This window comes from Trichosurus vulpecula, chromosome 1, assembly GCF_011100635.1.
Source record: "Trichosurus vulpecula isolate mTriVul1 chromosome 1, mTriVul1.pri, whole genome shotgun sequence".
In the NCBI taxonomy this organism is placed as follows: Eukaryota; Metazoa; Chordata; class Mammalia; order Diprotodontia; family Phalangeridae; genus Trichosurus; species Trichosurus vulpecula.
The window spans coordinates 429,782,477-430,359,192 of NC_050573.1; the positions used below are offsets into that span (position 1 = coordinate 429,782,477).

At 37.6% G+C, this 576,716-nt stretch overlaps 3 protein-coding genes and 6 pseudogenes across 5 annotated transcripts; 5 read left to right on the forward strand and 4 right to left on the reverse strand.

Annotated features, from left to right (window-relative positions):
* Positions 1-9,382, reverse strand: part of LOC118839478 — a 31,614-nt pseudogene extending 22,232 nt beyond the window's left edge.
* A 44,023-nt stretch (positions 9,383-53,405) lies between these two features.
* Positions 53,406-122,104, reverse strand: LOC118839489 (annotated as a pseudogene).
* RNF180 (ring finger protein 180) lies at positions 121,781-394,063 on the forward strand. Of its 3 annotated transcripts, XM_036768883.1 has the most exons (9): positions 121,935-122,089; positions 153,306-153,354; positions 174,145-174,276; positions 178,672-178,815; positions 189,192-189,290; positions 199,517-200,482; positions 332,766-332,991; positions 349,175-349,300; positions 391,411-394,061. In XM_036768883.1, exons 5-9 carry the CDS (start codon positions 189,243-189,245, stop codon positions 391,608-391,610), a joined length of 1,566 nt encoding a protein of 521 aa, XP_036624778.1. In that variant the 5' UTR covers positions 121,935-122,089; positions 153,306-153,354; positions 174,145-174,276; positions 178,672-178,815; positions 189,192-189,242; the 3' UTR covers positions 391,611-394,061. The 3 variants fall into 3 exon arrangements, with proteins under 3 accessions (XP_036624772.1, XP_036624778.1, XP_036624764.1); XM_036768877.1 differs by lacking the exon at positions 153,306-153,354 and having other exon boundaries at positions 121,781-122,089; positions 391,411-394,063; XM_036768869.1 differs by lacking the exons at positions 153,306-153,354; positions 178,672-178,815 and having other exon boundaries at positions 121,956-122,089; positions 391,411-394,024.
* Positions 290,351-290,852, forward strand: LOC118858407 (annotated as a pseudogene).
* On the reverse strand, positions 318,578-319,149 carry LOC118858397 (60S ribosomal protein L17-like). The gene has a single exon (XM_036768900.1). It carries the CDS (start codon positions 319,118-319,120, stop codon positions 318,578-318,580), a length of 543 nt encoding a protein of 180 aa, XP_036624795.1. The 5' UTR covers positions 319,121-319,149.
* LOC118858388 lies at positions 387,431-388,510 on the forward strand (annotated as a pseudogene).
* Positions 394,064-406,786: 12,723 nt separating the features above from the next.
* On the forward strand, positions 406,787-407,947 carry LOC118856695 (annotated as a pseudogene).
* Positions 407,948-423,058: 15,111 nt separating this feature from the next.
* LOC118843321 (snake venom 5'-nucleotidase-like) lies at positions 423,059-518,477 on the reverse strand. Its single transcript, XM_036750906.1, has 8 exons — positions 518,290-518,477; positions 496,410-496,561; positions 481,839-482,419; positions 470,132-470,279; positions 468,673-468,838; positions 438,439-438,586; positions 437,599-437,782; positions 423,059-423,243 (listed from the first exon to the last, which is right to left on the reverse strand). The coding sequence occupies exons 1-8, from the start codon at positions 518,475-518,477 to the stop codon at positions 423,059-423,061; spliced, it is 1,752 nt and encodes a 583-aa protein (XP_036606801.1).
* Positions 518,478-546,284: 27,807 nt separating this feature from the next.
* Positions 546,285-547,569, forward strand: LOC118859082 (annotated as a pseudogene).
* The last annotated feature ends 29,147 nt before the right edge of the window (positions 547,570-576,716 follow it).

Genomic DNA, 576,716 nt, shown 5'->3' on the forward strand with positions numbered 1-576,716 from the left:
GAATAAATTACTATAGGTTAACTATGCATACATAAACATCATTAAACACAGCAGGAGGATGAGTCTGAGCACATAGCAGCACTGAGAAATCAGCTTCAAACATTTTACAGAGGGTGGTACTTTAGGACACCTTCATCTGTGCACAAATATTTCTATCAGTGGCAAAAATAAATAATTGCATTCATAACCATAAATTTGTTTAAGGTTGTATTAGTGAAGTGCAGGCCCTGGCAAAATCTGGAATGCTTTTAGTATGGATCTTATGATGGCCTGTATGTCTACTGACTGAAGGTAAGGCCAGTCCATGTAGGTTTGGTGAGTTATCACCAATTTGGCAACAGGGTGATAAATTTTGAGGCCCCTATTGCTCCTGAAGACTGTCTGATAAGTTGCAAAGGGCTGCGAGCTACATTGATGCAAGGGGTGCCAATTACCCTGATCTCTGTTAAGTACTGAATTAACTATAACTTGCAAGTATATAAAGTTCATAAAATGAGGTTGCACTGCAGGTAAAGAGCGTGGTATTATCTTACAGGCTACCTTACTCCTCAATCTCTCCTAGGAAGGATTTCTACTATTATACACTTCAACTAGCATTCTGAGTTCATAATAGTAGAAATCCTTCCTAGGACAAAGGTGTATGCACAGGCATTGCCTTCCCATAATGCCTATCCCTGAAGCTTTTTGTTAAAATTCAATTCACAAACATTTATTAAATGCTTATAAATGCAAGGCATTGCTCTAAGTGTTGGGAATACAAAGACAAAAAAAAAACAGAAGCAGTCACTACCCTCAAGATGCTTATATTCCTCTTGAAATATGCATCTCTCTCTCTCTCTCCTCTCTCTCTCTCTCTCTCTCTCTCTCTCTCTCTCTCCCTTTTTATATAATAAACCTATTAGCACCATTCACCCATCAGAACAGATTCATTTTTCACAATACCTTCTGTCACCTCATGACAGGATACAATGGAGGGTCAGGAAATGTCTAAGGATGGAATTCTGACCAGAAAGGGCAGGCCTGAATGGAGTGTCCTAAGATGGCTCAGACCTAGAGGTAAGGCGTGCCAGAAATAGGGATAGAGAGTCATTGGTAACCTTCATCTACTCACTGTATTGCCTAATGCTGGCTTTAGTAGACAGAAAAAAAAAATAAGTCAGCTTATGCACAAAGCTAAAGATGAAGTCTGGAAGTGATTACATTTTACATTTTGAAAGCAGATACAACCAATACAAGCAAAATGACATAGAAAGGAACAGGTGGTCAAATTCTAATTAAGCTTCAATTATTTTGTTAATTTTGGATTTTTTCTTCTCGCATTCATTATAAATAAAGTGTTACTGATCTTCCTTATAAACAGGTAGCATAATATAGTGAATAAAATTCTGAGCTTGTAGTCAGAAAGACCAAGTCTCAAATATTGTTTTCTTCAATCGATCAAGTGCTTATAAGTGCATACCACGTGACAAGAAATATGAGGTGATGAGAATACAAAATCAAAATGAGACAATCTCTACCTTAAGGAGCTTACATTCTATCAAGAATTTTGATATGTTCATAAATGAGTATATATGGATGGAACCTGTATGTCACTAATTAAAGGGAAACTGTCAGGTGAGGACACATCCTCTACCAAAGCATCCTCTACCTCTGTACCTTCTCTCCAACTTATAGTATTAGAGTTACCTAAAGCCCCAAGAACTTAAGTGACTTAACCAAGGATCATACAGAAAATATGTGAGAGGCACACCTTGACCTAGGGGTTCCTGTGGTTGGCCAGCTTTCTATCTATCCATTATGTCATACTGTATATCAAGTAAATGCAATGTAATTTTGGCAGGATGGCACTAAGTTGGAGGACTCAGGAAAAGCTTCATGTAGAAGGAGGCATTTGAGCTCATACTTAATATTAACTAACAATGGATATTATTAATCCATCTCAGCCTCAGTTTCCTCATTAGCAAAATGTGGATAATTATGTACAGTAACTATCTCAAAGGCTGTTAAGAGATTCAATGATAGTAATGTGCATAAAGTCTTTATAAACATTAAAGCACTTCTAAAATGTCAGGAATGTTACAATATACTTGCAAAAAAAGTATCCATGCCAAAATATATTAAAATGAAATATAGTTTAAATACATTTATTAAACTGTTAAATAAACTAAAATATTAAATTGACTAAAAGTTCTCTTTCTTTGATCTCTCTGCTCTTGCTCTCCCTCTATCTCCCATCCCACCTCCCCATCCCTTTCCCTCTATCTCTTATCCTCTATCTCTCTCTCTCTCTCGTTTCTCTCTCTCTTCGCTCTCTCTCTCTCCTCTCTCTCTCTCTCTTCTCTCTCTCTCTCTTTCTTCTTACCAAGTCCTATCCTCAGCATCCAACAATTGAAGAAGACAAACATAAAGCCAGGAGTAAATGGGAAGGGAAAACAGCACAGACAATTAATGTCCCCTGGAGAACACTGTACTGAATGGAAAGGAAAAGATGAGGTATGATCAGAGTGAAACGGGAGAAATGCCCATATTATTGTAAAACACAATGTGAGTGCCCCAGGTCTCATAGCTTGTGTTAGTTGGTTTTTTGGGGCTACATAATAGAAGGGGTATGGCTTTAAGCTGTATTCTTCCCTAAGATGCCTTCACTCAAAAGCTACACTTTACTGTAGCTAACCTGGTACTCTTCTATTCACTTAGGCCATGGATGTTATGAAGAGAAAGCTAAAGATCTGTGGAAACAGGAGCTAGTTAGATCTAGTCTACTTTACCAAGGATTGAGTCCAGTGGAGAAAGTGAGAAACATTAAGAAATAGGAAGATTAGGCCTGCCTACAAAGAACAGTTAGATGAAATAGAATTACTATATTCTGAAAAATGGAACAGCATATTCAAGCACTTCAAGCACTGAACTAAGCACTTGTGATACAATTTAAAGGCAAAACAGTCACTATTGCCAAAGAGCTCACACTTTAATTAGGGGACAGAACACATAGGGTTCAGTTGAAGGGTGGATGGAAAAGTCCAGTGTTTCTTAAGATGTAGCAACAAAGCAAATGATAAAGTCCAGTGGACTACTGTTTTACTAGAAGATTATATTTGGTGACTGCTTGGTCATAAAAGCAGTGGAAGCAGCCATGTCCCTGACCAGGGCCTTTTGGGGAGGGGATAGTGGGCCAAAGGGTTGTAGAAGAGCACGGTTCTAGCTTTTATCTCCAGGTGGGATGATGCTGGCCGTCAGAGTCCACATCTAGCTTGGAGATGTTCAGAACCTGTTGAAAAGGTTTATCATCTGTGAATTCTAGAATCACCAGATGGTATAGATGGAAGGGACCTTAGTGACCCTCTACACCAACCATTTCATTTTATAGATAAAGAAACTGAGGTTCAGAGAGATGAATGTCCAATGCCACACAGCCAAGAAAAATTTCAATTGTCAACTCTCAAACCACACTATGCAAGGTACCCTTAACACAGACCCCTCAGAAATTCAAGGAAAATGATTATTTTGGAGGTTTCCAAGTGTATGAATGCTAGGCTATGACAAGTAGGATAGTGGTGACCAACTGTTCCTTTCTTCTTGACACAGAACTGATTAAATTCAGCAATACTAAGTATCTGTTATATGCTTTGCTCTGAACTAGAAAAAAATGAGGGTATGATTAAGTTAACTATAAGCAGTGACTTCATTGGAACTGAGAGACACTACAGAAGATTCTCAAGAAAGATTATGACATTTTTTTTCTTGAATTCAATATTTTATTTATTTTTTAATATTTCACAATTGCATTTAAAATTTTTTAATGTTCTTTTTTTAATTTTGAGTTCCAAATCTCTCCCCTCTTGCCCCTCCATCCCTTCAGAAGGCAAGCAATGTGATATCAAGTATACATGTGAAGTCACGAAAAACATCTTCCATGTTAGTTGTGTTGCAAAAGAAAACACAGACAGAAAAGAAAAACAAAGAAAATAGTTTAAAAAGTCTGCTTCAATTGACCCTCAAGAGTCCATCAGTTCTCTCTCTGGATAGATAACATTTTTCATCATGGGTGCTTTGGAAGGGTCTTTGACCATTTACTTCATTAGAGTAGCTAAGTCTTTAATTACAATATTGCTTTAACTGTTTACAGTGTTCTCCGGTTCTGCTCACTTTGCTTTGGATAAATTCATGTAAACTTCCCAGGTTTTTCCGAAAACCATCCTACTCATCATTTCTTATAGCACAACAATCCAAAATCATATAATACAACTTGTTCAGCCATTCTCCAGTTGATGGATAGTCCTTCTGTTTTCCAATCTTTGCCAAGATGTTGGCATCTTTAAAAGCTGAATCAGCAAGCCACCAATTTTGCACAGTTTAGCAAACAAGGGGAAGAAAAAATGACTATGAGGGGCTCTTCCTGTCAAGAAATTTGGATTTTGTAGTAGTATTAGGAAAAGCGAGGAAATGATAAATCTGAAAAATTAATCTTTTTTAGTCGATCACAGGAGGCAGCACAGGGTTAACACCATTCCTTACTTTCATTAAGGAAGAAAATGGGAAAATGGCTCATAGGAAGGAGGGAAAGGAAAAACAAGATGACCTAACAACTGAAACCCAGGAAATATCTTTTATAGCAGCAGGGTTGCCTTTGGGAATCTGAAAATTATTTTCCTTCACCCAGCAAAGAAGGATGTTCCCTAGAAACTGAGGAGATTGGCAACACCAGCTCCTCTGGGTATTATGGAAACAGTCACCTCAGGAGTCTCTGACTGCTGGGCCTAAAATAAATCCAAGCTGGAAGCCAAATTTGTTTCTATCCACTTTGCATGCAGGGAAACTGCCATCACAAGGGTGAATACTTGGTGAGGCACATGAATATTTACCAAACAGGGTAAAACAAACTGGGGTCTTGAATTTGTGATTCATACTAAGTGCAAACTATGTGATTAGCTCAGCATCTCCAAGATTAATGTTGAGCTTGCCCAAAGACTTGGATTATTATAATTCTTAGCAAGGAATTCCAGGCAGAAAAAGTACATGTTCAATAAGGTGAAAAAAAAGAAGCAAAACAGCATAAAACATAACCATCAGAAACAAATAACAAATTTCGCAGTGCTGGTAACACTCTATGTATATACCACAGGTGCAAAGTTTCACTCTTATAAACATATAATTTACCCTTTGAACAACAGGGGGTACTCTTAGAAGAGAATATCTCATTTTAATTTTCCTCTATTTGAAAAAAATCCATTGGTACTTCCTTCACAGAGCTAGAAAGGACCTGAGGCATCATATCTTCTGGAGTCAAGGCAAGGCATTTGTGCAACCTGAGTAAGGTTTGATAATTCTTTGAATTAGTGTCCACCAGAGCCCTTGAGCTTTCATTGCAACACATGAAGCTTGACATGAAAAATGTAATGCACAATGTTCAAATATTATATGTGATTTCTGACTTTGTCTAGTGCTTTTTCTATATGTCATACTACACTGAAGAGATTGAGCTAGAACAATTATTACTCACGTTATGTGGTACTTTAACATTTACAAGGTGTTTTCTTGACAACAGCACTGTGACATTGGTATGGAAATATTATCCCATTTCAAAGATGAGAACATTGAGGTTCAGAGAAATTAAGGGACCAGACAGTGATCAATACTAACGTGTGAGAAACAGGACTAGAATCCAATTCTATAGGTACCAAGTAATTTTCTCTTTTCATTATCCCATGCTGCCTCTTTTAATACAAAATTCTTCTCACTCCCTGTTCAGGACTGCTGTGACTAGGGTACTCTGTATTTTGTAATGAGTAACTCTGCTTGTACATACATTGCATCCATCTCGAGTCACTGTTTCCAATATCCTTGATGGATTGTCTTTCTTTTTATTAATTTTACCCCCATTAGCACAGTGCTTGGAACATAGTAGTCACTTAATAAATATTCATTTGATTGGATTGGATACAAAATATGAAAGAAAAAATATGAAATTGCTAATTTTTTGCACAAACAAAATTAATGTCTCTAGCATAAGAATGGAAATGATTGGGGAAAAGTCTTTGTTTCAAAGATACGCTCAAATAAAAGTTTGGTATCCAAGACATATAGACATATCATAGTTAAGCTGTAAGACTAAGATAATGACAACATACTACACACTTCCAGTAGAAGTGAAGAAATCACTTTTTTAATGAAAAATAATTAGAATTATAGTAGATTTTTAAAGGAGGACAACAGAGAATCACAAAAATTAGAAACACATTAACAAAATTTAAGACACATAGATATAATCAATAAAGGGAGAGATGGGATATTTGAGAAGCAAACATACTTTCCAAATTTAGAGTCATGTCTCTTCAAGGACATTTTTAAACAATCAGCGTGCTCCCCAGTTAACAAGAGAAGTAAAGCAATATAGGTAAGACAGTTGCTTTAAAAAGTAATCATTTCAGAACTTTATGATGCCTAAATCATTGGTTTAGAAGGACATTTTATTTATATTTTTTAATTTAAATTTATTATTTAACATATTGGTTTTCAGCATTGATTTTCACAACAGTTTGAATTACAAATTTTCTCCCCATTTCTACCCTCCCCCCCACTCCAAGATGGCATATATTCTGGTTGCCCTGTTCCCCAGTCAGCCCTCCCCTCTATCACCCCCCTCCCCTCTCATCCCCTTTTCCCTTCCTTTCTTGTAGGGCAAGATAAATTTCTACGCCCCATTGCCTGTGTATCTTATTTTTTAGTTGCATGCAAAAACTTTTTTTTTGTTTTTGAACATCTGTTTTTAAAACTTTGAGTTCCAAATTCTCTTCCCTCTTCCCTTCCCACCCACCCTCCCTAAGAAGTTGAGCACTTCAACCTAGGCCACGCATGTATCATTATGTATAACCCTTCCACAATACTCATGTTGTGAAAGGCTAACTACATTTTGCTCCTTCCCAACCCATCCCGCTTTATTGAATTTTCTCCCTTGACCCTGTCCCCTTTCCAAAGTGTTTGTTTTGATTACCTCCACCCCCATCTGCCCTCCCCTCCATCATCCCCCCTCCTTTATTTTTTTTTTTATCTTCCTCCCTCTTCTTTCCTGTGGGGTAAGATACCCAACTGAGTATGTATGGTATTCCCTCCTCAGGCCAAATCTGATGAGAGCAAGGTTCATCATTCCCCCCTCACCTGCCCTCTCCCCTCCTCCACAGAACTGCTTCCTCTTGCCACCTTTATGCGAGATAATCCACCCCATTCTATCTCTCCCTATCTCCCTCTCTCAGTATGTTGCTCTCTCATCCCTTAATTTCATTTTATTCTTTTAGATATCTTCCCTTCATCTTCAACTCACCCTGTGTCTGCTCTCTCCTCTTTTACATATATATATATATATACATAGGTATATTAATATATATAAAAACACAACATATATACATACATACACATCCCTATATATACACATAGATACATACATACATACACATTCACTTATATATATACATAAACATATACATATGCATATTCCCTTCACATACCCTAATACTGAGGTCTCATGAATCATACACATCATCTTTCCATGTAGGAATGTAAACAAAACAGTTCAACTTTAGTAAGTCCCTTGCAATTTCCGTTTCTTGATTACCTTTTCATGCTTCTCTTGATTCTTGTGTTTGAAAGTCAAATTTTCTATTCAGTTCTGGTCTTTTCACTGAGAAAGCTTGAAAGTCCTCTATTTTATTGAAATCCATATTTTGCCTTGGAACATGATACTCAGTTTTGCTGGGTAGGTGATTCTAGGTTTTAATCCTAGCTCCATTGACCTCCGGAATATCGCATTCCAAGCCCTTCGATCTCTTAATGTAGAAGCTGCCAGATCTTGGGTTATTCTGATTGGGTTTCCACAATACTCAAATTGTTTCTTTCTGGCTGCTTGCAGTATTTTCTCCTTGATCTGGGAGCTCTGGAATTTGGCAACAATATTCCTAGGAGATTTCTTTTTGGGATCTATTTGAGGAGGCTGATCGATGGATTCTTTCAATTTCTATTTTGCCCTGTGGCTCTAGAATATCAGGGCAGTTCTCCTTGATAATTTCTTGAAAGATGGTATCTAGGCTCTTTTTTTGATCATGGCTTTCAGGTAGTCCAATAATTTTTAAATTATCTCTCCTGGATCTATTTTCCAGGTCAGTGGTTTTTCCAAGGAGATATTTCACATTGTCTTCCATTTTTTCATTCCTTTGGTTCTGTTTTATAATATCCTGATTTCTCATAAAGTCACTAGCTTCCACTTGCTCCAATCTAATTTTTAAAGTAGTATTTTCTTCAGTGGTCTTTTGGACCTCCTTTTCCATTTGGCTAATTCTGCCTTTCAAGGCATTCTTCTCCTCATTGGCTTTTTGGAGCTCTTTTGCCATTTGAGTTAGTCTGTTTTTTAAGGTGTTGTTTTCTTCAGTGTATTTTTCAGTATTTTTTTGGGTCTCCTTTAGCAAGTCATTGACTTGTTTTTCATGGTTTTCTCGCATCCTTCTCATTTCTCTTCCCAATTTTTCCTCTACTTCTCTAACTTGCTTTTCCAAATCCTTTTTGAGCTCTTCCATGGCCTGGGACCAGTCATGTTTTTCTTGGAGGTTTCTGTTGTAGGCTCTTTGACTTTATTAATTTCTTCTGTCTGTATGTTTTGGTCTTCTTTGTCACAAAGAATGAATGCAAAGTCTGAGACTGAATCTGGGTGCGTTTTCGCTGCCTGGCCATATTCCCAGCCAACTAACTTGACCCTTGAGTTTTTCAGTGGGGTATGACTGCTTGTAGATTACAGAGTTCTATGTTCCACGTTTGGGGGGGAGGTGCCAGCTCTGCCACACCAGCACTGCTCCTTCCCCAAGAACCCCCAACCCGAACTGGGCTAGATCTTCGGCAGGCTGTGCACCCCTGCTCTGATCCGCCACTTAATTCCTCCCACCAGGTGGGCCTGGAGCCGGAAGTAACAACAGCTGTAGCTGCCCCACCTCCGCTGCCCCCGGGGCTGGAAGCCGAACCGCGAACTCCTTCCACTCCCGCAGCTTTTCCCACTAACCTTCTCCGCAGTCTTTGGTGTTTGTGGTTGAGAAGTCTCGTAACTGCTGCAGCTCACTGAATCAGGGCGCTAGGGCCCCCTCCGCCCGGCTTCTGGTCTGGATGGCCCACGCTGCTCAGGCTGGGCTCTGCTCCACTCCGTTCCCAGCTCCCAGCTCCCAGCTCCCAGCTCCATGAGGAATAGACCTCACCCAGAGACCATCCAGGCTGTCCTGGGCTGGAGCCCTGCTTCCCTCTGCTGTTTGTGGGTTCTGCCATTCTAGAATTGGTCAGAGCCATTTTTATAAGTTTTTGGAGGGTCTCGGTACAGAGCTCACACTATTCCCTGCTTACCAGCCGCCATCTTGGCTCCACCGAAACCACTAGAAGGACATTTTAGAGAAAAAAAGGGAGGAGGAGGAAGAGGGGAGCAAGACAGAATTATATCAAAGTAAATTTTCTATGCTTTACAAAAGAAAAGTCAAAATTAAAGTAACCTACATAGCTATGGGGTAACTTTTACAACATTCAGCTAGCAGCTGTTGTGGGTGAAAGACCGAAAGTCCAACAACAAGAACGCTGCCAGCACAGGTTCTTGTGCTTACTAAGGAAAGTAACATTAAGGGGTTAATAATCTATTCAATCCAACATACAAATATCATTCACTTGGTTCAGGAGGAAAAACCCAGCAACCTGAACTTCAGCAAATACAAACAAATTACAAACATACACTATAAACAGACCAAATCACAATTCGGTTACCAGGAAAGCATCAGCATCTGGGTTTACAAGCTGGGAGCTCTTAACAATGGTTTCCCAGAGTCACACACCACTCTTCCAGTGACTAGAGCCCCAAGGGAGAATGCCAACTCTGGGTTTATATCTTGTTCAGGTCATGTGGCCTAAAGCTTCTGACTTCACAATATGTGACTCACCCCATGTAAACTAGGCTTTCCCTTGAGATAAGGAAGTCATCAAGACTCCTAATTTAATCAAAGAAACAAGGCCAAACTCTTCAAGTGCTAAAATCCGACCTTAATTACTGTACGCAACTAGCTGCTGCAAAAAGATGAAGTATCTGTAAAATGAGGGAGAAGAAATAGCAAAATCATTCTGGGTCTTTGCCAAGAAAACTCCAAATAGGGTCACAAAGAGTGGAACATGACTGAGACGACTGAACAACAACAACACATGGTTAATAGATAAATGCATCTGATTATAATATCTCTATCAAATCTAGATTAATAATACAGGTAAGAATTGCTATGAATGAACAATTAATGAAGACAAACCAACAATTTCAAAAATCAATACAAATGATCTGAATTCCCAACAAAATAGAAAAGAGTCATAGAATGTATTTAAAAGCAAAATCAAGATGCTGCTTACAGGAAAACACATTTAATTGTGAAAAAACTAAATAGATTCAAAGTTAAAAGCGGTCTAACATTTGTCATGCTACTGAAAAAATACAGAGATGGAAGTGACTAATTATATTGGACAAAGAAGTGCTAGGGTTTACTGGAAAGAGTATGAACTTGGAGTCCGGAAAGACCTAGCTTTGAATTCCACCTTAAGAACTGTGTGACCATGGGTAAATCACTTGACCTCTCGAAACTAAATTCATAAATGAAGATAGCACTTGTCATACTCCCATGAGATTATTGTGAGGCTCAAGTGAGATTATACATGTAAAGTGGTATACTAACGATTAGTTATTATTTGAGGCCTGCCAAGATAAAGTCTAGAGGAAATGTAATCAAAGTACAGACATGCTGACTGATCCTGTTTGTCAAAGTCCAATACATTGCAATTAGGGGGCACCTCTTGAAAGGTGAAGGCAGTGAAATATTTAAGTATTAATTTATAAGTAACAATACAGGTATAAGATTGATTAGCCTCAAAACAGACTGAACAAACTGTAGCCTTTAGCCCCACCACCCCGCTGTCCTAGTGCTTGATCTTATATTCATTCTGTAAGACTTTTCATGGGAATTCATTGTCTTGGCCCATATGGTCCCGTCCAGTCAAAACTTTAATATATCTGAAGTTAACCCAAGCCTATACTTTCAGTATTCACCATGCTAACAATCAGTGGCAGAAAACAGTAGTGATGCAATAAGCATTAATAGTAAAGAAATCAATATTAAAGTATTAAAACTATTATCAGCCATATTCTTGAAAGAGTATAATGTATTCTTTGATTCTTCATTCTGTCTCTCACCTGACACCTGCCATCTGCCTCCCCCTCCAAGCAGATTAGTTTGAAAAATAGCTTCTTCTAACTAGTGGCTCTGATAGTAAAATCACAGGCATAGAGTCTTCATGTAACTAGAATATACTGATAGAGGGCCTCAGGTTGAACATTCTTCTGGGAAGGCCTGAATCTGAACTTGAGATCACTGGTTTCCTCTGCTCAAGCCCATTCGTGCAGTCTGCAATGCTTCTTTCTCCATGTGGCTGCTCTTGGACCAACTCTATGCAAGTCATCACATTTTTCTGCATCCGATGTTCATGACTTCTCAGTCCTGTGATAGGAAACATTCTTCCCTGGATGTTAACACAGGAAGTACAAAAAAATACTCCTCAGTTACTGAAATAAATTTTTCTTTCCTACTAATTCCTTGAACAAAAGGTTAAGGGAGCAGCCCTCCTTGTTTGGGGGCAAAAATTTCTTCACTACTCCCATGTATCCAGAGCAATCTTCTCTTCTTCATGACTACAAAGATAATGGGGAAAGGAAGGGACCTTCCCACCACTCAGGCCCCTGACTACAATGCAGCAATGGGCTCTAATAAAAAGTTCTAAGAAAGATTTAAATTAGCCCCCTGTAAATCTATCATCCAGTAATTTAAAATGGATGCCATGGAGGCAGTCATACTCTGCCATGAGATCCATTAGGATGATAGCAGGAATATGTGGTTGGATGGCCTATTGGTTTGAGCTAGCATGGTTTTTTGTGATCTTATGTACAAACACTGCCTCGAAAAATTTTTTCAAGAAAGGTCACAAATGCTTGGAATAATACAGATATTCATCTACACAATTTACTCTGCTATTGGGGGCTGGAACTATATCCAAAAGTCATTTTTTTTCTGAGTCTTCTCTCACTTATAGGTCTCCAAGGCTTTCTGGAAAATACAGCTAGACAGAGAAGCCTATGCAAAAGAACATCAATCAACATTTCTTATCACATTTTTAAGTGACCTAGTCTAAAGCAGTAAAGATGTTCGAAACTTTTTTCTTTGTTTTTTTTTCGAGTATCAGAAGATAAAAGCCTGAATATGTTAACTCTAAAACAGCTCTGGGTTAAAATGAAAGATTTCCTCTAAAACAAGAGTGTTGGCACTAAATCAATGAAGATGAATTCACTAGGCTTTGTTATTCCCGTCTCTTAATCATTTTTTGATGAAGCTTATGCCTCCATTAGTCAACAAAGGAAGAAATCTCTTAGTCCTCTTTTCTGAGGCCATTGTCTATAGGTAGTCGATAACCTATGGATTATTGGTCCATTCCTTTAAGAAAGCTTCACAGTTGATACTAATCACTACTGCTTGTTTACTCAGCCCCAGAAGGAGACATTGACTGTTAAAACAGATAGATCATTGCTGCAGTAGATAACATATGAAGCATTTCTTGATGGAATTGCATAGTATCTTCTCCCACATATTATACACAGGAAGACTGATTAGGGCTGAGGCAATGGCCATATACCATGCCAGATACAACACTTAAGAGAAGCTACCAAACACTATTAAGCCCTGCAAAACAGGCTCCTGCGGTCTAATAATCATTGGAGGCAGGAGGAATTGAAATCAATAGAAGGGGGAGAAGGGAAGGCATTGAAGAGCTAATGTTAATATGCATAATTTGTAGTCAGAGGCCCAAGTCATCAATATATACATATACATATAATATATATATACACACACACACACACACACATATATATGTATGTATGTTGTGATGCATGTAGGTATGTATGTACAAATATGTATGTGTGTACATATGTAAAATGTGCGTGTGTGTGTGTGTGTGTATTATCATTGAGTGTTAAAAGATGGAATGGCATAGGTTGGACTGTTTTTGCTATTAATTTTTTCACTTAGTGAGCAGGACAAAAGTGTTGAACTGCTCCTGGAGGTAACACAGGCATCCTTTCATTTTTGTTAGTCATGTCTGACTCTTCATGGCCCCATTCGGGGTTTTTTTGGAAAAGATACAGGAGTGGTTGGCCATTTTCCTTTCCAGCTATTTTACAGATGAGGAAATGAGGCAAACAGGGTTAAGTGATTTGCCCAGAGTCACACAGATAATAAGTGTCTGAGATGAGATTTGAACTCAGGAAAATGAATCTTCCTGGCTCCAGGCTGGTACTCTATCAACTGCACCACCTAGCTGCCAGATATTCCTTTAGTTTTCTAAAATGAGAACTGGATTTGGAGTTATAGAATTCCAGAATCTCAGAGTTGAAAGACCATCTATCTGGAAACCGTAATGTGAACAATAATTCTATCCATACCATGACCAAAAAGTGAAGCTTAGGCTCTTGCTTGAAGATATCACTAAATGGAAACTCACCACCTCTAAGGGATAGTAAGCTATCAAGTTGTAAGAATCAATTAAAGGAGACAAAACCGTACTCACCTTAGACTAGCTACAAAGCTCATTGGATAATATTGACTCCTTAAGGGTTATCCATACAAAAAGTTTAAGATATGTTTGGTCTCTAATTCAATACCAATCCCTGGTCCCTGCTTGGCTATATAAACGGAAAATAAAGTCACCCCTGTAGGTAGCTGAATCCAGGAAGGCCAACTCAGTCCAAGCACCCCACTAGTTCGGATATCCTATAGATGGCTTATGACTATGAGGTTTTATACTAAAGTAAACAAAGGAAGATAGAATAGCTATAAAGTCAGCCTTTGAGTTGGGAAGATCTGAACCCAAGTCTACTCTGAGGCAAAATGGTTAGGTAACTCTGAGTAAATACCTAAACTCTCAGTGTCAAATTCCCAAATATGTCTTTAAGATTATAAGTTGAAGAAAGAAAAGAAAAAAAAAAGAAAAAGAAAAAAGAAAAAGGAAGAGAAGAAAGAGAAGAGAGAGAGAAAGAGAGAAAGAAAAAAGGGAGGAGAGGGAGGAGAGAGAGAAAGAAAGAAAGAGAAAGAAGGAGGGAGGAAAGAAGTAGAAAGAAAGAAAGGAAGGAAGGAAGGAGAGAGGAAAGAGAGAGAGAAAGAGAGAGAAAGAAAGAGATAAAGAAAGGGAGGGAAGAAGGAAGGAAGAAAGGAAGGAAGGAAGAAGAAGGAAAGGAAGAAAAGAAAGAGAAAGAAAGAAAGAAAAGAAAGAAAGAAAGAAGAAAGAAGAAAGAAAAAGAAAAAGAAAGAAAGAAAGAAGCAAGAAAGAAAGAAGAAAGAAGGAAGGAAGGAAGGAAGGAAGGAAGAAGAAGAGAGAGAGAAAGAGAGAGAAAGAAAGGGAGGGAGGGAGGAAGAAAGGAAGGAAGGATTTCCTCATTGGAATTTTTTTTCAACTTAAGGTTAGGATTTTGAATATGTTACTATTAAATTTTATCATGTTAGATTTTACCAGTATAGCCTATTGATAGCTTTTGAAGGGAGTTCCAAAAAGTATTTTACAAATCTTAAAGCACTATGTAAATTATGTAAAAGCTAACTATTTATTATGTTTTATAATGAAAATGACATTTAAAAAGATGTAATACCATCTGTACCCTAAGAAAGACTGGGCCTTTCCATCTGATTTCCAGCTGAAACTTTTTTTACTTTTTACAAGATTTACTCTCCCATCACACCTCACCCCTCCCCACCCATACACACACTAACAGGTTGGTTTCCCGAAAGGAGATCAGCTGTAGTTCCCATATGTGATTCTAGAGCAATGGTGGAGAACCTTCACAGAACAAATCCCCTTAATAAAAGGATTTGTTCTGTAAAACTTGGACTCAGTCAAAAGGCTGCACCCAAGGACCTAGAAGGCCTCAAGGCCACAGGTTCCCCATCCCTGTCCTAGAGGGTATCATGACAGGTTAGAGATATCTTTTCTAATGCTACGGGCCTCAAGCCCATTTGGTGCGTTCTCCCTAATATCATTCACCTACAATAATCACTTAAAGCACTACATAAATACTAGCCGTTATTGTTATTATTTTATCTAGGTAATTTGTCCATCATTATATTATGACTTTATTTCAAGTTCATAGCATTACCTGGAAACCTAATCTAATAACTCCTGTAATGATAGTCTATAACTAATGGGCTGCTAAGTGGAATCAGGAAGACTCATCTTCTTGAGTTAAAATCCAGCCTCAGACCCTTACTAGCTGTGTGACCCTAGGCAAGTCACATAACCCTATTTGCCTCATTTCCTCATCTATAAAATGAACTGGAGAAGGAAATAGCAAACCACTCTGGTATCCTTGCCAAGAAACCTCAAAACGGGATCAGGAAGAGTCAGGTACAACTGAACAACAGCAACAGTCTGAAGTAGATTCCCACAACACAATAATTTCTATTTTTCTATTCACTGGACCATAACCAAAACCCACCACAATGTTGCCCCTGCATCTTGGGTTCGTGGATTTCTTCACACAAGCACCATCTCCTAATATATAATTCCCCCTTTATCTATCCTGTTTCTTTCAAATAAAACATTGCCTTGTAGAGCCATATTCTGAGTCCCATCTCATGGGATCTCAGTGAAGACTTTGTGGTCAAATTTGTCTCCTTGCATTAAAATCACTGTTTGTTAACCACGTTTTGTTAAAGAACCTCTCTTATTGCTTATAAGTGCAAAACGGATGCTCTGTGCGGTCTGGTATGTTGGAAAATACACTAGATTAGTGTCAGAAAACCTGCATTGGATTTCTAGCTCTTCCACTTGCTAATTGTGTAATGTTGGGCAAGTAGCTTAACCTTAGTCCTGGCTAACTACCCAATAAATTGAATAACGATAGTATCCTTGCCCCCCTCCCACCCAGGATTCAATTAAAAAGAATAAGCCTTATTAATCACTGCTAGTAGTTAAGATAGCAATGTAATAGGTCATATAGGAGCTAATTCTTCCACATATACTCTAACAAAGATGCAAAAAGGACACCATATTGAAAAATGATTAACAAATCCAAAGAGAAAACAAACTGGAAATTCCTTAATCCACCCCAGGACTGAAGTAAAGGATAGCCAGAAGTCTTGATACACTGGGAAAGGGGAGAAATTAGCTCAAGAACAACCTAAACAAGCCAAAAGCTCTAGTGCTCTAACCAGAGATATGCAAGTGCACCTGAAACCTGCAGCATTCTCTACCATCTCACAGGGGGCAGGAACCCCTAGAGCTCTAGTGGGGAAGTTTTAAAGAAGATTGAATCCCACAGTTGTCTGACTACTCTAATTGTTGGCACAAGACCAAGAGTGGATAGTACTCTGACCAGGATGCTCCAGGAGGGAGAAGTCCATAGCACTCTATCCTAAAATGCTCCAGAGGGCCTTTAAAACTGCCGTCTTCTGACCTAGAAAGATCTCTGGCCTGATGAACTCAAGCCCTGCTGGGGCCATGCGGCTGGGAGCCCCCAGGTACTCTAGGGGCAAAGATGCCAGGGAAATGAAAGTCAACAGCAGAAGCCCAAGAAATTGAGATCAAGGCCAAATATAATCTGCCCACATTACTAGTGTGTGAGAGGGGGTGGAAACTAACCAAATGCCTTCTATGATACAAATATGGTCTTTATATCTCAAGCAAGAAGAGGAAAAATTAGAAAAAAATGAAACTATAGACCAATATCACTAATGAATATTGTCACAAAAATATTAGTAAAGAGTTTATAGCAATATATTTGAAAGATTATGCTATCAAGTTAGATTGCTAATGGGAATCAGGATTGGTTCGATATTATAAAAACTATAAACATAAACAACCATATTAATAACAACAATAAAAATTACATGATTACTTCAATAGATACAGAAAAGGTTTTTTGGCAAAATACAACATAAATTTCCATTAACAACATTAAAAGACATAGTAATAGGTGGACATTTCTTTAAAATAGTAAATAGTAAAAAAAAAAAAAGTAAAAAAGTAAATAACACTTATCTAAATCAAAGAGCCAGCATTACATGTGATGGAGAAATGCTGATGAGATTCCAAAAAGATCAGAGGGAGGTGAAGCAAGGATATCCATTGTCACACTAACATTTAATATAATTTTAGAAATACTATGTATATCAAAAAATCAAGAAAAGAAAATTGAAAGAATTAGCATAGGTAAAGAAAAAAGAAAATTATCACTTTTACAAATATAAGTGTACACCTGTAGTTACTGCAACCGGGAAAGCTGAGGCTGGTGGATCATGTGAGTTCCAGATTTCAGAGCTGCAAGAGATAGAAGATGATCAGGTGTCCACACTAAGTCTGTCATCAATATGCTAAGCTACCACTAGTGGGAGGGGGTGTGAAGGACAGAAGAGCATGATGGAAACCATTAGGGTGTCTAAGCATGAACTAATTGGCCCAGATCAGAAACTGACTGTGTTGAAACTTCAGCAATGGGGTCAGGCAGAGAATGGTGGCTGGACTTCCAGGTTAGGAGAGATAATAAGACAAGCAAAGAAAGTCAAAATAAGCAAGTATCTTGTGCAAGGAGCAGCAAGGATTCCAGTGTCACTGAACTGTGGTGAGGAATAAGATCTAAGACCTGGGAGAGGGAACATGGTCTAGCCATTGTGGAAAGTAATTTGGAATATGCCTCTAAGGCCACTAAATGGTACGTATCCTTTTGGCCCAGTGATATCACCATTAGGCATGTATATGAAAGAGAGTTTTAAAAAAACAATAAAAGACCTATATTTACAAAATATTCATAGCAGCACTTTCTGTAGGGGAAAAAAACAAGAAACAAAGGTAAGACCTGTCAACTGGGGAAAGACTGAAAAATATGGTGTATGAATACAATGGAATGTTTAATAATACAAAGTTAGAGAAGGCATGGACTTATAGGAAACTTGGAGGGCTTATATGAACTGACATAAAGGGAGAGGCGCAGAACCAGGAAAGCAATTTATCAATGACTACAACCTTGTAAAGCAAAACATCTTTGACAGACTTAGAAACTCTCGATGAAGGGACCAACCACAACTCCTGATCAATAATGAAACATCTTCTGACAGAGAGATAATGGACTAGAGGGGCAGAATGAGACATGCATTTTCAGCCATGGCCCATCTATGCTTGTCACATGAAAAAAATTATGGAGGGAAGGACAGAGAAGCATTAGGGAAGAAAGAAAACAACATCAATAAATCACGTTTCAAAATGCACAGAAGAGAAAAAATAGTTATTCAAAAAGAAACACATATAAGCAGGACAGCTATGAAGTTAGCCTGTTTAGTTTATCACATGCTTTTTTAAAAAGGTATATATAATAGAAGTCCATGGTTTCATATACAATCCTCTGTTTTCTATTCTTTGTACAAGCAAATGTTTAATTTGTCAACATTCATCAAGGTTAAAATAATTTCATACATGTTACATATATGTAAGCAGATACTATGTGCAGAGTTCTTTGCTAAGTGATGGGGAAACGAAGGTGGGAAATGATAGTCATTAGATTTAAGTACTATATGAGTTTAGGAGTAGAAAAGATCCCCATGAGCTAAAACACTAAGGGAATAATTCATCATATGGGGAATATAAAATGGGGAATAAGCAGCAACCTTGGTCCAGTCAATCTGCCGCAGCTCATTATAGTTATTTCATGCACATACTGTCTTTGTCCCTGGGTTTTCTGCTACTCACTAGACATGTGAGTATATATTATGATTGCCAAAATAGACCAACCAAAACTTTTAATCATGTCCAATTCTGTTGCAAATGTATAGTCCCTTTAAAAGAATTGGAACCCAGAGAAGTCTGAAAGAGCCTAACTCTCATAGCAGAAACTCTCTCATTTGTTTGTCTCTGCATATTAGGCCCTATTCCAAATCCATAACCAATATCTCCCTAGAATGTAATACAGTCAGTTTGCAATTAGTTATGATGGAGAAAAGTAACACAGGATAACTCAATGTTGTATATTATGCCAAATACTTTTGTATTTAATTCTTGAATGACAATTTTATTTCCATTATGTGTACATCCAGAATGCTACATAGGTTTTTATTTTAAAATATATAACATGAAATCATACGGAAAACTGGCCATCTTGCTGAAAATGGACTTTTCAAAGCAAATTATCTGATTAGATTACCTACATTATCAAAAGCAATCCGATAATTTTAAGGCATTTTGTCTTAGGTTAGGAAACACAATCGAAAATGTATTTGTCATGATAATTTTTCAGAGTCCAAAAGATAAAGACACTATTACTGTGTTTCTTGGTTCACATAAGACCTATTGTCAGAGGATTTTCTTATTTGTATCTAGGAAAATAGCTTGCCTGCAGACAGGGCTCCCTGCTGGCTTAATTTGGAAGATTTAAAAGGATTAAATACTTTACATGAGATACATGATAGTAGATTTTTCTTTTCTAGGTTACCTGGGGAAAATAAACAAAATCCTCAACAAAAGCATTTCCAAAGCAATAAAGTAAGTCTATATTCAATCAATAGTAGTTATTGAGTAGACATCGTGCAAAGTTCTATATTAGATATCATGCAGTCTAGTGTGGTTTTAGGCATAACAGAAAAAATGGCAGAGTTATGTGCAACAAATTTTAAGTATACAAAGAAATACATAATCAAATAACAAGCCTTTATTAAACCCTCTTAGATCATAGGCTCTGGGTTAACTCTCCCAATCAGGCCAGCAAATAGAGTCTGAGGCTAGCTACATCTCCCCTCATGTTCCTACGTGTAACATTAAGTGGTCAGTCTAATATTAATGCTCATGAACCCTCTTCTCATACGTTACCGCTACTAAGAGCAATTTCCATCTAATCCTTAATATCATTAATCAATTAACAACCATTCATGTTGGCAAGATAAAGTTTCATGTACAATCATCTTTTTATTGTACTATGTTGTGAAAATGCTTGTTTTATGCTGTAAATTAAAAATTAAATAAAATAATAAAAAGAAGTCATAGCAAATGAGCAGAATCATACAATACAGTAGCAGCAATATTGTTTTAAGAATGATTGTGAGTGAATAAGTTGTTTTGTCTATTGTAAATAGTCAAATTAACTACAAGCGACATATGAAGAAAGACACTATCTGCATCCAGAGAAAGAACTAATAAATAGATGTATAGAAATAAATGTGTATATATATATATATATACATATATACATATGTGTGTATATATGTGCATATATGTGTGTGCGTGCACAAGCACACACAATCCTTTATGTGTCTAATGGTAGCCATCTCTAGGGCTGGTGGGGGGAGGGAAGAAAAAAAGAAATTTACATGATAATTTTGCTATATATTTGAAAGGAATAGCAAACTGTGCGTAGTAGATTTGTAGTTCATATATAATCCTCTTTTTACTGTACTGTTATGGAAATGCTTGTTTTTATTCCATAAATTAAAAATAACATTTTTTTAAAAAGAAGTTATAGCAAAGACCAAAGTATAACAAATTCCCAAGCTGGAAGAACACTTTCTCTGCCATTTCAGTCCCTAACCAGAGTAGATTCAAAATTAAATGCATTATTGTAAAAGGCCCCCACGTTGCTCCCATAGAGCAAATGGATGAGTTTTTCCTTTGCTTCCAGACACAGTGTCTCACTGCTGGACTGAGTCATCAGTCACTTTCAGCACCCACTCCTTCCTGGATTTGGATGCTGTGGCTACCAGGAGCTCTTTCCATGGACAATGAACTCTGGTAGCTCTTTGCACCTTTCAAAGCTAACAAGGCCATAACTTGTTCTGCCCCATCTCTGATACTCATTCACCAAGATCAGGAAAGAATAAAGACTAAAGAGACAGAAACAGAGATTCCTTGTGTCAGTGCCACTTCTGCCACTGCTATTTACCCTCTTGCCTGGAGACTTGTAATAGTTCTTATCTAACACGATACCAGGGAATAGAGAGCATTCATTCGTATCAACCCTTTATATGCAAGCTCAACTCAGGTTTGGCAGGTCATTAAAAAGCTCATTACCACAAAGTAAGACAGTAGGAATCAGAGAATAGCTGCACATGGTCTGAATGAGTAGGAAAAAGGACACCTCCTCATATATTTTCAGAAACATCAAGCCTTTAGTGGACTGACAACAAGTAGAGCACATGTAATATGATCAAAGGACTGGGCCTCATTGACCAGTCCTCCCATTACATGCATACCATATTCCCTGAACTGTGTTAAGTGCTGAATATGCAAATACAAGCAAGTATGAAAATCCTTGTCCCCAAGAAGCTTACATTCTGATGGAGGAAAATAACAAAGGAGAAACTGGTAAGGGAAGAAGGGTACACATGGTTTGGATCTGGTGGCCAGAAACTGAGGTGGAGGCTGAGTTCTAGGTAAGAGAAGGTTAAAAAGTCCCCAGTCATATCCCAGAGTGCTCCCTGAGATAGAGTCCAAGTCTCTGGTAGAAAAAAAAGGTAGGGATGATGGCAAAGTGTAGGTGGCATCATTTAGAGCTCTCAAACCATAGAGAAAATAGGAATAATAAAAGATAGGGGAAGAGGAAGTAAATAGAGGGTTTAGACTAGAGTCCCATTTAAAGTGGAAGCTATAGTTATGAAAATACAACACCACGATACTTGTATTTAAAAGCCTTTAGAGAAGGGCTTCTTGGGGCAGCTAGGTGGTGCAGTGAGTAGAGCACCAGCCCTGGTATCAGGAGGACCTGAGTTCAAATCCAGCCTCAGACACTTGACACACTTACTAGCTGTGTGACCTTGGGCAAATCACTTAACCCCAATTGCCCTGCCTTCTGCCCTCCAAAAAAAGAAAAGAGAAGGGGTTCTTAAACTGGGGTCCACTGATCTTTAAAGAGTTTATGAATAGATTCCAGGGAGCCCATGAATTTGAATTACAAAAGATTAAATCTTTATTTTCACCAATCTCTAACTAAAATTTAGCATTCTCTTTATTATGAGCATAAACAATAAATCTGATTCTGATTCTATGGAAAGCATACACACACACACATACACATACACACACACACAACATAGCACAAATCACATGCACTTGCACACAAAAATTAAAAGCTCCTGCTTTATAGAAAATATCCTAGAATTGCAGTAGTATTTGATGCTCATTAAGTATCTATTCAATTAAAGCTAGTATATGCAAATTGCCATAAGTGGTGGCATGGACATCAAAGTATTGAGGAAATTCATTAATTTTCATTCTCCAGAGCAGAAAGTGAGTTCTTACTTTTGAAAACTGTAGCAACCATCCGTTTCCCATTCCTTTGCAGAAGCGAAGGATCCTTAGGTATAGGCCATTGCATATAATGTCATTTTTTAATATATTGATTGGTTTTATTTGATTTTTCTGTTTTTCTTTTTTGCATTTTTTTTGTATGCAGGATGGCTCTCTGAAAGGTATGATGGGGAAAGATATAAAGGGAAATCTAGGTGAAGTATATACCAAAGAAATCAATAAAAGTCTTAAAATGAAGAACAGGAAATTCTCCCCAAATTACATGGACTGTCCAGTTTTAAGTAAGAATCAAACAGTTTCGAAACACAACTTCTGGTAATGTCTGCCAAGTGTTCTAATCTAAAGAATTTTTATTTTTTCAAATTCATCAAAATTTTCCAGAAATCCATTAATGTTAATCCTTTTGCTTACCTATATATAATATTACTTTTAACAATTAGTAAGTTAGATATTTGCCTCTCAGTTTTGGCAAACCAAAGAAACTTGTAATTCTACAACTTTTGACAAACCATGAATTTCCAGCCCCTCCCCCTAAATTAGTTTGAATGAAGAGAATTGGGTTTCTTTTTTTGTTGTTTTGTTTTGTTTTTAAAGATGGAAAGAATGTTTTTATGTAGCCCCTTGAGACAAAATTATGGCAAGGAGTATAGGAATAAGTAATTGGTTTTCTCAGGTTTCCTCAATTTATTCCCTTTTGTTCTTGGGGAGCATGCAAGAATAAACATATGAGAATTCCACACTGGTAACTAGGCTTAGATGTAATTAAAAATCCCAAAAACTGTCTAAGTAGCTATAAAAAAAGCACATATTTTACTTAACAGCTGTCTATTTCTCATAAAGGCTTCAGGTGAGTGCATTTTTAGTGGGATTATGGAGATCTTTGTCCTAATGCTCACCAGAATTGAATTGTGATAGAGATGATAAGCTATGGTAGGCTGATTTTTACATACTTATGCCTATTCACACAAAAATGAAACCGTAGGTAAAGGAGATATGAACAATTACTTAGGATTCTGGGTTCTTATTGCCTAATTCTGCCTTTTCTTTCATCTGAACTAACATTGTAATTCTGTTTCTAGATATCTTCTAAAATTAAAATGCTGCTATTCATTCCATGCAATTCACAAGTTTCCACCACTGCCCCTCCTTCTTGGTAATATTCTGAAGTCAGTTTTAACATCTATGCTACAACAATTACTAATAATAGCTATAAGCTTTACAAAGCACTTTGCAGATGTCATCTCATTTGATCCTCACAATAACCTTCCTGGGAGGTAGAAACTGAGGCTGAGAGGTTATGTGTTGTGCCAGGGTCACACAACTAAGCATCTGAGGGAGCATTTAAACAACAGTTTTTCCAGACTCCATATCCAGAGATCTATTCAGTGCACCACCTAGATGCCTATTATTACTATAACACTTACTAAGCATAATTATTATAACATTTGCTAAGCAAAATCTTCTTCATCCTGTTCTGACATGATGGGAAGAAAATCCTTACTGGGACCAACTGTTTTTCTTAAACAACTGCAGTGAGGGTTCTGACGAACAGCTATGTAAGAAGGTTGGCAGCATGCATTTCCTACCTGATTGCACTCCTTCAGATTCTCCATCAAACTGTACTCTTTTCCTCCCCACCCCTCTTTTTCAGATTCTTTTTGTGTTGTCTTTCCCATTGTTTATGGAGGGTAGAGATGATGTCTATTTTCATATTTCTGTCTCTAGCACTTAGCACAGTACCTGCAACATAATAGGTGTTTATAATATTTGTTGATTACTTTAGCTATGTGGTCAGACTTTCATGTCTTATAGTTTAACTGTAGTGGTGTTTCACTTTAGGAAGGACTTCAACATTCTTTGAATTTAAAAGCCTACCTTGCTGCAGGAGGTAGAAAGGAAAGTTTGCATGTCCAGTCAGTTGTCAGATTTTACTCAAAATGATGGCACATATTAGCATTTTGGATCCAGCTGTTCTTAGGCTTTGCTTGATCAAACACTCCAATTATATGAAACTGTAATAATGAGGTCAGAGAAAAGGAACTGGCAAGCAATGTGTTATATAGCAGGTTCTCCAAGACAATGGAATTTTATTACTAAAGCGCACTTCAAAAACTGAGATCCATTTTAGGAAATATTTGCAAGGACATAGGCTTAACTTTTTTGTTTAATTACCAGTTCTCTTGTTTCACCTTAATTTCAGTTCACAACTGCCTTTCTATTTTGTAAGAATTTACCTAGAATTTAGCTGCAAATGATCAATGTTTTCACACCCCAAACCAGAGCAATTCTTTTTGAAATTCTCACCTGACTGCCTCATAAAACCAATAGAAACCCAAGAAATGTGGTTGAGCTGAAGCTGAAACTGATTATTTTCCAGAGCTTATATCAACAGGCAAGCTTCAGCTCAAGTCTGTGATTTCATATTTACATGGCTTTCCTCCTATCTGCTAAATAGAGCCCTCCTTCCAACTCGGAAGTATAGTAGAACGGATTCTAGTAGACAAAAACTCATGCTCTGCTCAGAATCATTAGTGTAAATTATTGCTTGCTCTGTATTTTCAATGTTGAAAAGGCAACAAAAGAGTGAACTCATTCAAGTGCTTTGGTATATTTACTCTACCCATGAATTGTAGTGGTAACATTTCTGGCTAGTGTAAAAGTGAACCAGTAGCTAGAGAAGCTATCAAACAAATAATCATTTTTATTGGAATTCTTCAATTAAATGTTTTTAGGAAGCTTTTGATGTGGGATATATGTTGGATATTATAAAGAAACCACTTTAAATTCCTTTTAAAACCTTGACATCTTCTTGTTTAAATGTGTTTTCAAATTTTTCAAGCTAAAGGAAAAGAAACACTCTTAAATACCTGAAAAAGAAAAAGGACTGATTATATACATTTGGATACATTAGGAAAATTATAATTATGTGATTTTCAAGGACAAATTTGGAAGTTAGGTACCTGGGAAAGAAATCAAAAGTTATCCTCCCTGAGTTGGTCATACCTCACTGTTCTTTTCATGTTCATGGAGTTTTGACAAAGACCTGTACATGAACTCTCTTCTCTCTCTCTCTCTCTCTCTCTCTCTCTCTCTCTTTCTCTCTCTCTCTCATATACATACATATTTACATGGGTGATACAGATATGCATATATACATATATGCATGTATGTATATAAATGTATATGCCAGTGCATATATATTATATGTATGTGTGTAAACATGCATATACATGTGCACATTGTATGTATACATATATCGTACTTAGTGTGTATACTTTTTGGTCTTCAATTAGAGTATATGCTCCTTGAAAGAAAGATTGTTTTATTCTATATAGTCATTATCTCCAATGCCTAACACAGATCCTAGCATATGGTAGGCACTTCATAAATGCTTGTTAATTGCTTGAAATGTCTATTTCTGAATCCCAATTAATACTAACACTTGTTGGATAATGAAAAAAATATTAACCAAAAGAGTATCCATATAGGCTATTGCATATAATGTCAAGCTTTTTGTTAGTGTATCGATTGGTTTTATTAGATTTCTTCTCTTTTTCTTTTTTTTCAATTTTTTTTCAAATATGGGATGGCTTTCTGAAAGGTTATAAAGGGTAAAGATTATAGGGGAAATCTAAGTGAAGTATAAACAAAAGAAATCAATAAAAAGCTTTTTAAAAAGTGAAGAAACAGCAAGTAAGATACTATTATTTGAAAACATTCTAAAATACTAATGTGGGTCTATAAATGTTTGCATAAAATACTAATGTGTAAAAAGTACAACCTAAAAAAAGCAACAATCTCCATTTTAAACAAGCTATGAATTTGATTCAACAAGCATTTATTAAGTGACTGTTTTAAGTAAGGAATTTTCTATGGCACTGGAAATTAAAACACCAAGAAATGGCATAATTGCTGGCCTAAAAGAATAGAAGATTTAAATGCAAAGATTCAGAGGGAGTGCATTCTTGACAACGGGAATGGACCACAGTGTGGTGAGAATATAGAGATCAGTAAGGATAATAACAATAAATAAGGCTAGAAAGGGAAGACTGGAACTAGATTCTGTAGAAACTTAGATGGTGGGCTAAGGAGCTCATACGTTATCTGAGAGCCACTGAAAAGTTTTGAATAGACTAGTTATAAAGTCATACATATGTCTTGGCTAGATTAATTTGGCACCTTTGCATGAATGGGATAAGGCAAAGGCAGAGGAGGCAGGAAGACCAGTTAAAAGACCATTACTATAATTCAGGGTAGGTATGATGGTACATGGTAAGTGGAAAGAAGGGCATGGATGTGAGAGATGTTAGGGAGATAACATTGACAGGACTTTGCAACTGCTTAAACCTGAGAGATGGAGAGGGATGAATCAAAGGTAACCCATAGGTTGTGATCCTTGGCAATTGAGAGGATGCTGATACTATCAACAGAAATAATAAGTAAAGAAGGGACAATTTTATGTAAGAGGAGGTAATGGGTGTGCTCTTGGACTTTTAGGGGGAAATGTTGTAGGCAGTTACAAATGTTGGACTGGCATTCAGGGGAGAACTTACTTTTGGATTTGGGAATTGTCTTTGCAGAGGTAGTGATTGCACCAATCAAAGTACATGGGATAACTAAAAAACAATATTTAGACATAGGAGGAGAAGTGGGCCTGGGAGGGAGCTTTGGAGGAGACCAACAATCATGGGGTGATAGGCATATGATGAACCAATGAAGAAAACATACAAAGAGTGATCGGGCATGTAGATGGAGGGAAGAAGGATGGAAGGAAAAAAAAAGAAGGGAAGAAGGGAGGGAGGGAGGGGATGGTGTAAGGATATATCCGAGATATATTGGGAAATTTAGGTGATATAAAATAAAAGATATCAATAAAAATTTACTTTAAAAATAGTGAGTCAGAAAAGAAGAGGGAAGTTCAGAAGCAAATACTAACAAGCAGGACAGCCTTGAAAGTAACTTGTTGAGTTTATTATATACCTTTGTACTCACTCTTTTTCTGTTCTACTTTGAATGTAGAAATGTATTTTTGGTGTATTTGTTAAATTTAGGATAAAAATAAATTTTAATTTTAAAATTCTAAATGACAGAAAACGTATTTATACATACATGCATATATTTTCATATATTCATATGTTTGTCCTATATGTATGATACATACATATATATGCCTTTGTCATATAGTTACTTTCAAAGCTATCCTGCTTATTAGTGTTTCCCTCTGAACATCTTTCTTCTTTTCTGACCCATTCTATTTTTAAAGTAAATTTTATTGATATCTTATGTGTATGTGTCTGTGGGCATGCGCATGTGTGCACGCTTGGGGTGGGGTGTACAATAGTGGAAATTCCATGGGGGCAAAATGGAAATAGAAGGCAAAAGAGAATATAGACTACTAACACTTTCTCCTCTAAGGGTTACTTTGTATCTACTTATATATATCTTGTTGTTCAGTTGCTTGTCAGTCATGTCTGACTCTTTATGACCCCATTTGGAGTTTTGTTGGCAAAGACACTGGAGTAGTTTGCCATTTTCCTTCTCCAGCTCATTTTACAGTTGAGGAAACTGAGGGCAAACAGTTAAGTGAGTTGCCCAGGGTCACAAAGATAGTAAATGTCTGAGGACAGATCTGAACCCAGGAAAATGAGCCTTACTGACTCTAGGTTCAGCACTCTATCCACTGTTCCACCTAGCTGCCCTATGTATTTTGTATGTACCTATATATGTATATATAGGATGTAAATTCCTTAGGAGCTTTTGTCTTTGTATCTCTGCAGTTTAGTGTAGTGCTTTTTCCATTGTAGGTGATTGTTGATTGATTGATTGGCTGACTTACTGACTGACTGACTGACTGACTGGTGGGAGGGGGGAGAGTTGAGCTGAATTGGAATGAAGGTGAAGACAGAAAGGTAGAAGGAAAGAGTTTTCACCTAAGCAAAAGTTCTGAATCACAGACATCAGAAAATCAGGGGATAAAAATTTCCTGGCCATATGGAAGTGGAATATCCAGTAATAAGAAATTTGTCAACTAAGTTAAGCCTAAGTAAAAAGTTGGTAAGAAGGTATATCTGCCACTTCTGTCCCTCAGGTGAAGTCTCTTCCATTGGAGAAAAGAGAAAGCATGAGACTTGTCAGTCATGGAGGATCTTGAGGTGAAGGAATCCTCTGTATATCATCTGTTCTAGATTTTTCCACATAATAAACTTTCTATCTCCAATTCCCTCAAGTCAAAATTGAAAAATTGTGATCAGGAACTGATCTTCCCTACTGGAAAATGGGAATTAATTTCCATTGGAAATTAAACCCTCCACAAGGCCCAAACTAATAAGATTTAATTTAAATAATCTTTAGGACAAATTCCCAGAATAGCTTTAAGTTTGCCAAAATTTTTTCAATAACCCTGACCACAAATGTCATTGCTCAGCCATGTCCACGGTTCCTTTCAATAAAATCTCACTAGGTTAAAATGTACCAATGTTCCCTTGCTTGAAGAATGAGTAAATTTCTTTTGGTTCTAGTTTCTCATTTCTTTTAGTCCCTGAACACCCACTAACTTAAATGGTTAAATTAAAATCAATACATAGAATTTCCAGTGGAAGTAGACACTCACTGGATATTGAAGAGCACAAAAATCTTGTGCTCTATGGAACTGACCTCTGAAAGAGACCAAAATGTCCATGTGACCAGATAGTCTAGGATTAAGCACAGTATTCCTGGCAAATCAAATGACAAGGCAAAATTAACTTTGTTTTTCTAGCATGTCTCGTAAGTATTAAGCAAGGAATGTAGATTTGGATATTTATTAGACCTATAAGCTTCTAGAGGTCAGGAATTGTATCTTATTAATTCATTTGTTGAGTGCCTACTACGAGCAAGACATTGTGTTGATTTAACTTGATTTATACATTACCTTGCTCTATTTTCAAATAAACACATTTAATAAAAATATTTTTGCTATTAATGACAGATCCACAAACATCTCAAAGAGTTCTCTATGAATGTAAGCTCCTCAAAGGCAGAGACTTTCACTTCTGTCTTTTATTCCCAGCAGCTGGCATAAACAGTAGGCACCTAATGAATGCACATTGATTGATCGGAACATGCAATATAAGAAATGGACTCATCTTTCAAGAGCAAGTATAAGTTTCAAATACAATTCATGTGTGTGTTAATTTCCCAGAAAAAAAGAACCTTTAGGATAGCCTGACAAAGATAAAAGGATCAGTCTTAGGATCTATTCAACCTCAAAGTAAGAAGGGATCTGCCTGACTTACCTAGGTGGCCAGATCCCTTACGTTAGTCTCTTCCAAAGGAAAAGATTCAACTTTTCTGGCCACATACAAGAACAATAGAGCCATTTTACATTGTTTCACTGTCACAGGAAATCTTAGCACCAGGGGATTAATAGTCCCCAGGTGGGCTGTTAGAGTTTCACAGTCATTATAGTTACATTCAGATTTAATAAGTGGCAGGGATGGAATCTGATAACTTATTTCTTGGGTGACACATGTTAATTAGTTTTTCACTCTAGCTGGCCAAGAGTTTATTAGACTCATCAGATATTACTCTACTTCCAGGTTTCCTTCTTGTTCTGGGATGTATGTTATCTCCATGGAACAAGGCTTCAGGGGTCCAGTTTTTACTCTTATGATACCATTATGTTTGGTGACAGTCAAACATTACTACAGTAGAACACAATGTTGATGAGCTCTTATTTACTTTGGTATTTTATATTCACATGAGAAAGAGAGAAGATGCAGAGTCTGTGTGACCCCATCAGATTGGTCAAGTGATGAAAGGTGAAAATGACAGCTGTTGGAGGGTGTGCAAAAGGATAAGCATACTAAACTTTGTTGATGAAGCCATGAATTGATCCAACCATTCTGGAAAGCAATTCAGAACTATACCCCAAAAGTCACTAAAGTGCAAATATCCTTTGAGTGCCTAGGAATATGTTGCCAAAGAAGTCAAAGACAGAGTGAACAGACTCATATGAACAAAAACATTTAGAGCAGTATTTTTTGTTGTATTAAAGTGGGTGTCCATCAATTGGGGAACGGCTTAACAAATTGTGGTATATAAACCGACTATTACTGTGCCAAAGAAATTACAAACATGAACATGTCAAGGAAACTTCGGACGACTTGTATAATCTAATGCAGACTTGTATAATACAATACAGAGTAAAAGGAGCAGAACCAAGTGAATGATTTAAATTATAACTACAACAATATAAAGGAAAATAACTTTGAAAGATTTCAGAACTCTGATCAAAGCAGCGACCAATCATTACTTTGAAGACTGATGAGGAAATGTACCTCCCATCTCTTGTTTAGAGAGGTGACAGACTAGAGTTGCAGGATTAAAATTCATTTTCAGGCATAGTAAGAGACTTGATTTTTTTTCTTGACAAATTAAATAACCTTTTGGGAAATTCCCAGAATAGCTTTAATTCACCTACATTTCCCAATGATCCTGACCACAAATAACATTGTGCTGCCATGTATGATGCCCTTTTAATATCTCACTAGGTTGTTTGATTGTATTTATCAATTAAAAAGGAGGGCTTCTATGGGGGGGAGGCAGTGAGTGGGTAGTAATGGAAATACAAAAAAAAGAAGATAACATCAATAAAACTATAAAGAACACAGAGGAAAAAATATTAAGAAGGTGACAAATGGCTGTTAAAATTATACAATAAAAGTTCATAGTTTCATATGCAATCCTATTTTATTCTTTGTATATTGAAATACTTGATGGTAGAGTTAAAAGAAAAAAGATGATTTCTAAAAACAGAGACTTGTGACCTTGGGAAAGTCATTACCATCTCTGAGTCTCAGTTTCCTCCCTTATAAAATTAGAAGGTCGGAGTCTATGATCTTAAGAGTCTTTCCATTTCTAGAAGTTTTGATTCTATGATCTTAAGTGAGGAACATAATATGATCTTGTCCTTGAAGGCTACATCAGCTGTAGACACTATGAGTCTATGAAAGCATAAATGGAATTTCAGGTCTTCCTCAATCCTGCCTTGCTTGTCATGGCAATTTCATCTCTCTAGATATTGGAAAGATGGTGCTGTTGTACTTTTATCTATATTTCCTATATTCACATTTACAGTGACATTTCCTCAAGGACAGACACTATTCTTATCTTTTTGTACTCTCAAAACTGACAAAACTAACATTTGCCTGTGGGATCTAAACTGAGTAGATCGTAGAAAGGTCTTGGGGTCACAAAAAGAGGTGCTAGATTTGGAATGTAATTCTGATGCTATATGTGGGTTTCCTAATGACATTGTGTTAATAAAGATAGACAATGATTCTAGAGTAATTTTATAAGTACAAACCTGCCTAAAAGCAACTGGTATAGGTGTCAATTCAGTAAGCATTTATTAAGTGCCTACTGTGTGACAGGCTCTATCTATGCTAGGCACTGGGAGAGAAAAGGATAAAAATAGGCTCTCTCCATATATTCTGTTGGCCTCCAGAAACCTCTCAAGTTCTCATCTTTCCCTGGGAGTCTTCTGAAACAAAAGAAGGGGAACTAGGTCAGAAGCATACTTAAAAGCCTAATTAGGCTACGACTTGAATACCAGATGGACGATTATAGTTGCTGAATCAAGATATCACAGAGACATCCTAAACACAAACCACTTAATCAGTCAAGAGCAAGTAGTTGTTCTATGGCCACGGATTGTTGGTTTTACAAAAATGCAATTCCTATGCCTTTTGGGAGTGTCTTTTTTAGAATTCTCTTCATGCAGTTCACATTATAAAATCACCTAATTGGAATTGCAGAGTAAAGATGGACTTCAGAAGCCATCTAATCCAACCAACCACCCCCCAAAAATATAAAACCAAACATCACAATATACCCAAAAAATAAACATCTAGCCTTTGCCTTAAAAGTAGCTACAGACAATAGATCACACATGGAACAGCTAGGTGGTACAGTCAATAGAGCACATGACCTGAAGTTAGGAAAGCTCCTCCTCTTGAGTTCAAATGTAGCCTCGGATACTTACTAGATGTGTGATGCTGAGTAAGTCACTTAAACCATTTTGCCTCAGTTTCCTCATCTGTCAAATGAACTGGAGAGGGAAATGGTAAACCATTCCAGTATCTTTGCCAAGAAAACTCCAGATGGGAGGCACAAAAAATTGGACACAACTGAATAACACATTGTGGGGGTGTATTTTTTGTTTTGTTTTGTTTTATCCATTATGTCTCTACAGAGGAGTTTCTATGAACCAAGCAATCTCCAAAAGACATGGAAAGTTAGGAGGTAGCAGCAGATATTGCCTCGTAGTCAGCCATCAAAGAGAAGGAGACAAGGATAGAAGTCTAGCAAATGGAACAGGTAGGGGTCCTTTACAGGTAAAAAACAAAGGTGCTAATTCAGAAAGGAGACTTATAATTACCAGTAATCCAAAGGATAAAGTCAAAATGGAAGCCAAGGCATCAGATAAAACTGGAAGGTTGAGTGGATAGTCCAAAAGAGAAAACATCCAGAGTTCAAAGAGGGTTAAGGACATAGACAAATATATAATCAGAATATTTATACCTAATGTCAGCATCTAGAAGCCCTAGCTGGGTAGGAAGAGAGAGCCAAGAGCAGCATCCATGCACACAGGTATAGAGAGGGGGGAGGTTTCATATAAAGGGTAAGGAAGTAATAAGGGAACTGTATTCAGCATTAAAGGAGCCAAAACAAGTGAAAAGACCGCACAGCATCAAAACCAGAATAAAAATTCTAATTCCAGGACGTGGATTATCTCTTCTCTGCCCTGGTTTTCAGCAGCCACCCTGGTGTAAATTGGAGAGAAATCAGCAGGTAGGCATGTTCCCTGAGAATGAGGAAGTGAGACAGGTTTCTACAGACAGGTGATGGTGATAATGGCAGAGGGTTAAGTTCTCCAGAGCATTCCCTTTCCCCACCACCACCACCACACACTTGGAACAAGGAGGCAGAAGGCAGAGGAAACACAGCTCCTCTAAGATGAATCCCAGGCATCATTTCCATAACTAAATATGACTACCAAAGGGCAAATCCTGTACTCACCTGAGACAAGGCTCTGTCCTGTGGTCATGGCCTAGGCCCTGAGATTTGACACTCCACTCATGCACAGTCCAGTGAAAGCAGCCTGTCTCCCCTCCAAATGGAGCCATTTAAAGGAGACAGACCCTACCACAAGGCTGAACATCTATAAATGCATGATTCATGAAACTGATAAGGGGTTTCGGAGGAGGAGATCATCTCATTTGATGCATTCATAATTAAGATGGTGAAACTTATTTCTTCTGTTGTACAGGATAGAGTGCTTGAGGCTAGTATTCTATTTTCAGAGTCTATAGAACAGGAGAAGATTTGAGATTTTTACCTGATGTATTTTTAAGAAAAACATAGGCCAGTAGGACACCTGCTGGTGTGGCGAACAGTAACACAAAGTGACAGAAAAACTGAAACCTCCTCCAAAGGTCTGCACACAGCCTCTCTGAGGGGCTGCCTTGTCTGCTAAAATGTATGGCTAGCCACATCCAAGAAGTTCACAGGCTGATGATTAGTTATCATCACCAGGAATGCAGTTCTTGTGGCCTAATCACAAAGAACAAGAGATAGCAGGAAATAAAATAAGTGCAATTAGAGTCTGGAAATATGCTGGCCTTAAAAACAGAGCTCATTGGCCCAGATTTATTTCAGCTCCTCCTGCCTGCCTCCACATGAGATTTCTTTTTAAGCCAGTGCTTCGCTTGTTTTCTTGCCACTTTAAGATTGGTCATCCAACATTACTTTTTTATAGCAGTATATGCAGGCAAATAGGATCGTTGTAGGTAAGAGTTATTTGATGTTGAATCTAATTAGCATAATGTTATCTCCCATTACAGCCACGAACATCCACAACTTGTTTTGCTCCAATTCCTGCCCAAACTGATTTTTTTTTCCAAAAGTGATTGCAAATATTCTTGCCCTATATACGTAATGAGAATGTATCAATGAGCAGTTCAACATAGATCAAGTTCTCTGTACTCTAAAGTGGCCATCAGGGAAGGGGGTGGTTCAGTTCATTAAATAGTGTTGTTGTTGTAAATAATAATAAACAATAATAGCCAGGATTTTAAAGTTTGCAAAGCAGTTTACATATGTTGTCTCAGTTCATGGGAGGTAGGTACTGTTAGTATCCCCATTTGATAATTGAGGTACCTGAGACTAAATAAGGTTAAGGTGCTTTAGAGTCAAACAGCTAAGGAAATGTCTGAGTCACATTTGAACTCAGGTCTTCCTAATTCCAAGTTCAGCACTCCATTTACCATGTCACTTACCTTCTTTTGACTTCTTCGGGCAGAACGGGCCCCAACTCTACAACAGGTGACATGTAGGAAATATCCAGCAGTTTGTCCTTGTGTCAGTTTAACCTCATGAACTGACTTTGAAGAACCAAAGAAAACAATGTTTTTCTCAGTGATAGGTTAGGCAACTTCATATCATATCCAACTTCCACGATATCCTCTGTGATATCCTTTTTGATCATTAGTCTATACATTAAGGTCAAGTTTTCTCCTTGAACTAGCCCCAAAGTAATTAACTTTCTATTATCCAGAGGTTAGTTATCCAATTACTAGTTTATTCAACAACTTTACTCTTTCTTTCTGTTTTACATCATTACCCAGTCCACTACCAACACTACCACCACTACTACTACTACCACTACAACTATTACTACTACAAGGGGAGAGAGAGAGAGGCAGACATACAGACAGACAGACAGAGACAGAGAGTGACAGAGACAGAAATACAGAAAAAGAGAGAGGGAGGAGAGACAGAGACAGAGAGACAGAGACAGAAACTGAGAGAGACAGAGACAGAGAAACAGAGAGAGACAGAAAGACAGACAGAGACAGAGAGAGAGAGAGAGAGAGACAAAGAGAGAGAGAGAGACAGAAAGAGAGAGAGAGACAGAGAGAGAGAGAGAGAGAGAGAGACAGAGAGCACTTGTGAAAACCTCTCCAAAAAAATTGACAGGGACAGGAAAAGAACTCTTGCTGGGAGAAGCTAAAACTCAGATCACTCCCTTTTGCTCCTGGTTAGAGATCTGTAGTTGTGGCTCTCGTGTAAAATTTCCATCCTTATTCTCAAAAGAAGACAGGTTAAAGATTTGTAACTAAGAGATTATATTCCTTGGAACTACCTTTACTCTGAATCCAATCCAATTCAATCCTATAATCATTTAATACATACCTACCATGTGAGAAGTAAAGGAGAGGCAGCTCAGTATAATTGTTGGTGAGACAACCTAAGAGGTGGGAAGGTCTGGGTTCAAGTCCCAAATCTGACACATGCTCTTCTATGTCACACTTTGGCTAGTCAGTTGCCTACTGTCCCAGACAACTTTTTAAGACTAGGATTTGCAGAACAGGTACTGACCAGTTTAACTCTACAGTATCCTTTAGTGTCAAATGCATTGCACCCCTGTGCTGTCACTGCTCATTCTACCTCCTTCTCTGCTCCTCATCTGCTACCGAGCAAGGCTAGAAGAAATTGTGCAATTGTGCTAAATGAGGTGCACCACCGCTCTATGTTATCTAATCTCATTGGACCTCATTGTAACAAAGTAATAGTTCTACTTCTTTCTAAATGAATATATCCCTCTCATCATAGTGACTATTCTAAGCCTTCTCCGTTCTTAAATGCCTAGGCTTTAAGAGCCACTGCTCCCTCTCCACCCACCCTCTCAACTAAAGTTTACTTTACTGTGAAAAGCAGAGTCATTTTCCTCAAGTTCCTTTTTCACTTCTCTTTATCATCTCACAACCCTATAATGCCTTCCCTATTTCCTCCAATCTCTGATGAATTGGAGGCCATTATCCTTGACAAGGCTAACCTATTTACATGCACTCTGATGTCATCCATTGACATCTTCTCCAGCAGACTGCCCTGCTATCATAGCCTCCCTCCCTCTAATATTTAGTCTCTTTTCCATCTACTGGCTAGTGATGTGCACAAATGCTCTTGAGTCCCCTCCATTCTTCAAGAATCATCATTATTAGATCTTCCTGTAATCATGCTATCATCCTATGCCTCTTATCCATTATTCAGCCAAACTCCTGAGGACATATTCTATATTCAGTGCTTCTGCTTCTTCTCCTTTTATTCTTCTTTAAAACATCTGCAATCTGGCTTCTGATAGGATCATTCAGTTAGAACTGAACTCTCCAAATTTGCCAGTGATATGTTCTGATCATTTTTTAACCTCTCTGCAGCATTTCATTCTGTGGAAACCCTAACCTGCTGGATATACTCCTCTGTTCTTTCTCCCCTCTCTTCTCTTAGTCTTCCTCCTACCTATATGACCATTTGGGGCACCTAAGTGGCTAGAGTACCAGCCCTGAAGTCAAGAAGACTCATTTTTCTGAGTTCCAATCTGGTCTCAGATACTTACTAATTGTGTAACCCTAGGCAAGTGTCTTAACCCTGTTTGTCTCAATTCCTCATCTGTAAAATGAGCTGGAGAAGGAAATGGCAAACCACTCCAGTTATCTTTGCCAAGAAAGCCTCAAATTGGATCACAAAGAGTTGGACACAACTGAAAACAACAACAAAAACAAAATGACCATGATCCAGTATCCTTTACTATATCATAATCTATATTACACCTTTTGAGTGTTGCCAAGGTTCTGTCCTGGAACCCCTCATCTTTTATTTCTATACCACTTGGTGATCTCATCAACTCTCATGGATTTAATCATCCCTTTTATGCAGATCTCTTCTAGATGTATATGTCTAGCGAGGTAGAGTCCCACAGAACCAACTGCCTGCTGGACATTTTTAAACCTATTGTCTCATTGGCATTTCAAACTCTACATGTCAAAAGCAGAACTCATTGTCTTTCTCCCCAAACGCACCACTCTTCCACTCTTGGAGGATATTATTATCCTTCTATCTATCCAAGTTTGCAACCTTAGTTCTATCCTCTTCTGCTCAATCTCACTTACTCAAATACCTAGTTACAAATTTGCATCTTTGCGATTTCCAAATTTCTTGCCTATGTCTCCTATCCATTTAAAAAAGTAACCCAGATCAGTCTCTCATCACCTCTCACCTGGTCAATTAAATATCCTCCTAATTTATCTCCCTACCTTAAGTAGCTCCCCATTCAAACCTTTCCTTGATGTGGCTGGCAAAGTAATTTTCCTAAATGACAGGTCTTATCATCTCACCTTAGTAATCAATAAACACTAGCAAATCCCTATCACCTCTAGGATCTAAATTCCTCTGTTTGGCTTTTAAAATCCTTTATCATCTCTTTCCTTCCTCTATTTCAAGTTTTCCTATACTTTGTTCCCATCCATTAACTCACCAATCCAGCCATATTGGCCTATTTTGTGTTAATCATACCTAATATTCATCTCTCCTATCTGTGCCTTTGCCTTGGCTATCACCATGCCTGAAGAGCGCTCCTTGTTCTCAACCTCTTAGAGGTTTCCTTCAAAACTTCCTTTAAAAACTCTCTTCCACTGGAAGCATTTTCTGATCTCTCCAGCTGCTATGGCCTTTCCATACAAGTCTACCTTTATCTACTGTGTATATATCTTGTTACATGCCCATTTATCTCCATGCTGTCTACCCTCATTAGAATGTAAGGTTTTAAAAGTAGGGACTGTTTTGACTTTCTTTATGTCCCTAGTGATCAGTGCAGAGCCTGGTACAAAGCAATCTTTGTTGACTAATTGATTAATTGGTCTGCTTTGGTAGGGGAAGATTGCATACCACGCGTTTCCTATGCTGGTGAAATCACAAACCAGGTCAAAAACAAACCAGCAAAATATGCGAAGTTCTGTGCTAACTAGTGAGCACATGATGACAAAGTGAAGAATAGTCCCTGTCCTCAAAGAAGTTCCACCCTGCAAGAGGGAAACAACAAGCAAACAGGTAATCATATCTATAATAATTTGAGACCATAGAGGACACTAACTGCTAAAGAGATCAGGAAAGATCTCATATAAAGTAAAGCATGTAATCTGGCCCTTGACTGAAGTCATGAATTCTAAGAGGCAGAAGTGAGAAGGGGAAATTTTCAGGCATGGGCTGGGGCACCCTGGAAATTTCACAGAGATGGGAGATGGAATGCCAAGGTCAAGGGGCAGCAAGTAGGCTGATATGGCTGTAATATAGACGGTATAAAGAAGAGTAATGTGAAAAAAAATCCTAGAAAGGTAAGCTGGAGTCAGATTGTGAGAGGCTTTAAATGCCATGCTGAAGATCTTGTATCTTAACCTAGAGGCAACAAAGAACCATTGGACTTTTTTGAGCAAGAGATTGCTCAATGGTCAGACTAAAATAGTCACAACCCTACAACTAGTCAGGTAGTTAGCATTGGTTAGCAAATAGTACTCATGGAGACAAGGCTCCATTCTCACATGGGTCTTTAAGCCTCCCTGTTTCACAGCAACAGAAAAAACCCAAAATAACTGACATGCACCTTGCAAATGTGTGTCATTTAAGGGCAAGGTGAGTGGGCAAATTTCATTACCTCTGTGAGTAAAAACAACTCATTATTTACATTGTCCAACTATAGGACAATAGTTACATTCCTGTGTAGATAGTATCACATCATAGATTTTAAGCTGGGAAGGATCTTAGAGATTATCTAGTCCAGCTCCTTATTTTATGAATAAAGAAACTGAGTTCTAATAGGGGCATAAGACACATATTAGTCAAGCAGTCGATACACAATGATTAAATGCTTACTATGTGCCAGGCACTCTGTTAACTCCTAGAGATATAATAAAAGGCAAAACAGTCTGTGTTCAGGGAACTTACATTCTAATGGGAGACAGCATGTAAATAATTAGACATATATATACAGAGCAGATTGAAGGGAAAAAATTAGAAGCTAGAAGGCACGAGAAAGGCCTCCTGAAGAAGCTTGGAATTTACCTGGATCAGTCAAGGAAATTAAGATGTAGAAAGTAGGGGACAGAGCATTAGAGCCATGAGGCACAGTCAGAGCAAAGGCATAGAGATAAGAGATGGTTTGTCATGTAATGAACACCCTGTAGGTCAGTATGGCTAGATTGTTGAATCCATAGAGAGGGATGCTTTCTAAGTAGATTGTAAAGATAATAAGGTGCCAGGTTATGGAAAGCTTTAAATGCCAAAAAAGTGAATCTATATTTTATCTTGGAGATAATAGGGAGACACTAAAGTTAATAGAATAAAAGGGAGGCAGTGGGAGAAATGGTCAGATATATCCTTTGGAAAATCTCTTTAGCAGTTGAGAAGAGCATAGATGGTGGTGGGGAAAGACTTGACTCAGGGAGACCAGTTAGAAGGTTATTTGTTGCGATAGTCAGGCAAAAGATAGCAAAAAAGTGAACTAAGAGAGGAAACAGAACATATGAGATGTAGTGATGGCAGAAATGGCAAGATTTGGCAATGGATTGGATATGTGGCATGGGCGAGAGTGAAAAGTTGATGATGACACTGAGTTAGTGAGTCTGAATGACTAGAAAATTTGTGGGACCCTGGACAGTAACAGGGAAGTTCCAAAAGAGAAGAGACTGAGAGATAGATAATGATATCTGTTCTTCGACAAACTGAGCTTGAGTCTTCAGTACATAGTTTGAAATGTATAATAAGCAGATGCTGATATGCGACTGTAACTTAGGTGAGAGACTAGGACTGGCTATATAGATCTGGGAATTATCTACATAAAGATAATAATTGAATAATGAGAGTTAATTGTATGACTAAGTGAGATAGTATATAAGGAAAAGGAAAGAAGGTCCAGCTACAGCCTTGGGAAGCACTCGTGGTTGCTGAGTTTGACATGGATGAAGAACCAGCAAAGGAGATGAAAAGGATCTAGCAGGCAGATAGAAAGAAAACCAGTGGAGATCAATGTCATGAAAACCTGGAGAGAGAAGACAGTATACAGCACAAGGTTATCAACAGTTTCAAATGTGATACAGAGGTCAAAGAATGAGGACTGAGAAAATGCCATTAAATTTGGCAATTTAGAAGTCACTCGTAGCTTTGGAGAAGAAATTTTCAATTGAATGGCAACGTTAGAAGCCAGACTTGAAGAGAGTTATAAGAAAGTGAAAGAGAGGAAGTGGAAAAACTGAGGATAGATGGTTTTCTCAGGAAGCTTAGTTGTGAATGGAAAAAGAGACATAGAATGATAGCTATCAGGTATGAGGAACAAATGAGAGGTTTTTAAGGATAGGGGCAACATGGTCATGTTTGTAGGATTCAGGGAACGATATAGTGGATAGAAAGAAAATGATGATGATGATGATGTGTGTGTGTAAGAGGGGAGAAAGGAGAGAGAGAGACAGAGACAGAGAGAGAGACAGAGAGAGAGAGGGAGAGAGAGAGAGAGAGAGAGAGAGAGACAGAGAGAGAGAGGGAGAGAGAGAGAGGTGATTGAGTAAGAAATCTAGTGGAAAAGACAGAAGGGGATGAGACCAAGGTTGAATAACATAATTTTTTATTTTTTTTCAATCTGCAAAAATCTACCTTATCACCCTTCCAACCTAAACCCCACCACTTCAGAACTAAAGAAAAACAAACCTCATTACAAACACATGGTGAATCAAAATAAATTTCCATATTGTCTATGCCCCCCCCAAAAATTCTCATTCTACACTCTGAATCTGTCACTTCTCTATCAGAAGGTGGGCAGCATTTTTCATTGTTAGTCCTCTGGAATTGCTGTTCTTCATTTTGCTGATAAGAAATCTCATGGAGAAGTGGAGAAAATGGGGGTTAAGTGACTTGCCCAGGGTCACACAGCTAGTTAGCATAGGAGGCCAGATTTGAACTCAGGTCGTCCTGACTCCAGGGCCAGTGTTCTATCCATGACACCACCTACCTGGCCCTAGCTCCAAATTTCTTAAACTGAAATCCAATGGCCACTGCAATCTGGATTGAACCTAGCTTTAGCTGTTTTTCCTGCCATAAAGGTACCCTCACTCCAGCCAAACCAGGCTACATTTCCTTCCCACATTCCATGCCTTCTGCCTCCTTGCCTGTGTTCATTGTTGCTGTTGGTCAGTCATTTCAGTCACACCCAACTCTTCATGACCCCACTTTGGGTTTTCTTAGCAAAAATACTTGAGTGTTTTGCCATTTCCTTGTCCAGTTCTTTTTACAGTTGAGTAAACCGAGACAGAGTTAAGTAATTTGCCTAGGATTATACAGCTAGTAAATGTCTGATGTCAGATTTGAACTTGAATATGAGTCTTCCTGACTCGAAGCCCAGTCAGCACTGCACTATCTAGCTGTCCTTGCCCGTATCCATAGTATTCTTTACACCTGTCATAGCCTTCATCTTCATCTCTACATGTTGAAATCCTATTCACTCTGCAATGCCCAACACAAATACTGCCTCCTTTAGGTCTTCCTAAGTACACACACACACACACACACACACGCACACGCACACCACACACCACACGCACACACGCACCCCACTCTGTGGTACTAATGTGATCAAAGATCTTTCCTGACCATTCAATAGTCCTCAGGTGGAGCTAGTTAAGGGAAGCCCGATTAGGAGAGGCTTACTTGTAGGCAGGACCACACCCTTTTGCTCCTAGGTGCTAAGCTGCAGGCCTACACAGTGTATATATACCCTGTGGGTAGCCATTAAGCTCAGACTAGAGAGCTGAAGAGATGAGAGATCTGGGAGGAAAAGAAGATGAAGAGGAGGGAACTGTGAGAGAGGAAGGAGAACTGGAAGAGATGGAGAGACAGAGAGAGAACTGGAAGGGCTCTGAGAACTACAAGGGCTTTCAGAACTGTGGGAGGAGAGGATGCAGGAGAGCAGACAGTTAGGATTTGTGAGTGTTTCCCTAGCAGAAGGGAAGGCTACAGGATGACTTGGCTCTTTGCTGTGATACTGTATTTTAATCTCCTTGCTGTTACATTGAGGTAGATTTACTGGTTTGGGGATACAATTGCTACTATGTTGAATTTGGGTTATTAGTTTTGGGATCTGATCCTCTGGTGTCTGAATAAATGTTTTACTTCTACCTTCTATACAGAGAGTCTCTAATTCCTTGCTATTTGGAACTATACAGGCATATTCATGGTCACCATCGATATTATGAATCTTGCCTTATTGATACACACACACATACACACACAGATGCACACCCTGAAGGTTTTCTCACCTACTACAACCTGTCATGGTACTTGTTTTTGTGCTTCTCCTGTGCTCTTTATCATCCTCTACCTTATCTTGTAGTTACAAGGCAGAGCCCTGAAAGGCGACCAAATGTTCCTACTGAACAAAATTAGCAGAAGTCAAAGGAAGTGTTAGCTCTGTTCGTCTGGTCTGCTTAGCCTGTGCAGCCTCAGAAAAGCAAGCACAGCAGGTACAGAAAAGCAGGTAATCAAAGAAAGCAATTAGCTAAAATAATGGAAATCAAAGGGCATGAAAATACCTAACAGATTCTTAGGATTTATGGGCTTTCTGCTGAGTTCTCTGAAGCCACAGTTGTCATTTTTAATTATGTTTCTGCATCTGGTAAGAAAGATGGCTTGGAATGAAAGTAAATCTTTGTGTCTATGGGACAAGATATGCAAAATATCATGGAGAAATTGTTGTGCCTGATAAATATTGGTATCGAATACACGAGCTCCTAGGACTGAGGTCTCAGTTTCTGGATGGTTTAGCAATCTAGATGCCCTTTTCAAGCAGCTCTTTCCTCAGTCCAAGTTTTTTTCCTGCCCTGAGATTGTCTTCAGATGAAAATGTTTTTCTCACAACTGCTAAAGCTGCCTTTGTCTTTAAGCTTATATATCTGGCATGACTAAATTTAAACCATCCTGGCCAGGACTTGTCCTTGATTATCTCCAAGGTTCCCTTCAGCTCTAGATGGGTGTTTTTTGAGGCCATAATTACAATTTTTGCCATCATTTCTAAAAGAATGATAGGCTGGGTGGGAAAATGGAAAGAATTCGAGTTTAGAGTTAGATGACCTTGGTTGGAAATCTGGCTCTACTACAAGCTCTGGGAAAAGCACTCCATCTCCACTGGCCTCAGTTTTCTTCTCTGTAAAATGATGGAATTGTGCTAATTAATTTCTAAGTTTCCTTTCTCATTTGTCTTTGTCACCTCAGAATTAAGTATAGTTCCTATGCTATTAGAGCTGGTCCTTAATAAATGTTTTTATTGTTGTGGCTGTTTGTTGTAGGCGTATTCAGAAACTGTTGCTCAATAATGAGTTCTATCGACTTTAAGTAACAGATTGTGTAAACACAACGGCTCATTGTCCAGCAAATAAGATCTCAGTGTATGGCTTCAAAGGCAGATGGTCGATTTATGCTGTGATCAGAGTTCTTTTCACAAGATTTATTACTACATGTGGGATACTATCTCCCTACCTTCTGTTCTGTTCTGTTCTGCTCTGTGTTTATTGACTTGTTATTAGTGTGAGTTTAATATAGATTGCATGAACAGTTTGGTAAATAGATTCAAACCAAACTTGGTTAAGGTTAATATGAACATTAGAAGGGTAGTTGTTTGCCTCTAAGAAGGACTTTTTATTATCTCATTTGGGGTCCCCTCGCTGGTTGAGGAGGAGCATTCCCCACCTTCTGCTTGAATTGGCAGTTTGAGTCCCCAGAGGGCAGCTAGTACTACGCTCAGATAACACAGTAAAGACAATTAACATGGTTCACCTCTTCCCATAAATGGACATAGCATCCATGGGAAGAGGAAGGTTAAACTTAGACCACAATAATAATGAGGCACATATGTAAGAAGCATGTGTGACAAAGGTTTAACTCACAACACCTGTTCTAGAAGTCTTTCAGAGAACCAGAAAGTGATCTTAAAGGGTGAGGAAGGGTCAGAAACAACAGGCTAACAAGCCAAGACTCTAAAAACCTGATAGATGAGCTACAGAAGTAGGGAGATGAGCTGGAGAGTTGGAGTTATAAAATAAACAACTGGTCAAAAAATGGTATCTGAGAAGCGGCTTCAGATTTCTGAGTCCCAGTTTAAAATACAGGAGGGATTGGGCCCTTAGCCAGGCATAGGGCCCTTAGCCAGGCATAGGGTATGACAAAGAGGTGATAAAAATCGAATTGTCTGTAGTCTTACGAATTGAACAAACAAGCTTTAAAATTGAAGTTAGAAGAGAGGAAACTTCATACATTTCTATACCAAACTAGACCAGACACACTAAAGAAGTAACAGCTGTAGTAGCTAGTGTGAGTAGCAATAGAGTGCCCAGAAATTCATGAGGGGAAAAAAATCCAAGAAAGATCCAGCAATAAAATCCTTGACCACAAACATGTATCTATCATGCTTAAAAGATGGATAATAGATGAAATGAAATAGAAATACTAATAGAAGGAGACAAATTTGACCTCATAGGTATCACTGAGACTGTGGAACAGGACCTATAACTGGCGTGTCATTCTAGGTGAACAAAATAAATAAAAGGAAGAGGTGCAGATAAAGAAGATACTCATATAAGGAAATCCATGAACTAGATGGTGTTAGCACATTGGAGATCACATGAGAAATCAAGGAGCAAGAAACAAATCATATTGACACAAGAGCATGCTGTAGGCTACTTGGAAGACATAAATGAGGAGTTTAGGAAACAGATCATAATCCTGTCATATGGTGATGAGAAACTTCAAGTCTCCAGGCATCTTCTGGAAGTCTCCTTTCACTAAAATGTATTGCAAATGTGACAACAATAATAAAATCTTTGCTAGAATTTATGATAATATCATTCTTCTAAACACAGAGAAAGTGAAGAGGGGAATTGTTCTTTTGGAACTGAGTCTGACCAACTAGGAAAATCTGGTTGCTAACACAAAAGTGAAGGAAGCCAAGGAAGGAAGGCACTACTTCATCATAGAATTCATGACTGAGAATGAGAGGAAAGTTGGGCATTGTCTGATGAACTCAAAAATTTTAGGGAGCACATTTCAAAAGCTTTGCAGAAATGGCCTGAAGTGATTCTGACAGGAGAAACTAGTCCAAAAGGATGGGAAGGTTTCAAAAATACACATCTAAAGATGCAAGTTATAACAATTTCAGTGAGAGAGAAAATCTAAATGTCTATCTAAATCTAAAATCAATGTAATTGCATCAGAAACTCATCTACCAACTTAAATTGTTAAAATAGCTATAGAAGATGTAAGTAAGGACCAAAAAGAGGGGATGAGTATAGGGATCTGAATAATGCAGGGGAGAGAGTGCTGGAGCAGTGCCCTCAGGTTGGGAAGACTTGAGTTCAAATCCAGCCTCATTTATTAACTATGTGGTCCTGGGCAATTCATTTAACCTCTGTTTGCTTTAGTTTCCTCATCTATAAAATGGGGGTACTAATAGAACCTGTCACCCAGAGTCATCACAAGAATAAAATGTCATAGATCATATTAAGTGCTGTATAAATTCTCAGTAGTGTTAATATTACTATTACCACACAATCATGGCATAGTCCCACTAGGTGATAAATACTAAGAACTACAAGAACGATAATACTAAGGAAAAAAGGATGCCCCCAAAAAGCTTATGATGACTGCTCACAGTAGATGGCATGATAAGAATAGAAAGCAAAAGCGAAGCACAACTACTCAAATCTCATTTCATCTTCAGTTTGTCTGCCACAGAGAATAATTTGGCAACATAATCATAATGGCTAAAAGAGAAAAGATACACAAAATAGGTTGGAAAATCTAAGAGCACATAGGAGCTCTACTTTAATCCTGGACATCAAGCCCAAGAAAACTATATCCAGGGCACTGAAAACATTGCAGGATATGATTGCCAAACCATGGTAGTTGGTGGACTTTGGAAGGTCATGGAGAATGGAAGACAGAAACACCACAGGACTGCAGAAAGGCCAATGTGATTCTAATTTTCTTCTAAATGAAAAGGATGGTGTCTGCAAACCATAAGCCAATGACCTTACTTTAAGTTCCGGGGCCAAAAAATAAAAGAAGGAAATGTAGAAAGTATTGTTAAAAGGATAGTCTGTCAATATTTAGAAGGGAAAGTCCCTAAGAGCCATTGTGGCTAGTCATGTCAGACTTAACTAATTTCCATTTTTGATAGTGTTAACATGCTGAGGGGTGAGAGAATGTCATAGACATAGCTTACCTACATTTCACACTAACTTAATTATAATATAGTTAGATGAATTGGAAAGTGGCTGAGTGACTGGACCTAAACAGTAGTCACTAAAGTCTCAAAGTCTACTTGTATGGATGCCTCTAATGTAGTGCCCCCCTCCCCTAAGCATCTGTCTGTGGCCGTGTTCTGTTTAACAATTTTTTAAAAAAATTAAAGGTTTAGATGACTATTTAAAAGAGGTTTGAAATCTCAACTTGTCACCACACCCATTATTGATATACTCAAAGAAAGGCCAGGAATTAGTCACAGCTGTTTAACTGAAAAAGTGAGGCTACTCACATCTATACTCTTATGAGATATGACTAATTCCCTGGGGTCAATCAGAAGGGGAGCAGTGGATGAGAGGATTCTGGGAAGATGGCAGAGTAGGTCAGAAAATTCCAAGCTCTCAAGATTTTCCTCCACAAAAGAGATAAAATAGCAGCTCAGGGAAAACAAAGCAGGCAAAAAAAATAAGAATAGGGGCACAACAGAGGTCCTCCTGGAACAACAGGAGATCAGAATAAAAATCTCTGGATAAGGTTTGGTCCCAGTGAAGAATAAACACCTCCAGGCTAGGGTCCACTAAGAACAGGCAGCAAGCCCTGGTATTAACTGGTCTGGGAGGCTGCCTAGGCCCCAGCCACTGGAACTTTTACCCCCCTTCCCCAATAGTGAGGGGAGTTGGATGTCTGAGCTGGCAAAGATTGAGGGAACCTCTGCTAACAAGGAACACCAGATCCAGCTATGCTGCAGAGATGGGCAGAGAACAGCACATGCCTAGTGAGTGCAGAAGCACTCTGGCTGTGGGCACTTACAGGAGTCTGGAGGTTTGGCTTTGGCTCCAGTCTAGAGGGGAGAACTGACAATCTGAGACAAGAGGCACCATCCCCCATGCCCCAGGGCTAGAGGTGATTACAAAAATTCAGCTGGTACTACTAAATAAAATGCACATGCAGAAGAGAAATAATACAATTATAGAAAATTATTATGGGAATAGAGAAGACTGGGGTTCATCTTCAGAGAAGGATATTGAAGCAAAGAAACCCACTTCTACCCCAAAGAGTAAAGCCAAATGCTCACCTGCCCAAAAAGAATTTATAGAAGAACTTTAAAAAGACTTTAAAAATCAAATGAGAAAGATTTAGGAAAATCTAAAAAAAGGGCAATCTAAGAAAAACAAGAAGATTATGAAAGGAAGCCAATCAATTAGAAAAAGATATCCAGAATCTTAGAGAAGAAAATGACACCTTGAAAATTAAAATTGGGCAAGGGAAAGCCAGTGGAGTTATAAGAGATCAAGAAATATTTTTTAAAATATAAAGAATGAAAAAATAGAAGAGAAGTAAAATACCTTACAAGAAAAACAACTGATCTGGAGAACAGATCAAGAAGAGAAAACATAAGAATAACTGGACTACCTGAAAGCTATGATCAAAAAAAAGAATCTTGTTACAATAATACAAGAAATAATTAAAGAAAATTGTTCTGAAGCATTAGAACAAGGGGGGGTAGAAATAGAAAAAATTCATAGATCACCACTTGAAAGAGATCCTATGAAGAAAACTTATAGGAATATTATAGTCAAAATTTCAAAACCTCTTAAACTTCCAAAGCTCTAGGATAAAAATATTAAGAGCAACAAGAAAAAAAAAACATTTTAAATGTGACAACACCACAGTTAGAATTCCACAAGACCTAGCAGCAGAGACACTAAAGGATCACAGGTCTTGGAACACTACATATTGAAGAGCAAAAGAACTGGGGTTCGGACCAGAAATATCATACCCAGCAAATGTAAGCAAAATCCTGAATGAAAAAAATGGACATTTGATCAACTGTCAGACTTTCAGGACTTTGTTTAAAAAAAAAAAAACAACCTGAATTTTAGTAGAAGATTTGACATATAAGAGCCAAGAGAAACATAAGGTACATACCAGAAACTGATTACAAGGGATTCAATAAGGACAGACCATTTACCTTTTATATATGTAAAATATAAAACAAATATCTAATAATTGGATAGTTCATAAGAAAGATTGGGGTAGACTTGAATATGATATGACTTTAAAAACTAAAACCATTTAGGATTAGCTAAAAAAAATAATTATTTTCTACAAATGAGGTACAAGAGGAAGAATCAACAGAGGAATTAGGGGAGGAGAGCTGGTAGTTCAGGTAACCTACTTTCATTGTGAATGGGTTTAAGAGGGAACAATACGTGTGTGTGTGTGTGTGTGTGTGTGTGTGTGTGTGTGTAGACAGATAGATACATATCAGTATTAAAGTCTTCTAAATTCAGAAGAAATAAAACAGTAAGGGGATAGGGTGGGAGGAGAGGATACAGGAGAGATATCTAGAGGGGAGGGTGAGGCAATAGATTAAAGGGGGTGATATAGAAGGGTGTTTAGATTAATGGGAATAGGAGGACAAGGGAGGGATCCTTGGAGTGGGGGAGGGGGTAAGTTAAGCAATAGGAGGGCAAGGTAATAGGTAGAAGTAAAGTACAGGAGTCAGGAGGACTAGGAAATAAGAGATATGCACAAACATAAAAACAAAGATTAGGAGTAGAATTTGTTAGGGAAAGTATATGTCTTATATGTACATGTGTATGTATATATCTATATATAAACATATCCATATTTAAGTGTAACCTGGGCAGGGGAGAGCAAAGTAAAAAGAGCATAGCAGAGAACAAAAGAAAACTTACAAGGAAGTGAAGAAAAGATGGATAGCTCTCAATACAATGTGTAGTATTTATCATACAGGGTTTCTTGAAATGAAAATATATCGCTACATATTTTGAATCCTCTCTTGTGTTCTGCTATGCACATAACATGCTTTTTTTCTCTTCTTACTTTGTACTTAAATTTCAATAGTTAATGATGTATTTTTTCTCTATTCTGTATTTGTCTTCTGGTGTTTGAGTCTAAATTAAAAAAAAAAAAAGAAAGCAGTGCCTTAGGACAAATAATAATTGGGCACAAGCCCTAGGGGTCTTTTGAAAATCAGTTAACTCTGTGAGACAGATGTTGGAAGAGAAATTTTGCTATTGATCAAATATGAAATATACTAAAGACATGGGACTAATACTGTTGAACACTCACTACTCACCGCCCCACCCCCCTGTCCCGCTACGAGCATTGTACAAGTAATCCAGTGGTGTAAATACTACTGAATCATTGATTAGATAGCTTTCCTGATGTAAATATTTCTTCTCTGCTTTGGGAATTTGTATCACAGGACCTCTCTTTTTTAGATTACAGTATCCAGTCAGAAAAACAGCTTCCATCAAAACACCTCAATGTTAGATTTATTATTCTTCTATGGAGATGTTCCCCTTTGGTTGCCTTCTCTGAAATACATTCCCAATAACCATGCCCAAATTAGGAAAAGACTATGGGTCAATTGTTTATTTAAAAAAAGTAAACATAAAATATAGTAAGCAGACTTTATTTATATAGCTTAAGGATCTCATGAAGAAGCCCAAGGAGAAAAAGAATTACCATTTTAGACTCTGTAGTTAGAGGAGGCATGGAAAGGGGCAGATATTGAATAGTAGAGAGAGGTGATGGCAAAAAGGGCTCAAGCAATGCAGCATCTGTTTCAACATCCATGTTGCAGATAGGCCCAAACAACTTGCTTTCATAATCCTGCCTCACTTCCTCTAAGTTTCCATCTTCCCAGCTCCTCCTCTTCTCCAGCCCCATGTGTCTTTTTTCCTACCATCTCACGAACTATGTTTTCCTTTTTTTTTCTTCCATAACTAACAAACATATATTTACTTTCTCCTCAACCTCTCTGTTAAAAATAAAAACAAAATTCTTGTAACAAATACGCAAACAGAATGAATTTCTACATTGTCCCTGTCCAAAAACATATATCTACAGTCTGAATCCATCATTTCTCTGTCAGGAGGTAACATTCTTCACTATCAGCCCTCTTCGAATTGAAATTAATTGATCAGGGGTAGCTAGCTGGTGCAGCGAGTAGAGCACTGGCCCTGGGGTCAGGAGGACCTGAGTTCAAATTTGGCCTCAGACTCTTGCATGCTTACTAGCTGTGTGACCTTGGGCAAGTCACTTAACCCTAATTGCCCTGCCTTCCACCCTCAAAAAAGAAAGATTAATTGATCACCTGGACTGACTTAAGTGACTTTTTTAATAGTATGTATAAAATGGATTTACTTTTTTGTATAATTTTTAATACAAGACAGTTAAGTTTTAGATAAGCATTGAGTTGATTCTATTAGGACCAAAATATGGCACAGATTCCAGATATTATATCATATCTAACTTTTTTTTGCATTCACACGCTTTCTACTCCATGAAATGATTATCAGTTTGCTAAAAAAAAATAGTTTGTCAGGTAGAGACTGTAGGAAAACAGACTTGAGAAACTCTTTTTATTTTTCTTAAAGAGTATGAATAATTAAATGACTCTTGTAGTTCTCTTTACTTGTAAGATCTTTAAACTTGTAAAAAAGCAGTTTCCTCAAAGCACATGCCATCTTCAAAAAAAATCACAGCAGTGCATATATGCACTCAAACAAAAACATGTAGCTCCATTGTCTCTTGAAAACATTGCAATTATGAATAATGAAAAACTAGAAGAGAAAGTGAAACACTTTATAAGAAAAACAACATATTTGGAGAAAATAGATCAAGAAGAGAAAATATAAAATTAATTGGACTAACTGGAAGTTATGATAAAAAAGAATCTTAATACAATAATATAAGAAATAATTAAAGAAAATTGTCCTGAAACATTAGAACAAGGCAGGGAAGTAGAAATAGAAAAAATCCACCAATCACCACTTAAAAGAGATCCTAGGAGGAAAACTCATAGGAATATCATAGTAAAATTCTGAAGCCCCCAGTTCAAGGATAAAATATTAATAGCATCAAGATTAAAACAATTTAAATATGATGGTACCACAATTAGAATTACATAAGACCTAGCAGCAGAGACATTAAAGAACCACAGGTCTTGGAACACAATATATTGAAAAGCAAAAGACCTGGGGCTCTGGCTGAAAATATCATACCTTGCAAATTTAAGTATTATCTTGAATGAAAAAATGGACATTTGATAAACAATCAGACTTTCAAGACTTTGTTTAAAAAAATTCTGAATGTAATAGAAGATTCAACGCACAAAAACCAAGAGAAACATAAGGTACATACAAAAGACTGATTATGAGGGATTCATAAGGACAGACTATCTACCCTTTATATAATGTAAAATGTATGTCTAAGATTCTTATTAATAATTGGCATGCTCATAAGAAAGATTAGGGTAAACCTGACTATGATATGAAATTAAAAAGTAAACCATTTAGGAACAGCTAAAAAGAGTAACTATTTAATACAAATAAGGTGCAAGACAAAGAAAGGATACAGAGGAATTAGTGAGGGAGGAGAGCTGGTAGTTCTGGTAACCTACTTTCATCGGGAATGGGTTTAAGAGGGAATAATACATACATATTTAGAAGAGTATAAAAGTCTTCTAAATTTAGAAGAAATAAAATGGTAGGGGCATAGAGAGGGGGGAGAACACAAGGGAGGGAGTTTTAGAGGGGAGCATGAGGGAACAGGTAAAAGGGAGATATAAAGGGGTGTTTAGATTTATGGGAATGGGAGAATAAGTAAGGGATCCTTGGAGGGGGAGTAGACGAGTAACAGGAGGGCAAGATAGTCAGTAGAAGTAAAGTAGAGGAATCACAGGGATAGGAAACAAGAGATATCCACAAATATAAAAACAAATCTCAGGAGCAGAATATGTTTGGGAAAGTATATGTCTATATATGTATATATGCATGTATATGTGTATGTATTTATCTATAGCTATAGAATGAAACATATCTAAACTTTATTGGAGCCTTTTGGAGCGGGGGGAAGAGAACAAAGTAAATAAGTGCACAGCAGAGAACAAAAGAAAACTCACAAGAAAGCAAAGATGAACAATTCTCAACACATGTATTATTTATCATACAGGCTTTCTTGAAATGAAAATTTGTTGTTTTATGTTTTGAATCCTCTCTTACATTCTGCTAAACACACAACATGCTTCTTTTTTCTTTCTTACTTTGTATATAAGTTTCAATATTTAAGTTTATGATATGTTTTGTTTCTTTTCTCTATTCTGTATTTGTGTTCTGGCCCTTGAGTCTAAAATACAATTTTAAAAAAAGAAAAAATTGCATAAAAAATTCAAGACTTTCTGCAAAACCTTTCCCCTTATGTCATTCCAGGACCCCAAATCACAAATAAGTACTCAGTGCAATTCTATTGCTTCTCATTTTTGCAGGAAATACAGAGTAGAAGATGCCTCTGACCACAACTGTCTCCTGATGGTTAGAGCAACAGCTTCTTTCTGCTTTATTTAAAATAATCTTTCTTCAACCTGTTTAAGTAAAGCACAAGCAGAATCCACTAAAACATGAGGATCCAATGGAGGAAAAATAAAACACAACAGTTAATTTATATCCTGTACTATGTACTTTTAAAAAAGATTAGACAAAAAAATTTCAGATTTTCCAATTCACCCTTTTTAAAGTTATGTTATGTCTGACAGCTGCTCTTAATGCAAATGAAAAGCAGTTCCTGAGTAACTGAAGTAAACAGTGTCTTTTTAAAATATATATTTTTGCAATTCAGCTTGTTTTGGTTCTGCCTTAATTTACTTCCCAGTTTTCAAATTTAATCACAGCTCCTTTCACTCCAGAACATGTAAATTCAATAGCATCAGCTCCAAAGTCCAGTGGCTGCAGATGTCCCTGCAGCATTGTCTGGATGATGCCCAAGCTGCTCAGAGTATGTTCCCACAACTGCTTCAGAGAGTATCCTAGCGACCAAAGCCTCCAATGCCTAGAGCTCCTTCGTGTCTTCTACTGCATGGGCCAGGACTGCCATGTGCGGATTTTATTATAGGCCATCTGCAGCATTTCTTCTATGTGAATTACCAAATTTATGTTAAATTCTGTCTCTGAATTTTTTCTTGGAATGGGCAAAGCTTAGTAGCTTGGAATCATTCCAAATTACTCTTCATCCTCACTACCTTTTCTTCTAGGAATGGTGTGTTAACTAGAAAGCAGGATAAGAAACACCTCAGCAGCTCCCCCATGACCACATACCAATGTTCGAGTTTTGACTGAAAGTCGTTTTGACACTATCCAGTTTATGGGTTGCTGTAGTCCTCCCTGCATAAGGGCTCCTCCAGGGGATAGGGCTGTGTTCATACTACATGCAGCACCTCTTGAAAGAAACTGACTTAGTTTGGGTATGTAAGTTTCCATCTCTAACTTTATACTATGAAAAGAATTGATAATATCCTGACTTTTTGCATACTGGAGGGACTGAATTGGAGTTGGGCCATGATAAGACCTATCTGATTTCTTCTGCTTTAGTGCATTATTTTTATACTATTATTCTCCTCCCCCCATCCCAACTCTTCATATTCAATGGACTCCTATAACTTCACCCTTTTCACTGATGGCTGAAAGAAGTCTGAATTCCAAGAATTTCCTTCCGTGCTGCTGTTTTCACTGGTGTGATCATTTTGTGCTTCATGTTTCCTAAGACCCACTGCCAGGACCATAGCACTATGATGGTTAAATCTCTTGATGATCATGACATTGCTATTCTCCTTTATGGATTTTGAAGACTTGGGAGTAGATGACACAGGGGAAACCCCATAGCCCTCATCTAATGATTTATCGTGCAGTGCTGTCAAATCTAGTAATGGTTTATTTCCACTCCTAGTGATACCATTATTTTTAAACTCTTTTCATCCATTTTGGCACATTCTGCAAAGAGATCTTTTGACCCTGTGTTAAACCAGTCCCTATGAAAATAATGGGATGGAAAAAATCATGTCCAGAACTCTTTTTCTGTCATCTTTTTTGGAAGGGTTTTTTTTTTGCATATTTCATTTCTACTACTGGGTAGGTCCTTAATATGGACTCAATGATATCAGAAGTTAAGTTATATCTAAGGTGATTGCAGCCATCTGCTTGGGAACAGACATCAGCCAGAAATGCTGCAGAAATGCCCACGTCCTGCTTGTGATTGGATGCTACAGGGACATCCACAGTATTCATGCTTAAACTATTGGCCCAGAATACCTCAGCACCGAATACCTGCCTCACAACCAGGTCTTTACAAAGCTGAAACAAAACAGGATCTTCTTGCAGCATTCTGTTTTTCTCTTCCAGTTCTTTATTGGCTTTCCTCTTGAATTCGGGTAGCAATTGCTAAAGGTTTTCCACAGCATCTCACTCCTTTACAGCTGCATTTTCATTGGAAAAATGAAAGTTGGTTGTGTGTCCTGCATGTAGGAACAGCTAAAGCTGGATTTTAGTTTTTCCTTCTGGACTGATTTTCTGGCATTTAAGTTCAGCTTTCTTTTGTAGTTTATCTTCCCTTGTTAGATTATAAGCTCCTTGAGAGCAAGGACTATCTTTCTTTTTCATATTTTATCCCCAACAGTTAGTATAGTGCCTGGCACACGGTAGGCACTTAATAAATGTTCATGCCTTTCCTTCCCCTTCGTAAAATCATCTGGAATGGCTGAATTTTTACAGTTAAATACTGTAACCAGAATTGTCTGTTTTCTTTGAGTGACTCAATTTATCTCAGTGAGCTTTACTAGGTGCTAAGCCCCAGGCCCAAACCCCATTAGGTGTTAATGTAATCCATGTGGATGTGAACATCCCAGGGTCCTAAGGGGAGGGGCCAACTCAAGAACCAATCACCAGAGCCTGAGCTCTGGTGATTCAGATGATGTCTGATGATGTCTAAAGCCCTATAAGAAGGGAGGACAGAGCTATTGGTGCGGGGCTCTGGAGATGGTGTTGATGAGGAGACTCCGGGCAGCTGTAGCTAAGGAGCCCTCCAGCTTGTAAACCCGGATGTTGAAACTTTGTTGAACTGTGGTAACTATCTGTTGGGACTTGAATCAGACAAAGTCTATTGATGTCTGTAATTTGCATTTTGTTTTGAAGTTCAGGGTGCTGGTTTTTTTTTCCCCTGAACTAACTGAATGATATTTGAATTAAAAGTAAGCTTGTCAACCCCTTCACCTTGCTTTCCTTAATTAAGCAGATCGAAAGAAACTGTGCTGTTGGCAGCTTTCTGGGTGTTGGCTGTGGGTGAATCTTATACCCCCACAGAAGCTGCCAGCCTGGTTGTTGACACAAATACCCTACTGTCAGCCCCTTTTCTGGGATTAGGTCCTGAGCTTGCTGGGACTATTTAACTATAATGGTGGAGGGAACCAAATCCCTCTGTATAATTGCATAGATGGCATGCTTACCAAATTTACAGAAACTAGTAAGCTGTGAGGAATTGCTAACATGCTGGATGAGAATCAGAATCCAAAAAGAGCTTCATATTCTCCAATAATGGGCTAAGTCTAATAAGGTAACATTTAAGAGAGGAAATGATAACATCCTAACCTTTAGTTTAAAAACTCAGCTTCACAAGTATAAAATGTAGGTGTCATAGGTTATGTGAGAAAGATCTGGAAGATTTTGTGGATTGCAAGCTCAGTAAGAGTTGACAATCTGACATAGTAGCCAAATTAGTTAACACAGTATTAAACTGTATTGAGAGGTCCATATCCTTAGCATAGAAGGTAATAGTCCACTATGACAGATTGTGTTCAGAACATATCTATGGTATTCCATTCTTATTTACATTTTAGGAAGGACATTAAAAAGAGAGAATCTAATAAAGGAAATGAGGATGATAAGAGGCCTAGACCATGGCCTACAAAGATCATCTCAGGGAATAGAAGATGTTTAGCCTAAAAAAAGAGGAGGTTTAGAGAGGCTATGATTACTATCTTCAAGTATGTGTCATATGAAGTAAGGATTAGGCTTGTTCGATTTTATCCCAGAGGAACTAAAAACAATGGATAGAAATTGCAGAAAGGAAGATTTCAGCTTAATGTCTTGGGAAGCAAAGGCCTTCAGGACAAGACTGGATGACATTTTCTTGAGGATGTTATAGAATAAATTCTTAGTCAGGTACAAATTGGAAAAGATACTGGGCTAGGGACAGAAGTTAGATGCAAACCAGGAATCAAAGCAGTGTCCAAAGGTAATAAATAAGAGTCAAGCTCTAAAGCTCAATAGTGGGCAAGTACATCGGGTCAAGCTATACCAAGGGTTATATCAATTGGTCTTACTCAAGTATTCTTTGGTCTAATTCTTACTTTCATGCCCAGCCATGCAAGTTGGCCCTAACCTCCAGCTTCTTTTGTCACTGAAGCTAGACAGCTCCTGCTGCCATATTTTTTCAAAGACTTTCTTGGGGGGTTAAGTAGCAGTGGAATCTGTTGGCCAAATCCATTATATTTTTGTTCCATACGTAGTTTGTTTAGCTATTCCCATTTATTGAACACTTATCACAAACAATTATGAATTTTTTGCATGAAGGACTTTTGTCTTGTTCTCAATAACCTCCTTGTAGGTAGTGTAACAGTTAAAAAAATAAGATAGACTGAGACACAAAGTTTGTGGCATGGTCAGTTTATTAGTAAAGTGAGAATTCACTAATAAATAGGATTTCAGCTTCCCCAACAAAGCTAAGACTTGGATTGAGAGGAACAGCTCCTTTATGAACAAAAGGAGGAGCATCCAGAACAGAAAGCAGCATCATAGATGGAAAATAGTATGATTGGTTACAATGTCTGTAGCATCACAGGCAGGAGGAACAAAAGTTGGAAATTGGGAACAAAGAGCTAGCAACAACCCCTCCTTCTGTAAGAAATGTTCATTGTTTGAGTTCACCTGCAAGAACAGGTTAGCAATAGTAGACTACCTTGGATAACAGATCAGACCAGACACCCTGATGTCCACCTGCATCCCTCAAAGATAATAAATTTCCTGAGGCAAGAACAGAACAGTTAATAGCAGAAGGACTGAACTTTTAAACTTAACTCAGAGACAGTAAGTGATTTAGAGGAAAGCTGGATTTCCAAAATTAACTCTGAGACAAATGAAACATGACTTTAGCAGTTACAAAAATGTCAGCCTGATACAGAATGGGATCAATGACAAAATAGGATCAATTTGATTTTCCCAATTTTCAGTAGAGTACCAGTAGTAGAATCTCTGGGACAAAGGGTAAGAAAAATTTAGTAGTTTTTAATCTCTTAATTCTAAATCGTTTTTGCTAGAAATCTTTAAGCAAAGACCAGATAGGCAATTGTCAGGGATATTATACAGGGCATTCCTGTATAGGTAGGGGTTAATCTATATGACCTCTGAGGTCCCTTCCAACATGGAGACTCTACAATGTCATCCCAGTGCTTTTTCTAACTTGTACTTCTTAAATTAGTCGCTTTTTGAGCCAAGTGTTATAAGGAGTGGAGAAGGGCCAGGAGAAAAGAACTGCATGCAAACCCAAGGGAGAAATGATACTATTTGGAGGCAAAGGAACCTTAGAGGTCATCTAGTCCAACCCCCTCAAAAAATGAGGCCAAGAGAAGAGAAGTGACTTGAACAAGGTCATGCTAGTAAAAGTCAGAACCAGGTCTGGAAGTCAAGTTTCTCTGACTCTAAATCTACTCTCCACTATGGAATACTGTAGTTCCTTGGGGCTGTGGGTGGGGAGGTTGGGGAAAGAAAAGTCTGAATCCTGTAAGTGAAAAGAAAAGTAAAATTAAACTACCCAATTATAGGTGAGTTATGAAAAGAAAATGAAGCTTTTAGCATCTCCATTAAATACTTCAATCAACCTCTAGAAAAAAAAAAGAGAAAATCTTTCCTCCAACTGTTGTTTAATAATATATTTCCATTAGTTACTGAGAGAAAAGTCAGTGAGAACCCCTGCACAGCCTACAGCACGTACTAACCAAACCTGGCTATTTTTCCCCTTATTTATTTAACAGTCATATAAATTAGCCAAGGCGATAGGCCTCAAGAGAGGGCAATTACTGACCAATGAAAGTCATGTACTTTTTGCTGGTTTAATAAAGAAGAAGATATATTGGCCATTAAGAGTGGCCTCCAGAGGGCTTGTTTACTGGCCATTTATTTCATTTTGTATTTAAAAAATGAGGAACAGGAGCCACCTAAAGAGATTCAAGACAAGGTCACTTCCTATATGAAAAAGCAATTCTTAGAATTGTAAATGAGTAAAAGTAAAAGAGGGTAGCTAGGTGGTGCAGAGGATAAAGCACTGGGCCTGGATTCAGGAAAACCTGAATTTAAATGTGGGCTCAGACATTTATTAACTGCATGACCCTAGGCAAGTCACTTACTCAGTTTCCTCATCTGTAAAATGATCTGGAGACACAAATGGCAAATCATTCCTGTATCTTTTCCAAGAAAATCCCAGATGGATCACAAATTTTCAAACACAACTGGAACAACTGAACAACAACAAAAGTAAAAAAGAGAGAGGAAAATAGAGCTCAATATATAGCGTCTCATCATATGCTGTGTACATAAATAACCCAAAAAATTCAAGTAATAAAATACTACCTTATGCAAGGAGGCATGCCAAGTCTTTGCAGGGGCTCTCAGCAGAAAGGAAGATTGCCTGCCAATCAGGCATGTGAGAGTTCCTCAGACAACATGGACAAGAGCACTGGATTTTATATCAGAGAACATGATTGTCCTAAGTCATGTTGCCTCCCAAATCATAGGATTATAAATGTAAAGCTAGAAGGAACCTCACAGACCACTAAATATCACCCCCTTTTTATAGATGAAGAAACAGACCCAGAAAAGTGAAAAAATAATTTGCCAAAGCCCATGCTGGTAGTAAATATTAAAGCTGAGATTCAAACCATATCATCTAACACCAAATTCAATGTTTTCCACTTTACACACTACTTCCAAAAGTAGGCCTCATGAATATGTATAAAAGAATCTCCTACAGCGTGGATATCTTCTTTGTGAAGTTAAGAAACTATTCAGGACATCCCTGTTCCAAGCCCCTTTTGTTTCTCTTTCTTTTATTCCCCTCTCAGAAGCCCAGCATGCTTAAGTGAATCTCTCAGGATAATTATAGTGGTGACAATAAAAAATGGGACTGTGGTTGCCCTGTATAGAAAACACTGGACAAACACTCATTTACCCATGATATTGAAGGGCATAAACAGAGGGAAGTAAAGACAAACTACCAAGCAAGCCTCCCCATATGGACAATAGAGGAATTGCTGTGGATGGTGGTGTTGATTGTGACACTGATGATAGCTGACATGAATACAAACATTTAACGAGTACAAAGCAGAATATTTTACATACGTCATCTCATTTGAACTTCATAGCAACCCCAGAAGGTAAATAATACAAGTATTATTAATGCATTGTGCCCCCTCAAAAAGCACTGAACTTGTCATCACCAGACCTTAGTTCAATTCCCAGATCTACCACGCTTACTTCCTGTATGAATCTAGGTGTCACTTAATGTCTCTGGGCTTCCTTCTCCTTATCTGTAAAATGAGAGGGTTGGACTTGATGACCCATCAGGTCTCTTTCAGCTCTAGATCTGTGATCCCAGGATACTAGTGTTACAGATGGGAAAACTGAGGATCTGAGTAATCGTCCTTCATTTTCAAAGAGGAACACTGGTATCACTGGGTGATGTCTTGACCCCAGCGTGAATTGAATTTAAGCAAGGCAGAATTGCACAAAGTTGTCAGTCTCACTCTCTCTTCCAAAGTCATTGAAGTCCAGGGGCAAGACAAAATCCAAAATAACTGGTGATGGCCCAAGATGTAGTGAATGACTGTGGTTGTTCTCAATGTCTGACTAAGCTCTAAGCATTCCATAGTGCCTGTGTCAGCCACCTTTATAGCTATTGGAACAAATTATTTTCACCCACCCATTCAAATCTCATGGGGAAGTCTTCACAAGTTTGGGGTAGACATCCCCCTAACTCACTGAAGGGTTTGAGGCCTGTTGGTTACACTCAACTTGGCTTAACCACCAAGAAAGTTTTACCAGGATATGGTCGCTGTACATGCTACAACTTCTTGGAGCCACAGATGAGAATTAGGTGGTAGGTGGACACCAAAGGTAGATAAGCATCCTCCAGAAAAGGCTCAGCAAATCTTCACACCAAAGGTGCTTGTCCTTCCTGAACACCCCATACATCCCTCTTCACTTCTATACCCTTCCCACACCCTATTGATCCTCTTTTCAAATGCCCAGTGCCTTCCTTGTCATTTATTTAATAGGTATTCATTAGGCACCCACTATCCGCAAAGCACTTGATAGGAACTGGGGACTGAAAAAAACATCCTTCCCCTATCTTCTATCAAAAACTGTTCTTAAGATCAAATACCAGCCATTTAAATTTCAATACGAATAAATTCAATTCCATTGTTGATTCTCCCAAAAACTTTTCATATTATTTCTGTTCATGTGATATATTATGAATTCAGTTATTGAAAAGATTCTGAAACATCTGGTATGAGGTTTAGAGAAGAACATAGGAGTAGGGGAAATGGAAGACTTTCCCAGAACCCTAGAAATAATATGATATAAAAAGCAACCTATGAATGAGATCAGCCCAGTATAAGGTACCACAACCAGGACTATATTCTATTTACTTGTGGAAACTGGCCAAGGAGGGGCAGAAACAAGATGAAAAAAGCATGGAGTGGCTGGAGGATGAGAAACAGAGCCCTTGTGTGTGAAAATAGCTGAATCTTCCTCTAATACCCAGGATAATTTCATTAAACTTTACATTCAAGGACAGGAAAAACCAGGAGACAATTTAGAAAATAACAATTCTAATTCAAGGCATTATAAAATAGAAGCTATGTAGAAAGTTAAAAGAATTGAGATTATTTATCTGGGGAGAGAGGTAACTAAATAATGGTCTCCAGCTTTATGAATTAGCATAAAATGGTGACCAGGTTTCTGTCTTCTTAAAGAAAAAGCTTCTGTGGCAAGACAAAACAGTCTGAGTTTATATAAGAAGCAATACCATGTACTGAAAAGAGTGAATGGGAAGTCCTGAAAAAACAGAATGAATTTTCACTCTTAGCAAGAAGGAAAGGCTTAGTTTTGTTTTGTTTTGTTTTGTTTTTTCTGCTTTTTGTTTTTTCTGAAAACAGGGGGATTCTAGGTGACTTCTTAAAGTCCATCACCATAACCTTGATTAGAATAAAGAATGAATCTTAATCTGTGTCCTGCTACCCTCCAATTTGCTTCTGCCACATCCAACCACTGTGTGATGCCCATTTGCTCATAAATAACAAGGAAATTTCACTATCACACTAGTTACTATTGAGCACTATTTCATACAAGAAAGATGTCTTATGTTCTCAAAGGAGCTTCATTTAAGACATCATCACCATCATCACAATGGCTCATATTTGTATAATGCTTCATGGTTATACATACTTTGATAAACATTATGTCGTATGGTCTTGATGACCACCTGACATAGATAATGCCAGTAACATTATCGTCATTTTACACATTTTTAAAAAATAACTTGTTAATGCAAAAAAAAGCCCAGAGAGGGAATGGTAAATGAGGAAATGCTAATGCTATAGAAACTAGGGTCAAAGGTCTATTAGAGGCCCTAAATATTTAGAGACAGATGCTGGAATGCTATGAGCTGAGGAGCTGGAATCCAAAAGGGAAAAATGAAAGAAGTATGTGGTTGTCCTCCCCATCCTCTTGCCTAAAATCTGTTTTAGAGTCAGTGCAGGAAGAGAGCAGGGTATGGATGTAGGTGGCAATCAACAAAGCTGGCTTCAGCTTTGACAATGAAACTCATATACCCCAAGAAGAGTATTACTAACTAAGGAGTCAAAGTTAAAGACCACCATTCAGGATGATTCAAGATTACTAGACTTCATCTTTGATTCCTCTTTCCCCAAGGAGATCCTCTGATAACTTTCTGTAAACGAGAGAGAGAGAGAGAGAGAGAGAGAGAGAGAGAGAGAGAGAGAGAGAGATTGAGAGAGAGAGAGAGAGAGAGAGAGAGAGAGAGAGAGAGAGAGAACTCTGTACATTGATGGGAAGAGGGACTGCTTCAGCACTTTGGCTGATGGTTAATTGTTAATTATTTACTCTGTTAAGCCATCTCTGACATCTCAGCAAAGTCTCGCCTTTGGTGTTTTAGCACCAGTGAAATGGATATTCTATGTATTTAAAGGATGCATCAGTTTGTGGGGAAAAAATCCCACCTAGCTTCTTATCAAACTGTCTTTCTTTCTCTCTGCCCTCTCATGGAATATACTAGTTATATTCTTTTATAGTTGTCTTGTTAAGAGTGAAGTTTTCTATTCTTTTATTGAGTGAGTAAGTGGGAGCAATGGAAAGGAAATGGTAATGTTTTTAATGTGTAATTAAAATTCCTGACACGGGCTTCTGGAATGTGATAGATAGATAGATATAAATATATACATATATGTACATACATATATTCATTCATATATATATAAATATGTATTGTGTATATGTATGTATGCATTTACACTAACATAATATATATTATATGTGATATATCAAACTATATAATATATAGTCACATGTTATATGTCATATGTAATATATACTAATATACTATAAATGTATACTAATAATATCTGAGAGTATCAAGCACCTATGATTTCAATGGAGTAAGAAGCCCCTCTGTCAATAAAAATTACAACAAATATATAGCTCAGTAGAAAAGTCTTAGAAAATTGTCTGAGACTCGTAAAGGATAAATGACTTGCACAGGATCACACAGAGATTAAGCATTAAAGGCAGGACTTAAATGTAGGTCTTCCTCATTCCACATACTGTATACTCATTCTACATTCCATATACATAGTCTATCCACTATATCAAGCTTTCTTGTGATGATAACTCACATTGATAAAGCACATTATGATCTACAAAATCCTTTCCTCCAGAGTAACTGAGATATTTAAGTATTATTAGCCTCATTTTTCATAAGAGAAAACTGAGTCAGAAAACTTAAGGATTTGCCAAAGATTACATAGCAAGTAAGTGCTGAATTCCTAGAGCCCAATCTGGTTCTTTATCTAGTGCTCTTCACATTATATCATGCTGCCTCTTCGAACGCTTTTGTTACAAATAATTTCATATATAAGGTAATCCCATAGCATGAATACATATCAAGTATAGGATTATGGTGGCCCTCCTGGATAATTCCTAAACTATAGTAATCACTCTGATGGGATCTTGAGCCCAAAAGAAACATGCAGTACAAATTCAAATAATGTGAACACTGCAGGGGATTGATGATTCACACTAATAAGGACATAGTCGTATGAACAAAAAAAGAACAGTGTTGCACCGGTATATCATTAAGTTTTTTGTTTTGTTTTTATGTTTAAAAATGCTTTATTATGCAACTCATTTTCAAGTTAGACTATTAGATAAACCAGTTTGCCTTGGATCTCTTCTAAAGTAATGCTTTAATCCAAAATGCCATCTAAGCTATCTTTTCTTTATTGAAGAATTTAAATTGTTTTTCTACATTGCAAGTTCCATCTTATTAACAGAGAATCCCAGTGTGAGAAGAATTATACAAGTACTCCACCAACAATACACAATTTCCAGAGCATATGTAATATTCATGAGTAGATTATTTCCTTTTCAGGAGCAGTATCAAAGTCTTTTTTTCTGTGGTATACATTAGCAGAACTTTCTTGCTATTTCAGCTCTTAATTATTATATACCTAGAACAAATTTGACCATTTGAGTGTTTTGTATTTATTTCCTAAGGCCACTATACTGCGTCCTTGCTGCATTTTTACTTTGCAATTGTCTGGTATTTCTAAGATATTAACGGTATGCAGGCTGCCTGCGTGGCCTGCTAAGTGATGCAGTGGTTAGAGTGCTGGGCCTAAAGTCAGAAAGACTCATATTCAAATCAGTTCAAAAGTGGCCACAGACACTTGGGGAAGTCACTTAACCCTGTTTGCCTCAGTTTCCTCATCTACAAAAATGAATTGGAGAGGGAAAGGTCAAACCACTCTAGTATCTTTGCCAAGAAAAACCCAAATGACTGAACAACAACAGGGCTACCTCTGTAGCTACCAGTTCTGTGTGCAGCCCTCTCCCTCTCCAAATGTCATGTGCAATTCACTAATGAAGATGAAAAACTAGCTGACAGATCTTGATAAATAATCTGAACTTCACCAAATTTTGCCCTTGAATCAGGGTGAACTGGTAAGCAGTAGAGGGGAGAACCATAGTAATTAGAATTAATCTAATAACCTTATAGTTCCAGGAAGGACCAGTCCCCCCTCTCTTTGATATGTACTTAATATACTAATTGATCTCTTCTTCCTAGAACACCTACTCATCCTTTTCTTTGGTCTTTGTTATGAGCAAATTATTTATTCTCCCTGGAACTCAGTCTCCCCATCTGTAATACTGGAAAAATAATACTTACACCTACCTCATAGGTTTTTTTTAATTTTTCCCCAATTACATGTTAAAACAATTTTTTAAATATTTGAGCTTTTTTTAAATTTTGAGTTCTGTATTCTAACTCTCCCTCCCTCTTTTCCCCCCTCCCTGAGATAAGCAATGCAATATAAGTTACACATGTGCAATCATGTAAAACATTTCCATATTAGTCATTTGGTACAAGAAGACTCAAACAAAAAAAAGAATGAAAGAAAGTGAAAAAATAGTATGCTTCACATATCAAATTGGCTAATATGACAAAAAAAGAAAACGATAAATGTTGGAGGGGATGTGTGAAAACTGGGACACTAAAGCATTGTTGATGGAGTTGTAAACTGATCCAACCATTCTGGAGAGTAATTTGGAACTATGCCCAAAGGGCCATCAAATTGTGCATACCCTTTCATCCAGCAATATCATTGTTAGGTTTATATCCCAAAGAGATTAAAGAATAAAAGGAAGAGGATCTGTTTGTACAAAAAAAAATGTTTATAGCAGCTTTTTGTGGTGGCTAAGAATTGGAGATCAAGGGGATGCCCATCAATTGGAGAATGGCTGAACAAGCTGTGGTATATGGATATATGACTGTGATGGAATGTTATCATGCTATAAGAAATGACAGGCAGAATGATTTCAGAAAAACCCGAAAAGACTTACATAACTGATGCAGAGTAAAGCAGAATCAGGATAATGTTGTACACATAACAGCAATACTGTATGATGAAGAATTGTTAATGACAGCTATTCTCAGCCATGCAATGACCCAAGACAATCCAAAAGGACTCAACATGAAGTTTTCCTTTGCTGCATTTCCTTTGTTGTTTCATTTCTTTTTTGTTCACAAAACATTATTCTCTGGATATGTTATAGATTATATTTCTCAAACTGAATAATTAAGTTATTTTGTAGTTGTTTTGAGGCACAACCACAACAAGGCATGTGGAAGACTTCAGTAGAAATGCTGAATACCTGTCGGGGAGCCAGGAACAATTAAATCCACCTGCTCATTCAGTATCTTGAAATGGGAGCTCTCCACAGTGAGGTCCAATAACTAATTAATAATGAATGGGCTTATAATTGCTTTATGGTGAGTGGGTTATTTTATGGATAACTAAGAGGGGGTAGAATAACAAATTCAAGGGAAAGAAAATGAAGCATCTTCATACTCCAAAAAAAGTGACCACAGCAGTATCAATAGCTACCAACTCATATGCCTATTTTCCCAAATGTATAAAATCTTTATGAAAGTAATCTGCCCATGAATTGGGAGCACCTTTAATGAAGGTTGGAGAAAAGAACAGACAGCCTCTCTCAAATTATATTCTCCAGCACACTGCATCTTCAGTCAGACTATGGACAAAAACCTGGCAAAAATATGTGATCCCACTTATTTGTTGACCATAAAAACAAACCCAGTTCTCCAGAGGAAGACATTTTCTTAAAGCGTTTTCTCCAACGAAGTGACATCTTCACATACGTCAAAATCGTAACAAGGTTGCTTGAAACAAATAGCAAGAGAAATAACATTTCAGTCAAGCCTGTGATTATTAATATCAAATAAGGCAACAGCAACAACAAAATTAAAAACAAGGCAATGTCTGCTCACCAAATTTGAACCACCTCTGGCTTCCTCTAGCTTTGATAGGTGAGTCTTATCTTGCTGAGAACCAGCCCTCAATAGCACCGCCATTTCCTGAAGTCCCCTTGGCTGCCCATGGCCCCACTCTCTAACCATCTCAACTCCTCATAAAAATAGGCTTCTACTCTAGTTCTTGGTAAGCCCCACCATTGCTAGGTAGTTCTTTATCCTTTTCTTTTTTATCTTTTGTTGCCTCCCATTAGAATGTAAGTTCCTCAGTAATAGGGCTGGTCTTGTGGTCCTTTTTTTGTATCCCTAGTACTTAGCACAGTGCCTAACATGTAGTAAGTTAAGTTAGGTAGTAGAGTGGTTAGAGCACTGAACTTGAAATCAGAAAAACCTGTTTAAATCCAGCCTTAAACACTGCTTTTATGACCTTGAGCAAGTCTCTTAACCTCACTTAGTTTCAGTTTCCTCATCTGTGAAATGGGAATGATTAATAATAATAGCACCTACTTCACAGGGTTATTGTATCAAATTAGATGATATTTGTAAAGTGCTTTGCTAACATTAAAGCACTGCTTTAATGCTAGCTATTACTAAAAATTATTTACTTAAAATTTAAAGCCCTTCAAAGAATGGTTTTGGTCTATTTTTCCAGGCCAATTTCATTTAATTTCTTTTCAGACAGTCTACATTATAGCCAAACTGACCTATCTGAGTTCCCTTTATGTAACAGTACATCTTCTATTCCCATACCTTTGCACAGGTTGCTCCCCCCCCCTCCAGAATTCTCTTGCTCCTTACTTCTGCCTTTTGGAACCCCAAGCTCCTTTAAAGGTATTACTTATGTCACCTCCTTCAAGAGAGCTTTTCTAATTCCCCCAACTGTTAGTGCCCTTCATATTTTGTTGTATCCATTTTTAATAGATCAGGTATTTCTCTATAAATATTGTATTCCTCAAGTAGAATGTATGTTTCCTGAAGGCAGCAACTATCACATATTTGTATTTGTATTTTGTGTCTCCCACACCTAGGACACTGGAAATGATTATCAATATATTTGCGCAGTGACTGGTACCTGCTATGATTTTTATGCTTTGCTTTATCCATCACAAGCTTCACTATTCATCTTACTTTCCTATAGATTGCAATATCCTCTTAGTGCTGATTGTGTAAAGCCTTGGAACATTATAAAAGATACTAAATGAGAACCATAATCACTCAAAACAATTTTAATTTAACTATTCACATTGGAAAAGTGCATGAAAATGCTTCTTGTACAGAATAATCCACAGAGTTGGGCCATCATAACATATATATTCAACAGACACTATGGGTGGACAGTGAGCTGGCCCCACAATTGATCAGGAGGAGCAAAGGAGGTTAGATTGCCTTTGGGAAATTATGTAATACTTCTAATGACCCCAAAGTTCTCCTTGAAACATACATCCATATTTTTAACATCAATATTCTCCTGCTGTTACTATATGGCCATGACTCATAACATATCACAGTCTCTGAAGAATTAAAGTTTCAGGTCACAAAAACACAAAGGAGAAGGACATTGTGTACATAAATAGTCTGCAACAGGTTATTAACAAAGGACCAGACAGGAAAATCACTGTAAAAATGTCATGTCGTAAAAGGCATCTAGTTGTAGTGGATAGAGAATTTGCCTGAGTCAGGAAATCCAGTGTTCAAGTCACTTCTCTGACATATACTGACTCTGGGCAAGCCACCTAACTTTTCCTGACAACTATCTAGGATTACAAATCAGATATCAGATAGTTTTGATAGATATATATATAGACAGATTTTGCTGGGGTGTGTGTGTGTGTGTGTGTGTGTGTGTGTGTGTGTGTGTGTGTGTGTGTGAAATCACTGATCTAGGTATTAGAAAAGATGTTGAAAGAGGAAATGTATGACTAGAAAAGGAGGCGGGTTGGCCATATGGTGAAAAGGATACATCACAAATGATAGTCTTCATGAGTATTTCATATCTATGCAATGTTATATGATCTACAGAAAGGCCTCGAGCTTATTGACCCCAAGGAAAAATTTATGGGAATACATGAACAATAGTCACACAGGTGAGAAGGCAGGGAGGAGTTGCAATCTCCACTGGTAGTATCCACACCAACTAGACTACAAATCCATCAAAACATTAGTGGGGTTCTGTTGTGTGATTTGTTATCTAAAGTTGGATTTTTGTCATAGTGTTTGCTCTCTACTATATATTCTAAAGAATTAATTGCTAATCAACATGATGGTGGGAATTGTTTATTCAGTTGCCATGTAGAACATAATTTTCTTCCTAATTTTTAAAAGTAATGCTAGCATATAAATCTTCTTGCAAGAAGACATCATTCTAACCCACACTTTAATGAGCCAATATGAAGTATAAGTTCCTGGAACAAATATATTATTCTGCTAAAGATTTAGTCTCATTTCATCAATATTTGTTTTCTAGTAGTCAGATAATAAATGTCACTGAAGTCCAATAATGCTAAAATTATCCCCTAAGCATTACTGATTTTTTGTCAAATAGCCTCATCTGATCTAAATAGCTTTTGTTGTTGCTTCTTCTATATTCTTTTGATATATTTCAAAGAGAAAACAGAATTATAGAATCAGAGAATATTGAAACTAGAAGGGACCTTAAGGATCACCTAGTCTAACCCCCTCATTTTACAGCTTTTACAAATGACCAGAGAAATAAAATATCTTACTGAGAGTCACACAGCAAGTGACTAGTGGGGCTCAGACTAGAACTGCTGTCTTCTGATCCACCACTGATGTGTTTTCCACTGTGCCTTTGTGGTACATATACATACATACATACATACACATACATATATGTATATGCGTATATACATACATCTATATTTTTTATATTTAGTTGTCTTACAGTGCTTTCTCTATTATTTAAAAGGAATGATTAGTATTACCTCCATACATCTAGCATTACCTAAATCTGACAACATATCTTCATGATAAATCAATCCTCTTTGCTGTGTTTTTTAATGTTAGGATTGGATTCCCCCTAAGGAAACATTTCACAAAAATATTTCTTCCAAACTTATGTGCCAGTCATTGGTGATTTGCTATCATGAGATGTCCTAATGGAGAAGGGAGTTGTAGGTGCTCTGGGAATGCCAGCCTTCATTTAGTAACCCTTGGGCTAAATTCACTACTTTCTGCACTACCTATTTTAGTTTATTCCCTGCCCAGATGCAGCAATTTCTATGATAGCTTCTTGCTAAACAGATGGTATAATCCAATTGTCTGCACATTGAAGACAATGAGAGAGGGAAAGCATGGGGTTGGCTTAGCATTATCAGGGGATTACCACAAAAGGATTGCCTGAGGTGTATCTAAAGCTTTACAAAGAGGGAGACACTTAAGAGTCATCATGTTGTACAAGAGGAATAAGAGAGATACTACAGATGGTGTGTGGCCATGTGTTGAGCTGGAGACAAGTACTCCAGATGGGTCACAGGAGAGCAGGCCCTGGGACAAACTACTGAAATGGCATCTGACCTTAGTGAGCAGCCAGGTGACTCACTGGACCACAGCTGCTAATGCCATACCTACATGATTTGAGATGGACAATTATCACTGTTTCACAGTGAGACAAGGTATCGCCTTAAGACTCTGACACAAAGAACTCTTGTTATAAGGGCAATTGAGGGCATCATTCTATCCTTCCTGTGGGAGCAACAAGACTTGACAAAGAAGAAGTTGCAATTTCAGAACATACTAGGAGTGGTGATGAAATCCCATTCAGATTGTTCAAGAATGGAGCCTAGTTGCTGTTCACACATGCTCAGTGAAAGTAAACTGGAGCAGCTTGAGCTCGGAGCACCATCTGGTGGCTCTTATAGATGTTACACTCCAAGTACAGCTGTACCTTTGAGATATTGTGGTTTCAGTTCCAGACCACCACAACAAAGGAAATATTACAATGAAGTAAGTCAAAAGAATTTTTTGGTTTCCTGACTGATCAGGAGGGTGTTGCTGAAGGTTGGAGTGGCCATACAATTTCTTAAAATAAGACAACAATGAAGTTTGCCACATCAATTGACTTTTCCTTTCATTTGAACACTTAGAGGCCCTTGTGGGGTTATTAATTGACCTAATTTCATTATTGCGGTGCCTCAGGGAATAAGGAGACCCAAGGAGAGGGAGAGAAATGGAGAACAGATGATCAGTGGAGCAGTCAGATGATACACAACATTTATCATTCACCTTCTCATACGGGCGTACTTAGTGGTGCCCCCCCCCAAATTACAACAGTAACATCAAAGATCACTGATCACAGATCACCATAACAAATATAATAATAACAAAATTTAGAAATATTGCAAGAATTACCAAGATGTAATACAGAGACACAATGTGAGCACATGCTATTGGAAAAAAATGGCACTGATAGACTTGCTCAATGTAGAGTTGCCACAAACCTTTGATTTGTTTAAAAACAATGCAATAACTGTGAAAAACAATAAAGCAAAGTTACAATGAAAGGAGGTAGGCCTGTAGCTGTTCCTCGTAAGTTTTCTGAATCATCTCATAACCAGTCTCTCATATAACGCACTGTGACTCTGCTGGCTCTTTGTAAGCCCTCAAGGAGGCTCGTGTGCTGACTAATATGGAAATGTGTTTAATACGATTGTACATGTATAACCTATATCAGATTGCTTGCCGCCTTGGGGAGGGGAGAAGGAAGGGAGGGAGAAAAAAATTTGGAACACAAAATCTTATAAAAGTGAATGTTGAAAACTATCTTTACATGTAATTGGAGAAAATAAAATACTATTACTATTATGTGGGGGTAAAGAACATAGTTTAAACAATGAAACTATAAAACATTTATTCAATAAAAAAATGGGTTCATGTGCTAGGCAAGCCAAACTAGCAACACCACCTTGACTACCATCTGAATTCAGACTCTGAAGGAGACAACCAAAGATCCTGAACCGGAGTCTTAAAATTAGCATTGTACCTCCCCCTCTGCCCCACAACTGTTAGACCTATTTCAATCCCAGCCTTGCTGAAATCGTGGAGGGAAGAAATCTTTGTGCTCACCACCAAAGTCTTTGACACTATCAAATGGTTCGACATCAGGAACCAATGATTTTATCAGTGGCAATGCTATTAAAGAGGCATTAACATCTATTTTACCACTCAATCCTCAGGACCATGAGACCTTTCCTTCTTACTTGTAGCTGAAGCCTTGCATATGTGTTATTTCTCTCATTAGGATGTGAGCACCTTGAATACAGGGACTGTCTTACTTTTTCTATTTGCATCGCCACTGTTTAACCCAGTGCTTTGTATGTGCATAATAGCTGTTATTGCTGTTCAGTCATCTCAGGTGTGATCAACTCTCCATGACCCCATTTGGGGTTTTCTTGGCAAAGACACTGGAGTGGTTTGCCATTTCCTTCTCCAGCTCGTTTTATAGATGAGGAACTGAGGAAAACAGGTTAAACAGGATAACACAGGATAGTAAGTGTCTGAGGTTATATTTGAAGTTAGGTCCTCCTGACCTCAGGGCCAATACTTTATCCACTGTACCACCTAGCTGCCCCTCCCCCCAAAAAATTAAATGACAGAGAGCCATCTGGAGGAAGAGCAGGCTTTTATTGTTGTTGTGGAGTTGTTTTTCAGTTGTGTCCAACTTTTTATGATGCCATCTGGGATTTTCTTGGCAAAGATAATGGGGTGGTTTGCCATTTCCTTCTCCTCCCTTTTTATGGATGAGTAAACTGAGGTAAACAGGGTAAAATAACTCGCCCAGGGTCAAACAGCTGCTAAGCGTCTGAGGCCAGATTTGAACTCAAGAAGTCTTCCTGACTCCAGGCCATGCACTCTATCCACTGAGCCACCCAGCTGCCCTAAGTGCCTAATAAGTGGTTAATAAATGTTTTGTTTATTGTTCATTGAAACCAAAGTTCTAGTTATAGCTTTCCTCTACCACATTCCATAGGGTCAAGGTCTCAAGGAAACAAGGAAACCGAGGCCTTGATCTGTGCATCTCAAGAAGTTTTATTGTCCATATCAGCCTCAAAAAAAATTGATTCAAACAGCCAGCACACTGTTATTCAATCCAATTTCCTTAACAGAGCTTTTTCTGACTCCAGTGTTCCTCCCACCATGATAGCATCTTTATAGATGTCCCCCTCGCAAATCATCTAATCTTTCACCAATTTATATGATTTTTATAAAAAGGATCAGAATGGATGTGGCCCTGAAGTTTTGGCATGATGTTTCTGAATGACTGCCACTTTGTAGGATACTTCCATGGTCCTAGTTGTTGTCCAGGTATAAGAGACAGAGGTGGCAGGTACATGTGATGCAAAGTGAAGTTGGAGGAGAAGAAAAATAAAGTGAAAATTAAATTAATGTCAGCTTGGTGAAAGAGCACAAACTAAACTCAGGAAAGCTTGAGTGCAACCCTTTACCAGCTAGCTATCTAGCCCTGTGCAATCTATATACCTTCTTTCCACCTCAGTTTCCTCTTCAGTAAACTGGGGATAAAAACACCTACCTCAAAGGGTTGTAAGGCTCAAATAAGATACCATATGTATAGTGCTTTGCAAACCTTAAAGCACTGTAAATGCTAGCTTTTGTTATTATTAAAGACACTCTCAAGATCTCTCTGAAGAACTTTGGAATCGATTATGTGACATGGGAGACACTGGCGACGGACCACACAGCATGCAATGCCCACATCAAAGCAAGTGCTGGGTTCTGTAATTGAAGCAAAATTGCAGTAGGTCAAGAGAAATGTTAGATGTGCAAGTTTAAGAATATCTCTACTCCAGATGTTCATAGGGACTGTTTGCCAGACCTATGGTGCTCCTATTGGTCTGATCAGCCACAGTTGAACATACTGTACTTTGACCCCACCATAGTGATGTCATTTCAATCCTCTTTGAGATCAAAGGACAACAACCAACCAACCAACTATTAATGGCCCCGTGGTGGTAGGAGACTCTCATTGACCATGCCTTTTTTAGGCAGAGGCTTACAGACATTAAGGTCCTAATTTTTTTCACTCTCCTAGACTCCAACTTTGCCCCACTAGCTATGCCCCCACCCCAGGCATTAGCCCTGTTTTCGTTTTTTTTTTTTGAGGGGGGTAGGCAGGACAATTGGAGTTAAGTGACTTGCCCTAGGTCACACAGCTAGTAAGTATGTCAAGTGTCTGAGACCGGATCTGAACTCAGGTCCTCCTGACTCCAGGGCCGGTGCTCTACTCACTGCACCACCTAGCTGCCCTAGCCCTTCTTTGTATAAAAGCTCCAAGTGTGAAGCTTTGCCCTTCGCAACTAGGAAAGACTTAGCTATGGCCACACTGAGAAGAATGGAGTTGTTGGAACAATGGAGGGAGATGTGGAAAGGTCAACCCTGATTTAATGTTCTCCTAGTACTCACCAAGAGGAAGATCATTGCAACTTCTACGGTCACCCCCACACTATGAGTAACAGAGATGCTCTCCCACTCCTGCAGTTTATGGAGGCAGGATGTTGACTTTTAGCAAGGGAACTCCTTGATTGCTTCTCTTGTGATTCTGGCGCTGCACAGGAGAGAGCAGAGAGGTCAGGAGGTGCTTCTTCCTCAGCAAATCCTGTGAGATTTGCTGAACTTTCTGCTGCTCTAACTCTTTCTAATAATATTACTATTCTATCACTCGTTAAGTTGCTTTGCCTCTTATTATGAGGTCTAAGTGAAAGGAAGCATATGTAATGGATAGAGTTCTGGACTTGGAGTCAGGAAGACCTTGGTCTGAATATTTTCCTGCAGACAATTGCTAGTCATGTGTCCCTAGGCAAATCCCTTAGCCTCACTATCCTTCAATTTCTTCATATGTATAATGAAGGGGATTGACTTGAGGTTTTCTAAGGTCCTTCCAGCAGTAACACTGCGTGTTATACTATACTATTATACTATGAGCATGGACTTGGAGCACAGAACACCCAGCTTCAGATCTCGCATAAGATGTACCTCTGCTAAGTGACCTTGGGCAAGTCATTTAACTTCCCTCAGTTGCCTCTTCTGTAAAATGAAAATAATAATACCTGAAGCATCTATTTCATAGGGTTTTGTAAGGTCTAAAAGAGATAGCAAATGTTAAATGAAGTTCTCAAACAAAAATTGTGAAATTTAAAATAAATAAAAACTTAACACTCTCTCCACCCCCGTGCCAGGCTTGTGCCCATCCATCCTCAAGTTTTAATGGTAAGAGTATAGGGGAAATTGGGGCAGCTAGGTGGCACAGGGAACAGAGCACCAGCCCTGGCATCAGGAGGACCTGAATTCAGATCTGGTTTCAGACACTTGACACACTTACTAGCCTTGTGACCTTGGGCAAGTCACTTAACCCCAATTGCCCAGCCTTCCCCCCTTCAAATAAAAGAGTATAGGGAAAATGGAACTTTCAAAAGAAAACTCTCTTGCCTATATTACTGGAACATCTTTCATCATACACTTTATTAAGCTCTTGGAGAGAGCAATCCATTTCTCAAAGCTGTGTGTTTGATAGCCCATTCTAGCTTGAGGTTGAGTAGAAAAAGAATGGATTTGCTCATATAATTTTTAAATGCTCATCCAGCCAGCTTTCCATTTTTAAACCCCAAGTTAACCATGCTTACATTGTGGCTACATGGTATGTGACTAGAAATGAAAATCTTAATATAATAATAAAGACGACAACAATAATTAGCGTTTATATAGTACCTACTCTTTGTCAGGCACTATGCTAAATTCTTTACAAATATTATTTGCTATTATCACCCCCATTTTACAGTTGAAGAAATTAAGACGAAGCAAGATAAAGTGGTTTGCCCAGGGGTTACATAGTTAGTGAATGTCTGAGGCAGGATTTGTGCTCAGGCCTTCCCTGCCTCCAGACCTAGCTCTCTATCCATCAAACTATAGTAGGGCAAAAGTTTCAATATCTCTGTGGATTTGTGCTCTAATCAGTGTGGGTACTTACTCCATTAGGGAAGATCGCAACCCACCAGTGAAACAAAGTTGAAGTTAGGATACAAATTAACATGTCTCCTTTAAAGCAGTCCCAGCGACAGGCTGTAAACTTATCGGAGCAATGCTGTGATGGCTCGAAACACTTTGGGGACTTCTCATTTGGAAGTCCCTTTGGAGTCAATTTATGAACAACACAAGAAAATTATTCTCATCCCTCTATAGTCACACTTCATTTTAGTCTTTAAGTAACTTTATCCAGCTTGTTCACCTACCTCATTCACCAGCCCTGATTCTAAATTGCTTTGGGATGCTTTCAAAATCAAATCCACTCTCAAAAGATGCATATTTCTTGCTCCTGGGAATATGCGAAAGGATGTGTCAGATTTAGACTCTGAAGTTCAATTCCCAAACTTTTTTGGAACAATAGAAGCATTGCTGGAATCATGTTAACAGCCTCTTTAAATGACTATTGTGAAAGAAGCAACACTAATTTAGATATATACTCTGGATAGCTCATTAAGATCCAGACCCACTACTGTCTGCATTATGGTTACACTGTGTTTTACATGCTAGAAATGACAAAGATCACAAATATACCAGTGAGTGCCTATCTACCTGTCTATTATTTTCTGATTAACCGTTGTTATTACTTTATAGGTGGGTCTCAGAGAAATTAGGTGACTTGCTTAAGATTGCATAGCTTGAGCTCAGGTCTTCTAACTAAAACCAGTCCTTTTTTCCCACTATACCATATTACCTTCCAAAAACAACAACTTCCTACAAGAACAGTATGGAGAAAACAGTATCCTGATGATGTGGCTAGGCCAGATTTAGATAACGGGGATTCATTAATCCTTAGGATTTCAGAGGCCATCTTGATAAACTAACACACACACACACACACACACACACACACACGCAAATGCATGCACGCATGCATGCACACACACATGCACACACACACACATATACACACACACATACGTGCACACACGCACCCCTCTTAGTTTTTTTTTAAAAATTTGAATTTTCAACAATTTATTATCTCTCCCTTTTCCCTGCCCCCATTGAACAATTTAGAAAAAACATTCAGAACTAATACACATAGACCAGCAAAACAAATTCCCACATTGGCCATATCCAAAAGTGCAGGCCTTATTTTTTCACTTTAAATCCCTTGTCTCTTCGGCAAAGGTAGACAATGTGTTTCATTTTTAGTCCTCTGGGCTCATGGTTTGTCATTGTATTGATTAGAGTTACAAAGTCTTTCAAAGATATTTTTCTTTATAAAGCTGTCATTTTTTAAAAATTGTCCTCCCAGTTCTGCTCACTCCACTCTGCAGCATAGACACCATAGAGGCTTTCCAATTTCTTCTGAAGCTGTCCTTTTTGTCATCTCTCACAGCCCCAAAATATTACATTACCTCCATATGACATAATTTGAAAACTTAGTATTTCCCATTAGATGGGTACCCCTAAAGTTTCTAGTTTGAAGCTACGGAAAGAGCTGCTATAAACATTTTTGTACTCATAGGTCCTTCTCACCTTTCTCTGATTTGAGATCTAGACTTAGTTATACTATTTTTATAAGGACACAATGTGGTACTTGCTGTAGAATCCCATATGCTAATAACACAGTATTTGAGTTAGCAGGAGTATGTCACATTAACCAACTGCTATCTCTCATTCATTTTCCATTGTTACTAGGTTATTCCTTTACAATCCTCACCCCACCTTAACACGGTCTTATACATTCTTTTAAATGCCAAAAGCTACTGTGGTCCAACTATGCGGTAGATATTGAATTCATTTAAAACCTTATTCTTCTTTACATATTCTTTGCTGAAATGTGCCTGTAACAGTAAACAACAGTTCACCACAGATCATGTTTTCAACCAAGGAAGCTATAACTCCTATCCATATGTGCATCATATACTTGATAAATTCAGTGTGTTAGCTATCCCTCCCATCATATCATCTACAATTTTTGTAAGCATTTTATGTGTACCCCCCAAGTCATTGATTTATGTCAGTTTTATCGTGTTGAAAAACCTAGGGCTAAAGAAAAATCCTAGGGGCACTCAAATAGCGAATATTCTCCAGGTCGACATTGGGACAAAAATCACTTCTGTTTAGGCCCAGTCATTCAACCAGTTTTAAATTAGTCTAATTGTATCATCCTATCTAGAGATGTATTGGAGCCAGCTCATACTAGCTGGAGAGAGCAGCTGATTGTTAAATTTTTAGTGAAAACATTTATACCTTAGAAATTGGCAAATACCATAACTTACAGAATTTAATGTTTTATTAATTATTTATACTTAAAAAAGTAATTGCTGAGAAAGAAAAAGTTAATAATGCAGATTAAACATAAAAATATGTCATGCATTTTCATATCTGGTGGTTAACCATTTACCTTCATTACCTCATTATTTACATTCCTTCATACATAGCCCACTGTAAGGATACTTGGTCAAATGCCTCACTAATTTCAAATGTACCATGTCTATCACTCCCTTGAACTTCTAGATCAGTAACCTTGTCAAAAAAAGGTGATGAGGTCCTTCTGGTATGACCCATTCCAGATATTTCATACTTATTCTTAGTAGCCACTGGTTTCATTTATAAATGTACGTATGATTTAAATATGTTCTAGAATTTGGCCAGGAATCAAAGCTAAGCTCTCCAGTATATATTCTGTAAACTCCATCTTAGCTATTTTTTAAAAATAAAACAATATTTGTCCTTCTTTGGTCCTGTGGCACTACTCCATTTTTCAAAGATCATTTCCAATGACTTGGCAATTATATACAATTCAACAAATATTTATTAAGTATGTATTATAAGCAATTTCATATAACAGATCTATTGCAATAATCTCCACATTTCTTATGTAAATGATCAGTCAGTGGTTAAAAATGACAAGTAGAAAAAGGCAATGACATTAACCGTGTTTATCACTGATACCTGAAGCTTTTTAAATTATGTATAACAATTATTACAATAAGGGGGCTGAAGATGTCCAGAAAACAATCACAGTTAGAATTCAAACTTATTTGTATGTAAACAGGGTAATCAGAGAGGCCCCCTACCCTCTGATTTTCCATGACTGAGGCACTTTCCACTGAGATAAGCAAACATCCAGGTCCTTTTTCATAGCCCCATGATGGGGTATCTTTTTATGATACATGTATTCTGCCATTTTGTGGAAAGACATGGGTGAAAAGCGAAAATGGATTGGTCCCTCAGTCCGCATGATTAGAGAAAGATGGTATAGAGCAGGACTTGTTCTGTGAAGTTTGACTTCAGTCAAAGGGCCACACCTGAGGACCTAGAGGGCCACTTGTGGCCTCGAGGCCCCAGGTTCCCCACCCCGGTATAGAGTCTACAGTAATGCCAGCTACTCACACATGTAGCAGCAACAGCCTGCACTATTCCTAGATGAGCTGCCTTCTTCTTTGTGTTTCTTTCCTGAAGGCAATCTTAAAATACATATTTCTATCCTTTACAACAACTTTGTGAGTTCAAAAGATAACAAAAAAACTAGATCCAGGTATTAGTTGTCTATTATAAAATAATCTCTGAAACAACTCTTCAGGAAAGCTCCCCCACTATCAGAAGAATGAGCCACTCCCAGGCTTGCCAGAAGAAATGGACTTGTAGTGAGTAGCTTGGACAATATAGGTCTGAGACGAAAATGAAATAATGGTCCAATAGTATCACAAAGTACTCCATGTTTTGATGTTGTGACTAGCAGTCTCCGAGGAGAATGTAACAGGAATGATGGGTTATTATATCATGCTTCAAGTATTTGTAGGTAGATATTTATGAGTCTTTTGTGGTGGAAGAAATCAATAGCTTTCTTATATCTGGTCAACCTGGTACATTGGTACCAGGTACCCTTCTAGAAGGAAACTTTTTGGGGAGACAGTAGACATAAGTCAAACCTCAGCTTTGACAAATTTTCCCCAGGGTTCTGGAGTGGGATATAATGAGACAGAGAGTGTGAGAAGAGCCCAATTTCCTTGATTTAAACATAAGGCTACTTGAAGACTGAACCTGTTCCATGTGAGCCTACTGCTGGAAACTCTTAGGGGGAAAATATCTCTCTCTCTCTCTCTCTCTCTCTCTCTCTCTCTCTCCCTCTCCCCCCCCCCCCCCCCCACACACACACACACACACACCCCTCCCTCCTCCAGGCCATGGGTTTTACATATAATATACTATAGATGAGGATGACAAAAGCTATTGACCATGCCTAAATATTCTAATTGATTCATGATCTTGATGATTTGAGACTTCTCCCAATGATTCAAATTGTAACCCATTCATGCTTTCCCATCCTGAGTCTTGATCATATCCTCCCATAAGTTCCCCACTAGGGGTCTGTGCAACACTCTACAAGCCTTCATCACTTTCTCTAGACAACAAAAGGGTACCAGTAGAGCACTCTAGCTGCACAATTGTCTTTGCTCACCATCACTACGCTGCCCATCCACCTTCTCCTCTTATCTTACAATGCTTTGATGATATCTTTTGCTCCTGAGAGTCTTCAAAATTTCTTATTGGTTATGTATGTGTTGTAGCTTTCTCACACCCACCGTATGTTTCTTATTGCCTTTCATGGGATATTTACTTTTAATTCTTTGTAGACTTATATTTCATGCCTCATATACAATAATACTGGTCTATTGTTGATGTTAAGAAGATGGATCATTGACTGGTGAATAGCTAAGGAAATTTTGTTACCCCAGCATAGTGGAATGTTACTGTGCTGTAACAGAGGTGTATAATGTTAATTAGTAGGCTTCATGTGGAGCCCATTAAGGGAAGCTTGCTTGCTTGTAGGAAGGCTTACACACCTTTTGTTAATTTCTAATTAGACACTGAGCCTAAAGAGTATATACTCTGAGAGGTGAGCTTTTACTTTGAGGGTTCGCTTATGAGAAAGAGGTTGTAATTCCCTGGTCAAGTCTCTGAGTGGTCAAATGTTCAGAGCTCCCCGACTCCTCAAAGGTAAAGGCTCTCTCAATTCAGTGGTGGATGTAAAGCTTTGATTCAAGCAGTAGAGCCCTGTCTGTTGATCTTTATTTCTCTTTCCTGTATTTCCTGTGTTTGTATTTTATGTGATTAAAAAAGAAAGGATATTGACCCCTGAAACAGCTATCTTTCCTTAGTAAAGCAGATCTAAGAACCTGCACTAGCAGCCAACCTGGGTATGCCAATGTGGTTGCCATTACGAGGTGTCAAAAATGTGGCCCTATTCATAACCCCTGGCATACTTTCAAGTACAAACCAGATTAAAAGGTAATTGAGAGCTGTAGCAATAAAACAAGAACAAAGGAATAGGTTATAAGAAAACAAAACTATTACCCCTTGTAGATGTTATCATGGTATACTTACAGAATACTAGAGAATCAACTAAAAAATTGTTGCAATAATTAACAACTTCAGCAAAATTGCAAAATATAAAATAAATCCACATAAATCATCAGCATTTCCATATATTACCAACACAATCCAGCAGCAAGAGAAAATAACTGCAGACAGTGTAAAACTTCAGGCAAACCCAGGAACTATATGAACACAATTACAAAACACTTTTTACACAAATAGTCAGATCTAAACAATTTGAAAAAATATCAATTGCTCATTGGTGGACCAAGAAAATATAGTAAAAATGACAGTAAAAATGTAGTAAATTGCTTCAGACACTTACTAGATATGCCTCAGTTCCTCATCTGTAAAATGAGCCAGAGAAGGAAATTGCAAACCACCGTAATATCTTTGCCCAGAAAACCCCAAAAGCGTTCACAAAGAGTTGGATACAACTGAAACAACAACCTAAATTAATGTATTTATTCAGTGCCATACTAATAAAATTACCAAAAAAAAAACTTTATAGAGCTAGAAAAAAATCATAACAAAATTCATCTGTGTGAACAGAAGGTCAAGAATATCAAGGGAACCCATTTTTTTAAATATGAAAGAAAGTAGCCTACCAGTTCCAGATCTCAAAGTGTATCGTAAAGCAGTAATCACAAAATGATCTGGAATTGGCTAAGAAACAGTGTGGTGGATCAGTAGAATGGATAAGTCTATACAGTAGATTACCATACACAGTAATAAATGACCATAGAAATCTAATGTTTGGCAAACTCAAAGATTCATGTTCCAGGGACAAGACATCACTACGTGACAAAAATTCCTGGAAAAACTGAAAAGCAGCTTGGCAGAAACTAGTGTCAACTTCCAGAGTTCAGTCTGAGAAAGACAAACAGAATTAGGCTATATATGGATTTATTTCTTTCAAAGTGAGTGGGCACACATATGAATGAAAATTGTAAACTGAGCTCACTTTGGGGTTAGGCTGTACAGATTATAAAACAATGAAGCAAGGAAGAGCCCCCAATTTAGGATGTCTGGCCTTTTGTCAGCTAACATTACAATTCACAATAAGCAAAGAAGTACCCCTAATTCAGGATGTTTGTGCAAGTTGCATCTGGACTTGTGGTTGCAGACATAGATGGAGGATTTTCAGGTTCACTCAGAGAGCACCGCAAAGCATTATTGGTATGTCTATCCAGAAGGGTCCAAATTGTTCTCTCCAATTGGCTAGTCTAGTTTTTTGGCCTTCTTTGAGTGAAGTGCTTAAGTGGGTCTCATACTAGGTATAGACCAACATTCACACCATATATTGAGATAAAGTTAAGTGGTACATGATTTAGACATAAAGGGTGATATTATAAGCAAATTGGGCAAGTAGGGAACATTGATTCATGGATAAGGAAAGACTTTATGACCAAAAAACAGATAGAGAGCATTATGGGATATAAAATGGATAATTTTGATTACATCAAATTGAAAAGGTTTTGCACAAAACCAATGTAGCTGAGATTAGAAGGAAAGCATAAAACTGGGAGAAATATTTACAGCAAGTTTCTCTGGTGAGAACTGAGGGAAATTTGTAAGAATACAAGTCATCCCCCCAATTGATGAATGGTCAAAGAATATAAACAGGCAGTTGTCAGAAGAAATCAAAGTTATTTATAGCTAAATTTTAAAAATGCTCTAAATCACTATTGATTAGAGAAATGCAAATTAAAACAACTCCTATCAGAAAAACATACCCATCAGATTGGCTAATATGACAGAAAAGGACCATGACAAATATTGGAGGGGATGTGGAAAAATTGGGACACTAATACACTGTTGGTGAAGTTGTAAACTAATGCAACAGTACTGGAGAGCAATTTAAAATTATGTCCAAGGGGCAGAGCCAAGATGGCACTGTGAAAGGAAGGAACTAATGGAGCTCTCACACAAATTCTGTAAGATATGTCTAAAAAAGTAAATCTGAGTAGATTAGGGAGACAAGGAAGATCAAAATGCCAATTCAGAAGAGGAGAGCATGGACATTATACTCACATCTGAAACCTCTAAAGGGAAAGTGAACTGGTCTCCAGACCAAAAAGCATTCCTGGAAGAACTCAAGGAGGACTTTAAAAACCAAATTAGGGAGGTAAAAGAAAAAATAGAAAAAAAAATTTCACTGATGAAAACAAATCTTTAAAAAGTAAAATCGGTGAAATGGTTAAGGAGAAAAAGAATATAAATGGAGAAAATGTCTCATTGAAAAATAAAATCAACCAAATGGAAAAGGAGATAGAGAAGATAAAGGAAGAAAACAATACATTAAAAATTAGAATCGGGCAAGTAGAAGCTAATGACTGTATGAGACAACAAGAATCAGTCAAATAAAATCTAAAGAATGAAAAAATAGAAGAAAAAGTGAAATGCCTGATTGTAAAAAAAACCGACCTGGAAAATAGATCCGGGAGAGACAATCTAAGATGTATTGGTTTACCTGAAAGCTATGAACAAAAGAACCTGGACAGTATCTTCTATGAAATCCTTAAGGAAAATTGCCCAGAGGTCCTAGAACCAGAGAGTAAAATTGTCATCAAAAGAATCTACCGATACTGAAAGAGATCCCAAATTGAAAAGTCCAAGAAATATTATAGCCAAATTCCAGAACAACCAGGTCAAGGAGTAAATACTGCAAGCAGCTAGAAAGAAACAATTCAAGTATCATGGAACTACAGTCAGGCTCATGCAGGATCTTTCAGCTTCAACAAAAAATGACAGGAGAAATTAGAATATGATATTCCAAAAGGCAAAGAAGCTTAGACTACAACCAAGGATCAACTACCTAGCAAAATTGAACATAATTTTCCAGGCAAGGAGATGGACATTCGATGAAATAAGGGAATTCCAGACTTTCCTGATGAAAAGGCCAGAGCTCAATGGAAAATTTGATCTCCAAATACAAAACTCAAGAGAAACATAAAAAGTAAACAGGGGTAAAAAAACCCCTAGTTAATCAATAAGGCTAATTAGTTACATCGTTATATAGGATTATTTTGTTTTGTATATATTTTATATATATGTCAATCTTGAGAATAGTATAGTTATTATGACAATTGAAAGGGATATTCATAGACTTTGGGTGTCAGTATAAAATACCCAATATAATGATAAAAATATAATTAAGAGATATAAAGGGATGGTTCTGGGAGAAGAGGTAAAGAGGTAATAGAAAAGGGTAAATTACATCGCATGAAGAGTCACAAAAACATATTATAGTAGAGGGAAAGAAGGGAGGGAGAAGAGCAGTATTTGAGCTTTACTCTCATTGTATTTGGTTCAAAAAGGGAATAATATACCCTGATAAGTATAGAAATCAAACTTGTCCTACAGGCAGTAGGATGGGAAAGGGGAAAGAAAAGGGAGGGGGTGGTCAGAAGGGAGGGAAGAAGTAGAAAGGGGAAAAAGGTAAGATAAGAGAGGGGAATCAAGAGGGAGGGTAAACTGAAGAAAGTGGCAGTCAAAAGGAAAACTCTGTTGAGGAGTGGAAGGGAAAAGGGAGAAATAAAAGCATAAACAGGGAGGAAATAGGACGGAGAAAAAGACACAGATACTAATCATAACTGTGAATGTGAATGAGATGAACTCTGCCATAAAACAGAAACAGACAGCAGAATGGATTAAAAACCATAATCCTACAATATGCTGTTTACAAGAAACACATTTGAAACAGCGGGATACACACAGGATAAAGGTAAAAGGCTGAAGTAGAATATATTGCGCTTCAGCTAAAGTTAAAAAAGCAGGGGTAGCAATCTTAATCTCAGACAAAGCAAAAGCAAAGATAGATATAATTAAAAGAGATAGGGAAGGACACTATATCCTGCTAAAAGGCACTATAAACTATGAAGCAATATCATTATTTAACATATATGCACCAAGTGGTATAGCATGCAAATTCTTAGAGGAGAGGTTAAGGGAATTACAGAAAGAAATAGACAGAAAAAAATAAAATAATGGGGGACCTCAACCTCCCCCTCTCTGAACTTGATAAATCTAACCTCAAAATTAACAAGAAAGAAGTTAAGGAGGTGAATAGAATTTTTAAAAAGGCAGATATGATAGACCTCTGGAGAAAACTGAATGGGGATAAAAAGGAATATACTTTTTTCTCAGTGGTACATGGCACATACTCAAAAATTGACCATGTACTCAGGCATAAAATCTCACAATCCAGTGCAGAAAGGCAAAAGTAGTAAAAGCATCCTTTTCAGATCATGATGAAATAAAAATTATTTGTAATAAAAACCATGAAAAAATAAGCTAAAAATTAATTGGAAACTAAACAATCTAATTCTAAAGAATGAGTGGGCCAAAGACCAAATCATGGAAATAATTAATAACTTCATTCAAGAGAATGACAATAATGAGACAATATACCAAAACTTATGGGATGCTGCAAAAGCAGTTCTAAAGGGAAGTTTATACCTTTAAATGCTTACATGAATAAAATAGAGAAAAAGGAGGTCAATGAATTGGACATGCAACTGAAAAAGCTAGAAAAAGAACAAATTGAAAGTCCCCAGTTAAATACCAAATTAGAAATACTGAAAATTCAGGGAGAGATTAATAAAATTGAAATCAAGAAAGCTGTTAAATTAATCAATAAAACCAAGAGCCAGTTTTATGGAAAAAAAAACAAACAAGAAAAATGATAAACCTTTGGTCAATTTGATTTAAAAAAAGAAGAAAATCGAATTACCAGTATCAAAAATGAAACAATAATTAGGAATTATTTTGCCCAATTGTATGCCCATAGTTTTGACAACCTTAGGGATATGCATGTATATTTACAAAAACATAAATTGCCCAGGTTAACAGAAGAGGAAATAAAATACCTAAATAAAACCATCTCAGAAAAAGAAATTGAGCAAGCCATCGATGAACTCTCTAGGGAAAATAATCTCCAGGGCCAGATGGTTTTACATGTGAATTCTCTCAAATATTTAAAGAACAATTAATTCCTATACTTTATAAACTAGTTGGGAAAATAGGTGAAGGAGTCCTACCAAATTTTTTTTTATGACTCAGATATGGTACTAATACCCAAACCAGGCAGAGACAAAACAGAGAAAGAATTCATTTCCCTAATGAATATTAATGCAAATTTTTTAAATAAAATATTAGTAAAAAGATTGCAGCAACTTATCACAAGAATAATACATTACAACCAGGTAGGATTTATTCCAGGAATGCAAGGCTGGTTTAATATTAGGAAAACTATCAGCATAATTGATCATATCAACAACAAAACTAGCAGAAACCATATAATCATCTCAATAGATGCAGAAAAAGCCTTCTACAAAATACAGCACCCATTCCTATTAAAAGCACTAGAAAGCATAGGAATAAGTGGAGCCTTCCTTAAAATTATAAATTGCATCTACCTAAAACCATGAACAAGCATTATTTGTAATGGGGATAAGCTAGATGCATTCCCAATAAGATCAGGGGTGAAACAAGCATGCCCATTATCACCCCTACTATTCAGTTTGGTACTAGAACTGTTAGCTGTATCAATAAGAGAAGAAAAAGGAATTGCAGGAATTAGAATAGGCAAAGAAGAAACTAAATAATCACTTTTTACAGATGATATGATGATTTACTTAAGGAATCCTAGAGAATCACATAAAAATGACTTGAAATAATAAACAACTTTAGCAAAGTTGCAGGGTATAAAATAAATCCACATAAATCCTCAGCATTCCTATAGACTACTAACAAAGCCCAACAGCAAGAGATAGAAAAAGAAATTCCATTTAAAGTTATTCTAGGCACTATAAAATATTTGGGAGTCTACCTGCCAAGACTAACCCAGGGCCTATATTAACATAATCATGAAACACTTTTCACACAAATAAAGTCAGATCTAAATAGATGGAAAAATATCAATTGCTCATGGTTAGGCTGAGCTAATATAACAAAAATGACAATTTTACCTAAATTAATTTATTTATTCAGCACCATACCAATCAAGCTACCAAAAATTATTTTACAGAGCTTGATAAAATAATAACAAAATTCATCCGGAAGAACAAGCGGTCTAGAATATCTAGGGAATTAATGAAAAGAACTGCTAGGGAAGGTGGCCTAGCCATACCAGATGTTAAATTGTACTATAAAGCAGCAGTCATCAAAACTACTTGTTACTGCCTAAGAAACAGAGTGGTAGATCAGTGGAATAGGTTGCAGTAGTCAATGACTATAGCAATCTACTCTTTGATAAACCCAAAGAATCCAGCTTCTTGGCTAAGAATTCACTATTTCACAAAAACTGCTGGGAAAATTGGAAAATGATAGGGCTGAAACTGGGCATAGACCAATATCTTACACCGTATACCAAAATAAAGTCAAAATGGGTACATGATTTAGGAATAAAGGCTGATACTATAAGCAATTTGGGAAAGTAAGGAATAGTCTACCTATCAGATTTACGGGAAATCAAAGAATTCAAGACACAAGAGACAGAGAGCATTACAAAATGCAAAATGGAGAATTTTGATTATGTGAACTTGAAAAGTTTTTGTATTTAAAAAAGGCAATACAACAAAGATTAAGAGGGAAGAAGAAAATTGAGAGTAAATCTTTACAACTAGTTGCATTGGAAATTAAGATGTGTTTTTAACACTTATGCAATCAAGTGCCCTTGAAGAGTTTGGCCTTTGTTTCCTTGAGTAAATTAGGAATCCTCGGTGACCTCCTTGCCTCAAAGGAAAGCCTGGTTTACATGTGTTTGAGCGTCATGTTTGTTTCATCAGAGGCTTTTAGACCACATGGGTTTAAGCCACATTTTTGTGGCGTTTTTAGATCACGTGGGTAAGTCATATGTGTGACTCACCTTTAACCCTGAACAAGATATATAAACCCAGAGGTTGGCATTCTCCCTTGGTGCTCTGAGCCACAGGAGGAGTGGCACGTGACTCTGAGCCAGCCATTGTGGAGTTCCCCAGCTTGTGAACTCAGACGTTGTTGCTTTTTGGTAAATATGAATTATGATTTGGTCTGTTTCTAATGTATGTTTGTATTTGTATTAGCTCTGAAGTTGAGGTTTCTGGCTTTTACTCCTGAATTAAGTGAGTTTATATGTATATGTTGGATTAAAATAAGATTGTTAACCCCTTAATGTTACTTTCCTTAGTAAAGCAGATCAAAAGAACCTGTGCTGGCAGTGTTCTTGTTGGGCTTGTGTTGGTCTATCACCCCCATAAAAGTGGCTAGCCAAATTGTTGCAACACTAGTGTCTCAGATAAAGGCCTCATCTCTAAAATATACAGAGAACTAAGCCAAACTTTTAGGAACACAAGTCATTCCTCAATTGAGAAATGGTCAAAGGATATGCACAGACAGTTTTCAGAGGAAGAAATTAAGTATATCTACAGGCATATGAAAAAATGCTCAAAACCACTACTGATTAGAGAAATGCAAATCAAAACAATTCTTAGGTACCACATCTCTCCTGTCAGATTGACTAAAATGACAAAACAGGAAAATAATAAATGCTGGAGAGGATGTGGGAAAATTGGAACACTGTTACATTGCTGGTGGAATTGTGAACTGATCGAACCATTCTGGAGAACAATTTGGAACTATGCCCAAAAGGCTATAAAAATTTTCATACCTTTTGACCCAGCAATACCACTTCTAGGGCTGTATCCCAAAGAGATCACACAAGTGGGAAAATATTTATAGCGGCTCTTTTTGTAGTAGCAAAGAATTGGAAACCAAGGGGATGCCCATCAATTGGGGAATGGCTGAACAAGTTATGGTATATAAATGTAATGGGATACTATTGTGCTATAAGAAATGGGGAAGATATGGACCTCATAATAACCTGGAAAAACCTACACGATATAATGCTGAGTGAGCGGAGCAGAACTAGGAGAACATTGTACTCAACCACCGATATATTGATTCTGTGATGACTAACCTTGATAGACTTGGCTCTTCTCAGCAATACAAGGTTCAAAGATAATTCCAAAGGACTCATGATGGAGAGAGCTATCTACATCCAGAGAAAGAACTATGGAGTCTGAATGCACATTGAGGCAAACTATTTGCTCTCTTTTTTTTTCCTTTTTTTCTCTTTTGTTTTTGGTTTTGGTTTTTTGGTTTGGTTTATTCTTTCTCATGGTTCATTTCATTGGTCATAATTCTTCTTTACAACTTGACTACTGTGTAAATAAGTTTAATGTGAAGTTATATGTAAAAGATATATCGGATTCCACGCTGTCTTGAGGAAAGGAGGGGGGAAAAATCTGGAGCTCAAAATCATGAGGAACTGTGTGTTGCAAACTAAAAAAAAATCTTAATTAAAAAAACAAAACAAAAAGTTATGTCCAAAGGGCTATAACACTGTGCATGCCCTTTCACCAAAAAATACTACTACTAGGTCTATATTCCAAAGAGATGAAAGAAAAAAGAAAAAAGACTTATATGTACAAAGAAATATTTAAAGCAAATCTTTTTGTGGTGGCAAAGAATTAGAAATTGAGGGGATACCCATCAGTTGGGGAATGGCTGAACAAGTTGTGGCATATGATTATGATGGAATACTATCATGCTATAAGAAATGACAAGCAAAATGGTTTCAGAAAACACTGGAAACACATGAGCTGATGCCAAGTGAAATGAGCAGAACCAGGGGAATATTTTACACAGTAACAACAATATTGTACCATGATGAAGTGTGAATGATTCAGCTATTCTCAGCAAAGATCTAAAACAATTCTGAAGGACTTATGATGAAAAATTTTATCCACCTCCAGAGAAAGAACTGATCACATATGAATGTAGATTGAAGCACACTTAGTTTTTACTTTCTTTATTACTCTTGGGGTTTTTTCGGCTGTGTTTTCTTTTGCAACATGGTTAACATGAAAATGTTTTTCATGACTACAAAAATATACTTGGGAAATATTTAACAAAATAAATACAATAATAATAGAACACTGATAATTTTTATTATGGTTTTCTATTTGCAGCTAGCAGAGATCTTCATGTAAGGTTTAGTGGCCCTATTTCTATTTGAGTTTCATACCACTGCTGTAAGAAATTGTGAATATGATGAATATTGCCTGAGAGCAGTGATGATAGGCAGAAATTTGCCAGGATGCCAAATTGGAGGAAGATGCCCCACCTGTGTCTGGTCATCTAAGAATCAGACTGCAATTCAGATTTTTCCATTATGCTCCGAGAAACTTTTCATCCTAGAAACTCACTTCAACACTGGGACTCATACTTGAAAAGTAATCTCTGCCCCTGCATCTCCTCCCTCTGATTAGACAGCTCCTCCTTAGCATCTCCATTTAAAGTGTGTGTCCAAGCTAGCTATCTCTTCTTTTCTCACTAGGCTACAATCCTTTAATCTGAACTCTATCATGCTGGGTATTATCATCCCCATATTCCCCAATATTTCAGACCCAGGAGCACATTAGATAACATTTGTAAAGTACATAATACAATATTTTGCACATAGAAATACTTACTAAATGCTTACCCTTCCCACAAATATAATAAGCCATGAATTAAATCCATGTTGGCTAATACAGAGAAGCATGAAAAGATTTGCATGAACCAATGCAAAATGAAGTATGCCAGAACAGAAAAACAATATACACAATTTCTACAACAAAACAATTGAAACTGAGTGCTTTGAAATTATCATAACCACACTTAGCCCCAAAGATGAGACATGAGAAGGTACTTTCTCTCACTTCTCTGAAGAGGTGGGGGACTTTGGATGCAGAACTGTGGATGAACATTAGACTTTTTTGATATGTTAGTTTTGCTCATTTTTCCCCTTTTTCTTTTTTTTTCATTCTTCATTAAAAAGGATGGCTCTCTGAGAGAAAAAGAGGAACAGATACATTGGGAAATGTCAATGTTATAAAAACAAATTATATGAAAATATTTTAAATAAAAAGTTGGACCTCTTTTGCATGCAAGTTTTGGGGTCATTAAAGAAGTTTTATAATTCTCTAGAGGCAGTTTTAAAATGGGTGTGTACCCCAAGAACTTAGCTTAAGCTTGTGAACTAGCTATAAAGAGAATGACATAACAAAGGTCTCATCAAAGGAGCAATGAGAACTCAGGACCAAGGGAACTCATTCTTTGTCTAAGGAATTCATACTTTGTTAAGGTGACACAAGAGAGACCACCTGATTCTTTCTGAGGAAGGAAAACTACTTGATTCCTCCTGGGGTGTGTCTGAATCTGTGTGCTACATAAAGAACTATTTCTTAATTTCTTAAGTAGAGCAAGTAAGAACATAATCATTTGCCTCCAAAGTTAGTGGCTACCTTCTTAATAAAGGTCTTCAAGGGGAGGCTGGGTTCCCACTTATCAGAGATTTGGTAGGGGAGATTCCTGTTCAGGTATTTTGTGATATCTATCCTTTGTCTGAATTGCTTGAAATCTGTTCTCATAAAACCTCTGCTCAACTTTCTATCCTTTCACAAACTTTAAGATGAAGTGATGACTTCTACCCATAGTTTCCAATATTTCTATAGCAGCACCCCATTCCTCCTTCTTCCTCAAAATTAGATCAAGGCTTGTGGTTATCTTGGTCACTTCTGCCAATTTTGGAATAATAAAATAATCATTAAGGAAATTCAGGAATTTTTCAGTTGGTCTCCTTTCAGCAGAAAATGAGCTAGCAGATGCCTGGCTAGTGGAATTCTCATATCACTAATATATTATACTTTTGTTCCAGGTTTGTGATATGTTTCCCAAATCCTTCACCCATGTGCTCCTTCTACCCAGCTTTTTGTAGTATAAGCCCACCATAATGTTACCTCTGGAACATCAGTCAAGGCTTTTGGATTTCTTTACCTAAGTATCTATTCTTAATATACAATGCTACTCAGTCACTTATTTAGTCTCTTCCTTTGAATATGAATAGTTCTATCTCAGTTATGAGGCATATCTCTCCAAGTCTCAAGGCTGAATTTGCTTTCTTTCATTAAGACCTCTAATTCTCCTTCATTTATTACCAATGCATTATGTAGTTTTGCATAGACATCTGAGGTCATAAGTTCTATTGTTGCCCTTTTCATCTGTGCATTAATTATCCCTCTCTACTAATTTTCTCCTGCCTGGGACATCCATAGTGGTATCTGGTTTAATGACTATATATAGTCGGTTATCTCCTTCCTTCTCCATGTTGACTTTGAAACCCTTTTGGTCAAATTTGCAAGTTGCTAACCTTAATTAGAAATTCATGTTCTACTTAAGAGATCATTATTCCTACATCTTTACTCATGGTGCAAAAATCTAAATCCTGTTCTCAGATAAATTTCCTTTAATTTGCCTCTCATATCTGGCCTTTTCTGAAGTTCCTACCTTTAATCAACAGCAAAAACAATTCCCCAATGGTCCTCAATTTCTTCCCAGAACTTCTTCATGCCCATCAATGATTTCTAGGTTTTTGGATTAGTAGTAGAATGGTGATAAAAAGAGGGTTTCAAAGCATATGACCTCAGAAAGCTGCATCTTGCTCACCTATCTCTAAAGCCAAACCTGAATGAGTATAGGTATTTAATATTTAATCATAGAGTAGGGTATACAACATTTTGAACTCTATGAGTGAGATGGCAAAAATCTCTTTCAAATAAAGAGCTATCTAAGAGTTAAATATAAGACCTGAGCAATAAATAGGTCAACCAGACAAATGGAAATACATACCCTGACTGACTGGATTAGGAAACAAACACAGAAGAAATCTAGGGTTCATGGGCTACTCTTTGCCTAGAAACAGCTCTGGGCCTAATCCAATAGGTTGTCTATGCTACAAAATGGAGCCCATTGAGACTGAGCTTTGTTAAAGGATTCAGCAAACTCCAGGGGACCATTCTGTAAACCTGAATAGAAACTGATTTAAAACTAGTATCAGGAGCCAGAATTCTTCAGTCTGAATTAGCCTTGACATGGCCCTCTAATTTGAGATCTGCCAAGGAGCAGTGGTGAGTATTGAAGCTAGACAGTCATTCACACATGTCCCTTTTTGAATTAGGTTGGACAGTTGAGTTAATTTCAAATAAAACAAAAAGCTGGGCTGACATTTTGAAGCTTCCAGTCTCCACCAAAAAGAGACAGGGGGCCCTTTTTTCTCTTCTAGAAAAGCAGAAGGCACCATGAATAGAACAATGAACCGTGTGAACCTGACAGTATGTTGAACTTATCCAAACTCTGCGTAGCTGAGATGCAATTTCAGCCAAGTCAGTCTGTGATTTGTTTTCTGTTGTGTTTGTTTTTGTGGGAGAAAAATGGTAGGATGTTTTTCAGAAATACACTTCTGAGCTTTTGTTTTAGCCAACTGAATGCAGAGATCTTGAGATAAAAGTTAGACCTTCTCCTTTTTCACTGAAAAGAGCTTCTTATTGGAGTAATAAAACTTCATTCTCTTGGACAGAGTGTCTATATACAGATTCTGGCATCTGACAGTGTTACCCCTTTAAGTAAAAGAAAGAAGCGTGTCTTGCATAAATCTGCTGCAAAAGAGCTTGGAGCTCTTCCTTGAAGCTCACATGGAGTGCAATGTACTATGGTTCCTGGATTATTCCAGTTCTTTACTAGCTGTCTTGACCCTGTTGCTTCATCTTTCATATTTCCATTTTTGTCTCAGACCCACTTCTGTACCCAATTCCTATATATTCAAGAACTCACTTTCTGTTGCTGTGATGACTCTACTGCTCAAACCTCCAGTTTTGAACCTTGGCTATGGAATCTTCCCACCACTTGGATTCTTTCCAGTCTCATCCTGTCACCAGGCAACATTGCCTTCCACCCTATACACTCTATTCTTCTCCCATGCAACTTACAGATACAAACCTCCTCTGTATCCCTCCTTGCCTGGTCAGTTCTACCTAACAGAAAATGACTCAGCAGGCCAGTCTGAATTGAGGAAAATGTGAACTAACAGAATATTATAAAAGAATTGAAGTTGTGTTACTTACCATCATAATAATAATCCATATTTATACATTTTGTAGTTTATAAAGTACTTTATGTTATCTTCCTTACTCATTTTCAAGTACACATAGCAACAAGCTAGGCTAAAAAAAACCCAACAATTGGTGATCACCTTTGGCATCCCCCTCCCCTAATGAACACATTTCTTGAAATCACTGGAAAACTCTGTTTCTCATACTTTCTTAGGCCAAAGAATAAAAGCATTAATGATAATAATGCAGTCATAACAACGACAAGAAAGGCAAGAGATGAGCACCTTGGAATTACCAAGCTAATTTGTTCAATACTTTGATGGATTTCATCAACAAGGATACTCTATTACAGCTCTTTCTATTGCAACTCATGCATACCTCCTAATTCTATGCAATTCTTGTCCACATTCTTCCATAAATTCTCAATAGGTGAACTATCAATGCATGAGAAATCTTCCTCTGGGCCTTTTTAATACTTCAGAAATGCCAGTGCAGGATTCAGGATATCCATCATTTAAACGACATCTATGTATGAAATGCCATCTCTTCTTTCCTTTGGGTATTTAATGAAAACACTTCCACCAATTTATTTGCCTCTCCAAGGAGAACCCGTAAACTAGCGTAACATTTAACTGCTATTTCCTTTATGTCTCCTGGATTCATTAAAATGTCGTAGCATGGCAAAGAGTTCTAGAAGCCTGTGCTAAACAAAGTCTAAATTCTGGCATATTGCATCAAACTGAAAAAACTTTGAGTGGAGATATAGACAATGAAAGTCTATATCTATGACCCAAGCACAAGCTGAGCTAAACATGAAGAAGCTGACCTTGGAGAAACCACAGAACAAATAAAAACATAAAATTGTCCTCAGACCTGGCAACCTCATTTTGCTTCCCCATTTCCTATAACAAAAGGAGAGGAAAGATCGCAGAGGACACTAAGAATCATAGTGTCTAAATTGTATGTCTAAATTAATTTTACAATTAATATTTTAAATGTACCATATTTCTCCTTTGGGAATTAATATGTTACTGAAAGAAATTAATTATATCATTATTTGTGTTATGAGTGAGCTATCAAAATGTGTTAAAGTAATTCTTTGACTGTTAAAACTTTATTCTTATTTTCTTTTTAAAAATTTTTTAAAAATATATGTCCCACTACCTATTTTCCTCCTCCATTGAACCAATATTTTTAATGAAAAATAAAGATCTCAGCATACAGATGCATAGTCCAGCAAAAGAAATTTGTACATTAGCCAGTTCTAAAAATGTATGTCTCTCTTTGCATTTTAAGTTCATCACTTCTTGGTCAGGAAGTGAGTGACATGTTTCATCTTCATTCTTTTGGACTCATGATTTATCACTGCACTAAGAGTTCAATTAATTCATTGATCAGTCTTTCAAGGTTTTCTTCTTTATTTTGTTGAAATCCTTATATTAACTTTTCTATTTCTGTGCATTTTTCTCTGCATCAGTTCACAAAGATCTCAGTTCCTTCTGAAATTTTCCATTTCATCATTTATGATTCAATAACATTTTATTATTTTCATATGTAGATGGTCATTTGTCTAGCCATTCCCCAATGGGACATCTTCCCCCTCCCCAATTTTTAACTGTCATGAAAAGTGCCACTGTAAATATTTTCCCACATATAGATCTTTTTCTTCTTCCTTTGACTTCTTTGGAATCTGGGCCCTGTAGTGCAATAACTGAATCAAACAGTTTGGTAACTTACTGAGTGTGTTTCAAATTGTTTTCATAGAATAACTGAGCCAATTCAAATCTCAACCAACAGTGCACTAGGGTGCCTGTTTTCCCATAGCCTCTCCAACATTTATTTTCCTCCTTTGTCATCTTTGCCAGTATGATAGGCATGAGATAGAACCTCAAAATTGCTTTAATTTGCATTTGTCTAATTATTAGCAATTTAGATTATTTTTATGGTGTTAATAGCTTAGACTAGTTCCTTCTAAAACTGCCTATTCGTGTAACTTGAGCATTTTTCTCTTAGGGAATGTCTCTGAGTCTTATAAACTTGAATCAGTTGCCTATCTATCTGGAAATTTGCTGCAATGATTTTTCCCCCAGTTACCTGCTTCTCTTCTAATTTTAGTTAAATTAGACTTGTTCATACAAAATACATATATATATATATATATACATATTATCAAAATTATTCACTTTATCTTCTGTGATCCTCTAACACTTATTTAGTGAGGAACTCTTCCTCTATCTCTAAATTCAAATGGGGTCTTTGGGTTTATCAAACACTATGCTACTTTTTTTTTTTGCTTCTATATGTTTTCTCTCTATCTTATTGTCTGTCTCTGTCTCTTTTTTTCCTCTGTGTCTGTCTGTCTCTGTCTCTCTCTCCGTGTCTCTCTGTCAGTTCTGTCTCTTTCTCTCTCTCTCTCCCCTAGTCCCAAATTGTTTTCATGATTACTGATTTGTAGTACAGTTTGAGATTTGGTACTGATACATCTCCTTTCTTCCCACATTTTGTTTGATCATTACTGTTAATATCTACGATCTCTTGTTCCTTAAAAATGAGCTTTGTTATTTTTTCTAGCCCTATAGAATATTGTTTGGGGAGTTTGATTAGTCCAGTACTGAATCAGTATATTTATTTAGATAATATTGTCATTTTTATTACATTAGCTTAACATACCCATTAGCGATCAATGATTCTCCAGTCACTTAGGCCTGTCTTTATTTCTGCCAAGAGCGTTTTGTAATTATTCATATAGTCACTGGCTGAATGAAGTGGTAAATCCACTTCTAAACAGCTTCTGCAGTGATTTAGAATGTATTTTATCTTTCAAGATGTTCCTACTTGGCTTTCTTAAAAATTATATGTAGGGGTACTGATGATTTATATAAAATTTGTTATATCTGATAACCTTTCTGAAGTTATAGTTTCAGTTAATTTTAGTTGATTCTCTAAAGATCCCTGAAAGCACTATGACATCATCTAAAAAAGTAATAATTTTGTTTCCTCTTTGCCTATGCTTATTCCCTCAATTTCTTTTTCTTATCTTATTGCTATATTGGGCATTTCTAGGAGCATATTAAATAGTGGTGTTAATAGTGTTTGTTCTTAGATTTAGATACTGTTTAATATATTAAGAAAAGCTCCATTTATCCCTGATTTCTGGAGTTTTTACTGGAAATGTTGAATTTTATTCCCTCCTATTTCTGGGTTGAGTTCGTTATAGTTCTATACTTTTTGTGGGGGGCAGGAGAGCACAGAGAGGGGAACTGTAATTGTGTTTAATTTTCTTTTATCCAAATCAGATAGAAATTTGGTTCACAGAAGATGCTATCTTACCACAGTTCCCTAAAGCAATTCTTTGTCTACACCTAGATTGAGAAGAGATCCTTGGAGTTCTAAAGGCTCCCATCATCCAAGTATTAATTATATAATTATAGCTCACAATGACAAACATATAAACTATATAAACACATTCATCATTTACTCATTAATCATCATTCCCTCTGAGAGGATAAAAAAGCAAAATAGTCTTTTCAGTTCCCATCTTTTTTGTAAACTCTCTAAGGTATTTATTTCCACAGACATTTTCTCTTCACTTTCTTATTTTTGTTTTGTTTTCTGTCAGCAACTGCCTCTCCCCTGTTCTATGCCAGTCTCCACTAGTCAGATGGATTTTTTATCCCCCATTGATAGGCTTAGTCATATGCACAGACTAATGTTACTTCTGGTCTTGAGAGAGAACATAGAGGGAATCCCTACCTCAGAGTGGATTGGCTCAGTATCAAGATTTCTCATTCAGTAGGTCCCTATGCTTGTTATTCTTGTCCAGACCTAACTAACCTAGGCCAGTCCAGTGATTTAAGTTTGATGATTAAAATATAGTCAAGTCAACTTTACTAACAAAGGATTAAAAGAGTATAACTTCAAAGTCAAAAGGACATAAAATACTACTCCCCTCCTCTCTTCAGTCATTAAGTCTTGAGCTCAAGGAGATGAATTTGACTCTAGATTGGGCTTCTTTTACTTCGAGTGCAAAAAAGTCATGGACTTCCTGCCCACTTAAAGAACCAGGCAAGTTCACATGTTGCCAGAGCTGCCACACCATATTTAGGATGTAGGATATGGCTACTCACAAAAAAGTGAGAAAGATAAGGAAATGAGGGCACAAAGGAAAGACTAGTGTAGATGTAAACATAGACCAGCCCTTAATGATGCACAGACATAAAAGTTCTGCTGCTCGGCTGTCACTGTCAGCCCCCAGTGTCCGACTTATAGACCGGACAAAACCAATTTACCTTTTACTATGCCTATTATTGTATTTTAACAAGTGGTTACCTGGGCACTCTAACAAAATTCTCACCTCACTTGCCCAGTCATGTATGCTTAGGTCCCTACCACTCTATCTTACTGGTCCTTTCTCTTGGACTCTGATACTTGATCTGAAACACTAGGCATATCTCTACTCTCTGCCTAGATAATTTCAGCTGCCTGCTCAACTTTCTAAGCTGCTACTCACATTCTCCTAGTTCAAACCTTTTTTTACATCTGCTCCTTTTTCAGGCTAACTTGGGCCCTCAGAGGCTACACCTCGACCTGTGGATGCTGATCATATTTCTACCTGTGCTCTCTTCCCTCACTTGGACCTCTAAACACTGACTCCCACCCACCTACCTGGACTTTATATCTTGTTTGTACCCTCAATTTTGGCTTAATATCCTGGACTGTGACTTTGTCTTTGTCCTTTACTTCTATAGTACTCATATACCTCTCCCACCTCCCACCTGTAATCCTTTGTTTAACGCTTCAGTATTTGTCAAAATCCACTGTGTTGCCATGGCCTACCCTGACATATCCTGCTCCCTCATCTCCACACTTATGGGTAACTTGCTCTAGAAATTATCTTTGCTTTAATTGATGAGTAAATATCTATTAATGGATGCATGTGTTTCAGCTCTTACTCTAGTACAAACATTGATTCATGTTTCCATTGGGAAAGACAAAATCGGAAACCGTTTATAAGGCAATAATCTACTAATAGAGTTATATATTTCTTTATTAGCCTGTTGTCCTCGCCCTCTATGTCTGTTTTAACTAAGAAGTAAAGAGAAATATAGAACAGAATTGAAAAGGTTTGTTAAAATGTCTCTCATGAGATCTAAACTATAAAAGTTAAGAACTTCTGAAAACCAAAGTAGTCAGGTCTACTCTTTTAAAGACTTAAACAACTCAAAGTAAGGAGGTAATAAAATTTTAAAGCCTGCAGGCATCATTAACACAAGTGGTGGCACTTTCCAAATGTTGAGACTGTTAGCAAAGAGTAAATTAAGAAATGGTTAAAGCACACTTAGTGAAACTATAGGGTTATATTAGACCTATTTGGTATTAGCATCTGTATTTATCTCTATAGTATATCCCCTGGCTTAATCTCACCAAGAATAAGGAAGGAAGAGAGAAAGGAAGGGAAAGAGGGAGGGAAAGAGGGAGGGAAGGAGGAATGGAAGGGAGGAAGGATGTTCACGAAAATCAGAATTTTAGAACTGAGACAGAGCTTTGAGATGATTAGTTCAATGCCATCGATTTTTTAGATATGGATATTTGCTTCAAGAGAGGGACCGGCTAGCTTTAAACCCACATACCAGACAGAGAGAGACAGAGAGACAGACAGAGAGATACAGAGAGTGCCTAGGAAGATATTACTTTTGACATACAGTATATGGCCCATACAAAGCAAATACAAACTAAAAGTTTACTATGACGCTCTAGAGCAGAGGTGTCAACATATGCCCCCAAGCTGCATTCAGCCCACAGCATTCCTAGTGTGGCAGGAACCAGATTAAAATGTAATTGGAAAATATTTAATAAAAATATAATAAAACATAGATAATGTCAATATGTGATTTTCTAAGTCAGTATGCTACTTTGCAGGGTTATGTATACTTATGTATGATTTAGTTGTCCCCATTTCTATTTGAGTTTGACACCAACAGTGATTTGGTTTGACCATACAACTGGAGCAGTAAAAATATTTGTAGAACACACTCCTAATATGTACATATTTATTTAGAAGTATTCTACAGTTATATGATTCTAAAGCTCCTCTAATCTTGTGTTTAATGACTGCCATATCTGAAAAAGACACCTGATAAAGACACATAAATATAAAAAGAAGAAATGTATCATTGTGCTTATTAAATCATGAGATTTCATTTCTATCCCATCTACCACTTATGAAAAGGTTTTTGTTGAAATTCAGCGAGTAAACTCTCCTCTTTTCTGCCCCTCTGATTGGAGGTCTGGAGGGCAAAGGAAAGAATTCTTTCTATAACCAGCCATTTAAAAAAAGGGCTCATAGACCAATCAACTCCTCCTTTCCCACCAGCAGTACTCCTTGAACTGAACTTCAGCATGCCCCCATATCAAGTACCTTCTTTCCTCTCCTTTCCTTTTTTTCACCTTTCTTTTGTGTATTGTCTTCTCCCATTAAATTTTAAGATTCTTGAGGGCAGGGATTGTCTTCTTTTCTTATTTGGATCCTCAGCACTTAGCACAGTGTCTGGCACATAGTAGGTGCTTAATAAATGTCTATTGACTGACTTGTTCAGCTGACTTTTTTTTCTTTCTTATTTTCAATTCTTAATTAGAAGTGGGAGAGTCAAGAGGTGGGGAGATAAGTAATAGTAATGCAAAAAAGGGGGGAGACATTTTAACATTTTAAAATAAACAGAAGAGAACGGAAGGAAGTTCAGAGGAAAATACATACAAACAAGAATTTTAAAAGCGACATGTAGAACATATTTACATATATACATATATAACACATACATACATAAGCACATACATATGTGTATTTGTGTGTATATATGTGATTTATTGTTCATATAGAATTATATATAGATTTCATATAGAATCATATAGATTTATTGTTCATATATTGTTCATATAGAATCCTCTTTTTTGTGTTCTGCTCTGTAGATATGTTCTATTTTGATATTTAAGTTCAGAATGCTTTTTAACATTCAAAAATAGCAAACCTGGGCATATAAAATATGTTATAGGTATATCACATATGTATATGTTTTTGTGTGGGTATATAAAACCAAGAGCCATACTCTAAGAGGCTAAGAGAACAAAGGTCATTAATTACAAATTATGAATGACAGGATAAAATACAATAAGAGAAATGTAAATTTCATCTCATATTCTTCAAATTGGCAAAGATGATAAAATATGGAAATAGCCAATGTTGGAGGGCCTTTCGGAAGACGGACACATAAATATGCTATTGGTGGGACTATGAATTGGTCCAAATATTCTGGGGAAAAATTCTTCATTATGCAAGAAAAGTGTTTAAACTGCTCAACCTTTTGAGCCAGCTATCCTAATACTGGGCATATATCCCAAAAAAGTCAAAGACAAAAAGAAAAGTCCCTTGTATTTGCTGAAATATTCAGAGCAATACTTTTTCATCATAGAAAAAAAATTGAAAAGTTAATCATTCACTAATTGAAGAATGGCTAAACAAATTGTGGTATGTGAATGTAATGGAATATTTTTGTATTGTAATGACCTTAAAGAAACATTGGGTAATTTGTATGAACTAATATAAAATGAAGCAAGCAGAACCAGAAGATTAATATATACAATTACTTATTACTTATATGGGAATGAAAGTAGCACTAAACTAAGCCAATGAATGAATTTTAGTCCTAGAGAAGAAATGATGAAATAATATTTTCCTCCTCTCCATAGACAGGTAGGAGATAATGGGTAGAGAATGTTGCAAATGCTGTCAGACACAATTGTTTTGTCAATGGGTTTTTCTTAACTGATTTTGTTTTTTAAAGGGATGGTTCATGGTGAAGGGGGCATACTGGGAAATGACCATGATTTGGAAAAAAAGAAAGAGGTATGAGTAAAACTTTTTAAATGAAAAAAGGTAGGTTAGAGCCAGGTTGTGAAGGACTTTAAATTCTAACAAGAGTACATTATATTTGATACTAGAATAAATATGAAGCCACTGCAATTTACTGAGTAGGAGTGGCATAATCCTACCTGTACTTTAGGGAAGTCCTTTGACAGTTGTGTGGAGGATGGCTTGGAGAACGAAGGAGACCAATTAGAAGACCATTTCAATCATCCAGGCAAGATGTAGCAAGGGCCTGAATCAGGGCCATGGCTGTGTGGATAAAAAGAAGGGGGCATGAGTGAGAAATATTGCTTCAGCGATTCTATGAGCTCATTAATATGAGTACTAGTACAAGTCAAAACTCATTCAAGTCTTCTCATTCTGTGCAGAACATCTACTTTTGGAGGCCTTCCTCTAGGTTTTTTTTTTTTTAAACATTCTTCAGCTACCCATGAATACCTCAGGGAGTAGTCAATTATCTGTTTTTCTCACTGCATTGTCACTCATCTCATTTTCTGGTCATATATTTCCTTGATGAAATCTTTAGGCAATTTCTCATTTGTAAGTTATTATTAGCGAGATGCAGCAGCCTCCTTCTGTGCAATTTCTCTGAAATGCCCTGCAAATCTGACTTCTCAAAGATTATGACAACCATTTCATTGTTCACAGTCATATTTTATTTATAGGAAAAGATAGAGGTCTTTTTGTCAAAAAGCAGCTTGTGATCTTTGAAAGTAGTGAACAATTTACTAAATGAAATCCAGCCCACCCTCTTCTCCCTTTTCAATTTTGCAGCTAGTTCATTGTCTGTATGCAGTCTAAGCTAGATGTATATGCTGATAGATTAATTTGATATACTATCCATTCAAATGTATATCATAACCTGTGTAAGATGAACAATTAGGGCACAGTTACAGGAAATCAAGTCAAAGGTCACTAGCTTTAACCTGTTCTGTCCAAACTTTTTAAGTGTAGCACTGGGTAGTGTTTATAACTACTCATAAGTGATAGCCACATCACAACTGGAGTTGAAAGGAATTGATTTCCTCAAAGCCAAATATCTGGATGCTAAAAGAGAGTTGCCTCTCTGCAAAGCAAAGGACGTCAAAAAGGGGTTTGACTTAAGGGCTTTGCTGTGCCTCTAAGCAAAGTGTTGGTCTAACTCAAGAAAGAGCTGAAATAGACCCTTAAGCTATGGCTGCATCACAGATGAGCAGTGACCACCCCTCTCCTGCAAATTACAACTCAACAGAGTCAGACATTATAAACATTTATTAAGCAATGACTACATAACTAGCCCTGTGCTAATTACTGGGAACAGAAACAGAAGCATAAAAAAGACAGTCTAATAAAAATTAATTACATTGAAAAAATGAAAAAAAAGACAGTCCATACCCTCATGAAAGAAGATAACACATAAAAAGGAGCTAAAAAGGGAGATAGTGAGGTAGAAGATAGCTGTAGCTCAGGGGCATGGTAGAGAAAGTCCTGTAGAGATGAATTAGCCATACAGGGATGAAGACATCTTTGGCCTGGGCATTCTCCTTATGGAATGTTCTGGAGGAACTAGCCACTCAGAAGATGAGGCATCAAGAGTTGAGAGTACTTTGAATGGGAGTAGTACAGGGGGAGAGTAGGTGAAGAGGGTGAAGTGGACGAAGAGGCTTCTATGACATTGTAGAGAAAGTGCTATGAAAATGACTCAGCAGTGCACCCTGGAGAAGTATGAAGAAGAAAACCAATAGATGGCAGTCAGAGCTCAATAGTGAATTGGAAGAGGCTAGTAACCCAATAAAGAAGTAGCTAACATTAGCAGCGCTTGATGCAGGAGCTATAGTATCCTCAATAGTCAGTGGCAACAACATTTGTACCTTCCTCAGCAACCAGTGATCCTTCAACAGTAGTTATTTATACATGGAACTCAACATGAAAAGTCAGATCCTTTTCATAGAGGGGGAGGGACATCTTCACATATCATAAAGAATCCTAGTTTGAATATCTAGTGTGAACATATTGCATATGTGATATAGGGGTGGAGTGGGACTGATGCAGAGGAATGTGAACTATTAATAAAGAGTCTTGGAGGACTTGTTATTGACAATGTACACATACTGAAGAAGCTTCACCCAGAGGTTATAGTTTTCCATGTCTGCAAAGAGTTTGGTAACTGTATGCACCAAAGACCTATGGAAATTTCCTAGATGGAGAAGGCCTCTAACTTTGGACTAAGACTGATTGGGCTACAGTGGAAGGCCATGATCACATTTTGAATTTTAATTCAAGTTACTCATTGTAGAACTTTGAATGAGGACTCTCTATGTGAGTTCCTGATGTTTTAAAATGGGAAGGAGGCTTGATAAGTTTTTCCTGCCCATTTTAATGTCTACATTTGATAGCAAAGACCTTTCCAAATGGTTGAGTGGTAACTCAGTATCTTCACTAAGGAAGAAAAATGAATTCTTTGTTTAGTGTTCAAAGCCCTTCATAACCTGCCTCCCCTCCCAACTTTGCAACTTCTTATACCATATACTGCCACCCCTTGCCCCCAGCCCCAACACATACTCTTTGATTCAGTTTCATTGGCCTCTGGGCTATTCCTCAAGCAAGATATTCCATTTCCCAACTCCAACATCATCATCATTATCTTCTTTTTCTTCTTCTTCTTCCTCCTTCTTCTTCTTCCTCCTCCTTCTTTTCCTCCTGCCTCTCCTTCTTCTTCTTTCTCCTCCTTCTTCTTCCTCTTCCTCCTCCTTCTTCTTCTTCTTCCTTCTTCTTCTCCTCCTGCCCAGGTCACAAAGCAAGTGTCTGCGGCCAGATTTTGAACTCAGATCTTCCTGACTCCAGGGCCTGTGCACTATTCACTATACCACCTAGCTGCCCTCACCGCCCAACTCCAACATTTTCACTAGCTGTCCTTTATGCATGGAATTCTCTCCCTCCTCATCTCTGTCTCAGCTTCCCTGGCTTCCTTCAAGTCTCAGCCAAAACCCTACCATCTAAACTTTTCCCAGTCCCTCTTAATTCTAATCTCTTCCCTTTGATGATTATCTCCTATTTATCCTGTATATAGCTTGTTTATACAAAGTTGTTTGCATGTTGTCTTCCCTATCAGATTGTGAGCTCCTCAAGGGCAAGGACTATCTTTTGCCTTTCTTTGCATACCTAGTGATTAGCACAGTACCTTAGCACTTAATAAATATTTATGACTAATTACACAATCACAGAGTCATACACAGAGCTCATGTGTCCAAATGACATTTATTAAAGGATATTCTGTGTGACTGTTCAAAATCTAAGGGGAGCTGGAAATCAGAAGGGGTCTTGTGGTTTTTGCATCCACATTGGGGTGGTGATATGGCAGGATTACTAGTAGGGAACAAGATTTCCTCCACTTCCCAATCTATAGAGCATGTTTTGGGATCTTTGAGCACTGTAATTGATTGAGGAGGAAGTGAATCAAAGGATTGGGATGTTCTATTATTTACTTGAGCTTGACTAATAAGGGAGACATCTAAGGCCTTATCTATGATCCCAAGTGCTGTGATGCCATTTGGATTTAAATAGGCACATATCTATGAAATTATAGTTGGGGAAATAGCAAGACTCCTAGTCATGTCTTATAGGGCAAAAGGGAAGAAGACAAAAAGCCATTAAAATTATACAGGACTTTTAATTAATATAAGCATAAATTTTCACAAGGAGCCCTACCTCTAAGCTGCCTGACAATTGCCAAGAGGATGGCCTTGGGTTGTTCTTTCAAATTAGGGTCAAAGGCCCTCTTTTGGATGTGATTGTCACTTTCCGTCCTAGGGATTCTGCTAGATTCAGAATGCTAACTCAGACTTTGTTAAGGAAGGGGAGATGACATATCCAATACACGAAGATCCTCACATGGGAAGAAAAAAGTCCTTCATTATTAACAGAGTTGTTTATAAATGTTTATGTGCATATGTCTATTTTCTAGCAAGTAATATCAGTTCGTTTGCATTGCCCAGAGTGAGGATGGCATTTGCAGTTACAAAATTCTAAGAAACAAACACATCTGAATGTAAAGGGCCATTTGGAGATCAGTCTCCGTGGATAGAGAAGTAAGGTCTTCAGCATCTATCTGTGTGAGCCTTTGGAAACAAAACTGTCCCTGTGGCAGGGTAAGACAATTTGCAGTTCAATCATCTGAGAGGAGAGAGAAAGGCACAATCTTTTGGGAAGGAACAACTGCATAGAGGTTTGAACCGAATGCCACTGTGGCAGATCAGGCAGTATATCTGTTTAGGGAATTGAATGAATAAGAAAGATGCTGGACAGTTTGAACGAAGTGGCCGGCCCTAGTAACATGGGAATTCCTAGGGCTAAATCAAGAGACAGCTCTGATTGTACTGAACTTTCCCTTTCAAGATAAGTCACATGGATGATGGTGCACCTGTCAACCTTATTTTTTTTTACTTCCCTATGCAAGGGGAGATATGTTGATACTGAAGTTTTCCTGTTGTTTATAGGCTATTATGCCGTTGCTGGTATACATATTTCATGTCTTCATTTATTTCCTTCATTATTCCTCTCTCATTCCTTTATTTCTCTCTTAGTTCCTTTCCAGACTTCCTTCTCCACCATTCTCCAATCCACTTCTCACCCTTGAAGATCCCTTCTATACATAGCCTTCTCACACTGGAAAAATCCTTCTGCTCTTAAGGACCCCTTTATCTGATTGGTCAATTCTTCCAATAATCTTCACTTTAAGGAAAGGTCCAGGCTAGCCATGTAACTACTTCATTCTTTTCTGAGCCCCAACTTCTGACGCTCAGACTTCTTTCTCTATCCTGCCCCATATCAGGTACCTTCTTTCCCTCCTCCTCCCTCTCTCCCTTTCAGTTTCTTTTCATATGTTGTGATCCCCCATTAGAATGTATGTTCTTTGAGGGCAATGACTGTCTTTCTTTTTGCTTTTTATTTGTATTTCTAGTTTTAGTATCATGCCTAGCAGCCAGTGAGTCAACTAACATTTATTAAGAGCCTCCTATTTGTCAGTCACTGTGCTAACTGCTGGGGATATAAAGAGAGGCAAAAAAATAATCTGCTTTCAAAGATTATACCATCTAATTAGGGAAACAACATGTAAATAACGATATACAAACAAGATATATACAAAATAAAATGGGGTGGTTTCAGGGGGAAGGCACTAAGATTAAGAACTAAGAAGGCTTCTTGTAAAAAGTGGGACTTTAGTTTAGACTTAAAGGAAGCCAGAGAAGATAGGAGGTAGAGATGAGGAAGGAGAGTGTTGCAGACATGGGGTATGAAAATATTTGGGTTAGAGAGATAGAGTGCTTTGTTCTAGAATACCAAAGAGGCCAGTATCACCAGATTGCAGAATACATGGAAGAGATTGAGGTGTAAAATGATTAGAAAGGTAGGAAGGGACCTTGTTATGAAGGACTTTGAAAGTTAAACAGAAGATTTTGTATTTGATATTGGAGATAAGAGGGAATCACTGGAAATTATTGAATGGGGGAGAAGGGTAATATAGTCAGATCAGAATTTTAGGAAAATCAATCTGATAGCTGAATGAAGGATAGACTAGAGTGGGGAGAGCTTTGAGGCAGGGAAACCAACCAGCAGGCTATTGCAGTACTCAAAGCATGAAGTAATAAGGGCTTGTAACATAGCGGTGGCGGTATAAGAGGAAAGAGGCATATTTAAGAAATATTATAGGGGTGGAAAAGATAGGATTAGACCACTGACTGGATGGTGAGGAGAGTGAGAGAGAACTCGGAGTTAATTATGACACCTAAGTTGAAAGCCTGGGTAACTGGAAGGATGATCATACCTTTAAGAGTCTTAGGGAAGCTAAGAAGGTAGGAGGCTTGGTAGGGGTGGGGTGGGGGAAGAGACAATGTGTTCAATTTTGGACATGTTTAATTTAAGATGTCTATGGGTCATCTGGTTAAAGATATCCAGTTGTAGACACAGGTCTGGACTTCAAGAGAAAAGTTAGGGGCTGGATAGACACATCTGAGAGTAACTTGCATAGAGATGATCATTGAAACCATGGGAGATGACAAGATCACCAAGAAAGATAACAAAGAGGGAGTAGAAAAGAGGGCCAAAGACAGGGCCGTAGGACCCTACCACAGTTAATGGTGTAATGGTAATGTAAATGGGAAGATCTTTCTCATCCATTAATAGACCCATGTGACCTGCTTAAGTCACGTGGAAGCCTAAGTCACAGGAGCTTGAGTCACATGAAGCCTGTGGTGGGAGGAGCTTGCTGAATGAGTAGAACAGGAAGGGGTGGAGCAGGAAGGGTGGAGCAGGGCCGAGAAGAAAGAAGTTGGTCAGAGCAGTTAGAGCTGAGCGAGAGAGGAAGCAAGCAGCTACCTGTGAGTGTTCATTTGTGGGAAGGCCCTAGCAGGGGGAGGCTTGGGGATGGCAGTGCCCCTTGCATTGTTGTTGTGTGTGGATTTCTTTGTTGCTGTGATGATTTGGCTGTCTGGTGTTGGGATTTGACTGTCTGGTATTTGAGTAAATGTTTTGGTTCTGTCTTCCATATGGAGAGTCTTTTATATTTTGTGATTCAGAACTACACCAGCGTATTCATAGCCGCTGTCGTAGGCTCTGTGAATATTGTGTTGACTCTACAAATAGGTATGCCTGAGATGAAGAGACTATCAAGGACTAGAGGGTGATTAATAGTGTCAAAGACTGCAGAGAGATCATATAATAAGTACTTAATAAATGCTTGTTGAATTGATTTGACTTTCAGGCATCATAACTACTCTAGTTGGAGGGCTTCATTATTTTTGAATAAGGAATTGCTAAAGAGAGAGTTGAGGTAGTTAGCACATTATGCAAAGGGAGAGGAGTAAGCAGGGAACAGGAACCATCATTTTACCTGAGTGATTTAGTTGAGGGCTCAGGAACTATTTTGATATCTTAATGTCACAATAAACTTCCCAAGAAGCGTATCAGAGATCAAGCCAAATTCTAGTTTCATGATTCCTCCCTTTCTACCCCTAAACTGAATTAAACCAGTAGCTAGGGTAATAGGGACTTGGTAAAAAGGAGGACAAGTTTTTTCAAAGGCAGCCAACCTTGAACGATTTTACTCTTTTCATTGTTTTCTTCATTTGAAATAATACTCTTGAGTGAAGGCTATGACTATGGGACATTTATGTCCATGGGGTAGGTAAAGGGTGGAATTTGAGGAAAGTGACTCTCTCTCATGAAGATGGGGGCCATTCAGGAGGGAGAAGCTAGTTTTCTGCTAACCTAAGCAACTTCATCCCCATACATTGTTACTCTTAAACATAGCATAAGAAAGGTCATATAACTTACAAACTATGAATCATCACAGTTATTGTTTAAAAGGTCTCATAAGGTTATAGTACCTTTTAAGTACTTGGAGCACATTAGGTTGGCTTAAGTGTCACAGGGACCATCTGTAATATCATACATCTATGGCAGAGGATACATTCCCTCCAACTACTCAGATCTGATACAGATAACCTGGAAGGTAGAGGAAGAATATACAAATGGCAGGAGCATATGATGAGACACGGAAAAAAATCAGGGCTCCAGATAGTTCCTTAAAGCATGAACCACAGAGAAGGAGGGATAACTATGTAGATAAAGTCTAATCCAGGTGTTGATAAGTCCACTATTCAGATTAATGCTTTTCTCACAAGGCAAAAAAGTTCAATCTACAAAGTTGAAGCAGCATGATTTGGGAAGAGCAACAAGAACACGTGACAAAAGAAGTCAAGTCGTATTTTGCTACCACTGTGGACTGGTTGGGATAGATGAATTCTAGGTACATTCCAGAGTAGAAAGTGGAATTGGTGTGGCAGAAGTTGACATCCCTAAATAAGCTTCAGAAAATGCAGATGTGGTCAAGGATGGAGGCTATCCCAGTTTTCTGATAATCTAATCCTTGCCCCACCAACTATTCCTGGGTCCGTTCCACCTGAACCCATAGCACCCTATCTAGCAGTGACATTGCAGTGTGAAGATTCGGAATTCCCTGCTGCATTGGATAGTGGTTTCCCTAGTGATAGTTGTATTTCAATCATTCTATGAAAGACATCTGCAGCAAATACCTATATAGTCTTTGCAGGGGCTACACGTGTTTGAGTTCTATCAGACTGATCCTGAGGAGGTGTGAGTCATCAAAAAGTTAGATACCATAGCTCTAGAGTTTGCAGACTTGGGAAAGATGTATTTATTCCACTTTTTATTCAGGCTAATTTCAACCTATATGAATATACATGTTAAATAAATATGAACTATTATCATTGTTATTATTGTTAAATTCGCAAAAAAAAAATTGTGGAGCTTAAAAAATCATTGAAAGTACTTTTCTCAGCGATTCTTCCATCTCTACCCCTTTCTCCCATTGCCTTTCTCCTCCCCAGTCCCAGCCTTGCTTTTTTGTTCCTTTTGTCATCTACTTTGGACTTTCCTGGGAACGGTCTCTGTCTGGGATCCAATTCTCATCATATTTTTGTGTAACCAAGGCTCATTCTTGGCACCAGGAAAATGATTTATTTCTATCTCCTCATTTAAGAAGACCTGTATGGTATTATGAATACAGAAGGATGCATAAAGCCATAACTCAAAGAAGGTGAGTCAGATTTGAGGTGTGCAGAAGTAGGAAGAAACCATGCTCAACATAAAGGTAATTGTCCATCAATTCATCCATAATGATACACCTGAAGTTCCTAATGATCTTAATATTATAAATAGAACAATAAATTAAATCAGTAGCATTCACTAGGATTTTCCTATGGTCCATGTCCAGGTATTCAAAATAGGAGATTATGTATGATTTCCATATGCCTTATAACAGCTCTCAATCATTTTGCAAGTCGACATTTTGTTAGTTTGTACCAATGCTTTCATTGGTGTGAAGTGCTCCCAATGGGGAAATAGCCTCCTCTGAAATAAATCAGCAACTCATCTGTAATTTGTAGTTTTAGAGACTTATCAGTGATGCTAAAATTTTGAGAGACCCATACTAATAGCCAGTGTGTATCAGAGTCAGGACATGAACCCAGGTCTTTCCAACTCCAAAGGACCTTTGTCTGCTATATCACATGACCTCCCTGGACTTTGGTATTGGTAACCTTCAATTTTCTTTTGTCTGGTATTATTTATTTCCCCAGTTTTCATTGTTCCAGATGCTCTAAAACAGAAGCATAAAACAAAAGTATGAAGAGAAATATAGTCAGAAAAAAACTAAGAAAAGATGGCAAGGTTCTTCAAAAAAACCTTTAATGGAATGCCAAAAGACTGGGTAAAAGTTTACAAGTTTTTTCTTTTTTTTTCCTTTTTTTAATTTAAATTTATTTATTTAACATATTTAGTTTTCAGCATTGATTTTCACAAGAGTTTGAATTACAAATTACAAATTACAAAAATTACAAATTTTCTCCCCATTTCTACCCTCTCCCCCACTCCAAGATGGCATATATTCTGGTTGCCCTGTTCCCCAGTCAGCCCTCCCCTCTATTATCCCACTCTCCTCCCATCCCCTTTTCCCTTCCTTTCTTGTATGTATGTATATATCTATGTGTGTGTATATATATATATACATATATATGTATATATACATATATATATAAAAGAGAGAGAGAGAGAGAGAGAGAGCAGACACAGGGTGAGTTGAAGATGAAGGGAAGATATCTAAAAGAAATAAAATCAAATTAAGGGATGAGAGAGGAACATACTGAGAGAGGGAGACAGGGAGAGATAGAATGGGGTGGATTATCTCGCATAAAGCTGGCAAGAGGAAGCAGTTCTGTGGGAGGAGGGGAGAGGGCAGGTGAGGGGGGGAACGAGTGAACCTTGCTTTCATCAGATTTGGCCTGAGGAGGGAATACCATACATACCCAATTGGGTATCTTACCCCACAGGAAAGAAGAGGGAGGAAGATAAAAAAGGAGGGGGACAATGGAGGGGAGGGCAGATGGGGGTGGAGGTAATCCAAAACAAACACTTTTGAAAGGGGACAGGGTCAAGGGAGAAAATTCGATAAAGGGGGATGAGTTGGGAAGGAGCAAAATACAGTCTTTCACAACATGAGTATTGTGGAAGGGTTATACATAATGATACACATGTGGCCTATGTTGAAAAGTTTACAATTTAACAATACCGTGCCAAATAGCACTTTTACAGCCAGAAAAGACTTATAAAATCTCTGATGGCAACTTATTGGTAACTTAGGATTTGGCATTACCCTGTTCAACACTGGTGATGTTTTGGTTTTGTATTGGTGTTTTTTTTTTTTTTGGCGGGGGGAGACAATACAGGTTAAGCAACTTGCCCAGAGTTGCATAGCTAGTAAATGTATGAGGCTGGATTTGAACTCAGATCCTCCTGACTCCAGGGCTGGTACTCCATCCACTGCACCATGTAGCTACTCTGTTGTGACTATTTTGAAGACAAAGAAGACATGTTTATCAAATTTGAAGACCACACAAATTTGGGGGAGGGCACAATTAATACACTGGATGTCAGAATCACAGAACACTAAGACAAGAGTAGACCTTACTGATTATCCATTCCAATCCCCTTTCTCATTATTCAGATGAAGGAAATTAAGGCCCAGAATTGGGAAGTGACATACCTAGAACACTTGGCCAATGAAATGCAATTTAATAGGAATAAATGTAAAGCCCAGGTGGGCCTGGGGCCGGAAGCTGCCCCACCTCCGCTGCCCCGAGGGCAGTGGCCGACCACAAATTCCTTCCACTCCTGCAGCTTTTCCCACTAACCTTCTCCACTGCCTTTAGTGTTTATGGGTTGAGAAGTCTGGTAACTGCCGCAGCTCACTGATTCCAGGAGCTAGGGCCCACTCCGCCCGGCTTCTGGTCTGGTTGGTCCATGCTACTCACGCTGGGCTCTGCTCCGCTCCACTCACACTGGGCTCTGCTCCACTCTGCTCCCAGCTCCCAGCTCCATGTGGGATAGACCTCACCCAGAGACTATCTAGGCTGTTCTGAGCTGGAGCCCTGCTTCCCTCTGCTGTTTTGTGGGTTCTGCAGTTCTAGAATTGTTTCAGAGCCATTTTTTATAGGTTTTTGGAGGGACTCGGCAGGGAGCTCACACTAGTCCCTGCTTTCCAGCTGCCATCTTGGCTCCGCCCCCTCTGATATAACATTTGAGAGAGACTAAAGCTAGAATATATCCAGAAGAAATTGATTAGGATGGTAAGCTAGTTGGCGGCGGTGCATTGTAAAAATCTTAGAATGGTAGACTGAAATAGTGGAAAGAACATGAAGGATTCAGATAGCATAATGGAAAGAGTTCTGGGCTTATAGTCAAGAAGACTTACATTCAAATCTTGCCTCAGTTACTAGCTATGTGACCACAGTGGGCAAATTGTTTGCTTTCTTTGCTTTGCCCTCCTAAAATGGGAAGCACCTATCTCACAGGGTTAATGTCAAAATCAAAGGAGATAGTAAATGCGAAAAATACTTAAAGTGCTATGTAAATGCTAGCTAGTAATTATTAAAGAAAAAGAAAACTACAAAGAACCACAAAAGCTGATTTTTTGGAGAACTAGCACATAGAAGACTGACTAAGCATATTCTGTATTACCCCAGAGGGCAGAACTAAGAGGGGTCAAAGTTACAGTGAGAGAAATTTAGGCCCAAGATGAGGAAGAACGTTTACCAATTCGTTCTGTCCAAGAATGGAATAGGTAGCCTTGCAGAAGAGTGAGCTCTTTGTCATTAGAAGTGCTGGCACAGAGGAAAGATAACTACTTGTCAGAGATGTTACAGAAAAGAACGGGAGGTAGGGGGAGAGTGAGACAATACTTTAAAGTCCTTTCTAACACTCAAATTTCACAAGGCATTTTATGTGTGAAGAAGCTAAGGCCCAGAGAGAGCCAATATTTTATTTGAGATAACCCAGCTAGCTAGTGACACAATGGATAGTAGAAGCCAAACATCCTTACTTCCAATCCATTTGTCTTCTTGCTACTGTAAACTGCCATTAAAAAGCAAAATATGTCTTAGTTTACCATTTAAAGAATCTTTCAATTTCACAGGATCATTATTTCTAAATCTTTGCCCTCAAAAAAAAATCTCAAAATTTTTTATCTGCAGCATATTATGTAAAGTTGGTTTCAAACTAGAACTCTTTTTCTACAGAATAACCAAAATTGAACTTCTCTAAGTGGCAGAATAACAAATGAAACTGTTTCATTAAAAATGGCATTATTTGAATGCCACACTGGATCCTGGTGATTCTCGCTTTCGGTAGCAGAAATGACAGAAAGGAGACTAGGACACAGGGATGTGCATCAAGGTGAAAACTGCTATTTTGGTAGATTTCCCTATCATACTCAGTTTCTAAGATTCCTTGGGCAGCAGACTTGAAAATATTAGGGAAATCTCTCCTTAGCCACTTAAAAATATACATATATATATATATATATGTATAAATATAATTTTATGTGTTTGTGTGTGTGAGAGACAGAGGAGAGAAAGAGACAGAGAGACAGAGGGAGGAGAGAGAGAGAGAAGAGTAAGGAGTTAAGTGCTTCAGGCTATTCTGTTGCTAGACACTGTGGTAGGGCCCGAGTGAGAAATGTTACCCTCAAATTGCCTTCAATGTTTCTTTGTCTGGATTGTTTTGGAAAGACAATATATTAGTCATGAGATTCTCAACTGTACCTTCTGTTCCTTAGTTTCCACTAAATAACTTTTTCCACTACAAAGTGATTTCAATTAATTCTGAAAATAGGGCAAAAGTCTAGTTGAAAGGTACTGATAACAGTTTGGAAAAGAGAAAGGAAATGTAATCCCTTTCAAACTAGGAACATTCACAGTGACAGACCATTGACCTAGTTATTCAAGACTTCTTCTGAAGTATTTACTTTAAAAAAAAACTATGAAGTGAGGAGCATTATGACCTACATAATGCAGGTTTAAGCAGATTTAGTGACTTATTTGTTATTTAATTCAGTTATTGAGGACCTGCTATGTACTGAGCACTGTCCTAGGTGCTGGGGCATGTACAAAGATTAATTAGACGCAACTCTCTGTCCTTAAAGAATTGGCAGTTTAGTAGGACAACATAGCAGGTGTGAAAATCACAGATCTATAGCTGAATGGGACCCAAGAAGCCATCTAGTTCAATCTCTTTATTTTACATATGAGGAAACTAAAGCCCAGGAAACCTGATTGGCTTGCCCATGGTCATATAGGTAATAAGCATCAAGGGTGGGATTTGAACCCAGGTCCTCTAACTTCAGAAACTGAACTCTTTCAATTGTACCACATTCTCACTTTCATTTTTTGAAATGGATGGGGGTATAGTGTGTGTGAAGATAGATGCCATCAACTTGATAAGATGATGTGTCCCCTGGGGAAGTTGCTAAGGAACTGCTTCTGGGGGAATTATAATGATATATAAGGAAAGGACCTTGTATAGGCTGGCACAAGTATAGTCCATAACTGGTTCTGGTTGGCTAACCATGTATAGAAGATTTGGCATTTGATTGGCTATAGGGTCATTCAAAAAGCCTTGTCAGCTTCAACTATGGTCTCTGCCTCATTCATTTTTGTGGCTTTTTGGTGACTCTTTAGCTCATGGCATCTGTTGAAGAATGTGGAGTCTCTAACCTTGGGAGAGTAAACTATAGGCATCTGAGAATTAAATTCAGGCAGGGTTTTACAGCCAGCACCAAGGAACAAAGAGAGAGCTTTAGGAATGACATTTAGGAATCCAGTCCAGCAGAAGGATTCATCCAGTAGTCATACCACATCTGGACATGAACTTGGTCTCATTAAGTACGAACTATGCTAATTATCTTCCTCCACCCACCCACCCCTAGAAATTAATTATGCCCCCAAGGTCTTGCTCTGAAAATGTTTGTACATTTTTTCTTGCTGTATCAGTGAGGTAAATGGACCTTGTGAAAGCCATTGATGATGTACTAGTCATTGGGCTCCTAAAATGGGAGGACCACAGCTTGTGGAGGTGAGCAATGGCAGAGAAAAGAGATACCTCAGACTATTAATAGTGCTTTGGAACCCTGAGGGAAGATATAGCAGAGCTGGCTGCAAGAAAGTGTGGCCAGAAGTGATGATTTTTACACACACACACACACACACAGAGAGACATGTGGATATATATACATATATACTTATGTGGTTGTGTTTAACATCATTGACGTATATATGTGATATGTATATATGCATATATATGTGTGTATATATACACATATACATGTGTGTATATATGTACGTGAGTATGTATGTGTATATGTGTATAATGAACAAAGTGCTATGCAAGGACCGAGTAGAGAAAGATCAATTCTGTTGGGAAATATGTAAGGTATTGGTAGGTAGATAGAGGGATTAGTTTAATGGTTCACATTTCTATTTTACTTGAAAGTTTAGAAAGTGTTATCCTCATAGCACCCAGGTGGTATATAGTACAATTGTTATATCTGCATTTTACAGTCAAGGAATGTGAGAGGTTAAGCCTATGGTCACATAGCTAGTAAGTATTAGAACCAAGATAGGACCCCAACTCTTGTGACTCCAAATTTAGTCTAATATTATTAGACTAATATTATTCTTTTAAAAATCATTATATAGGAGTTAAATGAGTTAACCTAAAATAAATCTATGCTAGTAGGCAGTTCATTTTGGTAGCCATCCTAAAATACTTAATTTTATCTACACTCAGTAGGGAGGTTTCTTCCAAATAAGTATAAGGATGAGGGAACTAATGCATTGATGATATAATATTGGATTGAATCCATTACTTGATGTGCAGGAGTAGATGGTAAAACTTCATATTCTGGGTTGCTATAGTTTTTTTAATGGAACATAAAGCAGCAAAATACAACTCAAGAATCACATTTGTAGAATCCAGAATAGTTGAGAAACTAGACTTGTGATTTCACTAGTATTAGGAACTCTTTTATGAGGAAATCCACTCTACCAATGCAGGACAGCATCTTTTCTGCAATTTAAAGTTTTAGAGAGCTGCCTGAGTCCAAAAGTCAAGTGACTTGCTCAGTCATGTGGCCAATACCTGTCAGAGATTGGACCTGAATTAACTAAAAGCTTTAACTCTTTCTTTGTCTCTGTATTATACACAGAAAGCAGTCATGTGCAAGTGACTTTCATTTATACTATACTCTTCTCTGTCTTATAGGATTCCTCCCACTCCACACCGGTCCACAAAGTCCTAAGTACCATTCAAATTCCTGTCTTCATCATACCCAGACTAATGGCCAACATGGCTGATATCAGTGCTACGGCTCCTTTCTGATGATTCTAAAGAAGCCCAAAGAATCATGGGCTTCACCTTTGAATACATAATTGTTCTTCCCTTTCTTAACTGCACCTATAACATTCTGAATTGCTTGGTCTATTAAAACCCATCTTTCCCCATTTTTCTGGTCTTACTTGCCTCAGAGAAGGAACTGTCACAAAAAATGTTGTTGGCTTGTGTGGAGGTGGTAACAGCCCACTTTCCCAGGATTCTCTCTGTTACTCTTACTGTCCTTCTCTTAGAGAACTGAGTGCTACTGAGAACCAGTCCAACCTTTCCTTCAGTCTTATCTTTTTGTCTATTTGGGGTCTCCACTGGACTCTCAGATATAAAGCCTCAACAATCTTCTTCTTAGGGTGGGCAGGATATTCATTTGTAGTTTCTTGCGCTTATTTCTAGTTCTGGGTGCCAGCGTCCTCTCCCCTTTGGTGATCTGTCCTAAAATTTATTTTCAAAATCTGGCAGTTTTCGAACAACAGGAGAATTTAAAAAAAAAAACCACCCAACCCTCAAGTTTAACCTATAATTACTCTGTCCAGTCCTGTGCAGTTGCAAACATGACTGACTCTTGAAAGTTAAATAAAGCTTCCCCAGAAATACCAGAATCTCTTGCCACCTGGAAAAGTGGTGGGAAAGTCATTATTAGCTTTCAAGGAGCCCTGGGAATCCAGGTAGCAAGTGATGTGGCCTGTACTGTGTTATTTTGGGGTTTTTTCAAAGCTTAGAGAAGGGGATTTTAACGGGGGGTCCATAGACCCTAAAGGGGTCAGTGGATAGATTTCAGGGTGTCTTGAAATTGGATGGGAAAAAAAAATTTTCATTTTTATTGACCTCTAACTGAAACCTAGCATTTCTTTCAATTATGTCTTTAAAACATTAGTCTGACAAGGAGTCCACAGGATTATAACTGCCCAAGGAATTCATGATACAAAAAAGGCTAAGATTCCTTGGCTTAGAGATAAATTCCTAGAGTACTAAGTGCTCTCCCAAGTCCAGGGTAACAGGAGGAAAGAGAGCTACCTCCACAGTAGTGCTGAAATTACTATTATGAAAGTGTCACAATTCCCCATGATCTATGCCATAACTCAACTCAATTCAATGTCAGGTACTGTGATAAGTACTAGGGAAACCAATAAGTGTAACCCCAGTCCCAAAGCCCATCATTATGGGACTCCTTTCTAATTGGTAGAGTTGAAGGCTGTGCCCTGGGGGGGGGGGGGTGGGGGCAGGGCTGGGGAGGTTGGTGACAGATGAGAGCTTCTCAGTTCTGACCTCTCTGGGGACTCTTCAAGCAGGAGTCCCTCTTTGGGACTCTTCAGAGTCAGTCAAGCTTCGTCTTCTTCAAGGGTCAAGCCACTTCAGATATTCCTGGCTTCCAGCTTTGAGAGAAGATGGAAGAGGCCAACACCCACTTCAGGTAGTTAAAGGAAAATGCTCTGGGAAGACATGATAGGAGCAGGCAGTGTCTATCATGTCCCTGTTTCCATCTTGCTAATCTAGTGACTTAGGGGACTTTTCCCTTGGGTGAGATTCAGGACTCTCTGTTAAGCTGAGTTATCTTGTCCCCAATGGGAGAATTCCTTCATTCTGTATTGTCCGGTATATATATTCTCCTATGTATACCTTCTCTGATTTCTGTTTTGCTATAATTTGTCTAAATGAGTTTCTTTGCTATTGACTATGTATGTTCATGTGGAACTGGTGTCAGGAGTCAAGCCTTGAATATAAGGTTTGAGGTCATCTTTTTCCCCTAAATGGCAAAGTGATCAGAAGTTAGATGGAACTTTAGATGAACAGTATTTAAGGGAGCAGATAGCTATATTTGTGGCCAGCACCCCATTTATCTGAGGAGAGCAGAGTAGCCTCAGGCCCCAACTTCCTGCTTCCCCTCCTGGTAGGACCTAGTCTCTCTTGAAGAAGGTTGGGGAGAGAAGAGACTAGAGATGTCTATTCTGCCTGTCTTCGAGCCATACAATGGCAGGCCTCCCTACCACAGGAGGAACCTCTCTATACTTGTGGGGCCCACTTAAACTCGTATCAATACATAAGAAAAAGACAGTCCCTGCCCTCAAGGAATTTATAATCTAATGGGGGAAGACAACACATAAAAGGAATCTGGAAGGGCAGGGGGTGGGAAGAGGGGAGAAAGGAGACACCAGGGAGTAGTTGAAACTGAGTAGAACTGCAAATGGAAAGTGGAGTGAGCTGGAAGTCTAACTCCAGCCCTCTATAAAAGAAAGCTTTGGGAGGAATTAAGTACTCCACTCTCCAGAGGAGAGGAGATGCTAAAGAATATGGGAAGGTGTTGAGTATATACAAGACTGAGTCAGCAGCAACATAGTAAAATAGACTTGAAATACCTCCAAAAAATGTCCAATCCAGGTAAGAGGTATGAGACCAAAACTGATTAACAATCTAAAACAGCTGCCTTTCTGTTAGTGTATATACTATGCACAGGGAAACCAGGACCCCAGTCCAGTCCTTCCTTTACCACACCAGGCCAGTTTTCAACCACTAGATTGAGAAACTGGGAAGAGAATGTGGATCTAGATGAGAAGACAAAGAAGGAGCAGTCGTAAAGGTAATAAAATGAATGGGACAGGGAACATCTACAAAGCCAAGAGAGAAGACAGTGTCCAGTAGGATGCCGTGGTACCCATTGTCAGATGCTGGAAAGAGGTCAAGGAAGACAAAGACTTTAAGCACTGAAATTATGATCTAGTAATGCCCTGAACACGTTACTTATTCACTGAAATATGGGAATTGCTACTAAAGCAAAATATTCACTCCTTAGCTCCACATGCATTTTCCTTCCCTACAAGAACTAAAGCATCCTTTGGAGAAAGGACATGAAGAGATTTATGGAGGGGATGGAAGCAGGCAATTAATCAATCAACATGAATTTATTGAGTGTTTATTATAAAGAAAACTAGAGGAGTTGATAATCTAATGGAGCCAGGTCCTGTGCTGGGCTACAAAGACAAAAAACAAAATGCTTCCTGCTCTCAGGGACCTTACAATTTATTGGGGGAAATACAGATTACAAAATAGATCAAAAATAATCTCGGTAGCAGCTGGAGAGACCAAGAAAGGTGTTTAGGTTGTTTCCGGTTTGGGTTTTTTGTTTGTTTGTTTGTTTGTTTTTGTTTCGTTTGGTTTTTGGTAAGTGGTGCTTAAGCTGAGTCTGGAAGGAAACTAGAGATTCTAAATAGCAGAGTTGAGGAGAGAGGGCATTCCAGGCATGAGGGACAGCTGATTCCAAGGCACAAAGACAGGAGATGTAGTATCCTGTGTGAAGAGCAGTAAGAAGGCCAATTTGGCTGAACAATTGTATGCATGAGAGGCAATAATGTGTAAAAAAAATGAAAAGGTAGTTTGGTGAGAAGTTGTAAAAGGCTTTAAAGGGAGAGACACTGGTAGGATGGTAAGTAAGAGCACTGAATTCGGAGTCAGACGACCTGGGTTCCAAAGCTGACCTTGTTACTTATTATCTAGGTGATCTTGGTCAAAGTCACTTAATTGGGCTAAAAGATCCCTAAGATTCCTTCCAGTTATATGCTGAATATTCGATAATGAGTATTTTATTCATGAATCAATGAGAATGCATTTATTATGTGAGGCAAGGCTCGGGATACAAAATAGTACAGTGGTAAAGGCTCAGGATACAAATAGAAAAGCAAGACAGTCCTTACTTTCAAGGAGCTTACATTGTAAAAAGAGGAACACAATACATATGGAATGCTTCAAGTGCAAATCCAGTGAGGAAGCGCAGTGGTTCTTAGGGTGCAGCAGCAAAGCAGATTTTAATAGTTTCTTTAATAAAGTAAAAAAGTAAATAAATAAAACTGTATTTATTTCCTGTGCTGTTGATGATGCTGAGGATTTAGGCGTTTATTCTTTTTCTAGGCTTTCAGTATGTGTAGCTGCATCAGCTAAGGAGCCAGGTCATCAGCACCTGAAGAGGTAGTTGCCAGGTTATATCTCATCTGGGTTGCTTTCCTAGAAAATGGCTGCGGGGCTGGCTAGAACTAGGGTGGAGGGGATGGGGGTGTGAGCGTGCTGCTTTTTCTTAAATGATTCTACAAAATGACAGCTAGAAGTTTATATTTGTTCCTAGAGGTATTAGGAAGCCACTGGAGTTTCCTGAGTAGGGATATGGCATATTAGACCTGTACTTTAAGAATATCGCTATACGATCGAGTGGCCTAAGAGGCAAGGAGACCATTTAGGGGACTATCGCAAAGCCAAGGTAATGAACTTGTAGGGCCTGGTCCGTGGTGTGGAGAGGTCCTTGGTTGTAGCCGGGAGATTGGCAATTGCACAAAGCTTAACCCGGCTTGTTCAGCTGCTGGGAGTGAGTGACAGTGATACTAGTTAAAAATAGGACTTTGAGCAAGAGAGAAAAGTGGGAAGCTAAATGGATACCAGTGCACAGACCATTAGGTATTTGTTCTGCGCGCGGAGTTTATCCCCTTCGATCTTTCAGAAACTAACAAACCCAACAAGTTAGTTATGGATTGGTGCGAGGGCTGGATCGAGCATTCTGCGTTGGCAGAGAAGTTACACAGGGCCAGAGAAGCGCTAACACCGACCACGACTACAAACCCCTAGTTTCCCAGGGTCTGCCTGGGACGTGCCCCTCGCCTGGTCCCCTGGCCGAGCTCCTGCGGCGCCGCCCCCGTGGGCTGCAGGCCTGGTAGCGCTGGGCTGGTGAGGTGGAGTGGGCGTGGCGGCGGCAGCGGCCTCCGGCAGCGCCTTCACAGCTAGGGGTTGCACGCCTGCTGCGCTCGCTCCCTAGCTCCAGATCCGAGGCTGCCGAGACTCAGCCCGAGCGCTTTCAGCTGGGTTTGACTCCTGTCGCTTCCCGTCTCTCCGAACCGGCACCGCCACGGCCGGAGTCGCTGTAGTATCGGAGCCGTCGCCTTACCCCGCTCCCTGGCTCTTCGGCCCCCGGCCCAGTCTCCAGCGGAGGCGGGGGCTGGGGGCGTCCACGAGAGCGCCCGAGCATCTCTGGGGCCCGAAGGGTCAGGTAAGGGCGAGCCATGGAGCGATGGGCGAAAGGCTTGGGCCGGACCGCCCCGGGCCGCCGCTCCTAACGGACCGTGGCCACCACGGCCCGGGGCCGGGGCTACGGGAGGAGGGGGCGGTGCGGGAGCTCCGGGGCCCGGGGCCGAGCCCCGCTTCTGGGCGGTTGACCCCGACGCCCCGAATAACTTTTGCACGTGGGGCCTCGGCTTCCCGAGCCGGGGCCCCTGGGGAGGGAGCCCCTTGGGGAGGCGAAGGTGAAGCCTGGGCACCGGCCACCCAGCTGCCCTGCCCGGGCAGGGGCCTAGGGGCCCCCCGAGGGCTAGCAGAGCTGGTGGCCAGGCAGAAACCGAGCCCAGAATCTTCACTCCCTCCCACCCCAGCCCCCCGAGGGGCTTAAAGATTTGATCCCGTTTAATCTGTAGGCGGGTCAGTAGCCCAATGCCACGTTTCTCTTCCTTCTGATTCCCAGTCCTGGCCCCTGCAGGGCACGGACTTATCCACTTTCCCTTGTCCGGTCAGTTTCACCATCTCCTTTTTAATCGTTTTTGTTGCCGACTTTGGCATCAAAACAGATCCTCATCCTTCTAGGCAGAGGTGATAAGGGTCTGAAATTAATTTGGAGGGGAGGAGCGGGAATGAGGAAAAAAAACAAAAAACATTTTTTTTTTTTATATTGGGGTGGGCTACAAAGTGTATGGGTTTGGAGGGTTTTTTTTTTAAAATTGAAGGATCATACATAATATTTCTAGAGCATTAGTCTTTCAAAAGTATTGCCCTGTGAAATCATTAATTAGTTCACATCAAAGGAGCATTGTGTAGGCAGGTTGCTATTAAATTACCCCATTTTATAGACCAGGGAGTGTAGGCACCAAAGCTATGCCGCCAGTCATTCTGGAAGCTGTGATTAGAACTTGTCTCACTCCCAGGCCTGTGCTCAACCTAGTAGGTCTTAATGCCTCTGAAAAAGCACAGAATATTGAAATTATGGTTAATTTCTGTCATTTTTTTCGGTCTTTATTATCTATTTCCTTTACATTGCCTACATATTTCATCTTTTTTGAGCTCAGTTGAAGTTATCCAGGTTCTTAATGGAGAGAATGACAGGCCCTCAGGATTTTGTCTCTGAAAGTGACAAGCATTCTGAGATGGCACAGTACTTTTGAAGTTGAAGTCACCTCAGTTGTACTTTTACCAGACAGAAGAGCTATGTGTTCTTGATTAATCTTCTGAATGTTCTCTATTAAAGATGATTGCTTTCTCCATGAAAACTATCCAGACAAAGGATACATTTCACCCTTTTTTTTCTTTCAACAAGATCGTCCTCTTACTCAGTGAATAAAACAGGGAACAGCATAGGTAGGATAAAGCATTTACGTGTCCAAGGCAACATTTAAAAACTGACTCCCATCTTGGTGGTGCTGTTCACTAGAGATTTTAATTTGATTTTAAACAAAGGAAACCCCTATATTATGCTGATTGAAATTTCTGGCTTTAAAATATATATGTATGTATATATGTGCACATATAAAATATTAAGTTATCTTTTTAAAGGTTAGGTTAAAACATGACTCTCATATCATCCTACATGTTGTGTCCTGTGCAGTTTCCCAACTACTTACTCTGAATCTGTCAAACAGCCAGTAGATATAGTCAAAACTACTTTGTTGATAAATAGCTGGAAAGAAAAAGGGGTAATACCTTAGCTTCCTTTGGTACTGTACATAAAATCCTCTTTTGATTGAATCAGTGAATCACAATTAGACATTTAAATTTCATTTCTTTTCCACAAGAACTATCTTGGAATTATATGCAGATTAACTTTTATATTATTGTTTTCTGCTCTCTACTCCCTTAAATGCATTAGATTTCTGAAACTTCATAGGTTTGACTTATGTAATTTTTCCAAAAAGTTCTCAATCTCACTTTCTGCATCTACATTTCATATGAATACTTTATTCCTCAAATGGAAATTTTCCTAATAAAACGAGAGGGTATTTACTGTCAAAATGACATCTCTTGTGAAAGTGGGACCTAAATAGGACTTGTGCAGGTGGATGTATTTGAGAAAAAAGAATCTCCCGAATTAAGTGTCATTGCATGTGTGAAGAAGCAGCAGCCCTATATAGGACTATATTTGAATTTGTAGCAATTTAAATAGTCCTCCATAGTATATTAAGTATACAATAATATTTTATGGCCCTCTTCCATAAATAACAAAATTGTACCTTGTACCCTTATAATGCCATTTTGCAAGGAGTATAAAGCTTGAGTACTGAAGGTATAAAACTCATCATAGAATTTTAAATGGGGAGTGGCAGGATATCAGAACTCTGCTTCTTTTGGGTAATAGAAACAATTTACCCTCTGCACTTCGATTTAGGCCATTTTTTTAAATGAGGGTAACATTTGCCCTTTCCATACTTTTTTTTTTTGAGAATTAACTGAATTATTTTGGAAAACATTTTTGACTTAGAAAAAGAAAGGTGCTCTGAAACTCAAAAGTATATGAAGTATGATTATAAGTAACAATGCATTTTTGTTTTTTTAAACAAAGACTACTCTTGAAATTGCCTTCAAAGCCAGTTAATGAGAAACACGTGAAAAAGTCTTATGACCTTAAAGTCACAGTTTATTATAACGAGAATAGTAAAACCCAGGTTGAACACCCATATGATTCATCAGATTTGTTTCTAAGGGACTTTTGATTCTTACTAAAAATCAAATCCAGCCTCAAAGCTTTGTTTGCTCTTATTGAGTATTCCAAAGAACATCTTGTGTAGTCTTTGAAGGCTCTTCCAAAAGAGGAATTCCAAAGATGTTTTGGGCAATGACAATATGTTTGAGTAAGCATATAGCCTCCTGGGGCGACAACTTTGAAGAGAATCTCTAAGTTATGGTCATTTTGTTAACAGTCAGCTATATTACTTAATAGCTCTAATAAGTGTATCTTTCTCTTAATTAAGCAAATATTTATTAAATGCTTACAAAATTGATTGTGTTAGGCATTAGAAGAGTATTAGGAGAATATACAAATATACTGACTTCATGGACTTTATATTCTAATTGGGGGATGATGACATCCATACATAAATGACATACAAAATTGAACATAAGTACACAACAAAGAGACAAATAAAGTGATAATAAGATTTAAGAAAGGAATAATAATTTTGAGAAAGGAGATATAATTCCCATCTATGATTAGGGCAGGATTATGAAGGAGGTGGCATTTGTGTTGAGTTTTGAGAAACGGGTAAGAATTTAGTAAGTTGAGATGGCATGAATGGAAGATATTCTAAGCATTTGGAACGGCATAATCAAAGAGGTGGAGGCAGGGTTGGGGAGAGGGGAGTGGAGTATCACTTTCACAAGGTCTCATAGTTGGCTGAAGAGACTGATAGCCCATACATATTTCTGCTTGCCCTGATATTTCCCCCAGTCAGTCTACAACATTTTTTAAGCAAAAATTATATGCATACTAGGTTGGCTACGGCACATTTTTTAATTAATCAATACCAATTTCCTTCATCTTCATGTGTTGTAATTTTTACATTGCTTGACCCACAAAATTGCTTTTAAAATGCAAAATGAGTTCTGCATTTTTTTTGTAATAGTAAGGTATGTATAAGAATAGGACTTGACTTGTGATTTCATTGCTGTGGAGTGCTCCCAGATGCCGAAACTCCCTTTGCCAATTCAAATTGGTACCTTCTCTGCAATTTATAGTTTTAGAGTTGCCCAGAGCATTGAGAAGTTAAGTTAACTTGCCCATAGTCACATAGCTAGTATGTGTCAGAGGAGAGACATAAAACCAGGACTTCTTTGTCATGAAGCAAATTCTTTATTGCTTCTCAGTATATATGGAGGTGTGTGGGTTTGTGTGTGTATGTGTGTGTATCCCTAAATTTATTACACAATACTTTCTTAAAGATATTTTATATGTGTGTACATATATATGTATGTATGTATATATACACATACTATATACATATACATACACATACATACATATATATCTATATATGTAGTTTCCAAATTTCCTTGCTTCACATATCTGGGCCCCAGTCCTTCTATGCTGTTGTCTTTCATACCACAAACTTATATTGGTGGTATGAATGAGTCTTCTATATGAGTCTTAGCATGCTGTTTTGTGAAAGCTGTTTTGTCTTTTGTAGTGATCTGGTCATTTTTGTTGTTTCCTGCCAATGAAGAAATAATCTGTTATCTATCAACAAACCTGAAGAAACAAGTCTAAATTGGCCTTTTTGTAAATTTGGCCATTGCTGCTGATTTGCCCTCTGGGGCACAACAACTACAATCTTGCCTCCATATAGAGTTCTTCAAATACATGAAATATCTATCCTGTGCCCTTCTTTCCTCCCTTTCCACAGCCTTCTTTTTTCCAGGTTATATATGCTAAGTTCCTTCATACTCTCCCCATATGGGATGGATTCAAGGCCCTTTACCATCCTAGCTGCCCTCTTCTGGACACTGCCTCCAGCTCAGCAATGTCCTGCTTAAAGTTATGGTGCCCAGAACTGAACACCATACTCCAGGTGTGGTCTGACAAGTGTAAAGTACAATGGGATCACCTTCCTGTTCCTGGAAATTAGATTTCTTCTAATTGAGACCAAGATGGAATTAGCTTTTTTGGCTATTGCATCACTGCTAGGCTTACAGTTTCCTAAAGTCCCTAGATTCTTTTCAGAACAGTTGCTATCTATTTATACCTACCCCATCTTACTTTGCAGAGTTTATTTTTTTTTATTCAAGTGCAAGACACCTATCCCTATTAAATTTCATCTTTTTAGATTCAGTTCAATACTCTATAGCTTGGCAAGATGTTTTTGAATGCTAACTTTGTCATCCAGGCTATTGACCATATTCTTATAAGCTTTGTCTCATCTGCAAATTTGATGCGCATGCCACCTGTGCCTTTACCAAACTCACTAATAAAAATGTAAAAGAGCACAGATCTAAGCACAGATCCCTGGTTTACTCCTCTGAAGGTGGCCATGTTGACACTGAACTTTTAAAAAGTACTCTTTGAGTCTAGCCATCCAGCTAGATCTAAATCCATCTGATTATATTATTCTTTAACCCATATATCTCCATCTTTTCATAAAAATACTATGAAATATTTTACTAAAATCTTTGCTAAAATCTAGGCAAACTGTATTCAAAGTATTCTTCTCACCTACTGGCTTAGTAAGCCTGTCAAAAAGGAAAATGAAGTTACTGTGGCATGACATGATGAAGCCATGCAGGCTTTTTGTAATCCTTGCTTCTCTTTCTAGACATTCACCAAATAACCTCTTCAGTGGTCATTTCAAGAATTTTCTTAAGATCAAGAAAATTATTGAACTGATAAATAAAATTAAGAGCTAGTTTTATGAAAAAAAATAAAATTGATAAACCTTTGGCCAATTTGATTAAAAAAAGAAAGAAAACAAAATTACCAGTATCAAAAATGAAATCGGTGACTTCACCTCCAGTGAAGAAGAAATTAAAACAATAATTAGGAATTATTTTGCCCAGTTGTATGCCCATAAATGTGACAACCTGAGGGAAATGGATGAATAATTATAAAAATATAAATTGCCCGGATTAACAGAAGAGGATGTAAAATACCTAAATAACCCCATCTCAGAAAAGAAATTGAGCAAGCCATTAATGAACTCCCTAGGAAAAAATCTCCACAGCTAGATGGATTTACAAGTGAATTCTATCAAACATTTAAAGAACCATTAATTGTCATACTTTATAGACTATTTGGGAAAATAGGTTAAGGAGTCCTACCAAATTCTTTTTATGACACAAATATAGTACAAATATATAAGCCATGAAGACTCAAAACAGAGAAAGAAAATTATAGACCAATTTCCCTAATGAATACTGATGCAAAAATTTTAAATAAAATATTAGCAAAAAGATTATAGCAACTTATCATGAGAATACTACACTATGACCAGGTAGGATTTATTCCAGGTTTGCAAGGCTGGTTCAGTATTAGGAAAACTATCAGCATAATTGATCATATCAACAAACAAAAGTAGCAGAAACTATATGATTATCTCAATAGATGCAGAAAAAGCTTTTGACAAAATACAACACCCATTGATATTAAAAACACTAGAAAGCACAGGAATAAACTGAGTCTTCCTTAAAATCATAAGTAGCAGGGTGGAACCACGATGGCAGCTGGAAAACAGGGACTTGCTTAAGCTCTCCCCCAGGTCCCTCCAAACACCTATAAAAATGGCTCTGAACAAATTCTAGAGCTGCAGAGCCCACAAAAAAAACAGAGGGAAGCAGGGCTCCAGCCCAGGACAGCCTGGATGGTCGCTGGGAAGGGTCTATTGCACGGAGCTGGGAGCAGAGCAGAGCCCAGAATGGGCTGCGCCAGGACCAACCAGACTGGGAGCCGGGCAGAACAGACCATAGTGCCCTGAATCAGTGAGCTGTGGCAGTTACCATACCTCTCAACCTACAAACGCCAAAGACAACAGAGCAGGTTAGTGGGAAAAGTGGCTGGGAAAGAGTGAAAGGAGTTTGCGGTCAGGCACTGCAGAGGTGGTGCAGTTCTGAGGCTGCCTCCAGAGCTACAGCTGCAGTTGCCTCTGGCCCCAGGCCCACCTGGTGGGAGAAATTAAGTGGTGGATTAGAGCTGGAGTGCAAAGCCTGGATCTGCGCCGCAATCTATGTTGGCTGTTCTTAGAGGAGGAGGAGCGCTGGTGTGGCAGACCTTGCTGTATAGAAGTAGCTCTGAAAATAGCAGCACAGCCCCGCAAACTTGGGACAAAGTACTCTCTAATCTATAAGCAGTCATACCCCAACAAAAAGCTCCAGGGTCAACTAGTTGGCTGGGAACATGAACAGGCAGTGAAAACAGACTCAGATTCAGACTCAGACTTTGGAATCTTTTTTTGGTGACAAAGAAGACCAAAACATACAGCCAGAAGAAGTCAACAAAGTCCAAGAGCCTACATTAAAAGCCTCCAAGAAAAACATGAATTGGTCTCAGGCCATTGAAGAGCTCAAAAAAGATTTGAAAAAACAAGTAAGAGAAGTAGAGGAAAAATTGGGAAGAGAAATGAGAGTGATGCAAGAAAACCATGAAAAACAAGTCAATGACTTGCTAAAGGAGACCCAAAAAAATACTGAATAAAATAACTCCTTAAAAAATAGACTAACTCAAATGTCAAAAGAGTTCCAAAAAGCCAGTGAGGAGAAGAATGCCTTGAAAGGCAGATTTACCCAAATGGAAAAGAAGGTCCAAAAGACCACTGAAGAAAATGTTATCTTAAAAATTATATTGGAGTAAGTAGAAGCTAATGACTTTATGAGAAATCAAGATATTATAAAAAAGAACCAAAGGAATGAAAAAAATGGAAGATGATGTGAAATAATCTCATTTGAAAAATGACTGTCCTGGAAAATAGATCCAGGAGAGAGAATTTAAAAATTATTGGACTACCTGAAAGCCATGATCAAAAAAAGAGCCTAGATATCATCTTTCAAGGAGAACTGCCCTGATAATTCTGGAGCCAGAGGGTAAAATAGAAATTGAAAGAATCCACTGATCATCTCCTGAAAAAATCCCCAAAAGAAAACTCCTAGGAATATTGTTGCCAAATTCCAGAGTTCCCAGATCAAGGAGAAAATACTACAAGCAGCCAGAAAGAAACAATTTGAGTATTGTGGAAACACAGTCAGGATAACACAATATCTAGCAGCTTCTACATTAAGGGACTGAAGGGCTTGGAATATAATATTCCGGAGGTCAAAGGAGCTAGGATTAAAACCAAGAATCACCTTCCCAGCAAAACTGAGTATCATGCTCCAAGGGAAAATATGGACTTTCAATAAAAAAGAGGACTTTCAAGCTTTCTCAGTGAAAAGACCAGAGCTGAATAGAAAATTTGACTTTCAAACACAAGAATCAAGAGAAGCATGAAAAGGTAAACAAGAAAGAGCAATCATAAGGGACTTACTAAAGTTGAACTGTTTTGTTTGCATTCCTACATGGAAAGATGATGTGTGAAGTTCATGAGACCTCAGTATTAGGGTAGCTGAAGGGAATATACATACACACACATGTATATTTGTGTGTGTGTGTGTGTGTATACACACACACACACACACACACATAGAGCGAGAGAGACACAGACAGACAGAGAGACAGAGACAGAGGGCACAGGGTGAGTTGAATATGAAGGGATGACATGTAAAAAAATCAAGTTAAGGGATGAGAGAGGAATATATTGAGAGAGGGAGAAAGGGAGAGATGGAATGGAGTAAATTATCTCACGAAAACGTGGCAAGAAAAAGCAGTTCTGTTGGAAGGGAAGAGGGGGCAGGTGAGGGGGAATGAGTGAATCTTGCTCTCATTGGATTTGACTTGAGGAGGGAATACCATACACACTCAATTGGGTTTCTTACCCCACAGGAAAGGAGGAGGAAGCGGATAAAAGGGGGGGGGGAATAGAAGGGAGGGCAGATAGGGGGCGGAGGTAATCAAAAACAAACACTTTCAAAAAGGGACAGGGTCAAGGGAGAAAAATGAATAAAGGGGGACAGCATAGGAGGGAGCAAAATATAGTTACTCTTTCACAACATGAGTATTGTGGAAAGGTTTTGCATAATGATACATGTATGACCTATGTTGAATTGTTTGCCGTCTTAGAGAAGGTGGGTGGGGAGGGAAGAGGGGAGAGAAGTTGAAACTCAAAGTTTTAAAAGCAGATGTTCAAAAAATAAAGTTGTTTTTGCATGCAGCTGGGAAATAAGATACACAGGCAATGAGACATAGAAATCTATCTTGCCCTACACGAAAGTAAGGGGAAAGCGGATGGGGGGGGAGTGGGGTGACAGAAGGGAGGGCTGACTGGGGAACAGGGCAATCAGAATATATGCTGTCTTGGAGTGGGGGTAGGGTAGAAATGGGGAGAAAATTTGTAATTCAAAATCTTGTGTAAATCAATGCTGAAAACTAAAAATATTAAATAAATAATAAAATATAAATTAAAAAAATAAAATCATAAGTAGCATCTACCTAAAACCATCAGCAGGCATTATCTGTAATGGGCATAAGCTAGATGCATTCTCAATAAGATTGGGGGGGGTGGGGATGACAAGGATGTCCATTATCACCACTGTTATTCAGTTTGGTACTAGAAATGTTAGCTGAAGCAAGAAGAGAAGAAAAAGAAATTGAAGGAATTAGAATAGGCGTAGAAGAAACTAAGTTATCACTCTTTGCAGATGATATGATGATTTACTTATAGAATCCTAGAGAATCAAGTAAAAACTTCTTAAAATAATAAACAACTTTACAAAGTTGCAGGATGTAAAATAAACTCACATAAATCCTTGGCATTCCTGTATATTACTAACGAAACCCAATAGCAAGAGAAATTCCATTTGATGTTACTGTAGACACTATAAAATATTTGGGAGTCTGCCTGCCAAGATAAACCCAGGAACTCTATGAACACAATTACAAAACACTTTTCACACAAATAAAGTCGTATCTAAGTAAATGGAAAAGACATCAGTTGCTCGTGGTTAGACTGAGCTAATATAATCAAAATTCCAATTTTGCCTAAATTAATGTACTTATTCAGTGCCATACCAATCAGACTACCAAAAATTATTTTACAGAACTGGACAAAATAGTAAGAAAATGCATCTGGAAGAACAAAAGGTCCAGAATATCAAGGGAATTAATGAAAAGAAATGCTAGGGAAGGTCCCTAGCCATATCAGATATTAAACTGTATTATAAAGCAACAATCAACAAAACTGCTTTGTACTGGCTAAGAAACAGAGTGGTGGATCAGTGGAATAGGTTAGGTATAGAAGTCAATGACTATAGCCATCTACTCTTTGATAACCCCAAAGAGTCCAGTTTCTGGGTTAAGAAGTCACTATTTCACAAAAACTGCTGGGAAAACTGGAAAATGGTATGGCAGAAACCAGGCATAGATCAATATCTTACACCATATACCAAAATAGAGTCAAAATGGGTTCACAATTTAGGTATAAATGCTGATACTATAAGCAGTTTGGGAAAGCAAGGAATAGTTTACCCGTCAGATTTATGAAGAAAGGAAGAATTTATGACCAAACAAGAGACAGAGAGTGTTAGGAAATGCAAAATGGATAATTTTGATTATGTTAAATTGAAGAGTTTTTGTATAAACAAAGCCAATGCAACCAAGATTAGAAGGGAAGCAGAAAGCTGGGAAACAGTTTTTACAACCATTGTCTGATAAAGGCCTCATCTCTAAAACATACAAGGAACCTAGTCAAAATTATAGGAATACAAGTGAATCTGCAATTGATGAATGGCCAAAGTATATGAACAGGCAGTTTTCAGAGGAAGAAATTAAAGATATCTATAGTCATATGAAAAAAATGCCCTAAATCACTGTTGATTAGAGAAATATAAATCAAAACAACTCTAAGGTACCACATCTTCCCTGTCAGCTTGGCTAATGTGACAAAACAGGAAAATCATAAATCCTGGAGAGGATGTGGGAAAATTGGAACACTGTTACGTTGTTGGTGGAGTTGTGGACTGATCCAGCCATTTTGGAGAGCAATTTGGAAGTATGCCCAAAGGGCTATAAAAATGTGCATACCCTTTGAACCAGCAATACCACTTGTAGGGCTGTATGTCAAAGAGACCACACAATTGGGGAAAGGACCCACATGTACAAAAATATTTATTGCAGCTCTTTTTGTGGTGGCAAGAATTGGAAATCAAGGGGATGCCCATCAATTGGGGAATGATCAAACAAGTTGTGGTATATGAATGGAATGGAATACTATTGTGCTATAAGAAATGAGGAGCAGACAGACTTCATAATTACCTAGAAAGACTCATGTGATCTGATGCTGAGTGAGGGGAGCAGAACCAAGAGAACATTATACACAGTTACAGACACATGGTATCTCTAATGACTAACTTTGATAGACTTGGCTCTTCTCAGCAATACAAGGTTCAAAGACAGCACCAAAAAACTCATGATGGAAAAAGCTATCCACATCCAGAGAAAGAATTATGGAGTCTGAATGCAGATTGAGGCAAACTATTTGCTCTTTTTTTTCCTTCTCTTTTGGATTTATTTCTTCTTTCTCATGATTGATTGCATTGGTTATAATTCTTCTTTACAGCTTGACTATTATGTAAATAAGTTTAATGTGACGGCATATGTAGAACCTATATCGGATTACATGCCGTCTGGGGTAGAGGGGGAGGGAGAAAATTTGGAACTCAAAGACTTGTGGAACTAAGTATTGTAAACTATAAATAGAAACTAAATTTTTTAAAAAAGGATTTTCTTAGTAATCAAAATCAAACCCACAGGCCAATAACTTGCAGTCTTGCAATGACAGTGACTTTGTGGTAACATCTGCCAGTTCTTTTTGGTGAAGTGACTTGAATTCATCAAGGGCAGCCAAGTTCTTTTGTGCTCTCTCCTTACATATTTTTGTTTATAAATTCCCTGATTGTCATTTTTATGCTCATTAGCAGTGTAACAACATCAGAATTAAGTAATTCTGTCTTTTCTCTGGTGTCAGTTTTTCTGGTGTCTCCTTTGCCAGCCTGAACTCATTCAGAACTTGATAAATCCTAACACTTTTATTCTCTTGTTTGACTATCTATCTACTCTGGGTTACAAAGATGTATAGTCAAGCAAAAGAAATTTCTGCATTGGCCGTGACCAATTGGAAAACACAAACACCCACGTCATTCTTTATTCTTAAGTCACCTCTAAATCATGAAGTGGATGAAATGTTTCATCATTAGTCCTCAGAAATTGTGGTTGATAATTATATTAATCAAAGTTTTAGTTCTTCAGAGGTTTTTGTCCTTACAATATTATCATTGTACAAATTGTTCTTTTCGCTCCACTCTACATCAATCAGTTCATGTAAATCTTCCCAGGTTTCTTTGAAATCATATCCTCCATCATTTCTTATAGCACAGTAGTATTCTATCACATTTATATACCATGACTTTTTTAGTCATTCCCCAGTTGATAGACACCCACTCTCACATTCCCATTCTTTTCCACTTCAAAAAGAGGTAAGGATATTTGTATACATCCTTAGAGTATGTTTTGCTGAGGACTAATCCCTCCATTAATATACTCCCTCTCTAATTCAAATATCTTTTCTATTTCCTTGTTGAATAGAATAAATTTCTGTACTCACCTGTGTGTTTGTGTATGTGTGAGTATATTCTTCCCTCCTTTGATCATATTGGATGAGAGTGAGGTTTAAGTGTAAGCCCTTCCGACCCCCTTGTTTGTATAGACTTCTACTTCTACATGCCGATTATGGGAAATGATTTCCCCCAACATCCCTTCACTCCTCCCAGTGTATTCCTTTTCTTTTTACATTTTTCTTTTAAGATCATCAAAACATAATGGAAACATTGCCAGGCCTTTCCTCTATAAATTATAAACTCCCTTTAAAATGATGAAAGGGCTCAAAGAGGGTACCCTATGTAGCATCTCCCCATTTAAGAATCTAAACATTTTAACCTTGCTTAGTTCATGATGATTGTTCATCTTTACCTTTTTATGTTTCTCTTAACTATTGTTTGAACTTCAGACTTTCTATGAAGCTCAGATTTTTTCATCCAGAATTCTTTGAAGTTCGCTATTTCATTAAAAATCTATTTTTTCCCTTGTAGTATTATATTCACTTTTTTGGAGTATGTTATTCTTGGCTGTAAGCTTATATCCATTGCCTTCTGGAATATTATATTCCACTTCTTCATAGTTGTGGCTCCTAGATTATTTGTGATCCTGACTGTGGCAGGTTGGCGCTTGAATTCTGATAGATTTCAGTATTTTTCCTTTGACCTGGAATCTCTAGATTTTGCTTGTAATGTTTTATAGTTTTTGTAATTTTTATTTGAGGGTTACTTTTAGTTGATGATTGGTGGATTCTTTCCATTTCCACTTTGTCCTCTGATTCTAAGAGATCTGGGCAGTTTTCTTTTAAGATTTCTCAAAATAGAGTATCTAAGCTGTTTTTATGGTTATGGCATTCAGATAGTATGATCCTTACATTTTTTCTCCTTGATCTATTTCTTAGGTCATTTGGCTTTGCTATGATACATTACATTTTTTTTTTACTTTTTCAGTTTTTGGTTTTGTCTTCATGTTCCTTGTCTCATGGAGTCATTGGCTGTATTTTGGTCCATTTGAATTTTCAGGGTGTTCTTTTGTCGTTTAGGCGTGGTTTTATACCTCTTGTACCAAGGTGCAATGTCTTTTTCCAGTTCTTTCTTCCATAGCTCTCATTTTTTAAAAACAACTTTTTTCTTAAGTACTCACATTTCATTTATAAAAAAATAAAGTTTATTTTTTATCTCTTGCTTCATCTCTTCCAGAAATTCTATTTGGACTTGTGCCTAAGTGGTGTTTTTCTTTAGGCTCTGTTTGTAGTTGTTTTGGAGTCGTCTTTGTCTCCATAGTAGCATTTTAAGGTGAGATTCTTTTTTTGTTTTCTCCTTCTTTAAACTGCTTTCTTACTTTGGACTTTTTGTTATGGCCAGGCTCTGTGCACTTCTGGAGGGAAAGTCTGGTCTTGCTGATGCTTTCTTGGGATGCTGAGTGTTATTTTATTCCAGTATCTCAGGAATATCTCAGACTAGGGATGGTAGACTTGATTCAGTACTTTCGGAGTGTTCTGATCCAGGGCAGAGTCTGATGCTGCACTCCTGGTCTGAGTTCTGCAAGTTCTTGACCTGGGTTTGGGTCTGAGTAGATTGCTGCAGGACTCAGAAAATGTCAGCCTGCTCTGGTTATTTTCCTTTGGGCTTCAGATTCGACTAGAAGTTGGAACAGAGAACTTACTCTGCTCCTGGGGTCCATATCACATAGTTACTGCTTGCTTCTGACCTTACTCCTTACTCATTGCACAGGAAATAGTGACCTGTGAAACCTGGACGCAGTACCCTTTGCATGGTAGGGTGCTCTGATCTGTGACCTGGAACCTGGGTAGTTAGTGACAGCTGCCTGTTGGCACCTGTTTGAACCTGTTACCTGTGAGAGGTCATTAATACCCTGTTATAGGTTTGGGACCTCCTCTTGCTCTAGTGAATAGCCTTTGCTTGTGCTGGAGTGCTTCATGCAGCTACTCCTGGTCTGACCTCATCTCCGCTATCTGCAGACCTCTCTGTTTGTCACCCTGTGCCAACCTGGGCTGCAAGAAAAATGACTCACTGTGGTTTTTCCTACTTGGATTTCTCCACCAGGACTCAGTATGATTTTTTTTCCTGTTAGGAGGACTTCTAGAAGTGGGAGTAGGAGTTCACTATATTCTTCCTGCTGTGCTACCATCTTGGCTCTGCCTCTTTGACATGTTTTTACAGTACAGTTATATTCATCTGTCAGCATATTCATCGTCTGTTACTTGATCTTGCTTCTTTCTTTTATGAATTACTTTTTTTAAAAATCTAAGCTGCTCAATTGACTAATTCTCTAGTTCTTTCCTCATGTTCCCTTTGCTTAGGTGCCTCCTACTCCTGCCTATTCTTCAAAGTCCAGCTCAAGTCTCATCTTTTCCATTGGACCTTTGTAAACTCTTCTGTATTTCACTGATCTTCCTCTTTTCTCAACTTGTATGATATTGTGCCTCAGATTTTAGCAAATAATTTAGAGCTTAATTATGTGCTTTTTTATTTTTCATTGTTGTTTTTTGTGTTTTAAGATTGATTGTAACTTGATTGTAAGCTACATCAAATCCAATTCTAGGTCTTATGTCTGATTTCCTGATAATATTTAGTACAGTATTGAGCACACAATGAACATTGATAGATATATTAAAGTTAGGTATGTGGGTGAAACTTGTATTATGACTCAGATAATAAAACCAGATCAAATCAAAATAAAAGTTTCTTCTGGAGTTTTATAGAGCTGTACAGTGCTTTTGTATAGAACTTGTGTAACCACCTAAGTCTTGTCGTGTAGGGTCATCTTTTCATAAAAGGGACTATTGTTTGCCCTGTTGCTAACATGGTACCATGCTTCTGAACATTTCTCTGTATCATGATGTAATGGAAAGAACATTGGACTTGCATTCAAGTCTCAGTTTTGACCCTTATTAGCTATGTGACCCTATATAAATTAGTCCCTTTACTTCTCCACACTTCAGTTAACCTCATGTATAAAATGTAGATTATAATATCTAACTCAGGCCTCTCCAACCTTAGGTTATCTTAGGGTCGCATTAAAATAAAATAATTATTCAAGGGCCAAACCCAGAATAAAAAATACAGTACACTAATAGAAATAGGGGGAACCCGCATCATCAACACCACAGGCAAAGACACAAAGCGCGAAAGCAAACACAAAACGACAAAGCGACAACACCACAGTATAAAGGTAGGTGCATACTGACTAGTCTGCATTGTACAGACGGAACGCATCCCACAGATCGATTGAAAATTCCATGCGATATGTTCCATCCATAATACTGCTTAAAAACACCAAAGAAAATTAACATCAATGAGATTATTTGTGAGGGAATTAAAAAATCTAATACGCATTCCATGAAGATTATTATTTTATTTTTTCACTTATGAAAATTAAAACCCACAGGTGGGCCGCATAAAATCGCACTGTGGGTTGTATGTGGCCCACGGGCCGTATTTTGGACACCCTGATCTAACTCACAAGATGGATATGAGGAAAGAGCGTTGTAAACCTTACAGTGCTTTAAAATGGGAATTTTTCTTGTTGCTATTTATAATTGTTTTAAAACAGGCAACGACATATAGTTATAGGTACATTTTTTATTATATTAATCTTTGTTTCAGTTTTTTATTTGATTTTACAATCCAATTTCACAACTTCCAACAGCTTTTCCTTGTTGCTACAGAGGCCTTATCTGCACAATGTATGGCAGAACTAAATGTTCCCAAGCCATTTCAACCAGAACTTTTGGTTGCATCAGTTGGCAAGTCGATCTCTACGGAGGTGTGATCAGAGCAAATGATACTCCTGAGTCCCTGCAGATGGCTTTGAACAATGAGTAATGCTGCAGCCATTTGTGACAATCCTTCCTAGTGAGTGGCTACATCTACAACTTACCTGAGTTTTCGTCTATGTGGTTTTTTTTAACTACATTATTTATTTATTTTTAGTTTTCAGCATTCACTTCCGTAAGATTTTGAGTTTTGAATTTTCCTCCCAGCGCTCTCCTTTCGCCTCCCCAGTATGGCATGCAGTCTATCATAGGCTCTACTTATATATTCATATTAAACATTTTTACATTAGTCTTGATGTAAAGAAGAATTAGAACTAATGGCAGGAACCATGAGAAAGAAGAAACAAAACAAAACAACAAAAGAAAAGGAGAGCAGGTAGTATGCTTCCATCTGCATTCAGACACCCCAGTTCTTTCTCTGGATGTGGATAGCATTTTCCGTTGTGAGTCTTTTGGAGTAGTCTTAGATCCTTGAATTGCTGAGAAGAGCTAAGTCCATCAAGGTCAGTCAGTGCACAGTGTAGTTGTTACTGTGTATAGCATTCTCCTGGTTCTGCTCATTTTACTCAGCATCAGGTCATATAAGTCTTTCCAGGTTTTTTGAAGTCTGCCTGCTCATCATTTATTATAGCACAATAGTATTCCATTACATTCATATACTACAACTTGTTCAGCCATTCCCGAGTTGATAGACATTCCCTCAAATTCCAATTCTTTGTCACCACAAAAAAAGCGGCTTGTATGATCTCTTTGGGATACAGCCCTAGAAGTGGTATTGCTGAGTCAAAGGGCATGCACAATTTTATAGCCCTTTGGGCATAGTTCCAAATTGCTCTCCAGAATGGCTGGCTCAGTTCATAACTCCACCAACATGAGTGTTCCAATTTTCCCACATCTTCTCCAACATTTATGATTTTCCTGTTTTGTCATGTCAGCCAATCTGATAGGTGTGATGTTGTACCTCAGCATCTTTTTTGTTTGCATTTCTCTAATCCATAGTGATTTAGACCATTTTTTCATATGATTATAGATAGCTTTAATTTCTTCCTCTGAAAACTGCCTGTTCATATCCTTTGAACAATTATCAATTGGAGAATGACTTCTGTTCCTATAAATTTGACTCACTTCTCTATGTATTCTAGAAATGAGTAAAAATTGTTCCCCAGCTTTCTGCTTCTCTTCTAATCTTGGTTGTATTGGCTTTGTTTGTGCAAAAGCTTTTCAATTTAATGTCAGGATTGCTACTTCTGCTTTTTTTTACTTCAGCTAAAGCTTAATATAGTCTGCTTCAGCCTTTTACCTTTACTTTTTGTGTATCCCTCTGCTTCAAATGTGTTTCTTGTAAACAGCATATTATAGTATTATGGTTCTTAACCCATTCTGCTATCCACTTCTGTTTTTTGGGAGAGTTCTTCCCATTCATATTCACAGTTATGATTATTATCTGTGTCTTTCTCTCCATCCTATTCCCCGCCCCCCATTTATGCTTTTCTTTCTCCTTTCTCCCTTTCCCTCCTCACTAAAGTTTTGATTAGACCACAGCCTCCCTTAGTCTGCTCTCCCTTCTGTCAACCGCTTCCTTTTTCTTTCCCCTTTCCCCTCCTACTTCCTATAGGGTAAGTTAGATTTCTATACCTAACTGATTATGTTATTCTCTCTTTGAGCCAAATCTTATGAGATTAAGGTTCAAATAATGCTCTTCTCCCTCCCTTTTTTCCCCCTACTGTAATAGGTTTTTGTGCCTTTTCATGGGATGCAATTCACTATTGTCTGCCACTTCCTTTCCTCCTCTCCCATTACAATCTCTTTTTACCACTTAATTAGATTTTGTATCATCACATCAAAGTCATCTCACACCCATGCCCTCTGTCCATGCATACTCCCTCCAGATGGTACAATAATAACAATATGGTTCTCAAGAGTTACAGGTGTCATCCTCCCCTGTAGGTATGCAAACAGCCTGCCATTATTAACAACATGTTTTTTTTTCTTTCCTGTTTACTTTTTTATGCCTCTCTTGAGTCTTGTATGTGAAGATCAAATTTTCTGTTGAGCTCTGGTCCCTTCACCAGGAAGGTCTGGAAGTCCCCCATTTCATCAAATATCCGTCTCCTCCCCTGAAAGACCATGTTCAGTTTCTCTGGGTAGTTGATCCTTGGATGCATTCCAAGCTCCTTTGCGCCACAGAATATCATATTCTATGCCCTCCAATCTATCAATGCAGAAGTAGCAAGGTCCTGCACAATCCTGACTGTAGTCGGATGACATTTAAATTGTTTCTTTCTTGCAGTATTCCCCCCTTGACCTGGTAATTCTGGAATTTGACTACAACATTCCTTGACTTTTTCAATTTGGGATCTCTTTCAGGAGATGATTGGTGGATTCCCTTGATGACTGTTTTACCCTCTGGTTCTAGGACCTCAGGGCAGCCTTTTTTGATGACTTCCTGAAAGATGCTGTCCAGCCTCTTTTTTTCATCTTGGTTTTCAGGTAGACCAATAATTTTTAAATTGTCTCTCCTGGATCTGTTTTCCAGGTCAGTTGTTTTGCCAATGAGGTATTTTATGTTTTCCTCTATTTTTCCATTCCCCTGTTTCTGTATGCCTGATTCTTGATTTCTCATAGAGTCCACTTGCCCAATTCCAATTCTTAACAAATTGTTTTCTTCTATTAGATTTTGTACTTCCTTTTCCATGTAGCTTGTTTTACCTTTTGTGGAGTTTTTCTCTTCAGTGAGCTTTTGTGCCTCCCTTTCCATTTGGCCAGTTCTACCTTTTGAGGACCTGTTTTCCACAGTCAAACCCTGTCCTTCCTTTTCCAAGTCATTGACTCTCTCCTGCATACTTCTCACCTCTCTTCCTAATTCTTCTTCTACCACTCCTACTTGTCCTCCAAAATCCTTCCTGAGCTCCTCTAAAAAGGCTTGCTGGATTGGAGACCAGTTCACACTCCCTTTGAGATTTCTGGCATGGGCATATTGACAGTGTTGTCCTCTGAATCTGTGCCCCAGTCTTCCCTGTCCCAATAACAAAAATACCTGGTCATTGTCTGCCTCTGCTTCTTGCTCATGGTGTTTGCTTAACTTCTGGCTTTTAGAGTTGAGCTCTCCTGCTGGAGCACAGGGGGCACTGACCTAAGCTTCCTGTGCTAGGAGCCCGGGACCTGGTCACTGGCTTTGTGTGCTGGGGCCTCAGGTGTTGGCAGCTGGAGGGGTCTGGCAGCTTACCTGGTGCTGAGCTGGGGTCAGCAACACTGGAGCTGTTAGGGTAGGGATGGGGAGTCTGCATACCTGCCTGCATACCCTGGCCTTGCACTAGAATGTTTGGCTGTTGGAGAATGTCTTCCAACCTGGAGCTATGCCTCCTGGAGTTGTATTCCTGGAGTCATGCTGAAGCACTGGGGGACTTGGCTGCTGGAGAACGCCAGTGCACATGGTGATTTTCCAAGCTGGTGTCTACTGGTTCTCCTGCCTGTGGTGAGATACTTGGGGGTCCTGACATTGGTGCTTGCCTGCTCCACCACTCTGGGGCTCAGGATCTCCTTCTGGTTTGCTGAGTTAGGGTTTGCCACTGGATTGCTGGGATGCCTCCTGTCCTGTGCTGCTCCCCTTCCTACAGAGAGAGAGGGGCCTTTCCTGTTAATTCCCCCAAGTTTCCTGGGCTGCAGGACTGCTGCACCCCATATTTCTGCTGGCTCAGCTGCTCCATGGTTTTTCCTGGGGCAATATTTTCTGGGCTTTCAGAGGTCAGTAAGGGAGGGTGAGAGTGACTTAACTTTTTACTCTGCTATCTTGGCTCCCAAAAGCAGAACGTCGTCTATGTGTTTTCTCAAATAACTGAAAAAAGACAATTTTGAAAAAAATTGAGAGATGTGATGTAATAGCTGACATTTACATAACCACGTTAAGGTTTACGAAGTGCTTTATATCATCTTAGGTTGAGGTTCAGAATAATTCTGTGAGGTACGAACTATGGGTATTTTAATATTCATTTTATACGTAAGAAAACTGACTCTTAAAGGAGTAAAGTGGTTTCTTCTCAGTGATCTTTCCTGACTCGAAACCCAGCACTCTCTCTACTATAGCATGATTTCTCACATCAGATGATGTTCATTACTGTGTTAATATCAGTAAAACAAGAAATGACCAAAATTTGTGTATGTCAATACATATACATAAAAAAATTAACTTAGGGTATTTATTTTACAAAGTAAACTGCTGAGAAAATATAACACAGGAAAATTGTTGTTGTTGTTGTTCTGACATTCAGTCATATCCAACTAACTGGGTCCCCTTTCAGGCAGTCAACTCACAGGTTGTGTTTGCCCTTTGTTTTCAAAGAGGACCATGGCATCAGGGAAATGATGACATGACTTGCAGTTGACTTCTTTTTGGGTGAGGGAGGGATGTGCAAAGTCACCAGCCTCACTTTCTCCTCTAGAGCCATCTGGATCCAGTCTAATTAAAGGGGCCATCCCTTTATTCACTTCTTAAAGAGGCCTATTCACTGAATGGGTGTTACCTCACTCTAAGTGAGTACGTGAAAAGGCCTGAGCCTAAAAGGGCCAGGGTCTCCCATTGCATCCTGAGTTATCTCCAGTCACCCCAATGAATATCTGGTCACTGGATCCAGATGGCTCTGGAAGAAAAAGTAAGGCTGGTGACGACCTTGCACAGCCCTCCCTCACTCAAGTAAGAGTCAACTGCAAGTCATGTCATCATTTCCCTGATGTCATGATCCTCTTCAAAAACAAAGGACAAACACATGTCCAACTCTTTGTGATCCTGTGGATCATATCACACCAATGATGTTCATGGGGTTTTCTTGGCAAAAATACTGGAGTGGTTTGCCATCTCCTTTTCCAGTGGATTGAGACAAACAGGTTAAGCAGGGTCACACAGCTAATAAGTATCTGAAGATAGATTTGAACTTGGGACTTCTTGTCTCCAGGCCCAGCATTCTATCCACTGAGTCACCTAGCTGAAAATTAGAGCTGTATAATTTCTTGGAGATTTTGAAGACATGGGAAAATAGGAGGAAATTTGGACTAAAATTGAAATACATTAAATATTAATTTATAACACTCTTAATAGCTCTTAATTTGCTGCTAGTTAAATATAAAAATGTATTTGAACCAAATGTTTCAACAATCCGACTAGCAGCTGTTGTGGGGGTGAAAGAACAACACAAGCCCAACAACAAGCACACTACCAGCACACTGCAAAAGCCCAGGTTCTTTTGATCTGCTTTACTAAGGAAAACAACGTTAAGGGGTTAATCCAGGTTTGGGCCTGGGGCTTAACACCTAGTAAGACTCAAAGACACTTAATTAATCATTTTAAAACAGTAAGAAAGCCCCAACTTAGTTGATATTACACCAAACCATCTAGTTTCCAAGTGTAGTTGATTAATAATTACACATTTAAAGATTTAACTTTCTTAAAGATTCTAAATTTTTGTCCCCTATGCAAATACAAGTTTCTGAACTTTTAAGGGACTTGGTATCTCTAGGTTTCTGCTAGTGTATGAGAAGCAGTCAAAAACCTGAACTTTATTGGAATACAAAAAAAATTACCATGTTTTCCCAACTTCATGTCCTGCACAATATTAAGCAGATATAAAAAGTACTAATTTTCGGGAAAGGAAAGGTGGCAGAGACAAAAAAAAGAAACTCTTACTTGAGATAACTTTCTGTACTATAAAATTTTGTCATTGGTCTCATTTTCTTATCTCTTACTATGAACAGTTTCTGCTGCTTCATCACAGACTTGTGATAGACTGAAGAATTTTTTTTTTTTACATTGAGAGGAACTTCTTCACATGTTCAGTTATTTCTTAGTGTTATTTTCAAACAGACCAATTTCAGCTTGCTACAGAGATGGAGAAATCCAAGCCAGGCAAGAAGCAAGAGGAATCAGAGGCTTTGTGATATGAAAATCACTGCAGTGTTATAGAAGGGTGCTTAGCAGAACCTATACTCTTAGGCGAAACCTTGAAGATTTCCTGTACTGTACAACATTTGAAAGAACCTGTCGGACATTAAATCCTAAGTGTGTTGCTTTTAAAAAAACATGTAAAAAAAATATTGCTTTCTAGCATCACTTCATTTCCTGCAGTTGAATCTTAGATTCAAAGGATTCATGCATTGAAGCAATGTGAATGGTTGGACAGCAGAATTTTTTTTTCCATTTCATATCAAAGTTTTTCACTTTACTTTCAGAAATATTCTTAGATTATAAATACTAGTTTATATTTTGGTATTTTTGGTAGGCCATTTGGTGAAGATTGTCCAACAAAATTATATTGCTTAATTTCTGTAGAATGATTGCTGAAAATTATTAAAAATCTTATTGATTACTTTTACAAATTTGGGGGAAATAAATACAGATGGTGTTGGACTATATGAGCACCTTATTTTGAAGATTTTATTCATCATAAAAGTCATACTCCTCAATTTTCCTATGTTTTTAGGAGGACTTGGAAAGATAGAAACAATTTCATTCAGATAGTTTTTTACATATCTTGACATCGTTAATGCAGTAACATAATTACATTTTATCATTCCTTGATTTTGCCTTTTTAAGTGTTTGACAGTCTTCTAGTTACTTTCATATATTAACCTAAATATACTGAATTCATCCTAAATATTTGTTTGAACTTTGAATCATCATACAGCTAAGCTTTTCTTAGATAAGGTAAAAATAATTGTAATTAAAGAAGATTAAACTGAATTAGTTGGGGTAGTTGGCATAAAAGCATATTGTATTTTATATGATAAACTCAAGATGTGAGCATAAAATGATTTGTATAAACTAAATCGTACCTTACAATTATGAGAGAATCTTGTTCTAAAATAGAATAATATTGAGAAAACTTTTATATAGCAAAAAACCCTTTTGGAAGCTCATAATGTAACCATGAAAATCCAACTTTGCTCTCTCTTTGATAGGCCTTCTAAACTGGAAAGATTTAATTTGAAAGCTCAACTAGCTAAGTTTGGGAAACTCATCACCAATCAACAAGCATCCATTAAGGGCCTACTGTATGCCAGGCACTGTGGATACAGAGAAAAATAAATAATGTATTTGATCCTGATGAATACAGAACCCCTGGAACTTTTTGAATAGGGAAGTAACATGGCCAAGGTTCTTTCCAACTCATGAATTCTGTTATTCTGTAACAAACAGAATAGGTGTTGATGGATAACATAATTCTAGTAAAAGACATGAAAGAAATGCAAAAATGTCATATAACCTGTAGAAGAAATAGTGATCTTTACATAACTTGAAAAGGGCCAGGATATGAAAATGTTGAGGCTTCAAACAATACTAGGTTTTTAATATTATATTGATGTTCAGGAAGAACAACTGTTAAATTTAAATAATGTTTAGAACTGATGTTCTCACTATATAAAGATAAATTAAAGCGTCCTAGGGAACCCCACTCAGTAATTATTAGATCTTCAAGTTGGATTCTTCTGTTTTTTTCTCTACTTTGCAGCAAGCTCAGGTTCTCAGAAAGGAGGCAAATGGTTCTGCCAATTAAGCTCCTTCCTTTAATCAGATAAGAAAGTTGACCATGAGCAGCCTACATCTTCCCCATCTCTCACCGGCCCCACCCCCACCCCCTCTTCCTCCCTCACCATTTAACTCTTAAACCTTTCCTGCCCTTCCCCAATACCACCTGAGTGATCTCTTAGCTTCAGGGAAGTGATATGAACTCATCCTTAACAAGAATTGAGAACTCGTAGACCATATGAATGATTTCAGTGAAAAGATAAGAAGGTGTTCTTTTTTCTGCTCCAGTGCTAATTCAAGAAGCATAAATGTTTTAATGAATAAATGTAAGTAACTGAGCTGGATCTGGGCCTTGAAAGGTAAGTTAGTATTTTAAAGCAGGATTTGGGATTAGAAGGTATAATATATCCAGTGAAAGAAGTCAATAAACCATGATGTCATGGAACTTTATAGGCTTTTCTGAAACTTCACTGTGAATACAGTATGTCCCCTGAACATTTTAACAATGTTTAATGATACTATTTTGGTGATTCTTTGTTAGCAAATGAATCAGATAACATAAAGACAGATTGTCTATATTAGCATACACTAATAGTATAAATTTTTGTACCAAAAAACTTAGGTTGATTCAAAATTGTGATAGTCATAGAGCTTTCAAAGGTGTCTCACATTTTACCTGTTTCTTAAGAGTATAAGTTAAAGATATTTTCTTTTTATTGTTTTCATTGTATTTTTGCACCCAGTTAGTGAATAAGCATTAAGTGCCTACAGTTTGCCAAGTATGTGCCAAGCATTAGGGATACAAATATAAAGTCCCTACCTTTGAGGAGGAAGACAGTGCACAAAAGAGCTGAAAAGAGGGGAGATTATGAAGGGGCTAAAAGTTACCTGCTGAGGCATGGTGGTGAAGTTCAGAGTATCAGAAGCGTGACCAAGCTGGGTGTGTCTCCAAAACAGAAGCACTAGAAAGAGGGAGCAGAGAGGAGCAACATGGTGCAAGGTTGTTCCAGGATAAGAAGGTCTTAGGCACTGAGGATATTTCCAGGGTGAAAAGCAGTTGAATCCTGAGAGTCAGAATAGCTGGGAAGGGAATGTGGGCTGGTGAAATGGAAATAAAAGCGCTCTGGAACTTACTTCCTTGAAAAAATTTATACTGTAGCCTTTCTTTTAGGTCATTTGCTACTTTCTCATAAAGGTGAAGTGAGGGAAGTGGTTATTTGACCCTAAGAACAGTATAACATGTCCTTTATACTAAATTATTAGGTCAGAGATGAGACACAACTTTTTTCCCTAGTGTCATTCAAAATTTATATATAATTTATACCTCACTAACAGTGTAGCATATCATCCTCCTTTTCAACTTCTGCCTATTCTTCTGTCTCATTCCTCATCTGTAAAATGGAGGGAGTGGACTAGACGATTTCTTATTTTTTTTCTAGCTCTACAATTCTATGATTCTGACCAAGGGCTTATTATTTTAAGTGTGAAAATGATTTTGTTTTCAGTTTTTTGATGAAAATATTCCTCAAATGCATTATGTACTTACAAAACCATAATAATATACCCTTGTATCCTGGATAACTGAGGTACTGCTGTAAAGTCATATTTTGACAACTTTTACCCTTGAGAAAGAACCCTCAATTGTTAACCAAACACAAAAAAATCATACTGGCCTATTGTATCTAATCAGTTAGTCAACAAGTATTATGAAATGTACACTCTGTGCCAGATATTGGAGTTGCGTGTGCAAAGAATAAGGCAATCTGTACCATCAAGGAACTTGTAGGCCAGTTTAACTTGAATGAATTATTGCATTCACTTGTGATTCAATTGATAACTTCGACCCGTTAGTTCAAGTACAAATTCTTTGTCTAGTGAAAATAAGAAAAATGACCCATTGCTCTTTCACTTCATTAGATCATTTTTTCTATCACTGCTAGAAGGAAGTAAAAACCCTCAGTTGTTGTTTAGCCATTTTCAGCCATGTCCAACTTTGTGATCACATTTGGAGTTTTCTTGGCAAAGACACTGGAGTGGTTTGCCATTTCTTTCTCCAGCTTCCTCCTCTTCCTCTGTTCACATGGGGAGTCATACCATTACTGTGGGTGCTCTCTTCAAAGGAATATAAATTTTGATCACTTATACTTTGCAAAGTATGCTGGGATTTGGGGGCTACAGTTTTTCCTCTTATTTATTTATTCTGTCATTGTTTACTCCCCCCCCCCCCCAACTGGCACAGTTAACTCTTTTGTCTCATTTATGATTCTTGAAAAATAGCTCTGGAAAACCAGGCTTTGCTAAAGCCCATTGTGATTCAAATGGAGCAGCTTGACTATGTCTTTAAACCCAAATCACTCTGGCTTTCATTGGCCAATAATAGGTCCCAGCCCAAGCCTCACTTACTCTTTGTTTGGATTTTGATGGCTCTAAGCGAGTGTAAATAGCAGTTGTTTTTGTTCTGGCCAGAAACTCTGAAGGTCATCCCCTCCCAGATTGATTCTTTTATGAACGCAAACTAGGCCATTTTTTTGCCTCACTTCTTACCTAACCTTTTTTTATCTTCATATTTGTAAGTGCTTAGTACAGTATTTTGCATAGATCAGGTTCATTGTGGCATAATGGAGACAGGGCTAGACTTGGCTTCATGAGTTTGCCTCTGAGCTTTACTAACCACGTAACCATGAGCAAGTCTATTCATCTCTCTAAAGACACTTTTCCTCACCTATGAGATAGGTATCATAATACCATTAGTATTATTAATCTCAGGATTAGTAAGATTGCGTAAATAAGATAATGAACACCAAGTGCTTTGCAGCCCTTAAAGACCTATAGTTGGCAATGACAACTATTTATATCAATAAACATTTGTTTAATTGAAATGGCAAAGCAGTGGCACAGTTTTACTGTAGATCTGAGATACTAGAAACCATTTTGCAAGATTTCTTTCCAGGTTTTCAAATATATAGATTTATTTTTGCCCCCAAGTACACTTTGATTCTGTAACTTTGATTCAGTTAGTGGTCTGATTCCTCTTATTTAGAGTCTTTGTTCATATAACTATGCTTACATGCCAAAAAAAAAAAACACCTCGCAGAATCTCCTGAGAATATTTATCAAAATTATTCCATGTCCAGCTATGGAATTATAAGAATTAAATTTGTAGATGTTTCGAATCATTCTAATGTTGAATCATTTCTGTATACTTACTAATTCAATGAAAAAAAAAAGCATTCGTCTCTGTGACTGATTTTTTTAAAATCAAGACACTTTATAAAGGTCTTGAGTTCAAATTGTGCCACTGATTCCTGCTACTTGTGTAACTTTGGGCAAGTTGGTTTCTCTGGGCCTCAGTTTCCTCATCTGTAAAATGAGATAGTTGGATCAAATGGTGTCCCTTTCAGCTCTAAATTAAGGCTCCTGTGATTGCATGTCAACATTAGATACATTAGATAACACATTTCATAAAGTGATGTAAGATGACAAAAAATAATTAGAGTAAGATGTCTCTGCTTTGTCAGTTATTATGGAATTCTTTTTGTGGTCTATTGCCATTTCTGTGGTAAAATGCAGTTACCATTAGTCTTAATTCAAGGAGCCTGTGGAGTCTCTCGACTATAGTTTCTATTACCTTTTATTTTGTTGTATATATTTGGAATTGTTTCAGAAATTTCTTGGGGGTAATACAAATCAATACTCATTCAAGAACAATTCCAGAAAAGGAATATTTTAGAAATCATGCAACACAGACTTATGTAACTTAGAGTGTCTTTTCATTCCCTATTTCAAACATTCCCTATTTCAAAATCAGAATAAATTTTCATCATATACAAATGACTTGATACATAAGTTAAACTCTGAAAAGTTTTCTTGCTTAGAAATGTATTCTAACTCCATTCTGTTTCAAGCTTTATTTTGTATTCTGAAGATAACATTGTACTTGTTCATTGTTCTGGAAGATTTTTTTTTTTAGTGGCAAAACAGTTAAGTTCTTACCTGATCTGTCTGACATGTGTTTCTTTGATGCTATAATGTGTTGTATTTTGTAGGAACCTGGACACCAAAGTCTTTAGTTGAATGTTTACACTATAAATCTGTTTGTTTACCTTAGGGCTTTATAAAATAACAGTGATGTAATAATGCTGTGATTTTACAAACGCTATCCTTCAGCTGTAACTGTTGATAAATTAGTGGTTTTCATGTTACATTCCTCTTTACCAAAATACTATTCAGACATCTCATCATTGTGTGGAGTTGGGCCTGTGTTCTTAAAGTCCATGTCAGAAGAGCAGAAACTCTAGCAGGTTCTACTAAATTGGAAAAGTTTCAAGTATGTGCCCAGTGACAATGCCTGTTTTCTGAGAACCAGCTTAGATAAGTATGGCAAGCCTTAACACTGTTAGTTTAGCCCACTATGCAATGAACTCTTTGATATAGCAAGATATTTACATCAAATTCTTCCAAAAGCTCCCTATACATCTTGACACCACCTCTTTCAGGCTTCTCTCCCCTCTGATTGGAGGGTGGCGTACCAAACTCCTCCCAATGCCTTCCTTTGTAGAGGGCAGAGACTGAACTCTACCTCTGCTATTCTACCTGGTTTCAACTCTATGGAATAAGATCTTCCACCCCCTGACATCCCTTTGTCCTGCTTTCCGCCATCCTGCTTTTTTGTGTGTGTGTTGTTCCCCTCCCTCATTAGATTGTAAGCTCCTTGAAGGCAGGAACTATCTTTTTGTTAATTCTTTCCCCAGCACTTAGCACAGTGCCTGGCATGCTGTAGGCGCTTAATAAATGTTAATTGGATTGGAAATCACATTATAGTATCCGGAGTTATCAATGTGTGAGAACATTGTCGTCAATGCATTATTAATTCCTTTAACAAACATTTATTAGGCTCCTACTCTGTGTCAAAAAAGTAAAGTAAATAAAATATTTTCCCTTGAGGAGCATTAATTCTTTTAAGGGAGACAATATATACATGAAAAAATACATGCAAAGTAAATACGATGTAATTTGGGTGGGAGAAACATATATGTAATAAGTCTAGACAAAGCCTGAAAACAGATAAATAAAAGTCTTTATGACAAAAGAGTGAAATTTGTATTTGATCTCAGAGATAAGAGGGAGCCACCAGACCTTCTAGAACAGGAGAATGATATGGTTAGACCTGTGGTTTAGGAATATCAGTTTTGTAACTGTATGCTGGATAGATTGAAGGGGAGAGACAGGAGACAGGGGAACCAATTAGGAAACCAGGGGAGAGGTAATGAGGGCCTGAACCAGGTTCATGATAGTGTTAGTTGAGAAGAATAGACAGAAGAGATAGATGTCGTGGAGGTAGAATTGACAAGACTTGGAAAGAAAGGTAGGGTGAGGGAGAGTAAGGAGTTGAGGATGACACTGAGATTATGAACCTGAGTGATTAAAAGGATGATGGTGTCTTTGACAGAAAGGGAAGTCTGGAAGAAAAGTAAATTTAGGTAGGAAGATAAGACATTTTGCCTGTGGGACATCCAGTTTGAAATATCCATTAGGCAGTGGATAATGTAGGACTGGAGTTCAGGAGAGAAACTAGAGATTAGAGAGATAAATACATATAAACTATGTAACAGCATTTTTGAGTTTTTGTACTTTATGCACACACATATTCTTTATTCAGTCACACAACCAACAGAAGGGTACAGAGAATATAAGATCCTGTTTTGATTGTCAATTTTTTAAAAAAGCCATTTACTCACTGACCAAAACACAGGATCTTTTCCAACAAGGAAATCTCTCATGTATTCATTGAGACAAATGAGGTTCCTTGTTAAATACAGCCACATATGAATACGTTCAAGTGAGATGATTGTCAAGTGAGTCTTCATACAGGGATATGTAGGTCACCAAAATTGTTGGCCATCCTTATGAATATCCCAAGGAAGGTCAGAATTGAAGGAGGATTTTCCGTGGATGGTTCAGTCCTCTAGGTGCTTTGTGGATGATTGCATCAAGCCTGCAAAGTCATAGAATAACCACAGTGAGATACAATGAATACTCAGAGATTGGCCAAATCATCTCTACAGAAAAACCTAATCAGATGAAAGATACCTATTTTCTAGTCCGCAGTACATGGTTGAAAGACCAAACTCCTGAGTTAGTATGTTAGTTAGTAGATATGTGTATCTGGGACAAGCATTGCTGATGGACAGTGTGTTAATATCAGAATTAAATGAAGGAAAAGGACGGACTGTAATGGAGAAATTGCCCAGTGCTTTCAACAATTTCAAGATATCCCTTTGTCTAAATACTTTTCTTGCAACACAGATGTTCTATGGATGATACTATGTGGTTGTGACTCTTAGAATGTAACAGTCTCCAAAGAATTAGTTGTGGGTGATCCGTAGGGTAATGCATTGATTTATAATAGGTGTAAGTAGTCTGCAACATGTGAAGAGGGCTGCCACTTGCTATGGTGTGACTTTAGCAAAATAACTTTAATTTCCTGCAGCTGATCTTTTCTTTTTTTCACTTGAAAAAAATGAGTGGATTAGACTGACTAGATGACCCCTAAAGCCCCATTCAGTTTGATGATTCCATTTTCCTATGCATAAGAAATTTAGTATTTCCTTCAATTATGAATTAAAAAAGCAAAATAAAACATGAGTCTAAGAGGTGACCCATAGGCTTCACTAGACTTCCAAGGTAGGTGGGAAGAGGAGGAGGTCCATGACACCTATAAGGTTAAAAACCTGTTCTAAACCATTTTGAGAGCTAGTCTCCTACTTTACAATTAAGCAGTCATCTCTAGAATTCAGGGATTATAGGATCATAGAGTTAGAAGTAGAAGGGACCTTAGAGTCCATCAAATCCAGCCCCATCATTTTACAGATGAGATAGCTAAGGCTCAAAATGGTTACATAACTTTCCCAGCTGTCCTATTAAATATCTGAGGCAGGATTTCAACTGGTCTTCCTGACTCCCAAATCTAGTAATCCATCTACTACACTGCAGAAAATGGTCTAAATTTATCCTTTCTCTTTTCAAATGACCAAGTCTGGGCTTGTTAACCAATAATGAGATTAAGCTAATTTTAAAACAGGTTGGTGATTCGCTTCAAGTGTTCATTTGAATTGCTGTTTACTTAGTGTATTAATTTAACTTTCATATATTCATTTGGAGCAGGAGATAAATATCAAAGCAGAATGTTTTACTTCCTTCTCCAAACTTCTTACAAACAGCTACATTTTTAGTAACTGTGTCCAATTCTTGAGGGAAAACTGTTTGCTAGAGAGGAGAATGAGACAGGGAAAGTAAATATATGTTATTTCTAAGTCCTACAGGAACAAAAGAGAATGTGAACTGTAATGTGATCACTTTGAGTTCTCTTGCTGCCTCCTGTATAATTCATTATGAGATGTTTCACTATAGATTTGCATCTCACATTTGGATAATACAAAGTGAAATAAATGAAAAGAAGAAAATTAGCAAACTACAGTATTGTGGGTTTTAGATACCAGAAGTATTTCACATTACTCAGATTGAAAGACATTACATGCTTCCAGTTTTAGACATCTTTTTTTTAACCTATGTGTTACATATCTGTCAGGTCATTAGTTTGATAAGTACCCTCAGTAAATTTTACTCACCTGCTGATACTTTAATTTCTTTTAAATTCACTAATAATGAAGTATTACTTTGCTTTACAGCTTTTGTTTTTTCCAGAGAAGTTGAAGGCTCTTCATGAAAATCTAACAGGTACTATGCCTTACTTTAAGTAAACTGGACATATGAAAATAGAAAAAACAAACTGTGAGAGGGTTGTTATTTACTTTATTAAAAAATTCCTTAAAATTTTGAGATCTCATGTTTATTTTTGTCTCATATGCAACTTTTCAGGGATATATCCTTACTGTAAAGTAAGATTTAATTATAATTAACATCCTTAAGAAATAGTGCAAGACAATGAATATAGTACATATATTAATGACCTCAGCCTTCTTCCTGAAACACTGGCCCATCTTTTAAATATCTGCATTCTTCTAGCATTATTGTATAGATTGTAGGTCAATAAATACTATTGTCTCCAAAGAATTAAAGTTAGATTCACATTTTGGGTTATGAGCAGGCTGTGTTATATTAACAGTGAAAAATTTATGTGGGAGAGCTGGCGTAAAAGATACCAATGAGGTATTTGGGGGATAGCCAACAGCACTGGTATCGTTGGATTGTCAAGAGAGCAAGGAAGGCCCCCTAGCATGTTGAGTGGACCCCCTCTGGAGAATCATAGGAGGTCATGGACAAGAGTCACATAGGAGGAGGAAGAGGGGTGGATGACTTGAGAGCTATAGGAATAAAGTGATAGTTCAACTATACTCTGTTCTCTTTGGACGTCATCTGCAGTATTGTGTTTAGGTTTTTCTTTCCTACCATCAAAAGTACTTACATTTTATTGTTATTATTTTTCCCAATTAATAGTATTTTATTTTTTTCCAATTACGTATATAGTTTTCAACATTCACTTTTATAAGATTTTGATTTTCAGACTTTTCTCCCTCTCTCCTATCTCCCTTTCCTAAGACAGCAAGGAATCTGACATAGGCTATACATGTACAGTCATATTAAATATATTTCCACATTAGTCATGTTGTGAAAGAAGAATCAGAACAAAAAGGAAAAACCATGAGAAAGAAAAAACAAAAACCAAAAAATAGTGAAAATGGTATACTTTGCTCTGCATTCAAACTCTGTAGTTCTTTCTCTGGATGTGGATAGCATTTTACAACTTTTGTCTTTTAGAATTGTCTTGGATCAGTGTGTTGCTAAGAAGAACTAAGTCTATCATAATTGATCATCTCACAGTGTTGCTGTTATTGCATACAATGTTCTCCTGGTTCTGCTCTTTTTACTCAGCATCAGTTCATGTAAGCCTTTCCAGGTTTTTCTGAAACCCACCTGCACATCATTTCTTTATTGTACAGTATTGCACAATAGTATTCCATTCCATTCACACACCACAACTTATTCAGCTGTTCCCTAGTTGATGGGCATTCCCTCGATTTCCAATTCTTTGCCACCACAAAAAGAGCCACTATAAATAGTTTTGTACATATGGGTCCTTTTCTCTTTTTCCTTATCCCTCTTTGGGATACAAATGTAGTAGTGATGTTGCTGGATGAAAGGGGATGAACAGTTTGGTTGCTCTTTGGGCATAGTTCCAAATTGCTCTCCAGAATGGTTGGATCAATTGACAGCTCCACCAGCAATGCATTAGTGTTCCAGTTTTCCCACATGTTCTCCAACATTTATCATTTTCCTTTTCTGTCATATTAGCCAGTCTGATAGGTTTGAGGTGGTACCTCAGAGTTGTTTTAATTAGCATTTCTGTAGTCCATAGTGATTGAGCATTTCTTCATATGATAATATATAGCTTTAATTTCTTAATCTGAAAACTGCCTGTTTAAATTCTTTGACCATTTATCAACTAGGGAATGACTTGTATTCTTATAAATTTGACTCAGTTCTCTATAAATTTTAGAAATGAGGCCTTTATCAGAAACACTGGCTATAAAAATTGTTTCCCAGCTTTCTGCTTTCTTCCTCATCTTGGTTGCATTGGCTTTGTTTGTGCAAAAAGTTTTTTAATATAATGTAATCCAAATTATCCATTTTGCATTTAATAATGTTCACTATCTCTTGTTTAGTCATAAATTCTTCCCTTCTCCATTGATCTGACAGGTAACCTATTCCTTGCTTTCCTAATTTGCTTATGGTATCACCATTTAAGTCTAAATCATGGACCTATTTTGATCTTATCTTGATATACTATGTAAGATGTTGCTCTGTGCCTAGTTTCTGCCATAGTATTCATACTATTTTCCAATTTTCCCAGCAGTTTTTGTGAAACAGTGAGTTTTTATCCTAGAAGCTCAAGTCTTTGGGTTTATCAAACAGTAGATTACTATAGTCATTTACTACTGTGTCTTGTGTACCTAGCTTATTACATTGATCTGCCACTGTATTTCTCAGTCAGTACCAAATAGTTTTGATGATTGCCGCTTTATAATAATAGTTTTCTATCTGGTACTGCTAGGCCACCTTCCTTTGCATTTCTTTTCATTCATTATCTTGATATTCTGGACCTTTTGTTCTTTCAGATGAATTGTGTTGTTATTTTTTTCTAGCTCTATAAAAATAATTTTTGGTAGTTTGATTGGTATGGCACTGAATAAGTAAATTAATTTAGGTAGAAGTGTCATTTTTATTATATTAGCTCAGCTTACCCATGAGCAATTGCTATTTTTCTCAGCAATTGACATTATTTAGATCTGACTTTATTTATGTGAAAAGTGTTTTGTAATTGTGTTCATGTACTTTTTGAGTTTGTCTTGGCAGGTAGACTCCCAAATATTTTATATTGTCTACAGTTATTTTAAATGGAATTTCTTCTACTGTCTCTTGCTGCTTGGCTTTGTTGGTAATATTGAAATACTGATGATTTATATGGGTTTATTTTATATCCTGCAACATTGCTAAAGTTTTTAATTATTTCAAGTAGTATTCCCTAGGATTTTCTAAGTATACCATCATATCAGTAAAGAGTGATAGTTTTGTTTCCTCATTGCCTATGCTAATTCCTTCATTTTCTTTTTCTTCTCTTAATGCTAAAGCTTCTAATGCTAAATTTAAATGCTTTAAATTTTTAATTTAAATTTAAATTTAATTTAAATTTTTAATTTTAAATTTAAGCTTTAAATGCTAAATTTCTAATGCAATATTGAATAATAGTGGTGGTAATGGGCATCCTTGTTTCATCCCTCAGCTTATTGAGAAGCTACTAGTTTATCCCGTTCCAGATAATGCTTGTTGATGGTTTTAGATAGATACTGCTTATCATTTTAAGGAAAATTCCATTTATTCCTATGTTCTTTAGTGTTATTAATAGGAATTGGTGCTTTATTTTGTCAAAAGCTTTTTCTGCATCTATTGAGATAATCATATGAGTTCTGTTAGTTTTGTTATTGATATGGTCAGTTATGGTTATAGTTTTCCTAATATTGAACTAGCCCTGCTTTCTTGGTATAAATCCCGCCAGGTCATAGTGTATCATCCTGGTGATAAATTGCTGTAATTTCTTTGCTACTATTTTATTTAAATTTTTTACATCAATATTCATTAGGGATATTGGTCTATAATTTTCTTTCTCTTTTTTCGCTCTTCCTGGCTTAGATATCAGCACCATATTTGTGTCATAAAAACAATTTGGTAGAACTCCAATTATTTTTCCAAATAGTTTATATAGTATTGGAATTAATTGTTCTATAAATGTTAGTTAGAATTCACTTGTAAATCCATCTGGTCCTGGAGATTTTTTCTTAGAGAGTGGTACATTTTAGCAAGATGTAGTTTCCTTCCTTATCTCTTTTAATTCATCCTATTTTTGCTTTTGCTTTGTCTGCTACCCCTGCTTTTTTAGTTTCAACTGAAGCACAGTATATTCTGCTCCAGCGTTTTATCTTTACTCTGTGTGTAACTTTCTGCTTCAAATGTGTTTCTTGTAGAAAATGTAGTATAGGATTCTGGTTTTAAATCCACTCTGCTCTTCACTTCTGTTTTATGGGAGAGTTCATCCTGTTCACATTCATAGTTATGATTACTAACTGTATATTTCTCTCTATCCTATTTTTCCCTCTGCTCCTACTTTTCTCTCTCCTTTAATCCCGACCCTCCTCACCAGTGTTTGGTTTCCAACCAACACCTCCCTCAATCTGTCCTCCCTTCTATCAGCCCCCCCTCTTTACTTTTCCTATTCCCCTGCTATTTCTGCCCTCCCTTCTTTCAAGCCCCTCTCCCTTTTCTTTCCCCTTTCCCTTCCTACCTCCTTATAGGGTAAGAAATATCTGTGCGCAACTGAGTGTGTCCTTTATTCCTTCTTTGAGGTAAATCCAGTGACAGTAAGATTCAAACAATGCTCACCTCCCTCCCTTCTTTCCTTCTACTGTAATAGGTCTTTTGCACGTCTTCTTGTGATGTAATTTATCCTGTTCTGCCTCCCTGTTTTTTCTTCTCCCAGTACAATCCTAATTTTTTATATCATCACTTCAAAGTCAACTTATACTGGCACCCCTTATGTTTACCCCTTCTAACTGCCATAATAGAAATACAGTTCTCAAGAGTAACAAATGTCATCTTCCCACATAGTGATGTAAACAGTTTAACCTTATTGAATAACAAGTTTGTTTTTTCTTTCCAGTTCACCTTTTTATGCTTCTCTTGAGACCTGTATTTGAAGATTGAATTTTCTCTTCAGCTCTGCTCTTTTCATCAGGAAAGTTTGAAAGTCCCATATTTCCTTTAATTTCCATATTTTCCCCTGAAGGATTATGCTCAATTTTGCTGGGTAGTTGGTTCTTGGTTATAATATAAGCTCCTTTGCTTTCTGGAATACCATATTCCAAGCCCTCCACATCCTTTAATGGAGAAGCTGCTAAGTACTGTGTAATCTTGACTGTGGCTTCTTGATATTTGAATTGTTTCTTTCTAGTTACTTGTATTTTCTCCTTGACCTGGGATCTCTGAAATTTGGCTACACTAATATTCCTTGGAGTTTTCATTTTGGGATATCTTTCAGGAGGTGATCAGTGGATTCTTTCATTGACTATTTTACCCTCTGATTTTAGGATATCAGGGTAGTTTTCCTTGATAATTTCTTGAAAGTCGAAGGCCACGCAATGAGGCAGAGCACAACCAATGCATGAAAGAATCAGGGTATAAAATCTCCTGACTCCTAATTCAGTGCTTTATCCATTAGAGCACAGTTCTTTTATTATGCCCATTACTAGGGAGTTTCTGTGGACATCAAAGAACAGGTCAAGGTACATTTGTGCCTAACAATATTCAAAGGTTTTCTTTTTAGCCACTCCTTTGGCACAATAGAAATATGACTTCTGAAAGTAAGGTAACCAAGCTTGACTCTTAGGTCCAAATCTTTTTTGACAAGGGATTACTTTGTAGCACCAAGGAGACTTCCATAGAAATAAAAGCATTGGCCTCTAATGACCCTGTATAGTAAAGGCCTTCCACATTATATTGAAGTTATTGTTACAAGGGCCCCCTGTCTATTTTAATTGATTAAGGTCAATTTCTTTCATATTTCCAGAAGGCATTATAGTAGACTTTAAATAGACCAGTGCCGGACCTGTTACATTTTCCCCTCTGAGAACAAGTGTCTCTAATAATATGTGGTATTTTTGAGCTCTGTATCTGTTTTACGAGCCATCTGAGAGCTTTATTTAGTGTGAACAGTTTGTTTCTGCTGACTCTACACAGTCATTAACTATGCCACATACTTAATTGCATATGGTTTTGAAATTACTGAGGAATAATAATAGTAATAATACCATAGTAGCGTCATAAGATTTAGAATTTTAAGAGTCCTTAGACATCAGCTAATATGACCCCCCTTATTTTACAGTTGAGGAAACTGATACTCAAATAAGTTAAGTAGTAGCTAAGATTTGAACTCTGATTAAAAAACTAATGCACATTTTGTTCATCCCATTCTGCCTTTGTTACTTTAAACTTTAAAACAGTGACCGCATTTATGTTATTCTATATACTACTTGCTTATATATAGCATCATAATCTCTTTGGGAGCCTCAGTTATCTTGGACAGCATTTTACTTTGGTTTTGATCTTTGTTGGATCATTATTTTCCATTTTTACACATAAATGTAAAGTATTTTTCTAAGTTTATTTCATTAACTTCCATTGAAGTTCCCCTCTGCCTCATTAGTGGCATGGAAGTGATGTTCACAAAATTTATGCCACAGCATGCAGGATCTGGAAGGTCCTACCAAGATGGAAAGATTTTGAGTTCCCCCTTCAACCCAGATGATAGACTACATATGTCTCTTGTTCAAAGAGCAGCATAACTAAGTTCTGAGAGTCTCACTATCACAAAGTGATACAATTTTCAGCTACAGCAACTTTAAGGACTCATATAAACTGATGAAATAATGAACTTTGAAGTACTGACAATTTTTATCATTGTTATATGTCTTAAAGTGCTATTACAACATGTTACTAATGTATATAGAACATTAAAATCATCTGCTGGGTATAATAATGTATTTATTAAAGGTTGGATTGTAATCATATTGATCAAGAATTTATGGCAAGGTGTACAGGGTGTCCCAAAAATCTTAGTGAAGTTTTAAGCTTTAGTAATCCCGGAAATATAAATGTTACAAACTTTAAAAAATCCCTTGAAAGTTTAATTATTTAAATTTATTTTACACTTAAATCTGCATATGCAAATTTTGAATAATATATTTTAACTTAATTTTAACAAGGCATGACACACTGTCATTATGTTACATTATGCATGACAGTTTCTGGCTGATGCTGTCTTGGATTGGAGATTTGGTAGAGCCACTTAACTTGGCCACATTGGTAGCCTGATTATTGCTATTTAGATTGTTCCTTGTGAGGTCAAATTGAAACTGTTGTGTATGCATCAAAACTTGGTTCTTTGGAAGATATTGAGGTTTGGATTACAAATATAGCCCTTTTAGCCACTAAGCAGAAGCTGCTGAAACTTCATTTTACAACGTCTGAAAATTAGCTAGAGTGATGTATAGAATAAGACACTGATATTCTTGAATTTTAATAATAAGCATATCAACATTTTAAAATTTAAATAATTAAGCTTTCAATGTTTTGTAGGTTTGTAGCATTTATACTTCTGAAGTTATTAAGGGTTAAAACTGCAAAGACTTTTGGGACGTTATATTTCATATCTTTACATTATTGCTTATCTAAATATATGCTTTTCCCTGTTTTACTATCTCAAATTTATATAGTACTTTACCACTTATAAAATATTTTGCACGTTACAAAGTAATGCCCTTATAATAGCTCTGTGAAAGTATAAGCATTGTCAAAATAAGGCTAGAATGATAGATTGGAGCTAAATTGTGGGGGAATCCATCACAATATCAAATTATTCCAATAACCCAGTAACAAAAGGGTAGTTACACACAAAAATGGAGTCTCATTTAGCAAAAAGGAAATGCTAACAAAACCATTTTTGAATTGTTGTGTTGCAATTGGCAATATAAGTATCCTTAACAAAACATTGTTCAGATGCACCATCTAGTTTCTGTCATACATAATTATTAGTTTTAAGCACCTTTTCTTTCCTCCAAGGACAATTAAAACATTGCAGAGTTGAAATACTCATCGCAAATGGATATCGCACAGCTTTCATTATGTAGAGTTTTACTGATAGCTATATCTGCTTCTTCATTCTCTTCCACAGACATTGATACATAAGTTGTAATTATTTTTATGACAGTCTATTTGTGCTCATAATATACACTGCAAGACAAGATATGGAACTGAGCACCCTACAAGAAATGCTTCTTGTTGCTTTTCATTGCCATTTGTTTTATTTGCTTCTGTGGAAGGAAAACTTACAGGCTCTTCTTATCTAACTACTTTAGTTTCATTTATAGAAAGAATGTAAATATGAATGTTATAGCCTTCTAGCAGTTGATAATTTTTCACTGTAAAAAAATATCGCATTTAGAATACCAATATTTATCAGATGATCTGAAAACTATCTGATTCTTAACCATGTTTTCATTTTGGGCAAAATTGCCATCATCTTTGTGGCAGCAGGAGACCACATAGGAATGTAGACCATTTTGTATTTTTCTTTGTACCCTGTATCACCCTGGCCAAAGAATTCATCATTTAATGACTGCACCTGCTAGTGATCAGCCATTCCATACTTTGTTAAGCTGCTCCTAAGCTGCAAAACCTTCTGATTCACTGGCGTAGCCTTCAATAATCTATTGTCACCTCAGCCCCCAAAATGAGATCCCAGAGCTGGACTTTAGTGAAATTAACTTAAATGTGCAAACACAGTCTTTATTGTTGTTATTATTCAAGCCCCATGGAAGACATGATAGGTCAATAATCTAGGAGTTTTGGGATGTATGCGATAGCTCTTGCTTATTTTTCAAATGTAGTGCAGACTCCTTCAGAGACCTCCTTTATTTAAAGACCATTTATCTAAGAGGTTGAATTTTCTGAGTGTAGATTTTTCCCCCTTTTTGCCTAAGAGTATATGCATCCTTCATTTAATTGAACCATCATTTAGTAAGTTTATCGATCAATAAACATTTAATAAGCTCACTTATGCAAAGTACTTTGCTAAATACTCGGGATTCAAAGACAAGGATGGAAAAGTTCCTGCCCTCAAAGTTCTTAACTGTACTGTACATATATAGGGAAATGAAGACACATCCAAAGCAGACATTAGGTAACTTTGGATGGGAAAGCATTAGGAAGACCAGGAATTGCCTACTGTAAAAGGTGGCACTTGAACTGAGTTTGAAGGAGTTCGGGGATCCTTAGAGGTCAAGGTAAAAAGAAAGAGTATTCCAGTTTTGTTGTTGTTCAGGCATTTCAGTCATGTCTTCACAACCCTATTTGGTGTTTGCTAGGCAAAGCTACTGGAATGGTTTTCTATTTCCTTTTCCAGCTTATTTGACAGATTAGGAAACTGAGGCAAACAGGGTTAAGTGACTTGCCCAGAGTCACACAGCTAGTGTCTGAAGTCACATTTGAACTCAGGAAGATGAACCTTCCTGACTTCGGGCCTGGAGCTCTGTGCACTATGGCGCCCCCTAGCTGCCCAGGCATGAGATTATTAAGGCATGAAGATGGGAGATTGAACATTCTGTATGAAGAACTGCATGAGGTCTTATATAGTCTGTGATTGAAAGGGATGTGTTAAAATGTAGAAAGGGACCAAATTGTTAAGTATTTTAAATATGAAATATAGCATATCATATTTGGTGCTAGAGATAGTAGGGATCCACAGGAATTTATCGAGGAGGGGGATTGCATCATTAGTGTGGGGGATGAGTTGGGGTGGAGAGGGGCAGAGAGATCAAATAGAAAACTGCTTCAGTGGTCTCAGAGGGAGGCGATAATAGCCTGAGCCAGGGAGATAGATACACAAGTAGGAAAGGGTGGTGACTGTGAGAGTGCATACATAGAGATGGGAAGAGCTGTGAGTGAGGAAATGAGGATGACACCGAGTTGGGGACCTCATCCTAAATATATTTCATGTATTTGCGTGAAATTTGTTATCAGTATCATTTTCCTACATTTGACAAAGGTCCTAGAACAAGTTATACCATAAAATCATGTCTTATTATTGTTTTACCACTAGATGGCAATTTTGCTCTTCTCTCAATTCAGAGTGCTTATTCTATTTAACACCTTGATGGCATATTTGTCCTGTTTTATCTGAGTGGGCTCTGTGCTTTTGAATCTGATAGCTATTTCAGATATGAATAATGACTAAGATAACTTTAAATAGCTCTTCGTGAGGTAATTTAACAGAAGAAAAATCTAAGCCCTCTTATTCAGTTTACCTCTTTAAAATGTAATTTATTGCTTCTTATATTATTGTATCATATATGTTATATGTAATATCACATCAGAATTTACATTTTCAGAGAAATACATAAAATTATGAAACCTATGTTCGTTTAACTTAGTTGTATACATTCTGCATTTTTCCTCACAACTATTTCTGATACTCCTTCAAAATAGAATTAAAATTCCTCCACAGTCTTAAGCTTTTCCTTATCAAATCAGTCGATAATAATTTTCCCTACCCATTTCCCTAAAGTTTTTCTTTGCCAAGCAGTGGTATCTTATTTTAAAGTTCATCTCAAAAAAGGTTCTTAATGTAGTTTCCCATTTTATTTTTTCGGATTCTTCTCTTTCATGCAGTGTTCTTATTTATGTAAAGCTCCTGGATTAAGTTTTTTTTATATTTTATCTTATTTTTCATTTAAGATATTTACTTTTTTGTCACTCTCCCTTCTCCCATAGCAAAAAGAAAAAGAAACCCCTTGTAACAAATAAGTATACACAAGCAAAACAAATTCCTTCATTGGCCATGTCCAAAAGTATATGTCTCCTTTAGCATCTTGATTCTGTCAACGCTCTCAGGAGATGGATAGTCTGCTTCATCATTATCCCTTTGGAATCATTTTTGGTCATTGAATTAATCAGTGTTGATTAAGACTTCTTTTGCATCATTTTCAAAACCCACTCTCTGGTCATGAATATGGAGGAGAATCTTCAGAAGCATGAGGGTCACAGGATTTATAGATCATAGAGTATTAGATCTAGAGCTGGAAGGGACCTCAGAAGCTATCGAGTACAACCTCTTCATTTTACATATCAGGAAACTGAGGCCCAGGAAAGTTGTTATTTTATAGAGGTCATACAAGTATAAACATCAGAGGCAGGATTTGAACTTAATCCTATGATACTATATAAAGCAAGTGTTGTTAGTTTTGTTACCCTACTTAATTCTGTCCTACTGCTCAAGAGATGCCATTTCTGGATTCCCTTGACCTGGCTCAGATATAGAGAAGAGCCACAAAAGACAAATTCATTCCTCATGTACATACAACATCCTGAGCCCTATAAAATAGAACATGTATACTCATAACTCAAGGAAAAGAGGGATTCAACAAAGGATGTAGAAAGGTCAAGGATTCTCTGAAAATGTACTTTATAGAATTTGTTTAGTACCAGATGTTCAGATCACAACTCTGAGAAAACTTTCCCAACAGTGCTAATATGACCAGCTAGTTTAAGATGAACCAGCACATTTTTAATATCCTTTGTAGATATGTACAATTATTTTCACCTTCATAGGAACTATAGATATGCCAAAATCTGACCTAAGCAGACAGTCATTTTTGTGAGAGTTTTAGATCTTGGACAGGGATTTTTGTTGCCTGGATTCAGCTCCACAGACAGCACCTGGTTGCTTTTGTGTAATGTGAATAGTAGCAAATATATTTTGGATAATATTTGTAAAGCTTTTCTCTAGGTTAGCAAGATATAGAAGTGGTATAGATTCATTTTTCCCTTTATGATAATATTTTCTAAAATATGGATGAAAAGAAAAATTGAGCATTTGGGCTCTAAGCAGTTGCTAAGCCATCATCATTAGTCTTTAGAATTCTCACTAATGAAGAGCCTCTAAAATTTTCTCCAATCAAATTTTCACATTCTCAAAATGATTCTTAAGATTGAAATGGTATATTGAGGTTTAAGGACTTATGACTGGGGTATATATTTTTTCAATTTTCACATTTTATTATTTAATATTTTTAGTTTTCAACATTGATTTCCACAAGATTTTGAGTTACAAATTTTCGCCCCATTTCTATCTTCCCACCACTCCAAGATGGCATATATTCTGATTGCCCCTTTCCCCAGTCTGCCCTCCCTTCTCTCCCTCCTCTGCCCCCCCCCATTCCTTTTCCCCATACTTTCTTGTAGGGCAGGATAGATTTCTATACCCCATTCACCATATATCTTGTTTCCCAGCTGCATGCAAAAACATCTGTTTTTTGAGCATCTGCTTGTAAAACTTTGAGTTACAAATTCTCTCCCCTCTTCCCTTCCCACTCACCCTCCCTGAGAAGGCAAGTAATTCAGCATAGGTCACACTTGTATCATTATGCAAAACACTTCTACAATAATAATGTTGTGAAAGACTATGTTTCCCTCCATCCTGTCCTGTCCCCCTTTATTGAATTTTCTCCCTTGACCCTATCTCTTTTCAAAGGTGTTTGCTTTTGATTACCTCCTCCCCCTATCTGCCCTCCCTTCTGTCATCCCCCCATTCTTATCCCCTTCCCCCTTCTTTCCTGTGAGGTAAGATACCCAATTGAGTGTGTATGTTATTCCTTCCTCAAGTCAAATCTGATGAGAGCAAGATTCTCTCATTCCCCCTCACCTGCCTCCTCTTCCATTCCAACAGAACTGCTTTTTATTGCCACTTTTATGTGAGATAATTTACCCTGTTCTATCTCCCCCTTTCTCCCTCTCTCAATATATTCCTCTCTCACACCTTAATTTTATTTTATTTTTTAGATATCATCCCTTCATATTCAACTCACCCTATACCCACTGTCTATATATACATATATTCCCTTCAACTACCCTAATACCAAGAAAGGTCTCATGAATTGCAAACATCATCTTTCCATGTAGGAATGTAATCAAAACAGTTCAACGTTAGAAAGTCCCTTAGGATTTCTCTTTCCTGTTTACCTTTTCATGCTTCTCTTGATTCTTGTATTTGAAAGTCAAAATTTCAATTCAGCTCTGGTCTTTTCATTAAGAAAGCTTAAAAGTCCTCTATTTTATTGAAAATCCATATTTTGCCTTAGAGCATGATACTCAGTTTTGCTGGGTAGGTGATTCTTGGTTTTAATCCTAGCTCCGTTGACCTCCGGAATGTCACATTCCAAGCCCTTGGATCCCTTAATGTAGAAGCTGCTAGATCTTGTATTATTTTGATAGTGTTTCCACAGTACTCAAATTGTTTCTTTCTGGCTGCTTGCACTATTTCCTCCTTCATCTGGGAGCTCTGGAATTTGGCAACAATATTCCTAGGAGTTTTATTTTTAGGATCTTTTTTAGGAGGCGATTGGTGGATTCCTTCAATTTCTATTTTACCCTTTGGCTCTAGAATATCAGGGCAGTTTTCCTTGATAATTTCTTGAAAGATGATGTCTAGGCTCTTTTTTTGATCATGGCCTTCGGGTAGTCCAGTAATTTTTAAATTATCTCTCCTGGATCTGTTCTCCAGGTCAATTATTTTGCCCATGAGATATTTCACATTGTCTTTCATTTTTTCATTCCTTTGGTTTTGTTTTATTATTTCTTGATTTCTTACAAAGTCACTAGCTTCCACTTACTCCAGTCTAATTTTTAGGGTGGCATGTTCTTCAGTGGTGTTTTGGACCTCCTTCAAGGCATTCTTCTCCTCATTGGCTTTTTGGAGCTCTTTTGACATTTGAGTTAGTCTATTTTTAAGGTGTTATTTTCTTCAGTATTTTTGGGTCTCCTTTAGCTAGTCATTGACATGTTTTTTCCTGGTTTTCTCGCATCCTTCTCATTTCTCTTCCCAATTTTTCCTCTACTTCTCTAACTTGCTTTTCCAAATCCTTTTTGAGCTCTTCCATGGCCTGAGACCAATTCATGTTTTTCTTGGAGGCTTTTGATGTAGGCTTTTTCACCTTGTTGACTTCTTCTGGCTGTATGTTTTGATCTTCTTTGTCACCAAAAAAATATTCAATAGTCTGTGTCCTTTTTCGTTGCCTGTTCATGTTCCCAGCCAACTACTTGACCCTTGAACTTTTTGTCAGGGTATGACTGCTTTTAGAGTGGAAAGTATTTTGTCCCAAGCTTTAGGGGCTGTGCTGCTGTTTTCAGAGCTACTTCTGCTACTTCTACTCTACTGTCACCTCAAGCTCTGCCATACAAGAACTCCTCCTCCCGCAGGAACCACCAACCAGGACCATGACCCAGATCCAAGCAAGGCAAAGCAAGAGAACCCAAGCACTCCCTGCATTCCTGCTCTGATCCGCCACTTGATTCCTCCCACTGGGTGGGCCTATGACCAGAAGCCACTAAAGCTGGAGCTCTGGAAGCAACTGCAGGAGCTCTCTGCCGCCCCGGCCAGGTCTTGACCTCTACTGCCTCTGGGGTTCGGGCTGGACCTGCACTTCTCTCTCCTGGATCTGGAAGTTTTCCCACTAACCTACTCAGTGGTCTTTGGCGTTTGTGGGTTGAGAAGTCTGGTAACCGCTACAGTTCAGTGTTTCATGGCCCTCAGGCCTGCCCCGCCCAATCTCAGCTCCAGGTCTGTCCTTGCGCGGCCCACGCTGGGCTGTGCTCTGCTCCCAGCACCATGTGATAGGTCCTTCTTTGCAACCGTCAAGGCTGTCCTGGGCTGGAGACCTGCTTACCTCTGCTATTTCATGGGTTTTGCAGCTCTAGAATTTGTTTAGAGCATGTATGGAGGGATTTGGAGGAGAGCTTAAGCGAGTCCCTGCTTTCCAGCCACCATCTTGGCTCCACCCCGACTGGGGTATATTTCTGAGAGAACGACAGGAGAAAGATTGAAAAGTAGTGTATACATTTTTGTGTAGAAGTGACTAGTTGACCTAGTAAATAGAGGGCTACGCCTGGATTCAAGAAGGGCTGAGTTCAAATCTAGCCTCATTACCTGTGTGACCCTGGGCAAATCACTTAAGCTCTGTTTCCCTAAGTTTCCTGAACTGTGAAATAGGGACAGTAATGGCACCTGCTCCTCAAGGTTGTAAGGTTCAAATGAGATAATTAACACTTATGAAGCACTTATTATGTGCCAGGTGCTTACTATTTGCCAGGTACCATGCCAAACACTGATGATACCAAGAAGAAGCAAAAGATAGACCCTGTCCTCAGGAGCTTACAATCTAATGGGGGAGACAAGATGCAAACAAATATTTACAAGGCAGGCTCTATACAGGATAAATAGAAAATAATTAACAAAGGGAAGGCGCTGTAATTAAGAGGGATTGGAAAAGGCTTATAGGAAAAGATGGGATTTTAGTTAGGACTTAAAGGAAAGTCAGAGAAGTCAGTAGTCGGAGCAGAAGAAAGAAAGTGTTCCAGAAATGGAGGAAAATGAGAGGAAATGCCTGAAGCCAAGAGATGAAGTGCCTTATTTATGCAATAGCCAGGAAGCCAGTGTTGCTGTATTGAAAAATGTGTGTCAGGGAGTAAAGTAAAAAGACTGGAAAGTTATGAAGGGCTTTGAATGCCAAAAAGAACATTTTACATTTGATATTGGCAGCAATAGGAAGCCCCTGGAATTTATTGAGTTGGTTGGTGAGGAGTGGACAACATGATTAGGTCTATACTTTAGGAAAATCACTTTATTGGCTAAATGGAGGATGGATTGGAGTGGGGGAGACTTGAGACAGGCAGACCCACCAGCAGGCTATTGCAGTAATCCAGGTGTGAGGTGATGAGGACCACTAGAGTTGTGGTAGGGTCAGAAGAGAGAAGTGGGCATGTTGCCAAGGTGAAATCAACAGGCCTTGAGAACAGCTTGGTCATAGAGGGTGAGACCAAGTGTGAGAAATCCACAGTGACTCCTAGAGGTTTGTAAGTCTGAGCACTGGGAGGATGACGTTGCCCTCTAGGGTAAAAGAGATGGTAAGAGTGGGGTAAAGTTTAAGGAGAAAGATCATTTCCATTTTGGATATGTTGAGTGTAAGATGTCTATGGAACATCTTTTTAGAGATGTTTAAAAGTCAGTTGGAGGAGTAAAATTGGAGGTCAGCAGAGAGATTGTAGCAAATTAAGTAGATTTGCGAATCATCAGTATAGAGATAGCAATTAAATCCATGGTAACTGATGAAATCACCAAGTGGAACAGTATAGTGAGACAAGAAGAGGACAGAACCTTGAGGGACACCTGTGGTGTGATTAGGAGGAAGATACAGCATAGGAAAGAGGAGTGATCAGATAGGCAGAAGGAAAACCAGGAGAGCATGGTGGCCTGAAACCTAGAGAGAAGAGAGTATCAAGGAGGAGAGACTGATCAACAACAATGTCAAAGGCTGCAGAGAGACCAAGAAGAAAGAGAATTGAAAAAAGGCCACTGGGCTTGGCAAGTGAGAGATCATTCATAACTTAAGAGGAAGCAGTTTTGGTGGAATGAAGAGGTCAGAACCCAGATTGTTAGAAGTTGAAAAGAAAGTGAGAAGAGAGAAAGTAGAGGCCACCATGGGGGACAGCCTTTTTAAGAAGTTAAGTCATAAAGGACAGAAGAGATCTATTATCATAGGCAGTAGGAATAGAAGGAACAAGTTAATATTTGTATAATATTTGTAAAGCACTTACACAGGTCCTTGTACATAGTAGGTGCTTAATAAAGGCCTATTCTTTCCTCCCCCTGCCATCCCTTGCTTTCTTCTTTGTCCTCAAGTTAGGTTTGGAAATCAAGCATCTTTGGTAAAGGATTAGGAATAGGCATAAAGCCCCAGCTCACTATTAGAATCTTTGTGAAGATCTGGAAATACATTTGGATACCTAATGTCTCTGCTGCTCTTTCCCTGTATAGAGATGAGTAGGTATCATAAGTATAACAAAATGATCTTTTCTCACCCTAGTGTTGAGTAGCTGGTTAATCTTAATTTTAACACTTTGTTATAACAAAGCACTTTCTACTGAGAGAAATTTTTCCTGGTAGCATGTTTATTCCTTCAAAGAAGAAAAAAGTGAGCTGAAGAAATTAGAAGGGAAAATATTATTTTCATGATTCATGTGACAAGCAATCACATGTGTGAGATGACAGAACCATTGTAAATGAACATTTGTTGAGGAAGTATTATAAGGATATTAAAGAACAATAAAAAAATTAATGATCTCAAGGAACTCTTAAATAAAAATGGTAAATTCTAATACAAAAGGAAAGAAAGGGAGAAAATATTTGGGATTTCTGAGTACAGAGTCAAGAGATCATCAGGCATTGGGGAGTTTTCTAATAATTGATAATGGCTAATGAGATTGGTAACAGGCAGAGAGGGATTAATAGCCTGAGAAAAAGTTGTTTTAAAAAATGTGGGAGGAGGGAAATAAATAACTGGGTGAAGATTTTCATAACACCTAGTGGGGGGAAAACACCCCTTGTGTACATTAGCATGTGCTTTATTTACCAAAGATTTTCTACTTGTGCTCATTTTTTCTCGTTTTTGCCCTCTTCTGGTATGAAAGCTGTCAGGTTGTTGCTTTTTTTTTCTTAGGATTTGAATTAGAAAATAAGGTTACTCTTAAGGAATTTACTTTTCTGTCATCTTTTTGAAGATATTGCATTCCCTTAAGTGTCATACGAGTTGTTATTTTTATATTTATGATTTGAGATAAATAATTTAACTGACAAAGTAATTTAACCGTTTAACAGGTGACATTTAAATGAAGGTTAAAAATGCTTTCTTTGAAGAAAAATAATGCTCAGGTAGATTACTAAGTATATTAAGACTTTTAAAAAAATAAATTCCTGAGGGGCGGAGCCAAGATGGCGGCTGGTAAGCAGGAACTAGAGTGAGCTCCGTACCGAGTCCCTCCAAAAACCTATAAAAAATGGCTCTGAACCAATTCTAGAATGGCAGAACTCACAGAACAGCAGAGGGAAGCAGGGCTCCAGCCCAGGACAGCCTGGATGGTCTCTGGGTGAGGTCTATTCCACACGGAGCTGGGAGCTGGGAGCTGGGAACGGAGTGGAGCAGAGCCCAGCCTGAGCGGCGTGGACTATCCAGACCAGAAGCCGGGCAGAGGGGGCCCTAGCGCCCTGAATATGTGAGCTGCGGCAGTTACCAGACCCCTCGACCCACAAACACCAAAGACTGCGGAGAAGGTTAGTGGGAAAAGCTGCGGGAGTGGAAGGAGTGCACAGCCTGTTGAAGATCTAAGCCCAGCCCGGGCTGGGGGTTCTTGGGGAAGGAGTAGTGCTGGTGTGACAGAGCTGGCACCTCCCCCCCAAACGTGGAACATAGAACTTGTTAGTCTACAAGCAGTCATACCCCACTGAAAAACTCAAGGGTCAAGTTAGTTGGTTGGGAATATGGCCAGGCAGCGAAAGCACACCCGGATTCAGTCTCAGACTTTGGATTCTTTCTTTGGTGACAAAGAAGACCAAAACATACAGCCAAAAGAAGACAACAAAGTGCAAGAGCCTACAACAAAAGCCTCCAAGAAAAACATGAGCTGGCCCCAGGCCATAGAAGAGCTCAAAAAGGATTTGGAAAAGCAAGTTAGAATAGTAGAGGAAAAATTGGGAAGAGAAATGAGAAGCTTGCGAGAAAACCATGAAAAACAAGTCAATGACTTGCTAAAGGAGACCCAAAATTACTGAAAAATACACTGAAGAAAACAACACCTTAAAAAACAGACTAACTCAAATGTCAAAAGAGCTCCAAAAAGCCAATGAGGAGAAGAATGCCTTGAAAGGCAGAATTAGCCAAATGGAAAAGGAGGTCCAAAAGACCACTGAAGAAAATACTACTTTAAAAATGAGATTGGAGCAAGTGGAAGCTAGTGACTTGATGAGAAATCAGGATATTATCAAACAAAACCAAAGGAATGAAAAAATGGAAGACAATGTGAAATATCTCCTTGGAAAAACCACTGACCTGGAAAATAGGAGAGATAATTTAAAAATTATTGGACTACCTGAAAGCCATGATCAAAAAAAGAGCCTAGATATCATCTTTCAAGAAATTATCAAGGAGAACTTCCCTGATATTCTAGAGCCACAGGACAAAATAGAAATGGAAAGAATCCATCGATAGCCTCCTCAAATAGATCCCAAAAAGAAATCTCCTAGGAATATTGTTGCCAAATTCCAGAGCTCCCAGATCAAGGAGAAAATACTGCAAGCAGCCAGAAAGAAACAATTTGAGTATTGTGGAAACCCAATCAGAATAACCCAAGATCTGGCAACTTCTACATTAAGAGATCAAAGGACTTGGAATGCGATATTCCAGAGGTCAGTGGAGCTAGGATTAAAACCTAGAATCACCTACCCAGCAAAACTGAGTATCATGTTCCAAGGCAAAATATGGACTTTCAATAAAATAGAGGACTTTCAAGCTTTCTCAGTGAAAAGACCAGAGCTGAATAGGAAATTTGACTTTCAAACACAAGAATCAAGAGAAGCATGAAAAGGCAATCAAGAAAGAGAAATTGCAAGGGACTTACTAAAGTTGAACTGTTTTGTTTACATTCCTACATGGAAAGATGATGTGTATGATTCATGAGACCTCAGTATTAGGGTAGCTGAAGGGAATATGCATATATATATATATGTATATATATATATATATATATATACATATATATATACATATACACACACATATGTTTATGTATATATATAAGTGAATGTGTATGTATGTATATATATGTGTATATGTATGTATGTGTATGTATGTATATATATGTGTGTGTTTATATATATGTGTGTTTTTATATATATATATATTACATATATATATATATATATGTAAAAGAGAGAGAGCAGACACAGGGTGATTTGAAGATGAAGGGAAGATATCTGAAAGAAATAAAATGAAATTAAGGGATGAGAGAGCAACATACTGAGAGAGGGAGACAGGAAGAGATAGAATGGGGTGGATTATCTCGCATAAAGGTGGCAAGAGGAAGCAGTTCTGTGGGAGGAGGGGAGAGGGCAGGTGAGGGGGGAATGAGTGAACCTTGCTCTCATCAGATTTGGCCTGAGGAGGGAATACCATACATACTCAGTTGGGTATCTTACCCCACAGGAAAGAAGAGGGAGGAAGATAAAAAAAATAAAAGGGGGGATGATGATGGAGGGGAGGGCAGATGGGGGTGGAGGTAATCAAAACAAACACTTTGGAAAGGGGACAAGGTCAAGGGAGAAAATTCAATAAAGCGGGATGGGTTGAGAAGGAGCAAAATGTAGTTAGCCTTTCACAACATGAGTATTGTGGAAGGGTTATACATAATGATACACCTGTGGCCTAGGTTGAATTGCTCGACTTCTTAGGGAGGGTGGGTGGGAAGGGAAGAGGGGAGAGAATTTGGAACTCAAAGTTTTAAAAACATGTTCAAAAACAAAAAAAAAAAGTTTTTGCATGCAACTAAAAAATAAGATACACAGGCAATGGGGCGTAGAAATTTATCTTGCCCTACAAGAAAGGAAGGGAAAAGGGGATGAGAGGGGAGGGGGGTGATAGAGGGGAGGGCTGACTGGGGAACAGGGCAACCAGAATATATGCCATCTTGGAGTGGGGGGAGGGTAGAAATGGGGAGAAAATTTGTAATTCAAACTGTTGTGAAAATCAATGCTGAAAATCAAATATGTTAAATAAATAAATTTAAATTAAAAAAAATAAATTCCTTGTAATGTTTCTATAAAACAATGTTTCAAATTAGCTTAGAGTAAAATTTGATATGAAAGCCCGCATTGGAATGTAATAATAATAATAGCTGACATTTATATAGTGCTTACCATGTACCAGGCACTGTGCTAAGTACTTCATAATTATTAGCTCATGTGAGATACAGGATAATGAATATTATGAAAATATTTCCTGAGTCTCCTAATTTTTACTATAGATGCTAAGGTATGTGGTTTGCTGAGAACAGTTTGTAGGATGAAAATCATTACATACGGTCATAAAGCAAGCTTTTCTGATTCTTGCAGCAATTAGGAACACATGGATAAACACAAAAGATAAGTTGTTAAATCATAATTTAAAATTACTATATGTCCTAAACAATACCCCAACTTAATGAAAAACATTTATAGCTTTTACCACAGTTATTTTTAAACCACCATAGTAATTTTAATGGTCCCCTCAGTAATTGCTTTTTGCTACCATTAGCAGGGGAGGTGATATGGAACAAAGTTAATAGTTCATTATTGTTAACATTAAAACATTCTACAGAAAGATTAGTTGATGGGGGGAAAAAGCATGAAAATTATTGCCATCATCAAATAGAGTGGTCTATCCCTAAATATAATTGATGCACTGCTTAGAACTTAACAAAACATGTTTAGTCATCCTAGTTCCTTCCTAATGAAAAAATTACATTAATATTTCCATACAGATGAAAAGACTTGAAATGGGAATTAAAATGTATAGCCAAGAAGAAATAGCTATTCTTCGTTGTTGGAAATGTAGAAAATGTATAGCAAATTCCGATTGTTTCACAAACTGTGTTGGAAATCACTTGTCCGAGGTAAGTATGGCCTATTCTACTTTTCAAAGTATTCACTAAGAACTTCTTTAGATAGTTTTGGCTCTCAGGCTAGGGAAGATCTAAGCTCGTTTTTATCTTGACCGCTGAAAGTTTCTGAAAAAGTCCTTTTCCCACTGATAATATTCATTAATACCCAGAGTTGTGAAAATGTGATGTGCCTTTAAAAGTTTTTAGTGTAATATTCTAAAGGTTCAAAAAGTAGAGATTTTACTTCATGAACAAATGGCTCTTTAAACTGTGGATAAACCACCATGCAGTAGTGATTACAATAAAGTCAAGTTTAGTATCCTTTTGGGAAAGGGCAAAATCAAAGAAATTTGTCGTACAGTTGTTCAGTTTTAGATAATAGCATTATCTTCCAAAAAGTCTTTATATTTTAGCTTGATATAATGGAAGAAGTATTAAATTTAGAGTCAAGAGACCTGACTCCTGACCTGGATTCCAGCCTCAGCTCTCTTAATTTGCTATGTGACCTTGAACAAGTCATCACTGCTCTGGGCTTCTTCAGTTTTCCCAACTGCAAAATGAAGCTACTGAATCTCTAGGCACCTTTCTAAAACATTCTGCAATATTATGAGTAATAGCTACAATATGAAAAAAGTTTAATTAGTTTTATAAGCAATTAGCCAAGGGATCATTATTGGGAGCATTGGGAAAGTCAAATGATGTTGAACAACATTTTTCTAATCATATAATTGAAAATGTTAAGAATTTTTTTTCGACTTTTTATGCTTCAAATTGAAGCACATGATAAATATCTTGGAAAAACAGTAAGAAAACTTCAAAATCCATAAAATGTATTTTAAAATCAAATGCCCTCATGTAAATCAACCTAAAAATTTCCTGGACCCTTAAAGGAGAGAGGCAGAGAGGAATAACAGTAAACTAAGGCAATGCATTAGCTCCCTCTGCCGCCTGATCAGTATAGTTTACTTCTTTCTTCCTGTCACCATCCTGCTGACTTCATAAACCAAAGGCTGCATAAATATTAAAAACTGAATATGTTATACTTATATAAAAAAACCTTAGGAACCTAGTTTGTAGGGGAAGTTTTAATTTTAATCTTTGAAAGCAAATGTAGTGTTTGAGATATTTTGGTGTGGAGTTAGGACTCTGAAATCTGATTCCTGTTCACTTTGTCATTCCTGATTTTATATGTATGCATTGTATTTTGTTTCATCTATACTTTTTTGTTTTTAATTTAGTAGTTTTATATGAATTTCATAACTATATGTAAGCATAAGATGCCTTTGCAGCATCCAGAACCCTTCCATAGTAATAATATTTTTTGAAATAAAAAAATGCAGTGTTGTATAGTTAATAGAAAACTTTACTTGGGCATCAGGAAGACTCAGGCTTGAGTTCCACGTCTGAAACATACTGACTGTGAAACCCTGGCTAAGTCACTTAACCTCTCAGTTCTCCAAGCAACTATCCAAGATAGGGACTCTTAACTTGGAGTCCATAGAAAGGGAACCATGGATAGGTTTCAAGAGCTCTGTGAATTTGGATGGGAATAATTTTACATCTTAAGTTTCTCTAATATTTAAAGAATTTAGCATTTAATTAAATTATGAATGTAGACAACAAGCATTATTTTGAGAAGAGTCCCACAGACTTCATCAAGCTACTAAAAGGGGTCCACGACACCACAAAGTTCAGGGACTCCTGCTTTAAGTCTTGAAGTTGTATAGAAGGTATTGCCTTGCATTGGTAGAAGTAATTCTTCAATTAGGAGTTTCTTACACCAGTGAAATTACAGTTTCCATATTTACTTTGTTCAAGACATGTTTTTCTATGAAAACATGGGTGAAAAGTAGTTGATAGTATCCGATTTATAAAGGCTTCTGTGTTTACAGTCTTACCTTGGCCTGTTTTCCTCACCTCAGTTACTAGAAAAAGGACAAAATATTATCTATATAAACCAACTTCTTTTTCTTTCTCCTGTCTTCCAGTCTGTGTCAAGTTGCTATAAGTAATCTTTTTCATTGTCATGGAAGCAGAATTTGTATTTTAACTATTTAGAGAAAATCTATATTCTTTCAATGTGTGGATATAATATTCATTACTTATAGGTATATTAGCTTACTCTTTTAATTTAAAAAGAAAATTGTGCCAATTTTCTGGTATGCTTTTGTGGTTTCATTATAATCCCTTAAGGTATAGCAGACTAATAATGCTTTATTTATTTTTAGTTCATCCCTTAAAGTTTACTAATTCTAAAAGGCCAATGAAGTTAAATTCCCATGGAAATAATAATGCTTCTTCATTAGTAAAGGGAGATAGAGTAGAACCACAAAAAAGTGAAAAAGTATTAAAATATTCTGCTAGGAAAAATGTGATTTAAATGTGCAAAGCCTCTGAGAGAAAAACTTGGGTAAAAATCTTCATGAATGTGGGGTTGTTCACAGATCTACATGAGGACCATGTCCCGTGCTAATTTATAACCCCCACGGGTCTCCTATATGGACATTCAATAAATATTTGCTGATTAATTTTATTAATTATCACTTATTTTGATTATATTACATAATCATCGTTTTATCTATTAATGTAGGATCCTACATTAATCCTTTAGAAAGAAAACATGAAACTTTATTTTTATGTTAAACTTTATTTATGTGTTCCTGTGTACACATCTGGCAAATATAACAAGAAAGAATTTTGAATTTAATAATAAAACACCAGACAAATCTATTTACTAACTTACTTGGTTCTTTAAAGTGCCTTTGCTAAGAAATTTTTAGAAATTAGACTAAATCTATAAAATATCCCTCAAACTCTGGAAATAAATTAATGGTGCATTGATGAACTTTATTGTAATGGAATTAGGATTGCATTGAGTACAGTTACTAAGAATATTGGCTTTTAAATTGTGTCAGAGATGTCAATGTAAGCAGAGAGGCTACCTGGTATAGTTAGAGCAGAAGGCATGGGTTCAAGTCAGCCTCTGACATGTAAGAGCTTTATGACCTTGGGAGATATACTTAAACCTGTGTCAGCTTCAGCTTCCTCATCAGGAAGAAGCCTACACTACCTTAAATGTTGTGGGTAATATGAAAAGCTTGGATATTTAATATTTGCCTTGAAATTATAACAAAACCTATGACTGAAGTATTATACAGATACCAGGTACTGCCAGGTTAGTTGGTATCCAGTATATTCCTTTCCATTTGCCACTATCAGCATACAAGTTTTACCAGTTCTTCAGTACAAGTAGTTACAGAAGTAATTACATTTCACATTATCTAATTTATGATTTATTAAAATTTATTATTTACTTGTGATATATTAAGCAATAAGTAAAAAGCTAATCTGATAGGTCTATCTGTAATTTTCTACAAAATACATTGTTAGCAAATTTCTTAACCTAGAAAAATTGAAGGTAGTCATAGCTAGTAAAGCAGTAAAGAAAATGCATAGGTATGAAATTAAAGAATTCAGTTTTAAATTAGCTTATTGGGATGTATTAGAAATTACAACAATGAAAATGTTTTACTTAGTAATTGATTTAAAATTCTAATAGTATTCAAAACAACATTGAAGTTTTAAAAACCTTGAAGTAACAAAGAACATATAAAATGCAATTACTCTAAATTAAATCACTTAGAATTCTTTTCTACCTTTTAAAGGTAGAACCTTGTGAAACCATTGACTAGAGAGTGTGGTACATAGATATGAATGAGAGAGGGTTCTCTTTCTGTTTCTTTCTATTTCAAGTAGTTGACTTAAAACAAAGCATGCAGTTGGATGTGGAGTAATAGGAGTGGCTGGCCAAACATCCACTGGTACCTATTCACCCTAATAGATGAAAAATTTGGAAAAGGCAGAGGTGGTAAAAATAGAAACCACATTTGTACCTCTGTTCCTTGACACTGAACAGAAATTGTATCCAGGCTGTCTGTACCATTTCTAACTATGTGGCAACCTTTTTATTTTATCTAAATATTTCAGCTATCATATCAAACTCTGTATAGATTAGAATACCCAGAATTTCTGGAAAAACTGATACAATTCTGAAATAAATATTTTAATTCAGCACCATTTATTGAGTAACCAGTAAGTATAGGCCACTGTGCTAGGAAAGACTAAAATTTTAAATAATAAGTGGTCTCTGCCACCATGGTACTTAGAAGCTAGTAGAGGTAGGGAAAGGGGAAATTCACAGTGAATAATGTCAGCCATGGCTATTTACTTTAGTTTTCTGTTAACTATGGCCCCACATATTATTAAACTTAATGTATAAATGAAGTATATGAGCCTGAGAGAGAGGGTCCTGATCTATCTGCCATGTGCATGTTGGTTGCCTAAAAGCCAGATTGCAACTGGATTTCTGTCATGACTGATTGTGGCTTGTCTCATCCCAATTCCCAGGTATAAAATTCAGATCCCTTTGTCCTGAGGGAAGAGCTGGAAAAAGAGAGTCCAAGGCTCTTTGCTTGCTATTTGCTTGCTGCCAGTTTGCAACTGGAATTCTGCTATGACTGACTGACTGGCTTGTCTCCTCTCCCTTCCCAGGTATAAAATGTCCTTCACAAACATCTGGTATCAACTGCACAAATTGTGTCTGGACACCAAAAGTGAGCTGAATGTAGAGGCTTTATGCTTCAGAGTTTTAAAACTAGGTATAAGCCTTGTTCAATCCTCAGTAAAACATTTTACTTCATTGGAATTTTAATGTTATGTATTTTTTACTGTTTGCTATATTTTTATTTGATATAGAAGAGGTAGTACCATCTGATTCTTTTGATCTGAAAAGGACTGTCTTTTAGAGAAAGTTAACAGCTATAAATTTAGACAAATAGTTCTTTCAAAGTTCACAGTTAATTTTACCAACAGGAGGACAAGAAGCCTGCTCTCAAAATGCCATTCTCTCATGTACCAATAGTGTAGTCTATTAGTATAGAAAGTGCTGTACGTTTTTAGGTATTTTAATAATAAATTGTGATTCAGCATCTGTCAAAAGCTTCCTCAAATATCACATATTTGAGAAATGTAGCCTATTAGATACATTAACTGCTTTTTTTCTTAATTTTACTGGTTCTGCTATGAATTGTTAGATCTTCAGAAATTAAACTGCCTAACCCTATTATTTCAGGATCTTGCAAACATACTTTCACTGAATTGTCGTTTAATATTATGTTCTCAAACTTACAAAGGGTTAATTCAGAAATCATCTATTTGAACACCTCTTTTTCTTCTTTAATAAAAAGTTAGTTGAAAATAGTGTCTGTTATACATTTTTTTCTTACATAAGAACTTAGGACAGGAAATCCTTAACTTTGTCAGGGAAAGGGGAGAAATCATTCCTCTTGTTACTTGTCCTTTTGCGTAAGAATGTAACCTAACAAGTGGTGTGCTAGAGCCAGCTCATACTTGCTTGTGAGAGCTGATTATTAAATATTTGTTGTTAGTATTTATATCTCAGAAGTTATTAAAAACTACAAATCAGAGCTTGATTTTTTTGTTTCATTGATTTTCCTATCTACATTTTTTTCAGAGAGCTGGTTGTTAAATATTTACCTGCATAATACTTTCTCTTCTTGACTTAGATGCCAAGAAACTGAGTGAGTACAGAGTACTCTAGTGAGTAGCCATCATATTCTAATACCATAATTAATTCTGATTCCATAATTCTAATGCCAAAAATTTAAAAGGGAAAATCCAGAAAAAGAGCCAGTAGTAAAATCTTTATACAAAAATATCAAAAAGTTCATACAGTACACAATAAGATCTAAAGGTTCTTATACAGGGGGGCAAATCTGATCCCACTAAGACTAGGTAGGATGAAACCCATGACTGGACTATGGCTCTGGGTGGATATACCTTTTACAAGGTGAAAGGGGTATGTGTACAAGGTGTATTCATGTGAGGAAATACAGGATCCAGGTGAGGGGAAGCATGATGGAGAATATTTGTGTGAATGTAAAAGGAGAAATAAAAAGAATGATTTTGTCATTTGAGTGTATTACAGACCACCTGAATAGAAAGAGGAGATAAATGGAGAGTTTGGGAGACATCACAAGCCTGGAAGAGACATGATGTAATAGTAATAGATTTCTTCAGTTATTTAGACATCTGCTGGAGTTTTCTATGGCATAGTGATAGTTTCATCCTTTGAAAGATGGAACAACCAATAAAGAGAAATTCTATTCTGGATCTGATTTTCAAGGAGTTGTTGAGGTAGAAATGATTAGAAACTTGGGGAAGGAAATGACCACCCCATCTTAAAGTTTGTAATAGGTAAGGGTAGGAGATTTAGGCATAGTCTGATACACATTTGCTTAGATTAAAATATTTCAGGGGAAATCAGCCTGGGATTGGGGATTGGGAGATGGGGGAGGGGAGGGTACTTGGGTGAATGAGAGGTACTCAAAAACAAAATTATGAAAATACAAAGGGAAATAGTTCTAACGAGGAGGAAAAATTTGTCCAAAAAGTCCAATATGGACTAATAGGGAACTTACCAACCAACTTAAACTTTATTGAATTAAAAAAAATTCTTTCTTCTTCACCCACCCCACCATTGGAAAAAGAAAAACAAAACCCTTGAAACAAATATGCATAGTCATGCAAAACAAATTCTCATATTGGCCATGTCAAAAAACATGGTAATTTAAAAGAACTGCACAGAAAATGGAAGCAAGTTCAGGTCACAGATGATGAATATAAAGAGCATGGCACAGTCCTTTAAAAATAGTGTCAGAAACACCAAAGCTCAGAATGAGATGAGACTGGCTAGGGGAGCTAAAAATAATAAAAAGGGTGCTTTTAAAGCAGTGCTGAGAGTAAAAGGAGCCTCAAACCTTCCTTTAGATGGATGAAATAATAGTACCTGACAAAAGAGAGATGGCAGGTGTTCAACTCTGTATTCTGTTTCTGTTTTTCACTGCAATGGAGAATAAATTTTGCAATGGAAATGACAACAAAAACAACTAACCTGGAGTTTCATATTCAAGATAAGTAAGACAGTAGTGAGAGAATACCTAGCTGCTCTTGATGACCCAGATCAGCTACAACCTCAGGGCCTAAAAGAACTGGCAAGTGCAAATGCTGAGTTGCTGTCAGTGATATTTGAATGATAATGGAAAACAGGAGCAGTACCACATAATTTGAGAAGGGCAAACACATACCAGTTTTCAAAATAGAGGAGAGAACATAGTTTGCAAATTTTAGGTCAGTGAGTTTGATTTCTATTCCTGGGAAAATTCTAAAAGCTCTTCAAAGAGGTGATTGTTGAATATTTTAAAAAGTAAACAGTGACCAAAAGAGCCAGCATTGCTTTCTCAATAACAAGTCATGACAAACTATCTCCTTTGACAGTATTACTAGACTAGTAGATGAGGGCAATGCTATACATATAGTTTACCTAGATTTTAGCAAAGCTTTTGTTAAAGTATCTCAAACTTTTTCTTGTGAAGAGGATGGAGAGATCCCTATTTAATGATAATTCAATCAGATGAATTCAAAACTAGTTGGATGGCAAGACTTGGGGAGTAGTTGTTATTTTTTTATTTAAATAGTATTTTATTGTTTTCCTTAATCACATATCAAGAAAAATTTTTAGCATTCATTTTTTCTATAATCTTTTAAAAAATGTATTTATTTTTTGTTTAGAACATTCATTTCCACAAGATTTTGAGTTCCATATTTTCTCCCCATCTATCTCCTGTCCCCCACCCCAAGATGGCATGCATTCTGATTACCCCTTCCCTCAATCTGCCTTCCCTTCTATCATCCCTCCTATCCCGTTCCCCCTTACTTTCTTGTGGGGCAAGATAGAAAGCATTCATTTTTACAAGATTTTACTTCCAAATTATTCTCCCTCTCTCTCTCTCCTCCCTTCTTCTGAAAATGGTAGGCAGTTTGGTATAGTTTATACATGTGCTATCATGTAAAACACGTTTCCACATTCAACACAGTTGTGGAAGAAGACACAGATTAAAAGGAAACAAACCTATGAGAAAAAAATAAAATAAGTGAAAAAATATGCTTTGATCTGCATTCTGAGTCCATCAGTTCTTTATTGGGACATGGATAGCATTTTCCTTTATGAGTCCTTTGTACTTCTCTTGGAGCATTGTGTTGCTGAGAAGAGCTGAGTCATTCATAGTTGATCATCACAAGATGTTGCTAATACTGTATACAGTATTGTTTCTGGTTCTTCTCATTTCACTTTCATCCATTTCTACAGGCTTTTCTGAAATCTGCCTGTTTTATCATTTTTTATAGCACAATAGTATTCAGTTACATTCATATACCACAGCTTGTTCAGCCATTCCCCAATTGATGAGCATCCCCTCAATTTTCAGTACTTTTCCAAAATGAAAAGGGCTACTGTAAATGTTTTTTGCATATGTAGGTCTTTTTCCCTTTTTTATGATCTCTTTTGGATACAGACCTAGTAGTGCTATTGCTGGATCAAAGGGTATGCACAATTTGGTGGCCTTTTGGACATAGTTCCAAATTGCTCTCCAGGGTGGTTGTATCATGTCACACCTCCACTTGCAGTGAATTAGTATCCCAATTTTCCCACATCCTCTTCAACATTTATCATTTTCCTTTTTTGTCATATTAGCCAATCTGATCTGGTGTAAGGTGGTATTTCAGAATTGTTTTAATCTGCATTTCTCTAATCAAAAGTGATTTAGAGCCCTTCATCATATCCCTATAGATATCTTTGATTTCTTCATCTGAAAACTCCCTGTTCATATTCTTTGACCATTTTTCTAATGAGGAATGGCTTGTAGTCTCATACATTTGAGTCGGTTCTCTATATATTTGAGAAATGAGGCCTTTATCAGAGATACTTGCTATAAAGATTATTCCCCAGCTTTCTGCTTTCTTTCTAATCTTGATTGCATTGGTTTTGTTTGTACAAAAGCTTTTCAATTTAATATGATAAAAATGATATATCCTACATTTTGTGATGCTCTCTATCTCTTGTTTGGTCACGAATGTTTCCCCTCCCCATAGATCTGACAGGTAGGCAATTCCTTGGTCTTCTAATTTGATTGCTTCATTGTCTATGGTACTTTTTAGCCTTCCTAATCTCTTTTAATTAGGTCTGGTTTTGCTTTTACTTTGTCTAAGATCAGGATTTTTACTCCTGCTTTTTTTCTTCCACTGGAGCATAAAAGATTCTGTTCCAGTCTTCTACCTTTACTCTGTGTGTGTGTCTCTGATTCAGGTATGTTTCTTGTAAGCAGCATATTGTAGGATTTTGGTTTTTGATCTACTCCAGTATCTGCTTCTATTTTGTGGAAGAGTTCATCCCATTCATATTCATGGTTATGATCACTACCTCTGTATTTCCTTCCATCCTATTGTTATTCCTGTTTGTCATCTCCCTCTTTTCACTCTTTCCCACCTCACCAGTGTTTTGCTTCTGTCTACCACATCCCCTGCTTTGCCTTCCCTAATGTCAGTCCTTACTCTCCCCCACCCCCTTATCTCCTCCCCTCCTACTTCCCTGTCCAGTAAGATGGATTTCTATATGAAACTTATTGTGTATATTATTCCTTATTTGAGCCACTATTGTTGAGAGTTCAAGCAATGCCCATTACCTACTCTCCCATCTTCCCCTCCACTGTAAAAGGTCTTTCTCACCTTTTCATGTGTGATAATTTGCCACGTTATACCTTTCCCTTCTTTCTGCACCCTTTATACTCTTCTTTCTTATCCCTTAATAATTTTTTTGTCATTCCCTCAAATTCACCTTATACCCATATTGTCTATCTGTGTGTATTCCTTCTGCCTGTACTATTAGTGATAAATTTTTAAGAATTGCAAGTGTGATCTTCCTATGTAGGGATGTAAAACAGTTTATCTCTGTTGAATCCCTTATATTTTCTTTTACCTGTTTATGCTTCTCTTGGGTCTTGATATTAGAGGTCAAATTTTTAGTTTAGTTCTGGTCTTCTCCTTATTAAGGCTTGAAATCCTTTTATTTCATTGAATGACCATTTTTTTCCCTTGATGTATTATGCTTAATTTTGCTGAGTAAGTGATTCTTGGTTGCAGTCTTAGCTACTTTGACCTCCAGAATATCATGTTCCATGACCTTCAGTTCTTCAGTGTTGCAGCTGTCAGGGCCTGTGTGATCCTGATTGTGACTCCCCAATATTTGAATTGTTTCCTTCTGGCCACTTGTAGTATTTTTTTTCCTTTACCTGATAGTTCTGAAACTTGGCTATAATGTTCCTTGGGGATTTTATTTTGAGATCTCTTTCCTGAGGTGATCAGTGGATTCTTTCAATGCCTATTTTGCCCTTTGGTTCCAGGACATTAAGGCAGTTTTCCTTGATAATTTCTTGAAAGATGCTGTCGAGGTCCTCCTTTTGATTATGACTTTTGGGTTGTCCAGTGATTCTGATATTGTCTCTCCTGGATCTATTTTCCAGGTCAGTTGTTTTTTCCCATGAGGTATTTTACATTTTCTTCCAGTTTTTCATTCTTTTGAATTTGTTTGATTGATTCATGTTGTTTTATAGAGTCATTAGCTTCCACAGCCCAATTCTAACTTTTAAAGTATTGTTTTCCTCAGTTAACTTTTGTACCTTTCTTTTCCATTTGTCCATTGTACTCTTTAAGGAATTGTTTTCGTCAGTGGATTTTTGTATCTTCTTTTCCATTTGGCCAGTTCTACTTTTTAAGCAGTTTTCCAAGCTGTTGACTCTTTTTTTCATAATTCTCTTGCATTACTCTCATTTCCCAATTTTTATTCTGTCACATATGATTTTAAAGCTCCTTTTTGAGCTCTTCCATGAGATCTTTCTGGGATTGAGACCCCTCCCCCTTTTTCTTTGGGGTTTTGCCCATGTGTGTTTTGACGTTATTGTCCTCTTCTGAGTTTGTGCCATGGTCTTCCCTGTCACCATAATAACTTTCTATGGTCAGATTCCTTTTTTGTTGTTGTTTTTTGCTCATCCTTTTTTTTTTTTTTTGGTCTTTTTCCTTTCTTTTAAATTTGAACTCTGCTCCCAGTGTGGCAGGGGCATACATCACCAATGTGATACCCACTGCTGCTGCTATCACTATGCAGGCGTATTTCCAGGTTTGAATCACAATGTAACACACTGTCTTCCTCAAAGGCAAAACCAGCATATTTATTCAGATACCAGAAAGCCAAATCCACCATAGTAACAAAGAAATTTACACATTACCAATGCAGGGAGCACTGCCATCCCCAAGCCTTCCCTCCATCAGGCCTCCCCACAAACAAGCTCCCTTAGGCAAAATGCCCCTCTCTGTCACTCATGCTAGCTGCTCTGCCTCTGCTCTCTCAGCTCTCTCTCCCAGCTCTGCTCCACGTGTTCCTGCTCCACCCTTTCAGCAAGCTCCTTCTACCACAGGCTCCATGTGACTCAGGCTCAAAGCAGGTCACATAGACCTATTAATGGGTGGGAAAGATCTTCCTATTCCATTAACAGTACAGGGCACTGTCTCCAACTTCTTTCACTAGTGATTGCAGGCCCTGGCTGTTTACCTGGTGCTGCACTGATGTCGTTCTGAGGCCTAAGGGGGGCCCTTCTGTGCTGTACGGAGGGCATGGGGTGGGGGTTGGCTTGTGCTACTGGAGACTGTAGGGGTCTAGCAGCTTATCTGGTGCTGAGTTGGAGTCCTAGTGGTGGGGTCTGATGTGTGCTGAGGCCTGGTGGGGTGTTTTTGCATTTCCCTGTAGCTGCACTGAAACATGAAGGTCTGGGTGCCAGAGGCTGCCTGTTTGCCCCAGGCCACGCTGCTGCATGGCCAGGAGTGCTGGCTGGCAACTTCTTGTTTGCTTAGGCACCCATAGGAGAAGCATCTACCTGTTTGCCTGGGGCTGTGCTGAAGCACATGGAAGTCTGGCCACTGGAGGATGCCTTTTTTTCCAGGGGCTATGCTGAAGCACTTGATCAAGGTTCTAAGAGGTGGAGTCTGTTGGTTCCCTTGGTTATGCTAAGGCACATGGGGTGTTCCTATTGTTGGTATTTGCCTGTTCCACCACACTGGGACTCAGGATCTCCTGCTGGTTTGCTGAGGTGGGGCTTGCCGTTGGCTTGCTGAGATGCTTCCTGTCCTGGGCTGCACTGCCCTTTCCCCCGAATGAGAGAGCCCTTCCTTGCCAATCTTCCAAGTTTCTTGAGCCAAAAGACTGTTTCAACCTTTTTTTGCTGGTTCTGCTGTTCCAGGATATGTTCGAGGGCTCTATTTTATGGTTGTTTGGAGCAGAGTATGGGAGAGTTGCAGTGGTTTACTGCCTACTCCACCACGTTGGCTCCCAGAAGTCCTCTCAATATCTCTTTATAATGGAGTCAGCTCTGGGAGTAGTTGTTAATGGTTGGACATCTCCTGTGGAGTGCCCCAGAGATTTGTGTTTGGCAGTGTGCTGTTTAACATTTTTACCAATGGCATACTGATCAAATTTGCAAGTGACAGAAAGCTGAGAGGGATAGCTAACATGCTGAATAACAGAGATAGGATCCAAAAAGATCCTGACAGGTTATAATTTGGGGCTTAATAGAATAAGATGATATTCAGTAAGGATAAATGCAAAATCTTTCACTTTAGCGTAAAAAATACTTCACAAATATAGACAGCAGTTATTCTGAAAAAGATCTTAACGTTTTAGTGGACTGTAAGCTCAAAAGGAACCAAGAGTGTGATGTGGCAGCTGCAAACATAAGGGGCTCATGAGCTACTTTAAAAGAGACATTTTCCAGGAATAGGGAACTGATAATCCCCAAATGTTCTGACATATTTCATTCAGTTCTAGGCATCTGAGTTTAAGGACACTAATAAAACAGAGATTGTTCAGAGGAGATAAGCAGGAAGGTGTTTGGGCTTGATTCCATGATGTGAAAATGGGTTAAAGGAACTGGGCATGGTAAACATTAAGAAAAAAAAGTGTTCTGGGAAGTCATGATGGTTGTGTTCAAGTATTTAAAAGCCTATCATTTGGAGGAGGAATTAGACTGGTTCTTTTCAATCACAGAAGACAAACCAGAAGTTATATGTGGAAGTTGCAAAGCAGTTGCAAAGAGATTGCTTATCACCTAAAAAATAATATAAGGGAAACCTAAGTTCAAAGAGAAGGTGTTACATCACCAACAGAGGCAAACATTTAAGATAAAAGGCAAAGAATAGGATTGGGCTCCCTCCCTAGACTGGAGTTAGAGAGCCCTTCTACTTTATTTGCTACCTACCAAAAAATATTTAAAATCTTAAACACCAACAGAGTGAAAATCTAACTTGTTTCAAATGATTCTTTAAAAAGAAGAGCTAATTATGATTTCAGCTAAGGTAGTAATAAAATTCCTTTTCTTTGTAAAAACTGAGGTTCAATATGGAGGCATATTCTAGTTTCAAGTTTCCTTTAAAACTTAACTTAAGCCCCTCCTTCTATATTTTCTGATCTACCAGCTGCTAGTATTCTCTCCGCCAAAATGACTTTGTCCCTATTTTGTATATGCCTATGTATGGAAATATTGTCATCCCCACCCCCCAATGTTAGCAGCTTACTTCATTTTTGTCTCCATATACTCCAACCCTAGCACGATGTTGGTTGATAAACTTTACCAGAGCTAGTTATGCCTGAGTAGATCTCATATTTAATCCCATGTTCATCTAATTAGTTTAGTAATTATGATTCCAGCTTTGCAACTATCTGTGTAGCTTTGCTACTATCTGTGTGACTTTGGATAGGTCCCTTTACTCCTTTGATGTTTTCTTCATTTATAAAATGTCAAGTTTAGATGAACTGAGAATTCTTCTGCCTCTAACATTTAACAATCCTATGAAATAATAGAACTCTCAAATAAGGAATTTTATGCCTTTCCTTTAGAACTGTAATGTAGAACTATAGATAGATAGATATCTAGGTATATCTATCTATCTATCTATCTGCATACACACACACACATATATATGCATATCTATCTATCTATCTATCTATCTATATCTGTCTATATCTTTATATCTATGTGTGTGTGTGTGTGTGTGTGTATATATGTATATACACACACAAAACTGCTGGATATCAGGACACATGTGTCTTGTTTTAGTGTCCTAAGACTTAGGTAGAGTGTTTTGTTCAAAGTGAGCATTTAAGCTATTGTGTTGTGTGTTACCTTCCATTGGGACTGAAGTTCAGCGAGTCTGAGAATTCTGCTCAAAACAGCATTTCTAGTTCTGAGTATTAACCCCACTTGCTCTGCAGCATAGGTTTCTAGCTGTCAGATTGATCAATAGGAAAGACAGTCATGAGTTTGTTTATTTATTTTTATTTCAACTGGCTGTTGGCTCAAAAATCACTTTTTTTCCTCTAGACATATTATACCCAGAGTTATCTTCATACCAGAGGACACTGTATTCTTCACAATAGCTTTATTAGGTAATCCATGATATCTTGCCAATATTTCAGATAAATTACTAGAACAATAATCAACTTTGCCAAAATCAGGAACTTTCAAAAATCTCAGTGACTGGTCAGGAATTTTTTCCCTCCTAAAACATGCCAAAGAGATAATGAAAGAATAAATTTATATACTCAGTTACTTTTGAGGCTAGTATAAGGCAGGAGGTTGAGAGAATCTTGTGAAAAAATTAATAACAAACAGAAAGTCCTAGGTAACACTGCTAAACCATGCGTTTTTGATTCATGAGTCCATGGAAACAGAGAGCTAGATGCCCACTTTAAGCAAATAGATGCTTCCTGAAATGCTTTTTGTTTGCTGAGTTTTCTTTTTGTTCTGTTTTGGTTTTGGATGGGGGGAAGGGTGAGCATAGAGTGGGGTATTTGTTTTTCCCCTGATGAATTGGAATGTGCTTTGTGCTAAACTCGAATGTATGACTTATAATCCAAATAAATATTAAACAGGGAACCACTAATCTCAGGCTTCTCTGTTTAGCAGAATGGTCATGATTTAGCTGCTACACCTCAAAATACTTGTAATGTATGGCACATGAATATAGAAGCCCTTCCAGAATGGATGAATTATGTACTAGAAAAGGTAAGTGTCTATTTTCCAGAACAAAAGCAATTAAAAAATAACTTTCAATGGATTTTTGTCTGTTTAAGTTTAAGCTCTTTGACTTGGGGGATTTGTTTCATTTGGGAAAATTTGATTTCAGAGGTCTAAAGAGCTATATGTCACTCTTTGTTGCACGTAGTATGCCATTTGTATGCTAACATATCAAGTTGGAGCAACCAAAGTAATACTTTCTGTATTTCCAGGGGATCTTAAAACAATGGTGGAAGTGTTGCAATTCCTCCTTTTGGTAGCCTAGGTGTTTTAGGGCTTACTACAAGTTCAGAATTAAGTCTCAGCCAGAATGCTTTTCCTCTCTTCTACCATTTATGCCCCATAATGATTTCTATTTCTTTTTTTCTTTTTTTTAAATTTATTTAATATATTTAGTTTTCAGCATTGATTTTCACAACAGTTTGAATTACAAATTTTCTCCCCATTTCTACTCTCCCGCCCACTCCAAGATGGCGTATATTCTGGTTGCCCCGTTGCCCAGTCATCCCTCCCATCTGTCACCCCACTCCCCTCCCATCCCCCTTTCCCTTCTTCTCTTGTAGGGCAAGATAAATTTCTATGCCCCATTGCCTGTGTATCTTATTTCCTAGTTGCATGCAAAAACTTTTTTTTGTTGTTGTTGTTTTTGAAAGCCTGTTTTGAAAACTTTGAGTTCCAAATTCTCTCCCCTCTTCCCTTCCTGCCCACCCTCCCTAAGAAGGCAAGCAATTCAACATAGGCCACATGTGTATCATTATGTATAACCCTTCCACAATACTCATGTTGTGAAAGATTAACTATGAAACTCCTTCCTAACCTATCCCCCTTTATTGAATTTTCTCCCTTGACCCTGTCCCTTTTCGAAAGTGTTTGTTTTTGATTACCTCCTCCCCCTGTCTGCCCTCCCTTCTGTCGTCCCCCCTTTTTTATCTTCTTCCTCCTTCTTTCCTGTGGGGTAAGATACCCAATTGAGTGTGTATGGTATTCCCTTCTCAGGTCTAATCCGTTGAGAGCAAGATTTACTCATTCCTCCTCACCTGCCCCCTCTTCCCTTCCTAGAGAACCGCTTTTTCTTGCCACTTTCATGTGAGACAATTTACCCCATTCTATCTCTCCCTTTCTCCCTCTCTCAATATATTCCTCTCTTATCTCTTAATTTGATTTTTTTTTTTAGATATCATCCCTTCATATTCAACTCACCCTGTGCCCTCTGTGTGTGTGTATGTGTATATATATATATCATATATATATATACACATACACACATACACACCTACATATATACATAGACACACACATATGTATATATGTGTATACACATATATATGAATATTCCTTTCAGCTACTGTGATATTGAGGTCTCGTGAATCATACACATCATCTTTCCATGTAAGAATGTAAACAAAACAGTTCAAATTTAGTAAATCCCTTATGATTTCTCTTTCTTGTTTACCTTTTCATGCTTCTCTTGATTCTTGTGTTTGAAAGTCAGATTTTCTATTCAGTTCTGGTCTTTTCACTGAGAAAGCTTGAAAGTCCTCTATTTTATTGAAAATCCATATTTTGCCTTGGAGCATGATACTCAGTTTTTCTGGGTAGGTGATTCTTGGTTTTAATCCTAGCTCCATAGACTTCCGGAATATCGTATTCCAGGCCCTTTGGTCCCTTAATGTGGAAGCTGCCAGATCCTTTGTTATCCTGATTGTTTTTCCACAATACTCAAATTGTTTCTTTCTGGCAGCTTGCAGTATTTTCTGCTTGACCTGGGAGCTCTGGAATTTGGTGACAATGTTCCTAGGAGTTTTCTTTTGGGGATCTATTTGAGGAGGCGATCGGTGGATTCTTTCAATTTCTATTTTGCCCTGTGGCTCTAGAATATCAGGGCAGTTCTCCTTGATAATTTCTTGAAAGATGATATCTAGGCTCTTTTTTTGATCATGCCTTTCAGGTAGTCCAATAGTTTTTAAATTATCTCTCCTGGATCTATTCTCCAGGTCAGTGGTTTTTCCAATGAGATATTTGACCTTGTCTTCCACTTTTTCATTCCTTTGGTTCTGTTTGATAATATCTTGATTTCTTATAAAGTCACTAGCTTCCACTTGCTCAGATCTCATTTTTAAGGCAGTATTTCCTTCAGTGGTCTTTTGCACCTCCTTTTCTATTTGGCTGATTCTGCCTTTCAAGGCATTCTTCTCCTCATTGGCTTTTTGGAGATCTTTTGCCATTTGAGTTAGTCTATTTTTTAAGGTGTTTTTTTCTTCAGTATTTTTTTTCAGTATTTTTTTGGGTCTCCTTTAGCAAGTCATTCACTTGTTTTTCATGGTTTTCTTACATCACTCTCATTTCTCTTCCCAATTTTTCCTCTACTTCTCTAACTTGCTTTTCCAAATTCTTTTTGAGCTCTTCCATGGCCTGAGCCCAAGTCATATTTTTCTTGGAGTCTTTTGATGTAGACTCTTTGACTTTGTTGACTTCTTCAGGCTGTATGTTTTGGTCTTCTTTGTCACCAAAGAAAGATTCCAAAGTCTGAGACTGAATCTGAGTGCGTTTTCGCTGCCTGGCCATGTTCCCAGCCAACTTACTTGACCCTTGAGTTTTTTGTCAGGGTATGACTGCTTGTAGAGCAAAGAGTACTTTGTTCCAAGCTTGAGGGGATGCGCTGTTGATTTCAGAGCTTTTTTCTATACAGCCAGCTCTGCCACACTAGCACTCCTCCTTCCTCAAGAACCACCAACCCGGGCTGATGCAAGTCTTCAGCAGGCTCTGCACTCCTGCTCTGATTCACCACTTAATTCCTCCCACCACGTGGGCCTGGGGCCAGAAGTAACTGCAGATGTAGTTCTGTAGCTGCCCCTCCCCTGCTGCCCCTGGGGCGGTGGCCGAACCGGCGAACTCTGTCCCTGGCAGTTTTTCCCACTAACCTCCTCTGTTGTCTTTGGTGTTTGTGGGTTGAGAAGTCTGGTAACAGTCTGGTAACTGCTCACTGATTCGGGGTGCTAGGGCTTGTTCCCCTGGCTCCCTGTCTGGTTGGTCCTGCCACCACCCACACTGAGCTCCGCTCCCCTCCGCTCCATGCGGGATAGACCTTACCCAGTGACCATCCAGGCTGTCCTGGGATGGATCCCTGCTTCCCTCTGCTATTTTGTGGGTTCTGCAGTTCTAAAATTTGTTCAGAGCCATTTTTTATAGGTTTTTGGAGGGACGTGGTGGGGAGCTCACGCAAGTCCCTGCTTTCCAGCTGCCATCTTGGCCCTGCCCCCTTCTATTTCTTGGATCAGGTCCTAAATTTATTTTACATTCTGAGAATATGTGTTTCTGAGAAAGTTGTATATGAGTTAAAATTTTGAAAACAAAATAATTTTCACTGATTTGCATTATAGTATACTGAATGTGTATTTTATCACAGATAGAAAATAAATTATCCTCAGTATTAAAAAAAAATTTTAAAAACCACGGGAAACTTTTACATTTTAAAGAGAAATTTCTAAGTTTCTGTTCTAATAATAGTACTCTGATCCTTATATTTTTTGAGGGGGAGGTCTAGATATTTTCAGCCCTTTATTAGGTAAAATAGGGGTCATGTCACTCCACAGCAGTACAACCAGAATTTTCTTCTGAGCTTTTTTATTCTTTCATTCAGCAAACATTTGTTGAAAACCTGTTGTGTGCTAGTTACTCTGTCAGACATGCATAGGTTCATAGTCATACCTATCAATATTAAGTCAAATAACTGAGGATGATGATGGTAATGTTCTTGCCCTCCTTTCTTCCTTGAATTCAACTTCCTTATTGGTAGATCTTTACTTAAGATTGGCTCCTGATATACATTACTAAAGAGTAATGCAGAAAACTGTCAGGAGTAATTCTTATTTTTTGTGAGACCTTAAGACTAAAGCCATCGCAGTGTCCACCTTTCTGTCTGCCTTCAATAATTCACTTGCTAACAGATCTGTCCTTTTAAATTTGTTTTTAACAATATAAAAATGAAGTGTTATATTGATTAGGGATCTATTAATCTGTTAAGTAGTTAAACATCTTGCTCTGAATATCTTTCAGGGCAAATAATCCTTTTGTAATTAAGATGATTCAATTTGGTCCTGCTGTTGTTTATTAAGTACCCCATAGATGCAAGGCACTGGGGGATACAAAGATTAAAAAAAAACTACCGCTCTATATCAAGGAGTTTATGTCTTGAATTTGTCTCCCAAAATCCTTCTGGAGCATCTTCTGTTTGAATAACAGTTATGTGCTCTGTTTATTTCTGACATTCTCGTACACTACCTGAGTGTTTTAGGAAAAAAAAATTCTGAGTTTCTTATTAAGCTAGAATCTCACTGTTAAAATGTTTGCTATAGAGTAGAATTAGTAATATGGTTGGAACATGTACAACAAATTCATGAATGTTACTTCAATACCAAAAGGAACTTTATAAGGTGGTTTCACCCGTAAAGTGATTCAATGGAATGGCCCCTGAAGATTCTGTTGTACTAAAGTTCTGTGCTTTAGTTTCATTATATTTGTAAGTTGCATGCAGAAATGAGTTAGTACAATTTGGAGGAATCTAAACTTTTGCCTCTCTGGATGTAGCCCAGGGGTAGGGAACCTGTGGCTGGCCTCAAGGCCACTTGTGGCCCTCTAGGTCCTAAAGTGCGACCTTTTGACTGAATCCAGACTTCATCAATCAAATCCCCTTAGTAAAAGGATTTGTTCTGGGGCATCTAGGTGGCGCAGTGAGTAGAGCACTGGCCCTGGAGTCAGGATGACCTGAGTTCAAATCTGGCCTCAGATACTTGACACACTAGCTGTGTGACCTTGAGCAAGTCGCTTAACCCCAATTGCCCTGCCTTCCCCCCTGCAAAACCAAAAAAGGATTTGTTCTGTTCTGTAAAACTTGTACTCAATCAAAAGGCTGCACCCAAGGACCTAGGAAGCCACATGTAGCCTTGAGGCTGCAGGTTCCCTACCCCTGATGCAGCTTATTTGTATAAACAAAAAAATTGAGAGATTTGGGTAGCCTTGTCTCAGTGAAGTACCACAATCTGGTACTACCTTACCTTTCTAGCCCTGTCTCATTCTACTCACTTTCATACATGCTCTGTGTCTTTCTCCCTTTGTGCCTTTGCTCACATTATTCCCTATGCCTAGAAATGCTCTCCTCCCCAAATCCTGATGTTTTATTTTGAATTCTGACTCCTACTTTTAAAAGCTAACTCAAAGGTCACCTTTCCTATAAAACCTTCCCTGAATCAGTAATGACTTGCCTCATATTCTGCATTAGTACTTTACTCACCTCTCTTTTGCATTTACCATGTCACAGATGCAAAAGAACAGGATCTAAAAGGTTACTACATTTTACTAAGTTAAGAAGCTGTATGGAGGAACCCAGGAAGCCTGGTGAGGTGTTTGGGTGAAGACTAAGATAGACAAAAATAGATGTGATATTGTAATTGTAGTATGCTACAGACCACTTGAATAGAAGGAGAAAATAGATGAGTTTCGGGACCATATCACAAACCTGGCACAGAGGCAAACTGTAGTAGTAATGAAAGACTTGAATTATACACATGTCCAAATATTCACATACCGAAGATCTCTCTCTGGCAAAAAAAAACAGGGCAGCTTATAATTTCTTCTTGATCTACCTTATGTTTCAGCTTCAAAAGAGGAAAGAACCAATAGAGAGAATTCTTTACTAGATTAGTTCTTGTTAATAGGAGAAACTACTTGCAGGGGTAGAAATGACTGGGAACATTGTAAAGGAAGTTGAAGAAAAGAGAAAATCTGGCATGTGACCTGGATTTTGGGAAAGCAGATTTCAAAGCATTTACAGGGAAGACAGGTAGTGTCATGGCTAAAATTCTACAGTGAGAGGAGATGGAAGCTCTCAAGAAAGAAATTTTAAAGACAAGGAATAATTCTGGTAAAGAAAAAAAGGAAAGAATTGTGGATTTCAAAAAGGATATGTATAGAAGATAGAAGCAAAGGCAGATAATGGAATATGAATAGAAAGTTATGGTATAAACCAGTAAAGTTTTTTAAAGTAAAAGTTCTGAGTGAAAAATGCTAGTAAGGAATAGCAATGCTAAGGACAACAGTGAAAGGTTTTTTGTTTTGTTTTAAAAGCCATTTTAGGATAAAGAAAATCAAAAAAATACATTTACTGCTCAATGTGGATAGTATGAAAATAATAAATGACAGTGAGAAGGCAGAAGCACTTAACTGTTTTCTATCTCAAGGAGAACAACCTTTTGACTGGCAAGGGCTAAGGAAAAATAGCTAACAAGTAGTTGAAACCCCAAATAAGTAGGGTCATTACTAAGTGAGCCCAAGTTTCTAGACCAGCTGTTTTTGTGTCCTGGATCCCTTTGACAGTCTGGTGAAGGCCCTAGTCCCCTTAGAATAATGTGGTTTAAAAAATTCGTAATTGAAAGAAATGCTAGTTTTCAGTCAGAGGTTAGTGAAAATAAAGATGTAATTTTTTCCCAACCAGGTTCATGCACTCCCTAAAATCTGTTTAAAAAAAAACCACTTAGGGGTTGGTGGACACCAGGGTAAGAACACCTGCCCTAGATGGGCCTAGATGAACTATATGCAAGGGTAATGAATTGTCTAGAAACACAATTGCTGGATCACTGTCAGTGATATTTGAAAGATCCTAAAGATGTCACTGGACCGGAGTAGGGCAAATGTTCCACTTTTCAAAAACAGAGTATACTTGAGTCTACAAACCATATGCTAGCAAGCTTGACTTAGATTCCTTATACAATTCTAGAATGTACAATTAAGGGAAAGATTTGTGAAAATCTAAAAAAGGAAGTAGTAATCAAAATGATTCAGAAAATGAGGTTATAGTTGACTAATTTTCTTTTTGTCAGGGTTACTAAACTAGTACTTGCAGGGATTTCTGTAGCTATAGTTTATGTAAATTTCTGCAAAACATTTGACCTTTCTCATTTTATTATTCTTTTTGAAAAGATGTAGAGATAAGAGCAAGATAGAAATAGATTTGGAACTGGTGGGATTTTGAATGGCAGGAAAAAAATAGTATAATGACTAACATTTGATGCCAAACGTTATATAGCCTGTCAGTACAGTTTTAGATTTTGACTGTGTCATCCCATATTTTGGCTCTCTCTCCTAGCTTTGTGACACTTGGAAATTTGACAAAAATGCCATCTGTTCTTACCCAAATCACTGATAAAAATGTTAAATAGCATAGGACAAAGAACAGATAGCCAGAGGACTTGAAAAGAGACTGCCTTCCAGCATCAAACATTAGTGTCAACATGATAATACTAACTCATGTCCTATGAATTAAAGTCAACAAATACTTATTAAGCAGCTTCTTTGCACAGAATATTCCCAGTTTCCTTTGCTAGATCAATATTGAGGATGGAGCCCACTAATCATGGGTATCCTCCAAAGCTCTCTCTTGGGCCCTCTTCTCTTTTCCTTCTATACTGTTTTACTTGGTGATCTAATAAGCTCCCTTGGGTTCAGTTATCATCTCTGTGTAGATATTCTTATATCTGTTCATCTAACAGTAACCTTTCTCTCATCTTACGTTGCTTAGTGGACATCTTGAAGTGGATGTCCTGTAAACATCTCAAACACAACTTCTCCAAAACAAACTTCATTATTTTCACTCCCCACCCCTCCCAAAGCAAAAATAAAAGCAAACCTCTTCTTCTGAATTTACGAATTATTGTCAAAGACCTCACTACCAGGTTGTGAAGCTAGGTGTCGTCTTCAACTCCTCACTCACACTCACCCCACACATTCAATTTATCACCAAATATTGCCATTCCTACCATCGCAACATCTCTTTAATACATCCCTTCTTAGTACTCACAGAGTTGCTAGTATGGTGCAAGCACTCATCACTTCATGCCCAGACCATTATAGTAGCCTTTTAGTTGGTCTTCTTGCTTCAGGTCTCTCCCCATTCCAGTCTATTCTCCACTCAACTGCCAAAATGGTCTTCCTACAGGTCTCACTTAGACCTAAAGGGCTCTCTTTGTATCTTCAGCATTTAGCATAGCACCTGGCTTATAGTCAGCGTTTAACAAATGTTTATTGTCATTGATGATGATGGTAGATGAAACACAGGTTCCTGCCCTCATGACGTTTAGGTACCCTGCTCTACTGCCAATGGGGAGATGTGACACACAAGGAACCTCAGAGTTGGAAGTGATCTCAGAGACCATCTAATCCTATGCATACACTGCAGAACCCCCTTCTTAAAACATATCCAGCACATCGTCATCCATCTTTTGCTTGAAAAGACCTTCAATAGGGGAAATTCCCTCCCAAGACAGCAAGTCCAACTTTTAGATGATTACCTCACAGAGCCTAACTCTAACCCTCTTCAGCTTTTACCTATTGCTGTATTTCTTCCTCTTGGGATTAACAAGAAAAAGTCTAATCCATCTTCCACATGATAACCCACTGGATACTTGAAGATAGCTATTATTCTCTCTCTCTTGGATCCCAAGTCTTCTCTTTCCTGGGTAGCATGACCACGATTGTGTAGAGCCTTGGGATCATGCCATATTAACAGCAAGTGAAATTTAATGTATGAAAAAAAAATCTTACGTTTGGCTTAAAAATGAACAAGTATAAGGTAGAGGAGGCATGATTAGATAGCAGTTTGACTAGAAAAGGTCTGGTCATTTTTATGAACTATAAGCTCAGTATTGGTTAACATTATAGTATAGCATCTGTAGAGCTTTCTTCTCTCCCAAGCTGTATTGAGGAACACTATATCCAGAACTGTTTTACTTTGACCTGGTCATACTGTACCCAGAGTATTGTTTTCAGTTCTGGGTGCCATGATCCTGGTCATGCTACTCAGGATGCTCCCCAGTTTAGCAATATTCTTTCTAAAATGTGGCATCCAGAATAGTACCTTCTTTGCCTTGAAACTGCTTAATAAATATTTGATGACTTGAATCGATGGGGTATAAGTCAGCTTTATCAAACTGGGCAGACGAAATTCAGCCAAGTAACGAGATTCTCTAGCTAATGAGACCAGGTGCACAATGGGACATAGTTATCCCAATTACCTGAACAATGACAGCATTCTGTGCCAGTCTCATGCTTAGGTGCTGAATGCTCACATGATTAGATTAGATGGAGGACTACCAGTCGCTTCCATTTGTCCTACCTATGCCCTATAGTCCACCACCACAGTCATTTGACCTAAAGCTTAAGGATTCCTAGACTTTGCCATTAAAGACTACTCCCAAGTTAAAATCCTCTTTTTATAGATTAAGAATCACTGGGAAAATATACTTATTCCTGGGAATATCAGTATGGGAGAGGAACAGTTCTAATCATCTGCTTCCAATGAGTGGCAGATGTGTATGTATGTGTGTAAAACATATATAGATAGATAGATATAGGTATATGTTTTAAAGTTTAAAACCTGAGAGGCCTGTTTTTCTTTAAATTTTTTAGATTCAGATTGTTGAAATTTTGTTTACGTGCAGATTTCTGGTTTTATAATATTTGATGTTGTACAAAATATGGATATATTTTCTTACTGTATTTATCTCCTAGAAAAACAATTCAGTATTTATAAGTATTCTGCACTTTACATAATGTGTTATAACACGGCAAATGTTCTGTTACTTCCTACAGTAACAATGAATATTTAAACAAATTCATTGTATTACTAGTTTTTAAATTTGAATCTTACTTGTGTTCTACCTAATGGATGCAATCAATATATTTTGTTTATATGCAAAAAGCTAGGCAAAGTTTTATTCTATTTCTTGTAAGAATTTGCTTCCCATAAAGCTTAGTATGAAAGAAGTGTGCCAAAGTAGAATCTTAATTTTGAGACTTTACTCTCAAATTCAGCTTTATAGACAAATGTATTTCCCAGGTTATATGTGCACACTGAATTCATATCCAGCTTGTGGGTAGATACTTAAGTATATACTCTTATATAGTATTTTAAGAGTAATATTCAGATAATAGTTTATAAAGTTCTTTCTAGAACTTTGGAGTTGCTTTTAACTCATTGAAAGTTCTGTTTCATTTGCTATTCTAGCTGTTTTTTATAAACAGAAAGCTTGCTTTTACTGTAGTAAAGAATAGTTTTACATAGCTGTTTCCCTCATTCATTCTCTCTCTCTTCCTCTTTCTCTCTCTCTCACATACAAACACACATACAATTAATGCATTGTTTTTATTTTCTGTACCTGTAGGCACAGTGGACAGTTGGAAAACTGAATTGCCCATTTTGTGGGGCCCGTTTGGGGGGCTTTAACTTCATCAGCAGCCCAAAATGTTCCCATGGCCAATTTGTAGCTGTACGTCTTTGCAAGAGCAAGACAGATTACCAGCCTGTTCCTGTAATCAGACTAACGAGACCATCAATAAAATACTTGTCACTTTATAGAGTTCAGTCAGGCCTCGACAAGGAGAATACACTCAAAAGTACAGGTGTTGCCTGGAAGAACAGAAATCAAGGGCTTTTAAACATGGCCCAAAATAATAATGTTCCCGGAAGATTAACTGAAGCTCTTTGTCTGGAGGTGCGATCAACCAATTTTGAGACGAAGAGTGAAAAACCGCACTTCAAAGCATCAAATCCAAAATACTGTCTTTTTGTTCCCCAGTCTGTGAATGACAGATGCAGTATAAGAGCTTTTCATAGAAAATCACATAGTTTGGATCTGAACATCAGAGAGAAACTGGTCTTATTGCCTACTTTATATGAAGCACATGGTAAGATTCCTGCCTGTAACAGGCTAAATGAAACACAGCCTTTTGACCCTCATGGCTTGTATGTAGGTTCTAGTAAAAATAGTCATTCCCCTCCGGATTCATCCAGTTTTGATGGTAATGGGCTACTGCAAAGATTTTCAGTGCCTTCCTGTAATACTCTAAGACAAAGAGAAGAAGAATTTCAGTGTGATTTAGAGGCTTCCATTGTACGTTCTCACCATAATACTATTGATGAACTGCCTTTCCGGATGGACTTACCTGTAGCTGTGAGTGGTGTGGATGAGCCTGGTGACCAGGAGGAAGGCATCTCATCTATTGGTTTCTTACAATCTGCCGGTTTCTCCTTGGGTGCCATTAACCAAAGGCTAAGCAAGAGAGAAAGAAACAAGTTAAAGAATCTGAGAAGGAAGCAACGGAGACATCAAAGATGGCTCCAGAAGCAGGTAGGAAACTTTCTATTACATTGTACTGAGGGTAGTTATTGTTGTTATTGGTATGGATGGGGGCATATCTTAAAATGTTTGCATTTTTAAAAGGATTTAATCCTTTTTTAAATGATTGTCAATCATTATATTTGAGTAATACTTTGTAAATACAAAACACTAAGACATAGCTTTATTTCTAGGCATAAGTATTGTAGACAGGTGTTTTGAAAATTTCCTTATAATTTTACCCTGAAGTACTAGTAATATTTAGGCAGCAATATTAGGCTTTGCAAACTAGTCCTTCTCAAATCCCTCTAATTTCCTCCATATAAGTTCTTAGTTTTGGGTTTATGAGCCTTAAAAAATATTTTTGTAACTAACTCAATTAATTCAATTTTGTAACTAACTCAATTAATTTCCCCTTAATCCTAATGTATTTCATCATATGCATTTAAAAACATTATTCTGAGGAGGGGGTCCATAGGGTTCCCAAGACTACCAGCAGGATCCATTATACAAGAAAGTTTAAGAAACGCTGCTTTATATTATTTCATAAGATTTTTCATAAGATTGAGTTTAGATTGAAAATGGAAGATATGTTGCTTATGACCAAGACATTGGTAATCTCTTTGTGAAAAATTCAGGAGTACTTCATTTGTGCTAAGTGCCACTTGTATGTATGCAGAAGAATGATAAACAATATGTTAAAATTAATTTGACTTTAATTTGTTTTTTGAAGAAATTTATATTATTGTTGCTAATACTTTTATAAAACAGAATGATGCTTTGATCTAAATATGTGATTTAATATGAGGCATTATGGACCTTCTGCAATAAATACTGCTTTTTATGGCACTACCTTGTTTGCTGTGAAAAGAGATGGCAATGAAAGTATTTTAGATTTCTTAAATTTTTATGGCTACTCTGAAAATTTTCCTTATAATCTTTATAATCAGATGATTTAGAGCTACCCCCAGATAAATTAGGCTTCCTACTGAGTGTGAGCAGAAACTGGGTGACCACCCTTCACAGACGTCATAGTAGGGATTCGTGCTTTGAGGAGTATTTGTGTTAGACCACTTTTATTTTATTTAAAAATGTAAAAAACATTCTTAGCTCATGAATTGTACCAAAACAGATGACCAATCAGAATCATTCTTAGCTCGCTGGTTGTACTTTATAGGCAGTAGCCTGGCTTTGGCCTTCAGGCTGTAGCTTTCCAACCCCTGTACTAAATTGTTACCAACATCCCTTCTGGGTGTGTTGTCCTATTTTTTGGTGGCAATTTACCATAATATTTATTAATCAACATGGATTGAATACCAATAATATCAGAGAGTATGTTGCTTGTGACCAAATTGACACTGGAAATCACTTTGTAAAAAATTCAAGACTTTCATTTGTGCTTAGTACAACTTAAATATATGCAAAAGAATGATAAACATTATGTTAAATTTAAAATTAAATTTAACTAGAAAGGACTTTAAAGATAATCCATCCCTAAACCTGAGCCTCAGATAGATAAAATACTTTACCCAACATTATGTACCTACTAAGCTGGGATTCAAGCCTTCTGATGCCAAGCCCAGTGTTCTTCCTGATCTACAATGCTACTTTTGGTTTTATTCTATAGAGTGTATTTATGGGATAATGATTTTAATTTAAATAATAATAACTTTTATATAATACTTACCAACCAGTCACAGTGCTAAATGCTTTAAAATTTTTATCTCATTTGACCCTAACCGCACCCCTAAGAGGCAGGTGTTATTATTATCCCCATTTTATAGATGAGATAACTGAGGCAAATAGAAACTAAATAATTTGCCCAGGATCACATAGCTAGTTAAGTGCCTGAGGCTGTATTTGAATTCAGGTCTTCCTAACTCTCTACTTTTATATATTGCTTCTGAATGGATGCTGCAGATGGGTTCAGTGAAATAGTCACTTTAGCATCATAGGAATAATATATTTTAGAGCTGAAAGTGTTGTTCAAGCCATTTAATCTAACACTTTAATTTTGCAGATGAGGAAACAGGCGCAGAACAGTTATATATGACTTATCTATAGCCATGTAGATAGTAAGTGTTGTGGTTCAGTCTTTTCTCAGTCATGTCTGAGTCTTTGTGACCCAATTTGGGGTTTTCTTGTCAAAGATATTGGAGTGGTTTGCCATTTTGTTCTCCAGCTCATTTTATAGATGGGGAAACTGAGTTAAACAGGGTTAAGTGACTTGCCCAGGGTCACGAAACTAAGAAGTATCTGATGCCAGATAGTAAGTGACAGAGATCCAGTTTAAAGCCACTGATTTCAGATCCAGTGTTCTCCTCTATCTCATGTAATACTTTAGTTTGTTTTCATCTTTTGATTATATATTCTAACAATGAAGAGAGATGATTTATTAGTATAGTAAGGGCTAACAGGCTTTGCAGTATTTTTATTTGGTTTATCAGCAAGTGGTGTTGTCCTATGTCATCAAACTGCATTTTGTTGAAAGTGAAATAAATTATTTAGCAACACAAACATATTTGCAGATTTTTGTTTATCTAAACCATAAAAATCAAACTCTTTACTAGAATACTAACCTACTGGGGCGGAGCAAAGATGGCAGCTGGAAAGCAGGGACTTGTGTGAGCTCCCCCCCGCCAGGTCCCTCCAAAAACCTATAAAAATGGAGGGAAGCAGGGCTCCAGCCCAGGACAGCCTGGATGGTCACGGGGTAAGGTCTATCTTGCATGGAGCTGGGAGCAGAGCATAGCAGAGCACAGCGTGGGCTACGCCTGGACCAACCAGACTGGGAGTCAGGCGAAAGAGGCCCTAGCACCCTGAATCAGTGAGCTGTGGCAGTTATCAGACTTCTCAACCCACAAACACCAAAGGTAATACAAAAGGTTACTGGGAAAAGCTGCGGGGGACAGAGTGAAAGGAGTTCTCCATTGGGCCACCACCCCAAGGGCAATGGAGGTAGTGCAGCCACAGAACTACAGATGCAGTTGCTTCTGGCGCCAGAACCACCTGGTGGGAGGAATTAAGTGGCAGATCAGAGCAGGAGTGCAGAACCTGCTTAAGATCTGAGTCAAGTCTGGATTGGTGGTTCTTGGGGGAGGAGGAGCGCCGGTATGGCAGAGCTGGCTGTGTAGAAATAGCTCTGAAAACAACAGCAAATCCCCTCAAGCTTAGAACAAAGTACTCTCTACTCTACAAACAGTCATACCCCTACGAAAAACTCAAGGGTCATGTAGTTGTCTGGGAACATGGCCAGGCAGTGAAAACAGACTCAGATTCAGACTCAGACTTTGAAATCTTTCTTTGGTGACGAAAAAGACCAAAACATACAACCAGAAGAAATCAACAAAGAGCCTACATCAGAAGCCTCCAAGAAAAACATGAACTTGTCTCAGGCCATGGAAGAGTTTAAAAAGGATTTGGAAAACAAGTAAGAGAAGTAGAGGAAAAATTGGGAAGAGAAATGAGAATGATGCAAGAAAACCATGAAAAACAAGTCAATCACTTGCTAAAGGAGACCCAAAAAAAACCAAAGAAAATAACACCTTAAAAAATAGACTAACTCAAATGGCAAAAGAGCTCCAAAAAGCCAGTGAGGAGAAGAATGCCTTAAAAGGCAGAATTAGCCAAATGGAAAAGGAGGTCCAAAAGACCACTGAAGAAAATACTACCTTAAAAATTAGATTGGAGCAGGTGGATGCTAGTGACTTTATGAGAAATCAAGATATTATAAAAGAGAAACAAAGGAATGAAAAAGTAGAAGATAATGTGAAATGTCTCATTGGAAAAACCACTGACCTGGAGAATAGATCCAGGAGAGACAATTTAAAAATTATTGGTGTACCTGAAAGCCATGATCAAAAAAAGAGCCTGGATATCATCTTTCAAGAAATTATCAAGTAGAACTACCCTGATATTCTAGAGCCAGAGGGTAAAATAGAATTTGAAAGAATCCACCAATCGCCTCCTGAAAAAAGATCCCAAAAAGAAAACTCCTAGGAATATAGTCGCCAAATTCCAGAGCTCCCAGATCAAGGAGAAAATACTGCAAGTAGCCAGGAGGAAACAATTTGAGTATTGTGGAAACACAATCAGAATAATACAAGATCTAGCAGCTTCTACATTAAGGGATTGAAGGGCTTGGAATATGATATTCCAGAGGTCAAAGGAGCCAAGATTAAAACCAAGAATCACCTACCCAGCAAAACTGAGTATCATGCTCCAAGGCGAAATATGGATTTTCAATAAAATAGAGGACTTTCAAGCTTTCTCAATAAAAATACCAGAGCCGAATGGAAAATTTGACTTTCAAACACAAGAATCAAGAGAAGCATGAAAAGTTGAACTGTTTTGTTTCCATTCTTACATGGGAAGATGATGTGTATGATTCATGAGACCTCAGTATTAGAGTAGCTGAAGGGAATATATATACATATACATATACATATACATATACATATACATATACATATACATATACATATACATATATATATATGTGTGTGTGTGTGTGTGTGTGTGTGTGTATATATACATATACACACACACATATATATATATACATACAGAGAGAGAGAGAGAGGACACAGGGTGAGTTGAATATGAAGGGATGATATCTAAAAGAATAAAATCAAAGTAAGGGATGAGAGAGGAGTATATTGAGAGAAGGAGAAAGGGAGAGATAGAATGGGGTAAATTATCTTGCCTAAAAGTGGCAAGAAAAAGCAGTTCTGTAGGAAGAGAAGAGAAGGCAGGTGAGGGGGAATGAGTGAATCTTGCTCTCATTGGATTTGACCTGAGGAGGGAATACCACATACACAAAATTGGGTATTGTACCCCACAGGAAAGATGGAAGAAGGAGATAAAAAGGGGGGCACGATAGAAGGGAAGGCAGATAGAGGAAGGAGGTAATCAAAAACAAACACTTTTGAAAAGGGACAGGGTCAAGGAGAAAATTGAATAAAGGGGGATAAGTTAGGAAGGAGCAAAATATAGTTAGTCTTGTACAACATGAGTATTGTGGAAGGGTTTTACATAATGATACGCATGTGGCCTATGTTGAATTGCTTGCCTTCTTAGGGAGGGTGGGTGGGGAGGGAAGAGGGGAGAGAATTTGGAACTCAATGCTTTAAAAACAGATGTTCAAAAACAAAAAAAAAGTTTTTGCATGCAACTAGGAAATAAGATACACAGGCAATGGGGCATAGAAATTTATCTTGCCCTACAAGAAAGGAAGGGAAAAGGGGATGGGAGGGAAGTGGGGTGACAGAAGGGAGGGCTGACTGGGGAACAGGGCAACCAGAATATATGCCATCTTGGAGTGGGGAGGAGGGTAGAAATGGGGAGAAAATTTGTAATTCAAACTCTTGTGAAAATCAATGCTGAAAACTAAATATGTTAAATAAATTTTAAAAAAAAGGATACTAACCTACCTCTGAGTAAAATACAGGTGTAAATGCACAGAAAAATGCTATCACAGACAGTGATTGAATAAGCTGCCCTAAAACAATTGGTTGGGAAATGGAAAATAGAAAATAATGTGCCAGTTTTACTCTGTACAATAACATCTTTGAAATGGAATATTTTATGCTAATGAATTGTACTTCTAAAGTATTTATCTGTTGGGAGTTTGGAATAGATTTTCCTGAAAGAGTCCTTTCCAGTGCTCAACATTCTATAATTCAGTGTAATAATGTTCCAGGCCAGAAGGCAGGATCTGCTTTCAATTTTGAAATAAATAATAAATTTGATTTTTGAAATAAAAATCACTTTATATTTGATTAAATTATAATTGGTTTCACTGAGCCACTAGTTCATGAGTCAATTCAATTTTTAAAATAATGAATTTAGTTAACCTTTTTATCTTTTTTTAATGAATTAATGGATTGTTTAGATAGATCTCTTCAGTCAAAATGGTCATTCCAGTAGTCCTGTGTAGACATCGCCTACATAATCCCAGAAATGTTATGTAGACAGATCTTTGACATCGAGATCTGTGAAATGTGAAAGATTCGAGATTGTGGCAACTTAGAGATTATGTCATTCAGATGTCTGAGACATAAATTATGGGCAGTACTTTCATTGGAGCGGAGAAAAGCGAAAGAATCTTGAGCCTAATTGGCCCAGTTGGAGAAAGGAATGCTGGAGAAAAAGTAAAATATCTTCAGAAAGCTTGTATTTTAAAAAATTACCTGAAGCTGTGAATACTTAATAACAATTATTAATATTAGCAAATTATTAATAATAATTTTATTTACTTTGGTGGATATCACTGACATAGATAATTGCTCCAAATCTCTGTCTGTGTTGTATAATAATTCCTCCATGGGAGAATCTATGCAATATGTGATGAGAAAGTAAGCGTATTTGTGAGTAGGTATTAATATTATCTTACTTATCAAAAGGAGTAATTAGCAATGAAAATAAGCACTTATTAATCACCTACTATACACTGGTCACTGTACTGAGCACTGTGTGCACAAAGACAAAAAGTAAAAGAATATTCTGATTCCCATGTTCCACAGTCAGCCCTCCCCTCTTTCAACCCATTTCCCTTTCCCCCTACTTTCTTGTAGGGCAGGATAGATTTCTATGACCCATTCCCTATATATCTTGTTTCCCAGGTGCATGCAAAAAAAAATTTTTTTTAATTTTTTAAGCATCTGCTTAACACTTCCACAATGCTCATGTTGTGAAAGACTAACTGTATTTTCTTCCATCCTGTCCTGTCCCCTTTTATTCAGTTTTCTCCCTTGACCCTGTCCCATTTCAAATGTGTTTGCTTTTGATTACTTCCTCTCCCTATCTGCCCTCCCTTCTATCATCCACCCTTTTTTTAATCCCCCAGCCCTTACTTTCCTGTGGAGTAAGATACCCAATTGAGTGTGTATGTTATTCCCTCCACAAGCTGAATCCAATGAGAGTAAGATTCACTCATTCCCCCTCACCTGCCCCCTCTTCCCTTCCAACAGAACTGCTTTTTCTTGCCACTTTTATATGAGATAATTTATCCCATTCTATCTCTCCCTTTCTCAATATATTCCTCTCTCACCCCTTAAATTTATTTCATTTTTTTAGATATCATTCCTTCATATTCAACTCATCCTCTGCCCTCTGTCTATATTCCCTTCAACTCCCCTAATACTGAGAAAGGTCTCCTGAATTACATACATCATATTTTCATGTAGGATTGTAAACATAACAGTTAAGCTTTAGTAAGTCCCTTATGAGTTCTCTTTCTTGTTTACCTTTTCATGTTTCTCTTGATTCTTGTGTTTGAAAGTCAAATTTTCTATTCAGCTCTGGTATTTTCATTGAGATAGCTTGAAATTCCTCTATTTTATTGAAAGTCCAAATTTTGTTTTGGAGCATGATACTCAGTTTTGCAGGGTAGGTGATTCTTGGTTCCAGTCCTAGTTCCTTTGACCTCTGGAATATCATATTCCAAGCCCTTCAGTCCCTTAATGTAGAAGCTGCTAGATCTTTTGTTATTCTGATTGTGTTTCCACAATACTCAAATTGTCTCTTTCTGGCTGCTTGCAGTATTTTCTCCTTGACCTGGAAACTCTGGAATTTGGTGACAATATTCCTAGTAGCTTTCTTTTGGGGATCTTTTTCAAAGAGGTGATCGGTGGATTCTTTCAATTTATATTTTACCCTCTGGCTTTAGAATATCAGGGCAGTTTTCCCTGATAATTTCTTGAAAGATAATGTCTAGGCTATGTTTTTGATCATGGCTTTCAGGTAGTCCAATAATTTTTAAATCGTCTCTCCTGGATCTATTCTCCAGGTCAGTGGTTTTTCCAATGAGATATTTCACATTGTCTTCCAATTTTTTATTCCTTTGGTAATATCTTGGTATTTGGTAGTCCTTTTATAATATCTTGATTTCTCATCAAGTCACTAGCTTCCACTTGCTCCAGTCTAATTTTTAAGGTAGTATTTTCTTCAGTGGTCTTTTGGACCTCCTTTTCCATTTGGTTAATTCTGCCTTTCAAGGCATTCTTCTCACTGGCTTTTTGGAGCTCTTTTGACATTTGGGTTAGTCTGTTCTTTAAGGTGTTATTTTCTTTAGTTTTTTTTGGGTCGCCTTTAGCAAGTCATTGACTTATTTTTCATGTGTTTCTTCCATCACTCTCATTTCTCTTCCCAATTTTTCCTCTACTTCTCTAACTTGCTTTTCCAAATCCTTTTTGAGCTCTTCCATGGCCTGAGCCCAATTCATATCTTTCTTGGAGTATTTTGATGTAGGCTCTTTGACTTTGTTGACTTCTTCTGGCTGTATGGTTTGATCTTCTTTGTCACCAAAAAAGGAATCTAGAGTTTGAATTTGAGTCTGAGTTCATTTTCGCTGCCCTTTCATGTTCCCAGCCAACTGTTTGACCCTTGAGCTTTTTGTCAGGATATGATTGCTTGTAGATTAGAGAGTACTTTGTCCCAAGCTTTAGGGTGCAAGCACTGCTGTTTTCAGAGCTACTTCTACTCTACCATCACCCCAGGCTCTGTCACAGCAGCGCTTCTCTTCCCCCAAGAACTGCCAACGAGGACTGCATTTCAGATCTATGCAGGGCACAGCAAAAGAATCTGCCTTTGTACCCACAAAGCGCTCCTTGCATTCCCACTCTGATCTGCTGCTAGATTCCTCCCACCGTGTGATCCAGGGACTCGGGAAGCCATTTATGCTGGCACTCTTGAGGCACCCTCAGGAGCTTCCTCCTGCTGCTACTGCCACCACTGCACCACCTCCTCCACCCCCAGAGCTGGTGGCTGGATCCTGCAGTTTCCCCCTAACGTGCTCTTTAGGGTTTGTGGGTTGAGAAGTCTGGTAACTGCCACAGCTCATTGTTCCATGGACGCAAGGCCTACTCCAGCTGATTGACTCCAGGTCTGGTCTGTCCTGGTGTGGCCCATACTGGGTTGCCCTCCACTCTCAGCACCATGCGATAGACCCTTCCGTGTGATCATCCAGCCTCTCCTGGGCTGGAGATCTGTTTCCCTCTGCTATTTTGTGGGTTCCGCAGCTCTAGAATTTGTTCACAGCCATTTTTTACAGGTGTTTGGAGGGATTTGCGGGGAAGCTTAAGCAAGTCCCTGCTTTCCTGCTGCCATCTTGGCTCTGCCCCCAACACATTGGATTTTTGAAAATCATAGGAGAAGTAGCATAGGAATAGAGACTAGCAAATGCCTTTATTTCCAAAGGGAAAAAAATAGAACATTATCTTTAAACTGTAAATGCTAGTGAATTTGACTTGGATTTGTGGGAAAATTATAGAACGGTTTAATTAAAAGATGGTTAGTGAATATCTAGTAAAGAAAGCCATGATTATAAAGATCTAGAATGGCTCCTTCAAAAGGGGTCCTGCTTGACTAAGCTTTCCTTTTTTCTAATAGGATTACTAAGTGTGTAGATAGCTCAGGAGAGTGTTGTTGGTCTAGTTTAGCTAGATTTTAGCATAGCTTAGAGTATTTAATACCATTCTTGTGGAAAACATGGAAATATGTGGACTAGTTGGTTGTTTGTAATCAAATAGCAGTCGTTTGTTAATGGTTATGGCAACTTCATCATCTTCTCCTGCTTCAACACCTCAGACAGTAGATGCTAGGAGGGGAGAAGCCAAAGTAAATGGATATATAGAGGAACTGATGTGTTAAATGGAAGACAGCTGTATTTCACCAGCAGGCTGTTGGAAATGTTGGTCTAAGGTTCAGGACAGAGGCCGGACTGTAGTTAAAGGTACAGAAGTGACTTAGGAGACCTCTAGTGGAGCACCCCATAGATACTTATCTCTTTGGCTCTGTGCTGTTTGACCTGTTTATCAGTGACTTAGATAAAGGTGTGGATATTATACTCATCAAATTTGCACAAGAAATAAAGGGGAAAAATTAATCAACACACTGGATTACACAGTCTGTGTTCGAGAAGATCTTGTTAGGCTAGAAATTGGGTTGAATATAATAAAATAATATTCATTAGGTGTATATATATGTATATGTATATATACAGAGAGAGAGAGAGAGAGAGAGAGAGAGCCCTACACTTGAGTTCCAAAAAATTAGTTTCTAAAATATAAGATGAGAGAGAAAATGTTAGGCACCGATTTTTCTGAAAAGATCAAGACTTAAAGCTCAATATGAATTTAAAGAAAAAGTTAACAAGATCTTAGGTTGCATTAAGAGAGACATTTCTTTAATCATGTATAATGATCTTCTGGTTCTGCTCCCTTCACTCAGCATCAGTTCATATACATCTTTCCAGGTTGTAATGAAGTCCATCTGTTCCTCATTTCTTATTGCACAATAGTATTCCATTACATTCATATACCACAATTTGTTTAGCCATTCCCCAATTGATGGGCATCCCCTTGATTTCCAATTCTTTGCCACCACAAAGAGAGCTGCTATGAATGTTTTTGTACATACAGATCCATTTTCTACTTGTATGATCTTTTTGGAATATAGCCCTAGAATGAGTATTGCTGGGTCAAAGGGAATGCACATTTTTATAGCCATTAGGGTATAGTTCCAAATTGCTCTCCAGAATGGCTGGATCAGTTCATAATTCCACCAACAATGTAACAATGTTCCAATTTTCCCACATCCTATCCAGCATTTATCATTTTCCTGTGTGTTGGTAAGCAAAATGGGCTCTTAGCACTCAGTTCAACCAAGTGCCATTGAAGAGTTTGGCTTTTGTTTCCTTTGAGTATTTCATTGAGTCTTACTAGGTGCTAAGCCCTAGGCCCAAACCCCTATTAGGTGCTAAGCCTATGTGGGTGTGAAGCTCCCAGGGTACTAAGGGGAGGTGCTAACTCAAGCTAAGTTCTGGTCATTCAGATGACGTTTGATGATGTCTAAAATGGTAGAAGAAGAGAAGACAGAGCCATTTGCGCAGGGCTATCACTCATGCTGGTGTGCTGATGCAGAGACTCAGGCAGCTGTAGCTAAGAGCCCTCCAGCTCGTAAACCCAGATGTTGGGACATTGTTAAACTCTAGTAACTATGTATTGGGATTTGAATCAGACAAAGTCTGTCTGTCGATGTTTGTACTTTATTTGTATTTTGCTCTGAAGTTCAGGGTGCTGGCTTTTTCCCCTGAACTAAGTGAGTAATATTTGTATGCTGGATTAAAATAAGCGTGTTAACCCCTTAACGTTGCTTTCCTTGGTAAAGCAGATTAAAAGAACCTGTGCTTTGGCAGCACTCTTGTTGTTGGGCTTGTGTTGGTCTTTCACCCCCACAACAGCTGCTAGCTGGATTGTTGAAACAAATGGCATAGTTGTGGTCAGGATCTGCACTTAAGGCATTTTGGGGTACTAGGGTGGCTAAATGTTTCCCAGTTTTTGGATTGCTCTTTGTACTTGGGGTGGCTATGGTTCTATGGAACCTCAGGAGCAACAAAGGCGTGAAGGAAAACAGGCTGGTAGAAGTGCTGGGAGTGGTTTCCCAGGGTCCCACAACAGCTGCTGTTTTGTCATTTTAGTCAATCTGAGATGTGGTACCTAAAAGTTGTTTTGATTTGCATTTGTCTAATCAATAGTGATTTAGAGCATTTTTTCATATGACTATAGATATCTTTAATTTCTTCCTCTAAAACTGCCTATTCATATCCTTTGACCATTTCTCAATTGGGGAATGACTTGTATTCCTATAAATTTGGTTCCGTTCCTTGTATATTTTAGATGTGAGGCCTTTATCAGAGACACTGGTTATAAAAATGTTTTCCCAATTTGCTTCTTCCCTCCTAATCTTTGTTGCATTGGCTTTGTCCCTTTTCAATTTAACAGTCAAAATTATCCATTTTGTGTTTTTTAATGCTCGCTATCTCTTTTTGGGTCATGAATTCTTCCCTTTCCCATAAATCTGACAGGTAAACTATTCCTTGCTCTCCGAAATTGCTTATAATATCAGCCTTTATTTCTAAATCATGAGCCCATTTTGACTTTATTGTTGTATACAGTATAAGAGACTGGTTTCTGCCCAGTTTCTGCCGTACTATTTTCCAGTTTTCCCAGCAGTTTTTGTGAAATAGTCTTCTTAACCCAGAAGCTGGGTTCTTTGGGGTTATCAAATAGTAGGTTGCTATAGTTGTTGACTTCTGTGTCTTATGTACCTAACTTATTCCACTGATCCATCACTCTGTTTCTTAGCCAGTACAAAGTAGTTTTGATGACTGCTGCTTTATAATATAGTTTAATATCTGGTATGGCTAGGCCACCTTCCCTAGCATTTCTTTTCATTAATTCCCTTGATATTCTGCACCTTTTGTTCTTCCAGATGAATTTTGTTATTATTTTATCCAGCTCTGTAAAATAATTTTTTGGTACTTTGATTGGTATGGCACTGAATAAGTAAATTCTTTTAGGTAAAATTGTCATTTTTATTATATAAGCTTGGCCTAATCACTAGCAACTGATGTTTTTCCATTTATTTAGATCTGACTTTATCTGTGTGAAAAGTGTTTCATAATTATGTTCACATAGGCCCTGGGTTTGTCTTGGAAGGTAGACTCCCAAATATTTTATAGAGTCTACAGTAACTTTGGAATTTCTCTTTTTATCTCTTGCCGTTGGGCTTTATTATTAATATATAGGAATGCTGAGGATTTATATGGGTTTATTTTATATCCTGAAACTTTACTAAAGTTTTTTATTGTTTCAGGTAGTTTTTACTTGATTCTCTAGGATTCTCTAAGTAAATCATCATATCATCTGCAAAGAGTGATAACTTAGTTTCTTCTTTGCCTATTCTAATTCCTTCAAATTCTTTTTCTTCTCTTATTGCTAAAGCTAACATTTCTAGTACCAAATTGAATAATAGGGGGTGATAATGGACATTGGGAATGCATCTAGTTTATCCCCATTACATATAATGCTTGCTGGTCATTATAAACGATTACAGACGCACGGTCTCTGTAAGGACTAACTTTGATACACTTGACTCCTCTCATCAATACAAGGTTCAAAGACAGCTCCAAAAGACTCATGATTGAAAAAGCTGTGCACATCCAAAGAAAGAATTATGGAATCTGAATGCAGATTGAGGCAAACTATTTGCTGTCTTTTTTTTCCCTTCTTTTTTGGTTTCATTTCTCCTCTCTCATGATTCATTCCATTGGTTATAATTCTTCTTTACAACTGGACTATTGTGCAGATAAGTTTAATGTGAAGGTAAAAGTAGAACCTACGTCTTGGGGGTGAGTGGGGAGGAGAGGAAGGGAGAGAAAATTTGGAATCCAAAAACCTGTGGAACTGAATGTTGTATACTAAAAATAAAAAAAAAATAATTTTTTTTTTTAAAAAGAGAGACATATCTTCCAAGAATGGGGAGGTGAAAGTCCCTTTCGTCAGTAATATTGTATTCAGTTTAAGAAGGATGTTGATTAATTGTAGAATGTCCAAAGGAAGGCAGCCACACGGTAATGGACCTTGATTTTGTGTCCTATGAGAGGTCAGTTGAAGAAAGTATATATTTTATGCAGGGAAAAGAGAAGACTTGGGATGGGGGGTGAGGGGGGCATGATTTTGTCCAAGTGTCTGAAGGACTGTTTTGTGGAAGGTGAATAAGTTGTTCTTTATAGGCTGAGAGGACCAAACAAGAGCAATGAGTGGAAATAGCCCAAAAAAAGGGTAAATTTAGATTTGCTGCCACAAAATAACCAAACAAAAGCCTTATTTGAATTAGAGCTGTATAAAGTGAAATACACTGCCTTGGGAGGTGGTAGGTTCCTCCTCATTGGAGAAGTTGGAGCAGAGGGTGGATGATTTGTTGAGTATATTATAGTAGAGATTCCTTTTAGAAATGGTCTGAGTTCCCTTCCAGCTCTAAAATCCTGTGGTTCTATGATTATGTTAGACACCATTTTAAGCAACATCCTTCATAAGTGCTTAAATGAACCTAAACAGTATACATATTTAGATTTTAACCTGTACATATAGATAGAACATTGCCTTATGATGTCTGTGCTCTCAGCAGAGCTTATACAAGACCACCACTTAAGCAACTGGCATAAAGCAAGTAGAATAAGGGTGCAGCATCAGGCAGGAATGTATGCTGTAGAGATTGCAGCTTATTTGGATCTGCTTATGTGGTGACAGCAGCAGCAAGGATATGGATAGGAAAGGAGGTAGATGCTTTACAAAATATTAGTGTAGATATCTGCACAGTTTATGGAAACAGCTTTTTTTAACTTTATATGCATATAGATAGGGACTGGGATTTCACTGTTGTGGGGAACTCCTTGGTGAGGAAACCTCTTATACCAATGTATTTTCTCTTCATCTTACAACATTACAGAATTACCTAGAGCAATAGTATCAAACTCAAATAGACCTTCCTGGCTCTGAGACCAGGAAAACTTGAGTTCAACAACTGCCCCTGCCACATTCTTGCTTCATATCCCTGAGCAAGTCATCTAATGTTTTAGCGAGCTAGGCCATTCTCTAAGACTTTGAAGTTGCAGAGAAGGTGCTGACTGACATTATTAAAAGGGGATTTCCTCTTTGGAGAGTTCGCTATATTAAGGAAATCACCGTTCCAGATAGATAGATAGATAGATAGATAGATAGATAGATAGAACTGAGCAGAACATATTTGAGGAGGGGAGTGACATAGTCTATCTGAATCACACTTCTGGAAATATCACTTTGCTAGCTTTGTGAAAGATGTGATGGAAATGGAAAGAGTAGAAGCAAGGTGACTTATTAGGACTAATCAGTTGATGAGTGCCTGAACTAGGATGGGAGCTGGGTAAGTGGGAAGGAAGAGTACTGATGTGAGTGATACGGGGGTGGGGGGTAATTTATTGAATAAAATAAGCATTTCCATAACATAGTAAAATAAAAAAATGATGATTGTACATGAAACTGCAAATCTGTTATGTACAGTTTGCTATTCCTTGTAAATATATAATAAAGTTATCGTTTGAATTTTTTTCTTTTTCTTTTTTTCTTCCCTCTTCCCCACCCCCACCCTAGAGATGGCTACCATTAGACACTAATAGGGATAGGTGTGTGTATATACACACATACATATATACATATATGTGTAAAATCATTCTATACATACTTCTGTTTATCAGTTCCTTCTCTGGATGTAGACAGCATCTTCATGTGTCCTTTAATTTGTGTATTTTTATTTATTTATTTAATGTCTTTAGTTTTCAGCATTGATTTTCAAGAGTTTGAATTACAAATTTTCTCCCCATTTCTACCCTGCCCCCCCACTCCAAGATGGTGTATATTCTGGTTGCCCTGTTCCCCAGTCAGCCCTCCCTTCTGTCACCCCACTTCCCTCCCATCCCCTTTTCCCTTCCTTTCTTGTAGGGCAAGATAAATTTATACGCCCCATTGCCTGTGTATCTTATTTTCTACTTGCATGCAAAAACTTTTTTTGTTGTTTTTGAACATCTGTTTTTAAAACTTTGAATTCCAAATTCTCTCCCCTTTTCCCTCCCCACCCACCCTCCGTAAGAAGGCAAGCAATTCAACATAGGCCACATGTGTATCATTATGTATAACCCTTCCACAATACTCATGTTGTGCAAGACTAACTATATTTTGCTCCTTCCTAACCTATCCCCCTTTATTGAATTTTCTCCCTTGACCCTGTCCTCTTTCGAAAGTGTTTGTTTTTGATTCCCTCCACCCCCATCTGCCCTCCCTTCTATCATCTCCCCTTTTTTAAATCTTCTTCCTTCTTCTTTCCTGTTGGGTAAGATACCCAATTGAGTATGAATGGTATTTCCTCCTCAGGTCAAATCTGATGAGAGCAAGATTCACTCATTCCCCCCTCACCTGCCTTCTCTTCTCTTCCTACAGAACTCCTTTTTCTTGCCACTTTTATGCAAGATAATTTACCCCATTTTATCTCTCCCTATCCCCTTCTCTCAATATATTCCTCTCTAATTTGATTTTATTTCTGTTAGATATCTTCCCTTCATCTTCAACTCATCCTGTGCCTGCTCACTCTCTCTCTCTCTCTCTCTCTCTCTCTCTCCATATATATATATATATACACACACACACACACACAAACATATATACATACATACACACATTCACTTATACATATATATATGTATATACGTAAATATATATATATATATATATATATGCATATTCCCTTCAGCTACCCTAATACTGAGGTCTCATGGATCATACACATCATCTTTCCATGTAGGAATGTAAACAAAACAGTTCAACTTTAGTAAGTCCCTTGCAATTTCTTTTTCTTGTTCTTTTTCTTGGTTACGTTTTCATGCTTTTCTTGATTCTTGTGTTTGAAAGTCAAATTTGCTATTCAGCTCTGGTCTTTTCACTGAGAAAGCTTGAAAGTCCTCTATTTTATTGAAAGTCCATATTTTGCCTTGGAGCATGATACTCAGTTTTGCTGGGTAGGTGATTCTTGGTTTTAATCCTAGCTCCATTGACCTCCGGAATATTGTGTTCCAAGCCCTTCGATCTCTTAATGTAGAAGCTGCTAGATCTTGTGTTATTCTGATTGGGTTTCCACAATACTCAAATTGTTTGTTTCTGGCTGCTTGCAGTATTTTCTCCTTGATCTGGGAGCTCTGGAATTTGGCAACAATATTCCTGGGAGATTTCTTTTTGGGATCTATTTGAGGAGGCGATCGATGGATTCTTTCCATTTCTCTTTTGCCCTGTGGCTGTAGAATATCAGGGCAGTTCTCCTTGATAATTTCTTGAAAGATGATATCTAGGCTCTTTTTGACCATGGCTTTCAGGTAGTCCAATAATTTTTAAATGATCTCTCCTGGATCAATTTTCCAAGTCAGTGGTTTTTCCAAGGAGATATTTCACATTGTCTTCCATTTTTTCATTCCTTTGGTTCTGTTTGATAATATCTTGATTTCTCATCAAGTCACTAGCTTCCACTTGCTCCAATCTAATTTTTAAGGTAGTATTTTCTTCAGTGGTCTTTTGGACCTCCTTTTCCATTTGGCTAATTCTGCCTTTCAAGGCATTCTTCTCCTCATTGGCTTTTTGGAGCTCTTTTGCCATTTGAGTTAGTCTATTTTTTAAGGTGTTTTTTTCTTCAGTTTATTTTTCAGTATTTTTTTGGGTCTCCTTTAGCAAGTCATTTTTCATGGTTTTCTTGCATCATTCTCATTTCTCTTCCCAATTTTTCCTCTACTTCTCTAGCTTGCTTTTCCAAATCCTTTTTGAGCTCTTCCATGGCCTGGGACCAGTTCATGTTTTTCTTGGAGGCTTTTGGTGTAGGCTCTTTGACTTTGTTGACTTCTTCTGTCTGTATGTTTTGGTCTTGTTTGTCACCAAAGAAAGAATCCAAAGTCTGAGACTGAATCTGGGTGCGTTTTCGCTGCCTGGCCATATTCCCAACCAACTAACTTGACCCTTGAGTGTTTCAGTGGAATATGACTGCTTGTAGAGTTTAGAGAACTATGTTCCACACTTGGGGGGATGCGCCAGCTCTGCCACACAACCACTCCTCCTTCCCCAAGAACCCCCAACCCGGACTGGACTTAGATATTCAGCAGGCTCTTCACTCCTGCTCTGATCCGCCATTTAATTCCTCCCACCAGGTGGGCCTGGGGCCGGAAGCAACTGCAGCTGTCTGTAGCTGCCCCATCTCCACTGCCCCGGGGCGGTAGGCGAACCGTGAACTCCTTCCACTCCTGCAGCTTTTCCCACTATCCTTCCCTGTTGTCTTTGGTGTTTGTGGTTTGTGAGTTGAGAAGTCTGGTAGCTGTTGCAGCTCACTGATTCAGGGCGCTAGGGCAAGCTCCCCCTGGCTCCTGCTCTGGTTGGTCCATGCTGCTCATGCTGGGCTCTGCTCTGCTCCCAGCTCCATGCAGGATAGACCTCACACAGAGACCATCCAGGCTGTTCTGGGCTGGAGCCCTGCTTCCCTCTGCTGTTTTGTGGGTTCTGCAGTTCTAGAATTGGTTCAGAGCCATTTTTATAGGTTTTTGGAGGGATTCGGTGGGGAGCTCACGCTAGTCCCTGCTTTCCAGCCACCATCTTAATTTGTGTATTTTTAATAGTCCAAATGACTTAGTTGCTCAAAGTTGTTCTTAAAACAGTATTGCTATTATTGTATACAGTGTTCTCTTGATTTTGCTCACTTTGCTCTTCACCATTTCATGAAAGTCTTTTCATTTTCCTAAAATCATTGAGCTTATCATTTCCATCACAACCGTACACCATAACTTGTTCAACCATTCCCCACACTGGTCCTTTTAATAGTAAACTGAGGGTATGTGTAGGGTAGCATAGATTCCTTCTAGTTGTACAGACATGGGAGTTGATGGACTGTATTTGATTACCTTCTATTTACCTTTACTTTTCTTCCATTTACAGCACCACCTTTCATCTGTATGGGAGTTTCCAACTTGATTTTGTCTCCATTTATTCCTATCCTCTACATTTCCTACATTCCCTCTTAGCTTCTTTAAAACTTTCAGTTACAACCAATGTATTATTAATTTCTCATAGCTGTTGTAAGGATCAAATGAGTAAAAATACATAGCACTTTGTAACCTTATAGTGCTGTGAAAATTTCAGCCATTGTTAATTTCTATTCTCTTTAGTTTCTAATTTCATTAAAACCAAGTCATGTGCGACATCCCAGTCCTGTCTACGACTCTCTTACAGTCTTCCACTCCTGGGCCCCAGAAGATAGATTATTCTTACCCAACTTCAGGTATTGACAGACTATTTACTTCTATGTAGTTTTTTTTTTCGACAGACTCCAAGACGCCTCACAAAAGTCAATAGGTAACTAAGGTAGAAGTTATTTCTTTATTAAGTATTTTAATCCAACCTGTTGTTTTTCTAGACTATGCCTAACAAAACAAAAAGATACTTTATTTATCAGGGTAGATATTCAAAATGTAAAAATTCCATACCAGAAACCTCACTAAATGAACTATTATATTTAAGAGGTAGTTGTCCTTCATTCTCAAAGAGGACCAAAATAACTTCACTATGCTAGAATCAAGTTTGTGTGTCTGACTGTGGCTGATCAGACCAATATGAGCTCGGGATGCTCTTACCACAGATTGGACACAAAAAGTCTGTGTGAACATTTAGGGTGGATTCTCTAAATTTCCATATCCTGTGTTTCCTTTGAGCTATTTCAATTCTGCTTTGCTCATGGAGGGCAGGTCACGCTGAGCAGTCCTGTGCCAGTGTCTCCCATGTCACACAATCAGTTCTAAAGTTCTTAAGAGTGTCCTTGTATTGCTGCTTATGACCACCTTGTGAACTCTTGCCCTGCGTGAGTTCTTCATAAAATAATCTTTTTGGCCAGCAGCACAATAAATGGAAGCGATTTTGCATCAAAGGACCGGATGTCCTTGGTCAAGTCACTTACCTTCTTTGCCCATCACTTCTCCTTTCCAAGTATTTTCTCATCCTGGAGAAATCTCTGGCCTGAGACCCCACTCTCTTGATTCATCCCTGTCCCCCATGCTTCACTTGGTACTGAATTCACTCCCTAGACTTCCCCTCCTCCTACCCTTTCCACCACCACCACCTTTTCCAGCTCCCTTTTATTTATTGTCTTCCTCCAATTAAAACACAGACTCCTAGAGTCAAGATTGTGTGGGTTGTTTGTATTTGTATTCCCAGCACTTAACAAAGTTCCTGGCACATCATCAGTGCTTAATAAATGCTCATTCTGTCTCTTCTGTTTATCTATATAATCTTATCTTTTTAACTCCCTGAGCCTCAATTTCTTAAAGTGTAAAATGAGAGGGTTATAAAAATGCCCTCTAGGGGCTGCTTCTGGTTCTAAATCCATGATCTTATGATCCTTTTTATGAAGTAAAACTAATTGATTCCATGATTCTTCCTATAGAACAAGATTTTCTTCACTAGTCTTTCTCAACACTTATGCTTTGGGAACACGTATTTATACTTTTTAAAAATACTATTTTGAACACCAGAGGGCACCAAATAATGAAAATCGTTGGTTTCCATCAAAGAGCACCAGACTTATGAGAGAAAAGTGTGACAGTGTATTTTTAGGCTCTTGATAGATCAAAATAGCAACAGTATTTGTGTCTAATGAGTAAGGGCTGTAAGAATCATAGTGGTGTTTGATGCTGTGTTTGTCTGCCAAAAATCTGTCAGCGTTTTTTACTTATCTATTTTTCAGGGAGATTTATTATATACTTGCTGGAAGGGGAAAAGTATCCAACTACTACCTTGGGCTAATGGTTCAAATAAATTATTTTTAAGTGAATCTTTTATTTGGTGCTATCAGTTTTGTATTTTTTATGAGAGGTATGGTTCTCTTGAGACTAGAAATAGCACCTACATTCCACATAAAAGAAATGATGAGCTTTGATGTTCAACATACAGTATGACATTTCTGATGATACTGTCATAATGCCCATTTATATCTTACAGAAACTAGATTAGAACAATTTAGATTAGATTAGAACAAATCTCCATGAACCACACCTTCCTTAATTGTCAGTCTTATAAGGATGCTGAATGCCACACAAACAAAATATTTCTTTATCACTGGTAGAAGTATTTTATAAAAAGTGTGTGTATATATGTGTACACACATACTTCCTTTATATTTATTATAAACTTGATATTGATTTAATAATTGTGAACTTAAACATTAGTATTCCAGTTAAACTCACCCTACAATTAGTTACATTTTAAAAACAAAACTAGTTTCAACAAGTAAAATGTCAGTCATGTTACTCAGTCACTTTTAAGTTTCCATCAAGTTTCTTTGCCCATCTATTCCCTTTTGTTTTTCTTAAGTGTGTGCTCTTTTAAAATATTTCAGATAAAAATTTTTTCAATTAATACAAATCTTATGTTTTTTCCTTCCATGAAGGAAAGGGGTAACAACTCTTGTAACATATCCATAGTTAAGCAAAATATCCAGATATCATATATATGCATTTTTGTGTGTGTATGTGTGTGTTGCTTTTAATTATTTTAGCCAATATAAGTTGTGAAGGCATGTCCTAGAATTATTGTAACTTTCATCTCTAATTATTAGTGAAGTTGAACATCTTTTCAAGTAATTATTTACAATTTGGTTTTTCTTAACCTTTTGAAAACCGTTTGGTCATATCCTTTGGGCATTTATCCATAGGGAACTAAGATTATACACATAAACATACATATGTATACAAAAATACATAGAGATAAATGGATTGAATGCTCGATTGATTTAGGGTGCAGAATGAGGAACACACACACATACACTTACACATAAATACATGCACCCTCCTTAAAAGGAGGTAGATAGCATACTTCATCATCAGTCCTCTGGAATCTTGGTTGGTTGTCTTGTTCGTCAGAGTTAGTTTTCAAAAGTTGTTTGCTTTAAAATGTTTTTTGTTCTCCTGATTCTGCTGAATTCACTTTGTACCAGTTCATACTGTTTCAGTGTTGTTATTTTTTTCACTTAACATTATTCCTTCAAGGTCTTTGGATATTTCTTAATATTGCTTACACTTGGCTACCTTCATTACATTATAGTATTATGTTACATCAAAGGAACAATATTTATTTTATCATTTTCTTTTTACCAGACATTTAGATTCTTCCAGGTTTTGACATTTTTAAAGATTGTTGTTGCTGTAAAATTTTGAACAGAAAGCCCCCTTAACAAAAAAAATAAAATCTTTTAATGACACATTTGAGGTATATATACACATACATATATGTGTGTGTGTGTGTGTGTGTGTGTGTGTGTACATATATATAAAACAATGTAATTATGGACTCAACTGGGGATGATTTTTTTTGTAAGTTTTACTCTGTGTTGACAAGTTGCTTTCCGGAAAGTTTCTGGAAACTTTTTGCAATTCAAGTTTACAATTCCATCAACAATAAATTAATATACATGACTCCTCACAATCTTGCCAGCATTGAGTTTTGTTGATTTTAATTATTTTTGCCAGTATAACAGTTGTGAGAACATGTCCTGGAATTATTTTAATTTTCATCTCTGATTATTAGTGAAGCTGAAAATTTTTTCCAAGTCATTATTAACAATTTGGTTTTCTCCTTTTAAAAACGATTTGGTCATATCCTTTGGTCATTTATCCATGGGGAACTGAGAGTTACTTTGGTAAATCTAACATTTTCTTATTTAGTATAAAAGTCAAATTAGCTTTGTCATATTTGTTGTAAAGTTTCCCCAATATTATTATTTTCTTTTTATCTTTTTTTATATTTTTATTTTAATGCAATCAAGCACATATTTTTTGTCCTTAATCAGTCCTTCTGTTTAATAGGAAAAAGTTATCACTCCATAATTGAGATAAAAAAATTATTTCGTTTCTTCCATCTTTTTATAGTCCTGATTTTTATGTATAAATTGATTATCTATTCCTGATGGAATTCACCGAGGTCTATGGTATGAGAAATGAATCCTAATCCAACTCCTGCCAAATTGCCATTCGTTTTCTCCATATATATTTTTTGAGTGTACCAATATCAGGTAAGACAAAAAAGAGGAAGTATGAACACCTAAAGTTTGGCATTGCCATGGAGGATGTTCAGAGTAGAGTCCATCCAGAAAAAGGATTTCCTATAGTTGATGAAATCCTTTCCATGCCCCTGTTTTAGGGAACATTTTGCTCTCCTGAAGAAGATCTTAATTACTCAAGAATTTTTCTTAACTTACTAGTCACACAGTCATTCAACAAGCATTTTTTAAACATCTGTTACATGCAGTAAATACCAAGAAGAAAATAAAAACAGCCTTGCCCTTAAGGAGATAATTTCAGGAAACACAACTAAGTAAATACAAGATATGTATAACATAAAAAATGATATATATATATATGTATATATACACATATATATATATATATGTATGTGTATATGTGTGTATGTACGTACACACACACATATCAGGAGAAACCTTTTAGGTATGCAAGTATACTATCTATCTATTGTGTGTACATATTTATGTGCCCTATTAGAATGTATACTCCTTAAGTGTGGCCTGGTTTTTTGCCCTTCTTTGTATCTCCAGTGTTTAGCACAGTGCCTGGCACATATTATTTGCTTAATAAATGCTTGTTGACTGACTGACTAAGTGACTGGCACTTGAGTTGAAACTTGAATGGAATTAGGCACTCCAAGAGACAGAGGTGAAAGAGTGGAAAGCATTCCATTCATTGGTGTAAAAACATGGGGACAGGAGCCAGGATGCTAGTTATGGAGGAAAGCATAGTAACCAAGTTTAGCTGGAATTCAGTATGTTGTGGTAATAAGAAGTAAGTGTGGAAAGATAGATTTGAGCTGTATTGTAAAGACCTTTAAATGCTTCACAGCATTCTCTCAGTTGAGACTCTAGTGCTGCAAGTCATGGATTACCGTGAAGAATTAAAATGCCACCTAAATTCAATTCAGTTAAATTCCACAAACATTTGTTAAATGTTCGTTATGATCAAGGCTTTGTGCTGGATGCTGGGGCATACAAAGACTAAATGGCAATGGAAGGGTGCATGGTAGGTATAAGGGGGCTGCAATATATTAGTATTGCAAAATTGTGCAAGAAAAGCAGCATAAAATACATTTACAAGGAAATATCCAAAAGTATAAGCAAGTAAGGCTAATAATGTGGTAAAAGAAACAAATAACCGCTTAATACTCTGATATAAGTTTTCCTGTTTCTTCTTTAACCAATTATAGTTTCATTTATTGTTTTCAGCTTTCCATGTAGTCTTATGTAGTCCTTCATGTAACTGTGATTTAATTGTTTTTATTGCATCATTGCCAGAAAACACAGCATGTGTAATTTTAGCTTTTTAAAAAATTTGTTATGCTTGTTTATGATCCATGTGTACTTGAAAAATGTGTGTGCTTCTTATCCTATTTAGTTTTCTCCATATATGGTCTACCCAACTTATTAAATAGATGTTATTATTTTTCTTTTTTTAAATCTTTTGATAATGAAATGTTGAAGTCTCTACTGTTTTATTTTTTCCTATTCATGAATTATCATTAATTATTCATTTAATTTTAAAATTATTTTTATAATTTAACAATAAACATTTATTATTCATTTTTCTTTTCATTGTTGTATAATGCTCCTGCTATCTCTTTCAATGTTTTTTACTTTGAATTTTCTTTATTATTTTATATACCAGTAAAACCATGTGTGCCTGATTTTCTGTTTTTCTTTTTCTGCCTACATGATATATTTTGAGAAGCCATGCAACATGGTATAGCATAGAGGTGTTAAACTCAAATAGAAACAAGCCCTGAGGACTCATATTGACTTAGAAAACCATACATTAACAATCTGTGTTGTGTTGTATTTTAATTAATTTTGTTAAATGTTTTCCAATTCATTTTAAGGCTCCACTGCAGTTTTCTGCTAGTTTGACCCCTCTGGTAAAATGGAGCAGTGAGTCCATGTCTTGCATGAAGTCTCTCACTTTTTCTTCTAATTTATGTATTCTCCTTTCAATTCTTTCCACTAGAACTCTTATTCATTTTTTTATTTCTTCATTTCTTTTAGATAGGTAATCTTTTTGAAAAATCCATCTTTCACTCTGAGGCTGTATTTGCAGTTGTTACAGAGTTTGCTTGCTTTTTCTTTGGGGATTTGATTTCTTTGATTTTTACATCTCTCCAACTTTAATTCTTATATAGGGGCTTTGTATTGGAGCCAAATTCTGCCCCATGCTGGGATTTGGGGTGGGGATAGGAAGTGGTGAGCTCTGCCTGACTTTGCCTTGATTCCCCTAGGTTCTGTGCTAATGTCCACAGCATAAGGTAAGATCTTCTTGGACTTTTGAGGTTCAGAATCCCCTATCTCCATTGCCATCTCTTGTTGCTAATGCTGTTATTGTTGTTCGTCCTTTGTTCTAGAAGAACATCACATGGGTAATAGCTTGACTTGCCTGTGAATTAGATTTTAGTGACTGCAGGGTTGAAATTCTTGACTGTCAAGTGAATTGGACTTATGTGAGCCAGAGTTGTGCCAAATCATCAGCCTCACTCTCTCCTCCAGTCATCCAAGTCCAGTGGTATGACAAAAGTCAAGAATCTCAGGGCAGAGTGTTAAGAAGTGTTCTAGTCTGAGCAGTGTGTTGCTGTGCTAGTTGCCTTTTGCAAACCCCTGTTTCCATAGCCTCTACCCTGGGACTTTCTGATTACCCTGGGGCTTTTTCACAAGTCTAACAAATTTCTCAGGGGAGCCCTCAGCTCTTCCTACTTCTGGATGCCTTTGTAGGACACTGTGGCTTTATGGGTGGCCCCCTTTTCCATAACCTATGGAACTCTGGCTGACTTTTTTTCATTTCTGGGATGGAAAAAAGTAACTGGTTTCTCCAAAGTAGACTTCTTGATCAGTATTCAGTCTGGTTCAGCATTTAAGGTTTTGCTGGAAAAGAATCAGAACCAGTAGCCATTCTACAGTCATTCAGGGGGTCTTCTTTGTTTCTAGTTCTTTGCTACCATAAAAATTGCTGGGATTAATGTTTTTTGTATGTTTGGGACCTTTTAGTCTTTTAACATCTTAGCATACATGTATATCATTGGCATCTTTGAGTTTAAAGTAGAGACATTTACTCACTTTTGAAGTAGAACTCTATATTGCTTTCCAGAATAATTGGACCAATCCAAAGCTCCACCAAGGTTGTTATTAGTGTTCCTGACATTTCTCTATCCTTCCAAAATGGACTGCTATCCATTTTTTGTCCTTTTGTGCCAATGTGACCTGAACTCTAAAAGTTGTTTTAATTTGTATTTCTCTTATTACTAGTGATTTGGAGTACTCTTTAACTTGGTAGTTAGGACCTTTAAATTCTTTTAATAATGTCTGTTCATATCCTTTGACCACCTATCCATGGGAGGAATGGCTCATGATTTTTGTATATTTGTAATATTTTGCAATTTCCTTTTTATTTTGAATGTCAAACCTTTATCAAAGCTTTTTGATGCAAAGATTCTGCTTTACTATGGAGTTTCCCTTTTCCTAGCTTCACTGATTTAATTCATGTGGAAACTTTTCTATCTCTTGTATTTAAAATCATCTGTCTTTTGTGATTTCTTCTATCCATTGTTTATTTTTAAATCCCTGCCTAACCATTGTGCTAGAAGTTAGAACTTTGAATTATTAGCTTTTGCACTAGATTGGTAATCATTTTATGTAATGAAAAGTTGTTTTGATAAAGTCTTGATTCTTGCTTATTAAGTAGTAGTTTGCTTCTTTCTGTTCTGTCTGCAGCATCTGAGGCCTTCTGTGCCATACCTAATTTTAGTGCATTGCAGTAATCTAGCCTGTATGTGACAAATGCATATATTACTATGACTAAATCTGCCTGTGAAAGAAAAGAAGGCAATGTCCTGGGCATTGATAGCAGAAAGCATTTTTGGCCAACAAAGTGATCTGGGAGTCCAGGAGCAATAATTAATTAGACAGAACTTATTGACTCTGTACCTTTGATATTCTGGGAAAGTATTCCTTCAGTTTGAGGTGCCTCTGTATATTAGGCCCTTTCTCAAGGTCCATTCTGTTATTTTTTTTCTCTATTAATATAACTTAGTGTCAGGGTTCAGGGCTTTATGACTGAGGAATGAAAATAAATCCTTAAATACACAAATTCTTTTTCATAACTATCATTATATTTAAATTTAATATTGCTAATCCATCAGTCAATCACTAAGAAGTTAACTACTCAATATTTGCTCAGCAATTTAAGGCTTACTAACTTCTGGCATTTTAGATTCCGAGCTTTTTGACTGACCTGCAGTAACAGAAAATACATTTAAGAAAGAAAGTAAGATTTTTCTCTCTCTAGTGGTTTTCTATCAGCCTTTAGTAATACTTGTATATTCTGACATCTTTCTTTAAATAATGAATTTAGAATAAGGCAAAAGGGATATTTAATATTTCAGTATTTAAATGGGCTTTATTGATGTCTCAGCAGTGGGGATCGTAGCCTCTTCACACCTTTTCCTTCCTTGTGATTCTTTATATCTTTCACAGGAGATCTGCCAATATGCTGGAGGCCTTCCTCTGTTCTTTTCACATTTTATGGGTACCAATTTAAAACAGGCCTTTAATTCCTCCTTTTTACCATGTAGCTGATACATCCTCTTTTTGACTCATATTTGTGTTTGGTGATCTTTTTTTATCACTTCTCACATTGGTTATATGCTGTTGCCTACTCACATCCACCATATATCATTCCATTGCCCTCCAGTCACCCTAAATTCTGATTCTGAAGACATTTTTATGGCCTGTAACTTGCAACCTTTTAGCATCACTTTTAGAGTACTTGTGTTAAAAAACAAATCAGCTATTGTGGCAAGGAACAACTTTGAATCATTGATAGCACTGTACCCTGGTCCCTTCCTACCTTTCCAAACTACTTACACACTACCCCTTTCAGTGATCCAGTCATAGTAGATTACTTGTTCTATATATAGGATGTTCCTGTCTTTGTGCCCCTTTATTTGGTATCCTACAAGTCTAGAATGCTCTCCCAGCCCCGCTCTGCCTCCTATGAGGCAAAGTATGAAGAAGTACAGCCAGTGCTTTAAAAGGTGGCTAAGGAACTAGTATCATCAGGAGAGAACCAGACCTCAGTGAGTGCTAGAAAATGGAAGGAGTGAGAAAGGGTTAGAGCCCCAGGAAAAACAGTGGACCCCTACACTAGCATCTCTGCTTCAAGCCTAACCTTAGTGTCCACCATCCAAGGAAATAACCCTTTTGGCGGGAGGCAGCCTGTGCCAGACAGGTCAAACCACTATAATCACTACTTTCTTCACACCTTGGTTGATACAGCACAGGTTCCTAAGCCCAAGACCCTTGGAGATTGTAGTGCTCTTCAGCCTTTCTTTCCAGCTCAGCCTCTGAGGATATTATGAAGGGGTAAAACCCTTATAGTAAAGTAGCCCACTTCCCTCCTTACTTGCACAAATCATAGGCGAACTGCCATATATAGAGAAGTAAGCCCCAAAACCCTGGGAATAGCAGTATCCTATCCTGGACCACTGGTCCTATTTCTGGCCTGGTCCCTTAAACCCATTCTAGGTAAGTATTCTTTGTGGAGATGTGGCTTGGCATCTGTGGTGGCAAGTGCTGCAGCCCTCACTTACTCAGTCATTACAGCTCTTGGAAACCGGAGAAAATATTTTTGACACCAAAGTCTTTGACAGTGAAATGTTGCAACATCAGAAACTTAAATTGTTTTCTTGATGGACATATCATTAAAGAAGATGCATTACCATCTATTTTGCTGTTACATACTAAGGACCAATGACTCTTTCCATCTGATTGGCACCTGAAACTTCCTTTACGTGTTGTCTTTAGTCAAAATTTAGTTCTTTGAGAGCAGGAACTGTGTTGTTTTTCTAGCCTTTCTATTTGTGTCCTCAGTGCTTAGCATAGTATTCTGTATATAATAAGCACTTAATAGATGCTTTTTTTCATACATTCCATTTCTGGAATCCGTAAATTCCATCCTCTGTGCGCCATGTTCAATGCTCCAAGTTGTAGTACCTCCTCTACCAAGGTAATTTATATGTGATTTGTATATGTCTTACACAGGGTGTCTGAAAAGCCTTACTAGAGTTTTAAGTTAGTAAAACTATTTAAACTATTAAAACATAAAACTCCACTATGACTGTTTTGATAACTCCATATAATATACCTACAAGTATTCACATTGAATCTATAATTAGGATGTTAGCTCCTTGAATACAAAGGCTGTTTTTCTTTGTGTCTTCAGACTTAGTACAGTGCCAGGTACATATCATAATAAATACATGTTTGGTTATTGTTTTCTCAAATGCAGTCCAGCTTGTTCTCCATAGAAAGAGTACAGAGTTTGGAGTTAAAGGATCTGGGTTCAAATGCAAGTTTAGGTACTTATTACCTGTGTGACCTTGGGTAGGTCACTTCATTGAATTTGTTTCCTCATCTGTAAAAAAAAAAAAGGGTACCAGATTATGGGGCCTCTGAATTCACTTCAAGCTCTAAACTTATGATCCTGTTTAATTCTGTTGTCCATCTGTAGTGCCTGTCTAAGATGTGAGTATTGATGGACCAACTTTTTGGCAGCATTATCTAAGATGTATTATTTTCCTGTTGATTTTTTGTTATTTCTTGATAGGTTTATCTCTTTAGATTAGCCATTGTTTCAGTAAAGAAAACCTTGAATATTCTAGGTTTTGATGCAGTCTGTGCTTTATCATATGCAAACAGGAATAATGGAAAGCCTCACCATCTCCTGGCAATCACTCTCATGTTTAGAATTTACCAGTAATAACCTCTTCGACAATGGCAAACAGCTTTGGTGAACATGTGCTTTTTTTCATTCCTCACATGGCAGAAGATCATTGAATAAAATTTTCTGCCATCCCTTAGAGAGAAAATGTTATTTTTTCCAATTATATTAAAATTTTATACTTTTTTAAAAAATTTTGAATTCCAAATTCTCTACCTACCTCCCCCCATTCAGAAGGCAAGCAGTTTGATATAGGTTAGACATGTGCAGGCATACAACACATATTTCAGTATTAGTCATGTTGTGAAAAACGAAGGAAGCAAAGAAGGAAAAGGAAAGAAAGAAATTATGAAACTTTAAAAAGCATCTTTCGATCTGCATTCAGAGTTCCTTCTCTGAGGTGGATAGCATTTTTCATCATGAGTCCTTCAGTATTGTTGTCTTTGTATTGTTGAGAATAGCTAAGTAATTCACAGTTGAACGTCATGCAGTATTGCTGTTACTGTTTACAATGCTTTCCTGGTTCTACTCACTTCACTTTGTATCAGTTCGTGTAAGTCTTTTCAGGTTTTTTCTGAAAGCATCCTGCTCATCATTTCTTGTAATACAGTAGTATTCCATCAAAATCATAAACTACAACTTGTTCAGCCATTCCCCAGTTGATGGGCTTCCTCTCAAATTCTAATTCTTTGCTAACACAAAAAAGAGCTGCTGTAAATATTGTTGTATCCATAGGGCCCTTTTCCTTTTTTCTTTTTAAATTTCTTTGGGATTTAGACCTAATGGCAGTGGTGTTTGTCCCTTGTTTTTAAAGAAGACCGATGACTTGTGTTTGAATTGGATTTAAGTGAGGCAGAGTTGCACAAAGTCATCAAAGTCCAGTGGCAAGACAAAAGTCAAGAAGACTGGCAACCCAGGATGCAGTGGATGATCTACTGAGTCAAAGGATATGGAGAGTTTTATAGCCTTTTGGGCATAATTCCAAGTTGTTCTCTAGAAAAGTTGAATCAGTTCGCAACTCTACCAACAGTGCATTAATGTTCCAATTTCCCACATCTCCAACAGTTGTCATTTTCCTTTTCTTTCACATTTGCCAATCTTATAGGTGTGAGGTGGTACCTCAGACTTGTTTTAATTTGCATTTCTCTAATCAATAGTGATTTAGATTTTTTCATATGACGATAGCTTTTATTTCTTCATCTGAAAACTGCCTATTCATATGCTTTGATCATTTATCAATTGGAGAATTACTTGTATTCTTAAAAATTTCACTCAGTTATCTCTATATTTGAGATGCGAGGCCTTTATCAGAGAAACTTGCTATAAAACTCCACATCCCCACCCTCATTTCCTGCTTTCCTTCTGTAACAACAATGCTACTTGCTGCTAATGTGGCTGTGTAAGACCAATAACACCAGCACACAGGAGGGCTGCCAGCACAGTTTCTTTGATCTGCTTTTCTAAGGAAAGCAACTTTATGGAGTTTATAATCTCACTTTAGTTAAACTTAAATATATCACCCACTTAGTTTAGGGGGAAAAGTCAGGACCCTGAACTTCAGAGAAAACACAAACAAATTATATAAACAGAGCAAAATAACACAGATCAGCAGATAGGCTTCTAACTGTCTAAGACATTACATACATAGTCACCAGAGAGAGAAGCACCAACATCTGGGTTTTTCAAAGCTGGGGGGCTCCAATGGCTACCCAGAGTCTCATCTGGTCAAATCACACGACACTCTTCCAGTGAGTGAGCCCCAAGCAAAATACTAACCTCAGAGTATATATACACTTCTTCAGGGTCAGAGGGCATCACAACTATGAGACTCAAACCCATGTGACCTAGGCCTTCCTGTGACTTAAGCAGGTCACCAAAGACTCTTGATTGGAACAAAGACAAGAATCAAAGGCACTTGATTGCCTTAGTGCTGAGAAGCAGTCCAAAACAAAAGACAACAAAAAGTCCCACTTTACTTTCCATTACACCTTCTAACCTTGACAGCATTGGTTTTGTTTAGTGTAATCAAAATTAGCCACTTTACACCACATAATACTTTCTATCACTTGTTTGTCAGAAATATTTCCCTTATCCATAGATCTGACAGGTAAATTATTCCATGCTTTCCTAATTTGCATGTGGTATTACCCTCTATGTTAAAATAATGTACCTATTTTGAACTTATTTTGCTATATGGTGTGAGATGTTGGTCTATACCTGGTTCCTGTCAAACTACTTTTCAGTTTTCCCAGCAGTTTTTGTCAAATAGTGAGCTCTTGTCCCCAAAGCTTAGATCTTTGGGTTTATCAAACACTAGATTACTATGGCCATTTACTATTGTGTATTGGTAACTAATCTATTCCACTGTTCTACTGTTCTATTTCTTAGCCAGTATCAGACTGTTTTAATGATTATCACCTTTTAATATAATTTGAGATCTGGTATTGCTAAGCCACATTCTTTCTTATTGTTTTCATTGATTCCCTTGATATTCTTCACCTTCTAGATAAATTTTCTTATATTTCTTTTTATCTCTCTAAAGTGATTTTTTGGTAGGTTTATTGGTATGGTACAATAAGTTAATTTAGGTAGCATTATCATTTTTATTACATTGGCTCAGCCTAGGTATGAAAAATTAGTATTTTTCCAATTGTTTAGATCTGACTTTATTTGTGTGGAAAGTGTTTTGTAATTATGTTCATATGGGAGGTAGATTCTCAAGCATTTTATATGGTCTAGAGTAATTTTAAATGAGATTTCTCTTCCTATCTCTTGCTACTGAATTTTGTTGGTAACAATGGAAATGATGGTGATTTATGTGGTTTATTTTATATCCTCCAGCTTTGTTTAAGTTATTAATTATTTTCACTAGTTTTTTAGTTGATTCTCTAGGATTCTTTAAGTATATCTTTACATCACCTGCAATGAATGATAGTTTGGTTTCCTCATTGCCTATTCTAATTCTTTCAGTTTCTTTTTCTTCTCTTATTGCTATAGCTAGCATTTCTCATACAATATTGAATGACAGTGGTGATAATGGGAATCCTTTCTTCACCCCTGATCTTATCCCCATTACAGGTATTGCTTGCTCTTGGTTTTAGATACTACTTTTTATTTTAAGAAAAACTCCATTTATTCCTATGCTCTGTAGTGTTTTTAATAGGAATGAATGTCGTATTTTGTCAAAAACATTTTCTGCATCTATTGAGATAATTGTATGATTTGTTTTCTAACATTAGTTTATTTAAGTATTTGATTTCTTCTTCTGCTAATCTGAGCAATTTCTGTTTTTGTAAATATTCATCCATTTTACTAAGATTTTTAAGTTTATTGGCATATAATTGGGCAAAATACCTCCTAATAAGTGCTTAATTTCTTCTTCCTTAATGACGAATTTTTTTTTTGTTTTTGATAACTGATAATTTGGTTTTCTTTTTAAAAAAATAACCAATGCTTTGTGGGTTTTTTTTTCCACATAAAACCATCTCCTAATTTTTTTAATTAGTTCAGTGGTTTTCCTACTTTCAGTTTGATTAATCTCTCCTTTGATTTTCAGGATTTCCATTTGGTGTGTAATTGGGGATTTTTAATTTGTTCTTTTTTCTAGGTTGTTGTTGTTGTTGTTATTGTTGCATGCCCAATTCATTGATCTGCTATCTCTCTAGTTTACTGATATGTCTTTAGTATATTGTCTCATGGTAGTCATTCTCTTTAATGAAATTATTGATTGTTTGTATGATTTGTCCTTTGACTCTCTCATTCTTTAGGATTAAATTATTTAGTTTTCAATTAATTTTTAATCAATTTTTCTGTGGATTTTTACTGAATATAATTTATTTCATTGTTATCTGAAAAGAATGCATTTAATATTTCTGCTTCTCTGAATTTAGTGGTGAGGTTTTTAGGCCTTAATACATGGTCATTTTTGTGAAGATGCCATGTACCATTGAGAAAAAGGTATATTCCTTTCTATTTCCATTCAGTTTTCCCCAGATATCTATCATATCTAACTTGTCTAAAATTCTATACATCTCCTTAATTTTTTTCATGGTTATTTTTGGTTAAATTTATCTGGTTCTGAGAAGGGAGAAAGTTGTGGTTCCTCACTGGTATAGTTTTACTGTTTGTTTCCTCCTGTGACTCATTTAACTTTTCCTTTAAGAATTTGGATGTTATACAATTTGGTATATATGTGTTTAGTATTCTTATTACTTCATTGTCTGTTGTACATTTTAGCAAGATGTAGTTTCCTTCCTTATCTCTTTTAATTAAATCTATTTTTGCTTTTGCTGTGTCTGAGATCATGATTGCTACACCTGCTTTTCTTTTCTTTAACTTTAGCTGAAGCACAATACATTCTACTCCAGCCCCTTACATTTACTCTGTGTGTGTGTGTGTATGTGTGCGTGTGTGTGTCTTTCTGTTTCAAGTGTGTTTCTTGTAAACAACATATTGTTCTATTCTGGTTTCTAACCCATTTTGCTATCTGCTTCCATTTTATGGGTGAATTCATCCCATTCATATTCACAGTTATGATTACGAACTTTGTATTTTCTTCCATCCTGTTTTTTACTCCTATTTTATCCTTCTCTCTCCTTTCATCCTGTCCCTCCTTAAAAGTGTTTTGCTTCTGGCTACCACATTCCCCAATTTGCCCTCTCTTCTATCTGCCTCTTCCCCAACCCTGCCTTCTCTCATCTCCCTTCTCTTCTACTTCCCTGTAGGGTAAGATAGATTTCTATATCCGACTGAGTATGTGTTATTCCCTCTGAACCAATTGTCATGAGAGTAAGGTTCAAGCATTTCTCACCATCCCCCCCCCATTTTCCCCTCCATTGTAAAAACTCTTTTTTGCCCCTTTTTTATAAGATACTTTACCCCATTCTGCCTCTCCCTTTCCCCCCTCTCCCCTGCCCTCCTGACCTTAAAGAAGGCTATAATTGTGGATATATATACATATACATAGATATCTATAAACATACATACATACATACATATATTTACATATAAACTCATAGACATATATGTAAGACCATACTATGCTTATTTCCACTTGTCATCTCTTTCTCTGAAAATATATAGCATCTTTGTTCACAAGTCCAAATCTTTCCATGTTTGCCTAAATGAACCAGCTCATCATTTTCTACATCACAGCAATATTCCAGCGCAGTTACATCCTATCTGAGAGATTATCTATGAAAGGTTCTCCCCAGTTTTCTGTATGCCTTCTAGTGTTGGCTGCATAGGTTTCACTTATACAAGAAAATTTTAATTTAAAATCATCAAAATTATCCATTTTTTTACTTCAGTAATGCTCTCGCCTTATAGTTCAAGGTCTAATACTGCTGAATCTTCCTTTTACATCTTTTTCCCCTGGTTTCTTTGAAGTTCCCGACCTTTTGTTCTTACAAATGAACTTTGTTATTATTTTTGTCTAACTCAGTAAGATAGTTTTAGTAATTTAATTGGGATGGCATTGATTAGTTAGGTAATATTGTCATTTTTATATTGGCTTTACCTTCCCATAAATAATAAATATTACTTCATTTATTTAGATCTGACTATATTTGTAATAAAAAGTGTTTTATATTTATGTTCACATAGTTCCTGTGTCTGTTCTGGCAGGTATACTCTCAGGTATTTTATACTGTCTAGTTATTTTAAATGTTCTAAAACAATATTGACTAATATTGCTGACACATAATGTAGTTTCCCTATTTTTTCTCTCTTGATTAAATCTCTTTTAGTTTTAACCTTGAGATCATGATTACTACCCCTGCTTTTTTTTTACATAATAAATTCTGTTCCTGTCCTTTATTTTATCTTTGTGCGTATCTCTTATTTTTGTAATGTTTTCTGAAAGCAACATATTGTTGAATTCAAATTTTTAATCTTCTGTTTCTTTTTTATGGATAAATTCTTCATATTCACATTCTAAGCTATAATTACTTGTTGTATATTTCCTTGTGTCCTCTTTTTCCTCACTGTCCTCATCCTATTTACCCTATCCCTCCTCACTCCTCTGCTTTACTTCTATCTGCTCCCTTGCCCTCCTATTCCTTAACATACCCACTCCCCAAGAGTCCCTCCCTTATCTTCCCCCCTCACCCTATCCCCTTGTCCTCTTATTTCTTTCGTAATTTTGAAGATTTTTATACCTTTCTAGAGCTATATGTTGTTCCCTCTTCAACCCATTTCTGAAGAGAATAAGGTTCCAGCATTTCTCCCTCGCTACCTTCTTCCGTATTAATTTTTCCTTTTATGCCTCATTTTTATGAGATAATTACTCCTTATCTCTCCCTACACAGTTTTATTATTTTAGAATCATTCCATCACACTTAGCTCATCCTAAGCCTTTCTTTCAAACTACCCAAACAATGATGACAGTCATAAGAGTATTAATAATATTTTCACATATAATAAATGAACAATTTGACCTTAATTGAGTCCCTTATAATTAGTCTTTAATGTTTCTCTCATATTTTTCATGGATGCTATATGTCTGGTTTTCCTTTAAATTCTGCTATTTTTGTCATAAATACCTGAAAGTCTTTCAGTTTGTTAAATGTCCATTTTTTCCACCCACGATTATCCTTAATTTTGCTGGGTTATCCTTTGTTGTAACCTCAATTCTTTTGCTTTATAAAATATAGCATTCCAAGAATTCATTTCTTTCTCTAATTTTTCATCTACCTCTCTTATTTGGTTTTAAAGCTCTTTCAGAGCTTATAATCAATTCACATTTTTCTCTGAGGCTTTGGATATAACTGCTTTGTTGTCTTCTGTTTTGATCTTCCCTGTCACTATAGTAGCTTCCCGTGGTCAGATTCTTTTTTGTGTGTTTGCTCATTTACTAGCTCGTTTCTTGATTTTTAACTTTATGTAAAAGTTGTGCTCTGCTCTTGGGGTGTAGGTGGCACTGTCCTAAGCTTTGGGGCTTTTGTACTGCTGTTTTCAGAGCTAGTTCTGTGAATCTGTAAGTCTCTCATTCTTCCAAGGTTTATGATTTAAGGAGAGGTGTGGTTACCCTTCTCCTGGCCTGTGAGCAATCACAAGTCCTCTTTTTTGCCTTGGATCTATGACCTGGGTCCCTGCTCTGGCTAGTGCTCTTCCTGGCCCTGGAACTGCATATGGGCAGTGCAACAGAGTCCTGCTCTCAGTGCCAGCAGTCCCGTGTAATCTCCTTCTGACCAGTTGTCTGACTTACTGTCTGTGGGTTGGGAGCTCTGGAAGCAGCTGAGACACACACCCTTAAGGCACGCCCTGGCTTGCTGGCCCTGCCTGTGCAGGATTATGCTACACTTTCACCCCAGTGAGACATACTTTTATGCCCACCTTCTAAGTTGTCTTGGAATGGAAAATTGTTTCACCCCATCCTTTTGTTGGTTCTGTTTATCCAGAATTCATTTGGAGGCATTATTTTAACATTATTCAGAGGAGGATTTTGAAGAGCTCAGATGAGGCTTCATTTACTTTGCTACCTTGGCTCCACCCTCAGTATGTAAATTTTTAATGCTTTCTTCCTTTATTGAATTAGATTTAAGACAAAAGATTGTAATCTTTTGAAATATTATTTGACAGGCTATTAAAATACATTTATAGGCACAGCACATAGGCCAACTACAGCTAGAGATTCAGAAAGTAAATGTTGAGTATTTCAGTAAATGAATTGAGTGAATGGGCGACTAAGATGTCGAGTTTATAAGATTCAGTTTAAAGGAGATGCTTACTTTGAATCCTTAAAGGCAAAGATTGTCATTACGGTAACTTCTTAATATAATTCACATTGATAAAGAAATGGCTATTAAGTTGTAAACAGTGAATGAACTGAGAGACTTAAAAGTTGACTAACATGTATCCCAAAGAGATTAAAGAAAAGGGAAAGGGACTTATTTATGCAAAAATACTTATAGCATCTCCTTTTGTGGTGGCAAAGAATGGGATTGAAGGAATTCCCATCAGTTGCGGAATGGCTAAACAAGTTGTGTATGTGATTGTGATGGAATATTATTGTACTATAAGAAATGACAAGCCAGCATGGCTTCAGAAAAACCTGGGAAGACTTATATGAACTGATACAAAGTGAAGTGAGTAGAATCAGAACACAGTAACTGTAGTATTGTGAGGATAATCAACTGTGAAAAACTTATCTGTTCTCATTAAGACAATGAAAAATGCTGTCTACCCAGAGAGAGAACTCATGGAATCTTGAATGCAGATTGAAACATACTTTTTAAACTTTCCTTGTTTTCTTTGGTTCTTTGTACTTTTGTTTTTGATTTGGTATGTGTTTTCTTTCACAACATGGCTAATATGGAAATGTTTTGCCTGACTTCACATGTGTAATGGATATCAAATTGCTTGTGTTGTCAAGGAGGTTGGAAGGTCAGGACGGAGGGAGAGAATTTAGAACTCAATTTTAAAAAATGAATGTTTAAAAATTTTTAATGTAATTAGGAAATATTTAACAAAAGAAATAAAAATGCATTTTATAAAAAGCTGACTGACAAGTTTTCTAGGCTCTAACTATTTGAGTGCTATGTGGATATTCATGGAAACATTCTAGCAACAACTTTCGGCTGATTTATTAGTTAATGCCAAAGTAAGCAATTATGTAGAAAAGAAATAGTGTTGGGGAAAAAAAGTATTGACGAAACTGTACCATGTGAAGTATTGCCCAGTCATTGGCAATTGTTAGTAGTTCATTGGAGAGAGGATTAGTTGCTTCTTCTCCAGAGATCAAATCACCATCCTAGTTAATCATAAGGGTCTTGCTTAAGTGGCTCGTGGTAATTGATAGTGCTAACTGTCCTTACAACTTAGAAGAGACTACAAGATCTCGGGATGCAAATCCAGGGTCACCAGAAACACCTATGGGAGGTGACATTCGAAGATCCTTGAAGGAGCAAGGTGCAAATTTAGAGGAAGTTATTGCTGTTAACCTCTGCGTCCTTGAAACCCTCAGATTCCCAAGTACTTTCCCTATATAAAGTTTGACCTTCTGATCCCTGCCAGCAAAGACTCCAAAAAGAGATACAACCATAACAGCTCACTCTGATTCGGAAGCCATCTTAGATACTTTTCTTCCTGTAGGCCTTTGCATTTGTAGCATTTTGCTCACAGAAGCAAATTATTCTTGCTTCACTCTCTACCATTACCCCTTCCTTCCACCCATATGCCTTAGCATTTCCAATTCTTCCTCTTGTTATTCCAGGTTTATTTCAAACTCAGTTGCTACAGCAGCAATTCAGGTAGGATAGTTCTTGACTGGACTATTGCAGAAGTAAAAATTATATAAAGTTAAGTGGACCTGGGGATGAGCAGAAGTTTTCTGGACAAAATAGCATCTATGTAGGGCTTTAATAGGATTGTAGAGTGTACAGTGAGGAGTGTAGGTTTGTAGAGTGGAGATAGTAAAAAGACACACCTGTTAGGAGGTTCTTCTTCCCTTTCCATGCTTTACTAATGGCCCTTGTCTGCTTTGCAATGCTATCAGATTTTTTTTTATAAATTTCTTTATTTATTTTTAGTTTACCACACACGGTTCTACATAGTTTTGAGTTCCAGTTTTTCTCCCCTCCCTCCCCTCTTCCTCCCCAAGACGGCATGGAGTCTCATATAACTGTCATGTATAACTTCGCATTGAATTAATTTATGCACTAGTCAAGTCGTGGAGAAGAATTTTGACCAATGGAATGAATCATGAGAAAGAAGAAACAGAACCAAAAAAAGAAACACAAACCCAAAAACAAAAATAAAAGAGAAGCAAAAAAGGCGAGCATGTAGTGTGCCTCAGTCTGTATTCAAACTTCGCAGTTCTTTGTCTCGATGAAGATAGCATTCTCCATTGTGAGTCCCCTGGAGTTGTCCTTGCCCCTTAGGTTGCTGAGAAAAGCACAGTATGTCAGGGTTGGTCCTCACGGAATCCATATATCTGTGGCTGTGCACAACGTTCTCCTGGCTCTGCTCCGCTCACTCAGCATTATGTCGTGTAGGTTTTTCCAGGTTGTTATGAAGTCTGCATCATCCCCATTTCTTATGGCACAATAGTATTCCATCACCTTCATATACCACAGCTTGTTCAGCCATTCCCCAATTGATGGGCATCCCTTTGATTTCCAATTCTTGGCTACCACAAAGAGAGCCGCTATAAATATTCTTGTACATATGGGTCCTTTTCCCGCTTGCGTGATTTCTTTGGGATACAACCCTAGAAGTGGTATTGCTGGGTCAAAGGGTATGAACATTTCTATAGCCCTTTGGGCATAGTTCCAAACTGCTCTCCAAAATGGCTGGATCAGCTCACAACTCCACCAGCAATGCAACAATGTTCCAATTTCCCCACATCCTTTCCAGCATTTATCATTTTCCTGTTTTGTTATTTTAGCCAATCTGACAGGAGAGATGTGGTATCTAAGAGTTGTTTTGATTTGCATTTGTCTAATCAGTAGTGATCCAGAGCATTTTTCCATATGCCTGTAGATAGCTTTAATTTCTTCCTCTGAAAACTGCCTGTTCATATCCTTTGACCATTTCTCAATTGGGGAATGGCTTGTATTCCTATATATTTGGCTCAGCTCCCTGTATATTTTAGAGATGAGGCCTTTATCAGAGATACTAGTTGCAAAGATTTTCTCCCAATTTTCTGCTTCCCTCCTAATTCTTGTTGCATTGGCTTTTTTTGTACAAAAACATTTCAGTTTGACATATCCATTTTGCATTTTGTAATGCTCTCTATCTCTTGTTGGGTCATGAATTCTTTACTTTTCCACAAATCTGATAAGTAAACTATTCCTTGCTTTCCCAAATTACTTAGAGTATCAACTTTTACTCCTAAATCATGAACCCATTTTGACTTTATTTTGGTATATGGTGTAAGATATTGGTCTATGCCCAGTTTTTGCCCTACCATTTTCCAATTTTCCCAACAGTTTTTGTGAAATAGTGAATTATTAGCCCAGAAACTGGCTTCTTTGGGTTTATCAAAGAGTAGATTGCTAAACTTGTTGATTTCACCTACTTGTGTACCTATCCTATTCTACTGATCCACACCCCTATTTCTTAACCAGTACCAGGCAGTTTTGATGACTGCTGCTGTGTAGCACAGTTTAATATCTGGTGTGGCTAAGCCACCATCTCTAGCATGTCTTTTCATTAATATCCTAGATATTCTAGACCCCTTGTTTTTCCAAATGAATTTTGTTATTATTTTGTCCAGCTCAGTAAAAAAATTTTTTGGTAGTTCGATTGGTATGGCACTGAATAGATAGATTAATTTAGGTAAAATTGTCATTTTTATTATATTAGCTCGGCCTAACCATGAGCAAGTGATATTTCTCCATTTATTTAGATCTGATTTTATTCGCGTGAAAAGTGTTTCATAGTTATGTTCATATAGGCCCTGGGTTTGTCTTGGCAAATAGACTCCCAAATATTTTATAGTGCCTTCAGTAACTTTGAATGGAATTTCTCTTTCTATCTCTTGCTGTTGGGCTTTGTCAGTAATGTATAGGAATGCTGAGGATTTATGTGGGTTTATTTTATATCCTGCAACTTTGCTAAAGTTGTTTATTATTTCAAGTAGTTTTTTACTTGATTCTCTAGGATTCTCTAGATAAATCATCATATCATCTGCAAAAAGTGATAATTTAGTTTCTTTTTTTCCTATTCTAATTCCTTCAATTTCTTTTTCTTCTCTTATTGCTACAGCTAATGTTTCTAGTACCAAATTGAATAGTAGGGGTGATAATGGACATCCTTGTTTCACCCCTGATCTTATTGGGAATGCATCTAGTTTATCCCCATTACAAATAATGCTTGTCGATGGTTTTAGGTAGATGCTATTTATAATTTTGAGGAAGGTTCCACTTATTCCTATGCTTTCTAGTGTTTTTAATAGGAATGGGTGTTGTACTTTGTCAAAGGCTTTTTCTGCATCTATTGAGATGATCATATGGTTTCTGCTAGTTTTGTTGTTGATATGGTCAATTATGCTAATAGTTTTCCTAATATTGAACCAGCCTTGCATTCCTGGAATAAGTCCTACCTGGTCATAGTGTATTATTCTCGTAATGAGTTGCTGCAATCTTTTTGCTAATATTTTATTTAAAATTTTTGCATCAATATTCATTAGAGAAATTGGTCTATAATTTTCTTTCTCTGTTTTGACTCTACCTGGTTTGGGTATTAGTACCATATTTGTGTCATAAAAAGAATTTGGTAGGACTCCTTCTTCACCTATTTTCCCAAATAGTCTACAAAGTATTGGAATTAGTTGTTCTTTAAATGTTTGATAGAATTCACATGTAAAACCATCTGGCCCTGGAGATTTTTTCCTAGGGAGTTCATTGATGGCCTGCTCAATTTCTTTTTCTGATATGGGGTCATTAAGAAATTTCACTTCCTTCTCTGTTAGTCTGGGCAGTTTATGTTTTTGTAGATATTCATCCATATCTCTAAGGTTGTCAAATTTATGGGCATACAGTTGGGCAAAATAATTCCTAATTATTGTTTTGATTTCCTCTTCATTAGAGGTGACCTCACCCTTTTCATTTTTTATACTGGTAATTTGATTTTCTTCTTTCTTTTTTTAAACAAATTGGCCAAAGGTTTATCAATTTTATTGGTTTTTTCATAAAACCAGCTCTTTGTTTTATTTATTAATTCAATAGTTTTCTTGGTTTCAATTTTATTAATCTCTCCTTTGATTTTCAGTATTTCTAATTTGGTATTTAATTGGGGGTTTTCAATTTGCTCTTTTTCTAGCTTTTTCAGCTGTATGCCCAGATCATTGATCTCCTCTTTCCCTATTCTATTCATGTAGGCATTTAGAGATATAAAACTTCCCCTAAGAACTGCTTTTGCTGCATCCCATAAGTTTTGGTATGTTGTTTCATTATTGTCATTCTCTTGAATGAACTTATTAATTGTTTCTCTGATTTGTTCTTTGGCCCACTCACTCTTTAGAATTAAATTATTTAGTTTCCAATTAGTTTTTAGCTTATTTTTCCATGGTACTTTATTAAAAATGATTCTTATTGCATCATGATTTGAAAAGGATGCATTGACTACTTCTGCTTTTCTGCACTGGATTGTGAGGTTTTTATGCCCTAGTACATGGTCAATTTTTTGAGTATGTGCCATGTACTTTTGAGAAGAAAGTATATTCCTTTTTATCCCCATTCAGTTTTCTCCAGAGGTCTATCATATGTGCCTTTTCTAAAATTCTGTTTACCTCTTCAACTTTTTTCTTATTTATTTTGAGGTTAGATTTATCAAGTTCAGAAAGGGGGAGGTTGAGGTCTCCCAATATTATAGTTTTGCTGTCTATTTCTTCCTGTAACTCCCTTAACCTCTCCTCTAAGAATTTGTATGCCTTACCACTTGGTGCATATATGTTAAGCAATGATATTGCTTCATTGTTTATGGTGCCTTTTAGCAGGATATAATGTCCTTCCTTATCTCTTTTAATTAGATCTATCTTTACTTTTGCTTTGTCTGAGTTTAGGATTGCTATACCTGCTTTTTTTACTTTAGCTGAGGCACAATATATTTTACTCCAGCCTTTTACCTTAACCCTATGCGTATCCCCCTGTTTCAGATGCGTTTCTTGTAAACAGCATATTGTAGGATTATGGTTTTTAATCCATTCTGCTATCTGCTTCTGTTTTGTGAGAATGTTCATCCCCAGCACGTTCAGGGTTATGATTTCTAGCTGTGTCTTTTTCTCCATCCTAATTCCCCCTGTTTATGCTTTTATTTCTCCCTTTCCCCTTCTCCTCCTCAACAAAGTTTTGCTTTTGACCGCCGCTTTCCTCAGTTAACCCTCCCTCTTTATTCTCCTCCCTTATCTTACCGTTACCCACTTGCTACTTCTCCTCTTCCTTCTGCCCTCCCCCCTCCCTTTTTCCCCCCTTTCCCTCCCACTTCCCGTAGGACAAGTTAGATTTCTAAACTTATCAGAGTATGTTATTCCCTTCTTGAACTAGATCAGATGACAGTAAAGCTCAAATACTGCTCTTCTCCCTCCCGTCTTTCCCTCTACTATAATATGTTTTTGTGCCACTTCCTTTGGTGTAATTTACCCTTTTCTACTACCTCCTTACCACTTCCCTCATAGTCCTCCCTTTATATCTCTTATTTATATTTTATATCTTTACATCAGTTAATTTATACAGGCATTCACAACCTATGTATATCCCTTTCATTTGTCATAATAGTTGTACCATTCACAAGAATGACTTATATATGTATATGTATATATATGTGTGTATATATATATATATATATATATATATATACATAAAAAACATACATAAGATGATATAATCCCACATACAGATGTAAACAATCTGCCCTTATTGGTTAATAAGGTTTGTGGGGTTTTTCCCCCTGGTTACCTTTTCATGTCTCTCTTGAGTTTTGTATTTGGAGATCAAATTTTCCATTGAGTTCTGGCCTTTTCATCAGGAAGGTCTGGAATTCCCTTATTTCATTGAATGTCCATCGCCTTGCCTGGAAAATTATGCTTAGTTTTGCTGGGTAGTTGATCCTTGGTTGTAGTCCCAGCTCCTTTGCCCTTCGGAATATCATATTCCAATTTCTCCTGTCTTTTAATGTGGAAGCTGAGAGATCCTGCGTGATCCTGACTGTAGTTCCACGATATTTGAATTGCTTCTTTTTGGCTGCTTGCAGTATTTTCTCCTTGAGTTTATAGCTCTGAAATTTGGCTATAATATTTCTTGGTGTTTTCAGTTTGGGATCTCTTTCAGGGGGTGATCGGTGAATTCTTTCAATGACTATTTTGCCCTCTGGTTCTAGGACCTCTGGGCAGTTGTCTTTGATAATTTCTTCGAAGATACTGTCCAGGCTCCTTTTTTCATCGTGGATTTCCGGTAGACCAATAACTCTCAAATTGTCTCTCCTGGATCTATTTTCCAGGTCAGTTGTTTTGCCAATCAGATATTTCACATTTTTTTCTATTTTTTCATTCTTTACGTTTTGTTTTATTACTTCTTGATGCCTCATAGATTCATTAGCTTCCACTTGCTCAAGTCTAATTTTGAATGAGTTAGTGTTTACATTTTGCTTTTGAGCCTCCATTTTCAATTGGTTGATTTCGCCTCTCAGGGTGTCCTTTTCTCTCTCTAGATTCTGAATCTCCGTAGCCATTTCGCCAATCTTATTCTTTAGGGACTTGATTTCATCAGTGGATTTTTTCTCCCTTTTTTCCATTTTTTCCATATTTTCTTTTAGCTCCCTAATTTGGTTTTTAAAATCTTCCTTTAGCTCTTCCAGCAGTGCTTTTTGGGCTGGAGACCAGTTCATATTAACTTTTGAGGTATCTGATGTATCTACCGTGTCATTGCTATCCTCTTCTATGTTGATATTTTGATCCTGCCTGTCTCCATAAAAAGAATCTATTGTCCTCGGTTTTTTTGTGTTCTTCTTCATGTTGGTTTGCCTTTTGCTGGCTTTACAATGAATTTCTTTCTGTGGGTCTCAGGGCTTTCTGTCCCAGCTTTCTTATTCTGGGGGTTGTGAGTCTAGAATTATAACCTTCAGTTTCCTGAGGTGTGGGGGAGGGTTCTGGCTCCCTGGCGTCTCACTCCCTGTGGGTGCTCTCCAGCACTTGCTTTTCAGCAATGGTCTCAGCTGTTTGTTGTTTGAGCTGATGTCTGGCACTTCCCCTGGGGGAGCAAGGTTACGTCTGTGCCGTTGGCGTTGACCCCTGCCGACTCTGCCCCTCTGGGACTAATGGGCTTCTACTATTTGTCCTGTGAGGCCCCACTACTTTCTCCTCTGTTTCAGTTCTCTTTTTTTTTCCCCGAGTAATTCTCTGGGTGAGGGGGGGAGGGATTAGAGCCTTTTACCTGGCCATTGAGTCTTCCGGAAGTTCAAGAAGCCGAGTTCCTGGGTTGTCCAAGCGTCAGGAGTGGGTGTTTTCACGGCTGGTGGCATTGCGCTGCCTCTCGTCGCTCCCACAGACTGCCGTCCTGTGTTGGGAGGTCTGGGGATTTCCGCCGGTTTCGGGCGCCCAGCTTTCTCCCAGCCCGTCTCCCACGTGGATTTCCCGGCCAGTCGCTTCCGCCTTGGTCTGGAGCAGCTCCGCACCGAGCACTCTCCGAGCCTACAGGTTCGTGCTTCCGGCCTTTCAGACTATCCCGGCTTGGAAATTTGCCCCACGCAGACTGCTCGCGGTTTCTGACTCTCTCAAATCTGCTCAAATTCACTTTTTTATAGGAATCTGACAGACCTTGTGAGAGAGCTCCGGTAAGACACTGCCTTCACGCAGCCATCTTGGCTCCGTCCTGCTATCAGATTTTTGAGACCCTTTAGTTTAATCAGATCCTGTGGTTCCAGAAATAAAGATCTCAAGATAGTATAGATGTCATAGTAAGCAGAAGCCTATTGGTATCCCTGTTATTTCAATCTTCAATGAGTAAATTAGGGCATGCCACTGGGACTGAGAAACCACCTGAATGGCCATGTCTTCCGGCTTTTAACTACACCTATATTATTCCAACTGCAGCTATTAGTGATGTTCTTTTGGTATGCAAGACATTCCTTTCCCTCCTTATTCTCTATTTGATATGGAAGCAGTCTAGAACAGTGAACCATTGTACCTCGAGTTTAGTTCTTGAAGAAAACACTAGGTGAAAGTGAGAATAAGACTTAAAATTTTTTTTTTATAAATTTCTTTATTTATTTTTAGTTTACCACACACAGTTCTACATAGTTTTGAGTTCCAGTTTTTCTCCCCTCCCTCCTCCCTCCCTCCCCAAGACGGCATGAAAAGACTTAAAATTTTAACAGAATTGTGGAAGTAGAAAAGAATGTTTAGTTCTATATTAGGGACTGGATGGGTGATTTCATTGGTATAGAGAACTCACAATTGAGGAAGGTTCCCCTACTTATTCAGGTTAGCACCTTGTCTGCAGCTTATAGTCAAGGGTTACTTAGTGCACTGAATGGTTAACTGACTTGTCCAAGGTCATGCTGCCATATATGAATCTAAGCTATGTGACCCTGGGCAGGTCACTTAACCGTGTATGCCTCAGTTGACTTGAATCCAAGTCCTCCTGATTTCTAGGATGGCCCTCTAGCCATTACTCCAACCTGCCTTTGTTCTATATTAGGAAGGATATTCGTATAGCTCATCCTCGAAGTGATGGATGGAGATATATGGGGCATAAAGGTTTTACTCAAAATCAATCAAAGGAAGTTATTAACATTAAAAAAAATTATTTCCCCCCCCAAATTTTTCTGTCATAGTGTCCTAGCTTCTATCTTTTATAATCCTCTCTTTCAAGACTCAGTTCAAGCATTGCATCTTTTATGAGACCACCTTCTCTAGTCCTGTCAGTTAAAAGAATTCATTTTTTAGCTAAACTCCCATAGCATTTTATCTAATCCTATATTATAGAATTTATTATATCCTACCTCCTACTGTATTTGTGTACAAGATTCGAAAATATACCAGATTGGAAAATCCATGACAGGATGGACTGATTTTTTATCTTCCACAGCATATAAGGCCTTTTACATGGTAAGTGTTCAATAAATACTTGTTGAATGGAAGAACTAAATTAGTGAATACAAGAAAATAACAGATGGGTCAAATGTGCTATTATAAATAATATGGACTTTTTGTATAGTTTTCTACATCAATCCCAGTAACACTGGAGTTTTAGGGTACTTAAATCATTAGTGTTCATCAGTATGCCAACTTTTCCACTGGCAAATGGGAAGACAAAATTCTAAAACACTATAAAAATCTAATAAATCTAGGTAGGTTTGATACATTTGTTTCAGATTTATTAAGAGCTCACGTTAAAATTGTAGCATATTTAAATAGTAGATTATTGAATACCTTCAAAGACCACTTATATTTTGATCTGAAATTCTGTTTCTGTATGAAAATCCACTACCAAATGATTAAATGCACAATAAATACATTGAATATTTGTAGAAATTTAAATGTTATTTGAATTTATATCATTGGACACTTGTCCTTTATAAATAAAAAACAGATTTATAGGCTCAGAATGTTTTAGAATTGGAAAGAAGGTTAGTACTCAACTAGCTCAACCCCCTAATTTTATTAATGAGGAAATGCTTTTTTTAACAATTAATATCTTTAAAAGTACAAAATCCAGTAGCCCGGTCAGAAGCTGCCATTCCTGAAGCCAGGAGGGAAGGACAGGTGGGCCAGGGAGCCTCTGTAAGTCCTGGCACTTCTGGGAACCCGAAGTTAGATCGTCATTACCTATCTAGAAGATGCCCAAAGATCAGGAGATAACAGAGGAAATATGACTGGAAAGGCAGGCTACTCTGTAATGGTTTAGATGTGTGTGACTGCTTTCAGATTGAGTGTTCAGGTTGTTTCTTTCCATGCCACGAGTGTAACTCCGAGAAATGTGGAGTCAGATGCTGCTGCAATTGCAAGTGGGTTTGTAACAAGTTGGAGGATCAGTCAGCAGACCTCCTCAACGCACTTCCCTTTGCCTGTTCCCAGTAAGGTCCCAGCGGCACTCGGCTCCCTTTTCTTTCTAATGCTTAACTAGCCTCTTTTCTTAGTGAGTTTTAAGGTGTGGGCAAAGGCTGGAATGGCATTAGCGACAACTGATCATTCCAGCATGATGGATCAATAAGTGCTCCATTCCCTTGAGTATTGCTATTAAAGTTTATTGGAAAGTTTGTCTTCCTCCACTTTAGGATTGTTTTATATAGAAAGTAGAATAAGTGATGTCTGCCCTGTTATTCTTCCACCTTCAGTTATCACCACAACCAGTTCAGAATTGTCCTTTAGATTTTGAAAAGAGAAAGGAGACTAAATTTCTAAAGCCAGAGGCAATTTTGGGTGCTGAAATTAATACTTAAAGATTTAAAAACAAAACAAATAAGCAAAACACCAACCACCCAAGACAACTTGGGTGCAGTTATACTTGGTGAGGTTAGAAATAGTCGATTATATTCATGGTATTAATAAGTTCCTGCCTATAATCATTTTTTCTCTATCACATTGTTACAGATTATTAGAGAAACGTGGATTCTCTCTGACTTTTGTATGTCAGAAGACACTTGTATTTCAAACAAAAATAAAAGCAATTTGAAATTGAAAGGCATTTTTAAATCAGAAAGCATTTGGTTAAATTTTTTAAATCATTATTTAATTTTTTAGTTTTCAGCATTAATTTTCATGAGAATTTGAATTACAGGTTTTCTCCCCATTTCTATCCTCCTCCAACTCCAAGATGGCATATATATTCTGATTGCCCCATTCCACAGTCAGCCCTCCCTTCTGTCAACCCACTCCCTCCTCAATCCCTTTTCCCTTTCTTGTAGGGCAAGATATATTTTATGCCCCATTGCCTATGTTTCTTATTTCCTAGTTGCATGCAAAATTTTTTTTGACATCTGCTTTTAAAACTTTGAGTTCCAAATTCTCTCCCCTCTTCCTTCCCCACCCACCCTCCCTGAGAAGGCAAGCAATTTAACATAGGCCACACATGTATCATTATGCAAAACTCTTCCACAATATTCATGTTGTGAAAGACTAACTTTTTTTGCTCCTTCCTATCCGGTCTCCCATTATCCAGTTTTCTCCCTGGACCCTGTCCCTTTTCAAAAGTGTTTTCTTTTGATTACCTCCTCCCCCATCTGCCTTGCCTTCTATTGTGTCCCCTTTTTTATCTCCTTCCTCCTCCTTTCCTGTGGGGTAAGGTCCCCAATTCAGTCTGTATGTCATTCCCTCCTCAAGTCAAATCCGATGAGAGCAAGATTCACTCATTCTCCCTCACCTGCCCCCTCTTCCCTTCCAACAGAACTGCTTTTTCTTGCCACTTTTATGTGAGATAATTTACCCCATTCTATCTCTCCCTTTCTCCCTCTCTCAATATATTCCTCTCTCATCCCTTAATTTGATTTTATTTTTTTAGATATCATCCTTTCATATTCAACTCACCCTGTGCCCTCTGTCGATATGTATGTGTGTGTGTGTGTGTGTATTCCCTTCATCTTCCCTAATACTGAGGTCACATGAATTATACACATCATCTTTCCATGTAGGAATGTAAACAAAACAGTTCAACTTTAGTAAGTCCCTTATGATGTCTCTTTCTTGTTTACCTTTTCATGCTTCTCTTGATTCTTGTGTTTGAAAGTCAAATTTTCTATTCAGCTCTGCTCTTTTCATTGAGAAAGCTTGAAAGTCCTCTATTTTATTGAAAATACATATTTTGCTTTGGAGCATGATACTCAGTTTTGCTGGGTAGGTGATTCTTGGTTTTAATCCTAGCTCCATTGACCTCCGGAATATTGTATTCCAGTCCCTTCAATCCCTTAATGTAGAAGCTGCTAGATCTTGGGTTATTCTGATTGTGTTTCCACAATATTCAAATTGTTTCTTTCGGGCTGCTTGCCCTATTTCCTCCTTCATCTGGGAGCTCTGGAATTTGGCAACAATATTCCTAGGAGTTTTCTTTTTAGGATCTTTTTGAGGAGGCTATCAGTGGATTCTTTCAATTTCTGTTTTACCCTCTGGCTCTAGAATATCAGGGCAGTTCTCCTTGATAATTTCTTGAAAGATGATATCTAGTCTCTTTTTTTGATCATGGCTTTCAGGTAGTCCAATAATTTTTAAATGATCTCTCCTGGATCTATTCTCCAGGCCAGTGGTTTTTCCAATGAGATATTTCACATTGTCTTCCATTTTTTCATTCTGTTTGATAATATCTTGATTTCTCATCACGTCACTAGCTTCCACTTGCTCCAATCTAATTTTTAAGGTAGTATTTTCTTCAGTGGTCTTTTGGACCTCCTTTTCCATTTGGCTAATTCTGCCTTTCAAGGAATTTTTCTCCTCATTGGCTTTTTGGAGATCTTTTGCCATTTGAGTTAGTCTACTTTTTAAGGTGTTATTTTCTTCAGTATTTTTTGGGTCTCCTTTAGCAAGTCATTGACTTGCCTTCCATGATTTTCTTGCATCACTCTCATTTCTCTTCCCAATTTTTCCTCCACTTCTCTTACTTGGTTTTTCAAATCCTTTTTGAGCTCTTCCATGGCCTGAGACCAGTTCATGTTTTTCTTGGAGGCTTTTGATAATGTAGGCTCTTTGACTTTGTTGACTTCTGGCTTTATGTTTTGGTCTTCTTTGTCACCAAAAAAAGATTCCAAAGTCTGAGTCTGAATCTGAGTCTGTTTTTGCTGCCTGTTCATGTTCCCAGCCAACTACGTGACACTTGAGTTTTTCGTAGGGGTATGACTGTTTGTAGAGTAGAGACTACTTTGTCCCAAGCTTGAGGGGATGTGCTGTTGTTTTCAGAGCTATTTCTACACAGCAATCTCTGCCACACCAGCACTCCTTCTCCCAAAAGAACAGCCAACTCAGACTGCAACTCAGATCTGAGCAGGCTCTGCACTCCCACTAGGATCCACCACTTAATTCCTCCCACCAGGTGGGCCTGGGGCCGGAAACAACTGCAGCTGTAGTTCTGTCCTCAGAGCTGCACCACCTTTCCTGCCCCCGGGGAGGTGGCCAAACTGTAAACTCCCTTCACTCTGTCCCTGCAGCTCCTCCCACTAACCTTTTCTGTTGTCTTTGTTGTTTCTGGTCTGAGAAGTCTGATAACTGCCACAGCTCACTGATTCAGGGTGCTAGGGCCTGTTCCACCCAGCTCCTGGTCTGGTTGGTCCAGGCACAGCTCACACTGGGCTCTGTTCCACTCCGCTCAGAGCACGTTGCAATAGACCTTACCTAGAGACCATCCAGGCTGTCCTGGGCTGGAGCCCTGCTTTCCTGTGCTATTTTGTAGGTTCTGCAGTCCTAGAATTTGTTCAGAGCCATTTTATAGGTGTTTGGAGGGTCCTGGGGGAGAGCTTTAGGTGAGTCTCTGCTTTCCAGCAGCCATCTTGGCCTTAATGAGGAAGCTTAATCACAAAGTGATAAAGTGACTTAATTATAGACTAGTGCCAGAACCAGAATTAAAATTCAAGTTACCTGACTTAATAGCTTAATATTCTTTCTGTCATATGTCTTGTCCCTACATTATTTCTGCAAAATGAGGAGAGACATGTAATATTCCCTTTAAATAGGATTCTAACAGTTCATTCATCAATAATTTATTAAATACCTACTATGTGCCAGGCCCTGTGCTGGATGCTGGGGTTATAAAGATAAATTTTTTTTAAAATCTACACAAAATCCTTATTTGGGGGTAGGGGGGTAAACAATATGGACAGACACAAATAAATACAAAATACATAGAAAATAAATAAGAAATAATCTAACCACCTCTAGCATCTTTCTTCCAGTCATAACCCCCAACCTGGTTCAGGCCCTTATCTTTTCTCACTTGGAATATTGCAGTAGCCTACTAATTGACCTATCCCTCCCCAGACTGTCTTCCACATAGTTGGAGAGTGATATTCCTAAAGTACAAAGCTGACCATATCATTGCCCCGTTCAGAAAGCTCCATTGATCACTATTGCCTCTCAGATAAAATACAGATTTCTCTGTTTGACATTTAAAAGCCCTTCACAGTCTGCTTTCAGCCTACATTTCCAGGCACATTATTCCCCTCCACACACTCTGTATTCTAGCCAGACTGGCTGCCTTGTTATTTCTCATGCATGACACTCCATCTCCTGTCATCTTGCCTTTGCATAGCACAAGCTTTCTGTCATGCCTGAAATATACTCCCTCCTTAACTTTTGTTTTTGGAATCCCTTGCTTCCTTTTGGGTCTTAGCTCAAGTGCCAGCTCCTAAATGATGCTTCTTCTGATCCCCCCGGCTGCTCATGTTTCCTTGCTTCTGAAATTACCTTATATTTACTTTGTAGATATTTAATATTTATATGTATGTTATTTCCCCTGAGAGTATTTAGGCTTCTAGAAGGCAGAGATTATTTCATTTTTATCCTTATGTTCTTAATGTCTGGAGCAAAAGGATAGTCCTCTTGAAGGAAATAGCATTTGAGCTGACCCTTGAAGGAATCAGGGGATTCTAGGAAGTATGAGAAGTTAGTACGTTCTAGGCATGTGAGATGACCAGTGATAAGGCATGAATACAGGAGATGGAGGGTCGTGTATGAGTAGAAGCAAGTAGCCGATTTGCTGTAATGGAAAGTGTTGTTCAGTCATTTCAGTCATGTTGGACTCTTCATGACCCCATTTGGGGTTTTCTTGGCAAAGATATTAGAGTGGTTTGGCATCTCCTTCTCCAGCTCATTTGACATATGAGAAAATTGAGGCAAACAGGGTTACATAGCTTGTAAATGTCTGAGGCCAAATTTGAACTTAGGAAGATAAGTCTTCCTAACTCCAGGCCCAGCACTTTATCTACTGTGCCACCTACTTGCTCCTTCAACCTTTAAAACATACATTGTATATAAATTCAGTTGTTGTTATCACATCAGCTGATTACTTCAAACTTTAGAATATGTTAGCCAGCGATCAACTTTAGAAAGCTCTGTGGTATTACCTACAGTTGAAGTCTTTGCAGTATGATGCCTTTGTTTAGCTGGCTTCAGCTACTGAAATAGAAGTTCTTCTTTTTAAGTTCTATAATCAAAACTATTAAATACACACTCATTATTTCATTTCCTTTTTAAACAGAGGGGCAACACCTGTACAATAGGTCAGGGATTTTATGAAATAGCTTTTAAAGAACAGTGTTTTATCCTTCACTGATTTTTTTAAATGCATTACACTTTTAGTATATAGCCTAGAGGGTATAAAGGTATGCTATAAAATAAGCAACCATTATAAACACATCTTTAGATACCCAGTATTGAAGGAAATAAAACATTAATTCATGTAACGAGAAATTAATAATAATTACATTTGAGACTTAGAATAAATACACATGAAACTATGCACCAAGTTCAACTTACAGACACTTGAATACAGTCTCCATTAATTGAAATAGGAGTTGTATAGAAATGCCTGAGAGCAGACTCAATGAATATTGAACAATCCATACTGAAATCTATAAAGAGAAAACTCAGATTGTATTGGAAAATAATAATATAGAGAGTAAAAACAACAATCCCACCAAAGATCAGCCCATTGACCTCTCAGATACAGTGAACAATTCTTTCCCTATTTTTTTCCATTTTGTACAGTATGAATTAGGATCACATGTGGAGATTCAGGGTAAATAAAGAGATCTCTATCAAATTATGTTTCTCTTCTTTCATCCAGTTTTGGCATGCTTTTAATGGATATTTGTCATATTTTCTCAACGTTAGAACATTTTTGTTTGAACAAGAGAATTTTATGAACAAATAAGAAAGATTATACATATATATGTATCAATGAACTTAAATTTCTCATGCTAAGATACTCAACTCCACTAAGTAACTTTATAATGATAAGTAGGGAAATAGTTCAATAAAATACTTTTTTCATATTAAAGAGATATCTTCCATCTAAGACAAATGAATCCACTTTAGTTGAATGAATAGTTTGGTCCCAAAGAATGTTTGTATCACTACCCTTAGATTATGGGTAATTTCCTATCCGTTATTATTATTTCTAACATATATAAGGCTACAGTTACACGTTTTGCTCAAGGCACTGTAAGAAGAAAAAAATTCATTTCTAAACTGATGTGAGGGTAGAAAAGAATATCTTCCTCAGTTTATAAATGGGGTAAAAGGGTATATTAGGGCTGTAATTTACTAGTGAACAGTGGCAAATCCAGAAACTTAGACCATCTAACTCAGTCCTTGAGCATTCTTTTTTCCTTACTTTTTTAAAAATAATTTCTTTATTTTTAGGTTTCAGCATTCAACACCGTAAGATTTTTTTCTTTTTTATTATTTATTTAATATTTTTAGTTTTCAGCATTGATTTCCACAAGATTTTGAATTACAAATTTTCTCCCCATTTCTACCCTCCCCCCACTCAAGATGGCATATATTCTGATTGCCCTGTTCCCCAGTGAGCCCTCCCTTCTATCACCTCACTCCCCCAGTCCCCATCCCCTTTTCACTTATGTTCTTGTAGGGCAAGATAGATTTCTATGCCCCATTGCCTGTATATCTTATTTCCCAGTTGCATGCAAAAACACTTTTTTTTAACATCTGTTTTTAAAACATTGAGTTCCAACTTCTCTCCCCTCTTCCCTCCCCACACAGCCTCCCTAAGAAGGCAAGCAATTCAACATAGGCCACACATGTATCATTATGTAAAACCCTTCCACCATACTCAGGTTGTGAAAGACTAACTATAAAGACTAACTCCTCCTATCCTGTCCCCCTTTATTCGGTTTTTTCCCTTGACCTTGTCCTTTTTCAAAAGTGTTTGCTTTTGATTACCTCCTCCCCCTATCTGCCCTCCCTTATATTGTCCGCCCTTTTTTATCTCCTTCCTCCTTCTTTCCTGTGGGGTAAGATACCCAATTGAGTGTGTATGGTATTCCCCCCTCAGGTCAAATCTGATGAGAGCAAGATTCACTCATTCTCCCTCACCTGCCCCCTCTTCCCTTCCTACAGAACTGCTTTTTCTTGTCACCTTTATGTGATATAATTTATCCCATTCTATCTCTCCCTTTCTCCCTCTCTCAATATATTCCTCTCTCAACACTTAATTTGATTGTATTTTCTTAGATATCATCCCTTCATATTCAACTCACCCTGTGCCCTCTGTGTATATATATGTACATTCCCTTCAGCTACCCTAATACTGAGGTGTCATGAATTACACAGATCATCTTTCCATGTAGCAATGTAAACAAAACAAGTTTAGTAAATCCCTTATGATTTCTCTTTCTTGTTTACCTTTTCATGCTTCTCTTGATTCTTGTGCTTGAAAGTCAAATTTGCTATTCAGCTCTGGTCTTTTCACTGAGAAAGCTTGAAAGTCCTCTATTTTATTGAAAATCCATATTTTGCCTTGGAGCATGATACTCAGTTTTGCTGGGTAGGTGATTCTTGGTTTTAATCCTCGCTACATTGACCTCAAGAATATTGTATTCCAATCCTTTCGATCCCTTAATGTAGAAGCTGGTAGATCTTGGGTTATTCTGATTGGGTTTCCACAATATTCAAATTGTTTCTTTCTGGCTGCTTGCACTATTTCCTCCTTCATCTGGGAGCTCTGGAATTTGGCAACAATATTCCTAGGAGTTTTCTTTTTAGTATCTTTTTGAGGAGGCAATCAATGAATTCTTTCAATTTCTATTTTACCCTCTGGCTCTAGAATATCAGGGCAGTTCTCCTTGATAATTTCTTGAAAGATGATATCTAGTGTCTTTTTTTGATCATGGCTTTCAAGTTGTCCAATAATTTTTAAATGATCTCTCCTGGATCTATTTTCCAGGTCAGTGTTTTTTCCAATGAGATGTTTCACATTGTCTTCCATTTTTTCATTCCTTTGGTTCTGTTTCATAATATCTTGATTTCTCAGAAAGTCACTAGCTTCCACTTGCTCCAATCTAATTTTTAAGGTAGTATTTTCTTCAGTGGTCTTTTGGACCTCCTTTTCCTTTTGGCTAATTCTGCCTTTCAAGGCATTCTTCTCCTCATTGGCTTTTTGGAGCTCTTTTACCATTTGGGTTAGTCTATTTTTTAAAGTGTTATTTTATTAAGTATTTTTTGGGTCTCCTCTAGCAAGTCATTGACTTGTTTTTCATGGTTTTCTCACATCCTTCTCATTTCTCTTCCCACTTTTTCCTCTACTTCTCTTACTTGCTTTTCCAAATCCTTTTTGAACTCTTGCATGGCCTGAAACCAATCATATTTTTCTTGGAGGCCTTTGCTGTAGGCTCTATGACTTTGTTGACTTCTTCTGGCTGTATGTTTTGGTCTTCTTTGTGACCAAAGAAAGATTCCAAAGTCTGAGTCTGAATCTGAATCCGTTTTCTCAGCCTGTTCATGTTCCCAGTCAACTACTTGACCCTTGAGCTTTTTGCCAGGGTATAACTGCTTGTAGAGTAGAGAGTACTTTGTCCCAAGCTTGAGGGGCTGTGCAGCTATTTTCAGAGCTACTTCTACACAGCAAGCTCTGCTGCACCAGTGCTCCTTCCCCCAAGAACTGCCAACCAGCATTGCGGCCCAGATCCAGGCAGAGCAAAGCAGGCTTTGCACTCCCACTCTAATCTGCCAGTTAATTCCACCCACCAGGTGGGCCTGGGGCCAGAGGCAACTTCAGCTGTAGCTCTGGAAGCAGCCTCAGAGCTCCACCACCTCTGCCACCCTGGGGGTGGTGGCCAACCATGAACAGATTGAACTCCTTTGACTTTGTCCCAGCAGCTTTTCCCACTAACCTTCTCTGTAGTCTTTGCCTTTTGTGGGTTGAGAAATCTGGTAATTGCCACAGCTCACTGATTTAGCGCACTGTGCCTGTTCCGCCTGGCTCCTGGTCTTGTTGGTCCAGGCGCGGCCCATGCTGGGCTCTGCTCTGCTCCACTCCCAGCTCCGTGCGAGGTAGACCATTCCCAGCGACCATCCTGGCTGTCCTGGCTGGAGCCCTCCTTCCCTTTGCTATTTCATGGGTTCTGCAGCTCTAGAATTTGTTCAGAGCCGTTTTTTATAGGTATTTGGAGGGACCTGGGGCGGGGGGGGGGCAGTTTAAGCAAGTCCCTGCTTTCCAGATGCCATCTTGGCTCCACTTCCATAAAATTTTGAGTTTTAAATTTTCTTCCCTTCCTTCTCCTTCCCCCTCCCCAAGACAGCATGCAGTCTGATATAGACTCTACATATACATTCATATTAAACATATTTTCACATTAGTCATGATGTAAAGAAGAATTAGGATCAATGGAAGGAACCATGAAAAAGGAGAAACAAATCAACAATAGAAAAAGAGCATAAATGGTGTGCTTTGATCTGCATTCAGACTCCAAAGTTCTTTCTCTAGATGTGGATAACATTTTGGAATTGTCTTAGTGTATTGGGAATCAACATGGGCTCTTAGCACTTATTCAACCAAGAGCCCTTGAAGAGTTTGGCCTTTGTTTCCTTGATTAAATTAGGAGTCCTTGATGACCTCCTTGCCTCAAGGAAAAGCCTAGTTTACATGGGTTTGAGTGACATGTTTGTGACATCAGTGGCTTTTAGACCACATGGGTTTAAGTCGCATTTTTGTGACAACTTTAGGTCACGTGGGTCCTAAGGGGAGTTGCTAACTCCAGAGCCAACAGTAAGAGCTTTAAGTTCTGGTCACTCAAATGACATTTGAAGACAGCTCAAGAGTGCATAAAAAGGGAAGACAGAGCTATTTGCTGAAGGCTCTCACTCTTGGTGGTTCACTGATGTGGAGACTCTGGGCAGCTGTAGTTAAGAGCCCTCCAGCTTGTAAACCCAGATGTTGGGATTTGTTAAACTCTAGTAACTATGAATTGAGATTTGAATCAGACACAGTCTGTCTGTTGATGTTTGTAAATTTGCTTTGAAGTTCAGGGTGCTGGATTTTTCCCTTGAACTAAGTGAATGATTTTTGTATGCTGGATTAAATTCAGATTGCTAACCCCTTAACATTGCTTCCCTTAGTAAAGCAGATCAAAAGAACCTGGGCTTGCAGCATTCTGTGAGCTGGTTGTTGTTGGTTTTACACCCCCTACAGCAGCTGCTAGCCAGATTGTTAAAACACTTAGATCCTTGCATTGCTGAGAAGAACTAAGTCTCATCAAAGTCAGTCGTCACACAATGTAGTCCTTTGAATATTTTTGAACATGGTACTTTGTTCTTTCTACTTTTTATAAATATAAGACATTTTTGTGGTCTATGGTTTTTATTAAAATGTACATTTAACTAAAACCTTTGCTTTTGATCCCACTAAGTACATTTTTTTTTACAAAAAAGGCACCCCACTCGTGATAGTATTCCCACAGCTTTCTAAACTGTGAATCTAGCTTGTTGCAGCAGCTCTATCTGTGAAGGGCTGAGGAAATTTTAGGTCTCCCTTTTCTGCTTAGTTTTGACTATGTGGCTAAGTTGATGAAATGAAAAAAGACAAAGCCTCTGTTTTTGAGGAAATGTACAGTTAGATATGTAGAGACTCAGTTGCAATGATTTAAAAAAAACATGTAATTTAAGATCCTTAATATCAGAATCAAAGCCAATATTAAGAACTGGGAAATTAAATTATGCAAATCTGAAAAAGCATTCAGCTTTTAAATAATTGTGAAACAGAAAATTAAAATATATATTCACAATAGAAGTTATGAGAAAAGATTGAAGAATTAAGTTGTATTTCACAGGATTTTTTTTAATCAATAAATATATCCAAAGAAGAACAAAGTTTTAGCAACACTGAATCCAAATAGGATTTTTTTCTCTTCATCTATAAAGTAGTCTGGAACATATTACTAACGATAGCTATGTGGAAGAAGTGACATGAGGAAAATAACATTCAAGAAAAAGTATAATCAGGAAAAAGCAGTAGGCCTATCAAGTAGTAAGAGCAAAGGATCACAGAAATGGCTAGCTACAAGTTACACTGGTACCCATGGAAGGTTTGAAGGTCCCCAAGAGGTGAGTGACTGAAGGAGTATGATCTACTACTGCACTGTTGGATGATATTGCAGATTTATAAAATATAGAGCAAAAGAAAAGTAATGATGTTCACAGTTATCTTAGAAATGTTAGCAGTCATCTGTTTCAGCCCCTTAAATTTTACAGATGAAGAAATTGAGAGTACAAGAGGTGAAATGAGTAGCCCATTTACTTTGGTAAGTAGCAGATCTGGGGCTTAAATTCAGATCTTCTGCCTCCCAGCATGGTAGCCTTAGAGCTTGAAGAAAGAATCATAGCTTGAAGAGATCTCCACAGAGGTCATCTAGTCTCTCCTCTTCATTTTCTACATGAGGAATGTGAGGCCCAGAGAAATGAAGAGAAATGAAATGCCTTGCCCACTGTCCTACAAACTAGTGCTCTTTCCCCTACTTTATATTTTCTTTCCTTGTGAACTTTAATATATGATTTAAATCATAGAATTTTGGACCTAAAATCATCATTGGATATTAGCAAATACAACCTTCCAGTTTTACAGATTACAAAACAAACCTAGAGAGGTTAGAAGATTTGCACAAGGTTATACACCTAATAATTAGTCAGAAATAGAATCCAATTCTTCTGTGTTCAGTTGTCTTTCCCCCATGCCACACTGGTAGATGTGCCAAATTGAAATTAATTAGGTTAGAACATCATATTCACAGTTTTTGTTATAGTTTCTTTAGGGGAAAGCTATAGTACTTTTCATTCTTCTCACCCCTTAAATTTCAGCCCAAGATGGTGAGCATTTTCAAAGGAGAGTATAAAACATTTCTCTTAATTCAAAATCTCAATTCAAAATTTGAAGTATTGTTATAAACAAGAAACAAATTTTTTATGTTAATAACCACAACTATAGATCAGCCCTAGAGAGAACCATTTGAAAAGAAAATAGAAAACAATCTTCAAAGTCACTATGGTGATAGTTTATCTTTTTTCAGCTACTGCCCCAGAGAAGTGTTTTCTATCTGGTTTATAATAGTAACATTTCTCTCTAGGAAATGATTAATACTATTATGAGAACTAGTATGAGAGTTGATAAAGACTTTTACTGATTGCTGACCTATGTTCCCCAATATTTTAAAGACTTTACCATAATTTGTACTATTTTAGAACCAATGCAAGGATGAGCTCATTAGAAAAAGATCTTAATTACTTATGTTAGATTAGACTGACAAAAAACACAAAAAAATCTCTAAGGGAAATGCAAATGATTTTGCTGCTATCATCCTGTACACAGAGTATTTGCAAATGGAATAAATGGTGAAGTGGAGTGGGAGTTTTTTAAATTAAACATAAGCCATTCAGATATCATTTCCTTCTGCAGTTTTACAAAGAAAAATCTGTATGATCATGAGGTTGTAGATATAGAGCTGGAAAGGACTTTAGAGGCAATCTAGTGTAATCCTTACCCACTTCCCCCCCGCCCCCGCCTTTTTAATACATGAAGTCCTGGGGCTGGTGAGTGTTAGGTAATTTGCTCAAAATCACACAGGTAATAAGCTTCTTAGTAGGGATTTGAATGCCACTATAGTGCCTTCAGAGCCAGTGTTATTTCCATTGCACCACACTGCTTCCCTAGAATAGGACAGACCCTCCAGGTCCTTTTTGTGAATTGTGGACTTCCAAACCATGCTATCTCATCTTAGAACTTCTCTTAGCATCTGCAGCCTCCTTGTCCTGAAATATCCAATCATCCCTGTAGCCCTCTCAACTTGGAACACCCTCCTGTAAGGCCTGCCCTCTTCTCCCATTGGTAATTTACTCCTGGAACGACCATTTTGTGAAGGGCCCCAGGCTAGCACTGTTCTTGGCTTGTATTCAAAACCCTACCCCAGCACTAGGTTTTTTACCCCTTAGCCAACTCCTAGACTTCCTTTTGTATGTTGTTTTCCCACATTAAGATGTAAACTCCTTGGGGGAGGGGAACAGAGCCAATATAGCGGCTGGAAACCAGGAACTTGCTTAAGCTCTCCCCCAAATCCCTCCAAACACCTGTAAAAATGACTCTAAACATATTCTAGAGCTGCGGAGCCCATGAAATAGCAGAGGGAAGCAGGTGTCCAGCCCAAGACAGCCTGGATGGTCACTGACAAGGGTCTGTTGCATGGTGCTGGGCGTGGAGCACAGCCCAGCGTGGACTGCACCCGGACACACCAGACAGGGAGTCCAGAGGAGCAGGCCTGAGGGTCATGAATCATTGAGCTCTGGCAGTTACCAGACTTCTCAACCCACAAATGCCAAAGACCACTGAGGAGGTTACAGCGAAACTGCTGGATGGGGGTGAGAGTGCTCCAGCGCCAGCCCTGGGGGTGGCAGAGGTGGTACAGTGGTGGCAGCAGCAGCAGCAGGAAGCTCCTGCAGCTGCTTCCAGAGCTCCAGGGTCAGCAGCTTCTGGAGTCCCTGGCCCACCCAGTGGGAGGAATCAAGTGGCAGATATGAGCCAGAGTACAAGGAGCACTTTGCTGGCACAGAGACAGGTTTTTTGTTTTGCCCTGCTTGGATCTGGATCGGAATCCTGGTTGGCAGTTCCTGGGGGAGGAGTAGCACTGGTGTGGCAGACCTTGTGGTGATGGTGGAGTAGAAGTAGCTACAGCAGTGCAGTCCCTAAAGCTTGAGACAAAATACTCTGTACTCTACAAGCAGTCATATCCTGACAAAAAACTCAAGGGTCAAGTAGTTGGCTGGGAACATGAACAGGCTGCGAAAACAAACTCAGACTCAGACTGAGACTTCAGAATCTTTTTTGGTGACAAAGAAGTTCAAATCATGCAGCCAGAAGACGTCAACAAAGTCAAAGGGCTTACATCAAAAGCCTCCAAGAAAAATATGAATTGGTCTCAGGCCATGGAAGAGCTCAAAAAGGATTTGAAAAAGCAAGTAAGAGAAGTAGAGGAAAAATTGGGAAGAGAAATGAGAGTGATGCAAGAAAACCATGAAAAACAAGTCAATGACTTGCTAAAGGAGACCCAAAAAAATACTGAAGAAAATACTGAAGAAATCAACACCTTAAAAAATAGGCTAACTCAAATGGCAAAAGAGCTCCAAAAAGCCATTGAGGAGAAGAATACCTTGAAAGGCAGAATTAGCCGAATGGAAAAGGAGGCCCAAAAGACCACTGAAGAAAATGCTACCTTCAAAATTAAATTGGAGCAAGTGGAAGCTAGTGACTTTCTGTGAAATCAAGATATTATCAAACAGAACCAAAGGAATGAAAAAATGGAAGGCAATTTTCATTGGAAAGACTACTGACCTGGGGAATAGATCCAGGAGAGATCATTTAAAAATTATTGGACTGCCTGAAAGCCATCATCAAAAACAGAGCCTAGACATAATCTTTTAAGAAATTATCAAGGAAAACTGCCCTGACATTCTAGAGCCAGAGCGTAAAATAGAAACTGAAAGAATCCACTGATCGCCTCTTAAAAAAGATCCCAAAAAGAAAACTTCCAGGAATATTGTCACCAAATTCCAGAGTTCCCAGATGAAGGAGGAGATACTGCAAGCAGCCAGAAAGAAACAATTTGAGTATTGTGGAAACACAAGATAATGCAAGACCTAGCAGCTTCTACATTAAGGGATTGAAGGGCTTGGAATATGATACTCTGGAGGTCAAAGGAGCTAGCATTAAAACCAAGAATCACCTACCCAGCAAAACTCAGTATAATGGTCCAAAGGCAAAATATGGATTTTCAATAAAATAGAAGACTTTCAAGCTTTCTCAATGAAAAGACCAGAGCTGAATATAAAATTTGGCTTTCAAACACAAGAATCAAGAGAAGCATGAAAAGGTAAACGAAAGAGAAATCATAAGGGATTTACTAAACTTGAACTGTTTTGTTTACATTGCTACATGGAAAGATGATGTGCATAATTCATGAGACCTCAGTATTAGGGTAGCTGAAGGGAATGTACATATGTGTGTGTGTCTGTGTGTGTGTGTCTGTGTATACACACACAGAGGGCACAGGGTGAGTTGAATACGAAGGGATGATATCTAAAAAATAAAATCAAATTAAGGGTTGAGAGGAATATATTGAGAGAGAGAAAGGAAGAGATAGAATGGAGTAAATTATCTCACATAAAAGTGACAAGAAAAAGCAGTTCTGTTGGAAGGGAAGAGGGGGCAGGTGAGGGAGAATGAGTGAATCTTGCTCTCATTGGATTTGACCTGAGGAGGGAATAACATACACATTCAATTAGGTATTTTACCCCACAGGAAAGAAGGAGGAAGAAGATAAAAAAGGGGAGATGATAGAAGGGAAGGCAGATAGGGGGAGGAGGTAATCAAAAGCAAACACTTTCGAAAAGGGACAGAGTCAAAGGAGAGAATTGAAAACAGGAGGACAGGATAGGATGGAGAGAAATGTAGTCTTTCACAACAAGATTATTGTGGAAGTGTTTTGCATAATGATACGTGTGTGGCCTATGTTGAATTGCTTGCCGCCTTAGTACGGGTTAGTCGGAAGGGAAGAGGAGAGAGAATTTGGAACTCAAAGTTTTAAAAGCAGATGCTCAAAAAAAAGATGTTTTTGCATGCAACTGGGAAATAAGATATATAGGGAATGGGACATAGAAATCTATCCTGCCCTACAGAAAAATAAGGGGGAAGGGGATGGGATAGGCAGTGGGGTGACAGAAGGGAGGGCTGACTGGGGAACAGGGCAATCAGAATATTTGCCATCTTGGAGTGGGGGGAGGGTAGAAATGGGGAGAAAATTTCTAACTCAAACTCTTGTAAAAATCAATGTTGAATACTAAAATATTAAATAATAAATATAAAATTTTTTAAAAATTTTAAATTTTTTAAAAAAATTTTAAAAATATATTTAAAAAAAGAAGTAAACTCCTCAAGGACAGGGACTGACTTTCTTTTTTATTTGTATTTGTATGTCTTGCACTTACACCACATCTGGTAGGAAGTAAGCCTTTAATAAATGCTGTGTGTGGGAAGATGTGAAGGATGAAATATACTCATCAATTTTCATCTTCTTAAGGAACTATATTTAGATTTATAGTAATGCCAAATTTTCTAAAAATAATTAACTATAGTTTGGCAGTTATCTACAGATGAGAACTGTCAGTCTCTCATATGGTGTGAAATCCCTTATGCTGACCATGGTTCTACTCATTTATCTTGGAGGTTCTTAATGCTTTTCCTCATAGTAAGTTATTTCATATATGGTTGTTAGGAGCCATGCTCTACCTTCAGTTCAGGAAACAGTACTTTTAGATATCTAACTTATTAATGTGAGAAACAAAAGAAGAAATTCTGTTTCCATGGGATTAACATTACACACTCACAACTTTGCCAGAAAGAAAACAGGATGTTACCAGTCCCAACCAGAGCTGTGGCTTGGTAGAATCAGCCTTCTGACCTGGTAAAAGTTCAGAAGCTTGTGAATGCTTAATGAGGTTTAATATTAACCTGAGCACCCCCTAGGGTGGAGCTAGCTAATTTAAATGTACATGCGATGCATGACAAGGGAGGGCGAAAACATCAAGGAGAACAACACGGAATACATGGTTCAGGAAGTTATATCCCACCCATGGGGAACGGGGAGGGAAACATGAAACAGGATAAGACATAAAAAGCTTTGTAATTGTTTGAAAGGGCATGTCCCCTTATGGGTCACCTGGGCTCTTGCCATCTCTGGAAAGAGAATGATAAATTAAAAAGGAGAGAGAACAATAAATAAAATCCTTCTTTAATTCACTGGCTGCCATGTGGAGTTTTTGTTAAGACTATTATTTCTCACATTACCAAGAAATTTCTATCCCAGTAACAGACAGTAGTCATTTTGGACAACTAACTGCATACAGTTAATAATAGTGACTTTACTTAGGTTAATAAGCTCCTAGATCTTAAGATTTAGAACTTTTATTTTAAGAATACTTAGCAAGCACATGATGCTTTCAATTTTTAAAAATTGCTTTATAAAATATATTTCATTATATCTTTCATTATATCTTCAGAACAAACCTTTGTGGTAGTGGAGTGAAGTGGATAAGAGTTCTTAGCTTACGTTTGTTGAGCATCATTTCTGTATTTGTAGACTGGTCATATTCCAGGACTCCAAGAGTGCAGCAGTGTCATAAGAGAAATTATGGGGGGTGGAAAGTGGTAGAGAGAGGAGGCAAAAGGTCAACTGTCAAAAGCTGATTTAATTATGATCTTTATGCTCACAATTCTCAAATCTGCTTAGCTAGTCCTAATTTCTCTGCTGACCTCTAGTCTCCCGTCTCCAAACACCTGTTAGACATTTTGAACTGGATGTCTTGTAGACATTTTAAACTTAACATGTGCATAACTGAACTCATTATCTTTTCCTGAAAACTTCACTGCCTTTCAAACTCCACTAGTTTTATTGAAGGTACCCATTATAACCTAGCCCTTCCTGCACCCCTTCCCTGCCTTTCCAGTCTTCTTACACCTGTAACAACAAAGTTGCTACTTACTGCTACTGTGGCTGTGTAAGACCAACAACACCAGCACACAGAAGGGCTACTAGCACAGGTTCTTTGATATGCTTTTCTAAGGGAAGCAACTGTAAGAGGTTAACAGTCTTACTTTAATTAAACATACATATACCGTTCACTTAGTTCAGGGGGAAAAGCTAGCACCCTGAACTTCAGAGCAAATACAAAAAATACCAACAGAGACAGTATAAACAGGTCAACACTTCTGTCTAACCAAATACAGAGAAGCACTGACATCGGGTGCTTTCAGCATACAGTTAATAATAGTGACTTTACATTAGATTAATAGATTAATTATAATTAATAATTAGATTAATGATTAATAATTAGATTAATAAGCTCCTAGATCCTAAGATCTAGGGGGGCTGTTTCAACAGCTTACCCAACACTCTCATCACCAACACTCTTTCAGTGAATGTGTCCCTAAAGTCAAAACACCAAGCTCAGAGCTCTTATACCCTGTTCAAGGCCCTGAGGGCTCAGCGCCTACTTAGCAAAAATGTGTGGGCTTCACACCAAGTTAGTGAAAGGGTATGGGATTGCCTCTAATCGGGCCTCCCTTTGTTAGCCCCACCTGAGGCCTATTCAATGGGTGGTAAAGATCTTTCACTTACAGATTGGCCTTATAACACCCCCACCCCCTGTATCAGTAAGGCAAGATTCATGACCTTGAGGATGACCATGAACATGCTTGTATGATTTGGAATCGAAAAGTATGAAAAGCTCTCTAGGTAGAAGGCAGAGGAAGTATAACATTTATTTAGACACCAGAGGATCAAATTCCAAGACCAATAACTCCAATTCGATATAGCAGTAATTATATTCCAAACTAGTAAGCTCACCTTAATGTAGCAACAAGGAAATTATAACACAGTATTATAGCAAGGAACCAAGTCATCCTGTAACCTTCCCCCCTGCTGGGGCCTCCCATAAAACACTCATAAATCCTAACTGTCTGCTTGCCTGCATTTTCTCCCCACTCAGTTCTCTGGTTTCTGCAGCTTCCTGGTTTCCACTCTCTACTACACCCTCTTTCTGCAGCTCTGTTGTCTTGGAGTTGTTCCTTCTCCTCCTTGGGCTGGATTCTGAATTCTCGCTTCTGACTTATGAATTCTCAGTTCTCAATGCCTCCCTTCTGGGTGTATACCCTCTTTTTAGGATCTGAATGCTTCCAGCCAATCAGCGAAAGGGTGTGGGCCTGAGGCTTAACATCTGCTGAGCAAAAGGATACGGGAAAGATCTTTAATCACTGATTGGCATCACAAATGTGTTGGCCTACCTCTAATCAGGCCTCCTTTAACTGGCCCCATCTGAGGCACATTCAGTGGGCAGGGAAAGATCTTTAATTACATCATCACAACACCCACACACACACATACTCTTTGATCCAGTGACACTGTCCTCGTTGCTGTTCCTCAAACAAACACTCCATCTCCCAATGCTGAATTTTTACTGGCTGTCTCCAATGCATGGATTTACCCTTTTTATCCCTGATTATTGGCTTCCCTGGCTTCCTTCAAGTTGCAGATAAAATCCTACCTTCTCCAAGTATCCTTTCCCAATACTTCTAGTACTTTCCCTCTGTTGATTATATCCTATTTATCCTGTAAATAGCTTGTTTGTACATAGCTGTTTGTATGTTGTCTCCTCCATTACATTGTGAGCTCCTCAAGGGCAAGGACTATCATTTGCCTTTCTCTGTATCGTACATTTAGCACTTAGCACCGTGTCTGGCACATAGTAGACTCTTAGTAAACATTCATTGACTGACAGATGATAAAGTCCTTAACAAGTAATCATTCAGTCAGTGATTAAATAGACTTCCACTGAGGGAAATGCTACTTCCTGGAAGCAAATGGAAGCAGCCCATTCCACTTGAGATCATTCTGGTTAGTCTAGAAATTCAGAATCAACTGTAGGTGATAATTTCTGGATATAACATTTCCAGTACTACCCCCAGGAATTTGAACTTCAGAATCCATCATCATTTGTTCATATTAGTATTTGCTATCTATACAAAATAAAGAGAATAGCCAAAGGAGAATATGGAGTGTTCTGTGGGATAATGTAATAAATCCTGATGAACCACTCACATCAACTCAGAGCTGGAATGTGATTAACTGTTACTCCCTTCAGCCATGTAGAGAGCTAGCCCTGCTTATCTTCTCCTGCACTAGTCTCTTCTACATCTTCACATTGTAGAAATACTGAAGCAGCATCCAGGTTATTTATTTATTTATCTGTTGTCCATCCCTCTTGCTACTTGGTGGGCCCACCTCCTTTTGTAGTCATGCATCTATTGCATAATATCTTTTATGTTACTTTTTCATACTGGTTGCTATAGAATTATGCTGTACACACCTACCATGAATCTTGCCATTGAACTTTGGATGACCTGCAATTTTGTTTCCTCATTTATTATGGTATCCCAAATTTCATAAATGCATTATCTATCTACACAGACAATAGATTTTGAAGTAACTCCCATATCAGTCACCAGTCATTTCCTGCCTATTAAAAGATACTCAGTTTTTCATCAGTGGATTTTTTCTCCATTTTTTCCATATTTTCTTTTAGCTCCCTAATTTGGTTTTTAAAATCCTCCTTTAGCTCTTCCAGCAGTGCTTTTTGAGCTGGAGACCAGTTCATATTAGCTTTTGAGGTATCTGATGTATCTACCGTGTCATTGCCGTCCTCCTCCATATCGATATTTTGATCCTGCCTGTCTCCATAAAAAGAATCTATTGTCCTCGGTTTTTTTGTATTCTTCTTCATGTTTGTTGTTTTCCCTTTTCCTGGCGTTAGAATGAATTTCTATCTGTGGGTCTCAGGGCTTTCTGTCCCAGCTTACTTATTCTGGGGGTTGTGAGTCTAGAATTATAACCTTCAGTTTCCTGAGGTGTGGGGGAGGGGTCTGGCTCCCTGGCATCTCACTCCCTGTGGGTGCTCTCCAGCACTTGCTTTTCAGCAATGGTCTCAGCTGTTTGTTGTTTGGATCTTTCCCCCCAGGAATTCTCTGGGTGAGGGGGGGAGGGATTAGAGCCTTTTACCTGGCCATTGAGTCTTCCGGAAGTTCAAGAAGCCGAGTTCCTGGGTTTTGCAAGCGTCAGGACTGGGTGTTTTCACGGCTGGTGGCATTGCGCTGCCTCTCGTCGCTCCCACAGACTGCCGTCCTGTGTTGGGAGGCCTGGGGATCTCTGCCGGTTTCGGGCGCCCAGCTTTCTCCCAGCCCGTCTCCCACGTGGATTTCCCTGCCGGCCGCTTCCGCCTTGGTCTGGAGCAGCTCCGCACCAAGCACTCTCCGAGCCTGCAGGTTCATTCCTCCGGCCTTTCAAACTCTCCCGGCTCGGAAGTTTGCCCCACGCACACTGCTTGCGGTTTCTGACTCTCTCAAATCTGCTCAAATTCACTTTTTTATAGGAATCTGACAGACCTTGTGAGAGAGCTCCGGTAAGACGCTGCCTTCATGCGGCCATCTTGGCTCTGCCAAGATACTCAGTTTTTGTGATAACTTTTCTAGGATCCTCCTGTCTACTGCCTCCCAACTTCAACTAAAGAAAATTTTCATGATATATAGTTATGAAACTACATCTTTGTTCTCTACATTGCTTTTAGCCTTTTCAGAATTCTTGCCATTAAATCATGTATTCCAATATCCTTTTTGCTATTTAACTTCTCCTATACCCACTTTTGCCTCAAAGTTAGCAAATATTAGTGTATAATGGTTTATTTGGATTGTCTTGTTGAATTATTTGTAGAATTCCCCTGCCAAGATAAATTGGTATGTGAGCTGCAATTATCATGATGGTAGTATTTTTGCAAATGCTGATCAAGATTAAAACCAGGAGCTTAAACAAAAGGATGGTCTAGCTTCATTTACATTTCATTGAAGACCAGCAAGAATGACTATTATAACCAAATTTCAGATTTTCTTGTACCTTTATAAATTTTAATTTTTGTCCACTGTCTGTTTTTCTACAGTTTCTAGTAGCATTAACTCTTTTTAAAAAAAAAAACCTAAAAACAATTTCTTTGCTTACTTTTAGGTGAGAGGATAGGGGTGCGGATTACAAACTTGGGCAGTGAGTCTGAGAGGAAAGGAATCCCTGCACCAGAATTGAACAGGTGGTTTTACCCTTGGGCTTTAAAGATAAAAGATAGGCTAACAGAGACCAAGAAGTTTCCCTGGGGACTTATTCCAGCAGGAAACTCCATTTTGTCCCCAAGAGGTATAATTTGGCAATCATTTATTTACAAATAATCGTAGAATCTTAGCTTGTAGTGACATAAATAGTATCTAGAATTTGAGAGGATGCTAGTCATCTACCCTGATCAGACCATATATAAAGAGCTGTATTAAGTTCTGGGTTCTGGGTTTTAGGAAAAATATTGAAAAGCTAGAGAATATCTGGTATGGGCCTAGTGATCTGAAGAGACTGGAGATGTTTAGCCTCAAGAAAAGAGCACTGAGGAGGCAGATAGTAACTCTTTTTAACCAGTTGTAGGGCCATCCCTTGGAAGCACTGGAAGGGCCATCACTCTGGACCTGTTTGCTTGGTCCACAGGTCATAATGAGGAGCAATTGATGGAAGTTTCATAGAGGCAAATGTTCTTAGTATAAAGAAAACCTTCCTAACAATTGCAGCTCTCCAATGGAACAACTGGTTGGTTTAAGATTAGAAAAGGAATACAACAAGACTCTATATTGTCTCCTTACTTATTTAATTTATATATAGAGGACATCATGAGACATGCCAGGTCGAATGAATCAAAACCTGGAATTAAGATTACTGGGAGAAAGCAATCTCAGATATGCACATATCTTTCTGCCACTCTGATGGCAGAAAGTAAAGAAGAATTAAGAACCCTCTTGATGAGGGTGAAAGAGGAAGAGTCTAAAAGCCAGCTTAAAATTTAACGTCAAAAAATTAAGGTACCGGCAACTGATCCTGTCACTTCCTGGCAAATAGAGGGAGAAGAAATGGAAGCACTGAAAAATTTCATATTCTTGGGTTCAAAGATCACTGCAGACAGTGACTGCAGCCATGAAATTAAGACACTTGCTCTGTGCAAGGAAAGCTATGGCAAATCTGGACAGCATACTAAAAAGCAGAGACATCACCTTACTAACAAAGGTCCACATAGTCAAAGCTGTTCAGTTTTTTCTAGTAGCAACATATGGCTATGAGTGTTGGACTCTAAGGAAGGCTGAGCATGACAGAATTAATGCTTTTGAATTATGGTGCTGGAGGAGACTTTTGAGAGTCCCTTGTATAGCAAGGAGATCGAATTAGTCAATATTTAAAGAAATTAATTCAGACTATTCCCCAGAAGCTCAAATACTGAAGCTGAACCTTAAATACTGTGGCCACATAATGAGAAGATGGGACTCACTGGAAAAGACCCTGATGTTGGGGAAGATTGAAGGCAAAAGGAAAAGGGTATGGCAGATGATGAGATGGATAGATAGCATCATGGAAACAACAAACATGAGCTTGGACAGACTTTGAGAGATAGTGGAGGATTAAAGGGTCTGGCTTGCTGTGGTCCATGGGTTCACAGAGTCAGACACAACTGAACTGCTGAACAACAACAACATACTGTGGGATAGACTGCCTTGTCATCATGTGATTTCTCACGCCTTGGGGTCTGCCCTGGAGATGTTATAGACTGGATTTTTGTTCAGGTACAGTTTGGACTTCTTAATCTCTGAGATTCCTTCCAACTTTGAGATTCTGTGTAGTTCTTAGTGACTCATATTCCACGTGAGAAAGTTCTTGTGCAAAATCTAAAATTATAAATATGCATGGTATACATATTTGGAAGTTAAAGATATTTAAGTTGGTTAAGATGTTTGCAGAAAAAAGATGTTACCACTCTACGTTATTTGTTTTTTGTTGTCAATTGTTGTGTATGTGTGTTTTCAAATATGACACCTCCACACTCACGACCTAAAGTTTACAGTCAGGACAGAAGGTTGAAAATGTAGTTGGAAGCAAACAAAAGAAAGTAAACCAAAGCACCATTTGCTGCTGTGCTGCCCAACCACACATCAGTTGTCTCCACTTCTAGCTTACATTAATTTTACTTGAAGGGAAGATTCCAATGATGGATTGGATTGAATTTTAATATTTATCACCTCACTATGGGTGCAAGATACATACTTCCTGGCTGTTATGTGTCTCATTCCACAGCTTATTACTTCAAGGCTTTTGCTAAAGTGATCCTTGCAATTATATTTTTGCTTATTATATACTTGTAACTACTCCCTTTTCTGTATAAAAACCTGCTAGTTTAATTTCTCTGAAGTAAAACAAGAATGGAGTCAATTTATGAGATGTTTTATTATTATGTCTTCTATAGTGTTTTTCTTCAGTTGAGTTAAAAGCTGTTGTATTGATTGTGGCATTTTAGAGCAAGCTAAATTATTAATTTAGCTTCATTTGGCAGGTAAGACATTTAAAATCGATGATCTTATGAAACATGATTCCCTCTACTATGGTGTTATCTTTGTTTTTAAAATATGATATTGAAAATGAATATTTTATGATGTGTCTGCTTGGGTATAAATAAGTAACTATCATCCAAAAACCAAGGGTAGTTTTCATCTGAAAATACTTACTTGGAAATAAATTATTCTATAGAAATAAATTTACATTTAAATGATAAATCTTAAAGCATTATTTGAGATTATAGTTTTTGTATAGGTTCATTAAGTATACTTTTGGATTACTCCTCCTCAAATCAACAATTAAATAATGATATTACTCATGCTACATCTGAAATACATGATTATTCTAAAATTTTTAGGTTCCAACTTCGACTAAATTTTGAATGACCCAGTGTTCATAGGAAGCACAAGCTCTGGGAGGTCCTGTCAATTTGAAAACACTGTTATGAGTCTTGCTTCTCTCCCCAGCGTCACCATCTCTATGAATGAAACTGTCTCCTTTGCTCAGAACTTCAGAGTCGTTGACTCTTCTCTTTCCTTCATCCCATCCACAGTTGGGGAACCTGTGGCCTTAAGGGCACATGTGGCCTTTTAGGTTCTTGAGTATAGCCTTTTGACTGAGTCCAAGTTTTACAAAACAAATCTTTTTATTAGGAGGTTTTGTTCTATGAAGTCTAGATTCAAAGGACTGTGCGCTTGAGGACCTGGAGGGCCACATATGGCCTTGAGGGTGTAGGTTCCCTACCCCTCCCATAGTCAGTAACGAAGTACTGATTATTTTACCTCCGGAATATTTCTCACATCAGTTCTTACCACTCCTACCTCCACAATTTAGGCTATCCTTAACTCTGGTTTGAACTGTTGAAGCAGTCTCCTAATGGCCCCTCCCACTGGCATGCCATCCCCGTCTCACCTACACATCACTATCATACTAGTCTTTCTGGTGAACAGGTTTGATTACCTTTCTTTGCTATATAATGGTAGTGGGGAACCACTGCCCATCAAATAAAAATCAGATTTCTTGCTATGGTAATAGTAATGGTGGTGGTAATAAAGACTATAATGGTGACAGCAATGATCACAATGATAGTGCTTTAAGATTCGCATAATCTTTATTACTTGATATGAACAATAGGCATTTATTAAGTGACTGCTGTTGTCTAGAAACTTCAAAACCCTGGAGTACAAAGACAAAAGCAACAATTCTTGTCTTCAAGATGCTTAAATTATGTTATGGAGGAAACAATATAAAATAGAAGATAAAGTAGATTAAAAATTTTACAAAAAAAAGACTAATTTGAGGGAGTACTGTTTGGGAGAAGGATAGATCATACCTCTGGATCAAATAAAAAATCTTCTGTTGAGCGTTTAATTTTCTTCACCATCTATATCCACTCTATCTTTTCCAACTATTTATACATTGCTCCCCTTCTTGAACTCTAAAATCTGTTCAAAGTTGCATGTTTCCGCTCCCCCATCTATCTTTCATCTCTGTGCCCTTGCACAGGCTTTCTCCCATGCCTAGAATGTATTCCCCACCTCTACTCCCCTTCCTGGCCCCCCTAGCCTCCTTCACAGTTTAACTCAAGTGCTCACAACAACCCTGTGAAGCAAGTACTATTGTTATAACCCCTGTTTTACAGATAAGGAAACTGAGGTTCAGAAAAATTAAGTGACTTGCCCAAGGTTACAGACTGGTAAGTCTCTGAGACAGATTTCTGACTTAGGGTCATTCAGAGTCTAAGTCCAACACACCGTGCTACCTCTTGGTGGTGTTCAAAGCACTCCAAAAATCTATTTCTAATCTCTCAGACCACCCTTCTTTACTCCTATCCCCTGAAAGCATCCCACCTCCCTATCTCTTTTCTTTTGCTTCTGCTATGCTTCGAGTTTCCTCTTTCCCACTCTCATTTCCACTTATTGATATGCCATCTGTCCTTCCAGGTCCAGGTCAAATACTATCCATCCCACAAAGCCTTCCTTGATCACCACCCTGTCCTTTCCCCTCGCGGCACAGACTGTAAGCTTCTTGACGACAATGACCACGTCTCATTTATCTGTGTAACTTCTCCTCTACTCGAAACACTTAGCACAATGAATCCCACAGAGTAGACACTAGACAAATGTTTGTTGAATGAGTGAAAAAAATTATGTAAAAAACTAACAGACGTAGTTTGAAATTTTCTGTGTACATTATATAATTTTATCTGTATTATGTCTTTGGCTAAATTGTAAGTTCCTTGGGTGCAGGGTTAGTGTCTTATTACTTTTGTGCCTTCCCTAGTGTTCGTCATATTATCTTGTTCTTAATAGATATTTAAGAAATGTCTATTGAATATTAAATAAATTTATTAAATAACTTAAATAAATATAGCCTTTTAATTCTAGAAAACAAAAGTGAAGTCAGACTTGGGTTCTTAGGAGACCTCTTACTACCACAAATTACCCATGAAAATATCCATATTTTCACAGATTTTTGTGATTAGGAACTGAGTTGATGGTTCTCGCAATTTTCTTGACTGTATTGACCTGGTAAAGGCCATGAGTATGTAACACACCAAAGAAACTAGAAGCCTAAGGGACATTGTGGTAAGGGCATGGTTGATATAGTGGGGTCTTTCTCTTTTTCCCCTCAATTGATGCCATATAAATTGTACGTATCATACTTTACAAAAGTGTAATATGATTAAGCTAGTACTTTTTGTGTACCCTACTTTAAATAAGCAAAGGCATTCTTTCACTTACAGAAAAATTTGCCATGAACCTTTGAAATGGAACGTTCTGGTCCTGCAATTAAATTATGGCTTGATTTATATAGATAATGTTTTGTTGAGTAGACCATAGTATGTACAGATGACCTAAGATAGTTTTGTCAACAAATAGGTGAGAGGTAGCTTGGAGTAGTAGATTGGACATGGGAAAGTGTAGCTTCCATTAGATAGAGGAGGAATCTTGGTTTTCATCCCATCTTCAGCATTTACAAACTGTACAACCCTGGACAAGCTGCTTAAGTTCTTTGAAGCTCAGTTTCCTCGTCTATAAAATAGGGAGCATAATACCGATAGTTCTTAGCTCACAGGGTTGTGGTAAGTCTTAAATGAGACAATATATGTAAAGTAGTTTGCAAACCTTAAAGCAGAATCACGGAATTTCAAAATCAGAAAGGAGTTAAGTAGACATCTAGTCCAGCTCCTACCTGAAAAAGAATTGCCCCTCAGACATACCTGATGTGGTCATCCAACCTTTATTTGAATACCTCCACTGACAGAAAACCTGCTGCCACCTGAAGTAGTCTGTCCCATCTTTGGTTAACTCTGATTTTTAGGAAGATCTTACTTATATCAAACCTAAATCTACTTCTACGCAACTTCTACTCTGGGGCTAAATAGAATAAGTCAAAATCCTCTTCCAAGTAAAAGTCTCTAAGATATTTGAAAACAGTTTTTTTCCCCAAAGTCTTCTATTTTCCAAGTTAAACAGTACTAATCTCTTCAACCAAGCATCATGTGGTAGTAGAAGGGAAACTTGTCCAAGAAGGGAAAAGGGTGCCATTAAACATTCACTTTGGGAAGAAGATGTGTGTCTGCAGTTTGAGACTTCTTAATGGATTTTATTCTGGGGAGCTTTGCACAATATGAGACAGCCTTCTGTGAGAAAAGATTGTATTTCCCTAGATAGTACCCTACTCTGGGACATGTATAAAACCCCAAAGCATAGCTAGCACACAAAGTGCTAGCAGAAACGTAAAATGAGATAGCATAAGGTCATAAATTTAGAGCTAGAAAAATGCCTTAGAGGCCAATGAGTCCAACCTCCTCATTTGGTATATGAGAAAACTGAGCCCTAGAGAGCTTAAATGACTAGCCCAGGTTCCAATGGCTAATCAGTAGGAAGTGGGCTTTCGCTCAAGTCTTCCTGACTCCAAGTCCAGAATCCTCTCCACTATTGCACATTGGTCGCAGAACATAACCTTGGGAATGGAGAAGTGGAGGCATAAAACACCAGAGTGATGGCTGTCACACAGCAGTGCTTTGGTTACCTCAGGAAATGATATTTCTGAATGAGCATAGCAGAAAAAGGGAAGAGAGGGATAAAATATACAAAAGCAACAATATAGACATTAGATAGAAGGGAGAAGTCTAATCTGGTAGTCCAATAACTTTACTCCCATGTGGGACTCATGAGGCTTACATTCAGAGAGAATGAAGAAACCAAAGTAAATATTTAAATAGGGAGAAGCAGTAGGTATCACCCATGTCTTAGAAAATAAAATTCAAAATGTTACTCTAAGGAAAGAGAAATAATCAGGAAGACGAATCATTTCTTTAAGATTGAATTATTAATCTCCTATTTGAAAGTATATTATTCTTACAGGGACTATAGACAGTGAACCAATTTCAGTACAACACATATATGCACCAAATGGCATGGCATCCCAATTCATAAAGATAAAATTAAATGATTTATAAAAGTTATAGGAAAATCTAGAACTATACAAACTGTTGAAGAAGTTAGAAGTGAAAGATTTATATCATCACTGATTGGGAACATTAAAGAATAGATCTCTTTCCCAGGACCTTGGTATGCCATTACAAAAATAGAAGTGAGAAATTATAAATTAATGTAAAAAAAACAAAGATATCAAACATATCTGTCACTGGCCCCCCTGGATGTTACACAAATAAGATGTTCCATCTCTTGAATCTAGGCATTTTCTCTGGTGGTCCTCCATGCCGAGAATGCTCTCCCTCCTTCACTCTGCCTGCTGAGCTCCCTGGTGTCCTTTAAGTCCCAACTAAAATCCCATCTTTTCCTGGAAACCTTTCCCAATCCCTCTTAATTCTAGCACTTCTTCTTGGTTAATCATTCCCTATTCTGTATAAAACTTTCTTTGTATTTGTTTGTTTGAATGGTGTCTCTTCCATTAGACTGTAAACTCCTTGAGGGCAGGGACTGTCTTTGCTTCTTTTTATATCCTCAGTGCTTAGCCCAGCACATAGCACATAGTAGGCATTTAATATATTTATTGATGGATTGAGATCTTTTACAGATAAATAATAAATAGCAATAATTACAGGAATACAAGCAAAAGATATACCCCTAAATAGAGTCTTAGTGATGTCGATTTTAATAGTGAATAGGTAGAAGAATATATTAGAGAAACTTGTGAAAGAGAACAATAAGACAAGATACTACAATTTCTATGACACAGCAAAAACAGTTCTCAAAGGAAAAAATATTACTCTAAAACTTACATTAATGAAATAGAAAAAAGAATGGATTGATATAATGTTTTCAATTTAAGAACTTATAAAATCAAGTAATAAGTAAAATGAAAATAATCTCCAGTGAAGGAAACGGAAAAAGTAGATGAGAAATAAAGTGGAAAACAAAAAGAATACACTATTAATAAGACTAAAATAAGGCTCTTTGAAAACACTGACAAAATTGATGAATCTATAGCTAAGCTGTTGAATCAGCTGACATTTATTAAGCATCTACTGTGTGCCAGGCTTTGTGATAGGCACTAGAGATTCAAAGACAAAGATGAAACATTCCTCTCCCCCAAGAAGTTTATAATTTAGGGGGTGAAGAGGCAACATGTGCATATGCAATTATATACAAAATATATACAAGGTAATTTTTGAGAGGAGGGCACAGTCAGCTCAGGAGATAAGAAGAGGTTTCATGTAGCCGATTCTAAGTAGCAGAGGTGAGAAGGAAATGAATTCCAAGCATCAAGAACAGAACACAAAGATATTGAGGTTTTCTTTCTTGGGAAGATTAGAGAAGCTGTCTGGCTTTTAAATAAAAGCAATAAGAGTATAAATCTGGAGGATTTGTACTTACAGTATGACTTCAAGAGTAAGCTAAGTTTGGATCCTTAGGAGTGGAGCTCCTGAGAGTATCAGCAAATCAGCAATATAACGGAAGTCTCCTTGAGTGATCAACCTGTTCCATCAATATGTTCTTCATTTTGGTTTACACACACACACACACACACACACACACACACACACTCTTACGTCTAAGGACAAAATTAGAAGGTATAGTGGAAAAATCTTTCATTCAGAAGATCTAGTTTCTAGTCAAGATTCTGTCACATATCTACTTTACAAGGTTATGAGGATCAAATGAAATAGCTTATGTAAAGTCCTTTGCAAACCTTAAAGGGCTATATAAATGCTAGCAGTTATTATTGGTGGTGTCATTATAATCCTGATAATGATCATTGACATCCTTCAAAGCTCTCTTCCAGCTTCCGTTGAATTCTGTCTTCTGTTCTTTTTTCTCTACTCTGTTATTTAACTTGCATAAATTCAGTTATCATCCTTATAAAGATCACTCCAAATTTATATTTGCTCCTTATCTTTACCGAATTCTTGTCTGTCATTAGGACCTGCCACATATCTCTACCTGGATGTCCCATAGGCATCTTAAAATATTTGTATCCAATATGAACTATAAATGGAAGACGGATTCCCTACAGATGGCAAAGTCCATCATATGTTCTTGTTGGTTAGCTTACTGATTGCATCAAACTCCATAACACCTCAGACCCACCCAAAATGAGGTACATAATCACTCAAATGAATTAGGTCTGACTGTCCATACACAACAAAACCAATAAATGAAAATTGGTTGTTGTCCAGGGTATAACGCATAGGACATTTCATAGGACTTTTCTTTCAGCAATTACATCTTAGAGAGGCAATGTAGATGGCCAATTAGGTAAATTTGGAATTGAGCAACAAGAGGAGAACAAATTGTCTTTCGGAAATTGTACAGTTTTCTTAATGACACCTGTTGCCTTCCTCAAACAAACACCCATCTTTTAACACCACATTATGTGCTATGAGTTATAGAATATCACATTTTCAAAAAATGAGAATTGCCCAAAGGGCAGTGGAGGTACATGGTGGGAATGAGTAGCCTGCAGCACATTATAAACGAGGAATTGTGTCTAATAAGCTGTGTAAAAGTTATCTTCACTGAAATGTCTGACTAGAAAAAGAGATGGACTAATGAGGTTGAAAGAGGGAGCCCTGGGAGTACCCTGGATGACTATGAGAAGGGGTCTGGACTCCCTTTTCTCATACTCATAAGCTCATTAAATCTGCACCATAGTGCCCTGTGGAAAGATTATTTAAAGATTAAGTTTAAGTTCATGTCTGAAGTCTCCCAAAGGGGGAAGTAAGAGAATAGTCCATGTATACTGTGAATCAGAAGAACTTCCATTGGTGAGTTCTTCCTCCCTCTCACTTTTTACCTCTTCTTTAACATGTTGTCTTTCTCCATCAGACCGTAAACTTCTTTAGAGCTGGCACTGGCTTATTACTTGTATTTATTATATCTTCATTGCTTAGCAGAATGCCTAGCACATAGCAGGTGGCTCAATAAATGTTCGTTGACTGACTGGTACAAGTATTTTATTCCTGCACTCAAATAAAATGATAAACATGGAATATTCACAAGCACACATTTGACCAAAAAAAACCCTTAAAATGGAATTATGTAACTTAATTTATAATTATTATTCAGTCAACTGGGAGGCTATCTAAATTTTATAATAATGTAAAGTAATTTCCTTAATCATTTTATGCTGGCCCTACATATCTAAGCAGCTCTTAGCATATGTCTATTTTGAAAAACAACCAGGCTTGTGCAATAGATCCTCTTGTTGGTAATCCAGTGCTTGACTTCTCCCCAGATAAGTAGTCAACTTTAACTCCTTGTGATCTCTTTAAAACTCAGTAGGTCTCCTCCAAGCTTAGAAAATTCAAGAAAAGTGTTGAGTATCGTACTCAGGAAAGGAAAGAAAAAGCATAAAAGGAGCCTAAGGATTTGCAGACAAGATTGCTTAGTTGCGTTCATATTCCGTATGGGAGTGGCCACAGAGTAATCATTTCCCTCACAAGCCCTACCAAGGATCAAAAGGTAGAGTAAAACTATTTGCCATATGGAAGAGTGGAAGCAAAAGAGAGAACCCTTGAAGCTGTCATTCCTTTTAAAAGGTCCACTGAATCACCTTCTCCAACACTGCGGAAAATGAGGGGATCACTTTATCATCTCAACAAGCAAGCCCTTTGTTCCATATTTGACTGGAAGGAGGCCCCAGAACTTTCATGTCATCTACCAGAACCAATTCTGCTTACACTCCAGAGAATGGCTCTTTTTAATGACAAGGACCATACCCTAGAATATAAGAATATTTTATTCTTATACTCTGAGCATCCTATTAGAATTTTTCTTCACTTTTGAGATCTTCTTATTTGATTACACTAAACTAATAATTCTTGTCTGAATCCTTATCCTTTTTTTAGAATATATTTATTTGATCAAAAGCTATAAAAATATGATTTAAAAAGAGATTTTTTTGGTCAGAATTCTTCTAGTATTTTGGAGCAGAACATGGTTGCCTTTCAGTAACACAGGTATTACAGAACCATCCATAGAGGCAAACCTGAGAAAAATAAATTTTCCAAATTCATATAATTCTTTTAAACCCTTCTGTGGAGATTATACATGTTATTTGCCAAATGATTTTATTGATTTATTGCCTAATATATTTGAAGATGTATACCATAATCAGTACATATTTCATTAATAATGAATTAAGCACATTTTAATACTTTTTTCTAATATTTGCGACCAGGGTAAAAGTAGAAAGAAATTCAAAATTAAGGGAGATTAATTACACTTAATATACTTTAATGTCAACATAAACAATAAAGTGGATTGCTAGCAGTGGATGAAGTAGAATTGGTTGTGATTTTCTGTACACCAGACAACTTAGAGAACTTTCTCCAGCTTTTTATTACTGTGGTGTTGTTGTTTTTAATACTATTCCAACCCAGGAGGCATTCAATTAAATTCTACATTTATTGATTAGCTCTTCTCGTGTGCAAGGTGCTGTCTAAAGGAGTTAAGTATTAGAAGAAGGACTTTGAGTAGGGATGCCTATCTCTGGTTTACTGTATGAAAGTTTCCCTTTCATCAGGTGCTAGGTACCCTGCACCATTTTAGAATTGCTCTTTGCAGGACAGAGGTAGTTTCAACACAAACAATGACTATATCAAGCCAGGAATTTCTAATAAATTAGTGTAGAGAGTGGGAGATGTGCAAATTGTAGGAGTTCAGTATATTAGCCACAAGGGAAATGTAATGAATTTGGGGAAAAATAGATTGTGGTGAAGTAAATAAGAAGCTTCACTGTACATATATTTTCTTAGATACCATGATGATTCTTAATTTCTAGTAGTAATATTAACCTTGATTTATATCTATTTAATATGATTTGACAAGATTCCCATGTATAATAGACATAGATTCATCAGAGTATTTCCAGGAGACCTAAGTTAAGTCCAATTTCCCATGTTTAATGAACTGAAATTAATTTTATTTCAATCATTTATTAATTATCCCTTGTTATAAACACTCTTCTCAGGCTTTATTTCTTCCTGCTGAGTCTGTTTTTGGTTAATATGTTGTCACTTAAGTCATGTCTGACTCTTCCTGACCCCATTTGGGGTCTCCTTGTTAATGATACTGGAGTGGTTTGCCATTTCCTTCTGCAGCTCATTTTATAGATATGGAAACTAAGGTAAACAGAATTAAGTGACTTGCCCAGGATCACACAGCTAGTGAGTATCTGAAGCCGGATTTGAACTCAGCGCCTTCTGACTCCAGGCCTGGCACTCCATCCACTACTCAACCTAACTGCCCTTTTGTTAAGATACTTTTGACATTTAATTAGCCAAATTCTCTTTGAAAAGAAATATAATAGGAATCTCTTTATACCAATTTCACATCCTTATCAGATAGTGTTATTTTCCAGTGCATTGTTTATCATATGCATTGAAATGACAAATTCTTTTTAAAGAAAAATAATAATGATGATAATAGCCAGCATTTATTTGGTGGTTTTAAGTTTGCAAAGTACTGAGCATGTTATCTCATTTGATTTGTAATGCAATTGAAATAAAGCATACTGAAATCTTTTATAAACTGTACAATGTAAGTTATACAGTATTGCCTTTTCCCTGAAAGTTCAGTGTGCTTTACAGATATAATCATTATTATTGTAATCAGTGTAATTGAATGAGTCATATTTTTCCAGGAGTATTTTTTCTCAGACTGTTCCCTAAGAGTAAGCTGTAAGGTAGGCCCCTTTAGAAACTGCATTAACTATTTCAGGTAAGAGAATTTCTTCTTATACAACTGAATAAATGACTTACATAATAAGCATCCTGTTGACCTGAAAGTATAAATTTATTCCTACTTAGGCCTCTGAGGTAACTGCAGATTATTATGTATTTGTTATCCACAAAGTGTTCAAAAAATAATGTGCACTAAAACATAATCCTTGCTCTTAGAAATTTCTATTCCAAAGCCATGATTTTACCAAAATGCAAAAATATAGGTAGTAACTAGAGGCTATTTTTACCCCAAAGCCCTAATAACTTGCCTTTTACATTAAAAAAAAGTGAATACGCAAATGACCCTGAAAATTCTTCTTTATTATGCAGTGTACTTCAAAGTTCACTAGAGATGTCATTTTATCGAATAGTTTTCTTTTGGAAGATGTTGAACTAATTCCTGTTTCGATTCAGCAATGACGTATCACAACTTCAAAAGGTTGATGATGAAGCATGCTACCCGTCTCTTGGCAGAAAGGGGATGATCTCTAGGTACAGAATGATCCATACATCTTCCGACATGACTAATACAGTGTGCTTTGTTTTACACTATTTGTTACAAGAGAGAGCTGTCATATGGGGAAGAGTGAAAGTGATGTGGAAAGAAATGTATGGGTTGCAATAATATTGCAAACCAAAAGGTAGAAAAGAGCATCAGTGAAACACTTAAAAATATATATAGGAGAGCAGAAGGAAGTTCAGAAAGGGAAACAGACAAGAACAGTGTTGGTACTGCCATGTAAAATTTGATTTATACTTAAAAAAAGCTCTAAATGGTAGCTTCCTGGCTTCATGTGTAATCCTTTTCTATCCTTTGTATATAGACAGGTTAATTTGTTTGATGACTGTCAAATTCATTTAAAAAATAATTTTTTTTAAAAAAGTCATACTGATATTGTAGAACCTTTGCCTTTTTTCTGCCACCACAGTTCTAAAGATGAGATAGGTCAGAACTCAAAACACCTGCCATGTTTCTACTGTGTAATTGTGCAGCCGCATCACTCCACTGATATAGCCTTAACTGTTATTACTGGGTGTATATGTGCACGACTTTTACTTTGTGTCCCCAGCACATAACATAGTGTTTGGTATATGCTTAATAAATTCTTGTTGTTGATGGATTATGATACCTGGGAGTAGGAAAGCAGAAAATTGACTAGGTTTAGAATTAGAAAATTTACCAGAAAATTTTCAGGGTGGAAAAAAAGTCAAAGTAAATTCAGTCAATCTCATCTGCATTACATTTCTCAAGAACCAGAGTTGAATTATGTTCCAGATTTAGTGAGGAGATTGTTCAATACCTGCTTTTTTCTTTCTTTTTTTTAATATCAAGGGAAGCATAATGGACACAGCACATTATACCTAAGGTGCTTTCAGCTGTTTTGTAAGATATCCAAAACAGAATCCAAAGAAGAGAGGGATTCTCCATAGATGGTAAGGTTCTCCAGATACTCCACTATGTGGATCATAGTGTCCTGATTGCCTCATACTGCAAAATAAATATTGCAGAGCCTCCTAAATAAAATCCATAGTCATTTAAAAGAACCTAACAGGAAAAAAAGTGGATGAAAAATGTTCAGTGTCTAATAAATCAATCAACAATCAACAAGCAGCTGTTTTACCAACAGATGGATGACAGCACATAGAGCTTTCTCATCAGTGCACACATATATTTTGGACACATCATAAGATTAACAAAGAAATGGACCCCAAATTCGTTACATTTGGGAAGTGTACAGCACTGTCTATGACCTCCAAGCTTCCCCCTCAAATAAAAACATACCCATTTTAAATCAGTATCATTGATTGATGCCATGTAGCTGTGAATCATGGAATACTGCCCTCTCCAAAGAATCACAGTTATGACTCATTGTGATCTTATGTCTGCCAGCGGAGCAGGGCAAGCTCTGGCAGGTTCTGTCAGTCTGGGAGGGCTTTGAGTATAGGCCTGGCAACAGACTGTATTTGCTGACTGAGAACTCTTACTAGCCAACTCTGGAAAGCTTTACCAGGATATTGATTACTAGCTAATGAATGGGGAAAGGGTTGGGGGTCAGGAAGAACCACAAGGACTCATGAAATGATCTTTAGTCTCATGTAACTTCATGGAACCCTCTTCCATTCCTATTATGATGATAGTAAAATAATCCAAAAGGGGAAAGAAGGTGCTAAAAAGGGACAGGAGGCCAGTGTCATTAGTTTGAAGAGTATGTGTTAGAGACTAAAGTATAAGAAGACTGGAATGGTAGAAGGGGGCTTAGTTATGAAGGGATTTGAAAGCCAAACAGATGATTTTATATTTTATCTTAGAGGCAATAGGAAGACACTGAAGCTTATTGAGCAGGAGGGTGACATGATCAATCAGACCTGTGCCTTAGGAAGTTCACTTTGGTGACTGAATGGAGGGTAGATTGGAGTGGAGAGAGACTTGAGGTAGACAGAGTCACCAGCAGGCTATTGCAGTGTCTCAAGAATATAGTGATGAAGGCCTGTACTAGATTGGTGGCAGTATGTGTGAAATGATATGGTCAAAAGCCAGATTTTAAGGGATTAGGAAGGGAGTGAGAGGAGAGAAGGTGGAGGCACCTATTATGTAGGCCTTTTTTGAAGAGTTTAGCTACAAAGGGCAAAAGAGATATAGAACAATAGTTAGTGAGGATGGAAGGATCAAGTGAGAATTTTTTCAGGATAGGACAGACATGTGCATGTTTGTAGGTAGGGAATAAACCAGGAGACAGCGAGAGATAGAGTGAGGATGACGAAGGGGGCAATCTGCTCAGGTAGAAGTTGGCCCTGGAAGCCTTCCCTTGGGAGATATGTACAACAAGAAACATAAGGAAGAAGGATAGAAGAGGGTCTCATCTTCTTTAGGCCATTTTATCTTTCATGATCATAAACAAATAACATGCAGATAACTGCAGCTCATAGACCATTATCTACTAGAACTGACGAAAGATAAATTCTTGAAGAAACTTAATACAGTCCCCCCAAAGTAAGTCAACATATGCCTTGATAACCAGTGATTTTAATGTGAAAGTGGGCATATGGAAGAGTAATTAAATTGTATTTTAAAATGTAGTGCAATCAAGAAATAAAAGAAGCTGAAGACTTGTAGGCTACCCATAAACTCGAAACCTATAGTTGATTCTTTCTTCAAGAAGTTGGAAGGCAATGGAAATGGCTAACACCAAATGATACTGTAAAAATGAAATGAATAGTGTTGAAGAGACAGTCTATATGACTGGTTACAACTGTATAAAAGGAATCATACCAAACTGTCTGTGTGCATCATTGACTTGTTAGAACAATGACCAGAATAAACATTTTGAAGAAAGAATAAAAATGATTGTAGCAGTTCTAACCCAGCCTGTTCCAACAAGCTGTCAACTACAGAAAATAAGAAATGTATAAAAATAAAGACATTGACTCTCACCATTTCTCAGAGAAGTTTAATTGATGAAAAGCTGCTGCTACACAACAATCACAAATAATTAAGTGCTGTTGCTATTGAAATTAAGGTAAACTGAAGCACAAAGCTCTGAGAACAATTTATTAGTAAAGCATGAATTTGCCAGTAACAGGGTTTTAGCCTCTTCAAGTAGCTAAGACCCTGAATAAGGGCTGATAGTTTTTTGTTTTACAGGGGGGAAGGCAGGGGAATTGGGGTTAGGTGACTTGCCCAAGGTCACACAGCTAGTGAGTGTGTCAGGCATCTGAGGCTGAATTTGAACTCAGGTCCTGCTGACTCCTGGGCTGGTACTGTACTCACTGCACCCCTTGCTGCCCCTGATAGATCATTTTTATGGACTGAAGGAGGGGAATTCAGAAACTAAAAGGCAACATCATAGATGGGGAAAACAACACAATTGGTTAGAGATTTGGAGCAGGATTAGCAACAACCCTTCCTTCCATATTATCACTGTGGAAAGTCCATTGGTGTTGTCCACCATTGAGTAACTCTTTCCACATTATCTCTTGTCCCCTTGGTGTTTGTTAACAGGCAATCACGTCACGAGACTTACATGAAAACCAGGGTATATTACAAGAGAAATGAACATGCCTGGAACCCAGTGTTCACAGTCCTTACAGAAGTTGGCCTGCTTATGACAGTATAACAAAAGGAGGAGGAAAAAACAGGAAGGGATGTGGCATGGGAGGGCAAAGGTACAGTAACCCCTCCCAAAAGGGAGGATCAAGGTGATGGCAAAAGCCACATTTCTGAAGATAGGACAGGCTGCTTATCTGTAAAGGACCCCAGCTGCACAAGCATTTTTTTTCCCACACTGGCACAGACTGGCCGGCACCTGTCTTGCCTCCCAAGAACATGCAGGGAATCCAGCTTGAGGTGTAAACAACAAATTATGTCAGCTGGGTGGCGGGGTATGACCTCCTTGACAGATTCAGGGCCTCCTGCGTGCTCTGGGTCCAGTGTTTCTGGAAAATATGGCAACTCAAAAACACAGGGACCCCTTAACAGCCCTTAGCATGTTTCAAAGAGAACTAGGAGTCACCTGATGTACAAAGTAGCTATCAGATTTTTAGTTTTTCTTTCTATAATGTCTTTCCTGTTATTCATTTGAATCAGTAGAACAAGCAAAGCTTGAAGGGAATGGAGGAGACTTTTTCTTCAGTCTTACTTCCCATTCACTTTTTTGTTCAGCCTTTTGCATTTCCTTTTCTTCATTCCCCAGGCATTCTACATGTCTTCCTGCCCCCAAACCTAGGCAAATGTGGTGTTTTTCTGGGAATTAATTGTACACACATGCTTAAAGAAGATATTTTATAATAATTCTGATTAAGTTAGGCAGATTTTAGAGAAAGACAAAGAAGACTTTCATTAAGACTCTACTAATAGAGTGGAAAAAGATCTTTTATTTATAAAGTAGAGTTAAGCATTTTACAATAGGAAAAACACTAGACTGGGAAGCAGGAGGTGGGTTTTAGTCCTGATTTTTCCATAGGACAAATCAGATAATTTCTCCATATCGTGGGGTTTTGTTTTTGTTTTTGTTTTTGCCTATAAAATGAGGGGGGTTATACCGGATGATAAAAAAGGAAAGGTCAAACTAGTATCTTTGCGAAGAAAACCCCAAATGGGATCACAAAGAATTGGACACAACGGAAACAATTGAACACCACCACCACCAAATGATCTCGAGCCTCTATCAAATCTCAGTGTCTAAATCTAATCCTTAAAAGATAAAAGACACGAGGCTAACCAAGGTGTTGAAGGACCTCAAGATCATGGTATGTGGGAATTGACTGAAGTACCTAGGACTGTTTATTCTGTTGAGAAGATTTGGGGGTTGGGGAACATAATAACTGTCTTTGAATTCTGAAGAGTTGTCACATGGAAGAAATGTTAGACTTAAACTGCTAGGCTCCAGAAGGCAAATGTAGGAGTAGTAGGTGGAAGTTGAAAAGAGGCAAAGTTAAGCCTGATAAAAGTAAATCATTCCTAACAGCTGAACTATCTAAAAGGGAAATGGGCTGCCTCAGTGGTAGAAATAAGAGGTAATAGATTCTTATTCACTAGAGGTCTTCAGTCAAAAAGCTAGATAAGCCACTTGCCCAGTATGTTGTCACAGAGAGATTCTGTTTCAGATACAAATTAGGTTAGTTGACCTAAGAGACTGTAGTCTCTCCAGACTTTGAGATTCTATGTTATATGTGACATGGAATTATTCTCATTACTTTATAGCTATATGCAAGATAATTTTTAAATGAATTCTTTAAATATTGTTGGTCTTAGTTGATCCCTTGTAGCTTGGTAGGGGCAGCTAGTTGGTGCAGTGGATAGAGTGGCAGGCCAGGAGTCAGGAAGATTCATCTTCCTGAGTTCAAATCCAAATGTGTTTAAATGGGTTTAATCATTTATTCTACCAACTGTGCCTTAGACACTTACTAGATATGTGACTCTGGACAAGTTACTTGACCCTGTTTGCCTCAGTTTCGCATCTGTAAAATATTCTGGAGAAGGAAATGGAGAAACACTTTAGTATCTTTGCCAAAAATAATCCTAAATGGGGTCACAAAGAGTTGGACCTAACTGAAACAACTCACCATCAACAACAAAAGCTTGGTAGCAGACAGGGTACATTGGGACAAATACATAATTATTATTTCAGTGACAAAGCTAGATATTTGGATTAATAGTGGTTGGAAGCAGATAATAATAAATGCCATTAGAGGTGTTTTTGAGTAGCAAATGCAATAAAATCTTCATCCTTCTGAATTATGAACTAGGTTCATTTATTGCTTCCATTAAAATGTGAGCTCCTTGATGACAGGAACTGTTACTATTACATACTGGGTGCTTAATTTTTTATTTTTTATTTATTTATATTTTATTTTTATTTTATCTTTATTTTCAGTTTTATCAATATAACATTCCCTCAGCTGACATAATTTTAAGTCTTTATAAGTTGGTGTGACCAAAAATAATCATTAGTTAATGGTTATCTTTCTGATAAAGAATGCCTCCAAACTTAGCTAAGCTGATCTTTGGATGTGCATCAGCCTTTCTCACTTTTTCTCACTCTGGCATACCCTTCAGGAACTGTAAGTCACATCCTTCATAATCCTTTTCTGGTCACAGCATGGACGTGACTGGGTTTTAGCATTTACTTCTTAACTTTTTGTTTTGTAATCTTGTAACCAAAATATTAAAGGTACTTAACTAAGAAAATGAGAACAGAATGGGTTGCATTTGGGAAATTGCATAGCACTTTAAATGACCCAAAATTCTCTTCTGAAAAGAGGTCCATCCTTTCAATAGTAATAACTTTCTGGTAGCTCTCTATAGTTGGAATTTATGGAATGCCACAACCTTCTAAAAATTAAGATTTGTTAGTCATAGTATCACCTATGGGGCGGAGCCAAGATGGCAACTGAAAAGCAGGGACTAGCATGGGCTCCCCACCAAGTCCCTCCAAAAACCTATTGAAAATGGCTCTGAACCAATTCTAGAACTGCAGAACCCACAAAATAGCAGAGGGAAGCAGGGCTCCAGCCCAGGACGGCCTGGATGGTCTCTGGTGAGGTCTATCCTGCACGGAGCTGAGAGCAGAGCGGAGCAGAGCCCAGCATGGGCGGTGCGGACCAACCAGTCCAGGAGCCGGGTAGAGCGTGCCCTAGCGCCCTGAATCAGTGAGCTGCGGCAGTTACCAGACTTCTCAACCCACAAACACTAAAGGCAACAGAGAAGGTTAGTGGGAAAAGCTGCTGGGGACAGAGTGAAAAAAGGAGTTCGTGGTTCGGGCAGCAGAGGTGGGGCAGCTACAGAACTACAGCTGCAGTTGCTTCCGGCCCCAGGTCCACCTGGTAGGAGGAATTAAGTGGTGGATCAGAGCAGGAGTGAAGAGCCTGCTGAAGATCTAAGTCCAGTCCGGGTTGGGGTTCTTGGGGAAGGAGGAGTGCTGGTGTGGCAGAGCTGGCGCATCCCCCCAAGCGTGGAACATAGTTCTCTTAACTCTACAAGCAGTCATACCCCACTGAAAAACTCAAGGGTGAAGTTAGTTGGCTGAGAATATGGCCAGGCAGCGAAAACGCACCCAGATTCAGTCTCAGACTTTGGAATCTTTCTTTGGTGACAAAGAAGACCAAAACATACAGCCAGAAGAAGTCAACAAAGTCAAAGAGCCTACAACAAAAGCCTCCAAGAAAAACATGAACTAGTCTCAGGCCATGGAAGAGCTCAAAAAAGGATTTGGAAAAGCAAGTTAGAGAAGTAGAGGAAAAATTGGGAAGAGAAATGAGAAGGATGCGAGAAAACCATGAAAAACAAGTCAATGACTTGCTAAAGGAGACCCAAAAAAATACTGAAGAATATACTGAAGAAAACAACACCTTAAAAAATAGACTCACTCAAATGACAAAAGAGCTCCAAAAAGCCAATGAGGAGAAGAATGCCTTGAAAGGCAGAATTAGCCAAATGGAAAAGGAGGTCCAAAAGACCACTGAAGAAAATACTGCCTTAAAAATTAGATTGGAGCTCTTCTCGCGACACTTGCAGCGCAGCTTCCTTTTCTCTTTTGCGGCGGCCTCCAGCATGCCTTCCCAACTAAGGAAGACGTGGAAGCTCCGTGGGCACGTCAGCCACGGCCACAGGCGCATCGGCAAGCACCAGAAGCACCCCGGAGGTTGCAGGAATGCAGGAGGGCTGCACCATCACCGGATCAACTTCAACAAATATCATCCAGGTTACTTCGGGAAAGTGGGTATGAGGCATTACCACTTGAAGAAGAACCAAAGCTACTGCCCAACTGTCAACCTTGATAAGCTGTGGACGCTAGTCAGTGAGCAGACCAGGATTAATGCTGCCAAAAACAAGGAGGGGCTTGCCCCTATCATTGATGTTGTACGGTCGGGCTATTACAAATTCTAGGAAAAGGGAAACTCCCCAAGCAGCCAGTCATCGTGAAGGCAAAGTTCTTCAGCAGAAGAGCAGAGGAAAAAATCAAGGGTGTTGGTGGAGCCTGTGTCCTTGTGGCATAAAAATCTAATGTTATCAAATAAAACAAATTCTTTATTAAAAAAAATAGATTGGAGCAAGTGGAAGCTAGTGACATTCTGACAGAACCAAAGGAATGAAAAAATGGAAGACAATGTGAAATATCTCATTGGAAAAACCACTGACCTGGAAAATTGATCCAGGAGAGATCATTTAAAAATTATTGGACTACCTGAAAGCCATGATCAAAAAAAGAGACTAGATATCATCTTTCAAGAAATTATCAAGGAGAACTGCCCTGATGTTCTAGAGCCACAGGGCAAAAGAGAAATTGAAAGACTCCACCGATCGCCTCCTCAAATGGATCCCAAAAAGAAATCTCCTAGGAATATTGTTGCCAAATTCCAGAGCTCCCAGATCAAGGAGAAAATATTGCAAGCTGCCAGAAAGAAACAATTTGAGTATTGTGGAAACATAATCAGAATAACCCAAGATCTAGCAGCTTCTACATTAAGAGATCAAAGGGCTTGGAATACGATATTCTGGAGGTCAATGGAGCTAGGATTAAAACCAAGAATCACCTACCCAGCAAAACTGAGTATCATGCTCCAAGGCAAAATATGAATTTTCAATAAAATAGAGGACTTTCAAGCTTTCTCAGTGAGAAGATCAGAGCTGAATAGAAAATTTGACTTTCAAACACAAGAATCAAGAGAAGCATGAAAAGGTAATCAAGAAAGAGATATTGCAAGGGACTTACTAAAGTTGAACTGTTTTGTTTACATTCCTACATGGAAAGATGATGTGTATGATTCATGAGACCTCAGTATTAGGGTAGCTGAAGGAAATATTCATATATATATCTATATATATAGATAGATATATATATATATACACACACACACATATATGTTTATGTATATATATGTATATGTGAGTGTGTATGTATGTATATATGTATGTGTATATATATATATATATATATATATGGAGAGAGAGAGAGAGGGCACAGGGTGAGGTGAAGATGAAGGGATGATATCTAAAAGAAATAAAATACAATTAAGGGATGAGAGAGGAATATATTGAGAGAGGGCGAAAGGGAGAGATAAAATGGGGTAAATTATCTCGCATAAAAATGGCAAGAAAAAGCAGTTCTGTAGGAAGAGAAGAGAAGGCAGGTGAGGGGGGAATGAGTGAATCTCGCTCTCATCAGATTTGACCTGAGGAGAGAATACCATACACACTCAATTGGGTATCTTACCCCACAGGAAAGAAGGAGGAAGAAGACAAAAAAGGGGGGATTATAGAAGGGAGGGCAGATGGGGGTGGAGGTAATCAAAAACAAACACTTTCGAAAAGGGACAGGGTCAAGGGAGAAAATTGGATAAAGGGAGATAGGTTGGGAAGGAGCAAAATACAGTTAGTCTTTCACAACATGAGTATTGTGGAAGGGTTATACATAATGATACACATGTGGCCTATGGTGAATTCCTTGACTTCTTAGGGAGGGTGGGTGGGAAGGGAAGAGGGGAGAGAATTTGGAACTCAAAGTTTTAAAAACAGATGTTCAAAAACAAACACCAAACAAAAATAAGATACACAGGCAATGGGGCGTAGAAATTTATCTTGCCCTACAAGAAAGGAAGGGAAAAGAGGATGGGAGGGGAGTGGGGTGACAGAAGGGAGGGCTGACTGGGGAACAGGGCAACCAGAATATACTCCATCTTGGTGTGGGTGGGAGGGTAGAAATGGGGAGAAAATTTGTAATTTAAACTCTTATGAAAATCAATGCTGAAAACTAAATATATTAAAAAAGAGAGAAAAAAATAGAAAAAGCAAAAATAAAGCCAAGATCATGGAGTAAAGGCAGGGACTCACCTGCGCTCTCCCCCAAACCCCTCCAAATACCTGTAAAAATAACTATAAATAAATTCTAGTGCAGTAGAGCCCACAGAAAGACAGAGTAAAACAAATTTCCAACCCAAGATAGCTGTAGTAGCGATTTAGATTTGAAGACCTTTCCAACCCATTAATAGGCCACGTGACCTGCTTATGTCACAGGAAGCCAAAGTCACATGTGGTGGGAGGAGCTTCCTGACAGGAAAAGGAAGTCATATCACAGGAAATGATAAGAGAGAGAGCTGTTATCTCTGTTAACGACCATTGTAACTGTTAGAGCTGAAGTAATGAAAGTCCACCTCTGATAGCTGAACAGACTGACACTTGTACTGTGAGTTTGTCTTTGGGAAGACCCCAGCAGGGGGTTTGAGAGATTTTGTGATGGCTAGACTCCATGTTGTGATATTATGTGTTGAATGCTTTACTGCTCTTGTAGATTGGGTAAATGGCTTATGGGGTATGTTTCTCTAGTGTCTGAATAAATGTTTTACTTCTAAAAAAAATAGATTTGTTAGTCACTTAAAGGGAAATGGAGAGATAAATGGTGGGCATTCAGTTAGTAGATCTGTAGTCTAATCATTGTGGGTACTCCCATCAGCAGAGCAAAGCAAAGTCTATTCACTCGCATCCATATCTTTCCATAAAGGGACCACTCTATGTCCCGGAGGCATTTTTCTAGATCTTTAACATTGCATGAGTACCAGTGAAGCACATAGACTATCCATCAGTTGTCTCTTCTTATAATTACATGATCCTTCCCATTTTGTATGTATAATTTCTTTGTTCTGCTCAGTTCTTCATTTTAATATGCTCTGGGCTCTTGTTGTTCTTTATGCAGTCTGACACTTTAAATTCAAATTCAAAACAAATATTCCATTCTTTGCCATCATAGACCATTATCAGATGATGATTGATTTTTAAAAGACTGGCCTTTGTTTCTAGGAAAAACTAGAGATTTCTGAAAACACTGAGCAGTTTTCCAAATGCAGTCTTTCCCAAACATTGTTCAAACACAACTTCTTTCCAAAGCATGTATGCCAATGGCCACCTCTGTGCACTTTCTGTCCAACTGCATGCTATCTCCTGCACAGTAAACGTAGTTATTTTGCTTGAATTTTCCCATGTGGATTATTAGCCTGAACTCTTTTGTGTGATAATTTGTCTCATTTAGGAGGCTTCACAATGATCTAGAGCTTAATGTCATCAACACAATTCCATCTATGGGGAATTCCTCTTCCATTTGGAATTTTCTTTAGGCATCCTTTTGAACGACGATTAACACCTTTGACCAGCATACATTTCCCTTGATATTTACACAGGGAAGCATCAAACAAGTTTTCTTTTTCTGTTGACTCTTTCACAGAATCTTATGTGATTTTAATATATGTAATGTAAATATCTTGTTAGAGGAGAGCTTTTAAAGTGAAATTTTGTCCTACTGAACCAAGTACTTCTTTTATATTCAGTAGTCAATAAGCATAGAGAAGTATTGTATTCTCTGTAGTTTTCCCTCAATTGTGATCTACTATAGAATGTTCTTAATAAAATCCTGACTATTCATTTCCCATAACTTTATGAAATATAACTTGTATGTAGCTTGTTTCCAAAAATTTTCTAAAGATGGAAAAGCAGGCATATGGATTGTTAGATATTAACAATTTTAATATTCTTTTCAATAATACTAACCTTTCATTTTTAAAAACATAATGAAAATTATTGCCTCAATGACCTTAAAATTGTGTCACCTCCACCGTCTCTTACTATAAACATGAAGTGAGGCAAAAGTATACAGACCTCCTTCGTATAACTTGGTTTATTTCACTGTTCTTCTGTTTTCTTTAGTGCTGTTTCTGTTTCTTTGTGAAGCATGTCAGGGACTGTAATGTTATAGAACACATGTAATGACTCTACTATTATTTATAGAGGAATGTTTTATGACAGTAATCTTGGCATTTCTTTTCCATTTTTCTTCTGTTTATTCTTCCAGGTTCATCCTTAAATGCTCTTAGGATTATTTGGTTTAATTAGGGCTCTTACCAACCTTTCTGCAAGCTTGTTTTTTTCTTCCTCTATTTACCACTCTTTTATGAGATGTGATGGCTCATGATGTTCCACTATTATTCTCTTTAAAATTTTGCAAATGAGTTCACGTTCTATACTGATGTCAACTTTGGCTTCCATATCCTATTTGGCAAGGAAATAAAGTTTTTGCCAACCAAGACGGTCTCTAGGCTCTCTTAGATTCCCAATTGTAGCAATTAATTCACATTAGTCTGATTTCTTTAGGAAAAATGGCAGTCAATGTCTATTCTTTTATCAATTTCACATTTTCAGCATAATACGCAGTACATTTTCAGAACTAGTTACTTAGTGTATATACAGTTCTCTCATTCTTTTATGTAAACAAATTAAACCACAAAAATTCTAGATTTGTGTAACACTGAGAGACTTTATTAAGTAATCAAATAAATACATTTAGACCCTATGATTTCTTAGCCCCTCAAAAGAAATATATAAAGATTAATTTTTCTCAGTTGCTTAAGATCTTAAAAAAAATTCTTAATACTGACTCTTTTCCTAGGTTTTGGGTATGAATAGAAGTTCTACATTTTAAATGGTTCCCTGATAAAACAATGAAGTGTGAATAGTTAATGGGTTTATTCATATATGTTTAAATATTTAAATAATATTTATTATTTATATTTATTTATAATAGTTTATTCATTTATAATTCTTTTATGCACAAATTTATACTTGATAGTTTCAAATGAATTTCTCATTAATATTGACCATGCTCTCTATTATAGCCTAAAGAACTAGACTAAATCATGGTCTTATGTCCTTATATTTGTGACTACTAACATATGTAACATAATATCTAAAACTCCAGGCACAATTGAGAGAAACTAGCTTGGATTACTTTTTCTCTCTTACAAATCAGAAAAGCTTCTTGGTTTTCGCTCATAGGGAAGGTCAAATCTAGGACATTGCTTGGTGGATTGAATCTAATGAATAAAACGTATCCCTCACTTAAATGTACTGATCATTCTAAAAAACTTAATGTACTTTAAGATCCTATTCACTCTTCTTAGGTTGTTAATTCGTTCTAAAACAGCTCTATCACTTGGTAATTGAGAAAGTGGCAAGGGGTTTCAGATAACTAGGGGAGCTTGGAATTTCAAATTACTAGAGGAAGGCTCCATTTGGTAGAGATTTTAAAGGAAGCCTAGTTATCTTTGGGGAATCACTTGATACAATCCTTCATTCTAGATGGTGGGATTACAGGAGAGCCTAAGGTTCCTTCTAGCCCTATAAGAATTCGACACTGAAATAAATGTCCTGCCCTCTTCACAGGTTCTATAGGGTCACTTGGGAATCTTACATATTAATAATTTGGTATTTCTTCCTTTGGTAATATCCAAGGATGAAAAACTTCTCTATTGTCGCCTTAAAATAGCTGTATTGTTCATGATTGACATTGACGTGCTAGAAAGCAAAAACTGGCAAGTTAATGATTTACATTTACGTAGACCATAAGTCAGATTCTGAGAAAAGAAATAGAGATTTTGTTTCCAATAAAATAGATGATTCCATTTGTATTTTTTATTTCACATGTGTATGTGCTTCCTAAGATGACTGAGTAAGAGTAAGAGACACATTTTGAATGTTGCCTGTACTATAAGAAGACTTTTCTGGATACTTTATAGCACAGATAGAAAGAAGTATTATCTATTTGTCTGTAGAATTTTTAGAACTTTCCCTTTTAATGTGACCTGCATTGCAGTCATTTTAGAATTTTGGCATCTCTGTGAACTATGTAATTTTTATAATACATTGGTGAGCTTGATACTTATTAAACATGACTTTTCCAAAGCCACATGGACAGTGATAGAGCCAAAGTTATAATTCATTGTATTAAGTACGGTGCAGAGTCTAAATCTCCCTTAGATAGTAACTTAACTGCTTTGGGAGGAGCCTGTACTCTTTCAGGCCATTAGTCAACCACTTTATACGTCCTACAATGTGACTTATGTAGCAAAGCAAATGAAATGCAGTGTTTTCAACTGAGGTTTGAGTAGGTCATATTTTGTCAGAACTTTTTCTTTTTTCTTAAGAATAATCATCCCCAATTATCTTTCAGGCATTTCTCTCAAAATATGACATAACATGATAGGATTCTCTAAGGCCTCAGATAGTTTCAAAGATTATTTCCCATATCTTAATTGAATTTGATGAAGTCATCTATGATCTTCTACTCAATCTCCTTTGCAAGGTCTTCAGACTTGTTCCACCTCCTAAACATGAGTGTATCCCACTCTATAATCTTTGTCTTTGGGGCATGCATCAGATCCCAAATATAATCTCTATAAAGATGACTCTCTCTCTCTCTCTCTCTCTCTCTCTCTCTCTCTCTCTCTCTCTCTCTCTCTCTCTCTCTTCCCTTCCATACCCCCCTCTCTCTCCATCTCCCTCTCCTAAATTCTATTCCAAAATATATTCAGCATCCATTCCCTTCTCTTACTCACACAGCCCTCATCATCTCTCCCATGGACTATTACAATACCTTCTAATCGCTCTCTACCTCCTGTCTCTCCTTTAATCCTTCACATAGCTGCTAAAGTGATATTCCTAAAGCAGAGCTATAACCCTTTGACCCCACTGTTGAAGAAACTCCACTGGCATACCTCTAGAATAAAATGCAGATTCCACCATTTAGGTTATAAAACTCTTCCCTGTCTAGCTTCAGCCTCCATTTCAAGACCTACACAGCTCACTCCCAGCCACTCAGAGTTCTAGCCAGACTGGCCTGCTTACTATTACCAATCACAGCATTCTTTTCTATCTCCATGCCTTGGAGTAGGTAAATGTAATGTATTATTATTATTAGAATGTTTAGGATGCAGTCTTGTCTTAGCTTTTCCTTGTAGAATCCCTAGTGTCCTTCAAAATTCACCTTAATTAGTGCTTCCTATAAGAAGCCGATTCCCCAGTTGCTAGTGTTCTCTCCCTAGAAATTATTTTGTATATATTTTTCATACGAAGTACATATTTGTTTCTTCCCAATAAAATGTAAGCTCCTTGAGGGTAAGGACTCCATTTGGACTATTTTATGTCCAATTCTTAGTCTAATGCCTCTCACTTAGTAGGTATATAATGCATGCATATTTAATTGAATCGTTTAACCACTTTCTGTATTCCCAAAGCGTAGTAGTTTACAGTAGTTTGAGGAAATAATTTATAGTAGTTTGAGACAAAAGTAAGTCTGTGCCTTGGCATCAAGGAGGTCACAAACAATAATTAAGCAGATGTCCAAATAGAACCACGTTCTATCTCTACCTTTCTTCTCTTTGCTATGTGACTCTCTTATTTTGTTTCACATGAATAAACAAATTCTCAGATATCCCAAATATTCATGTTATAGAAATTCATTCTAATGCTGAGTGTAATTTATTTTATATTGTTTGTTATTTATTGTATTCCATTAATGCAGTAATGAAAAGTTGGCTAAATATAATTAACAAGAGCTTAGCTAAGTTGAGTTACTGACAAGTAGTTTATCTTCTAGCCATTTTAATGGGGGCATAATTTATCTAGAAAGTATGTAGAGAGCTAATAGAAAAATGAAACATTTGAATGAAAACACAATCTATTAATTTTCCTAAGCCTAATACCAGAATAATACAAACCTATAGTATGACCAGTAGATCTTCTGTGGTGGATTTACAGGGGAACATGAAAAGAATTACTCTGTGAGAAGTTTTGTGTCATCATTTAGAAGTTAAAAGCTTTAACTGCCTCAATAAGGAGGTGTCAGCATTCAGTATACCAGCTTCCAGGTACAGTGCACTGGATATAAAAGTGAAATAATACCTGCCCTCCAAGAGATTATGTTCTACTTGGGATGCAACATGTTCACTGGTAAGTAAATGTTGGGTAGATACAAAGAAATATCTCCCTTGTAGGAGTTTAAAATCTAAATATGATAAAATATATGTACAGATTAAAAAGTATATATGGAGATGTACTAGGAGCTATGATATCAGATGAGGGAGATAGAAGCTCTGATTTTTTTTCCTTTTGGAATGATTTTATTCAGTGGATATATTATTTCTCTCTACCTCTCTCCCAACATTGAACATCTTTTAAAAAAGTAAATCCTTATAACAGATATGCACAGAAAATACCCATTTTGGTCATATCAGAAAATGTCCATTCTGAATTTTAAATCTGTTGCCTCTCTGGGAAGGAGGTGAGTAAAGTGCTTAATCTGCAGTCTTCTGAAGTCATGCTTTATCATTGGATTGATCCAAGTTCTCAAGTGTTTCAGAGTTTTTATAATGTCATTATATGTGCATATGCATATATGTACACATAATATGTATTGTAGTTCTGCTCACTTCACTCTATATCAGTTCATAGTGCTCTCCCAAGTTTCCTTTGAAACTGTCCATTTTGTCATTTTTTATGGCAAAACAATATTACAATACATTCCTATACCATATTTTTAAGCTATTCTCCAATAGATGTGCACCTCCTTAGTTTCTAAGTCTTTTGGGGTTTTTTTTTACTACAAAAAGAACTGCTGTACATACTTTTGTACATTTTATACAGAGGGTCCTTTTCTTCTTTCTTTGATCTCTTGCTTATATGCCTAGTAATGGTATTGCTGGATCAGAGGAGATAGTCAATTTAATTAGTTTTGAGGTATAGTTTCCTTGGAATCATTTACTGTAGAAATAAAATATGCTTTTGGCTCTGTCTTTAATGAGATGAATAGCAACTGCTATCTTTTGTCAGCATTTATTAATATTATGATAAGTGGTAACTTGGGAGCAGAGATGGGAAGATATGGATGTGGAGAAGCCCAATTTTGCACAAAATTCATAAAACAAGTTTTTATTTTCAAATGTGTGACTATGATTAAATGAAGCAAATATTTATTCATTCTAAGATGACATTAAATGACAGAATTTTCCTTTCAAGAATTTCAGGAAAGTATTTGAAATAATTAAAGGCACCTGAAAGGTTTAGCTGTGAGTTATTTTTTACAGCATTGAATTGTGAAAACCTTTCATGATTTAATAACTTATTCTTGTAGTTTATAATTCCAACAAAGATAAATGTCCTCTATTCCTTAAAAGAAAAAGAATCTAATTTTGAAACTACAATGAAGTTTCCATTACAGAATGGTGATTAGAACAAAATCTTTCAGTGTAGCTTTGTACTACAAAGGATTTTACTGCTTTTCACCTAAACAGTTTGTAGAATGAAGTAATGAGAACAGTAGGAACAGCACTTTTTCCATATTAGCTCTTTAATTAATGAAATATTTCAGTTTTACACATTGAACTGAAAAACAGAAAGGTAAAGCTATTCCAAGTCAGTATGTGGCCTGATTGTAAATGCTATGAGAAAAGTATACAGAAGAAATGTTAACTTATTATCTCCCAAATTAATTCTCCATAATTTTAAAAAATATATAATTAGTATTAAAATTTCATCTATAGTTACCTTTAACCTATCAGATCATCTTTAACATATTGTTGACTAGGCTACTAAAACATATCCTTATTACATCCAGGCCCTCTGTAGACTAGAGCTAAAATTCAGAAGTAAAAGGTTTGTAAAATATCATTTATGTGGAAGTGACTTGGCGCCATAACATAACAGAAAGTCATAGACAGACACTGAGTAGAACTTCTACCTCTAATTCTAGTGGCCTTTCTTATTGCACATGTTCCTTGGCTTCTCTAGTTCATTTAGCACCGTTGTTCACTTCTCCTGGTATTCTCTAGTGGCATTTGTGGCATTAACGCTTTCTTCTCATGATTTTCTTATTTTTCATTCCATCACTTGTCACTACTTCATCTTACCTCCTTAGGTAGGCTTGTCCCAAATTTCTCCTCTCTGGATAATTTTATACATTTCTGTGCCTCTAACACATCTATATGAATATCTCCAGCCCTAAACTCTAACAGCTTATTACACAGCATCACTGGATGTCTCATTGGTACCCTGTAATTCAGCATACTTAAAATTGAACTTATTATTTTGCCTCCACATCTCCCCTTTTCCTGACTTTCCTGATTCTGTTAATAGTACCCCCCATTTACCTCCATGCTTTAAATCTACATAATATCTTTCTTTTTCCTCACCTCTGACATCCAATCAACTGACATGTCTGATTGACTGTCTCTCTGTACAGTATCTCTTACAGCTCTAGTCCATGACTGTTACCTCTTACTTGTACTATTATAGTAGCCTCTAAACCAATGTCTCTTCTACCTTCCGCACCTACTGCTCCCTCTTATAATCCATATTTTACACCACTACCAAATTAATTTTAAAGACATCATGTTAGTCTGTTTCTTAAAAATATGTGATTTTGCTCTTGCTGTTTCCCCTTCCTGGTCGCCACGTGCCACTCCCAACATCAAAATTCTACTTCTCCTTTAAAATCCATTTCTGATATCTCTCCTTTTATGAAAACCTGACCAACATCACCAATCCTTCACACACCTCAAAACAAAACTGGATTTTGTTCAATGGACAAAGTTGTGGACTTTAAGTTCTATCAAGACTTAGGTTCAAATCATCCATCAAGTAATTACTTCTTGTGCAACGTTGCAAAACACTTAAACTTCTAGAACATCAGATTTATTATCTATAAAATGAGGGAGTTGGACTTGATTACTTATAGTTCTTCCAGCTTTGAATTTATGATCCTCTTATTCGCTTAACATCCATAGTACTTTGTACTTCTGTCATGGACCTGTCTGTATTCTACTTGGTATTTTAGCCATAATTAAATATGTTCCTATGTCATCTGCCCCTTCCTACATTATAAACTTCTTGAGGTTAGAAGTTTCTGACACAGTTTCTAACTGTGGCTTACTCATCTTTGTATCTCCCATAGCACCTGCCATGGAGTTTGGCACATAATAGGCATACAATAAGGATTTGTTTAACCTTATGCACAAGTAAGAAATGGATAGCAGATTGACATTCTAAGACAGTTACGGTCTCTAAAATAAAATACTAAAGTAGAAGAAACTAGCAGCCACTATCTAGAAACTAGGAGGTCAGATGCAAAATTGTTAAAAAAGAAATTTGATTCAAGGAAAATTTTCATTCTTGTGGTTGATATATAAGGTAAGTTAAAAATCATGATCCACAATATCTATGTTATTTTTGTCATTTCCTAGCTATCTCTTTTTTTAGCTCTTTCTTCTTCCTATTTTCCTTTCCTTTTAAAACTTTATAGGTGGATATACCATGTCAATCTTTTATTATAATAGTCCTCAGGTTTTTAGGTTATACAACTCACTTCAAAAAAATTTCAAGGTTAGTGTGCCCAGTCTGTCCTTTCCCCAGACGAATTATTTTCTATTTGGCTGTGTTCAGTTTAATTTCCAATTTCCTTATCCAGTCACTCAAAATAAATTCCCTATATCCTTTTAGATTTGGCCAGCTTCCTATTTCTTCCTGAGACTTTTTCTTAGATACTTTCAAAAAAGAAAAGAAAGGAAAACTTTACCAGCTTGAATCATGACATAAAGAAACTGAAAATAGTGGTTGAAATCATCCAATTCCTAAGGAATTTCTGAAATTCAGAAAAAATATAATTATAAAGCTGTAAGTGCTGATTCTAAGACATTAAATGTATTTGTTCTGTCATTTTTCAGTTGTGTACTACTCTTTTTGACCCCATTTGGGGTTTTCTTAGCAAAGATACTGGAGTGGTTTGCAGTTTCCCTCTCTAGCTTATTTTACAGATGATGAACTGAGGCAAACACGATTATGTGACTTGCCCAGGGTCACACAATTAGTAAGTGTCTGAGACTGGATTTGAACTCAGGTCTTCCTGACTCTAAGTCTGATGCCCTATCCACTGTGCTACCTAGCTACCCAATTAAATGTTTTTAATGTTTAAACCAACCCCTTTTTATCTAACATTAGAGAATGACCTGTTATACATAAATATATTTTTCAAACAACTCAAACATATTCCTTTTAAGTTCTAAAGCGTGACAGAAAGTAACATATAGCATCCTATTCATCATCCCAAACAGGAATGACCCTTGCAAAGCCAGAAATAAGTGACAGTAATTCTACCTCTAAAATGAGTATGTGATTCATCTTTCCTGAGATGGCCTTTTGAGATATCTCTAAGGGAAAATTATAAAGGAGGATATCGACAAAGGTGTTCTGTGCATACCTTGCTCCGAAAATGGGGATGAATAGGAACTAGGAAAAGTCTTCTTCTTGAAAAATAGAAACCTAAACATAAAAGCAAAGCTTAAGATATGCAAATATGTCTATAGCATAGAAGGTATATAGAATCAGTATAAGATTTGGGCCTTTTGAGCCAATTCACAGTCCATTAAGACAACTGTTGTCTTTCATGCACAGTATAAAAATGTTTGCACTCAGGGCTGTCATGAGGAAAGTCTTCTGCAAACCTTTTGACCAGTATTATATATATATATATATATATACACACATATATATATATATACACACACATATATATATATAGTTATCATTATGAAAATCAATTATTAGAGTGTGCTATAATGTTATGATGTCCCTAGAGACCATTGTTATATAAGACTGTCTCCTCTTGTCCTGTCAGTGTTTACTTTTCATTGATAGTAATATCTTTGAAAGAAATCGACACAGGTAAATTTATTTGAGCAATTGGAAAGAGCTATATAATGATTTATTATTAACATTCTAAAGGAGGGAGAAGAAACAAGTTTCCCTTCAGAAACTTAATGTCTTCAGTGTACTGGACTGAGTGGAAAGAAGGAAGGAAAGACTGATCCTTTATTAAACTCCTGCTATGTGCTAGACACTGTATTACACACTTTACAAACATATTAGCTCATTGGATCCTTGCAACCACCCTGGGAAATAAGTGCCATTATACATTTTACAGTTGAGAAACCAAGGTGAGCTGCTGGTCAGCACCTTAGATTATCAGTCCAGGTTCTTACACCATCCCAGTCTCACCTTTTCTTTCTTTTTTTTCTTTTTCTTAACTAATATGTAACTTTTATGTGAGCGATTTGGCCTTTAAAATGTTCAGAAGTTAACCTGTATAATTTGGGAGGCTTTTCCTGATTTGTTTTTTTATGATAGAGCTCAGAAACTGGTTTACTCCCAAAAACATTCTTTTGGTCACTCTGAGTTCCAAGATACATTCTGAAAGACACAAGGCTAGTGGAAAACTAGAATTTCCATAATTGATGTACAGTTATTTTCGTACAGCATCCTTCCCCTGTCAATATTTCTATGAGCCTATTCTGCCAAACAAACCAAACAACAAACCAGAAGAGCACAAGAATAGGTAGCTTCCATGGTAACATTTGTGACACCATTCAATGTGCTATTCTGCTGTTAGAGTTGAATCCAGATTTTAATTACTGGCCTTGCTTTCAAGGGATTTAACTTCATGTTCAGACTTGGCTGACTAAAAATAGATGATTTTCCATTTAGCCTTGAAAATTAAAGTAACAAAAATATAAGTAATAATTCAACAATTCTATTTTGTGAAATTACAGATTGTTTCTGCTCAACTTTGATCTATTTTTTCCACCATATATGTTAATAATGGCCCACTGGTTAGTGCTTAAAAAAACAGTTGAGAATGTTTTAGGTTACTTTTGAACATTTCTACCTTCAGCTTAAAAACTAAAACTAATTCTGTATAGCCCAAGAGCAATGATCATAATGGATATTTTTATAACTATGTCAGTTGTAAATTTGAATTATGTTTAAGTAAGTCCCAATTAGTCAAATATCTATTCTGTGCCATCTAAGTATAACACAAATAAGCATAATAATATAAGCATAGAAGCATAACATGAATTATATCCATTGCCAAAACAGATTTTTCAAGAAGCTATTTAGAGTCACCTTTCTATCAGTCTATGCTTACTTGTCAGCAAGCATAGCAATAAGGAACTATAAAAGCAATCTTTCAAATGAAATAATGTGTATATTTGGTTCAGTTACTTTAATCAAGGCTCTGTGCATCACTTAGCGCTTTTGAGCTGAGCTAAGGGGACTCTTCAGGCCTCAGGCTTCTCCACTTCATTCAGCCTGAGTAAAGAGGGTTTTCTGGAGAATAAGGACCGAGCTGCTTAGAGGGAGGGGAAATACTTCCGCTCACCCAGTAGGTCTTGAGGCTTCTGCAGTGACTGTGAACTGGCAAAGCTCTACTTTCAGACTGCAAGCTCTGGTCCTCATCCAGCCCAGGGAAAGGGGATTCCTCAGAGAATAGAGATGATTGGATCTCAAGACTTTATTGTACCCCAAAGAGAGGACACTTCAGGATCTCTTGTGATATAAAGATAAAAACAAAATATCCCTGGGAGAACTTACATTATACCATAAAACCCTCTGTGCAACATGAAGTACACCATGATCTAAGCTACCATTATTATTAGGAAGCAGAGTGGAAAGAGTGTTGAATTTCAAGTCAAACAACCTGACCCTGAGTGACTTTAGGCAAGTCATTTTATTTCACCCTCTTAGTTTATTCATCTGTAAGATGGGGGTCATAGTGCAGGTACTTTGTATTACACACCTGTTTTCTTTTCTGAGTCTTACAGGTTTTAAAGACTGAAATCGTGTGCAGTGCCAGCTTCTTACCTTGTAATGAGTGGCATGTTAAGAGCTGAAAATGGATGTACTTTTTAGCCTCAGTCTTACTCCTTCTCTATAAACCAGGGCATATGGCCATATCGTGTTTGAAAATATTCTCATAAAACAATGTGCAGTTACTAGAATAGAAAAGGATAAGCCTGAATGCCTGAGCATGTTACTTCAGAAGAATGTCCAGAGAAAAGCGTTCTATTTTCTATGTAATTAGTAGATTTACTCACTTAGTCTTCATGCTTTCATTTCATTTTGAGAGTTTATAGTGTGCTGGGGGGAGTTGCAAAGAATATGACATTCCTGCCCTCAGGTAGAGGGCAGAGGGAATGGTTTGACAACTACACAAATAACATCCGGTCAAATCCAGGAGACATTTATGAAGTGTCTGCCTCATAAAAGACACTGTGTTCAGTGCTGAGAATACAAAGATTAAAGGAAAAACAGTGATAAGTGCAGAAGAGAAATGCAAAACAAGTGCCATTATGAGTACAAGAAGAGAGAATCCTCACCTTCTGAACAGAAAATAGAAGTCTTTATGGAGGAGACAGTATTTAACTTATGGATGAAAAAACTGTTCTGTGCAGCTAGGTGGCTCAGTGAGTAGAGCACCAGCCCTGGAATCGGGAGGACCTGAATTCAAATGTGGCCTCAGACACTTGACACATTATTAGCTGTGTGACCTTGGGCAAGTCACTTAACCCCAATTGCCTTGCCTTCCCCCCCCTCCAAAAAAAAACTGTTCTGATTTCACTAGATATAGAAAAGAGAAGGCGGAGGAAGAGGACATTTCAGTCATGGAAACAGCATAAGCAAAGGCCCTAAAACACATGTGAAAGCATGGGAAGACAATATCTTTGATAGATAATCCAGTGTGGCCAGAATGTATTGCACAATAAGGATAGTAGTGTGAGGGGGAAAAGGTACATTGACTGCAAATTTGGGAGGACCATGCTAAGGGGTTTGCACTGAAGTATTTTTGCCAAAGTGAAAACACATTTTGTATTGTCTGTCATTTTCAGAAAAAAAAATGGTATTTTCTGCAGTACGTTTGGTATTTATTATTAGCACATCCCTTGTTTCGATCATGGAAATATTTTTTAAACCAGTATTCAATGATTGTTAAGATCTCAAAAAACATCTTTGCAGTGTCAGAGATTGAGTTGACAGACATAGCCTTAGGACAAAACCATAAACTTTGAGTTTTGCCATAATAGATAAATGTACTTAAGTCACATATGTGTTGTAATATTTTGAAAAATTTAGAGAGTAACAGCATTTCTTTTGATGATACTCTCAAGAAAGCATTGTCCTTTCAGAACAAATGTTTTCAATCCTCTAAACAAGACACCACTAAAAAGGGGAAATATAAATGCTACCTTTTGCTTTTATTTTTGTGGGGATGTCCTAGATGAACACAAACCATCATGCGTCATTGCCATTTCTTCTGTGAGAAGGACTAGTTACATAGCTGGAATCTTTACTTAATATTTCATACCTCAAGTAAAAGGATTCTTTTAATTTATTGTGCATATTTACTGAGAAAGCAAGTGAGTCACGCAGAGCTAAATTTCCAAAAGCTCTTAATGAGATAAATATGATACCCTTAATGGAAATACTAGGGTTCAAATAATAATAATCTCCTTTGAAGTTTTAAGTTTCATATGTATATCCCAACAGGTGGCAACTAATTAGTACATGGAAAAGCACAGAGGGATTAATCAAGCAGCCTGGCAAAATAAAGAGACTTTAAATAACTTTCTCTCTTATGACCTGGATAATGTGAATATTGTTACCTGCAAACACACAGCAAGCAAAATTCTTGGGATTGGCAAAAAAATGCTTTGAACTAGGAATCAGCTGCCTTTCCAAGATTTTTGACAAGTCTTTGCTTATTCATCTAATGATAATGATGGTGATGATAAAATAAGTATTTATATAAACTTTAAGGTTTGCATAGTACTTTTAATGTTACTTCATTTGATTCTCATAGCAACTCTGTAAGTTAGGTGTTATTATTACCCCCATTTTATGGATGAAGAAGCTGAGGCTGAGAGGTTAAGTAATTTGACCACATCACAAGGCTAGTAAGTTCTAAAGCAGAATTTGAACTTGGTTTTTCCCAACTCCAAGTCCAGTGACCATCCACTGTGCTGCCTAACTTGATGATGGGGGTATTGATGGAAATAGCACTCACTGAAGTGGTGTATAAGCGCCACAGTCCACAAGTCATCCTTAGAAGCCACCATATTTAGAGACATTCACTGGAGCCTGGAGACTTCTGGAAGCATGTGAATTACCAGATAGCAACTCCTCTCACCCATTGCACTCACCGTCCTCTCACCTACCACAGGCACTTTAAAATAGAGTTGGCCTTATGCATAAGTGAAACCCAGCTACTGTATACCTTCCATATACAATTATAATTTCATTATTTTGATTTTTTCTGCCAGCAAGAGACCCCTTTTTAAAATACAAATACCCGAGAGAGAAGTCACATCGAAAACCAGTTGTCACCTTCTCTTCTGAATGTTGAAAGGGACCTCAGAGGCAGATATAAGAGCCCTTCTAGTTTTTGAAAACAACCATTGTAGTTTTTTCTTCTCTAGGCTACACTTTACCAGCTCCATTATTTAATCCTTATATGGCAAGTCTTCAATCCTTTCAATCCAGACCACACTTCTCTCTGGACTGCATTTTGAAACTGCCCTCCTTAAAACAGCTCAAACGGAGCACATTACTCCAGATATGGTTTGACCACTGCAGAGGAGACTAGGACCATAGCCTCCTTTTTCTGGACATTATCTCTCTGTGCAGTCAGAGATTTCATGAGGTTTTTTGGCTGCCTCATCATACCCATCATACTGTTGCAATCCATTAAACCTCCTCCCAGGCCTTTTTATGTAATTTAAATTTAGCCATGCTCCCCTGTCTTCTAATTAGCTGAATTTTTAAAAAATCTGGATGAAGGATTTTAAATTTATCCCAGTTGAAGATCATCTTAGTAGAATCAGCCCATTATTCTAGCCTGTCAGAATCTTTCTGAATCCTGATTGTGTTGTCTGATCCCTACCGGCCTTATGCTGTCTGCAAATTTTTAAATAGTCGATCTGTTAATTGTCTTTTATAGGTATGTTATATCCCTTTACAGAATCACAGAATCTCAGATTTAGAAGGGACTTCAGAAGTCACTCAGTCCGATCCGTAACTGTCTAGAGATTCCCTTTACATCAATTAGTTGTTTAGATCCTGCTGAGGGAAGACCAATTACCTCATGAGAGAGTCAATGCCACTTTTTGACAGCTCTTATTATTATGAAAGTTTTTATAATTACACCTGTTCCTCTCACTTCTACAACAAATCTAACCCTCTTCTACATGACAGCCACTCAAATACCTGAAGACAGATATCATAACTGTCATGTACTTTCCCTCTTCCAGTTCTTTTAACCAATCCTTACATGGCATGGTTTCAAGACCTGTCATCATACTGACTATTCTCTGGGCATTCTCCAGCTTATCTGTGTCTATGTCTTCCTTAAATATGATATTGAACAGAATTCCAGATGTCTGAATAGGTCGGAGGAGCATGGGACTATCATCACTTATATTCTATACCCTGTACCTCTCTTAACTCAACTTAAGATTAATTACTAGTCCTTCAGTAGTATGTTTTTAGAAATCTCAGCCATACTGACCATCCCATTGCTTGTATAATCTTAATTGTTTTTTTAATCTGGCAAAATTTGCCTTTTTCTAGTGCTCTGACAACTTTCTTAAGCACCATGATTTTTCAGAGATCGTTCAGCAGGTTTTACATAAACAAAATAGATGAATAAGAATAGTTAGCCGCTTTAGATTTTACAAAGCACTTTATATAAGTTAACTCATTTGACAAAGACAGATATGATAGAGTGGGAAATACATACCTACATATATTTTATTGCTGCATTTTGTTTTTATATGACATTCATATCAGTACAAATATAAAATAAAGACTATTCCCCCAAACCATAGTTGTAAAAGTACCTGATCTCATTCTTTTGTTGTTCCTTTTTTTTTTTTGGTTTAATATTTTATTTTCCCCCAATTATATGTAGAAACAATTTTTTTTAAACTTTAAGTTCCAAATTCTCTCCCTCCATCCCTACCCCCCTCCATAGAGAAAGCAAGCAATTCAATGTAGGTTATACGTGTGTAGTCATGCAAAACATTTTCATATTAGTCATGTTGCCAAAGAAAACAGACACAAAAACACAAGAAAAATAAAGTAAAAAAGTATGCTTCAATCTGTATTCAGACACTATCATTTCTTTTTCTGGGAATGGATAGCATTTTTCATCATAAGTCCTTCAGAGTTGTCTTGGATGGTTGTATTGCTGAGAATAGCTAAGTCGTTTACTGCTGATCATCTTTCGATATTGCTGTTACTTTGTACACAGTATATATCACTTTGCATGAGCTTCCGTAAGGCTTTCCAAGTTTTTTTGAAAGCATCCTACTCATTCCTTATAGCACAATAATATTCCATCACACTCATATACCAATTTGTTCAGTCATTCCCCAATTGATGGACATCCTCTCAATTTCCAATTCTTTGCCCCCAGAAAAGAGCTACTATCGATATTTTTGTACATATGGGTCTTTTTCCTTTTATATCTCTTTTTGGATGCAGGCCTAGTAGTATCACTTCTAGGTCAAAGGGTATGCATGGTTTTATAGTCCTTTGGGCATAGTTCCAAACTGCTCTACAGAATGGTTGAATCAGGTCACAACTCTACCAACAATGCATTAACATCTTATTTTTCCCACATCCCTTCCACCATTTGTCATTTTCCTTTTCTGTCCTATTAGCCAATCCAATAGATATGAGATAGTACCTCAGAAATGTTTTAATTTGCATTTCTCCAATCAATAGTGATTTGGCAATAGCTTTGATTACTTCATCTGAAAACCGTTCATATCTTTTGATCACTTATAAGTTGGGAAATGGCTCTTATTTTTATAAATTTGACTTAGTTCCCTATATGTTTGAGAAATGAGGCCTTTATCAGAAAAACTTGCTTCATGTTTTTTTCAGTTACTATTGATAACTATATTTCCCTCCATCCAATTGCTTTCCCTGTCTCACCCTGCCCTTTATTTTATTCATTCTCTCTCTCTCTCTCTCTCTCTCTCTCTCCTTTTACCCTGTCCGTCTTCAAACGTGTTTTTCAGGGCAGCTGGGTGGAACAAGGAATAGAGCATCAGCCCTGGAGTTAGGAGGACCTGAATTAAAAACTGGCCTCAGACACTTGACACTCACTAGCTGTGTGACCTTGGACAAGTCACTTAACCCCAATTGCCTTGCCTCCCCCTCCAAAAAAAAAAAATCAGAGAAATTTACTTCAAACTTTTTTTTCACAGTTACTATTGCTAACTGTATTCCCCACCATCCTATTCCCACCCATGTCTATTCTATTCACTCTCCTTTCATTCTGTCCCTCTTCAAAAGTGTTTTGCTTCTAACTATACCTTCCCCCAATCTGCCCTCGATTCTGTCATCCTCCCCCCTTCTCTTATCCCCTTCCCCTCCTACATACCTGTAGGGTAAGATAGATTTCTATATCCAATTGAGTGTGTATGTTATACCCTCTTTGAGCCAATTCTGATGAGAGTAAGGTTCACTCACCACCCCATCTTCCCCTCCTCTTACCTCTTTTATGTGAAATAACTTGCCCATTCTACCTTTCCCTTTCTCCCAATGCATTCTTTGACCCCTTAGTTTTATTTTTTTAGGTATCTTCCCTTTATATTCAACTCACACCTATGCCCTCTAGCTATACATACTCCTTCTAACTGCCCTAATAAATGAGAAAGTTCTTGTGAGTTACATGTATCATCTTTTCATGTAGGAATGTAAACAGTTTAACCTTATAAAGTCCCTTATTATTTCCCTTTCCTGTTTACCTTTTTATGCTTCTCTTGAGTCTTGTATTTGAAAATCAGATTTTCTATTCAGCTTTGGTCTTTTCATCAGGAAATTTTGAAAGGACCCTATTTCATTGAATGTCCTTCTTTTCCCCTGAAAGATTATGCTCAGTTTTGCTGGGTAGTTGATTCTCTGTTGTAATCCAGAATATCATATTCCAAGATTGCCAATCTTTTAATGTAGAAGCCAAGTCCTGTGTAATCCTGACTGTGGCTCCTTGATATTTGAATTGTGTCTTTCAAGCTGCTTGTGGTATTTTCTCCTTGACCTGATAGATCTGTAATTTGGCTACAGTATGTCCTGGAGTTTTTATTTTGGGATCTCTTTCAGGAAGTGATTGGTGGATTCTTTCAATAACTTTTGCCCTCTGGTTCTAGGATATCAGGGCAGTTTTCCTTGATAATTTCTTGACAGATGCTGTCTAGACTCTTTTTTTGATCGTGCCTTTCAGGTAGTCCAGTAATTCTTAAATTATCTCTCCTGAATCTATTTTCCAGGTCAGTGGTTTTTCCAATGAGTTATTTTACATTTTATTCTATTTTTTTCATTCTTTTGATTTTGTTGGATTGATTCTTGATGTCTCGTACAGTCATTTGCTTCCTCTTGCCCAATTCTGATTTCTAAGGAATTATTTTCTTCAGTTAGCTTTTGTACCCCCTTTTTCATTTGTCCAATTCTGTTTTTTAAGGAGTTATTTTCTTTACTGATTTCTGTGCTTCTTTTTCCAAGCTGTTGACCCTTTTTTCATAATTCTCCTACATAACTCTCATTTCTTATTTTTCTTCTACCTCTCTTACTTGATTTTTAAGATCGTTTCTGAGTTCTCTCAAGGGGATTTTGGGGCTTGAGACCAATTCATATTCCCCTCTGAGGCTTCATGGTCATCTTGACATTGTTGTCCTCTTCTTGGTTTGTGTTTTGATCTTCCCTGTTGCCATTGTAGCTTTCTATGGTCAGAGCTCTTTTTTGTTTTTTGCTCATTTTTTAAAGTTCAATTTTGCTTCTAGGGTACAGAGGGTACTGTCCCAAGCTTCTTGCACTGGATGGGGGGCCCACAGGGAATTCTGCACTGGGGCCTCAGGTGCTGGCAGCTTGCCCGCTGTGCTCGGGTGGCCATTCTACTTGCACCTGTTGTGCCCTGGGTTCTGGGGCTCGTAGTTTCCCTGCTGTGCTGGGGCTGGATGCCTCACAGCTGGCCTGTTGAGACAGAACTGTGAGGCCTTGGTTGCTGACCTTTCCTGTGGGTAAGAGCCTCCCACTGGCTTGCCTGAATGTCACCTATGATGGGTTGTGCTACCCTTTTACCCAAGTGAGACAGACCTTTCCTAAAGTCCTTCTAGGTTATCTTGGGCTGTAAAATTGTTCTACTCTGTCTTTTGTGGATTCTATCTCTCCAGAATTTTTTAGAGACTTAATTTAACTTTGTTTCTGAGGGAAATTGGGGAGAGTTCAGGTAATTTCTTGGCTTCTCTCCACCCTCTTGGCTCTGCCAAATATCACTTTATTGGATAACCTCTTACATTTTAGATTATCTGACTTGTCATATTTTTGTAGACAGTTTTTCCCTACCTTCCCCTTTCATTTAAAATGGTTTTTATGATTGGATTTGTAAGATTCCAGAGAATTGTATTTTTATTAGTCTTCGTTCTGGCCATGAACACTTTATTCCTTTATTAAAATGTGGTCAAGAAATTCAAATCCTGTACTCCAACATCATATTCTTCAACAGCTTTTTACTTCCCATATCTTTCTTTTTTCAGGTCTCTTCCTTCAGTCAGCAGCTATAATGAAAATATTCTCTGTACCCTAAGACATTCATTTTCTTGCCAGAGACTTCATAATTGATGGCAATGCTTTCTAGGTTTCTTCTGCCAGTATCATTTATCTCCAGGTGAATTACTGGGAGTGGACTTTTGCTTTTGACAGGTCTTGGAGGGCTGTCCATCATGTCCTGGATGAATGCCCCAAAAGATATAAGAGCTTTCTGTTTTTAATATCAGGATGATAAATACCTTGCTTTGGTATTCCTCATCTGAGTCATCAACCATGGCTTCTGCATCTGACCCTCACTTGATGACCACTCTCTGGATGCTATCTTTTGATCCATATTAATTTTCCTTAGTATGAAAGAAGCTATTTCTTCCTCAGAAGACCATTCTTCCTTTGCTTTTTTGTGTCATGTTCTTCTACCCTCCTCTCTTAGGTCAGGATTCTACTCCTCTTTGGAACTTCCTTCTTTTTTGTGTTTACCTTTTTTTTTTTTTTCAAGAAAACTGGTTTAATAGAGAGGTATAGGACTTGGAGGGAGGAGAGATCTAAGTTCAAATCCTTCCTTGAATATTGATTAACTGTGACCATGGGCAAGTTTAAACTTAATTAGACCTTGGTTTACTCATCTGTAAAATATAGTCAATGGTACACATAATATCTATTTCAGAGAGGTTATCAAATAAGATAATGTATGTAAAACAATTTGCAAATCTTAAAACACCACATAGATGTTAGAACTGTCATCATTGGGGCAGAGCCAAGATGGCAGAGTAAAAGCAGGGATTTGCTTGAGCTCTCCCCCAAATCTTTCCAAATACCTGTAGAAAAAATGACCCTAAACAAAATCTAGAGCTACAGAACTCACAAAATGACAGAGTGAAACAAGTCTCCAGCCCAAGACAGCCTGGAAGGTTGGTGGGAAGGGAGTGAAGCACAGCCCAGCATGGGCCGCACCAGTGCAGACCAGGTTGAGCAGGCCTCAGGGCACTGAATCACTGTCAGCTGTGGCAGTTTCCAGACTTCTAAACCCACAAACACCAAAGACATCATAAAAGGTCAATGGGAAAACTCTGTCAGACCTGGGTGAGAAAAGAGCATGGTCCACCCCCAGCCCTGGGGTAGCGGAGGCATCTGTGGTGATGGCAGCAGCAGTGGCAGTGGCTGCTTCTGGACTTCCAGGCCCACAGATGGTGGGGAGGATCAAGCATCTGATCAGAGTTGGAGTTCAGGGATCTCTTTGCTGGCACTGAGGAAGTATTCTCTTGCTTTGCCCTGCTTGGATCTGGGTCACAGTCTTGGGTGGCAGGCCTGGGATGAGGAAGAGTACTGGTGTGGCAGAGCTTGTGGTGGCTATGGAGAGGGAATCCTCCTCGCAGTTCCAGGGCAGAGAAGAGTGCTTGAGGTCACTCACAAACCAGAGCACAGGCCAGGAGAGGAGTAAACACCTCTCTTAGGATCATATACCTCAGAAGAACTGAAAATTTACAGGTGCCTAGATGTAGCTCTGAAAACAGCTGCACAAAGACCCTGAAGCTTGGGGTAGAGCACTCTCCACTCTAGAAGCAGAGTCATACCTTGACAAAGAGCTCAAAAGTCAAGTAATTGGCTAGGAAAATGAGGAAATAGTATAAAAAATACTATATACTAATACTATAGAATCTTACTTTGGTGACAGAGAAGATCAAAACATACAACCAGAAGACAACAAAGTCAAAGGTCCTACATCCAAAGCCTCCAAGAAAAATATGAATTGGTCACGTGCCATGGAAGAGATCAAAAAGGAAATTGGAAAGTTGAGTAAGAGAAGTAGAGGAAAAATTGGGAGAAAAAAATGAAAGTGATGCAAGGAAATCATGGAAAATGAGTCAACAGCTTGCTAAAAGAGAACCCAAAAAATACTTAAGAAAATAAAACCTTAAAAAACAGACTAACCCAAATGGCAAAAGAACTCCAAAAAGCCAATGAGAAGAATGCCTTGAAAGGCAGAATTAGCCAAATGGAAAAGTAGATCCAGAAGCTGACTGAAGAAAATAATTCCTTAAAAATTAGAATGGAACAAATGGAAGCTAATGACTTTATGAGAAAGCAAGAAATTATAAAACAGAACCAAAAGAATAACATTGTGAAATATCTCATTGGAAAAAAACACTTAACCTGGAAAGCAGATCCAGGAGAAATAATTTTAAAATTATTGGACCATCTGAAAGCTATGATTGAAAAAAGAGCTTAGACATCTTTCAAGAAATTATCAAGGAGAACCGACTTGATATTCTAGAACCAGAGGGTAAAATAGAAATTGAAAGAATTCCTCAATCATCTCTTGAAAAAGATCCCAAAAGGAAAACTCCTAGGAATATTGTTTCCAAATTCCAGAGTTCCCAGGTCAAGGAGAAAATATTGAAAGCAGCCAGAAAGAAACAATTTGAATATTGTGGAAACACAATCAAGATAACATAAGATCTAGCAGCTTCTACATTAAGAGATCAAAGGGCTTGGAATATGATATTCCAGAGCTCCAAAAGAGCTAGGATTAAAACCAAGGATCACCGACCCAGAAGAACTGAGTGTAATACTTCAGGGGGGAAATGCATATTCAATGAAATAGAGGACTTTCAAGCATTCTTGATAAAAAGACCAGAGCTGAATAGAAAATTTGACTTTCAAATACAAGAATCAAGAGAAGCATGAAAAGACAAACAGGAAAGAGAAATCATAAGGCACTTATTAGAGTTGAATTGTTTACATTCCTACATGGAAAGATGATATTCATAACTCATTAGACCTTTCTTAGTATTAGGGTAGTTGAAAGGAATATACATATATATAGACAGAGGGCACAGGGTGAGTTGAATATGAAGGGATGATATCTAAAAAATAAGGGGTGAGAGAGGAATATATTGGGAGGAGGAGAAAGGGAGAGATAGAATGGGGCAAATTATCTTACATAAAAGAGGCAAAAAAACTGTTATAATGGAAGGGAAGAGGGGGGTTGTGAAAGGGAATGAGTGAACCTTACTCTCATCAGATTTAGCTTAAGGAGGGAATGACATATACACTCAGTTGGATATCTTACCCTACAGGAAAGTAGAGGGGAAAGGATAAGAGGAGGAAATGATAGAAGGGAGGGCAAATGGACGGAGAGGGTAATCAGAAACAAACACTTTTGTAAAGGGACAAGGTCAAAGGAGAAAATAGAATAAACGGGGGCAGAATAGGATGGAGGGAAATAACACTCTTTTTTTTTCTTTTTTTCTTTTATTTTTTTCATTTAATTTATTAAATATATTTAGTTTTCAGCATTGATTTTCACAAGAGTTTGAATTACGAATTTTCTCCACATTTCTACCCTCCCGCGCACTCCAAGGTGGCATATATTCTGGTTGCTCCGTTTCCCAGTCAGCCCTCCCTTCTGTCACCCCACTCCCCTCCCATCCCTCTTTCTCTTCTTCTCTTGTAGGGCAAGATAAATTTCTACGCCCTATTGCCTGTGTGTCTTATAGTTGAATGCAAAAACTTTTTTTTTTCTTCTTGAACATCTTTTTTTAAAATTTTGAGTTCCAAATTCTCTCCCCTCTTCCCTCCCCACCCACCCTCCCTAAGAAGGCAAGCAATTCAACATAGGCCACATGCATATCATTATGTAAAACCCTTCCACAGTATTCATGTTGTGAAAGACTAACTATATTTTGCTCCTTCCTAACCTATCCCCCTTTATTGAATTTTCTCCCTTGACCCTGCCCCTTTTTGAAAGTTTTTGTTTTTGATTACCTCCTCCCCCTGTCTGCCTTCCCTTCTATCATCCCCCCTTTTTTATCTTCTTCCTCATCCTTTCCTGTGAGGTAAGATACCCAATTGAGTGTGTATGGTATTCCCTCCTCAGGTCAAATCTGATGAGAGCAAGGTTCACTCATTCCCCCTCACCTGCCCCCTCTTCCCTTTCTTCAGAACTACTTTTTCTTGCCACTTTTATGTGAGATAATTTACCCCATTCTATCTCTCCCTTTCTCCCTCTCTCAATATATTCCTCTCTTATCCCTTAATTTGATTTTTTTTAGATATCATCCCTTCATATTCAACTCACCCTATGCCCTCTGTCTATGTACACACACACACACACACACACACACACATACACCTACATATATACATACATAGACACACACATATATATGCATATTCCTTTCGGCTACTATGATGCTGAGGTCTCATGAATCATACACATCATCTTTCCATGTAGGCATGTAAACAAAACAGTTCAACTTTAGTAAGTCCCTTATGATTTCTCTTTCTCGTTTACCTTTTCATCCTTCTCTTGATTCTTCTGTTTGAAAGTCAAATTTTCTATTCAGCTCTGGTCTTTTCACTGAGAAAGCTTGAAAGTCCATATTTTGCCTTGGAGCATGATACTCAGCTTTCTCAGTGAAAAGAGCAGAGCTGAATAGAAAATCTGACTTTCAATCACAAGAATCAAGAGAAGGATGAAAAGGTAAACAAGAAAGAGAAATCACAAGGGACTTGCTAAAGTTGAACTGTTTTGTTTACATTCCTACTTGGAAAGATGATGTGTATGAGTCATGAGACCTCAGTATTAGGGTAGCTGAAGGGAATATGCATATGTGTTTGTGTGTGTGTGTGTGTGTGTGTGTGTGTGTGTGTGTAGAGATATGTGTGTGTGTGTGCGCGCGCGTGGGTATATATAAATGTGTATGTGTGTGTGTGTGTGTGTGTGTGTATAGACAGAGGGCACAGGGTGAGCTGAATATGAAGGGATGATTATCAATTTAAACTCCATTTTTATTGTATGGCATAAATATAGTAGATATACTAGAGGATTAATATCATAGTTTCTATCTTTACTGTATGATATGAATTATGAATTGATAATATTGTTTTGGTGACTAAATTTCTGTTCTTTTACTTGTGATTTTTTCCCTAATCATTTGAGTTTTCAGATTATTTGAATTCCATAGAAATGAGTTTACTCAAGTTCCAGAGGCACAGTGGATTTTTAGCCTTAAAAACAGCCTGGATAGGCTGTCAGTATTGATCTAATTATTGGAAAAATTAATAAATTGCTCCATTTACTTTGTGTCTTGTGTCTAATATACTTATTCAGGGCCAGCCGTAGGTAAAATTATAAAATAGGTGAAGTTTATCTTCAGAAACCCTGCCTACTCTTTCTGGATCCTTTTTCCTACCTTTCAGCACTTCTCCCCCCTCAAGCACCTAGTGTTCTCTTTGTAGGCCCAGAAGAAAGCAGTTTGATAACTATTTATATTAAGGTATTAATGGCCGCATGTTTTCACCCTTGGGAGTATTTTTATTTTAAGAGAGAACTGAATAAAAAGAGCTGTGCTTAACCCAAAGGGATGATAAAATGTCAGTTTTGGGCAGCTGATAGAATAACATTTTTAGGTATTGAGGCCTTTCTGGTTGCTCCTTTTTTTTTTTCCGTAACAAATGTTTTCATTTCACTTTTTATTTGCACTCTAATGTCATTATTTACTCCTATGCCATAAGCTTTTGTTTCTTCAGTTTCTTCTGGGATATCTTTTTCTTTTGAGCAACCTCCTCTTCTGGTTTAGGAACAATTTGTTCCTTTTCAGTGAGTATCATCTCAACATGGCAAGGAGAACTCATGTATGGGTTGATTCGACCATGAGCCCTGTAAGTACGCCGTCGCATTTTGGGAGCCTTGTTAACCTGGATATGCTCAATGACAAGAGAATCCACATCCAAACCCTTCAGTTCTGCATTACTCTCTGCATTTTTAAGCATATGCAGCAAGAGTTCAGCACTCTTTTTGGGCCAACGACCCTGTGTCCAACCCCACTGCTTAGCCTGGGCACACCTTCCAACTCCACCATTATACCGACGGAAGGGAACACACTGTTTCTTCAATGTGACATCTTTCAAATACTTGGTAGCTTTTCGGATATGCATGCCCTTGATAGCTTGGGCTGTTTCACGGGTGTTCTTGAAGTGGAGATTTGAACCCCTTGACTTGTATGATTTTGTGGGGTTCTCTGGATCAAGAGAGTACCTCACCATTTTAAATGATTACCTAGGACGGCTCAAGGGAAGAGCCTGGTTGCTCTTTCAGTACTCATAACCAACCCCATGTGTGACTGGTAAATGAGGAAGGTAAATCCACACATGTCTTTTTTGTTCTAATCCCAATGTTTAAAACGTTTGAATATGTGAAATTTATAAATTTAGTAGATTAGATTGAGAAGTAAAGACAAATATCTTGGGGCAGCTAGGTGGCGCAGTGAGTAGAGCACCAGTGAGTAGAGCACCGGCCGTGGAGTCAGGAGGACCTGAGTTCAAATTCGGCCTCAGACACTTGACACATGTACTTAGCTGTGTGACCTTGGGTAAGTCACTTAACCGCAATTGCCTTGCCAAAAAACAAACAAATAAACAAAAAGACAAATATCTTATCAGGCATCTGTCTGCCCCATTGCCTGGACATGCTCAAATGCATCGTGATCTCACTGATTTGAATATGTCCTCTATAGTGCAGGTTGTAACCTCTCCATGCCTTCCACTTCTTTGCAAAATATGTTCCCATATATCATTTCATAACTTCACTGCATAGAATATACCCAAAGCAGACCTTCCTTACTTTACCCTAACTTCGTAAGGATACTGTAGTCAGACTGTTCACCTGTCATCCCTCACCTTTACCACATGGCTAGCATGCCTTCTCTTCCTATCACACATTTTCCTGATGATATATTTTGCTACTGTTTTTCCTTGAAGTTCATCACTGGTTATCTGCTGCATCTTGCTCATGCCTACCATGACTTTCAAGATCTCTTTCAACTCTAAACAAACGATCTTATGATCCCCATGCCTTCCCATTGCCCCTTATGTCTGACTTCAGTTCTTTGGAGTCAGTCATGGTCTATGTATGTATTAGCTATACAACAATACTAGTAGAAAAAATTATATCAGAAAGATGAGATTTTGTTTCTGAAGAAGCTTGGAAATTACCCAAGGAGCTTTGAAATTTCTTAAATGCAGTCCCAGACCACTTTCAGCTAAGAACCTGGCCCTATATTTTGATTTTTAAAAATGATGTCATTCAGTGACATCACTACCTCTTCTATCCACCTCACTATCTGCCTCTGTCTTCACCAGTCTCACATAATGAGATAGCCTATCCTCTTGCAAAGGCAAACCCCTCTACATTCATGAGTGATTCCATTCCATCCCGTCTTTTCCCTGTCTGTCATCTCCACTCCCTCCTATTTGTCATCAATCTTTCCCAGTTTATTGACTGCTTCTCTACTGCCTACAAACATGTCCATGCCTCTGCCATCCTCAGATACCCCTTCTTTGGTCCAGTCATTCCCACTGGCTCATTATTTTCCCCTCACCCTCCCCTCTTCCTAACTTCCCTATTACTATTTAAGATGACACAAACCTCCCAGTCAACCAGGCTCACTCAGGTGTCATCGTCAACTCCTCACTTTCACTCCTTACATCTAATCTGTTGTCAAAGCTTGTGGATTAAGGCCCCTTCTCACCTCTGACACCCTGGTGCAAGCTCTCATCACCTCATGCCTAGACTGTTGCAATAGCCTACTAGTTGGTCTACTTGTAAAAGTCTCTCCCCACTCCAACTCATTCTCCACTCAACTTTAAAAGCGACCTTCAAAGTGACATGGCATGGCACAGGTCTGGCCATGTCATTCCACACACACACACACACACACACACACACACACACACACACACACAAACACAAACAGTTAGTGGCTCCCTATCAACACCCAAGATCAAGTATAAAATTCTCTGATTGGTGTTCAAACCTCCCCCTCCACCATCACCTCTGTGGTTCAGTAACATTAGCCTCCTGTAATGTTAATGGGGGGCGTGGGGGTGGGAGAGTAAGATCTTCCCCACCCATTAATAGGCCTCCTATGGAGCCCATTAAGGGAAGCTTGCTTATAGCATACTATAGCTTGCACAGCTTTTGCTAATAAGCTAATTAGGCAATGAGTGGGGTTGTGATGCCTTCTGGCTCTAAGCCTATTAGCTGAAAGAGTATATATTGTGAGAGGTGAACTTTTGCTTTGGGGGTTTGCTTATGAGAAAGATGTGATTCCCTGGTCAAGACTCTGAGTGGTCGAATGTTTAGAGCTCCCTGACTCATTAGAGATAAAGGCTCTCTCGATTCAGTGGTGGAAGTAAAGCTTTGATTCAGGCAGTAGAGCCCTGACTGCTGGTCTTTATTGCTCTTTGTATTTTCTGTGTTTTTATTTCATGTGACTAAAAAAGAAAGATTGTTGACCCCTGAAACAGCTGTCTTTCCTTAGTAAAGCAGATAAAAGAACCTGCACTAGCAGCTATCCTCGGTGTGCCAGTGTGGTTGTTATTACACCTCCTTGCTATTCCTTGAATAAGAAATGCCCCCCAACTCTGGACGTTTTCACTGGCTACCCGCCATACCTGGAATGCTCCCCCTTCTCATCTCTGCCTGTTAACTTCCTTGACTTCCTTCAAGTTCCAGTTAAAATCCTAACTTGTACAGGAAGCCTTTCCCAAGCCCCGCTTAATTCTAATGCTTTTACTCTTTTGATCATCTCCAGTTTATTCTGCATATACTTTATTTGTACATTTTCATTTGCACTTTGGACTACATACTTCTTGAGGACAAAGATTCTCTTTTGCCTTTCTTTGTATTTTAACCACTTAGCATAGTGCCTGACATGTAATAGATACTTAATAAATATTTATTTAAATATATATGCATATATTTAAGATATTTAAATATATGAAAATTTTGTATAGATAGAAAAGGAGATGTGTAGGTTGGTGGTGTTGATGTTTCCTTGTTCACCTTTTTGTGTTGTTACTGAGCTCCAAGATTTTTTCCATGACTTTGCTATGTTCCCTTCCTTCACATACCCTGTAAATCTCTATGCATGCACCTGTGCCCCTTCATCACTTACAGCACAGATCTCTATGTACACCTAGTTTAATCCGGCCACTTTACCTATGTCTGTTCTCTTTAGTGTCACTTATACCTTCTCCATGTTAGAGTTAGGTGGTGGCTAGATATAGGCAGATCATTTCCATTTTCCTTCTTTTTGTTGTATTCCCTCCATTTCAGTCCTTAAATCCAAACATAATCATCCATCCTACTTCTTTGTAAGATTTTACAAAGAAGTTTATAATCTAGATCACTGTTCGAAACATAAAGTCATATGTATAGTCTATAAGTATTTGGTATCTCTCATTCCTTTTTCCTGACCTATGGCTTCTGATATATTTTTTGTCAGTGTTACCTATTTCCTACCTTTACATTGAAGTTTTCAAGTGTCAAAGTATGTATTGATTTAATTTGGAGATTCTTGTTGAGTTGTTCATGCAGTTTCTCTATGTCCTCATTCACTACAACCGATGTTGGTACACAAGCTGCTGTTATTTTCTTGGTGATCTCTTTACATATATTTATCATCAGTTTTACAAGGTGAAATGACCAAATGTTTTATGAAAAAAATGTTTCTTGTTGTCTTTGTGTCATAAAATCAACTTTGCCAGCTCCTTTCTTTTTCTCTCCAAGGAGTATGTGTGAACCATCCTTCTATTTAGTTATAATTTCCTTCTCCTAAGTTTATGTAATAGCCAAAAAAAATGTCTTTGCAAAAACAGTTGCTATGATTCAGTTCATCTAGTAGTATGCCCACTTGTTGGTCACTGAATAAGGATGTCACAGTTATAGTTCCAATTGCCAAGTTAAATTTATAGTCTAAACTCCCTCTTCTTTCCTTTTCTACTGCTCCAGCACTTCATTGTAAAAGCAACAGAAGACTGGACAGAACTAAAGCATACTTTGCATTTTTTTTCTGCCATATGATAGGTTCTTGATAAATGTCAATCAGTAAACATTTATCAAATGCCTACTATGTGCTAGGCGCTGTGCTAATCATCACTAGAGATACAAAGACAAAAGACAGTCCCTGCCTTTGAGGAGCGCACAATCTAAATGCTCATCTGAATGAATTAATTGATCCATCTTTCATTTATTCTAGTAATAGTGCATTAACCTCTTCAAGGAGAACATCACATTCATTTACATGTACTAAATGTTTTTAATATGTTTAAATGAGTGTAATCTACATAAGTCTTTATATTCCTTCTACAATAAAGAATAATAATATCAATAATAATACCAACAGTAACTCACGTTTACATAGCACTTTAAGCTTTAAAAAGTACTTTCCTCACAACGACCTCATGCAGTAGAGGCAGCTTGAGTCAGTGGAAAGAGAGCAGATCTTGGAGTCCTTCACAAATCAGTGGTGGATTTAGAGTCAGAAGACTGACTGATGGGCAAATCCCAGTTTTTCCCGTTGGTGCCTGTATGACCTTGGACAAGTTACTTAACTGCTCTAGGGGCTTCAGTTTTCTCATCTGTAAAACAAGAGAGTTGGACTAGATGAACACTAAATGCCCTTCCAACTCTACATCTTTGATCTTATGATCTGCAGCAATCATTATCCAGGTCTTACAGATGAGGAAACTGAGGGCCAGAGGAGTTAAGTTTCCTATTTATAGTCATATAACTTGGTATTAAATTTCTAATCTGGGTTTAGCTTCATGTCTTTCCTGACCCTGAGTCCAAACTTCTTTCTACTACATCTTGGTGCCTCTCCTTTTCTATTTTATATGTAACGATATTAACATTACAAGTCCTTTAAAAATTTATCTGATTCTTTAAATGAAACTCAATACTAACAGCGCAATAGTTATCATATTTTCTGCCACTTTGATGAAATATAAATTGATATTTTAAAAATAATTTTTCTCATGTTTAAATATTTTATGAGAGTATAATTTTTCCAAAGATGTGAAAACGATTTAGAAAATGACATACAGATGCATTGTTTAGAACTTTTTTTGCTATCTCTTTGTGCATGCTTAAGTAGTACTGCTATTTTTATTAAATAGTTCTGTTATTTTTCTTTGCACTCCTAAGATACTAAAAAGGCCCTTTTCTTTTTTTAAGATTTATTTCTTTTTAATTTTCAGCATTCATTTCCACAAGATTTTGAGTTACAAATTTTCTCCCCATCTCTACCATCCTCCCACCCCAAGATGGCATGATTGCCCCTTTTCCCAGTCTGCTCTCTCTTCTGTCACCCCACTCCCCCCCGCCCCAATTGCCTCTCTCTTTACTTTCTCATAGGGCCAGATCGATTTCTATACCCCATTGAAAAGGCCCTTTTCTATCTCCATAAGAGTTATAATCCTATAGGTAATGGCCATCTGGGCTAGAAGAGAGTTGTTTTATGTACCTTCAGCTCTAAGGATATAACGATTAAAAGTTTCACAGACCCTATCCCAGAGCTTGAGAAGTGGAGAAATTAATAGTGTAACTACCACCAATATACACCAGAAATGGGGTGGGTTTTTTTCTTCTCCATGTAATCAGAAAGCCAAATACTACTCTCATCCTGTTGCCATCTCACAAGCTAATGTGTGCAAGTTGATACTCACATGGCTGCCCTTTCTTCACCTAAAACCTGTTCAGCTGTACCTATAGTATTCAATTACTTTTGCAAGGAAATGTAAATTTCTTCATGGTTCATCTATGCTGACAAACTAACCAGCCATTTAAAGAGCATTTTCTGTTAGGTGGTGGGGAGTGGACAGGAGAGACTAATTGCCTTCCTAGCATCTCAAAATTAGTCCCTCAAACTAAGAACAAGAAATTAGAACAGGTGACCTCTCTTGTCCCATCCAGCACTAAAATTTTCTGAATCTAATAATAGGGAAATTGCTGTTTTATAAAGCAATCTTTTATATTGTTTGACAACTCAGAATGTTTTTTTTTTCATATTGAGCCAAAACTTGTCTTCCTGTTAACTTCTACTTATTGGTCTTAGTTCTGCCTTTTGGAGCTATACATAATAAATCTCTGTTTAACATGAGAGTCTATACAGTATCTGAAAACAGCTGTCATATTAGGTACCTTTTATCATCCGTCAAATCATTAATAAAATTGTTGACCAGGAGAGAGTAAAAAAGAGTTATTTGGCCTGCTAGTAGATAAAAACTAAAATTTGCATTATAAGTACAGCAAAGACTATTCTGACATTCCTAACATATGCTAAGAACTCATTATTTTTATGGTAGATAATAAATATACATATTATCATCCAGAAATCAAATTCTGCTCAAAGGACTTGCACTCTGAGTTGTGATGCTAAAAAAGTCCTTTATCAGGATTACCTGTCCTGTGTAGGAATAACTTACCCAGCAAAACTGAATGGAGTCCTTCAAGGGAAAAAATGGAATTTAATGAAATAGAGGACTTTCAAGCATTTCTGATGAAAAGACTAGAGCTAAATAGAAAATTGGACTTTAAATACAAGACTCAAGAGAAGCATAAAAAGGTAAACGTGAAAGAGAAATCATTATGAACTCAGTAAGGTTAATCTGTTTACTTTTCTGTATGGAAAGATGATACATGTAAATTCTAAGAACTTTACCATCATTAGGAAAGTTAGAAGGATTGTACATAGAAAGAGGGCATGAGAGTGAGTTGATTATGTTGAAATTATGTAAAAAACTGCAGATAGGCAAAAATGAGGGGTGCCCTGGGTAAAGAGAAGGGAGAGGAAGAATGGGGAAAATTATCTCACACAAGAAAATTCTTGTAGTGTAAGGGAAAATGGGGGGAAGCAGTGCTTGAAACTCATATCTAAACTGGTTCAGAAAGGGAAAATACAGATATATGTATCTGTATATAGATACATATGTATATGTGTGTGTGTATATACATATACTAGAAATCTATCTTACCCAACTGGGAAGTAGGAAGAGAAGGGGAAAGGAGAAAGGGAGAGTGGGGGGTGGTTAAAGATGTGGCAGAAAGAAGGCAGTAATCAAAAGTAAAACAGACTTTAGAGAAGGGACAGGATAGAAAGAGAGAAAGAAAACAGAAAGAAATAGGATGGAGGAAATGCACAGTTCTTAATCATAACTGTGAATGGGATGAACTCCATAAAATGGAAGCAGATAACAAAAGGATTAGAAACCATGTTGTTTAAAAGAAACACATTTGAAACAGAGACACACAAAGAGTTAAAATAAGGGGCTAGAGTAGAATCTACTATGCTTCAGCTGAGGTTCAAAAAAAAAAAGCAGGTGTAACAACCATGATCTCAGACAAAGCAAAAGCAGAAATAGACCTAGTTAAAAGAGATAAGCTGAAAAAAATGGTGTCTTGATAAAAAGTACCATAGACGATGAAATAAATGCGCCAAATGATATAGCATCCAAGATTCTTAATGAAGGAAAAATTAGATGAGTTATAGGAGGAAATAGATAGTAAAACTATACTAATGGGGAACCTCAACTTTGCTTTTTCAGAGCTAGATAAATCTAATCATTAAATAAACAAGAAATAAATTAAGATAAATAGAATTTTTAAAAAGTTAGATATGATTGACATCTGGAGAAAATTGAATGGGAATAGGAAAGAATATACTTTTTTCTTAGCTGTACATGGCAAGTTCACAGAAATTGACCGTGTATCAGGGTATAAAACCCTCACAACAAAATTCAGAAAAGCAGAAATATTAAATTCATCCTTTTTAGATCATAAAGCAGTAAAAATTATATTCACTAGAGGTGTAGGGAAACATTGATTAAAAATTAATTGGAAACTAAATAATCTAATCCTAAAGAATGAGTGGGTCAAAGAAGCAATCATAGCAACAATCAATAATTTCATTAAGGAGAATGACAGCAATGAGACAAAATATCAAAATTTATGGGATGCAGCCAAAGCAGTATTTAGGGGAAATTTTATATCTCTAAATGCTTACATCAATAAAATAGGAGAAGGGCAGATCACTGAATTGGGCACTAACTAAATAAAAAAAAAATAAACCTAACTAACCTAATCTAATTTTTAAAAAAACTAGAAGAACAAATTTAAAATGTCCAATTAAACACCAAATTGGAAATCCTGAAAATCAAAAGAGAGATGAATAAAAATTGAAAATAAGAAAACCATTGAACTAATAAATAAAACTGGGATCTGACTTTAAAAAAATAGATAAACCATTGGTTAATTTGATTTAAAAAAAAAGAAAGGAGAAAACCAAATTACCAATATCAAAAATGAAAAGGGCGAATTCAGCACTAATGAAAAGAAAATGAAAGCAACTATTAGGAGCTGTTTTACCCAACTGTATGCCAGTAAATCTGACAATCTAAGTGAAGTAGATGAATATTTAGAAAAATATAAATTTCCAAGATTAACAGAAGAGGAAACAGAATACTTAAATAACCCTATCTTAGAAAAAGAAATTGAACAAACCATCAATGAGTGCCCTAAGGGTGATATTATAAGTAAATTAGACAAGCATAGAAAAATGTATCTGTCAGATCTATGGATTAGCGAAAGGTTTATGATCAAATAAGAGATAGAAATATTTATATGTCTCTCTTTTTTTATTGTATCTTGATCCTTATTTGTCATTTGGGAATTTTTCATTTGATATTAATCATGTCATTTGTAGTAGTCATTAAATCATACTTTAAATTCCTCAGAGTATATGCAGCTACCTAATGGATTAGGGATTCCAAGAAAATTGAGTCTTTCAATCAGAGGCAATTCTTCAGCTCTTTGAAAGGTCTCTGAAGGGAGGGATTATTTATGGAAAGAAGCGTATAAGAATCACACAGAATGAGGATCCGTGGGTGGTTTATCATCTTCACCAGTGGAATTAGTATCCACACTGAGGATATCATTGATCTGTTAAAGAAGATTCTATCTGACTAGATTCATCCCACCATTCCATCCAATAGAGATATTTTGGGATTGTAATTCTTTCATTTAGCAGGATAACTGCCATTTCTAAGTATGTCATCTTCACCTCTACTAAGTATGTTGTACATACCTTCAACCAAAACATTGGTAAAAATGTTGTCAGAAAATAATGAATATAAATTAGATTTGCTTTACATTTAATTCTTCTATAGCATGTATAATGTATAAGCAAATGTTGTCTGTAAACCATATGGAAACTGAACCTAGATAAGCTTTTCCCAGAAACTAATGGGGGCTCAATGGAGATCTGTAATCAAAATTGGTAAAAGAATTTCTAAGCTCAAGTAAGATAGGGATATTTATGTTTGGACTTAACAAGCTTACTCACAATTTTTTTTCAGTAAGATTTCAAAACCTAGCCTCCTCCTACCTTTTCAGTCTTCTTATACCCCGACACATTTTCCATCCAGTGGCACTGGCCTTCTGGCTGTTCCACAAACAAGGTACTCCATCTTACAACTCTTGGCATATTCTCTCTCTGTCCCCCATGCCTGGAATGTTTTCCTTCCTCTAGTCTAACTACTGACCACCCTAGCTTCCTTTAAGTCCCAACTAAAATCTTGCCTTCTACAGGAAGACTTCTCTAACTCCCAATAATTTTAGTGCCTTCTGTCAGTTATTGCCTATTTGTCCTGTCCATAGCTGTGTCTGTGTGTTCGCGTGTTGTCTCCCCATTGGAAGGCACAGACTGTCTTTTGCCTCTTTTTATACCCCCAGCACTTCACACAGTGCCTAACATATGTATTAGGCACTTAATAAATGTTTACTGATTAATCTGTCATCTCTAATCAGATGAATTTTAAAATGTTTAAATGGTTCAAGGCCATCAGAATCATAATGAAAAGATAGAATATCTTTACCCCCTACATGGTTAAACAGGCATTTTCAAGAAGTATTTGCCTTGATTTTTTGTATTAATCTTTCATTGCCTTCTGTAGTCTCATTTTATACAATAAAAGGCTGACTTGAATGAGGTTTGACATCCAAAAAAATTTGTCTTTTATGAAACGTAAATTCAGAAGTTGATTTCATATCCTGGGCTCTTATACTGAAGCCTTCATTATTACTATTGGTTAGGTTGGTATTTCTAGAAAATGTTATAGTTTACCTTAATTTGATAATATTATTTTCTAAATATTTCCTCTGAACATAATTTAATGTTTAATGTTTAATATTATTCAACGACTCCCCCATCTGACCCGACTGACCTTTCCAAGATAGTTTCCAGCTATATTCCAAGCATACCTTATAGTCCAGACAAAAGGAGGTCTTTGCTGTTGACTGAACATTTCTTGCCCTTTTCTGCCCCCACACAATTGATTTTGATCTCTTTATCTGGCCTTTACTTCTCACAAAGTCTGTTTACTCATTGCAGAAGAGTGATGCACTTGGTAATAATCCAAAAGAGAACATGCTGTAGTGACAAAAGCATAAAATTTGAAGTAAAAGAACTGGGTTCAAATCCTGGATTCTTACAACCTTGTGTGACCTTGAGTATGTCCATTTTTCCCCTCTTTGAACGTGAATTTTTTCATATATAGGATAAAATAAAAAATTGACTAAAGGATCTCCGAGGCCCCTCCCACATTAAGATCCCATAATCCTTTGATTGTGCTTCTCTTTCTACCTTCAATGCTCTTACCTCCTGTCTCTCCTCTGAATTTCTATATTAACAGTTTTTATCACTCTTACGAAACATACAGGGTCCAGCTTTGTATTATACTTGTTCCTTTTATACATGTTATATTTCTCCTATATTTTTCTTTTCAAGTTCTATGAGGACAAAATTATGTCCTGCTCAGCTTTATAGCCTTCACATCATCTAACCTAGTGCCTTACACAAAGCAGGCACTCAGTAACTATTCTAGGATTGAAAAAATTCAAACATCAAAATCAAATGTAATGAAATATTTGCTAGTTAATTACCTTGCAGTCCTAGCTGAAGTCCTACCCAAGCTCCCCTGTATGGTCCCTCTCTTTTATTATAATGATAATTTTAAAACCTTGTTAAAGTTTGGGTTTGGACCTGTGATTTTTTGGTCTCTCCCAATATGTTAGTACCTTCCATGATAACATCAGTGGCATTATAGTATAGTGTAAAGAAAGTATCCTTGAAGTCAGGAGGACAGATTCAGGTTACTCTCTGGGTCACCCTGGGCAAGTCTCTCTCTCAGTAGTCTAGACAACTCTCTAAGACTCTAAGTCGCAGGAAAGATGGTATTGTTGGGTCCAAGGGTATACACGATTTAGAAAATTTGGAGGTATAGTTCCAAACTGCTTTCTAGAACATCTAAACTAATTAACAACTTCACCAACAGTATAGTCATTACTCTGCCTGGCCTCCCATAGTCCTTCCAACAATTACCATTTTCCATTTTTGTCATCTTTGTCATTCTGATCAGTGTGAGTTGGATCTCAAAGTTATTTTATTTTACATTCTCTTATTGGTGATTGAGCATTTTTCATATGGTCCTTGATAACTTGGATTTCATTTTTACCTATCTGTGGTACGTATTGTTTCCTTCCAATGGAAATTAAGCTCCTACAAGGTAGGGACTGTTGTTTTTGTCTTCACACGGTGTGCCTGGCCAATAGTAGATGATTAGTAAGTGCTTGTTGAAGAAATAAGGAAGAAATATAGATAAATATAAATATGTATGGTCACTTAGTTATCTTATCAAATAGGAAATTCACAGGCAGAGACATGTGTGCCACACCTGAATTTACCACTAATGTAATAAGTTGTTAAGCAGAAACTGCCCTGATTATTTTGCACATTCTCTCTCTCTCTCCCTCCCTCCCTCCCTTCCTCCTTGCCTCCCCCACATAATCACAAAGGAAAACTGAAGCTGAGCCTCCATTAAAAGACTTGCTTGAGTTTGCAAACTTGTTTATTCTGAAAGTTAATATATTTTGCAGTCATCTTTATCATTAGTGGTAATAAATGATTTTTTAAACAGTCATAGTTTAGGCTAGCTAATTTATTTGAGCTTCTTCATTATTAATTATGATAATCTTTATTAAATATTCCCAGTTTAGGCAAGCTTACCAAATCTCTTCAGGGCTGGTTTTTTCCTCTGGCATTTATTTCCCTGGACTAGCAAGAGTTAAATTTCCATCTTTCTATATGTCTTGAAGTGTATATTGTCCATAGTTCATGCCTTAGACTGCTGACTAATCTAACTTCCATTCTGCCACACTCATAAATTTTTGGATAAAATGGCTTTTTATGGCCAAGAAATTTTGAGAGATCTGATTTACTACATCTTTGTGTTGAGCAGCCTTATACAGATCCTGATGCCTTGTGAATATTTCAGAGATTCAAATATTTCAGATTTGTTTTGAATAGAAAGTTGCCCTTTGCAGATGTTTTAAATTGCATTTTTGCCTAGGTGCAGAGCTATGTTAAAAAATCACTTTTTGAAGCTCCTTCTAAACTTCTGATTTCAACAAAAGAACTTCCACCAAGAGCCAAACATACCCATTAATGTTCTCTCAAAAGTACAGTGAACTATTATTGATTATCAGGGCTAATGGTCCATTTGGATGTCCTGGATAATAATTGGCATATATAAAAAAAAATCCTACTTCTCAGCCAGTGATTTAATAAGCATTACATTTTATGGCTTTCTTTTTGCTCCTTAACATTGATACCCCTGATAAAGATAACCAAAGAAAGACAACAAGAAAAAAAGCACTTAGATAATTTACAAATTGAATAATCAACTGCTTAATAATTAAAATTTGACTCAAGACCTGTAAAAGCATACTGATTTTTTTGTCTCTGTCCTGAAGCTCATTATTATAGTTGTATTTTTTCCCCTTGCGTTTCAAATAACTGCACAGACAATTATTATGACCAAAACATACTAAAATTTCGGATTATTCTCCATTCATCTCCATTTGTCTGAAATATATGTGTCTGGAGGGAAAGAACAGTATTCTAGTATCCTCTCTTGAATTTTGTGCTCTACCTGGCTAGGGCAAAAATGACTGCCATTGCTGAAACATTTGCCACATGATAAGCCACTGAACCTGGAGAAAAGGCTCAAAAAGACCATACCTTGTCACATCTGATGAGATACCAGCAGCTTTTTTCCAGACCAAAACACCATGCAACGTTTGCTGCACCATCTCATATCCTCCCACTCCCCTTCTGGACATAAAATAAAGTAGAAGTGCTTTATAGGACAGGTGTGATCTTATTTAGGTGGCCAAACTTCTAATTTAATTCATATTTTATAAGTATTTATTTAGCAACTGATGTTAGGCACTAAGACACAAAGTTTAAATAAAGCACAGTATCCTAACCCTTCTAGAGGTTAGCATCTAAAAGATGGGTAAGAGAAACATGATATGTGACTATTCCACACATTGGTTCATTTTAAGGGTCATAGAGATGCAAAACAAAGTGCTGTGTTAACATACCCTTGTGACAGTCAGCTAATCTGATTAGGCTCCAGCTATATTAAAAGAAAGTTTTAATGTTACACTCATGATTTCTAAGATTTGTTCAACAAAATGTAGTTTGGATAGAACATGTGTATTCATACAAACATGCATATTTTTGGTTCCAGTTGTGTTCCTGCACAGTTTCACCCTGCTCAGAAGTTTTTTCTTATTTAGGTATCCTATTTCCATGTACTATTTCATTTTTCTCCCTTTTCTATGAAAATATTTCTACTCTTCCTGATATTTTCTAGAAATACTGCAGATGTACATTAATCGCAAAAGCTATTCATCGATACTATAGAAAACTGCCACTTTGTGTAGTGATTCTAAACCTCTTTTATGCTGATCTGAAGAGCTTGGCCTCTCCCTGTTTTTGTTTCATAGACTTTGAATAATGATGTGAGTACAGATGATGACAATGAATGTACAGAAGAAAAGGAAAGCTACATCTGTGCCGTGTGTCTGGATGTTTATTTCAATCCATATATGTGCTACCCTTGCCACCACATCTTCTGTGAACCTTGCCTCCGGACCCTGGCCAAAGACAACCCGACGAGCACACCCTGTCCATTGTGTCGGACAATCATTTCTAGAGTCTTTTTCCAGACAGGTAACTTTCCTCTTTTGTTTAATCCTTAGAAGGGTATTCTGCATACGTGGACATGCACACTTATAAATTTTAAAATATTTTATAAATTGTAAGGGAAGAAAAATTCTTGAAAGCAATACACAGCATTTAGAGTTTTACATAAGTATCAAATAAAATTTTAAACTATCCGTTTCTTATTTACAAGTTCAAATTCACATGTTACAATTAGACTTGCTTTTAATCTCTTATTATAATATTAATTGTTTAGTTATTTAAAGTATTTCTTAATTTTAAAATAAAAAAAGTTTCCCATATTCTGAATTGCTTTGTTTATTAGACAGGCTACTTGCTCATTTTTCCAGAGAATATGATTCTTTTTTAAAAATTTTAATTTCTTTTACTTAAATTTAATGACAAGTATGCAAGTATATAGAGAGAACCCCTTTCCTTTCTAGAAACAATGATAATTGTTGATTTGATTACTCTTCCCAGAGCAAGAGGTAGAAATAGGAATCAAGGGCATGAATCAGCAGAAAACAGATGATGGCTGCAATGAAGCATGGTTAGATATTTGGACTCAGGGCGATATAATAGGTTGTTCCTAGGCATGGGCTCTGCTGAATCCTGTTTAGAAGGTGCTGCAACAGAGAAATAGGAGGAAAATGGTGGGAGAAGCAGAACCAGGGCTTTGGGCCAGCTAGATGTACTAGGCTCTCATCAGGTATGGCAGCACAGGCCCAAGGTAAGTGTCCCAAAACCAAGTGGAACTTCCATTATACTTTATCATCTCTGTGATATATCTCAGTTATGTCTAGCAAACAGCTCTGATAAATCATGGCAACCAAAATGAGTGGATTTTATGAAATCAGTTTTCTGGTTAAGAATTTTATGAATACATGAAGGGACTAAGTTTTCATCAGTTTGAGAACCCCCTCCAACAAGGCAGATCTCAAGACATCTATCATCTATGGCTAGATAGAGACTAAGGACTTGACGAAGGTCTCACAGCTTCCCCCCAGAAGTGGGATTTGAACCCAAGTCTTCCTGACTTAAAGCCCACAACTCTTTCAACTATATCATGCTAGGCAGCTGGATCGCACAGTGGAGAGAGAGCCGGGCCTGGAGCCAGGAAGATCTGAGTTCAGATCCAGTCTCAGATACTAGCTGTGTGATCCTTAGCAATTTTTTTTAAATTTAATTTTTTTTTGTTATGTTTTAACTTCTGAACTGTCTCCCTCCCTCCCCACCCTGCACTTTATTTAAAACCATACTATGCATGCTTCTATTTATCAGTTCTTTCTCTCGAGGTGGATAGCATCTTCCTTCATAGGTCCTTTGTAGTTGATTTGAATATTTATAATACTCAGAATAGCTTAGTCATTCACAGTTATTCCTCAAACAGTATTGCCATTACTGTGTACAGTGTTCTCTTGGTTCAGCTCATTTCACTCTTCATTGTTTCACGCAAGTCTTTCCATGTTTTTCCTAAATCAGCCTGCTCATCATTTCTTACAGCACTGAGCAAGTCATTGAACCTCTGTCTACATTGGTTTCCTCATCTGTAAAATGGGGATAATAATATTCCCGGGGGGTTGTAAGGATCAAATGAGATGCTATTTATAAAGTGCTTACCACGGTGCCTGGTACATAACAGGCACTTGAATGCTTTCCTTCCTTCCTCTCAAAATAATATATTTCATGTTGATTATATAAGAGATTCAGAGCAAGCAGATTAAAAGTAAGGACATTAAATAAGTCCTAATTTAACAGAAGTTTAGATCTTAACATTAGTCTAATGGTAAAATTTGGTAGACATTCTTATCTAATGAAATGCTGAATAATATAGAGAATCCTAAGTAGGATAAAAGCAAATAATCCAGATTTAGAATCAAAAGATGGGAATGTAAACCCTAACTCTGCCCCTTACTATTTCTTTGACTTTGTAGAAACCACTTAAGCTCCTAGGCCTCTGTTTTTTCTTCTGTTTATTTAAGGGCTTATAATCAATGATTTTGAAAGTTCCCCCCCCCCCAGCTCTACACTCAACATGTGCTCTTGATCACAACCCTTTCCAACCTCTACAGCCAATTGAATCCTTGTTTCTCTCTCTTGTCTGTCTGCGTCTATCTGTCTCTTTGTGTCTGTCTCACTCTTTCTTTCTCCTCTTCCCCCTCCCTTTTCTCCCCCAACTTCAGACTTCCCTGGGTTTCCATCCCCTATCCTGAAAAATAAAAATCCTTCACTAGATCTTGCCACTCCCTCAAGTTCTTGTCCCATGTCTCATCCTACCTCCCCTGCTCCCTGCCCCACTTACCCCAAAACCAGTCTTCTTGAAAAAGCTGCCTGCTGGAGCCAAGATGGCAGCGGGAAAGCAGGGACTGGCCTAAAGCTGTCCCCCAGGATCCGCCAAACACCTATAAAAATGACTCTAAACAAATTCTAGAACTGCAGAACCCACAAAATAGCAGAGGGAAGCAGGGCTCCAGCCCAGGACAGCCTGGATGGTGGCTGGTTAAGGTCTATCACACGGAGCTGGGAGCAGAGCGGAGCAGAGCCCAGTGTGGGCTGTGCCCGGACCAACCAGACCAGGGGCCAGGCAGAACAGGCCCTAACACCCTGAATCAGTGAGCTGTGGAAGTTACCAGACTTCTCAACCCACAAACACCAAAGACAACAGAGAAGGTTAGTGGGAAAAGCTGCAGGGGACAGAGTGAAAGGAGTTCCTGGTTTGGCCACCGCCCCGGGGCCAGGGGAGGTAGTGTAGCTACAGAACTACAGCTGCTGTTGCTTCCAGCCCCAGGCCCACCTGGTGGGAGGAATTAAGTGGCAGATCTGAGCTGGAGTGCAGAGCCTGATCAGATCTGAGTCGTAGTCCGAGTTGGCGGTTCTTGGGGGAGGAGGAGTGCTAGTGTGGCAGAGTTTAATGTATAGAAAAAGCTCTGAAAACAATAGCGCAGCCCCTCAAGCTTGGACAAAGTACTCTATACTCTACAGTCAGTCATACCATGACAAAAAAAACTCAAGGGTCAAGTAGTTGGCTGGGAGCATGGCCAGGCAGCGAAAATGCACTCAGATTCAGACTCAGACTTTGGAATCTTTCTTTGGTGACAAAGAAGACCAAAACATACAGCCAGAAGAAGTCAACAAAGTCAAAGAGCCTACATCAAAAGCCTCCAAGAAAAACACAAACTGGTCTCAGGCCATGGAAGAGCTCAAAAAGGATTTGGAAAACAAGTAAGAGAAGTAGAGGAAAAATTGAGACAAGAAATGAGAGTGATGTGAGAAAACCATGAAAAACAAGTCAATGACTTGCTAAAGGACACCCAGAAAAATACTGAAGTAAATAACATCTTAAAAAATAGACTAACTCAAAAGGCAAAAGAGTTCCAAAAAGCCAATGAGGAGAAGAATGCCTTGAAAGGCAGAATTAGCCAAATGGAAAAGGAGGTCCAAAAGACCACTGAAGAAAATACTACCTTAAAAATGAGATTGGAGCAAGTGGAAGCTAGTGACTTTCTGAGAAATCAAGATATTATGAAACAGAACCAAAGGAATGAAAAAATGGAAGACAATGTGAAATATCTCATTGGAAAAACCACTGACCTGGAAAATAGATCCAGGAGAGATAATTTAAAAATTATTGGACTACCTGAAAGCCATGATCGAAAAAAGAGCCTAGATGTCATCTTTAAAGAAGTTATCAAGGAGAACTGCCCTGATATTCTAGAGCCAGAGGGTAAAATAGAAATTGAAAGAATCCACCAATCTCCTCCTGAAAAAGATCCCAAAAAGAGAACTCCTAGGAACATTGTTGCCAAATTCCAGAGCTCCCAGATTAAGGAGAAAATACTGCAAGCAGCCAAAAAGAAACAATTTGAGTATTGTGGAAACACAATCAGGATAACACAAGATCTAGCAGCTTCTACATTAAGGGATCCAAGGGCTTGGAATATGATATTCTGGAGGCCAATTGGAGCTACGATTAAAACCAAGAATCACCTACCCAGCAAAACTGAGTATCATGCTCCAAGGCAAAATATGGACTTTCAATAAAATAGGGGACTTTCAAGCTTTCTCAGTGAAAAGACCAGAGCTGAATAGAAGATTTGACTTTCAAACACAAGAATCAAGAGAAGCATGAAAAGGTAAACAAGAAAGAGAAATCTCAAGGGACTTACTAAAGTTGAACTGTTTTGTTTACATTCCTACATGGAAAGATGATGTGTATGATTCATGAGACCTCAGTATCATAGTAGCTGAAAGGAATACACACACACACACACACACACACACACACACACACACACGGCACAGGGTGAGTTGAATATGAAGGGATAATATCTTAAAAAAAATCAAATTAAGGGATGAAAGAGGAATATATTGAGAAAGGGAGAGATAGAATGGAGTAAATAATCTCACATAAAAGTGGCAAGAAAAAGCAGTTCTGTAGGAAGGGAAGAGGGGGCAGGTGAGGGGGAATGAGTGAATCTTGCTCTCATCAGATTTGACCTGAGGGGGGAATACCATACACACTCAATTGGGTATCTTACCCCACAGGAAAGAAGGAGGAAGGAGATAAAAAAGGGGGGACAATAGAAGGGAGGGCAGATAGGGGGAGGAGGTAATCAAAAGTAAACACTTTCAAAAAGGGACAGGGTCAAGGGAGAAAATTGAACAAAGCGGGATAGGTTAGGAAGGAGCAAAATATAGTTAGTCTTTCACAACATGAGTATTGTGGAAGGGTTTTACATAATGATACATGTGTGGCCTATGTTGAATTGCTTGCCTTCATAGGGAAGGTGGGTGGGGAGGGAAGAGGGGAGAGAATTTGGAACTCAAAGTTTTAAAAGCAGATGTTCAAAAAAAAACGTTTTGCCTGCAACTAGCAAATAAGATATACAGGCAATGGGGCATATAAATCTATCTTGCCTTACAAGAAAGTAAGGGAAAAGGTGATGGGAGGAGAGTGGGATGACAGAAGGGAGGGCTGACTGGGGAACAGGGAAATCAGAATATATGCCGTCTTGGAGTGGGGGGGAGGGTAGAAATGGGGAGAAAATTTGTAATTCAAACTCTTGTGAAAAATTAATGTTGAACACTAAAAATATTAAATAAAAAAAATAAAACAAAAAAAAATTAAAAAAAGAAAAGCTGCCTGCTGCCTACTCTTAGTGCTTCCATTTCCTGCCCTCCCAGGCTCTCCTTGGCCCAATGCAGTATGGCCTCTGACCTCATCATGCAACTAAAACGGATCTTCCCAGGGTTTCCAAGGAGCTCTTAATTGCCAATTTTATAGTCTTTTCTCAGACTTTATCCTTCTTGACTACTCTGCTGCATTTGACACTGTTGCCAGTATTCTCTTTCATAGTCTCTTTACTCTGAATTTTGGTAAAAATGTTCTCTCCTTGTTCTCCTCCTTGTCTAAGCACTCCTCAGTCTCCTTCACTGTTCATCTGTGTGATGCTTCCTAACTGTGGACATTCCCCAAGGCTCGGCTCTGCACTTGCTCTTTTCTGTCTATATTTTCTGCCCTCCCAGCTCATATTACCTATATGCAAATGACTCGGATCTGTGGATCCAGAACTAGTTTCTCCCCTGAGCCTCAGTCCCACACCACCAGTTGCCTATTGGGGATTTCAGATTGCATGTTCTGGAAACATTTCACACTCAACAAGTCCAAAACAACACATTTTCTTTACCTCCAAAACCCAGCCCTCTTCCAGACTTTCATATTTATGTTGTAGGCATTATTATTATACTCTCCCAGGTTCATAATGTCAGCGGTATCTTTGACTCTTCATTCTCCTTAACTCCCCATATCCAGTCAGTTGCTGTGTCATACCTTTTCCACCTACATAACTATTTCTCATTCAGACTCTCCTCTCTGCTCACTACCTGAGTTCATGCCTAAGTCCTCTGTCACCTAGGTTATTTCAATAGCTTCCCAATTGGTCTTCCTGATTTGAGCTCTACCCTACTCCAATACATCTTCCATACAGCTACCAAAGTGATTTTCCTTAAATACAGATCTGTCCATATCAGTTTGCTACTTGGTAAATTCCAGTTACTCCTTACTGCTTCTAGAATCAGAGATAAAGCCCTTCATCTAGCCCCAGGTTCTTTTTCCAGCCTCATACAGTACACCAGTGGTGGGGAACCTGCGGCCTCAAGGCCACCTGCAGCTCTCTAGGTCCTTAGGTTTGGCCCTTTGAATCCAAACTTGATGGAACAAGTACCCTTAAGAAAAGGATTTGTTCTCTAAAACTTGGACTCAGTCAAAGGGCCATACCCAAGGAGCTAGAAGGCTATGAGTGGCCTTGAGGCCACAGGTTCCCCACCCCCTCAAATACACATTCCCCCCACCCAGACTATAACACAACCAAACTGGCCTTCAATCTGTTCCTCATACATAACACTCCATCTCTCATTGCCATGCCTTTGTAGTGGCCATCCCTTATACCAAAGTGCAGTTTGTCCTCACTTCCACTTCTTAGGATTCCTCCCTTCAAGATGCAGTTCAGGTACCGTTCCTGATCCCCACCTCCAGCCGCTAGTGCCCTTCTTTCCCAAACTACTTTGAGGGAATTTAAATACTTGTATTTTTGGTTTTTATTTGTATTTTCTATTAATATTTATTCTGATCTACACGTGTATACATACACATGTATGTTTACATACATACGTACATACGTACATACATACGTACATACATACATACTGTCTTCCCCTGGGGAACATTTAAACACTTTCCCAGTAAGGGTTGTTCCTTTAGTTATTCTTGTGTCTCTAGCACCTGGCACAGTGCCTCCTGCTTAGTAGATACTAAATAGATGTTGATTGATTGATCACTTGATCTTAGAAAGTAAACAAGAGTACCCATTCACCATAGATTACAAAACAGATGTATAAGTATGTGAAAAGGTCCCAAAGTCAACGAAGACACATTCCCACCTGAGAGTATTCCTACTAAAGTCTATTCAGATTCCTCCAGGTCTGTTGAGAATCCAAAATAATTACAAACACTCTTCCTGCTTCCTGAGAGAAAAGCAACAGTAAATTCTATCATGCACAGATTATATATTAGAATGAGTTAGACTAGATAAATTCTCTCATTTAAATTATTTTTAAAAACACAAGGAAACATATTTTAAAATATAGACCCACAAATAATTCTCTTTATGAAGAGATTGAAGAGATCATACTGTAGAAATAGCTATGCATTTCTAAATTCAGAGAGTTCCATTTACCAGCTGGCCCTACCAGTTTGAACTGATACTGCAGATTTTTAAAACAAGGAACTTGCTGTCAGGTTCAGTCCACTTAAACTCCCTGTTGGCTGTATCTTCACTAATTCAAGTCCTACTTAGTACTTATACTTTATACTAAGAAAAATTAAATACAGACAAATTCAATTTAAGAAATTATTTTGAGCACTACCATGTTTTGGGTACTGTGATAAATACAAAGAGTAAAATCCAGTATTTTTACTCAAGGATTTTACAGTCTTGTAAAGCAGAGGCATCAAATTCCTGACCCAAGCAGAACCAGAGTAATTAGGAAATACTTGACAAAATAAATGCAACACAATTTAGATAACTTGTGGCTTTATAAGTCAATATGTGGCCCATAAGGATCCATTTCTATTTGAGTTTGACACCACTGGCATAAAGGATAAAAGGACCATCCAATCCAATCCCTTCACTTTACAGTTGAGGAAACTGTTTAAGTGACTTATGTAGGTTCACACAGCTAGTCTCACACAGCTTATGAGTGCCTGAGATGGGATCTGAACCCAGGTCTTCCTAATTTTTAATCCAGTATTCTACTCACTACTCTACACTGCCTCCTACTTACAGAAATAATACGCAAATGTGCACTAATGTAGAATATACACCATTAAGTGTATAAACTACTTTGTTAATTCAAAGGAGGGAAGAGATCACTTCTAACCTGGGGAGATTAGGGAAGGCCATGATGGAAGTGGTAAAGTTGGAGTTTGAAGGCTAGGAAGAAATTAAGATAATTAGAGCTGTTCTGGGTGAAGGAAGATTGTTTCAGGAAGAGGAAAAGTTGTATGCAGAGGCATAGAAGGAAATCTTTGGCGCGTACTCCAGTTTGCCTGGCATATGAGCTGTGTAAAGAGAAATAAGGAGAGAGAAGGTTAAATAAGTAGGTTGGAACCAAACCTTAAATGCCTTTGGCCTTGAATGCCAGACAAGGAGTTAGTACTTTTTCACTAGTTAAGTATAATGATAGGTAGTCATTGACAGTTTTTAGTGAGGTTTAAGATCAGATGTATTTGGGGTTGCAGATAATCTACTAAATATAAGAAAAGTGTTGTGGAAAAGGGGGTGTTGCATATTTATTCAGTTTCTTTTGTGCTGTTTCTGTGGAAATTAAATTGTTGAAAAATATCAGTTTTTTCCTAGTTTTTCTGTGAAATTAATAGCAAAGTTCCAAAAGCAGCAGGTACCCCCCTTTCACTTTTTTTTAACTTTATGTAAAAGTAGATGCAACATTTGTAACCATTTATAGAGAACCAGTATAGATCATGCCTGGGAAAATATTCCTGCCATCTGCAGTGTCTTTTTGTTAGTAAATCCTCTCCAAATCCTTGTGAGGTAGGCCAGGCAGCATTCTCTCTGTATTATGCTTAACTAAGTACACAGAGATAAGACAGTATGACACAATTTTGCAACAAAAGCTGACAATGCAAAATGAATTCCCAAAAGAAATTAATCCCATTAGATTTCTTTTTTTTTTTTCATTTTATTTCTCGGTGTAATTCTAGTTGTTGTTCCTATAGGAGTAAACATAACAAATTTACCATATTACAACTATCATTCGGAATTGATGAAACAAAAATAAAAGATATAGGAACTAGTATCTTCTCTGTGCCTAGCACAATAGCCATTAATCAGTGCTTAGTGAATGAAGTTGTTTGTAATTCAAACATAAAGCACATCATCATATAAGGGAGATTGTCTTTTAACATGTTATTAGAAAACAAATCCTGCAGATTTTGCCTCATTATTTTCTAAATCCCTGAATGAAAATGTTTTCTGGTCTTTCCACAGTGGGAAGCATTTTAGATGATACAGTAGCCTTGGGAATATAATAAAATCAATACATTAAGGGAAATGAGTGGGGCCAGAAAAATCTGAGATGTGAAAACAAAACCATTTCCCAGGACAGTCCTAAAGCTAAAAGCCACATTAAAAGCTGATGTCCACCATATTCAGTATGAGCTGTGAACGGCTTGTTGACTATTTTTTTGCATTTTTCTTATTTTAAACCATTAATCCTGATCAATGGGAGCCCTGACTCCCAGGTTTATATAGCAGGCATTCTGTAGCATCCTTTCTGCAAATGCCCTCTATTATACCATAATCTCCTTGAACCAAGTACTGCCTATAACAGAGCATTCCCATTTCCCACTGGAAGAGAGTAGCAAGCATATCTATGTTCATGGTCAAACCCAGAGATGTTTTAAAGCACATCATCAAAGTCTCACCAGGGAAATCACCTGTTTGTGATGTTTATGGAAAAATTTATAAGTTTCTTGCTTGATCTGATTGGGTTTTACAAATGTCACCCCTGGCAAATGAAACATTATGTGTCACACAACATAGAAAACAGAAGGTCGAAGGGAAAAAATGAATAGATCTTGTTACATTACTTAGAGTTCTATCTTCCTCTTCTGACTGCCTGAAAAACACCAGCTGATGTCAGTGGGAGTCAGCTGACAGCCAGGGAAACCTTATCTCTTGTTTTGATCAGAATTTTCTCACTGTGATCGGAAATGCTCTGGGTCACCATGGAAAGTTCACCTCTAATGAGAGTATTGACGTAGGTGTCAGAGTAAACTTGGGGAAAAAAACGTTAATTAAAATTTTCAGGAACAATAGAACTTGGTTTTGGTGAACTAAGACCTATCATCCAAATGTCAGAGTTATTCATAATGAACAAATTCCCTGTGAAAGGAAGGGGTGTATGTAAGAGATTGTAGATTTAAAGCTGCCATCAGTATTACTATACCAACTAAGATGTGTTCAGTATTAGTTAACAACAACTAATTTGTTCTCACCTTGTTATCATGGTCTTTTTTGGCCTACTTTTCTTATTTACATATGAATTTACTTTACAAACATAACCTCTTTTGTCTTATATGACTTTAAAAGGTTGCAATGGAAGAAAATAATGTAGCTACTTGATCTCATGAAGGAGAAAGTTGGCAAAAAAAACTATTGAAAATTAGTTAGAATAATCAAAAAGGGGAAAGTTAAAGACAGAGGGGAAGGGAATAAAGGGAATAAGCATTTATATAGTACCGACTATGTGTTAGGCACTGTGTTAAGTGCTTTTTACAAATATTATCTCATTTAATCCTCACAACAACCTTATGCGGTAGATGCTGAGATATTTTCCATTTTCAGAATAGAGTAGCATATCATTAGAATCATACAAGATAGCAGTTCTTCGGTAATGCTAATCTAATTTTAAATCATGACTGCTAGTATTTAAGCATTGAGCTAAAATCACTATGAAATTTAATTCATACTTCCAACACTGAAACAATCGATTGGAACAGGGATTCTTAACCTTTTTTGTGCTGTGGGATTGGTTTTTTTTTTCAGTTGGGAAACAGTGAGATTTTTTTCTCCATCTAAGTTTATACATCCCCTGCAATTTATCCCTGGACTCCAGGTTAAGTATTTACTGAAAGAGGTATATTCTGGTTAAACTATGACCATGTGGTTGCAATAGAAATATGGTATCTTTGAGAATATATGAAAGAACCTAGGACTTCTAACCTCTGTTTCTTAAAAAGACAAAATCCCATGGGCTATGGTATTGTCATAGTGATAGTTGGCAATATTAGGAAACATAACTAGACTACTTCTTTATTCATGTGTAACCATTTCGTTGCAGGTTTGTGAATATATATGTGATACCCTAAAATTCTTATAGTTTTTTTAATATAACTTATGATTATTGCAAAAACAGTAACATTCAGACATTTATTATATAAAGACATAGTGCAATTTTGTACTGTGTCTCTGTGTCAGGGGTTAACTGAGGGTCTGTGGATTGATTAAAGGGAGTCCATGAACTTGGATGAGAATAATATTAATTAATAAATAATGGAGGGAAGGGAAGGGAAGCCCCCCATAATGAAAAAAGACAAATAATGATAATAACAATAATAATTATCATCATCACTGTCATCATTAGTATCAATTACAGTTATTATTATCCTTAGTGGTTGTGGTGGTGGTGGTGGTGGTAGTAGTAGTAGTAGTAGTAGTAGTAGTAGTAGTAGTAGTAGTAGTAGCAGTAGCAGAAGTATAGCTAGCATTTATATTGCACTAACATGTGCCAGGTACTCTACTAAGTACTTTACAAATATTATCTCATTTGATCCCCAAAACAACCATGCTAGGGGCTATTATCATCCTGCTTTCACAGTTGAAGAAAGTGAGACAAACAGGTTAAGTGACTTTTTTTAAGTGACTTTAAGTGACTCATAACTAGTAAGTTTCTGAGGCCAGATTTGAACTCAGGTCTTTCCAGACTCTTCACCTAGAATTCTTTTCTCTGCACCATCTAGTTTCTTCTTTTAAAAAAATCATATCTTCATTTTTACTAACTTCTATATGAAATTTAGCACTTCCTTCAGTTATTTTAAAACATTATTCTAAGAAGGGGTCTATAGGCTTCACCTGACTGCTAAATGGGTCTATAACACAATAAAACTTATGAACCTCTCTTGAATAGATATGTGACATTTCAGTGTTGGTATTATAAATTCATTTTCATAATTATTTTAATTTAATGATTAAATATTTGCAGTGTCATCATTTAAAATTAGATCAGCTATTATCAAAAAGAGAGAACTGCTATCTTGTATGATTCCAACAATACGCTTCAAAAGTTAAGAATCCTTCTCTCTAAAGGAAAAAAATAAGTGCAGTACATTGTAATATAATAGGTTTATATTAAAACTCCCATGTGTGCCTCCTAGGTTTGCCTTAACAAGTTTGTTAAGATATCTTGCAAGAGATTTTGAGAAATCGAATGTTACAGACTCTTTGAGTGCCCTATGTTGTTGTTCAGTCATTTCAGTCATTGTGACCCTATTTGGAGTTTTCTTGGCAAAGATACTGGAGTGATTTTGCCATTTCCTTCTCTAGGTCATTTTATAGATGAGGAAACTGAGGCAAACAGGGTTAAGTGACTTGTCTGGGTCACACAGCTAGTACATGTCGAAGGCCAGATTTGAACTCAGGTCTTCCTGACTCCAGGCCTGGCACTCTATCCACTGTGCCTCCTAGCTACCTTTGAGTACCCTATAGTCTACGGTTTTTTGCTCAAATGTAGCTGTATGCAAAAGCAGCATTCTGTGAGTACCTACCTTGGACAGTGTTGGTAAAGCTCTAGAAGAATCAAACAAGACTGAAGATTTAGAATCACAGAATAATATTAGCAATCAGAGCCAGAACTAGGGCTCCCTAGCCCTAACCTAGGAAATGGTGGCTACCCTGCAGTCTTTCTCCTGTGTTATAATAAAGCTCAAAGCCACTGGTAGATAGTAGCCCACATACACTTTGCTCAAGTACACATACTGTGTCTTTCCCCTCATGATGGTTTATACATATATAGCAATTTAGAGATTACAAAATCCATAGAATTATGGGCATAGAACTGGGATTAGAGTTGAGGGAACTCAAGTTAACATGGGATGACAACATTGGGAATCTATGGTGAAAGTTAGTCAAAGACTCAGAGGAAAGTCTTTGTGCAACTCCTGTTTTGCCTTCGTCTCACCGTGTAGTCTTAATTAAGATTCCTAATATCTATGATCTAACCCTCTCCATCTTATGAGGTATAATAAGAATTCTCTAAGTGGTTGAAAAGCATGTTGTATTCCTTTGTGCTAAGAGACTTAGAAACGTGGCACGTGGTAATGTTTACCTTTGGGGGCAACTAGGTTGAGCAGTAGATAGAGCTTGGAATCAGGAAGACTCCTCTTAATGAGTTCAAATCTGGCCTCAGGCACTTACTAGTTACGTGACCCTGGGCAAGTCACTTCACCCTGTTTACCTCAGTCCCACATCTGTACAATAAGCTGGAGAAGGAAATGCCTTTGCCAAGAAAAGCACAAAATGGGGTCATAAAGAGTCGGACATGACTAAAATAACTGAATAACAACATTTTACCTTTAAATACCCCTTTAAAAATAGATAATAGTCAGTTCCTCTGATACTCATTAGCTTAGGCAAGTCATTTAACTTCCCTAGGCCTTAGTTTCCATCTGTAGTGAGGAAGCCCAATTAGGTAGTCACATGATCCTGTGCATTATCAGAACTGGTCATTTTAACTACCCTTACACACCTTTGCCTCTGAAATTTCTCCAGTTTATCCTGTACACATGTTATTTGTACATAGTTGTTTATATTTTATTTCCTCTATTAACCTGTGAGCTCCTTGAGGGCAGGAATGAGTTTGCGTCCCCTTTCTTTGTACCCTCAACACTTAGCACAGTGCCTGGACATGGAGTAGATGCTTAATAAATATTTACTTATTTGATTTCATGGGCAGTACTGGATTTTAACTAAGCAAACAAAAGATACATTTAATCATTGAGAAGTTAGCACTGTGCTTTGTCATTTGCAGACAAATTTCAGAATTAAGCCTGGAACTAGCTTTGCTAGTAATTTTAAGTTGTAGGCCCTTACCCGGATTCCTACCACAGTATCTACTAATAACTCCATCAGTCCCTTTGCTTTTTTGGCCTTGACAGACTGTCTTTTTAACCTAAGCTGATGATACTACAAAACACAACTTAACAATACATTAACTTTACAAATCATTCCCAGGTTCATCTTACTTTGTACTTCACTCACTGGTTTATGGATCTAGAGTTAGAATTGTTAGAGAGATTTCCAGGTTAAACATTTAAATTAAGTTCATAGGCTCATATCTTTCTAGAGCCAGAAGGGGACCCAAGAGTTCATCTAATCCAACTTTCCCATTGTACCAATGGAAAAAAGTGACATCTAGCATATTGATGTGACTCATCATGAATATGACCAAAGTCATTCAGGTACTAGGAAGCATAACTAGGGATTTGTAGTAAGGACCTCATACTTCAGATCCAGTGTTCTTTTCACTATCACATTCTGCTTCATTTTGTTTGAATGACATTTTAGTTTTTTCCCATTTTATTTAGTCAACACTCAGTAAGTTGCTTTAAATACTTTCTATGTACAAAGCATTATGTAAGGTACTGTAGTGGATACGAAAACGACTTACATGGTTCTAGCCTTCAAAGAATTAACCATATAGTAGGGGAGCCAAGCCACATACTGTCTTTAAATAATAATAATATAAAGTATAACATGATAAGTTTGGAGGAGAAAAAGGGCATTTCTACCCGGGGATGTCAAGGGAAGATTTGGGGAGACGTTGGTATTTGAGTTGTTTCCTAAAATGGGTAGAATTTAGGGCACTTGTTTCTTAAAATAGTTAAACACATTTCAGAAATAGGGAATTCTAGGTTAGAAGAGTTTGGAACGGAAGTTAAGGATGGCAACAGAAATTTGACAGTCATCCACATACATGAAGTTGAAGCCATAGGAGTAAATGAGACTGCCAAAGGAAAGGATATAGAGAGAGAAGAGCACTGACTACAGACCTCTTGAAAAAGAAGGTCAAAAATGCTGGGAAAGAAGAGCCATTGAAGAAACGGTTAGATTAGGAAGATAATTCTCATGGACTGGCCATGTTCTTCGAATGCCAAAAGGAAGTTTGCCTAAAAGACTATTTTACAGAGAGCTCACCCAAGGCAAGAGCTCACATGAAGTGATAAAAGGACACTCAAGGTCTCTCTGAAGAACCCTAGAACATGGGAGACACTAGCACAGGGCCCCAGCATGGTGTGCCCACATCAAAGAAGGCACTGTGCTCTATAACCAAAATACAATTGCAGTAGCTTGAAAGAAAAGTGAGATACCTAAATTTAGAGACATTTCCACTCCAAATGTTCATTTGGACTATTTGTGCCTGACATGTGGTAGAGCCTTTCGAGCTCATGTTGGTCTAATCAGCCACAGTGGGACACGTTCTGCTTTGACCCCAATGTAGTGATGTCATTTTGGTCCTCTTTGAAAGCCAAGAACAACGACCAAGAATAGGAAGACAACTAGTTGCTTTTTTTGTAAAATGAAACTTGGGAATATATTCCCTTTTTTTAATGTTATGAACAATAGTGTCTGTCCAGGGTGAAAATTATACAAACACAGGAAAATATAAATTAAGTTTAACCATATTTTAATTTTTTATAGATTTTTTTTAAAAAGTATGATCACTTCTCACGGGTGAAGCAATCAAAGCCCTTATCAATTGTCTGATCACTACTGCCACCTTCCTACGATTTTCTTACCTCTTTTTCTTTTGTGTAACACAGCCACTAAAATTTACTGAAACTAATTAGTATAAACTGATTCCCTCCTTAGAATCCTGGCCAAAATACTTATCTTACTTCTAGCTCTGTGCCTTTGTTTATGCCACTGATGAGGGTTGGGGAAGACAAAGGAGAATTTCTTTCCCTCTTCCATCAACAACCTCCCTCATAACCAAGATCCAAACTCACCTCTTCCAAGAAACCTTCCCTGAGTAACCTTATCCCCAACAAATTACTGTTTTATTTAATGTCTCTTCACCTCCATAGGTATACGGTTTCTACCATGTTGTTTTGTAATTGAGCTCAACTTGTCTTTCTGTGTTTAGCCTTCCGTACTAGGCCAATGAACTCCTGAAGAGGAGTCCAAAGACCTTCTGTGTTTTTTGTAGTTCCCCAGAGAATCAGTGTAGTTTTACACATATGCTATGGTCTCATACGCTACTTGATAAATGAAATGAGGCAGAATAAATTATCAGAAAGTCATTCTAATAGTTGTAGAGTTTGTTGTTCTATCAGCAGTGAAATTGGAACTCAGTAGGCTTGCTAAAGCCAGTTCAGATAGGAAATTTAGGAAATTATCCTTGTGGAAATAGAAAAGATTGATTATAATATGATCTTCACTCTGTGAAAAAGATCTTGAAACCAAGACTAAGATACTAATACTTTCATCTTTGTATTCATATAAGCATTGTATTTTGCTTAAATTTGTGCTTTGAAACCTTTTTGCTTCCATTTTAGACCTGAACAATGCTACGAAAACATTCTTTACTAAGGAATACTTGAAAATAAAGCAAAGCTTTCAGAAATCCAATTCAGCAAAATGGCCCCTACCAAGTTGCAGAAAAGCATTCCATCTCTTTGGAGGTAAGTAAATCATTGCATAAAAACCTGGTAACATTTTTAGTATCATTTTTCTTATCACTTTTCCTGGAGTTACTTACATACTTATTAAGAAATCAGGGTATAAAGTCACTTTTTTTGTAAATTAAGGAATTAAGCTTCTTTATTTAAAAAATATACATATCCATTTACAAAAAAATAAATGATACATGCTTAATTTGGAAGAAGAATTAATCTCAACAAAGCTTATAGTTGTCTTGCCTGGCTATAAATTTCTTTTTAAAAAGCACAATTATTTTCCCTGTCTTCAAGGAAGGAATATGCAAACCAGCATTATCCTTTTATAAGATTCTTCCAAAAATCCATTTCTGAAAACTTAGTTTACAGATTCTTATTCATTCAGAGTGAATAAAAGCACTTGAAAGATCTACAAGTTGTTATCAACATCCCCCCAAAAAGTAGGTATTACAAGTATTGTGATCTCCATTTTACGGGGAAGATGATAGGATTTGCCCACATTCATACAGCTACTTCACTGATGTGTTAATATTCTGTGTATTTTTCCTGTTTTCCAAACATTTAGGTCAAGCAGGAGGTATCAAGTAAACATAATAACAATAAAGTTTCATTATTATGGTATGTTTTAATAAAATTATCTTGTACAAAACCATAGCATATCTCTACTAGGAACACTGTAATTAGTTCTTGCCATTTCTCCACAAGGAAGAGTAAATTTAGTAAAGGTACAGAAAAGAGCAACTAACATAATAAAAGAAATAGAAGACTTTCTGAAGAATGTGGACTAGAAAAAATGAGACTTATCTGTCTCTTGAAACCTGAAATAGGAATGACCTATAAAACTATGCAATGGTAATCCCTATATGCTAGGACTAAAGAGCAACATTGAAGTTTTAAAAGGTTGTTTTGAGGAAAATAAAAGGATATTTCCTTTATTTGGACAAAATGAAAAGATCTTATTTATTTTGTTCATTGGCTAGTACATCTAGGAAACTTCTTCTCATAAAAGTAACATACACTTATAATATACCACGTTGGCCTAGGCACATGAAGAATTTTAATATGAAGTGATCGTAATTTTCAAAGGTTTGTTTGTTTTTAATATGAAATGCTTCCTCACTCCCTTAACTTTAGAGAAGTAAAGATTTCCTTATCTTGTCTTAACTTTCTACATTTTGAGAATTGTTGCTTCTAAGAATGATACCACTATTTAAATTCTACTGGTTCTTAGCAACCCCCTAGAAAACCTCTCTTTTTATCAGTTGACTTCATTTACAGAGCTCCTCAAACCTAGCTGTCTAAAAGAGCAAGAACAAATCATTTTAGAAAAGAAACAGTTGACACAATTTTCAAGCAAAGTCATCATAACTTTCTTAGCCCTTTTTCCTGCTTCTCACCTTTGAGTATCTCTTCTGTCTGCTCTTCCCAGTGATATAATTTAGAGGGTAGAAAACTGCCAGCAGTAATTTGGCTTTCCTGATTTTCCATGGGCTTAGAACAGTGGTTTTCAAGCTTTTTTGACCCTATACCCCACAAGTTCAAAAAATTTTGAGCACATACACTATATACATCCATATGTGGATGTATATAAGGAAAGTGCATGTATGCATATGTATGCACATATGCATGTACATATACATACACACATGCATTGTTTGCATGTATGTATGTGTATGTATACATATAGGCATCTAGGTGACACAGTGAATATTGAGTGCTGGGTATAAAGTCAGGAAGACTCATCTTCCTGAGTTCAGATGTGGGCTCAGACACTTATTAGCTGTGTGACCCTGGGCAAGTTACTTAACCCTCTTTGCCTCAGTTTCCTCATTTGTAAAATGAGCTGGAAAAGGAAATGGCAATCACTCCCTTATCTCTGTTGAGAAAACTCCAGATGGGTCACAAAGCATCGGTCACAACTGAAATGAATGAACAACAATGTGTATGTATACACACATATCTATGTAACTGCGTGTGTATGTATAATTTAGAAATTATTTTTATGCACTAAAAATTATGTTCATTATAAAGCTTATATGAAAATAAACATTTAAAGGGGATGATATGAAGATAAAATAATATTTGATCCTAGAGTTAATAGAAAGTTATTACAGTTTACTTAATAAGGGAATAACCATCAGATGTTAGGAAAATCACTATGGAAAATGAAGGGACGATAGTTTGGAGTGGTGAAATGTTGTAGGCAGAGAGATTAGTTAGAAGACCTATTGCCACAGTCCAAATGATAGGTAATGAAAACCTGAACTAAGGGTAGTTGTGGGAGTAGAGAGGAGGGGACAGACACAAAAAATGTTGTAGACATAAAAAGTATAAAATTTGGTAGCTGTTTGGATATCTGATGTGAGCAGAAGTGATTTGGGTAACAGTAAGGATGATGGTGTTCTGAGCAGTAATAGTGAAGTCTGGAGGAGGGATGAGTCTGGGTAGAAGGATAATGTAATGAGATCTATGATGCAAATTACAACCCACCTATGCCTACTCATCCAGTGATTCTCACTCTGTTTAGTTGAATTTAGAAACATTTCATCTGTTTGTGAATTTCTTTTCTTTTAGAGAAAAACCACATGGTCTTCAAGCATTCTTTGCTTTTTCAAATGCTTGCTATCAGTTCTAATCCAATCATATCTCCCAGGGTCAATGACATTATGAAACCTTATAGCCCCTTGCTAGAGAAACTTTATAGCACCTTCCCAATGTCCTTTTTTTTCCTTAAATCGTAACTTTTATGATCTAGAAGGTGCAAAGATGCTAGTATTATCATAAACCTGAAAATTTAATAACAATTTCATAGCAAACCACAAAGTTTGAAATAATTTAAATGTTTCAGAATATATAGAGAGAATATCTTTATGGTTTTTTGTTGTCACATGTTCTAGGACAGGGCTGTCAAACCTTAGGTTTTCATTGAAACAATAGACAATATACTTTGATTTGCCATTTTAGTGAGAGCTCTGCAGTAGCTTGACTTCATTTACTAAAGCATTTATGTAAATTTTTATGCTTGTAGGCGGGCCGTATAAATCATACTGCAGGCTGCATTTTGAACACCTGTGTCTAGGAAATGGAAGTAATGAGGGCAGCAATAAAAGATATACCTGGAAAGACCCTCATGAGCACGCGCGTGCGCGTGTGCACACACACATTATTTTATCTATTTTGTTCTGTTATTTCTTTGTGAAAACATAACATTTAAATGCAGTAGTTATGAATAAGTCAACAGGAAAAATTGCAGAAAGATAGGCACTGTAGTTTCATAAATAGTTTCTTTTGGAACTATGGAACAATATACCTATTTAACACACAGTATGATACACAAATAATTATGTTATAACCATTCTTTACCAACTAAAGGATTATAATATGAACATAGACATGTTTAAAGAGGAATGAAGACTGACTGGAACTTTTCACAACATCATTCTTTTCCCAAAGTAATTCCTGGGCAAGGAGGGACAAAGTCCCTAAAGCTAACCCATGAAGGTTGATTTTCAGCTCAGGAAAGCAGGACTCTTGTTGTGCTGATCTAGTTAGTTGTAATATAGGATAGTTTCTATAGCCATTGTTAACAAAGATAGAAAACTGGAGGTTTTGAATTGTTCTGTTTTCAGGTGTTCCAACAAATTGTAAATCTGATTAAATTTGTTTGACACCTGGGTCAAATAAAGGGCTTCAAGTACTTTTGTTGTTGTTGTTACTTTAATGAGCTGACATCATGAGTTCACATTTTAGCCTTTTTGATATTCAGCTATTTCAAACTATGATATGATTTCCTTTTATTTCTTATGAGCTCCATGGAAATTATAGGCAATTGTACCAGGATATAGGCACAATTGGATATAGGCATTGAGACAGTTGCCCCGTAACCAGTGGTTTGTTATGGCCATCGAGATGCTGGGAAGTAAACAGTGAATGATTCAAGTAGCCAACCAGAATGGTCCAAGGAAATGGTTCTACTATCTGAAGCTAAACTATCTCAGGCTTACATACATAAATTCTAAGTTCCATCACCAAGCCAAAGCATGTGCAACTGCCTCCTACCCTTCCACACAAGTGTACACCTGTTCATTTTCTTATGATTTTATTTAGATAAAATTGTTAGGGAAAAATATACAGTATGATTTAGAATACCCCAAGTTACCCAGGGATGGACCTGTATCTGAATCTCTCTTTAGAGATGGTCTTCATAAAGGAAGTTAGCTAGCTCTTCACTCAATAGCAGTAGCATCTATCAGACCATCAACATATATTAAGCAACACTACAAGCATTAATCATGTAAAGAAAGACAAAAACAGGCAATTTGGTAATTAAGAAATCATTGGTAACTTTGTCGAGAGACAAATGAGGAAAAATGACAGGTATACTGGAACACTGATATTGGGACTATGAAATGGTCCAGCCATTTTGGAAAACAATATTCCCAAAACTTTCCAAATCCTTTTACCTATCTCTACCATTACTAGGTTTATATCCCAAAGAAATCAAAGAAAGAAAAAGAATCTATATGTACAAAAATATCAGTAGCAGTTCTGTGCTTGGTAGCCAAAACTTGGAAACTAAAAGGATGCTATCCTACTGGGGAATAACTAAATGAATTGTGACGTATGAATTTAATTGAATATCATTGTACCATAAGAAATGATGAAATGGATAACTTCAGAGGAAACTGGGCAGACCTCTATGAACTAATGCAGAATTAGTAAGCAGAATTAGAACAGTCTATATAATAATAGCATTATAAAGAAAAGGAATTTTGAAAGACTTTAGAATTCTGATCAGTACAGTAATAAACCATTAGTCCAGAAGGATGAAGATCAAACATACCACTCACTCCCTGATAGAGAGGTGATAAATTTAAAATGCAGAGAGAGATATAATTTTTTAGGTATGGCTAATATGAGAATTTGTTTTTTACCAGACTCTGTAGCCATGTATTGAGGGCCTTATTTTTCAGATGTTGTTTTTGGGGGGATTAGAAGGGTGTTTTTTTTTATCAGTGAAGGTTTTGGAGGGGGAGTATAGGTAAACAGAGGGACAGATTACTTTTTTAAGTGCTTACTAATTTTAAAAATGAAATTTTTAAAGTATCAAATGCTGCAGTGGCAGGGAAGTGAGGGAGAAAGGAAATATGCATTAAAATAGTGCCTACTTTGTGCCAAGCACTATGCTAAGCACTTTAAGTATGGTGGATGGAGAGCCAGCCCCAGAATCAGAAAGATGTAGGTTTAAGATTCACCTTCAACACATACTGGTCATGTCACCCTGGGTAAATCATTCTAACATCTTAAGGCTCCCAGACAACTCTCTAAGATTTTATATTGTAGAATAGTTACCAATCTACATTGGTAGAGGGAGTTTCCTACATTGATAATCTAGTGTCCCCCCACCCCTACAATATTATGTAAGTCATAACAGAGGTTAAGGGAAAGATAAATAAGATTACTAAACAATACTAATTATGACATATTAAAAAGTAGCTCAAAAGGCTGGAGTCTATGAAATTTGTGGTCAGAAAAGAAGATCAGCCTTCAAATGGATTGCTTGAGTGATGAACTTGGTACTTGTTAGAATGCTAAACCACCTAGAGGAAGGTCTTCAGAGCATTACATATTCACTTATGGAGGATTTGTGGGAGAACAAAAGTGAAGAATTACATGGATAGATTTCACTTCTCAACATTGGTTGCTGTTATTGAGAACATCGATTCATTGAAGTATTGGCGTATAGGTACAAAGATTATATAATGTAAGTCACTCTGTCCTCAAAGATCTTACAGTCTAATGAGTGATAAGATGTTTAAAAGAAAAAACAACTAGAAAGTAGGACAGTGTTTTCATTCATATTTAAAATATTTTAAGTACTTGCTACGTATAAATAAGTACATTAAGTTCACATCTTATTTTGGTTATCTCAGGCTCAATGCGTTAGGTATAGGGAATAGAGAGATATAATAAAACTCTGGCCTCAATGAGTTTGTGATCTTCTAGGAAAATAAGATATACATAGATTATCAGGATGCAAAAACTGTTACAGGCCATTAAAACATTAAATGTATTAAATGAAAATACATGCAAAGGAGAAAGGGCCGAGACATAGTACTATAAAAAAAATTGAGAAGGGAAAGTTCACTTTTACCTGGAAGGGTCAGGGAAGGTTACATGGAAAAGGTAGTACCTGAATTAAACCTTCATTTCAGTTCAACAAACCTTTATCAAATTCCTACTCTTTGTGTAGAAGAACACTGCGCTAGGTACTGGGGGGAAAGAGATAAAACAGTTTTGTTAAAATTGAATCTCTGTCCTCATGGAGTTTACCAGAAGGAGGATATGACCTGTAAACATAATTATAATACAAGATAATACATGATAAGTACATTGGAGAGATGTATAGCAAAATATCATAGGACATCAAATAAGACAATGATTGTAAAGCACTTAGTATGCAGTGCCTGGCAATATAGTAAGAGCTATATAAATAATAGCTAGTAGGTCCAAAGGGGAAGTTCATCATGGACTAGTGATGGAGGCTGAAACACAAAAGGTATTTTAACAATGAATTTGATACATGAAATTGAAACAAAGAAAACTGAGCAAAATACTGAAGGAAATAAATGAGAAATAATCAGTGCTACCAAGAAGCAGAGATACTGCTTGCAAGTAACTATAATACAAAATGAAAAAGAAGCAAAGAAAGGCACAAAAGTGCTGTGAGAGGCTTTATTTCAGTAATATAATAGTGTTGTTAGGTAATGTATTCCTTAATTTACATATAGGAAGAACAAATTGTTATTTTTTTAGTAGCTGTCATGACAGGTATTATAAGCGCTCTTGTTTTATGGCCACCCACACTTTAAAGAAAACTCTTCACTTTAAAGAAAACTCCACATTTGAATTGTTGACTTGAAGTAAAACTAAAGCATTACTTGGAAAATTCTTTTTGTCTATTTGATATATGATTAGTATATCTAATTCATTTTCTTTACATTTGTCAAGCCTTAAAGTGACAGCCATCTAACATCATATTGAATTAATCTACAAGTGTCATATATGATAATAATAGCTACTACGTATATACAGTTTAAAGTTTTCAAACTACTTTACATTTAAAATAACATATGCAGACAAAAACTCCTGCCACCTTCTTTTTATATTTGTTGGCTAGATGGAGGAGACAGATTTAGTAGAGTTAGTTGTTTGTAAATAAGACACAAATAAGGTATTGGGTTTTTTTAAAACAACTGAAAACTATTGTTGGGTAGTATTTTAAGAAAACATATGGTGACAATTCACAGTATCACTTAACTGAGGTGATAAACTGGAGGTGTCATATGTTTGCATTTATTCTGAATAATTAAAACTTTATCAAAGAATATAAACCTAATGAGTCAAAAAAGCCAAAATGTTGAACCATGTGAAAAGGAGCATTGGTACTATGTTATATAGAAAGACCAATAGTATTCTCTTTAATTTTCTACCATATTGATTACTTTGATGGGTCTGTCAGTTCTAATACTGTTAGACTTCCTGAGAAGATTCTTCTAGTTTGAGACTGAATTCCTTAATGTCCTCAAAATTGTGTTGCTTTCAGCTCAGACCTCATTTCTGTTCTTCAGTGTATTGACTTGCTCTTGCAGCATATTCAGAACTGTGATGTTGAGTCCAAATGTGGGGACTCCACCATCAGGCAATCTGACAAAAAGCACTTATTAAACATCTACTATGTGCCAGGTCCTATGCTAAGCACTGGGAATATGAATACAAACAAAAAGAAAGACAACCCCTGCCCTCAAGGGGTCTGTGGTTGTGTTCTAATAGGGGAAGACAATACATGTAAAAGAGCTGGAATAGAGGAGCTGGGCATAACAGAGGCATAGCATCCAAATGAGGAAGGGAATGAAAGTTGAGGAAAACGTCAATGACTGAAAGGAGCTAACATGGGAAGGGTTCCAAGCAACTAAGGCATGGTAGCAAAATCCATGAAGTAAGAAGCAGAACCAGGAGGAGAGTGAAGGTTAGTTCCCTGTCAAATGATCATGGATTTACAATTGAAAAGTACCTTGGCCATCTAGTCCAACCTCTAGGATTAGATAAGTAAAGTAATTTGCCCAAGGTTACACAGACAATGAATAGCAGATTCAGGATTCAAATACAGGTCCTCTGACTCCAAATCCAAAGCTCTTTCCGTTGTACTCTACCACCTGAATTATTATTTTGACCTCTGTGGTTTCTGAAAAGACATTTAAAAACAGAAACCCTTACAGATCTCCATTTTCCATTTCTTTCCTACCATCCTTCCAAAATCATCTTTAAATGTCCCTAAAATAATTGTTTAGTTGGGTCACTTACCAGCCCTCTTTTAAATATTTTTTTTTTCATTCCTAAGTATTTTTTCCTTCACTGCCCCTTGCTGCTTAATGCCCTAATAAAACTGCTTATAATTTTCCACAATCCTCTTCTGTAGAAGTTTGCCATGAGTGTTTCCCTTGTCTGCCACATTTCTTCACTTGGCAAGGCGGTCAAATAAGTGTTTAAAAGTCAAGCTTCTTCCAGGCTTATTTTGGTTTCTTCATTGTGGCAATTTATATATATTACTGTGTATCATATCAGTAAGGCAATATTCATGACCTCAAGGATGACCATGAACTTGCCTGAATGGTTTGGAATCACAAAGTATGAAAAACTCTCTAGGTAGAAGGCAGAGGAAGTAGAACATTTATTTAGACTCCAGATGATAAAATCCCAAGAGCAATAACCCCCAATTTGATATAGCACTAATTATACTCCAAAACCAGTAAGCCCACTTCAATGTAGCAACAAGGAAATTATAACACAGTATTATAGCAAGGAACCAAGTCATCCTGTAACCTTCCCCCCTGCTAAGACCTTCCTGTAAAGAATCACTCAGGAATCCTAACTCTCCACTCAGCACTCTCTTCTGTAGCTCTGCAGATGCTGGCTCTCTCAGTGTCTGCTCTTCAGTGCCCTCTTCATGTCTGCTGCCTCAGTGTCTTCTCAGTTCTGCTGCTCTCAGTTCTGTCCCTCTTCCATTTTGGTTCTCTCATACTCTGGGCTCTCCTTATATACGGTCCTAGCTAGAACTCAGGTCTCTGATTGGCTGAATTCATGATTGACTAGAACTCAGTGTATATACCATTGGCTGTGGTCTTAGCAACTTCCCTTAGGGCCCTGAGGGCTTCACACCCAAATGCTCTTTAGTACCTAGTAAGTAGAGGCTTTGGGCCTACTTACAAACAAAGATATAATCAAGTTTTCCCACCTAGCCCCACCTGAGGCCTATTGAATGGATGGGGAAGATCTTTGACCACATTAATACTGCACACTGAAATTATGTATATATTGTTATAATTGGTGTTGATGCCCATCACTCCATCCATTTCCCATTTTTTTCAGAATCAGCAGCTTATTTAAACATGTCAAGTCGATGCTGTTTTAATTGTAGCTTTTCTCTGTTTACTTCTTTTTCCTAGCTTTGTATTAATTTTAACCTTTATTAATTTGGGGGGGAAGGGTCTCATCAGGATCTTCATAGAGTTTCTCTTACTTTATCATACTTTACAACAGATATCAGCACATAAGCTCAACTCATTTTCGTGGAGATATTTTGCATGTGCTTATCATGAACACTACAATAGGATGTGACCAGATAATCCTATTCAGTGATGATTCTTACTGCCTCTATATGCATGACAAAAACTACCTCCTTCATTTGCTTCACTAAGGAGAATATTTTCCAGTTAGCTCCAATTTCCTTTTGTCTTGATGATCTCATTGGTTCCCGTAGTGTTTTAACTATTACCTCTATGCAAATGATTCCCAGATATGTATACATATACATATATACACACACATACATATATACATACATACAAATATATACATACATTTATATATCGCTATCTACTGATATATGTTAGTATATATGGATATATATCAATATATAGATATAGATATGGCATATATATCCAGTCGTACTCTCTTTCTTGAGCTACTGTCACACTTCATTGACTAACTCTGGAGCCTCACAAGTTGTATGTTCCATAGATATACCTCCTACTTACTATTATTACAGTCACCCAGGCTCATGAACTTTGTTATCCTTGACTTCTCAGCCTTACCTCATGTATCAAATCAGTGGCCAGATCTTTTTTTCCTGCCCTCACATTTCTCATGTCTCTCTGCCCCCCAACCTCTTGCCTGAACTATTTCAGTAGCCTTTTTAACTAGTCTCCCTGCCTAATCTCTCCCCACTCTAATGCATCTTCTATTCAACTGCCAAAATTTTTTTTTCTGATAAGAGAGGTCTGATCATGTCACTGCCTGTGCTCAGTGAGCTCCAGTAGCTTCCTCTTACCTAATGGATAAAATATAAAGTTGGGTTGGGTGTATTTGTTTGTTTGTTTGTTTTGCATTTAAAGTTCTTCACAGACTGAGCCTTCTTACATTTTTAGTATTCCTGCATTTTACTTCCTTCCACTCACTCTATAACCTAGCCACATTGGCTCACTTAGAGTTCCTCAAACAGGAAACTCCTTCTCCTGAGCCTGAGTCTTTGTACTGCTCTAACCCACTCACTTCCACCTCTTGGTTTCACTGCCTTCTTTCAAGACTCAGTTCTGTTTCCAACTTCCATCAGAGGCCTTTCCTAGTTTCCTATATGATAATGTCTTTCCCTCTCAGACTACCTTCCATCTGTTCTCTGTATATTTTGTATGTATCTAGTTATTATTTACCTATTTTTTCACCTGATATATGAGATCCTTGAGGACCAGGACTGGTCTTGCAAATTCTTTGTACCCCTAGCTCTCAGTATAGTGCCTGGCATGTGGTAAGGACAGAACTTACTGACTTCTGCTTTAATGTTTATAGCAAGAACATTAAAATCTCATTACAGGACCAATGACTATATTAATTTTTCATAGATAGTCTAAAATCTGTGAGATATTTAGCATCTTATGCCTTCCTTCCAACTACTCTTCCACTATCACTCCAGAACTGGAAGGGAGCTGCAATGGAACTTTGGATAATTAGGATTTTTCTTTACTTCATGGATTTTCATATCCAAGGAATTCATCACCAAGTGGCCAGAACCCCAGTAATGAACATTTTCACAAGGAGGGGCTGATCTTTAGAGAGCAGATACACAGTCTTTGCCAGAACTACATGCATGTTCTTTCCAACAGAAGGGATTGTGTCAGAGTTTACACTTTGCTAGCATGGCCTTCAAGAGCCACAACTCACCTGCACATCACAATACGACATCTGAGCAGCACTTTTTGGAATTTGCAAGGAACAGAGAGGAGTTAAGAGAATTGAAAGAAATGGTTAATTAGCAAAAATATAAAACTTCCAAATTATCAAAAAAAAATAAATGGACCTCTTGAACAGCCCAGTCTCAGTAAGAAAAATCAAGTGATTAATAAATGACCTACCATAAGGTAGGTGGGTATAAAGGAACATTTCTCATAAATTTCCAGATGAATTTTATCGAATCTTTAAAGAGCAATTAATGACTACAAAAATTAGCAATTGAGAAAGAAGATACTCTACAGAATTCTTTTCATGAGATATATAATCCTGATATCCAAACTAGGATGGGACGAAGGAGAAAAAGAGAGCTATAGACCAGTTTCACTAATGAATACTGACACAAATATTTAAATTAAACATTAGTAAAGAGACTATATATCCAAAAAGACTTTTTTTTTTGCTGTGATGAAGTTGGTTTTATGGATAGTTCATTAGGAAAACAACATAAACATATAAATAACAACAAAAAATTATATTGATAGATACAAAAAAGCCTACAAAATATATCATTGATTTTTAAAAGACCCCGATATGCATAGCATAGAAGTACTCTTCTTTATATGTGTATGAACATATGCTTAGAGTAAGTATTATTAGCAAAGGGAAGAATACTGAAATTTTCCCAGTAAATATAGAGGTAAATCAAATGTCCCTCTACTACTATTATTCAACATAGCACTAGAAGAAATAAAAGAATAAAGAGGAGATAAAATTATCCTTATTTGCAGATAATAAGATGGTTCACTGAGATAGAAAGAAGGCATTTCCCAGTTTCTTGTATTTTCTTATTGAACCTGATAAAAGTTTCAGTAAAGATACAAAAAAATTCCACAAAAATCCTAAGCTTTTCTATAGAGTACTAACAAAATCCACAAGGAAGTAATAAAGATGATTACTTTAAGAATAACTACAAAATACATAAACTATCTCAGAATTAACCTACAAAGACATATTCAAGAATTATGTAAATGCTACTACAAAATAAAAAGGAGCAACTTTGAAAGGCTCAGGATCTCTGATCAATACAATAATCAACAACGAATCCAGAGAACTAATTATGAAGAATGGTAATACCTGAAACCCGCTACTTGACAAAAGAGTGAAGAACTCAGTGTGCAGAATGAAACATATATTTTTGACTTGGCCAGTGTGAGAATTTGTTTTGTTTGATGGTGTATAGTTTTCATAAAAGTTCTGTTTTTCCTCTTTTTTGGCGGGATGGGAAAGGAGGGATAAAAAGACAATAAATGCTGTTAAATTGAAAAAATAAAATGTAAGTTTTTAAAATAAAGGAAGGTAAATAAATGGAAAGACATTCATTGTTAATGAGTTGGCCATGCCAATATTAAAAATATCATGATACCTAAATTAATATATAGATTTGGAGCTATAAAATTAAACTCCCAAAGACCAGTAATAAATGCTTCACATAACTAGAATCAAATTCTTTTCCGTAAGAAAAATGTCTAGGATCAGAAAAGAAATAATGAGGGGAAAGAGTAGGAATGAAGGGACCCTAGCATTATCAAATTTCACACTGTATTACAAAGCAGCACTCATCAAAACAATTTGGTACTAGTTTTAAAAAAGAGAAAAGTAGTAGATCACTAGACTAGATAAGCAAGTGGATGAGGCACTTTGGTGTTTGTGAATCTCAAGAACACAAATTGCTAGAAGAACCGGGAAAACAATATACACAATGACTATAATAATGTAAATAAAAATACAGCTAAAGGCAGCTAACCTCAGATTAAATATTGAGAAACAATTTTGTAAAAATAATAGTAATACTGATTGTACTACCTTATAGAATCATTGTAGGCAAAAAATTTTGTAAATAGTGAGCTCCCTGTTGCTAGAAAAGGTTCAAGTATAATTTAGATGACCACCTGTTTAGGATGTTATAAAACACATTCCTAAATTAAATAGGACATCGAACTATACAACACCTTAAGATTCTGTAATTTATTGTGTTCTAATAGGATCATATCTAAGTACTGAAGGCCTAAGGCAGCTTTTAAAAATCCCAATGTAGTGCTTGTGGGACAAGAGCTGTACTCAAGAATAAAAGCAAAATATCACAAAACAGGGATCTGATCCTATCATTTTGACGGGAGACAACTTCAAGAAGATACAAAAGAAGGCTACCTTTTCTTCAGATCACTTAGGATCCACTTAATAAATCACAAGCAAGCCAGAGTGAAAAGGTTAATGCCCCTAAATTCTCAGAACTCGAACCAAGTCCATGGTAGTTGGGGGAGGGGGGGCGCGGGGGGGGGGGGGGGGGTAGTACCAGTACTTCTCTACGTTAGGTCAAGTTCATTGTGCCTGCCACTTTAATGTGCTATTTTGTCATCCGTAACACACAAACACCTTATGCCATGTTGATATCCCTTGCCTTATAACAGAATATGTTTAAACTTGCAGAACCAATCTAACACCTTCAAACACATGAAGGATTAGAGAAGTATTCCCTGGGCATTCGCTGGGATTAGAAGGAGCTCAGACACCAGCAACATTTTGTTATTGTGGCCAGAACAACTAAGACATGAAATTTTAAAACCTTTTTTTTTTCATTCCTCTGTCTCTGCTGCAGTCAGAAAAAAAGACATTGTCAAAACAAACAAACAAAACATTTCTAGCATGAGATTTAAACAAAATCACTTAGCTGAGATTATTTTAACTCTCTATACTGAAATGCATTTGACCCCTGAAGTGGTATCTGTGATGTACAGTTATTTACCATTGGTGTCCAGGCACCAATAATAAATATTTATATGAGTGGAATTTCTTTTAAACTCGCTTGCTCTCTTATCCCTATCAACAAAGACCCTCCTGGATATGAGACAGTTGTAATTCTTTATGGTTGAATTAATTCAGGACAGATCAGACTGAATTCTAATTACCTTTTTTTTTAATCTGTATGAGTAAATATCTAAATGTGTTTGTACAGGCATGCATTTCAAGTTACTCATTTTCACAATTTTTTTTCTAGTAAGTTTGTTTTTCTGGAACATAAAGGAGTATTCAATACTTCTTTAGAAATCATGCTTCGACCCATACCCTAGCCCCTTTCCCTTTCCTCCCCCACTCTCATAGGATCATATATTTAGAGCTGGAAGGGATCTTATTAGAGATCATCTCATTTAATCCCCTCATTTAGTAAGTGAGGTTAAGGCCATGGACTGTGACTTGCCCAAAGTTACATAGAAGTAACAGAGCTGAAATTGAACCCTTGGTCCTCTGACTTCAAATTAGTGCTCTTTATACTATATTACCTTTTCTCTCATGTGACTCCCCATTCATTATATTTCAGTCAAACTAGAGTAATCACTGCCACCTGTTCTTGCCTTGGCATCTTCTGTATCCAGCCTTTGTTTAAGCTATACTCTAAACTGAGAGCAGGCTCCACCGCCATATCTTCAACTATTAAAATATCTCTTTTGTTAAGCTTCAGCCTAGAGTCCATAATTACCTTTTCCTCTGGACCTCCCATAACACTTTACTTAGCATTTCTTTTGCATTGTTTTATATTATCATTAGTAATAATAGTAATAATAATAAATAGCTAGCATTTATATAGCATGTTATGATTTGTACATTGCTTTAAATATGTTGTTTATTTTTATTATTAATTTAAGTAAATAATTATTTATTATTATTATTTATTAATCTTCATACCAGCCTGGCAAAATATTGTTATCGCTATTTTACAAATGAAACTGGCAGAGAGAGGTTAAGTGATTTGCCCAAGGTCTGAGTGAGTGTCTAAGGCAGGATTTGAATATCCTAACTCCTAGTCCAGTGCTCTATCCACTGCAACACAAAGCTAGATAAGAAATATACTCCTACTAGTACACTAGTGGTGTAAGTTTCATGAGGCAAATATTGTGTTTTTATTGAATTACTGTCTCCCTAGTTTCTAGCGTAGTGTACTATTTAAACAGTAGGTGTTTAATAAAGGTTCATTGACTTGAAATGAAGGCTTAAGATTTTACTACCATGAAACCTCCCTTATTAATCTTTCATTCATTTTTTATTAAATTTTATTTTTTCAAGCAACAAAACCTTGCATTCTCTCCCTGTCACTTTCTCTGCTCATCTTCCCTTGCCAGAAAGAATAAAACCCCTGCTGCAAACACATATAGTCAAGCATAACAAATTCTCCAAATTGACCAGATATAAAAAAATAGATATTTCAGTCTACACTCAGTCCAGCACATCTTTATCAAGAGTTAGGTAGCCCATTTCATCATGATTCCTCTGGAATTGTATGTAGTTGGTTTTTGTGTTTGTTGATCAGATTTCCTAAGTCTTTCAAAATTCTTTAACTTCACAGTATTATTGTCACTATGTAAACTGTTCTTCTGATTCTACTCACTTTACTCTGCATCAGTTCATATAAACCTTCCCAGATTTTCTCTGAAATTATCCTTTTGATAATTTCTTACATCGTAATAGTATTCCATACTATTCCATATACTACAAGTCATTCAGCCATTCCCTAAATGATGAGTACTCTGTTTCCAATTTTTTGCCACTGCAAAAAGAACTATTATAAATATTTGTGTGCATCCTTAGTTTATTTTGCTTAGGAATAATTCCTTACTTAATCTACCATTCATCTTATTCTACCTTCTACTTTTCTCCCTTTCTCTCCTGTTTCCCTGTTGAGCAAAATGTATTTCCATATTCACTGCTGTGTGTATTCTTCCCTTCTTTGAACAGTTCACATGAGAGTTGGGTTCAAGTGTCAACTGCTTTTCCTACCCCTTCTTCCTTATTTGTATAAATATCTTGTACAAACTACTTATGTGCCCAAATTATTTGAGATTATTTTCTGTATCCTTCTTCTCCTTCCCCCCCACCCTCAATATAATCCCTTCCCCCTTCCTTTCTTTCCGTTCTTCTTTTAACGTCACCAAAACATAGCAGAACCACTTCCAGGCTCTCTGTCTAAAATTAGGCTCCCTCTATAACCTCTAATGATGATATGGTTCTGAAGGGATATGTATCCTCTTCCCATGTTAGAATGTAAACATTTTATCCTTTTTTAGTCCCTCATGATCGTTCTCTCATGTTTATCTTTTTATGTTACTATTGACTCTTGTGTTTATAATTCAAAATTTACTGCAACTCTGATCTTTTGAGCAAAGTCCTTTTTTTCTTGTTGGATTAAAATTAAGTTTTACTAGGTAAATTATTCTTGTCTTTTAAGCCTATATCCATTACCTTCTGGAATATTATATTCCAAGCTCTCCATTCCTTTTTAGTGGCAGCTGCTAAATCCTGTGTGATCCTCATTCTGGCACCTTGGTACTTGAATTCTTTCTTTCTAGAAAATTGCAATATTTGTTCCATAACCTACATGGTCTGAATTTGGGCTATGATGTTTTTGGAAGTGTTCATTCTGACTTTCTTTTTAGGAGAGGTAACAGGTGGATTCTTTCTATTTCCAATTTGTCCTATTATTCCAAGAGACATAGGCAGTTTTCTTTTATGATTTCTTGAGAGGTGATGTTCAGGCCTTTTCTTGTGATTAATAAGTCTCTATCATCTGTTTGTTAAGTCAGTTGATTTTGCTATGAAATAGGCTATTTTCTTAATTTTTTGAGTCTTGACTTTATTTTCATTATCTTCTATTTAGTCCATTCTAATTTTCAGTGAATTTGTTGCTTGGGAAAGATTTTGTACCACTTATGCCAAGATATTGATTTCCTTTTCCGTTTCTTTCTTTTGTTTTTCAGTTGTTTTTAGACCCTAATTCTCTCCTTTCCACCTTCTCCTCCCTTTCCCAAAAGCAAAACCACTTTTTATATGTAATCAAGTTAAAATAAAATAACCCATTGGCCATATTAAAAAAAAATACACAAGCTTTACTCTTCACTAATCCTCTAAAATTGTGGTTGCTCAGTCTCTTGATCAGATTTGCTAAACTTCCAAATTTATTTGCCGTTATAATATTGCTATTATAATATAAATTGTTCTCCTAGGTCTGCTTACCTTACTTTGCATCAGTTCATATAAGTCTTCCCAGGTTTCTCTGAAACCACCCCCTTCGTCAGACTCATATACCATAACTTGTTCAGCCATTTCCCAATTGATAAACACTCCTTCAGTCTCCAATTTTTTTCTACCATGAGAAAAACTGCTCTAAATACTTTGCTCCACTGAGCCCTTTACCTCTTTGATCTCTTTGAGGTATAGACTTAGTTAATCAATCAATCAGTAAACATTCATTAAGTACTCACTATGTGTTAAGCACTAGGAATGCAAAAAGAAAACAAAAAGGCAGTCCCTGCCCTCAAGCTTCTCACAATCCAAATCTACCACCTGATAACAATATTGCTGAGGTAAAGGGTTCACAGTTTAACAAATTTGGGGGGAATAGTTCCAAGCTGCTTTCCAGAATGGCTAGACCAGTTCACAGTTCCACCAGCAGCACATTAGTGTACCTTTTTTCCCCACAAGCCCTCAAGCATTTGTCATTTTTTTGGTCATCTTTGCCAGTCTGATAGGAGTGAGGTAGTACCTCAGGGTTATTTCATTCCTTGCTCAGCAGTATACAGTCTAGAGCTTATGACCATTTCTCACCCCTAGGCTCAGGTCTCCTCCTCAGTTCACCCTGAAGGTGTGATTTGGAACTAAATGGTGAGCAACAGAACTTCCCATTGACAGCTGCTCCTGCACCTTGCCCAAGTAGGCCTTGTTGCTGGACTTGGGCCCTCTTTCTGCCCAGCACACAGCCTCTCTCTGCGCTGGACTGCTCCCCAGGGCCAATCCTAGCTAGAAAACATCTCAATATCCATAAACCTTTTTGTCTATCTCCCTTTGGTGATGCGGGCTTGAAAAGATAACACCTTGATTTTTTTTCTTGCATTTCCTGATCAGGATTCAGTTTGGTACATTTTTTAGATCTCTGTGTGTAAAGGTGGGGAGAGGATAGAGCCTGGTTATACTTCTTTTTCCCACTCCACCATCTTGGCTCCACCCCAACTTAATCCTTTCAAGTAACAGTGTTCTTTTTAAAGAGGTTTGGGGTTGAGGGGTGCTCGACGCCCCAAAGTACCAACACGCCGGGCCCTGCCGAAAGAATTCGACTCAAGCCTTCTCAGCCAAGGGAAAAGACAAAGTTTATTAGGGATTCGCCATAATGCGTTGTCTTAAGAAATCCCACCGTTTGTGATGCTTGTTTTCACAAGCAGGCCAGATTCAATGTACTGAGCTAGATTGAATCTGAGTGCCTTCATGGAGGCAAGATGGAGATTATATACACAAAGATTGCGGGAGGGATTGAGGGGTGGTCTGGGATGACTAGAGGAGGGGTTTAGGGAGGGACTTGAGGAGGAGTCTAAGGAGGAGCTTGATGGGCCTGGGATGAGGTCAGACTCCAGGGTAGGAAATAGCTGAAGGCTACATGGAGATGACAGAAAATAGAGGGCTAGGGTAACAAAGCTGGGGTATAGATATTTTGATCAGGATTAAGGGTGGGAAACAGCTGGACCATAGAGGGCTAGGCTAGGCAGAGACTTGGGCCCAATGATAATGCCAGGCCCATGGCCTTAGAGGAAGACCAGATTCAGTTGGAAGACTCAAGGAGAGTTCAAGGGGGCTCCCAGAGACTGTACTCCAGGTTCAAGGGGGTTCCCAGAGACAGTGCCCTCATCATTTCCCTCCTGAAAATCTGTCATATCACTTTCACATAGTAGACACTTAGTATATATTATAATCAAATTATATCTTAGTAACCTCTTCATGTCTTAAATTCTATTACATTGTTCATTGAGGACGGGGATTGTATCTTACTTTCTTTTAATTCCCCATGCCTAACAGTGCCTTAGATAGCCAAATCAAGGCATAGGTTTAATACAGTAAGATATCAAAATAGCCTTAGCATAATGAGCAAGGACAGAAGAAACATGTTAATGTAAGAAGCAGCAATTTATGGCACATATACCAAACATGGGGGGGGGGGGGGTGTTGGCACAACCTGGACCGACTGGCTAAAACTATGATGTAGGCAAAAAGTTTGTTTTTGGAACCTTTCCAAGTCGCCCAACAAAATCTTTTCCTGTTCTGTGACCTCTGACTTGATTGAACTGCCTAATTAAAGTTCAGGTCTGGGCAGAATAGCTAGGGTTATACCTGGGCTTGGGGAAAAGAGAGCCTTCCCAATTTACATATTCTCCCTTTCAATCATCCACTCTCTCTGTTGCTAAGAACTTGTGCCTCGGGTAAGCATTCCCCTGGGGCATCCTGCCCTGTGCTTCTGCAGACTGTCTGGTAATCTCTCTTTGCTTCAGAGAGATTGTGGGGTGATTGTGCTACCAAACCCCCACCATCTCATAAAGGATAAAATATATAGATTTGGCAACCTCTAAAGTTACTGAATTCTACATGAGGATGCACTCAAATGTGGCCTCAAATAAGAAGCCTACGTATAGATTGCAGGAAAATAATTGTCCCAGAATAGTAGTCCAGTGTGTATTTCTAAGGAATGGAATTGCTCTTTTTTAATGAAGGCTTAATTTTTCAAATAGTATCTAAAGTCTATTCCAACTATCAAATGCTATCATTCTAAGTTGAAATAGCTCTTTTAGAGAGCAGACATTACAGGTACAAGCTTTGCACATAGTAAATGATTAATAAATGCTTTATCTGTCAAAGAATAAACTTCCTATGTACTCTATGTAGAAAGTGCTACTGATTCCACATTGGCCTCTTCGTCCATAATAATGCCAATAGATTTTGAGCTGGCATAGTGAGCTGGACTTGGAATCAGGTAGACCACAATTCAAATCTTATCTCGGGCATTTACTGGCCCTTTGATCCTGAACATCAGTTTCCTCATCTAGAAAATGGGAGTAATAGGGTTGTTGTGCCATCAGATGAAATAAGCTAGGCAGAAGTGCTTTGAAGGAAGTACCAGTCTCTATAAATATATGGCTTAAAGAATTATTTAGTGTCCTTAATGTTAGTACTCTCTATAACCCTTCAGTTAAGGATAATGATACATTTCATTTCTGTTGTGCTTGAATGATGTAAGTTCAAAATTTAGAAACAATTTCTCCCCCCAAACAAAAATGCTGACAACGCATCCTCTTTTTTACTACCAGCTGTCTCCCCCCCCCAACTTTTACTCAGAAGATCCAGAGCCAGAAGCAGAGGACAGCTATGGAAAAGGGCTGCTGAACATCAAGTTTAAGAATGACAATATTATGTTTGGGTTGTAGAGGCATATCAGTCTCCAGAAATTGTCACTTTATGCCCAAGTTACATTAACCCATTGATGGTGATTTATTTTCATAAATTTCATAAACGTTCACAATTCTCTCTCACACACACATGTGTATATATATCTTAGATAGATAGATACACACACATTGGACAATTTGAGCAGAATTTAAGATAAGACACACTTATCAGTGGCTAGCTTTTCAGAACACAAATGGAAAGTGAATCTTTCTCTTAAACTAAATATGGCTAAATCAAAGTGTTATCTTGGTTATTAATAATGATTGACTTTTTTCATGTAATATCACCAGATTTTAAAATGTCCCCTCTGCTGTCCTCTAAAAATATTGACTATATCTATGACTATAAAAATATCTCATACCAAAGATAGGAAATAAAGACAGAAAGTTGAGAATAATCTAAATTCTATTAAATTTTATCTTGTAGTGGAAAAAAAATCGGATTGTTAATTGTCAGTCCCCATAGTGTGCCCATGTTCACTGCATGTATGTAGCTATAAATGAATTTGGTGTAAGAGAGTAAAAATACACTTGCTTATTAGATGAAAAAGCGTTATCTAGTAGCAATATTTATGGTAATTGGATAATTTGCATATTAATTGGACCAGATGAACAGGAAAAATTTCCAGTTGTTGTCATGAACTCATGACAGTCCTTTCCTTGAAGTGAAGCTCCATGGGAACTGGAATATAGCGTAAACCTATTCTTATCTACCTTAAATCATGAAGTTTCTACTCAAAATGAAAAAGAGAGGAACAAAGACAGCTGACTTACTCAACTGCAAATGTAAGTGTAGTAAAGGTATTCTCCATATCACAGATCTTTACTGATAGAGGTTTTGCAGTAATAATATTTTTGAGCAGGGATTCTTAACTTTGAGTCACAGACAGCACCCCCTGTGCTCCCCTCCCCGCAAAAGGCCATTGGATAGAACTTGTACCTTTTAATAACTATATTTCAGTATTTCAGTTTAATTTGTTTCCTTTGTAATCCTGTTAATTTGTATTTGCCTTTAAAAGTATTATTCTGAGACAAGGTCCACAGGCCCATTTGTCAAAAGGAGATCTATGACACATAAAAAGTTAATAACATCTGTCTTAGAGGAATTATGTCTTATGAGTGTATTAGGAGGGCAGAGTTTATAATCTCAAAGAGGATCATAAATATGTCTGAAAGGTTCGGAACCGCCGGATATAAGAAACTCTCAAAGTAGAAGGCAGAAGAATCAAAACATATATTTAGGCTCCACAGTAACCAACCCATGAACCAGCAACACCATTTTGATATATTGATCAAAAGCTTCCAGGCCCAATAAGTACGCCTTGAAAGAGTAACCAGGAGGCTACAGAGAAGCATGATTGCATAAAGCAAAATCATGCTTCCCCCTCTATGGTAATAAGATTACCCACTGGCCTGAAGTCTTTGTTCAGCTTCCTCCCGTAGGTCAGCTCTGCTACTGGCAGCTCCTGCTTCAGCTGTGGCTGTGGCTGTAGCAGCCTCTGGCTCCAACGGGAGCTGCTTTTAACCATCCAGCTTCTGCGGGGGTGTAAGGTACGCCGGGGAAAGCACAGGTTCTTTCAATCTGCTTAAGCAAGGTGAAGGGGTTGACTGGGAAAGCACAGGTTCTTTCCATCAGCTTAAGCAAGGGAAGCAAGGTGAAGGGGCCGACCAGCTTACTCCAGTCCAACATACAAACAGCATTCAGTTCAGGGGAAAAAGCCAAACTAGTCAAGGGCACTTGTTGACTCAGTGCTAAGGAGCCCATTTTTGGTTGCCAATACAATGAGGAATTATCCTCTAATTTGACTTAGAGGAATAATGGAAACCATCTCAGTTGCCATACATTACTAGTGGCAAGGTAACAAATGTGTAAGAATTCCAAATAATAGGATTTTCCCCAATTCCATCAGAAACTCCATAGCTAGTATCTAGTTTGGTGCTATCTATGCCCTGAATCATTTTCCTAAAACTAGTCTAGGAGGTCTCCTGGTAGAGAATATGACCAACAGCAAGAAATGAAGGATTTCTCTGCTCTTCCTTCTCTCACCTTTGGCATTCACAAGATTCACCCAGAAACACTGGGCAGATATTTCTGAGGTGATGAATCCTGAACAGGAGTTAACTCTACAACATCCCTAGTAACTGCTTCATTGTTTCATGAGATATAGCATCAACTGAACCTTAGGAGGCGTCTGTAGGTATTTAATACTAATCCCTTCCTCATGGATAGATCTCACATTCTCAGATACATGTTTTGAGAAAAAAATGATGTAGAACAGTAAAGGTTAATTCTGCAGAATGTAGCCATTCAAACATCTTTTGTGTTCATTTACAAGTGCTTAAAATTCCAAACTTTTTTTCATTTTTTCTAAGTCTACAAATGGAACAGAGTTAAAAGGATATTTCACATCTTAAAGTTGTAGTTAGAGAAATCTTTTGGTGTGAAACCTTCACTTTTCATCTATCCCCAGCTTAAGTAAAATTTCCTTGACATTGTATCATAGAGGGGCAGCTAGGTGGCGCAGTGAGTAGAGCACCAGCCCTGGAGCCAGGAGGACCTGAGTTCAAATTCGGCCTCAGAGACTTGACACATGTACTAGCTGTGTGACCTTGGGCAAGTCACTTAACCCCAATTGCCCTGCCAAAAAAAAAACAAAACAAAGCAAAAAAAACAAAGACATTGCATCATAGGCAACTTTACCATTACAAGCCAGATGTGGTGGCGTATGTCTCTATTCCCTGTTACCCAGGAGGCTCAGGCTGATGCACTGCTTGAACTCAAGAGTTCTGAGCTACAATGAGGCTAGTAGGTGCATACCAATATGGTGAGCCCCTGGAAGCAGAGGGCCACTAGGCTGCTTTGGGGAGAAGTGAACCAGCCTAGATGAGAAGCTTCTCTGCAGCCAGAAATGGAATTACATCCATGAATGGCTGCTGCATTTCCAGCCTGGGTGAAGAGTAAATAAAATGTACTCTGAAAGCTTAAAAAAAGGCAAGTGCAAGTGTTTTAAAATTGAGATCTCATAAAATAACCAAAAATTGTTACATTAAAAAAAATTTTAAATTCCAACCACTCTTGAGACTAATCAGGTAAAGAAATGGAAGAACACTCATCTCACCAAAATCACGATGCAAATCAAAGCTACAGTATGGTCAATAAGCATATTGGAAAGAGCCTAGTCAGGGGACCAGAGTTTGACTCTCAGCCTTGCTGTTTCCTAGGGTCATAGGTTTAGAACTGGAAGAAACCTTAGAGGGTCAGATAGTACACTCTCTTTACTTTATAGATGAAGAAACTGAGGCTCAGAAAGGTTGTGACCTATCCAAGGTCACAAAGGTATTGAACCCAGGTCTTCTGATTCTGAATCCAGTGTTCTTTCTACATTGCTGTGTGACAATTAAAAAGCCATTCAATTTCTCTTGGCTGCCTTGGTTTCCTTATCTGGAAAATTAAGGGATTTGATAGTATTAGAAATCTCTTCCAAATCTAAATCATATGAGCCTAAGTGATCATCCACCCTCTGTCTGGACGTCTTGCAGGGTCCAGGCCTCCACACAACTTCCTACCAGCTCGGTACCATGTCTCTGCTTTCCTCCTCCAATAACCTTCTCCTCAACTTCCCAGCATCCCTGTATATGTAATCTTTCCCCATTTTGAGTGTAAGCTCCTTGAGAGCAAGGACTGTCTTGTTTGTATTCATATCACCAGCAAGGGGAGGTATAATAGGGAACATTTTTGATTTGTTAAGACAAAAAAAAATTTAAAGACTTGTCAGTCTGATGTAGTGGGAAATACATTGCATTTGGAGTGGGAAGAACTGCGTTTTAATTCTAGTTCTCCCTTTCACTACTTTTGTGCCCTTGTATCCTTATCTATAAAATGAATTCATCGGACTGAGTGCTGTCTAAGATCCCTCTCCTGCTCTCAAGCTTATGATTCTGTATCCTGCCCAAAGCATTTCTTCTGTAAGCTAGATGTCCCAGTACTTAAACTAGGTTTGAGCTTCCCTTGGCATCTTGTTACCAATTTGGATGCTCTTCAACTTTTATCAGTGTCTCTTCTGAGAAGTAACACTTGGAACTGGACTTAATATCCCAAAAATCATCTGACCAGAGCAAAAATGTAGAACTGCCACCTCCTTCTTTATGGACACTCTTTCTTTTAATGCAATATGATTTTGTATTTGTCGGGATCTCCAGTGCCAGGCAAACACACAGAAGGTATCATCATAATATTTTTTGATAACCCAGCCTCCAAGCTATAGGCTTGGAATAAGGAACATAGAATAAGAATAATAATAGGAATAAGGCTATATGATCCTGAAAGATAATTGGAGGGTAGATACACAGAAGCACATTCAGACAAAGATACCTAATTTATATTCACCTTCCAAAATCTTATTTACAATCTCAGTGACATCAATGAAAATATTTCTGTTTTATAGTAGAAGACTAAAGAAGCAAAGTATGTGAGTGATTTTTCTAGTTTTGAATCTAAATTTTTCCCAAGTTTATAATAGAGCTGGAAATAGGTCAACCTTTTCATCTACAGCTGTGGTAGGATCAGATCCTGTTTTATGTGAGTTGAATTGGTTTCCCCTTACAGGGGGTAGTTCCCTTGCAGGAGAGGTAGTTCTTGGAATTGTCTTTGGTCTATCTTCCTTTCTGTCTGGGCTATAAAAGGCCCTGCCTTTAGGGAGTTGGGGTCAGAGGTCTTAGGGGAATGAATGTATAATTCTAGAGGAGTAGCTTATCTGCCCTGCTACCTTTTTAAACTCAGGAATTGCATACTTTTTTATCCTTTGTCAGTCAAGGCATTTTTATTGCATTTGATCGTCAGAGTGGCTGGAGTTAGTCTTGACCCATTTTAACAGTCCAGTAAAGACTATCTTTGTTTACTTGGGTCATGATTACATCTATGGAGCTTCTTTTTCAAATTCCTATTTACATATGTTTTGTGTTTTCTTCTGTGATAGAGAACTACTGTCATATGGTTACATGTCTATTCACATCTTTTGAATGTAGTGTTAAATTAAGAGTTTCCTAAGACTTGTTTAACACAGGAAGATCCTTTTAAAGTGTTGCATCTTAAGATAAAGGAATGAATTGCCTATTCCTTCCTTTTAAATTGATTTTTGAAATAATTTTTCCATACAAAATGGGAATGTGTTTCTCACCACTCTTTGTACTGGTGGAATGCTTAAACTCTCATAGTAAAGACATGTAATTTATGCATGCCAGGGTGTTCTTTTTGCAAGATAAATATGCCACCTACCACTAAGGAGAATGACCACCCAAGGATCTGTCTGACTGCTGTATATAGTGTTTTCTGAGATGAGGATTCATTGTCATTTGAAAAGGGGGATCATAGGACACTCTTGTAGAATTGTCAGAAAGCTTTCTTGAATTCTTTCGATTCAGCTGGTATTTATCAAGTTTAGATGACCTGGATTCAAATTCCAGCTGATATATACAGACATACAATACATACACACATACATGCACACACATACACACACATACACACACATATGGTGAGGAAATAAAAGCTACTCTGGGAAAGAAGGAGAGGAGGGAGGGAAAATTTATTAAGTACTTACTGTGTTCCAGGCACTCTGCATATCATTAAATGGGAGATAGGTACTATTATTATCCCAATTCTTCAGTTGAGGAAACTGAGACAAAGAGAAGTTAAATGACTTGCCCAGAGTCACACAGCTAGCAAGTGCTTCAAGCCAGGTTTGAATTCAGGTCTTCCTGACTCCAGGCCCAGGACTCTATTCATTATCACCTAGCTGCCACCATAGGGGAAGGGAGAGAACATTTACAAATAGATCAAGGAAAGCTTTCTATAATAGGTAGTATTTTAGCTGAGCCTTGAAGGATGCTCAGTATCCTAAGGGGCAGAGGTGAGAAACACCTTCATTCCAAGCATGGCTGACAAATCTGATCAAAGGTTCAAGCAGGAAATGCTAAATTTAGGGAGAAACAAGTAGCCACTTTGGCTAAATCAGAATGGGTGAAGAAGACAAATGTGAAATAAATCTGGAGATATAACCTGGATCTTGGCTTTGAACCACTCTAAGTACCAAACTCTGGAGTTCATATTTTATTCTAGAGGCAATAGGGAGCCATTGATTCTTGCATAGAGAAGTGATATCATTAAAATTTTGCTTTAGGAAGATTTTTGGCAGCTCAGTGGAGAATATATGGTGTCTGGCTACAAACCGCAGAATACTAGTCTCCAAGAATTAAAAATTATTGTAATTCAGAGCAAAATAGGTATATTATGTTTGTGAACAAGTTGCCATGTATAAGGAATTATTAATAGGTTGTGGTATATAATAAAAAGCCATACAGAAGAACCAGAGCAAAGGCCATCATCAAAGAAATGTATGGCAAAGAAGGAAGAGTAGTTGGCCACACGTTAAAAGTGAGAGACAGTTAATGTGCTTATGTGTTCTCTGTTGGTATCATCAGGATGTCAAGAGAAAGTGAAGAAGGCCCCCAGTGTGGTGGGTGGTATTGTGGCAAACGTATGTAAGGACATGTACAAGAGCCTTCAGGATAGTCATATGTGGATTGCCATATCATCATTGGAGAGAACATTCAAATCTAAACAGATCCATTTGAGTTTTTGAGTGGAGAATGCATGGGAGAAATAAGAGACTGGAAGCAAGAAGACCGATTAGGAGGTTGTGTTGTCCAAATGAGAGGTCATGAATGAATTAAGGTCTCTCTTAAGAACTTTGGAATCAGTTGTGAGACATGGGAGGCACTAGCACAGGACCACCCAGCATGTCATGCCCCCATCCGAGAAGTTGCTGTGCTCTCTGAGCCAAGCAGAATTGAAGTAACTCAAAAGAAATATGAGATGCGCAGATTTAGAGAATCCACCCCAAATATTCACATGACTATTTGTGTCCAACTTGTGGTAAAGCATTCCAAACTTGTATTGGTCTGATCAGCCACAGTTGGACATATTGTAACTTCACTCTAATATAGTGATGTCATTTTGGTCCTCTTCAAGAATGAAGGACAACAACCATCCACAAGTGATATGCCATATAAAAGTGAATCTTTACTTGTAAGTCACAAATAGTGCCAAATGAGTGTGCCCTAAGCCAGGATCTCCCATCAGAGGTGAAAAAGCAAGAAAAGTAATGGAACCAGAAAATTTCTTTCAGAGAAGCCAGGCAACTTTAATCACCAGTGTGACTTCCCACACAGGAAGAAATGAACCATCTTGGGCACCCAATATCCCTTGAATTGGGATAATTCCACAGTTGAATCCAACATTAGCACCATCCAGGGGTAGAAGGAAATGTTTATGAGTTGCAGCAACCTCTTGGCTTCTTCACAGGATCCTTGACCTAAGGATAAACTTCATATGACTGGATATACTAATGTTGTGTCACAATTGTGTCACAGCCACCAAAAGTTGTAGGAGTTGATTAGGCCACCACAGCCCATCACTGGAATGTTGTGACAAAGATTATCCCTCCTTGCCCAAAAGGACTCATACTAAGAGAGGGATAAAGCCAGTCAGAGACCAGCCTTCCTCTACATATGGGCTTTATGCCCACTGAACCTGAGTGTAATAATTCCTCATCTGCTGATATTGAATTATTTCTAACACCTCTGGCCAAGATTTAGTCGTGTTAAAGTTTATAATCTTCAGGAAAGCCTGTTGAGGTGCTTGATCTATTAGGTGTCTATATTTTGATGTTCATGAAAGTTCATCTGCTCACCAGCTTCAGTATCCAGGAATAGGTACAAGTGAAGTTGGAACTGCTGAAAAATAATGCCCAGGAGATCTGGGTTAATTGAGCTGTCAAGAAGCATGAAAGTAGTTTAGATTCTTGGAGGCAGTATATACAATGATAGGTTGCCTCCATGTTCCAAGTGTAGCTTTGACTAAAGAGCGGCGCCTTCTACCAAATTGTAGTCTTTTTTGGCACAAGAAGCTGACAGAGCCAAGTAGCAGGAGACATACATAGAGAAATTAGTTCATAGAAGAGGCAGGAGGGCCTGTGAGATTAATTCCATGACCACATGGATTAGTCAGTCTACGCAGTGAAATCTTTCTGCATATCTAGGTTATGTTAAAAATAGAGGTTGAGATGAACTGGTTCTCCAAGTCACCAAATGTACTTTCTTTCTCTGGCTTCTACTGGAAAGCCCTGAGGTGCTTTAGCAGGTGAAATGTACTGTCAGGGCAGAAAATCTGAGGCTAAGGAAGTTCTCCCCCCAGGAAACCAGGAACCAACTACAGATCTTTTATGGAAGCAGGAGTCCTCCTCATAGTACATTTTCCACTGTGAATGGATCCATATAGACTGCCTATCAACTTATTATGTCCCTTAAGGATTCCATCTTTTCTTCCTCAAATGGGATTTCTCCAGTTTGGCAAATAACTGGCACTTGGGTAGGTATATTCATTCTCTTTTAAGGGGCTGATGACATTTTACACTCGTACACACACACACACACACACACACACACACACACACACACACTCATACCAATTGTCATAGGGTTTACACTATAACCATCATACAATGGGGCACCTTCACTGTGATCTAGCCTCGTGTGTCTGCTTTCTGCCTCTGCACATACTTTGCTTATATCTGACTCTATGACCTGCTTGTTTCATTCTCCCAATTTTAAATGCCTTCCTCTCTCCCCCATTCGCTGCCTATCCAAATCCTACCCATATTGCACAGTCAACTTTAATTCCCATACTTAGTCTAGCCCACATTTATCTCCTCCTTCACTAAACTCCTGTAGAACTCACTGTCTTTATAATTCATTTTGGTTCTTCTGTATCATTCATTTTGTTCTTAGTCACATACATATTCTTTCATGTGTTTTATCTTCCCAACCAGTTTATAACTCCTGGAGGTTTGCCAATTTTTCTTGTATTTATACTAAGAATCTTAGGTCTCATGAGGACCTTAGAGATTGTCCAATCTAAATCCCCCCATTTTAAAACTTGAAGAAATTGTCATCAGCATCAGCCACACTTGTGTGCTGATAGTATGCCATCAGTGAATAATGAGTGAGTGAATAAATGAATGAATTTTTTTAAACATGGAAAGGTGAAATATTAGCAGAAAGAAACATGGTAAACAAGAAGCTTCTGGTTTAAGGGTTTCTGTTTTTCTTCCTAAATGTCTTTCTTCTGTCTATAAGCAGACAGAATCCCTTCTCTTCAACAACATTTATGGGGCCATATTCATTCAGATGTTTGCCACATTTTCAGTCAGAGATCTCTGAATATCCCATTCCTCCCTAAGGTAGTGAATTCATTGAGGTGACTGTGGCCTTATTAAACTAATTCTTAAGGATGAAGAAATTCATGATATAGCACTTGGGGAAAATTGTTCAAAATGCTCTCTAGTATCATTATATCCTGTTTTCCTCAGATCAAAGTGTGCTCAACTAGTTCATTGTTAGGCTGAAAAAAAAAGCAAAGCATTAATATGTTTGATTATTTTTTTTTATTTTACTCAATCCACTCCAAGCTGTGCCAGCCTAAGGTGATGAATCAGAGGCTCTCCAGAAAGACACTGAGCTCTAAAACTCTGTGTGACACCAGCCAAATGAGTCTTTGCCTGATTTCAGTCCTGACAGTGGAAAGAAAAAAAGCTTTTCATTTCTGAGAGCTATTCTGAATCACATCAGGGCATCTGAAAATGAGTAAAAAGCAATCCAACAACACAGAACATTCCTGACCTCGTAATTTAATACCCTCATTTGTTAAAAACATTTTCTCATCCTCTGCCTTTGCCTGCCTGCTTTTCAGAAGGGTAGGTCTCATTGCTGACTTTGTGTGTTATACAACATCAAGCATACCCTTAACATTTAAATAGCATATGCTCCTAACTTCCCCACTGTTTAAAATGTTCCATTTAATACTGTTGAAAAGAAAAATGTGTCACTCCTCACATTTCAAACATATATGAGGTTAGGATCAACATGCATTATTTTTTAAATAGTTTTCATAGTAATGTTTGAGTGTATTTTATCAGTTTGCATAAGCAATCAGTGTTCATTTAAAATGCTATAGAAATTAAAGTGGTACTGCCTAAAAAAACTAGGAACAAAAAGAATTGTAATAATAATAGCTGGCCTTCATGTGGTGCACTCAGGTCTGCAAAGTGCTTTATGTTCAGTACCTTATTTGATGCTCATAACAATTCTTCTAAGTAGATGCTGTTATTCCCATTTTACAGAGGAGGCAACTGAGACTGGAGAACATAAATGGCTAGTCACTGTTCCCCCCATGATTCAGTTCAAGTCTACACTGTTCTCTACTCTTCTCTCTTGTCTTACCAAACCCCAACCATAGATTACTCCCACCATCCACATCTTTCTCCCCTGTTCACATGCTATTAAATGGAGATGACTAGGCCCACTATAAATTTACAGGCCCAAGACAGTCTTACCTGCAGCAAGGAAATCCTTTTATCACTCCTTCATTGAATCTCTATCCCACTCACCACTACTATATGTCCATACTTCTCAGGCCTCCCATAGCACCTCCTCCCCCAATCCTCTCACTTGAAGATCTCTCCTCATATTTTACTAGCAGATTGAGAGCAGACCCCATGACAACTTCTCCCCACTTCCTCTTCTCATAACCTCCTTTTCCCTGTTTATTCCAATTTCTGATGAAAAAAGGACCCTTTCCTCCTTGTATGTGTATATGTGTGCATATGTATACACACACACATGCACACACACATACATGTCCTTAATCCCATCCCCTATCTTTGCCACAATATTGCCTTCGTTAGTATCACCTCTTTTTAATCTTCAGTCAGGGCATAGTAACATGATATATGAAGTGCTGGCTTTGAAACCATGATGATTGGGATTCAAGTCCCACCTCATTGTGATCCTAGACAAGATACTTAACTTCTTGGTGCTCTATACAACTGTCTAAGACAAGAAGTTGCAGAGAAAGTACCAACTACATTGGTAGAAGGAATTTCCTTACCTGGATGTTCCCTATGCCAATGAAATCAGACCTTATCTGTATCCCTCTTCCTATCTACTTCCTTCTCTGCTTCCTAGAAACATTTCCAAGTCTCTCATTTTTCAGAAGCTTTCTAGCCATCATATTGTATCTCTCCTCACATTCTCACCCAGACTCTTTGAGGAAAGCCACCAATACTCAGTGCTTCCACTTCCTCTCCTCGCACTTTCTTCTTAAAAAGCAGCTGGCAACATAGTAGATAGAGTACAGAAGACCTGTGTTCAAATCCAGCCTCATATACTTAATAGCTGTGTGACTCTGGGTAAGTCATTTAAACTCTGTATGCCTCAGTTTCCTCAACTGTAAAATGAGAATAATAATAACACCTACTTTACAGGGTTGTTGTAAAGATCAAACAAGATAATGTTGTAAAGCTCTTAGCATTGTGCCTGGCACATAGTAGGTGCATAAATCCTTATTCCATCTTACCTCTCTGCAGTCTGGCTTCCAGCCTCCTCGCTCATCTAAAATTACTCTCTTCAAAGTTACCAATGCTCTTTAAATTGCCAACTCTAATAGCATTTTCTCCATCCTTATCCACTTAACTTTATTGTAGCACTTAGCACTGTTAACTATTTTCTCCTCCTATATATTTTTCTCTCTTGGTTTTCCTACCTCTCTGACCAATCCTCAGCCTCTTTTGTTGGATTATCATCATCCATGTTATGTCATCAACTGGTTAGTAGCTGTTTTGGGCTCTTTTCTCTCTATACACTGTCTCTTAGTGACCTCATGAGCTTGCTTGTTTCAGTTTGGTTTTTGTTGTTCAGTCCTTTTCAGTCATGTCTGATTTTTTTGTGACCCCTTTTGGGATTTTCTTGGCAGAGATACTGGAGTGGTTTGCCATTTCCTTCTCCAGCTCATTTTACAGATGAGAAAACTGAGGCAAACAGAGTTAAATGATTTGCCCACGGTCACACAGCTAGTAAGTGCCTGAGGCTGGACTTAAACTCAAAGATAAGTCTTCCTCACCAGCGTTCTATCCTCTGTGCCACCTAGCTGCCAAATCTACATATACATTTGTTTCTGTCCTGAACTGTATCTCTACATCATGAACTGTTGAATATTTCAAACTGGAGGTTCCATAAACATCCTAAATTCAACATGTACAAAACAGAATTCATTATTTCTTTGACTCCTGTCCCCCAAACCCACCTCTCTTCCAAACTTCCCTAATTATTATCAAGGGAATGACTCACCGTATTTCTATTCACCCAAGTTTACAACCTCAGTATCATACTTGGATTATCCTTGAGTGAATTTAGACAAGTCATTTAAACCTCTCTGGACTTCAGTTCCTGAACTGAAGGGACTAGGCTAGATGGCCACTAAAACCCCTTCCAGTTCTAAATCTGTGATCTTGTCATTCTCACTCAGCCTACATAGCCTTGTCAGTTGCCAAATCTTGTCATGTCTATGTCTACATCTCTCACTTCTGTCCCCATCTCTCCAGGCACCTCCCCACCACCTTTTGATCATTAACACCTTGTACCTAGACTATTGCAGTAGCCCTCCAACTGGTCTCTGCCTCAACCTTCTCCCTATTTTAATAACCATTGAGGTGATTTTTCCTAAAATGCAGGTTTGACTATGTGTCACACACACTCACACACACACACACACACACTCACAGATACTCACACACACGCACTCCATACTCAAACTCCACTGACCCTTTCCTACCTTTTCAGACTTCTTACACTTGACTTCCCTCCACATGCTCATACTTCCAGACATCCTGTTTGCTATAGGCCTACTGACCATATGTGCTAAGCTCTGGCTCCCATGTCCATGCATTTTCATTGGCTGGCCCTCATGCAGTAATGCACTCCAATCTCACCTCTACTGGAAATCCCTAGTTTCTTCTAAGATTCAGCTCAAGTACTGCTTTATATGGAAGAAAGCTTTTCTTGGTCCTCTCAATTAGTAGTTAGGTGACCTCCAAGGTTACCTTGTATCTGCTTTATTAGTATTTTGAATATATTCATATCTGTTCCATGTGGTCTCTTCCATTAAAATAAAAGATCCTTACAGGAAAGAACTGTTTAGCATTTGTCTTGTGTCCCCATTTCCATACCACATTGTAGGTGCTTAATAAATGTTTGTTGATTGACAGTACTCCCTCCACTACACGAACTTTCTTCCAGGTATTATTACCCATCAGTTCACTAATGCCTTATATCATAACCCTTCTCTTTTCCTACAAAAAACTTGAAGAATATCACTGTAAGCATGAGAAGGTTACACAGAGAGAGAGATAATGATTCACTGTCTACAGTTTATTCAGTGTCCATTTTTTAGAGAGATCAGGATTTTTCAAATGTATAGACTGTCCTAGAATCCTTTAATTATGGAAATACTGTCTTATTTAGATATGCTTTGAGAATCAACTTGATATTTTACACGAACTATTTCCATGGTACGGAATTCATGTAATTATAGACAGGTATCAACTGCGCTACATGTTTCACTTGAAAACAAACACACACATCGGTTCATGCATGTAAACTGCATAGCACATCCCCTGGGGAAAAATCATAATTCAGCAAACATTTGTTAACTATTTGCTATGTAAAAAATACTGCCCTAGGTGCTTGGCAGAGGTAAGGAAGGGAGAGTAGAGTACATAGATTAGCCATGATAGAGTTACACATGATGCTTACAGTCTAGAGGGATAAGACACCAACACAGATAACTATACGACTATGGTATTATATGAAAAATACATCAGCAAGGGGTAAAACGAAGTGCTGTGTGAAGCACTCAAGTGGAAGTCACTACCAAAAAGGGCAACATCAAGGAAAATGTCATGAACGAAGTGGAGCTTGATTTGAGAAAAGCTCAAGACGTGTTTGGAGGACACTACAATTGCTTTGAGATCCTATTGTTGTTTTTAATATTTTGTTTTAATCAGTCAAGATCTGCCTTTTCGCCCCCTTCCCCCCAACCTCCCCTCACCTTTGAGAACAAAAGAAAAACAAAACTTATCACAAATACAGCTTTTCTACCTCAGTGCCTTTGCACTGTGCCCTAGGTCTGGAGTGTGACTCCATCCCCCTCTTTGTTAAATTTTTACTCTGCCCTTAAACCGCAGTTAAATTAATTTTTAACTTTTATTGTCATTCAGTTGGTTTTCAGTTCAGTTTTTCAGTTTTTCATTTCTCTGTGACCCCATATGGGGTTTTCTTGGCAGAGATACTGGGGTAGTTTGCCATTTCCTTCTCCAGCTCATTTTTTAGACAAGAAAATCAGGGTTCAGTGATTTGCCCAGGGTCATACAGCTAGTAAGTGTCTGAGACCACATTTGAACTCAGATCTTCCTGACTCCAGCCCTGGCACTCTATCCACTGAGGTACCTAGGTGCCCAAACTTTTATAAATATCTGCAAAACTGAAGTGCCAAAAATAAAGATGGATTTTTTTTCTGCTCTTGGATGATAATATAAGTTCAGGTATCAGCGGTATTTTTATTTATTTTCATCCATAAATTTGAGTGTCCATTATCCTTTCTCTAAAGGGCTCTAATCAAGCTTGCTATATGTGATTTACTTTTATTTATTTTAACTTTCATAACAAATACATGGCCAAAAAAAAAAACCAAACCTGAGAAGGCTATTTTTGCCTCAACACCTTAAAATCATCTTGTAATCAGCATACAATTATGCAAACATTTGGTGACATTAGTTATGATTGGATAGTTGCTGGAGTCTAGGAGATTTAGAAAAACAAATACAATCCCTGGTTTTTGTCTGTATGTAGGATTCACTTTAGGTAAACCAGTACTAAATTTATCCTAAATTAGAATTTATAATGTAATCATCTGACATTTAAGGATAGGAATTTTTATTTTGCAAATTCTATCAAATAATTGTTCTTGCTCAAGAAGTACAAAGTATGTTGCATGTTTCATTATTCCAAATGCCTGATTGATGTTGAGATATATATGTGTGTATGTGTATGAGTATATATACATGTATATGAGATAAACTTTTCTTTCTTATGAAATTATGAGTTTACTACCACATCACTCTTTATTGAATATGAGGTATTAGTAGATAGACAGCTAGTCTTGAAGGCAAGAAGACCTGGGTTCGAGTCTTGACTCTGACACATATAGAGCTAGCTATGTGACCTTGTAAAAGTAACTTATACTCTCAGTTCTCTAGGAAATTTTTTAGGACTGTGAGTTTAAAAGCAGGTGCCTATCTGCAATTTCCTCACCGGGAAGCTCTCTACTCCAGTGAAATCACAGGACCAGAACCATCCTTCCCACCTCACCCCCAACTCCCAAAAAACAGACATTTGGAAAGTAACAGTTGTAAAGGTAGTCTGAACTCTGATCTGTGAATTTAACCCAGGCTGTGAGGCATTGGAAAAAAGTACTTACTTGTAGTCACAAAATACAGAGGAGCCCATTCTAGTTATGTGTGTCTGTATGCACAAACATGCGAATGTGTGGAATATTTCCAGGCTATATGACAATTCAAAATGATCTTGCTGTAGCCTTATGTCTTGAGTGGCTATATGTGTATAAAAAAAATACATATATTTAGAAGCATGACCTACACAAGAATTTTGTATTAACAAGACTTCGGCTTCAGTCTCAGACTTCCTTTTGTTCCTATCCATAAGTTCTCCCTGTGCTGGAGCACTCTGCCTAGTGCACTTCAGGCCTGACCCCATCCTCAGTCTACAAAACTATATCCATACTGCCTGTGCTGGTCTGGGCTGGAAAAGTGACCCACAATGACTTTTTTCTTGGACTTCCCCATCAGAATTCATTGTGGTATGCTTTCTGGGTCTGTGTGGAGGAATTGGGGGATGGAATAGGGCTAGGCTCTAGTTCTTCCTCCTACTCTGCCATCCCTGCCCTTCATTTCCCCTTCAAAGCTACATGCATCAGAGAGTGATATTACTGCTTTTAATGTCTACAAACATAGACTGCTTTGGGAATCCTTATATGCCTCAATTGGGGGATTTTTCTGAGGTCAAAAGAAGGAATTGTCTCTTTCCCACCATCTCTTGCAAGAATGAAGTAAGGGAGGGAGCCCTGTACTGTACTTCCACATTGCATCTGTGGAGATGGAGTGAGTAAGCATTTATTAAGCTGTTCTTTGTACACTGGGGATACAAAGAAAGCAAAAAACTTACAGACACAGAGGGGAGGCAACATGAAAACAACTATGTGTGACCAATATATAGCCAAGATAAACTGGCAGTGCTCAAGAAGCACATATGAGAATTTGAAGTAAAGGGGTCAAGATAGAATTATAAGGTCGTCAAGACCGACTCCAACTCCAATTTTGCCTCTACCACTAACCCTAACCCGAATCTTCCGACTCTAACCCTAACCCAATTACTTTCTCTGGAAGATGGACACAGCTTTTTCTGTCACCACAACCTGCTTCACCTCACCTTTCTGGCTTAGCTTGAATGCCCTGAGAACAAATGGGAATACAAGGTATGCTATTTAGCATTGATATGCAGGAAGGGAAAGAACTAAGTATATAGCACCTACTATGTACCAGACGCTATGTGTGCTAAGAGCTTTTCGCAAACATTCTATGATTTGATCCTTACAGCAACGCTGGGAGGTAGGTGCTATTTTTATCCCCTTTTTACTGTTGAGGAAACTGGAGCAAGCGAGGTAAGTGACTTGCCCAGGGTCATACAGCTAATTAAGTGAAACCATATCTAAATTTAGGCCTTAATCTAGGCTCAATCCCTTATCTACTGTGCTGCCCCTTCCTTATCTCTTGTTAGCCTAGATAAGTGTTAGAATGTGTTACAATTAAGATTTAACTTCAAGCTCATTTCCTACCAAATCTTGTTATCAGTGTTACACACTAATAAGTAGAAGGCGATAAGTGAGAAGAGATTGGTTGAAGAAGAGTTTTGGGATTAATAGACTAAATAGTTCAGCCTCTGTAATTCCCACATTTATTCCATTCTTACCTTCCCAATATGACAACTTACTGCTGCTTTGTGGTAAGAACCAACTCAAGTATAAGGAGATGTGAGGATAGATGCTATAAAGCTTGTTTTGCGTATATTTTAGTTTCTCAATGTCATTAGCATGTAGTAGAAGTACAAGTTTCTTTTTTGAGTTTTTTGATTTAAGGACTATTAATAAACACTGTCAAAGCAGACAGCAAGAGTAAGGAAGAACAAGACTTAAGATACCCCACAATTCAATGATTTTAAGTTGTTTTAGTATTTTATTTTCAAAACCACATCATCAGGATGTCCAGGATGTGGGGCAAATGGATTCTTATTTTTCCAAAGTTCCCATTTATTCTTTTAAAAAATCTAGTGCTCGGCCAACCTAAACTGGATTCCTCCAGGGAATGAGGCCCTTCATTTGACCCTGAGAGCAATCTCAGGCAAGTGAGGACACTAAAGGGAAACTTAGCCAGGTTGTGACTTGCCTGAGTCCACCACCGAACTGATTTTGAATGATACAGTCATTTACTTCGAAGCAGGGTGAGAGGAAATGACTGTTAGAAAACAGAAGATGAGCAAGAAAAAAAGAAGATGCTCCCCATGAGTTGGAAAGCTAGTTCATATTACATCTACCTCCAGATTATGCTTCCACTGTGAGAAGGGCAACACAGTTTGGAAGGTCAACCTGAAAGATAAATTGACCATTGAATTACATGCAGATGGATGTCATGGAATTGTCCGGGTAGACTGGGCCCCATTAGCTGCGAAGGTGAAGGTGGTAGACCTGCCCTGCATCACTGAATCCTTGAAAACTATAGATTAAAAAAACCTTTTACAAGAGAGCAGATATCTGCCAGATGCTCATGTGCAGTGTGGATGGGAATCTTTACCTATCTCCAGAAGAACCAGTTGCCACTACTAATCTGAAAGTGGGTAAGAAAAAAGGTAAGGACAGAGAGAGGAAATTCAACTGTAACCATGGTATCACTGCCACTAAAGAAAAAGGAGATTCTGTAAGACAGCCAAGAAGAAGTACATTGAATCACCAAATGTGGAAAAAGAAGTAAAGAGGTTTCTCAGTACAGATGCAGAAGCTGTCAGTGCCCGATGGGAGATGATTGCAGACGATGAAACAAAAGAAGCAGACAACCAGGTTTCCCTAGCAAGCCTAGATATTGCCTCTCCAGGAATGAGTGGTCATAAGCAAGGCCATGGCTCCTCAGAACGTGATGAGCTTCGGGAGATATTTCATGACATTATCAGCAGTAGTGAAGAGGAAGATGAGAGAGATCCCCATGGTGATGAAGATATAAACATCACTGACACTGAGGAAGACCTAGAGAGGCAACTACAAGACAACCTTGGTGAATCTGATGAACAGAGCCAAGAAAATGAGGAAACAAATCAGATGGTTGTGGGAATTCAGAAGCAGATTGATATAATGAAAGGTAAACTCCAAGAGACTCAAGGGAGAGCAAAAAGACAGGAAGACCTTATCATCAAAGTAGAAAATCTGGCACTCGAGACTTGTCTTCAGGCTGTGCTGGTTAAACTCAAACAGCAGGAAGAACAAGAGAAACAACAGCTCGGTTCCTTGCAGGAACAGCTAGAATCACTCCTGGAGAAATAAGAGGCTCATGCCTTCGAATTCCCTGTTGTCCTCACATTGGTCAGTGGCTCACATTCCATCCTTTGGGTTGAGGACAATATAGATTGTTAATATGGAAATTTGACTATTTACATTTCATCATTTTTCTGTTGCCTAGTTTGAATTCATCCTATTTCTCTCTGTAATGGTGTTTATTTTGCTAGAAACTTACACACTAATAAGTAGAAGGCGATAAGTGAGAGGAGATTGGTTGTAGAAGAGTTTTGGGATTAATGGACTAAATAGTTCAGCCTCTATAATTCCCACATTTATTCCATTCTTACCTTCCCAATATGACAACTTACTGTTGCTTTGTGGTAAGAACCAACTCAAGTATAAGGAGATGTGAGGATAGATGCTATAAAGCTTGTTTTGCGTATATTTTAGTTTCTTAACTGTTCTGAGTAACTCTTCTCAATGTAGAGAAGCAAGTTATAGATAAACTGGTAGATAGCTGACACAGAAAATAGAAGTGACAGGCATTCATGTCTAACAGGAGTAGTTTCCTACTGAGCATTTGTCTCTCCATTTTTTTTACTTCATTAATGTTTATATTCATTGGATTACTGAATAGTTATTTCTATATGTCTTAGAATCTTTTATGGTATTATAAGAGAGTGATAGACAGTGTTCGGCAACTTTTAAGGCTCCATTTTGCGTCTCCCCTTCACAATTGATAAAAGTGTTATTTTGTTTTCTCATGTTATATATGTGGTTTTGTTTAACTCTGACTCACCTTGAATTTATTATAATAGGGTTCCAAGTTAATTCTTCATGCTAATGATCCAGTTTTTCCAACTGTATTAAAGAATGATTTGACTCCCTAAAAAAAAATATCTAGTGCTTATCCCAACAATGTGATTTATAGCTCTGTTGCCTTAGAAATTCTCTCTACCTTTCATCCAGATCACACTTAAATCTGTGGCAATAAAAGTAGAAACTCCTCAAGGAGCACCTATATGTCTGACCTGTTTGACCAGATCTAGAGTATGAGTCACCTTTTATAATCTTTCCCCTCAACTATTTGAACTTAGTGGGAAATTTTAATTGTGATGATAGGGATAGGGATCTTTGAAATGATCCATGGCTCCCTACTGCTTCTAGGAGAAAATTATTTTATAGCTTAGCATGTGAGATGCTCTTTCTACAGTCTGACGCAAGGCTACCTTTCCAGCTCCTTCATATTCCTCTCTGTTCCAACCCAACCAGAGTACTAGCTACTTCCTAAATTCAGTGTTACCTCCCCCACTTTGTCCCCTCCCTTAAGAAGCCCCCAGGACCTGGAGTGCCCACCCTCCTTGATTCTGTCTCTCAGAGGGATCTTCTTCCAGGGCTCAGCTTGGGATTGCCTGCCTCTTTGAAGCTTTCCTGACCCAACTTAGTTTTGAGGTGTCTCTATTTCTTCAACTTTCTTCAAGTATGCATGGTTTTATCCACCAGTGTAATGAAAATGCCATGAGAGAACAGACTTTTGTGTTTTATGTTTTTTTTATTTTGTTTTTGCCTTTTTCTTCTTGGCCTCTAGCCCAGTGCTTTATCCCTGGCAGGCACTTAATATGTATTCAATTGAACGGCCTCCATTTCAGAAAAGTCAAACAAGATGCAATGAAATCTGTTTCGTTAGTGAGACATTGATGAATGGCTGCATGATATGCTCTCCTACACATCTTCCCAGCTGTAGAATCCTGCAAGCTGATACTGTGTGCATGGCTAAAATAGTTATTATCCACCCCCACCCCCCAAGAGTCATGTCTGTAATGGACCCAGTTTCTGCAGCGCCAGAAAATAAATTTAATCCATTGGTAAGTCATAGTCTGGTAGTCCATAGATATCCTTTTTAGGGAATGTGGCCTTTGGGAAGATTTAGTCTTGGTCCCAGTGGTTATTTTCCCCTGCTCATATATGAAGTCTATCCTTTCCCATCCTTAAAACCTCCATCTTACTCCTTTTTTAAGTTATCAGTGTAACTCCCAAGGTTTTGGCATCTAGAATGGATATTGACATGACCTTCCTCTCCACTGACATGGTACTTCCTCACATATATGTGGGTGTAGTGCTAAATTTGACCCCTAAGAAAGTATGCAGCAGTCCTCATTCATAGCAGCTCCCTACACTTATTAATTCATGCAGAAAGATGACGTAAGAGCAAAATTAAAGGTTTTGAGTGACTGATACTTCAGTGGATGTGGATGTCACATCACAAATTGGTACACCCTTCCCATAGAGGTAGATAAATACTATTTTCCTTCCTTCTCTTTTCCTGCCCATTCTCTGACCTTGGAAATATTTCTCTGTCATACCTTTCTCTTGACTCTTTGCAGGCTCTTTACTTTGTTTCTTGTCCAGATAAAAAAGTTAACTCACTGCACAAAATATCATTAAAGCTCAGTCTTAGGACCAAGATATGCTGTGGAGAAATGTTCCCCATAAAGTGTATTCTGTCAGCACCTACCCTATGAAGTCCAAACTGACCTTCCCCAATGTTTCTACCCCTCTCTTAATCCTTTATTGATTCTGGGTAGAGTTTTATCCCAACATTAACAGCTCATACAGTATGATTATAAACCTGTATTCTCTATTCCTCTATAAAAATAAACATTAGAAATAACCTTTTTGTCATTGACATGCTGATACTTGTTTGAACAGAGTTTTAATAATCTTATGGCTATGAAAACAAACAACCTTTAATAGTCATCTCTCCTAGAGGCCTTCTCACTGAGATACTATCAGATATAAACCAGACTAATCAGTGTCAGATTCTGAGATTTTTCTGTTCACAAAAGGTTAGAATTATAAATGTTCATAACCTAACCTTACTCTTGAGTACTTAATTTACTTTAAACAACTTTTTTTTAAAAATCTGCTCATATGTTTTTATTCAGGTTTCCGTAGACGTGCAGATCCAGTTACAAGGAGACAGTTTCCACATGGTGCTCATAGAATGGATTATATGCACTTTGAGGATGACAGCCGTGCATGGTGGTTTGACATGGACATGGTTATCATCTATATCTATTCAGTAAACTGGGTCATTGGATTCATCGTTTTCTGCTTTCTTTGCTACTTTTTCTTTCCGTTTTAGGAATTTTCACATCTTAATAAAGTTGAACAATTATATAAAGCCTCGATTATGTAAATAGCAGTGACTTAAAGAAAATAAGTCTTTTTAAAGTTTTCTGAAGTTTTTATATGTTACAGTATATTGAATTATTTGGTCTGCACAAAGCTTGGGATTGATGAACTTACCCTATTGTTGTTTCTCATGTAGACAAGCTTAACTCAAGATCAAACCTATCCAGTATATAGCACAGCACTGTTAATCCCATTATAGTTTTTAATATATTTTGTTTGCATTTTTGCAATTATCTCCTTTCTTTCCACATTGGTCCTTAATTTGAAAAGATGCTTTCTCCTTTTAAAAAACGTAAGTTTGGTAACAATACCGAAGCATTAATCTAGATAGAGAATATTCTTTATTATTTGAACACACATACACACCAGTCAATTCCTGATTATTCTTGGGCAAATTATCTGCCTTGAAGAGAAGCCACACTCCTCAGAAACTAACCCAGGAAAATGACTTGTTTTGAACTTCAAGTTATTGCCTCTCATTAACACAGATAACTGGAAGCTGACTATACTTTGGGCTCTTTTTTATTATGATTATTTCAAGCACCAAAAGGGAAAAAAAGCAAGGGGACACTGGGAATAATGGCTGCTAGTAAGAAGGAAATAAATGCCTTTTTAGGAAATAACGTTTCTAAAACTCCCAGCTACAACTTTGCGACCTTAAGAAATAATTTGCTAAGTGACCTTCAGTATCCTAATGAAGGAACACATGGCCCCAGTTCATTTACTTTAGTGATTCGCTTTCGTAGGTGAGTTCAGTAAAACATGCTGTGAACGTGCAATAAAGAGTGGCTTGTTATTCGCTCTTGGACTTCCTAGGACAACGGCTTGTTTGAAGCAAACAGCAGAGATGGATTTTCCTTCTCTATTCTATAAATTGTGACTTTTCTCTCCATGCATTACTGTAGAAGAATATCTGTAATTTCTAACAGATTCAAAAGCTTCAGATGTTCTGTCACTACAGGTGGAGTTGAACCAGGTGTTCCCATGATAAAGCTAAAAAGCCTGAAGCACAAAGAAAGACATTGTAAGTCACACGACAAGCATTTGTGTGAGAAAGGACTCCTAGTCTAAATCGCTTTCCCCATCCTCATTTTTTGTCTGAAATAATGCAACTGGCCTATTTCTGTTCTGTGTAGATGGACCCATTAATAAGCTAGAAATAGTCAATTAATGACAGCACTGAAATATTGAAGATGTTATGCTTCCAGTCTGCCTTACCAAGAGAAATGAAAAAAAGAAAGTTTAACAAGGCATTTCTAATGAAGACCTCCCATCTCTAGATATCCTCCTTCACTCTGTCTGAGCCCACTTATCTTCAGTAGGTTGTGATAACGATATTTTAGCTCGACTACCTACTCGTCAACATGGATTGTATGAATATTTGATGTTTTTAACATAACATACATTTAATTTTTAAATGAATGTTTTAAATGTGTAGGTGAGGCAGCATGTTATAGTGATTAGAGTGCTGAACATAGAGGAAGCAAAACCTGTGTTCAAACCCTGCCTCTGACAAATGTTTGGTCGACCACAGTCAAGGCACTTACCTCTGTGTGCCTCAGGCAGCTTGCTAGGACTTAAGTACTAAATCATAAACAAATTTTGATCTTCAGTCTGTGGAGGAATTTCTACACTGGATGTTCTCTACACTGAAAAAAAAATCACACATGTTTCATATATCATATAATTTTGTAGATATGAACTAGCGTTATTAACGTATGCTAAATAATTCTATAACATGGCACTTTTTCCCCCAATGCATTTTTCACACCTCTTAGCTCATTTTCTCTTTATACCATCTGTATATAATGCAAAAATGAAAGAGGAAACCAAGGCATGAAGAAAACTCTTATGACTTGTGTAAAGTCACGCACAAGTCTATGATAAAACTGCTGAGTGTTCAGAATGACTTTCACCACAATGCTCTTTCAAATAGACCATACTAAATTAAAAGTATTTTTTAAAAATAAATCTCAATTTTAATGTCTTCCATGAAGTGGATTTTTTTTCTTTCATTAGTAGAAATATTAAATAAAATAATACCTATGAAAGGCCCCTGAAGAACACTGCTTAATTTAGTAAGCCTTTTATCGGTGCTTATCTGAGTCTTGAAAAATACTTTAAAGTATTAGATATTTTTTAAAAATGGCATTAAGTGAACTAAGCAGCATGGTTTTACTAAGAATAAATCATGTTTTAGAATGGGTTTGATTAAAAAACAAAAATGTGACTCAGGAACAGACTTCTTAACTGCAAGTCATTATAGAACCTTAGGCAATTGGGTAGATGTCTTTCAGCCTTGGTTTCCTCACCTATAAAATGAGAGTGGCAAATTGCAAAAATGTCTGTTCTGTAATGCACTTTGAGTCTAACAATTTGTGTAAATAAATGATTAGAACATACTTTGTAATGTTATTGAAGTCATTTTATTACTGCCACATTACGACTCTTTCCCTCAGCACTGAAGTCCTGTATTGAGCAAAATGTTCCAAATTATTAAGACTTCACCAGTGGACAGAAGGTCTAAGGAAAGATGGCAAGTCTATGAGTGCCATGACAAAGGGAAAAAAAAGAATCCAGATTGAGAGTCCATATCATGGCCTGAAAAAAAACAAGATCTAAATGGGACCAGGTTGAAGAAGGGGACCATAAAAGGGAAATGGAAAATCACCTAGTGTCAGTGATAGAAAGAAATAGGCTGTTGTTTTGTTGGAGATGTGGAGACTGCTAGGGTAAGGTAAGTGAGGAAAGAGGGAATGTGCTGCCAGTCAAATCTTCCAAATGTTCCAGTTGCCACTAGAAGCCCATCACACATACTTGAATAGGAATGCCATATTTAATCAAGTGAACCATGCTTACAGCATTAGCTCAAGTTGATAAATACATGAAAGCAACTTTCTAGTCCTTAAAGGTAGAGTCCCGAGCAGGACTCTTCAGGGTCAGGGCCTTCTTTTCATTTCCCCCAATATACATGGTGTCCCTAAAGTCTGGACACATAGGAAATCTCATTAACATCTCATTAACCATTTCACCCAAGACTCAGCGTTGTTCAGCTACTTCTTTTTCTGGGGTATGCTAAAGGAGAAGTTATACTCAATGAAAATCACAGACGCAACACACTTGATTGAATACATAAAGAGTGAATGTGCTAAAATGGACAGCAGTGTGGAGTTATTGCATCCAGTTTACGTGAATCTTGCAAAGCACATCAACCGTTGCATCACAAATGATGGAAATCATGTTGAAGATGTTATTTATTAATATTCCTATTAAAATGCTGTCGAAAATTTCATTCATTTCATTTCTTGAAAACATGCATTTTTGCCTATGTGTCCAGACTTTAGGAACACCCTGTACTACAATGAAGATTGAATGAGGGGGAGAGGATTAGGAAGGAGTGGCTGACGAGATCAAACTATGCTATTCTTATTGGAAATCCCAATAAACCAAGGAATGTAGCCATAGCAGCCAGTCTACAAATACACTAATGCTTTAGAGGCCCCCAAAATAAGTTTATATAGATGGGAAATCTCAAGCCGCAATTAAGAGCAATTTTATATCCTATCATGTTTTCCTATTAGTGATATGGAAAATTTAGGAACCTCATTAATAAGATAGACAAAACATGTAATTTAAGGAATGTCCTACAAGTTAGTAACATTTATAGAGTGATACATACTGATCAGAAAGAAATAATACCAAATCAATTCCACATAAAATTTGCAAACATATCTAAACTATGGAAACTGGAAAAAAAAATTCAGTGACATAAGGAAATCTAACTACTGTAGCAGATCTAGTAGCGGTAAAACAAAATGCCCAGGTTCAGGTGATAGCTCTCTCATAGCTGTTCAAGGAATGTGAAGTGGAAAGTTTAAACAATTATCCAAAAGTGCTCTCCCTCTCCCTCTCCCTTTCTCTTCTCATATGACCAGGTCATGAGATTGACTGACCTCCCTGCCTTGTGAAATATTACAGCATCTTTGTCACTTTTACATCTTTTTTTGCTTAAAACATCTATGTGCTATCCAATCCAAAAGAGGAACCAAAAGGAAATAGGGCTGATTAATATCTGATTAATTAACTGATCAGTATTAATATCAGATCAAAGCAGTGTTCTAAGTCAAATCTGGTTGAGAGAAAAATGTAATAAAGTCATAGGAACAGTTACAATGTGTTTAAAAAACCATGTCAATAGTTATAATTACCTCTTATAGTCAGTGAATTGGGTCCCATTTTCAACCAGATAGACTGAAGATTATTTTACCTGAAAGGATAGAAGCATGTAATTTTTCAAACCTACTATTGATACAGTCAGTAACAATGAATCACTCTCTCCTGTTTTTAGTGCATATAATTATTTTGCTATCACATAGTCTTTATGATATTGATAACCACTAAGTACTAGCATTCCTGCCACAATTCTTCCCTGCTTTTATGATCTCTGTGATAATAATAGACTGTACATCATAGAACATTTTCTCCTCACGTATTGATTTAAACAGGCCAAGAATCAATGAGAGAGCCACACATATAACTAAGGATGGGATTTGGCCCAGATACTAAAATCATTATCAAACCACAAGTACTGAATATTAATGATGTTTTTCTACTAAATAGAAAAATGGATGTTTTTAAAATTGCACTGTAAATTACAGAAATGCTTCAAATTAATTTGAAAGAGTTGTCATCCCATCAGTATGATTTTTCCTTCCATCGATTCCTCTTGGAATTCTTTTGCACCTCAGTAGATGGTTTCATTAACTATCACTGCCCCAAAACTCATCAGCAGGTGGTCAGCCTTCTGGTGAGGCTAAATAAACCTAGCTAGGCCAGTCCTCATCACAGTCCAGGGTCATAGTTTTACTTGAAATTTGAATAGGCCCTCCCAGGACTTGTGTAGCCTTTGATAGCCCTGGGTCACCTCCACACCACAAAAAGGCATCAGAATATTATTTTAGTGAACTTTTCAAGGTATGAGTGACACGTATTTAATATTCTTTGTTATTTTTCAACTATAAAGGGAAATAGAGATTTTTTTAAAATGTTGCCTTCCAAGCCATCATACTAAAATTCATTGAGTTTTCTTCAAATAATCTAATTGTACTGTCTATATTTAACAGACTATAAAACTACCTCTACCCAAGCATCTAGTTCTTTAATGAAACCCTCAATCTAGATATAGAAATAAACACAGTTTTTCACTTGAGTACTTTAAGAACTCTGGATTTTCCTATTGCCTATTCACTAGGTTATTTTCCTAGTCACCTAGATTTTTCTGAAAGAAATGACATTGGCTTACATTTTAGATACGCATACATACCTACAACTTTAGAGTTGGACAAGACCTCAGAGGTCACCTAGTCCAAATCATAACCCACCAGAATATCCTCTACCACATCCTCTCTGGAGAAGGGCTCCCACTATCTCTTAAGGCAATGTATTCCCCTTTTCAAAAGCTCTAATTATTAGGATTTTTTTTCTCATGAATCAAAATCTATTTCTCTGTAACCTCCATTCATTGCTCCTTCTTCTGTCTGGGGTCAAGCAAAATATGTGTAATCTCTCCTCCACGTAGGCCTCCAAGTATTTGAAGACATTTCCTGCCCTTACAGCCTCTCTTTGCAAAGCTAAACAATCCTGTTTCTTTAAAATGATCTTCATCTGGCATGGTTTCCATCCCCCTCACCATTTAGATCAGGGCTATCCAACCTTAGGTTATCTTAGGGCCATATTAAAATAAAACAATTATTCAAGGACCACACCCAGAATAAAAATACAGTACTCTAATAGAAAGTGGGGGAACATGCGTCATCAATATGACAGGCTAAGGCGAAAAGCGCGAAAGCAAATACAAAACAACAAAGCAACAACACAGCAGTATAAAGGTAGGTGCCTACTGACTAGTCTGCATCCCACAGATGGATTGAAAATTCTGTGCAATATGTTCTGCCCATAATACTGCTTAAGAACATCAAAGAAAATTAACATCAATGAGGTTATTAGTGATGGAATTTAAAAAAATCTAATACACATTCCATGCAAATTATCATTTTATTTTTTCGCTCATGAAAATTAAAACCCACAGGCAGGCCTCATAAAATTGCACTGCCGGCTGCATACGGCCACGGGCTGGATTTTGGACGGCCCTTATCTAGATTCTAGTAGTAGAAATCTGGAGCTAAAAGACTTTAGAGATGATCCAGACCTCCCCATAATATCACAGATAGATAGAGAGGCTTAGGATTTTGCTCAGGGTCACTCATCCTTTGGAGGATAAAGCTAGGATTGCAATCCAGGTCATCTGACTCCCAGGTCAGGATTTTTTCCCCTATACCACCATGCTTTCTCAGAAGCATATTCCATGGAATTTCTGGGTTGTTTTGGCTTAGAACACCTTTGAACTTAAGTCCTATGTAGTGTTTGTATCACAAAGGATCCTACAGGTAGAATCGAGGCTTCTTTCTGTTTTCACTGTTCATGAACAAGCAACCCAAACGAAAGTTAAAGCAATATGGCCAGGGTGGGGGTAGGGGGTAGAGAAGAGGGTAAGAATTAATGAAAATGTAAAATGGTCAAGATTCAAGGATTCATAATTTCGTTTCAAGGTATACATTTCTTGAGCTATTGAATTGATAGGACAAAATGCCTGCAGCCCTCAGAATTGGGATTTGGGAGGAAATGAAATAGATTCATAAGTCACTCGTCAAACATCTCAGCTCTTTCCCTCTCTTATTTTTAGGTTGAAACAGTATCTTTCTTTTTAACTGCAGTTTCCTTCTTAGCTTGTCAACTTGGTGAGCTCTTTCTCTAAAGATCTTAAATTGATCTTGTGCCATCAGCAGTTGAGATTTGGCTTCATTTTCTCCTTGCCTTCACTCCCTCTCCAGATGTCATACCACAGTAATCAGCATTGTATAAATGCACACACAAAAATATGGTATAAAAAGGTAAAGCTCCACTTAGGAACTCCATCTCCAACTGCCTTTCAGACATCTCAAATTGGATGTCCAGTAGACATCTTACAATCATCATGTCCAAAGCAGAGCTCATGGTCTTTCCCCTCAAATGCTCCCCTACCATCACCTTCCCTATTGCTATACGGGGCAACACCTCTTCCCAATCCCTCAGGCTTACACCCTAGATCACATCTTGGATTCCTCTCTATCTCTCATGCCTCCATATCCAAGCTGTTATCCAGGCCCACCAATTTCATTTTTGTAACATCTGCCAAATAATGTTCCCTTCTCTCCTTTGACACTGTCAACACTCTAGTGCAAACCCTCATAACCTCATACCTCTATTACTGCAATAGCCTGCTGGTGGGTCTGCCTGCCTCAAGTCTCTCCCCACTCCAATCTATCCTCCATTCAGCCATCAAAGTGATTTTCTTAAAGTGGAATTATGATCATGTCACCCTCTGCCTCCCAGTCAATAAACCCCAGTTGCTTCCTAATGTCTCCAGGATCAAATAAAAAATGTTCCGTTTGGCATTCAGAGTCCTTCATAACTTGACTTCCTCCTACCTTTCTAATCTTCTTATACCTTATTCCTCAACTCATGGCTGTTCCATTAACAAAACATTCCACCTGTCAGCTCTGGGCATTTTCTCTAGCTGTCCTCCATGCCTAGAATGCTTGCCCTGCTCCACTCTGACTACTGACCTCCATGGCTTCCTTCCAGTCCCAACTAAAATCTTACCTTCTATAGGAAGCTTTTCCCCACCCCTCTTAATTCCAGTGTCTTCCTTCTGTTACTTCTTTTTATCTACATAGCTTGTTTTGTCTATATTTGTTTGCATGTTGTCCCTCCCATTTGAGTGTAAACTCCTTGAGGGCAGGAGCTATCTTTTGCCTCTTCTCCTATCCCCGGCACTTAGCACAGTGCCTGATACATTGCTTAATAAATGTTTATTGAATTGAATTATTTTGCCTCTGCATCCCAGATAGAGCTTCCTTCCTCGCTCCCTCAGCCAACATTGGGTAGGCCCAGCACACAAAGCTTGCCCTGGCGCTTGATTGTCCTGGCTTCCCTAATGCAGTTTCTGGGTCATCTAGGGGCATAAAAAGTACCAGCCACATGAAATCTGGGCTTCTCAGACTTAGTGAATACCCAAGAGTAAGTGAGATATCATATCCTGTAAATTTGCTGATCAGCCAGATTTTCCTCAGAAAGCAAGGGAAGCCAAGTCTACTAAAATTGAAGATAAATACCACTGGATCCTTGCTGCATATCTTTGGGAAAAGTAAACCTCCTTTGTTCAATGACTTGCAAGTGCCTCATTTTATCCCAAAAATCTGGGACTAAGAGTGTGCTGGTGTCAGAGCTATGCCTACAACATATGATATACATATGATATATATATATATATATATCTCATATACATGAGATATATATATACATACACATACAGATAGATACACATTATACACACACACATACATATAGATTTTTTTAATGTCAGATGATTATTTGGAGGCATAACCTATGGCCCAAAAACCAAGTTCATGACTTACACAATGTTCCATCATGGTGCCATGGAAATAATGCTGGATTTGGAGTCAGAGGACACAAGTTTGCCTTCTGGCTCTGCCACTTACCACCTTTAGAACCCTGGGAATGTTTATTTCTCTAAATTTCAGTTTCCTCATTTTGAAGGAGAGGGAGCTGAACTACATTGGCTCTTCTAGTACCTGGCACATAATAAATGTTCTAGCCATCTATCTTCCAATAAATCTATGCTCCGTTGGAGGGTTTTGATTAATCATACCCTCGATGGCTCATGTCCCAAACCAGAGTTTACCCCCTGGGAATATTTAGCCCATGTCTAAATATCCATAACAAAATTTTTAAAAAGTATGGTGCTCACATGGAAGCATTCATGTGTACATAATATCAAAAGTGCAACAGACTCTGTTTAGCCAAAAAATAAAAGAAAACTTACCTCCAAGTCCATTAAACGTCCTTTACTCTCCAAAGAACCCCACTTCCTCCAGGAACCTTATATATTCCTCTTGACACATTACTCTGAGGCTAAGGGGACCCCTGCTAACAGAAAGTACTCATGATTTGGAGCGTGATCAACACCTCTGGAGGCCACTTAACGCACAATACTAGTGGAGGGCAAGGTTCAGGCTAGCTCACCATATCATGGTTCTTTTGCTGTTCCTCAGCCCAGGTCCTAAAATATCCCAGCTGGGCACCAGATCCACCCCACTGGCACCATTACAGTCACAACACTTCTCCCAGCTTACACACATTTCTAGAAGCTCTGTCCTAGGATCTCTTTGCTGATCCACCACAGTCTACATTCGCTGCCATCTCTAGAGTCATGTGGTTGGGGGCGGGGCAGGGAGGTCCTCACAGTTAAAAAAGCTTTTGCTCCAGGAAACTGAGTGTGTATGAAGTCCGTCTTCTCTCTGTATGTTTGATCCTCCAGACCTCCTTGCAAAGACAAAGTTCAGGGAAGTAGCCTAAGCATATAAACCAGTAAATAAATCATCCCCAATATAGGATTTTTCTGTTATTTTTTTGTATGTCTGTGTATATAATATACATACATATATATATATATATATTTCATCAAATATTTATCAATGACATGTAAACTAATTTGAACATTAATTTAAAAAAAAATTTTGAATTCCAAATTCTCTCCCTCGCTCCACCCCCCTCTCTTTAAGAAGGCAAGCAATTTGATATAGATTATACATGTAAAATCATGCAAAACAATTAGTCATGTTGCAGAAGAAAACACTGACTAAAAAAACAAGAAAAATAAAGTAAAAAGAGTGTGCTTTGATCTACATTCAGAATCCATCAGTTCTTTCTCTGGAGCTAAATAGTATTTTTCTTCCTAACTCCTTTGGAATCACCTTGGATGATTGTACTGCTGAAAATAGCTAAGCATTCACAGCTGATCATCTTACAATACTGCCATTACTATGTACAATGTTCTCCTAGTTTAGCTTACTTCATTTCACAACAGTTAATTAAGTCTTCCCAGATTTTTCTGAAACCATCTCGCTCATCATATCTTATAGCACAATAATATTCTACCACAATCATAAACCATGGCTTGTTCAGTCATTTCCCAGTTCATGGGCATCTGTTCAATTTCCAATTCTTAGCCAACACAAAAAGAGCTGCTATAAATATTTTTGTGCAAATAGATTCTTTTCCCTTTTAAAAAAAATCTCTTTGGGAAACAGACCTAGTAGTGCTTTTTCTTGTTTAAGGGTATGCCCAGTTTTATAGCCTTTGGGGCATACTTTCAGATTGCTCTCCAGAAGTTCAACTCCACCAATGGTACATGAGTGTCCTAGTTTTCCCACATCCCCTCCAACATTTATCATTTTCCTTTTCTATCATATTAGCCAATCTGATAGGTGTGAGGTGGTACCTCAGAGTTGTTTTAATTTGCATTTCTCTAATCAATAATGATTTAGAGCCTTTTTCAAATGACTAGAAATAGCTTTGATTTCTTCATGTCAAAACTGCCTATTCATATTATTTGACCATCTGTCAACTGGGGAATGACATAGTCTTATAAATTTGACTCATTACTCTACATATTTGAGAAATGAGGCCTTTATCAGAGAAATCTTCTGTAAAAATGTTTTCCCAGTTTCCTGCTTTCCTTCAAATCTTAGCTACATTGGTTTTGTTTGCATAAATCCTTTTTAATGTGATGTAATCACAATTATGCATTTTACATCCCACAATGCTCTCCATCTAATTCCTTCAATTTCTTTTTCTTCTCATATCGCTACAGCTAGCATTTCTAGAATAATATTGAATAACAATGCTGATAATGGGCATCCTTGCATCACCCCAATCTTACTGGAAAGGCTTCTAGTTTATCCCTATAAGAAATAATGCTTGCTGATGATTTTAGATACTACGTATCATTGTAAGGAAAGCCCCATTTATTCCAATGCTTTCTAGTATTTTTAATATGAATAAGTATTGTATTTTGTCAAAAGCTTTTTCTGCATTTTATAAACATAACTTTTTGTTCTTTTTGTTATTGATATGGTCAACTAGGTTGATAATTTCCCTACTGTCTCTAAATGCACACATCAATAAAATGGAAAAAGAGCAGATGAATGAACTGGGCATGCAACTAAAAAAAATCTAGAAAAAGAACAAATTAGACATCCCAAAGAAAAATTAGAAATCCCCAATTAGATACCAAATTGGAATCCTGAAAATCAAAGAAGTTAATAAAATTGAAAGTAAGAAAACCATTGAACTAATAAATAAAACTAGAAGCTGTCTGTGTTTATTCAAATTAACCAATGTTTTATCTATTTTATTGATTTTTTTTCAATAAAACCAGCTTCTCTTTCTGGGTAAAGACCAGAGCACAGGCCAGGCCAGTGACCACACCTCTCCTTAGGTCATATCACCTTGGAAACACCCAAGACTTACAGACCCCCTAAAACTAGTGCTGAAAACAGGAGTATGAAAAACCTGAAGCTTGAGATAGTACCCCCTCCACTCTGGGAGCAGAGTTCAATTTTAACGTAAAGTTAAAAGTCAAGAAATAGACTGGAAAAAAATCAGCAAACAACAAAATAAGAACCTGAACATAAAATGTTACTATGGTGACAGAAAAGATCAAGCCCCCAAATCTTCCAGGAATTCTTATTGGATTTGTGTTCACAGTTTTTGGTTTTGTTTCTGTTGTTCTTTTTGAGTTTTGTTTGTGGTGGGGTTTTTTTTTGGGGGGGGGAGGTGTTGAGTCTTTGCTTGTAGCCGTTTTGACGTCATTGTCTTCTTCTGAATTTGGGTCTTGATCTTCCCTGTCACCACAGTAACTTAAATTTGGAGATATAAATTTTCCCCTAAGTACTGCTTCAGCCTTTACCATAAATTTGGGTGCTTTATGTTAAAGTTGAGCTCTGCTCCCAGAGTGAAGAGGATACTTATCTAAGCTTTAGGTTTTTCATGTTAATGTTTCCAGAGCTAGTTCTGGAGGTCTATAAGTTTTAGGTGTTTCCAGGGTAGTGTGATCTAAGGAGAGATGTGGTCAATGCTCTCCTGGCCTGTGCTTTTTTACCCATGAAGAGACCTTGCTCCCTTGTAGCTGTAAGTGCTAATGCTCCTCTGGACCATGGAACTACAACCCAGAAGTGCATATAGGCAATGCAACAGGTTCCTGAACCCAGCACCAGCAAAAGGTCTCCTCTATTATCTTTCTGACTAGTTGTCTAACCCCCTTACAATGTGTGGGCTAAGAGCTCCTGAAGCTATTGCTACAGCTATTGCAACCACCTGTAAGGCTGCATCTGGCATTACTACAGTGTGGCCTGAGCTGCAATCCAGGGCTGACCACCACACGTGGAACTTCACATTTCATCTACTTCTGTTGGATTTCTTCTTTCCTGTGTCTAATGAGCTTTGCTTCCTTGATGTGGGGAAGAATGTTGGATCAGGAAGGATGGAAGGTAGCTCTTGGCTGATTAACACACACACACACACACACACACACACACACACACCCCTTTATATAAATGATTTGAGCTTCCCTGTGGGTCTGATTGCCACAGAATCTGGAAAGGTTAACTACTAACTAGTTTGTTCTAACACCAAGGCATTCAAATCTGATACCCTTTTTTTTTCTAGCATTGTTCAAAGAAAGAAGGCAATTTTTTTATTCTGATTCCTATGAGAAAAATAGATGCTACTGCCGATGAAAATTTGACTCCTATTCAATCATTTTCAATCTAGTCTCTCCCCTGAATTCCAGGTCTATATCTTTACCTGGATGTCTCATCCTATTATGTGTAAGTATACTCCAGCCATCTTTCTTGGGTCCTCTCTACTCTGTCTCCCTCAGTGATATCATCACTCTACAAATGATTACCGAAGCTACATATCCAGGCCTCATATTTCTCTTGAGCTCTAATCGTAATCTCATAGATTTATAGCTGAAAGGGACCCGGAGGTCATCAAATCCAACCTCTCATTTTGCACGAGGAAACTGAAGCAAAAAGAAGTTGGGTTAGACTTTTCAAGTCTAGCATCAACCACCTGCTATACATTCCCAATTTGATGTTCTATAAACATGCCAACCCCAGCTTGTCCAAAAAGGAACTTACTATTTCCCCCCTTAAATCCACCCTTCTCCTAATTTCTCTATTTCCTATCAAGGAAACCATCATTCTTCCACTCATCCAGGTTCGTCAACCTCAGGCTCATCCTCAATTCTTCCAATTTCCTCACCCTCCAAGTCCAACCAGTGGTCAAGTATTAAGAACCCTACCTATATTAGATCTTTTTTGGGTGGAGAGACTAACCTTTACCTCAAGATTCTTGCCACCGATCCTTTGGTGGGGAAAAAGGTATCACAGGAAGAAGAGAAATGAGAAATCTAGGAAAGCAGAAAGGGGACTGGAAAGGCAAGTTTGCAAGTAGGCTATGTAATAAGAGATGAGGAAGAGAATAAGCATTTATTAGGTCCCTTCTATGTACCAAGCACTGAGCTAAGCATTTTAATAGCTTCTCAGGTCTGGATTGGTCTTGTGCTACAACACAGATGAGTGCCCAAGCCAAGAATCTGTAACTCTGAGGCAGTGAGAGCCATAGGGACCTCTTGTGCTTCCTAGCAAAGCCCCTTTCCTTCTCCTAGTTAGCCAGGTATACTAGCTTGACTTTTTTATCTTTTGATTTCAGTTTAGATTTCATTTATCTACGTTAATACCATGTTGTACAACAAATGCTAAGCTATGTTTATATGTTAATTAAGGCTTACAAATTGCGAGATATAGGAGAGAGAACATTCTTTATACTGTAGAAACAAGATTTGTTTGAAGAAGAGCTAGTTTCTCTTTGTCAGGACAAAGCGAAATAGTAATATTATACTGTATAAGTCTGGTATATGAATTCAGGAGTCAGCTACTCCTAGAAACAAATTGCCAGCCTATAAGAGAGGATATTTTCCTTTCTGAATAATAAGTCAAATCAACAAACATTAAATGTTTTCATGTACCTGACCCTGTAAAAGCACCAAGGATACAAAGAAAGGCAAAATACAATCCTGTGCTCAAGGAGCTCACAGTGTAACAGGGAAGAGAGCATGCAGAGAAAGAGAGACAGACAAGAGAGACAGAGAGAGAGAACAAGAGACAGACAGAGACAGAGAAAGAGACAAGAGGAGAAAGAGAGAGAGAGAGAGAGAGAGAGAGATAATCAACAGGAAAAAAAATTAGCATTAAGGGTGATCAGGAAAGGATTCTCATATAAAATGGGATTTATCTGGTTTTCAGGGATGAGGAGGAAGAGCATTCTGGGCACAGGTGAACAGTCAGTAACAATGCAGAGTTAGGAGATGAAGTATCTTATGTGAGAAGGTCAATGTCACTGAATCAAAGAGTGTATGAAGGGGGAGTGAGGTATAAGAAGACTGGAAAGGAGACAGGTTATGAAAACCAAATAGAGGTTTTTATATTTGGTCCTAGAACTAATGAGAAGCAACTGGAGTTTACTGAACCTGGGGCAGGGGAGGGGAAAGGTGGGTGGTATGTGACATGGTTGGACCTGCATTTTAGGAAGGTGATTTTTATAACTAAATGGAGGAGAGGCTGGTATGGGGAGAGACTTGAGTCAGAGCGACCAACAAGAATATTATTATACTGTTGCAACAGTCCAGGTATGAAGTGATCATCAGGGCCTTTAACAGCAAAATGACAGCGTCAGTGGAGTGAAAGGGGCATCTGACAAGAGTTGTCACAAAGGTAGAATTTACAAGACTTGGCATCAAATTGAATATGGAGAGTGAGAGTGAAGAGCTGGAGATGACAGGTGAGTCTGGGTGACAAAGAGAATGGTGTTCTCAACAACAATAGAAAAGTTAGGAAAAGGAGGGGGCTGGGGGAAAGGTAATGAGTTCAGTTTTGGATATGTTCAGTTTAAGAAGTCTATGGGACATCCAAGTCAAGATGTCCAATAGGCATCTGGTAATGAAAGATTGGGGGCTGGGAGAAAAGGTAGGACCAGGCAGATGACTGGCCGTGGTGAGCTTGATTTTAAAAGACAGCCACTCCCCTCAAAGAAAAGGGATATTGAAAGTCTCCCCCATGCTCTTTCTGCGCGACCTTGGGACCGGCTGGTCGTGCTGCTGGTAAAGACGCCGAGGCCCAAAAGCGTAAAGTGACATGGCCAAACGCACACAGCTTATAAGTAGACGGAGCCTGTGACCCTACAGTCGAGTAAATTTACCACTTTATTTCAGGTACAGTGTAACCATGGCTCGTGGTCCCAAGAAACATCTGAAGCGTGTAGCAGCTCCAAAGGCTGGATAAGTTAACTGGAGTTTTTGCTCCAAGACCATCCACAGGTCCCCACAAGCTGAGGGAGTGTCTCCCACTCATCATCTTCCTGAGAAACAGACTGAAGTATGCCCTGACTGGAGATGAAGTAAAGAAGATCTGCATGCAGCGATTCATCAAGATTGATGGGAAGGTGCGCACCGATATTACATACCCTGCTGGCTTTATGGATGTCATTAGCATTGAGAAGTCGGGTGAACATTTCCATCTGGTATATGACACAAAGGGATGCTTTGCTGTTCATCGTATTACGGCTGAGGAGGCTAAATATAAATTGTGCAAAGTGAGAAAAATCTTTGTGGGTACAAAAGGTATTCCCCATCTGGTGACCCATGATGCCCGTACTATCCGTTACCCAGATCCTCTCATTAAAGTGAATGATACAATTCAGATTGATTTAGAAGCTGGCAAGATCACTGATTTTATCAGGTTTGATACTGGTAACCTGTGTATGGTGATCGGTGGAGCTAACTTGGGTCGAATTGGTCTGATCACCAACATGGAGAAACACCCTGGCTCTTTTGATATTGTCCATGTAAAAGATGCCAATGGCAATAGCTTTGCCACTAGGCTCTCAAACATTTTTGTTATTGGCAAAGGTAACAAGCCTTGGATCTCTCTTCCCCGAGGAAAGGGTATCCGCCTTACCATTGCTGAAGAAAGAGACAAGAGATTGGCAGCTAAGCAGAGCAGTGGCTAAATGCTTGCAGATAAGAATTAGTAGGGTGTCAATCAAATTGAGATGTTACAATTTTTAACAAAAAATGATTACCCTACAAAAATATAAAATACACAAAATAAGAAATAGGTAGCTTAAGCAACTCAGTCAAGTGAAATTGAACAGGCCATAAATGCCTTTCTCTTCTTTCCTTGGGTTAGGGTACTGTGGGTATGAATGTTGCATAAAATGTTAGAAGATGTAACTGTATTGGTTTTGCTTAACTGCTTTTCTTTGTTACATGGGACAGCTCACTGATTGGAGGATGGGGAGAGGACATATCCCAAAATGGCTGATGTGAAAACAAAAGATATCAATAAAATGTCAAGAAAAAAAAAATAAAAATAAAAATAAAAAAAGAAAGTCTCCTCCATACCTCTACTGTGTGCTGGGAGCTCAACATGCCTTGCTCTCTGCCACCATCTGCTGCCTACATTAAGGAAAATAATAATAGCTCTTTGGTTTTGCAAAGAATTATCTCATTTGTTTTGCACAAGCCTGGGAAGTAGACCTGTTGTCATCCTCATTTTACATATGAGAAAAGTGAGAGAGAGGTTAAAGTGAGCTGCCCAGGGTCACACAGCCAGTAAGTGTTTAAGGCAAGTTTCCAGTTCAGGTCTTACTGACACCAGGCCTAGTGCTCTAACCACCGCATCAACTAGCTCCCTCTAAATATAGTACCAAACATTCTCACCATAAACCTGGGACACACTATCCCACAAATATACACGCATCACTGGAAAGATGCATAGGTCTTCCACGTGGAAAGGCTTTACACATGGGGGCACATATGACCAGAATATATCCATGGATGATGAGTGAGATGGTGAAGCCCTCTCACGGAATCTGGATCTCAGCCCTTCTGTGAATTGAGTGGGATGAATGGAGGTGGGGACTCAGGGCTTCTGATTGACAGCTAGGCCTAAGTCTCAAGTTACTAAGAAATCACCTGAACTGTGTCCTCGCCAAATAAGGGGAAAAGCGTCTTTAAGAGTTTGGCATTGGCTAAAATTGTACCTGGGTAGCAGATTTCTGCGAAATTGTGAGCCTGGACTCCACCAATGAGAGTAAAAGACCAGTGGTGGTGGGGCAGGGACCTGTTTACATTAAGTATAAGGCTGGGTTTTGCCCTTTGAGTCCCGCCTCTCCCTAACTGTCCTCAATCGGTTCGGAGACTGCCCTTCCCCCCCTCCCCCCAACCCCTCCGCGGGATCGTAATAAAGAAGTTTTTCTGTTTCTGAATTTGAGAGCCCTCTGATTTTTTTAATTAATTGCTGGCGGATGGTCTCACCCCACACAAAGAGTTACTAACATCTGTGATATTGCAGAGCTCTCAATGTCTCCCTCCCTGAAATCCTTAACTACCTCTTTCTCAAGAGTCAGTGGGCACTGCTGGGCTTTTTTATCTTAAAGACCATTGGTTCCATAATTTGGGGGGTTGGGGTTTTTTTCTGTCTTTAGAAAGAGGCAGAATCTCTTTTGGGGGACTAACAAAAATTTCTCCTGCTTACCATCTCAATTCTTTGTCTGTTAAGGGACAATAGCTAGAAAGCCCCTCCATGTTAGAGACAAATTGACATTTCCTTACTCATAACCATAAGCTATAAGTCACCACACCCACTTAACAGAGGACAGAAAAAGGGCCTCAGGAGTTAAGAGTAAGTCTTTTCTTTTAACTCCTATCTGACTGAATAATAATCCTTTTTTCCAGACAACTATGTGATTCAGGATTAGAAATTATTTTTCTTGTCAGCATTTATTATGTCTTTCAGCAGCAAAAACAGACCTTGACTTTGGGGGACTTTCAATGTTACTCCAAAATATGGCCTGACCAGGAAAGAATACAACAGAATTCTTAAGTCCTTATTCCTGGAAGCTAGGTCTCCCTTAATGTAATTTATTGTTTTAGTTTTCTTGGCTGCCGTATCACACTGCTGACATATATCGAGCTTACAGCCTATTAAACAACCCAGATATTTTTAGATAAATAGCTGAAAAATTATTTCACCCATCTGTGCTTCCATAATCTAAGAATAATAACACCTAATCTACATACCTCACTGGATTGTTTGGAAGACAAAATTCAGTTTAAGAAGAAAGCTGATATAAAAATACATTAAGAAGCAAAATAATTTTTTTTTTAAAAAAAGACTATGCTGGCAAATGTTTACCAACTGACTGGGGAGGGGGGGAAATGTATGCAGGACACACTTTTAAATTTAACCTGCATTATTATTAAGATTTTCTCCAGCACTTTCTTAAGTCTAGATAATTAACAAAACAATAAATCAAGCCCTGATTTATATTGTTTACTGAATTCTTAGGTGTAAATGCTCACACTGCAATGCGAACAGGCTGCTCTCCTGAGCTGGTTTGAGCTGGCTCTCCTAGACCCCTCTCCCTCAGCATCTAGCACAAGCTTTGCACAAAATCAGTATTCAACAAATATATATTTTGACTTTTGGCTTTGTATCCCTAGTGCCTAACACAGTCTAGTAGAGCTTTCCAAATAGGAACCACTTAAAGGTTTATTGAATTGAAAGGTATTTTTATATGCTGTTAAACAACAAAAAGTATGACACCAACTCTAAACAGAGTGTCTGAGACTAGATTTGAACTCAGGTTTTCCTAATTCCAGGTGCAGAGTTCTATCCACTGCCCCATTTCCAGAATCAAGAAGACCTGAGTTCAAATCCAAACTGACACTGGATGAGTCACTTAACCTCTGTTTGCCTCAGCTTCCTCAATTGTAAAATGAGGATAATAATAGGATCTACCTCCCAGGTTGTTGTGAAGATAAAATAAGACAGAGTTTGTAAATTGCTTAGCACGGTTCCTGGCAGATAGCAGGCACTTAAATCCTTCATCTCTTCTTCCATCTTGACAATATAGAAGTTCCTTCCAATAATGCGGATTACAACCTGTTCATGACTGTCTATCTTATGTAACTCTTACCTACTTCTTCCTACAAATTAACCACAAAAGGGCCATCCAATGTGCTAGTCACCTTTCTTGATTTCTGTTGACATTGTGAGGATACAAGTGAGAACTCTGGCTATCCATCAGCTATCCCTCACTCTTACCATATGATCAGCCCATTTCTTTTTTTTTAATCATGCCTTTTTAAAAGTTTTATTGATGTCTTGTCCTTACATCAATTATTTCCCACCCAGCCCCAGACTGTACCTGCTCTTGTAACAAAGAAAAGGAAATAAGCAAAAAGCTTGTGTAAGAAGGGATATTATAGTATCTTGTTTTGCTCCCATAGAAGTTATTGGAAGATAATAGCTGTGGGGAAGCTCACTTGCTAAGACAATGGCCATCCTGGCATCAGGAGGACTAGAAAGGCTAGGCTGGGACAACTGGTTCAAGCATGAGGGGTCATGCCCAGTCAAGTATCCTCACTACCACTCCTACATAGTCTGCATGAGAAGGGATGTAGGGAAATGAAGAATGTAACCCTAAGGAGTCTGAACTAACCCTAACTCTGATGGAAAAGGTAGGACTGATTAACCTCACTCCTGCTTCTGTATCAGTGTAGGTGTCCCTAGTGAGTACCACACCCACTTCCTGGACAGAAGTGTAATACACGTCTTCCTCACTCTGTTTGAGTTCTTTCCATGTTAAGGGGCTATCACATGGATCTTCCTGTGGTACTGGAGAAATCAGTTATTGCTAAGGAGACCCCTGCCCCACAGCCCCTGAAAAAACCCCAGTTTGCATAAGAAAGAATGGACTCAGACCTTTTGGCATTTTGCAAATGTCCCTGGGGCTCCATGACTCCTCCAAGGAATGTCAATAGATAAGATCATCCCACCAAACGATAACCTGTCAAAATCTTTGATCTGTCCCTGTGCCCCCAGACCACCTTGTGACCTGGTCCGTGAATTTCAAGAGATAATTAACCACTGCACCCTGTTTTTTTCTGTATAAATACGACTTCTTCACCCCAACTCGGGGCCATTCTGATTTGGGTTGAACCCCGAATGGTCGCCAGCTAATAAATTCTCCATTTAAAACTTATGCTCTGTGGCATGTCTAGCTCGCTCTTGGTATAACATTCCTAAGGGCGTGCAACCAGGAAAGCAATGATCTGTGGAAGCGCTTCCTTCCTGACCCTGCCTAGGGAGTCCTGTGATCCCCACAACCATGTTTCTCACACTTCCCAGAAAATATAAGCAATATTCTGTCTGTTTTGATGTGAAGGAAAAGGTTGATCATACATTTCTTTGAAGACATCATTTACTCCAGTTCGACATTGTATTTCCTTATTTGTGATGTGTTAGTCTGGTCACATTTACCTTGTGCCTCTCGTTGCCCTCTGAGCAGTAAACATTTTTAATTCTTAGGAGATTAGTGTCCTATGATCTACAGTCATGCAAGAATACCAGTAGGGCATTAGTATTAAAAAGAAGAGTCTCTGTTTGAGAGACAACTTTAGGGTCATTAAAGGAGCTTTACAATTTCTGAAAGGCAATCCAGCCCTTTCCCCATTTTGTTTTATTCTGGGCCAGAATTTTTGTTCACTTTCAAGATGTGTCTGTGTGTATACCAATGAAGAAATGGCTGCCTATAATCTAGACAATAGTCTGCCTTCATTCACTTGGTTTTTCACAGTAAAAATGCACAAGATAGAACAAGAGAAATAATTTGTTTGATGTTTTGATTTAGAAATAGAATTTTATTTATAAACAGAATTTTATATTTAATTTAGAAATAGTTTTATCATTAATATCAAACAAGGCATAAAACAGAAGTATGTTCACTAAATGTATTCAACAATATCACAAAGGATATCTATCCATTTTCCATCAGCTGTACTACTTAGCATGCCCTTCCCCCTAAGATAAGCTCATCACCTGAAATCCAGTGCCAGGAAGAATGAATCAAATTTTGATACTCTACACTTTCTGAACTCACCCCCTAGGTGGAGGGCTGAAGAGTGACTAAACTGCTCTGAAAGTCTGCCTTTTGAGAGGGCTCACAACCTACCTCCTGACTCCATTTTCCATCAGCAATTCTATTGACTTTGACTCCATGGAACAACATCCCCCCACACCAGGTATGCCTGGTATCCTTGATGACTCACCTTTTCAGCTTCCTTTTATGTGGTCTTCCCCCATTAGATTGTAAGCTCCTGGAGGACAGGAACTGTCTCTTTTTCCTATTTGTTTCCCCACGGCTTAACACAGGGCCTGGGACCAGTTGTTGTGTGTTTGTCCTTTCTTCTAGAAGAGGACCATGACATCAGGGAGATGATGACATGACTTGCAGTTGATTTGATTTGAGTAAGGGCTATGCAAGGTCATCAGCCTCACTTTCTCCTCCAGAGCCATCTGGGTCCACTGGCCTGATATTCACCAGGAGGACTGGAGATGGCCCAGGATGCACTGGGAGACCCTGGACCTTTCAAGCTAAGGTCTTTTCAGGTTCTCACTTTGAGTGAGGTAAGCCCATTCAGTGAATAGGCCTCTTTAAGAAATGAGTCAAGGGATGGCCCCTTTAATTAAAAACTCAAAAAAAAAAAAAAAGAAAACAAATGGGGAGGGGAAGACCCTTGGGGTTCCTGGCCAAAAGACAAACAGTTACTATTTAGTATTTATATTCACTCTGTGCTAGGAGAGCAGGGACCTATTGTCCAATCTATGAGCTCTAAAGTGAGTTGGGTTTCAGGCTTAGTTTTTGAGAAAGAAATCTAGCCAGTAAAGCCAAAGTTAAGGAGATAGGCTTCAGTCATCAAATACCTCACCTCACCTCACCTCACCTGAGGGTGCTCTGCCCAAAGGAAGGTACATTTCGATGACTAGAACACAGTAGACTCTTAATGAATGTTTACTGAAATGAAATTGAAGTGCAGAGTTCAAGTGGAAGGAGGATTTCCTTGAGATGGTGAGGTCCTAAAGATGCTGATGTTTACAGATGTTGATTGCCAACAGCCCTGGAACACTGAAGAGCTTTCTGAGGGTGATCCTTATCCACTGGGAAGTTTGTAAGAAGACAGTAATTATAATTAAGGATTACAGGTAATTTTCCATGCATTGAAAGTGAGGTACTTAGATATTAATAGCTCTGCATTTTTAAAAGACTACATTCAGTTCAGTATCCATATCAGATCCAACCAATCGAAATCTACCTAATTAAATATTATTCAGTCCATAACTCTCCATCTTGTTCACTAGAAATCCATATCCAAGTTTTTCTGGTTCCAGGCCCAGTGCTTCTACCACTGTACAGCCTAGCTAAGTAATAGTTACTGCTTTTAAAATATGTTTAGCAAAAAGGAATTATGGATTGAAATGACATAAACTGTCATAAATTCATCTAAATATGTATTTTTCTGCCATTGATTCATACCTGCATATAGTATTCTTGACAGCCCTGTAAACACTGACACACCAGCAACTGCAGAAAGTTCACTGAATTATGGCCATCTCATTTCAGGTAATAATAGCAAAATATGGGGAGGGGTATAATTCCGTATAATATAAAATTACAATTTTATACATTATTTGGTCAGTGTTTGCCAAAATAGCCCCAAAAATACCATGTTAAGTTGCTATCAAAATTCTCCTCCACCCTATTTTTATCGATATCTTTTAACATTATCTAGAATTCCCCATGTATCACTTCCCCTTCTCCCTCCCAGAGAGCCATCCCATGTAACAAAGAATATTTTTTAAAAGAAAAAAGTGACCAAAAAATCAGCAAAACCAATAGATACACTGACAAATATCTGATATTATATATTTGTGGACCTCTTCTACCCCCCACTCTCACTCACCCCCACTTCTGTGAAGTGAAGAGAAATATCTTGTGCTATATCTTCTTTGGGGCCACACTATTTTAAATTTTGAAACATTTGCTTCTGATTGTTTTGTGATTTTTGTTCTTTCTGTTTACATTACTGTAATCGTGTATATTATTTCTTGTCTCTGCATACTTCACTTTGTATTATTTTGTATCTTTATATGCTTCATTAATCATATTCATCATTTCTACAGCACAGTAATATTCCATTATATTCATGAAGCACAATGTTTAACCACTCTCCAATCACTGGCCATCTACTTTGTTTCCAGTTGTTTGTTACCAAAAAAAAGTGCTGCTTTAAATATTTTGGTACATGAAGAGCCTTTCTTTTTGTCCGTGATTTCATTGGGACATATACCTAATGGCTGAATCCCTGGGTCAAAGATAGTCAATAAACATTTACTAAGCTCCTACTAAGTGCTGGGCACTGTGCTAAACATATAGCATGGGGATATGAAGAAAGGCAAAAGATAGTCCCTGCTCTCAAAGAATTTATAGTCTAATGAGGAAGGAAACATACAAACAACTATGTAGAAACAAACTATAATATGAAACAATCGACAGAGGGAAAGCACTGGGCTTAAGGGGAGTTGGGATTCCTGTAGAAGCTGGGATTTTAGTTGGGACTGGAGGGAAGCCAGGAGGGAGAGATTAGGAGGGAGAGCATTTCAGGCAGGTGAGGACAGAAAGTAAAAAAGCCCAGAGTTAAGAGTTGGAGTTTTTTGTTCAAAGAGCAGCAAGGAGGATGGTGTCACTGGTTTGTAAAGTAAGGGCAGGGTTATAAGATGGAAGAAAACTGGAAAAGGGAGAGGGGAGAGGCAGGTTATGAAGGGCTTTGAATACCAAAAGATTTTATATTTGATCCTGGAGGTGATAGGAGCCGCTAGAGTTTATTAAGTATGAGGGAATATGATCAGACTTGTGCTTTAGAATGATCACCTTGACAGCTGAGTAGAGAATGGATTGGAATGCAGAGAGCCTTGTAGTTTGGAGATGAACCCGCAGGGTATTTCAATAGTCCAAGCATCAGGTAAGTAGGGCCTGCGTCAGGGTGATGGGATTGACTGAGGAGAGAAGGGAGCATAAGTGAGAGATGTTACAAAGGTAAAACTGACAAGCCTTGACAACAGATTTGAGGAGTAGAGAATGACACCTAGATTGTGAGCCTAGGTGACTGGGAAGATGATGGTACACATCCATTTGGCAGTTGGAGATGCAAGCCTGGACTTAAGCAGAGAGGCTAGGGCTAGGTAAGCAGATTTAGAATCATCAGGATAATTGAGTCTATGAATTCATGGAAGTTGATCTGATCACCAAGTGAAATAGGATAGAGGAAGAAAGGGGCCCAGGACAGACCACTGTAGGGCACTCAGGATGTTAACCTACATGACCTAGTCCTAGATGAACATCTAGCAAAAGATATTAAGGAGCAGTAGAGTCATGAAAGCCTGAAGAGAAGAGAGTAAGAAAATATTGATCAAGAGTGTTAAAGGCTGCATAGATTCAGATGGGTTTTGAGGAAAAGACATGAGATGTGGCAATCAAAAGATCATTAGTAACTTCCGGGACAGCAATTTTGGCTGAATAATGAGATTGGACGCCAGACTGTGGAGAGTTAAAAAAAAAAAAAGAGTAAAGGAAAGGGAATGGATTTGTATATTTCCAAATTGCTTTTGAGAATGGTTATCCTAATTAACAGATCCAGCAACAGTGGTTTAATGTGCACATCTTTGCACAACCCCTCCAATGCCATTCCCATATTTTTTCATTTTTTCCCATTCACTGGGTATGTGGTTAGTAACTTGTTAGTTCTCCACATCTGACTAAAAAAAAGGGAATTTGTCTCCAACAGATGTTCATATCCACATTTAAGTGAATTCTTAATCTTGGAAAATAGTTTATATGCATCAATTTTCACAAGAATTTTTCTTCAAACATGTTTATTGCTTGTTTTTATATCACTGCCCCTAAACAGTGACTTCCTTTCCCTCAATGGATTCCTCCACCCCAACCACAAAGAACTGTGTTTAAAGAAATCAACAAAATTGCTATGTCTGACAGTGTTTGATTCATTTACTACCTATAGAATAGCACCTTTTTCTAGGAGGAAGAAGTGAGCTTCAAATTCAGTGCTCTGAAGCTGCAATTGTGGTATATCCTACAAGATGATGGTCTAGTTTCTGCCACTTTCAAGTTTTTTTGAGCAATTATTGTTCAATGTGTAGTTCTTATTGTAGTATTGTATTCTTAGATTTATAAAATAAGAAGCTACTAGGTTTAATTACTTCTGGGTATCACATACCTAATATCTTCCACTAACTAAGCTCCTATTTTTAATCAAATACAAATATTTTGATGATTATTTATTGTTCTCAACAGTTTATTCCTCTGGTTGAATTGAAACTTGTCAAGTTCGATAAAATAACTCTTTGGTAGTCTGATTGGGATGACATTCAATCTCTAAATTAATTTAGGTAATAAAGTACTTTTTTTGTATTTCAGCACAATCCAATTTTGGGTTGTACCAATTATTTGTTTTCTTTTATTTCTATATTTTGTAGTTTTGTTCATATAAATCCTGAGTGTGTTTTGGTAGGTAAAGTCCCATGTGTTTTATGCACTTTGCAGTTATTTTGAATGGAATTTTAAAAAATCTTCTCCCAAAGGTTTTTGTTAATGATTTTTAGAAAAACTGGTATTTTTATAGATTTACTTCATAAGCTGAAACTTTACTGAAGTTATTATTCTGATTTTTTCATATCTTTGATTCTCTCAGTAAATCATATTGTCTCTAAATGGTATATAATTTTATCTCTTGCTATAATGTTAATGTGATCAAAGATCTTCCCTGCCTATTCAATAGGGCCTTTACTTACACCCATTACTTACCAGGTGTGAGGCCCCAGGCCCACACCCTTTTGCTATTTAGGTTATGAGAGGTGTGAAACCCTCAGGACCCTAAGGAGAGGTGCTAAGACCACAGCCAATAGTATGTTCATTGAGTTCTAGCCAATCAGATGTGCATGAATTCAGCCAATCAGAGACCTCAGTTCTAGCCAATCAGATGGTGGCTAGAACTGTATATAAAGAGAGCCCAGAGTGTGAGAGAAGTAGAACTGGGAGCAGCAGAATTGAGAAGCAGACATCAAGAAGACATTGAAGCAGCAGACAGAGAGAGAGAGACAGAGACAGAGAGAGAGACAGAGACAGAGAGAGAGAGACAGGGAGAGAGACAGAGAGACAGAGAGAGAGACACACACACAGAGAGAGAGAGAGAGAGAGAGAGAGAGAGAGAGAGAGTTGAGAATCTACAGCATCCAGAGATTGGAGAACTAAGAATCCAGAGAATCCAGGAGACTTCAGGGACTCTGAGAACTGCAGGAGAGGATGAATGCAAGCAAAAATTTAGGATTTGTGAGTGATTATTTACAGGAAGGCCCTAGCAGGGGGGAAGGTTACAGGATGACTTGGTTCCCTGCTATAATACTGTGTTATAATTTCCTTGTTGCTACATTGAGGTGGACTTACGGGTTTTGGAATATAATTACTGCTATACTGAATTGGAGTTATTGGTCTTGGGATCTGATACTCCGGTGCCTAAACAAATGTTAATACTTCCTCTGCCTTCTACGTAGAGAGTTTTTCATACTTCGCGATTCTGAACCATACCGGCATGTTCATGGTCATCCTTGAGGTCATGAATCTTGCCTTACTGATATACCTGCCTAAACTCAATCCCTCCATTACTTTTTCTTATCTAATTACTATAACTAGCATTTTCAAGCTACATAAAAAATAGCAGTGATAATGGACCTGACTTTATTCAAATAGTCCTAGTGTTCCTCTATTACAAATATGACTAGTTCTTAGATTTAGCTATATAAACTCAATTTATCATATTAAAAATTCATTTATTCCAATGACTTTTAGCGTTTTCGATAGGAAATAACATTACATTTTGTTAAGGGCCTTTTCTGCATCCATTGATGCAGCTGACTTGTGGCCCTAGAACTTTCCTCAGTGTCCAGGGCCTTCTCATCTTGGGACATTCCTCCATCACATTGGCCCCCTCTTTCTATTGGTGAATTCCTTCCAGGGCCTCCATTTTGGGGACAGAACCAGACCTGCCATGCTTCATTCCCCTCCCCTTTTTAACAGTCCTGGATGGGACAAGTCATAGCTTCTGAGAGTCACCTCCTAGTTAAAGCAAGTGCTGGGACTGGAGTAGGTGTCAAGCTGGGGAAGCATGGATGCTGAAGAAGTATTATCGCAATGGAGTGAATACTGAATTGGGTCACTGTAAATATTGATGGGCAGTCTAGGAAATATTTAAATGGGAAGAAATATTTAAATTAAATCTTAAATTGGAGACAACAAACAGAAACGAGAAACATTGAAAGACAATAGAAAAGCTTGACCACCCCCCCCCCGCCCCCTGCCAAAAGCAAAGCAACTCTTAATAAACTTTGAGCCTGGTGATTATGATTGCCAAGGGACCCAGTCTCAGATGGGACTGGCATCAAACTAAGGGATAGTGGTGACTTACCTTTTCCCTCAAAATTGGCTCTAAGAGGAGTTGAAGTGGTAACTGACCAATAGCCTAGTCCTTTGTATTTTGTTTGTTATCTTTTGTTTTAAGTTTTTCTAATTACACTTGAGGTGGTTTTACAGGGAGATGGAGCCTTTCATGTAACTATCTTTACTGGAAGTCCCCTCCCTGAAAATGATTTTCTTTAGATTGTAGTAGCAACTTAGATGTGAAGATCTTTCCCACCCATTAATAGGCCATGTGGCCTGCTTACATCACAGGAAACCTAAATCACATGTGGTGGGAGGAGCTTCCTGACAGGAAAAGGAAGTTATGTCACAGGAAATGGAGGGAGGGAGAGAGAGAAAGAGAGAAAGAGAGAGAGAGAGCAGTTATGGCTGCTAATGGCTGCTAATGGCTGTACTCGTGATTGTTAGAACTGAACAGGCTGACTTAGCTGTACTGTGAGTTTGTCTTTGGGAAGACCTCAGCAGGGAGTCGGTGAGGTTTTGGGATGGTGAGGCTCCAGGCTGTGATATCGTGTTTTAAGTTCCTTGCTGTTACGATAAAGTGGGCTGACTGGTTGTGGGAGCTAAACATTTGGTTATGGGATATGATTTTCTGATGTCTGAATAAATGTTACACTTCTTTTACCTTCTTTATGGAGAGTCTCTCATACTTTGCAATACAGAACCACATAGGCATAGTCATGACTATCATTGATGTTGTGTTTATTGCCTTACTGTTACATAGATCATTTCAAAAGATTTGATAGAAATGTGGTATCTTAACTCTTGGACTGATGTGTGTAATATGTAGGCAAGAGAAAATCCATTCTAGTTTATTTGTTGCTAAGAGAAATTATTATGATACTATCATATTAATAACCAATTATTCAATTCAGGTCCAAGTTTTTCTCTTTACTGTTTCCTCATTAAGGCCCAGTTCTTGTTAGAGTCAGTTTCTGAAGGACATGACTGATTGATGAGATTACTCTTATCACTCAAGGAAAACATTCTCTTGGGCAGGACTCCACCCAACTAAGAGAACTTACTTCTGTTTAAAGTATAAACAGAATCCAGTCTGTCCTTGTACCCCTCCATTAGAGTTTGGGGTGGCTGAGCTTATGAAGGAGAAAACCAAACAGAGAGGCCTGAATGGAGATGGATTCCCTTGTCCAGATTGCTGGAGGCTGCTGAGTCTCAAAATCAAGCCACTTTCAGCAGAAGCTGAAGACTTCTAGCCTACCTCTTCATTAAATGTCTACCAGTCCAGGTTGATTTTCACTTGTTGTGGCAGTCCCTTTCAGAAAGCTATTTAAGGCTCTTAGGGTCTCCACTGGGTGGATCTTTGGTTACTAAGAGAAACCATTGACCATAAATTTGTTTATTGCTGGCTAGCCTAATTAGCAAAGTGATTAATTACCCAGAGACTCTGTCTCTCAGAGTTTTTCATTTGTTTCTTTACCTTGTTTCTGTTCTTAATATTCTGTTGTCTTTAAACTTATCTGTGTGTTGTCTCCAACCTAGATTTGATAGGCAACCAGTACTTTATTCTGCTCTTATCAAGGGCTCAATAAACACTTAATTAAGAGTTCTTGACTCCCCCAAAATACTACAAATTTTGGTCACAATTCAAACTCCACTTCGGCTCTACTCCAGATTTTTGTATGTAACATGTACTCAGGCCTTTATTATTAAGTCCTTTTAAAGACCCCCTCTAACTTAAGAAGTGTCCAAATATTCTTATTTTAAGATGTGGCTGAGAAAGCTACTTGAATGACACCTGAAACTTTCTCAGAAGTTAAGTAACCCCTTCTGTCTGCTCTGCTTCCTATCATCATGGATTCATCAGAAGGCCCTGGCAAACTAGTATATCTGTTTCTGCTTCAAGGTTTTGTAACTGATGGGTTACAGGATGTGGGAACCCCCTTGAACTCTCTTTGACCCTTCCCACTAGATGAGGCATTTGCCTGAGACCATAAGCCTTTCATTTTAGCTAGGCCCGAATCTCTAGGTTACTCTTAGCCTAGCCTAGCCCTCCATTGTCTGGTTACTTCCCACCCTTGATCCTATCAAAGTGCCTATGCCCAAATCTGTTACCCTTAAACTAGCCTAGCCATACATAGTCTGTTATCTCCAAGTAGCCTTCAGCTACTTCCCAACCTTAATCCCATTCTCTTGGTTCCCGAAGTCTGACCTCACCCCAGTCCCATCAAGCTCCTTGTTAGACTCTTCCTCAAGACCCTCCCTAAATCCCTCCTCCCATCATCCCAGGACCACACTAGATCCCTCCCACAATCTTTCTGTATATAAGTTTCATCTTGCCTTTGTGAAGGTGCTCAGATTCCATCTACCTCAGATTGAATCTGGCCTGCTTGTGAGAACAACACTCATTTTCACAAGTGTCACAAATGGTGAGATTTCTTAAGACTACCCATTATGGCAAATCTTTAATAAACTTTGTTTTTCTCTTTGGCTGAGAAGGCTTGAGTCAAATTCATTTGAGCAGGACCCGGCGTGTTGGTATTTTGGGGTTTTGAGCACCCCTAAAAACATATGGTTCCCTGACCTCATGACCATTACAGGTTTTGAACTAGAGGGAAAATAAAACCCAACTGTACCAATGGAGCTCTTCTGTGTATTAGATGAATCCTTACTTCTAATAATTCTGTTAAGAATGTCTAACTGTTGTCCCTGCTTATTAATTCCATATAAAATGTGTATGCATGGGTCCATCTTTTAAGAGCTAGGGGAATGCTTTCTGGGACAGAAAGTATTAATGGAATATATTACAATTAGCTTCCTAGTTTAAAAGGGTCCTTTCCCGTAATTATGTTTCTATCTATGGAAAATGTCAACCCCCCCATTTTCTGGCATCTACCTCAAATTTTTATTTGAAAATTAATGTCCTTCAGCTTTTCCCTATAAGCCTTAAGGAAAACACCTATCCCCTCAGTGTAGCCAGATGCTGGGAAGAAAGCAATCTGATTAAAATGATTCACATGTGTAGGTGATGCGGGATAGACCCTTATCTCTATTAGAGTTATGTGTGCTTAAAATTTAAAATATAAAAAAGAATAAAATTTATAGTAAAAATATGTTTACTCATATTATTCTCAAAATCATAGAGTTTCAAGCAATGTAACAACGAAATGAAAATTTCCAAGTATTATGGGGAAAACCATTTGGAACAGATTCAATATTGCTTGGGAGTATGCCAGGTCAGTTCTGTTATGCCCTTTCTGTTTTTCACATATTATACTTTATCAACTGAACCCACAAAATTTTTAAATGCACACAAATTTTTCACAATAGCCCTCAGTTTTCATGGCAGTAATGATGAGGGCTTTGACGATAAGGAGTTGAAAGGAGTAACGATTTGCAAGTAGGGGCATGTTTGTACTGGGACAATTAAGAGTGTTAATTAATGTCACAAGCTTACTATTTTCTCTGCTTGTCTTCATGGAGCTGATAAGCCTATGCCCCAGTCTGAAAAGTTAATGGTTCTTTTGAAACCAGTGATAGAAGAAGGAAAAGTACAATAATAAAGAAATAAAGCACCAGATGAAGATATATTAAAAGAAATACTTATAAGTAGGATAAAAACAAAATGATTAAGATAGGATTAGATATATAAATTGCTTCCATGAAATGTGGGCATAAGAATCATTTAATGTGGAAAATAACAGTATTGAAATTCATTCATTTAAAGTAAACACAACAGAATAATCTGCACAAAGTATATACATTTTCCCCCAAATGACACACTTAAGAGACAATAGTTTACATGTCTTGATAAGCTGTAAGGTGAACAGAAACAAAAACTTTCAGAGTGATAACACAGTAAGATAAAAATCACAGTTTAAACAATTAAAAAAATGAAAATGCATTAAACATGCAATAATTAAACCTGAATATACAAAAATTATATATTAAGTGAAATATATTCTGGCATTAATTGGCAAAATTTTCTGTAATTAGGCTCCAGATATTACCTATAATATTTCAGTCAGAATCAGAATTTTCACATGTGTTGTCATTAATTGTGGGATATGTTCTTAATCCTTGCTTTCTTGCAGTTCTAAGTTGCCGCAAATGTTCTTTCATATCCTGAGAAATATGACAAATCCTTCCTTCTATACCTGGTACCGCCATTATTGTTGTTCTTCTATCTGATTTATCTTCAAAGGCTGTAATGAAGATAAGTTTATTCAACTTAATATGTAGTATTGATTCAACAAATGTTTATTAAGTAGTTATGTGCAATAACAATGTCCGTATAAATAGGGTTTTTTTTGATTACTTACATTTAGAAGTTTACTTATATATCAGAACTCTATTTTTTACTATAATTACATTTTATAACTGGGATTTCTCTGATGATCCATTCTCCTTAAATCAAACTACAGGGCCATATGTAAATTTTAACAGGCAAATATTATGTGTCCTAATATAATCAGAATTCCATTCACTTTTCTTAATTCAAATTATAATCTAGCATTTTTTCAGGAAATCTTACATCTTGGCTCTTTCAATTTCAGAAATGAATAAGGGAATAAAAAAGACTACCTTTAGGTTTTCCACATCATCTTAAAAAATGAATCTGAGCTGAAGTCATGGTAAATTAGTATTCAATAATATTTCATAAATTAACAGAATTTCAAAATAGAATTTAAAGTATTTATTAAACACTTTTTCATAAACATTTGTAACTTGCTGTGCTAGGTTACTCTGGCATATTAAAAAATATATACAAGTATGAAATCAGGAAAACACTGTTCTCAGAACAGCAAATATATCAATTTCAAGATTCTCCAAAATTTGGTCCTAGTATACTATGTTAAAGAGAAATACTTATTCTACTTACAGGATATTACTACTATATTAAAAGAAATACTTATTCTATTATATAACTACTGTTCTATATTTTCTCCCCTACTATTCCTCTATATTCTCTACAAAGTCCTATTCCAGTGTCTCTTCATGGCATGGAGGTGAACACTGTGCTATCAAAGACAATGCCTGTGGAGCATAAGATCCTGTAGGTCCTACAATTGGAATAGTTTTATGTATAGTTCTGGCAATAAACTGAATCAGCTTTCTGAGACTAGTCCATCTCCATATGCAAAGGCTCATTACCAATGGGGCAGTGATGCATCTTTTGGCCAGGACAATCCATGAAATGAAGAAAAATATAAAAACCCCCTCAATCCCCCTATGTTGCTTATACAATGATGGTGGCATAGTGACAATAAAGGGAATAAATAGAATGTATTAAAAGTCACAGTTATTAGGCTGTCTCTACAAACTTTAATTTTACTGTTGATACTTTAAATCAGAGATCCTTGACCAATGATTAAAGAATGGAAAGGATTTAATATTAGAAAAGATGAGTTATACCAATTTTAACTTTCTATAAACAAAACCAGAACAAGGACATTGCAGCTTAATGGAAGGATAAGTTCTTCCATTTATGTAAATTTTACATAAAAATGTAAAATAAAAAGTTGTATTTTAATAGGTAGGAGAAGATATGGGACTTAACTGTGAATCAGCTGTCTGTGAACAGTCAGACCACCAAGTTATCAGAGCAAAGATTAGAAAAACAAGAAAGAATAATAATGACAAAAGGTGTGGAGAGGTAAAAGTTAAAGGCAATACAATTTTAGAACATAAATTTGTTTGCAAAATCTTGCCAATAAAGATGAAAGGTAGATAAGGCATAAAGAAGTAGTGTAGAGTAAAACCAATTTAAGAAAAACCTAGAAACCAATTTAAGAAAAACCTAGAAAGAGATTCAACTAAACAACACCCCAAAGTCATTTATGAATGAGAATGAAAGGACAACAAAAAGAATGAAAATGAAAAAGATTTGTAAAGATGACTATAACTATTTTTACTATCAAGGGCAGTGGAAATACCACACCTGGACCCTACATCACAGTTCCAAATGTGGTAATAGAGGACGTATAAATGGCATAAAAGAGAACAAATTTGAGTAAAACCACTGGATTGGACCAAGTATCTATAGAAGAAATCAGGGCTGAAAGAGACAACTGAGGGGATTTGAGGGACTGATAGTCAAGATATCTGAGGGAGAAGTATATGCCAAGGTTTTTGGGAAAAAAAAAACTTAGTTTTTATTAATATCAAAAAGGGCAACCAGAAAAACATAAATTACACATATATGTCTATTTGTTCACCAATACAAAATCTTTGCAAGAGTCATCTATTCACAAATCAAGGACATCTTCTATAAGGGCATAGATAGGAAATAACTAAGCCTACACAAGTGACACTTACCATGTTTACAATGACACTTAACATCTTTACCATTTTACAACTGACTAAAAGATGTGTAGAATACAAGATTTCATTGTGCTTATTGTTGATTATGAAAAAAGCATTTGATTTAGTAATGTAACATGCTACCTTAAAGGCTCTTTTTACAATAAGGAGTCTTATAAATACATCCAAATCGCTGAATATTCCTTGAAAGACTTAACAACAGAGTCACATGAAATGGGATAAATTGGAAGTTTTAGTTTTTTTTATAATTACAGAAGTAAAGCTAGATGCCCACTGTCCACACTATTTTTGGATATAGTTCTAGAAATGCTAGCAATAGCAATAAGAGGAAGAAATTAAGGGGTAAGGAGGAGATAAAACTATCTCTATTTGCTGATGACATGATGCTTTAGTTTCAAACAGATACTTTTTTATGGTATTGCAAAAAGATCCATCTAAGCCAAAAGTTCTCATATTTTGGGAGCTCAGTTCACTTTATACTCCTGAAAATTACTGAGGACCCCAAAGAGCTTTTGTTTATGTGGGTTATATCTATTCATATTTGCTGTGTTAGAAACTAAAACTGACAAATTTCTAAATATTTAACTCATTTAAAGGAACAATAATAAGCATATGGTAAATACAAATAACATATTTTTATGAAAGTAACTATATTTTCAAAAAAATTGTGGTAAGAGTGACACTGTTTTAGGTATTTTTGAAAATATTTTAAATGCCTGGCTTAATAGATGATAGCTGTATTCGCATATCTACTTCTGTGTACAATCTGTTACAATATGTTATTTTGGGTAAAGCAGACGAATAAAATCTAGCCTCAAATAGATATTTACTTGAAAAAAAGAGGGGAATTTTAATAGATAAATAATATCTTAGTGTTATTATGAAAAGTTTTGACCTTGGGGTTCCCAGAGGTCTACAGATCATGATACAATGAGAATCTATACCTTTATTTTTAGTGTTTTTTTTAAATAAAAATGAGTTTTGTACAAAGTTTTTTTTTCTACATTTGAGATAATCATGTTTTGGATGTTTTTATTTTTAATATGATTATTCTGATTGTTTTCTGATATTGAGCCATCCTTACACATCAGATAGAAATCCATATTGGTCATGATTGATTTCTTGCATTAATTACTATCAACCATTTGACAGGATTTTATTTAAAATTTCTGAATACTTATATATGACATTGGTTTATAATTCTTTTTTGCTCTATCCTTCCTTGGTTTAGGAATTATGACAATATTTTCATCTGATAAGAATAATTTGGTAGAGTGATTTCTCAATTTTTGAGAATAACTTATGTAGTATTAGGTATGTTTTTATCATTATGATTTTTTCACATCTCTATGATTTGTTCCTTGATCCACTCATGATTTAGGATTTGACTAAATTTTTATGTCTTTTGTTTGTAATTACTATTTTTATTATGTTATGGCTTAGAGATGTTTATTATTTCTGCCTTTTTACATTTATTTTCAATGCCTCTGTGCCCTAACTGTAGTTGTTGTTCAGTCATTTCAGTCATGTCCAACCCTTCGTGACCCCATTTGGATTTTTCTTGGCAAAGATACTGGAGTGGTTTGCCATTTCCTACTCCAGCTCATTTTAGAGATGAGGAAAGTGAGGCAAACAGGGTTAAGTTACTTGCCCAGGGTCACACAGCTAATAAATGTCAGGCCAGATTTGAATTCAGGACGATGAGTCTTCCTGACTCCAGGCCCTGCACTCTATACACTGTGCCACCTAGCTCCCCCCTTGTGTACTAATTTTGTAAAAGTCCCATGTAATGCCAAGAAATACATATAGTCTTTAGTGTTCCCATTTAGAAGACATTATCAATCTTTTAGCCCTTGTTTCTCTACCAATTCGTTTATTTCTATATTTTCCCCATTATCTTTTTGTTAGATTTGTCCAAATCTGAGAAAGGGACATTAAAGTCTATAACTATTATTGTGCTATTATGTATGTCTTCTTGTAATTCAGTTAATTTTTCCTTTATACATTTAAATGTATGATATTTAGAGAATATAAGTTTCATATTGGTTTGTTAATGATTCCTTCAAGGATAACATAGTTTTCTTATTTATCTCTATGTTGTGAATTTTTGTTTCTGCTTTGTCTGATAGCATGATTGCAATTGCTGCTTTTTAAAATTTACTTGATGCACAGTAAATTTTGTTCCAGTCCCTCATTATATGTTTTGGTAGTGGTAGTGGTTGGGGGGAGGGGAGTTGGTGTGTTTCTTGTAAGCAACAGACTGTGGAGTTTTATTTTATTCTCCAATTTGTTATTTATTTTCTTTGTTTAAGTCATTTGCATTTAAAGTTAGGAATACTTTTTTTCTTTAATTTGTCTCTAGTATTGGCTTATCTGATTTGTTTGGTTTTTTGTTGTTGTTGTTTTGTTGCTATAATTATTTTGGCAATTCTATTCCCACAGGCTTTCTTCTCCTCACCCTCAATTTACTCAACTGAAGTAGGACTCCAGTCCAATTATTATTCATCCTTTTCCCTCATTTTGGAGTTTTATTTAACTTGATTTTTATTTCCTTTCATTCATCAAATTCTTTTATTTATCTAATTATTCCCCTTTGCCCTTTTTTTCTTTTGCTTGTGCCCTTTTTTCTATTTTGCTTGTGTTTTTAAATTTTTATGCACTTCTTTTCCTAATAAAGGATGATTTTAACTTCGTTCTTATTAATTCTCTTCCCTTGTCTAAATTTTTATTATTTCATTCATGTTCTTTACATTTATTTATTCCTTCTTTAGTGGCTTGGTGTTTCTCATGGAACGAAAGCATCTAAAATACCATGTTTGAGCTTCCTCTTCTAAACAATTTTCATGTTATTGTCTTGAAAATCTTGTTTCCTCAATCCTCTCCTCCTCCCTTTTCTCTTTTAGTTGTTGTTGTGTCTAATTCTTACAAGTATCAGTTTCTATCAGAGGTAGTAAGAATGAAAGTATTGCCCCATGTAGAAATTTCCCTGTTCCTCCCCTTGATCATTATCTTTCCCATTTGCCATGCAACTTCCTCTCTGGGTGCATGTCCTCACACCATTTTCAAGATTAGTTGTACCCAGTAGCTCAGATTTACCTTCTCCTGTGTCAATATGTTGTCAATAGAGGACCAACACTCATTCAGAGGAAAGAGTCTAAGTACAAAATCCCTGTAGATTATGCATACTGCAAGGTTCCCCATTTTCCATTATGGAATCTCTCTTTCCCCTCATGGGTGTTTTCTTCAGTGGGACCTCCTCTCATCACTGATTCAAGATCTCCCTCTCTCTCTCTCATTTCAATCATTCCCTTACCACTTCATCCATTCCCCTATAACCCCTCTTCTTGATGAGACACTACTGGAGTTATTTTCCTTTCATTATTTACTATTAACTTTATTAAGGTAGATCATACATTCCCCTGTATCTTGTACCTGACCTCTTCCTTTTAATGCACCTTCAAATTCTGCAGTTTTCTCCCACAAAATATACTGAATTATGTGTAAAGGATGGGAGCAGATAAATTGAGAGGTTTAGTCTATGGTGTTTTGAGCCTCTTCCACCACTGCTTCTCCTAGCTCTTTAAGTTACCCTTTCATCTTTATTTCCCAGCATGCTTTTTATAAAGAAAACTCTCACTGGTCCCTCTTTTTGCTCCCTTAACAACATAGGAGTCTCTTTCTAGGATTTTCCATTTAGTGGTGTCATGAGATAAAGTGATTTATTTTGTTATTTTTTTCTTCCCTTGGCATTTATATTTATTTACCTTTTTTATTTGAGGCGTTTGTAAGTCAAATAATCTATGTCTTTTTTGTAGGAGTGCTTCAAAAGTTTCTCTTATTTAATCACCATCTTTTTTCATTAATTATTAGGTTCAAACAAGTAGGATATACCATTTTGTGCTGCGTGTTGAGCTCCCTTGATTTTTAGAATATATTGTTCCATTCCTTTCTGCACTTTGTGGTGGATACAAAATATTTTCATACTATTTGAATTTTCCTTTCTTTATATTTGAGTCTTCTTCCTGGTCATATGAAGAACTTGTTCTGTCACTGGAATCATTAAATTTATCTCAATGAATCTGGAGCTTTAAGCACAGGGTTTTCTTTCTTTTTTTCTTGAGGATGGCTGGATTTTTTAAAATGAGCCTTTTCTTTCTTTTCTCTATTCAGTTCTCAAAAATTCTCTTGTGTTATGTCTTTCATTATGATGTCTATTTTTAACCTGTTACATTCTTCTGAGAAATTTATGATTTTAAAGATGTCTTTGCATACTGTCTTCAAGATAGATCTGTTTTGTTTATGTAAATACCAACTATTCTTTTATTATTACTTTTTGCTATTGTCCTTTGCTTTAGGATATCTATATGTCCAGTCAGTTGTTCCATTTTTCACATTTTTGGAGAGACTCACCACTATGGAGTCAAGTTTTTCTATTTTACTAATATTTTTTTCTGTTATACAGGCCAGAAATTCTCCCATTTGTAATATTTTAATTTATTTCAAGATTCTTCTCTCTTGAACCATTTGGGAAGATCTTGCTGTGATCCTATGCTCTCTTGAGAATCCACAGGGTTCTGTTTCATCAGATGTTGCTTCAATCTCCCTGGTCTTGTAATGTTTGTTTAGAGACAATCACCACTGTTTTGATGCCTTAGTAGTGATCTTTCAAAATAAAAGGGAATAAGATATAAAGGCTGATACTATAAGCAAAATATGAGAGAAAAGAATAGTTTACCTGTCAGATTTATGGAGAACAGAAGAATTTATAACAAAACAAGAGACAGAGAACATTATGAAATGCAAAATAGATATTTTTGATTACATTAAATTGAGAAGTTTTTGTACAAACAAAGCCAATGGAATCAAGATTAGGAAGAAAGCAGAAAGCTGGGAAATAATTTTTATAAGCAGTGTCTCTGATAAAGGCCTAATTTCTAAAATATATGGAGAACTGAGGCAAATTTATAAGAATACAAGTCATTCCCCAATTGATAAATGGTCAAAGGATATGAACAGGCAGTTTTCAGAGGAAGAAATTAAGGATATCTATAATCATATGAAAAAATGCTCTAAATCACTATTGATTAGAGAAATGCAAATCAAAACAACTCTTAGGTACGATATCACACCTGTCAGACTGGCTAACATGACAAAACAGGAAAATGATAAATGCTGGAGAAGATGTGGGAAAATTAGTGGGAACACTAATGCATTGCTGGTGGAGTTGTGAACTGATCCAACCATTCCGAAGAACAATTTGTAACTACGCCCAAATGGCTATAAAAATGTGCCTACCCTTTGAACCAGCAATACCACTTCTAGGGCTGTATCCCAAAGAGATCATCCAAAGAGGAAAAGGACCCACATGTACAAAAATACTTATAGCAGCTCTTTTTGTGGTGGCAAAGACCTGGAAATTGAAGGGATGCCCATCAATTGGGGAATGGCTGAACAAGTTGTGGTATATGAAATGTAATGGAACACTATTGTGCTATAAGAAAGACTTCAGAAAAACCTGTGAAGACTTATATGAACTGATGCTGAGTGAGGGGAGCAGAACTAGGAGAACATTGTACACAGTTACAAATACATTGTGCAATGACTAACTTTGATAGACTTGGTTTTTCTCAGCAATGCAAGGTTCTAAGACAACTCCAAAAGGCTCATGATGGTAAATGCTCTCCACATCCAGAGAAAGAATTACAAGTTTGAATGCAGATCGAAGCATACTATATGCTCTCTTTCTTTTTTGTTTCATTTTGTTTCTTCTTTCTCATGGTTCGTTCCATTGTTATAATTCTTCTTTGCAACACAACTAATGTGAAAATATGTATAATATGAATGTATATGTAGAGCCTATATCAGATTGCATATCATCTCAGGGATGGGGGAGGAAAAGGAGAGGGAGAAAATCTGTAACTCAAAAGCTTGTGGATCAAATGTTGTACACTAAAAATAAATTGATTTAAGAAATTAAAAAAAGAGAATACCTTCCCTATTGATTCATTTGCTTTGCTCTAGGTTTTTAACTGAGTTTTCTTCCTCCTGAAATCATTGGTGTTTTAATCTTTTTTCCTTGTATTCATTCCCTAATTGTCACTTTCTGACTCCTTCCCTTTTGAAGGCAGATCTCCTGATATATCTCAAATTCATCGCAGATTCCTTTTACACTGAGGAATTCCTTTTACATTGGCATCAGTTCTTGTCTCAAGTGACTCCTTGGGGGACAGGACTGGCCTACCCTAGTTCCCTTTCTCCTAGGCCTGGTTTAGGCTCACATGTACACTGGCACCCTGCCCTAGTCCCCTCTGTTCTTTAGTTCTGTGTCAGAGTACGCTCTCACCCTCCCATACATCCTCCTCTGCATGTAGGAAGACAGAGTTGAGGTACATTCTTGTTGCCATAAAATGGTGAGGTGAGGGAAGAGGCAGGGTGTGCTAGCAAAAACTGCGACAGCAGCAAGAAATTCTGAATCCTGAAGCTAGTAGATAGGGTTGTGCACCCTGCCAGGAGTGTGGGCACTGGTGAGGGTGGGAAGCAGTACTGGGGAATGTGCAGAAAGGAATTTGTGTTATCAACTGTTAATTCATAAGGCTGTTACCTTGTTAGGTTTCTTGGCATCAGCCTGTGAAGAAAGCTGTGATTGCTCTATCTCTTAACACATAATTGTTCTTTTGAAGAATTTTTCAGAGGTGATGGGGACAGAAGAAAATAATCCTGTTTTGTTGGTCACATAACCTACAAAGCCTTACTTTAAATTACTCCCCCCTCTTCTTTATAACACTAAACCACTACCAGACTTCCAAGAACCTTCAGCTCAAATCTTACCATTGGCATAATGCTTTCCTTGACCATCTCAGCCTAAAGTGATCTCTTCCTCCTCTTAAATCTTAGAGTAAATTATTGTTTATTCAGTCATTTTGGCCATAATTTTGTACTGTCTCATGACACTTTCTAGTATTGCCATGAACTGTTCTTTAAATATTTTACTGTTATTTAACTTTTCCCATGCTTATGGCTTGATGCCCAAGTAAAGAGTTGCTTGAACGAAAGGAACAAACTCCTTCAAATACCCCTTAGAACATAGGTTTTTCCATATAATAGGTGCTCAATAAACACTTAACAATTCAATTTCATTTAAAGTGGAGGCAACAGGAATTTACTGAAAAATTTTAGGCAAAAAAGTAAACTGATAAAAATAGCATTATGGTACTCCAAGGCCTTAAGAATCTTAACTAGGATGGCAATAATAATAATGATAAAAATAATAATAGTGTTTACATTATGCTTTAAGGTTTACAAAGTACTTTACATATGTTATTTTATTTGATCTTCACAACAACCCTGTGAAATAGGTACTATTAATATCCCCATTTTACAGAAGAGGATACTGAGTTTAAGTGACTTGATTAAGTAACACGAAAAGTAAATATTCGAGGCATGATCTGAAATCAGATCCTCCTGAATCCAAGTTCAATACCATATCTACAGAGCCAGCCAGCTGCCCCCAGCAGTTGAAATGCAAAGGAAGGAATTGTGGAGACAGAAGTGATATGTGAGAGGGGAAAAAAAAGAAAGAAGTTAAAGATTGCTCCCAGATTCCCAGACTAGGTAACTAGTAGGATGATGGCACTGCTAAAAGAAATAGGAAGTTGGGTAGGAGAAGTCAGGTTTTTTGATGTCAAGATTGACTTCAACTTTGACAACAAGCTATCAGTGAGACATCCAAATGGAAATTTCTAGCAAGCAGTTGAAAACGCAAGACCTTGGTTCAGGAGAGAACCTGTGACTGAACGTTAGTTATTTGAGAATCATCCAAATAAAAATGATAGCCAAAGCCATGAAATCTCCAAGGGAAAGGAAATAAGGAAGGAAGAAAAGAGAGTCAAGGGGAAAAAGTGGGGAGTGCTAGTATTCAGGGGGCAGAAGAAAAACAAGAAGTAGGATTATACATCACAAAGAGAGAAAAATATTTTAAGATGGAGGGTACTGCAAACCAGACCTGACTCAGGTTTATCCAGTGGTTCAAGTTCAAAACTATTAAGAAACGAGACACTTATAAAAGTTCATCTGACATTTAACAAAACAAAGTTTACTGAAGCATAGGATGGAGAGGATATTCAGCAAGGATACAGCACTGATTCACTTAGGTGCAGCTTTCCTGCTTCTTCATTTGCCATGGTGGCATGCTGGGTGTCAAGCTTGAGGGAGGAGATTTTGACTCCTTGTGCACTGTTCTAATTCTCAAGAACTGTTTCAATAGTTTTTAAAGAAAACTCGTTGGATGGTTGGTTGGTTGGTTGGTTGTTGTCCTTCATTCTCAAAGAGGATCAAATTGATATCATTATGCTTGAGTCAAGATTCAATGTGTCAGACTGTGGCTGATCAGGCCAATACGAGCTTGGAATGCTCTACCACATGCTGGGCACAAATAGTCGATGTGGACATTTGGGGTGGATACTCTAAATTTGCACATCTGTGTTTCCTTTGAGCTGTCTCAATTCTGCTTTGCTCATAGAGCACAGCACCCTCTCCGATGTGGGAATGCCATGCTGAGCGGTCCTGTGCCAGTGTCTCCCATGTCACAAATCAATTCCAAAGTTCTTGAGAGACACCTTGAGAGTGTCCTTGTATCGCTTCTTCTGACCACTACGTGAACACTTGCCCTGTGTGAGTTCTTCATAAAACAGTCTTTTTGGCAAGTGTATATTTTGCATTTGAACAAAGTGGCCAGCCCATAAGAGTTGCGCTCTCTGAAGCAGAGTTTGAATGCTTGGCAGTTTAGCTCGAGTAAGGACCTCAGTGTCTGGTACCTTATCCTGCCAGATGATCTTCAGAATCTTCCTAAGGCAATTCTAATGAAAGCTATTCAGTTTCCTGGCATGGCACTAGCAGATTGTCCAGGTTTCACAGGCATACAACAATGAGGTCAGCACCACAGCTCTGTAGACCTGCTGCTGAATCCCACTGCTGCTTCCAGTGAGAAACGACCCTATGGCCTAGGCCATCTGTGTGCAGGATTGTGACTACAAGTCCCAGGGTATCTGCACCTGCTGCTTTGTCACCTGCCTGTCGCCACAGGACTTTGAGATAGGTATAATGGTAAAGTGGTATGGGTGATGTCTTTTGATTCATGCGTATATTAGATTTAAGTGAGGCAGAGTTGCACGAAATCATCAGCTTCACTCTCCTCCAGAGTCATCACAGCCCAGTGGCAGGGCAGAATCAGGACAACTGGTGATGGCTCAAGATGCAGTGGATGACCTTGGCGTCTTCAATATCTAACAAAGCTCTATGTGCTCCACAATGCTGTTTCAGCTGCCTTCATGGCTGCTGGAACAAATTGTTCTCATCTGCCCATTCCACCAGGGGAAGTCTTCACATGCTTGGGGTAGACACCCCACTACTCACCAATGGGTTTGACGCCTCTTGGTTACTCCTCAACCTGGTTCAGCCCATCTGCCAAAACAGTTTACTGGGGTGTGGCTGCTGCGCATGCCAAAACTTCTTGGAGCCACAGGCAAGAGCTGGGTGGAACTGGTGGATACCAAAGGTGAAAAGCAGCTCTGAAAAGGACTTAGCAGCCATCATACCAGAGGTACCAGTCCTCCTTGAACATACCCTATGTCTTTCTGTTAGTAATTGCTGGCAAGATTCTTGCCACAGTCCTCCTTAATAGGCTGATCCTTCACCTGGAAGATGGTCATCTACCTGAGAGTCAGTGTGACTTCAGAAAAGGCCGAGGAACAGTCAATATGGTATTTGCTGCCTGACAACTCCAGGAAAAATACCAAGAGCATAACAAAGGTCTGTATACGTTTGTAGATCCGACCAAGGCCTATGATACTGTTAATCATAATGGCTTATGGAAAATTATGTCAAAATTTGGTTGCCCAAAGAAGTTCATCAGCATTGTATGTCAATTTCATGATGGCATGCTTGCCCAGGTTCTAGATAACAGACAATGCTCTTGTGCCTTCCCAGTCATCAATGGAGTGAGAAAAGGCTGTGCACTTGCTCCCATGCTTTTTTAGTATGATGTTTTTTTAAAGAAAACTAGCTTTCTCCTTAAGTACAGTCACCTATCTCCAGTTGCCTCTTGGAAATATCAAGTTGGATATCTTATAGGCATCTCAAACTCAACATATATAAAACAAAACTCATTATCTTTACCTTTCTGAACTTCTCTATTACTGTTAAGGACAACTCCATCTTCTGGTCACCCTCATCCAGTTTCACAACCTTAGCATCATCCTCAATTCTTCACTCTCACTAACTCTAGATATCTAATCCACTGACAAATCTTGTCATTTCTATCTTCACATCTCTCATTTATGTCTCCTTCTGTATGTATGTATATATATATACATACATACATATATATATATATATACACACACATACACACATATACATGTACAGGTATGCATATATACATACACAGTCACAACCCTAGTTCAGGCTCTCATTCTTTGCCTGGATGACTGCAATAGTTTTCTAACTTGTATGTGTGTTACAAGTTTTTCTCCATTGTAAATCTTCCTCCTCTACTGCCAAGGCGAGTTTTCTAAAATGTAGGAGTGATTGTTTCACCTCCCTGCTTTAGTGAGCTCCAGTAGCAACTTCTTACCATCAGAATCAAATATAGGTTCTTTTATTTGGTATCTGAAGCTCATCATAACCTGCCTCCTTCCTCTCTTTTCATTCTTTTTACCCTTACTCCTCTCCATGGACCGGGCAACTCAGCTGCAGTGGCCAAGTTGCAGTTCCTTGAACACAATATTCCACCTCCTGTCTCCACATCTTTGTTCTTGCTGCCCCCATACCTGGCATACCCTTCTCTTTCCCCTTGACTCCACTCCTTTTCCCTGACTTTCTTAAAGACTCTTCTTAAATCCTACCTTAGGGAGCCATTCTCAGGCTCCCTTGCTGCAAATGCCTCCTCCTATCAGATTATCTTACATGTACTCTCTACATAGCTTGTACTATTATTATTATTATTATTATTATTATGCCTAGTTATTCATATGTTGTCTTCCCCATCAGAATGTATCCTTGAGAGCAAGGATTGCTTTTGCCTCCATTTGTTTCTTCAACACTTAGCACAATGCCTGGAACTTAGTAATAAGCATTTGCCAAGTCGTTGATGACTATCGTAGTAAACAGTGAATGGTTTTTGGACAAACTGTATGGTGTGAAATGCTACAGTGATCAAGAAGAATGAGGACTGAGGAAAGGCCATTAGATTTGGAGACCAAGAGATCAGAATCCTTAGACGAATGAAGAGGGTAGAAGCCAGTGGGTTAATAGGAAAATTTATGGAATGAAGAAATAGAAGCAGCACTTGATAAGATTATTAATTTATGATCAAATGTGGGCCAAAAAAGGAGAGAAACAGGATAGTTGTTCCAGGGCAAAAGGCTCAAGTGAAGTGTTTTTCCCTCATTAAGATAAGATAGTCCAGACCACTATTGTAGAGTAAAAGACCCTAGAGAAGTTAAGACTGAAAGAATAAGCACCTAGAGGAAGAGGAGGTAGATAGATGGAATCATGGCCACAAACTAAGGGACTGGCCATAAAAAGAACTTCTTTTACTCTCATATAGGAAAAAAATTAGCGTGAGATTAGAGAGATTTTCCAGTTCAATTTGGAGATGAATTCAGACTGACCATTCCCACCAGAAAATCTAAAGTCAAATTGTGAATTTCGAGTTATAAAAATAAATAACCATACTTCAATAGAAGTTATGGTGTTCATTTGGAAATTATCTTTTCCATTTCTCTAGTACATTCTCAAAAGAACATGCAACATTATATTACTAGATTTCCTTAAAGTAAATAGTAATATGCATAACCTTTCTATGATTACATGACAAGTGAAGAACTCTGAAGAAGGCCGAAGTGCACAATTTGTCTGTTAAAGGGTTTCAGTAGTTCACATAGCAAGAATAATGGATTAATAAATATATAAATTATTTCATAAATTGGAAGTCACAGGACCACAAATGGACAACAGCAGGTCCAAAACCCAGTAGGATGATTAAATGGCTCAGTTATCTGACCAGAAATTGAAACTGCACAGACGAGAGTATCCATTTTTGACACTTGAGTATATCACCAATTTCATCATATCAAGTGATGATTGATATAAAAATGAATGTGAATCAATACTGAGTGAATGCTACCTGTTCAAATGTCATAAGTAAGTTATTTTCTATAAAATAAAATTCCAATTACCTGTAAATGATGCTGTTTTAGACATAGTAATTAAGCTCATTCGATGGCCTGAAAGGCACTGCTTCCTACCCTGCACAATTTTGACCGATTCAAAGTGATTAAGAACTACTGTAGAAAGTGTCTGTGCAGTTTCTGTATCAAACATTCGAGGACAACTTTTAAGCATTATATAACCATCCTTCCCCTGAAAAATCAAAAAAGATTTCAATTATCCATTTCAGGTAATACAACACAAAGGATAATTCAAAATTTTTATATTTAACTTTGAAATAATGACACACATTCACTAATATGTAATCAAAGATGGACATTTCTACACATACGTACTAATAAACTCATAATCTCCCTTCCCACTCCCTGTGCCTAATTAGTCTTGATCCCTCTGACTCTATTATCAAGCAGCCCAGGGCCTAGGAAGTTCTTACAAATGAGCCACAGCAGGCCTAAGTTTGTGCATAATCAAAATCAAAAGTTACTATAATTAATAAAATGCATTTAAACAAATTAGAAATATTTATAAAATAAAAATACAGAAACCCATTCTTTTTAGTAAACATAGCTAAGAATGTTGACAACTGATTTTAAAAAAACTTCAAAAATAAGATATATGAATGTATTACTGTATTTTTAATATCTGGCCATGCAAAAAGAAAAGTGGGGCTACAAATTCAAATAATGAAAAAAATGGAATTCAAAATGTAGGAAGCAACTTAAAATATACTGATAATATTTACTGAAATCAATGATAAAATGAAACCATCAAAAAGTTTTATTTTACAAAAATCCTTCCAAGGTACTGATTTAATTTCAAATAATAATTTCAAAAGAATTAAATCTCACATTTGCAATGTACTCCTTAATAGCAAGAAGATATACTTGTTTTTTCCTTAAGTACTGTCCTTGAATTTTTACAGTGTCTCGTATAATTCGGTGTCCTGGCTCTGCCTCTGGATCAAATCCAAATTCCATTCCTGCAACCTGAGGAAATCTGAAATTTAAAAAGGTAATGTTCTAATAGAATTGCCATCTCTATCAAAAGATACATAAATGTGAAAGAAATAGTTTTGTAAAATTATAAATGAACATATTTTGTTCGCCAGTTAAAAATTAAAATTACCAAAATTAATTACCTTCAAAAATTACAAACCATAAGAAACAACTGTTTTAACTGGTAATACTCAAAAGGCCTTAGAAAGCATTGCTAACAATACTAGTGTAGGTGATGGAATTCCAGCTGACAGCTGAGCTATTTAAAACCCTAAAAGATGATGTTGTTAAAGTGTTGTGCTCAATATGCCAGCAAATTTGGAAAACACAACAGTGGCCAGTGGTCTGGAAAAGACCTGTTTACATCCCAATCCTAAAGAAAGACAAGGCCAGGGAATGTTTAAATTATCAAACAACTGTGCTCATTTCACACATCAGCAAGGTTATGCTTAAGAATTCTGCAACCCAGGCTTCAGCAATATGTGAACTGAGAATTACCAGAAGAATAGACAAGTTTTCAAAGATTCAAAGGAACTAGAGACCAAATTGCCAACATTCACTGGATTATGGAGAAAGCAAGGGAGTTCCAGAAAAACACCTACTTCTGCTTCATTGACTACATTAAAGTCTTTGACTGTGTGGATCATGACAAAAGGTGGCAAGTCCTCAAAGAGATGAAAGTACCAGATAATCTTACTGGTTTCCTGAACAACCTGTTTGCAGGGTAAGAAGCAAGTTAGAACCGAACATGGAACAACTGATTGGTTTAAGACTGGAAAAAGAGTACAAGGCTGTATACTGTCACTTTATTTATTTAACTTATGTACACAGTACATCATGTGAAATGTCCAGCTGGATGAATCAAAAGCTAGAATTAAGGTTGCCAGGAGAACTATCAACAATCTCAGATACGGAGATGATTTGCAGATGACACCACTCTAAAGGCAGAAAGCAGAGGAATTAAGAAGCCTCTTGATAACAGTGAAAGAGGAGAGAGTAAAAGCTGGCTTGAAGTTAACATCAAAAAAATTAAGATATTGGCAACTGGTCCCATCACTTCCTGGCAAACATAGCAAGAAGAAATGGAAGCAATGTCAGATTTTAGACTCTTGGGCTCAAAGATGAGATGGCAACTACAGCCATGAAATTAAAACACACTTGCTCTGTGAAAGGAAAGCTATGGCAAATCTGAAAAGCATGCTAAAAAAGCAGAGACATCATAAATGTCCATACAGTCAAAGCCATGGTTTTTCCAGTAGCAATGTATGGCTGTGAGAGCTGGACTATAAGGAAAGGTTAGTCCACAGGATCAATATTTTTGAATTGTGGTGCTGGAGGAGACTTCTGAGAGTCCCTGGGACAGCAAGGAAGTCAAATCAGTCAATACATAAATAAATTAATTCAGGCTACTTACTGGAAGGTCAAATACTGAAGCTGAAGCTTAAATATTTTGGCCACATAATAAGAGGATGGGACTCACTGGAAATTACCTTGATGTTGGGAAAAATTGAAGGCAAAAGGAAAAGAGAATGGCGGAAGATGAGATGTAAGCATAACATCAAGGAAAAAACAAACGTGAATTTGGACAGACTTTGAGAGATAGTGGAGGATAGAAGGGCCTGGTGCGTTATGGTCCATGGGATCATGAAAAGTTGGACACGATTGATTCAACAACAACAATACACTTTCTCTGTCTCTCTCCTACACACACACATACACACACACACTCACGCACACACGCGCACGCACACACCCCTCACACACATATGTATATGTTCCCTTTAAAGACATTCTAAAATATCAGAGGAAAACAATCAATGTTGAGAAATGAAAAACTGGAAATATATAAGAAAGAGCAGTTTCCCAATAGATAAGATCAAAGGATATTAACAGGCAATTTTCAAATGGAGAAATGCAAACTATCGACCACTATATGAAAAAGGGCTCCAAATCACAAATAAAGAGAGATATAAATTAAAACAACTTTAAGGTTTCACCTCACACCCACAAGACTACCAAAGATAATATAATGAAGAAAGTGATAACTATCAGAGAGTTATGGGAGAACAAGAATCCTCATGCCATGTTGGTAAAAATACGAACTGGTATAACCATTTGGGAAATTAGTTTAGAACTAAACCCAAAACTTGTGGCTTTTTGACCTACCAATATTACTACCAGATACACTCCACAAGCAGATCAAAAATAGAGGGAACGGATCTATATTAACTCAGCAATACCACTACTAGGTCTATTTCCAAAGATGATTAGGGGAAAAGGAAAAGAATCTATATGTTCTAAAATATTTATAGCAGCTCTCTTTGTGGTGGAAAAGACCTGGAAATTTCAGGGATGCCCATCAATCGGGAAAGGGCTGAGCAAGTTATAGTACATGATCATGATGGGATACTACTGTGCTATAAGAAATGATGAACTCAATGATCTTAGAAAAACAAGGATAGACTTGCATGAAATAATGAAGAGCAAAATGAGCAGAACCAAGAGATTATTGTATACAGTAACAGATGTATTGATTTAAGAACAACTTTGAATAGCTAAGTTATTTTGACTATTATAAATACCCAAATACAAAGGATCTATGAAGAAAGATACTGTCTGCATACAGAGAAAGAACTGATAAATATAAATATATCTAAAAAGATTTTTACACATAAGTATGTGTGTATATGTATATATATATATATATATATATATATATGACACAAACACGTATTTTTGTCCAATGGTAGCCATCTCTAAGGCAGGGGAGTGGGGAGGGAAGGAAAAAAAAGAGAAAGTTACATAATAACTTTATGTAACAACAATGCTGCTTGCGGCTACTGTGGCGGTGTTAAGGCCAATAACACAAGTACACAGGAGGGCTGCTAGCACAGAATCTTTGATCTGCTTTTCTAAGGAAAGCAAATTTAAGGGGTGTACAATCTCACTTTAACTAAATATACATATATCATTCACTTAATTGAGGGAAAAAGTCAGCACCCTGAACTTCAGAGCAAATACAAACAGAAATTACAAGCAAAAATTATATAAACAGAGCAAAAACCACAAATCAGCAGACAAGCTTCTAACAGTCTAACTATAGCACAATACATAGTTACCAGAGAGAGAAGCACCAACATCTGGGTTTTCAAAGCCGGGGAGCTCTGTGACAGCTACCCAGAGTCTCCTCTGATCAAATCACATGACACTCTTCCAGTGAATGAGAGCCCCAAAACAAAATGCCAACCTCAGATCTTATATACCCTTCTCGTGGTCAGAGGGCATCATAACCATGTGACTCAAACCCATGTGAAATAGGCTTTCTTGTTTATTAAGCAGGTCACCAAAGACTCTTGATTCAATCAAAGAAACAAAGGCAAGACTCCTCAAAGGCACTTAATTACCTCAGTGTTGAGAAAGCACTCAAACAAAAAAACAACAAAAAGTCCCACTTTGCTTACCATTACATTTGAAAGGCAAGACTCAAAGGTACTTGATTAACTTAGCATTCCAAAAGAGAAAATGGTAAAAAAGTTCTCCCCTTCTTACCATTACACTTTATTATATTTTTAAAAGAAATAGCAAATTGTGCATAAAAGATTTGCAGTTTCATGTGCAATCATTTTTTTATTCAACTGTTATAGAAATGCTTCTTTTCTTTCATAAATTAAAAAGAAAATAAAAATTTAAATGAAAATATTTATAGTAACACCTTCTGTTGTATCAAAGAAGTAGAAACAAAGTAGGCGCTCATTACCTGAAAAATAATCTGTATTTGGGGGGAGGGAGAACTGTTAGACCCTGACCTGGTCCCCAAAATGATGGATTTGGAGGGGCCAGAATGAAAAGCTGGGTTGCTAGGTGATGCTCTTTTTAAAACTTCATGATACAAGATTTCATCAGGGTGTCCTGGGGAAGGTGTGGCAGTGCTTTGGTCTTCCTGGTATATACTGCTTCCTATTTCTCAGATTTTTTACATTAGGCTTCCCTATCCCATGGGCAATGGCAGGTCAGGAACTGGTGGTGAAAGGAATGTTGAGCCCCTTTTTCACAGGGGTTGCTTTCTTGTATGATGGCTGTGGGAACCATGCTGGATGCAATGCTGTGGGGGGCATGGGAGTCACTGCTGTTCCCAGGGTTCAGACAAACGTGGATTCAGAGAACTATGGGGAGATTTATATGAGCTAGTGCAGAATAAAATGATCAGAATCAGGAGAATAATTTACAAAGTGAAAAGGAAAACGATTTTGAAAAACTACAAAATTCTGATCAATGAAGTAAACAATGAGGGCTTCAAAAGTTTGAAGAGGAAGAATGCTACCCACTTCTTGGCAGAGAGGAAATGGAGTAGAGGTACAGAATGAGGCATACATTTTCAAAGATGGCTGACATGTTGATTTGTTTCATGTGACCATACTTATGGGCTTCTATTAGAAATGTGTCAGCATGTATGGATAACTGATAAAAAGAAGGAAAGAAGGGAGGAAGAGAGGAGAGGAGAGGAGAGGAAAGGCAGGAGGGAGGGAAAGAGGAAAAGAGGAGAAAAAAGAAGAGAGAGTAGGGGAAGGAGAGGAGGAAGGAAGAGAAATAAAACATTCAAAAATACTCTAGAGAAAAAACAAGAGGTTCAAATCAAAAGTGGATACAAACAGGAGATCTTGTTATTATTAAATAAATTAAATATACACTTAAAAAACTACATCAGTTAAGTCCAGTTTCATATGCAGTCCTCCTTTTTGATTTTCCCTGTACACTGAACTACTCATTTTTGATGATGATTAAGTTCATAATAAAAAATAAAATTGTAAAAAATTTACCAAAAAAAGAAAAAAATATATAGCTTAAGCCTCCTGCAACATATTTGTATTTTAAAACTAAATAAGCAAACAAAAAGTAAACTATAGCTATAAAAGTAAAAATACCTTTCTGATTAATATCACAACCACACCAAAAGTATATATATATAATATTTTAATAAGCACACATGTCCACATAGCTCTATGCAAGGTGATGTGCCAAATTTAAGAAACTGATAATATGGGCACTGGATGGCAAATAAACGGGCAGAAAATACAGATAAACTGTACAAACATTGAGCAATTAAGATAATTTACATTATGTATAAACTGTCAGAAAACTAAACATCTAAAATTGATTGAACAGTATACTCAGAAAATTCTCAAGACAGAAGAAATCACTTTTAGTCACTTCATGAAGGATGCGGAAAGTGGGACTTCAAGAGTTCTCAAATAATGAAGGGAAGGAGCTGGATGACCTTGGTGTGAGAAAATGTTCTGAGCACAGTGTACCTCATAAAGAGGAGCAAGAATGGGATAAAGGGAGCAAAATAAAGAGATTTACCTGGGTGAGAAGAATGTTTCTACAAGGGAGAAACAAGAAGAGTAAATAGTGTTCAAAATAGCTATTGGAAAACCTTAACACTGAGGGTAAATTATCCTTATCCTGATGAGAAAACAACTTTTGCTGCAGTGATATTCAGGATGGATTGCAGAAGGGTTGTATTAGAGGCAGGGAATGAAGTTACAGAAGTTACAGAATTTTAGCAATGGAAGGAACCATAACTATTTATGTAACCTCCTCATTTTATAGTGAGAAAACTCAGGATCACAGAAGTTAAAAGCTTGTCCAATGTCACATAGCTTAGTAATAGCCATAATCACTGATTCCTAACCCACTACTTATTGTTCAGATTCAAGAAGATCTTTTGTCTGTAATGTTAGAAATACATCAAGTGGAAAACACACTGATATATGGCTTACAAAGGACAGATGATTTCCTCTCCTACAGTAAACATTCTTATTAAAGAGATTTTTCAGTTTAGTTTGGTCTTAAATAATATTTCTAAAAATAAATTCATCAATAGTGTTTCCAAACACATTTTGAAAATTATTTTAGTTATTTTTTTAACAAATGCTCTGAAATTTTCTCATCTTGTAATTATTTTAAACATTACTACACAACTAACTCCCCCTTACAGTTGGTGGTGGTTTTGAAAACATTTTCATATCTATCATTTCTTTATCATCAAAACAGCCTATTTTATCCTACGAGGCTAGTAGTAAAGGTATAATCATTCCTGTTAGAGATGAGGAAACTAAAGCACAGAGATGAAAGATATGAATATTGACAGACACTGAGTAGTTACGCTGAGTCCACATCTCAACTCTCAGTCCTAGATGCTTTTTACTAAACTTACAACATATAATTTTAAATTATTTTATACAATAGAAACTTAATTTTTAATTTAATAAACTCACTCTAATCATTTATCAAAGTCAGTTTCAAAAAGGTTTTTAGTTCACCAACATAAGCTGTGTTGTTGTAAGAACAGTATTAATTTTAACTGAGAATGAGTTCAACAGTTCAACACTTAGAACCTGAAGACTTAATCATAAAGAAAACTCACCTGTCAGTTTCGCTTCCTATGACTGGTATTCCTACATATTTTTCCTCTACCATCTCCTTTATGTAGCACTCTATTTGAATAAATGAGTACCATTCTTCCCTTGGATATATAATTTTGTGGTTAGGCCAAATATTATAATTACAAGCTAAGTGAGTAGAATTTACAGTCCACCATGACAAGCCAACCTAATAGAAAATTGTACCTGCTTTTTCTCAGTTCTCATCAGGCCAATCTTATGTCCTTGCAAAGTCAGGCTGTTAGATATATAGAGAAATATCTCTGTCCTTCCCTTTAGTCTACATCTAATGCAGACATAGAAAGTCTCTTGCCAAGTCCATTTGTTTATACCCCATCACTACTAGAAGATAGGAAGAGTGAAGAAATAAAGTGGGTAAAACCTTTCTCCAACTCTTCTGGTAACAGCAGATTACCTAAAATGCTCTACACACACAAAGACACACATATATACATATACACACATATATGCACACATATCCTTTCATAAAAGTAAAGGAATAGGCTTTACCTCTGATACTTCTGACCTATTTCTTGCACTAACATGAATGTCAAGCTATTTTAATTTTTACCATAATTTACCCATGAGAAATATCCTCTCCTTCTCGCATTGGAGGAACAATTTACTAAATAAACTAGTATTTACCGAGTATCTATTCACTATGCTAGAGCCTGCATAGATCATACAAAAATAAATAAAGCAACAATCTCTGAATGAGGTTCACCCCTTGAAATCTACCTTTGTGGCTCCATAATTTTTATTTTAATGTGCCCTTCATTTCCCAAGTACAGAAGAGATGAGAAATTGGATGGATTAATAAATGGACTATATTGGTTTAATCCAAGAAAATAAAACTCTATACAACTTATACATATATATGCATATATATATATACCTACATACAATATATATTTATATGTATCCCTCTCTATGAATTTACTATGATGTAATCTCTCCAGTAAAAGATTTTTATCTAATCTAAATGATACATATGCACATAAACATGAAGAGAAGGAATTATATACTAGATACACAAAAAAGGAAAACATTTTCTTACTCTCCTTTTCTTCTTCAATTCACATTCTGTCATCAGTCAACCAATTAAGTATTTATTAAGGAATATGCATTCCAGGTTTCTGAAATGGCCACTGCAAAGTCACAATGATAAGAGTAGGCTACTACAATTGTCTAGGCATGAGGTGATGGGGTCCACATCATGGTGGTAGCAATTCCACAGGTGAGAAGGAGTAAAATATAACAGACACCATAAAGGCAGAAATGACAAGCTTTGACAATATCCTAGGTATATGGGGTGAGTTCAAGTGAGAATCCAGTGTGATGCTGAGGTTGAGCTTGGATAATTAGGAAAATGGTGGTGTCTTGGACAGTACTAAGAAATTTGGGATGAGGAGAAGGCTTTTTTCTAATGAGTTCTGTTTTGGGCATGTGAAGTTTGACATGTCTACAGCATACAAACCTTACACTGTCATGTAGGTAGTTGGAGATGGGAGATTGGAGGTTAGGGCAAGATAAACAGATCTGAGTATCTTCTGCCTAGAAATGATATGTCAACCATGAATACTGATAAGAACATCAAGCAATATAAAATAGAGGAAGAAGAAAAGAGGGCCCAGAACCTTGAGAGATACCCAATTAGTGGCTATGACCTGGATGGAGAACCTGCAAAAGATACTCAGCGGCAGTTAGGCAAGTAGGTGAAGACTCAGAAAATCTACGTGCCAAGAACTGTTCTAAACACTTTATAATTATTATCTCATTTAATCCTCACAACAATCCTGTAAAGTAGGTACTATTAATATCCCCTTTTTACAGCTATGGAAACTGAAGCAAACAGCAGTTAAGCGACTTGCTCAGGGTCACACAGCAAGTAAGTGCCTGAGTCCACATTTAAACTTGGTTCTTCTTGCCTTTTAATTATCCAGATGATGAAGAGGAAGAATTATTCTATTAGTTGTTTTTGAACAATTTAAGAAAATATTAGTTAGCATGTGTCACATAGGAACAAGCTGGCCATTCAACAAGTAAACAAGTAGCAGACTTCGTTCAACATGATGCCTTTCTCAAATAAAAATTTGTCTAGTTTCTAACCTTAATAGAAAAACAATGAGAAAGTGCAAAAGGGTCAGGAAAACGCATGAATGATAGGGTTGGCTAGTTGTAGAAACATTTAATTGATAGAGAAACCTTTGAAAGGCTTACTGAGGCAGGAAGAAACTAGTAAGGAAGCTTAGATACTAGAGAGGCAGTGTGATGGTAAAAAGGCTGTTGAACTTGGAGGCAGGAGATGGTCAAATAAGTTTAATATAGGATGTTTTAGTCATAGAAGGAAACAAGGCTAGACCAGCATCCAGGCAGCCAATATAAAACCCAGAATCCAGGGTGGCTAGGCCTGAACCATAATAGGAGACAAGGCCAGACACTTCTAACAAAAGATGAGACCTAGTCTTTACCCACTTAAACCAGGATCAAGTAGGGCCTCTTCAAGAGTAATAGAGTGGAGTTTGACCCAATATAAGCCCCCAATTCAAAAACTGTTGTTTGAGAAATAAGTAAACGGAAGAAAATGCCAAATAAAATGAAGAAATATTTTGGATTTGAAATAAGTCCAAAGAGTCAACTGAGATGGAGAGAATAACTCCACAAGTCCAGTTAGAGTGTCAGAGAAAAGAATGTCCTGGCCACAAAGATAACAAGACTACATGAAAGAAACATAATATATAAAATGGACTCGTTATGGAGGAAAAATATGGTAAGAAAAATTAATTCCTTAGTGGTGATAAATCTTACCTAAGAACTGAATTCCCTAAAAATCAGAAATATGCCAAACAGAAAACAATGACTCTATGAGACAAAAAGAAATACTAAAACAAAATCAAAAGATTTTTTTAAAAAACCAAAAATTTAAAGCATATATTATCAAAAGCAACTAACCTGGATAGCAGGTAAAGGAGAGCTCATCTAAAAGAATCATATGACTACAGGAAGAAACTCCCAGTAAAGTCACGGCCAAAATCCTAAACTTACCAGTCAAAGAAAATATACTTCAAGTATCCAAAAAGAATAAATTCAAGTACCAAGGAACAGTAGTTGAATCATGTAACATCTTTCAATTTCTACTAAAAACCAGAGGTCTTAGAATACAATATTCCAAAAGGCAAAAGAAATAGGCTTACAACCAGCAACACACAACTTACTTTGCAAAGCTTAGTATAATCCTTTTGGAGGGAAAACATACTTTTAATGGAATAGAAAACTTGCAGGTATTTCTGATGAAAAGACAAGAGCTGAGCTGGAATATAATCAAAAAGAGTACAGCCAGAGAAACTTATAAAGGCATATTTAGTTGATCAACTGACCAATACTAACATTCTGGATGACAAGAAAAAACACCTTCAGAACGCTAATGTTTTCAGAGAGGACAGAAGGAGTTAAAAAAAAAAAAACACAGGTCCTAGGTAATGGATTGGTTCTATTCAGGGGTTTTCAGAGGATAAAGAAAGGGTAAGGTATGAGGAGGAATGCATTAGTGCAGAATGTAGTCATATAACCTGTAATTTCATGTATCGTAGAGAAAACAATGAATTCTGTCCTTATCTTCCCTTAGCAAAAAGGGTTTCAAGAATCACTGTTTCACCCCCTACATTCTCAAGTAGCTCAAAGTCTTGAGAGATCCAATTTCTATGGTCCTGTCACTTCTCCATAATACCTATGCCCTACTATAGCTGTTCCTTCCCTTTAGCCTCTTTTAAACTCTGAGACCTAATCACTAAGTCTGCAGTGAAATTATCACAAAAAGAGATGATAAAGCCATACAACATAAAAGGATGCATGCCTTATTTAAATTATATTGGGACAGAACAGAAACATGAAAGGTCTAAGAGTTTCTTGTTTATACAATGGCTGCTACTGAACTTCCCAGATGTTTTCAGGACATTAATTACTGTACTAAGTTATACTGGCCCCAACTCCTCTCGATTAAAATTAATAATTATTCTAAGGATTTTTTAATCTGTTAAACTAGGTACAAAGCCAAAAGAAATATTCCTAAGGTCTATGGACTTATGTTTAATTTTCTTTGTAAATGATAAATAAGCATCTACATTTGAAAAATAAATTCCTAAGAAAATTGGTACTAATTCAAAACTCTTTCATACAGTACCCAACACAGTACCACACAAATAAGAATTTTTAGTATTTTTGGTATATGGCAATGATCAAAACTAAGTATCCTAGAATATTTCCATATAAAAACAATAATTCCAGGTGCAAGGTACCAATCAATGCGAATTTTGGATATGCAGAAATCATCCATATTTCCTTACTCAGATGCAAATACCCTGACCTGACAGCTTTTTGCAGGGGGACTGGAGGGGAGAGGCAAGGCAAGTGGAGTTAAGTGACTTGCCCAAGGTCACACAGCTAATGTCAAATGTCTGAGGCCATATCTGAACTCAGGTCCTCCTGACTCCAGGGCCAGTGCTCTACTCACTGCGCCACCTAGTTGCCTCCCTGACCGTTTTTAAAGAACAGATACATGTCTAGTAGTGGCAGTAGACTACAATCAGTTATTTTTGCATGTTGAAACAAAGTTTTGGCAGAGAAAAAAGCTATAAATAATATATTCCACAGGACTTTCAAGGTACATGATATAATACGCAAATTATTTATACTATGCAAGCTTTTCCCCATGTCATGCTGAAAAATCAATGACTATCAGTAATTCTAATAGAATTCTAATTAAAGAAGAAGGAAAAGTATAGTCCCACCACTCCACCCACAACTGCAATTTCTCTTCAGAGTTGTGAAAATTAATTAATTACATGTTTTGACTTAGCAATAGAAAGCAAAGTACTCCAGAAAGTAGGTTGTCATCTACCATAGCACAGAAATTCTCCCCCTTTTGGTTGGTGTTGGTTTAATGCTTAAAGACTTCCTTTTTTCTTATGCTAAGCCTCCTTCCTGATTTCTTATGCTAAGCCTCCTGCACAACAATGAATTCAGCACTACATATAACACCCAATACTTTAATGGAATATGAAAAAAGTTAAACGATGACGGTATGCTCACAACATCAACCATGATGCCATCAATCTCACCTACTGCCTAGTTCCAAACTATCCTTCCTCAAAACAGCAATGGGAACATTGGGTCAGGACAATTCCAGAATCACCTAGGGGGCAATAACATCCCAGATGTGTTTCACAATGCCATTATACTTTCAGTTAAAAAGAACACTACACAATATTTGGACCTCTTCAAAAAAGACAGTTTTGTTTCAAACTATAGAACCAGTAAGTTCACATGATTTTAACTTTCCTTTCTCTACACTTACCCTTTAATCACTACTGGACTAAATCAATTCAAAACATAACCTGACCTTCATCTTCAAGAGCTTAAGTAGAAAAAAACCTGGTTCTTTTAGGAACTACCTCACTTTCTACTCACCTCCACCATGGAACCTTCTCATTGCAGCTGTTTGTTTTTATATTTAAGTTGGCTAGGACTGGTGAAAAAGCATTCTTGTCCAGGACCATCTTTAGGAAGAAATGTAAGTTTCATTTCTTCGCCTAAGCCTTCTCAATTTCCCCTAAACTTAGTATAAGAAACTTGGAAGTAACAATCCAGAAAGTTATCGCTAAGCCTTCACTACTCCACCAAACATTACTCCAGAGGACAGGGAAATTTCTTGTTTTGGGTGGGGTTTTTTTCCAGCCATGTCTAGATTTCTGAAATAATAGCACCAATAAAATAATGTTTTGGAAATAAGAATCTAAGTAAGAACCAGTCTTCTTTATCATCAATATTTATATTTATATAGCAAGTATTTCTAAATAACTCAAAGAACTTTGTGAACACATTTCATTAATCTTAACAACATCACTTAAGTAATGGAAAATAGTTATTAACTCAAATTTACAGAAGAAAATAGATTAACTATGATCATCCTAAGACTGAAAATAGGTCTCATGATTCTTAACAAAGTATTCCATCTTCTAAGCCACAGTATCTATGGATTAAGTGCCAAGGCTGGATGTGTTAGATTAAAATAAAGGTTTGTTTTCAGGTACTTGACACAGAGAGTACCGTCAAAAAGCAGAACTTCATATTTTGTATATATAAACAGTGCATTTATTAACTGACCACTCTCCTAGGATCCTCAGTCTTCTGGAATAGCATTAGTAGACCTGAAAATAGCCAAGAGAAGAACATTTTTTGGCACTAAAGAAGCAGTTCTTTACACTCAGCATCAATCACACAAGCAAGAGCCAAAATATGAGGATTACATCTGATGCACTGTGATTGACTGAGTCACTACATACCATAAAAGGTATGTTCTGACTGAATAACGACGTACATAAAAAAGTTAGCATTGAGCCACAAAAAACAAAGAGGGAGAAAATATAGGTGATAAGAAATACAAAGAGAAAAGAGAGTGTCAGAGATCACTAGCAGCAGTTAGAAGTAGCTACAAGAGACCACCCAGAACTGGACTTGAGTAGTGAAGAATAGAACCAATTAAATTTAAAAAAGGGGAGGAAGGGAGCAAACAGCCACCTACATTTCAATACTTCAGTCCTTGAAAGAATAAAACATGTACATTAGGGTTGAGGATGTGGACAAAAATCACCTCAACAGCCTGGAATTCCCTCTGTAACAAACTTAGCCATGAATGCAAACCTTTGCAATAAGATTTATTGAAGCAATATGAAGAACTAGATATATCATGGAAGCTATTGTACACTATTGATTCCAATTTTTTTTGAGGGAAACACAGAATTTTCCGCTAACCTTAAAAGAAAAGATACACCATTTAAAAGGGAATAAATAGAAGAAATTAATGAATTAGTATAATATTGCTTCATCCCTTTTATATGATACTAAAGTTCAAAAGGTATAGTCATTAAAAATCCTGGAAAATTCTGAGATATTTAAAGTTGTAGCGTAAATAGCACTATGTAAATAGCACTAGTGGTTCTCAGCACAAAGTTTTGAAAATGCCCCTTTCTGGCTTACTTCTCACTAAGGTGGCAAAAGACTTTTATAAGCCAAAGTGGTTGACCAGTATTTGTGTATTTGGAAATGTGGCTTTAGTATTTCAAATAGATACAATATTAAAAGGACAGTTATAGGTAGTCAAAAACAAAGAAAACAGTGACTTAATCATGATGTGTCAAAATAATTAGGAAAATTTTAAAAGAACTTATTTCGGACCACACCACATACCCTGAACAGTTTTACAATGCTGATATATCACAGAAACTTGTCAACTCTGGCAATGCTTGTTTTTATCCTGGCAGGTGCCAGTGATTCAAGTCCCCAGCACCTGAAGAAGAATGTCAGGTTGACTGTTTTTGTGTGTGCTGATAACATGTGTTGCTATTAAATAAAACTTCTGTATAATTAAAAAAATTCATTATAGTAGAGCTCTTAAAGGAGTTATATTTCACCCATCTTTATATAGCACAAGCTAATGGACAAATAAATGCTTTCTAATTGATTCTGTCATCTTCATGAGATCATAGAATTTAGAGTTGCAGGTAAAAATCACACCAGAATCATAGGTATACTTAAAAATGGCAAAGTCATTCTATATCTAGTCAATTAGAGAATGCTGCCTAAGGAAACAGGGTTAATGCCTAGGAATATATTTGCCACTTCTTACCACCCAATTTATGTTACTGATTAAACCTATGAATAGGATGTTATTCAAAATATGTTATTACATGGGTGATTTCATGAGAATGCTGATTCATCATACAGACACTGGACTTAAGGTTTTGTTACAGCGTAAAAAATACAGTTCAAAGAATCACAGAATCTTTTCATTGGAAAGGACCTCAGAGGTCATCTAATTTTTTTAGATTTTTATTTTTTGGAGGGGGAAAGGCAGGGCAATTGGGGTTAAGTGACTTGTCCAAGGTCACATAGCTAGTAAGTGTGTCAAGCATCTGAGGCCACATTTGAACTCTGCTCTACTCACTGCACCACCTAGCTGTCCCGGAGGTCATCTAATTTAACCCACATCTAAGCAAGTATCTTCTCTACAAAATATCAAATAAGTGAAGCCTTTGACTGACGACTTCCGGTGGGAAGAATCCACTATCAGGTCCTAAGACAACTCACTATCATTATGAATGGCTTTAACTGTTAGAATTATTCAAGGAATGGTTAGTGAATATTTAGGAAAATAAATCTATTGGTTTATGAATATCTAGAAAATTAGTGGCTAGTTCTAAATCTAAAGACTTCTAAATGACGTCTTCAAGTAAAGGCTTCATTTGTTGAGTATGATTCAGGTAGGATTCTTATTCAAGTATATATTAGACCAGATGACCTCTGAGATAACTTCCAAGTAAAAGAGTCTGCGATTATTTGAATTGTTCAAATTAGAGCTAAACAAAATGGGAAGGAGTTGCCTTAAGATCCTGTAGATGCAATGTGGGACAGGGGCTGGACAAGTGACCTTACTGTTAAGACCTCTTAGGATTAAGCTCTGCCTCTTACACAGAGTAGCCACATGAATCTGGCCAAGTCCCTTCACCTACTTGTGACCCAAGAAACCTAAGACTGTAAGTTGCAAAGGAGGTGTCTATCTGTACTAATAGAGACAGTTCCTCCCTGTAACAATGAAATCACAGTTCTGTACTCTCAAAAACAACAACAACAAACAAATGTTGGGAAGTTTTTCTTTATATCAAACCCAAATTTATTTCTTTCAACTTCTATCCATTATTTCTCATTCTGCTCCCTGGGACCAAAGAGAATAGTCTAATCCTTCTACCACATGTCAGTCCTTTAAACACTTAAAGGGGACATGAGAGCTCTCTTTAATCTCTTTCTCTAAGCTAACATTCCTCATTCATTCAACTGGTTTTTAAACAATACAATCTCCAGGCCTTTCAGTATGTCGATAGTCCTCTGAATGCTCTCCAACAGATCAGTGTCTTTTCTAAAATGTGACGCCCCAAACTAGACAAAAGAGTCCGTATGTGGCCTGACCATAACAGAAGACAGTCTAAGATAGCATTTTTTTAGTTTCAGAAATTATTAACTACCATTGAGCTTGCAAACCACTATAACATACAGATCTTTTTCTGATAAACTGCTTTCTAGTCATATCTCTCTCATATTTACGAATTTTTTCTAATCTCAAGAGTAAGGCTTTACATTTACTACAATTAAACTTCATCTTTTTAGATTTGACTCAGTGTTCCAGCTTGTCAAAATCTTTTGGATCCTGATCTTTTCATCTAATATTTCAGTTATTCATCCTAGCAAATCTGATATGTCATCTAATTTTTTATTCGAGTCACTGATAAAAATGTTATACAACACTAGCTCCAATTCAAATCTCCAAGACATTCCACTGGAGAATCTCTTTAAATCTGACCTCAAATCATTAATGACTATCTTTTGGGTCTAGCCATTCAACCAGTTCTAAATCTCCTGTAAGTATATTATCCTCTCATTCACATCTTTCCATCACATCAACTAGAATTGCATAAGAGACTTTTTAAAATATTCCAATTGAAATTTAGATAAGCTATCTACAGTATTCCCTTCATCTACAAATCTAGTTAACCATCAAAAAAGGAAGTAAATCTAGTCTGGCATGAACCGTTCTGGATTAAGGCACAATGGCTCTCCATGATCCTAACTTACTTTTCTAGATATCCATTAATAATCCTTGTTTTAGAATTTTTGTCTAGAAATGAAAGTCAAGTTTAACAGCCTAGAGTTTATGTGATTCCATTCTTTTTTTCTTTTAAACAAATCAGAAGATTTTCCTTTCTCCAATCCTGTGATATGTCTCCTGTTTCCATCATCTTTCAAAGACCATTAGGAGGGGCCCAACAATCAATCATATCTGTCAATTCTGGTCCTGGTGACAAACATATCAAGGACAACTAGGTTCTCTCTTATCTCCCTACTTACACTGGTTATCAACTCCATATCAACCATTTGTGTTATGTCCTATTAATTACAAAAATCATTTTCCTGAGCAAGAAAAAGATGTCAAAATACCAGAGCAATGATTTTGTAAGCCAATCAATCAATGAGTAAGATTTATTAAGTGTTTAATATGTGCCAGGAACTGAGGATACAAAAACAAAAATGAAGCAATCGTGCCCTCAAGGAGCTTACATTCTGCGAGGGGAAACAAGATATACATGTAAAAGATGATACAAATATAGATGCAAAATAAATACAAAGTAATTTCAGTGGAAGGCATTACCAGCTGGGAGTATCAAGAAAACCTTCTCTAGGATATAATATGTGAACTGTGCTTTGAGAGAAACTAGAGAGGATCAGAGGTGTAAATGAGTAGGGACGGTATTACAGACAAGGGAAACAGTCTGTGCAAAGACAAAGAGACAAAAGATGGAATGTCAAGCGTGAACAACAGAAGGAGGACAGTTTGACTAGACTGTAGTGTATGTGAAGGAGAATCATATATAATAAAGCTAGAAAGGAAGCTGGAGTCAGGTTATGACTCTAAATGCCAAACAGAAGAATCCATATTTGATCCCAGAGGTAATAACAGAAAGTCAATGGAGTTTAATGAACAGGTGAATGAAATAGTCAGACCTGTGCTTTAGGTCTATCACTTTGGCAGCTGTATAAAGGATGGATTGGAGAGGAGACATTTTTCAATCCTTTAAGAGACAAGAGAAGTGTAATAAGAACTAAGGAGCTCTGTCTTCTCTCCATAATTTGTTATCATTCCAAGTTCTACTCATATCCCTTCCTTGATGATGCTTTTTTCCCCCAACACATCTCTACATTCTCTCTATCTCTCTTCTGTTCTGTTCTCTTCTCTCCCCCTCCTTCCCTCTCTGGTCTTTGAATCTTTGACATTCCTCACTAGCCTCATCTTATCCCAAACTTTACCATTCTTAATTAGATTCTTACATTTTTCATCACCTGCCCTTGCTTCTAGCTTCTTCATATGTCTTTTAAAATTCTCATTTAATGAGTTCCCTGTGCATTTGCATTGCTCTCTTGATGCCCTTTTTCTTCCCACCAAGAATTTGGTGTATGTATGTGTATATGTGTGCACGCGCATACACACGTGTGTGTCTCTTCAGAAATTCTTTCTTGAGCATGGGCTGACTTCCTCTGAAGAATCTTAGTCCATAAAATTCTATCTATCCTTTCTCTATAAACTCTTAAATCTCTTCTTCCCAAATCTAAACAGTATGTCAAATAATGCATGGCCTTCTTTTCTTTTTCTATCAAAACTTTCAAGAAGGAGTAGTTGCATACCTACAAGGTTCTCAACAATTCCACCCTGAGAACCCATTCCTCTTTGTTGGTGAAAATCAGACAGAGAAGTTCCTCTACCTTTTGAAGTATGAAATAACCATCAAAACAAGGCAAGTTAAAAAATTACAATTCTATTTTTGGCAGAGTCAGAGAAACCTAGCAGAAATCAGGCTAACTGAAGAAAATCTCTATCTACCATATCATGTCTCTGTGCTCAGCTTGTGATTTGCTTCCTGAACTCATCTATTTCCTTTCTTTCCAGGTGGTCTATAACAGTGGTGTCAAACTCAAATAGAAACAGAAGCCACAAAATCTTACGTAAGGATCCCTAGAGCTGCTTATTGACTTAGAAAATTACATATTAATATTATCTGTGTTCTTTTATATTTTAATTTATTTTGTTAAATATCTCCCAATTACAACTCAGGAGTGTGTGGCCCAAGGGCAGTGTGCTTGACACACTGTCTATAATATGTTCTAATAATAGAATTGATTTTGTTTCTATCTCTGTTCATCTTCATCTAAATGTTACCCATTATATTTTACCTTCTTCCCCGTACTGACATTCCTGGATTTCCTCATATTGATATCTTATTTAATATGCAATGCTACTTTGATACTTCTTTAATCTATTCTTTGAATAATAATGCCCCTCCAGAATCACAGTTTAGTTAGGTGTCCTCTTCTACCAAGTCTCAGTGATACATCTGATGTTAAGTTTGCCTCCTTAAGACAGAAGCTGCAATTCATTTTCCTTCTTACTCAGACTTTGTTGTATTTGTATACTGACATCTGAGGCTATGGGTCCATTTCTTGGATTTTTGTCCCCTATGCATTTCTGGGATTCTTTACTGTTATTCATGCCTGGAATTTTGTTTAAATTCAAATAATACGAAGAGCTTAGAGAAAATTATAACCTGTTGTCACTGTTGCAAATCTTCTTCATATGATAATATATTTTCAAGCTTTAAAACAAGCTACACTGCAAACATGCTAGCACAAATTCCTATGAGGATCAGGAAAATCTTGTCACACTCTATCAAAACACAGAGCAAATTAGAAGAGTAGATACAAGTTAACAAGTAGGTACTTGTAGTTCACTATGTTAGTTATACTGGGATGATAGTTCCTTATTTGCAATAATGCAAATAAGTCAAAGGGGACCAATGTCAAGGGAAAATGGTGATTCTCTGGAATGTTAGAAACTCAACTTTTTAAATTAACTTTATAGAAAGGCAACCAAGATTTACTGGCTTATATAAGCTTTATAGCTTTATTGTTTCATCTTAAAAGGACAGAAGTAAATGAACACAAGGCAAATTTATGAGAGATTTCTTTCAAGTAAATTCAACAACCATTAAGTCTTTACTGTGTGCACAGTATTATGCTAGACACTAGGATAATAAAGATATAGTTTCTGAACCAATGGTATATACTTTCTATGAGGGGAATATAACATATACAAATATCTATAATATGTCTAATAGAGGTGCCTGCAATGTGCTATTTAAGGACTTTGGGGGGAAAGGTTGGTACCAACTACGGGATCAGAGAAGGTTTCATGAAGAAGATAAGATAGCACTTAAGCTGAACTTTATAGAATGGATAGAAATTCAACAGGTAGGGAAGAGGGTATGGAGTTGGGAAAAAGAAAGCATTACAGACAAAAGGAACCATGTGGGAAAAAGCATGGAGGAATGAAATTGGAAAGAATGTACTGATGTTAGGGTGGTGGGAAATACCAGCAAATCGTTCAGTTTGTCCAAAGTGTGGGACACATAGAATACAGCAGAATGAAATATTAAGTTGGAAAGATAGTGTGACGGCAGATTGTGGGGACTCTGCGTGCCAGGATGAGTAGTATGAACTTTATTTGGTAGCTTGTGAAGGGTTTTAAGCAGAGGAATTGTATGTATATATGTATGTATATATGTGTGTGTGTGTGTGTGTGTGTGTGTGTATGTATATACATATATATGTGTATATATATACATGCATACGCATATATATGTATATATACACATATACACATAAAGGGGTAAGTGTTAATGATGTGAAAGATGGGCTAGAGGGTGAAGAGAATGAAGATAGCCCTCAATATTTAAAATCGGTAAAAACTTCAGAGGTCATCCTATACTTGTGAAAGACTCTCCTCTATCTTAATACTGAACAAGTCATCTAGCCTTTGCTTGAAGATCCCCAGTGTTGGGGTATCTATTACTACTTTCCAAGCCTCTCCCAATCTTGGAAAGCTCTAATTGTTATAAAGTTTTTCCTTATATCAAGTCTAAAGTTGCCATTTTACAACCGCTAATGGATATTTTACCCCATGGAGCCTAGGAAAACAAATCTAATCCCTCTTCTATGTAACAGCCCTTCAAATACTTTGAAAGATAGCTATCATATCCTCCCATTATGAGACTCCCTTTGGAGTCTTCTCTTCTCCATGTTAAACACTCTGAGTTCCTTCAACTGATCCTCATACTACATGACTGTAAGACCCTTCACCACCCTGGATGCCCTTCTCAGGATGCTTTTCCAATTGATCCAGACTTTCTAAAAATGTGGTGCCCAGAACTGGACACAACAGTCTTGATGTGGTCTGACCAGAGTAAGAATACAATGCATCTATCACCTCCCTAGTTGTAGACATTATACTTCTCAAAAAAGCCTAGGTATATTAGCTTTTGAACTAGTCCAGCCATTCTAAAGAGCAATTCATAACTATGCCCCCCCAAAACCTATTAAACTGTACATACTCTTTGACCCAATGATACCACTACTAAATCTATATGTGGTGAGATGAAAGAAATCAAAGAAAGAGGAAAAGGATGCAAACGTACAGAAATATTGATAGAAACTCTTTCTGTAGCAAAGAATTAGAAACTGAGGGGTGCCCATCAATTGGGGAATGCTGAACAAGCTACAGTATATGTATGTGATAGAATAGTCTTGGGCTGTAAGAAAATATTAAAGGATTGGCTTCAAAGAAACATGAGAAAACTTAGATGAACTGATACAGAACAAAGCGAGTAGAACCAGGAGCATTTATACAATAATAGTAATATTGTAAAGACAACTAATTTTGAAAGACTTAGGAACTCTGATTAACACAATGATCTACAACAGTTCCAGAGATTCAAGATGGAACTTGCTACCCTCCTAAAAGAGAAGTCATGGGTTCAGAATACAGAGGTTGAAATATAAAATACAATAATGTGTGCAGAACTCTCTAAACTCCATACCCTAAATTGTCTGAATTTTAGTACAGGTACTCCAGCAAAATAAGTTTGAAATCCTTGAGATTAGGGCAAAAACTGATATAATATACATAAAAGCTAATGGTTTTCTATAAAACCTTTCTGTAAATCAGGGCTCACTTCTTTTATAAACTTTTATTCACTCCTATTACTGTTATACACATCTCTGTTGATAATACAGAAAATTACCACTATCTCTCAAAATGACAAATAAGATTACTAGAGGTACTCATATACTTAAATGAATCTCTCTGGTGTTGACATTTGCTCTAAAGATGCAGATCAAAACCTACCCATGCCTTCACGTTCTGCGCTTCATTTCACATGTTCTAAATAAATCCTCCATGTAGGGCCTACCCAAAGCATCAGAGAGGCCTTGATCTAGTACTTTTAAGATTTTGTGAATACCAATACCAATACAGTACATGGTATATCAAACTCTACTCTCACAACACGATCCACTTCATTTTCCAATCATACATATCCTCAATGGTGTCTTTTATGCCCCTTTTCATATGCTACAACCTACTTATTAACCATCATATGACTTTCCACAGCCCTTTGTGTCATCTGCAATTTAGATCTATTTTTTGGAGATTGTGGTGTTTCATTAGTAAAGGGAACCATTCCTTGACTCTTTTCTTACCTAGCCTTAATCAATGAATGAGTGTTGCCTCAGTCAAAGTGAGAACTCTGAAAGAGCTTGGCTTAAAAAGGCCAAGGTCTCCCATAGCATCTGGGGCCTTCTCCTGTCATCCTGATCTATACCTTGCCATTGGACCCTTGTGGGGAGCCAGCTATGTCCTGTTTAGGCCTCTTAGACCTCTGCAAAGCAGGGTCAATTGAAAATGGGTCTATTCATGGCAAGGCCAGGTGCAGGACAAGAAGATGTGGCAAAGAAAACCCACCTTCGCAGCTGATTAATCCACATGGGAAAGAACTGAAATGTTTCAGTATGATTACCCACATGGGTGATGACAGAAATGTTTCAGTATGGTTATCTACATGGGAAAGAGTAGAAATGTTTCAACCTAGTTAGCCTTGAGTAAAAATAGCGTCTCATTCCTGGGAACAAGAAGATAAAAAACTTAATCAATGCTTTATTGTACTTTTCTTTGAAGTCAGGATGACTCAGTAATTAACCTGTATAAAATACTGTCAGTAACTCCATTAAAATCAGTCTATAGCTTGACTATACGACTTGCCTAGCCCCAATGTCTTTGTCTTTTTGTGTCAATTACTTCATCATATAGTCATGCCACTGCGGGTACAGTTGGCACCAGGAACAGGGACCAGTCAAGGAAATGAGGATGAAGTAACATCTTACCAATAGACTCCAGAGCATTCAAATGAGAGGTAAGAGGATTACTCCACTAGGCTTACTGGGGGATTGTAGAAATTTTAGAGATTTAGAGAGTAGAAAAGTAGATTTAGAAACTTTAACTATGGGGCAGATACAATTTAAAGATCGAGATCAGTATCTGCAATTATTGAAAAAAATTGTAAAAAAAAAAGAGGTTTTTACATAACAAAAGAACAATTGGAGGACTTCCTGCAGTGTGGAGAACACTGCTGCCCATGGTTCCCCAAAGAAGGGACAATTGATTTAGAAAAATGGGAGATTATTGGAAAACAGATGAATGAAAGATTAAGGGAAGATGGACCAGAACACTTCCCAGTGTCAGCCTTTTCCATATGGAACATTTTAAAAATATGTCTTACTCCAGAAGGAAAAGTTCCTATGGTACAAAGAACACTTAAGTATGATATTGAGGTTGTGGAGAGATCTTGTGAGCCTCAGCCCAGGAATGGATGACAATAACCCACTGGGGGTAGACTAGCTAATTGGGAGATACCAAAGTAGAAAGGGAAAAGAAAAATGCCGGGTTTCTAGAAATCCTTTTTGTGCATCCTGTCATTTTCTGTCTGTATCTGTTTTGTGTTATGTGTCTCTGTGTGAAGAGAGTATGTTGTCTGACTTTGTTGTTAAAGCTGTTGAAATAAAGAAAATGCTCTTTCTTTCTCCCTTCATTCCAATTGTGGCCAAATTTGGAATGTGAAGAGAGATAAGAAAGAAAAACAGGGATCTTTCCCCCTTAGAATTAAGTGAAATGTGTTACTCCTAAATTTAATGTTTAAGATAAAGTCAGAATTTATTATACTATTTGGCATTAAGACAAATTTGGAAAATGTATAGATCTGAAAAAGAGATACTTTGAGTTTTTCAGCGTGGGGGAGAAGGGACAAGGCACCATTGCATTTTTTCCAGAGTCCCACTCACCTTGGCTGGAGGATTCAAGGTTCTCACTTTCAAAAAAGATTTTAAGGAGTGAACACAGAAGTAAAATTTACTCAAGTTAAAATTAAAACTATTAAGATCTTTTCACCTGTCTCGGACTGAGGCAGGGCTGCACTAAAAGTTAGAGCAGCTAAAAATTCTTTAGCAGATTCTGTTAACCACAGATAATCTGGTGAAGCATATGAAACCTTTTTCAAAATAATAATACACTTATGAATGTGAAGAAAATTCAGTTTAAAAGACAAAAGATACATATATTTTCTATATCCCCCTCCAATCTATCTATAGACTCTTTGGGGGGTTAAGAATTCCAGCTCAATGTCAGAAGTATATACAAAGATGTTTTAATTCATGTGTGGTTAATAAGAATCACCATGAGAATAGTATAAATAAAAAACTGGAAAAAGGACTTTAAAAAATCTAGAATGTGCTTTCCCAATTTTTAGAATTAAGAACTTTAGCAATGATCCTATAAACAGAATTGGAAAATACTTAATAATACAAAGGTATTAAATAAATAAACAGAATTAATAAGTAGTTTTTTAATATACAACTACAGAGATCCTTATGTGCAATTTAGTGACCCTCATTCCTATTTGAGTTGAAAACAGTGGCTTAAAGCCTCCAAAATAGAGAAATAAAAGTGGAAGTATGAGAGCCAATCTAAACATATCTTACCCAAAAGACTGTTACTTACTATATTCCTGAGAAAACAAAAATACTTCTTAGAATAGGAATTATCTCAATAGATAGTTCTAGCTTGCTGTGATCTTCCTAAGTTTGCTACTTGGAAAGTTTAAAGAGTGATTTGGCTGTGAATATACAATAGTGAGTTACTAGCTGCTTTTTCTTAATTTTTAGGCCCTTTATTTTGATGTTTTTTCACCTAAAGTCTCAATGTAAATTAAGTTATAATAACATTGAAACTACAAAAACTAATACACATGTTGCAACAAAAGCTCTACTCCCTGTTCTCTGCTTTGCTACTTTGTCCTCTCAAGCCCCCAAGTCCTTGCCTCCCACACCACCGGAACCTGAAATTTTTGCTCCACGTTTCCCAAAGCCCAGCAACCCCTATTAGGAAGCAAAAGTTCCTCAGGGACCCTCCTCAATGACTCCTCAGACCCTTAATTCAGGTGCTGGACTCTACAGCTTCCCAGCGCTCCCCGGTCCTTAGTCCCCCTACCCTTTCCCAAATCCCTGGCTCGACCACCCCCAGTCCACAGCCAAACTCTGCAACTGTGGGGAGAAAAAGAAAAGCCTCTGTGCCTGGTAAGCCCAATATATGTAATGATTTGGGAATGCAAATGATGTCATCTAAAATTTTTTCTGTTTGTATTATTATTAGACTTCTAAACTGTAGTAAAATTCTTTATATTGTAAAACTTGAGTGAATGTTGCGAGCTAAAAATAGTGTTAGACAAAGCAATTTTTAATTTGAATTTTGTTGAAACTAAATATGAAAACAATTGTGTAAAACTGGTTAAGTTACTTTCTCAGCCTTGCTAACCCTGTCTTATGTTTTATCATTGCCATTTAAAAAACCAAGTATTCCTACCTTTACCTGTAGTTAACAGAAAGTCACAGCTAAAACAATTCGGCCAGCACTTATGAAACTTGTAAGATTGTTAACTAGGATTTTTGGGATTACTGTTTTAATGTTAAAAAACCATTAAAGTTTCGGAGAGATAAAAGGAATTATGTCCACCTAAAGATATTGATTAGGATAAAGATATTGATTATTGTGACATTATTATTGCTGTTCAATTACCTATCAACCCCCTCTGCCTGGAAGGGAAACTGACTATACCTTTTTAGCAATGATTCAAATTCCTTAGGGCTTCCTTTTTACCTTGGCCAAAAGAAATAGTTAGAATATTAGCCCAGCACATTTTAAACTGACCTAATTATAATAGATGATTCGAAACTGTTTGTAAAACTTTCCCAAGAAAACTATGAATGGAACTTAGAAATGTGTATTTGAATAATTAAAAAGGGGTGCATATTGTCATTTGGCATTGAGAAATTTATTAACTATGTAGCCCCAAGAAGATTCTATTGGAGTAATATTGGATAACTATTGAGACTTACTGACTATGACATACCTATTGAGACTTACTGATTGTGACAGAACTATTGAGATTTACTGGTTGTGACATAATTATTGTGATTTACTAATTAAGACCATTACTGTTATCATTAATGTAAATACTAGTAATATATACGTGTAAAATTTGAGATTCTGTGTTGTCAGAAAAGCAACTTCTTTTATGATCTAAATGCTGTTAAGCTAAAAATTGTACTGAGTTAGAAAACTTCTAAATCATTCTAACTGACCATGTCATAATATTTTGTAGTGTTATAATTTAAAAAATCATAAATTACCAAATTTTGTCTTTAATTGTTTAGCTATCATTTAAGAAATTCGTGAGACTGTTAATTAAGCCTAAGTCTAGTATTTACAAAACTATCTTTAGTCTTCTTTTTGTTTTCTCTTCAATTATGTGGAAAAGATTTGGTGATCAAATTTAAGAATTGTTTAATACTTAGAAAATAATAATAACATCAGAATAAATTGTAAGCTGTTTCTGAGAAAGGGAAATAAGTCTATGAAGAAAAGTTTTGTAAAATCCTTTGTATGATTTTTAGAAAGCCTCAACCTTGAATAAGTGTGCTCAGAGAAAAGGCAAAAGATAGCAAACAGGCCCAAGGTTTTTCTATTAACCCTTTCCTGATATCCATGTTACTGCTCCTTATTTTGTAAAATTGCCAGGACCCCTGTAAACCATGTCTATGGGCTAGTTCATCAGTCCCTAGAAAAGAACTTGTTTGATTTATGTAGGTCCTAAACAATGAACTTAGCTTGCTGAGAAGCTGCAAGTTTAAGTACAATCGATAGAAAAGATTCTAACAATTGACTTTTATACCAGGACAAGTTTAAATTTGAAAAGGAAAGATATTAAATGAAATCCCTTATGCATGTGAGTCCTGATAAATCTTTATTGCTCATTGCAACTCTGTCTCTGGCTCTAAGCTGTGATTGGTCAAACTTACTGTTTTAGGCAAAAGGCACTTAGGACTATAATTTTGTTTTGAGTATAGTTATCTGCATTGAAGATCTGTAACTACATTTGAGTTTAAACAAAACAAGGATGTTTTATCCTATCATATTGGGTATGTCACATGTCCCTGCTTTTTCCTTCTATAGCAAGTTTCTGTGATCAGAACAAGCAGTTAGTATAAGATATAAGCTCTTTTGTGTTATCTTACTAGGCAATCTAATCTTATTTTTATCTAGAACTAGAACATGTGCAGAAATTTATACAAACTGCTTAAGACTCACCTTAAGATGTTCTCTTTGTTTAAAAGGATTCTAAGAGCAGTATACAACATCTTTTTGACTAAGAAACTTGTGATATCTAAGAATTCTGCAATAACTAGAAACTTTTGTTTGTTACAATACTCTGGAATTAGTGTTATTTAAGGATTTTTTCACCAACTTGGTAAAGTTTTATGAACAAGGATAGAAATGCATGCGAACCACTTAGGGCTTGCTTTGTAATGTTTCTTAAGCAATGTGAGAATATTATTTTGTTATTTGATTAAAATCATGCTTGTCTAAAGTATTGGTATAACTAATGATGCTTAAAAAAAAGAGGTTTGTGTTTTACTTTGTAAACGCCACCAAAGAAACAGGGCATGACTAAAAGGCTAAGATTCTATATGCATTGTGTTAAAAATTGACAATTTAATGTATTTATGTATGTACTGAAACTTGTTATTAACTCCTTAAGTGACATCTCATCCTCCTAGTGAGGAAATTATTAATGGATATATGTCAAGTGTAAGACACTGGCTTCTGATGTGAATTTCTTAAAAATGACAATTGGCCATGGTTCAAATTTTGAGTTTGTAAATATGATCAGGGTTATGAAGATTAGAAATGGTAATTTAAAATTGTGCTAAGATCACTCTTATAGAAGAATGGACAGAAAGCTGATTCCTATAAGAAGACAAGAAGAAGAAGAAGATACTGTGCTGGAGATGGTGGAACAGATACCAAGGACCAGAAGATTGCATCGATGATGATCCCTGCCAGGCAGCTGCATAAGAAAAGACTTTTTGAATCTTAAAGAGACAATTACATTTTCTATTTCTTTTTCAGTCTATGTATCTATATTCATGCAGGGGACTGCCCCCTTTGATTTGTCAATGCATCGATCAATCCTTCCCATATTTGCTTAAATGGTTGATGGTTGGGGGAAGAATTCACATGTATCCATAATGGTGAAGTGTCTACAAAAGAGAAAGGGGGGGATTGATTGGAATGCTGAAGTAGCGAAATGCCCCTTTTCCTGGTATTGATCCAGAGGGGGTAGTAAAAACAATTATTGATATTTTCAAAAAATTTAACCCATTTAATAATGTATTTTTGACTATTTTCCATACAGTACCTTATATTCTTTCTTTGATCATACTGATTTTTTGTCTACCTTGTGTCCTTGGGATAATGAACGCTATGTTTAAGCCACTTAAAATTACAGAATAAAAAGGGGGGAGATGTGGGGAGCCAGCTATGTCCTGTTTAGGCCTCTTAAACCTCTGCAAGGCAGGGTCAATTGAAAATGGGTCTATTCATGGCAAGGTCAGGTGCAGGATAAGAAGATGTGGCAAAGAAAACCCACCTTCGCAGCTGATTAATCCACATGGAAAAGAACTGAAATGTTTCAGTATGATTACCCACATGGGTGATGACAGAAATGTTTCAGTATAGTTATCTACATGGGAAAGAGTAGAAATGTTTCAACCTAGTTAGCCTTGAGTAAAAATAGTGTCTCATTCCTGGGAACAAGGAGATAAAAAACTTAATCAATGCTTTATTGTATTTTCTTTGAAGTCAGGATGACTCAGTAATTAACCTGTATGAAACACTGTCAGTAACTCCATTAAAATCAGTCTATAGCTTGACTATACAACTTGCCTAGCCCCAATGTCTTTGTCTTTTTGTGTCAATTACTTTATCATATAGTCATGCCGCTGTGGGTACAGACCCTGATGGCTCCAGAAGAGAAAGTGAGGCTGGTGACTTTGCACGGACCTCCCTCACTTAAATCCAATTCACGTGCAAGTCATAGAATCACCTTCCTGAGGTCCTGGTCCTCTTCAAAAATGAAGGACTAGGATGGGTTCTAGTAGCTTGGGCTCACTGAGAGTCCCAAATAAGAACTAGCCTGGTCTCTATGTCCTATTTAATTACGCACATTGTCCATTGGAAGTTCCCATCCAAGATAAATATATCAATGATGTAATTCAATAGACTGTATCCATCTACATGTCAGAATCTAGGCAATCCATGCTCTTCATCTACTATACATTCTAGTGTGTATGGTAGAATTAACTGAACAATCACAGATCTTACCAGATAGGTCTGTAGTATTCCAAGCTTGATATGCAAAATGATCAGAAAGTCATCTGTAGACCAGAGTATCTGGAAAGCCTCAGTGTCAATAGACAATAAAAATTTGGATTTGCCCAAGCTATCCTCCACGATACTGACAAATAATTTTAGTGAACATATATACTAGTATCTCACAGAGGCTGATACTTCACATATTGGTGAAGAAAGTTATCTTTATGGTCATATCTATTATGGAATCTCATATTATTGTAACATATTCATGGAAAAGTAATTTTTTCACAAATAGCTTTAAAGGGTATGTTTTGCCCTTTAAATCATTTTTTAAAAAAATCAACTAGTGAGAAAACTAGCATGCTCAGTAGTCTGGTAAACACTCAGTTTTTAGAAACTCCCATTCTATAGTTTTAGATACAATGGAATCTTCTATCCTCTGTACCTCTTAGTCAATTATATACCTGTAAGATGTTCTTACTTCAAAAACAAAAACAAACAGCTCTCTGAAGACCTGCCTGTTTCCTTCTCATCGTTTCACGCACATACATATTTTAGAGAGATATGAAAGCATATGGTTCAGTAGTTTCTTATATTTCCTAAATTTATGTTTTTGGTAATAGTGAAAAATAAATCTTTTTATTTTTGTGTAATCCACCCCTTTAAGCCATCTTAAAAATCAGTCCCTTAGTGAGTTCAAATTATGCTACAGCCAAACCAAAACAAATGTATATAGAACATCCTGGAGTTGTTTCCTGTCTTCATCTTTTTAAATGACCCTGACATTTTCTCAGATAGTTTATCAGATACTGATGTGATGAAGTCCAAAGACAATAGTTCTACTGGCTTTAATGATAAAAACAAATCACCACAGAAATAGTGGAAGACCTGTTTCATTTCACACATATCTGTTGTCCTCTGTTTCATCTACAAATGTTCTCAGAATGATCTGGCTTCGCTGGGTCCCATTCCAAGCTTTCTAGCATGTTTTCCAAATGCTTTTTGTTATTTTCTGAGGTGTTATTATCAATAATCTTTCATCACTCTCTGTTATGCTTTGCAAATGATCTTGTACTCTAAACAAATGTTACCCTTGGCTACCATCTCTTTTCATTTGCAAGAAAATTAAGTATTTGCTCACTGAGAGAATATTTGAGACCTACTGGTCTCTGGCTTTGGATATTCATAGTTAAGTTTAAATAAGCATGTTTTTTTTTCCAAAGACTAATATGAATTTAATTTACATGTATTTAATTTCATACCCTAATTAAAAATAATTAAACAGAAAATAAAACCACCTCTATTTACTATTTTTTTAAAAGCATCCTAAAATTTACAACATTTTTCCAAATATAAGGACAGCTGGCAGAAATATATTATACACACCTCCCATCAAGATCTGGGTATTTGTGAACCCCATTTTCAAGTGCTTCAAGCAGCTGTGTACCTGTTACTCTGACAACTAGAACTGGGTCCACTATGGGAAGAATAGCCAAAAGATCATGCAAAGTGAAATCCCCTGCTGGATGTATTCGATCAGAACGAAGAGTACCTATAATAGTTACAGTAAGAAACAATATACTTCTTAATTTGATTCTTAACAGAAAAGGATTTAACTCAATGATTTCATAAAGTTCAACATTTCAGATTTCTCTGTACCACACTGTCAGAAATATACTTTCCAACTACTTCTCCACTATTTTCCCCATGTTTGTCAGCTTGAGAACTATATCTATCATGCTTATTTTAAAAGAAAGTTATACTTAAAACCTATTTACTAATCTTTAAGCCCACTATCATTGACTACCAGGGATAAAAGGGACTCAAATCTCCAGTTTTTCCCTACCACACATAAAGCTTCCCAAACTGATAAGAAGTTAACTTTTTAAATACCTCTACAGGAAGAGATTCTGCAACCTTTCCAAATAAACTATTCCAATATGCATAACTTAAAAATAGGATATTTTTCTCTATTTCAAGCCTAAATTTCTTGTGTGGGTTCTTAAATTGCTTCTTCTGTCCATAGAGGAAATGGGCTTTTAAAGAGGTTGCTGCTTAAGGCAAATGTTAAATGATGTCATCAGGAAATTAAGAGCATTTTTCAACTTAGAGATAGCTCAGAATAGCCAAGCCTTTATCTATGTTTCTGGATTATATGATATATTGATAACAGTCCACATCAAAACAAGGTTAGTTCTCATTCTCTTCTAAGGTAAAAAGCATGCAGAGATCCCAACTTCAATCCAGGACCCTATGACTATCCAAAGAAAAATTTACAGGAGAAGCCATTTTCAGGGTACAAGAGTAGAAGTAAAGATTCACTTATATGGCTTAAAAAACCAATCTAGCTTTATTATTCCCTCTTATCACATAGTTAAGTAAAGATAGTAGGACAGAAGAGCAGCTGTATTGAGATTTCTCAGTTAAATGAAGTTTCTTAAGTTATCCAAAAGCACCTCAAAATCTAATGATTCTCAAACAAGACTTCCATACAGAGTTAAAAATCTACAACTTTTAGAGGAATCGTAATAATCTTTATGGAAAATATAATACATTAAATACAAAATACTTATCATTAGCAAAAGTCAAATCAAAGAGAAAGTGAAGTTTAAGTTTACAAATGCAATGAACTACCTATTAATTCTAAATCGATAGAGTTCAGCATGGCAAAAGCATACCAAATTAAAATCTGATCCCACAGAAGTGACAAACTATACTTCTGAATAGTAATTTTATATTAATAATAGTCCAAATGACAGTATGAAGCTTGATCAATATATGTATTCAATTTAAAATCTATTTGAAATGTAGTCAACATTTTTTGAAAGTTAAGTAATAGAACCACCTGAATTAAGTAGTGCTACTTCAGCACGAGTAGCTTCCAACATTGCATTCGTTACTAGATTTCCCAGGTTGCTCTCTGATCTTCTTACAGTAATTGCACGTCCATCTAATTCCATGTCAATTGGGCAGAGAACTTCTTTTAACATATACTAAAAGAAGAAAAAGAAAGAGCTATTTAAAATTTATCAATTTCCTCTATGTTTAAGTCTTTTTCCTTTTAAAATAAACTTTTCTCTTTCAAGCTCAAAACAGAGTATTTTTTTGTCCTTTTTACTCTCTAGATCCCAGTGCTTCCTAAACATTGGAACATATTCTAGAAAATTCCTAGGTTGAGAGCTTGTTTGGGTAAGAAACTAAGTAAACTAGTATGCTAGTTTACTAGACCAGTCTAATAATAAACAGTTAGGTTTTAGAAACTCCCATTAGATATCAGTTTTGCTCCAGACACAGAAAAAAAATGAGAGGAGATCCATTTCCTAATAAGTAAATCAAAACCAAGAGTGGTCCCATGAACACCTAAGACAAAATTAGATTCACTGTTCTTGAGAGGGTTCCAAGAACCTGAAATCAGCCTGAATCCCAGAGAACCAGGACAGAGGGGCAGAAGTCTCGGCAAACACCAACATGGCAAAATACTAGACAAAAAGCACATTTTCTGGGCTTTCATCCTGGAATCTGCCCCTGGAATAGCAGATGTATCACATTTAACGATACCAAGATGTTGATTTATCTTCCTTTCTCAGTTTTCTGATGCCAATACATGAACATTTTCATTCCTCCAATTTTATCTTTATTGCAGTCTTATATGTATGCAATGACCTTCCCACAAACACTCTTCAAGATTTTTATATCCTAGAATCTTGCCTAGATTTTACCTAGCCTTGATCTCAGCAATATGATTTAACTTTTTTTTCTGTTAAATACAATATATTTCCTGTTAAATTCATCAAATACATTGTTATTTTACTTTTGTTACTAGCAGAAAGCTTTAGGTAGAATAGACAACAAATTTCTGATTATCATAAAAGTAGATAAAGCATGAGATTTATAGGCCAAAGAACTTTTTTTTATGCCAGAAAAGAAAGAGGCTTACTGACCAGGATCACTTAGCTTATCAAATTTCTTAACAAAAGGCAATTATTACTCAGCCTTCTGGCATTTAAGGTTATATTTTAATGATCCTTACTCTAAAACACTCAAAAGGAACATAGTAATGAATATATAGTACATTAGAATACCAAGATAATTGTGAAACAAGGGCCAACATAATATTTTTTCTTACACTATATAAAATATTAAGAAATGTGGACACTAAGGCAGGAAAAAAACAACTATTAACATAGACATATATTTAAGAATCCCAACAATGACTTTCTTCAATATGTAGTACAAGAAATTATGTATTGCTAATACCTCAGTTATCAAGAATGGCTAGGGAATGAACCACGTCTCCAAATAACTGAAGGTTAATTCTGTAAGTCCTAAAACCTTTTCAACTACTAAAGATAGAAATCTTTCTTAAACAAGTTATATATTTTCTTTCCTTACTAAACATTGCATACTGAATATAATGAAATCTTTTCTTGATGATTTGGGAGCATTATTATCATCAATTTTTGTAGTATGCAGTGATGCCACTGAGAGCTACTGTGTTTTGAAGGCCCCTTAATTCTACGTTTGTCATTCTTGGGCTGTTATGCCATTCTTTCTCCTACCCTGGGATATACTCTGTTTTCCCTGTTACTCCCTGTCTTTGCTGCCTCTCCTCATTTCTAGCCCCTAGTATCACGTCTGCCATTTGCTGACCCTGTTTGTCACCACTCTCTCCCCTCAACTCTTCTTTTCTCTTCGCTGTCATGTTTCTGCCATTTCCCTGCAGACCATGGCACCACTGAGCTTGGGCATTGGTGGAACTTCCCTTTATGCTGTCCACTAACCAGAATCTCTTTGCTTCTGTTTTTTTAACCACTCTATGGCACTCTGACATTCATCACTTTCCTGTCTTTGGTTCTTCAGGGTCTTGTCACTTGTTATATTTAGAAGCTTTAAAAATTATGTTCAGGTTGATGGCTATCTGGAACAAATGAGTATGCTGGACATCTCTGCCAATTAAGTGGGATCTTACTGTATCTTACTTATATAAAATAAAACGTTAAGACAGATTTCAAAAAATGAAGGACCTATATATTTATAGACTGAAAGAAATAAAGCTGAATTTAAACTGTCAGTCTGTGTATAAGAATTTTTAACTTTTAAAATTAGCATATAATTTCCTCAGAAGCCTGATGCTATAAATGTTATATTATATGGGAAACATTTTTCCAAAGCTAGTAAAAAATGTATAGACCTACAAGGCTGGGTTAAGCACTTTGTATACATGGGAAGTTAAGCTCTTTTTAAAGTATGTTAATCATTAAAGCCAGTTTGTTTCTTTTATTTTTTTAAAGACTTTATTTTGACTTATACTAGAAATACCTCATTAGAAGTAGCTATTTCTGAAAGTACTTATGTATTGGAAGATGAACTATATCAATGAGAGACCTTTAGTAGGTCAAGTAAAAGTTATGATTATACTTTCATTTCTTCCTATTTTGTATGGCATTTTGTGAAAAGGAACAAAATAAGACAGACATTGAAGTTTAAGACACTTTGAAAAGTTCTCAATAAATATTTGTTGAGTGAACTGATGATGAATTTATAGATTAAGAGTTAAAACCTCATTAAAAGATGTCTGAGAAACCAAGAAATAACTGAAGGTAATGTAGGAACAATATTGGAAATCTTGAGTCTTAAAAACCAGAAAAGTAAACAGACCAAATGAAACGGCGATGACAATTACTCTGTATGTGATTAACACTTTCTAAACCTCATTCTTTTTATCCTCTGACTTTTCTATCACTTGATATTTGGAAAAATGTGGGTATTAGAGTAAACCATAATTTTCTATAACTATTTTATGTAGGACAATCTATACCACTGAAATCTTTTTATATGGCATCAGTAAGATTTTTGAGAAAAACTATTTTTTATAACATAGAAAAAAGTTTTTATATTTATATAAAATATTAAAATAGCATAAATGAGTTTTTCTTCAAGTTAAAAAAAAGAACTATATGCTTTCAGAACTGAAAGTGATCTGAGATATCTCATCCAAATCCATCATCTTATATATGAAAACACCGAGTCACCCAAAGGTTAAGTGACTTCTCTAAAGGACATGTAGCTAGTAGTCTAAACTAGAACCAATGTCTCTAAGCTAGTATTCTTTCCATTATACCATGGTGACTACATATTAAACTACAGTAGAAATTATTTTATTTAGAGTTGCTAATGTCATCTACTCAAAGTTTTCTAAATTTCTCCATAATAGTACCCACGAAAACAGAATTCTAATCTTATCTTATGGAAACCTGTAATGGCTGATAAAAATGAGTTTACCTTCATTCATTAGGACTGCAGATGACTCATAGAAGACGTTCCTCTTTTGACCCTCAAAAAGTCTTAAGATCCAACTAACAGAACCAGGAACAAGGGTAGACATAAGTACTTTGATATTTATTTTTGTAAGGTTAAGATTTGCAATGCGATTGTTTCACATTGTCCCATAACCCATAAAAGTTCAAGTTGGGACCATGATCAGTTTGGGAGCTCCCAAATTCTGTATTCACACTTAATGTTCATACTCTGAAAGGAAAGATGAATTTTCAGGGCCTCTGACCATCCCAAGTGATTCAAGAAGATACGCAGGCAGCACTGTATATCAAATCAAACCTGAGATGATCCAGGAAAAAGAAGAATTTTAATAACAGAAGTCTTCTAGAAAAGTAAAAGTTTTCATATACTTTCTGAACCTGCTTGGGGACTGAAAAGAACCTGGCAGGTAAGATATCCATGTCTTAGACTACCTTTTATGGCATCCAGAATATCTGAGACAATTCCGGTGACCCTGAAGACACTACAGGGTTTTAGCTCCAGATACAAGTCCAAAGCAAGCAAAAGCTGTTTTCTCCTGTGGTGAATCATCAAGGAAATCTTTTGAATAATCACAAAATAAAAACTAATAGAGATCTGGGGGACCACAGATGAGGAGAAAGAAAGTGTCCTCATTTCTATTATTGGCTCTCTGAAATGTGGAATATATAGAGGAAAACATGTGACATAGGCTCTAAAGACAGGATATGGCCAGACTGGCAAGGGCTTTGCATGACAAAAGAATTTAAACTTTACTTGGGAAGCAATAGAGAACCACTAATGATTTCTGAACAACAGAGTGATCAGAGCATCCCTATGTATAATATTATTTTAGGAGTGACATGAAAGACAGATTGGAGGGAGGAGAGAGTAGGGTCAAAGCACCTGTCAAAATGTTATAACAATGAACTGGTTGGTAATGAGGGCCTATACTGGGGTGGTAATACTGAATAGAGAAGACAGATTTAAGAGATGTGGAGGCAGAATCAATAGTACTTGGTAACTACCTAGATATCAACGGTGAGGGGCAGGAAAAAGTAAATAGCCTCAAGCTTACAAAATGGAAGACAGGATAGTGGCAATACAGTGAGAAATAATGAAGTTACTTAGTCTTAGACATAGTTTAACACATTGCTAGAACATAGAGATAGTGATGGTTTAGAGGAAGGTGGAGATGTAGGCAAAAGAAAAGAAAGAAATGGAGATGAGAGGGATTTACCAACTAACTCTCCACTTTCCACCTGCAGCTCTGCTTGGTTTGGACTCCAGGAAACAGAAAGCCCCACCAAGGATAAGCTGCTCACCTAAAATCTCATCATCTTGATGCTTAATTTTTAATATTCAACGCCTTTTCAACTCCTTCAGCCTCCTCCCGTCACTGATTGTGGGACTGTGGAGTAGAGCACTAACTCCCAAAGCTTTTCTTTACAGAGGGCTGGATCTGGACTTTACATATAACTCTCCATTTTCCACCTGTAACTCTGCTTGGTCTGGATGCCATGAAACATGATACCCCTGTCCTGGGTACTCCACCCCCCCCACCTTAGTTTCCTTTTGTGTGTTGTCTACTCCCATTAGATTGTAAGCTCCTTGAGGGCAAAGGACTGCCTTTTAAAAATTTATGTAGGGGGCACACTCATTGAAAGAATGTTGGGTAGCTGTTGAAGCAGTGCCCCCCACACTCCCGGCTTTGAAAAACCCAGATGATGTTTCTTCTCTCTCTGGTAACTATGCATGTATTGCTACAGATAGACTGGTTTGTGTTACTTGCTCTGTTTATATAATTCCTGCTTGTAATTTCTGTTTGTATTCTCTCTGAAGTTCAGGGTGCTGGCTTTTCCCCCTGAACTAAGTGAATGGTGTATGTATGTCTAATTAAAGTAATATTAACCCCTTAAAGTTGCTTTCCTTAGAAAAGCAGATCAAAGAACCTGTGCTAGTAGCCTTCCTGTGTGCTGGTGTTATTGGCCTTACACAGCCACAGCAGCTGCTAGCAATATTATCATTACAAAATGCCATAGTTGTTCAGGATTTGCAAATTAAAAGCCAAGTATGGGGTTTTGAGGTACTGGGATAGTGGTTGAATATTTCCCAGTTACTGGGTTGCTCTTTATACTTGTGGTGGTGATGGTTCTATGGAGCCCCTGGAGCAGCAGAGGCCTGAAGGACAACAGGCAAGTAGCAGTGATGGGAGTGGTTTCCCAGGTGCCCAGAGCATGGCCCCTGGGAGATAACCGCTCCTTTCCCCTCCCTACCCCATTAGAACTCTGCAGGTGACAGGCCAGAGCAGAGGCTGTGAGAGGAAAACAAGCAGAGGCTTGGGGGAGGTGGAGACGGCCAGAGCCAGGCCTTGAGTGGGTGAGCCCAGCACCAGACTGTGCTGGAGGGGTGAATGTCCTGAGATTGCATTGTATGTGGAGCTTTGAAACAGGAGCCGAGAACTACCATCGTACAGACTCAGCAGGAGCGGTTGATGAAGAAAGAGAAAAAGCGGAGAACAGCCTTCATACAGAATTGGCAGGAGTGGTTGGTGAGGTGAGACAAAGAGCAGTGAGCTGCCCACATATTGACCCAGCAAGAGAGGAGAACTGCCTTCCAGCTGACCTTGGTGAGGTGAGAGCAAAGGTGGAGAGCTGCCTACGTGGGGATTCAGGCAGAAGCCAGGAGCGGCCAGCAGGAGCTAGATGACAGGAAACCCAGGGGCTCAGAATTCAGCCCTGGGGCAGGATGGAAACTTTGTAGCAAGGTGCTGAGTGTGCTTTTTTGCTGCCTTCTCCTGGGATGATTTGGGACCCAGGGGGAGCGTGGAGCTGTCTATGGTGGGTGGGTGGAAGTACCGTGGAACGCCCCCCCCAGAACCCCACTCTGTTGGCTTTGTTGCCCAGCTGCCCCTCAGGACTTGGAAGTGGGGGGCTGGAACAGTGTGGGGAGAACAGACCCCCAAGAGAACTTTATTTGGACTTTTTTGTGTTGGGACTTCGCTCATTAAAGCATGCCTGGTACCTGAGGGTGCCAGGAGGAAGCCTGCAAAGGCAGCATGGGGAGAAGGACACACCCTCAAGAAGGAATTTGCTTGGACACTCTGTATTGACCAAAGAGATTTTAACTTGCTGTGACCTAGGAGTGGATGGTGTTTGTACTGTAAACAAGTATTTTGGGGAATGACACTGAATGATATGTTTTATTATGTTGTGAATATTATGCTTTAGTTCTCTGATGGGATAGCAATGTATAATGCCTCTATTTGTTCCAGGATCCATGGCCACTTAGATTGTGTAAAGCCAAGGATCCTGGAAGGGATGGAAATGTTATGGTAATTAGGGTGGGACTTTTTTTCTGTTTTCTCTTCTGGAATGCTAAGGCAATCAAGTACCTTTGGTGAATCTTGCCTTTCAAACGTAATGGCAAGCAAAATGGGACTTTTTGCTGTTTTTTGTTTAAGTGCTTCTCAGCAAGGAGGTAATCAAGTGCCCCAGGGCCCTGAGTTGAGGTTGATTTGAGGTAAGATCTGAGGCAGGCATTTTGTTTTGGGGGCACACTCATTGAAAGAGTGTTGGTGACAAGACTCTGGGTAGCTGTTGAAGCAGCACTCCCAGCTTTGAAAAACCCTGATGTTGTTTCTTCTCTCTCTGGTAACTATGTATGTATTGCTATGGATAAACTGGTTTGTGTTATTTGCTCTGTTTATATAATTTCTGCTTGTAATTTCTGTTTGTATTCTCTCTGAAGTTCAGGGTGCTGGCTTTTCCCCCTGAACTAAGTAAATGATATATGTATGTTTAATTAAAGTAAGATTGTTAACCCCTAAAAAAATAAATATTTATGTAACCCCCATCCCAAAGTCCATTGTTATGGGACTCTCTCCTTACTGGTGGAAATGAAGGCCCAGCCCAATGTGCGGGGCAAGGTAGAGTTGGTGAGACAGACAGCTTTAGTTCTCAGCCTGAATCTGACCCAAGAATCTGGGAAGACATGAGAGCAGTTGGCAGTCTCCATCATGTTCATATTCCCAGCTAGAAGTCTAGAGACTTCTGGGAGTTTTCCCTTGGGTAAGATCCAGGACCATCTCTCTTAGTTGAGCTGAGTTATCTCATTCCCAATGGGAGAGTTCCTTCACCGTGTGTTGTCTAGCATACATTCTCCTACGTATAACTTCTCTGATTTCTGTTTTTCTACGATTTGCATGAATAGACTACTTTGCTGTTTTCTATGAGTGTTCATTGTAGAACTAGGTAGTATTAAGTAGGGAAGTAATCAAGCCTTGGCTATAGGGTTTGGGGTGCCCTTTGCCTCTCCAAATTAAGCAATCAAAAGTTAGATGGAACCCAATCACATCCCCTGGATGAACAATATTTAAAGGAGCAGAAAGATATACTTCTAGATTGATATCTCCTCTCTCTAAGGAAAGCAGGATGACCCCCCCCTTCTCTTTTTATCCCTACATTTGTAACCCTAATGTATAGCACAGTGCCTGGCACATAGTAGGCATTTAATATATGTTCACTGAATTTATTAAATTGAACATAGCAAAATTATCTGGACCAACTTTGAGAGAAAGAAAACTTCTTAACCAATAGGAAGAGAACCATATGTTCAATTCAACTAAATAAATATTTACTAAGAATCTACCTATTATCCACAAGACGGTATGATAGGCACTGCTAACATACAAGTAAGAATTTACATGCTAATTAGGGAAATTGGAGATCCCATATAATTTTTCAATATTTCAACAAACGTATGATCTCACTGATATGTTTATTCTAGCTACTGGTCCTAATCATAAACCACTAGTGCCTACTACCCCTGAGTAATTCTTGTTTATTTATTCCACAATTTATTTGTTCTTGCTTATTTTATCCCACACAGATCTTCCAAGTTTTTTTCAATACTCTGAGGGAATCAGTACAGCACTCAGGTTGTCAATCTGTTATCTCTCACTTATGACTAGTTGAAATACTTTTTTAAGATAATACACTTCCTAAATGATATACATCTAAGGGACTAGCAGGAACAGGGGGACAATGAAGGTCCCTTCTTCCCTACCTCAAGGATCCAAACTTTAAGCAGAGTTCCAGCAGGAATTCAATGAACTGGCCATAAAATTGTATGCCATATATAAAAAACAGGCATTTTTAGTCCTTTTAGTTTTTCCTATATTGATCATGAGGTATATTTCTTGAATAATCACAAATCTAATTAAGGGTACCCTATAATGTTCTGTGGTTTGAGGCAATTGATAGAATATTATCTATAAAAAGAAACATCTGAAGAACCTCACCACTACAGAGCATCTTTCTTCCATTTCAAACTCAAAACATCCTCCATGACAATAGTGAATACCCTTGGTGAAAATATATCTCATTTTATGCTTTGTTTTAATAATTAATTGACTGATACCTAATATTTGCTCATAATCAGACTTACTAAGGCAAAATGAAATAGTCTCTGCTCTGGGAGAGACAACTTGTATACATATGTATATATACATATATAAACATTGCAAACAGAAATAATATAAAGTAAATAAAAGGTAGGTTAGGGAGGAAGAGCACTCACAGTTGAAGGAGTTGAATCTCACAAAGAAGGTAGCGCTTGAGTTGAAATAAATAAAGTAAGGGATTCCATAAGGTAAAGATGAGGCAGGAGAACATTCTAAGAATGGGGGAAAACCCACTCAAAGGCAAAGAGATGCGAGATAGAGCACCATGTGCAAGGAATGGCAAGAAGCCCAGGTTAGCAAGGCTGTATGGCACAGGAAGGGAAGTAATGTATAATGATTGGAAAAATAGGCTAGGGCCAGGTTGTTAAAGGAATTGAAAATCAAAGAGGAGAGTTTTTATTTTATCTTAGAAGCACTAGGGATCTACTAGAATTTAATGAAAAGAAGAATGAACGACAGTCGGACTTGCAGTTGAGGAAAATCGCTTTAGTAGCTGTACGTGTCTGATGGACTGGAGTGAGGGGAGAAAGATCAATCAGGAATTCACTCCAATGGTCAAGAAAGAGGTGATATAAGGTCTGTACTTGTACAAGTAGTAGAAAGGAGATGGCTGCGAGAGATGTAAAGATAGGAAGAGCAAGATTTAGTAACTGATTCAATAAACAAAGTAAGAGAGATAAGGAGTCAAGGATAATGCCAAGGTTGCAAATCTGTGAGAACAGAAGGATGATAGTACCCTCAACAGAAATAGGGAAGCTTAGAAGAAGGGTGGGCCTGCAGGAAATATGATGGGTTCTATTTCTGACATGTTTAATTTGAGATCTCTACAGAACATCCATTTTGCATATTGCCAATAAGTAGTTAATAATATAAGACTTTAATAATTACTGAACCATATGCCTTCTTTCTTTATAAAAATTTTATAAGAATGTTTTATGCATGTATTAAGGATATCCTTGATGAAAATATGGATACGCAGGCTTTTGTAAAATATTCTTGAAGCACACCTACAATGAAAAGAATTATCACTATGGTGGTATATGTCAAGTATTCTTCTAAGATCTCAATACATGCATGACAGACTCCTTGTTGAGGGACAGCCATTACAGTAGTGCTTTTCACTATCAAGTAAAAATAAATTTAAAAAAGTAATCATAGCACAATATTACATTCTCAGCACCTTTCCATACAGAAAGCTACAAAGATCTGATCTTGTTTCCCTCTTCATAGTTTGATCAAAGAAAATAACTTCCATATATGTGTAAAACATTCTCAAAATTTTTTATAAAAATAAGAAAGCAGATATATGATTGAGTAGCTAATATTCTCTCAATCCCATTTGAGAGGTATCAATATCCCATAATTTTTCTCCATTCTTATGTTATTAGTTCCTTACTGATGTTTCTTGTGAAACTATCCCTCGAAGCTTTCAACACTATCACTTCCAATGTCAACATATGAGGCATGAAAAATGAGAGAACTCATCAATTAATGTATCAATTTGTTAAGTGACTACTATTTGACAGGCATGTAAGCACTTAGAATACAAATAAAAAAGCAAGTGAGTACCTGCCTTCAAGAACCTTACATTCTCCTCATGACAGGAGACCTCAATTTTCTCAATAAAGTAGGAGGTGAGGTCTTCTGCTCAGAGGTGACAGGGGTTACCCAGATGACTTGAGAGGAGAAAAGGTTTGGAATAACCAAGACTTAAGAGCCAGATCTCCAGAGTTAAGAGACTCAAAATCTCCAGTAGCAGCCCATTTGTATGTATTTTCCTCTTAAATTCCATTTCCTTTTGCTTGTTCTTCTGGATTTATGGAACTGACAAGCACTGCTACCATTAAGAATCTAAAGAACAAAGTCAAATTTACCCTTCTCTTCTCTAAATCAATAAAGTAATTCCTTTAACCTTTGTTTGGAGGACCTATTTTCTATCTCTTTATCTTTTAGTCTTTTCTTAAGTCTACAATTTGTTCACATTATCTTTAAGCCATTTAGAGCAAAACTAAACATAATTTTCTAAAAAGAGGTCTAAAAAGGAAAGGCTACTTTCCCAGTTCTTATAATGCACAAGATCGTTTTGATTTTTTCATTTAATTTCATGATTTCAAATACCATTTTGATTTTTTCCCCCACACATAAAATATCAATCTTTCCAATGATATTTAGCTTCTCTGACCAATTACTACTACTTTCATCAGTACTTTGTCTAGCTAGTTCTTCCTAACTCTATAGCTAATGTTGGTTATCTTTTGTTTCTTGATGTATTACTTTGCACTTTGCCCTAATGAATTTCATTCTATTTTAGGTAGAGCCATTTTTCTTATCAAATGACCTAGATTAGGATCATCTTAAATTTCACAGAATAATTCTAGAGTATTAATGAGTATACCTAATTTAGTAGCATTTGAAACTGTGACAGGAATAGATAATTCCCTTCATCTAGCACATCAAAAAAGTTAATGAACAGAAAATGTATCATAACCAATTCCTGTCAGACACCATGAAATATGACACCTAAGACTTACATTGATTGATAATTATTGCTTAAGAATATCCTTTAAACCTGTTAGTTAATCACTAACCTAACTATAATACAATCAGGACTATGCTTTCCTAGCTTCATAAAATTAAATTAAATTGATATGACATGACTGCCTCTTCACAAAGCTTTGTTAATTGCTAAGAATTTTATGTTTTTTGAAGTGACGGTGACAACATTTACCTTTGAGGCTTTGTTAAGTTGATCTATTGATTTCCAAGACAATATCCATGATAAAATTTTACTTACCTGTAGGTTTTGGGTATAATCTTTTACTATTTCTTTAATATGTGGATCTTCTTCCAAATGATTCAAAATGTCCAATTTCTCAAATATATACTGAAAAGATGCACCAAAGCGTCTTATATTTATCTTTGTCAAGTTCCTAAAATCAGATCCACTTTTCACAATCCATGTGTCATTAACTTTCTTGATTCCGTATTCATGGTCATGGCCCCCTAGAATAAGATCTATTCCTTGAGCTTTTTGGGCAAGCCGTGTATCATTTATCCATTTCATATGTGTAATTGCAATGATAAGATCTGCTCCCTCTTCTTTAAGTTCTACAGATATTTGATTAGCAACTTCAACATAATCCTTATAGTTTAAATTTGATTTGCTAACTGTGGCTAATGTATCTAGCCAGTCTTCTTCCACTAGTCCCATTAAGCCAATTGTTATATTGTTCCAATTAATTATTTTTTTAACTATGCCATGTCCAAGAGGTTCTGAAGTAAATTTGTCATATACATTGCTGAGAAACCATGGGAAATGCATTTGTTTTTTATAGTCTTCCAAAATATCCACGCCAAAATCAAATTCATGGTTTCCTAATGAAAAACCAACAACAACAAGTTTAGTAACTACTTTGATAAAATAGGAATATTCTACTTTCATTTAATAAGAAATTGTAGGTCTACAAATAATAAATTAACCAATAAAATTGAATTGTGAATTTTTAACATCTAACATATACTTTTTATGTTAAAGTAAATGTACAAATCATAAAACTTCAGAAATGTACTGAGGAAGCTGCAAAGTTTCCAGGTGACAAAGGATGAAAAAGCTGTATGATTCAAAACGAGGAAAGATTTAAAAATATCCTTTTTAATGGCAATATTGACTGAATAATGCTACCTAAATAAAGTTAAGTTGTATCAAGTCAATATTAATGTTTTTAATAACAGAAAACTTGCCGATTTGTTCTTACTTGAAAAGCAATCAATAAAATGTTTTCAATCACAATATGGAAAAGACTGAAAAAGAAGCAATGCTGCTATAGATTAAATCTTTTAATATGTGTACAGCAAATACTTAGATGTTTGTGGAATTATATTCAAACCACATGCTTATAGTTTATGATTTAGAGGAGTACTGTAGTAAATCTTTTGTAAACAATATAGATATGGCTATAGATATATGACAGTAATCAACTGCTCCTCAATTTTCTGGTTTATAAATTCAGACTGGCCCACACGCTCTACTGGTTCCCTTGTGATGTTAAGAAAACAAAAACAGAAGTTTGACATTGGGTCAATCTTCAGTGAACAAGTTCTAGAAGAGAAGGAAAAAAATTATGCAGGATGGTAAAATGTCAATGAGTAATACTAAAAAAATTCACCAATAAACATTTGTTAAGTGCCTACTCTGTGCCAGACACTGTACTAAGTGGCGGAGATACAAAAAGAGGCAAAAGACAGTTCCCTTCCTAAAGGAGTTTACAATATAATAGGAGAGAGTACATGCAAACAAATATATACCAAGCAAGCTATCTACAGGATAAATAAGAAATAATTAACAGAAAGTAGGTACTAGAACTAAGAGGGGTTAGAGAAAATTTCCTGTAGAAAGTGGGATTTGAATGTGGACTTAAAGGAAGCCAGAGAAGTCAATAGTTGGAACAAAGGAAGGAGAGCATTCTAGGCATGGGGGTCAGTCAGAAAAAGGGCCTGAGGCCAAGAGATGGGAGTGTCTTGTTCATGCAACAGACAGAAGCCAACATGACTGTATAGAAGAGTACATCTTGGGGAATAAAGTATATGAAGACTGGAAAGGGCTTTGAATGCTAAACAGCATTTTTTTATTTGATCCTGGAGGTGTAGGGAAGTTTATTGAGTAAGAGGGTTAGATGCTTAAACCTTCACTCTAAAAAAAATCAGTAGTTAAATGGAGGACGGATTGGAGTAGGGAGAGACCTGAGGCAGGCAGACCCACCAGTGGACTACTATAAAAGTCTAGGAATGAGGTGACCAAATCCAGGTATAGTGCTCTTTTCTCTGTAACACTTTGCCTCTCAAGTGACATAAACACAAATCTATAAACACTGTGAAGGAAAAAAGGAAAATAGTATTATTAATCATATTTGCCTGTGGCTTTTAGGGATGCCATGATTACTAAACAAATTAAAGAGTTTTAACACAGAGTCCCCTGAAACATACCTCACTTCCAAGGTTACTTCTTCCAGGGACTCCTGTATGTTGACTTTTAGGGTGAGAACGCAGTAATTGAAGATATTCTCACATTTTCCTACAGTATCTAAATTGGTATCTAAATAATCTAATCATGTACACAAACATGTCAATAGTAATGCAGCTCTGGGAGGGTACATTTAAAATAAAACCGCCTTAGGGAAGAACCTCACATTTGAGGATATAATACCATTTGGCCTAACATAACTTCAAAGACCTCTATCATTCCAGCCTATTTTGCATTCCAAGAGTTATGAAAGCTCACAAGAATCTAGAATCTCCAAAAGTAGTTGGAGCCATATAATAGAGCCCACATTTGCCCCAGATGACCATAACCTAATCCAAGAGTTGGCATGTACCTTAAAGGTCATCTATTCCAGTGGTGTCAAATCTAAATAGAAAAGGATCTCTGTGGGTCACATAATGACTTAAAAAACCACAAACATTATCTATGTTGGATTATACTTTTATTTATTTTGTTAAACATTTCCCAATTACATTTTAATATAATCTGGTTCAGGTGTACTTGGGAGATTTGCAGGTCATTTACAGCTGATGGGCCACAAGTGTGACACCTCTGATTTGGTCCAACCTGAACCTATCCTCTTTATACAAATGTCCCAAAGTAATTACCCACACTTTATTTAATGCCTGCTAGTGAGGGAGAAATCCACTATCACCTATGAAAATCCATTCCAATTTTGGGTACTTCTGTGATTAAAAAAATTAAAAAAGTTTTATCAAGACAATTTGCTTTTTTCTTTCCATTCTTTTTAACATATATCTCACCAACTAGCAAGACTTTTCTTGTAACAAAGATGACTGAAAAAATATTTGGCAAAACCAGCTAACGCTCTGAACATGTCTGACAACACAGCCAACATTCTACACACATCATTCCTCACCCTTCTAATGAAAGAAAAGAGTTATCATTACACAATGCTTCATTTCATCATTCCATCTGTTTACCGTTTTATCATTGTATATAGGTTTCCTTGTTCTTACTTTGCTCCTCATCAGTTCATCATATTCATCATTTCTTGTATCAGTTCCATTCCATTCCATTCCTGTACCATAATTTTTGTGTCATTCATCAATGAATAGGCACCCACTTTTTTCCCAGTTCTGCCACCAAAAATACTTCTGATATATTCACATCCTTTCTTTTAAAAAGAAAAATTTTTTAATCAGCCAAAAGCCACCTTCTCATCTTCTCATGCCAAACCTCTCCCTCACACTCCCCAAAATGAAAACCCTAGGAAAACAAAACCTATGAAAAACATGTATAATCAATCAAAACAAATTTCCATTACCAAAAGAATATGGTCCCATTCTTCATCCTGAGTCCTTCACCTTTCTATCAGAGGTGGGTAACATGTTTCATCATCAGTCTATTGGAAACCTAGCTTGTCATTATGCTGATATGAGTTCAGCACAATAGTATTCCATAACATTTATATGCCATAACTTGTTTATCATATGTAAACATATATGGATATATATGTATATGTGTGTTGTTTTGCTTGCATTTTTCTTTTTTTGACCAGTTGAGATCAGAGTAAGATTCAAATGTCAGCTGTTCCCCCCACCCTTTGTTTGTATAGATGTCTACTTGCGCATCCTGATTATGTGAGATAATTTTCTCTAACTTTCCTTCCTCCCACCTCCCCTCAATGTATTCCTGTTCCTCTCTTTTTCCATTCTTTTCTTAACACCAAGACATAACAGAACCACTCCTAGGCCTCATATAACTGAACTGTGTCTATGCATGAATGCTATTGATAATAGGTATTATTAATTCATAGTTGAATGTATGCACTTTATCCTTGTGTAAAGGATAAACATCATTATAAATGATTATTGTTCATTCATGTTTATCTTTTTATGTTTCTCTTCACTCCTATGTTTGAACATCAAAGCTTCTCTGAAGCTTTGGTCTTTTCATCAAGAATGCTTGAAAGTCCTTTATTTCATTAAAGAGCCATTTTTTCCCTCTGTAGTATTTTACAAATTGTTTCTGGTTAAGTTATTCTAAGTTTTAAGTCAATGTCCTTTGCCTTCTGGAATATAATATTCCAAGTTCTCTCGTGGCTGCTAAATCATGTGCAATTCTGATAGTAGCTCTTCAATACTTATTTTTTCATCCAGCCTGCTCACAGTATTTTCTTTTCTTTGACCTAGAGGCTCTGGATTTTGGCTATGAAGTTCCTAGGAGTTTTCATTTTTTTTTTTCCCAGGAGGTAACCAGTGGATTCTATTTCCATTTTGCCTTTTGGTTCTAAGAGGTCTGGGCAGTTTTCTTTTAAAATTTATTGAAATATAACATCTAGGTTCCTTTTTCAGTCATGGTGTTCAGACAGTCTAATGGCTCATTTTTCTTCCTCTTCAACCTCTTTTCTAAGTCAGTTGTTTTTTGCTATGAAATAATTTACATTTTCTTCTATTCATATTTTTAGCTTTTTGCCTTTGTTTTAATATTTCCTGCTGCCTCGTGGATTCATTGGCTTCTTTTTCATCCATCCTAATTTTCAGCTAATTTGTTTCATAGGCCAGGCCTTTTTTTATTTAACCTTTTGTGCCAAGCTGTCCTCCAATTCTTTCTTCCATACTCTCATTTATTTCCCAATTTTTTCAAGTTCTTTTATCCCTTTTATGAAAACATTTTTAAATTCTTAAAAAAAAAAAACCTTTTTCTTAATCTCTTCCAGGAATTCTAGTTGGGTCTTGCCCAAGTTGTGTTATTCTCTGAAGCTTTCCTTATAGTTGTTTCAGTCATTCTTCTTCTCTGCCTTTTCAGCCAACTTTCTGAAAGTTCTATTGGTTCTGAGTAGCAAAACTGTAGACTCCCCTTTAGTCTGCAATTCCTGCCTGTTATTCCTCTGCAGGCTGCAATAGATGTGTGACACTGTTAAGTGCCTGTAATCTGAGCCATATCCCTGCTACTGCTGGCTTCTGAATTTCATCCTTTTTCCATACATAACCAGTGTCTCTCTACCCAGGAATGTCACTCCCCTGTGCAAGTATTTTTCCTATTCTGCCTTGGATCTGCAGCCTAGAATGGAGTAATGGGAGACAAAGTTGCCAGTTTGCACTTGTCCCCATTTGCAGTGCCCTGGTATAGATCTAGTGAAGTCCTGGTGTGTGTCTAGGGCCTCTTCTTGCTCTGTTATACAGCCTCTCACTGGACATTGTAGTACTCTACTTGGTGTACTCCTAGCCCAGGGGAACCTGTGGCTTCAAGGCCGCACGTGGTCTTCTAGGTCCTTGGGTACCGCCTTTTGACTGAGTCCAAGTTTTATAGAACAAATTCTTTTATTAAGGGGATTTGTTCTGTGGAGTCTGGATCCAGTCAAAGGGCCACACTCAAGGATCTAGAGGGCCACATGTGGCTTTGAGTCCACTGATTCCCTACCTCTGTGCCTGATCCTATCCCCAGTGTCCTGCAAGCTGAGCTGGACAAATGACTCTCCATGACTTTTTCTATTTTTGCCCAATCAGGATTCAGGCTGGTCCATTTTCTAGAGGCATTTGGAGAAGTTTTTAGAAGATCTCTCACCATACTGCTTCCTACCACTCCATTATCTTGGCTACACCCTCTCAGTCATATTTCTGTATTTGAACTATTTAAGGCATATGCCTACTAGTAGGATGACAAGTCAAATGGCATGGTCATTTTAGTTACTTTTTGTATAGTTCTTAAATTTTTTTTCAAAAATAGCTAGAAAAATTCACAATGTATTGATGTTACTGTATTTTCACAGACCCTCTAACACTGATATTTTCCCATTTTGTCATCTTTGGCTATTTATGGGGATAGCTCTGAGTTTTACAATATTTTTTCTATACTTCATTACTGAGTCTACTTCTCTGCAACTTCTACCCATTGCTCATAGTTCTATTCTCTGAGAATAAATGAATAATTCTAATCTTTCTTCCAGGGTATCAGCTCTTCAAATACATAAAATACTTAATAGCTATCATGCTGAAGAGGTTTGGGGTGCTTACATGGTTTAGGGGTGCTGGGATCCCGAAAAAATGCCAAGGCAGAATTGTCTGGAACAAATTCACATACTCAAGCCTTCTTTCAGTCAAGTGGCAAAAAATGCATTTTAAAACCAATAGTAAGAGGCGAAGTTCCTTTGGGGAACTTGCAACTTAATGGGGTTGAATCTAAAACTTACATAGGAAAGGGGTAGAAAAAGGAATGTTAAGGATGCTAATTAGGTAATACAAAGGGTCCAGGTGTCTTTAGAAGCAAGTATCAGTGATCTATTGATGAGAAAATTCAGGGTGTCAGTGTTGTGGTAATTAGGGTGGTTTTCTCCTTTGGAATGCTGAGGTAACCAAGTACCTTTGATGAGTTTTGCTTTTCAAATGTAATGGCAAGCAAAGTGGACATTTTGTTGTCTTTGTTTTGGAGTGCTTCTCAGACCTAAGGAATCTTTGATTAAATCAGGAGTCTCTGATGACCTGCTTATGTCAAGGGAAGGCCTAGTTCTACCCTCTGACCCTGAGCAAGCCTTTAAGTCACAAGAAGGGCTAAGACATGAGGGTTTGGGTCACATGGTTCTGATGCCCTTTGACCCTGAAGAAGTGTATATAAACTCAGAGGTTAGCATTTTGCCTTTGGGGGCATACTCATTGAAAAAAGCGTTGGTGATGAGACTCTGGGTAGCCACTGAAGCAGCACCCCTCCCCTTTGAAAACCCAGATGTTGGTGCTTCTCTCTCTGGTAACTATTTGTGTATTGCTTGGACAGACAGCTAGAAGCCTGTCTGCTGATTCATGTTTATTTGCTCTGTTTATATAACGTATGCTCATAATTTTTGTTTGTATTCTCTCTGAAGTTCACGGTGCTAGCTTTTCCCCCTGAGCTAAGTGAATAGTATATGTATGTTTAACTAAAGTAAGACTGTTAACCCCTTAAAGTTGCTTCCCTTAGAAAAGCAGATCAAAGAACCTATGCTGGCAGCCCTCCTGTGTGCTGGTATTATTGGCCTTACACAGTCACAGTGGTGGTAAGTAGCACTGTTGTTATAGTCAACAGAGACAAAGTTGTTAATACCAGACATTGAGGGAGAAAAGCCAGTTTTTTTTATTTAGCTGCCAAAAGCATGGACCTTGGAGATCTGGCTCCAAGAGAGTCCTTGGGTCAGCATCCATGTATCTACTCTGAGAAGGGAATTACTTGTCATCTCTGTCTGAGCCTCTAACAAGCAGGGAATTATCTCATGGTGTGTGGGGGGAGAGGGGAGCTGGGTTACTTAGACATGGTCTTAGGGCATTTTGGGATCCAGGTACCCATTTTTTCAACCCCTCCTAGTATATCATCATCTTCAGCCTAACTTCCCTCTACTGATATTTTCTAGTTTGTTAAACCATGAATTTTAGGTTTTTTTTCTTAACAGAACCACATCAGTTGTAAATGTACAGGCATGAATGAGTTACTAATTATGTATGGAGAGCCAGAAAAGACTATCAGGTAATTTGGAGCCATGTTGAAAAACCATTTGGCTTCCCTCCATGTCTAGGGTGATGCATATCTAATTCCAACCCCATATCCTCCTAATGTTCAGGCTAAATTAATAAGCTTTGAAAGTCCATTAATTTTTTCTAGTAATTTACTAAGAATTCCCCTAGTTACCTAAAACCATTAATGAAGCTTTCCAAAATTGTAGCATAGATTCCTGGAAAATTTGGCTATCATCTATTCTTACAACATTCCTAAAAAGCAGGAAGAGAGAAAGAGCAAGGATATCATTATTATGCAAAGAAGAAAAGCAAATTAACAAAATGTCTTCCTACTCATATCATGAGAAAGATAAACTTCTCAGATGAAATTTTAGAATCACAGAATGTTAAAGATGAGATAGAACTCAGAAATCAAGCTTTTTCATTTTACAAATAAGGAAATTGAAGTCCAGAAAGCTTAAATGTCTTGCTTAATTCTTAGTAATTAATAACAATAAAGTCAGGAATTAAAGACTATTGAAATAAACAGATACATATTAAACCTAAAGTAAAATAATTAATTTTCACCATATTAATTTGGAATTTGTACTGATTCAAACTTGGGACTAGAAAGGACTATAGAGAATAACTGAAAACAGAATTAAAAGCAAAACAACAAACCAAAACAAAAAACAGTTTAACTGGAGGGAGAAGGGAACAACAGGTTAGTTAACTAGGTAGATACAACATATACAGATTATATGGAAGGCACTCTGAGAGGGCAAAACATTAGCAGCTACGGGAACTAAAGAAAGGCTTCCAGGAATAGAAGTAATTTGAGCTGAATTTTGAAAGAAGTCAGAGGGGGAAAAAGAGGCATGGGGGAAAAAGAGGCATAGGGGAAAGGGCAGAGCATCCCAGGCATGGCGGACATCTTCTATAAAGGCATAGATAAGATGGAGGGTCTATGTGAGTCACTACAAGGAAGCCAGTGTTACTAGAATATAGAGCAAAGTAAGAATATAGAGAAAGGTAAAATTTGAGAAGACTGAAAAGGTAGGAAGGTAACAGGTTATGAAGAATTTTTAAAGACAAACAAAAAATTTTCTTTGATCTGTGGGTTAATAAGGAACCACTAGATACATTGAATTTGGCCAGACTTGTGTTTTAGGAAAATCACTTCAGGAGGCAAAATCAAGATGGCAGAATTGGACAGCAAGAGCTCCCTCCTGCCCTCAACACCTCCAAACAGATAGAAAAAATTCATTAAACCAAAATCTACTCAGGAGAAAAAAATCATGAGTCATCTTTTCCACTGTTTCCAATAAAATCAGAACTCAAGCAAGGATGTCCATTATTACTGCTATTATTCAACGCTGTACTAGAAATGCTAGCTATAGCTGATGAGGGCACAGTCTCTGGGAACCTCCTTGAATCTGGAATATAGTCTCTGGGAGCCCCCTTGAACTGTCCTTGAATCTTCCGACTAGATCTGGCCTTCCCCTAAGGCCACAAGCCTCATATTATCATTAGGCCCAAATCTCTACCTAAACCTTGCCCTCTATTGTTACTGTAGATATGCATGCCTTCAGTTACTTCCCAACCTTGATACTATCAGTATCCATGCCTTCAGCTACTTCCAACCCTTAATTCCATTCTCTTGGTTCTTGCACTCTGACCTCACCTGGTCCTCCTTAGACTCCTTCTCAAGACCCTCCCTGAACCCCTCCTCTAGTCACCCTAGACCACCCCTCAATCCCTCCTACAATCTTTGTGTATATAATCTCCATCTTGCCTCCATGAAGGTGCTCAGGTTCAATCTAGCTCAGCTCAGATCCAGTCTAGCTCAGTAGGTTGAATCTGGCCTGCTTGTGAAAACAGGTATCACAAAGGGTGGGATTTCTTAAGACAGCCCATTATGGTGAATCTCTAATAAACTTGGTCTTTTCCCTTGGCTGAGAAGGCTTGAGTGGAATTCTTTCCGCAGGACCTGGCGTGTCGGTATTTTGGGGTCATGAGCACCCCCAGAAACCTATGGTTCCCCTACCTATTGTAAGAAATGGGAGGAGGAGTTTTGTTTCCACAGAACTAAAGGTGTGCTTCCCTGCCCTCCCCCACCCCAGCTTTAGCAGAGACCAGGCCTCAAGGTCGGTCAGGTGAGAGGTCAGAGGCTTGTATGCATGTGCATACTTTTTGAGAAGGCAGTCTGGGGAATTAGAGAGGCCAAACCCACTTGAACCTGTTCAAGCTTATCTAGGGTCTGGTCTTGGTCAAGAATCCAGGCCTACTGATTTGCATAATTTGCATATGTTAAAGAGGGAAAGTAGGGGAAATAAAAGAATATAGTTTAATCCTAAACTAAGACAAGGAAAATCTAATTAACTTCACTTTTGCTTCTGTATCCTTATTACCCTATTTATATAAACTATATAACCTAGGGAAACTATGTAAAAAAACAAAGATTGTAAACTAACCATGACTCTAGCAGGAGTGGAGGGAATGGTTACCCCTGCTCCTGCAGCTGTATCAGTGTGAGTGTTCCCGCGAGCACTACACCCGCTCTCCCGGGAGCGTAATAAAGTGCCTTCCTCTGCCCACTCTGGTCCTGAATTCTTTGGGTGTGAATGGGCAAATCACATGGATTTTCCTAAGGTCAAGTGAAGGGAAGCAACAGGCAGCGGAAGCTCGCCAGGCTTACTCCTGGATCTTGTCTTGGGGTGTCCTGTGATCCCCACTGCGGTGTTAAGAGGGCTACCACTCTGGATTCCCTTGGGAATCCTGTGGTCTGCACGGCCTTCTTAAGGGGACATCACATGGGACTTCCGGCCCTGTCTCGGGAGCCTTGTGATCTTACTGCCATCCTAAGGGGCCATCACTCGGGTCTTCCTTAGGGTCTGACCCCTAGGAGGCCCTGTGATCCCCACAGATTTAAGGGATGGCTACCACTTGGTCTTCCTCTGGGAGTCCTGTGGTCTGTACAGCCTTCCCTAGGGATTATCACAGGGTTCTTCAGGACTTTGGCCCTGCCTAGGAAGTCCAGTGATCACCAAAACCACGTTTCTCACACTATCATCATTTTTACCAAAAACCTCTTCATAGCAATAAGACATGAAAAAGAAACTGAAGAAATAAAAACTGCCAATGAAAAAGCAAATATCCCTCTTTGCAGATGAAATGATGGTATACTTAGAGAACCCTAGAGAATCAACTAAAAAATTAGTTGTGACAATGAATAGCCTTTAAATCAGTTAGTATTGATTGCTTTGATTTCTTTTTAGTATGATTCTAGGAGTAAGCTCCCCCTCCCTTTTTTTAAGGAAAAGCTAGCCCCCAAAACAACTTAGATATTCTCTTAAGTCTAGGATACCTATAGATTTAGTGAATGGATAGACAGATAAGACTTTATCATTTAGTAGCAGATAATTTAGAGTAAGATATATATCTTCGTAGGAATAAAATAATCATAGGAGTATAAGACCTTTTTTACAGGTTAAGTTCTCCTTTCTGGCAGCTGGAAATAGGTGAGTTGACTAAAGGTTAAGTTTCTTTCCAGTCTTAGTGGATAAGCTCTCCTTTTTCTTGAGCTACATGTGTAATGTTCTAAGGTTGGGTTTCGCTTTCTGGCAACTTGAGGATGAGGTTGGTGATTGCTAACTACAAACCACAAGTTCCTCTTTCCCAGTCTTAGTTCAAACTACCAGGTACCTTTAAAGTAAGCTTTCTGGTTACAAAATATTACAGGTACAGGACAGGGACTTCTCAGGTAATCGCACTTTGATAGTTAAATGTTGCCAACAGTATAAATTTGGGTTAAGAAACCTAGGAGAAATGAACTAGTCAGTTGACACACCTTGTCCAATTGAACTATGTTCAAAACAACTTTATTAAGATTGCCATAATTTTTTTTTCCTCCTTTTCTCTGTTACAAAAATAAATGAGGCTTTTAATAGTTGAAACAACTAACAACTTCAGCAAAGTTTCAGGATATAAAATAAACCCACACAAAGCATCAGTATTTCTATACACTACCAACAAACCCATCAAGAATAAATAGGTTACAAAGGGCTAGTGGGAGTGGATGGAATAATAATAACAGATGGAAGAGCTGCTCAACTCTTATTTTGCCTGATCCTGTCTGTGAAGAAAATCCCCATACCAGGACCTCCCACAATGATAAAATCACCAAGTTTTTGGTGTGTTGGCATATTTTTTACAAAAGACAATGATCTTTTGATTGCGAAAGTCACTCCTTGTATCTGCTGCCCTGCCTGGTTTCAACTCAGCTAAACAAGATCCCTCTTCCAGGATAAATCACTTCTAGTCTCATCACTATTTGCTAACTAAAGCCTTGATTGACACCACCTCCCTCAAACTACTCTCCCCTCTGTTTAGAGAGCTATATGAAGCTGAGTTGAAGGTAGAGTGGACTCAACTCACTCCACTTTACATCTGTTGCTTTGCCTAGTTTTAACTCCAGAGAAAAAGATACCTCCTCGTCTCCCCAAACCCTTCCCTGCCTCCTTTACTGGGTTATTTAGCCCATTAGACTGCAAGCTCCTTAAGGGCAAGGACTATCTTTCATTAATTAAATGTCTAGGATATAAGGTAGGTGCTTAGTAAATGTTTATTGGATTGAATTGAATTGGAAAAGAACAAACAAAAACAGCTAAGTTAAAACTCAAGATAAGTAGGGAGATTGTAACAGAGAACCTAGCTGTTCTAGATAAGGGCCAGTCAACTCACCCAAACAAACTATACAAAAGAAATGAAAGATGTGACTGCTGAACCATTGAGCTTTAAAAAATAGGGAGAACAGAAGCATTATAGGATTATAAAAGGAGAACTATTATCTCAACTTTCAGGAAATGAAAAAGAATGGAGTAAAAATATCATAACTAGTATGCCAAACATAAGATTTCTAGCAAAATTCTAGAATGTATTACTTAAGGGATGGTTAGGGAATATGTAGAAAAGAAAGTAGTGACCACATAAAAACATGATGGCTTCTACAAAAATAAATCATAGTAAACTACATCTAGGTCAGGATTAGTGCAATTAGTTCAAGTTACTAGACTGGAAAAATCAGTAAAATGTTGTACATAGTATTTACCTAGATTTTTATTATTTTTTCAATTTAATTTTATTTTCAGTTCTGAATTCTCTCCTTCCCACCTCTCCTTCCCCCATTGAGAAAGCAAAAAAAAAAAAAAAACCCTTTACAAACATGTATAGTTAAGCAAAATAAATTCCCACGTTAGCCATGCATATGTATGGATATGTACACATACACACACACACACACACACACACACACAACCTCAATTTGTACTCTGAGTCCATCACTTCTCCATCTGGAGGTGGAAAAGATGTTTTATCATGAATCCTCTGGAATTGCAATTGGTCATTGTGTTAATCAGTATTTCTCAGTCTTTCAAAATGTCTTTACAATAGTGTTGGTTAAGTTGTTCTCTTGGTTCTTCCTGAATCACTTTGCATCACTTCATACAAGTATTCCTGTGTTTTTCTGAAACCATTCTCTTCATCATTCCTTACAGCAAAATAGTATTTCATCATATTCTTATACCACATAGCCATTCCTCAACTGATGGGTTCCTCAGTTTCTACTTCTTCGCCACTACAAAAGAGCTGCTGTATTTTTGTATATATGCATCCTTTTCCTCTTTCTTTGATCTCTTTGGAGATCTTAATAGTGATACTGGACTTAATAGTGATATATATGGTTTAATTTGGGGGTTTAGTTCTAAATTGCTTTCCATTTACCTAGATTTTAGCAAAGCATTTAATAGTCAACCAGTACCTACCATGTGCTGGGCATTGTGCTAAGCTATCCTGACAGGAGTAAAAATGGAGAAATTTAGATTAAACAGTAATATAAACGGATGGACTCAGACCTAGTTATATGGCCAGACCCAAAGAGTAGTCTAATGGTTTAATATCCACCTAAAAGGCAATATCCAGTGAAATAACTCAGGGATCCTATATACTTGGACCTGTGCTATTAAACATTTTTATCACTGACTTGTATAAAAGCCTAAATGGTATGCTTATCAAAGATGCAACTGACATAAAAGTGGAAGCTTACACTCTAGGTGACACAAAATAATGTTACAAGGGAAAGATAATGAGGGACAAGAGCTATATGTCCAGAAATGACTATAATGTAAAAACAAAAAGAATCAATAAAACATACTGGTATCTTTTTTAAAAGATAGTAAGAAAAGTCTTAAATGCAAGTATGTTATGTTAACAGAACTGCCTGATCTTTGTATTTAGAAACGCTGTCAAAAAAAAAAAAAAAAGAAAAGAGAATACTTTGGCATCATTTGTTCTTAATGAGTCCAAAATGTCTTCAAATATTTGAAAGGTTGTCATAGAAAGCCTCTTTTATCTGCCTGGTTAACCCCAGAAAACAAAATTAATATTACTGGGTAAAAGTGACAGGAAAGGAGATTTTAGGTCAATATATAGAAAAACATCCAAACAGTTAAAACCTTCCCATCACAAAATGGGATGACATGGGTGATAGGGAGGTCTTCAAAAAACAGCTGGCTGATCACTTGTTGGGGATGCTTGAGACAGGATTCACATGTCAGGTATAGTTTGGTTCAAATTATCTCCAAGAGCCCTTCCCACTCTCCAATTCTGTAATGAATAAAATGATATTTAGCCCCTAATTCTACATAATTAGCTCACACAACATCTTTGTTCCAAAAATTTGATAATGTAGGAAGAATAGCATGATATTTAAATTAACAAAACAGGATACCACCTATTACCACTCACATGGGATTGATCATGCTTTGTCTTACAAGGGAAACAACGTAAAAATATCGCTATATAAAGTATTTTATGAATTTCAATGAAAATTATATTTACTTACCAAAGACGGCAAACTGTACTCCTAATTCATTTAAAATAGGAATCATGTGTTTTCCTTTTGTTATTGTACTTAATACTGAAGGATTTAAGCAGTCTCCACTAAAAATTAAAAGTGGATTCAGGAAACTGAACTTTTTCACAGCTGTTGCAAATCTAAGAGAAACAGAATTTTTCATAACATGATTAGTAGATGGCTTTTAAAATGGAAAAATAAATTAAAAGAAAATATTCACTAGTATAACATAATAAAACTTAAAATATTTTCTTTGAATTATAACAACTATGGCATTAGAAAATTTCTAAATAATTTTTTTTCCAGAAACTGATTACATTATTTTGTGGAACAGAGGAAACCCAAATACATTCCAAATCTGAGTTTGTTTTCTAGATGTTGCATTTGTTTTTTAAGGACAAACTGCAAACTAATATACAACAATATTCATTAGTTGGAAAAGCTGGCTAAAAAGTAAACTTCTATTAAATCAGTAATATTTTCCTAATAACTTTCATGGTTTAAATTGAAAAACATTGTTTAAAGAATCATTTAAAACTACTCAAAATAACAAAAATACTTTGGATAAAACAATAATACTCAATACATTTGTACACATTCATTTTATGTTTATGCTATATATATATGATATGTAAAATATATATGTGTATGTGTATACATGTGTGTGTGTACGTGTAAGCGCTTGTAGTCGCCTCCATTAGAATGTACTTCTTACTTCTTTTACTGGTAGGGATTATTTCATTCTTTGTGCTTACATCCCCAGCGCCTAGACACTATGTATAGTGTCTGGCATACAGTAAGTACTTAAGAAATGCTTAAAGTACAAATAATACACTGAAACTTAAAATGCATTAAAAATGAATGATCTCCTGGGTAAAGCTCCACAGCACAGGGAAATGTATTTTATATTTTGCTTGTCTATTTAAATTTAATCTATTACTTGGAACTGGATACAAAATCCAGCCATTTATACAGTCTGCCCTTTCTCTTAACAGCAAAGGTTCTTAAGCATTTGTGTCATGGAATTCTTTGGCAGTTTGGTGAAATTTATGGATTCCTTCTCAGAATAATGTTTTTAATAAAATGAAATACGCAGGATTATAGAGGAAACCAATTATAGTGAAACATAGCTATCAAATTATTAAAATAACAAGTCCATGAACTCCAGCGTAAGAATGCCTGCTTTAGGGCTTATCTAAACATACAAAACAGTCTTCACTACTTCTCTATTTACAAGCATTCTTTTAGATAGCTAAACTATTCATAAAATTCATGGATCTTAGAGATCACATAGTATAACTCCCTCATTTTATAGATGAGGAAATGGGCTAAAGAACTGGTGTCCCTTGCTGTAATTTTCATCTTCAATGAAAAAATTCTCAATGATATAAATATATCCTCTGTTAGTAGAGAATACAACTCATCCATATCTTCCTCTTCTATGCAATTCTTGTTCATGTTCTCCCAAGAAGCCTATCAAAGGATTATCTTAATGCGCTGGAGGTCTCCTTCTAGTTCTTTTTGAATTTCATGAGTATCAGTACTACACTCAGGACCAATAATGTATCAAGAGATCTCCTTTTCCAATCATATATTTCCTCAATGATGTTCCTTATGCCATTTCTTGAGCATGGATCATTGATGGATATATACTGAAGTCTACTTGAAACAATCATGGGTGTCTCCATTACCCTTTGAATTACTTGTAACCGCACAGACCACCTAGCCTGGCTTCCTTGCTAAGGTGCCTACATCCTGAAAGGACTCCGCCATGAGGACTGAATAGGTAAACTGGTAAAACCACCTTAACTCCTTCCACAGTGATTAACAAACTCCCACCCTCTAACACTCTCCCTCGTGATCCAGAATACCCAGCTGTCATTATTCCAATTGCTTCCCCCCAAACCAATCCCCCATAATGTCACACTCTTAAGCTATCCATCCCTTCCAATGTGCTCTCTAAAATACTTTCTCTATAGGCAACAAACTTGGTTTTCAGCTGAAATCTCTTCCTTTCCCACTCCTTCCATCTTCTGGATCTCATAGAGACCAGGCTCCCTTCTGAACTGACAGCATTCTTGGCAACCCTTTCCAGCAGTTCTTGGACTTTCACTCATTCCCCTCAATTCCAATGGTTGAGGTGAGGGAGTTAGAATATTCTCTGCCCTGCTATGCCACTGCCAAGCTCATCCTTTACCACCATCACTCAACAACCTCTCCTCCTTTGAGGGTCACACAATCCATATCTACTATTCAATTAAAATTCTAGTAGCTATTTGTCTGTCTACCAGACAATGACTTTTTTTTCCTCAATGACTTCAGTGCCTAGATCATAGTCTTTCTCACCTCTCCAACTTCTGTCCTCATAATAGGGGGACTTTAACATACATACTGATAATTCCTAAAACACTCTAACCTAATAGTTCCTCAACATACTCATTTCACATGACTTACCCCTTCACTCTATCTCAGCTATACACAAACATGGTCATATTCTTGATTTTTCTATCACCCACAAATGCACCCCCCTTCCATATTTATGAACTCTGGAATTCCCTTATCTAATCAAAATTTGTTTTAATTTCATTTCTCCATCTGCTTTACAACCCCAAATTCTGTTCCTTCCCTATCTTGACCCCTTGGGGAACCAGTTCAACTCCATACTCTATAGCTCTCTTAAGTTCCCTGACCCTTTATCTGATCACCAATCTTGCCCTGACAAAGTGAGACAAGCCAGGTGTATCAGGAGGGCAGAGTTTATAATCTCAAAGAGGATCATAAACATGTCTGAAAGGTTCGGAACCGCCGGATATAAGAAACTCTCAAAGTAGAAGGCAGAAGAATCAAAACATTTATTTAGGCTCCACAATAACCAACCCATGAACCAGCAGCCCCATTTTGATATGTTGATCAAAATCTTCCAGGCCCAATAAGTACGCCTTGAAAGAGTAACCAGGAGGCTACAGAGAAGCATGATTGCGTAAAGCAAAATCATGCTTCCCCCTCGATGGTAATAAGATTACCCACTGGCCTGAAGTCTTTGTTCAGCTTCCTCCCGTAGATCAGCTCTGCTACTGGCAGCTCCTGCCTCAGCTGTGTCTGTGTCTGTAACTGAAGCTGCAACTGTAACTGACGATGTAACTGTCGCTGTAACTGACGATGTAACTGTCGCTGGCTCCAACCGAAAAAGGAAAGAGAGTCTTCAAGCTGTCCTCTCCCCTCTTATAGGGTTTTTGACATCATCAAGCTCCGCCCAAATGACCAGGGCCGATTGGTTCCTGAGTTGGCCCCTCCCCCTAGCATAGACATTAACACCTCCCCTCAGCCAGCCCCATGACTCATCACACAGGAAGTTGTCTGGTCCTGCCCCGGAAGAGCAAGCCACAGTGTCCAGAGGCTCAATGAGGTAAGCTGAGTCATTCAAAGAAAACAAAGGCCATTCTGGCTACACTCCACCCCTTGTTATAGGATACATAATCTAATCAGCCATGTATCCTAGAACATACATTGTGATCCAATTACAAAGGAAACTAAAACATATCATTCATTATAAAGCAAAACATATCATTCAGTGACATTCCCAAACATTGGTTAACGATTCAAATGCGATCCACCCCTAGGTCCCAGCAAGATAATCTCTTCAATCAATCATCCCCAAAATAATTATTAATAATTCAAATGTCCACCCCTAAATCCTTGTATCCATTACATAGGATCAATAATATCATAACAATAAAACAACACAGCAAGGATAACACAAAATAAGTAAACAGAACACTATCATCATTTCCACCCCCCTTGAACGATTGGGGCTCAAAATCTTGGGGTGAGGGGTGAAGGTCTCATTTTCCATAGCTTCTTCATGCTGAAATTGGATGTAGAGATGGCCCTGCCCCCAAAAAGTCCCATTCCAGAGGTCATTTCTTTAACGAGCTGGCAGGAATTCCAAGAATGCTACATGCTTAGGCAGTCACCGGAAAGTGCAGGGTGCTTAAGCCTGAAGGAAACAAAACTAGCAACAAGGTTAGCCAAAACAAAGGACAAAAAGAATAGACAAGTATGGACTATAATTCTTCAAATAAAATCATCTCAAGTTTGGTTGAGATTTCAGTTATGCAAAGATCCAACATCAGAGCCAAACTCAGGTAGGAAATGTTTCTTTTCAAAAGGAACATAATGAGGAAGCCAAGAGGATCCCACCCTAGATATAGACTAAGATTGTCCTCCCAGCCTTTCCCCAAATGTACAAGTTTTCATCCGTTGATCACACAAGGTCACCTTCACTCTGAGTGGCTTGTGGGCTTGCAGGAGCAGTTCTTATTTCCCTATTTCTCGTGTTATCAAGTCCTCTATACATTCTGTATAATTCATTGGTTGGAATTCCATCTATCATTTCAAAACCTACCCCTGCTCTCAATAAAGTAGTAAACATTTCTTTCCTTGTTACTCTCCTTTGGCGCCAAGTTTGCTGGTTATTCACCCTTCTCTCTCGAGGAGATCTATCCCCTCCCCAGTCACCTAAGTCATGTAACTGTAAAATCTTATTTATCACTGTTGTAAGACGGCTCCCTACTTCTCCAAGTAATAAATTCAAAATTAGTTGTTTATAAGCAGGGGGAGCTGTCCTAATTATTAAATTCCTATGAGGCAGTTCCATTGAATCATTGTAATATTTGTCTGCAGTTCCTGTCATAATGGCAGTCTTCATTACCTCCTCCTTTAGTCTCATGATACAATCTCTAAGTGAATACCAGGGTCTGTGCTCAGTGGGCCACATAGAATCAGTAGCATATCTCTTATTGCATCCCACAGCGGCTAATGCCAACAGAGTAGTCCTGCTATCACCATCTCCTTGCTGATGATGTTCCCTAAAAGCTTGTTGAACTAGAGGATCATGGCTGATACCTATGAATCTCATGCAGTCTGTCCCATCTACTGATATTCCACCGGCCCCTTGATCACTGAGTCTTACCATCCAAGATATCAATGGTTCTCCTATTCTTTGGCTGAATCTACTCAAAATATCTGTGACCTCTTGCGGTGAGAAATCTTCCTGAATTTCCCTTGTAACTGAATCTTCACCTCGGGTTTCTGTCTTCCTCCTTTGTATGGGTCGAGCCCTTGTCTGATCATTTAACCATCTCCTATTCTCTGTGTGAGGCACATCCTGAACCCCAGTAGTGTTTTGTGCCTCAGCCCCTAACATTGTCTCATTCTCTCCCCACTCACTTCCTCTGCCACCATGGCTAGGACGAAGCAGGCAGTCAGGCTCTTTCTGGGCTGGGTTGAAATGCACTCTGGGCTTTTTTGGTCTCCTGTTGCTCTTAGCCACATTAATAGAAAAGTTCTCATTTGAGTCAGTTTGGTCTCCTGCTATCTGAGATTCCCCTTCTTCCTGTGGGGTAGGAGTGCCCCCATGTCTTTCACTTAATCTCAATCTTTCGTATACTAGCCGGTAGGCTGATAACACTATCCAGCTTTGCCTAGATAGTGATGCCCCTGACTGAATCCCAACTTCTCGTAAACACTTTTCCAAATCCCTAGGATCTCCTCTTCGTAGCCTTGGTTCCCAGTTTTCACAGGGTCCAGCTTTTTTAGCCAATTCTTTTGCTAGGGAGGAATAAAATGGATCCTCCCATCCTGGGATATTCATCTCTTCCTCTGGAATTGTTCTGCTTCTAAATAGAGATCTTATACCTAGCGATCCTGTTCGTGACGCCAAATGTATCAGGAGGGCAGAGTTTATAATCTCAAAGAGGATCATAAACATGTCTGAAAGGTTCGGAACCGCCGGATATAAGAAACTCTCAAAGTAGAAGGCAGAAGAATCAAAACATTTATTTAGGCTCCACAATAACCAACCCATGAACCAGCAGCCCCATTTTGATATGTTGATCAAAATCTTCCAGGCCCAATAAGTACGCCTTGAAAGAGTAACCAGGAGGCTACAGAGAAGCATGATTGCGTAAAGCAAAATCATGCTTCCCCCTCGATGGTAATAAGATTACCCACTGGCCTGAAGTCTTTGTTCAGCTTCCTCCCGTAGATCAGCTCTGCTACTGGCAGCTCCTGCCTCAGCTGTGTCTGTGTCTGTAACTGAAGCTGCAACTGTAACTGACGATGTAACTGTCGCTGTAACTGACGATGTAACTGTCGCTGGCTCCAACCGAAAAAGGAAAGAGAGTCTTCAAGCTGTCCTCTCCCCTCTTATAGGGTTTTTGACATCATCAAGCTCCGCCCAAATGACCAGGGCCGATTGGTTCCTGAGTTGGCCCCTCCCCCTAGCATAGACATTAACACCTCCCCTCAGCCAGCCCCATGACTCATCACACAGGAAGTTGTCTGGTCCTGCCCCGGAAGAGCAAGCCACAGTGTCCAGAGGCTCAATGAGGTAAGCTGAGTCATTCAAAGAAAACAAAGGCCATTCTGGCTACACCAGGTGATGCAGTGAATAAAGTACAAGGCCTGGAGTCAGGAAGACCTGAGTTCAAATCCAGACTCAGAGACATACTACCTCTGTGACCCAGGGCAAATCACTTAATCTCTGTTTGTCTCAATTTCCTCAACTATAAAATGGGGATAATTAACAATACCTACAAGGGTTGTGTGGAGGATCAAATGAGATAATATTTGTAAAGTACTTAGCACTGTTCCTGGCACAGAGTAGGTGGTATAGAAATGCTTATTTCTTTTCCTTCCCAAAGCATCACCACTGTATTGCTTTTATCATCTACTTCCTGTGCTCTTTCTCATATGTTTTTGAATAGAGCTAAAGAAAACCTCTAAACTAGACTGTCTGGATCCATTACAGATTTAAGTTGCATAACATAAATTGGGCCCTCACTGCAGCAAGATAATACTTTTATACATCTTGACTGATTCACTATCACTTTTATCACAATAGCTCCTCCAGACCTTTTCAACTCTTCTCAAATCTCCTATACCTTCTTGTTCCCCTCCCCCTCCCCAATCAGCCTCTCAGATTAGAACTGAAAAAGACTGAGGCCATCTGCTAAGAGCTCCCTCTTTGTCCCTTCTCCTCATCTCACATCACTCAGCTGCCTGCTATCATTTCTTTTCCACCACCGTCTCACATGTCTCCACATGTCCTTTTCCTTGCCAAGGCAAAGCCCCCTACATGTACAAGTTGCCTTATTCCATCCTGTCTTTGCCAGCAGATTAGCCTTTGTATCATTCCCATTGGTCACATCATTTATCATCTATCTCATTTATCTTATATCTGTCTCCAAAGGTTGTGTCCCTCCATATATAAATATGGCCATGTCTCCCCCATCCTCAAAAACTTTCACTTGATCTATTCATCTCTGCTACCTACAACTGCAAGTCACGTCATCATTTCCCTGATGTCATGGGCCTCTTCAAAAAACGAAGGAGAACAACCTGTGAGTAGTCTCTCCCTCTCCCTCTCCCTCTCCCTGCTCTGCACAAAAGGAGGCACATTTCAATGCCTGAAGGTTGCCTCCTTAACTTTGGGTTTACTGGCTAGATTTCTTTCTTGAAAACCAAGCCTTAAATCCAATTCACTCTGGAGTTCATAGATGGGACAACAGGTCCTGCCCTCCTAGCACAGAGTGAATGTATATACTAAATAGTAACTGTTTTTCTTTTGGCAGGAACCTTGAGAGTCTTCCCCTCCCAGTTTGATTTTTTTTTTCTGAGTTTTGATTAAAGGGGCCATCCCTTGATTAACTTCTTAAAGAGGCCTATTCACTGAATGAGCTTACCTCACTCAAAGTGAGAACCTGAAAAGACCTCAGCCTGAAAGGGCCAGGGTCTCCCAATGCATCCTGGGCCATCTCCAGTCATCCTGGTCAATATCAGGCCACTGGACCCAGATGACTCTGGAGGAGAAAGTGAGGCTGGTGACCTTGCACAGCCCTCCCTCACTCAAATCAAAGTCAACTGCAAGTCATGTGATCATTTCCCTGATGTCATGGCCCTCTTTGAGAACAAAGGACAAACACACAACAATATCCTCCTCCTTTTGTGGCTAAGCATCTACAATCAATGCTTCTACTTCCTTTCCTCTCACTCACTTCTTAACTTTCTATAGTCTGGCTCCTAAACTCATCACTCAACTGAAAATTAACTAATTAATTAATTCCATTTTGGTTTTTAATATGGATTTCTGTGCTGGAAAATAGCTCATGATCATGCGATTTCAAAAATGCAATTTACTCTACTCTTTTTCCCATTCAATTCTGAATCCAACTCATTGTTCTAAATATGCTTGTCCCAGATATTGAAAATTTTATGCCAATCTCAATAATACATATTTTTATCCAATTTTTTTTCCATTTTGATTAAGTTGATGTCTTTTGAGGATTATAGGTTGCACTGAAATAATCTCTAGCTGTAGTCCTCTATTGTGTAACAAGAAATTGTACTGGGTGCAAGTATGGGTACAAGGAAGTATAAGACCTCTATCTTCAAGGATATTATAATATAATTGTAGAGAGACTATAACAATATAAAGTAATAGATAACATATTATAACAAATGACAATGACAGTAAATATAAGAAATTTTAAAAAGTTAAATCAGTTCCAGTTAGGATTATTAGGAAAGTTTTAATCAAGGAAGATGTGAGCTGTACTTTGAAGAATATATAGGATTTGGATAAGCAAAGAGAAAGGAGGCCATGAGCAAGAGGCAAGAAAGGGCAAGGTATATTCAGAGGGCAATGAGTTGATGTATTTGGAAAGTAATATTCATATGGAATAGTAAGAAAGAAACCTGAAAAGGTAGGTTGAAGCCAAACTGTGGAAGGCCTGGAATAGACAAATAACTAAGAGAATATTAGTGTAGTGTTTTAGGATGAATGATATTTAGTTATAGAATGTTGACTTTTAGGTGATGCAGGATAGCAATGCAGAAATGTCCAGCAGGCAGGTGAAAATGAGGAATCAATCAATCAATCAATCAATCAATAAACACCTACTATGCGCTGAGCACTATTGATGATGTTATACACTAAGGATACAAATATAAAAGTGAGGCAGCTCCCACCCTCAAACAGTTTATATTCTAAAGGGGAAGACAGAATATATACTCCTCCCCTATATATTTTAATCTAGGCAATCATAAGGATTATAAGAAAAATCACAGGGCAAAAGATTGCCATAGCCTTTCCAGTAACAATTTAATTATTAGTCTCAAAATAAAAACATAAGGTAGAAAATGTAGGGCTGGGGAGAAGGTAGAACACATGGCAAGACTCCTGATAAAACCTGGTGTCCTGGTGATTGAATGGAGTATAGAATGTAGTGGGCAGGCAAACCCTCCAAGAGGCTACTGCAGTAATCCAGGTCTAGGGTGATGAGAGCCTGCATAAAGGTAATGGCAGTGTCACTTTCAACTCTAAAATTCTAAGATCCCATACCTAAACCTGAAATGATCTCATGTCCAACCCAACTCCTCCTGATTTCAATATTTCTGTTAATGGTACCACCATTTTCCTAGACACTTGCTTTTGAAATCTCAGAATAGAATAATCTTAGGTTGTTTCTTCTCTCTTGACCTCTAGTCACCAAAATTCTGTTGGTTATTTCTCCAAAAATTTCTCTTTCTTTTTTTATTTCTGCCCTTACTTTAGTTTAGGTCTTCATAACTCATGCTTGGTCTACTGCAATAATTTTCCCCAGAAACCTCCCTGCTTAAAGACTCTTCCCTTTCAACTAATGCTACATAATACTGTCAAATCTTCCTAAAGAACAAATTTAATTATGTTACTCCCCTGTTTAAAAAAGAAAGAAAGGAAGGAAGGAAGAAAAAACTTTCAATGACCTTGTCATTAGTCAGGCACTCATGGACTTTGATCATGGATCTTTCATCTTAAATCTAACCCCTTTCTAACATTTCTGTTTCTGTAGATTCACAATCTTAGAGTCATGCTTGACTCTTCATTCTTCCTCATCACATCATATTCAATTGATGGGGTGCTTGGGTGCTTGTGCTTTGTGTGGGACAAAAAAACCACTGGCTCAAGTAAAAAAAACAGAGATGTCTCGGTTTCTCAAGGTAGGAAAAAAACCAGAAGCTTTATTTGATCAAGTCTCGAGAATTGGGCATCTCCCACTACCAGGGCGGAGACAGTAGTAAGGAGAGGCAAGGGGGAGGAGGCAAGGGGGAGAAGGCAAGCAAGGGGATATATATCCTTGTACAAACAATTCTAAGAAATCCCACCCCAGAGGCTGGACCCCTGTCCCCATTTGCGGGGACAGGTGGCCTCACAATCTAACCAGGAATAAGTTTACCCAATACCAGCACAGAAACTACAGAATTACCTTATAGGGAAACTTTAATGTTAAGATGGCGGTTTGTAAGTAGGCTAGGGGAGGGGGAGAGGGGAATATCACCTGATTTCCCCGAAATCATATGATTTACAGGAAAACAAAACTTAGGCCTAGTGAGGTCCACATCCTAACTAAATTTGTACTATTTGAGTATCACCTTGCCTGAGTTATTCATAGGGAAGCTTTCACAATCTTGTATTCCACTCATGCTTGGACCCTAATTCTAACATCACATTTCTCCTTAGCCTCTGCTTGGGTGCCTGTGCCTGGACCCCAATTCCAAAATCACATCCAGTTCCAAAATCACATCTCCCCCTAGCCGTGAAATACTGTCTCAGGCAGTTCCTCTCCAGTTCAGGGGCAGCATGCCCTAGCAAAACACTTATCCCTCCTCCTGATACTGCGGCCAGCTGTACCTATAGAATTTATTGTTCCAGACTCCCTGTGTATGTGCTGAACTGGCCACGTACTGGGTCATAGAGATATTTACTACTAATTAGCCTATCATGTGCATGCTAGACCCAGACATATGTATACTCCCTTACATTTATCTTGTCTAACAAGACACTGACAGAAGCAGCCTGGATATTTCCAGTCAGCCCTGACCATTAGGTGACTTAGTGATGGTTCAGACTAAAAACTACACCTCCAGGTAGTCCCCCGCCCTTGGGATATTTCCCAGTGAACTCTGGATAAGATACTTGTGCAGTAGATACAAAAAATGCATGTTCCTTTAAGAGCTGACAACCCCTTAACCACTTCCTAATCCTACCCCAAAACAATTAATTAACACACTTGGCACATGTTTCACCCCAAAATATCGTATATAAACATTAACTGCACCCCTCTAAGGTTGCAGGTTCCCTAAGAACTCTTGCCCACTGTAAAGCGTAATAAATCTTTGCCACCTTGACTTGAAGAATGCTTGGATCCACAAATTCATTCCAGACAGCAGTGACCTTCTCCAGTACTTGAGTCCTTGAGGGGTACTTCTCCTCAACTATCCTGTCTGGGAACTCCAGTCTTGGGGTTCCTGGACCTTGTCTCCCTCAACACAATCAGCTGCCCAGCTATTGATTCTGTCCTGTAACCTTTTCCCCACAATTACAGACCTAGAGTAGACTTTCATTTCAGACCTTCATGAGTTCTCATTTGTGCAACTACGTTTCCTTGAGAGACAAAGCAGAGAAAGAAAACCATACAACAACAATATCCCTAATGAAACTTAAAACAAAATCATCAAATAAAATATTACCAAGTAGGCTATAACATATTAGAAAAGTTATACAGTATGTCTTGGACAGATTTATTACCAGGAATGCCAGATTGGTTCAACATAAGAAAGATCATAAATATGTTAGTAACATGTAGTATGTAACATAAATAACACGTAACATATGTAAATAATGTATGTAACAAATCATAAAAGTTATATGATTTTTATCAAGAGATGCTGAAAAGACTTTTGACAAAATCCTACCCTAATTTCTATTAAAAACTCTGGCAGTCACAGGTTAAGAACTTTCATTAATAGAAAAGTATTTACTTAAATCCAAGGGCAAAACTTATATGTAACAGAAAAAATCCAGGGATACAAGGAATAAAGCTAGACTACCCATTATTACCACTATTATTTAAGATAGTTCAAGAAATGCTATATAACAATAAGACAAAAAAGAAAGAAATTGAGAGAGTAAGAAGAGGCAAAGAAGAAACAGATGATTTGATTGTATATAGAACCCTAGAGAGCCAATTTATTTCTTTTTCCACTTAATATTATTTTATCTTTTTCCAATTAAATGTAAAGATAGTTTTAACATTCACTTTTACAAGATTTTGACTTCCAATTTTTTTTCTCCCTTCCTTCCTTCTCTCCCCTCTCCCCAAGATAGCAAGAGAAGTGATATAGGCTATACATGAACAATCATATTAAACATATTTCCACATTAGGCATGTTGTGAAAGAAGAATCAGAACAACAAAAGGGAAAAATCACAAGAAAGAAAAAAGAAAAAAAAGTACAAATACTGTTTCAATCTGCATTCTGATTCCATAGTTCTTTCTCTGTATGTGATTAGCATTTTCCATCATGGGTCTTTCAGTATTGGTGAGAAGAGCTAAGTCTATCAAAGTTGATCATCAAACAATGTTGCTGTTACTCTGTACAATGTTCTCCTGGTTCTGCTCACTTCACTCAGCATCAGTTCATGTGTCTTTACAGGTTTTTATGAGATCCTCTTGCTCATTTCTTATAGATAGTACAACAGTATTCCACCACATTCATATGCCACAACTTGTTCAACCCTTCCCGAATTGATAGGTATCCCCTCAATTTCCAATTCTTTGCCACCACAAAAAGAGCTGCTATAAATATTTTTGTACATGTGGGTCCCTTTCCCTTTTTTATGATCTCTTTGGGATATAGCCCTAGAAGTGCTATTGCTTGGTGAAAGGGTATGCACAGTTTTATAGCCCTTTGGGCATAGTTCCAAATTACTCTTCAGAATGGTTAGATCAGTCCACAACCTGAAGAGTCAATTTAAAAATTTACTGAACTAATTAATAACTTGAGCAAGTTGTAAGACACATGATAAATTGACATAAATCATCAGCATCTCTACATATATCTAACAAAAAACCAATAGGAAGAGCTTAAAAGAGCTTGAAATATCTACAGAATGTATGAGATATTTGGGAGTGCATTGAAAAGTTCACCTGGGATGTACATGAACCTAACCAATGTAAATGAGTGGAGAAAGATTAATTGTTCATAGGTAAGTTGAGTCAATACTACCTAAATTAATTTACATATTTAGAGTTGTACTAATAAAATTGTCAAAGTGATATTTTCTAGAACTGGAAAAAATAATAATAAAATCCATATGGAGGAAACAAAAGATCAAGAATATCAAGGGTGATGATGAAAAAACAACAACTGTAAAGTGGGGATGGGGAAGGGGTTGGCTATCAGCACCAGATCTTAAACTGTACTACAAAACAGTTATCATGAAATCAATTTGGTACTCGCCAGAAAAAGAGAGAAAGAAGTCCATTGGTGGAACAAACTAAGCATACAACAGACAGAAGCAAACAAAGACAGTAGCACAGTGTTTGACAAACCCAAAGACTCCAAAACTGCTTGGAAAACTTAACAGCAATCTAGCAGCAATTAGCTTTAGACCAACACCTCAAACCTTAAAACATAAGCTCTAAAATGGAGTTCCTAACTGGTCTCTCTGAGAGACAAAGTAGAGAAAGAAAACTACATAACATTGTAGTTCTGTAATGAACAACTGATGCCATCTATCTATAGACAGATTGAGCATATCTATCTGTGTATATTTTACTATTAGCTACTAATATGCAAAACTCAAGGTTATCTAAGAGCCTGTTTTTCACCATCCACCAATTTGAAGTTGCTGTTACCCAAATAATTGGAGCCACAGGTGACCTGGGTCACTACACCTTCTGAGAAACTTCCTGAAAGTTTTTAGTGCCTAAACTTGGAATCAAGCTAGGTGGCACAGTGGATTTGAAGAGGTGAAAGGTTGAGAGGTGCTCGACACCCCAAAATATTGACGCACCGGGTCCTGCCGAAAGAATTCGACTCAAGCCTTCTTAACCAAAGAAAAAGACAAAGTTTATTAGGGACCAGCTACACTGGCCAGATCCTCCAGCAGCCCTGCCATAGGCTAGACTCCTGAAGAATCTGAGCCCCTCGTGGAAGCCGGTTGGGATTTAAATACAGAAAAGATTGTGGGAAAGAGTGAGGGGTCATCTGGGGTGACTGGTGGGGGGCTTTTGGGATGGTCCTGAGGGGAAGTCTAAGGAAGATAAGGTGGAGTCAGAGTCTAGGATCCAAGAGAATGGGATCAAGGGCTGGAAGTTCCTGAAAGAATATCAAGTTGGGAAGTAACTGAAGGCATGCTTGTCTAAAGTAACAATAGAGGGAGAGATCTGGGCCTAATAAGAATGCAAGGCTATAGCCTCAGGCTAAAACCGAATCAAGCAGGGAAGAGTCAAGGAGAATTCCTAAAGACAAATGGGCTTTTTTGGGGTTAGGAAAAAATGTCTCTGGGCATGTACCCCATCAGATTGACAGGACTAAACAACAACAACAAACTTGGAATCAGTCAGACTTGAGTTTAAATCCTACCTTGGACAGTTGTGGCTGTATGATTTAAATTTAGTTTCAATTTCCTCATTTGTAAAATGAGTAAGACAATAGCACCTACCTATTAGTCAAGAAGAGAGGGGTTTAATACCTCCTTGAATCCTTATTTTTTATGTGACCATGGACAAGTTAGCTGCTTGCTCTCTCTCAGAATTTGTTTCCTCCTCTGTAAAATAGGTATAATAATAATGGAAGAAGCCCCCAAAGGAGTTTGTAAGGATCAAAAGAGAAAGTTAACAAGCATTTATTAAGCACTTTCTATGTGTCAGGCATTATGCCAAGCACTGGGTGATGAGGGCACAGTCTCTGGGAACCCCCTTGAGCTGTCCCCAAGTCTTCCGGCTGGATCTGACCTTCCCCTAGGGCCACAAGCCTCACATTGTCTTTGGGCCCAGATCTCTCCCTCTATTGTTACTTTAGATATGCATGCCTTCAGTTACTTCCCAACCTTTGATATTCCTTCAGGAACTTCCTGCCCTTAATTCTATTCTCTTGGTTCCTGGACTCTGACCTCACCTGGTCCTCCTTAGACTTCCCCTCAAGACCCTCCCTAAACCCCTCCTCTAGTCACCCCAGACCACCCCTCAATCCCTCCTACAATCTTTGTGTATATAATCTCCATCTTGCCTCCATGAAGGCGCTCAGATTCAATCTAATACAGTAGGTTGAATCTGGCCCGCTTGTAGAAACAGGTGTCACAAGGTGGGGGGATTTCTTAAGACAGCCCATTGTGGTGAATCCCTAATAAATTTTGTCTTTTCCCTTGGCTGAGAAGGCTTGAGTTGAATTCTTTTGGCAGGACCCGGCGTGTAGGTATTTTGGGGCCGCGGCAGTCACCCCTAGAAACATATGGTTCCCTTACAATCATCATTTACAAAAACCTCTTCATTTTTGGTTCCCTGACCGGGAATACTGCTCATCTCAAGTTTTTCTGCAGCCAAGACTGGAAGGTAAGCCTCTCCCTATCCCAAACCCCTTCTCGCTCTCCAAGCATTTTGGAAGTGCTTTTCAGGCCTGACTTCCCAGGTCCCAGTAGGTCAGACAGCTGCTTGCTGTTTTGGACTCAGCCTGACGCTCTCAGTTCAGTCCAGTGGTTTATGTTCAAGGCCATGGACCTGGGCACACCTTCTGAAGCATAGAGGACAAAGACGGACTCCCTATACGGAAGCGCGCCCCCAATTTTCCCAATTCTCTCAACGCTAGGGAATGGGAAAATCTCAGGTACCTTTTTGTGTTTGTTTTTTTCCCATCTTGCTTTGTTCCTTTTTGAGGCTTACCCCCAGATCCTCCTAGCAGAAGAAGGGACTTCCAGCCACCCCCCCAGGCCACGATGGGTCAAACCTCCTCAATTCCCAAAAATTTGCCCTTAGGTTATATTTTACAAAATTGGAAGAAATTTAAGTTCTCTAAAGAACTTAAAAGGAAAAAGCTGGTATACCTTTGCAATACTGCCTGGCCCCAATATCGCCTAGAAGACCATGAAGAGTGGCCTATTTTTGTGACTTTATAATATAATACTCTTTTACAGTTAGAATTATATTGTCAGCGGGAAAGAAAATGGACAGAAATTCCTTACATAATGACCTTCATCGAGCTGTCTTGGAACTCCGTTCTCAGAAAACATTGTAAGATGCTCATAGCTAGAACCGCCTTACAGAAGGGAAATGGGGGTCAACTGGACATCTTGGATGACCCCCTTCTTATGGCACCTAGGGCCTCAGTCCTCCATTCTTCCTTGCCTCCGTTCCCAGTACCTCCTCCACCCCCATCACCACCCCAACCTCCCTCGACCCCTCCAACCGCTCCCTCCCTGACTCCTACCACTCCCTAACCTTCCCCAGTACCCCTTCTTTCTGGTACTCCCCCTCCTAGCCCCACTTCTCCGTGGTTTCCCTTCCCTTTCCCCTTAGCCCAACCCCCGCCTTTCCCCCCTACGTACACTTTCCAGGTCTCCTACCCTGCATCGCCTCCCATGGCCCTTCCTCCCTGGGGAGACCCCTACTCGGGTTCTGGCATCCGGGCCTACCACTGCTGCAAGTCCTGCAGTATCTATCACCATAGATCCTGATCCTGAGACCATCCAAACTCAGGCCCTGGATCCTCTTTCTGAGGCAGCACCCACTCAGGTTCTGCCCTCTGGCTCAGCCCCTAAGGCAACACGTCCCTGGTCTCTCTTTCTGAGGTGGTGTCCACACAGTCCTCAGTCTTGGGCCCCACTCCCACAGCAGTCTCTTTAGTCTCTCCTCCCGTGCCAGCTGATCCCCTCCCTTGCCAACTGGGTCTCCTAGCTAATACAGATCAGCCAGCAGTCCCTAGCCCTTCCCTCACAAGAAATGGGACTTCCTATCTCCCTCCTCAAAAACCATCAACGCTTTTCCCTTTAAGGGAAGTACCTGTCCCACCTAATGGAACAATGAGAGTGCATGTTCCATTCTCCATTTCGGATCTCGCTCAGGTTAAGGAGAAATTAAGGCGGTATTCAGAAGACCCCACTAAGTTCACTGAGGGTTTTAGGGACCTTTCCCTACAATTTGAACTTTCTTGGGCTGATTTGCATATCCTTTTCTCCACCTGTTGTACCACTGAGAAGAGAAAAATCTGGGAACAGGTCCAAAAATCTGGGGATCAATTGGCTACTAATGACCCCATAAGATACCCCCCAGGAACAGCTGCTGTTCCAACTAGCGACCCAGGGTGGGATTACCAGAAGAGTGAAGATAGGGCAAAGAGAGACCATATGATAATTTGCCTGCTAGAAGGCTTAAAGACTGCATTTCAAAAGCAAATAAATTTTCAAAAACTCAGGGAAGTTACTCAGGGAGAAAAGGAAAACCCTGCTCTTTTCCAGGCCCAGCTAGTAGAGGCTATTAAGAAGTATACAAATTTGGATCCTGATTCTATTGAAGGGGCGGCAATGCTTAACATGTATTTCATTAATCAGTCTGCCCCAGATATTAGGAGGAAACTGCAGAAATTGGCAATGGGATCCCAAACACCTCAGGTCCAATTGCTGGAGACAGCCTTTGGAGTTTTCAACAATAGAGCCTTGGTTGCAGCAGAGGAAAGAAAAAGCAGGGAAAGAGCTAGAGACAGAGAACATGCTCCATTCTTCGCTGTTGCCATGGCCAGGAAAAGACCCAAGGAGCACCCCTCCAGGGAATCCCCTTGGAAGCCCATTGGCTTGGGCAGTGGGGAAACCTGCTTTCGATGCCACAAGAAGGGTCACTGGTCTAAGGAGTGCCCCTCTAGGGCGCCCCCCTGGAAGAAGCCTCCAGGATCCAGGCCTCTAGGACCGTGCCCAGCATGTAACCAGGAGGAACATTGGAGGTGTCCCCGAGGCTGGAAAAATGGTAGAGCCTCCTCCCAGTACCCTGTCCTCCAGTCTTCTCAAGACTCGGAAGGAGGGGAAAGCCTGGGGCTTGGCTGTGCTCCCACTTTCTCCACCTCTCTCGCGGAGCCCTGGGCAAAATCGAGGCAGAAGGTAAGGTTACCCACTTTATCACGGCTATGTTCTCTTGTTTTAACTAATGGCTCTGGCCCCACATGCCCCTCGACCCATCAGGTCATGGGCATCAAGGATCTGTTGTCTGAACACTCCTTCTCTGGCCCTGCCCCCTTGGGAAGGGACCTGATGGTGAAATTGAGAAGCCAATTTTCTATAGTTAAACCTCTTAACTCCCTTTTCCCTCTGTTTACCAGACCTCCCCATGTTCCCTCAGAGGTGTGGGAGAAGGTTGAGCCAATTGTTTGGGATCAGGGAATTCCTGGGCAAGCTACTTCTGCCACCCCAGCCATAGTTCCCCTCCATAGCCTTCAATATCCAATTAAGCCCAAGGCTTGGGAGGGACTGCAACCATTAATTGGCACTCAAGACCCTGACTCGCTCCCTCTAGAGTGGGGCCCCTACCCAGCACAAGCTTTTGGGACTTTGAAAACTAAATTGACCACCACTCTAGCATTAGCTTTACCTAATCTAGAAAAACCTTTCACTCACTCTGGTGATGAAAGGAGGGGACAGGCTTTGGGAATCCTAATCCAGTCTTTAGGATCTGACCCCTGTTTTCCAAAACAATTAGATTCTCTGGCTGCTACAGCCATTCCAATTGAGGAAGCTTCTAAGCCTCTAGCAGACCAGCCCCTAGAAGCTCTGACTTGCCAGAGCACCCTGGAAGCAGAGGGCCACCAGTGCCTGGCTAACCACAGGCTCACCAAACATCAAACCTTGCTCTTAGATATCCCCGACCTAATTTGGATGTGCTACACACTCGTTAACCCTGAAGCAGTGTGGTACACAGAACAAGTGATTAGGGGAGCTAGGTATGAAATAATCATCTTTAATAACCTCCAGGGAAATTGTCCTTTATCTATACTTCTATGCTGTCTGTTTGGTTGTTTGCTTAACCTCTTTGCCAGGTTTGTCTCCTCCAGGCTCCAAGCCATCAACTTCCAGATGACTCTGCACCCCTTGAACAACTGGACCCATCGAGCCGGGAACAGATCTACACCCCTTGCCAGAAGGAAGCAGTTTCAGAAGCTGAGACCTTCGTCCCTGACCCCAAAAGAATTTGGGTCCTATTTGTTTGAGGGGGGAATGATGAGGGCACAGTCTCTGGGAACCCCCTTGAGTCTGGAGTGCGGTCTCTGGGAGCCCCCTTGAGCTGTCCCCAGTCTTCCGGCTGGATCTGGCCTTCCCCTAGGGCCACAAGCCTCACATTGTCTTTGGGCCCAGATCTCTCCCTCTATTGTTACTTTAGATGTGCATGCCTTCAGTTACTTCCCAACCTTTGATATTCCTTCAGGAACTTCTGCCCTTAATTCTATTCTCTTGGTTCCTGGACTCTGACCTCACCTGGTCCTCCTTAGACTTCCCCTCAAGACCCTCCCTAAACCCCTCCTCTAGTCACCCCAGACCACCCCTCAATCCCTCCTATAATCTTTCTGCATATAATCTCCATCTTGCCTCCATGAAGGGGCTCAGATTCAATCTAATTCAGTAGATTGAATCTGGCCCGCTTGTGGAAACAGGCGTCACAAGGTGGGGGGATTTCTTAAGACAGCCCATTGTGGTGAATCCCTAATAAACTTTGTCTTTTCTCTTGGCTGAGAAGGCTTGAGTCGAATTCTTTTGGCGGGACCCAGCGTGTAGGTATTTTGGGGCCGCGGCGGTCACCCCTAGAAACCTATGGTTCCCTTACAATCATCATTTACAAAAACCTCTTCACTGGGGACACCAAAAAATAAAAAAAAGGCAAAAGACAGTCCCTGCTCACAGTCTAATGGGAAAGAGAACATGCCAACAAGTATGTACAAACAAGATATATAAATTAGAGGTAGTCTCAGGGATGGGGACACATAGAAGTGTTACAAATACAGAAATACAGAAATGACAGGACTTGGCAACTGATTAGATATATGGGGCGAGGAGGGGAGAGAGAGACAGAGACAGAAAAGGGGAGAGAGAGACAGAGAGAGAGAGAAAGAGAAAGAGAGAGAGAGAGAGAGAGAGAGATGAACCTAGGGAACTGAGAAGATGGTGATACCCTCAACAGTGATAGGAAATTAGGAAAAAGGGAAGGTTTGATGGGGAACAATTTTGAACATGCTGAGTTTATAATGTCTAGGGAACATAGAGATGCAGTTGTTTGAGATGGGAGAAGGTCAGGAGAGAGGTTAGGACAAGTAGATCTGAGAGTACACTGCATAGACTACATACAGATGGTATGGGATGCATAGATATGGAAGCTGATGAGATTACCTAGTGAAATAGTATAGAGGAGAAGAGAAGAGAGCCCAGGACAGAGCCTTAGGGGAACCCACAGGAACAAAGAAGATACATAAGTGGTCAGACAAGTAGAAGAACTAGGATAGAATATTGTCATGGTAACCTAGAAAGAAGACTATCAAGGAACAGAATGTGATCAACAGTGTCAAAGGCTTCAGAGTTCAAGAACAATGAGAATAGAGAAAAGACAATTTGATCGGCAATTAAGAGATTGTTGGTAATTTTAGAGAAAGCAGTGTCAGTTGAAGTCAGAAGTCAGACTGCAGAGTTTAAAAAAAAAAAACCTGTGACAGGAAAGGAAGTGGAAGTACTCTATTAGAATTGTTGCTGTTGCTGCTGCTGTTATTCAGAGCAAAGGATTTTGAAAGCTACCCTGGAATATTAAGTGGCATTTATGGAGAGCCTTAAAGTTTGGAAAGTGTTTTGCTTATATTCACATTTAAACCTCAGAACAACTCTTTTGGAGTGGTTACTTGTCATATTTTTACCCTCCAATTTTTTTTTTTTTTACTGAGAAGGAAACTGAAGCTAAAAGGGAGTAAGCATATAAATTTGTGTGTCGTGCTGTTTTTTCCTCTTCCTTTTTCTTGTCTTTAAAAACACTACTTGTTATATAAGATGGATCTCTGAGAAGAGGACGAATAGTGTTGGGGAGATACTAGGAGAAATTATAGTGATAATCAAAAACAAAAGACAAAAATAGAAACTTATTTAAAAAAAAAAAACACTTAGGGAGTTCTGATAATGCGGTGGAAGTGGCCTGAAGGGTTATGGCGGGGAGTGAGGGACCCATCAGGCCGGAGAAAGCTTATTCTGCGGAGCTTTGGGGAGCCGGCAGACAGCGTGCTGCACCCCTGCTCTCCGCCAGCAGTTGGCAGGTCCAGTTGGGGAGGGGTGGGGGCAGGCCTGCTTTGCTGGCCCGGGAGTCAGGCGTGGCCTGGCATCTGTGGAACATTTTATACCATTTTATATCATTTTTGTAATTTCAATAAGACCCAGAGCCTGAATTAATGACCCACTTGAAGAGCCAGGACCTGGACTTCTTTGTTCTCTGAAGTCTGCTCAGAGAATATCCTTTCTCCGTCAACAAGGCCAGATCCCCTTGACCTAAGAACATTCCTTCCCCTGTTAACCATTAAGGGATGAGACCCTAATCCCCAGAGACTACCTGGCTTAGTATTCTACCGGTATATACTGTAACTGACCTTCGTCAACACTCTTGTATTTACAAACCTATTCCATTAAGGGTCTTGTGGTTAGACAGACATGGGGATCACAAAATTGAGTAACATGCTGAATTGTGACGGTTCTAAAAATATAAAAACCTGTTCATTCCTCTGTACGAGTCAGTCAGACTCTCTCTGGCTCAATCCATGACCATGTCTGTCCGCTATGCTTAAAGGAAATGAATGAATAAGTAATATGAATTTTTCTATCACCTAGCCTGTTGTTTCCTTCAACCAACTTTCAGGTTTAACACATCCCGAACAGCCTCAAGGCCTTGGAGACTAAGGACGCCGCTGGGGCCTCGACACACCCTCGGTTCGGTTCCCTTTGGGGACCCAGGCTGCGGGCGGGGAAGAGGGCGAACGCGTACCTGGCGGCCCCTCCCACGGGCTCCTCGACCCTCGGGTCTACGTCGTAAACGTCGTTAAAATGGAGGATAGTGAGGTCGCAAGGGCCGGTCTCCACGCACAGGACCCCCGAGGCTAAAGGTGAGGCGTCCACCTCTGGCTCGGAGGGAGGAGGAGGCCCAGGCGCAGGGGTCGAGTCGGCGGCCTCCATTTACCCAAGGGGAGTGGCGCCCACCGTGGCTCCACTACCCGGCTCTCCCGACGAGGGCTTCTAGGGATTTAGGCACGGGGGCACCTCGGGGACCGCTGAGCAGTGGCGCAGGCGCAGAAAGCCTAGGGTCGCGTGACCTGCACGTGCCTGGGCCTTCCTATTCCCACCCCACCCCCACCCCCCCACCCCTCCTACTGCGCAGGTGTGGGGATCGGGGTACAGCAAAGTATGGGGCCGGAGGGGACCGTTGCTGAGGCAATAACGGAAATTGAGGGCGCCTACGGCGGTGGTCACCGCTGTGCAGGACTAGGGAAGAGCACGGTCCTGAATGGCTAGAGAGTTTTAAAATACCAGCTTTTGTTTTTGCTTTTAACCCAAACTGTTGGGCAAACAGCTACCGTGTTAATGCTTCCAGACTTTGAAGAAGAGCCGTGGCAGCGCCTTTTCTTATTTTTCATGAATAAGTGCGAAACGCTTTTACAAACGGAGCTCCTTTGAACCGCACAACTACCAGTGAGGTGGAGCCTGCAATCTGTCAGCAAACTGCCCCTGGGATGCTAGATGGAGAGCCCCGAGGGGTCTAAACCCCACGGCAGGACGTGCACATGCAGCACATTGACTTAGAAAACTGCGTGTTAACATGATACATGTTCCAATGTATTTTTATTTATTTTGTTAAGTATTTCCCAATTACTGAGAGGGGGAGGGGAAGCAGGGTGTTTTGACACCTCGAAGCCAAGCCCCTCATTTTATACATGAGGAAACTGACATCCAGAGAGGTTGTGCTTGCCCAGAATCGTGCAGTAGGTGCTGGCTACAGAAGTCAAAAAGCCTGTATTTTCCTCCGTACTGCTCTAATGAACCTGAAATGTCTTGCTGTTTTTTCGAGTATACCCATCTGAAGCTGTAAAATGACTGAAACACAAACAGCTTTAGGAAAAGGGTAGAGAGGCAGAGGACCTGAAATAATCCAAAATAATTATGGCCTGAATAATTAAATTTGCTGTAGGGTAAATCTAATTTAGAGGGTTGTTTTCATGGCTACCAGCATAATCTAGTATATTTTATTTTATGCACTTAAAAACATTATTCCCAGAAGAGCTCATAAAAGAACACAAAGTATAAGAACCTCTACATAAGAGTTTCTAGAAGTTTAGGGGACTCACACATTCCTTGTCAAGGGCAGGACTTGAACTCAGGTTTTCCTACTCCCAACCCTAACAATAAAATAATTTTATTAGCTTTCTAGTTACTACCCTGTAGCAGCAAATGTTTATTTAGCACTTCTTGGGTCCCCAGCACTTCAACTAGGTGCTCTAAAAAGATGTATTTTAGAGAATGATTATCTTAATTGGAATACATCCTCATTCCCTCCCAGTTAACACTGATTAGTTAACTTTACACAGAAACATGACTTCATATTTTGACCAAGCCCTATAACAACAAACCCCTTCCCTTGTATCAGTGATAACATGTCCCTGAAGTTAAACATGGCTGCTTCAAAAAAGCTAACACTTGAACCTGTTCCTGGAAAATCAGAATTATAGTTACATTTATGGAAAACTAAATTCTTAGGATAAGTTTACACAGTTAATTCAAACTAGACCAGAAATAGCTTTGCCTAAATAATTCAGGTGAATGTATCTTAGTAATCAAATGAGTAGTACAGTAAAAGAAATGTCCCAATAATTGTTCCAGATCTTCTCCATTTCACTTTGACTAGTCCTGAACAATTTTCCTATTGTATTTTTAAAAAACTTGTCATCTGTAATTTGCTTTTTCTCCGTTTATAAAATCCTTACTGTTTTTACTTGTCAGACATTTTGTTATCCATCGGTCAACCAGTGTTTATTAAGTGCCAGGCATTGGGGATAATGAGATAATCCCTGCTATCAAGGAACTTACATTATGTTGTTGTGGTTTCACTCCTAACCAATTCTGAGTGACTCCATTTGGGGTTTTCTTGGTATAGATAACTGGAGTGGTTTCCTTCTCCGGTTCATTTTCCAAATGAAGAAACTGAGGCAAACAAGGTTAAGTGACTTGCCAGGGATCACACAGATAGTAAGTGTTGGAGGCCAGATTTGGTACACTATCCATTGTGCCACCTATATTCACAACATAAGATATGTACAAAAGAAGTACATAGTACTTTAGGAGGGGGATATAGGGAAACACAAACAACTTGGGCAACTAGATCTCTTGAAAGAAGTGATGCCTGAGCCATTAAGGGAACTATGGGGTCTCAGAGGCAGATGTTAGGAAGGACAATGTTCTAAGCATAGATAATCATCTATATGAGAGTAACCAGAGTGGGAATATGACCTATGACTCCACAGATAAATGTAAACTACGTTGAGTAAATACAAATAGCAAGAGAAGCTCCAACTATCCCATGGGAAATCTTGCATGTGACCCTGGCCCGTGCTGGTACTATGCCATCTTTGTTATATTTCTCTATAATACCCAACTCAGCCTGGGTTTGGTTGGAGGAACAATGATGTTTCTTTATCTTGCTGTCATCTGGAAGGAAAGACCTCTTGTGAGTAAACTCTCCCCAATTAACCTAATTAACCCTAGTAAAACCTATTAATAACCAAGCTAGGATGGGCCCCTCTTTCTTCAGTATCTCACTATTCTCTTGGAGGTTATGTCATCCTACAATTGTCATAATTAGGGCAGAACAGATTTAGAACAGAACAGAACACTTTACACCATCTGCAAAAGTGGAAAGGCATGGATAGAAGCAGATATATCATGGTCAGGGTCATTGGCAGGTAGGCCACTTTGTAGTGTAGAGTGGAGGAGGGGAGTTTTGTGTAATCAACTTGGAAAGGTCAGGTAGAACTAAATCATGAAAGGCTTTAAATGCCAAATAGAGAGTTTATATTTTATCTAAAAAATCAAGAAAAGGGGAGTTAATGAAGATTCTTGAGCAGAGGAATGAACCTTGTCTGCTTCTTTCATTTTGGCCACCACTGCAGAATGGAATATGGTGTTTCTGTCATGGATTAATTGACCCTTTCTTTCTCTTTCATTCTTAAAAAGCTGCATCTGCTTCAACATCTGGGATCTCTGCTCCATCAGTAATGTTTTTTCATAGGTAAAATCTGAAATGTCATTTATAATCATTTCAACAACCTCAACCTCAGCACCAATTCACAGATGGTGCAAAAACATCTAAAAATCTTTCTTCTTTTGAATGCTGTTGTCATCCATTTGAGCTACTGTGAAGATGCACATTCTGCACTTTCTCCGTACTTTGTGCTGGTAAGGCAGAAATGGCAGCAGTATTAGCATGCCCGCATCATGGATGATCTACCGTACATCTGTATTCCCCTTGCTAAAGCTCTCTCGGTTTTATGGGAACATGTTGATATTTTTAGTCACCAACAAGGGATGTTTAATTTCTTTCTCTGTATTCCCAGCACCTAGCTTGCTGTGCCATAGTGATGTCTCAGATGGTATCAACAAAATTCTTCCGTGAGAAGGAATTATCTGATTGTTTCCATGGCTCTGGCTCTGCCATATTGTTGTGCTTCATGCCACCCAAACCAGTGGACTGAATCAAGTGGGACATTCCATTTCTCAAGCTGGAAAAGACCACCAACTGGCAGAATCCTTTAGTCTTATCTGTTCACTTGCTACTGGAGTTCAACTCTGGAAGAGAAAATGAGGCTGACAACTTTGTGTGACTCTGTCTCTTTTAAATCCAATTCACTCAAGAGTCAAGACATCATCTCACAGTATCATTTGTCCTCTTCAAAATGAAGGACAAACAACAGGGAAAGGATGAACATGAGGGATGTTAAGGTGGACTCACTTGATCATCTGTTTTTCTAGGCTTATCACACATTATTCCTTTTCATTCTCTGGTAGCCAAATCGCCTTCTTGCTATTTCTCACACACTGCGTTCTGTCTCCTCTGTCTGTGCTTTTGCATACTCTGTCCCCCATGCTTCACCTTCACCACTAAGAATCACCAGTCCTTCAAAACTCAGCTCAAATATCATCCCTACTTGAAGTTATTTCATATCCCCCGTCACAGATGCTCTTTCCAACCCCTCTAAAATTATCTATTTACTTCCATTATACTTTGTATATACTTCTATGTGTGCGTATTGTTTCTCCTGGCAAAATGGTAAGCTCCTTGATGTCAGGAATGTTTAATTTGTCTATCTGTATTCCTAGCACCTAGCATAATGTCTGACACGAATGGTTGGTTGGTTGGTTGTTGTCCTTCTTTCTCGAAAAGGACCAAAATGACATCATTATGCTGGGGTCAAGATATAGTGCATCTGACTGTGGCTGATGTGATCTAGGAAAGCTCTACAACAGATCAGGCACAAATAGTCCATATGAACATTTGGATTGTAAATTTGTGCGTCTCATATTTCTTTCGGGCTACTGCAATTCTGTTTCACTCATACAGCACAGTGCCTTCTTTGATGAGGGCACACCATGCTGGGTGGCTCTTTCCCAGTGTCTCCCATGTCACACAATGGATTCCAAAGTTCTTTAGACAGACCTTAAGCATGTTCTTGTATCACTTCTTTTGACCTCCATGTGAGCGTTTGCCTTGTGTGAATTCTCCTTAAAATAGGCTTTTAGGCAAACATATTTTGGCATTCAAATGTCTCCAGTCCCTCTTAGTTTCACTATCTGCAGTAGAGTTTGAATGCTTGGCAGTTTAGTTTGAGAAAGGACCTCAGTGTCTGCGCCTTGTCCTGTCAGGTGATCTTCAGAATCTTCCTAAGACAATTCAAATAGAAGCGATTCAGCTTCCTAGCATGGTGCTGGTATACTGTCCAGGCTTCACAGGCATCCACCAATGAGGTCAGCACAACAGCTCTGTAGACCTTCAGTTTGGTAGTCAGTCTTCATACCTCTTCTCTCCCATGCTTTCCTTCTGAGCCTCCCAAACACTGAGCTAGTTCTGGCAATGAGTGCATCAACCTCATCATCTACGTGTACATCCTTGGAAAGTATACTGCCAAGGTAAGTGAACTTATCCGCAACATTCAGAATTTCTCAATTTGCTGTAACCTGTGGTTCCATGTATGGATAATGTCATGTTGGCTGGGGGAGAACCTGTATTTTCTTGGTGTTAATTGTTAAGGCCAAAATTAGTACAAGCGGTAGAGAATTAATCTATACTCTGTTGCATCTCAGCCTCAGAGAGTGCATTGAGTGCACAATCACCTGTGAACAAAAAGTCATGTACCAACTCTCCATCCACTTTAGTCTTGACTTATAGCCTTTTCAAGTTTAATAGTTTACCATCAATGCACTAGAGAACCTCGATGCCATTTATGTCCTTGTTACTAAGGGTCTTGCCTCGATGTTGATGGCTGATGACTGATCACGGTGGTGGTTGCTGAAGGTTGGGGGAGCTGTAGCAGTTTCTTTTTTTTGAGGGGGGAAGGCAAGGCAATTGGGGTTGAGTTAAGTGACTTGCCCAAGGTCACACAGCTAGTGAGTGTCAAGTGTCTGAGGCCGGATTTGAACTCCTCTGCACTCTAGGGCTGGTGCTCTATTCACTGTGCCACTACCTAGCTGCTCCTGGCAATTTTTAAAAATAAGATAACAATGAAGCTTGCCTCACTGATGGACTCTTTCTTTCACTTAAAAACTCAGAGGCCATTGCAGGGTTATTAATTGGCTTAATTTCAATGTCACGTCTCAGGAAATAAGGAGGCCTGAGGAGAGGGAGAGAAATGAAGAACAAACCATTGATGGAGCAGTCAGAACACATGCAATATTTATCAGTTAAGTTGCCCGGCTTATATGGGCATGGTTTATTGCCCCTTAAAACTTACAATAATAACATCAAAGATCATGATCACAGATCATCATAACAGATATAATAATGAAAAAGTTTGAAATATTGTGACAATTACCAAAATGTGACACAGAGACACAATATGAGCACATGTTGTTGGAAAAATGGTGCCACAACCCTTCAATTTGTAAAAAATAAAACAAAACAAAAACAAGCCCACAATATCTGCAAAGCACGCTAAAGCAAAGTGCAATGAAATGAGGTATGCTTTTACTTTCATCTTTAGGGAGTATGTCAGTATCGATATTGCTGCTGAGAATCCTAGGGAGAAGCAGACAGCATTACACAGAAGATGCAGTTTTGGCATAGCTGTCTACAGATGTTAATTTCCACCACCCCCTCCCTATGCTTTAAAAAATAATCAGAACGTTCCCTTGATCCTGGAATAAGCGTGGCTTAAAAACCAAAACAACAACACAGCCTTTGGAAGTTTGTGACAGACATGGAGACTGGTAGTAGAATACTGGTGTGAAAATGAGAGTGCTAGTGGACAATATACTAATTGGTAATAATCCTCTCTGTACATAACTAGACTACTGTAGGCCTAGAGTGAGGTACAGTGCATTACCATATGCTTACTTGTGGTCTTTCCACATTGGTAGGACCTGCTAGAACTTGCATTGCATTAGTATAACCTTCAAGAACTTGGGGTACCCAAAGGTTGTTTAAGGCTTCCACAATGAGGCATCAGAGGAAGAATTTTGTGGAGGATGAAAAGGCCATCGAAAGGCTTATTTAATTAAATTTAGAGGGAAATTACTTTATAAAATTACTTAAAATGATTAGTGGGCTTTTTCTTTTTTGAGTTTCACCTAATATGACTATTATGTTGTTCTATTGGTTCTGCCAGTCATAAGGTAAAGATATCGTTGACAAGTAGTAGATGTGTCTTGATTTTCAGTGGAGATATTTTTCCTGAAAAGTTGCATGTAAATCAAGTTTTTTCAAGCCACATTAAATTTTAAGTGTACTGTAGGAGTGTGATTACTGGTAGGAACCACTGGTGCATCCTTTTGGAATAAAGTAAAATAATTAAATGCTAATTTATCTGTTTTGCAAGTTTACATTGGAGTAGGTTGAGTTTTCCTAAAGTAGGCATACCTATTTTTTTGTTTTTTGTTTATTATATAAGCTTTACAAACATCAACTAATATGAACATTTTCCTATATAAAGAGAAAAGGAGCCACATGTGGAACCATGAATCTCTACTACATCTCCATTAGCTTAGTGGTTTTTAAAAATTGTATTTCAAATTTAACATAGTAGTTCTAACACTACCTTGCTTAAATATGCCCCTATGAAATTCCTTCTGCTTTCTTCTGTGTATTTTTAATGATTGATTTATTATTTTTCTTTTCTGTCTTTTAAAGCATTATGATCACCACTCCCTCACACACCTAACTCTTCTCTCCCCAGAAAGAAAAAAAAGAAAGGAAGGAAGAAAGGGAGGGAGGAAGAGAGGGAAGGATGGAGCGAAAGAAGGAAGGAAGGAAGTGTGAGAAATACATTTAGTCTAGGAATAACCTATATTAATTGGAAAGCCAAGAAGGTTTCCATTATATTATTTTACATTTATTCTTTCTGAGTAAATGAGTAGCTCCCTTAATGGAGTACAGCTTGTTCAGACAAATGCCAGCCTTTTTATGCTGTTCCCAATTCGAATTTCCTGCCTTGCCCTGCATTGGCTAGATGCAACCTCCTGAACTGCCCACGTCATGCCCCCTCAAATAATTCATTAAGCATGTGTGCAAGCTTCTAACCTTTTACCTGATCAGAAGCCTGGTTCTGCCAGATCACAGCTCTGATTAAAACCAGTTACCTGTGACTTACATTCTGCTATCCCTCAAAGCTAAGAGGAGTACTTTTAATCCTATGGAAACAGAATTCCTCCTATTGTTTCCCAAGGAAGGAAGGAAGGAGAGAAGGAAGGAAGGAAAAGAAAAAAAAAGAAAAAAGCTTTCCCTTGTGCCAAATAAACGTTGTCCTGATAAACAATCCACATAACAACCATGTCTGAAAATCTGTGGCTCATTCTGTACCTCTAGTCTATCCTCTTTTTGCTAATTCATCATCCATCTTCTGGAGTTGTGGTTGATAATTGTGTTGATCATAGTTCTTAAGTATTCATAATTGTTTTCCTCTTCAGTGCTGAATGAGAACCCTGGGGGAAGGGTGAAATATGTAACATACATAACTCCCAGGTAGCAGGGTATGTGCTACAAAATTGTTTGCAAAAATAGGGAAAGACGGTTGCTAAGCTCTCTGCCACTGGCTCCAGCCTCCACTATAGGTGTTCCCCAGATTGTAAGAGATCCCTATGTACCATAGTTCCACTTAATCACGCAATAGCTGATGAAATTTTACAAAGGAATATTTACTTCAAAGATATACCATTCCCTCCAACACTTGGGGGCATAATACCACCCCCTCCCAGGGGGAGTATTAATTTTACTACTTAGCTCAGGTACTGTGTAGAACAGTCCCAAGTCCCAAGCCCACTTAGGGTTCAACTCTTAGGCACCCTGGCTTCTGAGGCCTTCTCTGCTGAGCTGGCTGGCTTCAATTTGGCCTGAAATCCTGGGTGCAGTGGGATTCTACCACCTGCTCCTAGAACCAAAAACGATAAAAGATACAAACCAAAACATAATTCCTAGTCTGATTCTCAGGGCCACAGGGTAAAAGAGGGAGGAGAGGAAGGAAGCCCTCCCCCCTTTCACTGGTTTAGTTCATGGTGCCCCCAATATGGTAAACTGTGACCTTCACCCTGTCTGGATATGGTAAGAAAGTGAGACTTTCCCCTGTTGACTTGAAAGTTGGTTAAAGGAGCCAAACAGGCTAGGTGATACATAAATTCATATTGTTTATTCCCTTAAAGGTAGCAGATACATGATCATAGAATCAGAAACAAACTTCTGATTGACTGACAGAAGAATGACAAGGTATAAGTACACTTCAGAACAATCCCAACTCCAGTTTATGGTCTCCTTATCATAAGAAAGGAAGTTTCCTAGTTGAATGAGTCATAAATACAGTAATTCAAGACAACTGACAAGGTAGTGTCAGTTAGGGATTATGATCCCAAGATGTTTGTGCCTCTCCTGTATATGACCCTCGAATATCAAGATAAGAGAAATCCCACTGTTCTGGTTGCAGACATCCTGTAACCAACAGGAAAGATACTCCTTGTCAACCTTATCTGGTTTTTGAAGTTGCTGACACAGGAAAGGGCAATTTCAGAGTAAAGCAAAGCAGTTTGGTTGATTAGTTCAGCCTTTGGATCTTATTGGGGTTCAAATAATCTGAAAGGATTGTTATCCAGTTTGACAGTTTCACAGAGGCAGATTATTCTGGCTATGCAGCCAATTAAAGGAGGCTACACCTATCTACTTGATAGGGGAAACACAGGATGTCTTTTCTCAGAAGCAAGATGCCTCATTATTAGGTTATCTAAGCATGCTCCAAAGGCTGTATTACATATATAATATTGGAATTATTTATTGTTTGGATATTTCATAGATTCATTTGTACATTTTGTTGATAATTCCTTTATGGCTTGTTCAATTTCTTCTCTGGGGTGGGCTTATTTAAACTCCCTATTTATTATTTTGTTAATCTGTATTTTATGTTTGGATATGATATATCTAAATAATGATGCTTAAAATTTTATATTTTGTTAATCTGTATTCATATTCACATTTTATATAATATGTTAATATAATATTATAAAGAATGGGGTGGGAGATTAATAGTAATAATAATGATAATTGTTATGTGGAATTGTCAGGAAAGAAAACTTTCTCTACCGACTGTCCAAGCTGATACCTTTTCTGGAATTTGTAGTCTTACAGAGTTGCCTAAAATAGGGCTTCTTAAACTTTTTCCACTCACTACCCCCTTCAGCATTTCTTAAACTGTGGGTCTCGACCAGTGGTGAGATTCAAATTAATTAACAACCAGTTCTCCACAGAAGGCAGTCGAGGGGCCTCCCCCACTAACAGCAGGTTCACAAGCCTACCTCCCGCTAACAACCTGTTCGCGGAACTCAACCTAAAATTAGGTACCGGTTCTACCAAACCGGTGCAAACTGGCTGAATCCCACCACTGGTCTTGTCCCCATATGAGTCAGAGCACTGAGAGGTTAAATGACTTGCCCACTATGTATCAGAGGTGGTACTATTTGAGCCCAGGCTTTCTTGATTTCAAGGCCAATTCTCTATCCATTACACTGTCCTGCATACATGATAAACTCCAGTTCAGCACGTCAACTTCCCTTATAAATCACTTTACACAATTATGGTGAAAATGTCACAATCAATATAAGCCACTTCTAGTAATATGTAATATGATCATTGGTAATTGGACAAATACCTTAATATCTATAGATAGTCCAAAAACTGATTCGTAGCATTTGGGAGTTGGAAGGGACCTCAGAAGCCATCTTGTCCAATTCATACACAAAAGAATTCTTATTATAACATACCCTTAACACCTTTTGTCCCCCTTCTCATAACTCTGCTACCATCACTGCAAAATAAATGGGCCACATGGGACTAACTTTACTTTGTGGTTTACCTTGGACAAGAGATTTATCACTCTGTGATGTAGCTGGCACACAATAGATTCTGAAATGATTATTGAATAATTAGCTGATTTTCCACTGTTCCAACTCTTCTTTTGGGAGGTCCTCATGTTTTCTAGAGAACAGAGTTTGACAAACACTGTAATGAATAATCTAGTTGAATGCAGATTAGCTGAGATGACTCTTCCTCTAGAAAATTCATCTTCACTTTTGTTTGAGATACACATGGCATTTTTAGTTTCACACCTTTTTAGTGTTCAGTCAGGTTTTGTTACTTGAAAGTGGGTGAAATTTCTTACATTTTAGAATTTGCCATAAAGGGATAACATTTAAACTCAGTTCTTATGATTAAAACTGAACGTGTATTTGGATGTCTCATATTCAATTCCCATATAGATTAAGTTCTTTTCTTATGAAAGCCATTAATGACTTTTAATAGTTGAGTTTTTTTCGTGAATTTATTCTTGGATTTTAAAACAATAGTTAACATGATGCCCACTAAAAAATGTGAACTTATGTTTATGTCTATATATTTGATTTTTACTTTAAAATAAGTTTTTAAAATTCACTACAAAACAAAGTTTTATGTTTTCAAATGGTTTAAAACAACATTAATTCTTTTCAGGTATTCTTCAACCTAGCAATGTTATTTTATAAATGAAAAATGAAATTTAAATGTCTTACATTTGGACAAATATGGGGGAACAAGTAAAAAAGAAGTATCTGGGACATAAAAGAGAATGAGAATTTGAACAATAAAATTTTTATCTGTTACCAATGTAACAGATCGCTTCTGTTTGTTGTGGTTACTAAGGCAGGTATAGGTTCATATCTACTAAAACTAATTCTTTGAATCCTCAGTCCCTTAGAATTTCTTTCCCATAATAAGCCAGAAATTAATCACATGAAATCACATTATAGTGGTATAAGTGGACATTTTACCTAAACTAGAAAAGCAAAGTAAATAGAAGGAAGATACATTAACATTCAACACTCTTGATTCCCATTTAACAAGGCAACACATCTCCCAACCTCAGAGGTGGATAGTCCAAATCTGTACTATGTCACTTGCTGTCAGCTTAGCCCCTCATCAAGATCAGAGCTTCTTAACCACACTCTACATTAAAAGGGCTGATGGATAGATTTCAGAGGGTCAAACTAACTTGGATGGGGAAAAAATTACATCTTTATTTTCAGTAACATCTGAATGAAATTTAATATTTCCTTCAATTATTATAAAATGTCATTATAGGCAGGGGTTCACAGGCCTCTCCAGAATGCCAAAGGGGTCCACTAGGGTACAAAATCTTGTGGGTTTTGTAAAAAGGATTACAAACCTCTGGTCTAGAGCAGAAGTGTCAAGCATGCAGCATATGGGGCCCACAACACTCAAATGTTGTGGTGCATTCCAGATTGAAATGTACTTCCTATCTAATGTTAATGTATTAGTGAAAAAGAAATATATAAATGTGTGGTTTTTTAAGTCAATGTGTGGCCTGCAAGGATCCTTACGTATAGGTATAGGCTCCTATTTCTATTTGAGTTTGATACCACTGGTCTAGAGGATGGGAAATGGTGGTAGATGTATACCTAATACCACAAGAATGCCACAGGCTCAATATCTGGAAACCATAGCTGTTTGATAAGTAATCTTGAGTTTTCAGGAATGTGCAGATGCTACACAAAAGGGCAAGGTGTGTCCAGGCAGGGAGGGCATGACCACAATGAGCCCCAAATTAAGAGTCGGGGGAAACAACGCAACCTTCCTGAGATGTGACTGCTGTAACAGCAGCAGCTTTGTGATGTGGTGTGCAGCGTAAGAGGAGTCCCCCAACTTAGCAGCACTTTTCTCTCTCTATTTCCTCTTTATATTTCCTCCAGCCTCCAAGGCCCCCTTCAAACATCTGAGGCTTCTCTGTGCTATGTGCTCACACAAGAACTCCTGGTAGAATCTTTCTGGTTCCAAAGGCCTATGGGCATGTGCTTTGAGAGAATCTCCCTTCATGCTATGTTCTCTACTAGAATTGTTGATGTAGCTGTTCTCCCAATTTTGCAACAGGATTAGTCTTTTATACCCAGGGATCTTTTGACAGTTGGCAATAGAACGTTTTGGCAAATTGCACCTCAGTTAATGAGTCACATACTCACAGATGTCTTCTTAAGAACAGACTATATCACAGGTTTCCAGATGCCAGACTTTCAGAACCCTCAGGATCCAGAATGATTTTGAGTCCAGGCATGGTCCCCAGAATTAATCTTTTCTAGCGAACAAGCAACACCCAACCCTTCATAAACAAAGTCAGTTCAAAATATCCAGAGACCAAGGCTCTGCATCCAGTATGCAGATGAACAAGTTTACCTCCAATCTTAGCCTCTCCCTCACTCTCATGTCCAAAGCCAAGAAGTATGGGTAAAATCACAGGGGGTGATTGAGACAAGAAAGAAGAAAAATAGAGAACAGAACCTAGAAAACAACAGATAGCCAAAGTTATGGAGATTAGAAGTGATGGTCATGATTCTAGAAAAAACAGGAATAGTGATGGCAAACGTCAACTCCCAGCACTGAACATGTATTTCCATATATGAGTTACAGCCTCCCACTTCTTTTGAGACATCTCCACCTCAGTGGCCAGTCACAACCTCTAACTCAACATATTTTTCTTTCCTCTAAGGTTGTTCCTCCTTTTGCTTGTACGGTGTCTGTCTTCGTCACCATGACTTATTCATCCTTCCACCTTTGAAAACAGTGTTATGTTTTACCTATTTCTCATTTTCCTTTTATACTCAATTAGAGTGCAAGCTTACTAAGAGTAGGGATTGTTTCATTCTTTGAATTTATGTCCCCAGGACCTAGGACAGTATCTGGAACATAGTAGGTGCTTAATAAATGCTTATTGATTGCTATGTTCTGTTAATATTTCCAGAACATTTCTTGAAACTGTCCCTTTGCTTTTCCCACTGATATCACTCTAATTCAGGCCTTTCTTCCCACCTGCTTGAACAATTGCAATAGCTCACTAACAGGGGTTCCTACCTCTATTTTCTTCCTAGTCTGCCCATATCACTGTCAGGAAAAATCTTATACACAGCACTGGTCATGTCATCCCTATGCTCAAAAACTTCAGTTGCTCCCCATTGTCTACTACGTCTTTACCCAGCAAATAAGGTCCTCATGCCCCCTACAAAAAAATCAATTAAAAATTTATTTCATTAAATATTTCCCAATTAGAAGTAAAAAATTGTTGACATTGATTTTTTAAAAATTTTAGCTTCCAAATTCTTTCCTTCCTTCCCACTCATCCCTACTACCTGAGAAGGCAAGCAGTTTGGTATCAATTATACATATGAAGTCATGCAAAACATATTTCTATATTAGCCACATTGCAAAAGAAAACAGATTTAAAAAGGAGAAAAATAAAGCAAAAGAAAAATATATATAATAATATACATATACATACACACACACATATACTTCCATCTGCATTCAGTGTTTATCAGTTCTTTCTCTGGAGGAGGCTAGCATTTTTCATCATGCATCCTTTGGAATTGTCTTAGATCATTGTATGGCTGAGAATAGCTAAGTCATTCACAATTGATCATTATACAGTACTGCTGTTACTGTGCACAGTGTTCTTCTGGTTCTGCTCATTTCATTTTGCATGAGTTCATATAAGTCTTTTCAAGTTTTTCTGAAACTGTCCTGCTTGTCATTTCTTATAGTACACTAATATTCTAACACAATCATATACCACAACTTGTTTAACCATTGTCTCTTCTCCAAACAGAATGTTTCCTTTCATTAAGATACAATATATTCAGTCTTTTTAAAAAATTATTTTTTATTTATGGAATAAAACAAGTATTTACATAATATAGTACAATAAAAGAGATTATTGCACATGAAAATGTAAATCTACTGTGCAAAACTTGCTAGTCCTTTCCAATATACAAGAAAATTGTCGTATAAATTTCTTTTTTTTCTTCCTGCCACTCCTAGAGATGGCTACACATACACAAATGTGTGTATGTGTAGAATTATTCTACATATACTTCTATTTATCAGTTCTTTATCTAGATATATAGATTACATAGAGATAAAGACATATCTCTGTATCTATATATATATATATGTATGTGTGTTTATATCAATATATGTGTGTATGTCTATATCTCTGTCCATATACATAGTCTTGTCTCTACCTTCATTTCAATGAATTTGGCTTCCCAGAATACCTTCTTCCATTTTGCCCATATATTTAAGGCCTTTTCTTCCTTTGAGGTCTATCTTCTCCCTTGTTTTCTAGGTGTGCTCCTCCTTCAGAACTCCAGCAGTGCTTACTGTGTGGTCATTTGGCATCTACCATATAGTACTTTGTACTGTTACTTTTCTCATTGACATATATGTCTTCCTTCCCCAACCATATTGTAAAGGCCTTAGGGACAGGAACTGCCTTCTACAGAACTCTTTGCATCTCCACAGCCAACCAAAGTGCTCTGCATACAGTAGATGCTCTGTAAAAATTTGCTTATGATGGTATAGCAACAATCTGGCAAGCAGCTGCCGTGGTTGTGTAAAACCAACAACAACCAGCACACAGAAGGCTGCTAACACAGGTTCTTTGATCTTCTTTACTAAGGAAAGTAACGTTGAGGGGTTAACAATCTCACTTTAATCAGACATCCATATGTCATTCACTTAGTTCTGGGGGAAAAGATCACCCCCCTGAACTTCAAGGTAAATACCAACGGAAATTACAAACATCAATAGACAGACCTTGTCTAATGAAGTCACAATAGATAGTTACCAAAGAACCAATAGGTCTGGGTTACCGAAGCCAGGGACAGGTACAGTAGTTTGCCCAGAGTCTCAACACTCCTTCCATGAGTGAGCCCCCAAAAGTCAAACACCAAACTCACCCTCAATTGTATCCTGTTTGCTCTGACCTCACCCAGGCTGGGTGTGTGAAAGTTTCCTATCCCCAGTATCACATCATATACAGTTCTATGACTCTCTATTGTCTTAATGCTGAGAAACAGTCCAAAGCAAAAGATCCCACAGTACCTGCCCCATTCAAACAAAGAACAGTGAAAAGTCCCATTTTGCTTGCCATTACATTTGAAAGGCAAGAATCACTAACGGCACTTAAGAGAAGAACAGCAAAAAGCACTGCTCTGATTACCATTACAGATGGTCATAACTGTAACACCATGAAGGAAAGCAAGATCCCAGCTGGAGGAGAGGAGCAAGGTCCTGCAAAATAGGAACTTACTGATGTCAAGAGATTGCCTAGTCCAGTTCCCTATTAGCAGGTAGGTTATTATAATTTTTATTTTATTTGTGTAATAACTAACCTGGAAATGTTAAATGACTTACAGAAGAACATGCTAGCTAGTAAGTATTGGAGGGAAAATTTGAACTCATAGCTTAAGTCACCTATGTCTGTGTTTTTTCTGCTTTGCCAATGCATCTCCTTGATTGACTGATTGAATAAACTTTGGGGTCAGAGTTCAATGTGTTCCTCTAGTCATTTGCATTTTAGGTTTTTTATTTCTAGTTATAGGATGGAGGTTCCAACCATTCCACTAGTACCTGTATATATTAGGACAAGTCATTTCCCTCATCTGGACCTCAGTTTCCTCAGATGCAAAATTGGGGAGGGGAATAGATCAGGTCTAACTTCCCTTCTTTATCTAACATTCTTTGATCTACACTGTTAGGCCTTCTATACCATCTTTGGCCTGATAAAATTTCTCATAATGAAGTGAATCTGGAATGCATTAACTTCATTAATACAGGTACCATTGTACTGTATTTGAGATATCAGTCAGTATGTTCCTCAGAAGGAGTAGGTTGTTCCTACTCAGAGATAAGTCAGTAATTCAACAGATACTTACTAAAGCCTTCTCTCTCTGAGAAATAATACAGATCAACCGCAGGTGGAAGGCAATTCAAAAGCCAAGCAATTTCCATTTTAAAGGATCTTAAGTTTGAAACTCCAGTTGCCTCTTCAAGTAGTTGATTTCTTTTTTCAATAGAATGATTCCATGGTCCATAGCCTCATTTTAAAATCCTATTTCTTATTTAGTAATTGATTTCTATGACATATTTCAGCATCTAATTCATAGCACAATGAGGCAATAACTCAGAAACATTTTATTTTTTAAATCCACCCAAATTAGTTTTATAGAAGGATTATCTTTATGTAAGGTAAATAGGGCATCAAATCCAATTTCCTGGTTAAAATGAAACTATACAAAACAAAAGTATAAGTTAATAGAGCCTTCTCCCATTTCCTGCTGTTCATAAATATTTACAGACAGGTTCAGCCTTAGCACAAGTGGAGCAGGCAGTTGCCTAAACTTTGGGGGTGAGAAATGTCAGCTACAATTACTAAAATAATCCCTTTCTTAATAGTGAATCATAGAATAGAATCATAGAATCTCATAGTTGGAAGAGACCATAGAGTGCATCTAGCCCACCCTCCTGCCCAATGCATGAGTAATTTCTACATCATCTCCAATTGATTACCCATTCTCTGCATGGATATTTCCAGCCACTGGAAATTCATGACCTCAGGAGGTAGACTTCTTTTTGCAGAAAGCTCTAATTGTTAAGAAGTTTTTCTTGACTGTAATTGATAGCCATTATTCTGGTTCCACTTTTTAGAGCTTAGATGAGTACATCTAATTCCTTGTTCACATGGCAGCTTACTAGATGGTTAAAGACAATGATCACAGTCTTTTCTCCAACCTAAATCTTGGCAATTCTTTCCACTGATCCTAATGATACAGATTTAAATCCTTTCCTATCCTAGTAACCCATTCTAATTTGTCAATATTCCCCCTAAAAGGTGCTTTCCAGAATTAAAGAAGATACTTTAGATGTGGTCTGACTTGCCTTGAGTACACTGATGTTGTCCTGCCACATGTTCTGAACGCTGCTTGACATCTCATCATCTCTTCCAGCAATCACACACATCATGCTGTTAAGTCATTCTAAGCATATAAATTGCAGTCTTGCCATAGGCCAGCTTTACCCTTAACTAGCTATGTGATCTTGTTTCAATGATTTCACATCCTTAGAATTTAATTTCATTATGCATATAATAAACACTACCAGATCATTTCTAATACCCCTTCCAGTTCTAAAATGCTCTGATCTATGAATTATGTTGCTCACCAAGTTAATCCATCCTATACATGATGCCTTAAGCACAGATATAACAATGTGACTCCCCTGTTCAGCCAACTGCAGTGGCTTCCTATTGCCTGTAGGATAAATATAATCCCTTTGCTTAGGGATTTTAAAGCACTATACAACTTGACCCTAATCAATCTTTCCAGCCTCACTGGACATTACTCACCCTCACACACTCTTTGGCCCAACCAAAATGACTTTCTCTCTGTTACTCAGACATGCCACACTATCTCCCAAATCCTGGCCTTCACACTAGCTGTCCACCATGCCTGGAATGTACTCCCTCCGTAACTATGCCTCATAGAGACTTTTTCTTTCTTTGAGATGCAATTCAAGCACCATCTTCTATATATAAAACCTTTCTTGATCCTCCCAACTGCTAGTATCCTCTCTCTCAAACTGACTTGTACTTTTAACTACTTGATATATATTTGTACTTATTAATTTCATGTTTATACTGTATATATTTTGTATGTACTTGTTGTCTTCCCCATTAGAATATAAACTTATTTCATTCTTTGTACTTGTGTCCTAAGCACCTAATACAGCTCCTAGCACATAGTAGGCACTTAATACTTGTTGATTGATTATGTCTTCTTTATCCCTGCACTTCTGAGGTTAATTTTTTTTAACTTCACATTTATCTTTTTAAAGTCTTCCCCCTCCATGCTTTCATACAGATCATTCAGCTATTCCCTGTGCCAGGAATGCACTCCTTTCTCATCACTACCTGCTTCATGGTACAGTGGAAAGAGCACTAGCTCTGTGCCAGAGGACCTGGGTTCAAATCCTATCTTTGATGTTTGTTACCTATGTGACTATAACCAAGGCAGTTAAACTACATGGGTCTTGGTTTTACAAATGATGGCTTCCAAAGTCCCTTCTAGCATTAGCTAAATGTTCCTATGACTCAGCTTAGGAGCCACCTTCTCCATAAAGTTTTTCCTGATATCTCTAACTGAAAAATGTCCTTACCCTATCCAAATTTTCCCAGAGCACATTATCAGTATTTCTAAACTTCCTTGAATTATACCTACCCTGTATATATTGTGTCCTCCTTTCCCAGTAGATAGTAAGCTTTTTGAGCATAATAATTTTTATTTCTCTTTATTTTCTTCCTTCCTTCCTTCCTTCTTCCTTCCTTCTATTCACTGTTTCCTTCTTGTTCTTCTTCTTGTTCTTCTTCTTGTTCTTGTTCTTCTTGTTCTTGTTCTTCTTCTTTTCTCTCTCTCTCTCTCTCTCCCTCCCTTCCTTCTTTCTTTGTGGCCAGAACTCCACACAACATCTTGGCTGTGGGGACACCCTTCCCCTACCTCTCTCATCTTTCTTCCTTACCTATTCTCTTAACCCCAGGTCTTCCATCTGGCATGACTGGAACCAGCAACACTAAGAAAACCCTTCTCTGTTGACCCATCTTCTCAGGCTCTGGGTTGGCCAGAAGTCATGTCAGCAAGCATTTTTTAAACTCTAGGTTAAATGCTGGGGATACAAAAAAATAGCAAAAGTTCCTGCCCTGAAGGAGATCACATCAAAATAGGGGAGAGAAAGTGTGAACAACTATGTATGTACAAGATATTCACAGGAAAAATTGGAGGTAATTTTAGAGGGGAAGCACTTAGAGGTGAGGCTTATTGAGGAGGCCTAGGAAAGGGCTCTTGCTAAAGATGTGATTTTAGCTGAGAACTGAAGGAAGCCCAGAAGTAGAAAGTAGGGAGAGCATTCCAGGCATGGGGAACATCCAGGGAAAAGGCATAGAGTTGAGAGATTCAGTGTCACTGGATCACCAAGTACATGAGGAAGGAGGATTAATGTATAAGAAATCTGGAAAGGTAGGGTTAAGCTGGGTTGTGAAGGAATTTAAAAGCTCAACAGAAGATTTTATATTCGATTCTAGAAATAATAGTGAGTTACTGAAGTTTACTGACTGTGTGTGTCGGGGGGAGTTACCATAGTCAGACATGTGCTTTAAGTAGATCACTTTGGAAGCTCAGTAGAAAATGGACTGGATTGGAGAGAAATTTGAGGCAGAGAAATCAACCAGAATGCTATTATAATAGTCTAAGCATGAGATGATGAGGACCTGTATTGGCATGGTGGAAATGGAAGAGTAGAAAAATGAAACCTGTGAAATGCTGTGATGGTAGACTTGACAGAACTTGGCAACAAATTGGATATGAGAGATGAGAGAGAGTGGGGAGTCAATGATGATACCCAGTTTGTAAGCCTGAGTGACTGAGAAGATGGTGATACCCTAAAGAGTAAAAGGGAGCTTCAAAAGAGGGGAGGGTTTTGGGGGAGAGAAATAATGAGTTCGGTTTTGTATACAATAATCGTAAGATGTCTGTGAGACACCCATTTGAGATGTTGAATAGGCAGTCGAAGATTCCATTCTATAGATCAAGAGAGAGGTTAAGGCTGAATAAATAGATCTGAGATCATCTGCACAGATGTAATAATAGAGTCCATGGGGCCTGATGAGGTCACCAAGCAAGATAGTATAGAGGGAGGAGAGATGACCAAGGACAGAGCCTTAGGGGACATTCATGGCTAGCAGATATGACTTGCACAAATATCTGCAAAAGAGACAGAGGAAGATTGGTCAGACAGATAGGAAGATGGCCTTATCAAGGAATTTAGCCAAGAGAGGAAGAAGGGGTTGTATCAGCAAGGCAACAATCACAATATAGATGATAATTGTCAAAACACCTATTGGCTCTATATTGCAAAATATATGAGACTCTCCACATAGAAGGTAGAAGAAGTAAACCATTTATTCAGACACCAGATAACCAGATCCTATAACCAATATGCCCAACCCATCAGAGCAGCAAAGAATTCAATACACAATGCCACAGCAGAGAACCACACCATCCCAAAACCATCCACCCCCTGGTGGGGCCTTCCCACAATCACAATCACACAGCACAGCACAGGTCTGCTCTTTCCCTTAGCTCTAACTGTTGTAACTGCTCTCTCAGCATTTACCATGATATACTTTCCTTTTGTTCTCAGCAAGCTCCTCCTACCACATGTGACTTAGGCTTCCTGTGATATAAGCAGGTCATATGGCCTATTAATGAGTGGGAAAGATCTTCAGATCTAAATTGTTATTACAGGGGTATAGAATGATAACTAATGGGGAAGATTAGATCAATTGAGGGTTGTGGTGAGTTTGTAGCCAGTAGGCTAGCAACCAGTAGGCAGGAAGATATTGAAGATTAATAAGAGAGTAGGAAGGATGGGACAATTTGCTGGAGAAGAGGGAATGGAATGGGATCACTTGTGCATGTAGAGACATCAGTCTTGACAAGGAAGGGGGCTACATTTTTGTATGAAACACAAGTAAAGGAGGAGATACTGGGGGAAAGAATTTAAGTGTGCTGAGAAGAGGAAGAGAAGAGAGATCTTTTGGTAAATGGCCTTGATTTTTTTTTTTACTAAAGTATGGGAGAAGATTCTTAGCTGAGAGGGTAGGGAAAGTGAAAGACATTGGAAGTTTTAGGAAGGATAAAAAAGCTTGGAAAAACCACTATGATGATTAGAATTGTGAATTAAGGATAAATAAAAGGATTGTCTTGCTGCTGCAGTGAGACTCCAATTGAGATTATGTAATATAAATTTGTAATGGACATTTTTGTGGTTTTCTCCAGTTCTGTTCAGCAGCACATGAACAGTAGCAAAGGCAGGAGATAGTGGGAATAATCCAAGGTTGGGGCTTGGCAAAGCATGAACAATGAGAGAATAAGAGGTAATGGACTGGAATATAGAAGATACTAAATTGGTGACCTGTTTCGTCAAAAGATCAGATTAGAGAAGGAAGGAGAGTGTATCAATGGCCTGGGCAAAAACAGCAACTGAAAGATGAAGGAATTGGAGGTTTTGGTGAAGACAAAGAATGGTGTTAAGGGTTGTAAGGGAGAAGGAAAGATTGAATGATAAGGAATTATCGTCTGGGATACCAACCAGAAGGCTATTGAAATAGTCCGGGTATGAGGTAATGAAGGTTTGTACTAGGGTGGTGTTATTGTTAGAAGACAGAAGTGGGTGAGAACAAGAGATATTGTAGAAGTAGATCTGAGAGGCAACAGACTGGATATGGGGAAAGAAAAAGAGTGAGGAGGCAAATATTATACATAGGTTGCAATCCTGGGAGATTAAGAGGAGGATGGTGGTGCCCTTGACAGTGATAGGGAAGTTTGGAACAGGGGATAATGGGAAGGGGGGCGGGAAATAATGAGTTCAGTTCTGGACATGTTGAGTTTAAGATATTTACAAGACATGCAATTTAAGATGTCCAGCTGGCAGCTGAAGATGCAAGTCTAGATGTTATCAGAGAGGCTAGGACTTCACATGGAGATCTGAGAATCATTAGCTTAGAGATGATAACTGAATCCTTGAGAGCTGATGAAATCTAGCAAAATAGTATAAAAGGAGAAGAGAAGTGCCAGGACAGAGCCCTAGGGGACATGTATCATTAGTAGACATCACACGAATCAAATGTCAGCAGAGGAGGCTGAGAATGAATAGTCAAGATAGGCAGAAGGAAAACTAGAATAGTGTTATGGAAACCTAGAGAAAAAAGATTATCAAGAAAAAAAGGGTGATTGACAGCATCAAAGACTGTTAAGAGAACAAGAAGAATAAAGATAGAGAAAAGACCATTAGGTTTGGCAATTAAGAGATCACTGGTAACTTTAGAGAGAGGTTGTGGTTGAATTTGGTTTGAAGTCATAAGCCAGATTGTAGAGCATTAAGAGAGGAAGAGGAAAGAAAGTAAAGGCATTCATTGTAAGCCTTCCCAAAGAGTTTAGGCACAAAATGGAGGAGAGGTATGGATGATAGCTAGTGAGGATGGAAGGATCAAATGAGGGTTGTTTTTATTTAAGATAAAAAGATATGGGCATATTTGTAGGTAGTAGGGAAGAATTCAGTAAAAACGACAGTAGAAATTATATAAAGTTTCATCTGCTGCAGAAGAATGGAATAGGATCACTTGTACATGTAGAAACATTTGTTGGCAAGGAGAAAGGCTGTCTCTTCATGTGAGACTGATAAAAGAGGAGATAGTAGGGAAAGACATCTGAGTGAGATGAAATAAGGAAGAATGGAGATGAGGGAGCTCTTGGCAAATGGTCTCAATTTTTTCAGTGAAATATGAGGCAAAATTTTCAGCTGAGAATGTAAGGGGAGGAAGTGACACTGTAGGTGTGAGGAAAAACAAAAAAAGGTTAGGAAAATCTGGCATGATAATTGGGATAGTGAATGATTGAGAAGATATAAATTTGTGCTTGACTCAGGAAGCATGATTTAGTGATTTTCCTCAGCAGCAGGTGATAGGAGTAATCCAAGCTTGAGGCTTGCCATGACAAGATTGGTGATAGGTTAAAGGGGCAAGGGACTTGAGAAGAGGGCAATGTAGAATTAAGCTGATTCACCAAGGGGGTCAATAAAAAAAAGGAGGAGAGTGTAACCAGTATAGGAGTGAGTGATAGCTTGAACTAGAACTGAGGAGTTGAGGGACTGGAGATCATGGGAAGGTGAAGAGCAAATTTGAGGATTGCAAGGCAGGGGAAGAGGTGGAATGACAATGGAGTGTGATCAGATAAATAAATTTCAGAGTTCATGAACATAGAAGTGGTGCATTTGTGAGTGATGGCAAGATCAAGGTGTAATGATCAATTATCTAATGACAGGTGGTACATGTGATTATGTAAAATAAATAAGTTGAGGAACTCTGGTTAGAGTGTTTTAGAGATTAACAAGGTTTATGTTGAAGTCCTTTGGTATGAGGGCAGGAATTGGGGAAGAGAGAAAGACTTCGATCTAGGCCCTGACCACTTTGAGGGAAGAAAAGAATTTTGATTGGTGGTAAATAAGGTTTGAGTGAACTTCAAAGAAGGAGAGATTACTGAGTGATGGTGGTAGAGGGAGAGCCTGAAGATGACCAAAGGTAGCATTCCTACTCCCCAAAGTAACTAATGAATTGGGGAGAAGGGGGATGAATAAAAGTTCATCAAGTGCTGGAAATAGGGGCCAGAGAACCTGTATTATCAGGAAAGAGCCAGATATCAATAAAAGCCAGGAGACGGAAGGAGTAGGAAAGAAAAGTATTTTTTTTAAAAAGCAAATTTGTTATGTATGGAGCAGGCATTTCATATAGCAGAGTGGAAAGGGTGAGTAGCTTTAAAAATAGGACATGGTGGTGTGGTGATAATGTGATTAAAGATGTTTCTGGCCCATTCAATAGGCCTCAGGTGGGGTCAGTTAAGAGAGGCCTGATTAGAGACTGGTCTACACCTTTGTGATGCCAATCAGTGATTAAAGTGATTTCCCACACTCTTTTGCTTTAAGGCCCTCAAGCCTTAAAAAAAGTATATACACCCAGAGGGTAGCCGTTGAACACTGAGAATTCAAAATCCAGCCCAAGGAGGAAAAGTAAGAACTCCAAGACAACAGAGCTGCAGAAAGAGTGTGGAGTGGAGAATGGAAACCTGGGAGCTGCAGAGATCAGAGAACTGAGGAGGGAGAAAACACAAACAAGCAGACAGTTAGGATTTGTGAGTGTTTTAGGGGAGGCTTCAGCAGGGGAGGAAGGTTACAGGATGACTTGGTTCCTTGAAATAATATTGTGTTATAATTTCCTTGTTGCTACATTGAGGTGGGCTTACTGGTTTTGGAATATAATTACTGCTATATCGAATTCAAGTTGTTGGTCTTGGGGCTTGATCCTCTGGTGTCTAAATAAATGTTATACTTCTTCTGCCTTTTGCCTAGAGTTTTTCATGCTTTGTGATTCTGAACCACACAGGCATGTTCATGGTCATCCTTGACCATGAATCTTGCCTTACTGATACATTTGGGAAGTGGATTGAGGGGGGTTAAGACTACAGGAGTGGCACAGGAGTGGAGAAAGAAATTTAAATAATGACAGTTGGGGAGTTCAAAATCATTGGAATGAGAAGGATATGTCAGGAGGGAGTTTCTTAATCCCTAAGGGCTTAGATTGAGGGTGGAGTTTTCTTAGGGGAAATTGATGAAATGATGTTTCTCTCCTTTCCCTGTATGTAGGCCAGGCAGAATATGATAGAATGGCATTTCTCTTTTTCCCAGGAAGGCAGGAATAATCCAGACCAGTAGATAGGAGGTTCACAATGGGACAGCATTTGTTTCTTTACCTGAAGTTAGTAAGAAGCCATGTGAAGAAACCAATGTAGACAGAATGGCATTTTCTCCCTTCCCTTCAGGCAGAAGACCTGAACAGTGTTGAATGGTATGTCTCCCCTTATCACCAAGGTAGGAGAATGCTGAACGAAGAACTGTATTGGGTGATAAAAATGGATTGAGGATGGGAGCCAAGCTGGCAGAGGAAAGGCAGAAGCTCAGCAAAACTCTCCTAACATTACCTGCCAAACAAAAATAATACCTTAAATCAGATTTTGAAGCAGCAGAGCCAATAAAAGGTCAGGGTGAGAAATTTTCTAGCCAAAGATAATTTAGGAGGTCAGAAGGAAGGGTCTATGACACCAGGATGGGGGCTGGCCCAGAATACATGTGGTAGTAGAACCATCAGCAGGCCTTGAAAGTGGCTTCGATAGTAACAGCAGCAGCAGCAGCTTCAGGAGTTCTCAGCCCAGAGAGGATAAGGGGGTCAAACAACTGGTCAGGAAAAGATTACAAGGTGCTCTTTGCTAGCACTGGGTATAGCTGGTACTAATTGGCTTATGCACAGTTTTGGGTCCCAGTTCCAGAGTGGAGAGGAGTGCTTGTGGTCCATCACAAGGGATAGGGAGTAGGGGCCCTGGTCAAAGTTCCAGGGTAGAGAGAAGTAGCAGGTACAGCTGCAGAGTAGCAGGTGCCCTTCCTGGGTAAAGACCAGAGGTCAGACCAAGATAGCAATAACCATACCTCTGCCCAGATCACACCATCTTGGAAGCACCAAAAACTTGTAGACTCTCCAGAACTAGTTCTGAAAACAGCAGCACAAACAAGCCTGAGACTTGGGACAGCTTCACTCCCAACTTTAACTTCAAGTTCAAAAGCAAGAAATAGGCTGGGAAAATGACCAAACAACAAAAAAAGAACTTGACTGTAAAAAGCTACTCTGGTGGTAGGGAAGACCAAGACACAAACTCAGAAGACAACAATGTACAAATAGCTACAATCAAAGCCTCAAAGAAAAGTGCTAATTGAACATACCCAACAACAATTCCTGGAAGGGTTACAGAGATAAAAGTGACAGAGGAACATAATGGGAAAAGAAATGATAGTGATGCAAGAAAATTATGAAAAGAGAATTAACAGCTTAGTAAAAAAGGCACATACACACACACACACACACACACATGCACACGCACACACTCAAAATAAACTGAAGAAAATAACCTTAAAAAACAAAACAGACCTAATGATTTTTTTTAGAAGGAGGGGCACATTCACTGAAGAAAAGAACTCCTTAAAAAGCATAATTGGCCAAATGGAAAAAGAGGTACAAGAACTCACTGAGGAAAATAATTCCTTAAAAATTAGAATTGGGCAAGTGGAAGCTAATGATTCCATGAGACATCAAGAAACAATAAAACAAAATTTTTAATAAAACAAAATTTAAAAAAAGAATAACATGTGAAATATCTCATTGGAAAAATGACTGACCCAGTAAATAGATTTTAGGAGAGATATTTTAAGAATTATTGAACTACCAGAAAGCCATGATTAAAAAAAAGAGCCTAGACATCATATTTCAAGAAATTATTGAGGAAAATTGCCGTGATATCTTAGATCCAGAGGTTAAAGTATAATTTCAAAGCATCTACCAATCACCTCCTGAAAGAGAAGCCAAAATGAAAATTTCCAGGAATATTATAGTCAAATTCCAGAGCATCCAGGTCAAGGAGACAATATTTTAAGCAGCTAGAAAGAAACAATTCACACATCATGGAGCCAAAATAAAAATTTAGTAGCTTCCAGGTTAAAGGAGCAGAGGGTTTAGAATATACTACTCCAGAAGGCAAAGAAGCTTGTGTTACAACTAAGAATAACATACCCAGAAAAACTGAGTATATAGGAGAGGGGAAATGGTCATTTAAATGAAATAGAAGACTTCCAAGAATTCCTGATGAAAAGACTAGAGCTGAATATTAAATTTGACATTCAAATGCGAGACCCAAGAGAAACAAAGAGAAAGAACTGATAGAGTCTGAATATAGGTCAAAGCGTACCTTTTTTTTTTTTACTTTCTTTACATTTCTTGGGAGATGTTTTTGGTCTGCTTTCTTTTACAACATGACTAATATGGAAATATATTTTGCATGACTATACATGTAGAACCTATATCAAACTGCTTGCCTTCTCAATGAAGGGGGTGGGGAAGGAGGAAGAGAATTTGGAACTCAAAATTTCAAAAATTAATGTTAAAATTGTTTTTATATGTAATTGGTGAAAAATAAAATACTAAGTAAAGAATTTAAAAACAAAATAAAAATGTAAACAGAAGAGAGAAATCATAAGGGATTTGATAAGGTAAAACTATTTGCATTCCTATTTGGAAAGATGATACATCTAACTCCTAAGATCTTTATCATTATTAGGGCAGTTAGAAATAATCTACATATACAGAGGCCATGAGTATGAGTCAATTATATTGGGATGATCCTTAAAAAAAGGGGGGTGAGAAAGAAGGATGCACTGGGAGAAGAGGGAAGGGAGAGGTAGAATAGGGACATTTTTCTCACATGAAAGAAGCATGAAAAGAGTTTTTATAGTGGAAAAGAAAATGAAGGTGGTGCTAGCAGGCAATGCTTGAATCTCAACTCTCCTTGGAATTGATGCAAAGAGGGAAGAATATATACACCCACTCTCTTATTTAACAGGAAAATAGAGAGCTAAGAAAAAGGAGGGATAATAAAAGAAAGGGTGGATTAAGGGAGGCAGTGGTCAGAAGTGAAACAGGCTTGGGGAGTGGGGAACACAATAAAATAAAAGGCTAAAGAGAAGTAAGTGGGATGGAGGGAAATGCATAGTAATCACAACTGTGAAAGTGGATGGGAGGAGCTCACTGATAAAACTAAAGCAGGTAGCAGAAGGGATTAGAAACAGAGCATCCAGCGCAAGTCTGGGAGCAGCAGTCTCACATCCAACTCAGAACTTTCACAGCCTGACCAGCAACCTCGATATCTCCCCAGAAATCCCCCGAAATGGCATCTACTGTCAAGGATCAACTGATTTTGAATGTCCTAAAGGAAGAACAGGTTCCCCAGAACAAGATCACTGTTGTTGGGGTTGGTGCAGTTGGCATGGCATGTGCCATCAGTATTTTAACAAAGGATTTGGCTGATGAACTTGCCCTAGTTGATGTAATAGAAGACAAACTAAAGGGAGAGATAATGGATCTCCAACATGGCAGCCTTTTCCTCAAAACACCAAAGATTGTTTCTGGCAAAGACTACAGTGTGACTGCACACACTGGTCATTGTTACGGCTGGGGCACATCAATAGGAGGGAGAAAGTCGTCTTAATTTGGTCCAGCGTAATGTGAATATCTTTAAATTCATCATTCCCAATATTGTTAAATACAGCCCTAATTGCAAGCTGCTTATTGTTTCCAATCCAGTGGATATTTTAACATATGTGGCGTGGAAGCTAAGTGGCTTTCCTAAAAATCGTGTTATTGGAAGTGGTTGCAATCTGTATTCTGCCCGTTTCCGTTACCTAATGGGGGAGAGACTTGGTGTCCATTCTTCAAGTTGTCATGGATGGGTCCTTGGGGAACATGGAGACTCCAGTGTTCCTGTATGGAGTGGTGTCAATGTTGCTGGTGTGTCTTCATCCTTCTTTGGGAAGTGATGCTGATTCAGAGAATTGGAAAGATGTTCATAAACGGGTGGTTGAAAGTGCTTATGAGGTGATCAAGCTGAAGGGCTACACTTCCTGGGCCATTGGCTTGTCTGTGGCAGATCTGGCAGAAAGCATTATGAAGAATCTTAGGAGAGTGCATCCTATTTCCACCATGATTAAGGGCCTATATGGCATTAATGAGGATGTCTTTCTTAGTGTCCCATGTATCTTGGGACAGAACGGCATTTCAGATGTGGTGAAGGTAAACCTGAATCCGGAGGAGGAAAGCCATTTAAAGAAGAGCGCAGATACTCTTTGGGGAATCCAGAAGGAGCTGCAATTTTAAAACCTTTTAATGTGCCACCATCAAGAGAGAACAGTTGTTGAGGGGTTATGTATGACGCACTTTTCAAATAGGTCAAATCTTTCCTCTGATTAGTGATTGAACACCAGAAATGTAAAACCTGTGAACACACTCTAGTCTCTTCCTAAAGTTAGAAATAGGGAATAGTACAGTGTGACTACTATTTGTTAAACCCTGCTGTTGTTTGCATCTGATGCTGGATGTGACTTGTATAGTCTCAGTAGTTGGCATCAAGCAGAGCCGGCGCCCCACAGGTATATGAACTACCTGCCATGTATGTAGGTTCTATAGATTCCCATAGGTCCAGAAGACAACACTTTTGGATTACAAAACACCACACAGTAGTAATTCTTTATTGATGCATTGATTACTTTTATGCTCCCCTTCATTAGGGCTCTACAGCATGGCACTATGTAACTATGTATCACCTTTCCAGAGGACCTGATTTTGTCTATATATATATGTGTGTGTGTGTGTGTGTGTGTGTGTGTGTGTGTGTGTGTGTGTGTGTATATGTATGTATGTATATGTATGTATGTATGTATGTATATGTATGTATGTATGTATATGTATGTATGTATATATATCTCAATAGTTGTAAATTTCCATATTATATAAAAAGATCTGTATATGTACAATGATGCAATCAATTCGTCAAATGTCATACCCTAAATACTGAATAAACAACAAATAAATAATTCAACAACAACAAAAAAAAGAAACAGAGCATCCAATAATGTATACAAGAAACACACTTGAAACCGACAGATACACACAGAGTTAGGATAAAGAGCTGGGAGCAGAATCTTTTATGCTTCAGCTGAAGTAAGGCAGGAAATTGCATTCCTGATCTCAAAGAAAAAGCAAAAATAGACTCAATTAAAAGAGATGATCAAGGGAACTGTATTTTACTAAAAGGTAGATAATAAAGTAATATTAAAAAAATTATAACAAGTTTCTCTGATAAATGCTTCATTTTTCAAATATATGTGGAATTGAGTCAGATTTCTAAAAATAAGAGCCATTCCCCAACTGATAAATGATCAAAGGATATGAACAGATATTTTCAGAAGAAATCAAAGCTATCTGTAGTCATATGAAAAAATGCTCTAAATCACCAACAATTAGAGAAATGCAAATTATAACAACTCTGAGTTACCATCTCACACTTATAAGAAATGTTAAAATTAAGTACACTAATGAATTGTTGGTGGAGTTGTGAATTGATCCAACCATTCTGGAGAATAATGTGGAATATTCCCAAAGAGATATAAAATTGTGCATACGCTTTGACTCAACAATACCACTACTAGGTCTATATCCCAGAGATGAAAAGAAAAGGCAAAAGATTCATATTACAAAAATATTTATAGCAACTCTTTTTGTAGTGGCAAAGAATTGAAATTGACGGGATAGTCATCAGTTGGAAAATAGATTCACAATTCATTTCATATGATTGTGATGGAGTATTATTCTGCTATAAGAAATGATGAGCAGGATAGTTTCAGAAAAACATGGGAAGACCTATATGAACTGATGCAAGACTAAATGAGAGGAACAGGGAAATCATTGTACACAGTAAGAGCAATTTTTTAATGATGATTAACTGTGAAAAATTTGGCTGCTTTAATTAATACAATGATCCAAGACAATTCCTAAGGACTTATGATGAAAAAATGCTATCCACTTCCAGAGACAGAACTGATGAACAAATTGAAGTATACTTTTTCTCTTTATTTGTCTTGCTTTTTTGCCATATGGCTAATATTGGAAATATGTTTTGCATGATTTCACATATATAGTTGATATCAAATTACTTGCCTTCTCAGTGGGTGGGAGAGGGATGGGAGAGAGGGAAACTCAATTTTAAAAAATGTTAAAAATAATGTTTTTGAAAAAAAGCTGATACTCATGAAATTTAAAAAGTAAGAAAGAGCATGCTTCAATCTGTGTTCAGAGAACATCAGTTCTTTCTCTAGAGGCAGATAATATGGTTTATCATGAGTCCTTTGGGATTGTCTTGGATCATTTTATTGCTGAGAATAGCTAAGTCATTCACAATTCTTCATCATACAATGTTACTGGTATATCGTACAACATTCTTCCAGTTCTGCTCACTTTACTTTGCATCAGTTCATGTAAGTCTTTCTAGGTTTTTCTGAAATCATCCTGCTTGTCGTTTCTGATAGCATGATAATATTCCATCACAATCATATACCACAACTTGTTCAGCCATTCCCCAATTGATGGCATCCCCTCGATTTTCAATTCTTTGCCACCACCAATAGAGCTGCTATAACTATTTTTGTACAGATAGGTCCTTTTCCCTTTTGTTGATATCTTTGGGATACAGACCTAGTATTGGCATTGCTGGATCAAAGGATATGCAGTTATGTAGCCCTTTGGGAATAGTTCCAAATTGCTCTCCAGAATGGTTGGATCAGTTCAAAACTCCACCAATATTAGTGTCCCAGTTTTCTCACACCCCCCCCAATAGTCATCATTTTCCTTTTTTGTCATATTAGCCAATCTGACAGGTTTGAGGAGATACCTCAGAGTTGTTTTAATTCACATTTCTCTAATCAATAGTTATTTAGAGCTTTTTTTCATATAACTACAGATAGCTTTGATTTCTTCTGAAAACTACCTGTTCATATCTTTTGATTAATTGGGGATTGACTTGTATTCCTATAAATCAGTTCTCTATATATTTGAGAAATGAGGCCTTTATCAGTTTTTCTTCTAATTTTGGTTTTGTTTGTGCAAAAGCTTTTTAATTTCATGTAATCAAATTTTCTATTTTATATATAGAGAACTGAGTCAAATTTATAAGAATACAAGGCATTCTCCAATTGATAAATGGTCAAAGGATATGAACAGGCAGTTTTCAGAGGAAGAAATTAAAGATATCTATAGTCATATGAAAAAATGCTATAAATCACTATTAATTAGAGAAATGCAAATCAAAACAACTCTTAGGTACCATGTCATGCCTGTCAGATTGGCTAATGTGACAAAACAGGAAAATTATAAATGCTGGATATATAGGAAAATTGGAACACTAATGCATTGTTGGTGGAGTTATGAACTGATCCAACCATTCTGGAGAGCAATTTGGAACTATGCCCAAAGGGCTATAAAAAATGTGCATACCTTTGAACCAGCAATACCACTTGTAGGGCTGTATCCCAAAGAGATCATACTATTGGGAAAAGGACCCACAAATACAAAAATATTTATGGCAGTTCTTTTGTGGTGGCAAAGACCTGGAAATTGAGGGGATGCCCATCAATTGGGGAATGGCTGAACAAGTTGTGGTATATGAATGTAATGGAAAACTATTTTGCTATAAGAAATGACGAGCAGGTGGACTTCAGAAAAACCTGGAAAGACATATAAATTGATGCTGAGTGAGGGGAGCAGAAGCAGGAGAATATTGTAAACAGTTACAGACACATTGTGCGATGACTAACTTTTATAGACTTGGCTCTTCTCAGCAATGCAAGGTTCTAAGACAACTCCAAAAGACTCATGATGGAAAATGCTATCCACAACCAGAGAAAGAATGCAGATTGAGGCAAACTTTTTGCTCTCTCTTTTTTGTTTTGTTTCTCCTTTCTCATGGTTCATTCCATTGGTTTTAGTTCTTTGCAACATGACTAAGGTGAAAATATGTTTAATGTGAATGTATATGTACAGCCTATATTAGATTGCATGCTGTTATGGAGTGGGAGGAGGTGGGAGGAGAGGGAGGAGGAGAAAATTTGGAACTCAAAAGCTTGTGGAACTGAATGTTATAAACTAAAAATAAATTAATTAATTTAAAAGAAAAATTATCTATTTTATATTTCATTATGCTCTTAACATCTTTTTGGGTCCAAAATTCTTCCTTTATCCATAGAACTGACAGGTAAACAATTCCATTCTCTCCTAATTTGCTTATGGCATCACCTTTTATGTGTAAATCAGTTATCCATTTTGACCTTATCTTGATATGCAAACTATATTTAGTTTCTGCCATACCGCTTTCCAGTTTTCCCAGTAGTTTTTGTCAAATAATGAATATTCGTCCCAAAAGCTTAACTCTTTAGGTTGATCAAATACTAGGTTACTATGGTAATTTACTACTTTGTTTTATGTACCCAATCTAGTTCACTGATCCACCACTCTATTTCTTAGCCACTATCAGATTGTTTTGATAATTATCGTTTTATGATACAGTTTGTGATCTGGTACAGCTAGACCACTTTCCTTACATTTTTTTATTGATTTTATTGATATTCTTGACCTTTTGTTCTTCCAGATTAATTTTATTATTATTTTTTCTGGCTCTATAAAATAATTTTTTTTGTTAATTTGATTTGTATGGCACTGAATACATAGATTAATTTAGGCAGAATTGACAATTTGGTTACATTAGTTGGCCCACCCATGTGCAATTATTTTAAATGGAATTTCTCTTTCTGTCTCATGCTGTGGACTTTGTTGGTAATATATAGAAATGCTGATAATTTATGTGGTTTATTTTGTATCCTGCAACTTTGTTAAAGTTGTTAATTATTTCAAGTAGTTTTTTAAAGTTATTTCTCTAGAATTCTCTAAGTATAGCATCACATCATCTGCAAAGAGTGATAATTTTGTTTCCTCATTGCTAACTCTAATTCCTTCAATTTCTTTTTCTTCTCTTATTGCTACAGCTAACATTTCTAGTACACTATTGAATAATAGTGATGATAATAGGCATCCTTGCTTCATCGCTGATTATATAGGGAAGGCTTCTAGCACCATTACAGATAATGCTTGCTAGTGGTTTTAGATATCATTTTAAGGTAAGCTTCATTTATTCCTATGCTTTCTAGTGTTTTTTTTTGTAGGAATGAGTATTGTTTTTTGTCAAAGGCTTTTTCTGCATCTATTGAGACAATCATGTGATTTCTGTTAATTTTGTAATTGACATAGTAAATTATGCTGCTAGTTTTCCTAATATTAAACCAGTCTAGCATTTCTGGTATAAATCCCACCTGGTCATAGCATATGAGACTGGTGATATATTGCTGTAATCTCTTTGCTAGTATTTTATTTATATTTTTGCATCAATATTCATTAGGGAAATTGGTCTATATTTTCTTTCTCTGTTTTGGCTCTTTTTGTGTCATAAAAGGAATTTGGTAGGACTTCTTCTTCACCTATTTTTCCAAATAGTTTATATATTATTGGGATTAATTGTTCTTTAAATTTTTGGTAGAATTCACTTGTGACTCCATCTGACTCTGGAGAACTTTTCTTCACTGATGCTCATTGATGGGCTTATTCAACTTCTTTTTCTAAGATTGGGTTATAAGTATTCCATTTCCTCTTCTGTTAATCTGGGCAATTTAAATTTTTATAAATATTCATTCATTTCACTTAGATGGATAGAGATTTGTTGGCATATAATTTGGCAAAATAGCTCTTAATAATTGTTTTAATTGTCTCTTCATTGATGGTGAATTCACCCCTTCCATTTTTGTAATTTGTAATTTGGTTTTCTTTTTAATGATCTGTTTTTTAAATCAATTTTTATTAATTCATTAAATATTCTTGGCCTTTTGTTCTTTCAGATGAATTTTATTTTTTTCTAGTTATTTAAAGTAATATTTTAGCAGTTTGCTTGATGTGATGTTGAATAAGTAAATTAATTTAGGTAGTATTATAACTTTTCTTAAATTGGCATGGGCTACCGATGAGCAGTTAATATTTCTTTACTTATTTGGATCTATATTTGTGTGAAAAATATTTTGTACTTGTGTTCTTATAGTTCTTGTGTATGTCTTGGCAGATAGAATCCTAAGTGTTTTATGCTATCTGCAGTTATTTTAAATGGAATTTTCCTTTCAATTTCTTCCTACTGGATATTGTTGATAGTACAGAAATGTTGATAATTTGTGTGGATTTATTTTACATACTGCAACTTTGCTATAGGTATTAATTGTTTCAGCTAGGTTTTTTGTTGTTGATTCTTTAGCATTCTTGAAATAAACCATTATATTATAATCTGTAAAAAATTTAATTTTGTTTCCTCTTTGCCTATGCTTATTTCCTCAATTTCCTTTTCTTTTCTTATTGCTATACCTAGCATTTCTAACACAATATTGATGAGTAATTATGACAATGCATATGTTTGTTTTACCTCTAATCTTACTGGAAAGGCCTCTCGCTTAACACCCTTATATTCAATGCTTGCTTGTGGTTTTAGATAGATACTACTTAACATATTAAGGAAAGCTCTATTTATTCTTTTGCATTCTAGTATTTTTTTAAACAAGAATGAATCTTGCATCTCGTTTAAAGCTTTTTCTACATTTCTTGACATAATCATATGATTTTGTTACTAATATGGTCAATTATGTTAATAATTTCCCTAATATTGAACCACCCTTGCATTTTTGGCATGAATTTAGCCTGATCATAGCATATAATCTTTGGTGGTTTCATTTTCTTCTTTCTATAAACCAACTTAGCAAATTTCTTATCTCTTATATTTATTTTTTAAAAACCAATTCCTAATCTTATTTCTTAACTTAATGGACTTTTTAGTTTCCTATGACTGTGTTCCTCTTGACTCTTGGTCTGTGTGACACATTTTCTGCTCAACTGTTGACATTTCATCTAATAGGGAAGAAGAAAAAGTGAACTGCACTTCTAATATCTTCAAGGGTCATGGAGATAGTAGAAAAAATAGATGGCATAAAAGTGGGGTTTTTTGGTGCTCTTAAAAGAAGAAAGCTAGGCAACTGGATGGCAGAGTGGCTAGTGTTGGACATGGATCATGAAGACCTTAATACATTATATAAATGCTAGTTATTATTAAGAAATGGGAAGAAAAAATATAAAAGAAAGAAGGAGGTGGAGCTTAATGTCTCACCTAGTTTGGATCCATGGGAAAAAGACTATCAAAATATGGAAGAAGGGGTGGAGAAACCAGACTACATGTAAACCTCACTTTGATGTGAACCAGAAAAAGGAGGATTGAATACACATTCATTCACATAAAATTTAGTATAGAAATATATTAAAATCAACAGTGAAACAGAAGGAATTAAAAGATTAAGGATTACTGTTTCAGGGAGGGAAAGTGTAGAAGAAGGAAGGAAAGGATGGAATTTGGAACCCAAAACTTAAAAAAAAAGCCAAATGTTAAAAATTTTTTTAACATGTAATGGGGGTGGGGTGGGGGGAACATTATTTAAAAAATAATACATAAATGCATTACAAAGTATTCCTCAAAATAAGGATTAAGAGGCTTACAAGGAAGTTGAGATTCAGGAAAGGATTAGTGATAAGAAAAACAACTCCAACTTTGGAGGGTGGATCCTTAAGACAGAAATAGAAGGAAAGACAGTAACAGCCTCTAATCATGGACTTGACAATGTGAAAATAGGACTATGGGAGCAGAAGGAGGTTTCATCAATTATTAGATCACTATTATTAAGTGTACTTATTTTTCTCATCATCCTCTTCTTGGTAAACAGAGGGGTTGAACAAAGAGAAAAAAGTATAAGAGGATAAGATAGAAGGAACAATTAACCATTATAACTGTAAATGGTACGAATTTTCCCTAAACATGGAGAAAGGTAACATAATTGAAATCCAGTAATATGTTGCCTTCAAGAAACACATTTGAAACGGAAAGCTTTACATGGAGTTAATAATAAGGGCCTGGAGCAAAATCTATTATGTTTCAGGTAAATTTTTAAAAGTAGGGGGAGTAATCATGATCTCAAACAAGGTAACAGTAAAAATAGACTTGATTAAAATAGTAAAAGAGGAAAACTATATTATGCTCAAAGGCACTGTAAATAATAAACAATAAACTCACAAATCTTTAGGCTTTTTACATATTAATAATAAAACCCATTAGGAAAAAAGAAGGAAAAAATTCTTTTGGAAATAACTACTTCAACTATAAAATACTCAGGAGTCCACATATTATTAATCTGACTGTAAGTACAAAATGCTCTTTTTTAAAAAATACATTTTGAACTTAGATACAAAAATACAACCCCCCCCACATTTACATGTACACACACACACACACACACACACACACACACACACACACACAAGATTGGTTATGAAACCATGACTCTCCATTTCACAGTTTACTTTTTAAAATGTCATAAATACTACACATCATTTTCTTTTTTAAAGAAAATCTTGAAAAAGCATTTAATAGAAAAATGTTGCCTTACAAGAAATATTGGCTCAGGTTGTTTCTTATTTCTATAATGTCTACCCTTTCTTTCTTTACTTGTTGAATTCCTACCATCTTTTAAAAACTATCTAAGTTTCACCTCCTCCATAAAAGCTTCTCTCTTTTCTTAGTCAGTAACAATTCTTTTCTCCATGCTACCCTTGGATATCACACAGTATTTTGGGGACTACTTTGTAATGTGCTTATGTTTTATTTTTTAAATAATGTTTTATCCTCCCCCCCACCCCAATTACATGTTAAAACAATTTTTAACATTTGGTTTTTTTTTTTGTTTTGTGTTCCTCATTCCATCCTTTCCTCTCTTCTTCTACACTCCCCTCCCTGAAATAGTAAGCAATCTAATATAGGTTATACATGTGCAATTGTGTAAAATATTTCCATGTTATTTATTTTGTACAAGAAGACTTGAATAAAAAATAAAAGAAAGTGAAAAATAGTATGCTTCAATTTATATTCAGGCAACATCAGTTCTTTCTCTAGAGGTGGATAGCATGTTTCATCATAAGTCCTTTGGGATTGTCTTGGATTACTGTATTGCTGAGAATAGCTAGGTCATTTACAATTCTTCATCATACAACACTGCTGTTACTATATACAACATTCTCCTGGTTCTGCTCACTTCCTTTGCATCTGTTCATGTAAGTCTTTCCAGGTTGTCCTGAAATCATACTGCTTGTCATTTCTTATAGCACAATAATATTTTTATCACAATCATAGACCACAACTTATTCAGCCATTCCCCAGTTGAAAGGCATCACCTTGATTTCCAATTCTTAGCCACCACAAAGAGAGCTGCTATAAATATTTTTGTGCAAATAGGTCCTTTTTTGATCTCTTTGGGATACAGCCCTAGTAGTGGTATTGCTGGATCAAAGCGTATGCACGGTTGTATAGCCCTTTGGGGCTGTAAAAAAGAGATAGTTTTATTTACTCATTGCCCATTCTGATTCCTTCAATTACTTTTTCTTCTCTTATTGCTATTGCTAACATTTTGAATATAATATTGAATAATATTGGTGATTATGGACATTTTTATTTTGCTTCTAATCTTATTGGAAAGGCTTCTGGCTTATTCCCATTACAAATAATGCCTACTGATAGTTTTAAGTAGATGCTTCTTATCATTTTAAGGAAAAATCCATTTATACCTATACTTTCAAGTGCTTTTTAATAGGAATGAATGTTGTATTTTATGAAAAAGCTTTTTCTGCACCTATTGATGTAATCTTATGACTTTTGTTATATTTGTCATTGATGTAATCAATTATGGAGATAGTTTTCTTATTATTGAACCAGCCTTGCATTTTTGGTATAAATTTTGCTTGGTCACAATATATAATCTTTGTAATATGTTGTTGTAGTATCATAGCTGGTATTTTATTTAGGATTTTTACATCTGTATTCGTTAATGAAATTGGTCTATAATTTTCTTTTTTTCAGTTTTTGCTCTTGGTTTAGGTATCAGTACTATATTTCTTTCATAAAAGGAGTTAGGCAGAACCCCTTTGCCTAGTATTCCACATAATTTATTTAATATTAGAATTAATTGATCTTTAAATATTTGGTAGAATTCATTTGTAAATCCATCCGGTCTTGATGTTTTTTGCTCAGGAAGCTCATTTATGGCCTGTTCAATTTCTTTTTCTAAAATAAGTTTATTTAGATATTCTATTTCATCTTCTGTTAATCTAGGCAGTTTATATTTTTGTAAATATTTTTTCATTTCACTCAAGTTGTTAAATTTATTGGCATATAATTGGGCAAAATAACACCTTATAAATGCTTTGGTTTCATCTTCATTAGTGGTCTATTCCTCCTTTTCATTTTTGTTACTAGTGATTTGGTTTTCTCTCTCTTTTTTAATCCACATTATTGGTTTTCTTTTTCCCATAAAACCAACTCCTAGTTTTATTAATTCAATTTTTTTCATTCGCAATCAATTTTATTAATCTTACCATTAATTCTTTTAGGATTTCCAATTTGATTTTTAATTGGAGATTTTAAATTTGTTCCTTTTCTATTTTTTTTAATTGCATACCCAGTTTGTTGGTCTGTTCTGTCTTTATATTATTGGCATAAGCATTTAGAGATATTTATTTTCCTCTGATTACTGCTTTTGCAGCATCTCATAGATTTTGGTATGTTGTCTCATTATTGTCATTCTCTTTGATGAAATTATTGATTGTTGCTATGATTTGTTCTTTAACTCACTCATTCTTTAAGATTAGGTTGTTTAGTCTCCAATTAATTTTTAATCTGTCTTTCCTTGGTCCCTTATTGAATATAATTTTATTACATTGTGATCTTAAAAGGATGTGTTTAATATTTCTGCTTTAAACTATTAAGTTTTAATGCCCTAATACATGGTCAAATTTTCTAAATGTACCATATGCCACTGAGAAAAAGATATATTTCTTTCTATTCCCATTAAATTCTCTCCAGATATCTATCATATCTAGCTTATCTAAGATTCTATTGATCACCTTAACTTCCTATTTATTTTTTATTAGATTTATCTATTTCTGAAAGGGGAAGATTGAAGTACCCTCGCTAGTTTTGCTATCTATTTCCACCTGTAATTCATTTAGCTTTTCCTTTAAAAATTTAGGTGCTATAGCATTTGCTGCATATAGGTTTAGTATAGATATTACTTCAGTCAATCTGACCTTATTAAATCCCTTATAATTGGTCTTTAATGTTTACCTTCTTATGTTTGTCTTGAATCTTATATGTCAAATTTTCTGTTCAGTTCTGGTCTTTTTGACACAAATAACTGAAAGCATTTTAATTTATTGAATATCAATTTTTTCCATTCAGGACTTGGCTGCAAAACTAACTCTTTTGTTCTTTGGGATGTAATGTTTGGTGCCCTTCAGTCTCTTAATGTAGAAACTGCTAGATCTTGTATCCTGACTGTAGCTCCACAGTATTTAAATTGGGTTTTTTTTTGTAGTTGCTTATAGTGTTTTCTCCTTGACCTGGGAGCTTCAAAACTCGACTATAAAGTTCCTGTGAGTTTTCATCTTGGGATCTCTTTCAGGTGCTGATCAGTGAATTTTTTCTATTTCTCTTTTACCCTCTCATTCTAAAACTACTCCAGGGTCAGTGTCCCAGCCCCCTGGGCCTAGCAATGTTTGAATGAAGATACTGAGGTATTTGATCATGAGAAGAGGGAGCCATTCTAGGTTGGAAAGGGGCACTAAAAGGGACAAAGGAAGGTACTAAGGACAAACTAGCCCCTTTGAAATTTTCTCTTAGCTGGCTTTGCTTACAGGAAAACAAAAGTTTGATTTGTTATCCATTTTACAATGAAATATTCCCCTTAATTTAGTAACATTTGATTTCCTTTGGAGAATTACAGACTACTAGGGGTGGGAAACCTGCAGCCTTGAGGTCACATGTGGCCCTCAGGTCCTCAAGTGTGGCCCTTCGACTGAATCCAAACTAGGGCTGCACTTGAGGATCTCTAGAGGGCTACATGTGGCCTCAAGGCCTCAGGTTTCCCGCTCCTGGACTAGATAGTATCTTAAGGCTGAAATAAACATCAATTATGAAACTTATACTTTTCAAAAGCAAAAAGAAGTGACTGAAGGCCCTCAAATAGCTTTTCAACATCAAGATTTTTGTTATGAAATACTTTTAACAACCTTTATTCAAGACATTTATTTGAGATTAAACTTCAGGCTCAACAATTCTTTCCCAACAATTAATCCTCAGTGGGAAAAAAGTGTGAGTCAAACCCAGTGACTAAATGTAGTTCAGGTTCATCTTAGCTCCTCTATTTTTCTAAATTTTTAGAGACACTTTTCTTAAGAGCAGTTCTTATTTTAACTTTTACTATCAACAACCTAAATGTCTAAGAATATCACCCCCTAAAGAGCCTAAAAGGTAGAAATTGCTGAAATTTCAGATCCATATATACCTTCTTATTCTGTATTAGGTTCAAACAGAAGAGTTACTGAGTAGGACACCAAGCTAACAAGGTGATGCTGATCCTGTTCAGGTCTGGGCTCACTCAACAGCTAGGTGGCACAGTGGATAGAGTACTGGGACTGGAGTCAGGAAAGTATGAGTTCAAATCTAGCCTCAGACACTTCTTTAGCTGTATGACCCTGGACAAGTCACTTAACCTCTATCTACTTCAGTTTCTTCAGCTATAAAATGAGAATAATAAAAACATCTACTTCCAAGGATGGCTGTAAGGATCAAGTAAGATAATAATGGCAAAGTACTTAGCATAGGGTTTGGTATGTAGTAAGCACTATAAAATTGTTAGTTATTATTGTTATTATTATTTAAATGGACCTCTCAGTGTAGAAAAGCTGAGGAAGTCTCTAAGTTCTGTACAGTTCCCAGAGAGCAGGCAACCTTCTATCCCCTAACTCTACCATTCTCCTAAAGACTTGTTATCAGAAAGCAGGTTTGAGAAACCAACCATTGGTGAACCCCTCCTCCTACTTGAACTTCCTGTACTTCAGCTAACCCTTGCCACATCACCTTGGCATAATGGAGTCAACCCTCCATAGAAGCAGGCAAATATGCTTAATTTGTGCCACAAAATTGAAAACTAAGTAAATAGTACATAACATAGGGATGTACAGCCTGACAAAAAAAGACTCAAAATTGGCATGATATCCATGTTTAAGTATATGTGAGTCCTTAAGCCCCTTGGTATAGGGCTCTCTTCATTGGTGGAGATCAATGCCCTGTACTCTTGAGGGGTGGGATGGAGTTGGTGAGAGCAGGAGAGTGCCAGTCTTTTCGAGTTTCAGAGTTTCTTTACTTCTTTAGTTCTCTTCAGTCTCTGCAGTTCCTTCAGGCACTTCTGGCTTCCAGCTTTGAGAGAGAAGATAGAAAATGCCAACCAAATTCCAGGTTGCTGAAGGAAAAGACTCCAGGAAGATGATAATATGAGAGGTGCTGGCAGTCTTCATCATGTTCCTATACCCAGCTTGCCACTCTAGAGACTTTGAGGAATCTCCCCTTGGCTGAGATCTAGGACTCTCTCACCCTTGGTTGAGCTGAGTTACCTCATTCCCAATCAGAGAGCTCCTTCACCCTGCATTGTTTGGTATGTATTCTCCTGGGTTTACCTTCTTGGATTTCTGTTTTACTATCAACTTGGATAAATGGGTTTCTTTGCTACTTCCTATGTGTGTTCATTGTGAAACTAGTCCTTGGTACAAAGGGAGTCAAGCTTTGGATATGAAGCTTGATGTCTGCTTCCTGTCAGTTAAGAAAAAGTCATCAGAAATTAGCCTGAACCTAGACCAATAATATTTAAGGGAAAAGATGGGTATAATTCTTACCCAGTCTCCCTTCTCTCTGAGCAGAACAGAGTAACAAAGCTAATGGCCCCAACATCTTACTTCTTCTCCTGGCAGGAATTAAAATCTTTCTTGGAGAAAGGTGTGTATGGGAGGGAACTGGGAGAAAATAGAGATATCTATTCTGCTTCCTTTTGAGCTACATAATGACTCCGCCAAGCTATATGTGGGGGACAGCCCCCTGCTATATAAATATTCAAAGGACTGTCACAAATAAAAGGGATTAGACTTCTTCTATTTGACCCCAGAAGGTACAAGTAGTAACATTAGGTGGAAGCTGCAAAGTGGAAAATTTAGTCTTGATGTCACAAAAATGAAAACTTCTTAACAGTGTGAATTGTATAAAAGTGCAATGGACTGTCACCAGAGGTGGTGAATTTTCCTACATTAGAAGTCTTCAAGCAGAGACTAGATGACCACTCATGAGGTATTTTATAGTGGGGATTCATTTTGTGTATGAATTGGAATATATGCATTATAGGTTCCTTCTGACTCTTAAGTTCTGTAATTCTGTGAAAATAAGAAAACAATAAAAATAGTTACCAAGCAGTTGCAAGACAGTACATTGCCCGTAAACTGGCAGATAGTACACAGGTTCAAATGAAGACTAGGAGTTCCAGGAAAGGCATAATTCAGCCCCTCCTTGAAGCATGTAAAAAAGTGTAGGCCACACTACATGATTTAAAATTTGATGTTTGATTCATTCACTCAGCAAATAGAAATGTAGAAATTTTGAAGCTGGGACTTACAGCACAAGGGATGGACTTGGGATCTAGTTAGACTCAGGAGAAGACAGGAACTCCCACAGTCAGTATCTTTATTGGCCTCACTGTCCTGTCACTGGTGGAGACATCTGATCTCCTTTGACCCTAGTTAACCATCACAGAGCAAAGTGGGCACATTCATCAGCATGCCCTAGCAAGGAGAAGCCTGCCCCTTCCATACTTCCTTAGAATCCCTCTTTTTACCATCTTCATCCCATGACTTTTCTGTGGTACCTGCTTATGTCATTTCTTTCTCACTGCCTAGCACTGCCCAGTATACCAAAATGTACTGCAGTGAGAGAGGAGCACTACAAAAAAATAAAATTCTGAATTTTTTTCTCTTAAAACAAAGACTAAAAAGAGTTATTACAAAAATCATAATTCATGAAATGAAAGTGAGCTTGGGTTCTTGAAAGCCCTACCCACGTAGTGCAAGCTCAGAATAGACATTTTGCCAAGTTTAGAAAAGCTTCAAGTATAGTTTCAGAAACAGATTATATTTCCAAGGGCCAGTCTTACTAAATATGAAGAACTTTGTCACCAGGAGACTGACTGCTTGGTGATGAATTATTTGGCCTTGCTAACACAGAAGACAAAGGGAAAAAAAGAAAAGTTACTCCAACATGTTTTCCTTCTACATCTGCAGTCATGGCAGCAGAGTGGCAGAAACAAGGACAGAGGGGGCTAAAAATTATACAGTATATAGACCAGAAACTATTATTTAACTGTTCATCTCTAATTGGGAGATCCTCGTCCAAACACCAAGCAGCTGACACACTACTTTAGGAAGTAAATCGCATAAATATTAGCATTTTTACATAAACTAAATCAGAAGACAGAAGGAAGTTGAAGATAAATGGAAGCATGTCTCATGGGCTCTCCTTGGAAAGATACATAGAAGAACAGGTAGAGTTGGTTTCATCATAAACTTAAAGACAACAAGGAATGTGCCTTGATGGAAGAGATGGTCATCTTGTCATGCAGTCCTCATGACAAATGTAAGCAAAAAGATTGACACGGAGGTGATTGTGGCTTCTATACCTGTATCTATTGCAAAGGATGAAGAGGCAGAGAAATTTTAGAGAGAACTAAAACCAGTCAACATCTGCTATTTTATTTTAAGACAAAGGTGGGCGTAGGGGAGGGTAGTGACAAATGTGTTGGAATATATGGTTCAGGAACAAGGAACAAAAGAGACCAAAGACTTATAGATAACTCAGAAGCTTCACATCTGCAAATCAAGAATACTATCTTCCCAAAGAAAAATGGACAGTTCAGGACAGAGTAAGGATTTAATACCCTCATAAGAAACGAAATTAATTCTATCTTAACAGATTGGAAATGACTCGTTAATAATGTAGGCATCATTTCTGAACCAATTGTCTGTGTATAATTAGACCACTGACTAATTAGAAAAAGTCAAAATTGACACCAAAATAGAATAAAGGATAAAGATAACAAGATATTGCATTCCATCAGAGCAGCTCCAATTTGAGTTGCTGACTTAGAAAAACAGTAAATGGAAACCTTTTTCCTAGTTGTCACTGCCAATTTGAATATTTGAGAACACCAAGGAAGATTTATATCCGTGGGGAAGCAGACCTAGGAGTATTACCACAGGTAGACCTACTCCCAATAACACCCACAGCTTACAGAACTTTACCTATCAAGCAAGAAACTTTGTTTTTCTCCTCTGAAAGCATCGAAGGCAGTAGAAAATGACAATTAGAGCACGGCAAACTCTTGACTGCCTATACTGACTGAGGAAAGACAAAACTTAGATCATCACTGCAATTATATTTGACTTGGCAAAATTGATCTATACTTAAAATTCAAATACACTTCTTTCTGATATAGTTAGAAGTCATAATATAAGCAGTCTGAATCCTTTGTTCCCATATGAATAGCCACTTGAAATGGGTGTCTAAGTTGGGTTACCTAGCAACCATATGAATCTCTCCTCCTTAAATTAGGCCATTTTGGCCTTTACTATTGCCTCTTTTCCTCCTTTCCCCAATTCACTGTTAACTGAGATAAATAAAACTTTGTGGGTTGTCCTGAGAACCCAATGACCATTTATGACATGATTGAATACTTTTTCCCCTCTCCTTACATCTTCAATTTAAAGTTCTTTAATATAAATCAACTAATATCCAAATATATTCTTCCAGTTGCCCTTAGATGCACTCTGTTCTTAGCCAAAAGGCTTTGATTTCCTGTATCTTATGCCACATTCTAGAAGCTAAATGACAAACTCCAGCATCATCTTCTTAGCCAACTGTTCACTTTCATATCCTTTCTCTCCTTTTGCAATAGTCTCTTAATTAGTCTCCCTGCATCCTGTCTCATCTTTCCCTTCTTCAAGCCACTTTTCTCACAACTACCAAATTAATATTACTAAAGCAAAGGAAGCTCTAACTTGCTCATGATGCATCAGTGATCTTGTCTTGTATTATTTAAAAATTTAATTTAATTTTCAATTCGATATTTGCTCCCACCCCTTCCTTATGCTCCCCCAGTCACTGAGAAAACAAGAAAACCAAAACCCATTACAAATATGTAAAGACATGGAAAACAAATTTTTAAATTAGTCACATTCCCAAAAAAAAGCAAGGAAAAGAAAGACACAGAAGAAAATATGCTTCAGTCTACACTCTGAGTCAATCAGCTCTTTTTCTAGAAGTGGATGGCATGTTTCATCATGAGTCCTTTGGAATTGTGGTTGGCTGTTGTGTTTATTAGAGTTAGTGAGTTTTTCAAATTTAATTTTCTTTATAATATTTCTTTTACTCTATCAATTGTTCTGGTTTTACTCACTTCACTTTCCACTAGTTCATATAAGTCTTCCCAGGTCTTTTCTGAAACCGTCCCCTTCATCATCTCTTACAGCACAATAGTATTCTATCATATTGATATTCTGTAAGTTGTTTAGCCATTCCTAAATCAATGAGTATCCCTCAAGTTTCCAATTCTTTACTACTACAAAAAGCTGATATATGTGTGTGTGTGTGTGTGTGTGTGTGTATATATATATATATACATATATATGTATGTATGTATGTATACACATACATACACAGACAGACACACACACACACACACACACCTTTTTCTTTCTTTCTTTGATCACTGTGGGATGGAGATTTAGTAGTAGTGTCTCTGGGTCAAAGGGCATGCACAGTTTAATAGGTTTTGAGGCATGGTTCCAAATTGCTTTCCAGAATGGTTGGATGAGTTCAGAGTTCCACCATAGAATGCATTAGTGGACTGATTTTTCCACATCCCTCCAGTATTTGTAATTTTTCTTTTTTGTCACTTTAGCCAATCTGATGGGCATGAGAAGATACCTTAGAGTCATTTTAATTTGCATTTCTATAAATGATTTAGGTAATCATATGGCTAATGATAGCTTGGATTTCTTGCTCTGAAAACTCCCTATTCGAATCCCTTGACCACTTATCAATTGGGAAATTATCCTTATCCTTTTAAATGTAACTCAATTCTTTATATATTTTAGAAATAAGACCTTTATCAGAGAAACTTTCTGCAATTTTTTCCAGTTTCCTGCTTCTTTCTAATTTTAGCTACATTGGTTATGTTTGTAGAAAAACTTTCTAATTTTATGTAATAAAAATTATCCATTTTACCTCTTGTGTACCACTGTCTCTGAACTCTTCCCTTAACCACAGATCTGACAAATATTTTTTTCATGCTCCACTAATTTGCTTATGATATCACCCTTTTTATTTAAACCATGTACCCATTTTGAGTTTATCTTGGTGTATGGTGTGAGATTTCATCGCTGCCTAGTTTTTGCCAAACAACTTTCCAGTTTTCCAAACAGTTCTTGTCAAATAGTGAGTTCTTGCCCCAGTATTTGCATTTATTCAACATTGGGTTACTATGCTCATTTGCTTCAGCATATTGTGTGTCTAATTTGTTTCACTGACAAAGCACTCTATTTCTTAACCAGTACTAAATTGCTTTGATGATTATATTTTGTAGTATAGTTTGATATCTGGTACTGCACAAGGTCTCCTTCCTTCACTTTCCTTTCATTAATTTCTTTAATGTTCTTGACCTTTTATTTCTCTAGATAAATTTTGTTAATATTTTTTCTAGCTCTGTATAGTAATTCTTTACTAGTTTGATTGGTATGGTACTAAGTAAATTAATTTAGTTATTATTATAATTTTTTAAAATATTGACTCTACCCATAAACAATTAATATTTCTCCAATTCTTTAGATCAGTATATATTTGTGTAACAATGTTTTATAATTGTGCTTGCATAGTTGTGTATATCTTGGCAAGTAGACTCTCAGGTATTTTATGATATCTGTGGTTATTTTATATGAAATTTCTCTCTCTATCTCTTCCTGCTGAGTTTTGTTGGTAAAATATAGAAATGCTGATGATTTGTGTGGGTTTATTTTATATCCTGCAACTTTGGTGAAGTTGTTTCATTTATTTTTAAAATTGACCCTTTAGGGTTTTCTAAGTAAACTATCATATTATTTGCAGAGTGGTCATTTTGTTTCCTCATTGCTTATTCTTATTCCTTCTATTTCATTTTTCTTGTCTTATTGTTATAATAGCATTTTTAGTACAATATTGAATAGTAATGGTGATAATGGACATTCTTACTTCACTCCTTATATTGTTGGAAAGGCTTATACCTTATCCTCATTATAGATAATGATTAATCTTGGTTTTAGATAGCTATTTACCATTTTAAAGAAAACATTTATTCCTGTGCTTTCTACTCTTTAACAGGATTGAGTATCATATTTTATCAAATGCTTTTTCTGTAGTTATAAAGATAATCAGATGATATTTGTTGTTTAATATGGTCAATTCTGCATTTAGTTTTCTAAAATTGAAATAGCCTTGCATTCTTGATATAAATGCAAGCTGATCATTGTGTATAATCTTTGTGATATATGCTATAATCTCCTTGCTACTATTTTATATAAAATATTTATACCAATATCTATTAAAGAAATTAGTCTATATTTTCTGTTGTTGTTGTTGTTGTTTTGACACTTCATGGATTAGGTATGAAGAAGATGTATGTGTCATAGAAGGAATTTAATAGGATTCCTTCTTTACTTAATTTTTCAAACAGTTTATATTGCATTAAAATTAATTGTTCTTTAAATGTTTGGTAGAATTCTCTTGTAAATCCATCTGTCCTTGCGTATTTTTCCTTAAGGAGTTTTTTTATGACTGTTTCAATTTTTATTTCTAAGATAAGGTTATTTTAAGTATTTTATTTCTTGTTCTGTTAATTTCAGCAAATTATGTTTTTAAATATATTCATCCATTTTATTAAAATTGTCACTTTTATTGGCATAGAGTTGGGCAAAATAGCTTTGAATGATTGCCTTTATCTCGTCTTCATTGGTTGTGATTTCATCTTTTTCATTTTTGATACTAGTAATTTATTTTTCTTTTTTTAAAAAAATCAAATTAGCCAATGGTTTGCCTATTTTGTTGGTTTAAAAAAAATAGTTCCAAAAAAAATAGTTCCTAATTGTTTTTACTCTTCAAGAGTCTATTTTGCTTTGTTTAATCTGCCCCTGTTCTTATTCTCCTCCTGCCCTTTCCATCCAACTTGCCTGTTGGATAAGATGAATTTATGTACCCAACTGTGATTATGTGTATTCTTTCCTCCTTGAACCTGTCAGATTTGAATGAGGTTCAGGTGTTGACTGCTCTTCATCTCTGCCCCCTCCATTACATAAATTCTTCCTTATACCCCTAATTTACATTAGATCACCATTCTTTTTCTCCCTTCCTCCCTCTCTTAGTGCATTCCTCTTTCCCACCTCCCATTCTTCTTTTGAGATAATCCAAACACAATAGAATTATACCTAGATTCTCTAATTAGACTCCCTCTCAGATCCTTGGTGATGATAAAGTTCTGAGAAGTTACATGTATCATCTCCTCATATACTAATATAAAAAGCTTAACTTTTTAAAATCCCTTATCATTTCTAAGTCATATTTCCCTTTTAATGCTTCTTTTGAGTTTTTTGTTTGAATGTCAAAATTTCTATTTAGCTCTGGTCTTTTCATCAGGAATGCTTGAAAGTCCTGTATTTCATTAAATGTCCATTATCCCCCATAGGATTATACTGTTTTTCTAGGTAGGTTATTCTTGGTTGTGATCCCAGATCTTTGGTCTTCTGGAATATTATATTCCAAACCCTCTATTTCTTCATAATAGTAGATGCTAAATCTTGTGTTATGCTGACTGTGGCTCCATGGTACTTGAATACTTTCTTTTTGTTTGATTTCAGTATTTTCTCCTTGATCTAGGAATTCTGCTACAATATTCTTGAGAGTTTTCATTTTGGAGTTTCTTTTAGGAGGCAACTAGTGGATTCTTTCAGTTCCTACTTTGCTGTCTGGTTCTAAGATATCTGGTTTTTTTTCTTTATAATTTCTTTTTGTTTTGCAAGGGGGAAGCCAGGGCAATTGGGGTTAAGTGACTTGCCCAAGGTCACACAGCTAGTAAGTGCGTCAAGTGTCTGAGGCCACATTTGAACTCAAGTCCTCCTGACCCCAGGGGCAGTGCTCTACTCACTGCACCACCTAGCTGCCCCTCTTTATAATTTCTTGAAATATGATGTCTAGGTTCTTTTTTGTCTTCATGGCTTTAAGGTAGACCAATGATTCTTACATTATCTCTTCTTGATCCATTTTCCAGGTTACTTGTTTTTCCTATCAGGTATTTCATCATTTTCTTCTATTTTTTTCAGTCTTTTGATTTTGTTTTATTACTTCTTGATTTCTAATGGAGTCATTAGCTTCTGTTAGTCTAATTCTAATTTTTAAAGAGTTATTTTTTGTACCTCTTTTACCAAGCTGTTACATTTAATTTCATAACTTTCCTAGATAGCTTTCATTTCTCTTCACATTTTCTTTTTTTTCTCTACTTATTTCCTCTCACATTTGGTTTTAAAAATTATTTTCTTTGATCTTTTAAAATATATTTCTTTCTCTCTTTCCTTAACTCTTCTAGGAATTCTTGTTGGTATTGTATCCAATTTGTAAGGCTTTTCTTTTAGATGCTTTCAAGTCATTTTCTTCTTTTGTAGTTGTGTTTTAGCTTCCCTGTCACTAAAGTAGCTCATTATTATTAGGTTCTTTTTTTGTTTGCTCTTTTTATCAGCCTGCTTCTTGACTTTAGACTTTATGTTAGTGTTGTGCTCTGCTCACTTCTTAGGGGTAGGGAGGCGGAGGATGTCTGAACTGAGCTTCTGCTGCTGTCACATATCAGTCTGAGGGAGTTGCAAGTTTCAGCACTTCTAAAGTGATGTGACCTGGGAAGAGGTCTGTTCACTGCCCTTTTGGTCTGAGCTCTGCAAGCTCCTGACATAGGTGTGGGTCTGTTGGCTTCTATGTAGTTAGTATCAGTGGACTATTGCTGGACTCAGTCATTGTTAGTCTGCTGGGTGATTCTGCAGGTTCAGAATGACTGAACTATTGGCTCCCCTTTGGTCTTGGTGGCCTGCCCTGGTTTTTCCAGTACAGGCTTATGGGCTAGGCTAAAGGCTAGAACTGAGCAAACCACTCAACTCCTAAATGCAGAGTCATACAGTCTTAATACTTGGGTAGGGCCCCATCTTCAGTCATAGCTATTCCTTTTCACCCTGGATTTGTGACCCAAACTGGGTAGTGGATGACATAGTCAACAGATGGTACTTGTTTCTGTACCCAGCTCTAGTTCAGGGGTCCCTTGGGATCTCTTTCTCTCCCCTTTTTCCTGCTCTGGTGCTCTATCTCTGTTCTCTTTCCCTCCCTGGGCACTGGAGTGCTCGTGATCCTTCTGCCACTTCACTGTGCTCCTGGCCAGCCCCTACTCCAATATCCACAGACCTCTCCATTGTCTTCCTAAGCTTCCCTAGGCTGGAAAAGTGACTTACTAGAACTTTTTCTTGATTTTCTTGATCATAATTTGGTCTGGCATGTTTTCTAGGTTCTTCTGGAGGAGGTGTGTTGGGAAAGCTAGGCAAAAATGTTTCCTCTTGTTTCTACCATCTTGACTTAGCTTTGTCTTGAAGTATTTGAATCTTTCCCATTGTCTTTAGTATAATATACAGCCATGGCCCCCCATCAGTATTAAAAGTCCTTTGAAATCTGTCTTTAACCTATTTTTGCAAACTAATTTTACCTCATTCTTCTTCACAAACTCTACACTCCAGTCAGATTGGCCCACTCGCTTTCCCTTCTACACTATGTTCCATTTTTAGCCTCTATGCTTTGTACAGTCTTGGAGTGCTCTTCTTCCTCCCACCTACTTCTTGATATGCCTAGCTCCCTCCAAGTCAGCTCAAGTGTCACCTCCTGAAAGATGCCTTTCTATATTTCCCTAAATGTTAGAGCTCCTCCAAACTATTACTTTGTATTTATTTTGTATTTATCTGGACAAAACTTGTTCTAGCATATAAACTGTGTGAGGGCAGGAACAGATTTTATCTGTGTTTCTCTAACTCTAGTACCCAGCACAGTGCCTGGAGCATCGTAGGTATTTAATAAACCAATGTTAACTTGGACTGGATCAGATTGAATTGACTTGAACCAAATCAAACTGAATAAAGGAGGGGCTATCAATACAATCATCATTTCCTGAAAAAGTTAGATAATTTTGATCAAGCAATTTCTACAATGAATTGGCCAGAGGAGCCCAGGAACTACCTCAGTCAGCAAGTATATGATTTCCTTGCCAAGCACAGAGACGTGGCAGCCAAGGTCAACACTGGTTTATAATATAAACTCATTTGCAAAATGTTAACAGAGAAGAATGGTGAAAGATCGCATGCAGTATCACCTCACAAAAGAGCCAAGAGCAGTACAGGGGAAGATGAGTCTGCAGAAAGCCTATTATGAGATACAACTAAGCCAGATTGTCCTGAAAACATTATGAGAAACTTCAGTTTGCAAACGATATGGTGCTGAGTGTAACAAACCCCAGCATACTATCCATCTTCTTTAAAAAAATTCACTACTGTTCAAAAGCAGTTGGACAAATGATCCAGGAAAGAAATGGATAAAGAATGCATACTGCCCAGACTATGGCACGCAGTTGGATGGGCAACCCACTGACTTAGTCCATCATGGTGAATGCAGACCTTGCACACATGTTGCAGAGGCTGAAAAGGCTGGGACCAGAATTGAAGAGGAGGAAGAAGAGAGAATGAATTCCATTTCAGAAATTGTGCATCACTTTTAACAACCTTAAATGTTTCTTAGTATATAGAAAATATTTAAATATTCTTCTAGTGTTGTCTTCAAATAATGGATGGAGAGACATATGGTGGGCATAAGTATTTACTGGCATGTGAGAATTTCTGTAAAAGGTAACACCCAGGAAATGGGTAGTCAAAAAATGATATAGGCTATGCATGTTGCAATAGTAAGGGACAACTGACATGCCAAGTGTCTAAAACAATCCCAGATGCTGCATTCTGCATAAAGCCTTTCCTGATCCCCTAGATGCTGGTGCCCTTCCTCTCATAAACCACCTTGCATTCATTTTGTTTATGTTATGTATATACTTATACTATATATATGTATATGTATGGATGGATAGATAGATAGATAGTCTGCCATTATAAGAAGGAAAACCTCTTGAAAACTTAACACAGTGCATGCAGGGCACATAGTAAGGACTTAATAAATGCTTGTTGTTGACACACTGTCTGATGGACTGATTGGCACTAGCATTCACTGATTATGAAAGCCTCCAGCATGGTAACAAGATTCTCTTTGAAGAATTTGCAGAAGAATATGGATAGGAATTAAAAGCTTTACCTGAGTTGCAATCTATATCAGTTCAACTGGATTCTTTGAGGCACTGAAGTATTTAAATAATCAGAGTATGCAGTAGTAGACATGTAATGTCACTCAAAGTCAACATCTTGATGTTTTAGCCTTTCCCAGAATTTTTTTCCCGATTTATATTCTTTGTCTCTACCCCCCGTCACTCCCTCTAATCATTCCAAACATGTTATCCAGAAAAATTGTGTATCTGTTTAACATCCAGATTATCTAAGTGTCTTTAAGATCTTCATCTTTTTTGATTTCTTTGCAACATTTGACACTCTTGAATCTTCCCCCCGCCTCTACAAAAACCTGAAAAATCTCTTCTCTCTGGGTTTCATGATACTATTCTTTTGTGGTTCTTCTCCTGCCTATCTCACCATTCCTCAGTCTCACCAAGTAGATAACCATCCATGTCATATCCTTTAACTATGGCTATGCCCCAAGGCTGGACCTTTCAGTTTCTTATTAGACTTTCTCACTTCATAACCTCATCAGCTCCTGTGGATTTAATTATTATCTTTATGCAAATGGTGGCCATATCTATATATCCTGGCTCCATATCTCTCCCAAGTTCCAGAACCATGTTACCCCCTGCCTTTTGGAAATTTTGAACTGTGTGTCCTATAGGCATCTGAAACTCAGCGTGCCAAAATAGAACTTATCTTTCCACCAAAACCAGCCCCTCTTTCAAACATTCCTATTTCTTTTGCAGACATCACCAATCTTTGTCACCATGGTTCCCAGCCTTGAAGTCATCCTTGAATCCTCATTCGTACTTATCCCACAAAACCAATCAATTGCCAAACCTGGTTGCTTCTACCCTTGCAAGATTTCTCATGTATTTTCCCTGCTCTCCATTCATACAACCACTAACCTATTTCAGGACATCATCACCTCTCACTGACTATTTCAATCAAGACCCTTAATCTCCCTGCCACAGATTCCAATCTGCCCTTCATATAGGTCTCAAAATGATTTTCTTAAAGTGTGTGCCTGATCATGTCACTGCCTTACTCAATAACCTTCAGCAGCTCCCTATTACCTCTAAGATGAAGTATAAACTCCTTTGCTTTGTATGTACAGCTTTTCAAAACCTGGCCCCAATCTGCTACTACTCCATACTCTGACTTCCTTGCTACTTCTCACACAAAACACTCCATCTCCCATCTCCATGTCTTTATACTGGCTCATCCTCACCTTCCTGGAACATACTTTTTCTTGCCTCTACCTCTTAGAATCCTTGGTTGCCTTCAGGAATCAGTTCAAGTGCTACCTTTTGTATGAGGCCATTTCTGGTCCCCCTACTTCTAGTTCTTCCCCGTAAGATTACATTGTAACCTTAGCAATTTTATATGAGTCATTTCAAAAAGATATTTTTGAAATGACACATCTTAAATTTAATAATTTATTGTAAATTTGTGGAGTTTTTTCTTGCATTGAAATTTTTATAATGCAATATTGTGTCTTGTAACCGTATAGTATATTATAAACAAGTAATTACATGGACATTTTCCTGCTGATGCATGCTGGACTTCCCAAAAATACATGACATGCTTGCCTACCAACACTTGCTTGTTAAGATCCGTTGGTGGACTTGACCACTGATGGATTATAACTTGCATTTTGTGTGTTTATTTGGAAAATGATGTAATCACTGTGGCTTTAATTCTGTTACACAACAGATGTATGAATGTTTTTTTCAAAATTTTCTTATCTTCTCTTCATTCCTTATGCCCTCTTATTTTTATTCAACACCCAATTGCACCCAAGGCTATTACTGACCCCCCCCATTGTTCCAGAGCCCCCCAGGGGGCTGTATTGCCCACTTTGGGAACCTCTGCTAGACTAACAATATTTAGAGGATCAGATAGATTTAATTCTAGTTTGTTATCTCCTCTCTAAGCAGAGCAGAATGGTCAGCTTTGTGACACCAGTGTCCTGCTCTGCTTCAAACAGAAATCAGACTCCCTTAGAGAAAGGTGGGAAAAATTCCAGAAATATCTATCCACACCTTCTCAGAGCCAAATTTAGAGGAATCCATGTGGACATGGACTTTACCGACATGGGCAGCCCACACACACACACACACACACACACATACTTATTACATTAGTGTAAATGTATTCATCGCAATATAACAAGAATAAATAATGAGTATCCATGATACAATGGCAAAAACAAAAATGTGAAGTCAGAGGGCCTGGGTTCAATTTTTGGTTCTACTCTTTACCGTCCATATGATTGAGCAAATCATTCTACCACTCTCAACATCATTTGTAAAACAGGGAGGCTTGGGTCAGATGGTGTTTAAATCCCACTGCATTCTAAATCTTACACCAGCCCCTCCACATTTACTGCATTATCATGAGCATACTACCTCTCAGTGAGTGGTTCTTCCACTTAAGAGAGATGTGTGTGAAGGATCTGGCAAAATTATTGTAGAGCTGAAAAATAAAGGCCCTGAGGAAAGGTTACAGGACCTGAGAATACTTTGCTTGCAGAAGCTATGGCTGAAAGTTGACAATAAAAGTCATAAAGTATGCCAAGTGTTATCATAAAGAGGAACACAGCCTCCTCTTCCCTTCATCCAGGCAACAATTCAGCGAGACTGGAGGGTGGACTCTGCATTGGCTGGGAAAGGGCCAGTGGTACCGCAATGGCATTTGTTGCCAAACTGAAAATCAAACGAGGCTGCCTGTAGCTCTGCCTAAGTATCAGAGGGCTGACATCAAGAAAGTCCTTCCAATTTTTCCAGAGATCGAGAAGGAGAGATGATTGAGGAAGAGGGGCCCAGATCAGTTCCCCATGAGCTGGAAACTAGGGAAAGTGGAAAGATTGTTAATATCTAAGGCCCTTCGAAAACTCCCTCTCTTCCTTAGTTTTCCCTAGGAAAAGGAAACTCAAAATACCCCATTTTCCTTCCTCACTGCAGGTCTTATAGGATAAGGGATTCCTTTCCAGACCAACATCTTCCCTCCTCCTACCCATTTAAAGGACGTATTTAATACCAGCAAACTGGAATTTCACTGGTGCTATAGCCACATCTGTCTTACTTCTGATTTTGCAACAGATGCTGTTGATTTCCTATATCCACCACGGAAATGGGATTAAATTGCCTCAGGGAGAAATTTCAGTTATACAAAAGAAAGATTTCCTGACTGCGAAGTCTGTTAGACACTGGAGCACATCACTGGAGGGATCTGGGGCATCTCCTTCCATGAATACCTTTCAAAAAGGCACACTTGGACACAATGAGGTTGTCTTGCCTGGAGGCACGATCTAAAGGCCCTTCTAACCCTCTGATTCCAACCAGGGTTTCAATGGTGAAGATAAAATAAAGGCATTCAAGGCCTCATTCTCCAGTGTGGGATGACAAGTTTATTTCTCATTTCTTTCTTTCCAGGACCATTAAAAAAAACCCAACACCCTGCAGCTAACAGTACAAAGCACCCCACCTAGCTAAGTATAGTTCTGCTTTGTAGTATACAATTGAGAAAAATTATCCTACATTATTACAATTGTTTCTTAGCTGGTCTCCCTGTCTCCAGGCTCTTCCCCTCCAACCCATACTTCAAATCACTTGCCAGATTAATCTTCTTAATTCACATCTCTGGTCGTGTCATTCCCTTGCTTAAAAACTTTTGGTAGTTTCTCATTGTCTACCATACAAACTGCAAACTCCTTTACCTGTCATTCAAGGCCCTCCACAATTTGACCTCAATTCACCTTTCCTACCCTTGTTCACCACTCCTCCCTTTCACATGCTCTATGTTCTAGCCAAAGTCACTTGACCACCAGCCCTCCTTCTACACACACACACACACACACACACACACACACTTTCCAACTTTTTGGTCTTTCCTCATGCCATTTCTTCTGTGTGAAATGCCTTCATTCTGAGACCTAGTCTTTCTCCTGAACTTTAGTCCTACATAAGGGGATTATCTATCCCAACCATTTGAAGACTTTCCCCGGAGAATGAGTAAATAAGAAAAATTTGTTCCAACAGCCATGAAAGCACCAGATACTGTGGAGCGCTTAGAACTTGGTCAGACGTTGAAGACACCAGGGTCATCAACTGCATCGCGGGCCATCTCCAGTTGTCTTGATTTTTGTCTTGCCCCTGGAATTCAATTGCTCTGGTAGAGTGAATCTGACAACTTTGTGCAACTCTGCCTCACTTAAATCAAATTTCACACAAAAGTCAAGACATTACCCCATGATGTCACTGGTCTTCTTTGAAAATGAAGGAGAAAAATTAACAACAGTCCTACATCACCAACTACTATTGAATATTTCCAACTCCATGTTCCATAGGCATTTCGAATTCAACATGCCCAAACCAGAATTCATTGTCTTTCCCTAAAACACTCCCTTCTTCCTCTCATCTGTTTTTGTCATGAGAACTACCATCTCTTTAATCACCCAGGTCCCCGCTCCAGTCATCCTCAGCTTTTCACTCTCACTCACTTGCCAAGTTTTGTCTATTCTGCCTCTACAACAACGTCCCATCTCTACCCTTATCTCCATTCATGCTACAGTCATGCTAGCTGAGGCTCTAATTATCTCTTGCCTGAACTCTTACAACAACCTCCTAATTGATATTTTCATCCCAATTCTCTTCTCTCTCCTATTTATCTTCTACCCAGCTGACAAAGTGGTATTCCCAAAAAACAGGCCATTCCCACCTCTCATTCCCCTCAAAAAAAAAAGGTTCTGGCAGCTCCCTATTGCCCATAAGCTTGAATACAAACTTCTTTATTTGTCTTTTAAAGCTGTCCACAGTCTGGCTCCAACCTACTTTTTACACTCTGTAAGGGCAAGCAAAGTGGGATTTTTTGTTGTCTTTTGTTTTGAAGTGCTTCTCAGCACTAAGGCAATCTAATGCCTTTAATTGAATCTTGCCTTTGTTTGTAGGAAGGCTCACATGCTTTTGCTAGTTAGGTCAGGAAAGGTGGGAAACCCTCAAGAGGTGTGAGGCCCTCTGACCCTGAAGAAGTGTATATATACTCTGAGGTTAGCATTTTGTTTGGGGCTCACTCATTGGAAGAGTGTTGGTATGGAGACTCTGGGTAGCCATTAAGGAGCTCCCTGGCTTTGAAAACCCAGATGTTGGTGCTTCTCTCTTTGGTAACTATGTATGTATAGCTTTGGTCAGACAGCTAGAAGCCTGTCTGTTAATTTGTGTTACTTTACTCTGTATATAATTTTTGCTTGTAATTTCTGTTTGTATTTGCTCTGAAGTTC

Excerpts from the sequence above, each read along its gene's own strand:
- LOC118843321 (XM_036750906.1), bottom strand. The coding sequence starts at position 518,477 with ATGGAGGCCGCCGACTCGACCCCTGCGCCTGGGCCTCCTCCTCCCTCC. Across the intron at positions 470,280-481,838 it reads ATTATACCCAAAACCTACAG|TATATGTTAAAAGAAGTTCT; the intron begins GTAAGTAAAATT and ends TTCTTCTTTTAG. Across the intron at positions 423,244-437,598 it reads TAAAACAGCATCATTTACAG|CCTTTGAAGATAAATCAGAT; the intron begins GTAATTGGAATT and ends TCTTCATTACAG.
- RNF180 (XM_036768869.1), top strand. The coding sequence starts at position 174,145 with ATGAAAAGACTTGAAATGGGAATTAAAATGTATAGCCAAGAAGAAATA. Across the intron at positions 200,483-332,765 it reads AAAGATGGCTCCAGAAGCAG|ACTTTGAATAATGATGTGAG; the intron begins GTAGGAAACTTT and ends TTTGTTTCATAG. Across the intron at positions 332,992-349,174 it reads TAGAGTCTTTTTCCAGACAG|ACCTGAACAATGCTACGAAA; the intron begins GTAACTTTCCTC and ends CTTCCATTTTAG.
- LOC118858397 (XM_036768900.1), bottom strand. The coding sequence starts at position 319,120 with ATGGTGAGGTACTCTCTTGATCCAGAGAACCCCACAAAATCATACAAG.